We start from the raw sequence: 576,716 nt of genomic DNA, 5'->3' as shown, positions 1-576,716 counted from the left end.
CATTGGCCTGGAGTTTCTGCTAGGTTGTACTGAGTTTTTTTCAGTGCCATTTTCCCAAAATTGGCCAAACCAGCACAAAAGATAGAGTAATTTCAAGTACAAATTGAGTTTCTGCTATCTTTTGCGCTAGTTTTAAAGAAAATCGCGCCTTCGCTGTTCAGATTTAGGTAAGTGGGGTATCTCCCTATGTGTAGAGAGTGTGTAATCCATTTCGGGCAAAGGAACTCTATAGATTTGTCAATAGTTGGTTTAGAGATTCTTAAGCATGGTGATGTGCTTCTGTATATGCCAGACGCCTGGCTGACCGAAACAAAATTCCAATTTATATTTTTGTTTTTCAGGTTTTACCATCTTTGGACTAACCAACCTTTCAGAAGTTTTAGGAGGGAACTGGAGATCAGATCACTACCATATCATTACCACTGGTAGTGCAGTTATACTGGAGGAGGTAGTCTGATTTTGTGAAGTAAATTTTTAAATGTTGTTTTTAAAGCCACCCAGTCTGCGCAACTATTTTATTCTCATCAAGATAAAACAAAACCTATTTTGTCCCAGTGTGAATCTGTTAGTGGTATTGTATGTGTATCAGAATTTGATCATGGAACGAAGGCTGCCTATTTTGTTGTGGATATGGCATCCTTTATTATTCTGCACCTCTCAAGACTGAATGTATGGGCATTGCAGCTAAGTAAAGCATTCAAAGAGCTACACGTTATATTCATAGACAAATAACCAATGGTATTTTTGGTGAGCGTGGCTAGTTACTAGATTTTGATAAAATCAGAAACTAGTTGAATTTTGCAAGAAAAGAAAGCTAAATATTATGGCACTTTGTTTTTTGGGGAGACGGGGAGATAGGCTCTTAGTTTCTACTGCAATGTTGTAATTCCGTGTAGTGCCGACAAGTTGCTGCTTCCAGCTTGCAATGTGCTCCCTGCACCCACTACATTATTAAAGGATTGGCACCCGTAATATATATATTTCATGTAAAGTACAAGTATGACCATAATCACTTTACAATTGCAGAGTTGTATAGTGTTCCAAAATAAATTTAAAGGCTGCCATGATATGCACTGCCATAGAATAAAAGTGAATATGTAACATCAATATTGACATGGTGCAGATACTGTTTCACTCATAAAGCAAAGTTTTAACGCACTGTGCTTGCAAAATACAAATATTTGGCACATATGGATCGCCACCAGTGACAGAATCCATATTTAGCTGCATAATATAGGCTCATTTGTCAGCCATTTCCTAGGTACTAAATGTAGGTATGTGATAGTTATTGAGAATATATTTATTAATTTGATACAGCATTGAGAAAGAAAGAAAAAATTTGTAGCTCCCATGGCATTATACATGGGGAGTCAAGACAAGGTGCAGTTTTCAGGTCAAAGAGGGTTAGAGGGCAGTAGATAATTAGCCTAGAGGTGTGGGAGCACTGGGAGCCAGAAGAAGCTAGAGAGGGAAGGTATAACTTAGGAGAAGGGGAATGAACATAAGAAATGGGAGCAGGAGTAGGCCATTTGGCCTTTCGAGCCTGCTCCGCCATTCAATAAGATCATGGCTAATCTTCTACCTCATCTCCACTTTCCTGCACTATCCCCATATCCCTTGATTCCCTTAATATTCAACAATCTATCGATCTCTGTCTTGAATATACTCAATGACTGAGCCTCCACAGCCTTCTGTGATTCACCACCCTCCGAGCGAAGACATTTCTCCTCATCTCAGTCCTAAATGGCCGACCCCTTATCCTGAGACAATGCCCCCTAGTTCTAGACTCTCCAGCCAGGGAAACAGCCACTCAGCATCTACCTTGTCAAACCCTGTAAGAATTTTGTATGTTTCAATGAGATCACCTCTCATTCTTCTAAACTCTAGAGAATATAGGCCTAGTCTACTCGATCTCTCCTCATAGGACAATTCCCCCATCCCGTGAATCAGTCTGGTGAACCTTTGTTGCACTCCCTCTATGGCAAGTATATTCTTTCTTAGGCAAGGAGACCAAAACTGTACACACTACTCCAGCTGTGGCCTCACCAGGGCCCTATATAATTGCGGTAAGACATCTTTACTCTTGTACTCAAATCCTCTTGTAATAAAGGCCAACATACCATTTGCTTTCCTAATTGCTTGCTGTACCTGCATGTTAACTTTCAGTGATTCGTGTACAAGAACACCCAGATCCCTCTGAACACCAACATTTCCCAGTCTCTCACCATTTAAAAAATACTCTGCTTTTCTATTTTTCCTACCAAAGTGGATAACTTCACATTTCTCCACATTATATTCTATTTGCTATGTTCTTGCCCATTCACTTAGCCTGTCTGTATCCCCTTGAAGCCTCTTTGCATCCTCCTCACAATTTACATTCCCACCTAGCTTTGTATCATCACCAAACTTGAATATATTACATTTGGTCCCCTCATCCAAATCATTGATATAGATTGTGAATAGCTGAGGCCCAAGCACTGATCCTTGCGGGACCCCACTAGTTACAGCCTGCCAACCCGAAAATGACCCGTTTATTCCTACTCTCTGTTTTCTGTCCTACTCTCTGTTTTCTGTCCGTTAACCAATCAATCCATGCTAGTATATTACCCCCAATCCCGTGAGCTCTAATTTTGTTTAATAACCTCTTGTGTGGCATCTTACCGAATGCCTTCTGAAAATCCAAATACACCACATCCACTTGTGTTTCCCCTTATCTATTCTGCTAGTTACAACCTCAAAAAAACTCTTAACAAATTTGTCAAACACGATTTCCCTTTCATAAATCCATGTTGACTTTGTCCAATCCTATTATTATTTTCTAAGTTCCCTGTTACCACGTCCTTGATAATAGATTCTAGCATTTTCCCTACTATTGATGTCAGGCTAACTGGTTTGTAGTTCCCCATTTTCTCTTTCCCTCCTTTCTTAAATAGTGGGGTTGCATTTGCTACCTTCCAATCTGCGGGAACCATTCTAGAATCTATGGAATTTTGGAAAATGGCAACCAATGCATCCACTATCACTACCTCTTTCAAAACCCTAGGATGTAGGCCATCAGGTCTAGGGGATTTATTGGCTTTCAGTCCCATTAATTTCTCCAGTACTATTTTTTTTACTAATACTAATTTCTTTCAGTTCCTCATTCTCACTAGATCCTTGGTTCTCCACTATTTCCCGGAAATTTTTTGCGTCTTCTGTGAAGACAGACACAAAGGCCACAATTTTGCCAGTGCTCAGAGGGCAGGTTTGGAGGCGGGTCATAGATTAAAATCACTTTGATTGACGGCGGGTTGCGATCCCGCCTCCAAGCAGCTTTCCCAAGTGTCGGGTCCCCGATTTGCGAATGGACCCGACACCTAGCGGCGGGAAGAGGATTAAAGGCAATTACCTGCCTATTAACAGGTACTTGGCAGTAGTTGTCAGCCTATTTCTGAATTTTGCCGCTCCTGGCTCGGGTTTCTCGACGTCCAAACACCACGCCAGGTAAATATGGCGTGTTGTGAGTCTGCTGTAATGTTTCTGGATTGATGACAGCTGCAGAAGTGGTGTGAAGGATCCAATGTTGCACATGGTGAGTCTCAGAGGAAAGAAATGTTGGGTACTGCATTTTTAATACATTTACACTTTTCTTTAGGTTACAAGTTTTTAAATCCATGTCCAGTGCCACCTCATTGGGAGAACCTCTCTCACCAGTGACAGATCGCTTCTGCCACCTCACCTGCAGCTGCCATCTATCCCAGCCTATGGAGGGAGGCATTGAAGAGCCTGGGTGCAAGAGGTCACCTTTGTGCAGTGATTCTCAGTGTTTGCAGCACCTCAATGCTGTCAAACACTGAGAAATTAACTGTCAAAATAAAATTGTGCGTGGTCCCTTTAAGAAAACCGGCAGATGACTTATTTAAAAAGGGAGGTAGACAAAAGGCTGGAAACTATAGACCAGTTAGCCTAACATCTGTGGTTGGTAAAATGTTGGAGTCCATTATTAAGGAAGCAGTAACAGGACATTTGGATAAGCATAATTTAATCGGACAGAGTCAGCATGGAGGGGAAGTCATGTTTGACAAATTTGCTCGAATTCTTTGAGGACGTAACAAACAGGGTGGATAAAGGGGAACCAGTGGATGTGGTGTATTTGGACTTCCAAAAGGCATTTGACAAGGTGCCACACAAAAGATTACTGCACAAGATAAAAAAAATCACGGGATTGGGGGTAATATACTGGCATGGGTGGAAGATTGGCTATCTAACAGGAAACAGAGAGTTGGGATAAATGGTTCATTCTCGGGTTGACGTATGAGGAAAGGTTGAGTAGGTTGGGCCTCTACTCATTGGAATTCAGAAGAATGAGAGGCAATCTTATCGAAACATGTAAGATTGTGAGGGGGCTTGATCGGGTGGATGCGGTGAGGATGTTTCCACTGATGGGTGAGACTAGAACTAGGGGGCATAATCTTAGAATAAGGGGCTGCCCTTTCAAAACTGAGATGAGGAGAAACTTCTTCACTCAGAGGGTAGTAAATCTATGGAATTTGCTACCTCAGAGAGCTGTGGAAGCTGCGACATTAAATAAATTCAAAACGGAGATAGACAGTTTCCTAGCAGATAAGGGAATTAGGGATTACGGGGAGCGGGCAGGGAAGTGGACGTGAGTCTAGGTTAGGCCTACGTATGGCCTACTCCTGCTCCTACTTCTTATGTTTTTATGTCATCAGATCGGCTTCCTGTTAATTGGCCAGCAAGCTCGCAGGGCAGGCTTAACAAGGTTCATCAAGGCAAAATCATGTCTGTGGACCGGATGCAGCTGGGGGCGGGACTGGAAGCTGGAAACCACCTGACCCGCCTCCATTAATAAAATCGCAGCCAAAGTATTTATTTTAATTTCTTTAATTTGTAGGTTGGGGTTAGAGGTTGGGGGCATGGGATAAGTTGGAGCACAATTACAGGCTGGGGAATGAGAGGTAAAAGAGAAAAGTACTGCAATTACAACAGGATTGAGGAGTTTCAGCTGCAATGTATACTGCTAAAGTGCAGTTGTGTGTAAATAGTCCCTTGAAAGCGGGTTGCTGTGCCTTTTGAGGTCAGTTAGAGGCTAATTTCTAGATAATTCTAAGATCAATTAGCAGTCAGAAGAAATCAACAGAAAATGACGGGCTTTCTTTCATATGTTTTTTTTAAAATCCTGACATAGAACATTTCATGTGTGAAACCTTAAGTGACAGTCTCAATATATTTTGAACATGGTCGGTTTCTGTTTTAAAAAAAAAACTGATAAATTCTCGTAGCCTTTTTAATAGTGTTTTATTATGTAATGAGCACAGAATATTCAATGCACAAAATTCAAGAGTTACCCAAAAATATGTAGGACAGCTGCTACAAATTTGACTGCATATAATACAGGAAACTTTCAATTAACCGGCACCTAAATAACTGGAAATGTCAGTTAACCGGCAAAATTCAGGAGTAGGTTCAGGTAACTTATTACTTGCTTTCCTCCATGTGTTGCTGTGCAAGGGTGTGGCTGCAGCTGTTGCTAAGCTACAGAGATGCTTGCAACTTGTGGCCATTGTTTTGAAGCTGAACAGGGTTTGTTGCTTTATACATAGAAACATAGAAGATAGGAGCAGGAGTAGGCCATTTGGCCCTTCGAGCCTGCTCCGCCATTCAATGAGATCATGGCTGATCATCCAAATTCAGTACCCTGTCCCTGCCTTCTCCCCATATCCCTTGATCCCTTTAGCCTTAAGAAATATATCCAACTCTTTCTTGAATATACTTAATGAACTGGCCTCCACCGCCCTCTGTGGCAGAGAATTCCACAGGTTCACCACTCTCTGGGTGAAGAAATTCCTCCTCATTTCAGTCCTAAATGGCTTACCCCTTATCCTTAGACTATGACCCCTGGTTCTGGACTCCCCGGCCATCAGAAACATCCTTCCTGCATCTAGTCTGTCCAGGCCTGACAGAATTTTATAGGTTTCGATGAGATCCCCCCTCAATCTTCTAAACTCCAGTGAGTATAAGCCCAATCGACACAATCTCTCCTCATACGTCATTCCTGCCATCCCAGGTATCAGCCTGGTGAATCTTCGCTGCACTCCTTCCATGGCAAGAACGTCCTTCCTCAGGTAAGGCGACCAAAACTGCACACAATACTCAAGGTGTGGTCTCACCAAGGCCCTGTACAACTGCAGCAAGACATCCTTGTTCTTGTACTCGAACCCTCTTGCTACGAAGGCCAACATACCAGCTCTCAGCTCAGTATCTTTTACTATAGCGTTCGGTTATCCGAAATTTTTGATGAACCGGCACCACGTCGGTCCCGTCCGTGCCGGATAAAAAAAAGTTCCCTGTAGTGAGTGATTAGTGTCTATTTTAAAAACATTAATTAGATGGTGCCATGGGGTGTACAGACACAAGTTTGATTTCCCCTCATTCAACCATTATACTGAACTTCGCAATGTTGTGCAAAGAGGAACAGCGTGAAAGCCAAGCATCTCCTCATGGGGGAGGGAAAATTAGGTGGTAGGCTTCCACTATTCATGGTTCCTGTATGTCTGCTAACAGTCGCCTGCTCTGACCTCCCCATTAAAGACACGGCCTGAGGAGACCTGGAAGTGAAAATAAATTGAGAAATAGGTAGAGGATGTGTCGCTTACTAGTTGACTCTACAAAGTTAATTTTAAATTATGACACATTGTACTGAATGTACATGCACAGATATATATTATAATTCAATCAGCCAAATTAGTTTCTTTTTTAAATTTTATTTAGGTCTGCATACGGGGAAAGCTAATGTAATATTTGGATATTATATTTATGTATTTACATAATTTAATAACATAATATTTGAGTACTAAAACTTCTAATATAAAATGCAACTTCTACGAATGATGATTAAAACCTGTTGATTATAATTGCATAATAATTGTGATCCTTGTGCAAAGTTACAGCGAGTGACACGCAAGGTGATGGATGCTTTGTCTGTAGTTAGTCAACTGAGGGACTTGGCTTCGGAACCACAGAATAGAGAAGCCATTGTTAAAGACAAGGGTTGTCTTCCTGGCCTAGTGCTGTTCCTGGACCACTGCAATCTACAAGTGTTGCATTGCACCCTTCAGGTATGCAACTTTTAATTTGGTCTGCTACTTAAATCTCAGATATATTTAATGCTTTTCTTTAGTACAAAATACAATACAACTTAACCATGAAAAAGTATCTTATCCTGTGTCTGGAGATTAAACTGTTGCACTCTAGTATAACAATTAAAAATGACCAGCTTCCTGTACTGTCATTGAATTTACTTCTGGTGAATATGGCTAAGAACAACAAAGGATTGAACCTGGAACCACCTTGGATCTTTGACTGGCTATTACACCATACTGTGCATTTGCCACATCAGCTGTCTTTGACAGACTATTGTACAACCCCAAGCTTTACTCCACTATTTGCAGAACAAGGCAACAATGAGATGTTTACCAGGCTACAATCTTATTCTCCCCACTATGTATCTAGTGTTCTGTTGATAGAGAAATCTTGTGAAATGTGGGTGTGTCTGCAGCAGTGTTCGCGCTAATTTTTGGAGGGTTCGCGGCCCCTTTAAGGGACTGCGCGGCCCATTCAAACTTCCGCGCATGCGCGGTTTTTCAATTGAGAAGCTGGCAGGCAGCCTGCAAGGGAGCTTCAAACAGCTGTGCAACCGCACAGCTAAATGGGAACATTGGTCTGCAGTATTGCTTCTTTTCCCCCTTTCCACCTCCCATTTTTTTACTCTATATTTAGTTTTATTATAGTGAGTAAAATGGTAATACAAACAGAATTAAAATTCCTCCTCTCCAAAATTAAATTTGAGAATATTAGTGTCCACTTTGGACCTAAAAAGGATAGAGCAGGGTACTTTTAAATGGTGAAAAGCTAATAACAGTGAGGGTCCAGAGACTTGGGGGTCCAGGTACATGGATCATTAAAATGTCATGAACAGGGACAGAAAAAAGGCCAATAGAACGGTGGCCTTTATACCTAGAGGACTAGAATACAAGGGGGTAGAAGTTATGCTGCAGTTATACAAAGCCCTGGTTAGACCACACCTGGAGTACTGTGAGCAGTTCTGGGCACCACACTTTAAGAAGGATATACTGGCCTTGGAGGGAGTGCAGCGTAGGTTTACCAGGATGATACCTGGACTCCAAGGGGTAAATTACAAGGAGAGTTTACACAAATTAGGAGGTTAAGGGGTGATTTGATCAAAGTTTTCACGATATTATGGGGAACAAATAGGGTACATAGAAAAACTATTTCCACTGGTTGGGGATTCTAGGATTAGGGGGCATAGTCTAAAAATTAGAGCCAGACCTTTCAGGACTGAAATTAGGAAACACTTCTACACACAAAGGGTGGTAGTTTAGAACTCTCTTCTGCAAACGGCAATTGATGCTAGATCAATTGTTAATTTTAAATCTGAGATTGATAGATTTTTGTTAACCAATGGTATTAAGGGATATGGACAAAGGCGGGTTAGGAGTTAGGTCGCAGATCAGCCATGATCTCATTGAATGGCAGAACAGGCTCGAGAGTCTAAATGGCCTACTCCTATTCCTATGTTCCTAGTGTCCTGTCCATTTAAGGCCAAAGAAATGAAGAAAACTTTATCCCACTAGTATCCTAGTTCTCCCACCTTACCGCATAACCACAAATAATATTGCTATTTGTTTCATTAAGTCTTTTTGTTGTGTCATTTTTATGGCATTGTATTATCTTGGTGTTGTCAGGCACTGCGATATCTAGCAGAATGTCCTTCTAACAGAGAGATAATGAAAAATGAGTTGGGAATGATGGTCAGTCTTGAAAGTCTACAGGAAAGGTAACTATGTTACATGTGATTTCTACCAGTGACGTAAAGCTTTGTGCATTTTGGAAAATGACTGCTACACTTACCATGCTATAAAAAAAAATTTAAGATTCTGGGAGTTACTATAAATAACACTTCTGAACATGGTTAAATGTTGCACCATTATCACTAACTATAGATTTCTATTTCTTGCCGTATTCACTAAATTGAATCTGGCCATCAGTTCATATGTAGAGGGGGAAAATATATGTCACTTTAAGAGACTTAATGTAGGTGAAGTAAACTTTGTCACGCCCCCACCACCACCTTGTGCAGTGAAAAAGCTTGTCTCGTGGTTTGGGCCATGTTTTTTCCCCCCTCATTGCCATTGCATACCCCTGTGGTTGGAAGAAAAAGGTTTTAAGTGTGATTGGGCTGTCTTTAAACACAATACAAAGCATAATCGTAGTGGCCACTAAGTGCTTCTCAGGCCAGTCTGGGTTTTTCCTTCTTGACATTTCTAGGGTATTTAACATCCAACTCAGGTGCTCCGAGCTTAAACGTGCCAGGCCCAGCGACGACAGTCCTAGGGTAGAGCTTTCACTTTGATTCTCACAGAGGTCGACAGCTTTGACCTTTTGGTTCTTTTCTCCTTCTTTTGGAAGCAGCCTTGCTTCTCCTTCCCATTATGACACAGGTAGAATAATGCCGATCACAATCTTTCTGGGCCCTTGTATGCACCCTGTAGCAGATTCTGCTGCATTGTATTAGATGGTGTAGCAAAATCTCTCTCCCAAGTATTGAGTCCTGCTCTCTCAACTAAGGATGTTGGCTTCATGGAGAAGGTGGATCTTCACTCAACAAGCAGTTTAAATACAGGTAGCCTTGATGAATTGCTTGCTGTGCTCCACAAGAGGGGAACTGGATACCAGCAGAACCTTCTTTGCATTTTTGGTATGATGGTGATGACCATTTTTGTTCTGTCTGAAGGCGACACAGATTTCTTCAGGTAAGCATTCGCTACTAAGCGTCTGCAAATCACGCGCCATTGTTACAGCTGGTGCAGCTAGATTGTCCCTCTGAGGGATCAAAGGAACTGGACTGAGGAGAAAGCTTTCCTTCAGTTAGTCTAATTATATCTACATAACATAAGAAATAGGAGCAGGAGTAGGCCATTCGGCCCTTTGAGCCTGCTGCACCATTCAGTAAGATCATGGCTGATTTTTCTACCTCCATTCCACCTTCCTGCACTATCCCCATATCCCTTGATTCCCTTAATATCCAAAAATCAATTGATTTCTGTCTTGAATGTACTCAATGACTGAGCATCCACAGCCCTCTGGAGTAGAGAATTTCAAAGATTCACAATGCTTTGAGTGGATATGTACTCCATTCATCGGTGAAGTTAGGTTTGGATATCTCTTTAATGTCTGGAGAGCTTACATTCACGATTCTTAAACCTTGATGCAATGAACCCAAGTAGAGTCAATTTGCACAGAAATTGACCAAAATTCTGGGCAAGGAATTTTCCACTTTCAAGCTCTAGTTCAGATTGATCACTGTGTCTATGGACAGATAATACAACGAATCTGTTGCATTTTGCTGTCTAGTTTCAGTCAGTAGTGCCATGAACACTTGGCATCCCTCTAACCTTTCCAGGGTAGGGTGTTGTTCCAGCATCAATCTTTATTTACAGGAGTTTCATCCAGGCACAATCTGGGAAATCTTTGACTCTGATTAGCCATCATTTTCATTTGCATCTGTGAAGATGGTTGCTGCTGGTTCAAGCTTGTACCTTTTGTGCAAGCAGATGTTTATGCCTTTTTTCTGTTTCCATTGGTTCCCAGGATCCTTCAGAAGATTTGGGCAGATGTGGCAATGTAGAAATCAGCATTCTCCACTCTGGATTTTAGCAGTACCTTGCTGCTCTCATTTCCATCCTGAAAAGACAATCATCTAAGATTCCTGCCTAAGGTAGTTTCTAAATCCACCTTTAGTGGGAAATGGATATTCTATTATTTTATATACTGCTTCATTCTACTGAAGATGTTGTTTCCATTATCTGAATCTTTAGCTTTCTACATCAATCAGACCAAGTCTTTGTAGAAGAGCTATCCGTTGTCTGTAGCCTATGGCTCTGTGAGGTAGGGAAAATTATCTCAACAGAGGAGATCCTTTGTAAAGGATCTTGGAAGAATCTTAAGATTTTGCATTATTGTAAATTCGCCAGAAGAGCAATCTGTGTATTTGTCTGCCAAGGATGATCAGCAGTGATGGCTGTGAACAGTTTTTTTTTCCCCAAAGTCAAGAAGGCTTCCTTCCTCTTCCTAAGTCACTACTGGGTCAACCTCCAGTAATATATGGAAGATTTTTTTTTAATTACCTATCTGGTAAGGTTGTCCTTATTTGTCATATCAGAAACCCACCCTACCATGCACAGCGGCCTTCTTTTGGAAAAGGGAGGGTGAGGGAGAGAGTGTCTTTATTATGTTCCCTACTTGACAGTTTCCTTGGGCTCAAAACATTAAATAATGGCTCCACCACAAAAGCATACTTTCATATCAAAATCTGATGAAGGATGTCCATCCGAAAAGTTTACCTATCTTTTCTCATTTTCAATGGACCTCCAGTATATTTCTAGTATTTTCTGGGAAAGTTCAGATTTCTAGCAATTGCAATCTTTTTCATTTTACCAGCACTTTTACACCATGGAATTATCATAAAAAAAGAAGAAAGAACTTGCATTATTATGGAGCCCTATTCATCCCAAAGGCCGTTACAACCAATGATTACTTTTGAAGTGCAGTCAATTTGCGTACAGTGAAGTCCCACAAATAGCGAATGAATGACCAGATAATCTGTTTTTAATATTGGTTGGGGGAGGAATGTTGGCCAGGACGTCAGGAGAACTCCTTGCTGTCCTGCGAATAGTGCCTGGATATTTTACATCCATCTGAGCAGGCAGACAGGGCCTTCGTTTAACATCCCGTGAAAGATGGCGCCTGCAACAGTGCCGAGCTTCCTCGGTACTGAACTGTCAGCCTAGATTATGTGCTCAAATCCATTAAGGGAAAGCATGACAACATCATTGAAATCAGAGTTGCTTTTTCATAACTCTGTTTATCTTGTAAAGTCACTGTTCGAGAATGTAGATTTAACATTCAAATTTAGTGCTGTAAAATAAAATGTATAAAGGAAAAAAGTTGAATTTATATAATACCTTTCACAACCTTCGAACCCAAAGTGCTTCACATCAAATAAATTCCTTTTGAAGTGTAGTTACCAATGTGCCCTGTCTTTTTTTCCAGGCTGCGCAGCCCAATTCAAAATAACGCGCATGTGCGGTTTTTCGATTGATAATCCCGCAAGTCGGCTGCACAGGACCCCTGGAGCACTGCGCAGCCTCGCGACTTACAGGGAACATTGCTAGTTACTGTTGTTATGTAGGCAAACACAAGAGTCAATGTGTGCACAGCAAGGTCCCAAATAGCAGTGTGATAAATGACCAGTTAATCTGTTTTGGTGGTATTGGTTATGGGGTGAATGTTGACAGAATGCCAGAAGAACACCCTGCTCCTCTTTTAAAAAGCACCATATGATGATAAATGGGGCCTCAGTTTAATGTGCCAGCCTAAATTATGTGATCACGGCCCAGAGTAGGGCTTGAACCCCCACCCCTAATCTTCTGACTCCAAAACAAGAGTGCTATAACAGTAGCAGGGTCTTGATCACTTGTTAAAAGTTCCAGAGTTACTGCAAAATCCAGTATATAAATTGTACTTTTATGTACAAATTTTTTGTTCCTAACTAGGTCAGAGGTGAGTGATTGTGCTGAGGAATGAGTGGAATAAGGATAAACACCAAGATGTTGAAATAACAGCAATGCAGAAGTTTTTGTTCATAAGACGGTCAATCTTCCCTGTAATAATTTTTTGGTGCGCGGGCCCTTTAACTGGCTGCGTGGCCCATTCAATTTTTCGTGCATGCGCGGTTATTTCCATTGAAAAGTCGGTGAGCGGCCTGCGCGGGACCGCCAGACCGCTGTGCGGCCGCACAACTTAGCAGGAACATTGGTGTCGGTCTAACTTCTTGTATGTATGTGTGCCTAAAGGTTTGGCTGTTCAGGAAGTGTCGTTCTCTGAACTTGATGCTCTCAAAAAAATAACTGAGTGTGCTCTGTTGTCTTTGCAATGCTGCTTTATGTATGCATGAGAGATTTTTTTTTCTCTCTCGCTCTACTTCCCTTTTGGTCTGCATGTCACACATCTATCACTGAGAATATGAACAGATATGTTCCATTACGATTCTAAAACCAGCTGAAAGGAGATGTGTGAGAGCAAACTATGATTTTAAATCCCTCTTCCTAAGAAAGCATCTGGCCTGTGATTTTTCATCTTTCCCTCTGAGAAAACACCTGGCCTATGCTGGCACCACTGCATGGCAACGCTGTTGGGATCAGTGTGAGAGTGTTAACCTGCATTGTATTCGTGCTGGTTTTTATTTCTGAAAGCCTCGAACAAGTTACTTTTTTTATTTAGTAAAATTTATATGAAAATGTGATGTTTAACTTATATAATTTTTACAACAGGGATCACACATCAGAAGACATCAGCGTTTTAACAACTGAAATTTACGAACTGTTGAAGAAGCCTGTGCAGGCTGCCGAAGTGAGAATAAATCATTCTAGCAGCACAAAAAAAGTGCAGGCACAGTTTTTCATTAACAGCACAAACAAGAAAGCAAAAACAATCACATTACAAATAGAGGGACTACATAACATGGTGAGAATTGACTGAAATATTAATCTTTCCAACAATACAGAAATTTAAATAAAGGGTTTGGGCAAAATGTGCAAATGCCACTCAAATATTTTTGTTTTCTCTCTGCCAATTTTTTCGTCATCCCTGAAGATACTGACTTACTGGGATTTGTTTCACAGGTGCCAGTTACTCTCTAGTATCTCACCTGAGTCATGATTCATATGTGAGCCGCCAATGATGTAAGTGTGGACAGGATATTCGACTGCAGTGAACATCACATCCAAGCTTGATCCTGATCGTTCCCCAGTGTCCATTTACTTGCACATCCAGCAGAAGTCACTAGATAGTGACCAAGAGCAATTTTCTACCTCCCTAAACCAGAGGTGCTGAGCAGAATTGGAACATTCCTGCTGCAGCCGTCACTGACCATCAACTGTGGTTCAACTACTGCGTCATCAGGGAAGCTGAATTGAATACGATCTGATCCAAATATAGGAGCTTTCTGTAGATCCTGGGAACATATATTTTTTTTTAAAGTTACTAACAAACCTGTGGATTTTTAAATTTGATATAAAATGTGGTTTTTGACCTTAATATATTTATAATTAAATAATTGGGTCTTTTGGACAAACATTTTAGAAAGATTTAAAGTAGAAGGCAGTATTAAATGGTGTGCAAAACCTGTTTGTATGTGAGCAGATACGTAGAATCATTACAGCACAGTAGGAGGCCATTCGGCCTATTGAGCACTTCAGCCAGTCCCACTCCTTTTCCCTGAAGCCCTGCAAATTGTTTTCCTTCAGGTACTTATCTAATTCCCTTTTGAAAGCCACGATTGAATCTGCTTCCACCACCCTTTCAGGCAGTGCATTCCAGATCATAACTGCTGCATAAAAAGGTTTTTCCTCTGGTTCTTGACCCTTCCGCCAATGGGAACAGTTCTACACCCCTCATGATTTTGAACACCTCAATTGTACCTCCTCTCAATCTTCTCTGCCTCAGCTTCTCCAGTCTATCCACGTAACTGAAGTCCCTCATCCCTGGAACCATTCTTGAAAATCTTTTCTGCACCCTCTCTAAAGCCATCACATTCTTCCTAAAGTGCGGTGCCCAGAATTGGTCACAATACTCCAGTTGTGGCTGAACCAGTGTTTTATAAAGGTTTATCATAAATTCCTTGCTTTTGTACTCTTATGCCTCTATTTATAAAGCCCAGGATCCAGTGTGCTTTTTTAACCACTTTCTCAACCTGCCCTGCCACCTTCAACGATTTGTGCACATATACCCCCAAGTCTCTCTGTTCATGCACCCCCTTTAGAATTGTACCCTTTAGTTTACATTGCCTCTTTTCATTCTTCCTACCAAAATGTATCACCACAGTTTTCTGCGTTAAACTTCATCTACCACGTGTCTGCTCATTCCACCAGCCTGTCTATGTCCTCTTGAAGTCTATCACTATCCTCCTCACTGTTCACTATACTTCCAAGTTTTATGTCATCTGTAAATTTTGAAATAGTGCCCTGTACACCCAAGTCCAAATCATTAATATATATCAAGAAAAGCAGTGGTCGTAGTTAAACATGATTTGCCTTTAACAAATCCATGCTGACTTCCCTTAATTAATCTACACTTGTCCAAGTGACTGTTAATTTTGTCCCAGATTATCATTTCCAAAAGCTTCCCCACTACCGAGGTTAAGCTGACTGGCCTGTATTTGCTGGGTTTATCCTTATACCCTTTTTGAACCACCCCCTTATCTAAGGAGGATTGGAAGATTATGACCAGAACCACCACAATTTCTGTTGGCTGCCAATCTATTCTCATACTCTCTCTTTGCCCCTCTTATTTCCTTTTTCATTTCCCCTCTGAACTTTCTATATTCAGCCTAGTTCTCAACCTGACATCTGTCAAACACCCCTTTTTTCTGCTTTATCTTTCTATCTCTTTCGTCATCCAGGGAGCTCTGGTTGCCCTACCTTTCCCCCTCGTGGGAATGTACTTTGACTGTACCTGAACCATCTCCTCTTTAAAGAAATTATTCAGTTACAGTTCTGCCTGCCAATCTTTGATTCCAATTTACCTGGGCCAGGTCCATTCTCAACCCACTGAAATTGGCCCTCTTCCAATTAAGTATTTTTACTCTAGATTGCTCACTGTCCTTTTCCATAGCTAATCTAAACCTTATGATACTATGATCATTGTTCCCTAAATGATCCCCTACTGACACTTGATCCACGTGACCCACCACATTCCCTAGAACCAGATCCAGCAATGCTTCCTTCCTTATTCGGCTGGAAACGTACTGATCAAGAAAGTTCTCCTGAACACACTTCAGAAATTCTTCCCCCTCTGCCCTTTACACTATTACTATTCCAGTCTATATTAGGATAATTGAAGTCCCTCATGATCACTACTCTATAGTTCTTGCATCTCTTTGTAATTTCCCTGCAAATTTGCTCCTCTATCCTTCCCACTAGTAGGTGGCCTACAGAATGTTTTTTTTTTTAAATTCATTTTGTTGGATGTGGGCATTGCTGGCAAGGCCAGCATTTATTGCCCATCAGAATACACCTAGTAGTGTAATGGCACCTCTATAGTTAAACTCTAACCAAATAGATTCTATCCTTGACCCCTCCAGGACATCCTCTCTCTCCAGCACTGTAATATTCTCCTTAATCAATACTGCCACCCCACCTCCTTTCTTTCTTTCCCTATCTTTCCTGAACACCCTATATCCAGGAATATTTAGTACCCAATCCTGCCCTTTTTTGAGTCAAGTCTCTGTTATCACATCATCATATTCCCATGTGGCTATTTGCACCTGCAGCTCACCAACCTTATTCGCCACGCTTCGTGTGTTTACACATGTGCACTGTAAACCAGCTTAACCACCTTGTATTCTCTTAGTCTGACCCCACTTAATACTTGATGTGCCTTCAATAACCACAAAACTAGAAGTTATAGACTTTAACAAGTTGGCTTTTAATCACTAAGATCAGAGCTAACATCTCAACACACCGACTGGCTCACAGGAATGAGTCATACAGATCCTGGGATCTTTAAGTAAGAGAAGTCAGGGGCGGAGCCAAGAGCCAAGACCTGGAACCTTCCAGGTTAGTCAGGAAAGAGGAAGTGAAACTATACACCGTGTGGGGGAGGGTAATATACATGAGTGCACAACGAATACAGGCAAGACAAACAGATTTCATTACATTCACCCCTTCTTTAGATTTAGTCCATCGGGGTGATGTTTCTTAAAAGTTGGTATAAGTGAGTCTGTCAGGAGGTTTTGCGGTTCTCAATGATCGGCGCAAAGCCGGTTGGGGTGCCTCTAGGGGAGTGGATTCTGGTTCCTCCGCTGTCCGGGCCTCCGCAGTGTCTTCCAGGTTATCTGCAGTGCCCTCCAGGTTAAAGTTGGGTATTGATACCTCTGGGCATCCTGTCTCTTTTTGGTGTAGGTCTTCCTCGGGTAGTCTCTCATCGTTCTCTCCGCTCCCCGAGGGAGCGAGGTCTTTTATGGAAACAGTGTCCTCTCGCCCGTCAGAGTATTCGATATAGGCGTACTGAGGGTTTGCATGGAGGAGCTGTACCTTTTCCACAAGGGGGTCCGTTTTATGGCCTCTCACGTGCTTCCGCAATAGTACTGTCCCCGGAGACGTCAGCCACGCGGGTAGAGATATGCCCGAGGTGGATTTCCGGGGGAAAACGAACATCTTTTCGTGAGGGGTAGCGTTAGTGGCTGTACATAAGAGACCTTATGGAGTGGAGCACATCTGGGAGGACTTCCTGCCAGCGGGAGGTCGGAAGGCCTTTTGACTTTAAGGCTAACGTGACAGCCTTCCAAACAGTAGCATTCTCCCTTTCCACTTGCCCATTACCCCAGGGGTTGTAGCTGGTGGTTCTGCTAGTGGCTATCCCCTTTGAGAGCAAGAACTGGCGCAGTTCGTCACTCATAAATGACGTCCCCCTATCGCTGTGTATGTAGTTCGGCATGCCAAACATGCAGAATAGATTACAGAGACACTTGATGACCGTGGCACTGGTCATGTCTGGGCAGGGAATGGCGAAGGGGAAGCGGGAATATTCATCGATGATATTGAGGAAGTATACATTACGGTCGGCAGAGGGAAGGGGTCCCTTGAAGTCCAGACTTAGGCGCTCGAATGGCCGTGTGGCTTTGATAAGGTGTGCACGGTCAGGCCTGTAGAAACGAGGCTTGCATTCCGCACAGATGCGGCAGGCTCTGGTCACTGCCCTGACCTCCTCGATGGAGCGGGGCAGATTGCGGGACTTTATAAAATGGTATAGTCGGGTGACCCCTGGGTGACAGAGGTCATTGTGGAGACCCTGTAATTTGTCCGTATGAATGCTGGCACACATTCCCCACGATAGGGCATCTGGGGGTTCATTAAGGGCTTCCGGCCTGTACATAATATCATAGTCGAACGTGGATAGTTCGATCCTCCACCTGAGTATTTTGTCATTCTTGATTTTCCCCCTTTGTTATTAAACATGAAAGCCACCGACCGCTGGTCGGTGAGCAGGGTGAAACGTTTGCCGGCTAGGTAGTGTCTCCAGTGCCGCACTGCCTCCACTATAGCCTGTGCCTCCTTCTCGACAGAAGAGTGCCTGATTTCAGGTCCCTGAAGGGTTCGGGAGAAGAAGGCCACAGGTCTCCCAGCCTGATTGAGGGTCGCAGCTAAGGCAAAGTCTGACGCATCGCTTTCGACTTGAAAGGGAATGCTTTCGTCCACTGCACACAGTGCAGCCCTTTCAATGTCCTGTTTGATACTGGTGAAAGCCTCCCGAGCTTCAGCTGATAGTGGGAAGGACATCGATTTAATGAGGGGTCGGGCCTTATCAGAGTAATTGGGCACCCATTGGGCATAATACGAAAAAAATCCCAGGCACCTTTTTAAAGCTTTGGGATTGTGTGGCAGGGGCAGTTCCTTTAGGGGGCGTAATCGGTCAGGGTCCGGTCCAATTACCCCATCTTCCACCACACAGCCGAGGATACAGAGACGGGTTGTGTTGAAGACACATTTGTCTTCGTTGTAGGTTAGATTCAGCTTTAGGGCAGTTTTTAAAAATCTCGCAAGATTTAGATCGTGGTCTTGCTGGTTGTGCCCGCAGATAGTGACATTGTCCAGATAGGGGTAGGTAGCTTGTAGTTTATTCTCATCAACCATGCGGTCCATCTCGCGTTGGAAGACCGAGACCCCATTTGTTACCCCGAAGGGCACTCTGAGAAAATGGTAGAGGCGTCCGTTCGCCTCAAAGGTGGTGTATGGGCGGTCCTCCGTTCTAATGGGGAGCTGGTGATACGCGGATTTGAGGTCGATAGTCGAGAAGACTCGGTATTGCGCAATCTGGTTGACCATTTCTGATATGCGGGGTAAAGGGTAGGCGTCCAGCTGGGTATAAATATTAACAGTCTGGCTGTAGTCAATTACCATCCGTTTCTTTTCGCTATTTTTAACTATGACTACTTGGCCACGCCACGGACTGGTACTGCATTCAATAATGCCTTCCCGCAGGAGTCTGTCCACTTCCGCCTTGATAAAGTGTCTGTCTTCCAGACTGTACCGTCTACTTTTGGTCGCTATGGGCCTACAGTTCGGAGCGAGATTAGCGAATAAAGAGGGCGGGCTGATTTTTAAGGTTGATAGGCCACAGACTGTGAGTGGCGGCTGGGACCCGCCATATGCTAGCGTGACACTTTCGTGGTGGCACTGGAAGTCCAGGCCCAAGATTACATTAACACAGAGTTCTGGCATCACGAGGAGTTTTAAATCCTTGTAGTCCGTGCCTTTTACAGTCAGTGTTAACACACAGTAGCCCAAAATGTCCGAAGTGTGGGGCTTAGCAGCCATAGCAATTCTGCTCCGTGTAGGGGTTACCGTTAATGAGTGCCGCCGTACCAGGCTAGGGTGGATAAAACTCTCGGTACTCCCACAGTCAATTAAACATTTCGTTAAATTCCCGTTTACCTGTATGTCCATCATGGATTTTGTCAACGGGTGTGGCCTGGATTGATCCACCGTGATCGAAGCCACTGTTGGGCCCTGGGCGGCCGTTGAGTCGGGAAAAGATGGCGGATCCCAAGATGACGGCACGCACGAGGCGGTGACGGAGTTGGAAATCGGATTCCCCCTGCAGACTTTGCTAAAATGCCCCTTTTTCTTACATTTGAAGCATGTAGCGTCCTTCGCTGGGCATCGTTGTCTGGGGTGCTTGGCCTGGCCGCAGAAGTAGCATTTCGGGCCTCGAGACATTGCCGCTGTAGTAGGACTCCTGGGTGAACTTGTGTGTGGGGACTCCGGTGGTGTAGAGCTGGTCTGAGACCTGGATGGGGAAGATGGCTGATTCCAAGATGGCGGCGTGCACGAGGCGGTGAAGGCCGCATGGCCGGAAGAATAAGAGTCAGAGTTTTTCTGGGCCATGTCCAGCGATCGCGCAGTTGCCACTGCCTTTTTTAAGTCCAGGATCTCCTTCTCCAGCAGTCTCTGCCGGATATAATTCGATTTGAGGCCCGTGATGAAGGAATCGCGGACCAGTTCATCAGAGTACACGTTGGCCGTCACGGCCTTGCAGTTACAGTCCCGGACCAAGTCCTTTAGGCCCTGTAAGAAATCGTCCATTGATTCCTCAGGTCGCTGCCTGCGTGTAGCCAGCAGATGTCTGGCGTACACTTCGTTTACTGGCCTCTGGTATTGGGCCTTCAGGATAGTGATGGCCTCTGTGTAAGAGGTGGCGTCCCGGATGAGCGAATAAATCCGATGACTAACGCGAGTAGTCAGTAGACTCAGTTTATCTACCTCGCTAGCGGATGAGGCCCTCGCGAAGAGTTCGAAGCATTTGAGCCAGTGTCCAAATTGATTTGATACTTCAGCAGAATGTGGATCCAAGTCCAGACACTCTGGTTTTAGGAGTCGATCCATCCTAGTGTTCTTTAGTGATTAAAATTGATGTGCCTTCAATAACCACAAAACTAGAAGTTATAGACTTTAACAAGTTGGCTTTTAATCACACATCAGAGCTAACATCTCAACACACCGACTGGCTCACAGGAATGAGTCATACAGATCCTGGGATCTTTAAGTAAGAGAAGTCAGGGGCGGAGCCAAGACCTGGAACCTTCCAGGTTAGTCAGGAAAGAGGAAGTGAAACTATACACCGTGTGGGGGAGGGTAATATACATGAGTGCACAACGAATACAGGCAAGACAAACAGATTTCATTACAATACTGTACTATCTCTTACTCTAGTGCTATCTGTCTCTCCCACTACTTTGTGCACCTTGTTTCTCCTTTTTAATGCTACACCTGGTACCCATCCCTCTGCCAAATTTGTTTAAACCCTCCACAACAGCACTGGCCATGTTCTTGGTAAATTATTCAGTGGTAAAGATGCATTCTAGGAGTAGTCTCCCTATGAGAGAAGCACTTACAAGATGTAGAATCACTGAAACAAATGGAGAAAATAGCCAGCCTAATGGCATTCTTAACACTAATCACCAGTAACCGAGGAACAGTATCCTGGCTTCAGTTTCTTTCCAAACTGCAGATTTTAAATAATTTACATAAATAGATGTCTGTTGACTGAGTAGAAGTGGAAAGTGGTGTCAGTTTCTGCACCTGAATAATTAATTATTAAAGTCAGGGGCTGGGATTCCCACAAGAGATACTACTAGTTAATAATTAATTGCACCTTACACCTAATTTTATTTTTTGGTGGGGAAATTATTGTGTGGATTGTAACCATTGTTTCTACTATTTTGTAGGATGACCGAAGTATCTGTGAAGAAGCTTTATTAAAAGTTAAAGGTGTCATTAGCTTTACATTTCAAATGGCTCTTCAGCGTTGTATTATCAGAATCTATTCTGATCTTAAAACTGAGGTGAGCACTTTTCAAGAACCTTCTATGTGATCCTGGATTTGAATGTGATTGAGCATGTTTATTATTACTGATGCTAATATCTGTATTAATGACCAGTGCATATGCAAAGCAACAGTATCTACATATACTTTGATCAGAGAGAACCTCAAACAAAATTTGACACCGAACTTGGTTTATAGTTTCTAAGGTGTGATATTCACCATCTAGAATCGAGGCAGAGGGTATTTAAGAATAATATTAATAAATTTAATTAATTACATAGAATGGGAGATCAGGCGATGTGTTGCTGCTGCAATATGTGGGAGCTGGTGGACACCATTGATGCTCACGGTGACCACATTTGCAGTAAGTGTTGGCTGCTCGAGGAATTCCGGCTCCGTGTTGAAGAGCTGGAGTCCGAGCTTCAACCACTGAGACACATCAGGGAGGGGGAGAGTTACCTGGACTCTGTGTATCAGGAGGTAGTCACACCAATTAGATTAATTAATTCAGATGTAGTCCGTGGCCAGGGTCAGGATGGTGTGACTAGAAGTGAGGCAGGTACGGGGATCCAGGAGGTAGTGTTGGAGGAGCCGCAGCCCTTGCACTTGTCCAACAGGTTCGAGGCTCTTACTCCCTGTGAGGATGGGAACAGGGACTGTGGGGAGGATGAGCAACCTGGCCACAGCACCGTGGAGCGGGGGGCCATTCAAGTGGGGGGAGTTAAAAGAAATGTTGTAGTGGTAGGGGATAGTAGCGTTAGGGGGATAGATAGAGTTCTCTGCAGCCGAGAGCGAGAGTCCCGAAGGCTGTGTTGCCTGCCCGGTGCCAGGGTTAAGGACATCTCCTCTGGACTGGAGAGAAACTTGGAGTGGGAGGGGGAGGATCCAGTTGTCGTGGTCCATGTTGGTACCAACGACATAGATAGGACAAGGAAGGAGGTTCTGCTGAGGGAGTTTGAGCAGCTAGGGGCCAAATTAAAAAGCAGAACCACAAGGGGTTATTACCTGAGCCACGAGCGAATTTGGCTAGGACAACTAAAATTAGAGAGTTAAATGTGTGGCTCAAAGACTGGTGTGGGAGAAATGGGTTTTGCTTCCTGGGACACTGGCACCAGTACTGGGGCAGGAGGGAGCTGTTCCGTTGGGACGGGCTTCACTTGGCCAGTGCTGGGACTAGAGTCCTGGCGGATCATATAACTAGGGCTGTAGAGAGGGCTTTAAACTAACTAGTGGGGGGGAGGTTCCTAGAGAGCAAATAATACAAATGACAACAGAGAAGGTCATAGACTTAGGTAGCAGTGGGGAAATTAAAAACCAGAGCATGTCAGGAAGGGGCAGAAGGTATGGAGTGAAAGGTAAAGTAATAAAAAGGGCAAAAGCAGGAAATAAGTGTCACAAAACATCTTTGAAAGTTCTCTATCTGAATGCACGTAGCATTCGTAACAAAATAGATGAGTTAATGGCACAAATAACTACATATGGGTATGATCTTGTGGCCATTACATGAACATGGCTGCAGGGTGACAATGCCTGGGAATTAAACATACCAGGTTATTTAACGATCAGGAAGGACAGGCAGGAAGGAAGGGGAGGTGGGGTGGCTATGTTAATAAAGGAAGGAATCACTGTAATACAGAGAAATGATATTGGGTCAAAAGATCAGGACAATGAAACAGTTTGGGTGGAGGTAAGGAATAATAAGGGGAAAAAAACACTAGTGGGCGTAGTCTATAGGCCTCCGAACTGTGGCAACTCTGTTGGACGGAGTATCAATCAGGAAATAGTTGAGGCTTGTAATAAGGGAACATCTATAATTATGGGGGATTTTAACTATCATATTAATTGGACAAATCAAATTGGGCAGGGCTGCCTTGAGGATGAGTTCATTGAGTGTATTAGGGATGGGTTTCTTGAGCAGTATGTAACTGAACCGACCAGGGGGCAGGCAACCTTAGATCTGGTCCTGTGTAACGAGACAGGATTAATTAAAAATGTCCTAGTAAAGGATCCCCTTGGAATGAGTGACCATAACATGGTTGAATTCCATATTCAATTAGAGGGTGAGAAGGTTGGATCTCAAACAAGCGTGCTAAGCTTGAATAAAGGAGACTATGAAGGGATGAGAGCGGAATTGAGTAGAGTGGATTGGGAAAATAGATTAAAGGGTAAGACGATACATGATCAGTGGTGTACATTTAAGGAGTTATTTTACAACTTCCAAAAAATATATATTCCACTGAGAAGAAAAGGGTGTAAAAGAAAAGACAGCCATCCGTGGCTAAGTAAAGAAATTAAGGATAGTATTCGACTAAAAACAAGGGCATATAAGGTAGCCAAATCTAGTGGGAGGATAGAGGATTGGGAAAACTTTAAAAGACAGCAAAAAATAACAAAAAGATTGATTAAGAAAGGGAAGATAGATTATGAAAGTAAATTAGCAAAAAATATAAAAACAGATAGTAAGAGTTTTTATAGTTATATAAAAAGAAAAAGGGTGGCTAAAGTAAAGGCTGGTCCCTTAAAGGATGAGACCGGGAAATTAATGGTGGGAAATATGGAGATGGCAAAAACACTGAATGAATATTTTACATCAGTCTTTACAGTAGAAGACACTAAGAATATCCCAACACTGGACAAACAGGGGGCTAAAGGGGGGGGGGGAGGAGCTAAACACGATCAAAATCACTAAGGAAGTGGTACTCGGTAAAATAATGGGACTCAAGGCGGATAAATCACCTGGACCTGATGGCTTACATCCTAGGGTCTTGAGGGAAGTGGCGGTAGGGATTGTGGATGCATTGGTAATAATTTTCCAAAACTCCCTGGACTCGGCAATGGTCCTGGCAGACTGGAAAACTGCTAATGTAACACCCTTATTTAAAAAGGGCAGTAGACAGAAGGCTGGAAACTATAGACCGGTTAGCCTAACATCTGTGGTAGGTAAAATTTTGGAGTCCATTATTAAGGAGACAGTAACAGGACATTTGGATAATCATAATTTAATAGGACAAAGTCAGCATGGTTTTATGAAGGGGAAGTCATGTTTGACAAATTTGCTGGAGTTCTTTGAGGAAGTAACATATAGGGTGGATAAAGGGGAACCAGTGGACGTAGTGTTATTTAGACTTCCAAAAGGCATTTGACAAGGTGCCACACAAAAGATTATTGCTTAAGATAAAAAATCACGGGATTGGGGGTAATATTCTGGCATGGATAGAGGATTGGCTATCTAACAGAAGGCAGAGAGTTGGGATAAATGGTTCATTCTCAGACTGGCAATCAGTAACTAGTGGTGTTCCGCAGGGGTCAGTGCTGGGTCCCCAACTCTTTACAATCTATATTAACGATTTGGAGGAGGGGACCGAGTGTAACATATCAAAGTTTGCAGATGATACTAAGATGGGGGGGAAAGTAGTGAGTGAGGAGGACATAAAAAACCTTCAAGGGGACATAGACAGGCTAAGTAAGTGGGCAGAGATTTGGCAGATGGAATACAATACTGGAAAGTGTGAGGTTATGCACTTTGGCAGGAAAAATCGTAGAGCAAGTTATCTTAATGGCAAGAAACTGGAAAGTACTGAAGTACAAAGGGATCTGGGGGTCCTGGTGCACGAAACTCAAAAGGTTAGTGTGCAGGTGCAGCAAGTGATTAAGAAGGCCAATGGAATGTTGGCTTTCATTGCTAGGGGGATGGAATATAAAAATAGGGAGGTATTGCTTCAGTTGTACAAGGTATTGGTGAGACCGCACCTGGAATACTGCGTACAGTTTTGGTGTCCATACTTAAGAAAGGACATACTTGCTCTCGAGTCAGTACAAAGAAGGTTCACTCGGTTAATCCCGGGGATGAGGGGATGGACATATGAGGAGAGGTTGAGTAGATTGGGACTCTACTCATTGGAGTTCAGAAGAATGAGAGGCGATCTTATTGAAACATATAAGATTGTGAAGGGGTTGGATCGGGTGGATGCGGGGAAGATGTTCCCGATGATGGGTGAAACTAGAACTAGGGGGCATAGTCTTAGAATAAGGGGCTGCTCTTTCAAAACTGAGATGAGGAGGAACTACTTCACTCAGAGGGTGGTAGGTCCATGGAATATGCTGCCCCAAAAAACTGTAGAAGCTACATCATTACATAAATTAAAACAGAAATAGACAGTTTCCTAGAAGTAAAGGGAATTAAGGGTTACGGGGAGCGGGCAGGAATTTGGACATGAGTCTAGGTTTGGATCGGTCATGGCCCTGTGGGTAGCGGAGCGGGCCCAGGGGCCGTGTAGCCTGATCCTGCTCCTATTTCGTGTGTCTAATTCTGTTAGATGCAGGAGATGGTTCTGAGATAGTGGATTGGCGGTTAGGATCAGATCAGCCATGATCTTATTGAATGGCGGAGCAGGCTCGAGGGGCCGATTGGCCTACTCCTGCTCCTATTTCTTATGTTCTTATGAACCACATGAGATATTAGGACAGATGACCAAAAGCTTGGTCGAAGAGGTAGGTATTAAGGAGCGTCTTCAAGGAGGAGAGGGAAGTAGAGACAGAGAGGTTTAGGGAAGGAACTCCACAGCTTAGGGCCTGGGCAGCTGAAGGCACGGCCACCAAAGGTGGAGCGAAGAGAATTGGGGCTGTGCAGAGATCTCAGTGGATTGTAGGGCTAGAGGAGGTTCGAAATAAAGAGGGACAAGGTCATGGAAGGATTTGAAAACAAGGATGAGAATTTTATAATTGAGGTGTTGCCGGATGGGGAGCCAATGTAGTTCATTGAGCACAGGTGATGTGTGAATGGGACTTGGTGCAAGTTGGGACACGGGCAGCAGAGTTTTGGATTTGAGTTGAGGCGGGGTGGAGGTAGGCACTCACGGTGATAGAGAGGATATGTGGTTGGAAGCTCGGCTCAGGGTCAAATAGGACACCATGGTTGTATGTCTGGTGCAGCCTCATAGTGGCCAGGGAGAGGGATGGAGTTTGTGGCAGAGACCGAAGACACTGGACACATTTTGCTGTAGCATGTCAACTGATGGCATCTGCCATTAGTTAGACTTGCCCTTGCATGTTTAGGTTTTTAAATTTTTTGCTTGACAAGTTGCTGAAAGAGCGAGCTGGTAACGACCCAGCAAGGGAAACCAGGTGTCTGGCACCTGAGTAAACATGACAAGCAACTGTGTATCTTCTGAACCAATCAGATGGAAGGATTGTGAAATTAACAGCACAAGAAGGAAGTGTAAATTAGAGTGGGTGAATTCACTGCCAAATCAGGTACAGAGAGGGAAAGAAAGACAGCTAGGAAAGGAAGTTAGGTGGTCAGCAGTTTGGTGGGAATAGGGTCAAGGGAGCAGGAGCTGGGTCTGGATAGAAGCCAGTAGGAAAGAAGAGCTATTTTTGGAACATAGAATGAAGGAATAGTATATTAGGATACTTGACCAGGCTTCATGGTAAATGGAACCTTAAAAAAAAATCAGCTTATGTTGACGGATGCTGTGTTTCTTTAGCTATCACTTTCAGATCAATGCTCAGAGGAATCAAACTATTTAAGTCATTTTACAACTGTTTGAGGACAGTGTGCTTTGCACTGCAATGGTATAAATGGAGCAGTCTAAGCAGGAGTTGGTGCCTCTGCTGACATTCCAAATGAATAAGGCTCTCGGTATAAACAAGACAATGTTTGAACACCAATATAATATATTGCAGTCTCATTATGAAGACTAATACCCATGAATTAACACAACAGGTTTGTGATAATGGTATCCTGTTTGTCATGAAAAATAATTTTAGATTAAAAGTCCTTGTGAACAGCTTGTTACATTTCAGACAAATCATTAATGTGAAACTCCCAAATAAGCTGAAATGATGCTTTTTCATATCTAAGCTTAATTTCTAAATTTTTTATTTAATCTCAGTCCCTCGCTTCAGCTATAGCAGCTACAAAAATACTACAAGCTCATCAAGTTGTGAAAAATGAGTGTGGAGAAGAGGTAAGGTGATGAGTATGTATTTAAGAAAACATTTTCTTGGTTACTTGTTAAGATTATTTGTATCCCGAAATTGGGTATCACTGACAGTGCTGCATGTGCATGGGAAGGTGCTAGTTACCACAGAAGGGGAAGCATCAGCACTAAACCTGAACTTCTACACTAGTTTTGTTATTAACCTTATTTAAAATTAACTGACTATGGAAGACCATGTAAGATGGGGAAGTCGGCATGGTGTAGAATGAAAATTGCATCACTGATCATTTAGCCGTAGTACTCTATCACAGGTAAAGATTGAATAATCAGTTTTAATGTTAAATATTTAACTGTATACTTTGTTTTACAGGTTGTGATTCCGCTTAACATTGGTACTGCAAAAGTAGAAGAACATTTGAATTTACCTGATTATCTTCCTGAAGACGAAACCCCAGAAAAAGAGCATCACAACGCTGTTTCACGAACTAGTGCAAAGGGAGACACCAATGGAACTTGGCTAAATGCAGCTGCAAACTTTCTAACCAAAACTTTCTATTGGTAATAAGAGTGTTATAAAGTACTTATTGGTTGGGTAGTAGTGTTTTATACCATTGTCTTATGTAGGCACTACGGGTAGAGCATAATCACAAATTAAACCTGAAACTTAGCCAAATGTTCAAATTCATTGGATGACATTTGTCGCTTAACTTTTTACGTATTTGAATTCAAACAACTGGTTTATTTCCTGTATTCTATTGTAACCAATTCTATTTGTTTTCTGAAAAGTTTGGTAGTTTTCCTTGATTAACTTTTACAGAAACAGTACTATTGAAGTGTTTACATGTTGGTTATAAATGGTTATAAAAGCAAAATCAGTGTTTTAGAATTAACGTTGAATTATAATTCAAATTCCAAAAAGGAATGTAAACTATATAGACATTTCCACAAAAGAGGATGTCATTTGAGACTCTGCTAAGGAAAAAAGTAATGGGACTTTATGAAATCTGACAGAGGACTTTGGAATTGGCTACAGGTTTCTGTTTCTTTGCCTTTCTCAGGAGGTTGTGAGAGAGGGCCAATAAATGGAGATATAATCCAGAAGCTTTCTTGATGCCTTTGCTCATGCCCAAAGGGTCACTTCCATATCGTTTATACGTGAAATCAGATAGTTTTTCCCACTAGATCTCACTTATCAAAAGACTGACAAAACAGGGAGCCTAGATGTGGGCACCAGCTGTACCCACTTTTTGAATTTTAAACCGAGACAAAGGAATATCAAAAAGGTATCTTTCACAATTGAATAGCGTGGCCACTCATAGCAAGGATCAAAACAAATCAGGCTAGTTTCATAGAAGCCTGTTTCCTTCCAGTCATCCACCCCCATTCAGGATAAAGCTATGCCTTCCAGGAGCCTCAAGTACAGCAAACAATCACAATCAAATTGCTCAGTCTCCTTGCAGCTAGCTAACAATTAGATGGATTTGACAATTAATACTCATTAAATTATTTACATAAACAGAAATGATTCTTCATCTCTAAAATGACTGACATTCTAGATACTCACCTAACTAGTCTATTTCTAGTACGATAGCAAAATACTGCAGATGCTGGAGATCTGAAATAACAGAAAATGCTGGAAAAACTCAGCAGACCAGGCAACATCCGTGGAGAGAAATTAGAGTTGACGTTTCGGGTCTAACCCTTTTTCAAAACTGGAAAGGAAATAAAATAGATCGAAGGCAGGGCTGCGATAGAACAAAAGAGGTATTCAAAACCAGACGAGATGGTAATAGGACAGTGGAGACAAAAGACGGCTCAGATTAGGTGTGCAGTGTACTGGCAGGATGAGAGACAGCTGCCATGTGGGAGAGAGTACTGAACTTTCACAAACAAATATAAAACACTGGATTCCACAACTCTGGTATGAACTAATTCTTTGAATATGATTCAAAATCTAAGAAGCTATTAATCCTTCATTTCAAATGGGGAAAAAATGGTTTCCCCATAATCCCTCTGCTCTATTAGGTGCAAGATCATATTGAGACCTTAGTGCTTTTAGAGGCAGCAGACGCTCAGAAAAGAAATACGTACACAAAATTAAGCTCCGCAACACAGATGGCCAACATGATTTAAGGTTAGATAATGTTAAAAATAAGGAAAGATTATCTACCTTGTAGAGTCTGACATTCTTCAAATAATACCATACTTCAAACACCATAGGAACTTGTTCAATCTTGATTGGTTCTCAGAAAAATCATGTGCTTAAATACACCTCTAATTTATCCAGATGTTATCCTGTGTCCCCTCTCATGTGGCCTTATGCTCCCAGGAACTCACTGATAGATCGAAAAGAATTGGCTTATGCTAACCTAAAGTGACTTCCTAACCATAAGCAAATAACAATCCCAGCAGAGTATGAGGGAATGGTTGGGAGGTACTGTTATCATTCAAAGAACAAAACACAAGATAGGTAATACTTTTTTGCTATTATACATCCTCTTTGCACCATAAGAGCCTTCCCAAAGCAGAACCAATTTAGGGAGTAGAGAAGCCCCAACTATCCAAATAGATCTGTTGAAAACAATGTCTCAGATGTTGTCCAAATTCAAAGAGTTATCATCTGGTAAATGTAACTGCTTTACGGACATTATCAAATGATACCAGACAAGGGGAAGCCCAGCAGTCATGGAATTACTAGAATGGCCCTCATTGAACTTCTGGCATGATTACTGGTCAATACATTACACTAGCCATTTCATTTTGCACTACATTACACAAGGTGGTCTTTCTATACTATATAAACTCAGGACTTCCTAAAGCCCTAAAATTTCCAGAGCTTAGGTTGTAAACAGCTGAAGGCTCAATGGCCAATGGTGGGGCGATAGGAGTGGGGGTTGTACAAAAGGCCAGAGACAAAGTTCAGGGGGTTTGTAGGGTTGGAGGAGGTTACAGAAATGGAAAAGAGGCCATAAAGGGACCGATAACTCAAAATGTCTTTCACTTGCAGGAACTTATCCAGTCCCCTTTCAAAAATTCACGAGCAGAATCTATTTCCATCATATATTTTAAAGACCTCAATCATATTCCCTCCAGTGAAAAAAGCCCTCATTCCCGGAGCCTGTCCGAATAACAAAGAGCAGGTATCATTGTAGTACCCCTTCTCTGGACTTTCCATAGCCACGATATTCCTCATCAAATTATAGGGACTACACAGGCCACAATATTCTAGATGTAGTTACAACAATGCCGTGTGTAGAGTAAGTATTGCATTTCTAACTTGAGGGACATCTGCCACACCCAGGCCTATTCCTACAATCCACCAAAGTCAGCCTGAAGTTTGAAAATCAAAATGCCCATCAACTGGGCTATATCACCCACCAGCTTTGCAAGCTCATCATAAAATTTAACCAAGACAGGACCTCCATTTCCAAAAAACAGGTTAGGATTTCTTAACCTATGCTCTACTCAAATGATCATACAGCACATCTCCAATAATCCTTTTGAGCAACTTGTTTATAACCAATATATAAATCTTGATTTGCTCCTTTTCTTAAATATTGACACTAAATAGGCCTCCCTCCAGTCCATAGAAATTATTCCAGATCTCAATGAACATTTAAATATTGAGCCAACAGCTGGCATAACAGCCCCTATTTCCTTTAGCATTTTAGGAGGACTGGCACTGTGCCCAAATATAATAATAATAATAATTCAACTTTATTGTCATTGCACAAGTACATGAACAACGAAATGTGATCTTGCAAGCTCCCATGACTGGGAGAAGCAAAGTCGGTGCGCGCCGCCATTCCATTTCCACCATTCCTCCTGTCCGACAATCTTCAGCCCAACGCCCGGGCCTGCTCACCAGCCGCTCCTCCTTCTGTGACCTTCTGCACCTGGTCTTCCCTGATGGTCACCCCTCCAGGTACTAACCAGGCCTGGCTCTGCTTAGCTTCCAAGCCTTGCCAGTGACCCTGTCCCTAGTCTTATGGATCCTTGATCACTCTTATTTTGTAAAATATATCCTATTAAGTCTAGTTTAAATTAGAACATGATGGCTGAACTATTCATTTAACTTGTAATTGCAAAACTCAATTTAGGGAATACAAATCTATGCATGCTGTGATAGAATGCAGGTTTGCAGACCACCAAGAAACAAGCATTTTTATTTTGCATGCAGCATAAATCTCCAACTGGTACATGAAAAAAATGAGCTTGCCTCATTTACATAGGATATACAGCACAAAAACAGGCCATTCAGCCCAACCAGTCTGCTCCACTCGAGCCACCTCCCGTCTTTCCTCATCTAACTCTTATCAGCATAACCCTCTATTCCCTTCTCCCTCATATGCTTATCTAACCACCCCTTAAATGCATCTATACTATTCGCTTCAACCATTCCCTGTGGTAGCGAGTTCCACATTCACACCACTCTGGATAAAGTTGTTTCTTCTGAATTCCCTAGTTGATCTCTTGGTGACTATCTTATATTGATGGCCTCTAGTTTTGCTCTTCCTACAAGTGGAAACACTCAATCTACTCTTTATCAAAACCTTTCATAATTTTAAAAGACCTCTACAGTATTAGGTCACTCAGCTTCTCTTCAAGAGAAAAGAGACCAAAGGCTGTTCATCCTTTCCTGATAGTTATACTCTCGCATTTCTTGTATCATCCTTGTAAATCTTCTCTGCATCCTCTCCAGTGCCACTATATCCTTCTTATAACATGGTGACCAGAATTGTACGCAGTACTCCAATTATGGTCTAACCAAGGTTCAATGCAAGTTTAGCATAACTGCACTACTTTTCAATTCTACCCCCCTAGAAATAAACCCATGTGCTTGGTATGCTTTTTTCATGGCCTTGTTAACCTGTGTCGCTACTTGTAGTGATTTGTGCATTTGTACTCTGAGATCCCTTTGTTCCTCTACCCCACCCAGACTCGCACCTTCCAAGTAATGTGACCTCCCTAATCTTTCTACCAAAATGTAATACCTCACATTTATCGGTGTTGAAATTCACTTGCCAATTATATGCCCATTCTGTAAATGTATTAATGTCTTCCTGTAATTTGTTGCAGTCCTCCTCAGTATTGACTATCCCCCCCAATTTGGTGACATCCACAAATTTAGAAATTGTGTTTTTGATTCCAGTCTTAAATCATTAATATAAGTTGTGAACAACAGTGGTCCCAGCACCAATCCTTGTGGAACACCACTTCCCACCATGAACAGCTACCCTTTACCCTTACTCTCTGCTTTCTTTCTTGAAGCCAGCTAGCTATCCATTCTTCTACTTGTACTGACTCCACATTCTCTGACCTTTAGTCTATTATGTGGTACCTTATCAAAGGCCTTTTGAAAATCTAGATAAATTACATCTACTGCATTATCCTTGTCTACTCTCTGTTACCTCTAAAAAAAAAATTCAATGAGGTTGGTCAAGCAAGACTTTTCCTTTTGAAATCCATGCCAACTATTAATTATAATATTTTTGGTTTCTAGATGTTCTTCTATTTTCTCCTTTAGTAGGGATTCCATTATTTTTCCTACCACTGATGTTAAGCTGACTGGTCTGTGGTTCCCTGGACATGTTCTCTCTCCCTTCTTAAATATAGGTATTATTATCCACCAGTCCTCTGGCACTACACCTTTTTCTAACGAATTATTAAATATGTGTAGTAATGCCTCTGCTATTTCTTCCCTAGATTCTTTTAAAATGCGCAGATGCAATCCATCCGGACCAGGGGTTTTATCCTCTGAGTTCAATTAGTTTATTTAATATCTCTCCTCTATTTTAAATGCAGTTATCTCATTACTAATCTCATCATCCGATGTCATGTCCACCTGTTCTATCTCCCTGGTAAATACTGAAGCGAAATAATTATTTAATATTTCTGCCATCTCTCGATCACTGACTGTGGTATTTGTTCATTACTTAGTGGCCCTATTCCCATCCGGACCTTTTTTAAATTTATGTGCCTGTAAAATATTTTACTATTTTGTTTTATGTTCCTTGATAATTTACTTTCATAGTTCCTCTTTACCTTCCTAATTGTTTTTTTGACTTATTCCCTAATCTCTTCGTATTCTCCCTTATGCTCTCCCCTGCTGTCCATCTACTTAATGTATGCGATAGCAAAATACTGCAGATGTTGGAAATCCGAAATAACAACAGAAAATGCTGGAAAAACTCAGCAGGTCAGGCAACATCCGTGGAGAGAAATTTGAGTTGACGTTTCGGGTTGGACCCTTCTTCAAAACTGGAAAGAAAAGAAACTAGATCGGAGGCAGGGCTGCGATCGGACAAAAGAATAAAAGAAACAAAAGAAGTAAAAGAGATTAGAAGCTAGACGAGATAGTAATAGGCTGGGATTAGGTGTAAAGTGTACTGGCAGGGCAAAAGATAGCTGCCAGGTGTGAGAGAGAAACAAAAGGAAAGGGGGGGGGGGAAAGGAGTGGAACAATTACAAGAGAAAATGAAATGGGGGCCGAGCTTATGTATGCCTCTTTCCTTACCCTCAATTTTTCCCTTATGGCTTTATTCATCGATGGTGTCTCATTAGTGTTTAGCTTGTTCTTGTTTTTTTAGCAGAATATTTTTTTCCTGGACTCTGTTGAACACCATTTTAAATGTTTAATTGGTTCAGGAAAAATTCTACACAAATGCACACCTGAAATGTTAACTTTTCTTTCAGATGCTGATTGAACATTCTGTGCATTCCTGACATTTCTGACATTTAAAAAAAATCTTCATATCACAAGTTTTTTGTTTTATACTTAAATAACTTACATTTGTATAGTACCATATACTCTCGGGCAGCCCACAAGCACATCAGAAACAATTAATTATTTTTGAAGTTTAACTGCTGTTGTTAAGTAGGCAAATGTGGCAGTTAATTTGCACACAGCAAGATCCCACAAATGAATGACTAACAGTTAAGCTGCTTTTATTGTTATTGATTGAGAGGAATGTTAGCCAGGGCCAAACTCCCTGCTTCTTTGAATAGTGTTGTGGGATCTTTTAAGACAGATGGAGCTTCAATTTGATGTCACAGTCAAAGCACAGCATCTGTCGCAGTACTGCACTGGAGCATCTGTCTAGATAATGTGCTTAAACCCCAGAGTGGGGCTTGAACCTGCAATTTTTTGACTCCTAGAATGCTATCAAGTGAGCTAAGCTGAAATTATTAATTTAATTATGTATCTAGCAATATTTAAATAACCCAATTGCATTCAAAATATGTTTTCCTTCACCATACATCATTCCTCAGCTGAGAAACAAGTAGGCAATCTGCTTAGATTACACATACCCAAACAATAAATGACTGACCACGGCTAGGAAAAGGAACATGTCACCAATTCAAAACAGGCTGACCAGAAGTTATACAAGAGCACCATAAAATCATCATTGGGTGGATTCAGCCTGAAACAGTAGACAATAATTAACAAATTAATTAAAGAAAAAAAGAGACAAGGCAAATGTTTCATTAAGCAAATATTATTTGAGAGAAGCCAAGAACAAAAATGACAAAATACAGCCACTTACAATAGAAAATCCCCAAAATTTTACTCCTTCAAATACAAGATGTTTATTTTCTGAAACTGTGCTTTTTATAGTATATATTTGTCATACACTTCAACAAGCCATGCAGTTATCAATATCTAAAAAATACTGCCTATATACTCAATATAGATAGTTCACAGCCAACAATTAAATCAGACATTACACACTTTAGTACCCTTTAAAACTAGAAGTTTTTAAATTCAGGTTTACCAAGACTTCCAATCAACATTAACATTTAATTAAAAGCTAATGTCTGACAATAAATCAAAGGTGAGTAAAGAAAAGTAGTTGACAAAAAATCCACTTGTATAATTCAGGGGAAGATGCTCATCTCCTTTCTGGTGATGGAAGCAGTTTTAAATGTGGTGCTCCTGTGAAGCAAAGGGAAAAATAAACTGTAAAATGCATGCGGAAATCTTTTAAAAACTGGAACTGTATCTGCCATTCATGGTAAAAAGGAATTAATTCATAAGATGTTCAGAAGTTAGTTAAAATTTCAGAGGCTAACCCATTGCAACTATACAATATTTTTATTTTGGAAATAACCAAATTCTTATACATTTTACTCCTAAACATTCATTATTAAGCCATTACCCTGTTGAACAAAGGGGAATTCCTTTAGGTTAACACAATGTACAGTCACCACCATGGTTTTAAGTATTAATGGAGCATACACACTAAAAATGCCTACCGCCCGATCTTCCTTTACAATTCATTCAAAAACCTGCACATTACACATCATATTTTAAATGTTTTTTCTCTCCTATCTATACATTAGTATAGCTATGGCTTACATTTGACTGCTGTAATATTTATGGTGATGACATTTGCTTCAAATCTATTCGCTGTGGTTTTAAAACAAGCATTACATTTTCTAATATACTAGTTGTACGATCTTCCCTCTCCTTGTGATCGTCAAGCTAATTCTAACTACTTCAAAATAAACTCAGACTGCTGTATGCTCAGGGATATTCAGAACTAACTGACAAAAACAGAATATTGCACATTATTGAAGACCTTCATGACTACTGGCTGGAGCTATGTCTGGCATAGTGTAAACTTTTTATAATTAGTAAAATTAGCATACATCAATATATAAAAATTTGAATGGTTAACTGCACATCATTGTTTACACAGTAGTTTAAAAATATACATTTTAGATAATATGTGAATAACTGATTACATACATTTCATTGGTTTATTTTATCAAATGTTACCAATGTGCCATATAACACGATTGCAATGACCAAATCAAATTTGTAAATAGTCAAGTACAAATTATGCTGGTTGGCACAAGTTTAGCAATTACTTTTGTAACATAAAATTTTATAATCAATAGCACAGTCTTAAATGGTAGAACAAGAAGCTGCAGTTTAAATTTCAGACAAACGATTTTAGGAATTGTCAAAATTAAAGCTCTTTTTTCCAGCATATACATACACTGTACTTCAGTAAATAAGAAAAATAAATTCAAATTAGGGTGATACCATTAGTTTAGCAAGGGTAATTGACTGACAATACCATCATAGTAATGGAATGATCAATGACATTGGTATCTCTAAAATTTAGTAATGCATGCTTTACCATAAAGCTGCCATTTGATATTAGTTTAAAACAAAATGAATCTACATCAAATTTCAAATATACTAACCCATTATTTTACACTGAAGCCTATGGCTTACCATTATAGGTCATATAAAATTCTCCAGGAAGAACATGGTTATTTTAACACCCATAAGGTGTTTGGTACAAAAGAGAAATAGCATCATTTTGCTGTAAACTTTTCTCTTGCATGCATATAATGTACCTATTCCTTGAACACTGTTATCGTTATCCTACATGTCTATCAACAAACAAATGAAACATTTCCAGAAATTTGAAAACCATTCAAACTAACAGAAGAGGAAGGTCCCAGGTTCAATCTCAAGCCTGCACCGAGTTAGCTGATCTCAGCCAGGGCAGCAACAGGGTCACTGTAATTGGTCTTAGCAACCGAGTTTAAGGCAAATTAAGCTAAGGTTCACACTTTTGATAGTTGTCCAGTAACCCTTTCAGGAAGTGTGCATATATGGATGTTAGGTTAGGATAGAATCAGGCTCCACAGTGATCCTGTCCTCTGCTCCTAAATGAGCAAATAACCTGCCAATACCCTACCTAGCCTCAAACATGTTGAATGACCTCTAGGGCAAAGTACTGCAGGGACCCCAGTGCCCATGGAAACTTACCCAAAGAGTCAACTCTTTCAGGAGAGGAGGAAGGAAGTGGAAAAAAGGAGGAAGGAGAGAAAAAAGACTAACAGACTGAAGGATAATGCAATACAACTTGTCCCTTCTCAGTCATTTCCCATAGTAATGAAAAAGGGCAGGAGTTACTTAGAAAAACAAAACAAACAAAAAAAAAAAAATATATATATATAAAATATATAAATACACAGGTCAAATTTCACCTCACTACATTTGTGCAACATTGCAGGAAAAATATTTAAGCAAACTTAATTCTTATTTGGATTTGATATTTTAATGCATCATGTAGATAAAAAGTATGCAAGTAAAATTAGAGGGTGTTGAATTACTACTATTCATAGGGAAGCTCTTGGTTCAACACTGAATTTACCACACACTATATATTAATTTTATGGCTATAATTTTACATTCCTGCCAACCTATAGTATGAGTGTTTAAAATACAGCCTCACCGACAGCAGATGTGTATTCTAACTGTGCTAATACCTCTGATCAATTAGGACAGAAGGAGGCACTTCATTGTAACCTTACCACTCCATTTACCCACTAAAATAAATAGCATTTTTTTAAAACTTCGACAGATAAACAAAGGATGAATAGTAGAAATGCTAAAATAATGCCTATTATGCAAGTCTAAATCTGAACTCCAAAATACAGAAATCTTTACTTACCATAAAGGAATCATCGGAGGTAGGTATGCAAACTTTCAACTATAGAGTGCATATTGACATTGTGCATTGCAAAACCTAGATCAGGGGTGTCAAACATACCGCGTGTGTTGTGCTGACGGTTGCCGTAAGTCCTTGGAAGGCGACAGTTCTCCTAACATCCCGGGAGAACGGAGCCTTTTAAACTGCGCCACAGCCGTGGCTCTCCCCGCTACATCAACTTAACCCCCCTCGCTGCTGAAGGGGGCGGGGGGGGGGTCAGGAGATTGGGACCGAGACTTTGGGGGGGGGGGGGGGGGGGTTTAGGAGACTGGGACTGGAGTGGGGTGGATGTGTGGCCCAGAATTATCTGCAGAGCCGGGAGCAATGGCAGCAACATGCTGACTGGGAGCTGCACTGAGAGAGGGGCAGCCAGTAAATCTGTGAGTGAATCTATGGACATGTGGAGACTGGCGAAGTTGTTAGTGTTCTCCTTAGATCGAAGAAGGTTAAGAGGAGATTTAAAAATCATGAGATGTATTCAAAATCATGCAGGGCTTTGATAGAGGAAACAGAAACTGTTTTCAGTGGTAGAAGGGTTGATAACCAGAGGACACAGATTTATGCTAATTGGCAAAAGAACGAGAGGCGGCAGAAGAATAATTTTTTTTTTTTTTTTACACAGCAAGTTGTGATCTGGAATGCAATGCCTGAAAGGGCAGTGGAAGCAGGTTCAATAGTAACTTTCAAAAAGGGAATTAGATAAATACTTGAAGGGAAAAAATTACAGGGCTATGGGGAAAGGGCAGAGGAGTGGGACTAATTGGATAGCTCTTTCAAAGAGCTGGCACAGGCACGACAGGCCGAGTGGCCTCCTCCTGTGCTCTATGATTCTATTACTGTGGATAAAGTTTCCACTGGTGGGTGAATGGGGAACAAGAGGACAGAGACCAAGGATTCTACATGTGCTCAAGGAGCATCATAAGCTCCAATGCATGGAGGAGTGAGGTGCCGGAAGGCCAAGTACAGGCTGGCAGCAGCCCATAGTTGTACAGAAGGGAGAGTTTAAAAAAAATTCCTATCATTTCCTCAGCGACCCCTTTAAGGGCCGCTATTTAGGCTGCTGTAGAACTGGGAATACTAGTTTGAATCTTGCACAGCACATGCTCCACCTAGTTTTCATGCATTTTACAAAAGGGTCCTGATGCAGGTGCAGGATCCTTCTTTGCATATTTAAATTGATCCATCACTAATTTCAGAGAGCCATCTAGTACACCTAAAAAGTGAGGACCAATATGGCAGTGGATTAGGTGCAGAACCACACACCCAGAAATTGGTATACATTGAACCCGTTTTATACCCAAAAAACAGGCGAGATATTGCCAATAGATTTTGCTGAATGTGGCCCGTGCCAAGTGCCAGGATGTTGGATCAGGCCCACGATATAAATTGAGTTCAACACCCCCAACCTAGATGATCTCTGGAAAAAGTTCAAAATAACTTTTTGTTTACATTCACAGGAATGTCATTGATACAGATGGTCTCTGCCTAACTAACTTAGTTCTCTGTATGATTAGATAATGCTGGTAGGCCAACGCGTTACAGATGATTGTCATTTCCACATTTATTTAGGGCTCCCATCCTACATCTGATTTTCAAATCACTGCATGATATTCCAGAAAAATTATCCATTCTCGAGGTTACTCGGCTGGAGGTTTGCAAGTGTTGTACCCTCACACAGTGATATTTGCCACAAGCAGCCAGTATTTGGGCAGAGATAGTTAATTATCGAATAAGCATTTAGAATCAGCTGTGAACTGTGTGGTATAACTATCGGCTCATTGTGATACTCTGCACAAACTGAAACGGACATTAAATGAGCATCTGACCTTTTTGAAACAAATGTTTCAATATAGGCACAGAACATCCTAATATTTAAACTCAGAGGGCAAGAACAGTCAAGATTGATGAGAGACAATGAACTGGACCTTATGTTGTTCGTCGTAGTAACAAATTTGGCACCAATTTAATTTTCAGATTGAAAAGATTTTATGCAAACATTCGCCTAAAGGATGCGAATACAATCATGTGTCTGCAGACAAGGCATGTACAGATCGTAGTACTACTCCCAGCTTTAAAAAAAATACTGCTTGCACAGATGCTTAACTGAATCTAGGTATCTGACTGCTGAGTTACACTTCTATACATTTTAAAAATAAGTTCAGCAAAAGGTGGTAGAGTGCTAGCTTAACGTATGGCTTGGGTTTGGATGCCTACAAGCTATCCATCACTCAAATCCATTCGTCACAGTGGGATAAGGATATTCAAGTCTAGGCCTAGCTACCAGCTTAAGCACTTTATCTCAGGATAGCCTCTTGCTGCGCTAATCACAAACAGCTACTAATGTGGATATCTGGGTGGGGCTGTGGGCTGGACCTCTCCTCCCAGCTGCAGGAGAAAGTGTGAAGGGAAGTCAAAAACAGAAATCTTGTCTAAACATCTTCAAATACAAATCTTAGAAAATCCAAATGTTAATCCAGCTCTCATCAAAAAGATATACCTTTTCCTCTTTGTGTCTGTCCTTTCTCTCCTCTTCATCTTCTATTCCTCCATTTTCTTCCTCCTCCTTTTCATCGCTTCCCTGATATTTGTCATGTGTCCACTTTGGACTGCTGCTCGATTTTTTGAAAATAAATCGCCCACGTCCTCTTGGAAAAGTACCTCGCCCCCTTCCCCTTTTGGCCCAGTAATCCACCCCATCATCTCTGTCATCATGCTACCATGAAGAGAGAAAAGAACAGGAAATACTTCACCATTTTATCAGGTTATTTCTTTTTTTCTGGAATTCCCCCACCAGATTATAGTTTACTCATACAGGTAAGAACAGGCACATGCAAACTGCCATTAAAAAAGTATACTGACTACTGTAACAATCTGAACTATTTCTTTAAATATGCACCAGCTCCATGCTACTTTATTAAACATATACATCTGAATAGCCATCTGAAACACTATGCAGAATGTTGCAGATGAGCAATCTTAGCTGAGAGACAGTGGAGCATAAAATCTGGACAAATGTAAATATTTAAATAGACTTCTTGGAGCTGGCATGAATGAAAGTGTGAAAATTCAGTAAGCATTAGCAGTGAGGTCAAATATTAGAGTGGAAGCTACCTACTACTTCTTTCCTTGATTAGAATATTTCATAACAGCTGTAGCCAAAGCCAAGAATATGGTCTCATCAGAAAGACCTAGAGAGTTAACAATTGTCAGCATTTTAGCCATCCTTAAAACATGCCTTATTTGATGATCCATGCATAATAGCAGCAACAATGATGCTGGTAAACCATTTAAAAAAAATGTTTGCATTACAGGATTGAGAACTTTTGAATATTTTTCAAATTGCGTTTCAACAAATTATAATTCTGAACTGACATTTAAAGTCTGTTTCTGTAATGATAGTGATGTGCACTGTCTCCCAATGACTGAATAAAGATTATAACTGAGGGGGAGCAGATTTACAATATTCATTTAGCATAAAAGCTAACAAAATCCCCACTTACTCCTGGTAAACCATTATAACCAAATCTGGGGGAAAAAAACAGCAAATTCTTAGAAGAGACTGATTGCCAATACCCACCAGGAAGTATTTCTTGCTCTTTGGAGTATATTCAGGGTCCCACTCCTCCTCCTTGGATCGCTTTTGAAAATTTGGGTTTGTAGTACTGGTGGAAACAGTACTCGAACCAGAGAAAGTTCCTCTGGCTCTCCCTCTGCCACCTCTTATTCGAAACTGCTAAATGTTCAAAGCACAGAATCTGTTAGATGCTTTCTGAACAGCATTTTCTTTAAGTATTTTAGAAAGTGAGAAATTAAAGGCCGGGGGCAGGGGGAGGGGAAGGAAAAGAAAAAAAAGCTAGCCAAGGAGGCTTGACGGCGGTATGAGAAAATATGAACCAGGTATCACTGCTCTGCTGATTATCTAGCCTCAATTTATTGAAACAAGACTGTTTATATTGTTCTACTTTTAAAACGTTCTATTCTTTTCCTTTCTTTGGCCTTCATTCCAGTAAATGTATTTTCTATTCCATCAGCAGATAACTTCAATTAAAGCTCTAGATGCTCTGTGTAGTAGTTTGCAAGTCATCCCGCATCAATGAGATTAAAATATGTTTTTAGGTTTGAAATTAAACTGTACAGTATCAATTTACAATCACACATCCTAAAACTAGGTATTACAGAGCATGGAAACCAAGGAGATTACAAGACAGCAATTTCAGAAACTATCATAAACCAGATGAATCTCCAAATTGAATTACTGCTTTGTAATCACTCGAGTGTTACATGGGAGCTGGACAGATTTTTATTTAACTTTCTTGTATTTCCAATAATTTCCAACAGCAGATACCAGCAGCCAGATGATCCTTGCGGATATTGGAGAACATTCCCTCTGAAGGAGTAATGATCAATCAACTTGCAATCATCTAAGGCAATCAGCATTTGTTTACCAATATATAACTTGGTAACATCTCCCTACTGGTTATAATGTATTTTGTTAAAGAAAAAATGGTCTTATGGAGTACATTATCCTACAACAATGACATAAAAGCTCAATATCACTGCAGTTTGTGCTGATGGTACAACTGAAAATGCCTGAACTTCATTTTAAATAGATTCACTTTCAGACTGGGTAGCATGATTTTTAATTTCTGCTACATATTATTAAACCACTAGGAAATTATTTTTCTACACACATTATGAACTGCTTGGAACATAGAACAAAGCAATAACACATCTCAGATGCATGTGCTGATGAACTACTTCAGCTTTGCTCATGATCCTGTCATCTGATCAGTAGTGATATTAAGGATTTTTTTTTAAGGCAGCGACTGCTGCCAACGAAGTTGAAGTAGTTGCGCATGCGCAGTCCAAGTGTTTTTTTGGTCGTTCGCTTCGCAACTCAGGGCACTGGGGAAAAAAAGCCAGGAAGGGAGCAGGCCTTTGGGACTGTAGGAAAAAAAGCCAAGAAGGGAGCGAGCTCTGTGAAAAAAAGCAGAAACATCATCGATATCAGTTTCCAGATTAACGCGCAGAATGCGTCTGCGCAGCTTCCGGTCATTGGAGCTTGTGCAGTACACTTCTACGCAGGTTCCGGTCATTGGCAGCAGTCACTCCATTTTTAAAAATGAGCAGGCAAATATTGCACTGTAGGCAAGGCTGTGCTATAAATTAAGTGCCTCCAGAAACAATTTTAAACATGATCTGAATACTAATGAGCTAAAACGGTGTTTACTTTCAAACCTTTAACATGCGTAACCATGATACTCAGCATGCATACTTTTCATATTGTTTACATGCTTATCATAGTCATAGAACAGTGAACATAATCCACAGTCATGATTAATCCTGCATCAAGTTCCTAATTTCTATTAAGAAAACAACCGCTGAAACCTTATTGTACGGCCATTATCCTCACTCAAATGGACCTTGGGGGCTGGATGGATAAATTGTTCAATATTGTTGATTAATTAATACTCCAAAATAGAATATTTACTTTGGAAATACTGTACTATATGTATTATATTTACCAAGCAGGCTGGAAACAACTAGTAGAAATGACAACAGGTTAAGTAATTTTTAATTAAAATTTAACATTCCAACACAAAAGCTAAAATTAAATAATTTATCCATTAGTTGATGCACAAAGTGGCAGGATGCAAATTCACACTTGCAGTTGCTGACATGACAAATTCCCAAGTTCAGCTATGCCATTAGTGAGAAATGTAGGCCACGGCAACTTACCCACAGGGGAGGGAAATAAAAACAATTGCACAGTATCACATTAAATATAAACGTGATCAAAATTATAACGTTTCCTACATTACAACAGTGATTGCACTTCAAAAAAATACTTCATTGGCTGTAAAGTGCTTTGGGATGTCCTTAGGCCGTGAAGGGTGCGATATAAATACAAGTCATCCTTTCTTTCTCTTTCACATCCTGGGCTGCTTCCCCCTCCCTTCCATCTCCTAGTTGATGATAACATTGTTAGAGATCTGAGAAGGTCACCTTTCCATTCTTTCTTCCCTTCTCCAATCTTCATCAATTCTGCCCTCCATTTTAAATCTACACTTCCCCAAATTATCCCTTGTATTTGTTCAATGTTTCCATTTTAATCTTGTAGTGACAATTTTTATGTATGTTTTTTCACATGAAACTGCAAAAAAAAACACAATTTTTTCAGTGTTCACTAGTGAAGACAAGGGTAGTGACTATGTCCAACTTTACATGCCAGTTATATAAATTTGCTTTTGGGCCATCAAACCCTGAAAGAAAAATCTCTGTTCAAAATTATAGTGGTGGCACACTTGTGCACCTGCTTCTTGCCAAAGCAGCAAGTTTAAGAAAAACATTTATTTGGATTTACGATGTGTATATTAGATTTGATAAATATGGAAACGGTGTACATGATTTTGAACTTAAAGGATTCTTGGCTTTCACACTTCTCTCTTCAGCAAATGTTAAAATTTGCACTTAGCTAGTCTTTCAAACATACAAAAACTCAAGGGCGGAAACTGTCCTATAGAGATTAGATAATGATAAAGCATCAGTGCGCCAAGTTCCCAGGTTTTCAAACTGGGTTCCTTGTATCATAGGAGGTCAGCAAGGTCATTAGATTTCTGTATTTGTTGACTTAACTAACATTTTATTTTTACTGAGTGTGCCGATATTGGCCTGCACAGAAAAGTTTGAAAATCACTCATCTATATCTAGGGATTCAAAAAGTACTACAAAAAGTATTGTGTTTTATTACAATGCTTATTTGATTTATGTTTACATATTGATTTGATGGTTTCTTAAACCCTTAATGCAGAAAATTAAATCATTACTCTTGAAGAGGTAATGTCTGCAAGTGCAGCATGTCCCACGTACATTAGTAAAACACAGCTAATTATCTAGAAGTGACACAAAATGATCCAAAATGTCCACATCAATAATTTCCTGTGATGTTGCACACTTGTATAACTGATTAATTATTTTGTATAAAAATCTGTAAATAGGTTTGCTAGTAAGTTACATATTAACCCTTCACTTTATAACTGGAGGATCACAGATTCAATGCAACTAAAAATAAGGAAATGGTGAGCTACTCAAAATATAAATAGTAAAATTTATTTAACTTGCTATCTCTATTTCAATTATGTTTGTTGTGAAAACAAGTTCATTGGAGTGACAGGGTTTTTGAGATAGAAGTGGTTAGTGGAAATAAATTGGATTACAGTGCATGCCCCCTTGTAATTCATACATGGGTAAATTGTCCATTATAAGCATTTCTCCAATAGATCCTTGGCAGTTACCACAAGCAGATTTAAACTTTATGGCCTAGAAATTGGGTATAGCCCCGCTTGAGGCGGTAGAACTGGCGATGCGCAAAGTTTATAGCCAGACGAAACTTATCGCCGCCTGGCGCGATATTGGGTTGCATCGCCCCCAAAGGGGATTGAGGCGCTAAATCAGCCATTGCACGGTGCTCTTAAGGCGCAAAAGGTCAGGCGCTACTCAATATCGACACGGACGGGCGCAGCGCAGGTGAACTCAATTACGGGAAAGCACGAGACCTACAGGCGCCGGCCGGCTCTTAAAGGGGCGGGTCAGTCAGACTGAGCTTAAACACCCAACGTCCTGTAGGCCTCAGATTCGGCGCTCACCCTTGTCTGGCGTTAGAAACTTGTGCATTATGGAGGAGGTTAGGCAGAGAGCAGAGCGCTTCAGCACTGAGGCTCTGGACCACTTGGTGGCTGCAGTTGAACACCGTCGAGGTGTCCTGTATCCGGATAATGGCAAGAGGCCAAATCAGAAGGCTTATCGACGATCTTGGAGGGAGGTTGCTGTGAGGGTGAATTCCAGCAGCATGGCGACCAGGACCCCTGTTCAGTGCAGGAAGAAATTCAACGACCTCACACGGATCGTTAGGGTGAGTGATGGTTTACCAAACTTGTGCTTCCCTCCATCTGCAGCTGACTTTGGGCACCCTGCTGCAATGATGCGCCAATGGCCATCTGACAGTATGCACCCATGGCCCTTTCTGGCCACACACATGGACAGATGTCTCAAGGCCTCATGTAAGGGCTCTTGCACCATGGGGGGCATGCGATGAGGTCTCAAGGCCTCATGTAACAGAACCTCCCCTTCTTTCCCCTGCAGTCCAAGATGGCACAGATTAGAAAGGAGCAGCGTCGAACCGGTGGCGGACCTGCACAAGTGGTCACTCTCACGGATCTGGAGGAGAGAGTGCACCAGATACTTGGAGGACGTCTGTCTGGTCCAGTGACCACTGCATCTGCCGACCCCATTACCGACAGCGAGGGTAAGACTCTCACCTTTTCCACCTGTTGCCTTCCACTTGGTCCCCCCGCCAGCATGCATCCTCAGTGTGCAGCCATGTCAGAGCCTTGCCACAATCTGGCATGCCTTTCAGCAAACCTGTCCTTTTGCTAAAGCCACTCTTCCACCTCCCACTTTTAGATGAAGCAGCACCAACTCGGGCTCAACGCGCTGAAGTTGCCAGTGCCACCGGAGGCGAGGACCAGGAGGAATCCGGACCAGCCCTTGCAGAATCCAGGGAGCGGAAACATCTGCAGACTGGGGATAGTAGTCCCCTGGAGGGGAGGGGGGGGTGGCTCTGAGGATGAACCAGTTGCCGGACCAAGCGGCATGGAGCAACGCAGGGGGGATAGGCAAGTTCGGCCACCGTCTCCCCGCAGGGCAAGGCAGGTCGTCATGACTGCTGCAGAGTGCAGATGAGGTCCGTCGCCCTCCAAACAAGCTCCCATTCCGATGCCAGTTGGTCAAAAGGCTTTTAGGTGTAGTGGTGCAAGTGCTTCGGACAGGTTTGAAGGTCCCAAGTACTGTAAAGCTCAAATCCCAGAACTCCGCTCCACATTAGCTCGCCAAATCTCTCTAGCAGCGAGCGCAATGAGCAGGCCAAGTGGCAGAAGATTCTGCAGTAGAGCTGTCCCCTTTAAATAGCACCCCGCTACTCCGAGAAGGGCCTGTTAGCCCTCCCTCGAACTGTCACTAATAGCGCTGGGCGCTAAGGCTCCGGGCGCCACCCAATATGCGCTCAGGCGCTCCTAAAAGGCATTGCACACTGAAATGACGTCATGAGCTGCTTGCGCTCGCGGGCGCGCGCAAACACTTAGCGCAGGCGCTAAATGTATAGTCAATATCTGAGTTGGCGCTATCTTCATAGCGTCCGCCCCAACATAGCGCTTCGCCCCAATTCTAGGTCTCTTTAGGCGCTCAGCGCTGGCGCTACCAACCCAATTTCTAGGCCTATAGGAGTTACTGTATTTCCAAGCAGTTTTACATCTGGCTAGCAGCCAGCTCCACAGGCATTCATGGGTGTTGTGGAATATGAAAGTACTTCAAGTCTTGTCCGTCTTACATTGTTCTTAAGAGTTTAAAAATTACAGTCTCCCGATGCAGCTATGACCTGAACTCCTGTGCCAGTGAGCGCCACATTGGTTGAATGTAAAGCTGCCTGGTACTAACATCAACACATGTTCTATCCGTTAGCACTCAAATTCACTAATTTTCAACAATGCTAATGAGCAGACCTCGCGCTGACTAAGAACAGTATAACAAAAAACCACACGGTATTAAGTTCAACATATACTCCACTCACTAACATAAAGCATGCTTAAATAGGGAGGCCCTGACTACAACAGGCGAATGTAATGATTTTAAAAACAAAGATCATAAATCAATCAAAATTTAAAGCACTTTTATATCACACCAGACCTGTGCTAGTGCCACTAAGTTCCGGAAGTGCAGGTCTTTCAAAGCCAGCTGCAATCCAAATGTCAAACTGCTAGGACTAGTTCTTACTGGTTGTTGGGAAGACCCAAAGGCCACTGGTCTTCGATAGTTCCAGCAGCTTTCAGCTTGCTGTGCAACACTTGTGCTTCAAGAATCCATCAGCATTAGCAAAATATAAAAGCACCTTAAAACCTAAAATAACACTCAAACATACTCAATGAGATGACGAATAGCTTAGTAGCTTTTGTCAGGTTTACAAACAGATTGAAACAATGGTTAATTAAATTTCTGTTCTTATCTAGGCCCCATGTTCTGGACTTGCCTCCCTAAACTCTTCTGCTTCTTCACCTCCCTCTTCTCCTTTAAGAACCTCCTTGAAGCCCACCTCTCTGACCATGTTTCTGGTCACCACTGCTATTATCTCATCCTTTGGCTCAGCATCCATTTTTTAAATTACGCTTCAGTGAAGCACCTTGGGATATATTTCTATGTTAAAGGGCGCTATATAAATGCAAGCTGCTGTTGCTCAATCTAATCTGGACATTCTTTTAAAAACAATGGGGAAAAAATTCGACATCGCCCCGTTTGGGATGCAATTATCGGCTGGGCACAAAGTTTAGCGCCTGGCGCTAATTATCGCCTCCGACCGCAAACTTGGCTTCTATCGCCCCTGGAGGTGATTGGAGCGCAAAAATCAGACGCTACACACCACTCTTAAGGCGCTAACGCTGAGGAGCGAGGCACTACCTTAGAGTGCTGGCGAAGCTCATGTGATGTCAGTGAGCAATGGAACACAGACACAATGGCGCCGGCCAGTTCTTAAGGGGGAGGGTCGATCTTGCTCTCCATCCACACCCTGCTCATTGCAGCCTTGAATCTCGGCCTGGAGAGACATGTACATCAAATCTGCTGGAAAGAACAGAGAGGCCCAGGAAAAGAGCTGAGTGCAGCCCCCATAGTCTCTTCTAAATTGATGCAAGGAAGGTCAAATCAAAATGAACCTGCAAAGTGCTGCTCAGTGCCCAAAACTCCTTCATGCAGCGTTGAATCTCTCCAGAAGTCTCTCTCTTTGAATGCGTGGTGCAAAAATGTCAGTGACAAAAAGGAAAGGAAGCAGCCGCCTTTAAATAGCGCTCCCCCAGTCCCTTCCCGACTGCAAAACGTCCCACTCAACCCGTCGTTGCTAGCGGCAGGCGGAAAGGCAGGGGGCGCCACTCAATATCCAGTCCGGGGTGCTACACGCTCGACTGACGTCACGTTCTGTGGGCGCAGGAGATCATGGTGGTAGTGTTTAGCGCCGCCTCAAAATGTCTGGTCAATTTCGCGAGCGGCGCAAACATCGCCCCAGCCAGGCGCTAATTGCTTTGCACCCCATTAGCGCCCTCTTGGGGTGTTAGCGGGAGGCGCAACGCAACCGAGTTTTCCACCCAATATTTTTAACTTTAGATGGTACTGGTTTCCTTCATTTTTCTGGTTCTGACCAAACCAATAAATAGATCAATCTGAACATAACTGTAAATTTGTAAAAGCTAATTGTACCAATCAGAGTCAGCAGTGTGACCTCTTAATTGGAGCTATATAATTAAAGGAAAACAGGAACAGCACTCTTATTCTTCAGTGGCCAACAGATATTAGGCAGTATTTGACAATTTTTAAAAATTCTTTGATTTACTAGTTGATGATTACGTAACTTGTTCAAAAACAAAATCACAGCACCATGATGCACTTACAAAGTTTCCCCTAGGTCTTCCTCGCCCTTGAAAAACTGCACTGTCTGCATGCCCTTGAAACGACTTAAAACCACTCGGTCCATCATCCCTTTCTTTTCTGACTTCTCTATCCTCGTGGGGTTCAGGTGAAGAAGAAGAGGTTGACGAGCAGCTGGAATGATCCCGATCTTTATTTCTATACTTGCTGCAAGAAACAATGTTTATAAAAATCACTACTGCACACCAAAAAGCAAAAACTGATTTCCAGACAATCCACTTACCCATTGTTACCACCAATACAACACCAGAGATGATTCCTATACAAAACATGAAAAAAAAACTTTCCTAGACAAGACAACAGGCCGACTGAAGACATTTTTTTTCACCCCCCCCCCCCTTTTCTATAAATAAATGTAAGCTGGCATGGAAATATTTGGAGTTCTGACCTTATCAATATGAAGTACTATACTGCATAAACCACTATCAGGTAATTAAGGAATTCAGAGCAATCATCTTTTCATATAATCCCTGTTAATGTTTCAGTCAGTTTGCTATTTTCAATGTTGATGCACTATTCCATGGTTTTGTTTATCCTGAAAAAGTTGCTATTGAAAAAGCAATGCTCAAGTTACTACTGTAAACCAAATATTCCCACTACAGGTACATACCACATTGCACAGTATCTAAAACTGATCATGTGTAAATTAACAAAATTAAGAGTTTAAAAGACAATCTCACCTTCCTTCCTTGAAGGGTTTGTAATCTTTGTGCTCTTTATGGTCTTTCCCTGATTTTTCCAGGGAAAGTTTCTTTGATGTACTAGATTCTCGCGAACCTTCGCGTTCTTTACTTTTCTCTTTTCTACGCCGATCAATATCATGGCGCAAGTCAGCTGGATCACATTTCAATTTTTTATCTGCCTAATTATTTTTCACAAAAAAAAAGCACTGAAACTGTAAGCAATAAACAATGGAAAATTTTCACATGGCTGGAATTAGTTTGGTGCTTAACACTTACATTATTAAAAATAATGATTTTGTAAATATGTATGGCATATGCAAACACACCATGAGGTTTAATTTTACTACAGTATCCACAACAAAGTTACTGAAGAATTCTTTGTTTTTTCAAATCATCATGGTTTACTGCTGACCAAAAATGTTTTCAAAACATACAATAAATTTATCAGGCAGGCTGGTTGGGTAAATTATATTGACAATCAAAAGCAAGTTTAAAAAAAAGAAAAATTAAGAGCAGGATTGCGAAGGAAATCGCAACTAATAAAGAATTTCAAACAGTAAACAAAGGGTGAAAGAAAGTATTGAAAATTATAGTGTGAAGCTGGAATTTAGGAAAAAGAAATAACATGTTAATTACTTCACATTCCAATCAACTTCACTGGGGAAAAAAAAGAGGGAAAATTACTAAAGACAATTATTAGATTTCCAAAAATGGCAGAGGAACGTCAAGACTATATAAAAACATATAAGAGCTCTTCTGTCTGTCTGTCCCGATGTCTGTCTGTCTGTCCGTCCGTTCTCTATACGTTTGAAAGTTAGAGCGTACCGACGCGCGCGTCGCCTCAAAAGAAAGCTTGCGATTCCGGACCGGTCATAGGCGTATTTACGTTTCGGCCGGACAAAAATCCCGCCCGCGGTATCCCAAAAACGTTCAGCGTTCCGCTCATTAGCATCTCATTAGCGACCGTGTGACGTCGAGGTCCACCAATCGGACGGCGGGTTCCTTCCTACAGTTGAGTGTCGAGTGACTCGACGATTGACCAATCCTACGCTTCGGTGACCTGACCGGTCGACCAATCGGTGCGTGTGTGGGCGGGCCTTATCCTTCTGAACCGAGGTGAGTGGTCACCATCTTGATTTTTCACAATTTTCCCCCCCACACTTTGTGTGTTAGGGAACTAAGGTAAATATTTTAATGATGTGTTAGGGAATTAAATAACAATTTAATAGGGGGGGGGGGGGGGGGGGAAAAGAGTCTCAGGAAATCGCGGGGGGGGGGCGAGCCTCGGGAAATCGCGGGGGGGGGGGAGCCTCGGGAAATCGCGGGGGGGGGGAGCCTCGGGAAATCGCGGGGGGGGGGCGAGCCTCAGGAAATCGCGGGGGGGGGGCGAGCCGCCCGCACTGACCGCGCATGCGCCACTCGCCCGCCCACAGCGGCCGTCCATCAGCCGCGCGATACGCGGGGGACCTCAGCTCCGGACCTCAGGCGCTAGGCAGGGGGAGGGGCCGGAGAGAGGGACAGAGGGGAGTGGGGGAGCGGGGGTGGGCGAGGGGAGGGAGGGAGACAGGGGAGGGGAGGGAGAGAAGGGGAGGGGAGGGCGGGATAGGACAGGGAGAGGACATGGCAGGGAGAGGGGGGACACACAGGGGCAGGGAGACCAGGCGCCCCAAAATTGCCCTCACGCCCCAAAATTGCCCTCGCAACGCGGGGCTCCCCAGCTAGTATATATATATATATAGGCTAGGTACTCCTGAAAAGACAAAGGCCCCGATACTTACGGTACTTACTTACGCAGCCAGCCAGATTGAGATACTACCAAGGTTAGTCACAGGACACAACATTTTTTATATACTGATTTGGATAGGGTATTCAAAACAAAATCGCCAAGTTGCAAAGGATAACAAAATTAAAGGTAGATAAACAAGAAACAATATAACTCGACTCAGAAAAACTTTAGCTAACTGGGTTAATAGGTGGTAGATAAGTATAAATTAATTATATGGTAGCAAGGAACCAAAAATGTGTTAAATGGAACAATGTTACACAGCATGTCGAGAACATCTGTGTGTTTTTTTGATTACTTCTTCTTGAGATATGGAATTTGGGCAACACGGGCAAGGCAATATTTATTGCCCATCCCTAGTTGCCCTGAGTTGGGAGGAAAAAAGGAAGCCTGGCAGATCTTTTTCACCAAAATACCAGTGGTTGTGGAAAAAGCTAGCAGGAAAGGCCATTGAACCATATCATATAAATGAGTTGGAGACAACTGATGGGATAGAATTAGAAAATGGGGCTGATGTGAAAAACGGACAAGCTTTTTGGGCTTAATGACCTTTTCCTGTTCCAACAATTCTTACCAGTATACATCCAAATAAAGATATATGTAAAAAAAAAAGTAGAATGCCTTAAGTAATTAACACCTGATAAAATTGAAAGGCTGTAAAATAAATGTTCACCTTTCGGTTGTCTTCCTTGGAAGTTACATCTTCCTCTGTGATATGAGTATGCTTTCGTAGAGAGCTGGGAGAAATATCAATTCTCCTAAAGGTCAACAATGACATAGTGAGACTTCTGTATTGCGGCGAAAATTGAGCTACGGCCATCCTTTCATACAGACACATTCACTCCATGCCCACAAACACATGCAATAAAATTAACACCCTGTTCAGGGCAATACTCCCATTAGCATAAATTGCAGTACTGCACTTTTTATATAAAAAAAAAATGTCCTCCTGGGATAAATTATATTGGCAGGTTAATATAACAATTAGCCATGTCAGCTGTGGCTCAGTGGGTAGCGCACTCGCCTCTGAATCAGAAAGTTGTGGGTTCAAGTCCCACTCCAGGGACTTGAGCACATAAAGCTAGGCTGACATTCCAGTGCAGTGCTGAGGGCATGCTGCACTGTCGGAGGTGCCGTCTTTCGGATGAGACGTTAAACCGAGGCCCCGTCTGCTCTCTCAGGTGGACGTAAAAGATCCCATGGCACTATTTCGAAGACGAGCAGGAGAGTTATCCCCGGTGTCCTGGCCAATATTTATCCCTCAACCAACATAACAAAAACAGATTATCTGGTCATTATTACATTACTGTTTGTGGGACGTTGCTGTGCACAAATTGGCTGCCACGTTCCCCACATTATAACAGTGACACCACTTCAAAAAGTACTTCATTTGCTTTGAGACGTCCAGTGGTCATGAAAGGCACTATATAAATGCAAGTCTTTCTTATTGGCCATTAAAAATACTAATGACTTACCAAATTTTAATACTGTGAATAGTACAAAGTATGCAACTATATACCTGTGGATTTCAGGACTTTTCTGCCTGGCTCCATGGTCTTCTGCTGTCTTCTGATACATAGTAAAGCGCTCATTTAGGGTCATTCCTGTTGACTTGAAATAGTGCTCTGTTGATTTTAGAGGAGAAATACTGTTCAATTAGTTTATTTTCATATTAGATACTCCATTCTTGAGAAGATATGTGTTAGTATATATTCAAGAAACCTGGCAGAAGTAAAAGACAGATGGAATCATGCAGTAAATGTTATGGCTGCAAGATTACTTTCTTAGCTTAATATATGTTAGACTCATTGTGTTAATTTGAACCATGTTCATACACCTTAGACAATACAATTTTCAAACTCTGTAATGTATAACAGCAAATATACGTTACAACTGCCTTTAGCTCAATTGCTGCACTATGTGAAAAGGGACACTGCAGCATTTTGAATTTTCAGTGAACAGAAGTTATTTACAATGCAAGTTTGTTTTGTCTGACCCATACTGTATACTAGTTTGAGTAATGTGTAGAGATTTATCACCAAACACTGTGCCGAAAGCTTATCCTGGAGTTGGATGAACTATTCATATCCAGTATAAAAATAAAACAATTCTCCCCACTCCTGGATGATTTTTAAAGTTAGCAATGCCAAACAGACCTTTTCAGTTTGATCAACAACATATCCCCTTTCTCAATCTGACAAAAAATTATTCAACTGCCTCAAACTTGGCTATGGAAAAAACTGGTTAATAAAATCACAAGTACAATATCTATGGGAAAACTTACCGCCTGAAATCCAGAAACTGCCTCACAACCAACCATAAACACTTCAATGGGTCACTACAACAGTAGTGCCTCGATCATAATTCCATGAAACCCAACAAGGAGTGCAGAGGAATTTTGTTGTTAGCAATTCAGTTATAAGCCTTTTTTCCAGGAAGACAGAAGCTTGAACTTTGCCTGTGTTTTTTGCATCTGTATCTTTCAACCGTTATTATATTTTTTAACATGGGACTTGGCATTTCAATACATGAACACATCCCAGGATTGCCATGACCTATTTGCAATGAAAAAGAAAACATCACTGGGCTTTTTAGCTCAGCACAAAAATTGTACCTGTAACAGCGTATTGGTGTACTAACATCATAATGTATTTGATTTTCATAATTGCTTCACTAGAAAATGATCACGGTGACTAAAGACTGGTGGACTTAAAGGATCAATTTCAAGTACATATATTCCTCTGTGATCATTAATACTGGTAAAGATGGGGGAATTCTTAGATGCAAATTTTCTCTGCATTTCTGTAGGTTTACAGTTTATGTCAAACATGATGTTCAAAAACAGCAAAATGATAAGAAGCATAAGGTCATATTCTATTACATTATTATACATGCAAGGTGGGTAAATCAGATTACATTTGATACAGGACTGGGTGAAGTTACAGCTTTTTTGAACTTGTATATTAAATAATTTTTTAACTGAATTAGAAGTTTCAGTTGTTTACACACAAACAAAACAAAAACAAAACAAAACAAAAAAATCACATAAAAAATTTCCAACAGTCAACCAGACATATTACCACAGCGCTAATGGACAGAATCAAAAATTATGGCTGGAGAGGGGAAGATGGGACAATTTTTCTCCCCCGTTTTTCTAAGTTAGCAGTGTCAGTGTTTAACAGCCTTTACTAGAAGATCTTTATAAGCACTTGAGAGAGACAAACTTAGTGATGTTTTGTAAATCCCTAAACAAAGTATATTACAAAAGAAAAATGCTAGTTTCTAGCTATTTAAAAACATATGCATTTTTTTCTTCCATTGCCATCCCACCCCTGGCAAAGTTAGACTCCCATATCCAGGAGGTTAAAAATGCCCTGCCTTGACCACACAGATTGGGTCAATGTCAGTTCTTGCTTAATCCACCACGAAGCACATGCTTCATCCATGTGGGCGGGGAGCTCTTCACTTCTCTCCCCAAGATGGACAAACCTCCTCCTCATTAAAATTGCAATAGGGGCTGAAGCTAATTAACATCTCTATGTTGTACCACTGTAAATGCTTGGCTACTATCTTCAAAATTTCCTTTAAATTGCCATCAGCATTGTTTTTGATAAAGAAAGCAACATTTCAAAATGCAAAAACAGTACTTTGAAGTTCTCCTGTTACATTTCAGTTTCTTACTCGAAAAATTCTCTGCAGCCTTAGCATATACACAAATCTACTTGATAGCAGTGAATTTTAAAACAGTGGATTGTTTGTTTTCCTTTACCTTAAACCCAACTCCTAAAAGAGTCAAATGCAATTGTACTGAATCTGCTAATGCTGGTTAATTTTTATTTAGAAATTGAACTAAGTGTATATGTCATCAGTTCCTTACCATTTTGGTTAAACGTGCTTACAGCACCAACTAAAATCTACAAACCACAAAAAGCGATTTATTTATTTATTTTATTTTTTTTAAACTTTAAAATTGGAGTGAAATTTCAGTCATTTCAGTGACATTTTTAAGCTGGCAAACTGCAAAAAATGACAGGAATCCACTATGTATCACATGATCACCAGATGCTCAATTAAAAGCTTGTGTATACAAGTAAGCAAATTACTCAGTCATTTATTCTACATTAACGTCATCATTAAAATGAAAGTTTGAGTTTAGCTCTGGATGCATACATAGTTCCACCTAATCTTATCCAAAAAAAGTTGAATCATGAAATGTCAGATACAGATGAACACTGTTCAGATCCTTGTTACTAATAACCCAGAAAAATGCTCAGACACCTACAAAAATATTTCTATAAAAAGGTGAGCATATATATATATATATATTATTAACACATCTGCATAGTATTCACCATAATCTATGAAGCACAATGTTCAATCTATGATGCACTACAAGGTGTTCAGTATGGTTTGAGCATTTCATGTTAGCTCTGTGGACTATGCAGAATATTAAGCAGAACATTACAAAGAGTACATCAAACTGTATAGCAGTTTTACAGATAAATCCCAGAAATTAATTTAAATGATTTTGTGCATATACAGTAACATACCAACTAACTTAAATACCATTATAATGGCCAACATTTATAAAAAGAATCACTTGCACTTATGCTCACACGCTGTAATAAATATATTGGTTTAAAGAGGTGTCCAAATAACGTGTATTGCATACAAATTAACTCACAGGAACTTAACTTACCATTTTTTGCAAAAAGCAGATGTACCAAGTTAAATTCTTAGCTCTTATGACCTGCTATATAATAGCCTCTAGAACATTGTGAATGCAGGTTTATCAAGTAGATGAAACAACACAGACTTAATTTATCATTGGGCCAAGTAAAAGGTTTAGTTCTAGAATTGTGAGAAAAATTTAAGTGAAAATAATCATCTTTAAAGGTATAGTAGTACACTATGAAATAGCAATAGGCACCATGTGTAGCAACCAGAGCTATGTACATGAATACTCGCCCCTTTTATCAATGGTAGGGAATTAAGGGTAGTGTGACTAAGAAATTGTGTCAGTTTTAATCAAACTAGTGGCAAAATCTGTGGAACACCTTTTGCTACTACTAGGTATCTTTAATAATTCAGAAATGTACTTGAGCGTGCCTACAAATGGCACCACACCTTAACCCAATGTTGTATAAAGACGGAAATTTAACAGTGATGATATTCTGTATTCAGATAGCCCTTTGAAATGACCCCACATTTTGTCCTGGTAAGTGATAGAGGAACAACAATACACTGTCTGTGGCATTTAAAATGACAAATAACTAACAATCAAGAACGCCCAGAGCCAGACAACAAACAATTAAACAGCAGCCCCGCTCCATGTTATAATGGTCACATTACAATATATACAGATTTATTTCCTGCTAATGAAATGCGAGTCAGCATTCAAAGACTTGCAGTAATTCTATAACAAACACTAACCCCACATCATGTCAGCTACTGTACATTGAGCTCGTTGGCCTCTGACAGCCAGCATCCCCCTCGCCCTCCAAAAGACACCAGCCCATAAACTCGAGTCACAGTGTACATTATAAAAATAATATTGGCTAAATGGGAAAGATTTAAGGCTGTAATCTTATATTTGAGTTCAGATGGTGGAGTATAATATGTTTGAGTTTAACAGTTTTTTTTTACTATTCCCTGTATTTTCCTTTTTTTACTATTCCCTGTATTTTCCTTTTTATCAGTCTGAATGACATTACTGCTGAGCAATTTGTGTCAGCATCAAGCAGATTTAAATGCAGAGTAAAGCACATTCTGCTCTGTTCCAATTGTGTATCTCAGCCTTAGAATTAGAATGATTTGAGTAATTAAGCATCTAACCCACCATACCAATCTCTCCTCTGAACTTGCATGAGATTACTCCCAGCTAGTCATTATCCTTCAGTTATTCAGATTACAAAATGGAATCAATTTAGAAAAGACAAACATCTCTGAATGATTATAAATTAAAGCAGTGTATTTAATGTACATACAGATTCTCAATATATTGAGCAATTGTGTTAACATACATATTCTCAAATTATATTTAGCAATTATATCAATACAAATACATTGAATGTTATCCTCTTCCCAAATTTTGTGTAGCGCACATCTCAGGACACTTCAAATCAACAGTTTCAATTTCACGTAAAGCATATATTTCCATTGCAAGTCATTTCCTGGGAAGAATGAGGAAACTGAAAAGTACAGCCTATAAGTGCAGCTAATTCGAGGTCAATAAACTTCAACACAATAAAAGCATTTAATGCAACAGAAAAAATCATCATTGAATTGTTTCAAAACTGTTATACTGCCAAAAGGTTGCTGAAACTGGTTTCCGATGGAGTGCAATTGCGAACAGGACCTTGGGCTTCTCATTAATTTTACCAAATGATTTGTGTGTGGTAATGCAGATGTATATATGAATGCCACCATACTGGGTTACTTTTGTTTGGTATAAACTATCTACACTAGTTTGCAAGCATCACTTTGCAGGCAACATTACTGCTAGCACTTTTGGTTTATTGTGCATATATGCTGATAATAAAGGGTAAAGAGAAAGAAAGAACTTGCATTTACATAGTACCTTTTATAACCTCAGGATGCCCCAAAGCACTTCACAACTACTTTTAAAGTGTAGTCACTGTTGTAATGTAGGGAGACGCAACAGCCAATTTATGCACAGCAAGAGATAAATGAACAGAATTTGTTTTTATGATGTTGGTTGATGGATAAATGTTGGCCAGGACACTGGTAGGACTCCCCTGATATTTTTCCAAATATTGCCATGGGATCTTTTACATCCACCTGAGAGCACTCCCACAGTACAACACTGAATTGTCAGGCTTAAGATTATATGCTTAAGTCTCAATATGGTAGAGATCATGTTCTTGTATCAACAAGTCAAATTAAATGCCCTACAATCAATTTTCACAGCAGTAACTTCCTTTTGGTAACTAAGTAACTTTTATTGCGATCATATCCAATGCACAAGCGATATATATGTATTGCTATTGTTTTTAATTAAGATTTTATAGGTTGGATAACTGAAATCATCACTGCACATAATAGTTGTTCAATAGTAGCTTTAAATGTTGAACCTCAGCATCTTGAATTTCTGCTGCACAACACTAATTTTTGTATGCCAATTCAAAACAAAGAATTAATTAAAACACTAGGCATTAAGGTGGTGATAATTAGTTCATCAAAATGCCTGCAAATATATTATACATAAGTAGACCACTACTACAATGTTTGATCCCCATTTTATTCCAATGGGCATATTGTTTAAATTAAGTTCTTTCCTCAGTGTTAAACAGGGTTTTTCTTTTCTGATTCACTCTTTCCCCTTTTAAAAAAAAATTGAGAACATCTGCAAAGGTCGAATAACTTATCTATCTGCTTGGAAGTGTAACGGTCCAGCAATGATGCTGGTTTATAGGACAGTTAGCATAGGTTTATGAAATCAAATCCCGAACCATACCAATCCAATGCAATCTGAAGTCTACCCATCACTAATCGACAGATGGATTTTCAAATTACTGAGATACCCAATTTTAAAACTTCAGTTTTGTTATCCCAAGATTTTTGGACCTCATTAAGATTACTATTAAAAGAAGATACTTTTATGCCTCCCTTTACAAATAATGAGGCTCTTTAAATATTAGACCAGTTCTTTGCAGATAGAAATCTACAAAACATTACTGCCTCAAAATGGTTATACCTAATTTAAGCTTTTGGCAGGCAATAAAAATACAGAATGGAAAGGCACACTAGTGCTTAGCCTATCGTTAAGGCAATATAGTAAATGTTCAGCTATACTATTTATTCAAACTTTGCATACAAAAATTGCAAATATTCAAGCTCTTCTGATGGCTCAGCAGTTTAAAACACTAAATAGCTGACAGCCAAGGGATCTGTAGGAGTGCTACAACTAACCTCAACACTCCTAGTTAGGAAGGACAGGCGGTAAAATATCAACCAGGATTCCTTCTCTGGATCATTGCCCAGCAACCCCTACTAGAAGTTCACATGTTCAGATGGCATTAAGCTTGGCTATGATGCCCCCCCTCTCCACCATATAGAATAGCCTACCAACATGTACTGTATATCCTCACACATTAAGAATGGGCATTTGGGTGGGGTTAAGGAGGACGTTCAGACCCATGGGAACATGTTCTATTGAGTCAATAGCTTCAAGAGAAAAGTAAGACAGAAAATGAATGCAAAAAAGGTCGTTTTTTTTTTTTTAATTTAGCACTACTACGAGGGAGAAGCAACATATAAAGTGATTATTCTTTATTAGTTAACCCCTCAATCTCTCAACAATATAAGCAAACTTTTCCATTGTATCCTAATGAAGACCATCAGGTCACTGTGCTCAACAAAAAGTGTAAATATTGGGATATAATTTTATTTCTATATCTCAGTATCTTCTTTAGGGCAAATAATGTTTCAGAACAAAATAAATGAACAATTCTCATATGATGTCAATACTGAGAGCTATGGTTCCCCCTTTCAAGAAATAATTGTTTACGTGTATAACTTTTTTTAAAACTGAACAGTATCCAGAGATAAAAAGATGCCAAGTTTGGCAGTACAAATCTAGTTATATTACTTTTAAGCTGATGCAGAAGCAAGCGATGCTATCAAACAAAACATTAAAATGTTTCTAGCATGCTTTTTACAATAATGTATCTATCCAGGTACCAACATACCTTTAACGTGATGAACCAGGGCCACGATATGCTGAATAAATGACTCTGAAGAACTTCTGTAAAACTGAGGCAACTTAAGGTGATCAAAGATAGAACGGAATCCTTGCTCTTTCTTGCTGGAATGGACAAGAGCACTGGAAAGCAGTCTCTCAGTTGTCAAAGAACTTCCGGATCTGCAAAGAAAGAGAAAACGACATTCTAGTGACTTTGCCGTGCGCTGTACTTAGATGCGCAGTTGGATAGGTACGAATAAATATACTTTCCTCTTCACTCAAGTATACCAGGTTCTTAGCAGGCTCAGCAGCCTTGTGGATTTGGCACTGGACTAGCAATTCAGAGGTCGTGAATTCAAATTCCACCATGGAAAGTTGCAAAATTGAATTCAATAAATATGGTAATTTAGCAGCTATGATCATGAAAGCACCTGAATTGTTATGAAAACTCAACTGGTTCACTAATGTCCTTCAGGAAGGCAACCAGCCACCCCTAACTTGATACGGTCTATGTGTGACTCCAGTCTCATGCTAAGCAGATGACTCTTGATGCCCCCAGGGCAACTAGGCAAGGACAGGAAATACTGCCTTACTAGTGTCGCCCACATTCCAAGAACAAATAAAAACATTTCCTTTCCCATGGCAATTATGGGATAGACTAAATTGTGCCACTGCACTTTCCCAGGGAAAAAAATTAGCTCGAAAAATATAGATTTTACTCCCACTTAACATGGAATTCTTGAAGAGTCATGTAAAAAAAACTAAAAATTGAGATAAATAAAAGTAACTCGGGTCTTAATTTGTAAATGAGACTTCAGTTCCATATTAGACAGCAAGAAACGACGAGAAAAACTCCCTAAATTTAATGCTGTACGTACTTACATTTCCATTTTTATAACAAAGTTTTTCTTTGATTGCTCCACCCATAGTCCTTTACATCTCTCAAAATTCTTACCCTCACCATCGCCTCTGACCTGGAGCAGAACTTCCACTTCTGATACATTGCCAAAGCTGCTTCCAAGACACCTGATTGTGTCTTCTGGGCCAAACACATTGTCCCATCAACAACTCTCAACATTCTATAAAGCCCAAGCTGTCCAAGACTTGAATATTACTCCCATATCTGGGAAGGCTCTTTGAACACCTCTCACACTCCTAAATAGGATACAAGAAAAGCTTGTTGCCCAACAGCTGATCCATCTCTTAAATTACCCTCCAAACTCACTCTATCGTAACCCTTCATATCTTTGTTAACTATGGTCAATCTTTGTCTGAATTTTCCTCATTTCACAGAATCAAAGACTCACAGATGGAGGCCATTGGGACCATCGTACCTGCGTTGCTCTTTGAAAGAGCTATCCAATTACTCCCACAGCCCTGCAAATCTTTCCTTTTCAAGTATATATCCAATTCATCTCCCTTTGGTTCTTTTGCCAATTATCTTATATCTGTGCCCTCTGGTTACCAACGCTCCTGCTAATGGAAACAGTTTTTTTCCATCTACTCTGATCAAAACCATTCATAATTTTGAACACCTGTTAAATCTCCCCTCAACCTTCTCTGCTCCAAGGAGAACAATCCCAGCTTCTCTAGTATTTCCACATAACTGAATTCGGTCATCCTTGGCATCATTCCATGTAAATCTTCTCTGCACCCTCTCCAAGGTCTTGACATCCTTCCTAAAGTGTGGTACCCAGAATTGAACACAATACTCGCGCTGAGGCCCAACATGTGATTTATAAACTTTTAGTATAACTTCCTTGCTTTTGTACTCTATGCCTCTATTTGTAAAGCCAAGTATCCCATATAATTTTTTTAATTTTAAAAACAGTCTTATCATCTTCAAAAATGTGTGTACATGAACCCCAGGTCTCTGTACCCCTTTAAAATTGTACCATTTTATATTACCTCTCCTGATTCTTCCTTCCAAAATGCCTCATTTCTCATCTTTGTTCCTTCTCAGATCCAAATTGGCATCCTATATACTCTTCCTCCTCCCTACACCCTCATTGTGTTGACACTGTAGTCTCAAACTCATTCTTTTCACAGAATCTCAGTTATAGAATTTGTTATATCCTTCAATCTTTCCTTCCTCCTACAATCTTCAAGTTTTTAAAAGCAAGCTCACCGTTGCTTATCAGGGCTTCCTAATTTACATTTTTCATCATCCTGCACTATAGGCCTTGATCCTTCATCCCAGTTTAAACAAACTTACCATGGCAACTACTACTTGTACAATTCAGGCACTACAGATAAAAGCAGTTACCAGCATGCAAACAACAACACTGCATATGCCACAAATGATTTCACACCAGAGGACAATAAACTGCCTATGGTGGACTGGAAAACAGGAGCCACACTGTATTGGGGTGGATTGAACTCACTGGCCCTCTGGGATGGTGCCTTGCCTGCATCAGACTGCCAGGCAGACATTAGAAATGCATCATGTGGAAGGAAACAATATCCTATCACTTTACCAATACACTGCACATCTGCAGTCATTTTGATCAGTTAGTCTTTCAACTTCTGCTGTAGTTGGAACGTTATCTAGAACCAGGCCACTAGTTCTTAGAATGAAGGAGGAAGCATAGGTATGAATGACAAATAAAATATATACATATGAATGTACCATGGCATAAAAACACTGGAAAAAATTGAGGGGTAATTGGAAAAGAGCTTTGGACATTGAACTACATTTTTAAGATTTGGAAAAGTCCAACCAACAGTTGGCAAACTTTCCTTATTTGCTCCATCACCATATGGGAGTAGCTTGGTATCAATACTACTCCATTTGCCCCTTCTCCATTTTTCCACTGGCCCCAGTTAAGCCAAAGTACATTCTGTGGCACATTTGAAATCTAGGGCTGAAAATTCAGTAGGGTTAGTGCCCATTTTGCGGCGCGCGAGGGCCTAATGCCGCAATGATAGCCGTTTCTGAAATTCACTTCGGCGCTGCCATCGGCGTTAGCCGGTTGCGCTGCGCCAGCACCGATGACGTCATCGGTGTGCGCAGCGTCCCGGTTGCCGTGGCAACGCGCCCGAACGCCGAAATTCAGTTGCGGCCGCCTCGCCCGTGGCAGCCGCAACTAAGACTCTGGCAACCGAGTCTTACACAAGTTAGCGCCGGCGCATTAAGGTCGCGCGGTGGCCGGCCGCTTTCCCGCCGGCCGCCTGCCCGCACCTCCCTCCCCGGACTCCTCCACCCCCCCCCGCGGAACAGATGCGTCTGGCCTGCAAGCCCGGCACTTGTCCGAGGTGCCGGGCTCATTTTTGAAAAAATCAAACGGCCAGCGATCGGGTGAAGGCAGCGCCTCCTTAACGGGAGGAGGAGGCCTGCACTTCCCCAGCCTGCCGCACCGCATCGGGTGCCGCAGCGCCGGATTAGCGCCGCAATGCGGCACTCAGCGCCCATTGGGAGGCACTCATGCCCGCCAGTAGCGCCGGCAGCCGTCTGGGCGCGGCGCTACTGAATTTTTGGCGCGCGCAAGGGAATTAGCGCCGGCGCTAAAGCCCTGGCGCGGCGTCAACTCAATTTCTAGGCCCTAATGTTTTGAAACCACAGTTGCCAACCAGCCTCCCAGTCACACCGTATAAATATTTACTGTACTAGTATTACAATCTTCAACATCCCTTCAATATTTAGGAGTTCGCGATCTCCTGGACAAGTATGAATCTTCCCATCCTTTTTGGAATTCAGCAGTAATGGGAACAGAAGCCCAAATTTCCCTGGCTAGAAGGGTATTTTATCTACAGCATAAGAACAGTACAGGAATGTCTAATTCCATGGCCAATAGTTCTATGGACTAAATACACTAACCATCCTGAGGAAATCACTTCTCTGAATTTTTTTTTTTTTTATTTATAAAAAGAGGGCTGTGTGATGTGAAGGGCAGAACATTTTCAAACAGTTCCTTTCACTCATGCATCAAATGAGATTTTGCATTTATCTAAACACTGTTATATGCAATAACTCATCAGTTTCGCTGGTACTACAAGTGACTGAAAATTGCTGAAGGGACCTCATCTTCCTGGCCTCTTACTGTCACTCTCTCCTTGAATCTTTTAAGTCATGGTATAAAGTCTATTTGGACATGAAATGAAGCTTGTCTACCTTGGATTAGGATGCCTTCAAAGCCTTACTTGACAATTTTTTCTAAAGGAAGGAAACTGCAAGGTTTTGTTCCAAAGGTCCATAAAATAGTTAAAGGGCTGGATAGTATCCCTATTGAGAGATTATTCCAATTTGACACGATTGGAGAGGACCAGGGAACATGAGTTTAAACTATGCAAGAGTAGGAATAGAGTGGATATTAGGCAGTTCTTCTTTTCCCAGAGAATTGAGCGCCTCTGGAATACACCGCCGGCTGATGTGGTGGGTGCTGACTCTCTGCAAGCCTTTAAGAGGGAGCTGGACAGGATCCCGACTGGCCAGAGATTGCATTATATAGAAAGTGTCTTTACAGGTAACACTTGCGCCATGTGATCCCCTGGACAGGTTTTGATCAGCTAAGGGGGTCGGAGAGGATTATTACAGGATATTGTTTCCCTTATTGGCCCTGGATGCTTTCTGTTTTATTGCCTCTCCCAGGAGATTACATGGCTGTGGGGATGGGAGTGAAGAGGGGAGCAGTGTTTTGTCATGATGGTTCTGCCACTGTGGTGTGGGACAGGCTTGATGGACCAACTGGTCTTTTCCTGCTCGTCAATTTTGCATGTTTGTATATTTCAAAATGGCTCCGTTGGGTCACGGTCCATCATCAAAGACCCTACCCACCCCAGCCACAGTCTGTTCGCCCTCCTGCCATCTGGGAGACGCTACAGATGCATTCGCACCCGTACAACCAGATTTAGGAACAGCTTCTTTCCCAGGGCTGTCATCCTACTGAACTCCACAAATAAACTCTAAAGCCTGCACATCTGCCAATGCACTTTATTATGGTTATGTTTATGTTAATGTATTACAAGCCAAATGTATGTTGAATGTTTAAATGTCTTAATCTAAATGTACACTCTCGGGAGCCGCAAGCCTACATTTCGTTGTACTGCACTTGTGCACTAACAATGACAATAAAAGTTGATTTGATTTGATTGATTTGGGGGCTGATTTTTGAAGTGACAAGCCAGGAAAGCTAGTATCATTGACCCGGAATTTGCGGTGGGTAATAACAGTGAATGAACGGCATTTGCCGTTATTACACCTTTGAAATTACCCGCAACTTCAGGATTTAGCACATGCGCATGCCAACGCAAAAATCCTGAAGTTGCGGTCAGTCATTCACTGCTCAGACACTGGCTGCGCTGTGGCACCACCACCACCACCTCCCCACACATGCCCACAGCCGGCAATCAGTGTAATCGGGGAAATCAGTGAAATTGACGAAAATTTCGGCTTTTCCGCAGTAATATCGCGGTTAAACATCCCATTAAAAGTTAGACTCTTTTGCATTAGGTGTAACTGGGGTTTTAACAGCGTATTGACTGCTAAACAAACGTTATGGCCCTGAAAAACAAATTTTAATTTTGTGGAGTGTCAAATTTATACATTAATAAAAATTATTTTAACGTTTCTTAAAAATTAAGTTTCTTCATTTATTTCAGGTTTACCTTTTCCCCACGAGAGCCCCAATTTTTGTTTTGCTCTCTCTAACATTTTTAAATAGTTAGAATCAAAAAAGGTTATTCACTTCCTGGTTCCTGGTCTGTGAGAACTCTGCATTGTGATTGGCTGCTTAGACAGCTTGTTAATGCCATAGCCACTTGCGTTAGGGATTCCCCATTCACTTACACTGATCTCAACTGAAAGTTGGAAAAGCCAAACTTCTCACCACAGAGAACGTGAGATCTTTGTGGGAAGCTTTCTTCGGGGCCAGCGGTGAACGCCTTGACTTCGCCGCTGATCACAAATTACGGGCCAATTAAATATGCATATTGTTGGAAGATCTACCCAAATATGGAACAATTCAGATCAAATCAATGGATCACTCACCTATTTTTCTACTGGGATCACACAGTACACGACATTATACTTAATAATTTTCTCAGTTAGCTTAAGTAACCATTTTTTTTATTTATTTGTTTTTTTAAGTAGACTAATTATCCATTAATGCAAATGAACACTTCTAATAACTCTCAGATATCCATTATTGACAACAGATTATCTACTCAGTTTTTTAACCTCAACTGGAAAAAGGATACGGGGGGGGAAACTGCTGCATGTACTCATTATGACTAAGCAGTAAATAGATATGTTCAAGATTACAAACTGCAATTTTCCTAAAATTTTAAGCACACATGCAACAATTCAGCCACATTCTACAAAGAACCACAACACAAAAATAATGAGCACTGACTTACCGCACAGAGTCTTCAAACTGGGAGGCAGTCATTTTCAATTTCACTTCAGGCTGACAGGATGTAGTGGGTACAGGTTTCACTCTGGGTGGACTTTCCTCTGTGAAAGACATTTTATCCCTTTCTCGGACATCCGTGTTCTTTTGCTGTGGCAACAAAGAGCTTGGATCATAGAGCTCCTTGAACTTATCACCTTTCACTGGCTCAGGTGAAACAGATTCTTTCTTTGGTGCTGTTCTTTCCTCATATTTTTTCTCTGCATACTTGTCTTCTTCCCTAAGCTTCTCTTTAACTGCACTAGATGAAAAGCTAACCACATTAAATTTGTAAGACCTCTCATCTTCATACCTATTGTGTTCTTTTGTTCCTTTGACTACAAATTTTGTTTTATATTTACTTTCCTCATAGTCAAAATCCCAATGAGATTCGGTTCCATAGCCCTTTTCCTTCACTACTTGATTGGTTACACTGTACTGATATTTAGGTCGGTAATTATCTAATTCAGCCATTTCATCAGACAACCCATCCATTAGAGACTGTCTGTGTTTTTCTGGGGACTCAGCTAAATATGACATCTTTTCCGCTTCCTTTCTAAAGTACTCACCTTTAGAACTACCATAATCTACTCCTCCTTTATCCCCCCATTCCCTCCCCCTTGCCTTGTCTTTCTCCAATCCCCTTTCCTTTTGAGCATCTTTCTCTCTTCCATCTCCTCTGTCCAGCACAAAGGTTCTACTCTCCTCATCCTCGGCATACCTAGTTAGAGAAATAAAAACAATGTGAAATGCAACAAAAAAATCTTCTGCAATAGTACATTTTAAAAGTTCATGATTTATTGAAAAGCTTGATTGCTATTGAGAGTAAGTATTTCTATCACTTCTATAATGTGTTTTATCCGAACATGAAGTGCAGATAAATTATAAAATTGATTCCTTTTTAATTTATTTGTTCTGTTATTTATAGGAATTCTCTAAAGTTTCTGGTCTAGCTTCTGTACTGTTAGTTTGGTGACTTGCCAGCTTCTCCAATTTCTCACTGCCAGGCCCCAAACCAATTGATCAATCCACAACACATTGTTATTCAAAGTAACTCGATCAATTCAACCACAGACATCAGCAATCAACAAGTCAAGTTTAGAATGAATTCCAGTGGGGCCAATAGCAAAACAAATGGAGGATGGTTAGAGTTGCACAAAATAAACTTGAGAAAAAGATTGCGCATGTAAGAATATATAACTTAAAAAATCAATTAAATTACTAAATTTAATTCTAGGCAACGTAAACTAGAGAAAGCACCACAAGCACTAAAAATCTGGTCCGTTACTAGTAAAATAGATAGTGATAACACAGCTTTTCAAATTCTGTAATATTTTTGATTAGATAGATTTTTATATAGTTTTTCCCTTCTAAAGCAATTTTTGAATACTTACATTAAACTACTCTTGAAAACAAAAATTGCCTTAAAAAAGGGCAATCATACTTACCTTTTCAGGTACTTGGCTTTAGGAAGTTCTTGGTCCACAGTATCGCCAGAAAAAGCAGACTGTTTCAGTCGAGCTTCTTCCCTTGGAACACCGTGTTGAGTTGGAACAACTTTTGTAGGGCTTTTTTTCACAGGGCTTTTTCGTATTGGACTACACTGAGAAGGGCTGTATTGTGATGCACTATGCCCCGAGGAGCTATGCTGCTCAGGGCTGTGCTGCAAACTGGAGGACGGTGGACTGGTCTGTGATGAACTCAGCCTAGGAGGCGCAGCCTGCGACAAACTGTGATGGGAAGGAACAGAACGTGTAGGGCTGAGGCTAGGGGGGCTGGGAAGTGAAGATAGACTGTGATGGGATCTTGGACTATTGTCATTGTAGGTTGAAAGCCCTGCCCAGCTTTCACTTCGGATTGGAGGAGTTTTACGAAACTCACTGTGCACCTTGGTAGAATCAGATTCACATTTTACATCTGTTGCAGCCTTTTCTGATTGCTTGCTCTTTCCAGGCTCCTCTTGTGGAACTGATCCCTCAGTTTTCTTTGCACGTTTGTCCATGGACCTGTGCCGTTTAGAAGTCACAGGGGATCTGCTGTGGCGAGATGAGGAACGAGAAGACGATGAGCCACGTGACCTAGCAGAGGAGGATCGGTGCGACTGTCGAGATCGACTTCTGGATCGTTGAGATACTGATCTACGTTTTGGCGTTCTTGACCTTGAACGGCCTCGTCGCGGACTACGAGACTGCCTTCGATTCTGCCAGTTAAGCCTGTAGCCTCCTCGATAATATCGCGGTCCTCCTTGATAATATCCTCTCCCTCTTCCACGATGGCCATAGGGGCGTCTCATTCCTCTGTTACCACGATAATCCCGATAATCTCTGGAATAGTTACGATCCCTACTGCGAGATCGAGAGTAGGATCTGGAACGAGATCTAGAACTGAGAGAATCCACAGAAAGTGTCACAACCAACAGCACTATTTAACCCATAAGTAACAGTCCAGAATACAAGCAGCAATGTTAATTGTAATACAGTAAGTTTTCCATTACAGCATCTCTCTCGACTGACTAAAATGAGCCTGAATTTCTGAGTTTAAAAGTTATTTCCCCTTTTACTCCTAATTAAAGGCTGTAAGGGCTAAAGATCACAGAAGCACTCAATATAGAGGAAGCTTTTACCAGTTTTACTGTAAAGCAATTGGATGAACAGCAGTTAGCAACCTTTCAACACACTAAGTAAATGGCAACTGAAATACCCTAAAAGGTTAATTAGCATCTTTTCAACATACTGAAAAATCAAGTCAAATGATTTGAAAAACATATCCAAAAGCAAATATATATGCAATATCTGTACACTAAGGTTTTTAAACAAGACTACAAGTACATTTAACTTTACGAACGTACAGTATTCAACCCATCAGGCCCATTCCTTCCACAGACTACATACAATTTTCCCTATCAAATTAACTGGCATTCATCTCACTGCGGTTTCTGGGATCTTGCTGTGCACAAAATGGATGCCGTATTTGCCTATATATAAGCCACTGCACTTCAAAGTAGCTCATTGCAAGTGAAGCGCTTTGAGATGTTTGAGAGACGTGATTAAGGTGCTATATAAATGCAAGCCGCTTTTTGTCTTTATCATGGGTTCTACCCAACCCACTCAATCTTCAAAATCCAACTTCTGAAAAAAAAACAAAGACAGAAGAAAGGCAGCTGACTGCGACCTATGTTACTGGGTTTGTCATAGAAATGGAACCATGTTTTCATCCTGAGCAACTATACAAACAAAATTTCTGAGTTTCTACATGCTTAAAACATAATGATATTTCTGCACACTTCCAAGAAAAGGCAAACCCAATAATACAAATCTCACCCGGCTGGAGGTTTTTCATTCCACCAAATGATTCCTTCTAGTTTTCCCATTATTATTCTTGCCCTTTTATATAACTATTGGGCACAATGCCTTGAAAATACTGGCTGCAGTGAAGATCAAACACGATTACACTTTTCAAAGTAGTGACTGTTTTTAAAAAAAAGTTTTAAACCTTTAACATAAGTTGCTGTCAGCTATTCACCTATAAACCCTGGAAAATAAGCACTGCATACAGAATCAAATAATCTGCCAAGTTTAAAATAAAAGCTATGAAAAAGTTACATTCTTTGGTGCAATTTCTAAAGGAGCTTTCCAATTCCATCGCTGAACCAGAGTATAACTTTAGTCAGCAAACAATTGGGTAATACTTCAAATTATGGAGATTCCAAAAAAAAAGTTAGCCTAAAATTAATTTCAACAATTTAGGACCAATTGTAAAATGTAATATGAAGAATGCTGTATGCCTAGTCAGTTACAAAAATTAACAAAAGTTAATGTATGGTTGTCTCCCTATAGACACCACATAGTTTTAAAGCTAGTAAAAGTACTTAATATAACACAAGATTATAACTTATAAGATTATGACCAAAAGATACCATAGTGTAAAAACCTGGACATTTTAGATATGAAGCAAATACTAAAAAGATCAGAATATTACTGCTGTGCTTAACCAAACAAATGCATTTTTTTTTGCTATTTATATGTGTGGTTTTTGACATCGTTACATTTCTATTTTCTATTCAAATCATAGAACGTATGCCTGGATCACCAAAAAATAATTTTGAAATTCTAAAAAATGTAATGTGAAGAAATAATTATTATACTTGAGAACATTTTATGCGAATAGAAATTATTGAAAGTTATTGTATGGCGTGAGTTAGGACTTCTTTCACCTTTGGAACATGAATAATCCTAAGTGACCAGTTTCAACCCAATTGTTTGTGGGTCTGAATCCCAAGTACAAAACTAACCACTGATTATCTGATTATCTTAGAAGTTACAATGAAGATTGGCAGAATCATCGATTTTACAGCACAGACGGTCATTTGTTCCATCGTGCCAGTGCTGGCTCTCAGAAAGAGCTATCTGTTTAGTGCCATGTCCCGGCCTTTTCCCCATATCCTTTTACATTTTACTTTTCCAAATATTTATCCACTTCACTTTTAAAAGCAATCATGATTATGCTTCTACCACTGTGGTGTGATCAAAATGTTGCAGTAGGAAATATTCTTCTGGAGATACTGTGCATTGCAGGACAGAGTAGATGGAAATTTGAATTACATCTATCTGTACTGTATCTGACTTAGGAGTACTTCATGCTGACCCTGGGCACTGAACGTGCAAAGCCATTCTATTCCCAGAATCCACATCTTCACTCTGCAGGAGCACACTTTTTTTAAAACAAGGTTTCACAAATCTTCGTGCCCTACTCGCTAACAAGTAACCTAACAGTTTTGGATAAAATAATTTTATGTACATAAACATACAATAGTTCCTCAAAACAACATTTTGAAAAAAAACATGTTACTCATCATACAGAAATACTATAAAGTTAAAATACAATGATCTTGCATTAAGAAGTAAACAGCATCTAAAACCATTACCTGTATCTCTTTTTCCTGGATCGTGATCTAGAATGAGATCTTGATCTAGAACTGGAGCGAGAACGAGACCTTGATCTCGACGAATGAGATCTAGAGTTAGATCGAACCATTCTGACCTTCAAAAGTCACTTTCAAAAAATGCTGAAACTAAAAAAGAAAAAAATTATTCCACAGCATACCTTTATTAGCTCTGAATCACACGTAAAATAAAAATTCACTGTACTTGCAATGAAAATCTCATTAAAAACAGCTCTATTTAACTTATATTTTAATAACATGTTTGAAGCTATGCTAATTTAAGATCCATAACTTGGGTGATATTAAATGTCTTGTGTATGGTGTGCACTTCCCGTCCACACTTACCCTTGCTTCCTGTTGTCACAAATTTATGATCATTTAGATCAACATTTTCACAACAGAAAATTGTGGCATCATTTGCCCACGTGTGCCTGCCAGTTTGTTTTCTTCCCCCAATTTTCTTTTTTTTGCAGTTTCTTAGGTCAAGCAAACAGAAGGGGAATTGCTCGAGCTGGTGGGCAGGAGAGGCCGAGACACAACCCTGCCTCTGATATTCCACCACTGGTGCAACAATGTAGCTAAAATTGGAATGAGCTCTCTTCTTTCCTATTCCCTCCCTCTAGGCATCAGCACCCTCACTGAAAATCTTTTTTTTAAGTTGTCTAACCCATCCTTGCTTTTATGATTAAATTCAAGCAACATCTTACTAAATCTTTGTGTAGGTATAATCAAAAGGAATGCACGGTCACTGATGTATATTAATATAGTTAGAGACTTAAAATGCTAGCGGACCAAACTTTGATGGGCTGAAAGTCCTTCTCCATCCCCTGACCTTTCTACTGCTTGTTTCTGTCCTGTTGTTTTTGTAAGGAGATAACCTCACTGAAAGAGCAGTGTCTGCAATCAAATAAAAAGCATTTTATCCGAAGTGGGTGACTATCTCCAGCTGATATACTCTGGGACCATACTTCCAAGTAACTAGGAAAGTTCTAGAAAAGTTACAGTTCTGTGAGGAGAGAGCTGATTGAAGTGGAAGTCAGCACAGAGCAGCCCTTCACCCACTTCTTTCCAGTTTCCATATTGGTTACAGCGCCTGGAGCAGGAGCTTGAGATAAAGTACAGTGAAAATATCGGGGCAGTAATTCCTCCCCAAACGCGTGAGTACGGAAGGGGTACTCACGCATCTGGCCGGAGGAAATGCCGGTTTTCAGCATGCACAGCAAACCGGCATTTCCTCTCCTCTAACCCAAGAGGTGAAGAGGCTAGCGCGTGCGCTGTAGGGGGCAGCGCGTGCATCTTGGATTTCCTCTGTTTTGGGGGATTTGCGCATGTGTAAAGGCCTCCGGTCTTTACGCTTGTAAAAAGCACACGTAAGTATTTATTTTTACAGGTAAGTGGTGTTTTAGTGCAATTTAGAATTTTTTTTCCCCCCACAGGTTTATTATTTTAAAGAATCTACAATAAGGTAAGTTTGGTTTTAGAACCTTTCAACAAAAAAAATTTATTGTTTAAATTATTTTTTTTTAACTTATTTATACTTAATTTAATGATTGGAATTTTTAAAAAAATTTTATTTAAAGTTTAAGTGGTGTTTTGGGGTGCAGTACTTCTAATGAGTTTGACAGTTCTTACTCTCAAACTTATGAATGAAGTTTCCCCTCCCCTGATTGGCTGAGCAGTGCTCACCTGATCCCAGCCGGCACATCGCACTAACTACGCCGCTGGGTCAGGTTAGCACAGCGCGCCGACATCAGAACCGGGCCACTGAAAGGAAATCCACTGCGGGCCAGGTTTCAGATGTCGGCGCGCAGGGTGAGTGCACATCGGGGGCTTGCACGCGCGGCAAGCCCCCGACACCAAGTTCTGGGCCATCATCCTTCCCATTTAGATTCTGTAGTTTTCATAGTGATTTTTAAAGGGAAGGGGAAATCTGTTGAGCAAAGCCATTGCAGGAGATTCTCTGGCTATGACTGGATAAGAATGGAACCAGACAAGGATTAAAAAACACATTAATGGATCTCCAGTCACAGTAAATGATACTCTGCTGCTAAGATGGAGCTGTAGTTAAACTTATCTATTCCTTGAAGACCAGAAAGACTAATATGAGTAAGCACAGCCCAAGGTCTCAGAATTTAATTGCTGTTTGGTCAGTGCTGCGGATGCTTGGTCGTTGAGTATATTCAAGACAGAAATCGATAGATTTTTGGATACCAAAGGATATGGGGATAGTGCAGGAAACAATGGTGCCTGTAAGCAGCGCAGCATTCCAGGAATCCCACGCAGCTGGCTTTTCAATGAGAAAACCGCACATGCGCTGTATTTTGAATGACCCGCGCAGCCCCTTAAAGAGGCCATGTGGTGCCAAACAAAATTACAGGGAACATTGGCAGGAAGGTGGAGCTTAGGTAGAAGATCAGCCATGATTTTATTGAATGGCGAAGCAGGCTCAAAGGGCCGAATGGCCTACTCCTGCTCCTCCTACTTATGTTCTTGTGTTATGTCAGGGAACACTGCAGATTGGAAAGGGATCATGAACTTCAGGTTGCAGCTCAGAAGCACCCACTATTTTAAGATTGTTTTATTTTGCAGGGTGACATCTGGAGTATGATGCCTGGGCACAGTGACATACTGTTTTTACATTTTTTTGTTTCACCATCAGATCTCCTGGGACATCCTTTACAGAAACAACAAACTTATGAAGTGTGCTTACTATTATCACAGATAATGCAGCAGCTAATTTGCACACACTGAAAAGCAACAATGAAATGAATGACCAGTTAATCCTGTAATTCCGGGTGCTGTTGGTTGAGGGAAGAATGCTGGCCAGGACATTGGGAGAATTCACTGCTCTTCAAATAATTCATGGGATCTTGAACAGGCAGATTCCGTTTCATCTAAAGGATGGCAACTACAACAGTACTCCTGCAGTACTGCACTCAAATCCTGGAATGGGACCTGACCCACAATGTTGAGTCAAGAGACAAAAATGTTCCCAACTCAGCCAAGCTGACACTCAGCCGTTTTAGAAGGCTAGGAATGTTACATCGTGCAATGCACAATGCGTTATTCTGCTGCCAAAACGCAAGGTTACAAATTCAAATTGATATTAATAAACAACTAATATTTATATAAAAACAAAATACTGCAGATGCTGGAAATCTGAAATAAAACAAAAAATGCTGGAAATACTCAGCAGGTCAGGCAGCATATGTGGATAGAGAAACAGAGTTAACGTTTCAGGTCGATGACCCTTCGTCAGAACTGGAAAAAGCTGGAGATGGAACAGGTTTTTAAGCAAGTGTAGGTGGGGTGAAAGGTGAGGACAAGGGGAACCCTATCGTGGTTCCGGGAAGGAGGGGAAGGGGTGAGAGCAGAAGTGCGGGAAATGGAACGGACACGGTCAAAGGCCGTGTCAACCACAGTGGAGGGGATTCCCCACCAGCCTCCACATTCAACGGATCATCCTCCGCCATCTCCAGCATGATCCCACCACCAAACACATCTTCCCCTCACCTCCCCTTTCAACATTCCGAAGGGACCGCTCCCTCCGCGACACCCTGGTCCACTCCTCTATCACCCCCAACACCCCTTCCCCTTTGCCCAGCACCTTCCCGTGCAAGCGCAGGAGATGCAACACATGCCCTTTTACCTCCCCCCTTTCCACTGTCCAGGGCCCCAAACACTCCTTCCAGGTGAAACAGCAATTTACTTGTACTTCTTGCAATTTAGTATACTGTATTCGCTGCTCACGATGCGGTCTCCTCTACATTGGGGAGACCAAACGCAGATTGGGTGACCGCTTTGCGGAACACCTCCATTCAGTCTGTAAGGGTGACCCCGAGCTTCCGGTTGCATGTCACGTTAATTCTCCGCTCCACTCAGACCTCACCATCCCCTCCATTCAGTCCGTAAGGGTGACCCCGAGCTTCCGGTTGCATGTCACGTTAATTCTCCGCTCCACTCAGACCTCACCATCCCCTCCATTCAGTCCGTAAGGGTGACCCCAAGCTTCCGGTTGCATGTCACGTTAATTCTCTGCTCCACTCAGACCTCACCATCCCCTCCATTCAGTCTGTAAGGGTGACCCCGAGCTTCCGGTTGCATGTCACGTTAATTCTCCGCTCCACTCAGACCTCGCCGTCCTCGGCCTCTTACACTATTCCAATGAAGCTCGAGGAGCAGCACCTCATCTTTTGATTAGGCACTTTACAGCCTTCTAGACTCAACATCGAGTTCAACAATTTCAGACCATAACCGCTGCCCCCGCTTTCTTTTTCCAATTTTTTTCTCACATGGCAGCTGTCTTTTATTCTGCCAGTGCCATTTACACTTCATCTAGAGCCATCTTTTGTTTCTTAACTTGTCCCATTACCATCTCCTTTTGCCTTACACCATCATCCCTTTTGTCTATTAATCTCTCCTGCCTTCCATCCTATCACAGACCTTTCCTTTTGTTCTTTCCTCCTCTCCCCCCTTTCCCAGCACTTGCTTAAAAACTTGTTCCATCTCCAGCCTTTTCCAGTTCTGATGAAGGGTCGTCGACCTGAAACGGTAACTCTGTTTCTCTCTCCACAGATGCTGCCTGGCCTGCTGAGTATTTCCAGCATTTTCTGTTTTTATTTCATATTTATATAGCATGTTTAAGTTGAAAAACATTCCAAGGTACTTCAAAGGAAGGAATGGAAATTGAGCCTTCATGGAGAACCGAGGTAACTCCAGGCTTGGTCAAAGACGTGGGTTTTAAGGGGTTTTCAAAGGCAGAGAGAGGAGAGGCAAGAAGTTAAACTATGGAATTCCAGAAAATAGGGCCAAGATGGTAACAGCTCTGTTACCAACAAGTGGAGCAGATAGAGGATCGGATACACAGAAGGCCAAAGTCAGAGGACCGAAAAACACAGGGGATGCAAGGCTGGATGAGGATGCCGAAGTTGGGTGGAGTAAGACTGTAAAAATGGATCAGAATTTAAAATTAATTGCTTTGGGAGACAGAAAACCATTAGAGGTTAGCAAGGACAAGGATAACAGGCAGACAGAGCTTAGTGTAGGTGGCTGAGGTCTGAACAAATTGGGAGTTTATGGAGAAGAGGGTGTTGGATAAATTGTGTCTAAAGGTGACAAACGTGGACAAGGGTTTCAGTAACAATGTGGTCAAGGTACAGGTGGTGTGGAAACTGGCTGAGTTCATGCAAAGGTTATTTGCTATTCAGCTAGAGATCAGACCTTGGCTTTATTTGTGGAAAGATAATTGAGTATGCAGACATTATAGCTCTGATGCTTGTCATTCTTAGGGTTTTTTTCTGTACATTGCAAATGGCTACTTTTCGTTTCTTTATACTTTAAGTATAACACAGAAATTTATATTAGACAGTATGCATCATCTGAACCGAGGGGCAGGAAGTGCATGCAAATATGGAGCTTACTCCTTATGAAGACACTTAGAAATGCCAACCCTTTCCAGGCTTTACTTCAAACTGAGGATTTACTTTACAGCACAACGGTATACCAAGCCTCAGCTCAGAAAATACAACTAGAAACAGGTGCAGTAACTAGCCATTAGTTAGTACAAATGTGTTCCCCTGTATCAAAAGAAAGCTAGCTCTTTATACTTCTAAAGTTCATTCAAATAATATTGGGCATGATTATAGAAAGTTGTACCTAAACAAAGTGATTAAATGCATCAGTACTGTATAGTGGCATCCTGCATTATTTAATCATCTACTGTCTGAATCTATCCTAATTCATTGCTTCTAGTGTTATATATAACTAAGAAAAACATGATAAATTTGCTCAACCATAGCCCAAATGAAAGTGAAATGAAAGGAATTCCAGTCTTAGTCATGTGAATTGTATAAAATTACAAGTGAAAAGACAGTATTAAATCGATTAGTGTATCACTAACTAAAAAAATCAAGAACACAATATTTAAACTGACAACGGGGAAGGGAAAACATGGCTGTCATTTCTTCCGACCAGTCCTGCCCTACTATAGCCAATTGTGCTCAATTTAGCTGCTAGACATACATGTGTAGAATGTTTCAACTCTCAGTTGCTTGGTCTGTCTCCACAGAATAATCAAATGGGAAGAAAAATAGTGTATGGGAACTTTTCAGAAAGGCAGCAGTGGTCAGGTAGGCAAAAATCAGAGTTTTTGGACATGCACGATTTTGGAGGCGACCTGCTGTGCCATTTTATCTGCACTCAAGGTCACTGAGCGTCTTGGTCAGCTCTAAGTCAGCATGGTTGCTAAATTAGCAATGTTTAGAATCCTCAATAGGTGTCAGATGCAGCAAAATCACCACGTGAACCCGACATTCAAATTGGGTATTATATATTAAATAGCTCATAAGAAAAAGCTAAGAGATTGTAAACATTAAGCACAGAACTTTAACATTTAACTGTAATCATTTATAATAGCAAACCACAGCCAAATTAACAAATTGCTTTGCTCTTTACCATAAAAAACATCACTGCGCAAAAATGACTTAGATAAAACCTGTCTTTTGGTTATCCAAATTTTGGTAAAGAATTGTGACTTCATTTTTCCACCACTATAAACTAATAAAACCCAAGTGTGACAGCCTAAAAACAAAGTTAGCACCAGTCCCAATCACCCCTCACTGTGCTCCTCTTTGGATCACAATTCAGGAAGTTTTTGTAGTACTTTGGCTCCTCCGGTAGTTTAAAATTGCCAAATAAGAACACACAACCTCTTTGCATGTAGTTCAGAATACAGGAATAAAAATAAAAGTATCCAGCTGGGATAGTAGGACTGCTCCAAAAATAAAATTAACTCAAAAGGTCAATGCTTTTCAGTGATAATGACAAACCAAGCGTTAAGGGTTTTAGACTTATTTTCAAATCAGTTCTGCTTTAACCTTGAAAAATTCACCACATTTAATAATTCATAACAGAGTAATTCTAAAAACAGTGTATGGAGCTAAATACAACAATCTGATTACATACTTGGCTCATTGTCTCAAAATGTTCTCTTTAATGTTTCTAAACTAAGATGCATGAACATACAGGTTGAATTGCCAATCACTAATAAGATCTTTTGCCAACACACCTGGTTAGAGTTTTGTTGCTGTAGGTCCACTCACAAGGTTATGTTTCAATTTAGAAAATTTACGTTGTCTTCTTTTTAAATGTTCTCCCAAGGTTTTACTTCTGTAGACAAAGATAAATTCTGTAGTTAATCTAATGGCTGGAATATATGACTAGAGTCTTCAAACTTAAACATTCCAGCTAATTTAGCTATTCACTAAGTCAGTCAGTTTCACGGTTTTTCATAGTTATGTTTCACTACCATTACCAATTTAAGAAACAATTCTTTTAATATAATAGGCTACCTTCAACAAGAGCATTACAGCTATATGACCCAACTCTTCTGGTAAAAAAATCTAATGCAGCATCAAATAGAAATCCCACTGACCAAAACTATCTAAAAAATGTTAAACCTGGACTGTCCTTTAAATGATCACTTTGTCCAACACAGTCAGATCATAGAAGAAATCAAAAATATGTGGAATTAAGTTATTTTAATCTGAATACTCCAAGCTGCACCTATACCACAAATTACAAAAAAACTCATGTCATCAGATCTACAATAGGTACCTTCTCCAAGTGTGCCCGTTCGGAATTATCTTCTTTAAATTAGCCAACAGTACACTCGAGATATGGCAGCAATCACTTCCGCCACCTTCAATTGACATTGAGGCTATTGGAAAGCACTTATGCATCAGTGACCATTTGAAGGAGTTAATTAGGACAATAAGAAGAAGAATCATTGCAGTAATCACTGTAGCGGTGACCTTCACATTGCATGCCGTAGGCATCTTTGAGGCAAAAATCAGGAAGGTGTGTTGGGCCTCATCAGATTCCAATTTATTTAGGATTTGAGTGTCAGTTTAAACAGTACCCTTTTTATTTGCAAAACAATATTTGTTTCAATTTATGAAGTTGAAGTACAATTCACTGTGACAGTCAAGTTAAAGTACATGCAACACTGCAAGAAAAACTATTTTTTCCCAGGTGGTTTTTCAATTTTTAGTGGACTTAAATCCTAATTTTTGTTAGAGCCACTTATTTTGATGAGCACTATTGATTTCAAATGAATCAGATTGTAAGCAATGCACATTCAATTCTTTGTAACAGAAGCTGAAAGAAAATGCTATGATAAAAATAAAACTCAGTACACAGATTTCATTAACTTAATGGTTCAGAGTACAACCAGTTTTGAAAGGAACTCAGGAGAAAATAACATCTGTGATTTAATGCAAATCCATAAGTGATTTCATTGAGATATCACTTCAATTTCTTACAACATGCAGGATAGGTGGTTCTCATATTACCACCCAATTTTTTGTCCCCATATCTGACCTTTTCCCACCACAATTAATCCCTACTGAAAGGGCTAAAAAAAAGTGGCTTGTTTCCAGACTGTATCAGCAAGTACTTGAGAGCACTGCAGATGAGCTTGCCTTAACATTGCATCCTTTTGCTCCCTCAAAAGCCTCAGCTGAGAAGAGGAGTGCACAGGGGAGAATCCACACTTTACACATAAAAATGGACAGATTCATTTTTGAAAGGAATATGGTGCCCAAATGAGGACACTTAACTAGTTTGGTTAAAATAAGGTGAAAAAATGTCATTATCAACAGGTTAATGGGAAGAAATGGAGCGGCAGCGTTGTCACAAACCCCCCTCAGCAAAAACAAGGATTAAAAGTTGCTGAATCGTGCAACTTTAATTAAACTTTACAGTCCACCTTAGAAGTAACTATAGACCATAGTGTAGGACTTTGAAACTTGATCACAAGCACTCTACACAACTTATGACTAGTACCAATGTGGTCTGTAACAGGATTTGCAACCCTTACATGTTCCATCTGCTCAATGACTTTCCATCATAAATCAATGTCCCCAGTTCTCACTTACATAAATTTAAAACTATCACACCCTTCACTGCACACTTGGTGCTATGCAGTTCCAGTAGCTGGTAAGAACAAAGACTTGAAGAGGGAGCAATCAGTTGAATTTAAAACTTGAAAAGATTAACTGCATTTGTGGCCCTTCCTGCTATTTCAGTTGTTCCACTGCTACCTTTGAGATTCCAAATGGGGTTTTAACCCTGTTCTTAGCCAATCAGAATCCTGTTTTGTCACCCCTGCAATCTAACACAAATATACATTAATATACCATTGTACTTCCGGTTTTAAAAAATAAATCTACATTGACAGCATAACGGTATCAGAGGTTAATCATTCTACAGTTTTCATAGAATTAATCTATTGTCCCTTACCTTTCAAGATCATATGGCACAAGGTTAAGTAGTACACTATATATTTTCTGCAATCATGCAAGTCTTTGGAAGTTTACATAAAGAAAAGGAAAAAAAACCTCACATCTTTGCTATTTTTTCTATAACATTATATAATTATGATAAATACCAAAACTAATGTTCTATTAAACATTTGATGAAAAATACATATTTATGACTAATCAAAACTTATAAATTGAAATTGCTCTCTCTAAATATTCCACATCCTAATATTTTAAATGCCTTTCTTACAGAAGTCATTCATTGACAGGCTCCTCTATAGAGAGCATCTATTTCAGTGAAAGGACATGTTTTGGGAACAACTAAGGGAATCATTGAGTAGCTCTATGGACAATGCATTTATTGGGTGAACTAAGATTTTAATTTAATGTGAAAAATACTTTTACAGTTATTGAAATATTAGAATATTGAAGTTAAATGAGGATATAATTGTTTACAACATGATTTGACATATGCACACCTATGCTGTATGTATCCTAAATTCAATACTCTTTAAATCAAACTGCAATAAATCAAACTGCAATACAGCGACTGGAGCTCAAAAGTAGAGAGCATGACAGCCAATAAACTTTTAGCACACATACACCTCTTTTCTAAGAATAACAGTGTGTGATTTATATAAAAGTACATGAATAATAACTGCAACATGTTTATAGTCTTCATCCTGCTTCAATACCTTTTTTTTTAAATTCTAATTTGATATGCTACCAAATATATTCACTCTTACAAACTACCAAGAATTTGGACAAAACTATATTGCACTTTAAACAGAAAAGTTTAAAGTTTGCAGGGGAGGGGGAGAGAGGGAGGGGAGGGGGGAAAAGTCAACCAGGTTTCCATTCCTGACCAACCCCTGATGCACGTGTACTCCCCGTGTTTAGATGTTGAGTGAAAACAGAATTCGGCTCGACAGTCATCCACAATTGAACAACCTGTTCCATTCACTTTCAAGGCTCACACATAAATAACAACCACTTGGGTAAGTACCAGAGGACAACTAGCATCTGTGGAATCACACCCTAGTACAGTGTTGTCTAATAGAAATCGCTGACTGGCCACAGGTGTAGCTAGGGCAGCACCATTTTATCCACATGCACAAATTTTAGTAGAAAACGCCTCACACACAATGCAGGTAAATGTACTTCACGTGTATATTTACTTAACAAACATCTACCAACATTCAATGCAAAATTTTACAGTCTTTCTCTTTCAAAGTTTGCAATTCTAGCATGAATTGATCAGTAAATTACATTTATGTAGCCCTATTGATGCTGTCCTGTACATTATTATAGGTCTATATATTAAATATCTGCAAAATGAAAAAAAACATGCATACACATTAGTTAAGCTTCTAGGTTTTTGTCCAGCTGTTGTGAGCAATAGTGACTTCATCAGGGGGATTGCTGAGAATGTTGGCTCCCAAAGAGACCCGCCCCTGCTCGCCATCCAGAATGCAATTGGATGCTGCTTTCCCTTTACCATGATGTGCCCAGAGCTGCTCTTTATTGGTTGGGCTTGCTTTCTTCTGCTGGCCTGCAGCAGTTACTCCTATTGGTCTAGCTGACAATGCCAGCTTCCATCTCCATAGAATGTTTGTTGCTTGTGTTTCCATGGTGCTGAAGACCAGAGTTTTCACCCACAGTACACATCATTCGAGCAGATAACCAATAAGCAGTAACCAAAGAAGTAAAGCACACAATGATCAAGAAAACACTCCTACACTCTGCTTTTCAACTCGCCATTTTACCAACAAACACATTAAAAGATTAAACATGAACTAGTGGCTAATGTATTGGACAATATGTGTCGGTGCAGGCTCGATGGGCCGAAATGGCCTCTATCTGCACTGTGGGGTTTCTGTGATTCTGTGATTCTGTGAACACTGCTCTAGTAGAGTCAATGCCTCCAGGAGAGGAGAATAGAAAACAAAGTAGCAAAAAAGTTTTTTTAAACTATGGATGAAATATTAAGTATCAAGATTCCAGTATGTCTTTAAATGAAGGCAATGCAAGCCACACCTTACTTTAAAAGAAAAGTTACCCAAGGTGGGGAAAGGGATGCATTTTCAATATAATCCCTCCTTCCCCATTTGTTGCACAAGCTTTTTTTTTAAATGAGCTTTTACTTGCAGGTGGGATCTCTGGCTTAATAATCAACTCATGGCTGCCATTTCATGAGAAAGGACATAAGCTACGAATACCACCAATGGTCAAATTATTATTTCTTTTTCAACGAAGCCCTATTAACTGCGTCAACAAACTGAATCCAAATCGGTACAGATAACGTCTTCAGCCGCACATTAGTGAACCCATAGGAGGGAATTTGGACTAATAAAACTCGATATTTATTAAAAGAGATAAACCATCTGGAGATTTTATAAAAACGGGCAGTACAATCAAGCAATTCAGCTTGGGTCTTTTTTAATAACCACATGTTGATGGAGGCTGCGCCACTCGATCGCAATGAAAACAGGTGATTTATGATCCGTTCCTAGCGCTCGGCCTTCGCAGCTGAAAATAAAACCGAATCCTAGCGCACCCTCCGTCACAGATAAAATGATCATGTCCACTGGGGCAAAACCTCGAATTTCCTACTATAAGAGTGTTATTGGGTGCTCGGAGCTCCCCCGCCACCGTTGTGCGGCGAGGTCACGGACACCGACCGGTATCGCTATTTATTTTAACAAGAAGCTCAAGCGCTGGAAAGCCATTTTGAACCGTCTGCTCCGCACGGCGCTGCTCCTGGCAAAGGGGGAGAGCCCGTGTACTACCGCCGTTAATCAGCGCATTTCACTCCTTCACCGGGTCATCCTGCTCCGCGTCTTTCGGGTGGCCTTAGATCTACTTTCCCTCTCACCTCTTCTCACAAGCCTGCCGATTTCTGGCATCCATCAAACGCACCCAGACTCCATCTTGTTTCCTGAGCAATCGGGGTCAAAGGCCGGCGCTTCTCCTTTCCCGGCTGCTTCCCGACCCGGCGCAAGTTCCCACTCGCACCACAGGGGGGCGATGTACAGGGCGGCTCGCACCACATTCCCGTTCCGACCACGCGTGGCGCTCTGCAGCGCCGTTCATAAACTGTTCCGACTCCTACCATTGGTGGCGCTGTGGAGAGCCGTTTACTAGCTGTTCCTGCTCCTACCATTGGTGGCGCTGTGGAGAGCCGTTTTACAAGCTGTTCCTGCTCCTACCATTCTTCTTCTTAGGCGGTCCCTCGGAACTGAGGATGACTTGCTTCCACATTAAAAATGAGTTTTCAGGTGACTGATGAGTCCAATGCGGGACCTATAGTCTCTGTCACAGGTGGGGCAGACAGTGGGTGGGGTGCTTGGGGTTCTTGCGCTCCTTGCGCTTGGCTTCCGCTTGCTCCCGGCGAAGAGACTCGAGGTGTTTGGCGCCTTCCCGGATGCTTCTCCTCCACTTTGTGCAGTCTTGGGCCAGGGATTCCCCGGTGTCAGTGGGGATGTTGCACTTTTTCAAGGAGGCTTTGAGGGTGTCCTTGAAGCGTTTTCTCTGCCCACCTGGGGCTCTCTTGACGCGTCGGAGCACCGAGTACAGCGATTGTTTTGGGAGTCTCATATCGGGCATGCGGACGATGTGACCCGTCCATCGGATCTGATTGAGCGTGGTCAAAGCTTCGATGCTGGGGATGTTGGCCTAAGCGAGAACACTGACGTTGGTGCACCTATCCTGCCAATAGATCTGCAGGATCTTGCGGAGGGAGCATTGGTTGCACCTTTGAGGTGCCTGCTGTACATGGTCCATGTCTCTGAGGCATACTGCAGGGCGGTTATCACTGCTGCTCTGTAGACCATGAGCTTAGTGCCGGGTTTGAGGTCCTGGTCTTCAAACACTCTCTTCCTCAGGTGACCGAAGGCTGCACTGGCACACTGAAGGCGGTGTTGGTCTTCGTCGTCGACGTCTGCCCTTGTTGACAGTAGGCTCCCGAGGTATGGAAAGTGGTCCATGTTGTCCAAGGCCTTGTCGTGGATTTTGATAATTGGGGGGCAGCACTGTGTGGCGGGGGCAGGTTGGTAGAGGACCTTAGTCTTACGGATGTTTAGTGTAAGGCCCATGCTCTCGTATGCTTCGGTGAAGGTGTTAATGATGGTTTGGAGTTCGACCTCGAGTAAGCGCAGACACAAGCGTCCTCTGCATACTGTAATTTGACGACAGAGGATGGGGCGACCTTGGATCTGGACTGGAGGCGACGGAGGTTGAACAGTTTCCCGTTTGTTCTGTAAATTAGCTCCACTCCAGCGGGGAGCTTACTGAGGGTGAGATGGAGCATTGCAGCAAGGAAGATCGAGAAGAGTGTTGGTGCGATGACACAGCCTTGCTTGACCCAGGTCCGTACGTGAATTGGGTCTGTGGTGGAACCATTGGTCAGGATCATGGCTTGCATGTCGTCGTGAAGCAGGCAGAGGATGGTGACAAACTTTTGAGGGCAGCTGAATTATGTTTGTGTGTGTGTGCTAGGCCATTGTGGCAGAGCTTGGTCTCCAACTGTCTTGGATCCCCTTGCAATTGGACCAAGACCTTGCTCTGTCAAGCCCGTGTGGTAGCTGGTGTGCAACGGCCACCCCACGTTAAAAGAATTCACGCACAGGCATCTTCCACCCTTTAAAATGAAGTTCGGGACCTGGAACGTCAGGACCCTCATGGACAACCCCAACAGTGACAGACTGGAACGTCGACATTGACATCGCCACCCTAAGTGAGACCCAGTGGGCAGGGGAAGGCCAGTTCAAGGAGCATGGTGGTGGCTATACCTTCTTCTGGAAAGGCAAACCTCAATGGGGTAGGCTTCGACATAAAAATGAACTAGTTGGGCGTCTCAGAGACTCTCCTAGCGGTATAAATGAGCACCTCAGGACTCTTCGGCTCACCCTGGCCCGGAACCAGTGCGCTACGGTCATCAGTGCGTATGCCCCAGCACTGGAAGCCATAGATGAGACCAAAGAGGAATTCTACTCCAGCCTCGAACAATCCCTGTCCCGAGTCCCAACGGGCGACAAGCTGATCCTCCTTGGTGACTTTAACGCCAGAGTTGGAAAGGACACAGACCTCTGGGGAGGTGTGATCAGCAGAGAGGGCGTAGGGAAAGCCAACTCCAACGGTACCCTCCTCCTGTCGAAATGCTTAGAACATGGCCTTGTCCTACCATTGGTGGCGCCGTGGAGGGCTGTTTACAAGCTGTTCCTGCTCCTGCCATTGGTGGCGTTGTACTGCTAAATTAAACAAATCTGAGCTGTTGAATGCTTCCTGCTTGAAACGTAAAACCAAGTACTCTCAGTGGGGCAGAGCAGAAAACAAATGAACGTAAAATCTGTGGTAAACTTTTAGGGTTGTTAAGTATCGGATTGCAATTATAAAGAAAGACTTGCATTTATATAGCGCCTTTCACGACATCAGGACATCCCAAAGCGCTTTACAGCCAATTAAATACGTTTTGCAGTGTAGTCACTGTCGTATTGTAGAAAACGCGGCAGCCAATTTGCACACAGCAAGGTCCCACAAACAGCAATGCGATGATAACCACAAAGTTTTTAAAATCTAAATGGAGGGCCTGCATTGTTTTGCAATCCTGAAAAAAAGACTTACATTTATATAGCACCTTTCACGACCACCAGACATCTCAAAGCACTTTACAGCCAATGAAGTACTTTTGAAGTGGAGTCACTGTTGTAATGTGGGAAACGCAGCAGCCAATTTGCACACAGCAAGCTCCCACAAACAGCAATGTGATAATGACCAGATAACCTGTTTTTGTTATGTGGATTGAGGGATAAATACTGGAGTGTCAGCCTAGCTTTATCTGCACAAGTCCCTGGAGTAGGACTTGAACCCACAACCTTCTGATTCAGAGGCACGTATGCTACCCACTGAGCCACAGCTGACACATCAAAGAGATCATCATCACTCCATGCTACTGTCTCCACATGGCTATTGATCTGCAGGATCGAATGGGATCAATGATATCAGTAAAGCCCCAATCGTTTGGAGGCTGGAAGAGACAGTCCTCTCCAGTCTGACCCCTTCCCCCGCCTTCTATGGCAGTAGCCTGAGCATCCATGGAGGAAGTACAAACTGCCCTTAGGGCCTCTATCATGGTGACCTCTGTTGCAGAGTTACCCGGAACTGCCATACATCCATGGAAGACTCCAGTGCTGCAGAGTATTATATCAGGTGGGCACGTGGTGAGTGAACTCTTTCATTCGCTGCACCATCTTCAGCACATTGTCTAACACATTCCTCAGTTCAAAGGCCTAGAAATTCGGCTGTGCAGCACATGTCTTTCAGGCACTAGGCCTCCTAAACCTACAATACAGTGTGCAGGAAGTGCACCCTCATTATGAGCCAAAAGTGTGCCACCCACCATATTGGTAAAGGCCAATAAAATAGCGTACGGTGCCTATACCTGAAACAGGTGTTAGTCCCTTTGTATATGCAAACAAGGGGCCTAACACCCATTTGAGGCCCCCACTTCAAGGTTGGTTTGCCCTGAGGCAACCAGCGCCGGATGCACTCAGGAAAACCAGGCCTACCTGCCTACATTCAGTATAACAGGCGGTCCTCAAAGGTACCGTTACAGGTTGCAACCAACAAGGCAAGATATCAAAACATACTTACCTGAATGTGGAGCTGGGAGGAGTACTGACCCCACATTAAAAGAATGCAAGCTGCTCACCCCCTCCTCGATCGCGCCCCCTGGACACCTATAAACCCACCCCCCACACACCCCCAACCTGGCTTCAATCGTTCCCTGGCCACCAGTATATCTACTCTGGGCACGGCTACCATCTCTGCTTGCCACCACCCCAACCGCCACCCCCCCCCGACCGCCCTGTGTGCCCGACGTTCTAGGTCACAATTCTCTGAAAGTATCTGTTAGATCCGTGATTCTGAGAGTATGATGTTTTTCAATAACCACACGGATGCTGTAACTTAACAATTAACAGGTATTTACTGGAGTAAGGTAGTCTCAAGACTGGGGGTACAGAAGCATGCGCAAGGCTTATATACAGGTGTGGTCACTGCCGGTACTACAGTATACAGGAGCTGTAAAAGTAGTTCTCTCTTAAAGGTACATACACTACAATTCCTCCCCTTTTAGATTAGTAGTACCCATAATATTCAAATAACAATTAACACTTTATCATGTACATTAAACAACAATAGTCCATTTATAGATTCAGTCGTTGGGGCGGCTTCCTGATCCTTTCGGGATAGCGCCTTTCCTGAGGTTCTTGTTCTTGGTGCGGAGGCGATTCTGGCCCCTTTTCATCGGTTAGTTCATCGGTTTCCACTGCTACTGGTTCTGAGGTAGATGCTACCGGTATGTCGGGCTCATCCCCAGGTACTCGAGACATGGGGTTGACTCGTTCCTGTGATGCTAAGATCTGATCAACGTGGCGTCTCACAATGTTCTCCCCGACATCCACTGTGTACATTAATGGCCCCTGCCTTGTGCATATCGTTCCGGGTTGCCATTTCTCTGTTCGGTAGTCACGGGCCAAGACTGGTTGTCCTACATTGAAGCTCCTTGTCGGCTTCTCATTGATGTGCTGGAATTGTTTATCCTCAACATTTCTTCGCACATTTGGTCTGAGCAAGTCCAGACGAGATCTCAACCTTCGGTTAAAGAACATCATGGCCGGGGTCTGGTTGGTAACTGCATGTGTTGCGTTTCGGTAGGCTAATAAGAAATTGTCCACCTTATGCTGTAGTGGAATTTCATCATCGCACATGGCCTTTATCGCTTTTTTAAAGGTTTGTACGAACCTCTCAGCCAATCCATTTGTGGCTGGATGATACGGGGCGGATGTGTAATGCCTTACCCCATTCCTTCTCATAAATTTTCGAAACTCTTCGGACACAAACTGTGGTCCATTATCAGAGCAAATCTGCTCTGGCAAGCCGTTTCTGGCAAATATGGTCCGTAGGACTGCAATCGTTTTCTCTGTAGTGGTTGAGGACATTTTTATCACCTCAGGCCACTTCGAATGAGCATCCACTGCTATTAAGAACATTGAGTCCATGAATGGACCAGCAAAATCAATGTGCACCCGTTGCCATGGAGAGGAGGGCCACTCCCATGGGTGTAGAGGGGCATGTGGTGGTGCATTTTGGACCTTCTGACATCCTGAGCAGCTCTTGGTTAGGTCTTCGATTTGTTGATCGATTCCCGGCCACCACACATAAGCCCTAGCAAGGCTTTTCATTTTCACTCCCCCCAGATGACTTTCATGTAGCTCATTTAGCGCTCTCTCCCTTAACTTGGGTGGAATCACCACTCTGGATCCACACATCACTGTCCCCTGGCATACTGACAGCTGTTCTCTTCTGGATGAGAATGCTGGCAACAGTGAGTCGCCATGTGTTGGCCATCCCCTCACCGTCAAATCATATACCCGTGACAGCGTCGGATCATTGCGGGTCTCCTTCTCTATATCCGCGTTCGTTACTGGCAATCGTTCAGTTATTGACGAATAAAATATCTCGATAGGGTCCACTGCTGGTGCTTCCTCCACAGTAGGCAGTGGCAGGCGCGATAGCCCATCAGTGTTTCCATGCTGTTTTGTGCCTTTATATTCTATTTCATATTGATTCGCCCCTAGAAACAGGGACCATCTTTGTAACCGTTGTGCAGTCATCACTGGAACGCCCTTCTTAGGATTAAAGATGGAGACAAGTGGTTGGTGGTCAGTCGGCAAGGTGCACTTCTGCCCATGCAGATAGTGGTTGAATTTTTTTACTCCCCATACTAGGCTGAGGGCCTCCCTGTCAATCTGGGCGTAGTTGCGCTCGGCTGAGGTTAGTGACCGAGACGCAAAGGCTACTGGCCTCTCCAACCCGTCTGGGAATTTGTGCGACAGCACCGCTCCAATGCCGTAGGGTGATGCATCACATGTCAAACGAATTGGTAGTGCTGGGTTGAAATGGGCCAACACCTCTTTAGATGTGATCAATTCTTTACACTTCTGGAAAGCTCGTCTACGTTCGTCATTCCACTTCCATGGTACCCCTGTTTGCAGTAGGGTGTTCAGTGGGTGTAATACCATGGTCAAATTTGGTAAGAACTTATGGTAGTAGTTTACCAGCCCGAGGAACGACCTCAGTTGTGACACATTTTCCGGTGCTGGAGCCTTGACTACTGCCTTAATCTTTTCAGGGGACTTATGTAACCCCTCTTCATCGATGACGTGGCCACAATACGAGATCTGTTTCTGGAAAAACTCGCACTTGTGGCGATTAGCTCATAGCCCATACTCCTTTAATCTGGTGAGCACCTTCTCCAAGTTGGCGAGGTGATCACTGTCATTTTTGCCCGTGACCAGGATGTCGTCCAAATAACACTGGGTCCCTGGAATCCCTTGCAGGACCTGATCCATTGCCCTTTGCCAAATAGCCGGAGCCGATGCTACCCCGAACACCAGCCGGTTGTATTGATAGAGACCTTTATGAGTGTTAATCGTAAGGTATTGTTTTGAGGCTTCTTCTACCTCCATTTGCAAGTACGCCTGGGCTAGATCAATTTTGGTGAAGCGTTTACCACCAGATAGCGAGGCGAAAATATCCTCAATTCGTGGAAGCGGATATTGCACCGTGTGAAGGACTGGGTTCACTGTCACCTTAAAATCCCCACAGATGCGGACCTTCTTTGGTTCCCCAGGCGTATTACTCAACGACCTCTTCATTACAGGAACGATGGGTGTAGCCCACTCGCTCCAGTCTACTTTGGACAGTACTCCTGAACGTTCCAACCCTTCCAGCTCTGCTTCGACAGCTGGTCTGATCGCATAAGGCACTGGTCTGGCCTTCAGAAACTTTGGGCTTGCATTTTCCTCTATTTTAACCATTGCTGTTATGCCTTTTAGTGTTCCGAGTCCCTCCTGGAACACTTCTTTTGCGTCAGTTAGCATTTTTGACAGTCGTCCAGGTGTGACATCGTCATCCTTTTTGGCCTCAACCTTCAGTGCCTGTATGGAATGCCAATCTAATTGTATCTTCCGGATCCATTCACGTCCTAGCAGTGGTGGTCCTCCATCTGGCAATACATATATGTCCATTTTAGGTATTTCTTGGCCTTTATATATCACTTTCACCCTTATTTTTCCTTTGGGGTAGACTTTTTGCCCCGTGTATGTCTTCAAGACAATCTCTGTAGCTTTCAAGGGTATATGTGAAAATAGCCGCTTGTAGTCCCTTTGGTTTATGACTGTTAGGGCTGATCCTGTGTCCAATTCCATTTTCACTTGGACTCCGTCTATCTTGAGTGTAACCCAGATAGTCTGGTGATCCTCCATTTTGGTTACCTTATGTAGTTTCAGACAACCCAGCTCCTTGCTTCCAGAGTCTGTGTCACTTTTCTGTTCGTCTGAACTACTGTCCATCACCTTGTGTACCTTTTTGTACTTCTCCTGTGGAGATTTCTTACTGTTGGTTTTCTTCCCAGACCTGCAGACTCTTGCTTTGTGTCCTGCTTTTCCACACTGTCTGCACACTTGGTCCTTGAACCAACAATCCTTCTGGTCATGTGTTATTCTGCCGCAGTGATAGCACGTCCCTGTTCCATAGGACATTTCATTGGTGCCATATTCTTGCAGTCTCCGTTGTATCTCTGCAGCGCCCCTTGCGGCTGCTTCGTGTGATACTGCCATACTGAAAGCCTTGTCCAGCGTAAGATCCTTTTCTGATAGAAGCCGTTTCTGGGTTCCTTCACTTTGCAGCCCACACACAAACTTGTCCGTTAACGTATCTGCTAGTCCCGCTCCAAACTGGCAGTGTTCCGATAGCTTGCGCAGTTCCGTTAGGTACTCAGCATTGCTTTCGTCTTTGTGTTGGTTCCTTTTATGGAACTTAAATCATTCTGCTATCAGCAGCGGTTTGGGGTTTAAGTGGTCTTGTAGGATTTCTACTATGCTTTCGAAATTCTTGTTCACAGGCTTCTCTGGGGTTATTAGGTTTCGCAGTAAACCATAGGTTTTTGCACCCATGGAATTTAACAAAACCAGTGCTTTCCTAGCATCTGGCACTTCATTCGCCCTGCTTTACAACTCCATACGTTCCACATATGTCACCCAATCTTCGACTTCATTGTCGAACATAGACATACTGCCACTCTTCGGCATCCCTGGGTGTGATTTAACTGTCAAAAATGGCGTCTCCCGTGCTTCCCCTTCTTCTCTGCTGGCACAAAATGGCGTCTCCCGCGCTTTCCTTCCTTCCCGCGCTCGCCCTTCTTCTCTGCTGCGGCTTCTAAAAATGGCGTCTCCTGCGCTCTTCCTTCTTCTCCGCGGCTCAATGGCGTCTCCCGCGCTCTCCCTTCTTCTCCCTGCGGACACTGTTCAGCCCTTGAGCCCTGGCTGTGCTCTGTGCGTTCTTTTTTTTTTTTGTGCGCCTTTCCCGTTTCCGCCGCTCGGTCCTGAACCCGGCTGTTGCTTTACCCTCTCTCTCTCCGTTTGTCTTTCCTCGACGCCGCTCGGTTTTCAACCCCCGGCTGCGCCCTGTGCGCTTCACCCTCTGTCTTACCCCATTGACGCTGCTCGGCTTTCTCTCCGCCGTCGGTCGGCTCCAGCCGCCGCTGTCTGGGAAGGGTCTGCGCTGTACCCGTCGTCAGTCTATTGCTGATCGTCGTGGCTGGGGAACCAAGCCCGGCTCTCCACAGCCTCCCCTGCGATGTTCACTCTCTGCCAGACGACTGGGCGGTTGCTCGTGGTCGACGCCCGTGTTTCTGGCCTCGACTTTCTTCCACCGCCCTCCCGGAGCGAATCCTCGAAGGGAAATGCAGAGTTGCAGGTAGATTCGAATCGACACTCGTCGCCACTGTTAGATCCGTGATTCTGAGAGTATGATGTTTTTCAATAACCACACGGATGCTGTAACTTAACAATCAACAGGTATTTACTGGAGTAGGGTAGTCTCAAGACTGGGGGTACAGAGGCATGCGCAAGGCTTATATACATGTGTGGTCACTGCCGGTACTACAGTATACAGGAGCTGTAAAAGTAGTTCTGTCTTAAAGGTACATACACTACAGTATCCTTTTTTTTAAAGCGGGATTTGTGATCCTTAAGCTCTTCAATCAAGGGGTGATAGCGCCTCTTCATGTTTCATTCCAGTTGCTCCTGTTCATTTATGCTTTGTGTTTCACCTTATTATCTAATTAATCCCCTTCCCCAGAACATGTATCTGGGCTGGTGCTTGGGAGGGAGACAGTGAGTGATGGCATATAGTCTGAAGTGCTGGCAGTGCTCGCTGCATAGGGACCTGATTCTCCTTCCTCTGCTTTTTCTTCAGGTACAACTAGAGGAGGAATAGAGATGCAAATGGCTTGCTGAGGAACAGTGTTCTCATGTCACTATCAATAGAAGGAGTGACATGAGAGTTTCATGAGATGGAGTCTATTCTTAACTTGAACATGTTTAATTCCAATTATCTGTTAAACTTTAATGACACTGTGCTACGCTACATGTAGTGGTCACAATTGGTACTGACTGCTGTGGCCACCTCCTACAGCTACTGCACTGCTCTCCTTGCAAGCTTGTGTTGTTCTGTGCTGAGCAATGCTATCGTCCTTTAGCAGACATTATGGAGAAGGAATTCCGCAGCTTCCTTTATGTATCTGAGTGCTCTGGGCCTTTCTCAAGACTTTGCTGATCTCACTGGCATTCTTCAAATAAGCAATCTTTTTGTTCTGCAGCCACAAGACTTTTTGTGTTGTGGCCCTTTTAAGCTACTGGAGGCCTTTAGATCCTGCAGCAACACACTAGTACCTACCCTGTAAAGCCTGCATGTTGTTCAGTGCTGTATGTGGCAAATTGCAGTCGCTCCAACAGAGATCGATTGTCATTTGGATATGGTAAGTGTAATATTTGCATATTGAATTATCATTGGCCCACAGGCATCTGTAAGGGATACCTATTATATTCACATGTGATCACATGCTGAGTTGTCATTAGCCTGCAGGCATCTGTAAGGACTGCTATTGTTTGGAAGGCCCAGGGGGTCCTAACTCCATCTTGTCCCCACTGTGCTGTATGATTGAGATCACAGACCTGATACTTCATAAAAGAGTTTAAACTGTAATACTCCGTTGTCCTGCAATTTATTATTTTTGTACAAAGTGTGCAAAACAAGACATGGTGTCAGAACAGGGATTTGAAATGGACATCGTTGGAGCTCCCTTACCTCGAATGAATTGAGAATCTTTGAACTTACATAGAGAATGGAGCAAGTTCAAGCAACACGTGGAGTTGATATTATCGGGTCCGTTGAAAAGCAAAGGGGAGGAAGAAAGATGTAGCTACCTACTCCTGTGGATCGGAGAAAAAGGGAGAGACATTTTTAACACATGGCCTCTCACCACGGATGAAGCAAAGGTACTGAAAAGTTATTTTGACCATTTTGAATCATATGTGATGCCCAAGACAAATACGATATTCGCTAGGTACAAGTTTCAGGAGAAAGTACAAGGAGCTAGTGAGTCATTTGAACAGTTCGTGACTGAGTTAAAACTACTGGTAAAAGACTGTGAATATGCAGGAGATAAAGATGAGATGGTCAGAGACCGCATCGTGTTTGGAATACATTCAGCTAAAGTGAGAGAGAAACTTTTGAATGTTGGGTCCGAGCTAACGCTGGACAAAGCTATGGACATAGCTAGATCGCACGAGATAGCCCAAGCACAGTTGAAAACCATAACCGGCGCCACGAGCAGTTCACGTGAACAGACAGTGCACGCAGTTAATAGACACACACCAAAGAACACCGCCCAGAGAGCGTGTTTCAGAGTTCTAAAAATGAGCGACACAGACATAAATCGCTTCAAAAATGGTGGATATTGTGGAAACAAGATGCATGGAGAAAAGGAGCAATGCCCTGCCAAAGGAAGGCAATGTGCTAAATGTGGTAAATGAAACCACTTTGCTAAAGTTTGCAGGACTGTTTTTGGAACAACAGTACACACAGTGAGTGACAGCCAAATGCCAGATAGAGAGCCAAATGCAGAGGAACTGTTTATTGATTCTGTGTCACAGAAAAAACAGATTTCAGAGACGGAGCAAGCCTTTGCAGATATTGAGATAGGTAAACAGGGCACAGAGCTTAGGTTTAAATTAGACACTGGAGCTCAGGTTTAATATAATTCCTCTGAGTGAATATCACAGCTTGAAGGATGAGTGTGAGCTACAGCCCACCTCATGCAGACTGACCAGCTATGGGGGTGAGCAGCTCATTGTAAAAGGCACATGTGTGATGAAATGCAAGTACAAAGAAAGTGACATGTTGTTGGACTTTTACATTGTTGACACTCGAGCACTTCCAGTGCTAGGTCTAAAGGCATGTTTAGACATGGACCTCGTCAAGCTAGTGCTATCATTGACAGCACCAGTTGAGAAGCAGACAGTCATGGAGGAGTTTGCTGGCATTTTCAAAGGAATTGGACTATTCCCAGGTGAATGCACTATTCACCTTGACCCAGCAGCAACCCCTGTAGTTTGCCCACTGAGAAGGATACTCCTTGCTCTACGTAGTCACCTGAAGGAGGAGCTGCAGAGCATGGAGAATACAGAAATCATCGTCCGGGAAACAGAACCGACAGAGTGGGTCAACGCGTTAGTAGTGGTTGAGAAACCACGTACAGGCAAGCTCAGAGTCTGTCTCGACCCCAGAGATTTGAACAAGACTATCAAACACCCTCACTACCCTCTACCAACGCTAGATGACATCACACCCAAGCTAGTGGGAGCACGTTACTTCAGTGTAATGGACGCACGATCAGGATACTGGACTATCAAGCTCACGGAAGAGTCATCTAAGCTAACAACATTCAACACACCATTTGGATGCTACCGATTTCTGCGTTTACCATTTGGCCTTATCTCAGCACAGGATGAATTCCAGCGGAAGAGCGACGAAACCTATGAAGACCTCGACAGAGTCGTCGCAATCATAGACGACATCCTCATCTATGGCAGGAATAGAGAGGAACATGACAGGAACCTCCGTGCGATGCTACAAAGATCACGGGAGAAAGGTATCCTGCTCAACCCCGAGAAAAGCATAATCGGATCCACCGAGATCAGTTATTTCGGGCATCGCCTCTCAACTGATGGCATTAAGCCGGATCCAGAGATAATCTCCGCCATCAAGAAGATGGAGCCGCCGAAGAACCGCGCAGAGCTAGAGACAGTACTAGGCATGGTTAACTACTTAGCCAAGTTTGCCCCGAGCCTCTCCGAAATCAATGCACCCATGCGTCAGTTGCTCAAACAATCCAATGAGTTCCTGTGGGACAAACAACACGACACAGCATTTCAGAAAATGAAAGACCTAATCACCAGAGAACCAGAACCAGTTCTTGCCTACTTCAACCCCAACAAAGAGCTCATATTATATTCACATGCTGAGTTGTCATTGGCCTGCAGGCATCTGTAAGGGTCCTAACTCCATCTTGTCCCCACTGTGCTGTATGATTGAGATCACAGACCTGATGCTTCATAAAAGAGTTTAAACTGTAATACTCCGTTGTCCTGCAATTTATTATTTTTGTACAATGTGTGCAAAACAAGACAGTAAGAGCAGCAAGGGAGCAGCATTGGGGGTTGGGGGGGGCGGAGTGGGGGGTAGGGTGTCAATTTTTTAAACTTCAGCCAAACAGGCCTGTGCCCTGCCCCAGTGAAGCAGTTGAGTGCTGCTCTGAAACCCTACTGGGTCAATTGGCAGCTGCATCAATAGTGCCAGTACTGGCAAGGACACCTGCCCTTATTATTTAAATAATCCGGTCCTGCCCTACCGCACTTCTGGCATCGTAATACCAGGAACACAATCACTGGGCTTATATTTACAATGTTAGCAACAGATGTTTGACCAGCTATGCAAACCGTAATCTAATGATTGATTAAGGATTATGCTATACGGGGAATAATAGGAGGGTTATAAGCAATGATCTGAACCTCAAAATTGATTTGTCTTATGAGGGGCTATAATGCTCTTTGGGTGCTGCAAGTCAAATGGCTGACCTCACACTCTAATACAAGGTCAATTCATTTGCATGAAATCATGGCGCTCACGGTGTTGTGTATGTAATATGTGTGCTACTTTGAACCTATGGACAGGACTGCACTACTTGTTGGGCGTAGTGATACGCAGTACCACTCCTGGCCATAGGGGTATAAATAGTACTGTGGGTACTGATCTCCCCTCAGTTCCCGCCTGTGGGCATGAAGTAAAGACCTACGTATAGTCCCTACCTCCAACCAGTAAAGACCTGTTTGAGTTATACGTTTAAGTCTTTGTGTTAATTGTTCAATACAATACACATACTTAACACTGGCGACGAGTCAGGTTCTTACCCTGCGGCAGTTGAAGAGAGGTTTCAAACATCACCACCCCACTAGAAGCGACAGGCTTTAGGACTCTGAAGCCTCCATCAGCGACTGAGCACTGGAGTGCAGCAAACATCCTGACAGCTTCCAGCGACTGACAGAAGTCTTTCTGCAGTTTCCTTGTTCAACCTAGGTGGTGGGGTAAGCCGTGCAGTGTTGGCTGCAAAGACAGGGCTGGGGAAGTTGGAGAAGATAAGGGCGATCGCAATCCCTGATAAGAGCCGCGGTGAAACGTGCGAGCGGGTAAGCCAGAGCCCGGGAGGGAGCGAGCAAGAGCCGCGCGAGCGGGTGAGCCAGAGGCCGGGAGCCGCTTCAAGTGCGAGGCGCAGCGCGGGCCAGCGATCGGAACCAAAGATAAGGGCCGCACTCGGACTGAAAGGCGCGGCGGCTGCAGAAGCTCAAGGTGCGAGAGCCGCGGCTATCGATCGCGGCGAAGATAAGGGCCGCACTCGGGGGCTGAAGGGAGACGGCGTCGGGGGACGGGTGAAGACCGCCAAGCGCGGGAAAACCGCCATTTTGTGGGCGGAGGACGACGGCAAGAGCGGGAAGCCGCCATCTTTGATAACAAGTAAAGAAAATAAAATCTGAGAAATTGCAAATCTACAATGCCTAAACACGGGAATATTAGCACCTTTGATAGTGACCTCGAAGATTGGGCCATATATGTTGAAAGAGTAAAAAATTATTGTATGGCCAATAAAATTCGTGACCAAGATAAAGCTCTAACATTATTAAATTTAATGGGTGCGAAGACATACGGGCAATTGAAACACCTGTTATCACCAGATGAACCGGCGGATAAGACGTTCGATGAGATTGTTACTGTCCTGAAAGATCATCTAAACCCCACGCCGCTGATGCTAGCGGAACGATTTAAATTTTACGACAGAAGGCAGCTACAGCATGAAAGCAATGCTGAATATTTGCTGGAATTGCGTAAATTAGCGAAATATTGCCAGTTTAGAACGGGACTGACAGATGCACTACGAGACAAATTTGTGTGTGGTTTATTTAAACAGGATACACAAAAGCGACTGCTCGAGGAGAATGAGCTGACGCTTGAGAAGGCGGTCACTATGGCAGCAGCACACGAAGCCGCAGCGAGAGGCACGGCAGTAATGCAGCTACGGTCACCGGAGCTCAGTGCACACAAATTGGGTGTGAGTTCTGGCAAATGTTATCGTTGTGGAAAGACAACGCATGATCAGAACCAGTGTTGGTTTAAAAACCAAGAATGTAGAACTTGTGGTAGGCTTGGACATATAGCTAGAGTATGCAGGTCAGGGAAGAAGACCAGCAACAAGAAGTCACCGCAAGGAAAATACGCAAAGGTACACAAGGTGACCGAACAGGAGTCCGATTCAGACGCTAGCAGTAATGAACTGGCTAGCTTAAGCTGTAATGAACTGGCTAGCTTAAGAGTACTCAACGCTGGTAAGGGTGCAGACCTCCAGACAATTTGGGTCACTCTTCAGATAGAAGGAGTCCAAGTAAAACTGGAATTGGACACTGGATCGGCATTGACGGTCATAAATAAGAAAGATTACGGAAAGTTATTCCAACATATTCCCCTACAGGATACGGGGATTATATTGAAAACATACACGGGGCAAAGAGTGTACCCCATCGGGAAAATAGAGGTTGCAGTGGTCCACAAGGGCGAAGACAGTCAAATAATGGACTTATATGTGATATCTGAAGGAGGTTCTCCACTACTAGGACGGGAGTGGATTAGGAAAATGAATATGGACTGGCATTTCCTACAAACAATAACGAGTGAGAACTCGGTGAAGATAGTCGGCCCAGACTCTGGAACGGATGATGGTAAGCCCAACTCAGGTGCAAAAGACAAAGTTTCAGCACAGAATTCCACTGAGCAACAACAACATAGTTTAACTGTGGATTCTGAGTCTGGCAAGTCTACTGATGTGCCCATTTCTGAGGGACACCGGGCTCGAACTCAACTCCATTTCAAACTACAACAGCAATTAGAACAAATGCTTCGCCGTTGTGAGCAAGAGTTGAATGCAACGAAAGAGTTCTTTGATATAGAGTTGGAGAATCTGGAAAGACAACAGAAGCAGCTGATGGAGAAAATGGAGCAGGAGCACACAAAACGTCTGATGTCAGAGGAGTTAACGGTCAGCCAACTCCTGCATATGCTGAAGGACAGGACTCTGAAATGGGAAAAACTTGAACACGAACTTCAATATTCAAACGAAAGGGGTTCGGAGCTCTCAAAGGTTATTGGAAGAGCTGAGGTGGCAACACAGACTGAGATGACTGCAACAGAGCAGCCCTTGGATGCCAAAAGTACGCTGACTCACGTCAACGTAGAACAACAGACCGCTGAAACAGCTGCTACGGTAGAGGGATTGAATAGTCCGATCAATCAATCTCCAAAAGAAGTTGAAGTAGTAAAATCTCAAATGAGGTCATTAGTAAACGACTTGCTGAAAGCCCAGAAAAAGCTGGATGAAGAGGTACGCATGAAGAAGTCTCTTCAGGAAAGATGTTTGGACTTGGAACAAAAGCTGGCTAACGCCCAGCTGGGTATGGAGGAAATAGAAGACCCTCTCGCTGGCCTAGATCAGGACGACACCGAATATTACTATGTCCTGTCCTGCCCAACTTGTAACTTCGACTCCCACCATACAGAAATCATGGAGGAGCACCGAAAGTCTACGGAACATCGGGAGAAGGTGGCTCTACTACGGAAAAAGGAGGGAGAGAAGGAGGAACTGCGCATGCAGCTGGCAGCTGACAGTGGAGCCCAGAGAGTCTCCAAGAAGCAGAAAAGGAAAAGTCGAAACAGAAGATGACCCATCTGAACCATTATTACCTCTACCAGATCACACACGTGGTCCCTCCGAACGGAGCCAATTCAGTTCGGAAGTTCAAACTGTTAAATCCATGGAAGGACTATTGAATGAGTCACTCCAGCAACGTGAACCGACTCCACCACAGAGATTGAATCTGTGAACTGTTTTCCGCAGAGACTGAATCTGTGATCTGTTTTGACATGAAGTTATCTATGTATCTATGTTATTCTGTTATGTAAACCTGAAGTTATATATGTATATATGTTATTACGTTATGTTAAATGGGGAGATGACTGTAAAGCTAGGAAGGGAGGAATGTTGTGTATGTAATATGTGTGCTACTTTGAACCTATGGACAGGACTGCACTACTTGTTGGGCGTAGTGATACGCAGTACCACTCCTGGCCATAGGGGTATAAATAGTACTGTGGGTACTGATCTCCCCTCAGTTCCCGCCTGTGGGCATGAAGTAAAGACCTACGTATAGTCCCTACCTCCAACCAGTAAAGACCTGTTTGAGTTATACGTTTAAGTCTTTGTGTTAATTGTTCAATACAATACACATACTTAACACACGGCACACAACACATGATGCGCTGGGAACACAACAGGGTGAAAAGGTGGGTTATCTGGCACCAGCAGCTTTTAAGCAGCTGCTGGTTTGCCTTAAAACAATCCTGCTGTTAAAGAGGGGAAGTTGGAGCAGAAGCGAAGGCCCCAATCTTACCTTTTGTGGGGCCAGAGGAGCAGAAGCAAATGCAGGTAACAGAAGGGTTCCAATTAATGAAGTAACTTTTGGCAGTGCCGTTGGAGGAGGTCCAAAAGGGACCACCTTTCTGTGAAGAGCAGCACCAGAGCAACATGGACAGAGGTGGCTGCAAGAGTGAGCACGATCTCACCGATACACCAAACGTGGGAGCAGGTGAGAAAGATTTTTTTTGGTCACAGGAAGGTTACTAAGGTAATTGTGTTCACATTTTGCTTCGTATTATAAGGCTTCCTTCGGTTGAAGTTTGGAGCAGCATCTCAGGGAGAGAATACAAAGCACTCTGGCAATTGTTCAAGTGCAAGGGGGAAGGTAGCAAATGTACAAGCATGTTCATGTTTTACCAGGACTCTGCATTGCTACTGTGGTAATGCATTCGGTCTGTGGCCATTATGTTTGGCAAGCAACAAACACTAAGCATGCATCTAACAAAAGAGGGTAAATTTTCTGACTTTGCATGGAGGGATTTTAGTTACCTCTGCCTGGGCAAAACTGGGTGGAAGAGGAGTTAAAATGAAATTGGTGCACTGTTTCCGCCCTGTGGCTATTTTTTAACATTTCTAGTTTCCTGGGCGGTTGAGGTGATCACCTGATTCCAGCACGGACATGCCATTCAGTAGAAGCAGAAGAGGAGGTCCCAATCTTATCTTTGTGGGGCTAAAGGAGCAGAAGCGGGTCCCACAAGGAAAGTGGGGAGCAGGAAGTTGGAAAATTACCCGAAGGTATCTGCAACCGAGGCAGCACACACTCGGGGAGATGACCAGTCCTGTCATCCAGTATGTGCCCGCAACCTTCAGGAACATCTTCAACACCCAGAATTTGAATTACATTCTGCAAATCCTGTTGGAAGTTTTTTTTAAAATCGGTATCAGTCAAACGATATCTGTTGCTACGTTGCCTAGGGCCCTCTTTCCACGTAAAATCATGGCATCTTATAAATTACTGCTGAGCAACTTACAATTTGACATAAAATGTTTGATTTTATATTACATTCCTTGTCAATTTTTGTTTGGGGTTCTAGAATGGTACTCGAGAAGAAGCAAGACCTATTAAGACCAGTACAGGTTTACCAGTTTCTCAACTGAATGTCTATCACAGATTTTCATTCCTGTGTGAAGGCTGGATTTGCTTGACAGATTGGCACCTCCCTGTGACATAAGGCTTGTATAGACCACTCCCTTTTTATTATCAGAGGATCTCAGGTTGGCCTTTGTTATGTTTGCAGTGAAACAAATGAAGCACACTGAAATGTCATCGTCTGAAGCTATAGTTTGTGAACAGAATCGTCTCTAAGCTAAATGTTGAGAACTTTGTGTTCCTCCGCCTCTGAGATATAGATGTATATCAAAGTAAATTTATTAATTTTGAAAGCATTCCGGCCTGGGTGAAGAAAACAGCTCAAAGCAACATATACTCTTAAGTCTACAGCTTGTCTAGTCTGAAATCATTGACATTTGAGAATCGAAGTTTCTGCTGTGTGGGTGAAAAGTTAAACAATGGAGACGTTCTGTGACTCATGCAGGCAGCACCTGAAGAATTTAATGGAACTGATTCAGAGGGCCTCAGAAAATCTCTTGCAGAAAATAAAAGATTTTTTCAAGTCAATACAATGCTGTTGCTGCCTGAAGTGGAAAAAAACTGAGCCAGACAGTCTTTACAAGCCAGTTCTACAACAACTCGAAAAAGAGGCTGCACAGGAGTTTTTGCAGCACATAGAAGAAGGTAAGCTTGTGACTACCGCATTACATTTCTTCTAGACTAATTATATTTGCTTTATAGGTTTGACTTTCTACCTTAGTGTTGCGCCTAGGTAGGAATTGTGGCCTGATTCCCAATAGGGTTTGTTTTAATCTTTTTGTGATATTTTTATAAGCATACATTGTATTGCCAAAACATTGTTGAATTCCCTACATTTTTTAAATACTTTTCACCCTTACATTGCTTTTCCAGTGTCATATTGTAGAATAATTGTGGAGGGTTGTTGTTAGATCCGTGGTTCAGTGGATAAATAATTACACAGATGCTGTACATAAACAAATAACAGGTCTTTACTGGAGGAGGGTAATCTCTAGACTGGGGTACAGAGGCATGCGCACAGCTTATATACCGGTGTGGTCACTGCCGGTACTACAGTATACAGGAGCTGTAAAAAGTAGTTCTGACTTAAAGCACATACACTACAATTCCTCCCTTTTTAGATGAATAATACCCCCTTAATATTCAAATAACAATTACATTTTTACATGTACATTCAATAACAAAAGTCCATTTATAGATTCAGTCTTTGGGGCAGCTTCCTGACCCTTTCTGGATAGCGCCTTTCCGGAGGTTCTTGTTCTTGGTGCAGAGGCGATTCTGACCCCCTTTCATCGGGTAGTTCATCGGGTTCCACTGCTACTGGGTCTGAAGTAGATACTACCGGTAAGTCGGGTTCATCCCCAGGTACTCGAGACATGGGGTTGACGCATTCCTGTGATGCTAAGATCTGATCGACGTGGCGTCTCACAATGTTCTCCCCGACATCCACTGTGTACATTAATGGCCCCTGCCTTGTACATATCGTTCCGGATTGCCACTTCTCTGTTCGATAGTCCCGGGCCAAGACTGGTTGCCCTACATTGAAGCTCCTTGTCGGCTTCTCGTTGATGTGCTGGAATTGTTTGTCCTCAACATTTCTTCGCACATTTGGTCTGAGCAAGTCCAGACGAGATCTCAACCTTCGGTTAAAGAACATCATGGCCGGGGTCTGGTTGGTAACTGCATGTGTCGCGTTTTGGTAGGCTAATAAGAAATTGTCCATCTTATGCTGTAGTGGAATTTCCTCATCGCACATGGCCTTTATCGCCTTCTTAAAGGTTTGTACAAACCTCTCAGCCAATCCATTGGTGGCTGGATGATACGGGGCGGATGTGTAATGCCTTACCCCATTCCTTTTCATGAATTTTTGGAACTCGGCAGACACAAACTGTGGTCCATTATCAGAGCAGATCTGCTCTGGCAACCCGTTTCTGGCAAATATGGTCCGTAGGACTGCAATCGTTTTCTCTGTAGTGGTTGAAGACATCTTTATCACCTCAGGCCACTTTGAATGAGCATCCACTGCTATTAAGAACATTGAGTCCATGAATGGCCCAGCGAAATCAATGTGCACCTGTTGCCATGGAGAGGAGGGCCACTCCCATGGGTGTAGAGGGGCATGTGATGGTGCATTTTGGACCTTCTGGCATCCTAAGCAGCTCTTAGTTAGGTCTTCGATTTGTTGATCGATTCCCAGCCACCACACATAAGCCCTAGCTAGGCTTTTCATTTTCACTCCCCCCAGATGACCTTCATGTAGCTCATTTAGCACTCTCTCCCTTAACTTGGGTGGAATCACCACTCTGGATCCACACATCACTGTCCCCTGGCATACTGACAGCTGTTCTCTTCTGGATGAGAATGCTGGCAACAGTGAGTCGCCATGTGTTGGCCATCCCCTCACCGTCAAATCATATACCCGTGACAACGTCGGATCATTGCGGGTCTCCTTCTCTATATTCGCGTTTGTTACTGGCAATCGTTCAATTATCGATGAATAAAATATCTCGATAGGGTCCACTGCTGGTGCTTCCTCCACAGTAGGCAGTGGCAGGCACGATAGCCCATCAGCGTTCCCATGCTGTCTCGTGCCTTTATATTCTATTTCATATTGATTCGCCCCTAGAAACAGGGACCATCTTTGTAACCGCTGTGCAGTCATTACTGGCACGCCCTTCTTAGGATTAAAGATGGAGACAAATGGTTGGTGGTCAGTCAGCAAGGTGAACTTCTGTCCATGCAGATAGTGGTTGAATTTTTTTACTCCCCATACTAGGCTGAGGGCCTCCCTATCAATCTGGGCGTAGTTGTGCTCGGCTGAGGTTAGTGACTGAGATGCAAAGGCTACTGGCCTCTCCAACCCATCAGGGAATTTGTGCAACAGCACCGCTCCAATGCCGTAGGGTGATGCATCACATGCCAAACGAATTGGTAGTGCTGGGTTGAAATGGGCCAACACCTCTTTTGATGTGATCAATTCTTTACACTTCTGGAAAGCTCATCTACGTTCGTCATCCCACTTCCATGGTACCCCTGTTTGCAGTAGGGTGTTCAGCGGGTGTAATACCGTAGACAAATTTGGTAAGAACTTGTGGTAATAGTTTACCAGCCCGAGGAACGACCTCAGTTGTGACACATTTTCCGGTGCTGGAGCCTTGACTGCTGCCTCTATCTTGTCAGGGGACTTATGTAACCCCTCTTCATCGATGACGTGGCCGCAATACGAGATTTGTTTCTGGAAAAACTTGCACTTGTGGCGATTAGCTCGTAGCCCATATTCCTTTAATCTGGCGAGCACCTTCTCCAAGTTAGCGAGGTGATCACCGTCATTTTCGCCCGTGACCAAGATGTCATCCAAATAACACTGGGTCACTGTAATCCCTTGCAGGACCTGATCCATCGCCCTTTGCCAGATAGCCGGAGCCGAGGCTACTCCAAACACCAGCCGGTTGTATTGATAGAGACCTTTATGGGTGTTGATCGTAAGGTAATGTTTCGAAGCTTCTTCTACCTCCATTTGCAAGTACGCCTGGGCTAGATCAATTTTGGTGAAGCGTTTACCACCAGATAGCGAGGCGAAAATATCCTCAATTCGTGGAAGCGGATATTGCACCGTGTGAAGGACTGGGTTCACTGTCACCTTAAAATCCCCACAGATGCGGACCTTCTTTGGTTCCCCAGGCGTATTATTCAACGACCTCTTCATTACAGGAATGATGGGTGTAGCCCACTCGCTCCAGTCCACTTTGGACAGTACTCCTGAACGTTCCAACCCTTCCAGCTCTGCTTCAACCGCTGGTCTGATCGCATAAGGCACTGGTCTGGCCTTCAGAAACTTTGGGCTTGCATTATCCTCTATTTTAATTGTTGCTGTTATTCCTTTTAGTGTTCCTAGTCCCTCCTGGAACACTTCTTTTGCGGCAGTTAGCATTTTTGACAGTCGTCCAGGTGTGACGTCGTCATCCTTTTTGGCCTCCACCTTCAGTGCCTATATGGAATGCCAATCTAAATGTATCTTCCGGATCCATTCATGTCCTAGCAGTGGTGGTCCTCCATTTGGCAACACATATATATCCATTTTAGGTATTTCCTGACCTTTATATGTCACTTTCACCCTTATTTTTCCTTTGGGGTAGACTTTTTGCCCCGTATACGTCTTCAAGACAATCTCTGTAGCTTTCAAGAGTGTGTGTGAAAATAGCCGCTTGTAGTCTCTTTGATTTATAACTGTTAGAGCTGACCCTGTGTCCAATTCCATTTCCACTTGGACTCCGTCTATCTTGAGTGTAACCCAGATAGTCTGGTGATCCTCCATTTCGGTTACATTATGTAGTTTCAGACAACCCAGCTCCTTGCTTCTGGAGTCTGTGTCACTTTTCTGTTCGTCTGAACCACTGTCCATCACCTGGTGTACCTTTTTGTACTTCTCCTGTGGAGATTTCTCACTGTTGGTTTTCTTCCCAGACCTGCAGACTCTTGCTATGTGTCCTGCTTTCCCACACTGTCTGCACACTTGGTCCTTGAACCAACAATCTTTCTGGTCATGTGTTGTTCTGCCGCAGCGATAGCACTTCCCTGTTCCATAGGTCATTTCATTGGTGCCATATTCTTGCGGTCTCCGTTGTATCTCTGCAGCGCCCCTTGCGGCTGCTTCGTGTGATACTGCCATACTGAAAGCTTTGTCCAGCGTAAGGTCCTTTTCTGATAGAAGCCGTTTCTGGGTTCCTTCACTTTGTAGCCCACACACAAACTTGTCCCTTAACATGTCTGCTAGTCCCGCTCCAAACTGGCAGTATTTCGATAGCTTGCGCAGTTCCGTTAGGTACTCAGCATTGCTTTCGTCTTTGTGTTGGTTCCTTTTATGGAACTTAAATCGTTCTGCTATCAGCAGCGGTGTGGGGCTTAAGTGGTCCTGTAGGATTTCTACTATGCTTTCAAAATTCTTGTTTACCGGCTTCTCTGGGGTTATTAGATTTCGCAGTAACCCATAAATTTTTGCACCCATGGAATTTAACAGAACCAGTGCTTTATTAGCATCTGGCACTTCATTCGCCCTGCAGTACACCTCAATACGTTCCACATATGTCGCCCAATCTTCGACTTCATTGTCGAACGTAGAGATACTGCCACTCTTCGGCATCCTTGGTTGTGCGTTAACTATCACCAATGGCGCCTCCCGCGCTTCCCCTTCTTCTCCGCTGGCACAAAATGGCATCTCCCGCGCTTTCCTTCCTTCCCGCGCTCGCCCGTCTTCTCCGCTGCGGCTTCACAAAATGGCGTCTCCCGCGCTCTTCCTTCTTCTCCGCGGCTCAATGGCGCCTCCCGCGCTCTCCCTGCTTCTCCGCGGCTCAATGGCGTCTCCTGCGCTCTCCCTGCTTCTCCGCGGCTCAATGGCGTCTCCCCTTGCTTCGCCCCGCGGACCCTGATCAGCCCGTGATCCCTGGCTGTGCTCTGCGCGTTCTTCTCTTGATATTTGTCGATGCCGCTCAGTCTAGAACCCGGCTGTTTCTTACCCTCTCTCTCTCCGGTTTGCAGTATTTTTCCTCGACGTCGCTCCGGCTGCGCCCTGCTCTCATCACCCTCCTTCTTACCCCGTCGACGCTGCCCGGCTCTCTCTCTCTGCCGTCGGTTGGCGCCAGCCGCCGCTGCTCAGGAAGGGTCTGCTCTGGACCTGTCGTCGGTCTCTTACTGCTCGTTGTGGCTGGGGAACCAAGCCCGGCTCTCCACAGCCTCCCCAGCAAAGTTGGATCTCTGCCTGACTGCTGGGCGGTTGCTCGCGGTCGACGCCCGTGTTCCTGGACTCGACTATTTTTTTTTTTATGTTGCAGGTAGATTCGCATCAACACTCGTCACCACTGTTAGATCCGTGGTTCAGTGGATAAATAATTACACGGATGCTGTACATAAACAAATAACAGGTCTTTACTGGAGGAGGGTAATCTCTAGACTGGGGTACAGAGGCATGCGCACAGCTTATATACCGGTGTGGTCACTGCCGGTACTACAGTATACAGGAGCTGTAAAAAGTAGTTCTGACTTAAAGCACATACACTACAGTTGTAAATGTTCAATTTAATATATTTTGCATATCAATATAATCTCAAGATGGTTTGCTTTAAAGTTACAGTTGTATAAGAAGTTATTATCTAGAATTTGCTTTAAATGGAGGGTGGCAGTGTTTAGAAAACTGCCTGTTAATGTGGCTTCAGACATAAATAGTTACCATGGTCATTATCATTATTCAATTCAATTCAATTCAATTCAATTCAATTTTATTTGTCATATATGCAGCAGACGTGTGTACTGCACAATGAAATGTTGATTTTTACGAGTCCTCCCAACATTGGAATAAATATGGCATAACAATGATAAAAATACTAATAGAAATACTAATAGAAAGACAGTAATAATAAATAAAACAACAGTAATATATAATAATAAATTAATCGTTCATGAGTCTTATGGCCTGGGGGTAGAAGTTGTTTTGAAACCTGTTGGTACGAGACCGTATGCTTTGGTATCTCTTACCGGACGGGAGCAGGGTGAAGAGGTTGTGGCTGGGGTGACTCGCGTCTTTAATGATTCTCAGGGCCTTCCCCCGGCACCTCTCGGGGTAGATATCCTGCACAGCAGGTAGTTTAATTCCTATAGTGTGTTGTGCAGCTTTCACTACCATCTGTAGAGCCTTGCGGTCTGTGGCGGTGCAGTTGCCATACCAGGTAGTGATGCAGCCGGACAGGATACTCTCGATGGTGCACCGGTAGAAGTTGGTGAGAATCTGGGGGGCCATTCCAAATTTCTTCAGTCTCCTGAGGAAGAACAGGCGTTGGCATGCCTTCTTGGTTACAACGTCGATGTGATGAGACCACGTTAAGTCCGCCGTAATGAATACACCCAGGAATTTGAAGCTGCTGACCCTCTCCACCTCAGCCCCTTCGATGTAGATTGGGGTGTGTCCCTCCCCCTGCCGCTTCCTGTAATCCACGATCATCCACATTAACACTGCGCTACACTGGCAGTCTGGCCGAGGTGGGAACAATACACTATGGAACCATTCCAGTCCTGTTAGTAAATTTGTAAATAAATTGTTTCTAAGTAAATGAATGCTAGTCAATTTATTCAGGTTTAGATTATTATTCAGCCTTGGCTCAGCGTTAGCATTCTTGTGAGTCAGGAGATCATGGGTTCAAGCCCTGCTCCTTAAGCACATTGGACCAGAAATTGCTGCAATTGTGGGTTTGGTGGCGAATTACGTTAATTGGACTTTTATGATCAGCATTGATATCGCACTATATTTGCCCCACAAATTGCTGGACCGTCGATCCATTAATAGTACAGCAATGTCAATGTCGCATCTGGGGCCTTGTGAACGTCGTACCCAATGGTCTGTCTCCTTGACCAATGAAAAGAAAGGATTGAAAAAGAAACAGAGCCAAAAATGGAATAGGAAATAGGGTAAATTTGAGTCAAACAATATAGAGATAGAAGGAGGAATAAAGGGATGGAAAGAGAGAGAGTGGATTAAGAGAGAGAGTTAAAATTTTTGAGTTAGAAAGGAAAAGTAGAGGACATCGTAACCTAGTTGTGTTTGGGAATTGCAGCATTGGTCCTTGAGAAGTTAATGAGTGACTGGCAGGGTAGGTATCTGGAATGTACAAACATTCTTGACCCATGAAATATAGAAGCAGCAACCCCATCCATCAATGGAACACCCAGTGGAGACACCATAGCACTGCTTTCATGGGAACATAGGAATTACTAGACGAAAAATGACCATTTTGTTCGCCTTCTACCATCCTGGTAGTAGCATGATACAATGATAATGGGGTTGTTGACTAATCATAGCAATCAACCTCTATCAATTTGTCTACAACGGACCCATACACAAGGAAAACGCCAGTGATGGAGCGCTTTGGAAACCATAGGTCCTAAGTCATCATTCTCTTCTCAAGTATGCTACACTTATTAATTGTCATTTCTCAAATTACTCATATATTGTATCCCAAAATGTTATTTTGTGAAATAAATCTATCTAATTTGAATTTGAATGAGTGACCCTCTTCTCAGTGTTGAAGCAGCTTTGCGTCCTGAAAATTATTGCCTTCCAAAACTAACTGGAGTGTGTATGGGAAGAGTGGCATAAAAATACCGCAAAGACACATAAAAAGAATGAAAAATCTCTCGAGATAATTCACTACCTGCTGGAGTGAGACTCAGCAGCTTCATCGGTCCCTTTATAGACCTCCAAGGTTGATTGTCAAATCAAGAACATAAATCACATCATTAACAGGGTCCTCTATGACATTAGTTACCAGCCCTAAATGGTAATGTTAAATTCCATCCCTTTGCTACACCCTTCCCTTCCTTCCCCAAACCCCTCCCTGCTCTGTAGCTCAGTTTATTTGATCACACATTTTGTTTTGAGGTGGCTTCCATGCTCACAGCACTGTATGAGAGCTTCCAAAGTCAGTTTGGGTTTTTTTCTCTTCACTTCCCAAGTGGGTTTGAGGGAATCAGGCAGACTGCTTTGATGATGGACTGAAAAAGAAAAACTGCTACTCAACAAAGAGAAGGGACAATTATAGGTTGAAAATTATTGTAGGATATATTTTCACGTCCTGGTGCTAATGTGACGAGCATAATGCTCACCGATTTATCACCCACGAACTCCCAGGCTTTTCCATGTCTGCCATAATGAGTAAGCTCCCAACCCACCTTGGGCTGGTACCAAAGTGGATGAGAAGGTAGAAATAGTGCATGTCAGCGACCCATAAAGGGCTGTTGACGAGCTGCTGCTATAATTTAAAATGATACAAGCACTTAAAGGTAAGTGGGCATATATGGGGGGGAAAATACTGCAGACTTTTCAAAGACTATGGGCTGGATTTTCATTGAGGAGGCGGGACTACAACTTTCGGGGTTGTAGTCCCGCCTCCATCAAGTGGTAGCCAACCCACGCGATTTTGACTTGATTGACCTTGTTAAGCCCGCCAGCGGGCTCAGCAGGCCAATTAAGGGCCACCCGGCAACAGGTGACGTCACAGATTGACATTTCATCTGTCAAGACCTTTTGACAGATGAAATATCAGCGTTTCACAGCTGCTTGTAGCTGTCAAACACTGACAATCTGTACTGTAAGTTAATTCCTTCCTCTCAGGATGATTTGGAGATCTCTCCGGAACAGAAAGCTGAATGCTGCAATTTTTGACAGATCGCGGCCATTCTGCTTTCTGTGCCGGTGAGATGAGGGACTCCCGAGACCTGAAGGAAGGAAGGCTGTAAAGGTAAGTAAAACTTCTTTAAACACACCAAACACCCTTACCTCTGCACTCATGCACCCATCACCCACCTGAACACCGGACATCTCGACCCCTCCAAGCCCTTCAGCCCGACGGCCCACTTCGCTAACTTGGCATGGTTTGGAGCCGTCAGCAATCCCACACTTCAAGAATGAAAATAGGGATTAGGCTAAAAACGGCCTGTAAACTACCTGTTAACAGGCAGTTAATTGGCACTAATCCCCTTCCCACCTCGGGGAGGCGGGTCCCAGTGCGGGTTGGGTACCCGCCTCCTTTGAAACTGGCATGGAGGCGGGTTGAGGGCGGGATGGGTTTGTGCCCCCCCGATTTCGAGATTTTAACCCCACACACGCCTCCAATCCCGCCTCCACGGCCCAATGAAAATCCTGCCCTATATGGGGCAAAAAAGTGCTGGCATAAAATATTGCCTGCCACAATAAATGTGGAGGCAGGAAGCAGAATTTGTGGCCAAGAGATGGAACAATGCAACACTTGAGTCCTCTGTTTCATCATGGCTGATAAAAGGTGAAGTGGGAGCGAGGAAGGTTGCTGTTTTTGACACTCTAGTGCAACCCCCGCAGAGGACAAGAGTGCAGCAGCCCTGGTAGGAGATAGCGGCCAGGAGATGGCATCTGGGAACAGATATGGAAGAAGATGTCACATCATAAGGAGGCCGCTAAAATACGATTACCAAACAATACAATTTACTAGGTAGCTGGCCAAGCTATGCATCCACAAAGTGTTGTCACCATTTTAAATATTTTAAATGTCTATTTGTGTTGAAATGTTGTTTCATTACTATTAATTATTTATGCATAATAATATGTCTGTGCAGGATGATTGGGGAGGAGATTCCACAAAGGGAGTGTTTCAAAGGATCGGCTGATGAACTGTAGATTCTAAAATGCTGCAAGAAAAGCATTCAAATGAAACATCAAAAATCAGCCTTTTGGCTTCAACGTTCCTATTCCCCTTAAAGCTTTTATGTAGTTATGCTTTTAATCCTCCAATATGACTGAGAATTATTGGGTATACCTATAGCTTAAATTTACCAGAAGTCCACATCCCACTGCAGTTTAGGTGTATATACTTCATAGAATCATAGAACAATACAGCACAGAGGAGCCCATTCGGCCCAGATGAGGGGAAATTTAGAAATCTAAAGAAAAAGGTCAAGGCAATAGAGCAGTGTAGCCATTTGGGTAAAAATAAGCAGAGTGTGACAGGAAGGGACAGAGAGTTTAATGGTAGCAGTGCAGCAGAGAATAAGGTCAAAGCAGGGAATAATGGTAAAAAATTTAAATTAAAGGCTCTTTATCTAAATGCACGAAGCATTCGTAACAAGATAGATGAACTAGTAGCACAAATAGAGATAAATGGGTTTGATCTAATAGCTATTAGAGACATGGTTGCAAGGTGGCCAAGGTTTGGAACTAAATGTTCCAGGGTACTTGACGTTTCGAAGACAGGTAAAATGGAAAAGGAGGGGGAGTAGCCCTGATAATAAAGGATGACATAAGGGCAGTAGCGAGAAAGGATCTCGGCTCGTAAGATCAGGAAGTAGAATCAGTATGGGTGGAGATAAGGAATAACAAGGGGCAGAAAACACTGGTAGGAGTAGTATATAGGCTCCCTAACAGTAGCTATACCATTGGACAGAATATTAATCAAGAAATAGTAGGAGCTTGCAACAAAGGAAATGCAATAACCTTGGTGGACTTTAATCTTCATATAGACTGGACAAATCAATTTGGCAAAGGTAGTCTGGAGGACGAGTTCATGGAATGCATTCGGGACAGTTTCCTAGAACAATATGTCATGGAACCAACCAGGGAACAGACTATTTTAGATCTTGTATTGTGTAATGAGACAGGGTTAATTAGCAATCTCATAGTAAAGCATCCTCTGGGGCAGAGTGATCATAATATGATAGAATTTCACATTAATTTTGAGAGTGACTTGCCTAAATCTGAAACTGGAGTCTTAGGGGGATAAATTTGGTTGATTTGCACCTCAATTAGCGCCTGGACGTGGCACCGTTAACGCCTCCTGCGAAATTCAGCGGGAGGCTAGCGGCGGCGCTGTTAGTGCTGTGTGGCACTGCGCCGCCGGCGATGATGTCATCGCCGCACCCCGGCTGTAATATTGGGTGGCGCCCCCCGACTTACCGCCGGATACTATGTCCAGCGGGGTCAGGGGGGCCTACCTGCGGCCAGGGCGGCGCTAGTTAAAGGGGAGGTGGCGGGTGGCTATTTTTGTTGCTAGCCGCCTGCCAGCACCTGCCCCCCGGTCCCTGTGAAGCCCCCCCCCCGCAGGGTGCTGGCTGCTCTCCATAAGCCCGGCACTCCTCTTGAGTGCCGGGCTCGTTTGCTGGCATTCCCGATCCCTGGTGGCCCAGCTGGGCACCGGGACACGCTGCACCAGGCCCCTCCTCTTTAATAATTGGAGGAAGGCCTGCAGTACCGCGACATGTAGTGCCACGGTATTGTCTCACAGCGCACCAAGAGGGACGCAGGGTGCTTCCAGTAGCGCCCCTCCTCCCTCTCCGGGCGCTACCTGGGAAAATCGACCGCGGGGGCACTAACTATTTCGGGGCGCTAAAATTAGTGCCCCAGCGAAGGTAGCGCCCCAAAAGGGGCACTACCCAATTTTTACCCTTAATCTTAAATAAAGCCAATTACATAGGTATGAGGGGTGAGTTGGCTAAGGTAGATTGGAAAAATAGATGAAAAGATGTGGTGGTAGATAAGCAGTGGCTAGCATTTAAATAAATATTTCATAATTCTCAACAAAAATACATTCCATTGAGAAACAAAAACTCCATGGAAAAAGTGATCCAACCATGGCTAACTAAAGAAGTTAAGGATAGCATTAGATTGAAAGAAGAAGCTTATAATGTTGCAAAATAATAGTAAGCCTGAGGATTGGGAACATTTCAGAAACCAGCAAAGGTTGACTAAAAAATTGATAAAAAGGGAAAAAATAGAATATGAGAGAAAACTAGCAAGAAATATAAAAGCAGATTGTAAGAGTTTCTACAAGTGTGTAAAAAGGAGAGTGGCAAAAGTAAACGTTGGTCCCTTAGAGGCTGAAACAGGAGAAATTATTATGGGGAATAAGGAAATGGCTGAAATGTTAAACAAATATTTTGTATCTGTCTTCACAGTAGAAGACACAAAAAGCGTACCAAAAATGGTAGGGAACCAAGGGTCTAATGAGGGGGAGGAACTTAACGTAATTAATATAAGTAGAGAAAAAGTACTAGAGAAACTAATGGGACTAAAAGCCAACAAATCCCCTGGACCTGACAGCCTACATCCTAGGGTTCTAAAAGAGGTAGCTGAAGAGATAGTGGATGCATTGGTTTTGATCTTCCAAACTTCCCTAGATTCTGGAATGGTCCCAGCGGATTGGAAGGTAGCAAATGTAACACCGCTATTCAAGAAAGGAGGGAGAGAAAAAACAGGGAACTACAGGCCAGTTAGCCTGACATCAGTCATCGGGAAAATGCTGGAATCCATTGTTAAGGAAGTGGTATCAAGTCACTTAGAAAATCGAAACATGATTAGGCAGAGTCAACATGGTTTTATGAAAGGGAAATCCTGTTTGACAAATTTATTAGAGTTTTCTGAGGATATAACTAGCAGGGTAGATAAAGGGGAACCAGTGAATGTAGTATATTTGGATTTCCAAAAGGCATTCGATAAGGTGCCACATAAAAGGTTATTACACAAGATTAGGGCTCATGGGGTTGGGGGTAATATAGTAGCATGGATAGAGGATTAGTTAATGGACAGAAAACAGAGAGAAGGGATAAATTGATCTTTTTCAGGCTGGCAGGCTGTAACTAGTGGGGTGCCGCAAGGATCAGTGTTGGGGCCTCAGCTATTTACAATCTATATTAATGACCTAGATGAAGGGACCGAGTGTAATGTATCCAAGTTTGCTGATGATACAAAGCTAGGTGGGCCAGTAAGCTGTGAGGAGAACGCAGAGTCTGCAAAGGGATATAGATAGACTAAGTGAGTGCGCAGTGAGGTGGTAGATGGAGTATAATGTAGGGAAATGTGAGGTTATTCACTTTGGTAGGAAGAATAGAAAAACAGAATATTTTAAAAATAGAAACATAGAAACATAGAAGATAGGGGCAGGAGTAGGCCATTCGGCCCCTCGAGCCTGCTCTGCCATTCAATGAGATCATGGCTGATCATCCAAATTCAGTACCCTGGTCCTGCCTTCTCTCCATATCCCTTGATCCCTTTAGCCTTAAGAAATATATCCAACTCCTTCTTGAATATATTTAATGAATTGGCCTCTACTACCTTCTGTGGTAGAGAATTCCACAGGTTCACCACTCTCTGGGTGAAGAAATTCCTCCTCATCTCTGTCCTAAATGGCTTACCCCTTATCCTTAGACTGCGATCTCTGGTTCTGGACTCCCCGACCATCAGGAACATCCTTCCAGCATCTAGTCTATCTAGTTCTGTTAGAATTTTATAAGTTTCAATGAGATCCCCTCTCATTCATCTAAACTCCAGCGAGTACAAGCCCAATCGACCCAATCTCTCCTCATACGTCATTCCTGCCATCCCAGGTATTAGCCTGGTGAATCTTCGCTGCACTCCTTCCATGGCAAGAACATCCTTCCTCAGATAAGGCGACCAAAACTGCACACAATACTCAAGATGTGGTCTCACCAAGGCCCTGTACAGCTGCAGCAAGACATCCTTGTTCCTGTACTCAAACCCTCTCGCTACGAAGGCCAACATACCATTTGCCTTCTTAACCGTCTGCTGCACCTGCATGCTTACTTTCAGCGACTGGTGCACAAGGACGCCCAGGTCTCGTTGCACTTCCCCTTCTCCCAATCTATTGCCATTCAGATAATAACCTGCCTTCCTGTTTTTGACACCAAAGTGGATAACCTCACATTTATCCACGTTATATTGCATCTGCCATGTTCTGCCCAATCACCCAACCTGTCCAAATCATACTGGAGTTTCTCAGCATCCTCCTCACAGCACACACGCCCACCCAGCTTTGTGTCGTCTGCAAACTTGGAGATATTACATCTAGTTCCCTCGTCCAGATCATTAATATATATTGTGAATAGCTGGGGTCCTAGGACCGATCCCTGCGGTACCCCACTAGTCACTGCCTGCCACTCGGAAAAAGAGCCATTTATTCCAACTCTTTGCTTTCTGTCTGCCAACCAGTTCTCTATCCAAGTCAATACCTTGCCCCCAATCCCATGTGCCTTAATTTTACACGCTAATCTCTTATGCGGGACCTTATCGAAAGCCTTTTGAAAATCCAAATACACCACATCCACTGGTTCTCCCCTATCTATTTTACCAGTTACATCCTCAAAAAATTCCAGTAGATTAGTCAAGCACGATTTACCTTTTGTAAATCCATGTTGACTTTGTCCAATCCGGTCACTTTTTTCCAAGTGCTCTGCTATTGCATCCTTTATAATGGACTCTAGCATTTTCCCCACTACCGATGTCAGGCTTACCGGTCTGTAATTCCCCGTTTTCTCTCTACCACCCTTTTTGAACAGTGGGGTAACATTAGCTACCTGCCAATCCATGGGTACTGTTCCAGAGTCTATCGAATTTTGGAAGATGACCAGCAATGCATCTAATATTTCTAGGGCCACTTCCTTAAGTATCCTAGGATGTAGATTATCAGGCCCTGGGGATTTATCGGCCCTCAATCCCATCAATTTCCCTAACACCATTTCCCTACAAATACTGATTTCTATCAGTTCCTCCCTTTCATTAGACCCTATGTTCCCCGGCATCTCTGGGAGGTTATTTGTGTCCTCCTTTGTGAAGACAGAACCAAAGTATGTATTTAATTGGTCTTCCATTTCTTTGTTCCCCATTATAAATTCCCCTGATTCTGACTGCAAGGGACCTACGCTTGACTTCACCAATCTTTTTCTCTTCACATATCTATAAAAGCTTTTACAGTCAGTTTTTATGTTTCCCGCAAGCTTACTCTCATACTCTATTTCCCCCCTCTTAATTAATCCCTTTGTCCTCCTTTGTTGAATCCTAAACTGCTCCCAATCCTCAGGTTTACTGCTTTTCTGGCCAATTTATATGTCCTCTCCTTGGATCTTATGCTATCCCTAATTTCCCTTGTTAGCCACGGTTGAGTCACCTTTTTTGTTTTATTTTTATGCCAAACTGGGATGAACAAGTCAATGGTGAGAAACTTTCAAATGTTGGTGTTCAGAGAGATTTAGGTGTCCTCGTGCAAGAAAGACAGAAAGCTAGCATGCAGGTACAGCAAGCAATAAAGAAGGCAAATGGCACGTTGGCCTTTATTGCAAGGGGGTTGGAGTATAAGAGTAAGGAAGTCTTGCTACAATTGTACAGGGCCTTGGTGAGACCATACCTAGAGTACTGTGCAACGAAGGTTCACTAGATTGATTCCTGGGATGAGAGGGCTGTCCTATGATGAGAGATTGTGTAGAATGGGCCTACACTCTCTGGAGTTCAGAAGAATGAGAGGTGATCTCATTGAAACATACAAGATTCTGAAGGGGATTGACAGGGTAAATGCTAAGAGGTTGTTTCCCCTGGCTGGAGTGTCTAGAACTAGGGGCAGCACGGTGGCATAGTGGTTATCACTGTTGCCTCACAGCGCCAGGGACCCGGGTTCAAATCCGGCCTCGGGTGACTGTCTGTGTGGAGTTTGCACATTCTCCCCGTGTTTGCGTGGGTTTCCTCCGGGTGCTCCGGTTTCCTCCCACAGTCCAAAGATGTGCGGGTTAGGTTGATTGGTCATGATAAAAAAAAAATTGGCCCTTAGTGTTAGGGGTGATTAAAATATGTGGGGTTACGGGGTTACGGGGATAGGGCTTGGGTGGGATGGCTGTCGGTGTAGGGACCGGGTGCTAGGGTTTGGATGATCAGGCTTGTTGAATGGCGGAGCAGGCTCGAAGGGCCGAATGGCCTACTCCTGCTCCTATCTTCTATGTTTCTATGTTTCTAGTCTCCGGATAAGGGGTAAGCCATTTAAGACTGAGATGAGGAGGAATTTCTTCACTCAGAGGGTTGTGAATCTTTGGAATTCTCTGCCCCAGAGGGCTGTGAATGCTGAGTCTTTGAGTATATTCAAGGCTGAGATAGATAGTATTTTGGACTCTAGGGGAATCTGAAGGGATTATTACTAGTCCTAGCCCCTTTCAGGCTACCCCGGATCAGGCGTTCACTTTCAACTAAAGTTAGAGGTAGCCGAATCCTAAAGACGCTTAATTGGGTCTAAAGGCCCAGACTATCTCTCCCTAAAGGAAAGGAACAATCTGAAGATGTAACCGTCCTCCAGATAGCACTTTTAATAAGTTTAGCTAGACTGTAACCTTCCGGATATTATGAGAGTCTGGAAAACTCCCCCAGAATTCTGCAACTCCTCACCAAAGAATGTACAGAGATTGAGTTTGCGAGTTTGATACAGAAGTACTATGTGAGACAATTCTAAAAATATATAGATTTATTAAAGAACCGACATGTAATTTCAGTATTTACTCTTTCTCCTTATATACTCTATCAAAGCCCTTTATGATTGTGAACACCTCTACCAAATCTCCTCTTAACCTTCTCTGCTCTAAGGAGAACAACCCCAGCTTCTCCAGTCTCTCTACGTAACTGAAGTCCCTCATACCCAGTACCATACTAGTAAATCTCTTCTGCACCCTCTCTACGGCTTTGACATCCTTCCTAAAGCCAAGGATCCCGTGTGCTTTTTTAATAGCCTTCTCAACGTGTCCTGCCACCTTCAAAGATTTGTGTACACACACCCCAGATGTCCCTTTTCCTGCACCCTCTTTAAAATTGTATCGTTCAGCTAATATTGCCTCTCCTCATTCTTCCTACCAAAATGTATCACTTGCTTTCACATGTCATAACATCCAGGGCTATTTTGGTTTTTTTTTTAAGCTGTTGTCCACCTTTTTCTCATTTTCTAGGTTGACACAAATGTGATTTTCAATGGAATGCTGTGGGATAAACTGATACTGCTTACAACTTTGATGACTGCAATAGCATTTTCATACCAGATAAGATCCTAATCATTTAGTTTACCTACAGAGAATAATGTAAATCTGGTTTTATGCATTACACAAATTTTATTTTAAACGCTCGGAGGCCAAAATTCCTTGATTCTGTTCTATCGCTGTAACTATAGCGGAGTGGGATTCACACCCCACAGGCAGACTTAGAGCTCAACTCCACTGGATTATCTGGGTCCAGGGTGGATGTAAACTTAAATCATGTCAGTATGGGTGCATTTTGGGTACCCAATAGAGGAGGGAGTGGAAGAAGCGACGATCAAGGAGAAGCCGGCATAACCAAGTGAAAATGTCAATAATGGCGGAAATCAGCCACCTTTATAAGAAGCCAATTTCATTGTGGCTTCCTGCTGTCTTCTGGGGTGATCCAAGCAAAGACCCAGGCTGAGATACCCCTGTGAGGATCCACTTCCATTGCTCCATTGACTTGGACACCAGTATCTTGACAGCATCCAGGTTGCTTGAGTCAAAGAAGGCAAGAGCAGTGAGAATTGCTGTGGTCGACACCATCCCATCAGTTCTGTTCTTTTCTGGCATTAGCTCATCAATGGGGTGGAGAGAACTTCCATCCATCCCCAGATGTAATTTCCATACATTATTCTTTGGGGTAAAGCTCAGTGTTTCTGGGGAGTGTGGAGGCAATGCAGTTGAAGCCAATCCTCTATTCAGTTGACATCCACAAACACACATTTTCAATACGGCTCTCTGGATAGTGATCAGGGCAGGAATCTTGGTTTGATTTTCCTCTTCCTAGGCTGAGACTAATTTTTAAATTCCCACAAGCGACCTGACGGTGATCACAACACACTTGAACCTGGGACCCTTCCTAATAGGAATGGCTTAGTATCACATCGCATAGTTCATTCACTTGTGTTTAAGACCCGTTGAAAAATATTTAAAAGGAGAACAAAAGGCGAAAAATATTTAAAAGGAGAATGCCTGTTGTGACTGCTGATGCTGAAATCTTTAGTTGTATTTGACCAGTAGAAACAGCCCCGGGAAGGATGCTAATTCCTGATCAAAATAATAGAAGGCCCCTGAAGGTGGACACCCTCAATATGTCATCAGAGAAAGTATTTTCTATTTGGTGGACCTAACTTGGCATGTCTCTGGGCCTAACAGGGCTTGTTCAGTAAAAAAAAAAGGGACTATCTGTTCTCAGGTAAAAGGAACAATTTTCATTTTATAGTGTTTATGGCGGGAGTACCGCTGAATGAAAATGACCCTCTTCCCCCTGCAGAATATTATTCTCTTATAACTGTTTATTTTGATCATTTAATTGTTTTACTGTGAAAGTGTTCAGAAGGGACAACTACTAAGAAATGTCTCTTCAGGAAAACAGTATATGGTAAAATCACAGTCCAAAATTAGGATCCTGCTTCCATTAAATAGCGGTCAGCGGAATTTCACACAAATGTTAAGCATTCGTACACTAATATCCCAGCAGTGCGATTTCAATCCCTGTAACTCACCTGTAAAATAACCAATCCGTCTTGTTTGTCTCTACAGCTTCAGAGAGTAAAGTGATTGACAGGGAATGTTTGGAGGCCTTGCAGACATTAGCTGCCTCTGAAAACCCTAGTCTACAGCAATCAGCTGCTCTCTACTACTTACACATCAGCGAGCAGTGTGAGTATGGAATTTTTAAAAATTGTTTTAAAAGCTATCTTACTAAGGACCTGTTATTTTGTGATATTATTGCAGTTGAGACCCAGATGGTTAGAAGTAGGTTTTAGATAAACTCAGATTGAAGTGTAATATTTACGCTTAATTTTCTGAGGCAAGCCTATTAGCATTGCTTCAGGTGCAGATTTGGACAGATGCCCTCAGAGCTATCAACATCAGATTTATGATCAAAGAGACAGAAACTGACTGTAAACCCATTTAAATATATGGAGAGTAAAACATATTAAAACAGGCCACATTTTGTAAAGCAAGATTGAATTTCATCAAGGTTGAATGTCATTGCTGTTGAGTGAGGTTTGATGGCTCTTGTATGCCCTGCAAAGACAATGGGCTAGAAATTGGATATAGCCAAGAAAGTGGCAGTGTTAAGACTAAATGAGGTTAAGCTGTACCACCTGGAAATTGTCTAGTTAAGGTGCAAAATTCGCCCTCTTCATTAACATGATTTTAGTCATGATTTCAGCGCTAAAACTGTTGCTCACTGGCATTACACTGAACAGGTGGACCTATAGCTGGACGGTCTACTTCACAGTCATGATTGCCACAAGATTTTCCCACTACTTGAAGGGAAGGTGCATTAATGCTGCAGCACCTCATTGTCAGGCTGCTAGGCTGTTCAGCTGCCCCAACAGCACAGTGAAGAGGCGGACGGAGAAGCAACACTTACAAGTAGTGATGAGCACTTCATAGGAGCACTAGAATAGGAAAAGACACACGAAAGACAGGCGCTAAGGGATTGCACCAGGGTGATTAGTTAATAGTATAATTGTAATTATGTGTCTTGTGATTATTGATAAATTTAATAATTGTGTTTGGAATCTTTTGTGGTGTGTCTCATTTCAGCTTTGTGCCCAGGAGAGTGATGTGATATTCCGTGACATAGTGATGGTATGATGGGGATGTGGTATACAACGGGGATCTGGGGTTTCATTCATTCGAATCAGAATCTGATGAGCCACTCACGGACAGCCTGTCCGAATGGGTGCCTGCCTCCTCCCTCCCTCCTCTTGCTCTTCCTCCTTGTCCTCCTCCTTGTCCTCTTCCTCCTCTCCCTCGTCCTCCTCCTGAGGTGGTCCCGCAACCCCTGCTGGCAAGGGCTGCACCCTCATGATGGCCAAGTTGTGAAGCATGCAGCAGACCACCATGCAATGGGACACTCGCTCCACCGAGTACTGGAGGGCTCCTCCCGAGCAGTCAATGCTTCAGTAGCCCATTGGTCTGCTCGATGATGTTCCTGGTGGAGGCATGGCTCTCATTATATGAGTGCTGGGCACGAGTCTTGCGGTTGTGGAGGGGAGCCATGAACCAGGTGGAGAGAGAACGGATAGCCCCTGTCTCTGAGCAGCCATGCTCGAGCTTGCTGTGGTAGCTGGAAGATTGCTGGCACACCTGACTGACGCAAGATGAAGGCATCATGGCTGCTGCCAGGATAGTGGGCATTGACATTGAGGATTCGCTGTGCATGGTCATACACCAACTGCACATCAAGTGAGTGGTAGCCTTTGCGGTTCCAGAAGATCTCAGGATTGTTGTATGGTGCCCGCAAAGCCGCGTGTGTGCAGTCGATGGCGCCCTGCACCACGAGGAAGCCCGCTATCCTGGCAAAGCCACATGCGCGCTCGCCCTGCTTCTCTCTGCTGAGAGAGAAGCCAACGTAGTCCCTTCTCCTGGTGTAGAGAGCCTCAGTGACCTCCCATATGCAGCAATGGACGGCGAACTGTGAGATGTTAGCTATGTCTCCTGCTGTAGACTAGAAGGATCCCTGGCGAAGAAATTGAGGGCAATGGTGACCTTGACTGCCACTGGGAAAGGCGTGCTCACCCTGCTCGGAGGCTGGAGGTCTGGTTGCAGGAGGTGGCAGAGTTCTGTGATCACCTCCTTGCTGAAGTGTAGCCTCCTAAGACATTGCTCCTCGCTTAAGTGGAGGTAGGAGAAGTGCTGTCGGAAGACCCTAGGTAGGTAATGATATACCTATCAATTCGTCCAATGAAAAGCGACGAGTTAAGAAAGTAACTATAGGTTTTTATTGACTAAATAACAGAGCCCACCCTCGTGGGTGATCGGATCCAAGAAGGAGGAATACCAGCCAGTCGACCACCTTTATACCCGGGCAGGTAGGTGGAGCCATGGGCGGAGTCGGCAGTGGTCAGCCCAGGTATAGCAGCGTGACAAGAGGCGACCTCGTACAGTGATACAACAATGTGAACAGTGATAACTATAGGGAAACGATCTAACAGTGATAACTATAGTGTAACGATAGTAAACGGTAAAAGTGGTTTACCACATTCACCCCTTGTTTAGATTTGAGTCCGGCGGGGTGAAGTGTACTACCAGTTCTGGTATGTCAGTCTGTCCGGAGGCCTCGTAAGCCTGTCTGATCGTCGCAGCGGCGGTGTTGCGTTCTCCGGTGTTAATGCTGGCGTCTGCGAGGTAGGCGAAGGCTCTTGGGGTTCCGGCGTACCGTCTACCTGGGCTGGAATTGGGGGGGTGGTGGGGGGGGGGGTAGCGGTGGTGTCTCCGGAGTGCCCGAGGGTGCGAGGTCTCGTAAGGAGACTGTGTCCTCCCGCCCGTCTGGGTATGCCACGTAGGCGTACTGGGGGTTGGCGTGCAGGAGGTTCACCCTCTCGACCAGGGGGTCTGTTTTATGGGCCCTCACGTGCTTTCGCAGCAAGACAGGCCCTGGAGAGGTCAGCCAGGTTGGTAGCGTGGTTCCCGTAGTCGACTTCCTGGGGAAAACAAACATTCGTTCATGGGGGGTGGCGTTAATGGCAGTGCAAAGTAGTGACCGGGTGGAATGCAGCGCCGCCGGGAGGACCTCCTGCCAGCGAGAGGTTGGGAGGCCCTTAGACTTTAAGGCTAAGAGGACGGCCTTCCATACCGTCGCGTTCTCTCTTTCCACCTGGCCGTTCCCTCGGGGGTTGTAGCTGGTGGTCCTGCTAGTGGCGATGCCTCTCGCTAGTAGGAACTGACGGAGTTCCTCGCTCATGAAGGAGGCGCCCCGGTCACTATGTATATAGTTTGGGAACCCGAACAAGGCAAAGAGGTCGTTCAGGCATTTAACGACCGTGGTGCTGGTCATGTCTGGGCAGGGGAAGGCAAAGGGGAAACGGGAGTACTCATCAACAATGTTGAGGAAGTACACATTACGGTCAGAGGACGGGAGGGGCCCCTTAAAATCGATGCTCAAGCGCTCGAAGGGGCGGGTGGCCTTGATCAGGCTTGCTCTGTCCGGCCTAAAGAAGTGCGGTTTGCACTCGGCACAGGTCTGGCAGTTCCTAGTCATGGTCCTGACCTCCTCGATGGAGTAGGTCAGGTTGCGGGCCTTAATGAAGTGGTAAAGCCTGGTGACCCCGGGGTGACAGAGGTCGTTGTGGAGGGTCTGAAGTCTATCAATTTGCGCGTTGGCGCATGTAATTCGCGATAGAGCGTCAGGGGGTTCGTTCAGCTTACCAGGCCGGTACAAGATATCATAATCGTAGGTGGATAGCTCGATTCTCCACCTCAAGATCTTGTCGTTCTTGATTTTACCCCTCAGCTTGTTATTAAACATAAAAGCGACCGAACGCTGGTCGGTGAGGAGGGTAAATCGCTTGCCTGCGAGGTAATGCCTCCAGCGGCGTACCGCCTCCACAATCGCCTGGGCCTCCTTCTCGACCGAAGAGTGTCGGATCTCAGGGCCCTGGAGGGTCCTTGAGAAGAAGGCCACCGGTCTCCCCTCCTGGTTGAGGGTAGCGGCTAGGGCGAAGTCGGATGCATCGCTCTCCACTTGGAAGGGGATGGACTCATCCACTGCGTGCATAGTGGCCTTAGCAATGTCTCCCCTGATGAGGGAGAAGGCCGCGCGCGCTTCTTCCGTAAGGGGGAAGGAGGTGGACTTCATGAGGGGTCTGGCTTTGTCCGCATAATTCGGCACCCATTGGGCATAGTAGGCGAAGAGCCCCAGGGTTCTCTTCAGCGCCTTTGGACAGTGGGGAAGGGGTAGCTCCATGAGGGGACGCATTCTTTCGGGATCGGGGCCGATGATTCCGTTCTCTACTACGCAGCCGAGGATGGCAAGGCGCGAGGTGTTAAACACACATTTCTCCTTATTGTAGGTGAGGTTCAGCCGTTGGGCCGTACGGAGGAATCTTTCCAGGTTAGCGTCATGGTCTTGCCGGTCGCGGCCGCAGATGGTGACGTTATCTAGATAGGGGAACGTGGCTTGCAGCCCGTTCTGGTCAACCATCCGGTCCATCTCCCTTTGGAAGACCGAAACCCCGTTGGTGACGCCGAAGGGGACCCTAAGGAAGTGGTAGAGGCGGCCATTCGCCTCGAAGGCGGTATACTGGCGGTCCTCGGGGCGGATAGGGAGTTGGTGGTAGGCCGACTTAAGGTCGATGGTAGAGAATACCCGGTATTGAGCAATCTGATTGACCATATCAGATATGCGGGGAAGGGGGTATGCGTCCAGCTGGGTGTACCGGTTTATGGTTTGGCTGTAGTCGATGACCAGGCGGTTTTTATTGCCGGTCTTAACGACTACAACCTGGGCACGCCAGGGGCTGCTGCTCCCCTCGATGATGCCCTCCTTCAGGAGACGCTGCACCTCAGGGCTAATGAAAGCTCTGTCCCCGGCGCTGTACCGCCTGCTCTTGGTAGCGACGGGTTTGCAGTCGGGGGTGAGGTTAGCGAACAGGGAAGGTGGCGGGACCTTGAGGGTGGATAGGCCGCAGGTGTTACGCGGTGGGCGATTTAAAGGCTGCTGGTTGTCGACTGTGAGCGGGGGGAGGGGTCCACCGTATGCTAGAGTGACGCTTTGGAGGTGGGATTGAAAATCCAGCCCTAGTAGGACGGCAGCGCATAGCTGGGGCAGGACGAGGAGTTTAAAGTTTTTATACTCCGTGCCCTTAACCGACAGGGTCACAACACAGTAGCCGCTGATGTCTGTGGCGTGGGACCTCGATGCCATCGAGATCCGGTTGCGCGTTGGCTGGACAGTGAGGGAGTAGTGGCTCACCGTGTCTGGATGTATGAAGCTCTCCGTGCTTCCGCTGTCAAACAGGCAGGTCGTGGCGTGGCCATCTACTTTGATGTCCATCATTGACTTGGACAGCTGATGCGGGCGAGCTTGGTCCAGTGTGACGGAGGCTAGTGTGTGGCTGAGCGGGTCGCTGTAGTCTGTAGGTGAAGCGGTCGTCAGGTCTGGAGGTAAGGTGGCGGTCGAGCATGGTGGGTAAAATGGAGGCGCCCACGAGGTGGGGCAAAATGGCGGAGAAGATGGCTGCCCCCACAACCCACATGAGGCACTGCTGGCGTCGGTTGCCTGGATCAAAGATGGCCGCCCCCATTGCTCATCTGTGGCCTTGATAGAAGATGGCCGCCCCCACAGTTCGCATGAGGCACTGCTGGCCTCTGCTGCTCTCCCTCTGCAGGCCTTCGCGAAGTGGCCTTTCTTCAGGCAGCTGGAGCACGTCGCGTTTTTGGCTGGGCAGCGCGACCTCGGGTGTTTCGCCTGCCCACAGAAGAAGCAGCCGGCAGCCCGGTCGCGGGGGTCCGAAGTCGCAGCCAGTACCGGGGGTGGCGGTCCCGATCGGGTCCGGGACGCCGACGCTGAGGTAGGTCCCGGGGGCGGCGCTACGAGGGGTATTGCGGTCGGGGTCGGGCCCGAGTCCCAGAGTCGCGAACTGTACCTGGAATACACCTCGAGGTCCCGCTGGGTCACTTCTAGGGAGTAGGCCAAGGCTGCAGCTGTGTTCAGGTCGAGGTCCTTTGATTCCAGCAGTCTCTGCCGTGAGTAGTCGGACCGAAGGCCTTTCACGAAGGCATCGCGGATGTTATCTTCAGTGTTTTCTGCAGCCGATACTGCTTTAAAGTCACAGTCCCTGCCGAGTGTTCGTAGCGCCCGTAAAAATTCAGCTACAGACTCTCCTGGCTGTTGCGGGCGGGATCTTAGGAGGTGTCTGGCATACATGGAATTTACCGGGCTCCGGTACTGTTGTTTCAGTAGGTTGATAGCGGCCTCGTAAGTAGTAATGTCCTGGATGAGTGCGTATACTTTAGGGCTCGCTTGGGCGGTCAGAACTCTTAGTTTGGATCTCTGAGGGACGCCGGATTCTTCCAGGTAGGATTCGAAGCAGCACAGCCAGTGTTTGAAGTCGAGGGCTGCGTTTGTTGCTTGTGGGTTTAGATCCAGGTACGGTGGTTTGAGGGCTCGCAGCCAAGCCGGCTGCTGTGGCTGTTGTAGCTGGGCGTCCGGCTGGTCGTTTGGCTGCTCCGTTGACTGGTTGTTTGGCTGCTCAAGTGACGACATTTTAAAATTTAGTCAATAAAATTGATATACCTATCAATTCGTCCAATGAAAAGCGACGAGTTAAGAAAGTAACTATAGGTTTTTATTGACTAAATAACAGAGCCCACCCTCGTGGGTGATCGGATCCAAGAAGGAGGAATACCAGCCAGTCGACCACCTTTATACCCGGGCAGGTAGGTGGAGCCATGGGCGGAGTCGGCAGTGGTCAGCCCAGGTATAGCAGCGTGACAAGAGGCGACCTCGTACAGTGATACAACAATGTGAACAGTGATAACTATAGGGAAACGATCTAACAGTGATAACTATAGTGTAACGATAGTAAACGGTAAAAGTGGTTTACCACAGGTAAAGCCTCCTGTTGAGAGCCCTCATGGCCCTCCTCCTCCTCCTGCCTCAGCACGCATGTTCCCGTCTTCCTCGCTGCCTCTGCTCCCTCTGCCGTAGATCCTGGAGATCGACTGCCAGTACAGCCCCCACAACTGTGAGCAAGTGTTGTGAGCAGAAGTCTTTAACAAATAATGATTGACTTCTGTACTTGAATCAACGCTCTGTCACCAAAAAAACTTGAAATAACTGAAGAAAGCTGTTTCATTTGCAGGAAGTAGCAAACAGCCACTGAAACTGCAGAACCCTGTCAGGGGCAGCGGATTGGGGATGGTGCCTTTAAATATCGCTGCTGCATCCTGCTTCCTGCTGGTAGACGCCAGCTCTTCCTGTCAATGTTCTGCGCTGCTGTTAAGGTAAGTAGCTAAATCCAATGTTGGAGATCGGACGTCCAGTGAGCGTTACACACTCACTGACATCACGATCTCTTTCATTTAAATCTCCCTGGCGCTAGGGTTTACCAGCAGCGTTACCGGTAGCTGGAAAGTGGCCCGTGTCTATGGATCTGCCACCAGCTGGCGGAAGAGCACCGGCTGCCGTCTTTTCACCATTTCATGTTGGTAGCGGCTGGCGTTAATGCTTTGAATTTCTCCCCCAGTATCTCACACCTGCAAGCAGCCAGTGAAAGGTGGAGATCTGGGGGTAGGCCACCTCCCGACCTTATCATCAGCTGCATGCATGGGGATAAATTACATAAATCCATAGGATGGGAGGAGGCTCGTGTGGAGTATAAACACCGACATAGACCAGTTTAGCCAAATGGCCTGTTTCTGTGCTGTAACTTCTATGTAATTCAATGTAAAAAGTGTAAAGATTATGGGGGAAAAATTCAGTTGGTTGCGCCTCCCGTTAGCGCCTTAAGAGGGCGCTAACGGGACGCAAACCAACTAGTGCCCGGGTGCGGCAGTGCCCACGCCTCCCGCAAAATTCAGCGGGAGGTTAGTGGTGGTGCTAGCTGGTAGCGTCCTGTGGCGCTGCGCCGCTGGTGATGACGTCATTGGCGTGCGCAGCGCCCAGCTCACGCCCCGGCCACGATCTTCGGGAGCGCCCCCTGACTTACCGCCGGACGCTATGTCCGACGGGATCAGGGGGGCGTACCTGCGGCCGGGGAAGTGCAATTTAAAGGCGAGGTGCGGGGCGGCCATTTTTGTTGCTGGCTGCCTGCCAGCACCTGCCTGCGCTCCCATCCCAGACCTCCTGAAACGCCCCCCCCCCCCCGCAGAGTGCTGGCTGCGCTCCAAGAGCCTGGCACTTCTCTTGAGTGCCGGGCTCTTTTGCCTGCACTCCCAATCCCCGGGGGCTCAGCTGGGCCCCAGGTCGCGCTGCACAAGGCCCCTCCCCTTTAAGAAGGGGAGGAAGGCCTGCAATACCGCGGCGCGACGTGCCGCAGCGTGTGGCACTGCGGCACATAACGCCGCAATATTGACTCACAGCGCCCCAAGAGGGATGCGGGGCACTTCCAGTAGCACCCCGCTTCCCCCTTGGGGCACAACCACTCGAGTTCCAGCGCTAATTTTTCTGGGGTGCTAAAAGTAGCGCCCCGGCGAAGTTAATGCCCCAATTGGGGCGCTACTCAATTTTTAGCCCTATGGTCCTAAAATTCCACTGAGGCTGTTCCACTCTCCCCCTGTAACTCTGGCAGGAATCCGGCAGAAGTGCTATAGAAATGGTGAAAACAACTGAAAATAGCTGTTGATGCCATTTTCCAGAGTTACTGTGGGAGACTGGGAGAACCTCCACGAAGTTTCAGGGCCTATTAAACCAAGAAAACTACCTTACTGAGGTGGAGACCAGAGCTGAAGCAACACTGGCCAGCAAATTATTGATGCTGATCTTGCACATCTCTGAGCAGCACTACAGAAGAGGAAGCAGGGTGTCTCTGTCCTCTCCCCCCCTCACCCCCACCTTCCCACCCCTGCCTAGCCAGAGGGTGGTTCAAGAATTCAAAAGACAAAATGACAGAAGAACAATGAAAAAGGCTATAAGCAATTAACAGAGATATTGATTAACAAACAAAAAAAAGCTGCAAATGTTAGATTTCTGAAACAAAAACCGTTCTGAGGAAGGGTCTTAAATCAGAAATGTTAACCTGTGTTTTCTATACAGGTGCTGAAGGACCTGGACATAGAAATTCTGGCCCGTTTAGGGTAAAGTAGGAGTGCAATCTGACTGGGAGGAGGAAATGGGGTTGGAACCCAGGAAAGTCTGGGCCTTTAACTCTAATCTGAGAAGAGCACTAGTTTCTATTACACCAATCAAGCACTGCATTTCCTACACTTTCTAGTCTTGTGGTTTCTATGAATGAGATCACTAACGTGCTAGCTTTTATCTAAGTTTTAAAATAGGGAAAATTTTGGACCATTAATTTGCTAGGAACAAGATTAAATCTGTCCAGACTTTGTGTGTTGACTTGTGTTTAAACATAATTTTTATTAATTAGTCTATTACTTTTTCAAGTGAAGAATGAATTGCCTGAAGAATACCTGGAGCCATATTATGCCTTGTTACAGTCCAACGATTTGGAGGTGCAGAGGAAGGCATCTTTATCACTGGTCAATCTCTTAGTAGAGGGTAACGGTGAGTCAGACAATGTTTGTGCTTTTTACCTCATAAAACTGCAGTATATGTGCCTCATAATTCCTCTTTTTATACTTTTAAAGTATTAGATGAAAATATTAGCAAACCCTGTAATTGGTTCTATAAAGGGCAGGCAATCTGCTCTGCCAGATTTCTGCCCAGGTGGTATTGTCTGCAGTGCAACAGGAAGCACCAAAACCAGGGGGAACGCAGTGCCACGGAGGTGAACTGTGGAGGAAAGATGTTCGAGGAGGATGGAGCAGTTGACCGTGTGAAAGGTGGTTGAGGAGCTTAAGGAGGATGAAGAGGGCCCGTGAGCCATGGTTACAGTTAAAGAAGATGTCATTAGTGCTACCCTAGCATCCAAAAGAGCTCCATTTTTGACCTCCTTCTCTTTCTCCAAATAGCACATTTATGATAGTATGCCCAATCCCCCATTCTGCTAAGGGGAACAGAGAGAGCCAAGAACTATCCTTCAGTCCACAGTACATTCTGACTCAAAGGAAACAGTGCAGTTTTTATCAACACAATAGACAAAAATGGATTAATAGACTTCTTACCCATTTTCTGCCATCTCTTTAAACTTGTCAGCATTTCAAAGGCATTGTTATGAAACTGAACACAGAGTTTAAATTGCGGCAGCATGCATCTGGCTTGGAACCAGCAAAAATAGAGGAACACCTGGTCATAAGCCACGACAATGTCACTTGAATGTTACTTTACATAGAATTTAAATATTAATGCTTTTTTGAGGTGCAACAGAGCAGCTCTGCCTGACCTGTATCCAAAACTGCACAAAGTTCAAATGGGGTTCAGACACAGCATCACAGCTTCCTATCCCTTTATATCAGCATTGCGCCCAGAGATGGAGTACCCATGGCACACACTAGAGGAAAATCAGCCACATTATCTCCACTCAGTGGCCTCTCATCCATCATAGCTCAGGTGACAAGGGCAGCAGGTGCATGGCTTTCTACTTAGGTTGAATAGCATCACCCACTTTGGCTCGTACATAAACAACTGGGCGAGGCACTGGTTTTTCTATTTAATTTCCTGCTTCAGTGTTTGAGTAATTCACGTATCAGCTTTGGTAAACTGCAATTAGTTACTGGATACATGTAAATGTAAGCATCAACTTTTTTTTAATACCAGTGCTACTTTTCACTTTAAGCTTGTTTATACTAATAAATAATCCATATGATGCTAGAAATTCGGTATAGCCCCGTTTGAAGCGCTCTGGCCTAGATTTTCAGTAGCTTGCGCCAGCAGTTAGCGCTTTAAGAGAAGTGATTTCCGGGCGCTATGCGTGTAGCGCCCGGGCGCAGCGCAGTTTGTGCTCCGCCCCAAATTAAGTTGCCCGTTAGCGCCGGCGCAAAGTTTAGCGCCCGCCCGGATGCGCGCGCAGAAAATGACGTCACATCCTCGTGCAACGCCCTTTGGCCGCCCCGATTGCAAACTTCAGTCGGACCGCCCCATTGTGCGGCGGGCGGCCGGAGCGTTTGGAAAAAGGAACGCAACACAACCAGCGCGGGCCCCGGGGGGCGCTAATTAAAGGGAACGTCCTCTCCAGTATAAAGGCCATCCTTTTTTCAGAAAACAGTCTTGTGCAACGCATTTCTGGAGACACAACAAGGAGGATAGCTAACTGGTTTCAAGCAGCAAGAGGCAGGTATTTTTGGACTCAGGCAATAGCGCTGCAAGTGGCCATTTGGAAATTAGACTGTTTGCCAGGATTTGATGGGGGCTGCATGGGGTGCCAACGCGCAGCTGCAGCGCCATATCCGTAGGGCTCGCAGACGCATTGTGAGAGGGGCAGCCCTGGCTAGAGGCAGAGGGGGCTACAGGCGTCGGCCACGTAGGCCTTACCCAGTCAGGCTATACCGCCAGCAGCGCTCCTACCTAAACATGAGTGCCGCGCGATGTGTTAGAAGGCTCCGATTCCGAAAGGAGGTGATTGCAGAGATCTGCCACCTGCTTCGCCGAGATCTGCGGCCAAAGTTCAGGTGCAGGACGTCTCTGTCGGTGGAAGTGAAGGTGACGGTGGCATTGAACTTCTATGCCACCGGCTCCTTCCAATACGCTGCTGGGGACATAGCAAACATCTCCCAGTATGGCGCGCATCGCTGCATCCGCCACGTGACCGAAGCACTGTTCAGAAGGAGAAGCCAATTCATCTCCTTCCCCATGGCCCTCGAGAGCCAGCATCAGCGCGCATTGGGATTTGCCAGACTCGGGGAATTCCCCTTGGTGCAGGGCGCCATTGACTGTACGCATGTGGCTTTGCGGGCCCCTCTGGAGCATGGCGAGCAGTATCGCAACAGGAAGGGCTACCATTCTCTGAATGTGCAGCTGGTATGTGACCACAAGCAGCGCATCATGGCAGTCAATGCCAGCTTCCCAGGCAGCAGCCACGATGCCTTTATCCTGCGGCAGAGTACTGTGCATGACATGTTCCAGGCACAGCCTTCCCCAAGAGGATGGCTCATCGGGGACAAAGGCTATCCTTTGTGCACCTGGCTCATGACCCCGCTTCGCGCGCCCAGGACCGCTGCTGAAGAGGCCTACAACGAGAGCCATCAAACCACCCGCAACATCATCGAGCTAACTATTGGGGTCCTCAAGCAGCGGTTCCGCTGCCTTGATCGCTCCGGAGGAGCTCTCCAGTATTCGCCGGACCGGGTCTCCCAATTTGTGGTGGTTTGCTGCATGCTACACAACCTGGCTATCCGCAGGACTCAGGCACTGCCACCTGACGTTGGACCAGCACCTCAGGAGGAGGAGCAGGAGGAGGAGCAGGAGGAGCATGAGGAGGAGGAGGAGGAGCAGGAGTACGTTCCCAGGAGGGAGCGACCAGGGCCAAGGGCCGCACGACGCCACCTTATTACACGGTACTTCTAAGCCCCCTGTCAGGGAATGGCCAGGGGCCATGAGGGAAGATGAATGCAGCCGCTCCGCAAGCCCTCAGCCGGCGAAGCCAACAAACACTAAGAAGAACAACCATGGAGACTGCATGAATAAAGATAATTTTTTATTGCACAAAAATGAAAAGCCCTTCCCACATGAATCCCCAAAAACAATAAACGGGCCCCACAAAAAGCCCAACAAACGACTCACTCGCACAAACTGGGGAGGAGCCACTCCACCTTTATTGAAACCGGGCCTCAACGTCGGCCTAACGCAAAAAATAAGCCCTCCAAAAGCACAACCATGGGCAAAATAAAGATGGCCACCGCCATATTAAAGGAAAGCTGGCCACACCCTCTACTGAGTGGCCCGCGAGGGCGAGACCTTGGCCAGCATTTTGCCTCCCCTGCCCTGCCTGCTGCTCCTTCGCAAGCTCTGCCCAGTGGCTGCTGCGAGGCTGGGGGAAGGCGCCTGAGGCTCAGATGCCCTTCCGCCAGATGCCACTGGGGGGCGGCCTACACGGCGTTTGGGCCTCGAGGGGCCGTCTGCTGAGTGGCGCACCTGAGCCTGGCCACCATCAGCTGCAGCCGCTTGCCGTCGACGCCCCAGAGGGGGAATGGCGGCGACGGATGGCGCAATGTGGGCCAGCTGGCGTCTGGGATGCGCTGGCTGGTGCTGTGGCGCGGTGGCACTCGGCCGGGCCCGCACTGCAGGATCCGCAGCAATCAGCCGACGGGCGGCTTGCTGGGATGGTCCAGCGCGGCGCCTGCCCTGGCGATGCCTGCCTGAGACAGCGCGTGTGGCAGCAGTGAGTGGCCCTGTGGTCCTGGTGTGCGCGCGCATCACATCCGCCAGGGTCTTGACGGCATCAGTTAGCATGCGGCCAGTCGCGGCAGTTGCTGCCCCGAACTCGCGCACACTGGTCGCCAGCGACTCGATGGCCTCAGGCATGCGCCCCACCACGCTCATGAGCTCCGTGTGGCGCCGGTCCGAGTCGTCGGCCATCTGATCCAGCTTCCGCACCTCCTCCGAAGTGAAGGTGTCCGGACTGGAGTCGCGACTCTCCCGCTGGGGAGGAGGGGGCCGAACTAGGGGACCCTTGCCGCGTTGGTGACGGCGAGTGTGCCGAGCAGCAGCACTCCCCTCTGATCCTTCCCCACTTTGGGGGGAAGGCCGCGGGCCACGCGCACGGCTGCTGGGTGGTTGGACGCCACTGGTCCCAGAAGCTGCATTGCCCTGCGACAGTTCCTCCAGGCACTCGTCCAGTGAGGAGGTGTCAAGCATTTCCTCCTCTCCTGCGGGACGTGACTGTTCCCCCGAAGGTCCGGCTTGCTCCTCCTCCTCCTCCTGGTCGGAGGTGCTGTCACTGGCAGCCTCAGGGTCCTGGTCGTCACCAGCTGAAAGCAGGAATGCACAAGAGTAGCTTCAGAGTGAGGAGACGGCGTCAGCGAGGGAGTTAGGACTGGTGGGATTCAGCGCATTGCTGGGACAGTGGCAAAGGAGGTAGCTCGGATGGGCCAGTGCGACGCGAGAGGGCCAAAAGGCGAGGTCCTTACCATTGCCGGGCAGTGGAGGGTCGGATACACCGCACGCTGTGGGGACAATCACGCGGGCTCCCATGAGCACACACACGCGCTCCTCCAGCCGAGTGAGCTTCTGCAGCTTGGCGCGGCCACCCCTGGCACGGGCCTGGCGATTAAACGCTACTTTAGCCTGCAAGAGAAAGGACGGGCTGTAAGTGCGCAGTGAAGCCCTGATGTAGTGTGCACTGCCTCCCATGGTGGAATAGCTTGGACAGAGTGAAGCCCTGATGCACTGTGCACTGCCTCCCATGGTGGAATAGCTTGGACAGAGTGAAGCCCTGATGTAGTGTGCACTGCTTCCCATGGTGGAATAGCTTGGACAGAGTGAAGCCCTGATGCACTGTGCACTGCCTCCCATGGTGGAATAGCTTGGACAGAGTGAAGCCCTGATGTAGTGTGCACTGCTTCCCATGGTGGAATAGCTTGGACAGAGTGAAGCCCTGATGTACTGTCCACTGCCTCCCATGGTGGAATAGCTTGGCCAAAGTGTACAGTGCCGAATGGCCATTTGATGCTCATGACTGTCCCAATGCTGCTGGCTGAGGGCTGGCCAATAGGACTTTCAGGTCCCTTTGCCCATCATGTCAGGTGTACATGCAAGAATGAGGAGGAGACTGGAAAGGCTACTCACCCTCACAATCCTGGTCAGATCGTTGTATTTCTTACGGCATTGTTTGTGGGTCCTGGGGGCCTCGCCGGTGAACGTCACCCTCTGGGCGATCTGCTTCCAGGCTTTGGTGCAGTCGTGGTGGGTTGGATTCCTCCCACTCTCTGGAAACAAGATCTTGCGCCTCACCTCCAGAGCTGTGACCATTATGTCCAGATCACCCTCTGAGAAGCGCAGGGCACGCTGACGGGCCTTCTCTGGCGTTGCCATGACTCCCTGGGGCTGAGCAGTAGTGTTGAGGCCTCTTTGCAAGGCTGCAGTGTGCAGGGCGTGGCAGCAGACCAATTCGTCCCTTCCCCCTTTAAGAGCTGGTCGGCACCACGGGGTCTGCTGTCAGTGCAAAAATGACCGCACCCGTGCTGCGCCCCGCCTGGGCGCTATCCCTCTGGACCGCCGGCTTAGCGCCTAAAGGTAGGAGTGCAACGCCTCTTTTAGCGCTCCACCACTCTCTTAGGGCGAAGCCACTGAATTTCCGGCAACGGGGCGCTACTTTGGGGCGGGCGCTAACTTCGGGCGGGCGCTAAGGTTAGCGCCCCAAAACTGTCTGTACTGAAAATCTAGCCCTAAGACTTTAAAAGTTGAAAAATTAGCACCAGGCGCTAATCATTCGCACCTCCCACGAATTTCAGTTATAGCGCTCCAAGAGGGAAGTGGAGCGCTAAATCACGCGCTAAACATGTCTATTAGGGCGCTAAAGCCTGAGAGCGGGGTGGTAGCGGCAGAGTGCTAAACAATTTCGAGCGCATTGTAAACTGCACTCTTTCATCACAGAGGCTGCTTCCCTCGCTTAAAGGGAAGGGCCAATGATGCTGCACAAGCTAGTGTTGTCAGTTCTGTTTTGCAAGGCGACCTGGACGACTGCCATTACAGCCCCAAACACTCTAACAAAGTGGAGGGCTTGGACATCTTGCACTGAAACTTTAAAATCTTTGCACCATACTGGTGCAAATAATAAAGGTTGTGCTAGCTGAAAAGCATTCCCTTTAATTACTGCTCCCGAAGCGGCCAGCCGAGTTCACAACGCCTCCTCTTGCTGGCGTTGTCTGCGCGAGGCAATAAAGCAGGGGGCGAGAGTCAATTTTCCATCCGGGGTGGTAACAGGGCGCTGCGCACTTTATGACATCACGATCTGCGAGGGGCTAGAGGCCCAGGCACTAAGAGTTAGTGCCAGAGCTAAACTGGCACTGAAGTTCGTAGGCGTCGCTGCATTCGCCACACCCGGGCGCTAACCCCAGGTGCTAACGGGAGGCGCTAACATATCAAATTTCTCCCCCATATCTTTGTTCAACACCAGTACAACTTTTGGAGCAAGTTGTATTTGTGATCTCTGTCAACTCTCTTCATCTGTTATTTCTGCAGTGAACAAAGAGACAGTGGTACAGATTGGGCTGCTGGAGCCCATACTGGAGCTGCTTGGCTCTGGAGATGCCACTGTACAGTGCAACTCCTGTGCATGCGTAGCAACCTTAGCTACTTCAGGTATGTTTACAGAAATGGTAAAACTAATAAATGGTGCTTTCGTAGGTGGTTGAATAATTTAATTTGAACATTTATTTCTACTGTATCTATACAATCTTGCCAGAATTACTGGATGGAAAATGGTGGTGGGTGCATGCCCAAATTCCTAATATGCACTGCAGGCACACAAAGCTTTGTGTCAGGAGTGCTGAAGACAAAATGTTCCCTTTGTTTTCTAGCAGGGTCTGGGGCATGTCACCCTTCCCTGAACATTTTGAGTTTTGATCATTTATCTGGTATATTTTCCACCATTGGAGTCTACTGTAACTATGCCTTTCAATCCAATAATAATTTCTCCTCTAACAATTACAGATATTTTGAATATAATAGTAACAGTAGTCGTAGAGCCTTCAATATAACTTTACACATCCAGTTCCTTTTCATTTGGGACCCTAACCCCAGACACATCCAGTTAATTTGTGAACTGAGACCTTTAATGAACACACCTTTAACAATTCCAACCGATAGAACATAGTAAATTCACAAGACAAACGGGATCATTACATCTGTCCCAGATGCTATGGCAGTCCAGAGGCAGACAATGGTAATCTGGATTGAGGATATTCTGATTTAACTCTTTTAAGTGAAACAATTGTTATTTGTGTGAAAAGTTAACAACCTGATGCAAGAGTTGAAATGCCGTGTCAGCTTAAAATGCTGATAGTTGGCTTGTATGCCACCCCCATACCTATTCAGTATTTTTACCTGTTACTAAGCTAATTCCTATATATGATAAACATCTGTCATTCAGTTTTATATTAAATAAGAGTCCCCACTTGAAAATTCTGTGCTATGATGCTATGCCATAATGTTAACATTTGATGTTAGAAGTTATGTTAATTAGCTTCTGTTTAGTTAATTTACTGACTGTCGCTCCTCTTTGCTATCCACCCTCCAGTTTTAAACAGAGAAGCTATTGCCTGTGAAGGGGGAGTTAAACCTCTGCTGGGTCTTGCAAAGTCCTATGACCCCAGAGTGCAACAAAATGCAGTGGGTGCCATCCTCAACCTTACAAGATCAGGTAAATAGAGTGACAAGTCTTGCTCTAACAGTGGAAAGCCATGGCATTCACCTTCCCATGTTATGCTGCTTCCATAAAGTGTTACGTGAGTGCAGCAAAGTTGGACTTAATTGAGATGATTAAACTGTTTGGTAAACTGAAAAAGAAAGCAACTCATCAACTTGTAGATCATAGCACTGACTGCCTTCCTGTCATTTCTTTCTCAACAAAACCAATAACTTACATTTATATAGCTCTTTTAACATAGAAAAATGTCCCAAGGTGCTTCACAGAAGTGTAATCAAACAAAAATTGACAAGCAGGCTGACAACACAGAGGCAGTGGAGGGATCAATAGGTGGTGGTGGAAAGGTATTGTTGGCAGCCTACATCTCCATGGCTTCACCACTCCCAGCTCTGTAACCTCCTTCAACACTATAATCCCCCCCTAAGATCTCTGTTCCTCTGACTCCATCTCTCCTTCTCTTCACCCTACCATTGGCAACTGTGCCTTCCGCTGCCGAGGTCTTCCTCTCTGGCATTCCCTTCCTTTCAAACCCCTCTAACTCGCCACCTCTCATTCCTCCTTTAAGTCACTCCTTATCACCTATCTCTTTGACCAAACTAATCATTCCTTCTTTGGTATGCCACCCATTTTTTTCCTCATGCCTCTGTGAAGTTCCTTGTTCATCTGCATTAAAGATGCTGTATAAATGCAAGCTGTTGTGTCAAGTGCAGATATGAATTTAAGTTCCTTACAGAGTAGGGAAAGTTGTTTCTCTGTCTGCCGGTACTCTTAGTATGCAAAGTGCAAACCTGAATTGTGGAATCTCTGAATTTGAATCTGAAATTATCAAATGTTCGTTCCTAGTAACTACTGCTAAATGTATTTTTATTTTTATTTTTTTGTAGAAAAGACTCAACTTTTGCTATGTAAAGAGGGAGCTCTGCCTATACTGACCCTTCACTTACTATCTCCTGACTCAGACGTCCAGGTAAACAGTCAACAATGTTCCCATTCAGTATCTACGTATCTAAATAAGAGAAAAGGCAGAGTGGTGCACTATATAGAAATGAAAAAGTGCTGTGATTATCCAATGTTTAATTTTGCATTTATTGTGAGGGCCAGCTCCTTAAAGAAATTCTCCAAAATAGGCTGCCATTAGCAGTGAGTATTTAAGTGGGGGTCAGTCTTCCACAATAATGCTGGAGCTTTCAAAACTGCTTCACCGTGATGTCCAAGAAACATGACCATCGCTCATGACAAGCCGCTTCACGTATATGCTGTGGTTGCAGGCAAGCAGTAGAAACGATCTATTTTGGTGGTGCTCATTGTTGTGTATGTAACCTGTTCCACCTTAAGAGAGCTTAAGCCTGTTCCACCTTAAGAGATGTACTACTTTCTCAGGCTGCTGTAGACGTAATACCGGGGGTGAACACACCGGTATATAAGCACTGTGCAGTAATCTTGTATTCAGAATAGTCCCTACCTCCAACCAGTAAAGACCTGTTTTTGATTGTTATTAATTAGTCTGTGTCTTAATTAACTAGATAACTCACAGATTTAACACTCATTGACAGATTTTCTGATTACTTTGGAAGTGCTGTTGGGGGCTGTGAATAGAAATATGGCTCTAGCGTCTGTAGTGAACACTAGGATTTTGTTGATGCAGAGACTTCAGGTATAACTCACTGAGACTCAGCAATTGTGGGTAAGGTAGTATAGTGATTAAATTACTGGACCAGTAATCCAGAGGCCTAGACTAATGATCCGGAGACACAAGTTCAAATCCCACCATGTGAAGTTGAATTCAGTTAATTAAATAAATCTGGAATAAAAAGCTAGCATCAGTAAAGGTGACCATGAAGCTGTTGTAAATACCCATCTGGTTCACTAATGTTTTTTTAGGAAAGGAAACCTGCTGTCCTTACCCGGTCTGGCCTATATGTGATTCCAGACCCACAGCAATATGGTTGATTCTTAACTGCCCTCTGAAATGGCCTAGCAAGCCACTCAGCTGTATCAAACTGCTAGAATAAGAATAAAACCAGTCACTCAGCATCGACCTGAGCAGGTTCCTGTAACATTTGCATATTGAATTATCATTGGCCCGCAGGCATCTGTAAGGAATACCTATAATATTCACGTGATCACAAGCTGAGTTGTCATTGGCCTGCAGGCATCTGTAAGGACTACTATTGTTTGGAAGACCCAGGCTAGGGGTCCTAATGCCATGCTTTTCCCCAATGGCGCTGCATGAGTAAGATCACAGACCTAATGCTTAATAAAAGAGTTAAACTGTAATACTCCGTTGTCCTGCAATTTATTATTTTTGTACAAAGTGTGCAAAACAAGACAGTTCCCAGTTACCTATCACCTGCTATTTTCCAGATGGTATCTGACAGCTGCTGAGTTGTAAAGATGTTTGTTTACATTTCTTAGATTCAGAGCTCCATTACTGTTTGTCTAACACTAACACATTGTGATATTTCAGTCAATTGTCTGGGATTAGCAGGGGAGGTCATAATTATTTAACTATAAAATTGTAATCTATCTGAACCATTAACAGAGGGAACAAAAGATTGAGTTGAAGTTTGTAAAGTTTTTTTTTAGAAAATCACAATCTCTCAAAATCAGCAGTCTCCGCAGGTCTGACTCAGCGATTAAAATATGAGTCACTCCTAACTTGAAACTCACTATTTCCTCCTTTATCAAGTCTCTATTATTCACTTCAAAATCAGATAGCTTCTTTTCCTTAATCTGCTCCATTTTTCCCAGAAATTAAATACCTGATAATATTGCCCAAGGTCAGGCCACTGAAAACAAGAGGGGGGGGGGGGGAAAGCACTTTGCAAACCTATTAAAATTAATATAGCTATAGTTATTATATGGGTTGTGGCAGAGCCACTGAATGACTCTGGGCAACTGTATATAATTCCCTTTAACGATGTTCTAACACCAGCCTAAGCCTGTACCATTGTGTTAGACATTACTTTGTTTTGTATATAGTGTTTGTATGCACGGGGCGTGGCCCCTTTAAGAGCGCGGGAAAACGCGGACAAATGCGATGACGTCACGTCGCAAACCACGTGACTGCCCGGGGAGTCCTCGTGGAATCTCCATCTTGTTAAGACCTGTTTTCGTGGCTCTCCTGTATCGATCTCATCAAACTGTTTGAACTCGTTTAGTTTTACATTAAAGACCTGTTTGAGTGATCTCCTGAGTCGACCTCAGTTATTAGTTAGGAATTCGTCAATTCCTACATTGGTGACCCCGTTTTTTGTGAACGTTTTTCGCAAAAAGGACACAGCATGGAGGCCACGCCGTTTCGCTGAAGCTACCGCAGTTCTGGGAGCAACAAGCGACCTCATGGTTCATTCAGGTCGAGGCCCAATTCGCCCTGAGGGACATCGCTGCGGATCAGACCAAATATCTCTATGTGGTCTCCGCACTCGACAGTTCTACCGCCTCGCGGATCATCAGCCTCCTCGAGAACCCTCCAACGGAGCGCAAGTATGAAACCCTCAAGGCACGGTTGCTGCATGTTTTCGGGCTCACTAAAGCGGAGCGCGCCCGTCGATTGCTCGCTATGCCCGGGCTCGGGTACTCCAAGCCTTCGGAGTTAATGAGCCAAATGCTCACACTCCTTGGCTCCGAACCGGAATGCTTCCTATTCTGTGAAATATTCCTCAGCCAGCTACCGGAACAGGTGCAAGCTGCCCTGGCCAGATCCAAAGTTGAGGACTGCGCAGCACTCGCGGCAGAGGCGGACAAAATTTTCGCGGTTACTCAGCAGTACTGCACCGCCACGAGGCGCCCATCCCCCACAGATGCCGCCCCAGCTCGTCAGCCTGCTGGGCTGTGTTTCTACCACACGCAGTTCGGCGTGAAAGCGAGACGTTGCCGCCCTCCCTGCAGCTTCCCCCACAAAAAAACAACTACGACCACCGAGGAATGGGTCTAACGGGTGCCCCGCGGCCGCGATGGTGATCGGCAACGCGGGCAAGTTGCTGTTTATCACCGATACTCTCTCCGGTCGTCATTTTCTGTGCGACACCGGGGCGCAGTGCAGCATATTACCCGCGTCCGCCCTCGATGTGCAGACCGGGATTCACGGCCTCGCCCTTGAAGCGGCCAATGGCGGAGCAATTCGGACCTTCGGCAGACGGCGGGTGCAGTTGTGTTTCGGAGGCCAACGTTTTTACTGGGAGTTTGTGACGGCCAAGGTTTCGCAACCCATTCTCGGCGCGGATTTCCTGTGCACCAACAGCCTCCTGGTTGACGTGAGGAACTGGCGGTTGATCAACGTGGCAACTTTTCATTCTATCCCTTGTTACCGCAGTAACACTACGTCGCGCACCGTCGCCTGTGCTTTTCCGGCTCTGGATGAGTTCGCTCGCCTGCTCGGCGAATTCCCCGACCTGACCAGACCCACGTTCTCATCCACAGCCACGAAACATGGTGTGGAACACCACATCACCACCAACGGCCCCCCGGCCTACGCGTGGGCCCGGCGCCTGGAACCTGGCAAGCTGGCGGTCGCAAAAGTGGAGTTCGCGACCATGGAACGGTTAGGGGTTATTCGCCGGTTGAATAGTCCCTGGTCTTCACCGCTCCACATCGTCCCGAAGCCTGGCAACGGATGGCGGCCATGCGGCGACTATCGATACCTAAATGACGCCACCACTCCTGATCGGTACCCGATCCCCCACATCCAGGATTTCTCTGCCCATTTGGCAGGGAACACTGTCTTCTTGAAAGTCGACCTCGTCCAGGGCTACCACCAGGTCCCCGTTCATCCCCAAGACATCCAGAAGACTGCAGTCATCACCCCATTCGGCCTTTTCGAGTTTTTAAGAATGCCGTTTGGGTTAAAGAACGCCGCCCAGGCTTTCCAATGCCTGATGGACTCCGTGCTGCGGGACCTCAAGTTCCTCTTCGTCTACCTGGACGATATTCTCATTGCCAGTCCCACTAAAGAAGAACACATCTGTCACCTTTGCACCCTTTTTCGACGTCTCAGCCAACACGGCCTGATTATCAACCCGGCCGAGTGTTAGTTTGGCCTGCAACAAATTGATTTCCTGGGGCATCGCATCACTTCAGAGGGAGCGGTTCCTTTACAAGCGAAGGTAGAGGCGGTGACGTCCTTTCCACGTCCGCAAACCATTAAGGCCCTGCAGGAATTCCTAGGCATGGTAAATTTTTACCACCGTTTTGTGCCTAAGGCAGCACTACTCATGCAGCCCCTGTACGAGGCCCTCAAGGGCAAGACTGGCAAAGATACGGTAGACTGGACGGTTGACATGGCCCGGGCGTTCGCCGACACCAAAAGCGCCTTGGCCAATGCGACTATGCTGGCGCACCCGTTGCCAGGAGCCACCATCGCCCTCACCACCGACGCGTCAGACTACGCAATCGGCACTGTGCAAGAGCAGTGGGTGAACGGGACGTGGCAGCCGTTGGCATTCTTCAGCCGTCAACTATGGCGGAACGAGAGAGCGTATAGCACGTTCGACCAGGAGTTGCTCGCTCTTTTTTTGGCCATCCGCTATTTTCGCTTCCTTCTGGAAGGACGTCCCTTCACCGCCTTCGTGGACCATAAGCCGCTCACCTTCGCCATGGCCAAGACCGCCGAACCGTGGTCATCCCGACAGCAACGTCAACTGACCTACATATCCGAGTTCACCACGGATATACAGCACGTGGCCGGTAAGGACAACCTGGTGGCCGACTGCCTCTCCCGCGCGACCGTCAATACGGTTCATTTAGGCATCGATTACGCCCTCATGGCAGCGGATCAAGCCTTGGACCCAGAAGTCCAGGCCTACAGAACCACCGTCACTGGCCTCCAGTTGGCCGACGTCAAGTTCCATGCGGCAGGTACCACGCTCTTGTGTGACGTCTCCGTACGGGACCCTTGCCCTGTCGTTCCGGCCGTCTGGTGCCGCAAAGTGTTCGACGCCATACATGGGTTGTCACACCCAGGAATGAAGGCCTCTCAGAAGCTGATGTCAGCGAAATTCGTATGGCACGGCATGCACAAGGATGTCCGCGACTGGACCAAAACCTGCGTGGTCTGCCAAAAAGCCAAAGTACAGCGTCACATCAAAGCTCCGTTGGCCACCTTCACAGTTCCGGAGCGACGGTTTGACCATATCAATGTGGACCTGGTGGGTCCACTCCCACCCTCCCATGGTTTTTCACACATCCTGACCATGGTTGACCGCACCACCAGATGGCCAGAGGCGGTTCCCCTATCATCCACTACTTCGGCGGACGTGACCAGGGCGTTCATTTCCACCTGGGTCGCCCGTTTCGGAGTGCCCGCTGATATTTCTTCAGACAGGGGACCACAGTTTTCCTTTGAACTCTGGAATGCAGTGGCCCAAGGACTCGGTGTCAAATTACACCGCACCACAGCCTACCACCCACAGGCGAATGGTCTCTGTGAACGTTTCCACTGGTCACTGAAAGTCGCCCTGAGGGCCAGCCTCCAGGACGCTGGATGGGCAGACAAGCTACTGTGGGTCCTGTTGGGCCTTCGCACGGCCCCCAAAGAAGATCTTCACTCGTCATCCGTGGAGCTGGTGTACGGTCAACCGCTGCGAGCCCCAGGGGATTTCCTACCAGAATCGACGAAGCCTTGGTCCGCGTCTGACCAGCTTACTAGTCACCGAGAGGCCACTTCGCACCACGGGCTGCAGAGTTCGCACGTTCCAACGGAGCTTCACAAGGCAGAATACGTCTTTATTTGCCACGATGCTCATAGGGATCCACTCAAGGCCCCATATACTGGTCCCTTCCGCGTGTTGGAGGCAGGGGATAAAACCTTCAAGGTAGATGTCGGTGGTAAACCGGACCACATTTCAGTCGATCGATTAAAGCCGGCACATCTGGACCCCGTCGAGACAGCACAACCGCCGAGACGAGGTCGGCCACCCATCGCCGTTACAGCAGACCAAGTGCGACCGCCCGCCAGCCGCCCAGCAGCCTCCGCCTCAGGAGTACAGGAGTCGTTCTGACAGGCTCATCAGACCCCCTCACCGTTTGACTTTGTCCGTTAAAGCGAATTCTGGGGGGCGCATGTGGCGGAGCCACTGAATGACTCTGGGCAACTGTATATAATTCCCTTTAACGATGTTCTAACACCAGCCTAAGCCTGTACCATTGTGTTAGACATTACTTTGTTTTGTATATAGTGTTTGTATGCACGGGGCGTGGCCCCTTTAAGAGCGCGGGTAAACGCGATGACGTCACGTCACAAACCACGTGACTACCCGGGGAGTCCTCGTGGAATCTCCATCTTGTTAAGACCTGTTTTCATGGCTCTCCTGTATCGATCTCATCAAACTGTTTGAACTCGTTTAGTTTTACATTAAAGACCTGTTTGAGTGATCTCCTGAGTCGACCTCAGTTATTAGTTAGGAATTCGTCAATTCCTACAGGGTTATGTTTTATTAGTATATAACAAAAAATACTTCTGAATGTCAGTCATTTTGAGGCTTGGGGGGAAAAGTAACACTCTAGACCATATTGTCCTCTTCAATGCAAATTTGTAATTAAAACCCTCAAACTGGCGTGGATAATGTGCAATAGTGGGAGTGCATTTTGTTTTCCTGATTTTGGGTTCATGGTTCACAAATTATTTCAATGTGCCTGGCATGAAGCAGTCAAACATGACATCCCTTTAATGAAGCTCAATTTCACATTTGTCAAGCAACTAATAAGCTTTCTAATTAACACAAAGCACAGAAAGGTTTCAATCCAGCTGTTGAAAGCAGAAAACACTTGTTTTAGTTTGAAGAAAACTGGGTTCAGAAATTTGGATCTAAACATCCGGGGGGAGAATTTTAACTCCAAAGAAATGGTGGTTTGGGGTTGGGTGAGAGGTTAAAGTGTTAAAAAACTGAATCCCGACCCCAGCCCCCTCCAACCCGCCCACTTCTGGTTTTAATGGAGGCGGAATGGGGGCAGGCAGCCAACCCACTCCCGGGAGGCAAGTTGCCCATTTAAATATTATAATGCCTCAGATTTAACCAGCATTTCAGACTTAGCAGTGGCTGGTCGAGTTTCTTGGGCCTCGGGGAATTCACCAGCTAAAGTAAGGTGAGGACTGCTGGATCCAGCAGGGAAGTGCCTTTACACTTACCTCCTGGATCCAGCGTCCCTGTTTCACCCACCCCCACCCCACCGCGATCGGAGAGCCCCCACTCCCGCCGAGGCCTCCGATTTCCCCCTTCCTCACCCCACCCGAGGTCTCCAATTTCCGCTCCACCGCACCCCAACGAGGCCTCCGATTTTCCCCTCCCGAGGCCCCCAATGGCCTTCCAGGACTCTTCCCCCCGGCCCCAATCCTTCCCCCACCCGATGCGCGGCCCCGATCCTTGGATGGGAGCCAGGCTGCAATGAGACACGTGTGGGTTGAGACACTACATTTACATAGTATTGCATAGTATTACATAGTATTTACAGCACAGAAATAGGCCAGTCGGCCCAACAGGTCTATGCCCGTGTTTATGCTCCACGCGAGCCTCCTTCCACCCTTCTTCATCTAACCCTATCAACATATCCTTCTAGTTCTTTCTCCATCATGTGTTTATCTTGCTTTCCTGTAAATGCAGTTCAGTCTTTCCTTGTAGTTATACCCTCTTTGTTCTGGTATCATCATGTTGGGCTAATTGCCCACCAACTGCCCAGCTATTATGCAGGAGATTTTTACGGTTATTGACATTGTGGCTTCCAATGATGTTGCCGAGGGCAGCATGTAATTGACAAATAGGAGGGGGACCAAAGATAGATCCTTGGGCGACTCCAGAGGTAATGGTGGGGGGGGGCGGGAAGAGAAACCATTGCAGGAGATTCTCTGGCTACGACTGGAAAGATAGGAATGGAACCAGGTGAGGGCAGTCCGACTCAGCTGGATAACGGAGGAGAGGTGTTGGAGGATGATAGTATGGTCAACTGTGTTAAAGGCTACAGACAGGTTGAGAAGGATGACAAGGTCACAGTCACATAGGATATCATTGGCGACTATAATTAGGGATGTTTCATTGCTGTGGCAGGGGCAGAAACCAGATTGGAGAAGTTCAAACATGGAGATGCAGGAAAGATGGGCATGGATTTGGGAGATAACAACACATTCAAGGACTTTGGAGAGGAACGGGAGGTTGGAGATGGGGTGGTAGGTTGCAAGGATCAGAGAGTGTCAAGGGTGGATATTTTGAGGAGGGGGAATATGACAGCAGATTTGAAAGGGAGCAGATAGTACCTGAGGAAAGAGAACAGTTTACAATGTCAGCTAGCATGGGGGCCAGGAAAGGAAGTTGGGAGGTCAGCAGTTTGTAGGAATAGGGTCGAGAGAGCAGGACCTAGGCGAGATGCACTCGAAGAGGGCAAATAGAGAAATGAGAGAAAGATGCAATTCCCTTTTGAAAGTTACTATAGAATCTTCTTCATCTTTAATATAACAAAATGCCCCAACACACTTTCCAGTTAGGGAGACCAAGTACTGTTTGGTTCAGCTTAAGCAAGCAGCTAGAGAGGGAGGGGGGGGGGGGGGATGAGATGAGAAGCAAAGGGACTAAGTTTCTTTTTTTATAATAATTCTTCGGGATATGGGTGCTGCTGGCAAAGTCGACATTTATTATCCATCCTCAGTTGCTCTTGAACGCTGCAGTCCATGTGGTGAATGTTTTCCTATAATGCTGTTAGGTAGGGAGTTCCAGGATTTTGACCGAGCGACAATGAAAGAACGGCAATATATGTCCAACTGAGGATGGTGTGTGCCTTGGAGGGGAAGTTGGAGGTGATGTGTCCCCATGCAGCTGTTGCCCTTGTCCTTCTAGATGGTAGAGGTCACAGGTTTTGGAGGTGCTATGAAGAAGCCATGGCAAGTTGCTACAGTGCATCTTGTAGATAGTACACACTGCTTCTACCAATATTGGCATGGTCAAATTCATCTGCGACAGGTAGATTAATGAGATGAGGTTAAATAGGTTATTCCCTTGTGTTGATTATCTCCCCACCTGCTGCAAGCTCCGTCTGGCATCTATGTCCATCAGGACTCGGCCAGCTCGTTCTGTGGTCAAACCACTCGGTGTAGGACATTGATGTCACCAACCCAGAGTACGTTCTGTGCCCTTGCTACCGCTAGTGTTCAATATGGGGTACTGATTCATCAGCTGAGGGAGGGCAGTAGGATTTTTCCTTGCCCATGTTTGGCCTGAAACCATGATATCTGACTTATAATAGGTTCTGTGCCATGAGTGAAGCTTTAATATAGAGACATAATTTGTGGACAGTGCAGACACAGTTTGTATATTTAAATTCCACCTTCTGCAGGAATTGCAAAGGGAGCATGTGGAACCAGTCAAACTTGTGTGAGTAAAAATTGATTACTATATCTGCTGTCTTCTTCTTGTAACAATAGTTTGAGCACAAATTACAAATGTTATGCAGCAGTATGTATATAATATGTATATTTACCCCATTCAAGTGGGTTGTGTATGTTCTTCTCTTTATACAGCTCCCCGGTGTTTCATACGCAACTGAAAGGTAAAGTAAGTAAGCTGCTCCTGGGTTCACATCTGCCTTCTCAAAGCCCTAATGAGCAGCTAACTAAGATTATATACAAACTGCAACATGTCCATCTGTGAGATCACTATTGCACTATATTTATCATATGTTCTTTTCACTCAAAGTATTACAGTTGTGCTGCACTGAGCAACATAGCATCCAACCCACATCACCATCAAACCATGCTTCAAATAGGTGATGGCATTCTCCTCAAAATGTTACTGTCTCTTCTGTCTTCCTCTGTGGAAAAGGTAAGATTTCTGAGTAACCCATTATTCTCATGATTGCTCCAATGAAATGATTGTGAGCCATGCCAAACCAATTGCAAAATTTAGGGAGAATAGCGTGTTCTTTGATATTCTAGCACTAAGTGAAATTTTCCCAGCTTGTTAAGTCTGTGTAAAATGTTTTCTTTGGATTATATTCACATGAAGGAATGGGCTTCTGATAAAAGGCTAAATTAAGTGGCTGAGAATGCTTTTTCCTCCCCACCTTTCCTAAGTTACTGGCTTCTTGCAGCGGTATGGTTCCACATGTCAGGCACCCTCTGGTACCTTGTTCATGTGGCATTACTCGTGTGTAAACTTTACCAATGAGTGTTTGCAGACGATTCAACTTTTTGTTATCGCAGCAAACCCCAAACATGTCCTCACCCAACATCAACAGATACCCCTCCTCATTTTGACCACAAACTTTTGTTTTATCCCAAGCTACTTTTGGAATGAAGTCCTCCATTATTACAACTTTGTTACTACTGCAAACCTCTTCAAATTGCTTATAAACCTCATCCTTGATTTATTTTGCACTATTTTGTCATTTGCAATGTACTCCTAAAATACTCACAGATCCCTTAATATTTCTTAATTCAACCCAGTCAAACTCCACCTAAGCATCACCATCAATAAAAACTTCTCTTTCTAAGCTTAATTAATTAGGGCACCTATTCCCCCATTTGACTTCTCTATCTCTCCTGAAAATGTTATAGCCAGGATAATTAGTTTCCAGTCTTACTTTGGCTGGAGCCAAGTCTGGGTCAAAGCTGCAGTATCATGGGATATGAGGAAAGAGTGGGGGAGTGAGACTAACTGGAGTGCTCTTCTAAAGAGCCAGCACAGACTCGATGGGCCGAATGGCCTCCTCCTGTGCTGTACTATTCTATGATTCTATGTCCCTCCATTCTCATTAGTATTTCGAGTTCCCCAATGCTTTGCACATTGACATGTAAATACTACAACCCTGATCTATTTGTAGACTTTGGAACAGTTTCCCTTTCTATTTTTCCTTATTATTTCCTTCTCTATCCTTCTCCCAGCCACCCTAAACTATATGGAGGTTATTTTGGTGAAAGAGTGAAAACAGGCATTACATTAGTGCTGTGCTAATAAAACACGCCTGATTGAAAGTCAGGTTTTAACACACAATTTTGGTCCTAATTGATGATTATCGTAATAAAGGCGCTACATCAGACACCTGCAGGTTTAGCACTCAAGTGCTGATTAGCCGCAATTTTGATGGAGCAGTATATGTGGACTCCACACACCCACTTCCACTGAAGGTGTGGAATGGGCTGGCTGGCACACAACGGCATGTTTCAGGATGGCTCAGAAACTGAGTGAGAGGGCGCACAGGTTCTCGGGCACAACATTGGAGCTCCTGGTGGAGGAGGTCCAGAGGAGGAGGGATGTCCTGTACCCGCAGGGGGGACGTCCTGTACCCGCAGGGGGAATGTCCTGTACCCGCAGGGGGGACGTCCTGTACCCGCAGGGGGGACATCCTGTACCTCGCACTCCTGTCCCCCTCTCCTGGTGGAGGAGGTCCAGAGGAGGAGGGATGTCCTGTACCCGCAGGGGGGACGTCCTGTACCCGCAGGGGGGACGTCCTGTACCCGCAGGGGGGACATCCTCTACCCGCAGGGGGGGATGTCCTGTACCTGCAGGGGGGATGTCCTGTACCCACAGGGGGGATGTCCTGTACCCGCGGGGGGGACGTCCTGTACGTCGCACTCCTGTCCCCCTCTCCTGGTGGAGGAGGTCCAGAGGAGGAGGGCTGTCCTGTACCTGCAGGGGGGATGTCCTGTACCTGCAGGGGGGACGTCCTGTACCTCGCACTCCTGTCCCCCTCTCCTGGTGGAGGAGGTCCAGAGGAGGAGGGATGTCCTGTACCCGCAGGGGGGACGTCCTGTACCCGCAGGGGGGACGTCCTCTACCCGCAGGGGGGGAGGTCCTGTAGCCGCAGGGGGGATGTCCTGTACCCACAGGGGGGATGTCCTGTACCCGCGGGGGGGACGTCCTGTACCCGCAGGGGGGACGTCCTCTACCCGCAGGGGGGGATGTCCTGTACCCGCAGGGGGGATGTCCTGTACCCACAGGGGGGATGTCCTGTACCCGCGGGGGGGACGTCCTGTACGTCGCACTCCTGTCCCCCTCTCCTGCAGTAGCTGGTGCTGCTCTGCCTGGCCTCATCATCTCCTCCCGTTACTCCTGTAGACAGTAGAGGGGCATCTATTAACTGGTTTATGGTAACATACCTGGCCAGCAGCCTTTTTGCCTGCTGCACTGTAAACCAATTTTAACAGCGGTTCCGAATCGCTACCCCACCTTTCAGTTCTGACTGGAGGACTTATAACTAATGATATTAAAACGGACAATTGGTTTGGATGTGAGAAAAAGTCAAAATTTATTAAACTAAAGAAACCATAATCAAATATAAACTATACCACATGAACACAGTAAATGCAGTAAAAGTGTATAACGGGGGGGGGGGGGGGAGGGTACAGACGGCAAAAACAATGGATACAATGGCTACAATGTTATTTAAACAATCTTAGCAATTCCCTTAAATCACCACCCCAAACTCCTTGCTAGGTTGTCTTGTTGAGGAGTCAGAACACCCTGCTCACCTGTGGTCCAGCGAAGTAAAAAAGAGAAAGATAGCTTCTCAGCAGCTATCTTTATACCTGTGTGCTCCTGCCATTCTGTCTGGAAAATTCCCGCCTAAAGTTCCAGTACACAAAAAAAAGGACTGTGATTGGTCGCTGAATTGCTTGTTTAAACATAGCCAGCCATAATAACCTGTCTCTGCGGCCTCGGGTCAAGTGGGCAACTCCTGACCTCCCTGGTTTGATTGACAGGTCTTTCACACAGACACATTACAAGCTGCCCAGCTGCTTTTGCCATGCTTTTTGCTGATGGCCATTTTAAAACCTTTGTGATTGACCGGGCTCAAAGGCACAAATTTTAATCAAGATGTACTGTCTCAATGTGTGTGAATATTTCCACGAATTTCCTCGATTCCGTTGTAGTCCAGCTCAGCCCAGCTCAGCAGTCTTTCGTGGTTCTGAGTATGCTTTAAAACATTGATCTGACCCAGAGGCAATTCAAAACACATAAATCTTCATCCACGATGTGGACCAATGTTTCTTTTATCTTCAGGGAAATTAGGGGAATTTTGCGAAACCCCTACAAGACCAAGGGGGACCCCTAGCAAAAAGCTGGTGATCAAGCACTCCCTTTCTCCTGGTGACTCCTATAAGGTGGAGTAGCACAGCACTCACTCTCTTTAGGTGAAATCCTCAGAGAATTTCCAGAATAAATGTTGATAGAGTGTTGGTGAAGTCTTGACAAAGTGTCCCAGAAAGTCTCCCGATGTGTTTCAAAAGTTTTCTTCAAACCTCCAGCAGCAAGTGAACAGTAAAAGGTGATACAATAGCAAAATACTGCAGATGCTGGAAATCTGAAATAACAACAGGAAATACTCAGCAGGCCAGGCAGCATCCGTGGAGAGAAAAACAGAGTTAACGTTTCAGGTCTGGGACCCTTCATCAGAACTGGAAAAAGCTGGAGATGTAACAGATATTAAGCAGGTGCAGAGACAGGGGGGGTTTAGGAGGGGAGGAAGGAATTGAAAGAACATACTGTGCTTATGTAAGAGGCAGGAAAGATAAAATGTTGCAAATGGGAATGGCAAAATCATACAGCATGAAAAATGGGGGCAGGAATTATTATCTGAAATTGTTGAACTCGATGTTGAGTCCGGAAGGCTGTAAAGTGCCTAATCGAAAAATGAGGTGCTGTTCCTCGAGCTTACGTTGAGCTTCATTGGAACAATGTAATAGGCCGAGGACAGAGAGATCAGAGTGGGAGTGAAGCAGAGAATTAAAGTGACAGGCGACCGGAAGCTCAGGGTCACCCTTACAGACTGAACGGAGGTGTTCCGCACCTGCTTAATATGTTACATCTCCAGCTTTTTCCAGTTCTGATGAAGGGTCCCAGACCTGAAACATTAACTTTGTTTTTCTCTCCATGGATGCTGCCTGGCCTGCTGAGTATTTCCAGCATTTTCTGTTGTTATTTCAGTAAAAGGTGATATACCTGTACGTAGTGCTCGAAATTCTCAGCAATGACTTGTTTATTCCCAATCAGCTGGTCGCTGTTAGGAGAGGTCGTTAAATGAAGCGTTATCCACCAAAGTGGCGTGCAGCCTCTTTAATGAGCGCTGGCAGGCAATTTAATTGTCAATCAGCCTCTTAACGATCATCTGGGTGGCCATTACTAGCACTGGAACTATTCTAATTGTTGTTCACTCTTTTTGATCAGGCTTTGTGATTTTCAATAGGTCTGCTGTCAAGCATGCTACTGTCTCAGGAACTTGTCTCTAAATGGTAAGAGGAGAGCAATTTAATTTTACAACTATATTTAAAAGATAAATTATTATAAATAGTGTTGGAAATTTGTACACACTTTGATGTATGTATATCCATTTGATGTATGTAAGACCATTTTTATCCTTAATTTCTTTACAAAAGTTCTGATTATAAGCAACTTTTTGTCCAACTGACCCTTCCTACATAAGATGGGTTCACTGTAAAAGCATTGAATTGACTCCTAAGGATTAATTAATCAATCTCTGATAAGGTTGGGCAAAATGTTTTCCTTTGTAAATTAGACTCCTGAATATATGTTATGTTTTTTTCAGCATGGAGGGCAAGATGATCCAATTCACAGATAATTTTATGGACATGCTGCTGTTTAGTATAGACTTATTGAGACAAAATTTCTAGGGTGTGAAGTTAGACCTCCTGCTCTCTCCCCCTCCCCAGCTATTTCTCTGTTCTTCAGCATTGGGTTGACCAAAGCTGGTAAAATTTGTTCACAAAAGAAAGTCTGTGAAAATCTTAGTTGAGATATTTAAGGGATTGAAATTTGAGTGTCAATGTTAGAAGACAAAATCACTAGCATTATGGCGTCATGGGTGCCTACAGTCTCACATTCTTAGACCATAGTTTGAATTTCTGAAGTAGTACTGTGTGTGTTCTTTACAGAATTGGATAGCTAAGTATCTGTAAAATTGTTTTTTACATTGCACTTAATGGAGTTCCAGGGCTGGCTGCTCCTGATACACTGATCCCCTGTACCTGGTGGCAACTCTGGAGTAAACTTGTTATATTCACCAAGATTGGAAGATCCAGTAAAAAAAAGTATGTCTTTCTGGCAGCCGGCTTGAATGAATCTAGCAGTTATTGTTTTTGAGTTATATTTCTAAAAAACATTTAAAAACATAGTAATTTTCCCCATCACTCTGTAAAATCTTCAACAGAAGTTAGACTTACTACAACTAGTGCATAGCTTCTACGAGTATTGGGATCGGATGGGATAGGGGGCGCTGAGCAGCAAAAGATAATGGCCCAGAAATTCGGGTCGGAGGCTTCCCGCGGGTGCAAGCCCCCGACCTGCACTTACCTTGCGTACTGGCTGTTGAGCTGTGGGCTCGCGTGGAATTCCGATCCTGGGCCTGCTCCAGCTGCCGGCGCGCAGTGCTTGCGTATCCCAGGGGCGCAGTTAGTTCGATGCGGCCCCTGGGATCACGTGGGCCATGGGGAGCCAATCAGAGCAGGGAATGCTCCATTCATAAGATTGACAGGAAGAGATGTCAAAACTTATGAATACTACAGGCCCCAAAACATCACTAAATCTTCAAATAATTTTTTTTTTAAATCACATTTTTTAAATAAACTATAAATTACATGAAATAACTATTTTAAACAATAATTTAAATTTTTGAAAAATAATTTTATTTTCTAACGGGGCTAAAAATAAACTTACCTTGCTTTAAAGTATTTAAAAATAATAAACCTGTGGAAATTTTTTTTAAATTTTAATTAATTCACCACTTACCTTGTAAAAAGCAGGCCTTACGCCTGCTTTTTAAATGTGTAAATTCTGCAGACTTACCCTCCCGGGAAAACCTGTAAAAAAAAAACGCAGCCTCTCCGGCGCACGCGTTCGAACTCTGAACCCCTTCTTTCAGGGGAACGGAAGTGCCGGTTTCCCACGTATGTGCAGTGCATGCAGGGCACCAGTACTTCCATTGGGCCTACGGGTGAGTACCCCGTGCGTACTCACCCGTGGAGACCCGAATTTCTGCCGTGGCTAACAAGGGAAATTAGGGATAGCATAAGATCCAAGGAGAGGACATATAAATTGGCCAGAAAAACATAGAAGATAGGAGCAGGAGTAGGCCATTCGGCCCTTCGAGCCTGCTCCGCCATTCAATGAGATCATGGCTGATCATTCAAATTCAGTACCCTGTCTCTGCCTTCTCCCCATATCCCTTGATCCCTTTAGCCTCAAGAAATATATCCAACACTTTCTTGAATATATTTAATGAACTGGCCTCCACCGCCCTCTGTGGCAGAGAGTTCCACAGGTTCACCACTCTCTGGGTGAAGAAATTCCTCCTCATTTCAGTCCTAAATGTCCTACCCCTTATCCTTAGACTATGACCCCTGGCTCTGGACTCCCCGACCATCGGGAACATCCTTCCTGCATTTAGTGTGTCCAGGCCTGACAGAATTTTATAGGTTTCGATGAGATCCCCTCTCAATCTTCTAAACTCCAGTGAGTATAAGCCCAATCGACACAATATCTCCTCATACGTCATTCCTGCCATCCCAGGTATCAGCCTGGTGAATCTTCGCTGCACTCCTTCCATGGCAAGAACGTACTTCCTCAGATAAGGCGACCAAAACTGCACACAATACTCAAGGTGCGGTCTCACCAAGGCCCTGTACAACTGTAGCAAGACATCCCTGTTCCTGTATGATGTGCCTCAATAATCCCGAGACTCGATGTTAGCGAAACAAAACAAGGCTTTTATTAACTTAGAAGATAACACGCAGTGGAGAGAGGTATCTTCCATCTGGAGCTCTGCAGTACTGGATATGAGGCCAGACTGAGCTGGCTTACATAGAGGCCAGGTATGGGCGGAGCCCTACACACAACACATTCCATACATTCCAATATACAATACAATGGTGAGGAGAAACCTGAAACCAACCACAGTCACAGGCAATACAATGGTGAGGGGAAACCTGAAACCAACCACAGTCACAGGCAGTGATGAATGGAATATTTCATCACACTGTACTCCAACCCTCTTGCTATGAAGGCCAACATACCATTTGCCTTCTTAAATGCCTGCTGCACCTGCATGCTTGCCTTCAGCGACTGGTGAACAAGAACACCCAGGTCTCTTTGCACTTCCCCTTCTCCCAATCTATTGCCATTCAAATAATAATGTGCCTTCCTGTTTTTGCCACCAAAGTGGATAACCTCACATTTATCCACATTGTAGTGCATTTGCCATGTTTCTGCCCAATCACCTAACCTGTCCAAATCATACTGGAGTTTCATGACATCCTCCTCGCAGCATACCCCCCCACCCAGCTTTGTGTCGTCTGCAAATTTGGAGATATTACATCCAATTCCCTCGTCCAGATCATTAATATATATTGTGAACAGCTGGGCTCCTAGGACCGATCCTTGCGGTACCCCACTAGTCACTGCCTGCCACTCGGAAAACGACCCGTTTATTCCAACTCTTTGCTTTCTGTCCGCCAACCAGTTCTCTATCCAAGTCATTACCTTGCCCCCAATCCCATGTGCCTTAATTTTGCACGCTAATCTCTTATGCGGGACCTTATCGAAAAGCAGTAAACCTGAGGATTGGGAGCAGTTTAGGATTCAACAAAGGAGGACAAAGGGATTAATTAAGAAGGGGAAAATTGAATATGAGAGTAAGCTTTCAGGGAACATAAAAACTGACTGTAAAAGCTTTTATAGATATGTGAAGAGAAAAAGATTGGTGAAGTCAAGCGTAGGTCCCTTGCAGTCAGAATCAGGGGAATTTATAATGGGGAACAAAGAAATGGCAGACCAATTAAATACATATTTTGGTACTGTCTTCACAAAGGAGGACACAAATAACCTCCCAGAGATGTCGGGGAACATAGGGTCTGATGAAAGGGAGGAACTGAAAGAAATCAGTATTTGTAGGGAAATGGTGTTAGGGAAATTGATGGGATTGAAGGCCGATAAATCCCCAGGGCCTGATAATCTACATCCTAGGGTACTTAAGGAAGTGGCCCTAGAAATAGTAGATGCATTGCTGATCATCTTCCAACATTCGATGGAATCTGGAACAGTACCCATGGATTGGAGGGTAGCTAATGTTACCCCACTATTCAAAAAAGGTGGTAGAGAGAAAACAGGGAATTACAGACCGGTAAACCTGACATTGGTAGTGGGGAAAATGTTAGAGTCCATTATAAAAGATGTAATAGCAGAGCACTTGGAAAACAGTGACGGGATCGGACAAAGTCAACATGGATTTACAAAAGGTAAATCGTGCTTGACTAATCTACTGGAATTTTTTGAGGATGTAACTGGTAAAATAGATAAGGGAGAACCAGTGGATGTGATGTATTTGGACTTTCAGAAGGCTTTCGATAAGGTCCCGCATAAGAGATTAGCGTGTAAAGTTAAGGCACATGGGATTGGGGGCAAGGTATTGACTTGGATAGAGAACTGGTTGGCAGACAGAAAGCAAAGAGTTGGAATAAACGGCTCTTTTTCCGAGTGGCAGGCAGTGACTAGTGGGGTACTGCAGGGATCGGTCTTTGGACCCCAGCTATTCACAATATATATTAATGATCTAGACAAGGGAACTAGATGTAATATCTCCAAATTTGCAGACAACACAAAGTTGGGTGGGAGTGTGTGCTGTGAGGAGGATGCCGAGAAACTCCAGGATGATTTCGATAGGTTGGGTGATTGGACAAAAACATGGCAGATGCAATATAATGTGGATAAATGTGAGGTTATTCACTTTGGTGGCAAAAACAGGAAGGCAGCTTATTATCTGAATGGCAATTGATTGGGAGAAGGGGAAGTGCAATGAGACCTGGGTGTCCTTGTGCACCAGTCGCTGAAGGTAAGCATGCAGGTGCAGCAGGTGGTTAAGAAGGCAAATAGTATGTTGGCCTTCGTAGCGAGAGGGTTTGAGTACAGGAACAAGGATGTCTTGCTGCAGTTGTACAGGGCCTTGGTGAGACCACATCTTGAGTATTGTGTGCAGTTTTGGTCACCTTATCTGAGGAAGGATGTTCTTGCCATGGAAGGAGTTCAGCAAAGATTCACCAGGCTGATACCTGGGATGGCAGGAATGACGTATGAGGAGAGATTGGGACGATTGGGCTTGTAGTCTTGGAATGAGTGACCATAACATGGTTGAATTCCAAATTCAGTTGGAGGGTGAGAGAGTTGGATCTCAAACCAGCGTACTAAGCTTAAATAAAGGAGACTATGAAGGTATGAGAGCAGAGTTGACTAAAGTGGACTGGGAAAATAGATTAAGGTGTAAGACGGTACACGGCATGGTGGCATAGTGGTTAGCACTGTTGCCTCACAGCGCCAGGAACCCGGGTTCGAATCCGGCCTCGGGTGACTGTCTGTGTGGAGTTTGCACATTCTCCCCGTGTTTGCGTGGGTTTCCTCCGGGTGCTCCGGTTTCCTCCCACAGTCCAAAGATGTGCGGGTTAGGTTGATTGGCTATGATAAATTGACCCTTAGTGTTAGGGGGATTAAATACGTGGGGTTACGGGGATAGGGTGGGACATGTCTTGGTGTAGGGGTTACGGGGATCGGGTGGGATATGTGTCGGTGCAGGCTCGATGGGCCGAAATGGCCTCTATCTGCACTGTGGGGTTTCTGTGATTCTGTGATGAGCAGTAGTGTACATTCAAGGAGATATTTCACAACTTTCAAGAAAAATATATTCCACTGAGGAAAAAGGGGCGTAAAAGAAAAGACAGCCATCTGTGGCTAAGTAAAGTAATAAGGGATAGTATCCGACTGAAAACAAGGACATATAAAGTAGCCAAATCTAGTGGGAGGATAGAAGATTGGGAAGCATTTAAAAGCCAGCAAAGAATAACTAAAAGATTAATTAAGAAAGGGAAGATAGATTATGAAAGTAAACTAGCAAAAAATATAAAAACAGATAGCAAGAGTTTCTACAGTTATATAAAAAGAAAAAGGGTGGCTAAAGTGAATGTTGGTCCCTTAGAGGACGAGACCAGGAAATTAGTAGTGGGGAACATGGAGATGGCAAAAACGCTGAACAAATATTTTGTATCAGTCTTTACAGTAGAGGACACTAAAAATATCCCAACACTGGACAAATAGGGGGCTATGGGGGGGGGGAGGAGCTAAACACGATTAAAATCACTAAGGAGGTGGTACTCGGTAAGATAATGGGACTAAAGGCGGATAAATCCCCTGGACCTGATGGCTTACATCCTAGGGTCTTGAGAGAAGTAGCGGTAGGGATTGTGGATGCATTGGTGGTAATTTTCCAAAACTCCCTGGATTCAGGAAAGGTCCCAGCAGATTGGAAAACTGCTAATGTAATGCCCTTATTTAAAAAGGGAGGTAGACAAAAGGCTGGAAACTATAGACCAGTTAGTCTAACATCTGTGGTTGGTGTCCATTATTAAGGAAGCAGTAACAGGACATTTGGATAAGCATAATTTAATCGGACAGAGTCAGCATGGCTTTATGAAGGGGAAGTCATGTTTGACAAATTTGCTCGAATTCTTTGAGGACGTAACAAACAGGGTGGATAAAGGGGAACCAGTGGATGTGGTGTATTTGGACTTCCAAAAGGCATTTGACAAGGTGTCACACAAAAGATTATTGCACAAGATAAAAAATCACGGGATTGGGGGTAATATACTGGCATGGGTGGAAGATTGGCTATCTAACAGAAAACAGAGAGTTGGGATAAATGGTTCATTCTCGGGTTGGCAATCAGTAACTAGTGGTGTTCCGCAGGGGTCAGTGCTGGGACCCCAACTCTTTACAATCTATATTAACGATTTGGAGGAAGGGACCAGTGCAACATATCCAAGTTTGCCGACGATACAAAGATGGGAGGGAAAGCAGTGAGTGAGGAGGACATAAAAAACCTGCAAAAGGACATAGACAGGCTAAGTGAGTGGGCAGAAATTTGGCAGATGGAATATAATGTTGGAAAGTGTGAGGTTATGCACTTTGGCAGAAAAAATCATAGAGCAAGTTATTATCTAAATGGAGAGAAACTGCAAAGTGCTACAGTACAAAGGGATCTGGGGGTCCTGGTGCATGAAACACAGAAGGTTAGTATGCAGGTACAGCAGGTGATCAGGAAGGCCAATAGAATCTTGGCTTTTATTGCAAGGGGGATGGAGTATAAAAGCAGGGAAGTCTTGCTTCAGTTATACAGGGTACTGGTGAGGCCACACCTAGAATATTGCGTACAGTTTTGGTTTCCATATTTAAGAAAAGATATACTTGCTCTTGAGGCAGTTCAGAGAAGGTTCACTCAGTTGATTCCGGAGATGAGGGGGTTGACTTATGAGGAAAGGTTGAGTAGGTTGGGCCTCTACTCATTGGAATTCAGAAGAATGAGAGGCAATCTTATCGAAACATATAAGATTGTGAGGGGGCTTGATTGGGTGGATGCGGTGAGGATGTTTCCACTGATGGGTGAGACTAGAACTAGGGTGCATAATCTTAGAATAAGGGGCTGCCCTTTCAAAACTGAGATGAGGAGAAACTTCTTCACTCAGAGGGTAGTAAATCTATGGAATTTGCTACCTCAGAGAGCTGTGGAAGCTGCGACATTAAATAAAGTTAAAATGGAGATAGACAGTTTCCTAGCTGATAAGGGAATTAGGGGTTACGGGGAGCGGGCAGGGAAGTGGAGGTGAGTCTAGGTTCGGATCAGCCATGATCCTATTGAATGGCGGAGCAGGCCCGAGGGGCCGTATGGCCTACTCCTGCTCCTCTTATGTACTCGCTGGAGTTTAGAAGAATGAGAGGGGATCTTATTGAAACTTATAAAATTATGACAGGACTGGACAGACTAGATGCAGGAAGGATGTTCCAGATTGTCGGGGAGTCCAGAACCAGGGGTCACAGCCTATGGATAAGGAGTAAGCCATTTAGGACAGAAATGAGGAGGAATTTCTTCACCCAGAGAGTGGTAAACCTGTGGAATTCTCTACCACTGAAGGCAGTAGAGGCCAATTCATGAAATATATTCAAGAAGGAGTTGGATATATTTCTTAAGGCTAAAGGGATCAAGGGGTATGGGGAGAAAGCAGGGATCGGGTACTGAAATTGGATGATCACCCATGATTGCATTGAATGGCGGAGCAGGCTCGAGGGGCCGAATGGCCTACCCCTGCTCCTATCTTCTATGTTTCTCTGTTTCTGGGCCTATATTCACCAGTATATAAAATGCATTACTAGAATTGTATGTCATAAGAATAAGACAGCAATATCATTTTCAGCAGGCGAGATACCTGCTGGCAAAATTAGCTTACTCAGTCTGCTGATCTACCAGTTCATTGCTTCCTCATGCATCCGCTCAGGAGATCAGTAAGGTTCCAGTGGTTTTAATGGATCATTATTGATCTGAGCTTTTGTTTGAAATTAACCAGAATAATTCTCAGATAACGTTTTAGCCCAATATTAGAAAACATATAAAAATAACAGAAAATGCTGGAAAAACTCAGCAGGTCAGGCAACATCCGTGGAGAGAAATTTGAGTTGACGTTTCGGGTTTGACCCTTGTAAAGCAACTTATCATTAAAAACTGTCAAACAAAAACTATGGGGGGAATTTTTCGGGGTGTCAGCAGGCGCGATTGATGGCTGGTCGGGTGGGAAATTTTTTTTTGACTGCAGGTAGGGAACCCGCTATCAAACCCACCTCCATGCTAGTCTCCCAGATGTTGGGTTTGTCAGCGCTGAACAGACCCGACACCAAGCAGAGGGGGAGGCAATTTAGATCATTAAGAGATTGTTAAGAGGCACTTAAATACTATTTTAAGCTTACCTTTCAATTTTATGAGTTCCCCCATGGGCTATACGCTGCTCGGAGATCACATCAGCTCAGCAGGTCATGAGTGGATTCAGCATTGAATTTATATGATTACTTGATAGCTGCAAAAGTGGTATAAAAGCTCCCATCTCACAGCTGTTCACTTTCCCAGCTCAGAAACTGTTGCTTATTGCATTTGGAAGACAGATTGAGCTTTATGCAGCTTGCAAGTGTGTAGAGCCAACTCTCTATCCAGTGCCAGCTCATTGGAGCAACCTCTCTGACCGTTGACAGATTTGCTTATGTCATCTCAACTTCACCTGCCATCTATTACATCAGCATCGGTGCCCTTAAAAATATCCCACCATGATCAGCCCCAACAACAACACCAACCTTCTCCGCAATCAACTGATTCTGTACAGGACACGGGGCATCAGTACCCAACCACATTGCTGCCCAGGATGCCAGGGATGGCCTCACCATGGCCAGATTTGCTTCACTTGACGCTGTACACCCTGGCTGCCACGTGATGTGCCAGGTTGGCACCACCCCACACCAACACCATAAAGCATCCCTACAATGCCTAAGCTATTCCTTTCACATTCATCAGCATTGCGGGGGATAGTTATTTCTCACCATTCATTGCAACTCACTAAGCCACTTCCAAAGGTGCACACAAATCTGTCCAAGAACACTAAGTGTTAAAAATAAAGATTTCAATGTTTGACAGCACATTAACTGAAACTTCACATAAACATTGGCTAAAATACCCAATTGCCTACCCTTGTGTGTTGTTAGTTGGTATGATTGGACTAGGATGAGGGTGAGTGTGAGGGGTGGCTAGTGAGATGGGGAAGTGATAATGTAGATAGAGAGGAATAGGTGGAGGTGCAAGGTAAGTTGGTGGTGTAAGGATGTGCAGGAGTAGGGTAGGAAAGGCAGAGTGATGGGGATGTGATGAGTGGCACAGCAGGATGAGGTTGAGTGTGGCTTTGCAGTAATGTTTCATGATCTACTAAGATTATTGAAAGGTTTGCGCCACTGCAGCCTGGTCCTCCTAACGACATCCCTTGAGTCCTCCTGTGCAATATTCAACCAGGCTGCATTGATTTCCTGGGGAGGTCTCTTCCGCCCATTGGAAGGGAAGAGAACCTCCCTGTGTGCTGTGACTCCCTCCATAAGCATATGGAGAGAGCCATGGGAGAGCCTGGGTGTAGCTGCGCACATCTGTGCAGTGTTGGCAGCACTTCAATGCTGTAGAACACGGACAGCAGAACTGTCAAAATCAATTTGCGCATGGTCCCATTAAAGAAACCGGCTGATGATGCCATCAGACCCGCTTCCTTCAATTGGCCAGCAAACGCGCTGGGCGGCCTTAACAAGCTCAATCAATGTAAGATCACTCTACAGACCAGGCTGGAGCCAGCAGTGGGGTTGCACCCCGCCACCGACCTCACCTCAGTAGGAGAAATTGCAGCCATAGGCATTGCTGTCAGGATTAGTTGAAAAAATAGGTACAGATCTAATGTAGAATTAGGTCGATCCACAGAGGCTTCAGTTTTCCTATTATGGAGCAGATCTTTCTTTTCATCTATGTCTTTTCAGATCTCTCAAACCAAACTCAAGTCATATGCCAGTGAAATTGGCAAGCTCCTTAGTTACTAGTTGATGGCTGCCTACAAGTGACTGATTGATCATTTCTCAAGATTTTTTTGTACTTCAGTTGTGTTTTAATTTTTCACATTGCCATGTGGAACACTATACAGACTTTGAGATTGCGTTCCTTTTCAGTGTATAATATGGAAACCTACTTGAGAATAATTACTATAATTATCCAAGTCCTATTGAAAATGCAATGTGATCACAGGAAACTCCCTTCATTCTTCTAAGGATGTCCAATTAAAAATTCTAATCAGCAATGTAAAGCTGACTAGAATTATTGAAAGGGAAGCCCAACTTTCAGGTCAAATAGGACCTAATAACTGAGCTATAGGTACTGTGTTTTTAAAAATTCGTTCATGAGATTTGGGTGTCGCTGGCAAGGCCAGTATTTATTGCCCATCACTAATTGCCCTTGAGAAGGTGATAATAGGAAATTCAGGTGATAGGTCTCCCATTTGGTTGAATAAGTCTTATTGTATTGTAAAATAGAGGGCCACAGTATTGTGTTGACATCTGCTGAAACATTATGTTTGCTAAATTAATTAAATTCATAGATGAGTCATAAAAAGTGTGTATACAATGGTGCACCACTATTGCACCTAGCTTTACAGACGACAAAAAACCTGTGAAGATGTATTCTGTACACTAAATTTTACAGTATTATTGAAACATTGCTGTACTGATACCAACACATTTAACAGCGAGCTCCACAGGGGAGTAAATATTCACCCTTCCCATTACCCAGTGTATTCACGTACTGACGTATTAAAAAAAAACAGCATTATTCTATTTTTTTGTGATGGATTTTAATTAATAGACTCACCCCTCCATGAGGAAGCAACACATGCACCAGCATAGAAAAAAAATTAACATTGTTTTTTATTTACACTGAACTATATTTGCACTACATAGTTAAAAAAAAAGTTTAATACACTATGAAAACAGAATATGTGAACAAAGTAATCACTCTTGATTGGCTGGGAATGATGGTTATAAAGTTGTTTATGCCATAATGAGGCATTTTATTCAAACCTATATACTTTTTCCCCCTGTGAAATTATTAAATAGAGTTTCCCAAATTATTCCAACTTTTTTCATTAAGAATAAAGTCAGGATTAGCAAATTTTAAAATCCTTTCAACTTTTCCTCTCCACTTCTCTTCTCACTGAAGTTATGGCTCGTACTGGTGTATACCCCACAGGTACCAGTAGTTCTTCTGTATTTTGCTGTTCTTCATGTGGGAGGCGACACTGGGCTGGTGGTCCGTTTGACTGTGGGGGTATTACAGCCACACACATGCACTTCACAGCAGGCTCTCTGGGTAGTGCCCTCATCCAAACATTCGATGCCAATTGCAGTACTCCTACTGCCACCTGGTTGAAATCAGCTAACTCAGCCCAGATTGGGGATCAAACCTGGGACTTTCCTGAACTGTATGGGTCAGTTACACACTGCCCTCACCAGCTGAGCCATCAGAGGAGCAAAGTCAGTAGATTCAATTTCAGAATGCACTGATGATCTTTTTCCTCACCACAGAAGACATTCAAGCAGACATTGTGTTCATGAACTGCTTGCCTCAGCTGCATGAATTGCTGAAGCTCTCCAATGAAAGTGTGAATGAAGCAGCTCTTTCCGTTCTCACCACTTTGTCAGAGAATCGTTCCAACACGGTAGGATATGTTTTGTACTGGAGACTTTCAAACAGCCAGGCAAAATAATTACCGATTATAGTTTTATGATTTCAGTGTAAACAAAACAAACAAAAAAGTTGGGCTACCCGTACAAGTTTCTAGAAGCAGCTGGTTTGGGCTGTTATCACTCAAGTAAGCATTACTTATTGGGTCGGTCTGGATTATAATGTCAGATAGTCTAGAAGCAATGAAAAATAAAATCTATTTTAGAGACTAGTTGGCGCAGTAGTGGGTGAGTAGAAGTTCATTCGTCTCTGCCTAAACTGAAGAGCAGCCTCCTCACTCAGGTGCAAGGGTCCAATGAGAATCAAGTCTGCAGTAGTCTCAATCAAGTTGTCAGTGGGCACAGCCCAAGATCATCCATATTTAGGGGCTAACTGGCACTCTCCCTTTGAAAATCCCCTAAAGTGCATGATGAGGGAAATGGAAGTTGCACTGGCTCTCCTGGACTTGGGGGTTCAGGCATATTACAGAGGCTAGTAGAGGAAGCTTATTCTGCATCTGACTGTGTTATACATGACTGGGTGGAAACATTTTCTGCCCCATCAGTACAGATATTTCTTACATTGATGAGCATGGGGAAAAAAAGTATTCCAACTATCCTCATCTATATTGGAATCCATAATTGAGGAAAGAGTGACTGAGCACTTAGAGAAATTTGAACTGATTAGAGAGCCAACATGTATTTGTATAGGGTAGATCATGTCTAACAAACCTAATTGAAATTCTTGAGGAAGTAACTAAAGAAGTAGATAGGGGAATGTCTATGGATATAGTTTATGAGGACTTCCAGAAGACATTCAATAAGGTTCCACATAAGAGACTGTTAGCTAAAATTAAAGCTCATGGAATTGAAGGCAAATTATTGACCTGGTTACGAGATTGGTTAGGCAGTAGAAGACAGAGAGTAGGGATAGGGTATGTACTTGAATTGGGAGGAAGTGGCTAGTGGTGTCCCACAAGGATCTGTGCTGGAGCCTCAACTATTCACTATATTTATTATTGACGTAGATAACACAATAGAGAGCCATATATCCAAGTTTGCTGATGACACAAAGATTGGTGGCATAGTAGTGTAGACAGGAGCATGAAATTACAAAGAGACATTGATAGATTAAGTGAGTGGGCAAAACTGTGATTTCGACGCAGGTAAGTGTGAGGTCATCCATTTTAGACCAAGAAAGGATAGATCAGTGTATTATTTAAATTGTGAAAAGCTAGGAACAGTGGAGGTCCAAAGAGATTTAAGGGTCCGGGTACACAGACCACTAAAATGTAGTAGTCAGGTACAAAAAGTAATCAAAAGGCTAATGGAATGTTAGCCTTTATAACTAGAGGGCTAGAATGTAAAGGGGAGGAAGTTTTGCTACAGCTGTACAAAGCCCTGGTTAGACCACATCTGGGGTACTGTGTACAGTTCTGGGCACCGCACCGTAGAAATGTTACATTGGCCTTGGAAGGAGTGCAGCACAGTTTCAGCAGAATATTACCAGGGCTCCAAGGGTTAGATTATAAGGACAGATTACATAAACTGGGCTTCTAGTCCCTGGAATATAGGAGGTTAAGGGGTGATTTAATTGAGATTTTTAGGATTTTGAAAGGAATTGATAGGTAGAGAAACTTTCCCGCTGGTGCGGGAATCTAGGACAAGGGGACATGACCTTAAAATCAGAGCCAGGTCATTCAGGAGAAAAGTTAGGAAACACCTGAGGTTGGATTTTGTCAGTCCCGAGGAGGCGGGACTGCTGGTAAAGTTGCAGAATTTGGGGGCGGGTGGCACATTTGAACACCTCCATTAAATCGCCCCTTAACCTCTGCTCCAAGGAGAACAACCCCAGCTTCTACACGTCATGTGCATCTTTCGTATCGCAGCAAGGCTTTGACCTCGGTGATAAAATGATAATATTCAATCATTCTGGTCCCAGATAAAAAAGAAAAGCATATTTTAAAAATTAGAAACAGAAAATTTGGTTTAATGTTAGTAAATAAATTTGGAGTAAATACTGTAACATCTGATGTATTGGCAAAGCCACATTCATATTTACATCCCTATAAGTTTGCAGGCCATGTAAACGTGCATGAAGGAGAGAGCAATATACCTGATGGTATATGAATCAAAAAAAGACGCCCTCTGATGGTTTAATGAACCATGGAGTAACGACATTGAGCTATACAGACCAGGGTGTGGAACCAGACATGAATCACCTCCATCAGAGAAGGAAATTGGAAAATAGAGAACAATTAGTTCCAAGGTGCTGCACACAGTCCAGGCACTTTTTTGCATAGGGAAAGAGGTAAAACTGAAGGGCAAAACCTTGTCCTACTTTCTCCAGGTGGTTGGCTATAATACATCTTTCTTCTGGCACTTGGTCTCCAGCCCATTCTTTTGGCTGGGGATGATGTGTGGCACATGGGAGATTTCCAAATTTTAAAAGCAGTATTACTTTAAAGTTTTGAAAATAGTTTTATTTAAATAACCTTTATTAAAGTATTTGGAACCACTGCCAATTGTGCTTCTTCCTTTAAATCTAACTTGTGCTTATTAGGGTTTTTCTTGCCCTTTGATTTTCTCTCCTTTCCGAAAGACACTGGCTTACAGCAAGACTTACATTTATATAGCGCCTTTAATGACCACCGGATCCCAAAGCGCTTTACAGCCAATTAAGTACTTTTGAAGTGTAGTCACTGTTGTAATGTAGGAAACGCAGCAGCCAATTGCGCACAGCAAGCTCCCACAAACAGGAAAGTGATAATGACCAGATAATCTGTTTGTTTTTGTTATGTTGGTTGAGGGATAAATATTGGCCAGGACACCGGGGAGAACTCCCCTGCTCTTCTTCAAAATAGTGCCATGGGATCTTTTACATCCACCTGAGAGCAGATGGGGCCTCGGTTTAATGTCTCATCTGAAAGACGGCACACTCAGACAGTGCAGCACTCCGCTGGAGTGTCAGCCCAGCTTTGTGTGCTCAGGTCCCTGGAGTGGGACTTAAACCCACAACCTTCTGACTCAGAGGCGAGTGTGCTACCAACTGAGTCACAGTAACCAAGTGCTGTTAGGTTTTGTACCTTGCTCAAGGGATCAGTCTTCATGCAAGAGCCTGGACAGTGAGCATCATGGATCTATTTGACTGTGTAGGAATATCACAACTCTATCTCGGCCCCAACCAACATCCAAACATATATACTTTCCATTTTCAGTGAGGGGGATAGCGATCAGGAATGGAAATAGCTGACTGATTTTCTCTCCTTAAGCCCAGGATGCTGAAGCCAACTGTAGTGCCACACAATACTGTGAATTTAGGCACAGAGCCATTAGTGGAGCTGATATTAAGCTTTATAATCAAATGCTATGTATTGATGTTGTATCTTTCCCTTCATTTTTATAGTTACAGAGGTAACAAGTTATTCCATAGTTATTGTCCTCTGTTTAAGAGATGCATACATACAATTTCTAGTCTGAGAGGAGTCCAAAGTTATCTGTTCTCAGGGCTTTGATGAAACCAGTCTTGAGCTGGAAGGTAGATGTGTGTAGAGGCAATCCAGGTTGACTCAAGTACCAATGGTCCCTCCCTGCCCAGAATAATTGCCTTGCCTCTACTCAGGGCCTGCTCCTGCTGTCTTCACAGAACCATTACAGCATGGAAGGCCATTTGGCCAGTCAAGCCCGTGCCAGCTCTCTGCAAGAGCACTTGAGGTAGTCCCACTCCCGCATCCTTTCCCTGTAGCCCTGCAAATTTCTTCCCTTCAGATACTTATTCAACTCCCTTTTGAAAGTCGTGATTGAATCTGCCTCCACCACCACCCATTCAGGCAGTGCATTCCAGATCTTAACCACTCGCTACGTAAAAAAGTATTTTCTTATGTCGTCTTTGGTTCTTTTGCCAATCACCTTAAATCTGTGTCCTCTGGTTCTCGACCCTTCTGCCAATGGGAACAGTTTCCCTCTATCTACTCTGTCCAGACCACTCATGATTTTGAACACCTTTATCAAATCTCCTCTCAATCTTCACTGCTTCAAGGAGAACAACCCCAGCTTCTCCAGTCTATCAATGTAACTGAAGTCCCTCATTCCTGGAATCATTCTTGTAAATCTTTTCTGCACCCTCTCTAAGGCCTTCACATCCTTCCTGAAGTGTGGTGCCCAGAATTGGACACAGTACTCCAGTTGGGGCCAAACCAGTGTTTAAGAAAGGTTCATTATAATTACCACACTTTTGTACTCTATACCTCTATTTATGAAGCCCAGGATCCCGTAAGCCTTTTTAACTGCTTTCTCAACCTGCCCTGCCACCTTCAACGATTTGTGTACACATACCCCCAGGTCTCTGTGTTCGTGTACCCCCTTCAGGATTGTACCATTTAGTTTATATGTCCTCTCCTCGTTCTTTCTAGCAAAATGTAGCACTTCACACTTTTCTGCATTAAATTTCACCAGCCTGTCTATGTCTTCCTGAAGTCTATCACTCTCCTCCTCACTGTTCGCTATAGTTCCAAGTCTTGTGTCATCTGTAAATTTTGAAATTGTGCTCTGTACATCCATGTCATTAATATATATCAAGAAAAGCAGTGGTCCTAGAGCCGACCCCTGGGGAACGCCACTGTATACCTTTCTCCAGTCCGAAAAACAATCAATCGTTCACCACTGCTCTCTGTTTCCTGTCACTTGGCCAATTCTGTATCCACGCTGCCACTGTCCCTTTTATTCCATGAGTTTCAACTTTGCTGGCGAGCCTATGATGTGGCGCTTTGTCGAACGCCTTTTGGAAATCCATGTACACCACGTCAACCGCAGTGCCCTCATCAACCCTCTCTGTTACCTCAAAGAACTCAATCAAGTTAGATAAACACAATTTACCTTTAACAAATCTATGCTGGCTTTCCTTAATTAATCCACACTTGTCCAAGTGACTTAATTTTGTCCCTGATTATCATTTCTAAAAGCTTCCCCACTACCGAGGTCAAACTGACTGGGCTGCAGTTGCTGGATTTATCTTTACACCTTTTGTTTTGAACAATGGTGTAACATTTGCAATTCTCCAGTTCTCTGGCACCACCCCCATATCTAAGGGAGGGTCTTGACCAACAATACTAACAATTAGTGCGATTCTGCATCGAAGATTTTGGGTGGTGAACCATTTTGTAATAGGGGATGACTTAGGCAGAGCTGTCAAATCCCATGCGTGAAACTTTCAATCACTGCTTAACTGCATACTCTAGGTATCACTTTTCCCCAAAAACGTAAACATAATTAAAAGCAGCAAGGTTAGATAATATTAAATAATAAAACAACCTTTTCTCCTACAATCTTGGAACATGAGAGGGGAAGATGCTAATCCCATTCGGGATGGAGCAGAACATTTGTCTATTTTGTGTGATGTTGATGTTTTATATTTTGGGCTAAATGTTAGCCTGTATTCATGCTATTGAATGTCTCCTACTGTAGTTTGTGGTACAATTTAAATAAATAGTTATACATATCAATAAACTTATATAAAATAATTGCCTCATCAACTGCTAGAGACACCCTGGGAGATCTGTTAGTAATTAATAAATAAAATTGTGAAGTGCAAGTGGCACAGTATTATTGCTGTAAGGCGGTTTAGTTGGTTGAATTTTATTTTTTTTGCAGGATGCCATTGTGTCAGAGAATATCTTGAAAACTTTGGGGAAGTTATTGTTAATTCACAAAACAAGTCCTGGAATCAGTAATCATGCTACAACCATAATCCATACACTAGCTACGAGTGAGACTCAACAGGTAAGTTACTGCACTTAAAAGGGAAGGTATACTTCCCCCAGAGCACACTAATATTTCAAAACTGTGATTATGGGAGAGATTTTGTGCACTGTGAGTACCTTCTCATGGAAGATTCTTTGCCCTTAAGAAACAGACTATACATTGAACCGCCACACTCAAGCTTAAATTCACCAATCACTGTGCTACCAGCAGGGAATCGTACTCAGACGGTGCGCAGGTTGGAGAATTACTGCTACAGTGTTGTATGATGCAGCCCTACCTCTGACCTGTATTTATTTCAAGCACTTCTCTCCACTGGAAGCACAGCATTGGTGATTTTACACTTTCAGTTCTATGAACTTTCCATTGTAACAAATTGGCGATCAGTTAGAGAGTGTGTTGGAGCATCAGTGAATGGTGCCACAGAGCAGTTGGATGAGGGTTCAGTCCTCCACTCTGGCAAGTTACCTGCCCTACTGTCAAAAAAATGCTAAGTGGAGTCCCAGGCTTTTGAGGTGGGGGCGGGGGGGGGGGGCGGAAGAGTTGGCAGGAAATCAGATGGGAAGTTATGGATCTCTTTGCTACCAGGAGTAACATTGGCAGATAATTGAAGCACTCCACATTTCCAGCTCTCTTAACTACAAGCGACACATGATGCAGGAAGGACTTAAGGGAGAAAAACAGGAAACTGAGATTTCGTACACTCCCATCTAATGGCGATACATGGCATATTGAAAGTTTTACTTTATTTTTTATTTTTCAAAAATAGCGGAGCCATTATGCCAAATGAATGCTGTATTATGCTAATTCCTTATTTTCATCATACTTCATGAGTTTGAAATACTCCAGATTTTGGGAAATTACTCCTACTTTTAAAAAGAAAATCAAGGGGGCAATGCCCCTAGAAAAGGAATGGAAAACATTTTGTCCATTCCTTGGTTAGACCACTATTTTTGTGAAAGATTATTTTATTAAAAAGAATATTCTGATAAAAGAAAAAGGCAAGTAGAATATCAGCCAAAAGCCAATTCCTCTCTGTGGTAGTAATACTTAAGACTCTAAACGTACTGTGCACTGAAAGACTGTAAAACAATAATGCTTTATTCACTTGCACAATCTTAATAGTGAATAACCTAGAAGGAATTGACTGGTCCCAGCACATTTGGACCATTGATTTTCAATGTTATTTATATATCACTCTCTGTATATCCCTCCAAAATGTTCACTCACTCGTGAACAAGGCCCTTGCCATTTACAACCTCATTGTGGACTGGCACGGATAGAAACATGGCTCTTGGCCAGCCATTCCTTGCTCCTTACACACGTGTCCCCACCCAGCTAAACCTTTCGGCACTAGTCCCATCAAAACTATGACCGCAGTGTGGCCCTTATCACCAAGCCTCACCTTGCCCTTTCCTCCTACTTTTCTGACACCTCCTTCTTTGAGCACCTCACCCTCTTCCATTCTTCGTTTCTCTTCTAAAATCCTCATTGTTTACAATATCCCCCCCCCAATACTGACTTCCTTACTGAGGTGTCCTCCCTTCCCACAGCCTCGGCATTGGGCGAATTTTACAGTCAATGATTTTAACGTACACCTCAACTTCATTAGCCCCATCCTTCTTCTGACTTCACCATCCTTCCGTTGTCTCTCAATTTTACCCTTCATATAAACTCCTCATCCTATATATTTGGTCACCCTCTCACTGCCTCTCTGCATCCGAGGTCTCGATATCTGGCCCTGTCTCACTTAACCACCCACATCTCCCTACCCTCCTCCAATCCCATCATCTGCCTAGGGGAAAAAAAACCCTCTTCTTTTGCTTCCGCACATGACTCATTCACAAATCCCTTCATCTGTCATGACACCTCTGCGGCTGTTGACTGCTTAATCATGGCCACACCTCTCTCTTCAATGTCCTTATCCCCACAAATCAATCACTGTCCCCACCTCTGTTGGTCTATTGATTCCTCACCAAGTCAGAGGGGCACAAACTTGAATGTATTTTGTGCACAACTGGCTTGGTCATCAATCGTCAGATCTGGCTTGACCACATCAAGAACTACCATGCTTTGCTCTCATGAGCCAAAACCTTTTTTTTTAATACCAGAATCATCCTGGAGTGCAAAGACAACCTCAGACTCCTTTACTCCACAAGCAAATGCCTCCTTAACCCTCACTTTAAACACTAAATGTGAGAATCTCATGGACGACTTGACCTAAAAGATCAAGACAATCCTTGACCATGACTTTGGGTTTTGATTTTAATAGAAACTCATTTTTATTTGTGTTTCAGGCTATCGTTGACAGTCAATGTGTTGGGGCACTGCTTCAGGCCCTCAGTCACCTCAGAGTCCATGACGAGTCTCTGCTGTATGTCACAGCGTGCATTGCTGAGCTCACAAAGCATGGTAAAGATATTTCATCCATTATTATTGTGCAGCTATTTAATGAGTAGGTGGTTGTCAACAATAATTTAATTTTCTTTCTGATTCTAAGCCTTCAATATTGTTATAAGGGGAAAACTTCCTCTGACTGCTATTTGTAGCAAAATAGTTAATGCATTCTTTTAGAATATAGCGAACATAGCTTTAAAGTACTATAGAAATGCAAGTCCTTTTCTTTTGAGAGATTAAGAAAGGATAGTAAACACTATCAATATAAACTACATGGTACTGTTCAAATCATAGGCGAGGTGGGTTCTGGTGGATAGATCGCTGAAGTGATCAGCACAATGTGCAGCAGTAGTAAAGAGAGCAAATAGGATCTTGGCTGTAAAGTCAGAGGACTAGAGCACAAATATTATGTGATTCGGAGTTTGTTCAAAGCGCTGGTGTGGCCTCACCTGGAGTACAGTGCACAATTCTGGTCACTATATTGAGAAAGACATTCAGCCATTCAAGAGGGTGCAGCAAAGGGCAACTAAATGGATAGCTGCGATTAGGCACTTAAATTATGAGGAGAGGTTGCAGAAGCTGGGAGGCTCAGTCATGATGTAACTGAAGTATTCAAGATTCTAAAGGGTATAGATAAGTTAAACATCTATGGCCTAGAAATTCGGTAGGCTTAGCGCCGCTTTTGAGGCGCTAGAGGGCCTAGCGCCGGAGTTATGGCCAGTTTGGAAATTGAGTGGGTCCCTAAATCGGCGTTAGGCCGTTAGCGCTGCGCCGGCACCGATGACATCATCGGTGTGCGCAGCGTCCCGGTTGCCATGGTAACCCGCCCGAACTCCGAAATTGACTTGCGGCCGCCTCGCCCGTGGCAGCCGCAAGCAACGTTCTGGCAGAGGTGCCTTACTGGACTTTGCGCCGGCGCATTAAAGGACCCGCGGCGGCCGGCCGCTTTCCCGCCGGCCGCCTGGCCGCAGCTCCCTCCCCGGAGACTTCTCCCCCCCCGCCCCCCCGGGACAGATGCAAGCCCGGCACTTGTCCGAGGTGCCGGGCTCATTTTTACAATGATTTTCACGGGCCGCGGCCGGGTGCAGGCAGCTCCTCCTTAAGGGAAGGAGGAGGTCTGCACTTCCCGAACCTGCCGCACCGCAGCGGGCGTCGCAGCGCCGGAATAGCGCCGCAATTCAGCGCGTAGCGCCAGTTTTCAGGCGCAAACAGCTTTCAGCAGCGCCGACAGCCGTTTGGGCACAGAACTAGTGAATTTTTGGCCCGCCCAGCGCGACTTAGCTCCGGCACTAACTTCCGGCGCTAAAGCCGTCGCTGCGCCAAAACCCAATTTCTAGGCCTATATGTTTAACATAATCATAGATTCTACAAGAGGGTATAGTCTCAAACTTAGAAGAGGGAAGGTGAAAGGATAGTTTGGATTGAATTACTTTACACAGAGGGTGATAATGTACGGAATGAACTGCCCGGGGAAGCAGTGAAGGCTGACTGAAAATTCAAGAGAGTTGGATAAATACATGGTGGAAAATGTGTTAGAGGGGTTAGGAGATTTACCATGGCATTTGATATTTCCTCAATATTGGAACCAGCCACGTGAACATCAGTTATCTTTTCCAGTTGTGTGCATTCCTATTTGTATAACACATTTATATAGTGCCTTTCATGATCTCGGGCCATCCCAAACAGCCAATTAAGTACTTTTGGAGTCATAACAGCACAGAAGGAGGCCATTTAACCCATCGAGTCCGTGCCGGCTCTCTGTAGAGCAACCCAGTCAGTCCCATTCTCCCTCTCTATCCCCATAGCCCTGCAAGTTTATTTCCTTCAAGTGCCTATCCAGTCTCCCCTTGAAAATATGGAGCGTCTCCGCTTCCACCATTTTCGTCGGCAGCGAATTCCAGGTCATCACCACTTGTTGCGTAAAAAAGTTTTCCCTCACATCCCCCCTGTATCTCTTGCCCAAAACCTTAAATCTGTGTCCCCTAGTCATTGTACCATCAACTAGTGGGAACAGCCTTTCCCTGTCTAGTCTATCCAAACCTGTCATAATCTTGCACACCTCTATCAAATCACTGCTCAACCTTTGCTCTAATGAAAACAAATCCAGCTTCTCCAACCTGTCCTTGTAGCTAAGATCCCCCATCCCTGGAACCATTCTGGTAAATTTCCTCTGCACCCGCTCAAGGGCCTTCATGTCCTTCTTAAAGTGTGGTGACCAGAACTGGACGCAATACACCAATAAACCAGCACTTTATAAAGGTCAACATAACTTCTCTACTTTTGTACGCAATATCTCTATTTATGAAGCCCAAGATCCCATATGCTTTGTTAACCACTCAATATGTCCTGCCACCTTCAGGGACCTATGCACATTAACTCCCAGGTCCCTCTGTCCCTGCACACTCTTTAGAACTTGTGCCATTAAGTGTATATTGCCTCTCCCTGTTCCATCTGCCAAAATGCATCACCTCACACTTCTCTATTAAATTCCATCCTCCACTTGTCTGCCCGTTCTGTAGCCTATGTCCTGTTGCAGTCGATTGATATCATCGCTGTTTGCCACACCCCCAAGTTTGGTGTCATCGGCAAATTTATCCAGGTCATTTATATATATATCAAAAAAAGCAGTGGCCCCAGCACTGACCCTTGGGGAACACCACTGTCTACCATCCTCTAGTCTGAAAAACAGCCATTTACCACAACGTGTTGTCACTGTTGTAATTGGTAATTAGTTAGAAAATAGAAACAGAGAGTACAACGAAAAAACATTGGAGTGAAATCAGGAAGCATTTTTTCAGACAAAAGGTAGTGGAAATCTGTATCTCGCTCTCCCAAAAGACTGGATGCTAAGTCAATTGAAATTTTCAAGACTGAGAGCAACAGACTTTTGTTGGGTAAGGGTATCCAGGGATGTGGAACAAAGGCAGGTAAATTGAGTTGAGGTACGGATCAGCCATGATCTAATTGAATAGCCCACTTCTGTTCCTATATATGAAAACACATTGAGTAAGATTTAATTTCATCACTAAGGTGTTCAAGTGAAGGGCAAAACAATCTCAAATTCTAACCGAAATAACAACAGAAAAGGTTGGAAAAACTCAGGTGGCCAGGCAACATCCGTGGAGAGAAAACAGAGTCAACGTTTCAGGTCAAACCCTTCGTCAAGACTGAAGGCCAGGCTGGGAGAGAACAAAAGAGAAGTGAAGAGACATTAAGAGGTATTCAAAGCAAGACGAGATGGTGGTAGGACTAGTGGAGACAAAAGACAGCTCTAGATTAGGTGTGAAATGCGCTGGCAGAATGGGAGACAGCTGCCATGTGGGAGAGAAAAAAAGGGGGGGGGGAAAAAGGGCCAAAAAAGGTGTGGATAAAAAATAAGTAAAAATGTAATGGGGGCCGAGGTTATGATCTGAAATTGTTGAACTCGATACTGAGTCCGGAAGGCTGTAAAGTGCCTAATCGGAAGATGAGGTGCTGTTCCTCGAGCTTATGCTGAGCTTCCGTGGAACAATGCAAGAGCCCGAGTACAGTGAGGTCTGAGTGGGAATGGGGTGATGAATTAAAATGACAGGCGACCGGAAGCTCGGGGTTATCCTTATGGACTGAACGGAAGTGTTCCGCAAAGCGGTCACCCAATCTGTGTTTGGTCTCCCCAATGTAGAGGAGACCACGTCGTGAGCAGCGAATACAGTATACTAGATTGCAAGAAGTACAAGTAAATCGCTGTTTCACCTGGAATCTGTTTCACTTCTCTTTTGTTCTCTCCCAGCCTGGCCTTCAGTCTTGACAAAGGGTTTGACCCAAAACATTGACTCTATTTTTCTCTCCACGGATGTTGCCTGGCCTGCTGAGTTTTTCCAGCATTTTCTGTTATTTCGGATTTCCAGCATCTGCAGTATTTTGCTATCGCTCAAATTCTAACCTTTTGTTCATATTCAGCTTTGTAACAAGGCACAAAAGTATATTCACAACTCCTCAGATAATGAAGTAGTCCATGCCTGCATGCAACAAGACCTGGACGACATTCAGGCTTGGGCTGATAAGTGGCAGGTAACATTCGCGCCATGTAAGTGCTAGGCAATGACTATCTCCAACAAGCGAGAGTCTAACCACCGCCCCTCGACATTCAACAGCATTACCATCGCCAAATCCCCCACCATCAACATCCTGGGGGGGGGGGGGGGGGGGTCACCATTGACCAGAAACTTAACTGAACCAGCCACATAAATACTGTGGCAACAAGAGCAGGTCAGAGGGTAGGTATTCTGCGGCGAGTGTCTCACCTCCTGACTCCCCAAAGCCTTTCTACCATCTACAAGGCACAAGTAAGGAGTGTGATGGAATACTCTCCACTTGCCTGGATGAGTGCAGCTCCAACCACACTCAAGAAGTTCGACACCATCCAGGACAAAGCAGCTCGCCTGATTGGCACCTCATCCACCACCTTAAACATTCACTCCCTCCACCACCGGCATACCATGGCTGCAGTGTGTACCATCTACAAGATGCACTGCAGCAACTCGCCAAGGCTTCTTCGGCAGCACCTCCCAAACCAGCGATCTCTACCACCTAGAAGGACAAGGGCAGCAGGCGTATGGGAACACCACCACCTCAAAGTTCCTCTCCAAGTCACACACCATCCCAACTTAGAAGTATATTGCCGTTCCTTCATCGTCGCTGGGTCAAAATCTTGGAACTCACTCCCTAACAGCACTGTGGGAGTACCTTCACCACACGGACTGCAGCGGTTCAAGAAGGCGGTTCACTACCACCTTCGAGGGCAATTAGGGATGGGCAATAAACACCCAGGTCCCATGAACAAATTGAAAAAAAATTAGCACACTGGCAGGTGTGATATTCACTGGAACTAATGGTGGCATATCTCTCAAATGACTCACTTTAATTAGGAAGCCCCAACATTAAAAAGCACTGCTGAGAAAAGCAACAGTGGCAAGGCTGACCAGCCATAAAAAGTCAGCAGATTTGCTAGCTCCTGCCTCAAACTTCCACCCAAATCACACTCTTTCAACACTGCAGGGTGAGAAGTATGATTATTGCTCAAGATAAAAAATCACGGGATTGGGGGTAATATTCTGGCGTGGGTGGAGGATTGGCTCTCTAACAGAAAGCAGAGAGTTGGGATAAATGGTTCGTTCTCAGATTGGCAACCAGTAACTAGTGGTGTTCCGCAGGGGTCAGTGCTGGGTCCCCAACTCTTTACAATCTATATTAACGATTTGGAGGAGGGGACCGAGTGTAACATATCAAAGTTTGCAGATGATACAAAGATGGGAGGGAAAGTAGTGAGTGAGGAGGACATAAAAAACCTGCAAAGGGACATAGACAGGCTAAGTAAGTGGGCAGAGATTTGGCAGATGGAATACAATACTGGAAAGTGTGAGGTTATGCACTTTGGCAGGAAAAATCATAGAGCAAGTTATTATCTTAATGGCAAGAAACTGGAAAGTACTGTAGTACAAAGGGATCTGGGGGTCCTGGTGCACGAAACTCAAAAAGTTAGTATGCAGGTGCAGCAAGTGATCAAGAAGGCCAATGGAATGTTGGCTTTTATTGCTAGGGGGATGGAATATAAAAACGGAGGTATTGCTGCACTTGTACAAGGTATTGGTGAGACCGCACCTGAAATACTGCATACAGTTTTGGTGTCCATACTTAAGAAAAGACATACTTGCTCTCGAGTCAGTACAAAGAAGGTTCACTCGGTTAATCCCGGGGATGAGGGGGTTGACATATGAGAGGTTGAGTAGATTGGGACTCTACTCATTGGAGTTCAGAAGAATGAGAGGTGATCTTATTGAAACATATAAGATTGTGAAGGGGCTTGATCGGGTGGATGCGGTGAGGATGTTCCCAATGAAGGGTGAAACTAGAACTAGGGGGCATAATCTTAAAATAAGGGGCTGCTCTTTCAAAACTGAGATGAGGAGAAACTTCTTCACTCAGAGGGTGGTAGGTTTGTGGAATTTGCTGCCCCAGAAAGCTGTGGAAGCTACATCATTAAATAAATTTAAAACAGAAATAGATAGTTTCCCAGAAGTAAAGGGAATTAAGGGTTACGGGGAGCGGGCAGGAAATTGGACAGGAGTCTAGGTTCGGAATGGTCATGGCCCTGTGGGTAGTGGAGTGGGCCCAGGGGCCGTGTAGCCTGGTTCTGCTCCTACTGTGTTCTAATTCTGTGTTAGATTTCAGGAGATGGTTTTATTCCTGTTCCTGGCTGGGGTGGAGATCGCCTTTACAGAAGGGAAGTACTGTAGAAAATATAGGGACAGAGTGATCTCCTGGAAGAATTTTGATCGCCTAGATGGGTCGGAGAGGAATTTCCCAGATTTTTCTCTCCCAAATTGGCCATTGGGTCTTTTATCTGGTTTTTCGCCTCTCCCGGGAGATCACATGGGTTCGGGTGGATGCAGAGTGATAGAAGATTTGAGGTTAGGATCAGATCAGCCATGATCTTATTGAATGGTGGAACAGGCTCGAGGGGCCGATTGGCCTACTCCTGCTCCTATTTCTTATGTTCTTATGATTCTGGATATTACAGATATTGAACTGAGTGAGAGACTAGCCCTTGTTGAATAGATTTTATTTTCTTCCAGAAACAATAAGAACACAAATAATACAAGAATCAGCTGCGAACACAGCAGCTCATCTATTGATGCTCTCAGGCCAGTCTGAAAATACTGATCTCTCCTTCCAGGCCGCTTGTATAATCAGTCAACTTGGACTAGATGGTAAAGTGTAAAATAATCAAAGACTTTTATTTATTAAATTTAAATACAAATTTAGATTGTTATTTTTCACAAGTGTGTTTTGTAGAAAATAAATATTTATTTTTTGAGGAAAAAATGTCATTGGTTATGCACTCTTAGTTTCCAAGCTCGTAACATAATAAATAATCTTTGGTCAGGTATAAAGCCAACCACATTATTTAAATGATCAAGGATTTGAAATGCAGCGAGCTTGCGGCACGACCCACAATCCAACTGCTAACTCTCTTGCATTGATCCAAAATGCCAGAGCGGCACACCTGACAGAAAACAACTTATTTCCAAAAAGAACAGTAATCTTTTATATGGCAGGGTAATAACAAGACTATTGTACTTTTTATATGGGATCTAAGGGTTTGATTATGTTCAATCGTTGCAAAACAAACAAAGCAAATCGAGTGCTGAACAAGTTCGAGGAAATCATGATCAAACCGCTCTGGGCAGACTACACCTTGAGTACGGTTAGATCAAATACTTTTTTCCAAACAGAAAATTCCCAGATTTTTGTCAGGTTGGTAGATCAGTAAAGAATAGTTCTCTTCCAATTTTGGAATTGAAAACATTGAATTTTCCCTGGTCTTCACACTGAAAATTGGGTCTCGAATGTATATGACCTATCTTTCAGCGCCAAATTAATTCAAGTGGGTCTTTCAAGAAGTACTCCGTTTATAACATTCATATTACGTTATTTTCATTTAGAAACAAGATTTAAATAACTTTCAAAGGATTTTTGTAGGCTGAACAAAGTTCACTCTGCTGTGGGTAATAATTCATGTGATTGTCTCCAATACAGAAATGTTTTCCTTGTTGTTGAGACCACACACCAGGGAGATTGTTGGTTACATCATACACTTCCTCAAACATCAGGAAATTCGATTTCAACATCTGGGCCTTTTAACTATACGAAACCTCAGAAAAGGTGAAAAACTTTGTCTCCAAGTTAATTTCTATTTTGAAATTTGGTCGGTTTTTGTCAGTTTCTTAGGGCTGAATTCTTTAAATTTTCCGAAGTATTTACATGTTACCTTATTTATCTATTGATTGTACTGAAGGCAAGATTTCCCTTCTTTAGGATATCTCCTCCTTGCCTGTGGCCAAGAGTGCAGGTGACCTGCTCCCATCCCACTGTTAATGGGGCTCTGAAACTGGGCTCTAGGAGCAGAGAACCTCCAAACTAAACACAGAAAAATGCTGTAAATATACAGCACATGTCAACATGAAAGAGAAAAGACTGGTTAATGTAACTCGACAGCTCTCAACAAAATGGTGCATGGGTGGGTAGAAGAGTCAGGAACATTGACTCCAGTCACAGAAGCAGTTAATAGTAACAACTTGCATTTATATAGCACCTTTAACACAGTAAAACATCCCAAGGCGCATAATCAGTGAAAATATAACACCAAGCCACATAAGGAGATATTAGGACAGGTGACCTAAAGCTTGGTCAAAGAGGTAGATTTTAAGGCGTGTCTTAAAGGAGGAGGTAGAGATGTTTAAAAAGGGAATTCCAGAGCTTAGGGCCTAGGCAGCTGAAAGCACGGCTGCCAATGGTGGAGTGATGAAAATCGGGGATACGCAAGAGGCCAGATTTGGAGGAGCGCAGAAATCTCAAGAGGGCTGTAGGGCTAGAATAGATTGAATGGCTAGCAAACAGGCATTTTGCAAAGCTTGAGTGAAAGGGTCTACATCTAAAAACATAACTTGCATTCATGTAGCACTTTTAATGTAGAAAATGGCCCAAAGCACTTCAAACAAATGGACACCAAGCCAAAGCAGGAGATATTTGGACGGGTGATGAAAAGCACTGGAGAAGGTTAGAGAGATAGAGGGGGAAGGCCAGGAAGGGATTTAAATACAAGGATGAGGTATTGGGGGACATGGATGATGGGGGAAGCACAGTGTTAGTGTGAGATAGGAATTGGAGGGCAGAGGATGGGAGGCCGGCCAGGAGAGCATTGGAATAGTCAAGTCTGGAAATAACAAAAGGCATGGATGAGGGCTTCAGTAACAGATGACTTGAGCAAGGAGGTGGAAGTATGCGGTCTTTGTGATGAAAAGTCTATGGCATTGGAGGCTCAGCTTGGGGTCGAATAGAATGCTAAGGTTGCCAACAGTTGAGTTCAGCTTCAGACAGTGACTGGGGAGGGGGTTGGATTTCGTGCCAAGGGTGTAGAGTATGGGGTGGGTCTGAAGATGGTAGCTTCAGTTCTCCAATTTTTAGTTGAAGGACACTGCGGCTCATCCAAGACTGGAGGTTAGACAAGCAGTCTCACAGCAGAGGCAGTGGAGGGGTTGAGAGAGGTGATGGCCAGGTAGAGCTGGGTGTCATGAGCATACATATGGAAGCTAATCCTATGTCTTAGGGTGATGTTGTCAAGCGGCAGAATGTAGATGAGGGGGCCAAGAATTAATCCTTGGGGTTACTTCAGAGGTAACTATACAGGGGCATGAGAAGACATTACTGGCGATGCTCTAGCTATGATCGGATAAGTAAGAGTGGCAACAAGCAAGGGCAGTCCCACGAACCTGGACAAGAGGAGAGGAATTTGGAAGGTTGGGGGGGGGGGGGGGGGTTGTGGTGATGGTATGTTGGCCATGTCAATGGCTGAAGAAAGCTTGAGGGGGGATAATACACCATGGTCAGTCAGTGTCATATATGACCTTGGTTAGGGCTGTTTGTATTGGGAAGGGGCAGAACCCTGATTGGTGAAATTCAAAACAGGGAACTGTGAGAGAGATAGGCATGGAGTGGAAGATGACAAGTTTAAGGGCTTGAGGAAAAGATTGGAGAAGGGGCAGTAGTTTGCAAGGATCAAGGGGTCAAGATGGGTTTTTTGAGGAGGGGGCTGATGACAGTTGTTTTGAAAGGGAGGGGGACACTGAGGAGATGGAACTATTTGCAATGTCAGCTAGCACGAGGGCCAGGAAAACAGGTTGGGTGGTTAACTGTTTAGTAGGAAACGAGAGAGAGATGGTACATGGACAGGTTGGGGTGAGGTTTGGCTTGGTGGGCAAAAGATAGCAGAGAATCAGTACAGGAAGCTAAATGGACAGTCTCACTCTTAGATGAATGTAAATGAAATATCGCCAAGAGACATTTCTGAATAAAAAGACCAACTCTCCCATTTCCTTCATTTTTCTTTCAAAAGTGCTGTCTCCCTGGAATACACCTTCCCGTGTCAGAAATCCTCTTTGGCCATTCTGCATTTGCGAGCATCGACAGCGCCAGCAGGCTACTCACCTTCCAGGTGTACTCATTTGTTGTCCACATATGCATATTCCAGCATGGGTCTCTGGCTATCAATCAGGAGCAGCAGAAAACTTGATTTATTTTTATCCTCTCTAACCCAGGTGTACTGAGAGTAATCGAATTCCCTCTATTGCTGCTCTTATGCAGGGTAAGGTAGTGTAGTGGTTATGTTACTGGACTAATAATCCAGAGAACGTGAGTTCAATCCCAAACTTGAGAATTTGAATTCAGTTTAAAAAAGATAAAAAAAGCTGATGATATCAGTAACCCAGTCTGATGTATGCAACTCCAGTTGCCACCAACATGGTTGACTCTTAAATAACAACAGAAAATGCTGGAAAAACTCAGCAAGTCAGGCAACATCCGTGGAGAGAAATTTGAGTTGACGTTTCGGGTTTGACCCTTCTTCAAAACTCTTAATTGTCCTCTGAAGTGGCCTAGTAAGCCAGTTATATCAAACCATTAAATCACACAGACTCTATAGCAGTTCAAGAAGGTGGCCCACCTTCTACTCAGGGCAAATAGAGACGGAGCTTACCACCACACTAAATTATACTTTTACCCACTAGGCCATCAGGGGAAATTTAAAAAAACACTCCTTAATAAATGTTTTCTGTTAACCGATTATTTCAAATGATTGTGCGTCAATGATAAAATAGCATTAATTGCTTGGAGTGTGTAAAATAGCATTAATTGCTTGGAGTGTGTAAAATAGCATTAATTATTTGCTTTACCAACTCTACGTGTCACCTTGAGTTAACTCAAATGTTGCGCTTTTCTCAGATCCTCATTTTGCAGCAGTGTTTAGTGAAAGTCAACGGACGGTGCAACTCAGCCGGGCTTCTCAGCAAACAGCCGAAACACAGGAACTACTCCAAGCTGTTCTATTCCACATCAATGAGGAAGACCAAAAACAAGGTGACTCCTAATAGTTTACGGAGTCTCAGGTTAATGAGTAGCAGCAGATAACCTTGTGAGAAAGCGTGTTACAATTTTCTTTTATAATTGGCCTAATAGCAGATATGGGATTTGAATCCCATCTTGCCAACCGTGTCATTATTCCAGTCAGGGCAGTAGGCAGAATATTTAGTCGTTCTAAATTTCCTCAAGCACCAACTTAGGGGTGGGGGTTTCTGGCATATACTCCCTGGGATATTTGGGATTTTTATACCATATTAAACACTTTTATACTATTGATTTTCATCTGCAGTGTGTTTTGGGACAACTATCCACTTAAAACACAGGTGATTGGTCTGTATGAATTTTGTAAATATTAGAAAATAGTGTGGAAAATTAAGGGGGCGGGATATGTCCAATGTGTAAACTGGAATCACATTTACTTAATATGGAACTCGCAGGCAGGCCAGAACCTGAACTGGTTAGTAGGCATTGGTCACTGCGAGCTTCCAGAGTTTTCAGCTGGTATTTTGGCAGGCATAAGAGTAGGACCATGGCAAGTTCCTTTTTCACAAGGCAAGCATCATGTGGCCAGAAAAAACAAAATAAGATGACTTTGGTCCATAGTGTGATACTTGGGGGAAAATAAGCTATTAACATGAGGAAAGTGCAATGAGAAAAGAAAATCAGGAATAGCACAAAAATCAGGTTAGGAGATAAGGAAGTAGTAGAAATGAAAAGGAAGGCAGAGCATGTATTGAGCTACATAGATAAATAGGGAAAACATGCCGACCCAGAGCAGCAAGTGGCATAGCTGTGATTGTCCGTTCAGATTGGTCTTGCATTAACAGCAAACGTTCAACAAGCCAGAAGGAGCTCTACATTTGTCCTTATAATACAAACAAAAATAGTATAGGTTCGAATTACTCAAGCAGATTTACCACACTGGGGGAGAAAGGAGGAGGAGAATCAGCAACAAGCAACACAAGAGGACAAAAGGAGGGAAGAGCAGAGCGCAGGAAGCTTACATCATGTGGGTCTTCCACAACAGGATCTCCCACTTTACCTTGCGTGAGAAGCAATGTGTCCAGCGCCTCCATTACACTAAATATCATCCTCATGCAAACTTCTAATGCCTGTCTTTTGTGCTCATTTGCCTATTCTGCTGTTCATATGAAGTGCTTCCCCAGTGGCGACAGCAGCATGGAAAGTGGAAGGCTACTGAACATCCAGTGAGGACACTTGAAATAGCTGTGGTGGGCGACTGATGATCTCTGGCCTTAAAGTGCCTGGCTGCAGAATGCAGCATCTTGGTGGCAGTCAGGTACCAACACTGGCACTGGTTGAGGCTGGTAGGGGCACAAGTATGCGGTCATCCTGAGAGGGAACAGCATCTGTCTCTCTCCCATGGTGCCAATGCCACTGTCATGGGGTTACACCTCAAGTCTCAGTGCTCTGCACGAGAACATAGTCCAGGAGTGAGAAGCCCTTTCCTATATTCTCCATCATGCTTTGAAATTCAAAAGATGCTGGAGCATAGCAGCAAGATAGTAGCAGTCCATAGAAGCTGTCAGAGCCATCACCAGTGGCTCCAACACTGTGGGCCCCAAAGCAGTGTTCATAGAGCTGACAACACTCCATAGTTGACTGCATTATCTCCAAGATTCTTCCCAACATTGTGGACAGGCTCACTGTCAGGCAGTCTAGTGTACAGTGTAGTTTGTCATGCACAGCCATCAATCTTCTACAGGTTAAGTACTGGAAGCCATTACCTATTCCCTCTACAGTAGTCCTTAGATGCAAGCTCGCCCTCTGATGAACTGGCTCCTGCCCGTTCGATCCTGCACCCTTGCTTCTGAATACATACTCAGTGAATCTCTGTGCAGATCCTTCTAACCGCTCATGTTCTTCCCACCTGGAATTTGTCATTTAGCTCCTACATCCATAGCTGGATCAAGGATGTGATGAGGTCTGGAGACAAATGATTTAGTATAATCTGAACTGAGCATTAGTGAACAGGGTATTGGTGAGCAGGAATTTCTTGATCACACCATTAATGACTCCACTTTATTGATGATTACAAGGTTAATAGGGCAGTAATTGGCAGCCTTAGAATTAGTCTGTTTTTGTCGACAGGACATACCTGGGCAATTTTTCACATCAGTTAGATGCCAGTGTAGTAGTACTGGAACAGCTTGACTAGGAAAGCAGCCAGCTCTGATACACAGGTCTTCAGCACCAAGACTGAGATTGTCAGGACTCTCAGCCTTTGCGTGTCTATTATACTCAGCTACTTCATAATGCCAATTGGAGTGAACTAAATTGGATTGACTGGCATTTGCGATGGTGGGACCTCAGGAAGAGGCCAAGCAGGAACATCCACTCGGCACATTTGGCTGAAGATACTTCTAAACAATTAAAGCCTCGTCTCTTGCGCTCATATGTTAGGCTCCATGTTCAATGATAGGGATGTTCATGGAGCCTCTTCCTTTTGTGAGTTGCCTGGCTGTCCAGCAGCATTCTTGGCTGGATGTGGTAGGGGTACAGAACTTTGCTCTCTCCATAACCTGCTGCATTTGGTGTTTAGCATGCAGGTAACTCGATGTAGTAGCTTCATTAGGTTGTCACTTCATTCAAAGTTATTCATACAAATCTTTGAAGGTGGCAAGATAGTTCTGCTACTGATGTCCCACATAGCCCAATTCTGAGTTGCTAGATCTGTCCTCAGTGTGCTCTTTTTAACTGAAACATGTCAAGTATATCACTATCCCATAGGTTTTTGACTCTGTTAATTCAATAAAGGTTAAGTAGTAAGGAGCAGGATCTAGAGTATAAGGCCTGATCCAATATAAAATCGAACACTTACTACACTACACAAATGGAGAATGTACTCACTGTGAAGATAAGACCATCTTCAGAAGAGCTGCACAGTGGTCACTCCTCCCAATGCTATTGTGGACAGACGTATCTGCGGCAGGTAGGTTGGCAAGGACCAGGTCAAGTAGATCACTTCCTCGTGCTGGTCCCCTCACCACCCAACGTAGACTCAGTCTGGCAGATTCAGAACTTGGGCAGCTCGGTTACTAACATACCACTTGGAGGTAGACATTGAAATTCCCTGCACAAAGTACATTCTGCGCCCTTGCTTCCCATAGAGCTTCCTCAAAGTGATGTGCCACATTGAGGAGTACTGATTGATCAGTTGGGAAGGTGGGGGAGGGCAGTAGGTGATCATTGAGAAGTTTCCATGACCTTGTTGGGCTTGTGGCGATGAGATTTCATGTTGCCTGGAGTCAATGAGGACTCCCAGGGACAAACACCATTGTCTGGTTGGTTTATCTTGCTAGTGGAATGAACATACCCAGAGAAGGTGTAGTAGTAGTCCAGGATGTTGGCTAATAGATATTGAGTATGACAGTATCAGCCTATTGCTCAACTAGTCTTTGAGACAGCTCTCCCAACAGAGATACTGGTCCTCAAATGTTAATGACACACACAATTATGCTTATTACACCCCAACCATCTAGAAAATACTCTCCCATTATGGTGGATGATCTTTCACCTGGCACTTGGGCATAAGACAAAGTTAAAGGCGTATACAAATTTGATTCTACATTAATTTAATACTCTAATTTGAAGTGCAGTTTTGAATTGATTTTGCTTTACAGGGTTTATTGTTAGTTGTGCAAGTTTTTAAAAATTATTTGAATGATACATTCATCATTCTAAGCTTGTAATGTGCTATGTTCCCAAATGCCATAATAAAAGGGATATCACATGATAAAGTGTTATCATTTTCATTAAGGAATTGCAAAACAATTCTAAAAATTTAATTACAGTCAATTTGCAACAGATGCAAATACTTAAGTGATAACCAGTCAATGGGAACTCAGTGATATTGTGCGGGGGGGGGGGGGGGGGAGAAAGAGAGAGGAGGAGGAGGAGGAGGAAAGATAGTCATGTAGGGAACTCTCATTCCAGGAAACTTATGTAGAGGACACACTAGGAGATATAAACACAATCAAATAAAACAAAGTTATATAATTTGAGCCAGAGCAAGTTTTATAAGTCACATCATAATTGTTAAAATATACTTCAACCCAATTCTGGTATGTACTCTTTCTACTGCCTGATCTTTTTCATTATAAATAAGATTGGTCCATTCAGATTTTAAATTTAGTGTCCTATATTGTGTGGCAGAACAATGGCTGACACAGGTACCCTTATATTGTGATCAGTTGCATGCCAAAGTTCTGGAAAGGGGAAGTACTGGGTTAAGTCACAGCTTATAGGTGTGGTGATTATTCTTGTTTTATAAGAAGCATTGTAATTGGTTGCCTGTTTTCCTGCCTTGAGATATATGCTGTAAACTTATTGGTTAGTTGATTCCATGTGACCTGTGGTGGCCATCTTAAATTCAGTTTTCTACAGTTTGGTTGAGACTGGGTGCTCAACATGTACTTGCTGGTTTTTAAGGTTAATAAAGCCTAGCTTTTGAAAGGCAATCTACTCTTTATTTCAATAGGTCCCACTGTTCATAGTAGGATGTTCTGTAAAAACAAAAGTAGGATTTAATAACAAGGAGGGAAAATCATAGCAGCTAGAATGAGAACAGACGCTCGAGGTACACAAACAGAAGTGAATATGAACACAATAGAATTTTGTTGTACCTCGGTAGATAGCCTTTAAGCACAAAAGCAATGCATTATAAAAACCCACAATGAATACACAAGGAATTGTTCTTTATTAACAATATTTTCTAAAAAAGTGGAATCCTGTAATCCAATTGTATCAGTCAAAATGGTGCAAATTGTTAGTCAAGGCAACATTTTCAAACTGGTTCTGTAGAAATAATGAAATTGCAATACATACTAGTTACAGAAACTATTATTTTATTGCATTTTGTTTGTGTAAGTTATCAAACTTATCTCCACCAAATTTTGATAATCATCTTTTGAAACTACAAGTGGGGTGGGTTGGGGAATGCAGAAAAGGTGGAAAATGAAGGGGCATTTTTCTTTAAACTCATGTGCAGATTTTACTGAGCTTTCACTCTTTAGTTTCTCATACAGGAAACTATCTTGCCGACAGTTATAGATACCACCAATCCTCCAATTAATCTTCAAAAAGATGTATAACTCATTTAGTCCATCAGGTTTGTATATTTAAAGCAGACAGGAAAGAGGTACAAACAAAAACCTGAAACATATTCAGTTTTCAGTATTCTCTGCATTAGAAAAATTAATTTCAGAACATTCCTCTGGTAAAATTAAATCAGAATAAATCATGTGCCCGATTAGTTTAGTGTGGCAATTATCACTTTACAACTGCAAACCAATTTAGAATTTAAAAATATTAACTCGAGAACTTTTTTTTGTACACAATCTATACAGATTAAACAAAGCTAAAGAAATTTAAGGAATTTCCCCCATTTTTAAATAATTTCTATGTACATGGATATGAGTAGACCATACAGGAAAAAAAGTATTAGAACAAAAGATGCAGCTATACAACAATTACTGAACAAACCACTAAATGGCTTTTTTTATACTTGTGGATGAACAAAAGTTTTCAAAGCTTGGACTGAGCCTTTTTTAGCACAAAATATACACCACCTGGCTTTAAATTAATCTATTCAATATACTCATTTCATGCAATGATCAACTATGAAAAAGGAAAATGGTGGTGTTTTAACCATAATGCTCAGGAGAGAAAAACAAACTGACATCTGGTCTTATTTAGTACGGTCTGCAATAACTTCAGTAGTACTCAAGAGGGAAAAAAAAGTGCACGGTTTTACTGTCATGCTCTGTAGCAGCAATATCTAAACATGTGAGATGGAAGTTATATGAGCTTCATTGGTGCAGTAACTTGCAAATGAGTTAAATTTAAAGACTCCAAATCTAGTATGTGAAAGTCACATAGAAGGAATGCCATCTCAAACTCCAGGTACAAGCCAGGTTTCTTGCTCTGAAACGAGCAAAAGCAAAGACTCCATAAATTATTTTTTTTAGTTAGTCTCATGATCTGATGAGGCAAATGAAAGCCCATCGCATTTAAGTAGCATCATCTTTTTCCAGTGTATATTCAATCAGATCATAAGGCATTACAACTGTTTGACCATACACAAGTTGAATTAGTATTGTTTATATATAAAGCCAATCTATTTGAGACACTTAATTGGCATGACTAACTTGCCTCAAAGTAGCCTTGTGATAAATACCAACCTGTGTACAACAGGTGTTTTATTTATTAACCATTCACAGAATTGCCATTAGAATCCAATTTAATTTGCACTATTTTCAACATTTTTCTACCTGGTGGTAAAAAAACTTCTGAATAGGAGGCAACAGTGAAGCATCTAAAAAAGATCTGCTTAGTATTTAAGAGATTACATAGAAATCTGCAGAGCTCACTGTCATATTTAAACCAATATGTTCATATTTCTATAATGCCTCATTATCAACTACTTGCAGCGCAACGAGGCTTATTCAAGAAATAGGTTTTCAAAAAAAGTGAAAGTACTGCTAGTTTTGAAGTACTGCCCTTCACCGTCACAAATTCGCCATTTTCATTTCTTGTCATATACAGAAGAATGCCAATTCCCTGAAGGAGCATGTTGGAAAAGCAGTTTATATACAATGCATACTAAGCATGATTAACCAGTGATCAGAATTAACTAGCTGTTCAGTTAGCAATGATGAATTCCTCTCTACCCACTTCTTGCACGTTTATACTCCCATTCTCACAGTCGTGGTTAGTTTCTAGTTTTTTTTTTTTTAAAACACACGTTGGATCTTGAAATGGCTGCACTGCAATTCTTCATGATGTGAAACAAAAAGAATTCCAGTTGCTGTGAATGTGCTTACAGAACTCCATACTTCATTGCTTCTGTTCAACATTCTCAAATCACTTCTGGAAGAAGTATATAAAGATACAAAAGTTAGAGCAAGTTGAGATATTTATGAAATAGAAATTCACACTTCTGTTCAAAATCTGGAAATCAGAGAAACACAGAAGCCTAAATCTGAATTGGGCTAAAGTATACCTTGCAGACAGTATCATTTTGAACAAACGATACATTCATCATTCTCCGCCTAAGTCACACAGTAGTTTTCTTTGCATCATCCAAATCCTCGACCTCGCAAAAGCACATGTTTAAAGAACCACATATACATAGAGATGATTATATAAATTGTTGAGTTATTTTATTGCTCTCTACTACCATTCTTCTCCCTCCAGGTTCCTTCCATCACACACCATTTCCCAGGAGACATGTGGAAGCAGGTTAATTATCTTGACCAATGTCACTTTATAAACAAATAAGTGCAGGGACTGGCCTGAGTTGGTTCATTTTTTTTTTTACTTCTGCTGGTGGGGTGGGGGGTTGAAAGTACTCTACTTCCATCTGGTGCACTGCCCATTTGATACTGGTATGGTTTAGAACACATTGTAAATCTAGGGAATTAATTTGTATCGGATCACTGCCACGGTGCATTAAAAAAATCCCGACCAATAACTAAACTAACTGAATGTTAAATATGGTCAATTGTCTTTTCTACTGTCTACTGAACCCAGTACACATTTTTGAATGTAAGTAGTCTTTTTTGAAAGAAACATATTCACCAACCAATTTGATTAATATTGTGCAACTTTTTCCTTCCATCAATGATACTAGGAGAATTGATGATCTGAGAAGCATCCCAATAGCACTAAAAATTACATTATACACACCTTCCAAACAAATTAATATAATCCAGATATAACCAAATTCTCCATTTAGTTCTTGACAATATCCCAACATTTTAATGCCGACAGTTTAACTGTTATTTCCCATCAGAGCCAGTCTGGTTTCAGGAAACTGGCACCGGTGACATCAGTTAGCATATGACAATAGGCAAATTAGAGGACGCGATATAATTTTATACAACTCAGAAATTTGAGTTAGCCTCTGTAGCATTCATTTTATTGTACAGTGTTGCACTTGGTTTTAATATACTGGCTTATACAGAAGGTGGCTATTCACAGCCCATTCCACCTGTGCCAGTGGTAGCTCTTCATTAGAAGCTATCTACTCTCATCTTATTTGCTTGTCCTTTCCTCATATCCTTTATATTTTTGCTTTTCTAATACTCAATTCCGTCAAATGACATTGTTGCTATGTTTAAAGCATTCCATGTTCTAATAACCCACTGTGTGGAAAAGTTCAATTTCCCCATCATTCTTCTAGTGATAATCCAGAGTTTATGCCCTTTGTCACTAGTTTGCTAACCAGTTATTTCATATATTTCAGGTTACTTGTTTGACTTCTTGGATACTAAACCAAAACATGCCATTGTACCAAAGACTAAAATCTAATTTAGATAAACACTTGTCTATATATATTCTCTCTCTCTAACCAGAACCAAGTCCCACTCACCCATCACCCCTGTGCTCACTGAACTACATTGGCTCCCAGTCTACCAAAACCTCAATTTTAAAATTCTCATCCTCGTGTTCAAATCGTTTCACGGCCTCACCCCTCCATATCTCTAAGCTCCTCCAGCCTCACAACCCTCCAAGAACTCTGCATTCCTCCAACTCTGGCCATTTATGCACCCACCCCACTCTTGGTGGGCATGCTCTCAAGTGTTGCGGCCTTAGTACCTTGAATCCACAACGCAACAGTCAGGTCATCAAGAAAACATTCCCGTTAACCTTTTATACACTGGTGTAGAGTCAGATAATCACATACCTGCTGTTTGTTGAGTCTGAATGCCATCTACTTTGGTTAATAACTCCATGGATCCATTTTCCTCAAATGCAATAATTGGATTCACAGGAATTCCAACTTCATCCTGACAATCATTATTAATGGTTTCTGTGGCTACTCTGGTAACTTTTATTCCAAGTGACAGATCAATGAAATCTTCAAAGGTTTCACCCTGCGCAGAAACTCCATTCTCTCTAATGATTTTCTCAGCAGCAGGACTAGAGAATAGTGTTTAAAAAGAAACAGAATCAGCCAAATCAAAAGTATTCAATGCGTATAGATACCAAGACCATGCAATGTTCTGGAAAATTTGCTGTGACATTTTATTGGTGACAATATTATTAAAGAGCTTAATCTGCCAAAATATTAACACTCACAGCGGTTTCATTCTGAAAGGTGAAAAAAAAATCATCTCTACCTTCCCAATTGTGCCAATCTATTTTATTTACATGATGACTCCAAGTTTGAGTGTGTGAGATCATATTACACGTTCGCAATCACAAGACTCTACCAAGTGGCAAGTGTAGCTCATCACAGTTATACCTCATTTACACAAATTAATTTAATTTACAAAAAAAAATTAACCTACAGCAAAGGACTTTCAAAGGTGCGGAATCACGAATACATCCAGGTACAATTGGATTTAGAGTTTTGGTTCTGCTAGAATTTATGCTGTTCATGGTACAATGGGGCAGAAATTCGGATCGGGGGCTTGCCGCGCGCGCAAGCCCCTGATCTGCACTTACCCGACGCGCCTGCCGTTCACCTCCAGGGACGCCTGGAATTCCTTTTTGAAAGAGAATAATCCCGGGCAGCGTCTGACGTCACGCCGCCCAGGAGTGCAGCCAGCGCGAAGCCTGTAGCGCGCTGTGCAACTGAGACACGCCCCTTGAGGTCTCAGTTTAATAGGACACGCCCCCAATGTTTCTCACAAGCTGCAAAGCATTTTTACATGCAGAGCAGCATTTCAAATAGGTTTTTGGTATTTTTATAAAGCTTTTGGTAACTTTTATAAACTTTTAAAAACGTTTACATTATTTTGAAGAATCTGAAGTAGTTTTAAACAGAATTAAAGCAATTTAAAGACTTTTAAAAGCCCTGAAAGAATTTTTTTCATTCCATTTATTTATTTAGCAACGTCGTCGTCATACGTGTCTTCACACTGTTCCCTTTGGGGAACTGTATGAAGTGGTGGAAAGATTTATGGCCGTGATTAACGCTCCTTCCGTGACCGTAACCATCTTTGTACCAGCCATTAGGGTGGTTAGTCCTATGGCGGGAGGGTTTTACAGGCTCCCACAAGCTATACAAGGAGGGGGGGCCACCCACACCCACGGACGCAAAAATCCCACTGGATGTCAACCCAGAATTTAGAGCCGGAGCTCCGACTCCACTTGCCGGGACTGTCTGGAGCGGGGTTCGAAACCCTACCCCGTCTGGCCCAGCGGCAGGGATCCTACCGCTACGCCAAAGGCCCACTCCGATTAGCAACGTGAAATGGCTGGAATGAGCACAATTCACAGCATTAAAAGAACTCACAATTGAACTGATGATGACCTCAGCAATCTCCTCAACGAGGAGGAGGCGCAGCACCTGCTCATCATTGGTAATGAGAAGTCTAAGGCGCCGCAAAAAGGACAGATGATAGCTTGGTCTTTCAAGTGGCAGCATAGGGCTCCAGTCACGGGGAGGGAAAAGGCGCAGGAAACGTATGGGTGTCACCTTTTGCGCGGAGTGGGCCTTTTGCGTAGCGGTAAGCATCCCCGCCGCTGGGCCAGAAGGAGTAGGGTTTCGAACGCCGCTCCAGACAGTCCCGGCAAGTGGAGTCGGAGCTCCAACTATAAATTCTGGGTGGACATCCAGCGGGATACTTGCGTCCGCGGGTGTGGGTGGCGCCCCCCCCCCCCTCCTCCCTCAGATGGGTTGTGGGAGCCCGTAAAACCCTCACGCCATAGGACTAACCACCCTAATGGCTGGTATGAAGATGGTTATGGTCACAGAAGGAGCGTTAACGTGGCCAGAAATCCTTCCACCACTTCATACAGTTCCCAAAAGGGAACAGTGTGAGGATACGTACGACGATGACCTCTTGCGCAATGCACCTCCTTGGACCCTCAGACGCAGATGCGAGGGGGCAAATCGTGCAATTGTTAAATTTTTCATTTTATTGACATGTAAAATGTTGGCCCAGTAATTCCGTTCCAAACGCGTGAGTACGGTCGGGGTACTCACGCGTCTGGCCAGAGGAAATACCGGTTTTCAGCATGCACAGCGCATGCGGGGAAAACCGGCATTTCCTGTCCTCTGAACCAAGGGGTTCAGACGCAGAACGTGTGCGACTGCACAGGCAGCGCGTGCGCAGTAAAATTCGCCGGTTTCATTCATGCTTTCAGTGAGGTTAAGTCCTTACAACTTACACATGAAAAAAGCATGAGTACAGTTGCTCCAGAGGCTGTGGAGGAAGATATATTTTATCGTGGAGCTTCCGAAAGGCAATATTTTTGTTTGGGAAAGGGAGGAAAGTTATTTTAAGAAATGCTGAGGTAAGTTTTAAAGTTTATTTTTGTTTTTTAAAATGGGTTTTCAGTACTGTAGGTAGAAGGAGCAATTGTGGCTATGTGAATTGAATTTGCTGTGTTTATTAAATGTGAAAATGACTGTTCTAAAATGAATAATGTAACATTTCCAACATTTTTAAGAAAGAAACTTTTCATCAGTAATATATTCTTTTAAGTAATTATGTATGTATGTCCGTATATATTCCTTTACGTATATGTATGTATGTATATATTCCTTTACTTATGTGTATGAATGTATGTATTTAATTATGATTTTCCAATAAGTTACTTTCTCTGAAAGTCATAATTAAATACATACATTCATACACAAAAGTAAAGGAATATATACAGACATACATACATAATTACTTAAAAGAATATATTACTGATGAAAAGTTTCTTTCTTAAAAATGTTGGAAATGTTACATTATTCATTTTAGAAGTCATTTTCACATTTAATAAACACAGCAAATTCAATTCACACAGCCACAATTGCTCCTTCTACCTACAGTACTGAAAACCCGTTTAAAAAAAAAAAAAAAATTTAAACTTTAAAACTTACCTCAGCATTTCTTAAAATAACTTTCCTCCCTTTCCCAAACAAAAATATTGCCTTTCAGAAGCTCCACGATAAAATATATCTTCCTCCGCAGCCTCTGGAGCAACTTTACACATGCTTTTTTCATGCGTAAGTTGTAAGGACTTAACCTCACTGAATCCATGAATGAAATCGACGAAGTTCAGTGCGCACGCGCTGTGCCTCTGAACCCCTTCGTTCAGAGGACAGGAATTGCCGGTTTTCCCCGCATGCGCTGTGCATGCTGAAAACTGGCATTTCCTCCGGCCATACGCGCGAGTACCCCGACCGTACTCACGTGTTTGGAACGGAATTACTGGGCCAATATATATTTCAACTTGCCTTGCTAAATGACATCAGCCCTAAATTTCTGTGGGGTTCTCCCAACTTCCCACTGTAACTGCGGCAGAAGACATGCTGAAACTCTGGACAAATGGTGTAAATGGCCATCTTTAACCATTTACACAGTTTCTCTGGGAGCTCCACTCTTCTATGGAAATTGCTGTTACTTATTCTAAGTACCAAAGATGACTCCAGCTTGTTTCCAAAATTGAGTATTGTAAGTTGGGCTTTAAACAAAGGCTGAACTGAAAATTCAACTGCAAAAAATATTGACTGTATATTGTAGCTTTTATATGACAAAATGTCAACATTTGTGCTAGTGCCATTGTTACGGTCATAAAATAGATTCTCTGATATGGTAGCCTCTTAAGATACTAAAATATACACCTCTTTTAGCTATAATAGGGAAACCAAATAACACATCCTTTAACCACACAAACATTTTATTGAGCCCCTTAGATTGCATTTCCTGTACAGGTAGACTACCCTTTATCCGAACTTCCGAAAACTGAAACCCTCTAAAAACCGAAGGTTTTTTCGGTCAGCGTAAGTCGTGCGCATGACATGACCAGAGTGGCGCACGACTTACAGGCCTAGCCGGATAAGGGATAGTGTAGCATTTTTCCGCACTTCTGAAAACCGAAATCGCTCAGCGTAAGTCGTGCGCACGACCCCGACCCCCGCCCCCGACGACCCCCACCCCCGCCGACACCCACCCCTGACCCCGCCCCATTTCGGATAAGATAGTGTACCAGCCTTTATCCGCACATCCGAAACCAGAAAACCTCTGAAAGTCGAAAGTGGCGCAAAGCATGACCCGACGCTGCCGATGCTTGACCCACGCAGGTGTTATGCTGCTCTGTGTGATATTTGCTGCTCTCTTTAATCTGAAAACCGAAGTGTTTTCGCTCAGCGTAAGTCGTGCGCACGACCCCGACCCCCGCTGACCCCCACCCCCGACCCCCCGGCCGACCCTGACCCCCCGCCAACCCCCACCCTTTCGGATAAGGGATAGTGTATCCTTTATCCGCACTCCCGCAAACCGAATTACTCTGAAAACCGAAGTGTTTCCGCTCACCTTCCGAAATCCGAAATTTTCCGAAAACCGAAACACGGCTGGTCCCGAGGTTTTCGGATAAAGGATAGTCTACCTGTATCACTTTAGGATTCTTCACCATACAGAACCCATTAAAAAGGAATAATCCACCCAGACGTAAGTAATAAATACATATATTGAAACTTTTGATTCTCCAAGTAACTGGTCTGGAAACACAAGTAGCTCAGGAAATGTTGAAACAAATTAGAGACTTTCATGCCAATTCATGTGAAATGACTTGAGGCCATTAACACTAAATTTCTACTTGTACACAGAATTTTTTCAGCAGTATAAATAGATGGCTATCAGACGAACTATTTTGTATATTAATCATGCAACCAAGGACAACTGAAACAAAGACAAATGTCTTACAAATCTGTAGCACAGGAAAACATGGACTTGAACACAGACTTCCGCATAGGCTTGGCCTGTAGGATATTCTGGTAACCCTAGAATTTGAATCTCTATATACAGGGCAGAGGTGCAGTTGGTGTGTCGGGGAGGGTTAATATAGAATGTTAAGGTACAGCTACAGGAGCTCTTGTGCTCCTAGCAAAAGTGCAGAGTTCTGACTAGCTATTTGACTAGTGCTGCTGTGATTGTAATCTCAGATAAAGAACCAACCATGACGAAAATAGGAACCATTAGTGTAGCCTTAAAAATTACACTGTCCATAAGTGTTGAATTCTAGACCAGCCACCTCTCTCCAGTGTTGTAGAAACTAGAATCTAGCATGGAGCACACTATCATCAAGTGCTTTGCTCTTTTGGCTTTAGACAGAAATTGACTCGAAGAGTAGCAGGTTGCCAAGAATGGCTACAATATTCCATCAATGAATTAATTCTTGATTTAATGTTTACCTGGTATAATGCCATGGTCAGACCATACCATACCCTGAGAGCATTGTGCCCAGTTCTGGTCGCTAAGACAAGCCCTGGGGAAGTGCCCCAAGACTGATCCTTTGGATCAAAAGGACTAAATTATGAGGGAAGACTAGAAAATGTAGATTTTTCAGCCTAAAAGATGATAAGTAATCTAATAGAGATATACAAGATAGCAAACTCTGTAGAAAAAGTAGATCTGGAACTCTACTTCAAACTAAGTTGTGACAGTAGCACAAGAGGACAGATGCTCAAATTAGATCAACAAATGGAATGGTCTTCAGCGTAGGGCCGAAGAGGTAAAAATGCTGGCATTGTTTTACAGTAGGATGCGATAATGGGGGGGCAACCATAGGGTATTTCCACACCTCATCCTCATGTCTGGATCCGTTTTAGACTCATTGATAGCCATGATTAGTCAACAACTTAATTATTGTTATTCCTGGGTTCTTACTAGATGCAAGAGCTAAAATTGGTAGAATGGCTTTCCTCAATATACCCAATTTTGTACTCCACAGCATTTGCATGATGCTTTTAGTATTTAAGATGAAATTTAGATTAAAACTTAATTTAAATACCAGAAACCTATTCTTGTTTATTGAGTACTGCTCTTACCATTCTTTATCTATTTGAGAATGATCTACAAACACCCCCTTATTGCCCATTTCTTGAATTACTGCCTCATCAGCCACTTCTTCAGGGACCGTTGACATCATATCTGTTTCAGTTGTTAAGTCAGGATCCGGGCTGGATGCTGAAAGAAAAAGAAAAACATATTTCAGCAGCTAAGCCATGAAAACATATTAGATATAATGCTACACCAACAGTAGAGCCTTTATATCTCCCAGTACTTCGGAGCTAGCAAAAATAGCATGTTACATAGAATTTACAGCACAGAAACAGGCCATTTGGCCCAACTGGTCCATGCCAGTGTTTACGCTGCGCACGAGCCTCCTCCCACCCTACTTCATCTAATCCTATCAACATATCCTTCTTTCCCTTTCCCCCTCTAGCGTCCCCGTAAATGCATCTAGGCTATTCGCCTCAACTACTCCCTGTGATAGCGAGTTGCACATTCTAACCACTCTCTGGGTAAAGAGGTTTCACCTGGATTCCCTATTGGATTTATTAGTGACTACTTTCTATTTATGATCCCTAGTTTTTGTCTCCCCCACAATTGGAAACATCTTCTGTACATCTACCTTATCAAACCCATTCAGAATTTTAAAGACCTCTATCAGGTCACCCCTCAGCCATCTCTTTTCTAGAGAAAAGAGCACCAGCCTGTTCAATCTTTCCTGATAGGTATAACTTCAGTTCTGGTATCATTATTCTTGATTTTTTTTTATTTTTTTTTATTTTTTATTTTTTAAAAACACCTTCTCCAGTCCTTCTATATCCTTTTTTATAATAGAGACCAGAAACCTGCACATTACTCAGTGTGGTCTAACCTAGGTTTTATATAGGTTTAACAAAACTTCTCTGCTTTTCAATTCTATTCCCCTAGAAATTAACCCCAGTGCTTTATTTGCTTTTTAAAAAAAGACCTTATTAACCTGTGTTGCTACTTTGTGATGTGTATCTGTACCCCTAGATCACTTTGCTCCTCTACCCCATTTAGACTCTTATTTTCCAAGTAGTGTGAAGCCTCCTTATTCTTATCAAAATGCACCACCTCAAACTTATCTACACTGAAATTAATTTGCCATTTACATGCCCATTCTGCAAGTTCATTGTCATCTTGTATTTTGTTGTAGTTTTCCTCAGTATTAACTATACCCCCCAATTTGGTGTCATCCACAAATTTTTAAATTGTACTTCTGATTCCAGAGTCCAAATCTTATGTAGTCCAAATCATTTGTTACAGCAAGATATGCAGCAGGTTGACAGCAAATCAAGCTCTCTGAACATTCAAATTACAGCTGTCAATTTTTAATTGGGTTATTGCTTTATGTATTATATACAATATTAATGCTAATGAACTGAATTTTATAGAACAGTAGGGGCCCAAATTCTAATGGCACCATTGCAACAACTTGCATTTATATAGCACCTTTAACATAGTAAAAGGTCACAAAGTGCTTCACAAGAGTGATTATCAAACAAAATTTGACAGAGCCACATAAGGAGATATGAGGACAGGTGACCAGAAGCTTGGTCTAAGAGGTAAGCTTTAATGAGCATCGTAAAGGAGGCGAGAAGGAATTCCAGAGTTTAGGGCCTAGGCAGCTGAAGGCAGAGCCACCAATGATGGAGCAAAGAAAATCGGGGATGCGCAGGAGGCCAGAATTGGAGGAGCATGGCGATCTCGGAGGGTTGCAGGGTTGGCGGAGATTAGAGATGGGGAGGGGTGAGGCCATAGAGGATTTGAAAACAAGGAAGAGAATTAAAAAATTGCCGGACCAAGTGCCAATGTAGGTCAGCGAGCACAGGGGTGATGATTGCGCTGCCGAAGTAAGGCAGTATGGGATTTCTGCCTCCCATGATGGTGTGGTGCTGCTGTACTAAACAATGGCAGTACTGAAGGAAGCAGGCAAATTGGGTAGAAAGGGCCAAAAGGGCAGCCAACTTCAGAGATAAAGAGCAGGAGCGACAGTGTGCTTGGGGTCAGGGGCCAGAAACCTGCCAAGTATGCACTCTGTGGAGGAAGGTCGCTGTGGCAGACTCATCTGCAGTACAGGAAGAAATTTAACGATCAGAGCAGCCAAGGAAAGCTGCCTGCTCTCCACTTGACCTTCCTTTCAGTCTCTGTATGTACAGCCCGTCCTTCATTCATTACCCTCACTGCACTAGGATTGAACTCAACATCTGATCACTTCTATCCTGTTTCAGCTACCCAAAAGTCCACCTTCTGTGTGCCACGTTTGAGGAAGCCTCCCTAACTCTCACCTGTATTTTCTAGTTTTCTGCCATCTTACACATTTCTGTGTCAAACTGTTGTAACAAAAGACTCTGTCCAGTCTTCAATGCAATACTCATGCTTTCTGATTTTTTTTCCTCATAGAATACGATGGCCCACAGCCGTGAGGAATCCTAGTAGGTTCCTGACAATATATCGCTGACCCCCTCATGAGGGAGAAGCGTTGGAGACCCTGCAGCTTGCCTGTGTAATGGTCTGGGGGCACAAACACATTAGCAAGCAACATGATTGGGCACCGCACCTTCAAAAGCATCAGAGGAACCATCATGGTAGCCTAACGTTATATCTGATGAAAGGTCATCGATCTGGAATGTTAACTTTGTTTCTCTCTACAGATGCTGAGCGTTTCCAGCATTTTCTGTTTTTATTTAGATTTCTAGCATCCGAAGTATTTTGCTTTTATTACAATATCTCAATTTTCTCCCCTTCTAGACAACCACTAGATGCCATTGATGAGGGGGGGGGGGGGGGGGGAAGAAGTGGCAAGTGACCTCCATCTTTGCCCAACTAGCCACATCCTTACTCGTGCAAGTCATCCACACACCGAGTGATGCTGTCCTCCTTTCTGAGGACAGCTCATGTGACCCTTCTATCCAGTCCCCTCAGATACCTGCTCACGTAGGTGGTCAGGCTGTTAAAACCCTAGGAATGGATTGAGCATGGCTACACTCAAGTTTAAACCATTCACTCTGCTCTAGATTTGAATCCAAGATCTAGAGGTGAAGGGCCAGAGTCGAACTGCATAACTGAATACCCATACAGTGCAATTTCAATATTTAGACATTACCTTCTTCATCAAGAGTTTCTAGTTTAGGTACTTCCCCATTTCTCTGTTCAGAGGGCCTTACTTGGTTATCCTTCTGTAAAAAAAAGTTGAGTAAATTCTGTAAATGCAGAAGGACAAACTAAACCCATCAAAACTACATTGGTAAGTTTTGGATACCTTTTCGGAAGTGTCAGATCTTCTTGTTCTTTTCATAATTTGCTCAAGTCTCTGGAAAATACAAAATCAGTCAAAATCAAACCTATATGAAAACAGTTCTAACTTTTCCCGCTGTTCTAGTGATGATCTTGAATATCTGTCTCCATTACTGATTCACCAACCAGTGGAAATAATCTTCCACTATTTACTCTCAAAATCTTTCAGAATTTTGAAATCTCTACTGGATCTCCTTAACCTTTTCTGTTCCAGTGAAAATACCTCCCATTTTAAAGTCTTTTTTCATAATTACATCTCATTTCTAGCATAATTGTAGTGGAAATTGGAAATATATCGCCTTTCCTTCATCGCCGCTGGTTCAAAATCCTGGAACTCCCTCCCTAACATCACTATGGGAGTATCTTTGCCACAACGACTGCAGTGATTCAAGCCCACCTTCTCAAGGGCAATTAGGGATGGCCAATAAATGCTTGCCTTGCCAGCGATGCCCACATCCCATAAACAAATAATAAAGAATGAATCACATCTGTATCTCTTCCATGGCTCGAATACCCTTCCATGTCTTCCTGCAATTGTCCAATTACTCACATTACTTGATAGGCACAAAAACACTGCAAAAGTGGCTTGCGCAGTGTTTTGCCATATTATTTATTACCTAATCCATACAAAATAGGTGACTGTTCTTGTAATAGTTTAATTGGCAAATGCACTATTCAGTGTGGAACTCAACCATATAAATTATCATCCCAAATACAGCAAATTTCCTTCAGCAACTCAGGTAAAGGGGGGAAAAAACATTAAATTAGGGTTGCCATTTCTAAGTGCTGTTCAGCAACTCTCGCAGTAAACTGCAAGTGAGTGGATGTCAGGTGTGAATGTCTCATGTCTTATTGTTGAGTATCTTTGCTGATATTCATCTTTAGGCTTATGAAAAATGGCCACTTCTGAGAGTCAAGGAAGAGTAGCCAGCAATTGAACTAAAACCCCACCATGACTGAGGGTCTTCAAGAGACCAGGAATGCAAACAAAGAAGCGTTTAAAAAAAATAAAAGTGGCATTTTACCTTCTTCCTTTCCATACGCTCCTGTTCTTCTTTTTGAAAGTGCTTTTCACGTTCTATTCTCAGCTTCTCAGCTTCTTCTCGAGCACGAGCATCTTCCTCTTTCTGCAAACATAGCAATTTGATCATTTGAACAAATGTCATCAGCAATCTTGGTATATGGTTATAAACTCTCAACTGGTCAACCAGAGATAGAACCCACAAAAATCATGGACAAGTAGTACAAAAATAAATGCAAAGCTGTTAGGAACTATTAAGGGGGCTAATTAAACACAATTGTACAAAATAGCCTATATAAAAGATAATAGGTGATCCCTCAATGATCCAAATGCAAATGGTCCCTGAAAATAGCCACATGAACTTTAATGGAACTAGGTTTTAAACTGAAATTAAATGGAAGCTGGAAATTCAGACTATGTCGATCACAAGAGATAGGACTAATCAACATAGAATATCACTGCTCAAGCTTTTACTATTTTCTGTTACGATCACCGGGGAGTGCAGTGCTGATCTAACAGACATATTTGTCCAGGTCCAGATGCAACAGTTGACCTTTACTGTCCAACTATGAATGCAGATTCCTCCCATAAACTATGCTGTCTTTCCTTATTGCATTAATGAGAGAACACCTAAGATTGTGGACTCAATACAAAGAATATTAATTTGCTCAGTGCCTCAATCTTTTGAACTACATGTGGGATCCGAGGAAAGACGCACAGAAACCCTGAGGAAAGACTGCCCAGCCTTCTGGCTGATACGGCCTTTGCCCTCCCCAGATACATGGGAGTTGATGGTTAGCTGCACAGGCAAGCAGGCCAATCACTGAATAAACTCCTGAAAATGTGCCAAACTACCGCAGGTGGATGACTTGAGGGTGGACTGTGATGACAGCATTTGCTGCTCTGTTGTCGACCCAATTGGCCTAAAACAGTCAATTCAGAGTTGATGGATACAGTTGCCTAGTGGTTATGTTACTGGACTGGTAAACCAGAGAACATTTTCAAACCCCACCACAGCAGTTTGAGAATTTGAATTCATTAAAAAAAGGTCTGGAAATAGAAAGCTAATATCAGTAAAAATGACCATGAAGTTGTCAGAATGCCGTAAAAAGTCAACCGGTTCATTAATGTCCTTTAGGTCTGGTCTACGAGTGACTCCAGTCCTGCACCAACGTGGTTGAGTCTTAACTTCCCTCTGAAGTAGCCTAGGAAGCCACTCAGTTGTATTAAATCTTCATACCTTCTCAAGGGCAACTAGGCATGGGCAATAAATGCCAAGAATTAAGGGCAATACTGGTCTACGGCTGACACTATGGTCTGAAAGTATTCCAAAGCTAGCCATATTGCCATTACTGCCAATTAGCTGTTGGACCAGATGGGCTGAACCCAAATCCCTTGCCTATCAAGTCAGACAAGTTGGTTATTAATATCAACTGCGGGGAAAACTGTAGAAGAGTATGCGGTCCACCCAGTGATCACCAACTAAGCTTCAAGATCGAGGCCCAATCTTTACTGGTGAGGAAAGGGAAACTATTTGAATGGGTGGGGGAGGGAGGCAGGGTAAAATGAAAAAGAGGAAAAAACACTAAATGTATAGATTCGGGGTAGTGTTTGCAAAAATTGTCAGGCACAGTGATTTACAAAAATGGCTCCTGCCATCAGAGCTGAAATTCTTAGAAAATGTACTAAAGGGGATATTACACTTAAAACCAAATTGGGAACACTTGCAGTGATATGGAAAGGGTTCAGCATCACACTTTGTCTGCGACCAGCTAGTCTTTTGGATCTTGCCCATTCTGGGGAAGGATATATGGAGGGGGGTCACATAACTGGCAATGATTTGGAGCTCAGTGATCTGGTTCTGTGGTGATACTGTACAGTAAGTAGTGGTCTTACAAGTGCGGATAGCTGACAATGAATCCCACACAATCCAGTCAGCCACCAAACCAGTACAAGGCATTTTGTCCAGAGAGCAAACACTGGCAATCTGATGCCAACATGCCATACCAATGGCCCTTGCCACATAGTGCATGAAATCACAGCAAGCGCAAGATTCAGGAGAAGCACATATTTCCAGCAGGATTTTATTTGCCTGGGGAAGAGGCGAGCGAATTAACAGCATTGTTAAAGGCAATTTACTGAAATGATTTACCATGTCGGGATAGATGGCCTGGAGTACAACCTTGAAGCTCGACGTGCAACATAATGGATCCGTCGAGTCTTTCTGGACTCCAAGGTCAATCTATTTAGGGCTAAATATTGTTAACATGGCCCAAAGCTTTGTGACCATGCTACAAAGGGATGAGGCCACATGGTAAGTGCAAGATCTAAAGAAAGGATTCTGCTCCAAGGACACTTGACCACCATCTTCATCCTTCTCCCATGAGGCATGGGAGAACTATTCCCAATCATTTTTACGTGGACAAGGAATTTCTAAAGCAGATTCTTTGGACATTTGCTGGTGGTGTTGCCCTGGTCTGTTCCGTTAAGGATCATGGACTTCGATTTTAACCCCACTACTCAGACAGGCAGATACGAGTCAGACAAGGAGTTAAAATCTTGAAAATCATGATGCTGCCTCCAACACGCCGTAATATTAATGGTGGCGAATCAGGCCATCGACGAGGCACCAGTTATGTAGGCAAAGGCCTACATAACATGCAAGAGTCACGGCCCAATGACTTCATCAGCGCTGTGATGTGATATCAACTTCCAGCCAGGCAACAGAACCATGGCAAGAAGAGCCGACTGGTCAGAAGAGGAAAGGTAAGTTTAAGAAATTTGCTTCTATTTGAACTCCTGGCGGGCCAGAAAGACCAGGAACCATTAGGCCTTCCCAGCCTCAGCCTCCCCCTGATCACGCTGGATCACCCACTCCCCCCCCGGCAATCCCCGATCGAGTGATAAGGATTCGAATGCACTGCCTGATGGAGTGGTGAATACAGATTCAATAGTAGACTTCAAAGGAGAATTGGATAAATGCTTAGAGAAAAAATTGCAGGGATATGGAGAAAGAGCGGGGGACCAGGTCTAACTGGATTGGGCTTCAAAAGAGCTGGCGCAGATGCGATGGGCCTAATTGCGTGCTATACTATTCTATGATTCTAAATCCCCGTCAGCGGCCTTCTGCTGCCAAATTCCTGCTTCTGCCCGCCGGCTAGATAGTGAAGCTGGCTATGAGTGGCAGGAACTTTTATTTAAAGGAGGCCATGTCGTTAAGATTGGCAAGACTTCTACATTCCCGAACACACCGACTGTGCCGCCCGTTACCAGGCTTGCATGCACCATTCCTGCCCCCCGTAAAAATCAAGGCCAAAGTTTTTAATTGATTTCAAAAGTTGCTGATGTCCTTGTTTGAAGAGTTAATTCGGTCATGCTGTACGCTCGATTCCGGCTTCCTCAAAACTTCCTCCTTAGAGCAATTCTGAACGCTGATGTGGGAGCTCCCAATGATAATAGCGAAAGGAAATTATGCTTATGCAGGTAGAGTGAGGTTATCTATCCCCTACAATGAACAACAGAGTACAAAACTAGGTTTTTTGCAGGATAATTTCTTGGGTTATGTTTTGGGAAGGTTTAGGGGATAATTATGCTTTTCGACCATTCTGTCAGAGTATAACTTGGAACATTGCAGGTGCCAGTAGGCGGCAGGATTAATTTAACACCACTGCAATTTCAGGATGAGGGGTCCCATGTATATAGTCAATTGCCAAAATGGAGGGAGTGTGTACAATCTGGCCTTGATTTGCATAGAATTAGCAGCAGTTGGTACTGCCAATGTTGTTATGCCGATTAGCATCAACAAGCTCTGAGCAATGAGGGGTGTAAAAGTATTCCTGCCCTAGAAAGTTCCAAGTATCAACTGAAGTCACTGATTCACGAGGATTATATGAAGCTGGTATATCTTTGGCACCAAAAAATCAGCAACACCCAAGATAATTGGGGCTGGATTTTTCCAGTATTTAAAGCCTTTGGCAGATGTTGGTACAGACATGCTGACCTAACTCTGCAGTACTTTTTTTTTTTTAAACTCAGCTCGGTGCCCAAGGGTGTATCATGCAACCACATCTCAGTTCGAATACACTTGGTGCCGAGTGTACATTCGAATATCTGTATTAGCTTCTGGTATCCTAATAATTATTTTTCTCCATTTTATTTGCTCGCTATAAATGTCTAGGGAGCATGTAATTAGTTGTTGATAATGCCACCTGACCTAAAGTTTAAATTCAGTTTAGTTGGTAGCCAAGCCAATAGATAGCAAACTGGCTACAAAACAGAAATCAGCGACCAAGGGTTAAAGGTAGTTACCCAGACTGGCAAAAGGTGGGATGTGGTGCTCCACAAGGATAGGTGCCGGGACGACTGCTGTTCACTATTTACATAAATAATTTGGACTCTGAAGTACAAATTGGATATTAAGGGAATAAAGGGATCGTGGGGGAAGATGGAGTTGAGGTAGAAGATCAGCCATGATCTTATTGAATGGCGGAGCAGGCTCGAAGGGGCGAATGGCCTACTCCTGCTCCTATTTCATATGTTCTTATGCTCTTACAGTATCAAAATTTGCAGATCACAACAAATTGGGGAGTATAGTTAATACTGAGGAGGACTGCAACAAAATACAAGACGACATCAACCAACTTGTAGAATGGGCATCTAAATGGCAAATTAATTTCAATATAGACAAGTGTGAGGTGGTGCATTTTGGTAGGAGGAATAAAGAGGCCACCAACTCCTTGGAAAATAAGAATCTACATGGGGTAGAGAGTAGAGACCAAAATCATATGTGGATGTGCAAGAAATGTTCATGGGGAGATGCCATGGCAACTGCATACAATATTGCAGCAAGACCTGCATACCACCGAATGAGGAGAATGGCTGGCAGTAGCCATCAAGATGACTACAGTCTTCAAATTTTTTCACTACTGGTCCTTCCAAGCAACATCAGGAAATATTTGCCAAATCTCCCAACCTGCAAGCACAGTTGCATCATACAGGTCACAGATGCCTGGTCTGCCCAGGACTCTCAATTGATCTACTTCCCGAAGGAAAACAGGCAGCAACACAAGAGAGCTCTGCACTTTTACCATCTGGCTAGATTCCCCAGTGTAGGCATTATGATAGCATGTATGCAGCCAAGCAGGCTCATACCCTCATGAACAGAAAGGGCTTTTACTACATGAATGCATAGCTTGTCTGTGAACATAGGTACAGACTCGTACACAATGATGTCTATTACACTGGCAGGTGCCAGGATCCATTTTATGCCGATCTATGGTACTATTAATTGAAGAGAAAAGAAAACTACATGGTGAGAGAGGGGACAAAGGACACTGCGGCCATGGCTGGTTACCTACTTCGAAACACAAGGGCTAGACCTGAAGAGTGACATAAATGGGGCACCTATAGCCAACAGTCAAGATGGAGCAAACCACTTGCATCCTTTAACAAAGGGGCAGGTGCCTGACTGATTGGATGAGTACTACATTAGAGGCCTGTAAAGGTGTCCATAATTATTTTTTACTTCATCTTACACAACTTTATCCCAAAACAAAATATTTAGCATACAGTAAAGATTGAGGTCCTAAATTTTTACGTACTCTTAATGGTGTGCGGTGTGGATAAGTTCAGAGTCGTATCTCCCAGTCCTATCCCTTTGTCACATTGTGTGGAGAGGTGTTGCTGCCCCTCTTAATTTTCAGGACAGCTTTCAGAGAGCAGCAGCTTCCAGAATCTGAAACAGCATCCTCCCTCCTGCCCTTATGCACTTGGAAATCATATGCCGCACCAACGTTTAAATGAGCTGACCTTGCATTATAGTGCAAGGTCAGCTCATTTCACTGCTTGCACAAACGATGTGGAGGACCAGTGGCCCGACTGCCACTCGACCAAGACCACAGTATCAGCACTTCACTGATCATGGTCAACATTCAATTAATTGCATTTACTTCTCTTTGCGAGAAGTTAATGTGGTTAAAACTGTAATAATTCGTGGACTTCAAAAGGTGATAATTAAAAAATGTACAGTTACATACAGATGTAAGAAACAAAACACTCACTTGCTTTTGCAAGCGCTCAATTTCATATCTCTCTTTTTGAGCTTTTTCCTCCAGAAGTTGACGCTCCTCTTCAAGTTTTTGCTGTTCTTCTTGAAGTCTCCTTTCTTCTTCAAGTCTCTGAGCTTCCCCTTCACGACGAGCTTTTTCTTCAGATTTTCGTTGCAGCATTTCTTCTTTCATTTGCCTATATTTAACAGCAATCCATAAACATTTTGTTCAGACATATGCAAAACAAAGTTCACCACTTTGGATATATGTGTGTTCTGAAGATGATTATAGAATTAAAGCATCCTTCTTTGAAAATTAACAAAATTTCCCACCCAAAGCTTAGCAGCCTACATTTATCTTTCAAATGTTGACTGACCTGGTGTGTATTTCATTAAAAAAAGTATGAATGCTGAAAATAAAAACAAAATGCTGGACATGTACAGTGCATACAAACACACACAAAAAGGGTGGAAAAAGACCATCTGATTCATCAAGCTCACCCCATCCAGATGAGGTGCAAGCTAGGTACACCATTGACTCATTCCCCTCAATGATTCAAGCTCCTGGGAGAGATGGTAAAACTCCCAAGGCCAATTTAGAAAAAGCTCTGGAAAGTTCCTCTCCAACTCAAAGGTGATCAAACAAAGTTCCAGGAAACTGTAGTATCCCACAAATCCTTCTAATCCTAGCTAATCCACAATTTAACTTCTTTAACCTCTTGGGAAACCCGTACAATTCCCTTCTGAATAGCTGTAGGGAATCCATGCTCATTGAATGCTTCGGCGATGACTGTATGAAAGGAAATTCTTCTCAATATCTAACCTTGCTCTTTGCCTGAGGTTTTGATACGCATGTTAAAATAACCAATGCACTTGGAGAATCTAATCCCAGCATCTTTTTATAAAACTCAATCATATCCCCTCCAAGACTGCATTTTGCTAAAGAAAATAGCTCCAACTCTTGGAGCCTATCCTGCAGTATTAAAGCATTATTTCCCCATTAAAAATGAACACTGTAATCACAGTCATTTACCACCAAAACTGATATGGTTAGGACCTACTCACCTAATGAACATTCAGATGCAATTTTTAATTTGATCTATTTTGATGAAGGCTCCCATCCAATGATTGTTCTTTATATGGCTGTTCGACTTTTTTACATTTCCTGGTCTTCAATTAAAATATAGTTGCACAATGGACATGATCTTCACCGCACGTGAATTACAAGAGAAATGCAGGGAACAGCACCAACCACTGTACATGGCCTCTTTGATCTCACAAAGGCCTTCGACACCGTCAACCGTGAGGGATTATGGAGTGTCCTCCTCAAATTCGACTGCCCTCAAAAGTTTGTCACCATCCTCCACCTGCTTCACGACAACATGCAAGCCGTGATCCTGACTAACCGTTCCACCACAGACCCAATTCACGTACGAACCGGGGTCAAGCAAGGCTGTGTCATCGCACCAACGCTCTTCTCGATCTTCCTTGCTGCAAAGCTCCATCTCACCCTCAGTAAGCTCCCCACTAGAGTGGAGCTAATTTACAGAACAAACGGGAAACTGTTCAACCTCCGTCGCCTCCAGTCCAGATCCAAGGTCGTCCCATCCTCTGTCGTCTAATTACAGTATGCAGACGACGCTTGCGTCTGCGCTCACTTGGAGGTCGAACTCCAAACCATTGTCAACACCTTCACCGAAGCGTACGAGAGCATGGGCCTTACACTAAACATCCGTAAGACAAAGGTCCTCTACCAACCTGCCCCCGCCACACAGTATTGCCCCGATTATCAAAATCCACGACAAGGCCTTGGACAACGTGGATCACTTTCCATACCTCGGGAGCCTACTGTCAACAAGGGCAGACGTCGACGACGAAGTCCAACACCGCCTTCAGTGTGCCAGTGCAGCCTTCGGTCGCCTGAGGAAGAGTGTGTTTGAAGACCAGGACCTCAAGCCCGGCACAAAGCTCATGGTCTACAGAGCAGCAGTGATACCTGCCCTGCTGTATGCCTCAGAGACATGGACCATGTACAGCAGGCACCTCCAAGCACTGGAGAGGTACCACCAACGCTGCCTCCGCAAGATCCTGCAAATCCATTGGCAGGATAGGCGCACCGACGTCAGTGTTCTGGCTCAGGCCAACATCCCCAGCATCGAAGTTTTGACCACACTCTATCATCTCCGATGGACGGGTCACATTGTCCGCATGCCCGATACGAGACTCCCAAAACAAGCGCTCTACTTGGAGCTCCGGCACAGCAAGAAAGCCCCAGGTGGGTAGAAGAAACGCATCAAGGACACCCTCAAAGCCTCCTTGAAAAAGTGTAACATCCCCACCGACACCTGGGAATCCCTGGCCCAAAACCGCACAAAGTGGAAGAGAAGCATCCGGGAAGGCGCCGAACACTTCGAGTCTCTTCGCCGGGAGCAAGTGGAAGCCAAGCGCAGGCAGCGCAAGGAACGCACATCAACCCAAGCACCCCACCCACCCGCCCCTTCAACCACCGTCTGTCCCACCTGTGACAGAGACTGTAGGTCCCGCATTGGACTCAGTCACCTGAGAACTCTTTTTTTTTTTTTAGTGTGGAAGCAAGTCATCCTCGGTTCCGAGGGACTGCCTAAGAAGAGTTGCCGTAGCACAACTTTATGCTGGCTAGTGTTGCAGCTGGAAGCTTCCTCCACCCCCAATGAAATCAGAAGTAACAACGGGCCACCATAAGGACATGTTTCAAAGACTCATCGAGTCATTGTACGTAATATCAAATTTTTCATTGAAGTACTTACCCAGAAACAATGGGTCCCAACAAAAAATGGTTTAGAAAGATTTCAGGAAAAAAGTGCATTCAGAGGCCTCATCGGACAGTCTGTCAAAGCTGACTGCCATTATGATGAGCAGGTCGTGAAATGGTAGTTTTTTGACTGTGCTTTTTAAAAATAAACTACTTTTCAAGGCTCATATCCCAGTGGTACTAACTACTTTTTAATTCAATAATTGCACCAGGATTGGAGGCATTGTGATGGGCGCAGAAATGAAATCTCTTTTCTTGGTAAGGTACTTATCAATTTCTCCCCACCTCAATCTGTTTTTCTCCTAGATTGCTACTCAAGTTTAACTTGTCTATTCTTTTAAATATTTAAATTTTAAAACAACATAATGCAATGGAATATTCAAATTTATACAACACACCTCCAATACATAATCCCATCAGTGGGAAGATAACTCTACCTAGTATGCACTATAAAAAGGAACAACTTGCATTTATATAGCACCTTTAACATAGTGAAATGACCCAAAGCGCTTCACAGGAGCGTTATCAAAAAAAAAGTGACACCGAGCCACATAAGGAGATGTTAGGACAGCTGACCAAAAGTGTGGTCAAAGAGGTAGGATTCAAGGAGCATCTTAAGAGGTGGAAAGAGAGAGGTGGAAAGGCGGAGAGGTTTAGGGAGGGAATTCAAAAGCTTAGTGCCTAGGCAGCTGAAGGCACGGCTGCCAATGGTGGAGCAATTAAACTCAGGGATGCGCAAGAGGTCAGAATTGGAGGAGCGCAGATATCTTGAAGGCTTACAGGAGACTACAGAGATAGGGAGGGGTGACGCCATGGAGGGGTTTGAAAACAAGGATGAGAATTTTAAAATTGTAGTGTTGCTGGACTGGGAGCCAATGTAGGTCAGCAAGCATAGGGGTGATGGGTGAATGGGACTTATTGGCAATGGGCAATATTGCAGGCTGGATTTCTCCACAACAGAGACCCACACATTTGATAAAATTTGGCTGAGGATTGGTTAGAGAGTGAATTATTGAAATTTCAAGATAGCAACACCTCTAACCTACATCAAAATAATGAGGTACCTTTCTCTCTCCTCTTGTTCTCTTTTTTCTTCTTCCTCCCGATCCCTCTGTTCCCGTGCTATTCGTCGTTTCTCGGTCAGAAGTCTAGTAGCTTCTGCTGCATCAGTAGTACCTGCTGTGATCTTACCAGGAGTTACAGAAAGTATGACTGGAACAGTTCCTATGCAAATAGAAAAATAAATATTGCAATTTAGATGTACTGTTTAAATGCAAATAGTTTTCAAAAATAATCATTCAGGCATGCACCCCATAATTTCCCATTGATTAAAAAGACAAAATTATGCAGAGGGAAGGGTGGGGCAAATTCCTGATGCACGCTCCTGACACGTACATGTCTGCACCAGAAGTGCTAAAGACAACAATTTATCCCATTATGCTTGCAAGATTGTCCTTGGAGTGAGTGACCAATCACTAGGTGCTCTGGAATGAGTACTGTAATATACCAGATCATCCAAAAATAGGTTCTCTTTAAATCCTGAGCAAGCCAGGACTCAAAATTCTTTGAATGAGACTGGCAATTTAGTGGCAAGTTACAGGTAGTTTTTAAAGCTATGAAATCTTTCCCATAAGCCTGGCTAAGACTTTCCCAGAATTGCTTCAATTAGGCGACCTATAGCTAGCAAAGGGAAAACTGCAATTTCATCAATCTAACTTGGATTCAACCCAAAGTCTCGAGATTAAAAGGGCAGCATTTTAACCAAGTACACCACTTAAGACCACTCTGCAGGTTTGTTGCCCTCCAAAATCAAACTGAACCATGATCAATATATGAGGCTAAATACCAGTTTGATAAATCCAACTCAATCATTTTTAGGAGGACTTGATTTGGAAATCAAATGGCTGTCAGACTTTTTGAGGCACAGAATTCTCAAGATTAATCAAGATGCAGGCTCTTTTTGCTTAAAATGCTAACTGCAAGGTATCAACTTCGCAGCAACCACTCTGCAAGTTAGGCCACTGTACATTTAAAAGGATCCATTTCAGCAGTCTACACCTTATATCCTGTAATGTTGTATTTTAATCTCATGAAATATTTTGACAACCTTCATTATTGTCCATCAGTCTGATGTGGGAAAACGAAGTGGCAAGATACCAAGACTATCTTTTACAAAGAAATTAAAGACTTAAAAAAGTTATGTCACAGGTACAATATATGATCTGATGCACTGAATTTTGTAAGCAGCTGCTTGTGTACTGCAGTAAGAGTCCACCATTTCAAAAAATTAAAAAGAAGAATCTGAGAGGCTGGACCCTTAATCATCCTAGTTATATTGTAAATGTATACTTATGCTCATACAAATCTAATTGTAAATTAACTCTACCAACAGTTTCAGGCTGTACAAAATGGATCTCATGATAAATTCTTTCTGCCTTTGGAGGTACAGTAGGAATCATATTCAAGACCCAGTAAAAGGATTGTAAGTTAATTCAGTACGGCAGAGCAAGTGAAAATGTGTCAGATCATCAGGAAATTGGTCCCGTTAGGAAAATTATAGTCAATGCGTTTACACAAAAAATCTATTGGGAAACCCCACTTGCCATAAAAGTCTTTTCTCCCAAGATAGGAGCCAAAAATCTGTTGCCCTTCCAATCATGGGTCTGGTGGAAATGCGCCAATTAAGCTGGCTATTAAGATGGTACCTGGATACGCAAGGTTCCAGCCTGGCACAGGGAGCCTCCTTTGGCAATTGTTGAGTGGGCAGATCCTATGCCCACTCCAAACAAGTCAATTAGAAGACTGGATTGGGGCACAAAACCACCCCCACACCACCCCATCCCCCTGCAAAAATAGGTAAGCCTCAAGGATTTCTTATCCCCTTAATAGAAGTAGACTGATGGGAACATTCTGAAGATGATCCCAGATTTTGTGTACAGAGGGGAGGGGGGTTGTGGCCTTTGAGTAAAAGTGGTTTGGGGGGGGGGGGGGGGGGGGGTGCGGTGGAAAGAGGAGGAAAGAGGTTGAAATCTGCGAGCCATGTGATGCGCTATCAATTACTCATAAAAGACTGAGAGTTAAGAGAGTAACTAAAGGCTTTTATTAACAAAAGAATGAAGGTCTGCCTCGAGTGGTCGACCGGTCCAGAAATACAAAGGGCTGGGGAGCAGTCACCTTTATGCTAGGACTTGTGGGAGGAGTCAGCCGAGGCATGTCCAGGCATGTACACAGTGGAATACAAACAGTGGTTTACCACATTCACCCCTTGTTTAAAATTGAGTCCGGCAGGGTGAAGTGTATTAAAAGTTAGTGTATTGGAGTCTCTCCGGAGGTCTTGTCTGCCGCTGTGATCGGCGTGGCAACGGCAGGGGTAGTGGAGCTTCCGGCGTCGAGTCCTGCGTAGGCTGTGGCACAGGCGTGTCGTCCTCATAGATGTCGAGCGGGTCGCGGGGCCCAGGCCTGCCGTCTGCTGGATACTGGATCGTGGGGGGGGGGGGGGGGGGTGGTAGTGAGTAGTGGGTTACTGCGGCCCCCGAGGGTGCAAGGTCTCTTATGGAGACTGTGTCCTCCCGCCCGTCCGGGTATGCAATGTAAGCATACTGGGGGTTGGCGTGGAGGAGGTCGACCCTCTCGACCAGGGGGTCCGTTTTATGGGTCCTCACGTGTCTTCTCAGTAGGACCGGCCCTGGGGACGTCAGCCATGGCGGTAGCGATGTCCCCGATGTGGACTTCCTTGGGAAGACAAACATTTTCTCATGAGGGGTGGCGTTAGTGGCAGTGCAGAGCAGTGACCGAATAGAGTGGAGCGCATCGGGGAGCACATCCTGCCAGCGGGAGGTTGGAAGGCCCCTAGGCTTTAAGGCTAGCAGGGCGGCCTTCCAAACTGTCGCATTTTCTCTTTCCACCTGTCCGTTCCCCCGGGGGTTGTAACTGGTGGTCCTGCTTGTGGCAATACCCCTAGTTAGCAGGTACTGACGGAGTTCGTCGCTCATAAACGATGAGCCCCGGTCGCTATGGATATAGCTGGGGAAACCGAACAGGGTGAAGAGGTCGTTCAGACATTTAATGACCGTGGCACTGGTCATGTCCGGGCAGGGGATGGCGAACGGGAAACGGGAGTACTCATCAATAATATTGAGGAAGTACACATTGCGGTCGGAGGAGGGGAGAGGCCCTTTAAAATCAACGCTCAGGCGCTCGAAGGGGCGAGTGGCTTTTATCAGGTGGGCCCTGTCTGGTCTATAAAAGTGCGGTTTGCACTCAGCGCAGACTTGGCAGTTCCTGGTCATGGTCCTGACCTCCTCAATAGAGTAAGGCAGGTTGCGGGCCTTGATGAAGTGGAAGAACCTGGTGACCCCCCGGGTGGCAGAGGTCATTGTGGAGGGCCCGCAGTCTATCGATCTGCGCGCTGGCGCAGGTGCCACGCGATAGCGCATCCGGGGGTTCATTTAGCTTCCCGGGCCGGTACAAGATCTCATAATTGTAGGTGGAAAGTTCGATTCTCCACCTCAAGATCTTGTCATTTTTGATTTTGCCCCTCTGCTTGTTGTTAAACATAAAAGCAACTGAACGCTGGTCAGTGAGCAGGGTAAATCGTTTTCCGGCCAGGTAGTGCCTCCAATGACGCACAGCCTCCACAATCGCCTGGGCCTCCTTCTCAACAGCGGAGTGTCTGGTCTCCGGGCCTTGGAGGGTTCGTGAAAAGAAGGCCACGGGTCTCCCCGCCTGATTGAGGGTAGCGGCCAGGGCAAAGTCGGACGCGTCGCTTTCCACCTGGAAGGGGATGGATTCGTCCACTGCGTGCATGGTGGCTTTGAGGCGCTATGAGGCGGTCCTACCGTGTCCCAGGCTGTCATTCCCCGCGGCGTCCACGGTGCAGAGGAGTAGGCATCCATGCCCCGGTAGGCTGCATCCAATGATAGTGCGAGTTCAGAGGCCTTGTTGAGGTCGAGGTCACTCTGCTCCAACAGTCGCTGTCGGGTGTAATTGGATCTGTGGCCCGCTACAAAAGCGTCCCGGATAAGTTCCTCTGTGTACACGGCAGCCTTTACATCCTTACAACCACAGGCCCGGCCAAGCACAGACAGTGCCTGAAGGTATTCCACGGTCGATTCCCCAGGTTGTTGTTTACGACTCCCCAGAAGGTGCCTGGCGCACACTTCGTTCACTGGGCGCGTGTACTGGTCCTTGAGGAGCTTGATAGCGTCCGCGTACGAGGTCGCGTCTTGGATGACCGAGTACACTCGGTGGTTCACTTTGGAGGTCAGGACATCCAGTTTGTCCTCGTTCGATTTGATTGCTGCGGAGGCGGTCAGGAATTTTTCGAAACACTTAAGGCAGTGAGTAAACTTGGTGGATGAGTCCGCCTCCCGATGATCTAAGTCCAGGCATGCTGGTGTGAGGATCTTCTCCATTATAAAAATTTTGTTAATAAAATTGATGCGCTATCAATTACTCATAAAAGACTGAGAGTTAAGAGAGTAACTGAAGGCTTTTATTAACAAAAGAATGAAGGTCTGCCTCGAGTGGTCGACCGGTCCAGAAATACAAAGGGCTGGGGAGCAGTCACCTTTATACTAGGACTTGTGGGAGGAGTCAGCCGAGGCATGTACACAGTGGAATACAAACAGTGGTTTACCACACCATGTGAATGAGGTGACCTTCTTGAGCCCATCAGTTGTAGAGGTCCCAGGCAGGTGTACCTCTCCCCTGTGGATTTCCAACCCCGTAATTTGTAAATAAAAAAAATTAGAAAGAGTGTTTCTAGTGCTTTTGGTTGAGACATTATTTCCAAAATAATTACAGAAAAAGATGCTTGCAAAACATTTTGAAAATATCTTACTAAATATTCACTTGATTTACTTCAACAGCTAGAATTTAAGTCAACAAATACTTTAGAATAATGTCAATAGGCACACTTAGAATCAAATTACACTGAGTTACATAGAGTCTACAGCACAGAAACAGGCCATTTGGCCCAACTGATTTATGCTGGCGTTTATGCTCCACACGAGCCTTCTCCCAGCCCTCTTCATCTAACCCCATCAGCATATCCTCCATTACTTTCTCCCTCATGTACTCATCTAGCTTCCCCTTAAGTGCATCGATGCTATTTGCCCCAACTACTCCTTGTGGTAGCGTGTTCCACGTTCTTAACATTCTCTGGGTAAAGAGTTTCTCTTGAATTCCCTATTGGATATATTAGGGACTATCTTATATTGATGGCCCCTAGTTTTCAACTTCCCTACAAGTAGAAACATCTGTCCACCCTATCGAACCCCTTCATAATTTTAAAGACCTCCATCAGGTAACTTCTCAGCCTTCTTTTTTCTAGCGAAAAGAGCCCCAGCCTCTTCAGTCTTTCCCGTTAGTTATAACCCCTCAGTTCTGGTATCAACCGTGTAAATATTTTTTGCACCGTCTCCAATGCCTCTATATCCTTTTTAATAATATGGAGACCAGAACTGTGCACAGTACTGCAAGTGAGTTCTAACCAAGTTCTATACAAATTTAACATGACTTCCCTGCTTTCCAATTCTATCCCTCCAGAAATGAACTTGTCTGTACTTGCTTTTTAGTACTTGCTTTGTACTTTGTACTTCCAGGACAAAGCAGCCCACTTGATTGGCACCCCATTCACCACCTTAAACGTTCACTCCCTCCACCACCGGCACACCGTGTCTGCAGTCTGTACCATCTACAAGATGCACTGCAGCAACACGCCAAGGATTCTTTGACAGCACCTCCCAAACCCACGACCTCTACCACCTGAAAGGACAAGGGCAGCAAGCGCATGAGAACACCACCACCTCCAAGTCACACACCATCCCGATTTGGAAATATATCGCTGACCCTTGATCGTCGCTGGGTCAAAATCCTGGAACTCCCTCCCCAACAGCACTGTGGGAGTACCTTCACCACACGGACTGCAGCGGTTCAAGGCGGCGGCTCACCATCACCACCTCAAGGGCAATAAATGCTGGCCTTGCCAGTGATGCCCAAATCCCAGGAACAAATAAAAAGAATTGATTTTAAAAGTAATATGCTAAACAAAATTGAAATTAATAGGTGCAGTCATTGCATCTTCACTTGCTCTTTTTTGTGGTATGGTCAGTCACTAAGGATGTGTGTGATTTTGACCAGTGTGGTCTTGGTATTGTGGGTAGAATGGAAACTGAGTGTGGGTAGAGGGTGTGGAGTCTGGAACTGGATGGCATGCTTTGGACAGCAAGGGAAAATTGGAGATGAGCCAATAGTTGGAGAGGACAATAGTTCAGTGCATTATTTATTTATTTTTACAAAAAAAGGGAAATGATAGCTTTGAGGGGGGAGAGGAAGGAAGCAGTAATGTTTGTAGAAAGGAAGCCGTTAACATCAATGGTCTTTGTATATTAGTTACCTCACTATAATGCACCACCTGAACTGATCAATCAATATTTATATTTATATACTTCAATGCATCTTATGACATCACAGTGCAGATACATATTCTTACTTAAAAGATTTATTATGAATAGATTCTCTCTCAGTAACTCATACCTTTATACTCTGGTTTTGTAGCAGGCTCTTCAACAGGCATTGGCTGTTTAACTGCTAATGTAGGTGATACAGGTAGTTGTTTATCTGTAGTCTCTTCAGTTTTCAGGCTCTCTTTCTCTTGGTCCTTTTTCTCACACTCAGGAGTTTTGACTGGACGAACATTTCCAGGGGAAGGTGGCCGCTGGATTGATGAATTCTTTACTGAGCCAGGTGGTGAACTAAGCAGTTTCGCATTCACTACTGACGTTGTCGCTGATGATCTATTATAAACCAAAATAATTAACAACTGTACAGTACCGTTAAAACAAGGGGAAGAAAGTTAATTCAAGACCCAGGAGAAAAAGTCAACCATAATTAAAATTGATTTATCTGCTTCCTTTATATATGCCCCATTTGTATCTTATTCTAAACTACATAATTTAAATTTTAATCATTTCTTTTTATTTGCTAACATTTGCACTGTGATGCAAATTTTGGCATTTTGCACATCTGTGCAATAAAGTTGATAGAATAAGCAAGATAAACATGCAGTGCCGCTTACCGGACCGTGGATGGCATTGGTGATTTATTTTTCATATTTGAAGGAGAATATGACCTCTTTACTGTTGCATTTGCAGCAAGAGCTACAACTGCATTCTTTTCCCTTTCATTTTCTTTCTCTTTCTCCTTTTTGTCAATCTAGGACAAATCAAAAACATTTAAACAAAGAAATGTATTACCCCCAGCAGGATAATGTTCAAAAAGGATATTGGCATTAGAACAAATACAACAAACCTCTAAATCCAGACACTTTCTGTACTGATACAATATTTCAGCTAATGATTGCCATCAAATCTTCACTACTTTCATCCTTTAAAGTTTATTGGACCACAGCTTTACAACGGCCTTCCGCAATAATCATACACTTCCGACAAGTCACCTTGACTGTACTGTGCTTTATTGAAGCATCAAATTTTGAAATTCAAAAACCCCAGTGAGTTTAGGCACTGCACAAATTATAGGCAGAAAAAAACTTGATGCACCCGAGAGGACATCTAGGTGGCAGAATGAATTAGCACTCTCCGTTTGTTTCAAATCCAGCCCCAACTGTTTTAGGAAAAAATATTTCAGAGTAGCAAAAGCCCATTAGCCAAACATTTTTGACAGATCACACCTATCTACATCCAAAGGCTGGCTTCTTATTGTATCCCTCAATCCCTTTTCTCTCCAGAAATACATTTGATTGTATCTTCAACCCATTTGTAAGTTGTTTGTACACAATGCAAAACCAATCAATAACCCTTGCTTCCAAAGCATGGTTTTGCATAGATTTGGGGGGTGGCAGGCAGTTGGGAGAAGGTCAAATTTAACTGCTCGGGCTGGTTTCGAGACTGCACTTTGGGAACTAAATAGTCTAATTTACTGGCTTCCCCTGTAGCTTATTACCCTTTCAGTGATGAAGTACATCTGTCTTCCTTTCATACTGCTAACTTAATTTTTAAACTTGTGTTTCACAGATACTTAAATCCTTCACCGTTATGAACTATTTCCTTGAATCAACCTAGTTGCAGAATCATAGAATCTTACAGCACAGAAGGAGGCCATTTGGCCCGTCGTGCCAGTGCCTTCTCTTTGAAAGAGCAGTTGTGCTTAGTGCTACACCCAAACTTTTTGTCCATAAGCTCTCGGCTTGAAAACCTCAACCTCCTCTGTTACAAGGAGAACATTCCTAACATCCAACCTCTCCTCATATCATTAAATTCCTCATCCTTAAGTATCTGTCCAACTCCCTTTTAAAATTATTTATGGACTCAGCTTCCACCACCTTTTCAGGTAGTGTACCAGATCCTGACAGCTCAGTGAATTTTTTTCCCTCTTCTCCCCTCTAGATCGTTAGCCAATTAATTTAAATCTATGACCGCTGGTTACTGACCCACTCACCAGAGAGAATAGTTTTTTTTCCTATCTACTCTATCAAAACCTCTCTTCAGCTTGAAAACCTCTTAACCGTCTCTGTTCCAAGGAGAACATTCCTAACTTTCAACCTCTTCTCATAACTGAAGCTCCTCATCGCTGGTAACATCCTGGTAAACCTCCTCTGTACTCCAAGGCTTCCCTGAAGTGTGGTGCCTAGAATTGTCCACAATGCTTTTATATTCTATGCCTCTATTTATGAACCCAAGTAACCCATATGGTTTTTTTAACCGCCCATCAACTTGTCCTGCCACCTTTAAGGATTTACGCACATGGACACCAAGGTCTCTGCTCATCTATACGTTTCAAAACCGTGCCATTTATAATATACAGGAAACTCTTTTTTATCCGGCACCAACGGGACCGGCGTGGTGCCGGTTTATCAAAAAGTCCGGATTACAGAAAGGTATAGTAAAAGGTGCAGAGCTCCGTACACAGCAACAAATCCAGGCTTCCCTGTTGCTTAGCAACAAGTGCAGGAACTCCGACCCCAAGATCCAAGCTTCACTGTTGCTTAGCAAAAGGTGCAGGAACTCCGACCACAAGATCCAAGCGTCCCTGTTGCTTAGCAACAGGTGCAGGAACCCGGCCACAGGTCCAGGAACAGGCCACTAATATGAAGTAAAACTTACTGGAGTTTAGAAGATTGAGGGGGGATCTCATCGAAACCTATAAAATTCTGTCAGGTCTGGACAGACTAGATACAGAAAGGATGTTTCTGATGGCCGGGGAGTCCAGAACCAGGGGTCATAGTCAAAGGATAAGGGGTAAGCCATTTAGGACAGAAATTAGGAGGAATTTCTTCACCCAGAGAGTGGTGAACCTGTGGAATTCTCTGCCACAGAGGGCGGTGGAGGCCAGTTCATTAAATATATTCAAGAAAAAGAGTTGGATATGTTTCTTGAGGCTAAAGGGACCAGGCAGGGACAGGGTACTGAATTTGGATGATCAGCCATGATCTCATTGAATGGCGGAGCAGGCTCGAAGGGCCGAATGGCCTACTCCTGCTCCTATCTTCTATGTTTCTATGTTTACCTGAACCTACTCCTGAATTTTGCCGGTTAACAGAGATTTCTGGTTATTTAGGTGCCGGTAAAGCGAGAGTTTCCTGTGCTGGCTTTCCATATTAGTCCTCCCATTTCTCCCAAATGAACTCCATCTGCTATGCTTCTGCCCATTTAACCATCCTGTCTATGCCATTCTGAAGTCGACAACTATCCTCATCACTATCTACTACGTTGCCAAGTTTCATATCATCTGCAAACTTCATAATGCTGCTCCCTACACCCGAGTCTAGGTTGTTTATAAAAATTGAGGGGAATGGACCCAAAACCGAGCCTTGGGGAACACCACTACAAACCACCTCCCAGTCTGAAAAACATCCATCCACCACCACCCTCTGCTTCCCGTCACTGAGCCAATTCCATATCCATACCGCCACTTTCCCTTTAATTCCATGGACTTCCATTCGTAACAAGCCTCCTGCACAGCACTTTGTCAAATGGCTTCCGAAGGTTCACAAATACAACATCTACTGCACTACCCCGATCAACCTTCTCTGTTATCTTCTCTGCTAGTCAATTTTCTTCATAATAAATCGCAAAAACTTCAATTAGTTCATCGCAAAGTCTCTTCTTTTTCACCTCCACCTTTTCAGGACAGCCACTGATGCACAATAAATGTGGCCTTGCCCACATCACGCACAACCGAAGAACAGTTTAAAAAAAAGTCTAACTTCCTTAATCTTGTGATCTTTCTCAAACGCAATAAAATCTGTATTGTGATTAGATGCTTAGTAACTATATCTAATATTCTAGATTGTTGAGGGGTGGGGGAAGTCATACACATTATATAGTAACAAATCAACCCCTTGACTTGTAGTCTATTCCACTGCTAATATAACAGTATCTTATTCGCATTAAAAAAAAAAAATCCTATTTACCCACTATAACCCATCCATGTAATGCTGTCTAGGTGAACATCTCTCACAATCATTGGGTCTAATTAATGGGCACGAGTTGCAATCAGATGCCATTTACTTGGCTGTAAAAAATGTGCCTTTCATAAAATGGAGGTCAAAACTAACCCACAACTAGCTGCCTGGACAAACGGTCAATAAGGATGGGAGTCATCCGTTTGAATAAAAACTGTTACAAGGATTAAAAGAAAATAGAGGAAGGGAGGCTCATATTTCCATAACACAGCCCTCAGAGCAACTAAAAATAAACCAGAGACCCAATGTTGCGTACTTGTGTCTGGAATATCCATGAGTAGCCTCACTGGTTCAAAGAAAAATCTTGATCAAATACTTTGATCTCTCAGCTGCATAGGTCAAACCAAATTGTAATGGGACATAAAACTGAGTTTGTACTAGTGGATTTGCTGTGTCATTACATTGAACAAAGTAAATTTCCCTCAGTACATTAGTGATGCTGAAGGTATAGGTATGGAAATCGACAGCTTCTGATGCTCCATCTAGTGGTAGAAGTGTGACACTGCAGGAGTTACTATCAGTAGTGATGCTGAAATAAAGAGTTTGCAGCATACATAGTAAATATAGCATAGTATAGAATAGCAGTTAGTATGTAATAAAGGTGTTTTTTTTGTTTGAGCTAAAATACTGTTTAAGATGTGCTGCAAAACTGCAGGTTATGTGGAGTTATTTCAGAAATATTCCCTAGAAGAAATGGAGAAGCACCTTGTAGGTGCAACTATACAGCAGTCCATGGTTCAGAACATTGACCAAAGGAGTTCTTCTGTAACTACTGAAAGTTACATTTTTAAAAACTTGATCGAGTTCCTCTAAGAATTTTAGTAAATAGGAAAAACAACATATGGTATTTTTTAGTTTATTTGGATGCTGGCCACACATCTGATCACCTTTCATGACATGCTTAAAACCCATTTAATTATGAATACTGAATACTCCATTGCAAATTTGAAAAAAGCACAATTTAAAAAAAAATCATCCAACTTATTGCAACATTTTTTGTTAGAATTTTTTTTTTTTTTTAAATTGTGCTTGCAGGATTTAATCTATTTTTCCCATACAGAAGTGTTAGAATTAAACAAGCTTGCACAAATGTAATACAAAAAATCAAAGTTGTTTGCCAATAGTTACTTATGGAAACAATATTGTCGTTAACTACATTTTTTTTGTGCACTACACTTATTATTGCAATACAGCTGCTTACCTTTGGATGAGCTGATCTCCTCCGGCCACTGACATCATGTGTGGTAACTATGAACCTTGGCCAGTCAGCCACCCTATTGTGAAGATTCTTACAGGTTGGTGAGGTAATAGAGCTGGCAGATACTGAACGAGGACAAATTGGGATAACTGCAGTATTATGAGAAGTGGACGAAAGGAGTGGAACAAGAATAAGAGGAGAAAAGACAGCAAGTGTTAACTTGAAAAGAATGCAAAAAGAGCTACCAAAACCATTTCTGCCTCTCATAGGGACATGAGAATGTAAATGCATTATGCAAAGGACCGAATTGAAAGGTGGTTGTAGTTTTCAACTGAAATAAGCAGAAGTATTAAGAGATAAATTAAAGACCCCTACACCAAGCAAATTGGAAACTATAATTAAAACATCTCTTTTAAAGCATCCCAATCAAAAGCTATTTTAGCAGTATTTTTTGCCAATGATCAAAAAATCTATGCAGTCAAAGACATTGGCCAGGATTTTGCGGTCAGCGGCGAACGAACGGCATTAGCCATTCATTACACTTACACTTGCCCACAGAATTTTGCACTGGAACTTGCCGTGATTAGAAATCAAAAACAGCGCGGTGCCCTCTACAGGGGATCTGGGACCGGAGTGAACAGGGCAAGCAAGGGTGTGTGTCCTTAACCAATCAGATTGAAGATTTTTTTATTGAGACACAAGGCTGGATTTTCCAAGCCCCGGTGGGCATGGAGGCAGGACCGCCGGTAAATTAGGAGAAAGTGGGTGGGGGGAGATGGCAAACCCGGCCCCATCCCGCCTCCGTGCCCTTTTGCCAGGAGGCGGAGGATGTGCAGCTTCGGGTCCTGTCTCCTGGCGGTGGGAAAGGCATTTAATCCTTTTAACTGCCTGTTAACAGGTAGTTAACAGGCAGAAAAATGGATTAGTGCCATTTTACCTACACAGGTGAAGGTTTCCCGACCGCGGAGAACCCCGCCGGGTTGGAAGAGACGTGAAGGAGGTCTGCGGCGGTCGGAGGCACCTGGAAGTAAGATGTAGAGGTGAGTGATGGGTGCAAGTGTGGAGTGGCAAGTGTGCAAGGTGAGTGATAAGTTTTAAAAAATGTTCACTTACCTTGTTTTCTTCCTACAGCCTTCAGCTGTGCTGGATCGGGAGAGCCAACATTCTCCTTGTCAAATTTCACAGACTGGCTGTAAGAACCTCCGAACCAACAGCCATGTGAAATTTGCAAGTTGAAAGGTTTGATGAGTCCTGAACACAAGGGCTTATCAAACTAAAGAGAATGTCAGTGTTTGACAGCTTCACAGAGCTGTCAAACGCTGACATTTCTTCTTTCAGGAAGCCTTAACAGATAGCACGTCTAACATTGACGTGCTCGGTCAGTAACTTCCTCCCTAATTGTCCTGCTGAGCCCGCAGGGTGGGTTTAACAAGCTCAATCAGGGGAAAATCCCTCTGGTTGGTCAGGCGAGGATGGAGGCGGGACATTGACACGACAAGCAGCAGTCCCGCCTCCATTCACAAAATCCAGCCCACACAGTCTAAACCATGAAGTGCAAATTAGAATTGTTAATTCAATGCCAAATTATGGACAGAAAGCAAAATAAAGGGAAAGATGGGATTGAGAGAAAGAGACAAAGAAAACGTTTTAAAAAAATTGAAATTTATTTTAAACCTCCAACAATAATTAAAATCTGAAGGAATGAGACTCCAGATTTGTAAAAGTTAATTTCCAGTGCCAGAGAGGCTGTTTGGCAGTAATTGAGACTCATGTCATTAAAATTAACTTAACACTTGAATGGACAAGTCCTAACTTTTTCTGGCGTGTTTAGTGGGTATCTATCATGCAAGTACAACAACTTCACATCGCTGCATGTATTTGAATGCCGAGTCTCTTGGCGACCAATTGGTATAACGAAGCTTCTGGGTGGAGCAGGGCAACTTCCTGATTTCTGTGTTTAAATGCGCATGTGTGGACGCCGGAAATTGCTGTCTGATTTACTGCTCAACAACAGTGAGTGCCGATAGCCTCACCATTCGTTCTACCGCAAAATCTGGGCCATCATAGTGTAATGACTGAGTGGGTGCATTTTTCCAACGTAGAAAATCTAAGTTATACACTATGATTCAGCTGCAGTAGCAACTATATTCAGAACAAAAATACAGGCATGGATGGGATCCATTTCCACATCTCTCCAAGAAATAATCTCTCCCAAACTATCAAAGTTTTCAACAAACAGCAATGGTTTTGCTATTACAGTGCAGCTATAAAACATCAAGAAACGTACACACATTTCTCAATAGTGACTAAATAACAGATTACAAACAGCTGATTGGCTGAAACACAAGTACTGTAATTGTTAAGATTATAGTTCTTTTTACAGTACATCCATTCAGCTGTCAGAACACTGATAATGCACAAAGAAAGCAGACACTGCAAACTAGTAGCACAGTGTTAAGAGGAAAGAACGAGAACAGATTTTATTAGAAAAGATCAGAATAGGTCTCTCACTTCAAATAAAGTACAACAATAAAAAAAATACTACATGCAATTAATTAAAACAAGCTTCAAAACAGAAGTGCAACATTCCAGATAAATTACTGTTAAAATTACTTAATTTCACTATAAAATTCACTCATGTTCAAAACCTAGCTTGCAACATACACAGCTCAAGCAATCAGCATGCATCACAGCCACACTTCAAAATTAACTAGTGTGGAGACCCTGATTTTAATAAAGCAAAACAACATCTTATTGGTGGGGCAGTAAATTTAATACCTGGTTAATTTTGTGGTCGGTGGGTTTATAAACTGCTTTAACATGACATTTATACAAGTTTGTAAATCAGGCGTATGCTGGTTGGGATGTTTTATTTAGCTGACTAGAAAACAATTTCTAAAATTTTCAATGTTAATTGCCTTTTCTCTTTCAGATGCTTATTGCACAGCTGCACATTTCTACTTGAATTTCAGATTTTCAGCTATCATGGTTTTTATTTTTACACTGGAGTATTACCCTTTAAACCCGGTTTTGAATTTAAATCCTATTGCATTCCATTTCCTTATGAGTCTTTCAGAGGTAGTTCTAAAGTCTCAGATGTACTGGAGTTAGCAACCAATTAAAAAAACAGCATCAAAAGGAATTTAGAAATAGAACTTTGCACAAGGTGAAACAAGACTGACCCCACGCCCCGTCTCTGCTCTAACTTCACCCCCCCACTCCCACAGCAGAACTCTTGTTTTAAGATGCATGTAATATACAGAAACACATTTGGTCAAAACAACAGTATTGTAATATTCTAAAACAGCTCATGACCAAATATGTACCGACTACATAGTTGTCAGGAGGGAGGAATGAAGAATTACCATTTGTTCAAGGCACGAGAAGGATGCATTATGGAAATTTCTTTCCCCAACTCTTCCTCCTCTGCTAAATGCGTCACTTATGATAAAAAAGTATCCAGTGCCGTTAGCTCCTTAACTAAGTGGCCATTCTTCATGTATGTAGACAGTGAGCGACACCAGGCTATTTTACTATGGAAAATATCACAACTGAGCCTGTCCCATCCTAATCTACACACAGATTGACTTTCCAGCAACGTTACTGGACTGTCGACAGAACAAGGCCCCCTGGATGATTTTCATTTTTTTGCTAATTTTAGCCTGAGGACACTGATCAACTTTAATGTCCCTACTATTGCCCAGAGATCAGTTAATGGCACAGGCCAGTGAAGTTGGGACCTATTTATATGGCTCAGTAATACACCAGAAGATGTATTCAAAGAAGCATTTTTTTAAAACTGTACTACTACTAATATTCAAATCAAGGAAGATTTCATACAGCAAGGTCTGCACACATTCATGAAAAGTTTTAAATCACGTCATGCACTCCACTCCATGCATTGTACACAGATTTAAGTTATTCACAATAATACTTGTACCAGTCAGATAACCTGTGAGAAAGTTTCTATTGAGCATACGTTCTACATCATTCTGTTCAATAGTGCAACAACTTCCATTAAAAAAACAAACGGATGATTCCATGGTTGGGTGCTCCTGGCATGGAATGGCTTGTGTAGGGTGTGCTGGTTGGAAAATTACAGCCTGCAATACTTAATTTCTCATCCAGTTAAATTAATGGATGGAAAACCAAGCATAATAGGCCTGTGACTTCCCAGCTCAGTGAACCTTAATTATCACCATCTCTTTCTCAAACCACTGCACAACCATTATCAGGGCTATACAAGCAATAAAGCCATATTGATTTAATTCATCGTTACTTTGCAACCAGAGATTCCATTGAACCAAACTGGGAATACCCTTATTTGCACGGTTTACATTCTGCATAATTACTGGAATTACTTCGAGTGATACTTTCTGATTAACTTGCTTATAATGCCAAATAATCAATTTAAATGACTCTGATTTGGTTTGCTTGCTGTAGACCTACACAGTACTATTTAACTTGCTTCAGATTCCAAATCCAAAACCTCCAATAAATGTTTTCATATTTCATACTTGGGTGAAATACATGTTTCATATTAAACATAATGAAAATTAACAGTTGAGAATTGCACTACTGCAATCTGATCACGGCGATCCTACGTACTGGGACTTCGAAAATAAGTACTAAGTATCCAAGTAAAAATACATGATCATTTTGTGATGCAGTATGTCTATGTACATTTACTAGCTTTGAGCAGTCTGTCAATGTATAAATATAGTTATTTTAGGCCTGCATAATTGAGAAAGTTATAAAATTGTAATATGGAGAATTACCTGCATCCTGACCATTCCCATACAAGGCAGCAGTACTTCTGCTCCTAGCTAGGAATGAGTGAGTAGGTGTCAGAAGGCGAGTGACAATGCTGCTTTCCCAGGAACTGAGCTGCAAACGTCGGGCTATGCAGAATAAATTAAGAAAAGTTAGACATCACATACTTAAATGCATTTTGTTAGATAAAGTATACAAAATAATGTGCGCAGAAGAACTTAGCAGAGCAGCTGCAAAGAAGGCTTCAACAAAATAGGTTATTTGCAGAGTTAAACACCGTGCATTAATGTTCAAGTGGATCCTTGTGATATTGTTTTAAGAACTGGAAAAAAATAGCGTTATTGACAGCATATATGAAGCTAAATTCATCAACAGAAGCGAGCGTAACTTAGTGGGTTGTTGTAGGAGGTAGCAGTGAAAACAATATTTCTACAGACATGCTCACAAGACCACCAAAATGGTAGTGCAATTTACTAACAAATCAAGCATTACGTGACATATTAGATGCTTCAGCAATATACATATCCTTAGCTCAATTAAACATCGAGTCATAAAGGATATTTAAGAAAACAAAGTAACCAAAGCACTAAAAAGTTGAACCTTCCATAAATATACAAATACTTGAAATGCAATTTATAGAAAATGGGCAAACTAAAATTAGCTTCATGCATAGCAGTGTAAAGGGATTACAGGGTATCACATTAAAACATTTTAAATTTGCCACATACAAGCCTTTCAAAAATTGCACTTTGAGCCTTAACATCACAATGTGAACCTAGTCTGGAAATCAAATCCTTTTGCTGTACAGATGAATAGCTTTTAAAAAAAAAAAATTTAAATTAGGGAGCCAATTGCATAACTATATATAAATTCCTGAACCAAAAAAATGCTTACATATATACTGTAATACATAAGTGATAAACCCAAATTAGTACATTGTACTTTAAAATACCAACTCTTCAAATGTAAAAACACGCTGAATGCTACTGACAACTCTCGTTTGACATCACATGCAAAAAGGTACATTTAACAATGACTTCTGCAGTATGCCAAACTTCTACAATCCCTAATCTTGGATTAACCTGTCATTTCTAAGTATGTTGTTTTATTTTTTAAAAATAGGAATTCCAAATTTTGGGAAGGACTAATTGGAAAATAGTCTTCAAATCAATCTGTCTGTTGGTAGAATTGTGTCTAAAGTCCAATTTATAGTATCAATATTTATCTTCAATAACTATACTTAAAGGTTTTTAAAGTTACATCGACAGTCTCAGTCAGAAGGTTGTGGTTTAAAGGCCCATTCCAGGGTTTGAGCATATGCCATCATTCGGATAAAATATTAAACAATCTTGCTGTTTGGTTATACAAAAGATCCAGAGCACTATTAAGAGCAGGGAGCTGTGTCCTGGCCAACATTCATTCCTCTGCCAGCACTGCCAAAACGAATTAGCTGGTCATTTATCTCATTTGCTGTCTGCAGAGCCTTGCTATGTGCAAATTGTCTGCCACATCTGTCTACAAAAAAAGAGAATATTTCAAAAGTAATTCACTGGCTGTGAAGTGCTTTGGGACATCCAGCGGACAAGGAAGGCACTACTGTATATAAAATTCAAGTTTGATCTTTCTTTAAGTGCATGCATATCCTTCTGGGATCCCTAGATTTTGAGATTTTTACTCCAAACATGGGAGGCAGGAAAGAAAAAGACTTAGACTTACATTTATACAGGAGGGCAATTTAAAAAAAAAACTAAATTCCAATCTAATGTGCATCACCATCACAATCTGCTCCTTATTCCAGTCCAACCTGATATTTCTCCTGCTTCATCTATCTCCATAATGTTTTGTGTTTCCTGTAATTAAGTGCCAGCAAATGTGAGCCAGGCTGTTCCATTTTGCGCTACTACTGGAAGCTACTCTGTTCCCTGTGGAGAAGACAGATTACTTATATAGAAAGGTCTTATTGATTCTTTGAATGATGCGCATCCACTGCTGCATACCACAGGGCACCGCTTGTTCGGTAAGTACTGCTGAAATAATGTACTGAGCATGCTTATGAAAACACTACACGTGGTATCCAACTCACATGTTGCATAAAGCCTCGGAGACAATACCATTCCACCAGTTTATTTTACAAAGCAATATTGAAATAACTTCACTTAAACCCAATACTCAAATATCCCTGTAGGGCCTGGTGCGTGGGATAGAAGTGTACAGAAGATGCACATCATTCTAAAAATGAAGACCAGCTTACCAAGTAGATAATCCTTCTATATTCTCCATGCACCAGAGACATACGAAAGTCATGCAAATTTATAGAGAGGCCACTTGCACGAGCCACACCACCAACCCAATTGGACTGACCTGCCAAAAGTGACTGCACATGCATTATAGTTATTAAACATTACTGTTAATTGGAACCATATTTAGAGGTGTCCAGGAAGCGGCTGTTGAGACTGTGGGGGACCATTTGGAGATATTCTCTATAACTTAGCCGTAGAGTAGAAGGCACTCAATTACTCTTCGGACTATCTGTTCTTAGTCATCGATTTGTTTTGGGTCTCAACAGGAAATAAAATATGTAACAGCCAAGACTGCCTAAATTATTCAGTCCAAGAGATTTGCATCATGGCAAGCTCTAAAGTTTGTGTTATTGCTGTGAAGTTTTGAGGAAGAATTTCCAAATTTTTCCTGAAATCTACAACAGGTTTTTTCCTCTCTAGTTTTTAAGCCTGGACCAGGAGCCATCAATGCTAGGGAAGGAGGGTGTCTATATCGTGAAAAGCTGAGGCCCCAGTACAGGATCCTGGGAGACACCACTAGTCACATCCTATCAATTTGAGTACATACTCATTATCTCTACTCTGTCTCCTACCTCCTAACTAATTCCTTATCCAAGCCAATAGGGTGCCTCTAATTACATGTGCTCTCATTTTTATCAACAGCCTCTTATGTGGAACCTTGTCGAATGCCTTCTGGAAATCCATATAAACAACATCCAAAGACACTCGCTTATTTACCACATTTGTTACTTCCTCAAAAAAAATCAGCTAGGTTCATAAGAACATACTAAGAACATAAGAAGTAGGAGGAGTAGGCCTTACGGCCCCTCGGGCCTGCTCCGTCATTCAATAGGATCATGGCTGATCCGAACCTAGACTCACCTCACTTCCCTGCCCGCTCCCCGTAACCCCTAATTCCCTCATCAGCTAGGAAACTGTCTATCTCGGTTTTAAATTTATTTAATGTCGCAGCTTCCACAGCTCTGAGGTAGCAAATTCCATAGATTTACTACCCTCCGAGTGAAGAAGTTTCTCCTCATCTCAGTTTTGAAAGGGCAGCCCCTTATTCTAAGATTATGCCCCCTAGTTCTAGTCTCACCCATCAGTGGAAACATCCTCACCGCATCCACCCGATCAAGCCCCCTCACAATCTTACATGTTTCGATAAGATCGCCTCTCATTCTTCTGAATTCCAATGAGTAGAGGCCCAACCTACTCAACCTTTCCTCATACGTCAACCCCCTCATCTCCGGAATCAACCAAGTGAACCTTCTCTGAACTGCCTCGAGAGCAAGCATATCTTTTCTTAAATATGGAAACCAAAACTGTACGCAATATTCTAGGTGTGGCCTCACCAGTACCCTGTATAACTGAAGACTTCCCTGCTTTTATACTCCATCCCCCTTGCAATAAAAGCCAAGATTCCATTGGCCTTCCTGATCACCTGCTGTACCTGCATACTAACCTTCTGTGTTTCATGCACCAGGACCCCCAGATCCCTTTGTACTGCAGCACTTTGCAGTTTCTCTCCATTTAGATAATAACTTGCTCTTTGATTTTTTTCTGCCAAAGTGCATAACCTCACACTTTCCAACATTATATTCCATCTGCCAAATTTCTGCCCACTCACTTAGCCTGTCTATGTCCTTTTGCAGGTTTTTTATGTCCTCCTCACTCACTGCTTTCCCTCCCATCTTTGTATCGTCGGCAAACTTGGATACGTTGCACTCGGTCCCTTCCTCCAAATCGTTATAGATTGTAAAGAGTTGGGGTCCCAGCACTGACCCCTGCGGAACACCACTAGTCACTGATTGCCAACCCGAGAATGAACCATTTATCCCATGTTCATTAGACATGACTTACCCTTTACAAATCCATGCTAGCTCTCTCTCATCAGCTCATATTTGTCCAAATGCTCAGTCACTCTGTCCCTAACAACAGATTCTAGTAACTTCCCCACAACGGACATTAGATTAATGGGCCTATAATTTCCCAGTTTATCTCTCCTACCCTTCTTAAATAATGGAGTGACATTGGCAGTTTTCCAATCCAAGGGAACTATTCCCGAGTTGAGAGTATTTTGACTAATGCATCAACAATTTCCTCACCTACAATACCCTGGGTGAAAATCATTGGAGATTCATCGATCTTTAATCTAATTAATTTCTCCATTATCATTTCTTTTCAACTTATATTGAAGCTAGTTAGTTCCTCCCCTTGACTGAAGTTTAGTTTTCCTTGTATCTCTGGTACTTCATCCTCATCCTCTACTGTGAAGACTGATAAAAAGTAGCTATTTAGTAGGTTTGCCATTTCCTGATTTCCAATTACATTGGGCCTGAAATTGCGGTCGGAGGCCTCCGAACCACAATAAAACTACGAACCTACCCGATAGGCCTGGATCCACGGAGACTCGCGCTCCTGGGCCTCGACGCGTACACATGCATAGAGGCCCACGTATCCCTTGGCGCATGTGGTTCGCAAGCACCCCTGGGATCACATGGGCCGCCCCAACCAAATCAGAAAGGGGATTCCCATTATGCTTATGGCGATTCCATTACGTACGGAATTCCCCTAAGCCTAATAGGAATCACCCAAAAAAATACATGTACACAACGCTGAAATTTAAAAAATCATTACTTTTTTAATTAAACATTTAAAACAAAAACTTAATTTTTGGACAAATAAAGTTAAACATTTTTGAAGGGGCCAGAAATAACCTAAACTTATTTTACAGGTTTTTGAATGTTAAAATGATTTTAATTTTTTTTTATTTTTTTATAAACTATTTATTTAAACTCTTACACTGGTAAAAGGCAGCCTTACACCTGCTTTTACCAGGTGTAAGAGTTTCATGGGCATTCGCTGGGCAGCAGTTGGGCAAATAGCCCAACTCTGTGCCAGCAAATGTCCATTTCCTGGGTATGCGGATGATCTGTCAAGAAGATTCTGGACAGATTACAAGTTCCGGGTTTTCACTCATGTGCCTCGCGTGCGGAAACCCGGAACTTGCAGGGTACTTACGGCCGCGTACACGGTCATAGGCCTCGGAAAATCTGGGCCAATATCATTGGGACTTGAACCCACAACCTCAAGTAAAACCTCTGAGTCTCAAGAACCACCGTCAGAATACCAAATCAAATGCAGCTCATCTAAAATAAGGATTGCAGCTCACTAATTTTAATGGTGAAGTTTCCCTTGCAAGAAAGTAATGCACACATCAGTTAAGCTTCAAACAGTAGCTACATCAGCTTGAATAACAAAATTAAGTGCCAGTTGAGAACAAGTGAGGGCCTAACTGATCATTCAACTTCTAAATATTTGCATAAAACAGAAACCAGATAGGTATCCCAGTAATGATCCAAACTCAAATGAGCAAGACTGAAATAATCACTTGAACCCAAATAGAAGCGGATATATATCAATATTAACAGAAGCTGGAAATAATTAAAAACAAAGCAAATTGTGGATAGATTCTTGCGCAGATTATTACAAAGGAAGTGGTATGGATTCCTAACAAGTACCTTTAATAGAACAGGTACATCAGATTTTCTGCATATTAAACAATTTTTGTTTGCATTTTGTAGCAGGCGGGTTTAAGTTACAAATGACACTAGAATAAACTAAGTTAAAATCCAGTCCCAGCTATTTGAAAAATTATTGCATTTTTTTGCAAACATACAAGATTCAACTGGTGATACAAATTGGCTTTGCAAGGATTGCTCAACAACTTGCACTTACATCGTACCTTTAATGTAGTAAAACAGCCCGAGGCACTTCGCAGCAGTGTAATCCGACAAAAAACACCGAGCTAACGAAGACGGCATTAGGACAGGTGACCAAAAGCTTGGTCAAAGAGGCAGGTTTTAAGGAATGTCTTAAAGGAGGAAAGGCAGAGGGGTTTAGGGCAAGAATCCCCGAGTTTGAAGCCTACCGTTGAAGGTACAGCCAATGTGAAAGAAGTGGGGATGGACAAGAGACCAGAGTTGGTGAAAGGCAGAAATCGTGGCGGGTTGTAGAGCTGAATGAGGTTAGAGATAGGGAGGGCGAAACTATGGAGTAATTTGAACACGAGGATGGGAATTTTAAAATTGAGACATTGCCAGACTGGGAGCCAATGTAGGTCAGTGAGCACAGGGCTTTTTGGTAAACAGGACTTGGCGCGAGTTAGGATATGAGCAACAGAGTTTTTGCTGTGCTTAAGTTTATGGCGGGTGGAAGATGGCAGGCCGGACAGAAGAGCATTGGAATAGTGTAGTCTGGAGAAACAAAACATGGATGAGGGTTTCAGCAGCAGATGGGCTGAGGCATGGTCAGAGATGTGTAATATTAGAGGTGGAAGTAGGCTGTCTTGGTGATGGATAGCATAGGATACAGGGTCAGAAGCTCGGCTCAGGATCAAATAGGGCGCCACGGTTGTGAACAGTCTGGTTCAGCCTGAGTGGCCAGGGAGAGGGACCGAATCGGTGGCGAGGGAACAGAGCTTGTGACGGGGGCCAATGACAATGGCTTTGGTCTTCCCAATATTTCATTGCAACAAATTTCAGCTCATCCAGGACTGAATGTCGGACAAGCGGTCTGGCAACAGAGGCAGTGAAGAGATAGATAGTTCAAGGAAAGATCTTATCTGCCCTGCAGACCGATTCCATGTGCGGTAAGAAGCTTGCAGCATTTATTCTACAGCATCTCAAATCATAAATGTTCTCAGTGCCAATAGTAAAAAAGGCTGAATGTTAGATATTGGCAGTTAAAAAAAAAAATTTTTTTTTTAAATTAAAAACAGCATAGCCAAGTGGTTCAGAATTTAAAAAAATTATATTAAAAGTAATATGTTTACAAACAGATGAACAATGACAGACAGGTAAAGACCCTCTGGTCCATCGAGTCTGTCCCACACAATTGCGATACCTTGTGTATCACAATTCAGAAATGTTCATTTATATATTGTTACTTCATAAATCATAACTTGCTATAAAGATAAAATAGTTATACATTTATAGAATCATGACAATGGCAACTACCAACAAATTAAAGTTTCACCATTTAAATTTTGTCCTCTTTCATATTTAACAAAAAGAAAAGTTGTTAAAGCAAATTCAATACACAAGACCAAGAGGTAAAACACAACTCTCACCTATTTTGAGTAACTGTATTGGTTTGTTATAATGGGATAATGAATGAAAAAGGAAGTGCTTCCCAGACAGTTTCACAACTAAATTCATGGTGCAGCTAGAGCAGTTTGCTGACAAATGTAAAATTCATTCATCTTTCTTAGAAACACCTTGTTTAGATTCTGAGCAGGACTTTTCTGGTGTAGCTGCAGAGCGTGGCTTACAGGGCTGTTTAAGAAAGAATGCAATCCTTTGCTTGAGAGCTGTACAAAAATCAAATATGCTGTTAACTTGTCTCTCGTATTCTTTAAACTGTCCTCCCCTTCCGCTCAAATTGTCTGAGCCCAACATAAGTCTCGAGGTAACTTCCAGAACAGTTATCAATAAAATACGTATTTCCCAGGTTGGCAAAGGAATGGGAGAACAGTAAATAAGAGGTGCACTTGCATACCAAGCTAATACTCTGGAAAACTACTTTACAAGACTCGAGCACATTTTTGATCAAAACAATAAATTACAAAAACATGGTACATCTGATCTTGCACAAGAAAATATTTAACTGCTATTATTAGCATAAGACTATAAAATCATACATATTTTGCAATAGACTGTCTTGATGCTTTTGGAAATAAATGAATGCAATTAATGGCTCGTTTACTAAATAGAATAGAAAGAAATACATTAAAATGGATAAACAAAGAAGGATGCAAGGGTGTAAAATAGGGACGGCAGGCATAATCAGACTTCACAGATTTGAGGTATAGTATTATGTAACTCAATGTAATTTAATGCAAGGCTACATTCATTTTAACGTTTTCAGAATGTAAACATCCAAGTGTTTATTCCCACACCAACTATTTTGGCAACAGGAAAACAAAAACACCGGTTTACTATATGTCAACGTACAACAGTTTTGTCAGGGTAAAAAAATGAAGAGTTACTTTGATATTAAGCCAATTGCTATCACTTTAAATATTCTAGAGTTTGTGTGAAAAGTAAAATATCATTATACTGTACCCCTCAAAAGAAACTTACTTTGTGTTTGTATTTCTTCATATAAAAAGTTTAAGGAGGAAAACATTAGGCTGAGACGGTACCTCTGTCTGGAGAATTTAATAATGTTGCTGATGAAGATGACAGCCGCTTGCTAATGACAGGATCAGCATGTTTCGTAAGGTTCATTGTGGATACTGAGCGCCTATCTGCATCTAAAACAAATGCAAATATTTGCAGTTGACTGCCTGTGCACAGCATTGAAGCTTTCTTTGCTAATAATATAGCTTTGTGAGACCAACTGCAATATTTCAGATCTACAGTTAAGAGTTAGGAAAGTTATGAAGCATGCTTCTATAGGTAAAGCTTGCAGGATTAAGCAGCATCGCACATTTTTTAGAACCCAGAAATGGTTCAATTGAACTTTTTTTTTTAAATATAAAGTAAGCAGTAAAGGAAAGATTATACAAATCATGTAAGATTAGCATGGAAAAGTAATTAGCTAAAGGATCAGCTGCCTATATAAATTGAGGGGGGGAAAAAAAAACAACAGTAAAGTTGCTGCAGTTCTACCTGGAGCGCGCTCTGGTTAGACTGCATCTGGAGTACTGTGTTCAGTTCTAGGCACCGCTATTCAGGAAGGATATATTGGCCTTGGAGGGGATGCAGCGCAGATTCACCAGAATGATACCTGGGCAGGTTAAATTATTACAACAGGCTACATAGACTAGGCTTGTATTCACTTGAGTTTAGAAGATTAAGGAGTGATATAATTGAGGGGTTTAAAACAATTAAAAGATTTGACGGGGTAGCGAGAGAGAGAGAAAATATTTCCTCTGATGGGCGAGTCCCTTCCCTCAAAAAGCTGTTGAGGCTAGGTCAATTGAAAATTTCAAAACGGAGATATAGAACTAAGGCAGGTGAATGGAGTTAAGATACAAATCAGCCATGATCAAATTGAATGGCAGAACAAGCTTGAGGAGCTGAATGGCCTACCAATGAAAATCACAAACGGTCAGTTTTCAATTCTTTAAAATAGGATGTGCGATTGAATATTGGATACCCCATTCATCTAGAAGATGGAGATGAGATTTTAATTTTTCTATTGACATTTAATAATCTCTACTTCAGGACAGTCTGTTCATGATTTTATTTCTACTTCCATTTTTACTGTTTTGCAATTTAAATTGCATTCAGTAGAACTAAATTTTTATTTAATACATTTTCAGATTTTGAGTGCTAGAAAACACTGCCAAACTCTACAAACTAATTTATAACAAGAGGTAGAGATTTAAGAAAATATGTAGCAGCTATACACTAAGTGCTGGAATATAAAACGTGCAAAAATAGATTAATGGGTTGATTATTTGGAAGGGGAGATAGTCCAATTACAAGATGTGAAAGATATGTAAAGATGATCATATTATTTCTGTACCATCTTTAGAAGCACCACCCTTATTTCTTAAATGGTACTCAAGGCCTGCTAAATCGAGATAGGAGTATGAAGGTTCAACAAAATCACCTGGACAAGAAAGGAACAGATGCAAAACGATGAACTTCCAGTAAAGAAACCAAAACACCATGATTGAATCAGCCCAAAGTAAAAGTAGATTAAAGTAAAAGTAGATTTAAGTAAAATTATATCACAGAAAAAGCCAAAAGTTAGACAATTTTAAAATGTAGGCGAATGAGGTTTAATACAATATACAATGCAAATTTTAAATTTTAAAAATTAATACTTTCTTTTAAGCCACTGCACACCAAAACATCAAGTATCTACTTTAACATCTGAAACCTCAGGATGCTAAGTACTGCAAAACAATAGAGAATCCCGTCTCAAAAAGGCACATTATGATTACACTGATTAGTTTCCGTGGACTCCATGTCATCCAGAGCAATAAATTAAATGAATTGCAAGATCTCACTTTGTCAATAAGGCACTGTTTCTACTGTCATTAGGACCATTTTAAAAATCGCTTTTCAGTATGTTCCTTTCCAGGAAAAGAACATGTGGCAGGAAAACTATTAAGTGCTTTATCAAAAAGAAAACAAAAAGACAGTTCTATAGTGGAACATTTTCCTCAATTATAACACTCAGAAATGGTTTCAGGAAACTGGATAGGATATTCAGTGCACTCCATACTTTAACTAGATCAACTGGTTATCAAGTGCAATTACATTCTCTTTTTTACCATATGTCCTATTACATGTACCATCTCTGTTGATGGTTGTATTGCTTTGTAGGGCTCCACCCCACGACCATCTGCTGGACTTCTGTTTTATCCTCTGACTTCTCTCAATTGTGCGACGTACAACTGCTTCATGCCGTTCCTTCAAGAAGAAAAGCTTGCATTAATTTAAAGTTAGTACTCATTAAAGTGCTCCATAAAACATGGAAATATTGATCAGTACATTCCTACAAATTTATACGGCATGTTTCCAGTACAAAAATCTTTCCATATTTTGTGAAGTCCGAAATATTGCTGCATTCAATTATACAAACAAATCTAATGGATCTACATAGTAATCTAATTACAAAAAATAACATTTACTGTTCTGCAACTGATTTAGCAAATTGTGACCATTTCCCTGCCCCTCTAGAGTTCATGTTTCCCAGTAAAGCATACCAGTCAAATAATGTACTGCATGCGGCTCATGCTTTAATCACTACCACTGGCCGAGGCCCATAAGGCAGCACAGCAAGTTTGAAAGTAAAAAGTGAAGATGTGGTAAAATCAGAATGTAGCAATTAAACAACATTCAGCTTGGGTTTTAAAAAAACATATTATAAATGGAAGGAAAGACAGGGAGAAAGAGATGCACTGCTTGATTCCTCTAAGTTTATTGTAATTGTTCACAAAAACATACTTTTTCTTCTTGAAGTCTTTGCTTCCGTTTTTCTTCCACAGCAGCACGCCGCCTTTCCTCTTTTATTCTCTGTTCTTCAATTTTCTTCTTGCGTTCTTCAAGTTGTTTTTCATAATGCTGTCTTGCTTTTTCCTCTTTTTCAAGCAACAGTTGTTCCCTTGCAGCTAAACAATAAAACAAAATTATAGTTCAAGTTAACAACGACAACTCTACTGAAATGAACCTAAACAAAACTCAAATTGTAGCAATAAAATTTTAAATATTGAATTTTAAAAAGTTCAAATATTGTCAACTGCACAGTCAATGGTGCATTAAGTATAAAATGCCAAATCTGGTAGAGTCTTCAAAAGATATGCATCCTCAACAGTATAGCTTATTGTGGTAAATTCTTACATCTGTGTATTATATCAGAAAATGTTCACCGTGTGGATTATGTTTGCACTTGTTAATTGATCTTTGACAGTGAGTTAACACAATAAATAATCCATGTTAATATGGTGTAAATTGATATCAGCTGGTCTAAAGTTAGTGCTGTATTTAAGAAATAGGAGTAGGCCATTTGGCCCTACGAGCCCACTCCGCCATTCAATAAGATCATGGCTCATCTTCTACCTCATCTCCACTTTCCTGCACTAACCCCATATCCCTTGATTCCCTTAATATTCAACAATCTATTGATCTATGTCTTGAATATACTCAATGACTGAGCCTCCACAGCCCTCTGGGGTAGAGAATTCCAAAGATTGAAGAAACTTCTCATCTCAGTCCTAAATGGCCGACCCCTTATTCGGAGACTGTGACTCCCTGCATCTACTCGATCAAGCCCTGTAAGAATTTTGTATGCTTCAATGAGATCACCTCTCATCCTCCAGAGAATATAGGCCTAGTCAACTCAATCTCTCCTCATAGGACAATTCCACCCCCCCCCATATCCCAGGAACAGTCTGATGAACCTTCGTTGCACTCCCTCTATGGAAAGTATATCCTTCCTTAGGTAAGGAGACCAAAACTGTACACAATTCTCCAGGTGTGACCTCACCAGGGCCCTATATAATTCCAGCAAGACCTCTTTACTCTTATACTCAAATCCTCTTGTAATAAAGGCCACCATACAATTTGCTTTCCTAATTGCTTGCTGTACCTGCATGTTAACTTTCAGTGATTTGTGTACAAGGACACCCAGGTCCCTCTGAACACCAACATTTCCCAATCTCTCACCAGTTAAAAAAAACTGTGCTTTTCTATTTTTCCTACCAAAGTGGATAACTTCACATTTCTCCACATTATATTCCATTTGCCATGTTTTTGCCCACTCACTTAACCTGTCTGTACCCCCTTGAAGCCTTCTTGTACCCTCCTCACAACTTACATTCCCACCCAGCTTTGTATCAGCAGCAAACTTGGATATATTACATTTGGTCCCTCATCTAAAATCATTGATGTAGATTGTGAATAGCTGAAGCCCAAGCACTAATCCTTGCGGTATCCCAATCCTCAATCCATGCTAGTATATTACCCCCAATCCCATGAGCCCTAATATTGTTTAATAACCTTTTGTGTGGTACCTTATCGAATGCCTTCTGAAAATCCAAGTACACCATATCCACTGGTTCCCCCTTATCTATTCTGCTAGTTACAACCTCAAAAAACTCCAACAGATTTGTCCAACATGATTTCCCTTTGATAAATCCGTGTTGACTCTGCCCAATCCTATTATTATTTTTTAAGTGCCCTGTTACCACGTCCTTAATAATAGATTCTAGCATTTTCCCTACTACTGATGTCAGGCTAACTGGTCTGTAGTTCCCGTTTTTTTCTCTCCCTCCTTACATTTGATGACCTGATGCAATTAGTTTCCTATTGTTTTTACTCATATTGAAATCAAATCTTTCTTTAAATTTGGTACTCCTTTGCCATTTTGTCTTTCATTGTATGTGTATATAGAAGTGTTACTTTTATTTTTAATACACGGTCAAAATTCTCAGTAGAAATTGATCCTAGACAATTTCCCCTCTCCTTGTATCCTATTAAATGGAGGTTGGCCAAATGAATACATATTCTTAAAGAGAGATTCCAATGTTTCATGCATTATGTAAACAGCAAAGAATAAGCTTCTGAAATTATCAAAACATGTATAATTGAAAGGGTATTTGAATGTAATTTTCATTTTAGACACCATAAAAGATCAGCACTTAGTGAAAATTACTGTTGATCCCATCATGTTTAAAAATGAAGTGAATTTCTATAATTCTCAACTAAGTTAACAATTGATACAAAAGCAAAATACTGCATATGCTGGAAATCTGAAATAAAAAACTAAAGCGTTGGAAATACTCGGCAGGTCAATCACCTTTCATCAGAACTGACGAAAGGTCATCAACCTGAAATGTTTACTCTTTCTCTCGCCACAGATGCTGTCTGACCTGCGAAGTATTTCTGGCGCTTTTTGTTTTTAACACAATTGATACCATAGTTAAATTAAAAGATAGGCCCAGAAATTCGGGTTGGGGGCTTCCCGTGGGTGCAAGCCCCCGACCTGCACTTACCTAGCGCACCGGCCGTTGTGCTGTGGGCCCGCGTGGGATTCCGATCCTGGGCCTGCTCCAACTGCCGGCGCGCAGTGCTTGCGTATCCCAGGGGCGCAGTTAGTTTGATGCGTCCCCTGGGATCACGTGGGCCATGGAGAGCCAACGGTAGCAGGGAATGCTTCATTCATAAGTTTGACAGGAAGAGCTGTCAAACCTATAAATACTATAAGCCCCAAAACATCACTAAAACTTCAAATAAATTTAAAAAACATCACATTTTTAAAATAAACTATAAATTACATGAAATAACTATTTTAAACAATAATTTAAATTTTTGAAAAAATTAATTACATTTTCTAACTGGGCTAAAAATAAGCTTACCTTTAAGGTATTTAAAAATAATAAACCTGTGGAGAAAATGTTTTAATTTTAATTAATTCACCACTTACCTTGTTAAAAGCAGGCCTTGCACCTGCTTTTTAAAATTGTAACTGCTGGAGACTTACCCTCCCAGAAAAACCTGGAAAAAAAACGTAAGTTTGATGCGCACGCGCTGCCTCTCCGGGGCACGCATTCCACCTGTCAACCCCTTCTTTCAGGGGAACGGAAGTGCCGGTTTCCCGCGCATGCACAGTGCACGCACGAAACCGGCACTTTCATGGGGCCGACACGTGAGTACCCAGTGTGTACTCACGTTGGGACCCGAATTTCTGGGACAGTCTTCAAAAGACCAACCATGAAATATTTCCCAACAAAACATGAATCATAGAAATTGCCAATCAGAAGAATATCATTTGGCCCATTATGCCTGCAGGAATGCTAATGTAGATTGGAAGTAGGTATAGGTAATACTACTTTGTCAAAAAACAGTTCAACTTAATTTACTGCTTCAAATTAGGCAATTTAAACAGTACAGGACTAATCCTATTTTGCTACCCTCCCCATACTCTAATATTTTCATTAAGTACTAATCCAACTCCCTTTTAAAATATTGGGCCAGAATTCATTGTAAAAACAGACTAAAAGCGCTCACCGTTATTTATGCGCAAATCGGACAGCAACTTCAGGCAAGCGCAGATGCGCAGTTAAAGGTGAAAATCCGGAAGTTGCTGTCCGAGATGCGCCTTTCATCCGTAAACTGCGAGGAAAGGCATCTCGCCGACTGGCTCCCCATGGAAATGTATTGAACAGCATGAAGTTCCAGTACTTGCACGTAGGGTTGCAAAGGGGTGGAAAGTTTCCGGTAAATTTCTGGAAATTTTCCACAGGAAGTTTAGCTTGGGAATTTTGCCCAAAAAAGCACATGCTAGCATAATATTGTTTTTTTTGTATTTCTTTCTTCTTTCTCCCCCACAGGTCCTCTCTTAAAATTACTAACAGAGATGGAATCTTAATTATTAAGGAATTTCTTAATCAATATATGTTTATCTTCTTACTTGGCTTGTTTTAATAATTACAAGTTTTGTGTGTGACTGAACAAATGTGTCCCGATTGGTTGGATGAGCGATTAGCTCCCTCTATTTGTAATATTTGCATATCGAATTGTGATTGGCCTGCAGGCATCTGTAAGACTGCTATAGTATTTTTAAGATCCAGGTTAGGGGTCCTGAGGGAAGTCATTTTGTTTTCTGCTGATGTGATGATGCAGTAAGTAAATCAGACTTTATACCAAATAAGCCAGTTACTTGTTGAACTCTTGTCCTTCAATTTAAAATATACAAAATAATACACTATTGGTGATGTAGCGTCGTGTGTGTACAGGTCATGCTTCCATCACATGGAGCATCAGCAAAAATGTACTCGCCCTGTTGCAATCGTGCTGATCGACCGCAGTTCGACACAGAGATGAATGCCCTTTATTTCTCTGCATAGAACAATGCCACGTTTACCGTCGGATGTGTGGAAGCATTTTACCCCAGGCATTAAAGATGGAAAGACTGTGTACATGTGCAAACACTGTAGAAAGCCATATGTAAAGAATGCCACAAAGATGCAGCAGCATTTATCCAACGATCTTGGATCACAAAAGGTCTTTGTAGTTACTGACAATGCTGCGAATATGAAGGCTGCTTGGGCTCAAGTGGAGGAGGCCTACCCTCATATTACGTCTATTGGGTGCGCAGCTCATGGGCTTAACCTGCTCCTCAAGGACATCATGGGTTTGAGAACCATGGAAGCACTGTACAAGAGAGCCAAGCAAGTTAAGTATGTCAGGGGAAAACAGGTAGTTGCAGCAACCTACAACTCCAAGCAAATGACAAAGAACAAGAACACCACATTGAAGCTGCCCAACAACACTAGATGGGGTGGTGTTGTCATAATGTACAACAGCCTTCTGGAGGGTAAGGAGTCGCTGCAAGAAATGGCAATATTCCAGTCTGGGGATATGGAAACCACCATCAAGAAAATACTGCTGGATGATGTGTTTTGGGAGAGAGTGGTTAGCAGCCTTAAACTACTCTCACCAGTAGCATCTGCAATTGCTCAGATTGAAGGAGATGACGCTGTCTTGTCAGATGTTCTCAGGCTTTTTACTGATTTAAAAGAACAAATCAGCATTGCCCTACTCACATCCCTGCTGCTCAAAGCAGAGGAGAAGGCAATTGTTCAATTCATACCGACGCGTCAAGAATTTTGTGTCAAGCCGATTCATGCTGCAGCATACATGCTGAACCCAAAGCATGTTGGGAGACCAATACTTTCTGGAGAACAGATCAACAGCGCTTACAGTGTGATTTCTACCCTCTCACACCATCTCAATCTGGATGTGGGCAAAGTTCTGGGAAGTCTGGCAAAGTTCTCTACCAAGCAAGGTCTTTGGAATGGGGATGGGATATGGGAATCATGCAAGCATATCAGTGCACATACCTGGTGGAAGGGACTTTGTGCATCCGAGGCCCTGTCACCCATTGCATCGGTGATACTCCAAATCCCACCTTCATCAGCGGCCTCTGAACGAAACTGGTCACTTTTTGGGAGTACGCATACAAAGGTGCGCAACAGGCTGACTAACGAGAGTGGAGAAACTGGTGGCTATCCGGGCGAACCTACAACTTATTGAGCCAGATACAGAAGTGTCCACCGCACAGCTAGACACTGACACAGAGGAGGAAATGGACACGTCAGAGCCAGAGTCAGAGAATCAGGAGGAGCAATGAGGAGAAGACGACTCAGAAGACTCATGAGTAGAAGACTCAAAAGGGACAAAATAAGGACAAATTACAGGCTAAATAAGCTGACGCTCTTTTTATTTTATTTTAGATGGGTCTTTTTTGTGGGGTTTCAATAAAGTTCAAAATTATAACCTAAATAAAGTTTTGAAAGCCTGATTTTATTTGTATGGAACAGTATGTCTATTTTGACGACAAAGATAATATAAGGGTCAGAGACAAAAACCGTCAGTGTGCAAAAAAACTCTAAATTCCCATAAATTCCCATGGAAAGTTTCCTCTTAAAAATTCCCAGAATTTTGCAACCCTACTTGCACAGTAGATATGGACTAAATTCACCACAGAAAATTAGGGCTTGTCCATTTCAGTCCAAGTACCCTTTTTAATGACATGTTAATTGCTGCCAAACAACCTCTCTGGCACTGAAAATTAACTTAAGTGTGAAGTCTCATTCCTTCAGGTTTTAATTGAGATTTTTTTTTTTTTTTTAATTCAAGTTTTAACAAAACTTTTTCTTGGTCTCTTCTCTCTCTTAATCCAATCTTTCTTTTCCTCTCTATTTCACTTTCTGTACCTGATTTGACATTGAATTCACTATTCTAACTTACACTTCCTGGTTCAGACTCAGTGCTGTTCATTAACAATTCTTCAGTCTGATTGGTTAAGATACACAGTTGCTTGCCATGTTCACACAGGCCCCCGATGCCCTGTAGAGGGCGCCACATCATTTAGATATCCCACTTGCATAAATTTGCGGCGGAAAAACTCATGGAAATTAAATGGGCAAGGGCAAGTCTAACAAACAGCGGGTGCTGTTCATTCGCCGATTACAGTAAATTCTGGCCCATTATTGTTGACTCAGCCTTAATATCCACTTCTGGTAATACAATCCATATACCAATAATCTTTGGGAAAAAATTCTTCCAAATGTAAAAAAAAATGAAGTGCGTGTGTTTTTTTACCCAGCTGCTTTTGTCGTTCCTCTCTGCGTTCCTTGGCGAGCCTTTGCTTGTCATCAACACGAATAACAGGAAGATCTGTAAACCAAGCAACGTTTTTATTCCAGAGCACAACCTCCGTGAAATGTTATTCTCTAGTCAAAATATTGATTTTTTTTTAAAAATTATAGTTTGGCAGATCACTTATTTCAATGCTATCCATTATATATAGAATGAGAATGTTAGGCCATTCAACCCATCAATTCTATGCTTGCTTTTGATCCAATCCCACTCTCTCCTGCTCACTTCCCATACCCTTCAATATTCCTCTTTTACAAACAACTATCTAATTCATTTGAAAAGAATTTATGGATTCAGTTTGTGGCCAAGAATGCCTGCTTCTAACCACCCTCTACGCAAATTTTTGTTCTAATCTACCCTTTTTGTACCTTGTTATTGTCTCACCAACCAGTGAAAACAATCTATCACTATTAATTTGTCACTAACCCTTCATAATTTTGAAGATTGCTATTAGTTCACCCCTTAATCTATTCGGCACGAACCAAAAAATACCCAACTTTTCCAGTTTCCCTTCATAACTGTAACTTCTCATCCCAAGCGAGGTATCCTAGTGAACCTACACTGCAACTTTCCCCTTATTTTCATATCCTTCCTACAAGGTGGTGTCAAAAACTGCACATATCTGTAGCCTAGATGAAGTCTTTTCAAATTCAAAATGAAATGACTGCCTTGCTTCTATTTTGATGTCAAGATACAAAACCAAGCATTCTGCTTGCCATTTCTTTAATGGCCTTTTCTACTTGCACAGTCACCTTTAATGGCTTCTGCATTTGCTATCCAAAGTCCCTCTGTTCCTCTACACCATTTAAAATTGTACTATTTAATAGGCATTGCCTTTTCTTATTCCTACTTCCAAAATATTTTACCTCAAGTGTACTTACCTCCCTAATCAGATTGTCCTGTCGTAGTTACTGCATGGCACTGATCTGGAGATTACTACCGTTTAATTCTTGCTGCTTCATTTATCTCAAACATTCTGCAGGATCTGAATCATTTTATTCCCGACATCATTGTCCCAACATGGACTATGCCTTCTAACTGATTCCACTACCTTTCCAAGAACTTCTGGGCCCAGTTAGTGTCCCGTATCTGGGCACGCGAGAGACAACACATCACTCCCCTCACTGTTGAATTTTCCACTGCCACTGCACTCCCGCACTTAACTCTTCTCCCTAATGCTGCAGTATTGCTTGTGACTTCAATTCCTCAGTCACTCACACCTGATAAATGGGTATTTAGCATTGTATACCTATCAGATAGCTTGAGACCTCCAAGAGTTTCTTATACTGCTTTTACCAAATCCTCCTCTTACCACCCCACCCAGGCACCAGCCCCACTCCCAAGCAAATGGTGACCCACTTCTTCCTCCTCTCCTCTTTGCAGTAAACACCTCCTACAATGTGCACTCTGAACACTTCATCCTCCCATATAATGCAGAATATCTCCCAACTGTTTTTCAAGCTCAGTAACTTTTGAGCTCAAGGTTAATCCACCAAGAGACACTTCTTTACCTGTGGTTGTCCTGGACACTCAACTTGCAGAAACTGCCACAATATGCAAGTTCTGCACAAATCAGGTTTCAACTGTCCTTCCACTAAAAAGAATGGACTCAATGCACTAAAACTCAAAAAATAATTTCAAGTCAGTGCTAAATTCCAGTTGAGACCAGACTCCCTTTAGCTAGAAAGCCAGACGAGAGAGCTGGAACAAAAGATGCAGAGGTGGTGGTCATGGATGGGATGGGATTCTTCAAATCACACCCACTGTGCTAAGCAAAGAAATTGGTCAGATTTTGCAGTGGGTACCGTCTTTGAAACATACAAGTTCGGGATTTCTGCATGCATTTGCGCTAAATCCCGCACTTGCAATCTGTCAAAGTGTGCCTTGACAGATGATCCGCACCGCCTTAGAAATCCCAATTGCTGGTGCAGAGTTAGGCTATTTGCCCACCAACTGCCCAGCAATTATGGACGTTTTTCTTCCGGTTAGTGAAAGCAGGCGCAGGAGCATGTTTCACATCTTATATGTATATTGTGTACGTTTTGGTGGAGGAAACGTTTTTTTGTCGGTCGAGTTTCATTTTAATTGCTTGGGAAGTTGACTAAGAAAGTTAAATAAAGTGAACATCTATCAGATTTCAGTGACCAATTCTGTCATAGAATCATAGAATGGTTACAGCACGGAAGACGGCCAGTCGGCCCATCGAGCCTGTGCCGGCTCCCTGCAAGAGCACTTCAGCTAGACCCACTCCCCCGCCTTTTCCTCGTAGCCCTGCAAATTTCTCTCTTCAGGTACTTATCCAACTCCCTTTTGAAAGCAGTGATTGAGTCTGCCTCCACCATCCTTTCAGGCAGTGCATTCCAGATCCTAACCACCCACTGAGTAAAAACGTTTCTCATGTTGCTTTTGGTTCTTCTGACAATCACCTTAAATCTGTGCCCTCTGGTTCTCGACCCTTCTGCCAATGGGAGCAGTTTCTCTCTACTCTGTCAAGACCCCTCATGATTTTGAACACCTCTATCAAATCTCCTCGGCTCCAAGGAGAACAACCCCAGCTTCTCCAGTCTGTCCACGTAACTAAAGTCCCTCACCCCTGGAAGCATTCTTGTAAATCTTTTCTGCACCCTCGCTAAGGCCTTCACATCCTTCCTAAAGCGTGGCGCCCAGAATTGGACACAGTACTCCAGTTGAGGCCGAACCAGTGTTTTATACAGGTTCATCATAATTTCCACGCTTTTTTACTTTATAACTCTAGTCATGAAGCCCAGGATTCCATAAGCTTTAACTGCTTTCTCAACCTGCCCTGCCACCTTCAACAATTTGTGCACATATACCACTAGATCTCTCTGTTCATGCACCCGCTTTAGGATTGTACCCTTTAGTTTCTATTTCCTCTCTTCATTCTTTCTACCAAAATGCATCACTTCACACTTTTGTGTTAAATTTCATCTGCCACATTGCCATCCATTCCACCAGCATGTCTATGTCTTCTTGAAGTCTATCACTATCCTCCTCACTGTTCCCTATACTTTCCAAGTTTTGTGTCATCTGCAAATTTTGAAATTGTGCCCTATACACCCACATCAAAGTCATTAATATATATCAAGAAAAGCAGCGGTCCTAGAACCGACCCCTGGGGAACACCACTGTATACCTTCCTCCAGTCCAAAAAACAACCTTGTTTATAGATGCATTATAATTATGATGTTCATTTTTGAGTTGAAAGGACAATAGAAACTTGGCCAGCGTCACACAGGGAAATCCACCAACCATGTAGCCCAACCAAAACCTTTGCCGTACAGGTTTTTTTTTTTTTTTTTTTTTAAATTTGTTCCTGAAATGTGGATGTCGCTGGCAAGGCCAGTATTTATTGCCCATCCCCAATTGCCCTGAGAAGGTGGTGGTGAGCTGCCTTCTTGAACTGCTGCAGTCCGTGTGGTGAAGGTACTCCCACATACTGTTAGGGAAGGAGCTCCAGGATTTTGACCCTGCAATGATGAAGGAACGGCGATATATTTCCAAGTCAGAATGGTGTGTGACTTGGAGGTGGTGCTGTTCCCATGCGCCTGCTGCCCTCGTCTTTCTAGGTGGTAGAGGTCGCGGGTTTGGGAGATGCTGCCAAAGAAATCTTGGCGAGTTGAGAAGCCAATGCAGCAATCAACCTCCTTTTCAAAAGGTCGCCCAGATCACACAGTGCACTATGAAACAAATAAACTGGAGGTTCTACATTCAGCCCTCAGTGCTCCTGGGCTGGGGGGGGGGGGGAGGGAGAGAGGCAAGGGAGCGAAAATTAGCGTTTCTATTCTCCTTTAAACTCAAAAATGATAATATAATGCATCTATAAACAATAAAAATAAATTTATTTATTACCAGAGGTCTGAATAATATTTTAATTCTGAAAAATAACATTGAATATATGGCTGGGAATCCCTTTCTGAAGTTCAACATTACTTGTAGGAGACACAACACATTTACTGAGTATCCAAACAGGACTAATAAATTGTGAGTTTTGAAGAAAAAAATTAAAATGCTGATAGTACCAGTTTAATTAAAAAAGTTCTTAAAAGTTTAAGTTTATTTCAATGGAAGAGACAGAGAAGTTTGTATGGGCATGGCTTAGTTTTGACAGCTTTTGTGGGCGTGTCTTCCCTTACGCATAGGCTGTACGCTGCGCTCCTGGCCTTCGTGACGCATACACTGCGCACAACTCTACAGCGCTGAAGAGCAAGACTCCATTCTGGGCCTCGCACAAGGCAAGTTCGTATTCTTTTCGTAGTTCAGCAACGTGCTCCGTAGCTACGCTGCCGACCGCAATTTTTTGGGCCAATAGCTACAGGATTTTAAGTTGTCTAGCTGGAGCTAGAGCAGTATTGAAGATAAGGTTAGAAGGAACACTAAGGAGAACAGGAAGGGATCCAGTCATGGTTGTCCATGTAGGGGTAAATGATAGCGGGGCAAAAATACACACCTTCAAAGTACATGAGGACTCAAAAGAGAGAGGGCACAAAGTAATGTTCTTCGGCATACTTCTGGTTGTTGGGGAAGGAGGAGGAGAGTTCACCAAGAAAACGAAGGATGCAAGTGAACAACTGGCAACGTGGTGCAAATACAAATGCTACTTTCATAAATAATGGATTACTTTCAGAACTAAAAAAGGACAAGTACAGGAGAAAAAGGTTACACCTAAACCAAGGAGGAACCAAGAAACTCATAAGTAACACAGATAGCAATCAAAAATCATTTAAATTAGATAGGTGGGTGGGGGAGGAGCAAAAAAAAAAGGGCAACTAGGCTAATAAGCAACATACATACTCCATGAATGGTGCTAAAATAGGTACGGATGGAGTTAAAGGAGACCTGAGAGTCTTAACAGTCTCAACACGTCCAACCACTGCGGAGCAGCAAAATCAACAAGGAGAGGTCGAAGAGGTGATGTAATAGAAGAATCCTCCTCAATCGGCTCCTCCCAGTGGCCGAAGAGCTCCTCCCAGAGTCGCAATGCGGTTTCCGCCCACTACGGGGCACAATGGACATGATCTTCACCGCACCTGAATTACAAAAGGAATGCAGGGAACAGCACCAACCGCTGTACATGGCCTTCTTTGATCTCACAAAGGCCTTCGACACTGTCAACTGTGAGGGATTATGGAGTGTCCTCCTCAAATTCGGCTGCCCTCAAAAGTTTGTCACCATCCTCCGCCTGCTTCACGACGACACGCAAGCCGTGATACTGACCAACGGTTCCGCCATAGACCCAATTCATGTATGAACTGGGGTCAAACAAGGCTGTGTCATCGGACCAACGTTCTTCTCAATGTTCCTTGCTGCAATGCTCCATCTCACCCTCAGTAAGCTCCCCACTGGAGTGGAGCTAATTTACAGAACAAACGGGAAACTGTTCAACCTCCATCGCCTCCAGTCCAGATCCAAGGTCGTCCCATCCTCTGTCGTCGAATTACAGTATGCAGACGACGCTTGCGTCTGCGCTCACTCGGAGGTCGAACTCCAAACCATCGTCAACACCTTCACCGAAGCGTACGAGAGCATGGGCCTTACACTAAACATCCGTAAGACAAAGGTCCTCTACCAACCTGCCCCCGCCACACAGTACTGTCCCCCAATTATCAAAATCCACGACAAGGCCTTGGACAACGTGGACCACTTTCCATACCTCGGGAGCCTACTGTCAACAAGGGCAGATGTCGACGACGAAGTCCAACACCGCCTTCAGTGTGCCAGTGCAGCCTTCGATCGCCTGAGGAAGAGAGTGTTTGAAGACCAAGACCTCAAACCCGGCACTAAGCTCATGGTCTACAGAGCAGTAGTGATAGCTGCCCCGCTGTATGCCTCAGAGACATGGGCCATGTACAGCAGGCACCTCAAAGCACTGGAGAGGTACCACCAAAGCTGCCTCCGCAAGATCCTGCAAATCCATTGGCAGGATAGGCGCACCATCAGTGTTCTTGCTCAGGCCAACATCCCCAGCATCGAAGCTTTGACCACGCTCCATCAGCTCCGATGGACGGTCACATTATCCGCATGCCCGATACGAGACTCCCAAAACAAGTGCTCTACTCGGAGCTCCGGCACGGCAAGAGAGCCCTAGGTGGGCAGAGGAAACGCTTCAAGGACACCCTCAAAGCCTCCTTGAAAAAGTGTAACATCCCCACCGACACCTGGGAATCCCTGGCCCAAGACCGCACAAAGTGGAGGAGAAGCATTTGGGAAGGCGCTGAACATCTCGCGTCTCTTCGCCGGGTGCAAGCGGAAGCCAAGCGCAAACAGCGGAAGGAGCGCACATCAACCCAAGCACCCCACCCACCCGCCCCTTCAACCACCGTCTGCCCCACCTGTGACAGAGACTGTAGGTCCGCATTGGACTAAATCAGTCACCTGCGAACTCATTTTAATGTCGAAGCAAGTCATCCTGGGTTCCGAGGGACTGCCTAAGAAGATACCAGACAACCATATGGAATAAATAAATATGGAAAATTAAGTCAAAATAAACTACGTGAATAGGACCAGGAAACACAGGTTCAGATTAGTATAGGCAGATTTAAGTATGATAGCAGGATGTTCTACTTCTGAAGAATGATCTATCCATGGAGTGGCCTTCATGTTAAAATTTGAAATGAAACCATTTAAAAAAGAAATCAACAATTTAAGGTATAAATGTAAATTTTGTTGTAAAAAGTGTAATTTTTTGAAATGAGTTTAAATCCTTATCTTGGACATTTAAAATTTCAGTTACTAAAGAGAAAAAAAAGTGCAGCAAAACTCCCCCCCAAAGCACTGCGCAACTTATTTTCTTAGTCAACAAAGCACAAAGGCAAATTATTCCATTTCCTCTTATTAAATGTTGACATTTTTAGGTAGTTACCCCCATTATATAAATGTTTATATAGCAGTTTCCCTTATTGATGTTGACTGAAGAGTTACAGGAAGTACACAGATTTTTTAATATAGGTACACCATTAGACTTAATAAAAAGCAATTTTTATCAATAGGCATTGTGAAATCTGTAAAATGCCACTTCTAAATCAACTTCACATATATACAAGATTTAAATCACATAGAATTTAAAATTACACACCTTGTTTGGTTCCAGAGTTCACACTTTGCCCAGAAGTAGAAGTTGAGTGACTGCTTAACTGGCCTTTTTTGTCCTCCACTTTCACTTGAGCCTCAGAAGCTGGAGAGTGAAACAGAGAAACAAAGTTAAACATAAGTGAATGAGATGACAGCACTGCTTGTTGAGAGTACCAATGTGCAGTACTTTGGAATAAAGAGGTTCAGTCCCTTAATTCAGTGCATTAGTTGGAGAAGTCTGTGTGGTGAAGTAAACCAAGGAATGGAAGATATATAGCAAGTCATTGTAAGGCTGACATATGCTTCCTAGCAACCAGTTAAAAAGTAGTATATTGAACATCTGTGGAGAATGTTCTTCACCTACAAGAGTATCATGGTATGGTATGTGGAGAGAAAAAAAGGACCAAGGAGAATTTCATACCCAGCAGTTTAAAAAAAAAAGCACCAATAACTTGAACTATGCTCAAGGTACCCAGTAATGAAAAGACTCGTACATGCCTACCATCAGCATTTTACAAGTAAATGAGCTTCCCATCCATTAGCATTGGAGGTTGCTAATATTAACTAATCAGATCATTGGGAAGATAGAACTGTCCAAACTGTATAGGTCTGAGCGCAGAACTGGAATCAGACAGTACTTTCTTCCCATTGTTCGTTGCGCATAAATTTAAGGCAGAAAAATTTAAAGTGTGCTGTTCAATTCAGAGAGTCCCAGTTATAGATGTCTTGTAATGTTTACCCCTGCCCACCCCCCCCCACCTCCTCTGACTGCTGCCTGTGTGAAGGTTTATTTTAATCAATGCTAGTTATAGCTGCGATTTTGAGATACGAAATATGTTCCTTTGTGTAAATGCACGAACTGGCTTTATTTGACAATTCTTGTCCCTGTACTTGTGGAATTACGAACGTTTGGAGATATAATTCAGAGTGGGGTTGGAATCATGAGTTTTACTTAATTAAAAAACTTAGATTTAAACTCAATTACAGTAGGCTTCAAAATGCCAATCAAGGCACCAAATCAGGCGTCAAATATCAAAATGTTCAAGGAGGCATGCCGCCATTGCAAATACTCATGTCTTGAGCACTCATGTCCCTCTTCAAATTTTTAAACCACCACTTAAGCTATACTTGTGTACTGCAAAGCAAAAGAAATGTCAGTTATACATGCAGCATAGGTTATACCAAGCCTATGTACCAGTGTACTCCATCTAACTCCAAGTGTCAGTTTTTTAGCAAAAGCTGACCAAAAGCTTCAAAGAGGCTGACAACTCGAATAGTTTTCTACGTATGCGCATACACGCACTTAACGACAAAACATTAAGTCCTTTTATTTTTTAACTACAGCACTGACCACTCCCGAGCAACGACAAGTAATCTTTCTGTGCAACAAGTGTTCAAGAGCAACAGAGAAATACATTTTCCACCTCTGTTCCATGTCCCTTGATATCTTCACCTAACAAAAATCTCTCCGTCCTGAAAGCTCCAATTGTCCCAGCATCCACAGCCTTTTGGGGGGACAAAGTTCCAAATTTCTACTACCCTTCGTGTGAAAAAGTGCTTCTGGATTTTGCTCTTGAATCACCAAGCTGTAATTTTAGGATTATGCTCCCTTGTTCTCGAGTCCCCCACCAGAGGAAATAGTTTCTCCGTATCGATCCTAGCAAATCCTTTTAATATTTTAAACCCCTCGATCTGCTCACGCCCTCAATCTCCTATACTCAAGGGAATACAAGTCAAGTTTATGCAACCTACCTGTATAATTTAACCCTCAGCCTCGGTATAATTCTGGTGAATCTGCACTGCACCCGCTGCCCGAGATGTGGTCCTGAAAACTGAATACAGTACTCCAGATGGGGCCTGACCGGGAGAGAGAAGGGAAGAGCGAGAGAGAGGGGGGGGGGGGAGAAGAAAGAGAAGGGAGAGAAAAGAGAGAGGGGAGAAAAGGAGAGGAAAGGGAAGAGAAATAAAGATAGAAGCCCTAGAAATTATATTTAAGGGTTCTATTAACCTTCTATTAAGAATGGAGGGGTCCTGGAAAATTGGAGTGGTCAGTGCAATATACTTCTTCAAAAAGTGAAATAGAACTAACTCAGGTAATTAAAGTTTAGCTCATTTAATGTCTGTGGTAATGAAACTTTGGAATCCTCAAAAGATGAAATTACTGGACAGCAGATGAAGAAAATAATTCAAAGCAGCCAACACAGTTTTCAGAAAGGAAGATAGTACACAACAAACCTGACAGAGTTCTTTTGAGGTGGTGAGAAACATGGTGGATAGAGTGAATGTGATGCATTTGGTCCTTCGGGAAGCTTTCAATAGGGTATCCCATGGGAGACTACTGGAGATTAAAGAGGTATTAAATTTGGGGGAAGGTACCAAATTGGATTAAAAACTGCTCATAAAAGGAGGCATCAGATGCCCTGATTTTGACTTGGGGCAGAAATCGGGTAGGGGGGGGGTTGGGAAAGCGGGCAAGCAGCGAAACCCTGACGTCGTCAGCGTGAAGCCCGGCAATTTTAACTTGAGCCTCATTTTACTATGATTGATAGGCTGCCTGTCCATTTCCTCTGCATAATTTCCGCAGCCAGCCGCCCAAGGTCTACTTAAAGCGGAATGCATCTCTTATCACGGCATTGTATTCACTTCTGGCTGATTAGCATGTCTGACTGCTGCCAAAAGGAGCAAGTTGGAGAACAAATCACAGGGCTTCAGTCAGGTTTTCAGATGCCCCACTCAAGGTCAGAGTGGAGCAGGTCAGGGCAAGGAGGGATGTACCAGCACCCGCAGGGGTATACCCAGGTCTGGACAGCGATAGCCGAGGTGGTCAGTGCCAGCAGCGTCACTCCCATGACCTTGTTTCAATATAGAAAGAGGTTCAATGACCTCACATTGGCAGCAAGGGATGAGTACAGTTCATCAATCTCAAAATCTGAAAATGCTCCTTTTACCCCCTCTCCCAGCACAGTTCTGTCCGCTTCATCAAATCCTTCAACATACAATCACAAGAGCACACTGCAACATCCTCCTCTCTCATTCTAAACACTCACTTCTTCCTTTCCTCTCTTCACACATGAACATTCTCTTCTCACATCCTAGCACTTGCACAACCAGCAACTCCTCCCTCTCCATCCCTCTTTTCCAACTCTCAGTAGGTGCACTATATGCTCAAGCCCTACACAACTCCACTTGCCTTTTCAACAGCCACTCACTAACTCTTGCCCTTTTTTTTGTAAGGGCCTAGCTGCTCAGGAGAGGACCAAGACCAGGGGAGGAGTATGACATTGCCTTCACATCAAACAGAGCGGGAAGCCTTGGACATTAGTGGCTCAGGTAAAGCCACGAGCATTGGAGAAGACAAGCAGTTATCGGAGAGGAGGTCTGCATATAACTTAAAAATCCTTTATTCACTTCAGTAAATATTCAACAAAATTCACAACTTTCTCAAGACTGTCAACTGTTAATGTCAACTCAGTGCCATGATAACTGGTGTCTTATCTCGTTCTCAGCAGCAAGAGCTTTCTGAAAAAGATACCCCAGAGGAGGGCAATCCTCCTGAGAATGCCCCGTCACGTGCACCACCCCTCCAAAGCACCAGCATAGACATTGGCTATTTGCATGGGTTAGACAGGGAATTCAAAGGGTCTGTACATAGTGAAACAGCGAGCATGAGTAGCAGCAACAGGTACTAGTGGCAGAGACAACACCCTGGAAAGCAAGGTCCTCTCCTGGCTCTGTTGAGCAGGACAGAGGTGAGGTCTTCAAGAGGCCCAGCCAGGAAAAGAAAATTGCTCGACTCACACAAGTAGTTGTACGAGTAATTGGAAGGCCTGCCAAGGAGGTTAAAGCATTAAACAGCCTATGTGATGTCATTTAGCATGGGATCAGCACTCTGCAGTTTGCATGCAGGCTTCAGCTTGGAGAGTCAGGTGTCCACCTGGGACAGATTGGTAGACCAAATAGATGGGGGTTAGCAAGGAGTAACTCATCGTCTGCTCCCGCAGATCAGTGGAAGTGGTAATCCCCAGCCCCAACTTGAGAAACAGAAGCATTCCACCAGTTTCCTTAGGCCACTAGGGGAGCACCTCATAGGAGTAGGAGGGCCAGGAAACCTTGAGAGGTACCATGGATTAACCATTGGGTGAGAAATTAATTGACGGCAATTATTGTGATTGGCATTAAATTCATCACCTTGATCATATTTGGTGTGCAGTGCTGTTATAGCAGCTTCTGCTGCTGCGTGGTCAGTGCATCATTGGTATAGAAGTTGGATGAATAGTTTCAATGTACTTTACTGAATGATTAAGGGAGTGGTGAAGAATGCAACAAGGACTGTTTCTGCAGAGACGCTTTGTGTAAGTTTTCAGGGCAAGGGAACGAGCTGGTCACATCTCTTGCTGCAAAGTGTTGAGATGATTCTCCTTTTTCTGCCGCTTCCTCAGCTTCACCCTGGTCTTCATCCGATGAGGACCGCTGCTGCTCTGCCTTCTCCAAATGAAGGCCTCTCTGTATGGCAAGGTTGTGCAGGATGCAAGAGACTCTCTGTGGGACCAATTGAGCCACTTGTCCTGTCCTGTCTTGTCCAGGCAGCTGAACCTCTGCTTCAGCAGCCATATGGTGTTCAATGATCATCCTGGTGGTCTCCCAGCTTTGATTATACCCGTGTTGCTCAGACATGGTGGGGTCACAGAGGGGTGTCATGAGGCACGAGTGTAAGGGGTATGCTTTTTCCTCAGCAGCCAATCTGTTACATTGGCGGAAGTGTTGAATATGTAAGGGGGTTTTCGATCGCCGAGGTCGGTCTCTCTCGCTCGAGAGGCCTCGCTCTCTTGCACAGTAATACACTGAGTGATTCGACCCACTCACCCCTTAGGTTCTATACACTGGACTTTGAGGCAGGAACTACAATGCAGAGAATACTCTATAGACCAAAGTTTAATGAAACGAAATGAAATTTTATTGCACAAAGGAAAAATTGAGTATCAGCCAATAAGGTACATGGGAGGGGAAAACAAATCATTATACAGTACTAACCAACATATCTACAGGCATATTATGTTTTACAAGGTTCATCCTGAAATAGGGAAACACACAGAACATCAAGGGACAACAACTCATTGTTAAATTATACCCAAAATGCCCACCCCCTAAGCCCAGCTAGATTAGATTATGAGGGGCCAGAAACATGCTCACCAATCCCAGTTAGAAATAGAGGTTTTGAAGTCTGCGTTTTGGTCCTCTCAAGCGTCCTGTCTCCATGTGATCAGTGGACTGTAGGTGCAGCGGGCTGTCCAGGCTGATGGCATCTCTCTTCAGCAAGACGCGCTGACCATCATTTCGCCCGCAGCTCGTTTTTCTCCGTACTACTACACACGTCGCCATAGGGCGTTTCGTCTTCTCTTCTTCTCGTCAATGGCCCGGGGTTTTTGTCGATGATCTCCCGATGACTACCCCGGGTCTCCTCGTCGTCTTCTTCGAACCACCTTCTCCGATGTCAAGCCTTCCCAAGGCTAAGAAGCGTACCGAAAACTGCAAACGCTGCCAAAGCTCTCCACCAAGCTCCAAAAGCTGCAAAAGTTCCCAAAAAGCTAAAAAAGCTACCGATGGCACCCCAGGACCACAGTTATACTTCTCAAAGAGGCCCTTATCTCCCGCCAAATCAAGGTTAGTCTTTGTTTAACTTTTGGCGGGCTTGTAGCACAGCGGGGTAGTCTTTGTTTTTAAAGTATCTTCGGGATGGCCGGTAACTGCCATCTCTGGTCTGGAATGACCTTGTATTGTCTTTAATGTCCCTCTTCGAACTTGAATCTGTTCCCCTTTCTCTGGGTAAACATTTAGATGGCCTTTATCTACAGGCCGATCTGATCGGATCTGCATCCAATCTATATGTATGGGGCCCTGTCTGGTTTGGTTTTCCCTGAAACTGCCTTCCAGAACCTTCTGTGGGCTGAATCCACAAAAGCTGTCTGGGGACTGCAGGAACCATTTTAAAGTGTCCCAAAAGCTGGTCACAGGGTCTGGTGGCCATTTTGTGTGCCCCTTTTTCTGGGCTTCTTTTTAAAACAGTCTTTAAAAGTTAAGGCCTTTTCTGCCAATCGACCCTTATAGGACAATGTTCAATTTTGCGAATTCTACAAATATTAGGGCGGATGGTGGAGTGTCGCTTGCTAAAAGCAGTGACAGCTGCTTGGGGACCTTGCATGATAATGTTTCTGGGATCAGAGACCAGTTGGACATTCGTGAAAAAAAGACAGACTTGCATTTATACAGCACCTTTCACAACATCACAAAGCACTTCACAGTCAATGAAGTACTTTTGAAATGTAGTAACAGTTGAAGTGTAGGAAACACGGCAGCCAATTTGCACACAGCAAGCTTCCATAAACAGCTATGAAAGAAATGTCCAGATAATCTGTTTCAGGCGTTGGTTGAGGGATAAATATTGGCTAAGACACCAGGAGAACTCCTCTTTTCTAATTCCCAAACAGTGCTGTAGGATTGTTTACATCCATCCAAGACAGTATACCGAGCCGCAGTTTAATATCGCATCTGAAAGATGGCATGTCTGACAATGCAACACTGAAATGTGAAGCCTATATTATGTGCTCAAGTCTCTGGAGTGGGACTTGAACCCACAACCTTCTGACTCGGAGGCAAGAGTGCTACCACTGAGCCACAGCTGACAAGAGTGGAAGCCCAGTACGATTTGGACAGGTTGGGTGATTGGGCAGAAACATAGCAAATGCACTATAATGTGGATAAATGTGAGGTTATCCACTTTGGTGGCAAAAACAGGAAGGCAGATTATTTGAACGGCAATAGATTGGGAGAAGGGGAAGTGCAAAGAGACCTGGGTGTCCTTGTGCACCAGTCGCTGAAGGTAAGCATGCAGGTACAGCAGGCGGTTAAGGCGGCAAATGGTATGTTGGCCTTCGTAGCAAGAGGGTTCGAGTACAAGAACAAGGATGTCTTGCTGCAGTTGTACAGGGCCTTGGTGAGACCACACCTTGAGTATTGTGTGCAGTTTTGGTCGCCTTACCTGAGGAAGGACGTTCTTGCCATGGAAGGAGTGCAGCGAAGATTCACCAGGCTGATACCTGGGATGGCAGGAATGACGTATGAGGAGAGATTGTGTTGATTGGGCTTATACTCACTGGAGTTTAGAAGATTGAGGGGGGGATCTCATCGAAACCGATAAAATTCTGTCAGGCCTGGACAGACTAGATGCAGGAAGAATGTTTTTGATGGCCAGGGGTCATAGTCTAAGGATAAGGGGTAAGCCATTTAGGACAGAAATGAGGAGGAATTTCTTCACCCAGAGAATGGTGAACCTGTGGAATTCTCTGCCACAGAGGGCGGTGGAGGCCAGTTCATTAAATATATTCAAGAAGGAGTTGGATATATTTCTTAAGGCTAAAGGGATCAAGGGATATGGGGAGAAGGCAGGGACAGGGTACTGAATTTGGATGATCAGCCATGATCTCATTGAATGGCGGAGCAGGCTCGAAGGGCCGAATGGCCTACTCCTGCTCCTATCTTCTATGTTTCATAAATAGAGGTATTGAGTACAAAAGTAGAGAAGTTATGCTGAATTTTTATAAAGCACCGGTTTGGCTACAACTGGAGTATTGCGTCCAGTTCTGGTCACCACACTTTAGGAAGGATGTGAAGGCCCTTGAGAGGGTGCAGAGGAGATTTACCAGAATGGTTCTGGAGATGGGAGATCTTGGCTACAAGGACAGGTTGGAGAAGCTGGATTTGTTTTCATTAGAGCAAAGGAGGTTGAGGGGTGATTTGGTAGAGGTGTACAAGATTATGACAGGTTTGGATAGGCTAGACGGGGAAAGGCTGTTCCCACTAATTGATAGTACAAGAACTAGGGACACAGATTTAAGGTTTTGGGCAAGAGATACAGGGGTGATGTGGACCTGGAACTCGCGGCCGGCCGAAGTGGTGGAAGCGGAGACACTCAATGTTTTCAAGGGGAGACTGGATAGGCACGTGAGGGAAATAAACTTGCAGGGCTACGGGGATAGAGCGGGGAAATGGGTCTGACTCGATTGCTGTGCAGAGAGCTGGCACAGACTCGATGGGTCGAATGGCCTCCTTCTGTGCCATTATGATTCTATTACTTTAATGTTCTGCATTTTAATTCGGACCCTAGCTCCTCAAACTCCCTCAGCAGAACCTCATTCCTAGTTCTACCTATGTCGTTGGTTCGTACATGGACCACGACAACTGGATCCTCCCCCTCCCAATCCAGGTTCTTCTCCAGCCACGAGGAAATGTCTTTAACCCTGGCACCAGGCAGACAACACAACCTTCGGAACGCTCTGTCGCGGCTGGAGATAACTATCTATACCTGACTATACTGTCCCCTACTACAACTGCATTCTCTTTTACTCCCCCCATTTGAATGGCCTCCTGCACCATGGTCAGCTTGCTCATCCATCCTGCAGGCTTTTCCCTCATCCACACAGGCAGCAAAAACCTCATACCTGTTGGACAAGGGCAAAGGGTGAGGCTCCTCCAGCACTGCACCTGGGGTCCCCTTACCTGCCTGAGTTGCAGTCACACCCTCCTGTCCCTGACCACTAACCAGACCTATACTACTACCTAACCTAAGGGGTGAGACTGCCTCCTGGATCAAAGTGTCCAAGTAACTCTCCCCATCCCTGATGCCCCGCAATGTCTGCACCTCAGACACCAGCTCAACAACTCTGAGCTGAAGTTCCTCAAGATGCAGGCACTTACTGGAAACGTGGTTGTCCGGGATCACAGTGCTCTCCACAAACTCCCACATGCTGCAGTTGCGGCACACCACCTGCACTGCTATCCTTATATGACCTTGTTTTATTTAATGAAATTTGTAATGAGGTAACTTTGTTTAGTGTAGTTTCTTGACTACTTACTTGATCTAGATTAAGTTAAGGGTACTGAAATTAAATATCTACCTAGAACACAAAGCACTCCAAGCAGTGTAGGCAAAAAGCAGCAACTCCTTCTCCCTCCCCAATCTTTCCAAATTCCCAAATAAAACACACTGTTCAAGTCCACTCCCTTTAATCCCGCTCTGTTCAGACTGCCAGAAGAGGCAAGGGACTATTTCAAGCATCCTATATTATCTCCAGGGAGCTATACACAGCAATTAGTGGTTAATTATTAATCTTGCACAGGCTACCCCACATACAACACATATTAGCCAATCCCAGAATATCCATCATTAAATCACTGCTCAGTAATCTGACCAGCTGTGGTCCAGAAATATCCATTAACAAAATAGATGAATTAATAGCACAGATAGAAATTAATAGGTTTGATATAATAGCCATTAGAGAGACATGGTTGCAGAGTGACCAAGGTTGGGAACTAAATATTCCAGAATACTTAACTTTTAGAAGAGATAGGCAAAGTGCAAAAGGAGGAGGGGTAGCCCTGATAATAAAGGATTGGATAAAGACAGTGGAAAGAAAGCATCTTAGTAGAATCAGTTTGGGTGGAGATAAGAAACAGCAGCAAGGGGCAGAAAACATTGGTGGGAGTTGTTTATAGGCCCCCAAACAGTAGTTGTAAAGTAGGGCAGAGTATTGATCAGGAAATTAGAGGCACGTGTGACAAGGATAATACAGTAACCATGGGGGACTTTAATCTACATTTGGGCAAACCAAATTTGCAGTAATAGCGTGGAGGACGAATTCATGGAATATATACACAAGATAGTTTTCCAGATCAGTATGTTGAGGAACCAACTAGGGAACAGGCTATTTTAGATCTAGTACTGTGCAATGAGAAAGGGTTAATTAATAACCTTGTAGTAAAGGGGCCTTTCGGAATGGGTGACCATTACGATAGAATTTTATGTTGAGTTTGAAAGTGATTTAGTTAAATCCAAAACCAGGGTCTTAAATCTAAACGAAGCAAGCTACGTAGATATGAGGGGTAAGTTGACGAAGGTAGATTGGGAAACTACATTAAAAGGTATGACGGCAGACAAGCAATGGCTAGCATTTAAAACATTCACACAATTTACAACAAATATACATTCCTTTAAGGCACAAAAACCCAACAGGAAAAGTGGTCCAACCACGACTAACAAGAGAAGTTAGATAGTGTTAGATCAGGGGCACAAGTAGTGAAAGAATATCATGACAGCTGTGGGAGAAGCAAGTTTCCCAGAGCAATATTGGCACATTTTCCCAACTTGAAATCACTACACGATCAACATTCCTTATAAGGTGGCGCCGTGCACCTCTCTGCCGGTCCTGTGCCGCCCGGAACGGCTTTTTCCAAGGCAAAGCTTTGCGATGCGTGAAACTGTGGAGGGGCTGCACATCCAAAAAAAGGGGGAACACTGTTGGGATTCAACGTGATGATTCCACAAGGGCAAAATTGCCGAACTGAGGAAAGAAATTTCAAGAACCATGAAGGAGAGTTTGTCATTTTAATCTCACCATGTTCTGCCAATGTGCATGATGACCAGAGGAGCTCCAAAAGAAAGGTGCAACACTCTGAAGAAAACATTTTCCAATATTGGCATTGCTAAGTTTTATCAATACTGGGCACCAAATTATCCAATCAAATGATACATAACACTATTTTAAATTAAAACAGCTCTACAATACTGGTAATAATACAATGCAAATGCAGTAATCAAGAGATCAATTTCTTGACGCTACAGCTAGCATCTTCAACAGTCCTGCAATTCCCTGAAGAAATCCAACATACACACTCAGCTAACCCTGTAAAGTAAGTATTTTCCTTTCTCAAGGGATTTCTTTTAGCGCTTACACTCAACCAGCATCAGTTCAGTTCATCGATTTCTATCCCAACTACTACAGTTGTAACTGTTTTTTATCATCAATTTATTACAGTTCATTTAAGCCTCACACTGCTCAAGAGCTATGCCAGAAGAAAGAGTTAATAGACCGGATTTTGCAGTGGTAATGACGCCAAAAGCGTTCACCGTCATTACTCCTCTGAAAGTGACAGCATTTTCTGGAGTCAGCGCATGAGCAGATAAAGACAGAAATCCAGAAGTTAGTGTTCGTCATTCCCTGCTCCTCCACAGGTTGCGCTGTGGAACTCCCCGGAGCCGGCAATCAATTCAAATCACGTTGAAGGATGAAAAATTCCCCTTTTACGCTGACATATCGCTGTTAAATGCACCCCCCAGTTCCCCTACCGAAAAAGTTAAGCCTCATTAAGAGGTGTAACTGGGTTTTTAAACGGCATATTCACTGCTGAACAACCGTTCTGGCCCTAAAAAACTAATTTTAGATTTGTGGAATGTCAAACTTTTCCATTATTATAAGAATGACATTTAAAAAAATATTTTTTAAGTTTATAATATTTCAGCTTCTACCCTTAGTCCTGTGTAATGTCCCAATCTTTATTTCGCTCTCTATAAAAAGTAAATTATAATCTGCGCATTTTACTTCCTGGTTTGCTGTCTGAAAATTCTTTAGTGATTGACTGCTTAGCCTGCTTCTTGACATCACTGGTGCTGGACGCTGGAGTCTCGCTTGATTTGCGCTAGATTCAAACTAATGTTGGGTGAACTGAAATTCACGGCGCAGAGATTGCTAGATCTTTGTGGGCAGCTTTCTTAGGTCAGCGGTGAGCGCAGTCGCTTCGCCACTGACCACAAATTCCAGGCCATTGTGTCTTAAAATGAGCCATTAAGTACAGGTGGAGATGCAGCACATTGAATCAGTAACATACAAGAACAATGTGTTGCATATTCATACGCCATAGCATACAAGGCTACGGACCAAGTGCTGGAAAATTAGATTAGAATAGATAGGGCTTGATGGCTGGCGCAGACATGATGGGCTGAAGGGCCTCTTGCTGTGCTGTATAACTATGACTTTCAGCAGTGAAATGAATACTCGTTTCAAATAAATTCTACAGCCTAAAAATGATTTGCTCAAAGAAATGGTTAACTGTCAATTCAGCATTTTGTACAGCTGAGTAGACCTTCATTGGGCACTGTGGCAACAATACAAAAAGAGAACAGCAGCTTGCCCGCTATTACAATTTGAAAAAAATATATCCACTGTCTATACCAGCTGGGCTAATAATGACAATTAAAAATATGCAGGAAAAATAATCAGTTGTAGTTATGAAGGCCAGTTGCAAAAACTTCCAAAAGCTTTAACTCATCATTAAAGGGTGAGTCTAGTTGACAGTGATGGATTCTGCTCACATGGAGGCGAGATTATAGCCAGACACAACCAATGCCAAAGTGGGTGTTTAGTTATACATTCAGTACCTAAGAGCATGATTCAGTTATTAGTACTTATACACAGTAGAGAACTAATGATTTATTAAATATACACCAGAGAAATGGAGGTTATATTGTTAGGGTGTGTACAGCGCTAATAAAGAATTTAAGTCAGAGAGATATACTCAAGACAGTGAAAAGATTGATTTTCCAGGGATCATTTAAAAAAAATAAAACTGCATGTGTCACAGCTCTTTTACAAGATATCAAATTGCAACACTGCAGGTTTTTACAACAGAGCCCGATATATAAAACAGAAACATTAAATTAATTTGCATCTTTTCTTTTTTTACAAAGTATTGCTGCAACAACTTGCATTTACATAGTGCTTTTAATATAGCAAAACGTTCCACGGTGCTTTCCACAGGAGTGTAAATCAGACAAAAGCTAACACTGAGCCAAAGGAGAAGACATTGTAGTTTTTAAGAAGGGTCTTAAAGGATGAGAGAGGGGTAGAGAGGCAGAGAGGTTTAGGGAGAGAATTCAAGAGCTTAGGGCCTAGACAGCTGAAGGAACTGAAGTGGGGGATTCACTAGAGGTTCAAGTTGGAGGAACGCAGAGTTCTGAGGGTTGGGAGAAAGTTAGAGATAGGGAGGGGTGAGGCCATGGAGGGATTTAAACAGGAAGATGAGAATTTTAAGATCTTTGCGTTGCTGGAACGGAAGCCAGTGCAGGTCAGCGAGCTTTGGGATGATGAGTGAACGGGACTTGGTGCAAATTAGGATACAGGCAGCAGAGTTTTGGATGTGCTTATGTTTTACGGCAGGTTTAAGATGGCAGGCTGGCCAGGAGAGCATTTGAATAATCACGTCTGGAGGCAACAAAAGCATGGATGAGATTTTCAGCAGCAAACGGGCTAAGGCGGGGCAGAGACAAACAATATTACGAAAGTGAAAGTAGTCAGTTTTGGCAATGGAAAGGATATGGGGTCGGAAACCCAGCTCAGGGTCAAATATTCAGGTTCGAGATTACGAACAGTCTGGTTCAGTCTGAGACAGTAGTCAGGGAGAGGAATGGATTTGGTGACAAGGGAATAGAGGTTATGGCAGGGGCCGAAGAAAATGGCATTGGTTTCCACAATGTTTAATTGAATGAAATATTGGTTCATTCAGGACTGGATGTCAGACAAGCAGTCTCACAGCACAAACAGTGGAGGGGTGGATATAGGTGTTGGTGAGGTAGAAGTGGGTGCGGTAGAAGTGGGTGCATCATCTTACACGTGGAATTTGACATGTTTTTGGATGTTGTTACCAAGGGGCAGCATGTAGATGAAAAATACAAACGGGCCAAGGATATATCCTTGGAGGACTCAAATGTTAACGGCGTGTGGGGCAGGAAGAGACACCATTGCAGGAAATTCTCTGGCTACGACTGGATAGGTAAGAGTGGAACCAGGCGAGGGCAGTCCCACCCAGCTGGACAGCAGACAAGTCGAGAAGGGATAGTGCACCTTGGTCACAGTCACACAGGATGTCATTTGTGATTTGGAGAAGGGCCGTTTCAGTGCTGTGACAGGAACAGAAGCCTGATTGGAGAAGTTCAAACAGATTTGCAGGAAAGATGGGCACGGATTCGGGCGGCGACAACATGTTGAAGGGCTTAAGAGGAAAAGGAGATTGGATATGGGGCAGACACGGGGGGGGGGGGGGGGGGGGGGGTCAAAGGTGTTTTTTTTTTTGTTTTGTTTTTTTGAGGGGGCGATGGCAACAGATTTGAAAGGGAGGGGGCAGTACCCGAGGAAAGAACTCAGTTTGCAGTGTCAGCTAACATGGGGACCATGAAGGGAAGCTGAGGGGGGTCAAGAGTTTGGTGGGAATAGGGTCGTGAGAGCAGAAGATGGGTCACATGGACAAGATGAGCATGGAGTAGGCATGAGGAGAGATAAACTAGCAAAACTAGAGAAAGATGGGAGTTCCAGGGTAGGGCGGTGGGGGGGGACACTTAGGGGAAATTTGGCTCGGCAGGCATGGGGAGGATGCAGCAGAGTTAGCTGAACAAATGGTCTCAATCTTAGCGAATTTTGTAAATAAGAGCCGTGGACTCAAGCTGGGATGAGGGAAAAATCAAGTTAGATTTAACTATGACAGTGATGGATAAGCTGAACAGACTGCACAAGGATACAGTCAAGTGTGGGTAATAGGCAGATTTTGGTGAAAGGTCTGATTGAGGGGTTGGAGATAGAACACAGTAGGGCTAGGGTTGCAAAATTCTGGGAATTTTTAGGAGGAAACTTTCCATGGGAATTTAGAGTTTTTTTTGCACACTGACGGTTTTTGTCTCTGACCCTTATATTATCTTTGTCGTCAAAATAGACATACTGTTCTATACAAATAAAAACAGGCTTTCAAAACTTTATTTAGGTTATAATTTTGAACTTTATTGAACCCCCACAAAAAAGACCCATCTAAAATAAAATAAAAAAAGAGCGTCAGCTTATTTAGCCTGTAATTTGTCCTTATTTTGTCCCTTTGAGTCTTCTACTCATGAGTCTTCTGAGTCTTCTACTCCTCATTGCTCCTCCTGATTCTCTGACTCTGGCTCTGACGTGTCCATTTCCTCCTCTGTGTCAGTGTCTAGCTGTGTGGTGGACACTTCTGTATCTGGCTCAATAAGTTGTAGGTTCGCCCGGATAGCCACCAGTTTCTCCACTCTCTTGTTAGTCAGCCTGTTGCGCACCTTTGTATGCGTACTCCCAAAAAGTGACCAGTTTCGTTCAGAGGCCGCTGATGAAGGTGGGATTTGGAGTATCACCGATGCAATGGGTGACAGGGCCTCGGATGCACAAAGTCCCTTCCACCAGGTATGTGCACTGATATGCTTGCATGATTCCCATATCCCATCCCCATTCCAAAGACCTTGCTTGGTAGAGAACTTTGCCCACATCCAGATTGAGATGGTGTGAGAGGGTAGAAATCACACTAAGCGCTGTTGATCTGTTCTCCAGAAAGTATTGGTCTCCCAACATGCTTTGGGTTCAGCATGTATGCTGCAGCATGAATCGGCTTGACACAAAATTCTTGACGCGTCTGTATGAATTGAACAATTGCCTTCTCCTCTGCTTTGAGCAGCAGGGATGTGGGTAGGGCAATGCTGATTTGTTCTTTTAAATCAGTAAAAAGCCTGAGAACATCTGACAAGACAGCGTCATCTCCTTCAATCTGAGCAATTGCAGATGCTACTGGTGAGAGTAGTTTAAGGCTGCTAACCACTCTCTCCCAAAACACATCATCCAGCAGTATTTTCTTGATGGTGGTTTCCATATCCCCAGACTGGGATATTGCCATTTCTTGCAGCGACTCCTTACCCTCCAGAAGGCTGTTGTACATTATGACAACACCACCCCATCTAGTGTTGTTGGGCAGCTTCAGTGTGGTGTTCTTGTTCTTTGTCATTTGCTTGGAGTTGTAGGTTGCTGCAACTACCTGTTTTCCCCTGACACACTTAACAACTTGCTTGGCTCTCTTGTACAGTGCTTCCATGGTTCTCAAACCCATGATGTCCTTGAGGAGCAGGTTAAGCCCATGAGCTGCAATATGAGGGTAGGCCTCCTCCACTTGAGCCCAAGCAGCCTTCATATTCGCAGCATTGTCAGTAACTACAAAGACCTTTTGTGATCCAAGATCGTTGGATAAATGCTGCTGCATCTTTGTGGCATTCTTTACATATGGCTTTCTACAGTGTTTGCACATGTACACAGTCTTTCCATCTTTAATGCCTGGGGTAAAATGCTTCCACACATCCGACGGTAAACGTGGCATTGTTCTATGCAGAGAAATAAAGGGCATTCATCTCTGTGTCGAACTGCGGTCGATCAGCACGATTGCAACAGGGCGAGTACATTTTTGCTGATGCTCCATGTGATGGAAGCATGACCTGTACACACACGACGCTACATCACCAATAGTGTATTATTTTGTATATTTTAAATTGAAGGACAAGAGTTCAACAAGTAACTGGCTTATTTGGTATAAAGTCTGATTTACTTACTGCATCATCACATCAGCAGAAAACAAAATGACTTCCCTCAGGACCCCTAACCTGGATCTTAAAAATACTATAGCAGTCTTACAGATGCCTGCAGGCCAATCACAATTCGATATGCAAATATTACAAATAGAGGGAGCTAATCGCTCATCCAACCAATCGGGACACATTTGTTCAGTCACACACAAAACTTGTAATTATTAAAACAAGCCAAGTAAGAAGATAAACATATATTGATTAAGAAATTCCTTAATAATTAAGATTCCATCTCTGTTAGCAATTTTAAGAGAGGACCTGTGGGGGAAAACGAAGAAAGAAATACAAAAAAAAACAATATTATGCTAGCATGTGCTTTTTTGGGCAAAATTCCCAAGCTCAACTTTCCGTGGAAAATTTCCGGAAATTTACCGGAAACTTTCCACCCCTTTGCAACCCTAAGTCGGGCATTTTGAGAGCCTGGCCAGAAGAACCACAATGGCCTTTTCTAGCATCATAGATTGGCAGGTTTCAAAACAAACAAGAATAAGTCTGCCCATCCTATTAACCAGGGAAATAGCCTGCAATTTGAATTTTAAAATGAAAATTATTTACAAGTGTTCTGTAAAATGATGTATCCATAATATGAATACAATAGCACTTTTACTGTTCGTGGTGAGAAAATTAAGTTTCCATGTCATACTATTTTGCAATGTTTGGATCTTTTTTAAAAACACATCAAGATAGTTCATGACTTCAGGATTACATACAGATTTTCTTTAAAATAATACACGAGTTTCAAAACACAAAAGCAGAAAACTAAGCACTTTGTTTACTTCATTAAGTTCAGACCACATTTATTTTCTGGTCAGCACACTATAATAAATTAACTGTTTTGACAAATCAGGTGCTAAAGATGTCAAGCACCACATAAGTAGCATGTTACTCAATACACATCAGCCTGTAATTTCCGATAGGAGGCTTCCTGTGTGCGGATGTCTACTATCGGGAAAAAATCTACGCCCTTTAACCGAGGACTCCAGAGGTCTGGCCATTCCCGATCCTGGGCCTCTCCACGACGAAATGCACAGGGCCCACGTATCCCAGGGGCGCATGCGGTGCGCAAGCGTCCCTGGGATCACGTGGGCCAGGCGAACCAATGGGAGAAGGGAATTCCCCCTGTCAAAAGTATGAATGGGGATCAATGAAAAAAAGACATCAAAACATTAAATACATTTTTTAAAAACCATCACATTTTTAGAATGAGTAAAAATGATTAAATTAAATACTTTAAACAAAAATTTAATTTTGTGAATTTTTTTTTTCTAACAGGGCTAAAAATACTTTTTTTTAAAAAGTATTTTTAAATTATGAGTGAAATTTTTAAAACTTTTTTTAAACGCATGCTGGTAAAAGCAGGCCTTACGCTTGCTTTTACCAGGCGCAAGATTTTTTAAGGGATTTCAGCAGGCGGAGGTTCTGCAGAAAGCGGAACTCTCCACCCGCAGAGACCTTTCTCCAGGGCAGGCGTCCGATCTGATCGTAAATGCCTGTTACCAGCGCATGCGCTTCACATGCCTGAAACCAGCACTTGCGAGGTCCCTACGGGTGTGTACACAGCTCGTACACACCCAGTGATCAGAAATTACGGGCCATCCAGTTTACCCTCAATTTGTCAATCATTTTAATAAAGGCTGACTGCAGTGCTGTGAGGTTTGTTTTTCAACAGGGCAACCATAGTACAAGTGAAGCCTTTTCACATTGCAATTTATTTTATAAACACTATACACTGTAGAGCACAGCTCAACCTAGTAAACAAGTCTTCGACTGATATGTCAATAAATCAGCAAACTGAACTATAGATGAGCAATTCAATGAAGGACTGAACTGTTTCCCTGCTTGCATGGCAAGCTTATACATAGATACATAGAGATAGGAACAGGAGTAGGCCATTCGGCCCTTCGAGCCTGCTCCGCCATTCAATGAGATCATGGCTGATCTTCGTCTGAGATCATAGCTGATCTTACCAGTTCAGTACCCCGTCCCCGCCTTTTCTCCGTAACCCTTAATCCCCTTAGCCTTCAGAAATATATCCAATTCTCTCTTGAAAATATTTATTGAATTAGCCTTCACAGCCCTCTGTGGCAGGGAATTCCACAGGCTCACCACTCTTTGAGTGAAGAAATTCTTCCTCATCTCTGTTTTAAATGATTTGCCCGCTATTTTTAGACTGTGGCCCCTGGTTCTGTGCTCCCCGGCCATTGGAAACATTCTCTCTGAATTCAGCCTGTCCAGGCCTGCCATAATTTTATATGTTTCGATGAGATCCCCTCTCAATCTTCTAAACTCCAGTGAGTACAAGCCCAAACTATTTAATCTCTCTTCGTAGGTCATTCCCGCCTTTCCAGGTATCAGCCTGGTGAATCGCCGTTGCACTCTTTCCATGGCAAGAACATCCTTCCGCAGATGGGGCGACCAAAACTGTACACAATACTCCAGATGCGGTCTCACCAGCACCTTGTACAGCTGTAGTAAGGTATCCCTATTCCTATACTCGAACCCCCTTGATATGAAGGCCAACATACCATTTGCCTTCTTAATCGCCTGTTGCACCTGCATGCTCTCCTTCAGTGACTGGTGCACAAGAACACCCAGGTCCCTCTGCACTTCCCCATCTCCCAATCTATTGCCATTTAGATAATAATCTACCCTCCTGTTTTTACCCCCAAAGTGGATAACCTCGCATTTATCCACATTATAGTGCATCTGCCACGTATCCGCCCATTCCCCCAACCTGTCCAAATCACACTGTAGCCTCCCGACATCCTCATCAGAGCCCACCCCTCCTCCTAGTTTAGTGTCGTCAGCGAATTTGGAAATATTGCATCCAATTCCCTGATCCAGATCATTTATATATATTGTGAACAGCTGGGGTCCCAGGACAGATCCTTGCGGCACCCCGCTGGTCACTGCCTGCCACTCTGAAAACGAGCCGTTTATTCCAACTCTCTGTTTTCTATCCGCCAGCCAGTTCTCTATCCACGTTAATACTTTGCCCCCAATCCCATGAGCCTTAATTTTGCATGATAATCTTTTGTGTGGAACCTTATCGAAGGCTTTCTGGAAGTCAAGGTACACCACATCCACTGGCTCTCCCCCATCTATTCTACCAGTTACCTCCTCAAAAAATTCCAGCAGATTAGTCAAACACGATTTACCCTTTGTAAATCCATGTTGACTCTGTCCGATCCTTTCCCCATTTGTCAAGTGCTCCGCTATTTTATCCTTAATAATGGACTCTAGCATTTTGCCCACAACCGATGTAAGGCTTACTGGTCTATAATTCCCTGCTTTCTCTCTACCCCCCTTTTTAAATATTGGGGTAACATTAGCTACCCTCCAATCCACGGGTACTGTTCCCAAGTCAATGGAGTTCCGGAAGATGATCCTTAGAGCATCTGCTATCTCCAGGGCCACCTCCTTAAGTACCCTAGGATGTAGTTTATCAGGCCCTGGGGATTTGTCGGCCTTCAGTCCCCTCAACTTACCCAACACCATATCCCTAGAGATACTAATTTCTGTCAGCTCCTCCCTCTCATTAGTCCCTATGTTTGCCGATATTCCTGGGAGGTTATTTGTGTCCTCCTTTGTGAATACAGAACCAAAGTATGAGTTTAATTGGTCTGCCATTTCCTTATTCTCCATTATATATTCTCCCGAATCGGACTGCAAGGGACCGACTTGGGATTTTACCAGTCTTTTCCTCCTGATATACCGATAAAAGCTTTTGCAGTCTGTCTTTATGTTTGCTGCAAGTTTACTTTCGTATTCTATTTTCCCCTTCCTGATTAATCCCTTTGTCCTCTTTTGCTGTATCCTGTACTGCCCCCAATCTTCCGGTCTGGTGCTTTTTTTTTGCCAGTTGATATGCCCTTTTTTTTGATTTTATGCTGTCCCTAATTTCCCTCGTTATCCACGGTTGAGTCACCTTTTTAGGTTTATTTTTATGCCAAACCGGTATAAACATGTTCTGGAATTCTTCCATTCTATCTTTGAATGCTTGCCATTGTCTATCCACTGTCAATCCCCCCAGAAACACCACCCAATCAATCTTACCCAATTCCCGTCTCATACCCTCGTAATTCCCTTTATTTAAGTTCTGGACCTTAGTCTCTGATTCAATTTCCTCACTCTCCATCTCGACTGAGAGCTCGATCATATTATGATCGCTCTGACCCAAGGGGCCTCGTACAAGAAGATTATCTAATGAGTAGCTCAGCCAGATTGGGAAAAAGAGCCAGAGGACACCAGGTTTGATCCCCAGTCTTTGCTGGTCTCAGCTAGCCAGCAGTCAGAGCTTTATAATTAGTCCAGCACTCCGGGTTAATCTCCTATTTAGAGAAGTGGAAAACAAAAAAGAGCCACAGCAATCGCCAATCACTACCTAATTGACCCCTGCAGTCAATGAGCCTGCCAGGACCTTAAAGAATTTTTACACAGGGAGTTATGATGTTCTGGAATGCACGACCTGAAAAGGTGGTGGAAGCAGATTCAATAACAATGTTCAGAAAGTGAATTGGATATGTACTTGAAAAGGAGCAATTTGCAGGGCTAAGGGGAAAACAGTAGGGGAGTGGGACTAATTGAATGGCCACCTTCTGTGCTGTATGATTCCATGAATCATCCCTAAATGATGATGGCTATATAAACAAGGCACCAGAGAGCACCTCCCACCTATAAAGGACAAGGGCAGCAGGCGCATGGGAACGCCACCATCTCTAGGTTCCCCTCCAAGTCACACACACCATCCTGACTTGGGAAATATATCTCTGTTCTTTCATAGTCACGAGATCAAAATCCTGGAACTCCCTCCCTTAGAGCACTGTGGGAGTGCCTTCACCACATGGACTGCAGTGGCTCACCACCCCCTTCTCAAGGGCAGTGAAATATTAGATGAAATAAACAGAGTGAAAGAGAAAGTATTAAGGGGTTTAGCATCTTTGAAAGTGGATAAATCCCCAGGCCCGGATGAAATGTATCTCAGACTGTTAAAAGTAGTAAGAGAGGAAATAGTAGAGGCGCTGACCATCATTTTCCAATCCTCTCTGGCTACAGGTGTGCTGCCAGAAGACTGGAGGACTGCCAATGTGGTACTGTTGTTTAAAAAGGGAGAAAGGGATAGACCAAGTAATTACAGGCCAGTCAGGCTAACCTCGGTGGTGGGAAAATTATTGGAAAAAATTCTGAGGAACAGGATAAATCTTCATTTAGAAAGACACGGATTAATCAGGGACAGTCAGCATGAATTTGTTAAGGAAATCGTGTCTGACTGACTTGATTGAATCTTTTGAGGAGGGTCAATGAGGTAGTGCGTTTGATGCAGTCTATATGGATTTTAGCAAGGCTTTTGTTAAGGTCCCACATGGCAGACTGGTCACAAAAGTAAAAGCCCATCGAATCCAAGGCAAAGTGGCAAGTTGGATCTAAAATGGGCTCAGAAGCAGGAAACAAAGGGTAATGGTCGAAGGGTGTTTCTGTGACTGGAAGGCTGTTTCCAGTGGGGTTCCGCAGGGCTCAGTACTGGGTCCTTCACTTTTTGTGGTATATATCAATGATTTGGACTTGAATGTAGGACTAACAAGTGTGTAGATGATACAAAAATTGGCCGAGTGGTTGATAATGAAGAAAGCAAGCTGCAGACTGCAGGAAGGTATCAATGGACTGGTCAGGTGGGCAGAACAGTGGCAAATGGAATTCAATCTGGGAGAAGTGTGAGGTAATGCATTTGAGGCAGGCTAACAAGGTAAGGGAATACACAATAAATGGTAGGACACGGAGAAGTGCAGAAGATCAGAGGGACCTTGGAGTGCATGTCCACAGACCCGTGAAGGTAGCAGGACAGGTAGATAAGGTGGCATACGGGATACTTGCCTTTATTAGCCGAGGCATAGAATACAAGAGCAGGGAAGTTATGCGTGAACTGTATAAAACGCTAGTTAGGCAGCAGCTAGAATACTCTGCAGTTCTGGTCACCACATTGCAGGAAGGATGCGATTGCACTAGGGGTGCAGAGGAGATTTATGAGGATGTTGCCTGGGCTGGGGAATTTTAGCTATGAGGAAAGATTGGATAGGCTGGGGTTGTTTTCTTTGGAACAGAGGAGGCCGAGGGGAGACCTAATTGAGGTGTATCCAATTATGAGGGGCCTAGATAGAGTGGATAGGAAGGACCTATTTCCCTTAGCAGAAGGGTCAATATCCAGGGGGCATAGATTTATATAGTAATTGGTCGGAGGTTTAGAGGGGATTTGAAGAGAATTTTATTCACCCAGGGGGTGGTGGGGGTCTGGAACACTCTGCTTGAAAGGCTGGTAGAGGCAGAAACCCTCATCACATTTAAAAAGTACTTGGATACGCACTTGAAGTGCCGTAACCTGCAAGGCTACGGACCAATTGCTAGAAAGTGGGATTAGGGTGGATAGCTCTGTCAGCTGGCACAGACACAATGGGCTAAATGGCCTCCTTCTGTGCTGTAAATATCTGATTCTCTGAATTAGGGATGGGCAATAAATGCTGGCCTCGACAGCGATGCCCACATCTCATGAACAATTTTTTTTTTAAACTCCAGAAAGGGGGGGGGGGGGGGGGAAATAGGCAAAGAAAGAAAGAAAATCCAGTTAAGGCAGAATAATTCAGAATAGCATGCTTCCACTTTATAAAAAAAAATTAAGTTTAAAGAAAAGGAATGAGTATAGTCTCTTGTTCATCAATGTCCTGTCACCATAGTGCAGGCTAAATTTAATCAGTTAGAAACTTGGACACGAGAATATTTAGTTTCTTTCCTTTCATAATTTGCGTAACTTTATAAGGATTTTTTAAGCAACTACAAAAATGCGTTCAGTGCAACTTTTTGTTTAATCTTAAAACTAGGAGCTTTAATTTCACAAAATCCATACATGTGTTAATATATACATAGATGATCAATGAAAACTGGCATGCAGGTCTCATGAATTACAAGTCAAGGGTGGCAGTTCCTCATTGAGTGTCCTGAATAAATAAGACATTAATGAAATTAGTGGACTGTAGGTGGCATTTCCCATTCATGCCATTACATTGGGGGGGGGGGGGGGGGTGAAGGTTTTGCACAAAACACCGGTTTCCGGGCTTAGTAAACTAGTGTAAATTGAAATGCTGTGACAAAGACACCATTCTCCCTTTCTAAAAATATTATGGATATTTCAAAACAATTCTTATAAATTTAGGGTCAAATGAACTTATTCCTACATTACCCTTTTTTGAAAGTAACTCCAAACAATGGGGGGAAATCACATCAAGTTCAGTGAAAATTATTAAACATTTATTAAGACGAGAACACTTTTTACAGATGGAAGTAGAACACATGGGCACAAATACACCTGAAACTTTAACTCGATTTCTCTCTCTACAGATGCTGCCTGACCTGCTGAGTATTTCCAGCATTTTCTGTTTTTATGGCACAAATACACCATCATTTAAAAGAAACCTAGTGTTCAAGGGGAGAAACCCATTGAATTTTGTTAAAAATTGGCAAGTGCACAAGTGATGCAGCAAATTCGACAAAAATCAAGAAATGTATTTTTCCCCTTTCAATCATTGGGCAGGAAAGAATGGATCTTGGTTACCTTGTTACTTTATTAGGTTTCAAATCTGGAGTCTCTGAACATGGATCAGGCTTTTGGAAATGGAGGACCTAAATCAACAAGTGCAAAAGGCCATGGGACCTATGCAACAAGAGGTAAATTCTGCAATGAACACTGTGTTCTCTGCAGGGAGTCTACAATTTATACAACTGATGAAAGCAGGCTCTTGCAAACTGCCCCTACATTAATTCAGGCACGATGACATTCCATTTCAGTATACTCCCAAAGTTACATCTCCCTCAGCTCCTGCGTTTGCGCTTCCGGAGTAGAATAAGGGGAAAAGGTGGCTGGTTTTCAACAGCCTAGTTGAAAAGCATATCTGGTAATGAAACATTCTTGAACAGCAGAAACAGAAAGTACAACTAGATGGAGCAACAATGCCTCAGTTTAATTATTCTAAATAAAGCTTGAATATTCAATGCTTTTTCCCCCCACTTAGGATGTTTACAGCAGTAAAGAGGGCAGACTTGTCTTCTTTACCACTGAAATGGAACCAATGGAATGAAATTGTTCTAGTTACCTCTATCAGCTTGTCTTAATCGGTTTTCCTCACCCAACGATTTTAAGCACCAGTGCAAGCTTTTGTACTGGATGTAAATCACAAAAGTCTGAAAATACTCAGACTGGAATGATGGCCTGTAATTTGTGGTCAGCGGCGAAGCAAAGGCATTTGCCGCTGGCCCGGAAGTAAGCTTCCCACAAAGATCTTCCAATCTCTGTGGCAAGACGTTCGGTTTTTCCGACATTCAGTTGAGATCAGTGCAAGTTAATGGAGAATTCCTAGTGTGAGCTGCTGTGATGTCAACAAGCTGTCTAAGCAGCCAATCACAATGCAGAATTCTCACAGACCAGGAACCAGGGAGTGAATAAGCTCCTTTTATTCTAATTTTTAAAAATGTTAGAGAACAAAACAAAGATTGGGGCCTTCACATGGGGAAAATGAAAACCTAAAATAAAGATAAACATACTTTAAAAAACAGTAACGTTTGCTTAGCAGTTAATATGCTGTTAAAACCCCAGTTACACCTAATCCAACAAGGCTTAATATTTAATGGGGTATTTAACAGTAATATTACGGAGGAAAAGCTGAAGTTTGTCAGTTTCACTGATTTCCCCGATTGCACCAATTGCCAGCTATGTGGGGGGGGGGGTCACATCACAGCCAGTGTCGGAGCAGTGAATGACTGACTGCAAGCAACTTCAGGATTTCTGCGTTAAGATGCGCACGCACTAAATTCTGAAGTTGCGGTCAGCTTCAAAGGGGTAATAACAGCAAACGCTGCTCCTTGGCTGTTATTACCCACCGCAAATTCTGGGCCGATGTCTATAACAGGAATTCAGTGACAATGCTTATAGCTGGAACAACAAATCACACATATAACTACATGTAGCAAAGCTTAGTTCACTCAACTGTGTTGACTATATATAAAACAGATATTCCAAGTCTTTACCAACCACCAGTGCATTTCAGAAAGTCATGGTGTGGTTTTATGTGCTGCCAGCTGACGAGTTACTTAGCCACAGGCAAGGGTTTACATAGTCAACCCTTGTACATCAAAATCAGAAATCATGCTCCAGGTTCCCACTATACGAACAATACCTCGAGTCTGAAAACATTTTACCGTAAAATTTGATATTTACCATTTGATAATGCTCCACAAATAAGTTTCAAAAATTGCTTTGTGAAAAAGTAAATTGTACTCCTTTGAAAGATCAGGAACATACCCTACTCAGGCAGGGTTGCATTGTCAACTTTGCAAGTTTCAAACTGATACTGCAGATAGCAACTGAAGACAAAAGGGAAAATATACTAAAACCAGTCTAAAGCACCAAGCTCCTGTTGTAATTCATTGCAACCAACACAAAAATAAGCAAATGTTCCTTTCCCCAACCTCACATTCAATGCATGGCCAATTACATTTGCTCTGCACCTCAACCACTGGCCAGTGCAGCCTTTGGTCGCCTGAGGAAGAATGTGTTTGAAGACCAGGACCTCAAACCCAGCACTAAGCTCATGGTCTACAGAGCAGCAGTGATACCCGCCCTGCTATATGCCTCAGAGACATGGATCATGTACAGCAGGCACCTCAAAGCACTGGAGAGATACCACTAACGCTGCCTCCGCAAGATCCTGCAAATTCATTGGCAGGATAGGCACAGCAACGTCAGTGTTCTCGCTCAGGCCAACATCCCCAGCATCGAAGCTTTGACCACACTCGATCAGCTCCGATGGACGGGGCACATCGTCCACATGCCCGATACGAGACTCCCAAAACAAACGCTCTATTTGGCACTCTGGCACGGCAAGAGAGCCCCAGGTGGGCAGAGGAAACGCTTCAAGGACACCCTCAAAGCCTCCTTGAAAAAGTGCAACATCCCCACCGACACCTGGGAATCCCTGGCTCAAGACCGCACAAAGTGGAAGAGAGGCATCTGAGAAGGCGCCGAACACCGAGCCTCATCGCCGGGAGCAAGCGGAAGCCAAGTGCAAAGTCAACCCAAGCACCCCACCCACCCGCCCCTTCAACCACCGTCTGCCCCACCTGTGACAGAGACTGTAGGTCCCACATTGGACTAATCAGTCACCTGAGAACTCAGTTTTAATGTGGAAGCAAGTCATCCTCGGTTCCGAGGGACTGCCTAAGAAGAGACACCTCAACCCCTAGATACAAAAATTACCATGTCTAAACTTTTTTTTGCATTTTCCAACCCCAGATATTTCAACAATGTAGCAAAAAATCTGAGCATATGTATAAATGACAAAGAGGCTAAGTTATTAAACAATGTGATTTAAGTTGCTGGCATGTAGTAATTTGCCCTAGACATCACAGAACATCCTTAGACAGAAAGATAAATTCACAAGTTCAACTTTTAAAGCAACTATGCAGGCACAGTTGTTACGCTGTAGCTCGTCTGCAAATTCTGCACAAAAAGCTGGATCAAATAGGCAGAACAATTTGCATTGGAAGCAGTCCACATTTTAAATGGGTTACAAGTCCCATCATATATAATAGACAATTATTCCACAAGATGGAAGGCTATTCCATGGAAGTGCAATGGGGGGGGGGAAAGAAAGAAAGAAAAAAAGAAAGAAGGGGAGAGAGAGAGAGAGAGAGAGAGAGAGAGAGAGAGAGAGAGAGAGAGAGAGAGAGAGAGAGAGAGAGAGAACGCTCAAGGTACTTACGCAATTGTAACTGGGACTAATTATTGGCAAGGCTCTACACTAGGCTATATAAAACCCAAGTCACCAATTTCACACACATCTCTCCTGAAGTTCTGGATCATGCTTAAGTGCAGTATCCAGACATGAGCAACTTTTCATTACCTCATACAAGTGGACATTCTTCACATATGCACAGTGGAAGACAATAAGCACAAGCAAGCAAATTCTACGTTGGAGGGCAGCACATTCTCACAACTTGCACAAATGAACACAAAAATAAGTTAGTCAATCCAGAGAGAGACAGAAGGTCAGCAGAAGTAGGGAGGCAGAGTAGTAGCGATAGGTTGGGATGGACTTAGGGAAGGGGACAAAGTACCTGACGGGGGGGGAAAAATGAAAGGTGGTACGACTGGGTGACAGGAAGGGGAGGAGGGCAAGAGCCCAAAGGAGTCAAGAGAAACAAAAAGGGAGATAGGAGATATAAGTAGCAATAAGCTCCAGTACTGAGCAGCAGTTTAAATGTGTATGCAAATGGAAGAGGTAATTCAGGTTACATAGGCATGGCATAGATTCAAAGAGTCGTGTCATGATCACAGAGGACAGGAAGGAGATGATGAGAGAATACAAATTTCATGTCCGAGGTCTTGAGTTGACTTGTAGACAAGATAGAATAATTTTTCGTATTGTATAAAATTAAAAGTTCTGCAAAAAAAAAGTTCAAAGGAAATGCTTACAGTCTGCATCACTAATAGACTTGAAATATTTCAACGGGGTAATGTTTCACTCTTCTACAAGTGCGAACTAAGTGCAAATAATTTTGCAGTAAATAGGTATAAAACAGAAAATAAATACTGTTGTGGAAAAAGCAATCTTTGGAATCTTAAGCAGTCTTTAAAATTAATTACTGAAATGTACATTAACTACCAAATTATTCATATGTTACTCTATTTTTAATGATTCATTGATAAACGAGGCAGTGAAATCATTCACTCAAAAAGATGAAACATTTAGACTAGTTTAACTGTGGTTATAAAGCACTGCAAGGATCAAACAGAAAACCCTTCAGACTCTACTGAGAAACTCCCGTGTCTTTAATTAGTAAATAAAACATTTAAAAAGTCAATAACTTTGTTTGCCATCACACATTTGCATTTACCCTACCTCCCAATTACTTGTGGGCCATGCAGCTCAATAATTTTGCAGGCTCGCTCCCCATTTGTGCTCAGTCAGCTGATGTCAACCACCATCAGCAGTGGGGCACTACAAGCTATAGGTGGACTTCTATTATGCATATTTTTAAAATTTTAACTACAAAACAAAAAAAAGGTTTTGCGTATTGCTTTAGGAGCATGGAACTTGTATTTAGGTCACTCTTTTTTCAACTTTTACTATCACACTTTAAGCCAAACAAATTTGCAAAGGCAAAGTGGCTTGTTGCCAGTTGTTGAAATGGTCTGTGCCATTGGCTGATTCCATTTACTGCTGAAAGACATGACGGATTAGAAAATACCAGCTTCTAAATTCCACTGGAACTGAACAGTGGTACATAATTAATCCCTAAAGTTCCTTTTATGCCGTTGATCGTTAATAGTCTGAAGCTGTGCCAGGTTTTTTTTTTTTTTTAAAAAGCATTCTGGTGAATGTGTGCTCAAAGTGAAGAAAACAAAACACGAAGCACCCAGCACCAACATCAAGCACTTCCAGATCATGAGTAGCACATAGATATGGAGTAATGCTTCCTCTATTGTGCTCTAACTTCAGAAAGGCTCGAACCTACTGTAACAATTATGATTTTCTATCTCACAAAAGCCAAATGCACTGCAGGCCCAGGACCACCAGGAACTAAGTTAAGATTAACCAAACTTCTCTCAGAAGATACACAAAACCAGCAGAAGAGACTTTCATTCCATCACGATTGTTTAATTTAAATCTAGGTTCTGAGGAAAATAAAGTTCAGCACCTAAATGGTTTGGCCACTAAAAAAGAGGTAGTCCTGGCAAACAGTTTGGCATTGCTTAAAAGGCAGAGGCTCCCCCAATTGCTATAATACAGCAAATTTACTGAATCAATATATCAAATGGCCAACACTTTACTGATACTGAAAGGTTAAACCTCGAGATCTGTAATATTTGTAACACTATTTACCTACTGTTTTATGAAACAGATACAAGTAACTCTACTTCCCTGAAGATAGTTTAATTTTTTTGCTCTACCTTTACATGCCAACCACCCGCATTATACAGCAATAGTTAGCATTTTGGGAGCTAGTCCACATTTTGCAGTTGATCAAAAAAAGTTAGTGTAGACCAGGCCCCACTCCCTCAACAACACTCCTAGTAATGGAAGGGGTTCCAGCCCCTGTATAATTCCCATATACGTGCAGCGGCCGGATTCACTGCAAATAGCAGCAGCATTCAGGTCGCAGTGTGTTGAGGAATGAAAGCAAATTGGCAGAAAGCCAGAAGTCGAGGTAGAAAAGGATCAATAATTTGCATTTATATAGCGCCTTTAACATAGTAATACATTCCACAGTGCTTCACAGGACTGTTACTATACAAAATATGACACCAGAGCTTAGGGCCGAGGCAGCTAAAGGTACGGCTGCCAATAGTGGAGCAATGAAAATTGGGGATGCGCAAGAGGCCAGAATTGGAGGAGCGCAGAGAACTCAGAGGGTTGAAGGGCTGGAGGAGGTTAGAGACGGTGGGGCGAGGCCATGGAGGGATTTGAAAAAAAAGGATGAGAATTTTAAAATCGAGGCATACAGGAAGCCAATGTAGATCAGCGAGCACAGCGGTGATGGGTGTATGGTTCCTGGTGCGAGTTAGGATATAGGCAGTAGAGTTTTGGAAGTAAAAATAATCGGGAAGTAGAAAAAGGGGGTACTAAAAGGGGACTGACGACTTCCAGTGATGCAGAGACACAGAGTGCCCACAGCGTCTGGTCTGCACTCAAGGACTCCATAATCAGCTCCTGTGAAGAGACGCTCGGTCATTCGACCAGGAAACACCAAGACTGGTTCGACTAGAATGACCAAGAGATCCAGGAGCCAATAAGCCGCAAGCGTAAGTCATTCCTGGTCTGGGAACAGCAATAGAACTCGAGAGTAAGAAAGCAGCTCTACAGAAGCCTGAAGGCCAAGGTCCAACAAAAAGCCTTGCAACCTAAAGAACAGATAGTGGGTGGAGAAAGCGCAGGAGATCCAGCAACTAGCCAACAACCACGACGTGCGTGGATTCTTTAACGCAGTCAAGACCGCCTACGGCCGAAGCACCCAAGGCCCTTCCCCACTGCGGGCGAAGAACGGAGAAGCAGTCAGTGCCCACTGGAAGGAGCACTTCGAAGATCTCCTTAACCACGACTCTGTCTTCGACACGAGTGTCCTCAACTCCATCCCACAGCATGCTACCGGCCACCATCTCCGCACAACCCCAGCCCAGCATGAGGTTGAAAAGGCCACCCAACAACTGAAGAACAACAAGGCCTCAGGAGCAGATGGAATCCCTGCCGAGGCACTAAAGCATGGCAGAGAAGCACTACTGGCGCGAATTCATGAACTCATTTCTCTTATCTGGAAGGAGGAGAGCATGCCAGGGGATGTCAGAGACGCCGTAATTGTGACCATCTTCAAGAAAGGTGACAAGTCCGATTGCGGTAATTACAGAGGAGTTTCCCTGCTGTCTGCCACAGGGAAAGTCATCGCAAGAATCCTCCTCAATCGCCTTCTCCCAGTGGCCGAAGATCTCCGCCCAGAGTCGCAATGCAGATTCCGCCCACTGAGGGGCACAATGGACATGATCTTCACCGCACGTCAATTACAAGAGAAATGCAGGGAACAGCACCAGCCGCTGTACACGGCCGCCTTTGATCTCACAAAGGCCTTCGACACCGTCAACCATGAGGGATTACGGAGTGTCCTCCTCAAATTCGGCTGCCCTCAAAAGTTTGTCACTATCCTGACCAACGGTTCCACCACAGACCCAATTCACGTATGAACCGGGGTCAAACAAGGCTGTGTCATCGCACCAACGCTCTTCTCGATCTTCCTTGCTGCAATGCTCCATCTCACCCTCAGTGAGCTCCCCACTGGAGTGGAGCTAATTACAGAACCAATGGGAAACTGTTCAACCTCCGTCGCGCCTCCAGTCCAGATCCAAGGTCGTCCCATCCTCTGTCGTCTAATTACAATATGCAGACGATGCTTGCGTCTGCGCTCACTCGGAGGTCGAACTCCAAACCATCGTCAACACATTCACTGAAGCGTACGAGCATGGGCCTTACACTAAACATCCGTAAGACAAAGGCCCTCTACCAACCTGCCCCCACCACACAGTACTGCCCGCCGATTAATCCACGACAAGGCCTTGGACAACGTGGACCACTTTCCATAGCTCGGGAGCCTACTGTCAACAAGGGCAGACGTCGACGACAAAGTCCAACACTGCCTTCAGTGTGCCAGTGCAGCCTTCGGTCGCCTGAGGAAGAGTGTTTGAAGACCAGAACCTCAAACCCGGCACTAAGCTCATGCTCTACAGAGCAGCAGTGATACCCGCCCTGCTGTATGCCTCAGAGACATAGACCATGTACAGCAGGCACCTCAAAGCACTGGAGAGGTACCACCAACGCTGCCTCCGCAAGATCCTGCAAATCCATTGGCAGGATAGGTGCACCAACGTCAGCGTTCTTGCTCAGGCCAACATCTCCCCAGCATCGAAGCTTTGACCACGCTCGATCAGCTCCAATGGACGGGTCACATTGTCCACATGCCCGATACGAGACACCCAAACCAAGCGCTCTACTCGGAACTCCAGCACGGCAAGAGCGCCCCAGGTGGGCAGAGGAAACGCTTCAAGGACACCCTCAAAGCCTCCTTGAAAAAGTGCAACATCCCCACCGACACCTGGGAATCCCTGGCCCAAGACCGCACAAAGTGGAGGAGAAGCATCCGGGAAGGCGCCGAACACCGAGTCTCTTCGCCGGGAGCAAGCGGAAGCCAAGCGCAGGCAGCACAAGGAGCGCGCGTCAACCCAAGCACCCCACCCACCCGCCCCTTCAACCACCATCTGCCCCACTTGTGACAGAGACTGTAGGTCCCGCATTGGTCTAATCCGTCACCTGCGAACTCATTTTGACTGCCTAAGAAGAAAGGGGGATAGTGAGCGAAAAGAGTATCAACGTGAATTGGGGGTAGAAAAAAAGGGGTAAAACAAAAAAGAGCAGAGAGGAGGACGGCCCTCACCGCTTAGATCAGGTGATAATTGTGTTGCTCGACAGCCAGATAGAAAAGGAGCAGGAGTAGGCCATTCAGCCCCTCGAGCCTGCTCTGCCATTTAATGCAATCATGGCTGATCATCCAAACTCGGTACCCTGTTCCTGCCTTTTCCCCATATCCCTTGACCCCTTTAGCCTTAAGAAATATATCTAACTCCTTCTTGAATATATTTAATGAATTGGCCTCAACTGCCTTCTGTGGTAGAGAATTCCACAGGTTCACCACTCTCTGGGTGAAGAAATTCCTCCTCATCTCAGTCCTAAATGACTTACCCCTTATCCTTAGACTGTGACCCCTGGTTCTGGACTCCCCCTCCATCGGGAACATCCTTCCTGCATCACACAATGTGTCAACAGGGGCTATAACCGCTCCCTCCCAGGAACCGTTGAAGAATCTTTTCTACCTGGTTGTCATGGTGTACTCTTGATACTTCAGTACCACAAGAGCTGGGTAAAAGCTACAAGTGTTATTGATGCATCACACAAATAATGTGTCTACCGCAGCAGAAAATCCTCAGCCCCCAACACCAAATTAAATTTCCAACTCAAAGCCCGAAATAGACCCTACACAGACAGCAGACTGTAAATTTTTAAAGGCATTTTAAAAGTTTAAATGACTAAATATGGGCAACTTGTGATTCTCCCCCCCACCCCCCCCCCCACAGAAGTGTAAAGGCAGTGGCAGCTAATATTTAAAAAAAGTGGAACAAATCAAATGCAAAAAGATTTAGATGCACAAAGGCAGTGGGGGCACATAATGGCAAATAGCATTTAACTTGGCTAAATGTAGTGTCATGCATGTTGGTAGGGCCAACACAGAATACACACATCATTTGCAGGGAACAATACTGAAAGAGGTGGAGAGGGAAAAGTATCTAGGTGTTATTGTGCACAGATCACTGAAGGTACATGACCAATGTAGAGAAGCCGTAGCTGAAGTTGCATTAATAGAATCCTTTAGTATAAATCAAAGGACACCATTTTGTTACTACATTGGTAGGTCAGGCCGCACCTGGAGTACTATGCCCAGTTTTGGCCCCACACTTCCTCCTCCTTTTCTCCGCCGCCCCCCCCCCCTTCAAACCCCAGATCCTTGCCAGCTGTTTATTGGTAAACGTTTGCTCCTTACCAGGATATCTCCCACTAGCTCAGTAATATTTCAGGCAAACTGTATTGTTTGGTTAAGATAATACATTCCTTTATTAATGATATTTGAGGCAAATCAAGCATAAACGTGACACTTGCACATGAATATGGGAGCACATGAATATGGGAGTTCCTCTGAATATTTATAATAGCTATAAGCGACCTGGAAGAGGGCCATTTTTTTGTTTTGGGGCATTACCCCAGGGCCAGTGGAAATGGGTGGAGGTTTTCATACACAGACACACTAATTCTGAGCTGGATGCCAACCCTGATCTAGCTCAAGGCGTCAACCTTGGCTGAGTGGTAGCACTCTTGCCTCTGATTCAGAAGATCGCGGGTTCAAATCCAAGCAAACTGGCTTATGCAATGTGTTTCGTACGTTGTGACTACAGTTCAAGAGTACTTCATTGGCTGTGAAGCACTTTAGGACATCCTAGTCATTAAAAGTGGTTATATAAATGCAAGTCTTAGAGGTGAAAAGACAATGCTTAACTGCACCAGCAGGTCTCTTCATTCCCATTCTGCCTCCCATGAGATTTAATACCTAATCTGAAGCAGATCATGCAGATTTGTTAGTACAAATTAAACATTTAGATTTATGTATGATGGCATTAACTGAGAACAGTCCCAGCTGTGTCTACTTTAAGATTTTCCTGCATTTTCAGTTATACTACCGATTGAAAAATGTTTTAATGATTCACGTTTCTGTATATAATTGGACTAAGTGATTTTTTTTTTCTCCTTTGAATAATTCTATTCATTTGATTGAAAAAGGTCCTCGTCAATTTCTACTACTTATTAAAACAATTCCTTGTGCGCAGATCTGCTGACGTGTCAACACAATGTTTACTGAAGCCTAGTGTTATGCGTTCTGTTCCACGCCCATCAAGACAGAAATAACTTGTCAGCCGAAGGGCGGAAGTTGCATATTTTATTTGCATGCAAATGGATTACTGGTTTAGCTTGAACTGCAGTTCACATGACTTGCCACTACAGCAATTAAGTATATCCTGGTGCCTCTCCTCCACAGTAAACAAAAAATTGCATTTTCGCACACCCATACACTGTATTGTTGCGCTCAATTAACAATTTTAAATTCACAAATAGCAGTGTCGGAAAGCTATTGATGCAAGAGGAGACAATAAGTTAAAGGTTGCACTGAAAACCATCACAGTTTATAAATTTTGGAAGGGTCCACAGAGCAGATACTGCAATGTCACGGGCATTATTACAATACCGAACTATCCTTAATCAAACATTCAAGCTAGGACAACTATTAGCAATTTAAAACAATCGCATTATTTAGTCTCCCAAGAATAACACGGTCTCTGTTATTGTCACCCTCGCACAAAAATATCTTTAGACAGGAGATCTACTCCCACAAACTTGTACAAATGTTACTTTGAATAAGGAACGGTATCTTCCTCGTTAGAAGTGCATGGACTGAACTCAGCACCAACTTGCACAGATGAGACCAGAAATTACCTGAGGAAATTACAGGCACAAGCCCATGTCTACTTTCTTGTAGTGTGGCATGCTGGCACTCCAATGTGTGGTGGTACCAGGCAAATAAAATTAGAGGCAAGAATACTTGCTGCAAATAATCACCAGAAGGATTCCATTCTTCAAAAGTTTTAAATAGTGACAATTGTACAAAGTCACTAACAAATTAATCCACTAAGCCCACTGACTCCACAGCTACCTTGATTACACTTCCTCCCACCCCGCTTCCTGTAAGGACCCGATTCCATTCTCCCAGTTTCTCCACCTTCGTCGCATCTGTTCTGATGAGGTCACCATCCCTACCACTGCTTCCGATGGCTCTTCCTTTTTCCTCAACCAAGGATTCCCCTCCACTGTGGTCGTCAGGGCCCTCGACCGTGTCTGTTCCATTTCCCACATGTCTGCTCTCACCCTTCCCCTCCCTCCCAGAACCACGATAAAGTTCCCCTTATCCTCACCTTCCGCCCCACCAGCCTCCACATTTAACGGATCATCCTTCGCCATCTCCAACCTGCTCCCACCACCAAACACATCTTTCCCTCCCTCCCCTTTCAGCATTTTGAAGGGACCCTGGGTGATTGAGTAGACACCCTGGTCTACTCCTCAATCACCTCCAACACACATTTCCCCTTCCCATGGCACCTTCCCGTGCAAGTGATGCAACACCTGCCCTTTTACCTCCTACCTTCCCACCATCCAGGACCCCAGATGAAAGAGTGATTTACTTGTACTCCTTTCAATTTAGTATACTGTATTCGCTGCTCACGATGTGGTCTCCTCTACATTGGGGAGACTAAACGCAGATTAGGTGACTGTTTTGCGCAACACCTCAGTTCAGTCCGCAAGCGTGACCCCGAGCTTCCAGTCGCCTGTCTCTTTAATTCTCCGCTCCCATTCTGACCTCTGTCCTCAGCCTCCTACACTATTCCAATGAAGCTCAATGGAAGTTCGAGGAACAGCACCTCATCTTTCTATTAGGCACTTTACAGCCTTCCGGACTCAATATTGAGTTCAACAATTTAAGATCATAACCTCTGCCCCCATTTCCCCCCCCCCCAGACAGCAGTTGTTGATGATGATTCGGTTATTCCCATTAACACCTCCTCTCGACCCATCTTTTGTTTCTTCATTTGTCCCATTATCACCTCCTTTTGCCTTGCACCGTCATCCCTTTTGTCATTTAATCTCTCCTGCCTTCCACCCTATCGTAGGCCTTCCCTTTTGTTCTTCCCTCCCACTTTCCCTGCCTCAGTACTTGCTTAAAACCAGCTACATCTAACTTTTTCCAGTTCTGATGAAAGGTCATCGACCTGAAATGTTAACTGTTTCTCTCTCCACAGATGCTGCCTGACCTGCTGAGTAGTTCTAGCATTTTCTGTTTTTGAAATTTTAAAGTCACAGTTTAGCCTAAATGCTTAAAATTCTGCATACAAAATGTAATCAAAACTATGGTTATAATGAGGTCACTAAATACATATTCCATAATGAAGGGCCTCCCCAATAAATGAGAAAGGAAGCAGGAATCCTAGAAAAGGAGCAGAAAATGTTATCTAGAAGAGATGAAGCACAAGTAGGGAACAAATCTATCCCCAAACAGCTTGCTATCAAATTAAAAGGTAATCTTCAAAAGCCATTTGGGGCTCCCCACATCCCCATCCCTACCACTGTTACCCTAGTTGCAATTTGAAATGAGACCACACACCCCCCATTTTGAATTCAACCAACCTCACTTCTTGAGGGACTTCAATGATTTGGTTAATAAGCTGACAGGGTAACTTTGAAAACATTTCCAGGCAATTCTTCATGGCTCCTTCAATTCACCTTGCATCACAAGTCATGCCACACTATCCATGCATTAAATCAGCAACTAATAGTTGGTACCCAACAAACGAGCAGTCCTATTGATTTTTGAAGTGCCGCACCTTTCTGAAAAATAGGCCTGTCGACATAGAGCTTTCCATGTCGAGTTATGGATATCTTTCTTACCTCTATTGGTGGGGGGCAACTAGGGTCTGATTGTACATCAGCTGCAAGGCCAAAACATTGTACAAACTGACCAAATTACATGACTGAATAGATAGAGATAATGAGCCAACTTGGAACTTGTCTCAATTTAATGGTATAGCTTTATATACTACGCTTTATTGAACTGCAATGATCATTGCATAATCATCACATTATTTATGACCCTAAAATAAAGTACGGCGTGCAGTGAAGCGCAACGTAAAAGTTGCAGAATATTATAGTAATTTTATAGCTTTAGTATAGTATGGTGTGCAAACAAAAATGTTACCCTCAGAGGTCACAACATTAAAAAAAAATTTAAGGGTGCACATGTACTGCTTCAAGCCAAGCTCACGCAACACAACCTTAATGCAGCAAACTATGTTTTATATTTAGAATATAGATTTCCCCACATTAAACGGAAATAAAATTAAGCATGAACGTCACAATTTAGCACTAAAATATTTTCACTGCATAGGCAAGGTTTTAAAACAAAAATCTGAAATGTTTCACATTATGTTTAGCATTTACCAATAATACAATCTAAATTTTGAATCAAGTTCACTCAATTTGAGTTTTCAAATGTGCATTTTGGTTTAAAATGGAAGTTTTATCACCAGATTTTGTGTATTACTGTAGTACCAATACACCAAAACTGTGCAATAAACTGGCTGCCTGATAGCCCCTTGTATATTATGAAACTACTTCCAATAGAAGCTGTTCCATAACTGGATCATTACTGTCATTGCAGAATACCCATTTATGTTTTGGGGAGGATTTAGTAAAGGGTGCAGCTACATTTTGCAGCTGCTCAAAAGTCACAGTGACAGATACAGACAGCAGATCACGGATGATCAGTTCCTTATTTGTTGCACTGCATCATCCATTAATATATTACTAGATCTCCCATGACATTATTCAGTCAATCATGGATATGATGCCTTGTGTCATTTGTGCACAAAGCATCAGGGCTGCTGATTTATGGTGATTAAGTCAAATTGCATTACATGCATTCTGATATTTCTGGGGTGGAATATCCAAACAGTCTCCCCCCCTCTCAATATCAGTGGAATGGGGTGTTGGTTCAAAACATGTTGGGGAGGTGCCTCGGGTGTGTATGCCACTTTGGAGGTGGGGTGGCCATATACTTGGGAAGAGAAGGAAGAGCAGAGAAATTCAAGTGGCTGATGGCACTGGAAAAAATGATTCTCAGCAACAATCAGCACGTGGGAGAGAAGTGAGGCAAGCCCATAAGAATCTGGCACAACCCATCATCCCTAGCCTACTGGGCTGACTCTGAGCCTGAAGCCAGTTTTATAAAGCATTAAAAGTGCTTTCTATAGTAGTCCCCAACTTAGTTGACAATTACAAAATAAAACACATCAAGCACCATGTGGTTTTAGGCCCAAATATGAGAGCAGGAACACATTTGAGGTCAAAGTAGGGTAAGGAAGGTAGCGGAGGTGCAAAAGGATCTGAACAGGGCATGTGTCAGCCAGATGAACACAAGTTTAGTTTTTAAAATAGCAGATTCCCATAATGTTGCTTAGGGGGCAAGTAAGCAGCAAGAAGAGCAAGGGCACCTGCAGAAGAAACTGGAGCCCTAGCCAGCCTCCTGACTGATGTTGGGCAATATATGCATGACAGTATTTGGGGGAAAAAGCTTCTAGGCAGTAAGACAACTTAGTTGCATAGAATTTACAGCACACAGAACAGGCCATTTGGCCCAACTAGTCTGCCAGCGTTAATGCTCCACAAGCGCCTCCTCCCACCCTACTTCATCTAATCCCATCAGCATATCGCTCGATTCCTTTCTCCCTCATGTACTTATCTAGCTTCCCCTTAAATGCATCTATGCTATTCGTCTCAACTACTCCATGTGGTAGCAAATCCCACACTAACCACTCTCTGGTAAAGAAGTTTCTTCTGAGTTTCTTATTGGATTTGTTAGTGACTTTCTTATATTTATCACCCCTAGTTTTGGATTCACCCACAAGTAGAAATATCTTCTTTACATCTATAGCTTCTCTAGTTGCATCGTATTTATTTTTCAAATCCTGGATGCAGCTCAGGTTGAAGGAAAGGAAACTGCAGATGGGAAAAAAAAATATTTTGAGCAATCCAATTGGTTATTTTAGTATTGGTAGAATTTGCTCAGTTTTGTAATTATTGAATACTGAAGGATTTGGGGGGAAAAATGGATTTGATTCTGCTTTCCTTTGCTGCCGAATTGCGAGTTGTTGAATCTGAAATTTGAGTAAATCAAAACGCAAGATACAAAAATCTGACAGGGAGCAATTTTTTTTTAAAAAGGTGCTCCAACACATTTCCTGTGGTGTCACTCTCAGTTAAGCTGGTGGATACACCTTTAATGGGGGTGTCATGCCACAAAATTAACAATTTATCAGGACCACTAATTATAGAATTTAATTAAGTCAAGCAGCAGTTTTATTAGATCAGATCCTTTGTTTCAATCCCACAACTGCCCCTTTCCCTCACGCCTCCCCCAGAAAATATAGTGGGCTCGATTATAAAAAGAGAAAGACTTGCATTTATATAGTGCCTTTCATGACCTCAAGATATCCCAAAGCGTATTACTACCAATGAAGTACTTCTGAAGTGAAGTCACCGTTGTAATTTTGTTGTTTAAGTCTAGGATACATAGGCAGATGGCAGGCTGGATTGTGGAGCAGAGCAGCAGTAATGGGGAAGAGTGGTGGATTGTGGCAGTATCAAGGGACTGATACTGAGTAAAAGCCAAATTGGAATCCTGCCAAACTATAGATCAGATCATATCTTCACCCTACAGACCCTAATTGACAAATACGTTCATCAAAACAAAATCTATGCATGCTTTACAGATTTCCAGAAGGCTTTCGATTCCATCTGGCACGACGGTTTATTCCTGAAACTTATCGAAAGCGGGGTAGGGGGAAAAACATATGATGTAATTAAATCAATGTATACAAACAACAAATGTGCAGTTAAAATTGGAGACAAACAAAAACAAAATACTTCCCACAGGGGCGGGGGGTGACGCAGGGCTCGCCCATCTCACCGACACTCTTTAATATCTACATAAATGAACTGGCAAAACTACTTGAACAATCTACAGCACCCGGCCTCACCCTATATGAATCCAAGGTTAAATTCCTCCTCTATGCATATGACCTGGTTCTGCTGTCACCAACTAAGGAGGGTCTACAGTAGAACCTGGATCTGCTGGAGTCGTTCTGCCAGACCTGGGCCCGGACAATAAATCCCCAAAAAACCAAAGTCCTTGTGTTCCAGCAAAGATCCAGACATCAGGGACCCAAAATAAATTTCACACTAGGAACAACCAAAATTGAACAAACCACTAACTACACATACTTGGGCTTAAAAATCAGTTCTACGGGAAATTTCCATCTGGCTGTGAATGAACTGAAAGAGAAAGCAAGAAGGGCTTTCTATGCCATTAAAAAATCAATCCAAATAGAAATCCCAATTAGCATTTGGCTCAAAATTTTCAAATCAGTAATTGAACCAATTGCACTCTATGGCAGTGAGGTGTGGGGACCGCTAACACAACAAGAATTTGCAAAATGGGACAAACACCCAATTGAGATCCTACATGCAGAATTCTGTAAAAGTATCCTCCGGACTCAAAGGAAAACCATAAACAATGCATGCAGGGCAGAACTAGGCCAATATCCATTAATAATCACTATCCAAAAAAGAGCCACCAAATTTTGGAAACACCTAGAAATGAGCAACCCCCAATGCTATCATTACAAAGCCCTGAAATGCCAAGAGAGGACCATAAAGAAGAATACCCTCAGTCAACTAGTCCTGGGACTCAGTGAAGTAACTACTAACACTACTAACAATAACCAGCCCCAGGGCAGTGACAGCGTAACACAGAATTCGACCCAACACAATCGTCGCTAAGCAAAAATATCTGTCATATTGGGCAGAAACAACAAAAACCCAAAGCAAACTCAATTGCTACTTGGCCCTAAACAGACAATACAACATGGCTGATTACCTGACCATGGTAAAGGATAGCAAACTGAGAAAAACCTTGACAATGTACAGACTTAGTGAACATAGCCTGGCGATCGAAAAAGGTAGACACAGGCAGACCCGGCTACCAAGAGAGGACAGGATGTGCTCTCACTGCAGTCAGGGAGTGGTGGAGACAGAGATGCACTTCCTCACAGCTTGTAGAAAATATCAGGGCATAAGAGAATTTCTACCCAAAATTCACAAAAATATGCCTGGAATTCAGAAATTTGAATGACGACCAAAAACTCCCATACCTACTAGGGGAAGAGAGAAATTGTGTAACCTTAGCGGCACACTATGTTACAGCTTGCCATAAACAGAGGGACAACCACTAAATATAAAAGAGTATATACAAATTATATGAATGTATATTTATACATTCAGGGATATATCTGTTTATACACTATGGATAGATCTGTGTTTTTGTGTACAACCATGAATGTTTTTCGATGCTTTGGCAACATAAGATGTACCTTGTCATGCCAATAAAGCGATTTGAATTGAATTGAATTGACTGATAATTGATGATGGGGTAGGAAGGGGGAGAAGACACAGGTCAGAGTCTGGTAGCACTGGGGGAAAGAGGGCAACTCCCAGAGTCTGGCAGCTGAAGGAATTCCTGTATTTAAAAGCACACTTTCTGCATAGTGCTAATATTTATCTACCTATCTATCCAAGATATTTAAAATCTTAATTCTGCGCACATTTCTTGTGTTTTTTGTCGCACTTTGGATCAACTATTATAAATTCTTATGTCCACAGTTTGCATATACAGGTAGACTATCCTTTATCCGAAAACCTCGGGACCAGCCGTGTTTCGGTTTTAGGAAAATTTCGGAAGGTGCGCGAAAACACTTCGGTTTTCAGAGGTAATTCGGTTTTCGGGAGTGCGGATAAAGGATACACTATCCCTTATCCGAAAATAACGACTATAAATACTGTAGTTACAGGGATAAATACTGTAGTACAGTTTATTTGTAAGGAAAACATTCAGTAAAACTTCAAACATGTACAGGTACAAACTAAGCTAAATACCTGTACATAAACATGCAATAAAAGGTACATTACATCTGGCTTGAGGATCTTGGAGAAGAGGGTACATCTGGCTTGAGGATCTTGGAGAAGAGGGTACATCAGTGTTGTCATCATTGTCATCAGGTTGGAGTTGGACATCTGAAGATGGGCCAGGAACAGGATTCTCAAGTGATGATGCAGGACTACGACAGACGGCCTTTTTAAAGACTTCTTCCAGTGTCATCTGTCTCATTAACATTGGTTTCTGTCTAAGCAGTCTCTCTTTAATTGAGTAAACTTGCATAATCTCTTGCTCACTGATAAATGCACGTTTTTCAAGGCCAGCAATTAACTGATCACACATTGTCACCATATCGTCTATGGGGATTTTTTCACCTGTGTTCACAATGTCATCATCATCATCACTACTGTCCTCATGCTGGTCTTTATTTAACACCATTTCAGCAATTTCCCCATCACTCAATGAATTCACAACAGGTGCATCATTGTCAATGTTCAGCACTTCTTCGATGTCAGCTTCCTCTAACGTATTTACACTTTCGGATGATAAACCTTTGGCGTAAGTGAGGAGGTTTGATATCATCTTCTCCTGACTGACAGGAAATCCTTCAAACTCGTCATCTGCAGGTCCATCTTCATGAAACATCGTTGAAGGCCAAAGTCTGTGCCAAGCATTTGTTAATGTTGGTTTGTCAACCTCGTTCCAAGCATTAGCAACTGCATAAATGGCATCCTTAACATTGAATTCTTTCAGGAAGCTTTGGATTCCTTCGCCTCTGTTGATTGCATCAAGCATAGAGTTCAAAAAAACGTCTTTATACTTGCTCTTCATGGAGCGTAAAATTCCTTGGTCACAAGGCTGTATTAAAGATGTCACATTAGGGGGAAAGTTAATGCCGAAAACATAACTTTTCACAAGAAGTTCAGGAGGGGGATGTGCGGAGCAGTTGCCCAGGAACAATAAAATTTTGCAGTTTTCTTCCAGTCCAACTTGCCTGCAATGAGCTCGTGTCGCTGGTACGAAGTGGTTATTGAACCAGTGAGAAAATATTCTTCTGGTTACCCATGCTTTCCTGCTCGCATAATAATGCACAGGTAAATTGCATACACCTTTCAAACATCTCGGATGTTGGCTTTTTCCAATCACTACCAACTTTAACTTGTGTGTGCCTGCAGCATTGGCACACCCATGAACAGTCAACCTGTCCTTAGCATCCTTAAAACCTGCTGGTGCACTCTCATCAGCCGTTGCTAATGTTTTTCTAGGAACGTAGCGCCAGAACAGAGCTGTTTCATCAGCATTGTAAATTTGTTCAGGACCGAGGTTTTCATCCAATATTATTTTTGCAAACTCATCTATGTAATTTTCAGCTGCTTCATGATCAGCAGAAGCTTTTTCACCACAGATTTTCAGATATCTTATACCATGACGCTTCTTAAATTTATGCAGCCAACCTTCTGAATATTCACACTCAACTTCAATGTTCAGTTCTTCATGGTATATTCTAGCTTACTTCATGACCATCAAACCAGTCAGTGGCACACGTTCACCTCTGCGTTGTCGAATCCACTCAATCAGCACACGGTCAAGATCTTCATTTTTTGCCCTATGCAATGTTTTCCTAATTTTCATTAGTTTATGGTCATCACTGTCAGTGTAAAATTTCAACAACTTGTCTTTCTGTTTCTTTAAGTCATATACGGTGGTACTTCCCACACCATATTCTTCAGTAAGATGTCGCACAGACACACCACGATCAAGCTTCTGCAATAACTCCACTTTCTGCGATATCGATAATGAGCGATGCTTCCTTCTCTGCTTCTCACTGTTACCCATTGGGGTATCTGCAGCTCTTTTTAGCATTTTCACAAATTGTTAAAAGCCAGCAAATATCTAAGAGAGCAGCAAATATCTAAGAGAGCAGCAAATATCTAAGAGAGCAGCATAACACCTACGTGGGTCAAGCATCGGCAGCGTCGGGTCATGCTTTGCGCCACTTTCGGCTTTCAGAGGTTTTCTGGTTTCGGATGTGCGGATAAAGGATGGTACACTATCTCTTATCCGAAATTGGGTGGGGTTCGGCGGGGGTGGGGTACGGCGGGGGGGGGGGGGGGGGGGGGGTCGGGTTCGGCCGGGGGTCGTGGTCGTGCGCATTTCGGTTTTCAGAAGTCATGCTTTGCTCCACTTTCGGCTTTGAGGTTTTCTGGTTTCGGATGTGCGGATAAAGGCTGGTACACTTACGCTGAGCGATTTCGGTTTTCAGAAGTGCGGAAAAATGCTACACTATCCCTTATCCGGCTAGGCCTGCAAGTCGTGCGCCACTCTGGTCATGTCGTGCGCACGACTTACGCTGACTGAAAAAACCTTCGGTTTTTAGAGGGTTTCGGTTTTCGGAAGTCCAGATAAAGGGTAGTCTACCTGTATAAACTCACCATCAGTGATTGCACAAACTAGCCATGAGGCTCCCACAATTTCTTTGATTTGGCAATGTCATTTTCTCATTCTGATGTCCAAAATAAGGAATTGATTAGAGATTTAAAAAAAAGTAAATTTTACAATAATGTGATTACATTTATACATGGAACTGTCTTTTAGTGCCTTTATTAAAGTTTTTACTTAAATACCCAAGTTTTTGCTGCCCCTCGGCGACATCATCCGAAAACACCGTCAGTTTCTATATGTACACCGACAACACCCAGCTCTCCCTCACTACCACTTCTTTCGACCCCTCCATAGTCTCTAAATTGTCTGACATCCAGTTCTGGATGAGCAGAAATTTTTTCCAATTAAATACTGGGTAGACCAAAGCCATTGTTTCCAGGGGGAGATAGAGGAAGAGATATGTAGGCAAATCTCAGAAGTGTAGAAATAATAGGGTAATAATGGTTGGGGGTTTCAACTTCCCCAATATTAACTGGGATAGTCAGAGTGTGAAAGGCTTAGAGGGTGCGGAATTCTTAAAGTGCATCCAGGAGAGCTTTTTGAGCCAGCATGTAGAATATCCTACAAGTGAGGGGGTGGTACTGGACCTAATTCTAGGGAATGTAGCTGGGCAAGTGGTAGAAGTGTCAGTAGGAAAGCATTTTGGTGACAGTGACCATAATTCGGTGAGATTTAAGGTAGTAATGGAAAAGGACAAAGATGGACCGGAAATAAAAGGTTCTAAATTGGGGGAATGCCGATTTTAAGATGATAAGGCAGGATCTGGCCAAAGTGGACTGGGATCAGCTACTTGTAGGAAAATCCACATCAGAGCAGTGGGAGTCTTTCAGAAAAGAAAGAGAGTACAACGGCAACATGTTCCCGTAAAGGTCAAGGGTGGGACCAACAAGCCCAGGGAACCCTAGACAAAGGATATACGAGAATGGATTAGGAAAAAAAGGGAGGCTTTTGGCAGATACAAAAGACTAAAAACAGTGGAAGCCCTAGAGGAGTATAGAAAGTGCAGGGGGGTATTTAAAAAAAGAAATTAGGAGAGCGAAGAGGGGGCATGAAAAAACACTGGCGGGCAAAATAAAGGAAAATCCCAAGGTGTTTTATAAGTATATTAAGGGCAAGAGGATAACCAGGGAAGGCGTAGGGCCTATTAGGGACCAAAGTGGCAATCTGTGTTTAGAGCCAGAAGATGTAGGTGAGGTTCTAAATGAATATTTTGCATCTGTGTTCACTAATGGAGAAGGACAATGTAGGCAAGAAATCAGGCAGGGGGATTGTGATATACTTGAACAAATTAGTTTTGAGAGGGAGGATGTACTAGCGGTTTTAGCGGGCTTAAAAGTGGATAAATCCCCAGGCCCAGACGAGATGTATCCCAGGCTGCTGCGTGAGGCAAGAGAGGAGATTGCAGGGGCTCCGACACAAATTTTCAGAACCTCTCTGGCCACAGGGGAGGTGCCAGAGGACTGAAGGATAGCTAACATGGTACCATTATTCAAGAAGAGTAGTAGGGATAAACCAGGGAATTACAGGCCAGTGAGCCTAACATCAGTGGCAGAAAAATTATTGGAAAAAATTCTGAGGGACAGAATTAGTCTCCATTTGGAGAGGCAAGGATTAATCAAGGATAGTCAGCATGGCTTTGTCAGGGGGAGATCATGTCTGACCAATTTGATTGAATTTTTCAAGTGGGTGACTAGGTGTGTGGATGAGGGTAGTGCAGTTGATGTAGTCTACATGGACTTCAGTAAGGCTTTTGACAAAGTCCCACATGGGAGACTGGTCAAGAAGGCAAGAGCCCATGGGATCCAGGGCAACTTGGCACATTGGATCCAAAATTGGCTTAGTGGCAGGAGGCAGAGGGTGATGGTCGAAGGTTGTTTTTGTGACTGGAAGCCTGTGTCCAGTGGTGTACCGCAGGGACCGGTGCGGGGTCCTTTGCTGTTTGTAGTGTACATTAATGATTTAGATCTGAATGTAGGAAGCATGATCAATAAGTTCGCAGATGACACGAAAATTGGTGGGGTGGTAAATAGCGAGGAGGGAAGCCTCAGGCTACAGGACGATATAGATGGGTTGGTTAGATGGGCAGAACAGTGGCAAATGGAATTTAACCCTGAAGTGTGAGGTGATGCATTTTGGGAGGACTAACAAGGCAAGGGAATACACAATGAATGGTAGGACCCTAGGAAGGACAGAGGGACCTTGGTGTGCATGTACATAGATCCCTGAAGGTAGCAGGAAAGGTAGAGGTGGTGGTTAAAAAGGCATATGGGATACTTATACTCTATGCCTCGGCTAATGAAGGCAAGAACAGGGAGGTTATGATGGAGCTGTACAAAAAGCTAGTTAGGCCACAGCTGGAATACTGTGTGCAGTTCTGGTCGCCACACTATAAGAAGGATGTGATTGCATTGGAGAGGGTGCAGAGGAGATTCACCAGGATGTAACCTGGGCTGCAGCTCTTCAGCTAGGAAGAGAGGCTGGACAGGCTGGGGTTGTTTTCCTTAGAGCAAAGAAGGCTGAGGGGAGACCTGATTGAGGTGTACAAAATGATGAAGGCATAGGTAGGGTAGATAGAAAGGAACTTTTCCCCTTAGTAGAGGGGTCAATAACCAGGGGGCATAGTTTCAAGGTAAGGGGCAGGAGGTTTAGAGGGGATTTGAGGGAAAACCTTTTCACCCAGAGGGTGGTTAGAATCTGGAACTCACTGCCTGAAAGGGTGGTAGAGGCAGGAACCCTCACAACATTCAAGAAGCATTTAGCTGAGCACTTCAAACGCCATAGCATACAAGGCTACAGACCAAGTGCTGGAAAATGGGATTAGAATAGACAGGGCTTGATGGCCTGCGCGGACATGATGGGTCAAAGGGCCTCTTTCTGTGCTGTATAACTATGATGCGTCTCCGCCACAAACTCCGTTCCCTAGCCACTGACTCCATCTCTCTCCCCAACGTCTGTCTGAGGCTGAACCACACGGTTCGCAAACTTGATGTCATATTTGGCCCAGAAATGAGTTTCCGACCACATATCCGCAGCATATCTAAGACTGCCTATTTCCACCTCCAGAACACTGCCCGTCTCCGCCACTGCCTCAGCTCATCTGCTGCTGAAACCCTCATCCATGCCTTTGTTACCTCTAGACTTGACTAGTGCAATGCACACCTGGCTGGCCTCCCACATTCTACTCTACATAAACTTGAGGTCATCCAAAACTCGGCTGCCCGTGTCCTAATTCACACCAAGTCCCGTTCACCCATCACCCCATATGCTCGGTGACCTACATTGGCTCCTGGTTCGGCAACGCCTCGATTTTAAAATGATCATCCTTGTTTTCAAATCCCTCCATGGCCTCACCTCTCCCAATCCCTAACCTCCTCCAACCCTATAACAGTCCAAAATCTCCACGCACTCCAATTCTGGCCTCTTGAGCATCCCTGATTTTCTTCGTTCCACCACTGCAGGCTGCCTTCAGCTACCGAGTCCCCAAGCTCAAATTCCCTCCCTAAATCTCTGCCTCTCTACCGTCTCCAAGATGCTCCTTAAAACCTACCGCTCATCTGTCCTAATATCTCACGTGGCTCGGTGTTAAATTTTATTTGATAACCCTCCTGTAAAGTTGTTGTTGCATAGATTATTTGTGCTCGATGGACCAGATGGTCTTTACCTGTCCGTCATTGTTCGTATATTCGGTTTCTTTTCTTAAAAGTATAGATAATGGCCTGGAATTTGCAGTCCGGATGATGGCGAACTGTTTGCCGTCATTCTGCCTTTGAAACTGACTGCAACTTTGGGATTTGGCGCATGTGCAGGCGGGTGTGGAAATCCTGAGGCTGCAGTCTGTCATTCACTGCTCCTCCACAGGCTGCGATATGCCCCATCCCACCAGAGAGAGCCGGCAATCAGTGTAATCGCTCAAATCATGGAAATTGAAAAACTTTGGCTCTTCCGCAGTAATTATGCTGTTAAATTCCCCACTAAAAAGTTAGACCCAAAGGGATTAGGTGTAACTGAGGTTTTAACCGTGTATTGACTGCTAAATAAAGGCAATGATCCGTAAAAACTAATTTAAATTTTGTGCAGTGAAATGTATTCATTTTAATCTTCATTTCATGTTTGCCTTTTCCCACGAGAGCCCCAATCTTTGTTTTGCAAACATTTTTAAAAAGTTAGCATTTTAAGAGCTTACTCACTTCCTTATTCAGAGAATTCTGCGTTTTGATTGGCTGCTTAGACAGCTGGCTGAAGTCTCAGCAGCTCACACTAGGGGCTCCCCACTATACTCCGTTGATTTGAACTACGCATTGGAAAACCCAAACTTCAATACAGAGATCACAAGATCTCTGTGAAGCTTACTTTGGGGCCAGCAGTGAACACCTCTGCTTCACCACTGACTGCAAATTCTGGGGCTTGGTTTTTTATATTGGATTTTGTACAAATTGAGTGGATATTTCAAATTTGGCAGAGAGGCAAACGGTGGCAAAGGATCGCCAGCCCGTTATACACCCACTTGATCCATTACTGCCCATTTAACACTCCTGCTAAAATTGAAAGTTCACCAATTGTTTCATTAGGATGAAGTTCTACAAATATTTATGCCAAAATATTCATAAGTTTTTGATTAGAAATAATTTAAGCAAGGAAATATTTTTCCATAAACATTTAATCACTTCAACAACTTCTATTCCTACAAAAGAAGACAAAATGAATTGTTAATTGGAAGAACACATTAATAAATGACAGCCAGCACAGATTTGTTACAGGCAAATCATGTTTGACTAACTTGATTGAGTTCTTTGAAATAACAGAGGGTTGATGAAGGTAGTGCAGTTGATGTGTATATGGACTTTCAGGAGGCATTTGATAAAGTACAGGTACCACATAATAGACAGGTTAGCAAAATTGAAGCTCATGGGATTAAAGGGGCAGTGGTTGTGTGGACAGGAAATTGGCTAAGAAACAGAAAGCAGAGTAGTGAGGAACGGTTAGTTTTCAGACTAGAGTGAAGTATACAGTGGTGTCTCCCAGGGGTCGGTATTAGGATCACTGCTCCTTTTGACATATAGTATTGACCTGGACTTGGGTATACAGGGCATAATTTCAAAAGTGTACCGAAGACACAAAACTTGGAAATGTAGTGATCAGTAGGAGGATAGTAACAGACTCCAGGAGGACATAGACAGACTGGCGAAATGGGCAGATGTAATTTAATGCTGAGAAGAGTGAAGTGATGCATTTTGGTAGGAAGACTGAAGAGAGGCAATATAAACTAAATGGTATAATTTTAAAGGGGGTGCAGGAACAGAGACAGGGGTGTACGTACACAAATCTTTGGTGGTGGCAGGACAATTTGAGAAAGCAGTTAAAAAAAACCATATGGGATCCTTGGTTTTATAAACACACAATAGCAAGGAAGTCATGCTACCTTTATAAATCACTGGTTAGGCCCCAGCTGGAGTATTGCATCCAATTCTATGCATCAGATTTTAGGAAAGCTATTAAAGCCTTGGAGAGCAGAGTCACTAAAATGGTACCAGGGACGCAGGACTTCAGTTACATGGAGACACTAGAGAAGCTAGTGTCCTCAGAGCAGAGAAAGTTAAGGGGAGATTTAAGAGGTGTGCAAAATCACAAAGCATTTTGATATTAAGGAGCAACAGTTTCCAGTGACAGACAGGTCATTAACCAGAGGATACAGATTGAAGGTGATTGACAAAAGAAAGGGCAAGATGAGGAGAATTTTTTATATAAACACAGCGAGTTGTGATGACCTGGAATGCACTCTCTGAAAGAGAGGTGGAAGCAGATTCCAAAGTAACTTGGATAAATACTTGAAGGGGAAAAATTTGCAGGGGTATGGGGACTTGGCAGGGGAGTGGGACTACTCGCAAAGCTATTTCAAAGAGGCAAGATGGGCCGAATGGCAAATAGGAAGGCAAATGGCATGTTGGCCTTTATTGCAAGGGGGTTGGAGTACAAGAGTAAGGAAGTCTTACTACAATTGTACAGGGCTTTGGGGAGACCACACCTGGAGTACTGTGCACAGTTTTGGTCTCCTTATCTGAGAAAGGGCATACATGTCTCAGAGGCAGTGCAATGAAGGTTCACTAGATTGATCCCTGGGATGAGTGGGTTGTCCTACGAGGAGAGATTGAGTAGATTGGGCCTATACTCTCGAGATTAGAAGAATGAGAGGTGATCTCATTGAAACATACGGGATTCTGAGGAGGATAGACAGGGAAGGTGCCGAGAGGTTGTTTCCTGTGACTGGAGAGTCTAGAACTAGGGGGCACAGTCTCAGGATAAGGGGTCAGCCATTTAAGACTGAGATGAGGAGGAATTTCTTCACTCAGAGGGTTGTGAATCTTTGGAATTCTCTGCCCCAAAGGGCTGTGAATGCTGAGTCATTGAGTATATTCAAGGCTGAGAGATAGATTTTTGGACTCAAGGGGAATCAAGGGATATGGGGATCGGGCGGGAAAGTGGAGCTGAGACCAAAGATCAGCCATGATCTTATTGAATGGCGGAGCAGGCTTGAAGAGCCATATGGCCTACTCCTACTTATGTTCTTATGGCCGCCTCCTGTGCTGTATCATTCCATGATTCAATGAAAACAGAACCCACAGTGCAAATACGTCAAGTTATAGCTTACATAAACTCCAAGCAACAAGTCTTCAACCCGAGGATTGAAATAGGCAAAGGCTCCATTTAAAATGGGTTTTCTTTCAAAGCTTGAGGGATTTCACAAGTTATTGGAAGTAATGTGTTATTTGGAAATTACAGTACTGAAGGAGATTCAAACCAATAGATTCCAGTTTCAGTCAAAAAACAGCCGTAAAAATATCCAGAAGCAAATGAGCAGAAGATACAAGAAAATTCAGTTTGGCTAAAAAAGGACAGTCAAAATCAGATATAGGTGTTGCGTATATAATTGCATTTATCAGATATGGTAAAAAAAAAGGATCACGGTTAAAAGTAAAGAGCTAGTGTCCATCCCTCCTTGGATTACCATTGCGTCATGCACCAGGAAGGACTCTCTGCTAACTTGAGATATAAATATGATATTGAGCAATCAAGGCCATTAACCTCCTTAATATTATGCCCCCAACCAACCACAGGCAGCATCAGCTCAGTATAATGATCCTGTCTTGCATAATCCAAGTCAGACAACTATCAAGTGCTCCAGGTATCAGAAGGTTTTTTTGAAATTCACACGCTATCTTCTATATATAGCTCAAAAATGGAAGAGGTTGAAGCAGTTTGCCCCCCTTTGACTTTGCAGACTATGAGCAAACTAAAACCAATGACTGCAGGGAATAAACCAGTTGCTCCATTTGTGGATAAATTCTGCCCATTGCTTTGGATCCAAGTTGAGCCTTTCCATGAGCTTCTGAATCTTTATTTCTCCAAATTTCCTCAATTGAAATCGACAGAAGTCAACTAAAAACATTACAATACTTTTGATACTCAATAGATATCTCTTTCACAACAGTGGCTCAATGATAACTGCAGAACGAAATCAGAAAATATGGTAAATAAAAGGCATTTTTAAACTCAAATGAAAATGTCGATTCCAAAAGTGAAATTCTGTAAAATTGTGTATAAACCACATTACTCTTACTTTACACTTGCCGCATCATTAAGACTTTACTTATTATGCTATCCTTGAATTTTGAGGGTATATTTATAAAAAGACTTACACACTGGAAGTTACAGTAACTGGGAAGCAGCTGAGAATTCAACAGAAGAAACCAGATATAAAGCTTGAAGAGCTTTTAGCATCCTTTCTTTTGTACCACATATTGAAGAAACATTTGGTCAAGATCAGCTAAAATCTAATTATTAATGATGGAACTGCAAAGGAGACACTAGGATTTGTTAATAAAACTTTGCAGATTAAACTAAAGCTGTCCTCATGTCAGGCATTTTGGAACCTAGCTCATGCAAGAACCTATGAATGCATTTACAAAGTCAAACACAATTGACTGTGCATCTGCCCCGATACAAGAGGCAACATGGGACCGGTTTGAGGGCATGTTACCTCAATGTATTTCAAAAGCCAAATTTTTAGTTTGGATACCGACATCCATAAAATGTGTGTGCTGGCAAGATAAAACAAAAACAATAATTACATTGAGCTGCAGATCCTATGGCCCAGGGCAGAAAGCTATTCAAATGGAATAGCAAGTTCAGTCCAAAGAACCACAGCACAACATAGCAGGTATGGTTAAGTTAATTCAGCAGCAGTTTACTCATTATTTTGCACATAGTTTAAAAAAAAATAAAAAATATATACTTTCAATAGCTTTTTTCTGCAATAGCAAGTATTATATTAGAGCTTTACAATTCAATTTAATGTAGATAGAAAAGAAAGTATTGATAAACAGAGCAAGACATGTGACCCAGTAAATAAAGCTCCACGTTTTACCAACACAATTATGTGAAGAGACTGAAGGTCAAATAAGAAATGCAGAATCTTCTAGAGCACTCATCTAATGCTGTTGTATTGCTACACAAAAACAGCGGTATGTTGCAATTTGTAGCTCTGGGTCGATGAAAGCACCAATTATATTATATGAAGCCATCATACAGTCAGTGCTATCACCGAAGGGCACTGCTGCTGAGAAAAAAAAACAGAATTGTTCAAGGCTAGCCAACAGAGATTCAGAATGGTAGGATGTTAGATTGAAGACCATAGTTTTTAAATTATGTACTATTCATATCCATTCCACTAAATAGATTAGCACCCTTCTCTACAAAAGGTGTACACACATACACCCCTGCCCATTTTTGGAATGACCACACTAATTTTTTCAATATTAACATTTTTACAAATATTAAAGCAATCATTTTTATATATTGTCAGCATGATTAAAAAACATTTGTACATTTTAGAAGAGAATCTTCAGTTTTAAATCCTGCAAAGTAGTGCTAGGGCACAACACACCATTTTAAAGATTTGCAAAATATGTTACGCATTCATTCATGACAATATGAGATACATTGAGGGAGATCACCTACATCAGTTTGCAGGATATAGCTTACAGTACCCAAGTCCAGTAATTTGATGCGTACCTTTCAGCCTTCTGGAATTTCTAGCTTTGTGGAGCTCATCCTCTTCATTAATAGTGAATAAACCATGGAGCTTCGACTTTGCACTTGTCTTTTTCAACCTCTGTTTGCCGGCAGCGGTCGAGCCAGGCATGCTGCTATGACTGTCTGCTACCGAACCACTACTGCCACTGATACAGCAGCCGAGTGAAATGGGTTTAAAGACAACCACCACCAACCTCCGTTCATCTGCGCATTTAGAATAGATTCCTTTCGGGTGAATGATAACCGCTGACAAATACCAACATCCATGCAGCATTTGGGAGCCTACAGCTCCCCACCTTCCATGTCCTAATTAAACACTGCTTTAGCAGGGTTACCTCTCCGGTCTTTTGACCTGCAGCAAATGCTCGCAATTAGATCCTGGTGCACGCCTTTCTCCTTCCTGCAGAAGCACTTAAGCTTGCATAGAAAAAAAATTGATGCACAAAAAACCCACAAAAAAATAAAGAACCCACCTATTAAAATGGTTGCCACAACAACAGTGACATACACAAATGTGTATAAATGTCTCTTCAGCTGGATGTCACAGTATGCTGGAATGCTCCTACATCATTTGCAGCGTTCAGCCGATTCAGGAACTAGCACTATCAAATTAACAGCATTGCCTTTCCCCTCAGCCGTGCCTAGTACAGGATGGAATAATGCTTGCATAAGCAGCTGACTGCTGGACAGAGACAGAATCCTAAAAAGCTCAAGGCACAAGCTACAAACCAGCTGCTCAATATATTAATGCAGTTTATAGCCACAACCTATAAAACAACATCGGGATTATTGTTTTTTTTAAATCACTGTTCAGGCAAGCTACAATACTGCTCATTTTAACTCAGACACAAGACCAGCAACAGTACATGAAATTGAATGCACTGTACCTACAATTTATTTTTAATCATTCTGAAACTAGTGTGGTGGTACTCAAATTTTACAAAAGCAAGCAAAATTATCATAATCCACATGCAAGCTTTCTGAAGCAACATACCTCTACTGAGGTTTTAAAATATGTCAAAGGGTTAACTGCTTTCATTCAGATCCTTTACTCCAGTGTGACACAGCTACGTGATTCAACAAATCTTAATATTTCTTTGCCAACAATTGTAGCATAAAAATTTCCATAATGTACCTATGGTTGTTTAGTACCATTAATTCATTTAGCAAAATGCAAATCTTCCAACTCCGTGTAGTTTGATCAAAATCAGGAAACCTATAAATGCCAGAGTTCACTACAAGACATCTCGAGTCTACTGAACTAAATTTTCTAGTGTATTCTTAACATGCTGGTTGGCTGGGTGACAAAATATTGAGGCTAGGCATGGCACTGACATTGAGACTAAAGTCTCAATCACTAGCGTACCGTGACAATTCTGAAGTCTTTATGCACAAAAAAATTTCAAACTATCCAGTAATTCAAATTAAGCAACTTAATTAAAAAGCACTTACTTTTTGGTCTCAAGGTTCAAGTTATCAAGCAACAACAACAACTTGCACTAATATAGCTCCTTTTAGGTAGTAAAACATCCCAAGGCACTTCACAGGAGCATTATCAAACAAAATTTGACACTAAGCCACTTAAGGAGATACAACAGGTGACCAAAAGCTTGGTCAAAATGGTGGGTTATAAGCAGCATCGTAAAAGGAGAGCAAAGTAGTGAGGCGGCGGTTTAGAGGGGGAATTCCAGTTTGGGGCCTAAACAGTTGAAGGCGTGGCCGCCAATGGCGGAGCGATAAAAATTGTGGATGCGCAAGAGTTCAGAATTGGAGGTGAGCAGAGATCTCGGAGGGTTGTAGGGCTGGAGGAAGTTTCAGAGATAGGGAGGGGCAAGGCCATGGAGGGATCTAACAACATGGATGAGAATTTATTTATTTTTAAATCGCGATGTGCCAGACCAGGAGCCAGTGAGCACGTGAACGGAACTTGGAGAGAGTTAGAATACAGGCAACAGACTTTTCATAGTCATAGAGTTTTACAGCGCAGAAAGAGGCCCTTCGGCCCATCGTGTCTGCACCGTCCATCAATCCCTGTCCAGTCTAATCCCATTTTCCAGCATTTGGTCCATAGCCTTGTATGCAATGGCATTTCAAGTGCCCATCCAAATGCTTCTTGAATGTTATGAGGGTTCCTGCCTCTACCACCCTTTCAGGCAGTGAGTTCCAGCTTCCAACCACCCTCTGGGTGAAAAAGTTCCTCCTCAAATCCCCTCTAAATCTCCTGCCCCTTACCCTGAATCTATGCCCCCTTGTTATTGACCCCCCTACTAAGGGGAAAAGTTCCTCTTTATCTACCCTATCTATGCCCCTCATCATTTTGTACACCTCAATCAGGTCCCCCCTCAGCCTCCTTTGCTCCAAGGAAAACAACCCCAGCCTGTTTAGTCTTTCTTCATAGCTGAGGCGCTCCATGCCAGGTAACATCCTGGTGAATCTTCTCTGCACCCTCTCCAAAGCAATCACATCCTTCCTATAGTGAGGCGACCAGAACTGCACACAGTACTCCAGCTGTGGCCTCACCAGTGTTTTGTACAGCTCCATCATAACCTCCCTGCTCTTATATTCTATGCCTCTGCTAATGAAGGCAAGTATCCCATATGCCTTTTTAACCACCTTATCTACCTGTTCCGCTGCCTTCAGGGATCTATGTACATGTACACCAAGGTCCCTCTGACCCTCTGTACTTCCTAGGGTCCTACCACTCATTGTGTATTCCCTTGCCTTATTTGTCCGCCCAAAATGCATCACCTCGCAGTTTTCCGGGTTAAATTCCATTTGCCACTTTTCCGCCCATCTGACCAACCCGTTAATATCGTCCTGTAGCCTGAGGCTTTCCTCCTCGCAATTTACCACCCCACCAATTTTCGTGTCATCCGCGAACTTACTGATCATACCCTTTACATTCTCAAATTTACAGAGGGTGCTAGATGGGAGGCTGGCCAGCAGAGCATTGGATTAGTCGAGTCTAGAAGGTAACAAAGGCATGGATGAGATTTTCAGCAGCAAACAAGCTGAGGCAGGAGCGAAGACAGGCAATGTTAGAGGCGGAAGTAGGTAGTCTTGATAATGGAGCAGGTATGGGGTAGGCAGCCCATCTCAGGGTCAAATAGGATGGCAAGCAATTTGAATAATGCAACTTTGAATTAAAAAAGAGATTGTAGTTATTTCTGCTAAACTTATGGTTTTTCACAGATATACATTCCAACGAAAATAATTTTTCCTCTTCACTTCAGTATTGGCAATGACAGACCACAAATTTTGTTTACAAAAATATAACACATTGGAGCTACAAGGTGTGGAAGTATTTTTGGAAACATACCACAAAAGTATCTAGAAATAAATGAAATACCAATATCAATTTTCTACATCCAGCTAAAAGCTCCCACCATACACGATACCACCAGTCTTGCCACACAAGAATAAATTCATTTAAGCTGGTTTTATAACACTCCAGTAACAAGGGCCTTGTGCTACAAGACTGTATGTAGTTTTGTTATTTTGAACTCCAACCCATTACACAAACATTTCCTCAGTTCATAGGGTGGTCAGAGTGTTTCTAAAAAAAAAATCGTTAACTAGCACTGCATCTCTCTGGATTTACTGGGTGGGGGGGGGGGGGGGAAATGCTTTGCTCCTCCACTATTCTAGACAGCAGTTTCAAAAGGTATCCATATCTTGTACATCTTGTTTGAGTGTTACAAGATCCATTGCCCAATTCTTCAGTAGTCTTGAGATTCAGTCGGAGGAGTTTGTTGCTGGCTGTTTGATTTCTCTGCCTAATTAGATTCAACCTCAAGTGTCATATTGAGTTACAGTTCGAGTTACCTCCTCTTTTGCTGGGTAATTTCACACAAACCAGTAAGATTGCGTTGGGCCAGAAATTGCTGGAATGTCCTATCTCGGAGAGGGACGTTAACTGGACTTTTTAACCTCACCCTTCAGATCACACTATATTTGCACCACAAATTGCTGGATATGTGAATTGATAATGGCACAGTGATGTCAATATCGCAGTGATGTCAATATCGCATCTGGAATCTCATGAACATCGTGTGCCCAATAGTTTATCTCCTTAATCAATGAAAGAAAAGAACAGAAACAAAGCAAATGTCAGAGGGAAATGAGGGAATTAGAGTGGATTAAGAGAGAAAAAGGCAAAGAAAGAAAAAAATTAAATAGAACAAGCAGAAAAAGACCTTTTTACCCAGTTGTGTTTGGAAATTGTTGTATTGGTGCTCGAGAATGGCTGGGTAAGTGTGCGAAGTGTACAAACATTCTTGTCCCAAACCAGCAACCCCTATCCATCATGATCAAGAACAGTGGAACTGCTTGCTTGGGAATATAGGAATTGCTAGACAGAAAGTGAAGGTCCATCTAAAATGTCTTCTACCATCCTGGTAGTCGCATGATACAATGATAATGGTGATGCTGACTAATCATAGTAATCAATCTCTATCAATTAGTCTACAACAGACCCAGAAATGACTCGAGGAAAATATCAGTGATGGAGTGTTTTGGGAACCATAGGTCCAAAGTCACATTTTTTGCTACACTCACTAAGTCATATCTCAAATTACTCAAACTGTATCCCAAAATTATTTTCTGGTAAATCTATCTAATTTGAGTGTCAAAACAGCTAAGCATCCTGAAAATTTTTGCTGACATTAACACGAGTGTGGCTGGCAAGACTGGCACAAAAATACTGCCAAGACAGATAAGTTTTAAAAAGCTTTCGGAACAATTCACTACCTGCTGGAGTAAGACTCCAAGGCTTCATTGTTCCCTTTCTGGGCCTCCAAGGCTGAGTGTCCTGTCAGGACCATAAATCATATTAACAGGGACCCTACGACATGATTTGCCAGGCCTAAATGACTGCAGCGAGATTAATTCACATTAACAGCGTAAATCCAACAATTTAATGACACACAATTAATTTCAATGGGGAGGCTCTTCCTCGCTGCAAATTGCTGGATATTTCCCGAACTAATAATGGCAAGTGGCATTAATTCACCATTATTTTTTCAGCAATTTGAGCCAACATCTTTGCAATTATCTTGGACTGTGCATATTTGATGCAGATTACTAAGTTTAAATACTTTATTTTAGATGCAGCGTCAATAACTAATGAATTGCTCATTTACTTTAATTCTTATGCCTTTCTCTCCAACCACCTGGGGCAGCAGTGTGGGTAGGCTGGCTATCCTACCGTCATTTGTGTATGCCATAAGAACTAGATACTTGTGTTATCACACACACAGCTTCCCCATGACTTTAAATACATCTTGGATGAATCAAAATGTATTCATACATTAGTCATTTGCAAGTTGTCAAAGCAGGTTGCTGAAAACTGCAGTCTGGTGTTAAACTTGCTCAGGAATTCTATGTTGAGCAGAGATGGATTTCAGATGTTCGATCACTTCAGAAGCAGAATTACAGGTTAACTTCAAGATCCACATCTCGACTAATCACAAGTAATTCCACCCTTGATTCAAACAGATCAGTTACAATTTTATATCATGGGCCATCTGATATCATTGATATCAGATGGCCCATAAATGTTCTGTATATTTTGAGAAATTTGCACAGGAATCAGTTCCAGCCAAGTTACCCAAACCTTGGATCAAATAATATTGGTGCTCAACAATATTGAACATATCAAAAGGATCCCTCATCTCATATGGATTTAGAATGACTCAACGTTGTCTTTTTGAGAAGCAACCTTGATGAACTACCCTGGTATTTCACTCCCAAGAGAGAATTTTCTCAGATTTTTCTTTAAATCAAATTTTAGGAGATGGGCCAGTGCATCTTGCCAGTGCGAGCTCAGATTATTCCAATCTCATTTACCTATTCCTTCCTGTACCCTTTAATTTCCCCTCTCTATTCCCCCAAGTGCTCACTCAAATCCTTCTTAAATATCCAATTGGCATAGTACTTGTGGTAGTACATTCCAAGATAACCATTCACATGGACGAATTGCATAAAGCCCCCTTCCCAATTCTCTATCCAATGCAAACTCTAATCAGGCTTTCCAGATGCCTTTGTTGAAGCTCAAAATATTTATTCCCATGAATATTTATCCCATGCCAAAAGGAATGTTTAAAATAAAAAGCGTGACTCAGACCTGGCTTCATCTTCCATAAAGATTAAAAGCTTCATCCATTTTAAATGCTTTACAAAAGGCAGCAGAGAATAAAACCAAACAGTTATTTACTCAGATTATTACATCAAAGTGTTGTTTTTTGTTGTTGTTTTTTTTAAAAAAAGGCCCAGGCTGTAGCAATATGGCAATTAGTTAAAAACAAATTGAAATTCGAGGGCATTTGACGAGGAGCACTAAGCGGTTAAGATTTCCTAGCAAAGGATCTACTAAAGATTTAGGGCAGGTCAAATCCTCCTAAATCTGATCTAAATCTTGCAAGAGGAGTTTCATCTCTACTACATTATGGTGACGTGCACTCATTTCCTACAACACAATGGGAACAAATGACAGCCACTATGAAAAGAACTTGCATTTATATAGTGCTCTCAGGAAATAATTTACTTTTGTAGAAACAGTTATAAAGGCAAACATGGCAACTAATTTGCACACATCAGTGTCATACAAACAGCAATGAGATAAATGACCAGTTAATCAGTTTTGGGTGGTGGTGGTTGAAGGAAAAGGTTGGCCAGGGCACCAGAAGAACTATCTCACCATCTCAAAGCTGTCCTGGTCCACAGTTCCATTTCATCCTTCGCCTCATCCGGCGCTTTAATAAAAAACTTTTTATCTTCCTTTCGGGTGTCAAGGATCACAAGCTTCAACAACTCGGACACCAACGCCCCTCCGGAACCTTCTTCCCCTTCACTTTCCTCTGACCCATTCCCTTCTCCCAATCTCACCCCCTGCCACGTTTTCACTATCCCCTCTGACCTTCCCCTCTCTGACCCCGAATGATCAGTCCTGAGCAAAGGCCTAAGCTTCACCCTTACGCCCCCACCTCAATGAATTTCGAGCTCGGCACGACGCCGAGCTCTTTTTTCCGTCGCCTTCGTCTCCGTGCCCACTTCTTTGGCCAGGAACCTTCCCCCCCTGCACGGCTGACCCTTTCTTCCGCTTTCAGAATTCTCGTTCTACCTGGACCCCTCCCTCTGGCCTCCTACCCTCTCTAGTTCTTTTCATTGCAAACTGCTGGCGTGACTTCGGCCGTCTCCATTTCTCTGCTCCCCTCACTCACTCCAACCTACCTCCCTGTGAACTTGCAGCACTCCATTCTCTCAGATCCAACCCCGACATTGTCATGAAACTTGCTGACAAGGGTGGTGCTGTTGTTATTTGACGAACCGACCTCTACCTCACGGAAGCTGAACGCCAACTCTCCGGCATCTCCTCCTACCTCCACCTGGATCATGACCCCCACTACCGAACATCAAGCCACCGTTTCCAAGACCGTCACTGACCTCATCTCCTCTGGAGATCTTCCCCCCATGGCCACCAACCTCACAGTTCCCCAACCCCGCACAGCCTGCTTCTACCTCCTTCCCAAGATCCACAAACAGGACTGCCCTGGTAGACCCATCATTTCAGCCTGTTCTTGCCCCACGGAACTGATTTCTTCCTATCTCGGTTCTATTTTTTCTCCTTGTCCAGTCTTTTCCCACCTACATCCGCGACTCTTCCGACGCCCTCTGCCACTTGAACAGTTTCCTGGCCCCAACCGCCTCCTTTTCACTATGGATGTACAATCCCTCACACCGCCATCCCCCACCAGGATGGCCTGAGGGCGCTGCGCTTCTTCCTTGAACAGAGGCCCAACCAGTCCCCATCCACCATCACCCTCCTCCGCCTGGCTGAACTTGTTCTCACATTGAACAACTTCTCCTTTGACTCCACTCACTTCCTCCAAATCAAAAGAAGTTGCTATGGGAATCCGCATGGGTCCTAGATATGCCTGCCTTTTCGTGGGATATGTGGAACACTCTTTGTTCCAGTCCTACTCAGGTCCCCTCCCTCACCTCTTTTTCCTGTACGTTGATGACTGTATTGGTGCCTTTTGCTGCTCTCGCCCTGAACTAGATAATTTCATTCACTTTGCTTCCGATTTCCACTCTTCCCTCACCTTCACATGGTCCATCTCCGACTCTTCCCTTTCCTTCCTCGACTTCTCCATCTCCATGAATAGATTATTGACAAACATTCACTACAAGCCCACTGACTCCCACAGCTACCTGGGCTACACTTCCTCCCACCCCGCCTCCTGCAAGGACTCTTCCATTCTCCCAGTTTCTCCGTCTCCACCGCATCTGCTCTGACGATGCCACCTTCCACACCAGTGCTTCCGACAGATCTTCCTTTTTCCTCAACCGAGGATTCCCCTCTACAGTGGTTGACACGGCCCTTGGCCGTGTCCGTTCTATCTTCCGCACTTCTGTCCTCACCGCTGCCCCTCCCTCCCAGAACCACGATCGAGGTTCCCCTTGTCCTCACCTTTCACCCCACCAGCCTCCACATTCAACAGATCATCCTCCGCCATTTCCGCCACCTCCAGCGTGATCCCACCACCAAACGTATCTTCCCCTCAGCATTCCGTAGGGGCCGCTCCCTCCGCGATACCCTAGTCCACTCCTCTATCGCACCCAACACCCCTTCCCCCGGCACCTTCTTGTGCAAGCGCAGGAGATGCAACACATGCCCTTATACCGCCCCACTTCCCACTGTCCAGTGCCCCAAACACCCCTTCCAGGTGAAAGTAATTTACTTGTACTTCTTGCAATTTAGTATACTGTATTCGTTGCTCACGATGCGGTCTCCTCTACATTGGGGAGACCAAACGCAGATTGGGTGACCGCTTTGCGGAACACCTCCATTCAGTCTGTAAGGAAGACCCCGAGCTTCCGGTCACCTGTCAATTTAATTCACCGCTCCACTCCCACTCCGACCTCACCAGCCTCTTGCATTGTTCCACGTAAGCTCGAGGAACAGCACCTCATCTTTCGATTAGGCACATTACAGCCGTCTGGACTCAACATAGAGTTCAACAATTTCAGATCATTACCCCGGCCCCTATCATATATATTGTTTTTATCCACACTTTTGTTCTGTTCTTCTCTCCCACATGGCAGCCGTCTTCCATTCTGCCAGCGCAATTTACACTTCATCTAGAGCCATCCTTTGTTTCTTAACCGGTCCTATTACCATCTCCTTTTGCCTTGAATGTCTCCTAATGTCTCTTAATCGCTCCTGCCTTCTATCCTATCATAAGCCTTCCCTTTTGTTCTTTCATCCCCTCCCCCATTTCCCAGCCACTACACTTGCTTAAAAATCTGTTCCATTTCCTGCTTTTTTCCAGTTCTGACAAAAGGTCATCGACCTGAAACGTTTACTTGGTTTCTCTCTCTACAGATGCTGCCTGACCTGCTGAGTTGCTCCAGCATTTTGTGTTTTTATTTCAGATTTCCAGCATCTGCAGTATTTTCTTTTTGCACCAAAAGAAGAACTTCCCGGCTCTTCAACAGGGCCATGGGATCTTTTACATCCACCTGAACAGACAAGTCTTCAACTGAACTGCTCACATTCAAGAAACAATGCACCACGCCCTCAGTACTGCAGAGTCCTTCTTGACTTGTCAGCAGCCTTTGACACAGTTGACCATTCCATCCTTCAACACCTCTCCACCATCGTCCAGCTGGGTGGGACTGCACTCGCCTGGTTCCATTCTTATCTATCAAATCGTAGCCAGAGAATCACCTGCATCGGCTTCTCTTCCCGCATCGTTATCTCTGGTGTCCCCCAAGGATCTATCCTGGCCCCCTCCTATTTCTCCGCTACATGCTGCCGCTTGACGACATCATCCAAAAACAGTGTCAGTTTCCACATGTATGCTGAAGACACCGAGCTCTACCTCACCACCACTTCTCGACCCCGCCACGGTCTCTAAATTGTCAGACTGCTTGCTTGTCAGACATCCAGTTCTGGATGAGCAGAAATTTTCTCCAATTAAATATTGGAAAGACCGAAGCCATTGTTTTTGGTCCCTGCCACAAACTCCATTCCCTAGCCACTGACTCCATCTCTCTCCCTAACATTTGTCTGAGGCTGAACCACACTCTTCGCAACCTTGGTGTCATATATGACCCTGAAATGAGCTTCTGACCACATATTTGCAGCATAACTAAGACCGCCTATTACCATCTGTTTCCACCTCTAACGTCGCCCGTCTCCGTTCTTGCCTCAGCTCATGCGCTGTTGAAACCATGCCTTTGTTACCTCTGGACTTGACTATTCCAACACACTCCTGGCTGGCCTCCCACATTCTATCTTCCAGAAACTTGGTCATCCAAAACTCGGCTGCCCGTTTCCTAACTCGCACCAAGTCCCGTTCCCTCCCCCCCCACCCCCCGCAGATATCTGGCCTCTTGAGCATCCCTGATTATAAATCGCTCAACCATTGGTGGCAGTGCCTTCTGTTGCCTAGGCCCTAAGCTCTGGAATTCCCTGCCTAAACCTCTCCACTTCTCTTTCCTCCTTCAAGACACTCCTTATAACCTACCTCTTTGACCAAGCTTTTGCTCCAATTTCTCATGTGGCTCGGTGTCAAATTTGTCTTATAATACTCCTGTGAAGCTCCTTGGGATATTTTACTACATTAAAAGGCACTATTGTTGTTGTTGCATTGAAGAGTTAGTCTAGATTGCGTGTTCAGGTCCCTGGAGTGGCACTTGCACCTACGACCTTCTGATTCGGAGGCTACCACCACTCCAAGCTGAAACTATGAAGTTATATTATGGTCAGATCAATATTTTTTTCAAAAAAGTGCACTTCAGAAGGAGGGGGAGGGACCCAGACAGCTAAAGACCAATGGGGGAGCAAGGAGAAGGATTGATGCACAACAGGCCAGAGTCAGAGGAATTATTTCAGAGTTTTGGGGCAGAAGGGAAAACAAAGGACTGCAGGAGATTACAGAGATGCAATGGGGCTGGACTATAAAGGGATTTAAAGACAAGAAATAACAACAGAAAATGCTGGAAAAACTCAGCAGGCCAGGCAACATCCGTGGAGAGAGAAACAGGGTTAACGTTTCAGGTTGAAACCCTTCTTCAGAACTGAGGAAAAAAAGCAGGAAATGAAACAGATTAAAAGGCTAGTTTGGGGGCTGGGAAATGGGGGAGGGGAATGAAAGAACAAAAGGGAAGGTCCGAGAGGTGAAGAGACATTAAGAGATATTCAAGACGAGACGGTAATAGGGCAGGTAAAGAGACAAAAGATGGCTCTAGATGAAGTGTGAAATGCGCTGGCAGAGTGAGAGACAGCTGCCATGTGGGAGAGAAAAAAGGAAAAGGCACAAACCAAAAGCGTGGATAAAAATATAATAGGGGCCGAGGTTATGATCTGAAATTGTTAAACTCGATATTGAGTCCGGAAGGCTGTAAAGTGCCTAATCAGAAGAGGAGGTGCTGTTCCTCGAGCTTACGCTGAGCTTCCGTGGAACAATGCAAGAGCCCGAGTATGGTGAGGTCTGAGTGGGAATGGGGCAGTGAATTAAAATGACAGGTGACCGGAAGCTCGGGGTCATCCTTACGGACTGAACAGAGGTGTTCCGCAAAGCGGTCACCCAATCTGCGTTTGGTCTCCCCAATGTAGAGACCACCACATTGTGAGCAGCAAATACAGTATACTAGATTGCAAGAAGGACAAGTAAGTCACTTTCACCTGGAAGGTGCGTTTGGGGCCCTGGACAGTGGGAAGGGGGGGGGGGGGGGGGTAAATAAGGGCAGGTGTTGCATCTCCTGCGCTTGCACGGGAACGTGCCGGGCGAAGGGGAAGGGGTGCTGGGGGTGACAGAGGAGTGGTCTAGGGTGTCTCGAAGGGAGCGGTCCCTACGGAATGCTGAAAGGGGAGGGGAGGGGAAGATGCATTTGGTGGTGGCGGAAATGGCAGAGGAGGAGCCACTGAATGTGGATGCTGGTGGGGTGAAAGCTGAGGACAAGGGGAACCCTATCGTGGTTCGGGGAGGATGGGGCAGGGGTGAGGGAAGTAGCGCGAGAGATAGAATGGACACGGTCAAGGGCCGTGTCAACCACGGTAGAGGGGAATCCTCGGTTGGTGAAAAAGGAAGACATGTGGAAGCACTGGTGTGGAAGGTGGCATCGTTAGAGCAGATGCGGCGGAGATGGAGAAACTGGGAGAATGGAATAGAGTCCTTACAGGAGGCGGGGTGGGAGGAAGTGTAGTCCAGGTAGCTGTGGGAGTCAGTGGGCTTGTAGTGAATGTTGGTCAATAACCTATCCCCAGAGATGGAGACGGAGAAGTCGAGGAAGGGAAGAGTCGGAGATGGACCATGTGAAGGTGAGGGAAGGGTGGAAATTGGAGGCAAAGTGAATGAAATTGTCTAGTTCAGGGCGAGAGCAGGAAACGGCACCGATAGTCATCAATGTACCGGAAAAAAAGAGGTGAGGGAGGGGACCAGAGTAGGGCTGGAACAGAGTGTTCCACATATTCCACGAAAAGGCAGGCATAGCTTGGACCCATGCGGGTATCCATAGCAACACCTTTAATTTGGAGGAAATGAGTGGAGTCAAAGGAGAAGTTGTTCAATGTGAGAACACGCTCAGCCAGGCAGAGGAGGGTGGTGGATGGGGACTGGTTGGGCCTCTGTTCAAGGAAGAAGCGGAGCGCCCTCAAGCCATCCTGGTGGGGGATGGAGGTGTAGAGGGATTGTACGTCCAGTGAAAAGGAGGCGGTTGGGGCCAGGAAACTGGAAACTGTTAAAGTGGCGGACGGCGTCAGAAGAGTCGCGGATGTAGGTGGGAAGAGACTGGACAAGGGGAGAAAAGGTAAGAGTCAAGATAAGAGATAAGTTCCGTGGGGCAAGAACAGGCTGAAATGATGGGTCTACCAGGGCAGTCCTGTTTGTGGATCTTGGGAAGGAGGTAGAAGCGAGCTGTGCGGGGTTGGGGAACTATGAGGTTGGTGGCCGTGGGGGGGGGGGGGAATCTCCAGAGGAGATGAGGTCAGTGACAGTCTTGGAAATGGTGGTTTGATGTTCAGTAGTGGGGTCATGGTCCAGGTGGAGGTAGGAGAGTTGGCATTCAGCTTTCGCTTGGTAGAGGTCGGTTCGCCAAACCAGAGCAGCACCACCCTTGCCAGCAGGTTTAATGACAATGTTGGGGTTGGATCTGAGAGAATGGAGTGCTGCAATTTCAGAGGGAGGTAGGTTGGAGTGAGTGAGGGGAGCAGAGAAATGGAGACGGCCAATGTCGTGGCAGCAGTTAGCAATGAAAAGCTCTAGAGAGGGTAAGAGGCCAGAGGGAGGGGTCCAGGTGGAACGAGAATTCTGAAAGTGGGAGAAAGGGTCAGCCGTACGGGGGGGAAGACTCCTGGCCAAAGAAGTGGGCACGGAGACGAAGTCGGCGGAAAAAGAGCTCAGCATCGTGCCAAGCTCGAAATTCATCGAGGTGGGGCATAAGGGGATGAAGCTCAGGCCTTTGCCGAGGACTGATCGTTCGGAGTTGGGGAGGCGGGGGGGGGGGGGGGGGGGAAGGTCAGAGGGGAGTGTGAAAACGCGGCAGGGGGTGAGATTGGAAGGAGGGGGGTCAGAGGAAAGTGAAGGGGAAGGAGGTTCCGGAGATGCGTTGGTGTTCAAGAGTTGATGAAGCTTGCGATCCTTAACATCGGAAAGAAAAAAAAAGTTTTTTGTTGAAGCGTCGGATGAGTCGAAGGATGAAATGGAACTGTGGAGCCGGACAGCTTTGAGATAGTGTGAGTCGGTGCTGCTGAAGAGAGAGGTCGAATGTTCATGTGGCGCCGCATGGCGTTGAGCGTGGATCTCAGATGCGGCGAGAGCAGTAGTTCGAGGAACTATATCTTGGAGATATTTGTAATCCTAGGTGGATCCAAAACACGAAGGGTGGAAGTTTAGTTGGAATCCATGTGGAATAAGTCGGAACCGGAGACAGTTGCTGAGGAAAATGATGTGGCTGTGAAACCGAGTCTTGGCAGATACCCAAACACTAAAAGGGAAACTGAAAGCAATGAAGATGAACAAGGTTGATGAGCCAAACGGAGATCCCGTCGAAGAGAAGAGCAGAACTTCTTCAAGATGGGCATTCCTAGACAAGGTGTGGCAGTGAACCAAACACTAATATGATAGCAAAATACTGCAGATACTGGAAATCCGAAATTTCGGATTTCCAGCATCCGCAGTATTTTGCTAGCGTATTTAAAGACAAGAACTTTGTCCCCGTGTCAAGAGGCAGGAAACTTGTGCTAGTTTAAAAAGTCAGCCGCTAATATTCAGCTTAAAAGGGCCTCCGACACGACATCCTGAATCAGCATAATCAGTTGTCAACTCTGAAAGGTATTGAGTTGTCTTTCCTCAGTAGTGTGACATTTTGTACCATATCACAGCAGCAGTTACAAAGGTTCTAATCCACTGACGTAAGATTTTAAAGCAACATGAAACAAGGAAATTAAGCATATAAAACAGAAACCTGTGTTCTCAGCAATTCCAACAGTGTCCTGTGTCAGTTTTCAGGCTTTATGATAGACGTCCAGGTTCAGCATCCCTAGCCAATCCCATAAGCAGACCTTACATCCCTGCTGATGGGAGAATCCTTGCGCCATAAATTGGCTACTGAAATATCGCACATGCCACAAGGTGTATTTTGTTTGTAGGAGCGGGACTGAAAAAGAACTCCAGGCCAGAGACAACCTCAAACCAACAACTGGCTTATTTTAACATACAATATATATTTTATATAAATTGTATAAAGGTATTCAATTTAACACATTAAAATTAATTTCTGTATGCTCCTTGGTTATGACAACATATAGGAGACTCAACTTGCTAAGTCTGAACATTGGCTCACCTATCTGGTCTGTACATTTAGAACTGCTCTGAGAACACAGTTCATCCTGTCAGAGGACCTGCATGGGGCTTCCGCTCCCCAAGAAAGAACTTGCATTTATACAACACCGTACACAATCACACAATGTCCCAAAGCACTTTACAGCCAACGAAGTACTTTTGAAGTGTAGTCACGGTTGAAGTGTAAGAAATGAGGCATCCAATTTGCGCACAGACAGCAATGCAATAACGACCAGACACTATTTCTTAGTGATTTTGGTTGAAGGGATAAATATTGGCTGGAAAACGGAGAAGGCCCCTGCTCAAGTGCTATAACTGATCTCACACCCAAGACTTGAGAAGGTGGGAAATATCTGGGGGGGGGGGGGGACCGCAAGAGAGAAACGGAGTGGGTTCCTGCTGCTTATTGCAACGTAGTGACTAACACATGCTCCGATGTAATGTTCTCCAATTAAAGACGCTTCTGAAAACTTTGTCTTATACGTGACGAATGGAAACTTGTGCGAGCTACAGAGGGTGCCTGTGAAAATGTGCTAAGCAAAGGAATCAATGCCTTCAGAACTAAAAGAAAGTAAACAAAGCCCACGCAATTGCTGATCCCAGGATATTGGAACAAAATTATAGTGGATCTTTTCAACAGCCTGTTTTGTCAATGCCACACAATCAAGCCATATATATTCCAAACAGCAACTCTTGTTCTGTGATTGACTCGTCTGTATTGATTCAGACACAAATGAAGCAGGCACTGCCGTTTTCTGGTGGATGTGACTGGAAACAATAATGTGAAATCTACTAAATCTCATTTAGTTTTTTGGGGAAATGGAGGAAATCAATCAATCACTGTTCAACTTTTAATTCAAATGCTTTTTATGCTAAAAATGTATCCAAGAACATTATGTTTGGTGTTCCAAATATATTCTTTCTATACCAGATTTGGATTTGTTTTAATTCAGTACACAAGTGCCCTTACATTAAGTACAGTTCATTATGTACAGTTCAAGTGAAGCCAAATTATTTTTTCCCAAAAAAACTTGACACTGAACAGTTTTAGTCAAAGCCAAGTACTGTCTATGTCAAGCTACAGTGCCACATTTATAACGTTAGCATTTGAAAAGATTATTTTCAGACACTAACCGATCTGCTGTGTTTTTCCAGGACTTTTGTTCCAATAGCAGTTTTTCTTTTTATCTGTACATTTGTCACTGTACAAATAAAATCCTGCCAATGCCACATTAAAAAAATCCTTCCAGGTACTTTCATATCCTAGATTACTTTTCTGATGTCTAGAGTTTTTGCTAGTGTAAGATAATGGATTCGCACCTCCAAATTACACTCATGAGCACAAATAGTACTCTATCCTGAAACTGAACTTGATACATTAGTAATTGATTTCTTTAGTTTCCATTTTGTTCTTCAGAATTTTGCAAGCATCATTTCTCCGGTTTCCTCTGAAAGTTCTTATAGAAAAACGTTGCTGTAGAGCAATACACAAGAGGTGGAGGTAATTTTAACTAAGTATTTTGAACCAGAAAGTTGATACATCACTTCAGTGAACCTTTATTTACAAATTAGGTACAATCATATGGACATCACTTCACCTGGACAATGATGCCTTATTGCTCCAAGTTTAAAATAGATATTTTTCCCACAAAACTGATTGTTATTCATCAAAACTTGTATTTATCCTTGCTCTGCAGATCAGTCACAATCCCAGCTCAAAAAATAATTAAGCCAACTGCAGCTTTAATACAATGATTACAATGTGATCCTGCAACAATAAAACTTGTCACTAAAAATCAAATTAAAGTCTGGAAAACAGCTACATAAAAGGAAATTTTCCAAGCTGAATGTTAATTTCAAAACAGCTGCTGCTTAATGCTGACCAGTACACTTTGACCCTGCTCTTTGAAGCCATGCAGTAACTAGCAACTATGCAACTCAAAGTTCAAATCTGTTGAAAGGCAGAATGCAACCTCTTCTAAACTGTTTAATAGCCAACCTAGTGATGTGTTCAGAGTGGCACATTGGGTTGTTCTTTTACACAGAACACTTTCTTTTCCTCAACCCCCCACCACCCCAAAAATAACAAAATATTTTGTCATAAAATAAATCTTGGAGGGCCAGTTTGTTAAAAACATTCCAGACAATGAGAATTAATATTCAGAACTAATTTTCCCATTATCTTGAACCAGCCGTTAACCTGAGGAACCATCTACCCTCAGGCCAAGATTAAAGATCTCATGGCGCTATTAGAGGAGCAGGGAAGTTCTCCAGGTATCCTGGCCAACAAGGGAACAGTAGCGTCGTGGTAATGTCACTGGGCTAGTAATCCAAAGGCCTGGACTCAGAGACGTGAGTTCAAATCCCACCAAGGCAGCTGAGGAATTTAAATTCAGTTAATTAAATAAATCTGGAATAAAAAGCTAGTATCAGATTGTCGTAAAAACGCATCTGGCTCACTAATCCCCTTTAGGGAAGGAAATCTACCGTCCTTACCTAGTCTGGCCTATATGTGACTCCAGACCGATGGCAATGTGGTTGACCCTTAATGGCCCTCTGAAATGGCCACTCAGTTGTAACAAAGCACTACGAAACACAATAATAAGAATGAAACCGGACAGACCACCTGGCATCGGCCTCAGCACCAGCTACGGCAAACCCAGCCCAGTCGACCCTGCAAAGTCCTCCAACAGCATCCGGGGACTTGTGCCAAAATTGGAAGAGTTGTCCCACAGACTAGTCAAGCAACAGCCTGACACAATCATACTCAGAATCATACCTTTCAGCCAATGTCCCAAACTCCTCCATCACCATCCCTGGGTCCCACCGGCAGGACAGACCCACCAGGGGTGACGGCACAGTGGTATACAGTCGAGTTGGAGTGGCCCTGGGAGTCCTCAAAGTTGACGCCAGACCCCATGAAGTCTCATGGCTTCAGGTCAAGCATGGACAAGGAAACCTCCTGCTGATTACCACCTACCGCCCTCCCTCAGCTGATGAATCAGTACTCCTCCATGTTGAACACCACTTGGAAGAAGCACAGAGAGTAGCAAGGGCACAGAATGTAATCTGGGTGGGGGACTTCAATGTCCATCAAGAGTGGCTCAGTAGCACCACTACTGACCGAGCTGCCTGAGTCCTGAAGGACATAGCTGCCAGTCTGGGCCTGCGACAGGTGGTGAGAGAACCAACACAAGGGAAAACCCAACTTGGCCTCGTCCTCACCAATCTACCTGTTGTAGATGCATCTGTCCAAGACAGTAGTGACCACCGCACAGTCATTGTGGAGACGAAGTCCCGTCTTCACACTGAGGACACCCTCCATCGTGTTGTGTGGCACTACCACCGTGCTAAATGGGATAGATTCAAAACAGATCTAGCAGCTCAAAACTGGGCATCCACGAGGCACTATAGGGCAGCAGCAGAATTGTATTTCAGCACAATCTAACCTCATGGCCCAGCATATCCCTCAGTCTACCATTACCATCAAGCCAGGGGACCAACCCTGGTTCAATAAGGAGTGTAGAAGAGCATGCCAGGAGCAGCACCAAGCATTCCTAAAAATGAAGTGCCAACCTGGGGAAGCTGCAACACAGGACTACATGCATGCTAAAAAGCGGAAGCAGCATGCTATAGACAGGGCTAAGCTACCCCACAATCAACGGATCAGATCAAAGCTCTGCAGTCCTGCCACATCCAATCGTAAATGCTGGTGGACCATTAAACAGCTAACAGGAGGAGAAGGCTCCATGAATATCCCCATCCTCAATGATGGTGGAGCCCAGCAGGTGAGTGCAAAAGACAAGGCTGAAGCATTTGCATCCATCTTCAGCCAGAAGTGCCAAGTGGATGATCCATATCGGCCTACTCCCAAGGTCCCCATCATCACAGAAGCCAGTCTTCAGCCTATTCGATTCACTCCATGGGATATCAAGAAACAGCTGAGCACACTGGATACAGCAAACATTATCCTGGCTGTCGTGCTGAAGACTTGTGCTCCAGATCTAGCCGCGCCTCTAGCCAAGCTGTTCCAGTACAGCTACAACACTGGCATCTATCCAACAATGTGGAAAACTGCCCAGGTATGTCCTGTCCACAAAAAGCAGGACAAATCTAACGCGGCCAATTACCACCCATCAGTCTACTCTCAATCATCAGCAAAGTAATGGAAGGTGTCATCGACAGTGCTATCAAGCAACACTTACTAACCAAAAGCCTACTCACTGATGCCCAGTTTGGATTCCGCCAAGACCACTTGGCGCCAGACCTCGTGACAGCCTTTGTCCAAACATGGACAATGGAGCTTAATTCCAGAGGTGAGGTGAGAGTGACTGCCCTTGACATCAAGACAGCATTTGACCAAGTGTGGCATCAAGGAGCCCTAGTAAAACTGAAGTCAATGGGAATCTGGGGGGGGGGAAGGACTCTCCACTGGCTGGAGTCATACCTAGCACAAAGGAAGATGGCAGTGGTGGTTGAAGGTCAATCATCACAGCCCCGGGACATCACTGCAGGAGTTCCTCAGGGCAGTGTCCTAGGCCCATTCAGCTGCTTCATCAATGTCCTTCCCTCCAACATAAGGTCAGAAATGGGGATGTTCGCTGATGAGTGCAGTGTTCAGCACCATTCACAACTCCTCAGATAATGAAGCAGTCCATGCCACAAGACCTGAACGACATTCAGGCTTGGGTTGATAAGTGGCAGGAAACATTCGCGCCACAGAAGTGCCAGGCAATGACTATCTCCAACAATCGAGTGTCTAACCACCTCCCCTTGACATTCAATGGCAATACCATTGCCGAATCCCCCACCATCATCACCCTGGGGGTCACCATTAACCAGAAACTTAACTAGGCCAGCCACATAAATACTGAGGTAACAAGAGCAGGTCAGAGGCTGGGTATTCTGCGATGAGTGTCTCACCTCCTGACTCCCCAAAGCCTTTCCATCATCTACAAGGCACAAGTAAGGAGTGTGATGGAATACTCTCCACTTGCCTGGATGAGTGCAGCTCCAACAACATTCAAGAAGCTCGACACCATCCAGGACAAAGCAGCCCCCTTGATTGGCACCCCAGCCACCACCTTAAACATTCCCTCCCTCCACCACCAGCGTACCGTGACTGCAGTGTGTACCATCTACAAGATGAACTGCAGCAACTCGCCAAAGCTTCTTCGGCAGCACCTCCCAAACCTGCGACCTCTTCCACCGAAAAGGACAAGGGCAGCAGGCGCATGGGACCACCACCACCTCCTCCAAGTTCCCCTCCAAGTCACACACCATCCTGACTTAGAAGTATATCGCAGATCCTTCGTCACTGGGTCAAAATCCTGGAACTCCCTCCCTAACAGCACTGTGGAAGTACCTTCACCACTGCAGCGGTTCAAGGCGGCAGCACACCACCACCTTCTCAAGGGCAATTAGGGATGGGCAATAAATGCTGGCCTTGCCAGCAATGCCCACATCCCATAAACAAATTTTAAAAAATGTATCCCTCAAGCACAACCACTAAACACTTAATTGGCCATTTAGCTAATTATTGTTCGTGGAACCCTGCTGCGTGCAAATTGCCTGCCAAATTTCCCAACATTACAACAGTGATTACACTTCAAATAAAATTCAATGGTTGTGAAGCACTTGGGGATATCCTGAAGTTGTGAAAGGTCACTGTCTGAGGCTGAACCAGCGCATTCGCAACCTTGGCGTCCTAGCTTCCAACCACATATCTGCTCCATCACCAAGACCGCCAACTTCCACCCACCTCCGTAATATTGCCAGTCTCTGCTCCTGTCTCAGCTCATCTGCTGCTGAAACCCTCATCCATGTATTTATTGCTTCTAGACTTGACTATTCCAATGCTCTCCTGGCCAGCCTTGCATCTTCCACCCTCCATTAACTTAAACTTGTCCAAAACTCTGTTATCCATATCACAACTTACACCAAGTCCTGTTCACCCAATACCCGCGCTCGCTGACTGAGATTGGCTCCCGGTTCAGCAATGCCTCGATTTTAAAACTCTCACCCTTGTTTTCAAGTCCCTCCATGTCCTCACCTGTCTCTATCTCTAACCTCCTCCAGTCCTACCACTTCCCCCAGCCCACCGCCAAGATCTCTGCGCTCCTCCAATTCTGGCCTGTTGCATATCTGCGATTTTAAACACTCCACCATTGGCAGCCATGCCTTCAGTTGCCTGGACCCCAAGCTCTGGAATTTCCTTCCTAAGCCTTTACGACACTCTTTAAAACCTACCTCTGACCAAATGTTTGGTCACCTGTCCTAATATCTCATGTGGCTCAGTGTCAAATTTTTTATGGTAATGGCCGTGTGAAACCCCTTGGGACGGTTTGCTACATTAAAGGCGCTACATAAATGCAACTTGTTATATAAATGCAATTTATTAATTTCTGATCACACTTGTCTTTAACACAAATCAAGGTTAAAATTGACCTATATTTATACTAACCTTTCAACTCAGTCTTCAAGAGAATCAATGCTGTTCTCCACAATGCCATTCAACTCAGGCCGACTAAAGTTGAGCCTGTCACCCAGCAATTTGCCCCTCGTTACCCCGCGTCAACAATTTCCCTTCCCACAGTGTCCTTTTCCACCTTCCCCATTCCAGATGGTTAGCCCTTCCTCCCACTGACCCCTTGCTAAGGCAGCATCAGGTCAAAGTCGTGGCTCAGTTGGTAGCGCCCTTGCCTCCGAGTCAGAAGGTTGAGGGTTCAAGTCCCACTCCAGAGATTTGAGCACAAAAATCTAAGCTAACTCTCCAGTGCAGTACTTACGGAGTGCTGCACTGTCAGAGGTGCCGTCTTTCAGCTGAGATGTTAAACCGAGGGCGTCTGCTCTCTCAGGTGGATGTAAAAGATCCAATGGCACTATTTTGAAGAGCAGGGGAGTTATGCCCGGTGTCCTGGCCAATATTTATCCTTCAATCAACATGATTTAAAAAAAACCTGTCTGGTGCTGCCAAGCAAGGGGTCAGTGGGATGAAGTGTGTGCAGTTCTGGTCATCATATTATATGGAGAGGGTGCAAAAAGGATTTACAAGGATGATACCAGAAATGCAAGGGTATATCTAATCAGGAAAGGATGAACAGGCTGGGTCTCTTTTCTTGGAGAGAAGGCTGAGGGGGTGGGGTGGGGTGGGGTGGGGGGGGGGGGGGGTGACCTAATTGAGGTCTTTAAAATTATGAAAGGTTTTGATAAAGTAGACACAGAAGACAGAGAGTGTTTCCATTTGTGGGGAAAAGTAAAACTAGAGACCATCAATACAAGATAGTCACCAAGAAATCAAGTAGGGAATTCAGAAGAAACTTCTTTACCCAGAGAGTGATGAGAATGAAGAACTCATTACCACAGCGAGTAGTTGAGGCGAATAGTGTAGATGCATTTAAGGGGAAGCCAGGTAAACACGAGGGAGAAGGGAATAGAGGGTTAAGTTGTTAGAGTTAGGAGAAGGATGGGAGGAGGCTCGAGTGGAGTATAAACACCAGCATGGACTGGTTGGGCCGAATGGCCTGTTTCTCTGCTATATATTCTATGCAATTCTATGTAAAACCTTCTGGGAAAAGAAGGGAACCAATTAAGGTCCATAACCTTCATTGTTGACCTTTTCCCTGTCCCCCACTTTCTTCCTCCTTCTATTTCTCACCATTTTTGCTCACTTCTCCACTCACTGGCTAAGGCCAACTCTCATCTGTTGTTTCTTCACCCCAAACTCCATCCTGCAATCTCTTCCACCCCAGTCACTCAAATAAGAGTTATACTAACTTTTACTTAGATTTAAAATCACTTCAAAGCAATAGCACTTTCCACTACAACACCCTGCAAAACTTCTCTGTTCCCACGTTCAGCATCTCCTTACCAGTATTCCCTCACCAATTAAACCTTTTCCCCCACCCCCTATGGTCACACATCCCAAGGCGACCAATACCTCAAACCTCCATATCACCAACAAAGCTCTCCTGATACTCCAATACCAGATGGGCACCCTCTTTGCTACACACACCCCACTACCTCGTCCCAACACAACCCTAGACCTTCCAAAATAAAATGCTTTATACTACCAATCTAGCTACACCCTGGAACATTTTCCCTGATGTTGCATAAAAGTAGCACATCTTCAGACGCACCATAGGCAATATCACTGCAGATTTTGTTTTACAAAATATATGTCAGCTTTGTAGCCACTTTAAAATGCAGACAGCTTCAGCCATTTTGGGTACAAGAAAAAGTATCTAGAAAGTGGTTGAATTGTAACAGAGGCCTCTACCACTAATCAATGGCTGCACCATACAATACAATAATTTAACATTTGTTCATTTCAAATGTAAAGACATGACCATAAGAACACTTTTACAACCCCTACCATTTAGCCCCAATTATTTTCCGATCTGCATAGAACATAAATATTTTAGAAGACATACATACACAGCCACGATTGCTAAAATAAATGGCCACTCCTGCCAAAAGACTGGCAGAGTATCACAGAATATCTTGTATCTCCAAGTAAATAGGCACCAAGTTGGTAAATATGCATCCTGTAACTTACTTTCATTTAAAAACTCTCTCCACTCTGACCATGGCAAAAATAGCTATATATATTTAAATCCAATGTTTAAACTAGGATTAATGATTAAGAACTGGAAACAGCTAGAACTAGCAAAATTTACTTCTACACAAATCCACAAAGTTCAAACTAAAGTACTTTAAATAATGAGTTATATTGTGGGATACACTTAATGGAGATAACTTTAAACAGTTCACTCTAGCTTACCTTGACAAAGTAAACAAACGACAAGTGCATTTTAAGCAAGTGTACGCCTTTCTATTATTACCATATTCTCCTCTTATTTTCATTTTTATTTTCAGCATTGCGTGTTCTCTGCTGGTAGGTGTCGCAATTTATAACACTGCATCAAGAGTAATTCCAAAATGATCAACTGAGACAAAAGGTAACTGTTTTTTGGCCACATCCTTTGAAAGAACACTATTCATGAAAACATTGAGACTTTTGTTGTTTGGGATTGAAGAAAGAGCTGTGCAACATTTGTCATACTGATGTCATCTGTGGGCAACATTATGATGCATTTTACATTACATCACACAAAAACTTTCACTTGGGCACTCTATAGGATCTCAGAACCAAAACGGAATCTGCCTCAGATGAACAAAATAACCCAGTGAATTTTCTAATCTCCGATGTTTCCTACTTGATTACGTAAAATTCCATCTACAACGTAAGTTAACCTTAACCTCTAATGATACTGGCTTACCACCAACTTTTAACAAGGCTGCGAAATACAAGATACTGTGGCTTCAGGACGATTACGTGGTAAGTAAGTAATCCAGTTGCTCTTCAAGTTTTAAAGCACAATTGTACCAAAGTATTCACAAGCACCTACTGAATATAACTAGGCTCGATAGTCTATGCAGTAGTATCAAATATATATTTATTTGCAGCCACACCCTATATCCAAAACCCAGCGCCAGGTAAAACAAGGAAAAAGAATTTACAGAGCTCAGTAAACAGGGAAAAAGAATTTCTTCCAGACCAAAAGAAAACACAATATTTCAAGAATTAAACAATCATGGTCAGACAATTCAACTTCTTTATACGCACAAACTTCAACTAAACTGAACCGATGATTTAAATGTCAAACTATCGACCAAAATTAACTTTCTAACTCCACACTGAAGCGTTTGAATGCGTCCACGGGTTCTTTTCTCTCCTGCGATGTTTGTAGGGAAGCTGACCCCAACAACCTTTAATTTGGTAAAACAGCTCAACTTAAGTTTTCTTTTTATTCTCCGGCATCTAATTCAAGCGAGGTGCATTTTAATTCTTTTTTTGTCTTCCTCCCCCGTCTCCTCCCGGGGAAGGCGATTGTTTTAACTAAAACTACACTACCTACTTCGATGGGTAAATAGCAATTAGGAGTTCTCCCCTCCTCCTCCTTCTCTCTCTCTCGCTCTCCCCACTTGTTGCTCGACTTTACCTCTGCCTTAAAAAAAACTTGTTGCAGCTAAGCTGTCTGGTGGAGAGGGCTAGTGGCCGCACTGGCTGCAGCGCCCGGGCTGGGTCGCGTGCCCCGGGCTGGCTGGGTCTCGCACTCTCCCTTTCCTGGTTCCAGCCACTGTTACGTGGACAACAGGCCGCTCGGGAACAAACCGCCAGCGCAGCCTAGCCTCGCCTCTCCACACCGGCCACAGGTGTGCCCCAAATACAGAACAAAAACAACCCGCTTCTCTGCGGGTCCCCTCTGCCTCCCGATAATCCGCGCCAAACTCTCCTCTCTCTCTTTCTTTTCTCCCTCCATCCTCATACACTTTAATCTTTAAAACTCACCACCGTCGCCGCCATCCACTCGGGATGCGACTCCCTCCGCCTCCGCCATTGCTCCTGACGTCAGCAGCAGGCGAACCCCACCTTGGGGCGGCGGGAGATTCAACCAGTGGCAGCTCAGGCCCCGCCCTCGTCTGAGCCAGGTAACAGGAGCCTGCACAGGCTACTCCATAGAGAGGCCGACAGGTAACACAGGGCTGCACGGCCAGCAGCACGTACTACACACATACATCACGGGCAGGTCACACAACTCCGGGTAACAATAGCTATTGCACAAATACATCATAAAGAGGTGATACGGTTGTGGATAACAGCGATCATTACATAGATAAATATATCCTATAATAAAGATCACACGACAAATATATCTAATAAAGATCACGAACGTATCGCACATGTAGCAGCAGGTGTTTTACTCGTACATAATAAACGGGTCACACAGCTGCAGTTAAGGTACAAAGTAAGTAGCATGGCCACAAGTAAAAGATGCACAGTAAATTAAAAGAGCTATAAATCATCGTCACGGTAGTCTATTGCAATCCCAATACCAAAGTATCATTTCATTGTGAAGATATCCTTATTGCTAAAAACTTGCTTGAGTGTTGTTTCCACGAATAGGATCTCAGAACTAGAGACAACTCTCCCTCCAACCAGTACCAGAACTTGTCAACCAATCATTTCCCCAAAACTACTGTCCCTTTTAATTGTTTATTTAATCAACCAAAACCCCAAACAGGTTCCAGAACCATTTCCAGGCATCAGTTAGATCCCAGAACCATCTCTGTAGTGTTATAGTGTTATTTATGATTAGTTCAATGACAAAAATGATCAATCATATTACAGTTAGAGTTCCTTACGCACCTCAGGTTAAACATCCGAAAATAAACTCCTTCACATAATTAACACATAACCTAACCTAATAATCTGCATAAAGTCACACATTTAGCCGTATAGCTCAGAGATGGAGACGGTACCTCTGAACCATAGAGATAATTTAAAATCGCAACTTCATCTTGACCTTATTGCTATATAGCACAGATTAAAAAGAAGTAATATAACTCCTAAAGAAAAGAAAGACTTGCATTTATATGCTGTAGTGTCTTTCACGACCTCAGGACATCCCAAAACGCTTTACAGCCAATGAAGTACTTTTGAACTATAGTCACTGTTATAATGTAGAAAACACAGCAGCCAGGTTGCGCACAGCAAGGTCCCACCAACAGCAATTAAATAAATGACCAGATAATCTGTTTTACATGTTGGTTGAGGGATAAATGTTGGCCGGGTACTAGGAGAACTACCCTGCTCTTCTTCGAATAGTGCCATGAGATCTTTAACATCCACCTGAGAGAGCAGATGGGGCTTTGCTTTAACGTCTCATCTGAAAGACAGCACCTCTGACAGTGCAGCACTCCCTCAGTACTATCTCAGTATTGCACATAAGTACCAGCCTAGATTATGTGCTTGAATCTTCTGACTCAGAGGTGAAAGTGCTACCACTGAGATTATAGATAACAACTGTTGCAATAAATGCATTAGGTTTTAGTATCAGAATAGCAATTATATACCAGATGGTTTGCGGTGCTGTTACTTTATAGTAGAGCCTTGTGCTAAATGGATGATTTTGAAACAGGATGCTTAGGCCTAGAAATTGGGTTTTGGCTTAGCCAGGGCTTTAGTGCCGGAAGTTAGTGCCGGCGCTAAGTCCCCCTGCGCGCGCCAAAAATTCAGTAGCGCCGCGCCCAAACGGCTGCCGGCGCTACTGAAGGGTCTTAGCGCCTGGAAAAGGGCGCTAACTGCTGTTTAGCGCCGCAATTCCGGTGCTGCGGCACCCGATGCAGTGCGGCAGGCTGGGGAAGTGCAGGCCTCCTCCTTCCGTTAAGGAGGAGCTGCCTGCACCCGGCCGCGGCCCGCGCAAATCTGTTTAAAAATGAGCCCGGCACCTCGGACAAGTGCCGGGCTTGCATCTGTTCCGGGGGGGGGGGGGGGAGAAGTCCGGGGAGGGAGCGGCGGGCAGGCGGCCGGCGGGAAAGCGGCCGGCCGCCGCGGGGCCTTTAATGCGCCGGCGCAAACACATGTTGGACTCTGTTGCCAGAGTCTTAGTTGCGGCTGCCACGGGCGAGGCGGCCGCAACTGAATTTCGGCGCTGGGGCACGTCGGCATGGCAACCGGGACGCTGCGCACACCGATGACGTCATCGGTGCCGGCGCAGCGCTACCGGTGCAACGCCGCTTTAGGGCCCCAGGGAATTTTTCAACTGGCCATAACTCTGGCGCTAGTCCCTCTAGCGCCTCAAAAGCGGCGCTAAGGCTAGTGAATTTCTAGGCCTGTTTACCAGTCTGTCTTAACAATTCACTTTTGGATCTGTTTGATTGTTACACCTACTGGGTAGGAAACTTGTGCAAATCTGGACCAGCCCACTTTTTCTGTTGGATGTACTTCTGAAAATAAGTTCCTGAAAAGAAAAACGGACAAATTCATTTTAGTTTCAAAGATCAGTTTTAAATAATAAATTGATATTGTGCTTATTTACTTCTTTTACAGCTGTATTGCTTAAAATCAGCTGTCTGCAGACCATTCCACCCTGTTCATAGAGATGTAAAGGGAGATTTTCCTGACCTGCACCCAGGTGCAGTGGCTCGCCTGGGTGCAGGTCTGAGCACACATCTTTAAAGGAACCAGCCCGATTTTCCTCCAGACCCAGGAAAATCTCCTGTTTGTTTGTTTTCGTATCAATGTCCTTATTAACTTGAAGTTTAATTAAGTTTGCTTCTCGGTAAACCCTGTGATTAAATCTAATTAATGTTCGGGTTAATAATTCTCCTGGCCAGTTTACATAAATCTGATGCTTTGTTGAGTAATTTTGCAGTGACAGATGATTCATGCATCCATACGTCCAACTTGCCAAGAAACCCTCAGTCTGGGCTACAGTCAGGACAATGCAATTGCCCTTTGCAGCTAGGCTGCAACAAAAAAAAATAGCCAGGGTTTCATCTCCTGATTGTTGTCCAATGACACCTCCGGGAAAGTGTGTCTCTGTAGAACTCAGTTGGGAACAGGAATGGACTCATTTGTGAAGTGATCGAATGCCAATACACACTCTAGACCCACACAAAGGATGACCATTTGGGTAAAGTGCTGGAGGACTGCTGACACCTGTGGTACTGTAGCCCAGCAAAATCAGTACCTTCTGGAGGGTAATGAACTGCGGGAACAACTAAAAGCAAATGGAATGTGGATATTGTTCAAGGCATTTCAGTAGATGTATACAAACTGAAACTCAACAAAAGCAAACTAAGCAAATGTGTTCCTAAGTGAATTAACAAACAAATTAAAAGTGAGGGAAAATGGAATAACTACTTCTACAAATCCTGTAGAGAGAAAAGGGAAGGGGTTCACTCGGATGAGTACAAGAAATGCAGAAACATTTAAAAGGATGATCAGCGGAGTAAAGACAGACCTTGAAAAAAGCATAACAGCTGAGACTAATGCAGATTGTGACGTCAGTCGAGCATGCAATGCCCCGGTAGCGCCCCAGACCGGATAGCAATGACAGGTTGAGGGGAGTGTTTTGCAGTTGGGAAGGGACTGGAGGAGTGCTATTTAAAGGCGACCGCTTCATGCCTTTTTTTGTCGGCGACATTTTTGCACCACGCATTCTGAGAGCGAGAGAGACTTCTGGAGAGATTCAATGCTGTGTGAAGGAGTTTTGGGTACTGAGCAGCACTTTGCAGGTTCATTTTGATTTGACATTCCTTGCATTGATTTAGAAGAGACTATGGGGGCAGCATTCTCAGCTCTTTCCCTGGGTCTCTCCATTGTTCTTTCCAGCAGATTTGATGTACAGGTCTCTCCAGGCCAAGATTCAAGGCTGCAATGAGCAGGGTGTGGAGGGAGAGCAAGATCGACCCTCCCCTTTAAGAACTGGCCGGCGCCAGTGTGTCTGTGTTCCATTGCTAACTGACATCACATGAGCTTCGCCAGTGCTCTGAGGTAGCGCCTCGCTCCTCGGCGTTAGCACCTTAAGAGAGGTGTGTAGCGCCTGATTTAGCGCTCCAATCACCTTCAGGGGAGATGGAAGCTAAGTTTGCAGTCGGAGGCGATAATTAGCGCCAGGCAGTAAACTTTGCGCCCGGCCGATAATTGCGCCTCAAACGGGAATTTCTCTCCCAAAGGGTTTAACCCCAGTGTAAATGGGCCCAGATCAACAATCTGGACCTCAAAATAGAGATGTGCTTGCTTTACACTCCTATCTCAACAAGCATATCTTCAGCCCTTAGATTTTGACTACCAAGGCAAAACTAGAATCAAGGACATCAGGATAAAAGTAAAAAGGCCACTTTTAAGCAGCCCAAGAAAAGTGTTGTAATAGTTATTTATTTCATATTTTAGCCTCCATTGACCAATAACCAATCATTCTGCATCTACATAGAAGTCCTCACCTGATCAAAATTAGTTTTCCATTAAAACAATGCCTATCAACTATATTATTCTAATGCGCAAAGCCGTGAAAACGTGTACACCGTACAAGAGCAATGAACTCTAGATTTATGAAACAACAATAACAGATGAGAAAGAACAGTAGAATTAGGAGTTTTTAACCTACAATCAAAGAAATCAATACTGAGCATCTTCTGCTCAAACTCATATGCCACCTTCCAGGACCACATCCAAAGAAGATGATGAATATCATTTAGGCCCGAGAAGTTTTTTAACTTCATTTTGAATCTTTGATGAAACACATCACCTTACCCCAACAGCACAGCTGATGCCCCTAGATGCCAGAGCTCTTAGAGAGTAAGAGCGCTTCACATGAACCATCCTCCCATCCGCAATGAACCAACAGTTCCACAATTACCACTGTTCTTACTACCAACATCTGCTTGCCTGCCTGCAGTCCAGCCTTATGGGTCTTGCCCTCGCTCCACTATAAAGATAAACACCAACACCAAATCCAGAACTAAAAAACAAATTCATCAAACAACTCAATTCCGCCTCTATCTAACAGTTAACAGAAATAATTATGAATTACCCATGTGCAAGCCCTTCGTGCCTGTCTTGTGTGATCCTTTTCCTATCCTAGTGCTCCTTTTCCTATCCTAGTGTTTCCCCAGTGGTTAGACCTTGGGAGGTGAAAGGCTGCGGAGTTTCCATTGAGGACGCCAGATGGCTGTGGTGGGTGATCTTGAGCAACTCTGGGCCTTGAAGATCCAGCTGCAGACTGCAGCATCTTGGTGTTGACCAGAGCAAGCTGGCACAGCTGGCTGTGTGGCACTAACAAGGGCACTGGTGGATTGGGTGGAGGATAGCAGGCATACTGTCATCCGGAGAGACAACAGCAGCTGCCTCTCCCATGAAGCCAAGGCCACTTTCCCAGGATTGCACTTTAGGGCTCCTGCAGCTCTGCTCGAGAACAGAGTGCAGGGGTGAGGTGACGCTCTGGGATATTGTGTGTAAGCTCACTGGTAGGCTGCCCAGTGCACCTAGATTTTCCTGGTATATGCCCATCAGCCTTCTTCTGTAGGCTGGGCACCCAAAGTCAGCATGAGTCCTCTGCAGCAGAGCTATTGTGATCCTGATGTCCAGCGAACTGGCACCTCTGGCCCCATGCCCTAGCACCTGCACATTTGTGCCCGGTGAGTCACCACATGAAGACACCTCCTCTGGCCTACCCTCTAAAGTACGCATAGTGCCAGTACCTGAGCTGGTGCTTGTGAGGATGAGATCGATGCTGCATCATCAGGAAGCCTGGCCTCCTCTTACTCCACTGGATGAGGTATGTCCACATCTTCAGCACCTGAAATGAAAGAGTCATAAGGGTTAGCTTTTAGTATGAAGAGACAGTGGAGAGAGAGAAGTAGCAGGTGAAAGCAACTGCTGTTTGCCATGCAGAGTGTGTAGGGTGAGATAGAAGAAGGGAAAAAGAGGATAAGGTGTGAAGAAACCCTATGAGATGTCTCCTCCAGCGTTGCCATTTCCCACAGCTATGGCTCAGCCATTGCCCGTGATGGCCAGCACACTTTCTTCGAAGGGGGAAAGATTGTGCAGCCTTTTCTGGTGGCAGCTCCTTGTGGAGTTGTATGTGATCTTCTCCTGCAAGAAAGAAGGGTATGTAATGTGTCAGATGTGAGTTGTGGGGAAGTGAGGGTTACAATAGTGCTGGGTGTGTGAATGCGAGCAGAAGGAGATGTAGTGAAGTGAGTTGCAGTGATTGTAGAAAGTGAAGGGAAGCTGGGAAGGGCGTATTGTGATTAGTGAGGCTGGAGGTGGTGCAGGTATTAGCAGAGAGTAAGAGAGCAGCATTGTTACCTTGATAACTTTGTTGAGATCATTGAACTTTTTCCGGACTTGCAGCTATGCCCTGGCATTCCATCTCTTTCCACTGGTGACAGAGTTGAAGCTTGGAGGGTTTCCTGCCCCTTTGGGGGGAGAGAATATTCCTCTCCCTGTCCACTGTCTGAACCAGGGCCTGCAAGGCAGCATCTGAGAACCTGGGGGCACGATCTGCAAGTCTAGCAGCCATTTCTCTCCTTCCAAGTGTTTCCTTGTCAGCAGTCAGAGTGCAGCTCCCCTTTAAGAGGTACTGGTTGCCTTTAAGTGGCAATAGAGACATTTATTCTTCTTTCGTATGGGAGTAGCAAAGCAAATCAAATGTCAATATCTAAGTTGGATATCCACTGATATCTGGCCCTCAAACAGGCGTGCAGCCAATGGCCTTTTCCATTGAGGGAGGAATGTCGTGATCCTGGGATCTGCTACAGTCTTGTGAGGTGTTGGCGACTTGCACAGGGCGAGGTGGCTGCTGTAGGGCTGGAGTGCCTCGGAGATCTCAGCCAAATTGTGGGGGGGGGATTAATGCAGTCTCCTCCCTCAATGTGCTGCAGCTGCTAATGAAGTGCTGGGGGTGGTGGTGAGTAGTGGGCTGTTAGCAGCTCATCAGTACCTGATGTACTGGTGGAGTGAGATGCGATCCTCCAATTGCAATTTTACTTTTTCCCACTCTTTCCTGCCACTTGTGCATTTTCGGTTGGGTTTTGCGTGCTCGGCTCACGTGTCGCGCTAATTGCTCACACTCTGACCTCCTGCACAGCCACTTTCATGCTCTGCACCCGTGCTCCTCTGCTTTGCACTTAATACTGTTTCAAATTAGAAATACCTGATAATATTTGATAGGAATGGGGGAAAAAATGGATTCTACCACCTAAAGTTGGGTGGCCCGCTGCTCTACAGACTGAAGGTTGAAGGACTGCCCGGTTAAGGTTGCCAACTTTGGTTGGAGGCATTCTGAGGGGTTTGATCACATGATGTTCTGACCACATAACGTCTGACCGTGCACTGCACGATCACGTGACATCTGATCACATGACTCTTCCAAATGTTATTGCATTTACCTTATAAAGGTTGGGTCCCCTGTAGTTAACTATGGGTGCTCGTGGTTTTGCACCAGCAGCTGTTGTGTGAGAAGTGGCAAGAACCAGGAGGCCACCCATGAGCAGGCGAAGAGGGGAAACCAAGAAATTACAGCACAGAAGGAGACCTTCAGTCTCCGGTGCTGGCGCTCTCTCCTGTTACCCCCAGATCTTTTACATTCCTCCTTTTCAGATATTTATCCCCTTCCCTTTCATGTTAAATATTAGTCTCTACGGCAATCGCCACATGTGGTGAATGATCCCATGATCTAATAGCCCTCAGTTTAAGAATCTTAAATCTTCGTAACCCCTTGGTTGTTCCATTTTACTAGCTGCTCCTCACAGTGCTACTCACACTCCATGTTGATGCTGCTGCTCCTGGCTCTGCAAACATTAATAGTTCCCACCCCTACCCCCAGCTTGAGCCTCAATTTCCCGACTCCTAGTCCCATTCTCTTTCCGCAGTCCCCTTCTCTTCCTGTTCTCCTTTGATCCCCGAGCCCCAATTCCCCAGTCTCCATCTCTTTCCACCCCCGATTTCAGAGCCACCCCCGCCCAATTTCAGACCACCCCACCCGCCCCCCCCAACACTGATTTCAGAGCACCCCCCCCGCCCCCCCCACACTGATTTCAGAGCCCTCCCAGAATGCTAAGACCCCTGCCGGAATGCTGAGACCACCCCATTTCAGAACCCCTCCTGACTGCGGCGGGAAATCTAATGTAATGATCACCACGTAAATAATCCCCCAAAAAATCCAGTGATCTCTTGGGCTGCGCCCTGGAGACCCATGCCCCATTTTGCGAGAGTACCGGTCATTCTGGTGCAGTTCCCGGCGATAATGGAATGGGGAGTTCTTTATCCAGCATCCATAGTGGCAGAAAAAACATCATTATCACTGGGATAGAGCCGTGCAAGCGTTCAATCTCAGAAATGGAGCGCGTTCTCTGCCGCTATGGATGCTGGGTAAAGAGATCTCCTTTACACAAACATTTTTTTTCCCACCCGTTGTCACCTTGCACTTACCTGCGTGTCTGGTGTTTTAAATTGTAAACGGACTTGGTGCATTGAAGGATGTCCATAGTTCGTAATTTGTGCGTGTCTGGTTTCAAGGTGCAGCTTGTATCTATTATAAGTTATTTGGGACTGTCAATTAGTGTCTGTTTTTTGCAGTATCCATTTTTTTGAGGAGTTCGTTTGAGTTGGTTTCACTGTATTTTATACTTTCATCTCAACTTTCTATACTGCATTCAGATCATCTACAGGGTGGAAAGAGTATTACATTAAAGTAATACATAATAACGCTAGCAGTATCACTGATATACATTGCAAGAAGATGTTAGAAAACTACTGATCTTAGATTGAATTGCACTATTTTCCTCTTCCTTCTTCCACTTACTCTTTGCTTGTGGCCCATCCTAGACTCAGAAATCTGCTGATGATAATAAACAGGGAGGTGCAGTGGAATCGGAGGACGCAGTTCAAAAATTACAGTGCGAGTTCAGCAAAATAAGTATGTGGGCAGATTAATGGCAACTAAAATTTAATGCAGTTAAATGCTAAGTGCATCCCATAGGATGGAAAGGTAAGCAACACACATGCTTCATTAATAGCTAAAGATGAAGCGGAAAGAGACCTAGAAATCTTAGGAGGTTGAGGCTGAACAGGTCGAAAAATTGCAGAGTAGTAATCAGTAAAGCCAAATAGAATGTTGAACTACTTAGTCAAAACAGTTGAATATAAGTCAGAAGAAGTCATGATCAAACTGTATGGTGGTCTGGACAGATAACATCTTTAGTACTGCATCTAGTTCTGCTCAGCAAAACATAAAGCAGACATTCAAGCACTGGAGGCAGTGGCAGAAAAGAGCCACAAGGTTGTTCCCTGCTGTCAACAGTCTAATTTAGGAGGAGACACTGCAGAGACGTAGGCTTTTATAAGAATGTAAGAATTAGGAGCAGGAGTAGGCCATACAGCCTTTGGAGCCTGCTTCACCATTCAATGAGATCATGGCTGATCTTCGACCTCAACTCCAATTTCCTGCCCGATCTCCATATCCTTGATTTCCCGAGAGCCCAAAAATCTGTCTCAGCCTTGAATATATTCAACGACTCAGTATCCACAGCCCTTTTGGGTAGAGAATTCCAAAGGTTCACAACCAAAAATTCCTCAGGGCAGTGTCCTAAGCCCAACCATCTTCAGCTGCTTCATCAATGACCTTCCCTCCAACATAAGGTCAGAAATGAGGATGTTCGCTGATGACTGCACAGTGTTCAGCGCCATTCACAACTCCTCCAATAATGAAGCAGTCCATACCCGCATGCAACAAGACCTGGTCGACGTTCAGGCTTGGGCTGATAAGTGGCAGGAAACATTCGTGCCGGAGAAGTGCCAGGCAATGACTATCTCCAACAAGCGAGTGTCTAACCACCTTCCCTTGATATTCAACGGTATTACCATCGCTGAGTCCCCCACCATCAACAACCAGGGGGGTCACCATTGGCCAAAAACTTAACTGGATCAGCCACATAAATACGGTGGCAACAAGAGCAGGTCAGAGGCTAGGAATTCTGCGGCGAGTGTCTCACCTCCCAACTCCCCAAAGCCTTTCCACCATCTACAAAGGCACAAGTAAGAGGTGTGATGGAATATTCTCCACTTGCCTGGATGAGTGCAGCTCCAACATTCAAGAAGCTCAACACCATCCAGGACAAAGCAGCCCACTTGATTGGCATACCATCCACCACCTTAAACATTCCCTCCCTCCATCACCGGTGTACCGTGGCTGCAGTGTGTACCATCTACAAGATGCACTGCAGCAACTCGCCAAGGCTTCTTCGGCAGCACCTCCCAAAACCTGCGACCTCTTCCACCTTGAAGAACAAGGGCAGCAGGTGCATGGAAACACTACCACCTCCAAGTTCCCCTCCAAGTCACACACCATCCTGACTTAAAAGTATATTGCCGATTCTTCATCATCGCTGGGTCAAAATCCTGGAACTCCCTCCCTAACAGCACTGTGGGAGTACCTGCACCACACAGGCTGCTGTGGTTCAAGAAGGCGGCTCACCACCACCTTCTGAAGGGGAATTAGGGATGGGCAATAAATTCTGGCCTTGCCAGCGACGCCCACATCTCAAAGGAATTTTAAAAATCCCTCTGAGTGAAGAAATTCCTCATCTCAGTCTTAAATGGCCGACCCCTTAGCCTGAGACTATGGCCTAGAAATTCAGTTGGGCCCCGTTTGGGGCGCCAAGCTTGCCTGGGCGCCGGAATTATCGCTGCGAGCGGAGCCACTAGCGCCATCCCGATATTCAGTTTCAGCGCCCCAAACGGAAGCGGGCCGCTACTTGAGGCTCCCCGCGTCCCGCTTGGGGCGCTGAAACTGATTATCGCAGCGCAACGTGCCGCAGCACCACACGCTGCGGCACGGCACGCTGCGGTACGGCAGGCCTTCCTCCCACTGTTAAGGGGGAGGTACCTGCAACAGCGCGAGCCCTGCTCGCGAGTGCCGGCAAATGAGCCCGGCACCAAGGAGAAGTGCCGGGCTCTCGGGAAACAGCCGGCAATGCCGCGGGGGGGGGGAGGTTTAGGAGGCCGGGGACGGAGGTGCTGGCAGGCGGCCGCCAAAAGAGCGGCCGCCCCGCACCTCCACCTTAATTTGCGCCACTACCGCCACAGGTAGGCCGTGAACCGGTCGTGATTTGCGACCGGCGTTAAAGAGGCGGGCGCAACCAAATATGGTGATCGGGGCGGGAGCGGGGCGCTGCGCACACCGATGACGTCATCGGTGGCGGCGCAGCGCTACAGGCTAACGCCGCCATTAGCGCCCCGCTAAATATCGCGGGAGGTGTGGCCAGTGGCGCTAAAGCCACTGAGTGCCCTCTTTGGGTGCTAACTGGTGGCGCAGCCCACTGAATTTCTAGGCCTATGTCCCCTAGTTCTAGACTCTCCAACCAGAGTTGTGTCATAGTGTCAGCTGTGGCTCAGTTGGTCGCACACTCGCTTCTGAGTCAGAAGGTTGTGGGTTCAATTTGCACTCCAGGGACCGGCTGACACTCCAGTGCAGTGCTGAGGGAGTGCTGCACTGTTGGAGGTGCCGTCTTTCGGATGAGACGTTAAACCGAGGGCCCGTCTGCTCTCTCAGTGGATGTAAAAGATCCCATGGCACTATTTCGAAGCCAAATATTTTTATCCCTCAACCAACATAATAAAAACAGATTATCTGGTCATTATCACATTGCTGTTTGTGGGACCTTGCTGTGCGCAAATTAGCTGCTGCATTTCCCACATTACAACAGTGATTCCACTTCAAAAATACTTCATTGGCTGTAAAGCGCTTTGAGATGTCCGGTGGTCGTGAAAGACGCTATATAAATGCAAGTCGTTCTTTTCTTTTAGGGGAAACAATCTCTCAGCATCTACCCTGTCAATCCCCCTCAGAATCTTATATGTTTCAATAAGATCACCTCTCATTCTTCTCAACTCCAGAGTATAGGCCCAATGTACTCAATTTTCAGCCTGGAAAGGAAGCACCTCTGGAGTGATCTTCCAGAAGTATACAAGATATTTAAGGTACTAAAAAAAGCAACTCCAGAATACTATCTTAAATTACATTTTGAGAGTAGAACAAAGGGGCATAGTTGAAACTAATTTTACCCTGAGCTGAGCTTCCAACCATATATTCTCTCCATCACCAAGACTGCCTACTTCCACCTCCGTAACATCGCTCGTCTCTGTCCCTGCCTCAGCAATCCTCATCCAAGCCTTTTTTACCTCTAGACTCGACTATTCCAATACTCTCCTGGCCAGTCTCCCACCTTGCACACTCTGTAAATTTGAGCTCATCCAAAACTCTGCTGCCCGTATCCTAACTCGCACCAAGTCCAGTTCACCCTGACATGCATTGGCTCCTGGTCCGGCAACACCTCAATTTAAAAATTCTTATACTTGTTTTCAAATTTCTCCATGGCCTTACCTGTAAGGTTTCGCAAAAATTTCGGAAAATTTCTACAGCCCCCGAAGATTATTTTTGATTAAAGAAAACCTGGGTGGAATATACCTTAAAAACCCAGGGTATCAAAATGGCTGTCAGGCCTCGTGGCAGAAGACAAAGACAGCCTCTCCCATCGCTGGCTGACAAAGGATTTGAAAACACCAGCCTGTGTGAATACGTTGAAGTACTTGAAACTGTCAATCAACTGCAGTTTAGGAAGTTTCACTCACGGAACAAAGGATGTTTGTTTACAAGCCCTCCACAATGTTGACTCAAGGGCTTAAGTACTTAAAGCTGTCAATCAGTTGCGGTTGGGCGGTGACCGCAGGACAATGGATTGTTTACAAAGCACTTGAGTGCTGTTGACTGAACACTTGAGAAATCAGTGGGACATTTCAAACTGGTCGCAAACCAGTTAAATGAATGGGTATCACATTCTAACCCATTACAGTCAATGGGGGCAGTTCGGTCCCTTTTGTATAGCCCAGATACATCCAGATTTGGGCACGAAGACAACAGCTCCCAATGGGGTATAAAGATAGCCCCTCAGGAAGCCATTCTCTCTCTCTGCCGCCTCGCCTCCGTGCCCTGCCTACAAGGGGAACAGCTCAACAGCCCACCCAAAGAAGTGGAATACCAGCAGTTACTTTTGAATTACTGGGGTATCTCTACTTCGGGGCGGTGAAGAATCCAAGACAGACCGCAGGGGCACGGAGCAGGCGTTTACTGGTGAGCATAAAACTTTCTGGCCCTTTACAAGGCAACCTAGATAGGTATAAGGGGTGGGAATTAAGGGGAATTTTGTTAAATTGTAATTTTAGTCAATTTTCCCTCGATGTGTCCGTTTCTCCTCCCCTATTAAGCAAAAGGTGTGCTGTATTAAGCAAAGGTGTGCTGTATTAAGAAAAAATGTGCTGTATTCATCATTATTTTCAATTTATTCTTTATTTCAATAAATACTGGTCTTTTTTGCACCCAACCACGAGTCTCGTTTTGTCTACATCGCTACTGAAATAAGTCCGGCGGTCAGAACCAGAAAGGGGAGCAATTCGAAGCCGCACGGGGCTCTGGAGCAGCTCAGATACTTCTGACTGGCCAGAGACAGTAACCCCCCGCCCTCTTGCTATTTTCATCGCTCCACCATTGGTGGCCGTGCCTTCAGCTGCCTCGGCACTAAACTCTGGAATTCCCTCCCTAAACCTCTATTCACCTCTTTGACTATGCTTTTGGTCACCTGTCTTAATATCTCCTTATGTGGCTTGGGGTCAAATTTTGTTTGACAACGCTCCTTGGGACATTACTACTTTAAAGGTGCTATGTAAATAAAAGTTTTTTTAAGGTAAGGTAAATTTAGGAATAACATCAGGAAATCCTTCTTCACATGAAGAGTGATCAATCTAGCTTCTCTTCCCAACCCTACACTATTAGCCCTGGAGTCCCCAGGACATCATTTGCAGACATGGGGGAAGCTTCCATGTATACACTGATACCCAGATCTACCTCTCCATAACCTCTCCCAACTACTCCATTGCCTCTGTTTTGTCAGACTTCTTATCTGACATCCAAGGCCCAATTTTAATCCTGCCCACCCGGCGGGAATGGGGCTGTTGGAGGTTAAAATGGCAGTTGGGTATTTCCCATTGCATTCTCAATGCATTTGTGCCCAATGCCATGTTAAGTACATTATTTTTTTTACTCAGGAGAGGCATCCCCCACAGGCAGGCAGGAGCCTCATAAAAATGTAAAAAGCCACACTCTGATAATGCCATTTGGACCCTGACGCGATTTTTAAGTGCCGATCGCGACATCAGTCAGACCCGATGGAAGGCAGGATTTCAGGTTTCCCTGTGGGCCAGAAGTAGAATTGCTCCTTCAGGCCCACAAAGAAACTCAGGCTTCTCTCTCCCTCCCCTGACTGTGATCGCCTCCAGACCATCTGGTCAAACACTTGCCTCAGTGCCAGAGACCGTTCCCTTGGGTCCCTGACAGCAACCTCATACTACGCTAATTTCCGCTCCCGACCGCCAGCCTCCTCGTCGTCGACATTCCTGTCGGATTCAGGTGGAATTCCATGCTGCAACATTGTAATGAGGCCCTGGAGATAAAATGGCCCGAGCCTCGTGCTGGCATTGTCATGGGCACTTTCCACGCGCTCCGGACCCGACACTTGCGTCCAGAGTTAAAATCGTACCATACCTATTTATGTGGAGTATAAATGAAAGTAGAAATTCATAACAGAACCAGCGTGTGATATGCTTAAATAATTTACAAAGAAATGAAACCCAAACGATTTTGTAATTTTCTCTGATTTATTTCTAAATGTGGATATCATGTTTTTTTAGCTTTAGAACAAGCCATTTGCGGCAGAGTTCAGCACTGCACAGTAAACTGTAGCACTAAGATTTAAAGCATGTTACAATGTCCATCACAAAGGTAAACATGACTAACTGTATTTATACAATATAAAGCCAATTAATTTACGATACAAAAACTGGAACAATTAGGCATACCGTTTGTACATTTAATAAAATAAGCATTACCAACTTTAGTACTGCAAATTAGATTGTTCAACTACAGAAATATGTTAAGGCATCTTAAAACAATAGGTTACATTTCCAGATATTGTAAAAAAAAGTTAGAATATGTGCAGTTCTGCGCAACATACGTTAACAGTAGTTCAGTGAAATGCCATCCAATGAGAACACAAACGAATTCTGGTATAAAAACAGGATTTAGTGCACAATGGTTTCCCCTATTTGTTAGTAGAAGTCATCAAAATAGAAACCTAAATGTGACTACTATAAAAGAGGCAATTTTCTGGTTTTGTGCTCTCAGGAGGAAGCCTCGCCCGCTGGGAGTGTACTTCAAAAGTTTGGCCGTGCACTGCACATCGTTTTCCCAAAAGCTGGTAAATCATGTACAGTGCGCATCCAAACATCCAATATATGCTCACGGGGGGCAGGGCTTCCCTCTGAGAATGGGAAGTTGGAAAATTACCCCTTAAGACTCGATTTAAAAGCTTCATCATTTTCTTGCTTAAATAGTCATTTTACATAAAAACAGTTTGCCAAATTGCACAGCTGTGGGCTGGACTATTCACAGCACATATTGTCAGCATTTCAGGTACACAGTGCTTGTTGCAGCACACTCATTAACAACCTACATGTTTACATTGTCAAATTTATTTGAATTTAAAGTGCTATTATCTCACTGAGAGATTTTACTGTGTGTCCCAATACAAGTTCCTTACATATGACCTAGTGGGGAAGGAAATTCACTTTTTCCTCTGTTCTCCGCGATTGCTTTCCACAACTTGCAAAGCATTCCACCCCTGGGGGGACAAAAAAAACACATAATAATCACAGGTCAATCAGAAAATTATTGCTATCCAGATCATGCAAGAGTGGTATGTTGTGGAGAAATAACCAAGGATCAAGGATCTATACGAACAGCACAACCCTGACAAGCATTCCTTTAGACTGCAACTCAGCACCCCTTCCCCTATAATTAATGATTCAGAATTATAAAAACTTTGAAGAATACTTTGCATAAAGTTCTGTAGATTGCATTTAGCAATTACTAAATTGCAGTAATAGTTCTGAATCAAGTGCCAGCAAGGTAGAGTTGGATGTTGCCAAGGCTAGGGGACCAAAATGGAACTCTGGGTTACTAACTGTGTAGGAATTGAAGGAGAAGCTGCTGGAGGAAATATAATGACAGTGTTGGAACAAAGAGGAGTGGAACCACACAAATAGCAGTGCCACAGAGGTGGATTGAAGAGAATGGAATGGTCAGTAGGATCAATGGTAGCAGACAGTCAAGGAGAGACAGTGACAGGCATGTAGGATATTGTTGGCGCCTTTGACCAGGGCATTCCAAATGCTGTATAAAGATCGGAAATCTAGGCTAGAGGAATTTAGAGTACTTGTGACAGAAAGGGCATGTTAGTTGTAGAGTGGTAGTTTGAGAAAATAGAGGGTGGACTTTTTAAACAAGGGAGTGATGACAGTTGTTTTGAAGAGAAAGAGAACAGTGCCCAACAATACAGAAAGAAATACATATATCTATACAGTGCTTAATCACTTTGTTTAAGCTCTCAAAGCATTTCACACAGTGAATTATTTTTGAAGGGCAGTGATTGTTATTGTGTGGACGAATCAGGCAGCCATTCTGCACTATCAACCTTCCACGAAATGCAAGGAGAATAATGACTAGTCACTTTTTTTGATGGTATTCGATGAGTGAGGAATATTAGCCAGGACATGGAGAGAACTCACTGCTCTTCTTTGAATAATGCCATTGGATCTTTGACATCTACCTAGCTGGCAGAGAGAACCTCAGTTTAACACTTCATCCAAATGACTGCACCTCCAACAATGCAACATTTCCTCAGTACAGCACTGGCGTTGTTGTGCTCAATTCTTGGTGTGTTGTGCTCAAATCGACCAACTGAACCAAGGCAAGCAACCTCTCTAAACGGAGGGGTGTATGTTTCTTTGGTGAAAAAAATCTCTTTCGCTGCAAATACAATGGAAGCAAGAAGAAATGTGGGCAAAACCCCTCCATTTTTTCATGCAGCCTGGGAGGTTCGGGCACAGGAGGTGCAACAAAGAATGATGGCCCTCTTTGGCACTGAACTAACAAACCAAGGCCACTGATTTACATTTTCCATGCAAATGTGATCATCACATGAATCTGAAAATAAAACGTGCTGACACTGTTTGCAATGAACATTCAATTTCACTTATTCAATAACCATAAAGCAGTGTCCCTGATAAATACATTACACATTACATAGCATGAGAGAGCGTAATGTCTACACTACAGACTTGCATAAATACTTCCCGGTCATGCCTTTTTATCATGTCTTTGTATCAAACTTAAAAATGTGCTATTTTACAGTCGATTGAAATTCACTCTACTTATCGCTAATTCTCCTACGCCCTACAAACAAAACGGAAAATTTCCTGGGCCTTTTTTTTTTTGTTTTTTTTTTTGAGTGATCGCCAGCAGTCCCTTTAAGGGTCGCTGGTTAGGTTGCTCAATGCCTGGTACAATTATGTCGAGTCCCGTCCATTTGTACCTGAATTTTGCATTCAGGATCCTACAACTGGCTTAGGATTACAATGTGCATATTTAAGGAGTTTAACGCCTGTTTCAGGTGGGCGCTCTGAACAACTAAAAGTCGCCCATGAGCCAGCATGACATCCGGTGCGGCAGATCATGATGCGCAATTCAGAGGTCTAACCGCCAATTTTACACTAGAAAAATGAGTGGCCCCCGAGTTGAAATTTCCCCTCACGATATTTTCCGCTTTCTACATCTCTACCCATGCATGTTTGTGATGTTATCCTAGCTTCACAATGTACACACACTCATCATGATTCCCAGGGCCTCATCAACATTTTGTAGCTCTGTCTCCCACACCGCAGCCAGCCATATGAATGGCTCGGCCGGTGGGTGGGAGGAAGCACCAACGGCAGGAGACCCTGGAACTCGGGGGGCCGGGGGCTGGAAATCGGGGCTCGGGATGGCCAAAGGCACTTCTGCCCCTGCTGGCCCACAAGGAGTGCTGAAACAGGCACTTACCTTGTGGAGCTGGCAGCTCCCGCATCCATTTCACTGCCTGGTTTCCTGAGCCCTGGGAAACATGTGCAGCAGCAGCAGCAAATTTCAAATCAGGCTCCCAGTTGCACTGTGGGAAACCAATTTAAATATTTTAATTAGGTGTCCCGCCTCTCCACGCGGGACACTCTGGAGCGCCGATATCCGCTGCTGTAAAAAAGGTGGTAGGCCTGTGCGTGATGGGTTGGAGTCGCATTCCGCGCATTTCGCTTTTTGATTCCCTCTGACCCTCTCCCGCCCGTCGTGGGGGTGGGTTAATATCACAGCCAATAACTATTCAAGTGCGCCCACCTTTATGCTCGAAGAACCTGTGTGGCGATCAGAATACTAAAGGATTTGGCTACCAATGCAAAAATTAGAGAAATCTATTAATAAGATGTCAATAGTAATGGAAAAATGGAAATATTTTTGAAAGTAACTGAATGGGCGGTGAATGAACTGCTACAGGAGGATTACAATGATGTTTTTAATTTTCCTGAAAAAGAAAATCAAAGCAGTTCAGATTAAACACAAATTATGAAATACAGAGGAAGCCACATTCATATAAATACACCAGTGTCTGCTCCCTTACCTCCGCGACTCCTCTGTTCCCCACCCCTTGTCTCAACTAGCTATGATCAGCACTACAGGCGTATAGATTAAACAAATAAATTACCTTAATCTCAAGCACTTCAGGTCATCTCTCGTCATGCAGTTGAGAACGTCAATCAGATTATAGTCATCTGCCACAAACTGAATGATGAGGCAAGAAGAAAAAAAACTTTATGGTCACAATAAGATAACTGTTTTATCACATATCATACTGCTGAATTACAGGAATTTTGCATTTGGGATGCAATTACAATAATCTACGATTAAAGTAACAAATATACATTTATGCTGAATCACTTGTGAGCTCATACTGGCCACATCTACACGTTCGACGGTGGGAGGGTTTTGCTACTCGTATGCTAGATTTGAGACAATGATTATTCTAATTCAGCAATAACATTTAAAAAAAAAATTCGTTCCTGGGATGTGGGCGTCACTGGCAAGGCCAGCATTTATTGCCCATCCCCAATTGCCCTTGAGAAGGTGGTGGTGAGCTGCCTTCTTGAATCGCTGCAGTCCTTGTGGTGAAGGTACTCCCACAGTACTGTTAGGCAAGGAGTTTCAGGATTTTGACCCAGCGACGATGAAGGAATGGCAATATATTTCCAAGTCAGGATGGTGTGTAACTTGGAGGGGAACTTGCAGGTGGTGGTGTTCTCATGCGCCCTGCTGCCCTTGTCCTTCTAGGTGGTAGAGGTTGCGGGTTTGGGAGGTGCTGTCGAAGAAGCCTTGGTGAGTTGCTGCAGTGCATCTTGGAGATGGTACACATTGCAGCCATGGTACGCCGGTGGTGGAGGGAGGGAATGATTAAGGTGGTGGATGGGGTGCAAATACTGATTATAAACATGTTACACAAGCTTTGTTCGAAGTAGAAGAATTATATTTAAAAGATGAAGAAAGTTGTAAACATTACCAAGGAACTATTAAAGCACAGCATCCACACCCATTATCAGCATCTCTTTGGTATGCATGTTATCATTCAATAATATTCGCTTACAGCCATTGTGATTTTTGGATTAGAAACAGCACCGCACCTACTCCAAGCATTACTAAAGGGTAATAATCTATACTCGGCACCTTCCTTTGACAAATTTGATAGTATCCATACTTACTCTTCCACAAACACTTCCCCAGCACCAGTTATTCCTGTGTACAATGTTGCATGTGTATGACTGTCTTAGCAATTCAGCATCTCAATGTATGCACTTACAAGCAAACAAAATGGAGCTGGTGATGCAGTGGCTGGTGGTTAAAACACTGTGGCACTTCAGGTGCGGATGCTCCACATTATCAGGTAAAGAGGCTCGAGTCCTATCCTGGACCCGCTGTGGCAGCAATTGAAGTCAATGGGAAGGAAAATCGACAGAGGTGTGTAACGAGTAGCCAATCCGATTTCACCCCGTTTACACTATCACCAAAAGTTAAAATGGCCCCCGCTGAATGTACAGATGAATGGAGTATTGCATCAAACCAGTGGTCTGAAGATGACATGTACACCAATACATTCTTTCTTACCCGATCTATTGTATCTTCATCAGCTCCATGTTCTCTCAACCAGTCAATAAGTTCAGGGTCTCCATTGTTTACGGGAGAAGAATCGTAGTGACAGACAGACAGAATAGGTAGGTCTATTAAAAAAAGTTGAAAATAAACAGGAACTTAATGAATACTTGAATGGAGTCAACAGAAGCACATCATCAGAAGACAATAACTCACTTCAGTGGAATGAATGCTAGTTGATAGCTGAATCCAGAAACACAAGTTTCGAAAAAGATGAAAAAAACCACACCCATAGAAAAATGCAATGGCACATACCTTAAATTCTGCAAACACTGAACGCCCTTTGTGCAGCTGCTTACTGACATGTTTAACAGCATTGCCAAGTAAAAGATGTTCGGGTTTTAAAAAAATTAAATTTGTAAAAAAACTGAAGGTAGTCACGGTCTTCAGATATTGTAAAGAATATGGTAATTAGGCTCTGGGATCCACATGTCAATGAGCTCTGGTGCTGACCCCAGCGAAGCATGCAGGGGGTATCTCACGTGCCTGCCTACCAGAAGAGCCTTTAAGTTCTGGTGAAGGGTGCCAGGTCCCCGCAGGACCAGGGGCGGGAGGCCCTTCCCCCCCGAAAAAAACTGGCAGTGTTCCCATCATTTAATTTTATCAGGAGGCTAAAAAAAACTTTACATTTATAATATCCTCAAGGACCAAGATTACAAACTAGGCTTGGATCTCCAGTTGGGCCCCACTTCTATTCGCCGGCGGGCCTGCACGTCTGTTCTTACTCGGCCTCCTGACTCATCACTGCTCCGCCAGGCTGGGATGAGGAAATTCCCAGCCTTACAAAGTTCCCTCCTTGCAGGCCATACACCCTCTTATGCCACTGTCCTTGTTTGGAAGTAGGCGCATGGTAACAAGCAGGGAAGGCCAGGATCTGGCCTAATTTGTCCCACTGCACTTTGCCAGAGTGCAGCAGAAGGGCCGCTGGTTCCCCAGGGTGCACCTTTACTAATCGAAAAAATGAATCTATGACAAATATAGTAGATTGCAATTACAGTTTGAAACAAAGATGAGCTACTATAATATTAATTTAAACAGACAGCAGCAAAAGAGAGTGATCATATCAAAATAGCATATGGAAGGAAATGTGTGGATGCCAGGTGAGGCTTGGTTGTGGTGTCCCCTCCCATGGTACAATTGCCTGCCTACACTCAGTAAGCACGCTCACACATGAAAACTACTTGGGCAAGGTACTGAAGGGGACTTCAGACTGTGGAACTGACAGTAGCATAAACTTTCTGACTTTGTGCTCCCAGTGAAGAGGTTCACCAACCGAAGTTGAAAAATTACGCTTTAAAACTTCAAGAGAGAAGACTGAAGGATCTAAAAGCAAAAATAAAACCTACATTGGGCGTACAAGTATGAGAGAGACAAACTAAAAGTGTATAAAGATAGACAAAAATAGACAGCAGCTATCAGTAGTTCATAGAATTTTACAGCACAGGAAGCCATTCGACCTATCATGCCTGTGCCAGCTCTTTGAAAGAGCTATCCCATTAGTCAAAACTCACTTGCTCTTTCCCCATAGTCCTGCCACAGTTCTATTTGTGCAGTTTTAATTAAAAGCACATTGTCAACAATTTCTTTTTTTGGCATGATGTCCTGTTTTATAACCTCGTCTCTTAGGCAATCCCTCGGAATCGAAGATGACTTGCTTCCACACTAAAATGAGTTCCTCAGGTGACTGAGGAGTCCAATGCGGGACCTACAGTCTCTGTCACAGGTGGGGCAGACGGTGGTTGAAGGGGCGGGTGGGTGGGGTGCTTGGGTTGATGTGCGCTCCTTCCACTGTTTGTGCTTGGCTTCCGCTTGCTCCCGGTGAAGAGACTCAAAGTGTTCGGTGCCTTCCCGGATGCTTCTCCTCCACTTTGTGGGGTCTTGGGCCAGGGATTCCCAGGTGTCGGTGGGGATGTTGCACTTTTTCAATCAATCAATTTTTATTTGCCATATGTATTACTACAATGGAATGTTTTTACTCCCCGATCACTTCCACAATAGGCTGTGGGAGCTCAGAGACACGTCGCTATTCTACAGTGCCATGTTCAGTAAAAGTCAATTCAATTGTGTCCAAAGGTAGTGGGAACGCGATGTCCATCAGCCGCTCCGTCTCCGCGGACTCCTCCTCCCTGCTGCCGGCTCCACAATATGGTGTCCTTCTTCTCACGCTCACTGTCTGGCCTCAGGACTCCATGCCCGGCTCTCCCTCCTTCCCCTCAAACTACGAGCTTCCCGCACTGTCGCCGGTTCAAATTTGCAACGGCCCGGGGCCTGCCTCTCACGCTCACGTCCGGCCTCCAACCGCCAGGCCCGGCTCCCCTCCTCCTAGTCCGAAACAGAAATTCACGACGAGGAGTTGCCGGGCGACATGCCGAAGCGAGTCTTCGTGGCTGCTTCAAGGAGGCTTTGAGGGTGTCCTTGAAGCGCTTCCTCTGCCCACCTGGGGCTCTCTTGCCGAGTCGGAGCTCCGAGTAGAGCGCTTGTTTTGGGGGTCTCTTATCGGGCATGCGGACGATGTGGCCCGTCCATCGGAGCTGATTGTGCGTGGTCAGAGCTTCGATGCTGGGGATGTTGGCCTGAGCGAGAACACTGACGTTGGTGCGCCTATCCTGCCAATAGATTTGCAGGATCTTGCGGAGGCAGCGTTGGTGGTACCTCTCTAGCGCTTTGAGGTGCCTGCTGTACATGGTCCATGTCTCTGAGGCATACAACAGGGCGGGTATCACTGCTGTTCTGTAGACCATGAGCTTAGTGCCGGGTTTGAGGTCCTGGTCTTCAAACACTCTCTTCCTCAGGCGACCGACGGCTGCACTGGCACACTGAAGGCGCAGTCGGACTTCGTCATCAACGTCTGCCCTTGTTGACAGTTGGCTCCCGAGGTATGGAAAGTGATCCACGTTGTCCAAGGCCTCGTCGTGGATTTTGATAATCGGGGGGCAGTACTGTGTGGTGGGGGCAGGTTGGTAGAGGACCTTTGTCTTACGGATGTTTAGTGTAAGGCCTGTCAAGTCTAACCTTGTCTAGTCTAGCTGTAGCATAACAACAGCAACCTGGATTTATATAGTGCCCTTAACATAGGAAAAACACCTTGTTCACAGACGTGCAAGGAAAAAATGAAAAGCACACCAAAGAAAGAGATATTGGAAGGTGTGACCAATGAGGATTTTAAAACAGAGGTGAGGGGGTAAAACAGGTGAGGTGCCCAAAGGAGGAGGCACAGAGTCGTCGAGGGAGGTGTGACTTGGGCTGGGAATTTCCTCACAGATGCTCCTCTGCCATAAGTTCACTGGAAGTGCAGCAAAGTCATCTTTACACTTATAATGGTGTTTCCACCGCTCTTCTGGTGAAGTTACAGCAGTGTAGCAGGAGCAGCTCCATGGAAATTCATGGCTAAGGGCTATAAGGGCGATGGCAGTGGGTGAAAATTGTAGCCTAGCAGGGAGGCTTTGGTAAGGTACAAGGTGCCGCCACCCGTGAGCCAAGTTTCAGCCAATGCCAGGATGTCAATGCAATCATCCACAAACACTCCTGCTCCTCTTGGTTCCACGTCAAACTTAAAAAAATACTTTTTACTTTGTTTTTTGTTGGCGGACGCTGATTAGATGCTGCAACTGCTGATGAACCCAGAGTGAAGCAGGCCTGCGCTCCTCAGCACCTTCCAATTCAAGCGAGGGATCCTAAAACAGACATTAGGCTCCTCATTTACTCCAATTTGTGGCCAGACTTATTTCAGATGCCCTTTTTTTAGGCAGGTTGAAACCAATGATCAAAAAAGTAAAAGGTTAAACAGCCTGTGCTAAATAAGAAATGTGTAGTCAAAACAACGCTTTTGTGCGAGATCATTTTACTCAAGATTTACCTATTGGTTGCGACTTCAATCTGAGCAATTTAATTTCCTGCTCCTTTTCTTCAATAGCTTGATGAAGAAGAATCTGATAGTCCTTTTCCTTCTGAACAAGCTCTTCTAAAAGTCTATATAAATGAAAATAAAATTATTAACATTGCTTTGTAAAATGCAGTTCCAGTACATCACAATTTGAAAATCCATATTTAACTCAAACTTTTCCACTGGTTTGTAAACTAGATTGAAAGGTTTAAAAAAGTACACGTGCATCAAATACGAGTTCTACCCTGCTGCAGATTTGTTTTGATTAACACCGGAGTTGAAATTATTATTTTTAATGAAAAATGGAAGATACATTTCCCCCACCCACTGCGGGAGTACATCCCATCTTGATAGATTTTGGATAAACCATATATTGAGCGCACACATTTAAATGTATTGTAGTGTGTAAAATTTAGCCTGAGCGAGTAGCTGAGGAAAATAATTAATCAGCGGCAAGGGAGTTGGAGTTTATGGCAGGGTGAAAATGAGGGCTTTGACTGTCCTGATGTTCAGATGGACAAGATTTTAACTCCGCCATGACTTCATGTCAGTCAGGCAATCTGACAGCTCAGAGTTGTCAAGCAAAGTGATGGAGAAGCAGAGTTGGATAATTCATATGGTGAATCACTTTTGAAGTGCAGTAAGCGTTATCATTTCGGCAAACATGGCAGCCATTCTACAGCAGCAACATCCCAGAATCGTCATGAGAAGATGACCACCAATTAATTTGCTTTGTGGTATTGGTAAAGGAAGGAATGTTGGCCAGGACATTAGGAAAACTTTGAACAGAGCCAAGGGGCTAAAAATTTTGGGGGAAAAATTTGGTTGCTTTGTGCCTCCCAAGGGGGCGCTAACGGGGTGCAAATTTGATAAAGGTGTTCAAAATTACAAAGGGTTTTAATAGAGTAAATAAGGAGGAACTGTTTCTAGTGGCAGAGAGTTAGTAGCAGATTTAAAGTACAGGTAATTGGTAAAAGAACATGAGGAAAACATGTTTTACATGTCACTTGTTATGATCTGGAATGCACTGCCTGAAAAGGGTGCTGGAAGCAGATTCAATAATAACTTTCAAAAGGGAATTGGATAAATACTTGAAGGGGAAAAATTTTCAGGGCTATGGAGAAAGAGCAGGGGAGCAGAGACTAATTGGATAGCTCTTTCAAAGAGCCAGCATAGGCACAATGGGCTGAATGGCCTCCTTCTGTGCTGTATCATTCTATGATAAATCTACCCACATCCATTGTGATATATTTTATGAGTTAGTGCTCCCAGCACCAAGTACACGCTGAATGAGAGGGAAGATCGGGCAATGGGGTGTGGAGGTCAGTTCACCTGATCTGCAGCCCTCCTATTTTCCAGGTCATTCAAATTAATAACTGGGAAATTTGGACAGCTGCAAATCAGGCAAGCTGACTTCCATGCCTGATTGTCTGACTTGCCATCTCCCCAATGACTATGCCAACTTGTAAATTCCACCCCACTGTTGCAGGCACCTTAAACATGTTGCACAGCCTGAGCTCTGTATTGCACTACAGTTTTTTACTGAACAACTGTAGCAAGATTGTGACTATCCAAGTATTTGCTGTTGAGAATATTGTCTTTATTTGTCTAAATTGGACTTGAAGATGGCTCGGCTGCTCAAGTAACTTAATAGATACGCATGCAAATCAAATCAGATCAGACTGAATAAAATTACCCAAGTTTATTAATACATTTGAGATACTGAGATTTACCTGCTGGTTTCTAATTTAAGCCTTCCCAATTGCACACTCAAGGATCTGTGTACATATTGGGAGTCATGAGACAATGTTGAACTGAGGGTGCTAACACCCGAGGTTGGTAGCGGGTCCTCATTCACAGCAGCAGGTCGTTGAGTTTCAGAGTGAGATGGCTCATTGTGATCTTCATCATCACCATCCTCATCATCTGCTTCCTCTTGGTCTGCAGCATCACTCCCAGAAGCGAGGCTGAAATGTGGTCTCAGTTCTATATGAAGACAATACAGTATACTGTGTCAGCCCAGTACAGTTCTGTCCGACAGCTGTAGATATTTTAAAAAACATACCGTTGAATTTCAAATTAGACTAAAATCAGTTTTGGGCCTGGACAATTCCAATCAATGGTGCATTCACTTATCATTTCTTTGTGCAAATTAAAATATATGTGGGGAGCTTTATGTATGTGTTGTATTATATTAAAACACTTAGCTTATTAATCAACATTTTCAGCTTGTAAAGTAACATCTCTTGACAAGTAGAATTAATACTTTAAGGATAACTTTTTCAACGCTTAAGTGTCGAAAGAAAGGCTGGGAATTTCCTTAGGGATTCTCCCAATCGGCCACTGGTACCTCAGCAGAAACCTCGTTTGCGTGTCTATCTGGGGTTTCTGCCGATCTGCTGCAAAAGTTATGGCAACAAATCGGGAAAAGGCTCGAGAAAATTTCTGGTGAAAACAACTAGAGATCAATTTAAACTTCATTGCTTGGTCTTACAGTTCTTTCCTCTGCGCCAGACTGTGTGCTGTGGGGGCCCACACCCCCAAGAAAATAGGCCAGGCAGGCATAAGTACCGTGCATAGTTCTGGTCTCTATATTACAAAAAAGATAGAGGCAGAAAGTCCAGTCCCTATGGGTGTGTACGCGCTGTGTACTCACCCGTAGGGCCAACGGAAATGCCGGTTTTAGGCATGCACTGCGCATGCGCTGGAAACCGACATTTCCGATCTGTCAAGAAAGCTCTCGACAGATCCTCCGGCTGCGCTGGAGCAGGGCCTCTGCGGGTGGAGAGTTCCATTTTTTGGAGCCCCTCCGCCCGCAGAAAACACTTACAATTCTTGCGCCTAGTAAAAGCAGGCACAAGGCCTGCTTTTACCAGGATGAGTTGAAAAAAAGTTTTAAAAAATTTCCACTGAATTATCATTTAAAAATACTTTAAAGGTAAGTTTATTTTTAGCCACGTTAAAAACAATTTTTTTTCAAAAAATAACATTTTTGTTTAAAATACTTAATTTATGTAATTTAAAGTCATTTTAAAAATGTGATTTAAAAAAAATTTATTTAAAGTTTTACTATGTTTTTGGGGGTGCTCTCTATTCATATATTTGACAGGTCTTCCTGTCAAGTGTATGAAGGGAGATTCTCTTCTCTGATTGGCTCCCCATGGCCCACGTGATCCCAGGGACGCTGCGAACTGCCTGCGCCTCTGGGATACGTGTGCCCTGCGCACCGGCAGTTCGGAGAGGCCCAGCAATGGAACTCTGCGCCTCCCAGGAGCCCTCCGGTCCAGGCGCAGATTTTTCCAGATTGCAGCCCTCCGCCCGCGAGAGGCCTGCAAACGGAATTTCTGGGCCATAGAAGCACTGGAGAAAATGCAAAAAATATTTACATGGATGATACCAGAACTGAGAGAGTACAATTATCAAGGAAGACTGAAATGCATAACTGGGGTGACTTTCTCTTTGGGAAAACCCTTGGGCCTAGAAATTCAGTATTGCCACGTTTGGGGCGCGACAGCCGGGCGTACGCTAAATTTAGTGCCCGGCGCAACTTAGCGCTACCTTCAGCGAAATTGAGTTGCATCGCCCCAAGAGGTTGCTGCTGCGCTAAAGCAGGCGATGTACAACTATCATAAGGCGCTAAGCCGGCGAGCCGAGGCGCTAACACCGAGGGCGGGCGCAGCGAGTTTCTGAATGAAGGCAGACACACTGGCACCGGTCAGCTCTTAAAGGGGGAGGGTCGACTTGTTTGGCTGCCATGCCCTGCACACTGCAGCCCTGAAGCAAGGCCTGACCATTGCTGGTTCATCAGTTCTACGCCCTGGACCATGGGGAAGCCCGCTATTCTTCCAAATCCCATTGCACGCTCTTGCTGCTTGTCCAGGGTCATGGGGAAGGAGATGTACTGATGTCTCCTTCTGAAAAGGGCATTGTTCACCTGGTGGATGCAGCAATGTACCGCGAACTGGGAGATGTTGGCAATGTCCCCAGTAGCGGATTGGAAGGAGCCGATGGCATAGAAGTTGAGAGCCACCGTCACCTTCACTGCCACCGACAGAGACGTCCTGCTCCTCAGCTGTGGCTGCAGATCTCTGCGAAGCAGGTGGCAGATCTCAGTGACCACCTCCCTTCCGAATCGCAGCCTCCAAACACACTGCTCCTCAGACATGTTCAGATATGAGAACTGCTGGTGGTATACCCTGGGTGGGTAAGGCCTCCTGTGCCGACGCCTGTTGGCCCTTCTCCGTCTGGCCATGACTGGCATTCTCTCACGGCGTCTCTGATCCCTTTGAATGCAATGCAGAAAGCCAACGTTTCCACCCATTGCAGCCCCCATTATATGTGGCGACTCAAGGCTATGGCACTGAAAGTTAAATCCAAGTGCAAAGCTCTGGCCTGAAGCCAGAAGTACCTGTGCGAGCGCGGAGTCAAAGCAGAAGGCTCTCTGCCTTTGTCTCTCTCCAAATATCCGTCTCTCACACAGAAGGATTGGCACAAAATGGCTGCCACTTATAATGCAGGAGGAGTCCCCTTTAAATAGCGCCCCCCGTGCCCCGCAGCGACTGGGAACCGTTCCCCTCTACCAGTCGCTGGGGGTGCCAGGCGCAAAGAAGGGCGGCGCCACTGAAGTTCCGGCTCGGGGCGCACCAAGGGCGTTACACCATGAAATGACGTCACGATCTGCGCGCGCAGCTGAGCGGGCGCTGCGGTTTTGCGCCTCCGCTAAATCTTGAGTGAAGTTCGCGAGAGGCGCAGATCGCGCCGCGCCCGGGTGCTAGCCACTTAGCGCCCCATTTCTCCTCCTCCTAAGGCGCTTGCAGCTGGCGCTAACAACTGAATTTCTAGGCCTTGGCCTCCACTCAGCTTCTCTCCAGTGATACAAGCCTATATAGAAGCATTCCATGATGGTCCAACATGCTGTGGCATTGTGTTCGAGTAAGAGTCAATCGTCGGAACTTTCAACTTATGCAGGGGGGTAAAATGAATGATATCGGAAAATCAGGTGGATCATATAACAAGCGTCCGATCCGAAATCCCCCATTTTACACCCCTGCAGAAGTTGAAAGTTCCGCCCAATGCTTCTCTTACAATCAATTAAAAAAAAAATATTGATCACTATTAATACAAATAATGGCCTAGAAATTCAGTTGCGTTTGCGCCCAATTAGGGGCGAAAGAGTGGGTTGCGCCGGAAGTTGCGTCGCGCCCGAAATTAGGTGGGCCCTAACATCGGCGTTAGCCGGTAGCGCTGCGCCGGCACCGATGACATCATCGGTGTGCGCGGTACCGCCCGAAACCACGCCGATCCCCATCTTCAGTAGCGACCGCCTCTTCCGTGGCGGGCGCTAACAACATCGGGAGACCGGGTCCTTACTGCAGCCTTAGCGGCGCAAGTTAAGGTGGAGGTGCGGGGCGGCTGCTTTTTCGGCGGCCGCCTGCCCGCACCTCCTTCCCCGGCCTCCTCCACCCCCCCCCCCGCGGCATTGCCGGCTGGTTTCCGTGGAGCCCGGCACTTCTCCGTTGTGCCGGGCTCTTTTGCCGGCACTTGCAATCGGGGCTCCGGCCGTTGCAGGCACCTCCCCCTTAAGAGAAGGGGGAGGCCTGCAGTACAGCAGCCTGCCGCACCGCATCGGGTGGCGTAGCGGGACCGGGAGCGCTGAAATTCACTTTCAGCGCCCCAAGCGGGGCGGACACACCCTGTACCAGCACCCGGTTCCGCTTTGGGGCGCTGAAAGTGAATATGGGGCGGGCACAACTGGCTCCGCGGCGGGCGCAAAATTTTCGCCGCAAACGTGCTGGCGGGGCTATACCCAATTTCTAGGCCAATGTTTTTGTTAAATTAACTTATTTGATTGCATATAAAGTGAGGCATCTTTTAAAAAAAAAAATTGACACAAAAGAGCATTTTAGTAGATTCTTTGTTACACCATCTGGTGATACTGGAAGTACTAATTAGCTTACTTCATAGGAATACAATTATGGATGCTTGAAACTGTGGAGTTCTTAAATAGCCCAGACACCTGCTGGAACAGCAATGACTCACCAGGTACAAGAATAGTAATAGCCGTCTGCACAGCTTTGCGAATGATGTTATCCAAAGCAAACATCCAGTGAGGTTTAATATTGTGAGTTCTCAGGACTTTATTTACCTAGTGTCAAGAAGTAAAAAATGAGCTTTTGTTAACATTTGTTCTAAATCTTTTAGTCTCTACAGGAACGTGAAGACAATACCAAAATTGAGCCTATGCAGCAGGGCAGTAAAAAGATCAAAATGCTTGAAAGACATGCAGATTCTTTAGTGTATCTTGCACATAGTATTTTTATACCACAGCGTTGAACATCAATGTGAGATTTTCTTTAAAGTGTTGTAAAAACATACAAAACAGCTCCATGTTAATACTGAAATACAAAGAGAAAACACACAGCAAGTTAATCAGTGCCCAAAAGAAGAAATATTAGCATTTTAGATGCAACACTTCACCAGAAAAGAGTTCTCCAAAATGGTAATATTAATTCTCCTTCAGATACTGATTGACCCGTCGTGCATTTCTAGCATTTTCTGCTTTTATTCAAGTTTTTCATCATTTGATTTTTTTTAAAAATCTACATAATAACACTGCTATCTTCGTGACAATTAGTGTAAATGAACGTAAAACTACACGCTCTCTCCAAAAGAAACAGTGAAGCTGATTGAGGCGGTAAGGATCTTAGAACAGATTTTAAAAAGAATTGAATTATGCTAGTCAAAATAAAGTAAGCATACATCATGTACAGAATCTATTGGTAAAGCTCCAATCATGGAGGTCTCCTGAGGGTTTGTAGTTGATTTAAACCTATCTAAATGAAGAGGAAATCCTAATGGTTAGCACAACAGATGTTGTGTTCATTTACTTTTTAAATTAAGCAATTAACTTCAAAATAGGCATGAGGGTGCAAAACATTACATCTGCAAATATACTTACTAAGCTGAGAACACATCAGAGCACTTAATTCTATCATGCAAGAACTTACCCTCTTGTTTTGATACAGAATGTGTGACAAAACAAATCTGACACACATCTAGGCTAGTCAGTTTAATGAAAATGTTAGATTAAATGTGCTCACAAGGCTGTGCTGCCACTGATGGCCTTCCTCAGTCTTTGAATGTAATTTTACCTCAACATACAATGTTCACTAACGGTCTCTGTTCTCTATCTGATTTAATGCAAGCTTACAACTTTGCTTTTGTTTGTGTTCAACTTTCTTGTTGTCTGGAACTGAGTACCTAAAGAATAAGCTGTGTAATACCTTTCATGGGATTACTCCTGGTTATTAGGAAATCAAAAAAAAACTTTAACTTGCTGAAACGATGTCTGTGTAACATGACATTTGGAAAAAGGAAAAAGCCATTAGGCTCGACAAGATCATCTGTTTTTCATAAATCAATCCTAACTTCATGCTGCCAAACTCTTAAAGGACAATGTCCCAATAGGTATTCCCCTCCAATCTGGACTATGGCCAATTCATTTCTACGTGGTGATTGAATGAAGGAGGAATTAAGTTTTGTGTACTGCTGGCTCCTTAAAATAAAGTTTAAAGTCAGATGAACCCCATTCCACTGAATGTGACTTTTACACATACACATTTAAACACAAGACATTAATTTACTATCATACATCTGTCAACATTTGGGAATATGTCTGGTTTGCCACTTTTCAGATACTCTCCCTCCTCTCCCCCCCGCCCCCCCCCCCAATAAAAAGAGCTGATACTGGAATCAAATGATTCCTGTCCCATGGCTGGGATCATGTTCCAAATCAAAATAAACCAACGACCCCTTGTTGTGATTTGCTGACATTTGCTGCTCCTTCCACTTTCTATGTATCATAAAATATTGGTAAATAGCGAGAGGCTGTGAGGGATGAGTCTTATGGCACCGCTATAACTCTTCACAGCGCACCAGCCATAACTGCGTAGGAATGAAGCATAGGGTGGGGGCGGGAGGGCGGAAAGGGTTGGGGGATTGGATAGCTATTCTCACAGATAGATGGTGCATGCTCAGCGGGCAAGGAAGCAAAGCTCTACCTTTCAACGTGGTTGCAAGCAGCAGTGTCCGGGAGATCCATCTTCCATTCTGGGAGACTCCCGGACATTCTGGAAGACTCCTGGTCAATCCTACTCTGAACTTTTTGGTCTTGATTTTCTGATCAGTGGGAGTCATGCCGGACTGGTAGCAACACGAGCTCAGTGAGCAATACATTGGTGGATCGTACGGGGTTCAGGCTTGTTCAGATGTTGTTGGTGGACTGCCTGCAGCATTTTTGCACCACTGGAGGTCACTTGCTTCAGATGGAGGAGGGGGCAGGAAAAATGGCCACGGAGCTTGTTGCAGTGTAGCGTGCCTAATGGTCGTTGCTGAAGACATTTCCCCACCCCCCCAATCATTTGCATTCCCAAGTGTGATAAATCACCCCGTGATCAACTGCACTCGGAAATGCAGCCCTTTAATTTTTAACCTCCTCCCTGCTAGAAGAGCATTGCTGGACACCAGACACCCAGCAATGTTGTGATATTAGTGACAGGAAACTGGTGGATGACACATTCCTGCCATTAATGTCTAATTTGAATACATTTACCCAAATGTGTCAGAACGGCTCCCTGGCCCATCTCCCAACACTGGAGCTTCCCATTACCACCCAAAATCAAGCTGTAGTGTCAGAGAAAATCCACCACTTTGTTTAGCTGACAGCAAGTAATTACAATATGCAACCACTAGGCGTCTTCAAACCGTAAGGCAGAAATGGAGTTAAACTAGCAAGGAACAAAAACAGCATTGGACAGAAGTGACTGCTGTCGATGTTATCATGCGCACTCGTATCAAATTCTTCCCTGCCATTTTAATGGAGGTGTGAGCCTGTTTAAAAGTAAATGGGTCCTTTTACCCATTAAGACATTGGGGAAACTCGAGTGTATCTTATGGAATAATGCATAAAACCAATATAAATATGCCCTTGTTGACAGAAATGTAACTTTTTGCATAAATGTTTTTGCGCATCAAGGTCATGATCGTTATTCGAAGGAAATGGAACACTTTTCATTTCAGGCATCCAGGTAAACCACAGTTAGATGCAGAGTGTTACTCTACCCTCCACCACTAATGTGCCTCAGCTCTAACCTCGGAAAAGCACAGTCCCGTGCTTTTCCGAGGTTAGAGCTGAAGTTATAAAACACGGACCACTGTGGGATTGTTCACGTCTCACACTGGCCATCCTGTGGCCTCTGATTCAGAGTGCCACATTTGGCGCAGTTTTGTAAGCCCACGTCCACTAGCAACTAGGCTGAAACTGCCTAAACTCATTTCATGCAGGACCCTCACAGCCAGTAGACACGGGATCTATCTCAAGAAAAAAATTCACATTAAAATAAATAAATAAATGAGAACTTACAGCTTCCTGGAAACCAAAGAGCACCACCTGAATCTGGTTAATGGCATGGTTGTCAAAGTCCAGCTCCAACTTCAGCCTAGAAAGGGTGGCCGAGATGATTTTGCGATCAGTTGATCTCACAAACTCCCGCAAACTAACAACAAGTGTACTGATGTGCTCAGATTTCAGCTTTGGTTCTTCAGAACCCTGTGAATTAAGAAAACAGGTAGATTACATTTCTTAGTTTTCCAAAACTTAACAAGTATGCATTTATCGGGGCAGATTTTCCTGTTCCACTGCCTGGGTGCACAGGATCACCTGGGTGTGGTGCATAAAGGAAAACTGGTTGGGGAATATCACAAGCCTTTAAAAGGAAGCTTGCCCAATTTTCAATCGATTAATTAATGGGCAGAAATTGAGGCAGGAAAATTACGGCCATGGGACCCTCCAAGGACAGCTTTCTTCTACGCTTGGTGTCCAGGCAATCCAATTCGCCCAGGGCTGGAAAGGAAAATCTGCGCCACAAATAACTAACACCAGTTTGCCATGCTAAACATTCATTTCTATGGATGGCTTCAAGACGGCACACCTGGCAGCTGAAGCTCGGAACCACATCAACCCTCTGTGGCAGGGCTGTATTATTCCAGAACACAGTTGATGATTGACCAACCAGCCTGGCTCCCTAATTGAATGGGAGGCGTAGACCACTCATAAAGGGCTCGGATTCATCAAAATCTACTTCAGATAACATTGCAGATCAATGCCCCAATGAATATGATGGTCCTGACATAACAAGCAGCAAGAAACATACCAATGCTTTGTACTAGTACGCTGCATGGTTTTAACTGGTGAAACTTTTATCAGTACGCCTGTACACACTTGGGGCTGAGTAAGCCTTGGCTTTACCAACCTGCACCTATGCTCTCTGGACTTGGGAAAGTGGGGTGCATCCTTATGGGGTGGTGGGGGAAAAGCGTGTATTCCATACGAGGCAAACAGAAAGCCTACCTGTGTGGATTTTTCAGTAGCTTGGTTTGGAGACTCCCAAATGTGGAATTGTGTTTCCATGTGTATCAGACACTTGACTAACCCCCAAACAAATTTATGCAGGGTTGACTACATTTGTGAGTATCTCATTACCAATTAGATCCTAAGTTTAAAATGAAATTTCAGTATACAGTATATTTTACTTCAGCTTACTTGCAAATCTCCCGGCTGGGTCATGCGACCACGTTTGTGGAAATGGACTCGGTCAAGCAGACGGATGACAGGGATTATAGTGTGGCACCTGGGTTCTGCTATTTGCTGCCACCCTCTGCACTATGAGTACAGGTTGGGTTCTTAATGATGCCAGGGTTAATTAATCTGTACTTGACCACAATGCCAGGGCTGGTATTTTGTGGGTAAAGTATTAGAGACATCTTGAAAGAGGGGATAATGCAGCGCCTTGATACACATGCTATACTAAGAGAGAATCAGCCTAACAAATTTACGGGAATTCTTCAAGGAAATGACAGACCTTGTTGACAACAGAAACTTTGTGGATGTGATATATCTATCCTAGATGCGATTGGGGAATAGTCCTGCGGGTGGCAGATGTCATTTAACATAGATAAATGTAGCGCTATGCATGTGGGGAGAGCGAACAGCAAGCATGTGTACATCCATGGAGAGTTCAGAGCTTAAGACTGTTGAGCGGGAAAGTGACCTAGGTGTGATCGTTAAGAGATTCATGTACTTTCACTATCAGTAAGGTACAGCAAAAGCAAATAGAGTATTAGAATGTATTGACTGACAAACAGCACTATATTGTCCTTGTACAAGACATTGGTTAGGCCTCATGTAGAATACGGTGCCCAGTTTTGATCCTCTAACTTGTTAGGTGATATAGAGGCCCCTAGAAAAGGTTCAGAGGGCGGCTACTAGACTGATACCTAGCTTAAAGGCCCTTAGTTATCATGATAGGTAGGCTTAGAGAGCTGGGGCTTTTTGAATTTAGAAAAAAATATAGATTGCAAGGACATTTGATTGAGGTCTTTAAAATAATGAAGGATTAGGCTCTGTCCGTGTAGATAGACTATTTTGAGTTAGATAGGTTAGGGAGGACCGGAAAAGGGGTGGTGGCGGGAGGGGGAAGAAGAGGGATGTGGTGGTGGTGGTCATGCATATAAGTTACACAAGCACTGAACCAGGTTAGATATCAGGAAATGTTTTCTTTTGCAGAGGGTCGAGTTGCTCCCTCATGCATCGAGCATGGATTCGCTGCAACGGAGCTGGATGAGTTCCTAGCTATGGCTGATATGGCAGCTTACAAAATGTAGCTGGGGCATTGGGCAATGCGTCTCATTGTCACTGGTCTCCTGGAAATTTTTTGATTACTTTTGAGAGTCAGAAAGGAATTTCCTGGATTTTTCTCCCCCCCACCCCCCCCCGTGAAGCGGCCCAGGGTTTATACTCCGTTTCTTGCCTCTCCCGTGAGATCATGTAGCCGTTTGTGGGTAGGAGGCAATGGGGGGTGGGGGGGTCATGATTCTCAGTTGCATCATCATAATAATAGGGGGATAGGGTCAACGGACCAGCTGGTCTTTACCTGTCTGCCATTTTTGTTTGTTTGTCTGTATCCAGATTTCAGCAAGGCTTTTGACACTGTGCCACACAAGCAACGAGTCCACTAAGTAGGAAGGCATGGAACAGGTGACAAGCTTCTGAGATGCACTGAATTTTGACTGAACTAAAGAAAGTAAAGGGTGGTTGTGAATGGAAATGTGTTGCCATGGCAAGTGGATGCCATGGCGATCAGTGCTAGGGACATTGCTGTATACAGTGCATATAAATGACATGGAGCTGGGTACAGAAACAAAGCTGTCTAAATTTGCAGATGACACCAAATTGGAAGGGGGTAGTCATACAACCATAACTAATGAAGGATTAGACTGCCACTAACTCCAGAACCAGGAAACACAGGCTCAAACTTAGAAGAGGAAAGGTGAACAGAGAGATTAAATTCAACCACTTTCCGCAGAGGGTGGTGAATGTATAGAGAGAAGCAAATAGTGTTGAAAATGTTAAGGGAGATTTGAACGGATACTTGAAGTAGTGGATGACTGAAAGATATTTTTTGTGACTGGCCAGATGGACTCCATAGTCTTTTCTGGTGAAGAACTTTGCTAATTTAGGCTCCAGGTGGAGTTTAAGGCACAGTCCTACATGTCCAACCTGAGTTACGCCACTTCTGGTTCTGCCATATCCTTAGGCTTGTCTTTCACATTTAGATAGAACCTCAGAACGTGGTTCCACACTGAGACTTAAAACAAACTTCTCACAGCTGACAGTGATGACAATATGTGAGGAACTATTTAATGAGGAGAAGGAGCGGTGCTTAAAAATGAATGGCCTCAGGGGGAAAAAAACCTCAATTCCAGATTTATTTGTCCCAAATTTCATGGTAATAATGCTCACAAATGATGTTGTAAATGAGTAATCCATTTGTTATATGTGAGCAGAGTTCCATTAGATTCAGTTCAGGACATTCCAACCTACCCATTATAAGTGGAGAATTGAAGCAAGGGAGAATGTAGCAAGTGGGGCCCACTGTATAATCCTTTTTAATGCCTGTCTTTGTAAGCACCAGCACTTTGCTAACATCTAATCGCTATGTTTGAATTAAATGCACATGACAAGCATGTGGAAACACAGATGTATTTATGTCCTGCATGTGATGATCTGGCAAGTTTCCTAGCTCATGTCTAATATTCAACTCTTAGCTATATTATTTTGGGAGAGGTCATTAGGAATGTCAGTTCTGAAAACAACAACAAAAACTCCAGCTAACTGTTTTCTATGTCTTTCAGGCAAATAAAGTCTCACTGGAATGAAATATACAGTGTGTATTTACACAAGTCATTTTAACTTTCTCCACACTTTTGCATTACATGTTTCTTTTGCTCCTCGAACACTGTCCTTCAGTTGGTCTCTTTCCAGGTCTTTACTAATATTGCTGCTCCTGGGTCATAGGTATGTGGATTGGGTTGGCCTATCTTTGAATTTGCATTACCTCGGGGAAAACACCTACCCTGGCAAGAGAGATCAAGATGTCTATCAATTAATCAAAATGCCATTTTTCACTACCAAGAAAAATACTTCGCAGTCATTGTTTCCAGATTTGCAATATCAAGAATTCCCAGCCAATGTGTGCAATAAAGTTGGGTGCTGGACAAACAGCATCATATATTAGCTGGCAGCAACGCTGGGGGAGAATTCAGGAATGGAGCAAGATGATTTCTGACAGGGGAGGGAAATCAACAGCATTTTTGGATGGTAGCACACAAGCTAAGGGCAGAGGGAAAATTCTGGGAAAGTGGAGGTGGAGGTGAATATAGAGCAGCTCCATAAACTGGGAGGGGAGGAGAGGTAATAGACAACTTAAAAAAAATAAACAATCAGATTTAGCAACAGAGAATACCAATACCTATCCATACTCGCCAACAATATTTCCAGAAGAAATGAGGGGAAATTCCAACAATTTCAGCTGCAATCTTTTCCAATGGCCCTGGCTGATTTTGAATGGGAAAAAATAATGAGTGAGTCACTCTGGTTAACTGAATTGGCAAAGGTGGGGGGGGTTAATGGGTGGGGCTAGAAGTGCCACAGGCTACCTGCCTGTCTTTTTGGTCTGTGGTAGGGAAGATCTAAAAAGTGGGTGAAACTAATTTTTACATTTAAAATATGAACAATTAATTTTAAATAAAAGAAGGAAACAAGTGTTTACCTGTATCAGAGATTCAAGCAAGTTTCTCACAACTTTGTCCTGGTCCTCTGACAGTATCCGGTGTAGAGTTGCCCTCCGCTCACTGTCTTTCTTTAGCATAAAGAACCCTGCATCCTTCTCTTCTGGTGACGGTGGTGCACTGTGATCTTCAAAGTGATCATCAGGTATACTACAGGTTAAAACAAAAACATGAGCAGTTTGGAGAAAAGGGAAGGGCACACGAGGCTAAAGAGAATTCACCGATCGCAACTGTGATTGAATCTTACAAAGTCTTATGGTAGAGTTACTCATGTGAATTTTCTAATGGTGATGTTTGTACCAGCAGCAGCTTGTGGGCCCCCACCCCCACTGGTCCCTACTGAAAAGGTGGCCCATGCATATTCCAATTAAAGATATATATTTGATGCCAATCACTCCTGCTCCTTTTGAGCACGATCCTCATTAAGCATGTAAGTAGCATTAATGAAGGCCATCAGAAGACCCGTTCTACTTTCTGATATTTGGGCAGAATTCCCACCAATCAGCATTTCTGACCATTCCAATCATGTATTAAATGGAAGTTGCTTGAAATTCTAAGTAAAGTGGACAGAAGGGAAAAAAATTGAAAAGGTTTATTTTTTATTTTTCAGTTAATGTTTCCAGTATGAATTAATGTTTCTTACAATTTCCTGTGTTTCCTGGATCATACCATACAGGAAATGCTAATGTAATGAGAGAGCAAATTAATCACTTATCAAAATCGCAGAGAAACTTACTGTACAGAACCTCGTTGTCTCCCACAATATCAATACTCATACCACCTAACGGCACTCCACTGCATCTAACTGGAGGCTACACCAAGTGCAGTCCCCTATAGCAAGTCATTGTTACCTTACTACTGGGAGATGCTTAGAAAGCATCCCAATCACAGAATGTAATACTTTAAATGGTAGAAGATGGTAAGCTGTGCCATATGCTGCAAGGACACCTGTAGTCAACCAGCACCATCAGGCTGGCATCATCAGCTGGTAGGCAAATTTGAGATATATGAAACAATCAACTGACATATTGATCAGCAAAGGCCAATTCCATCTCCTCTTCTACTGATAGCAACAGGTGCGTAAAACTGCTGCCTTTCCTAAAATACAGGAGGTCCCTGTTGGCATTCAACAGGTTCTTGTTCTTCCTCTGCTACCACCAGTTGCCGCTCTTCACTTGCAGTCTGAGGCCCACCTGATGTTACCTCCTTAAGCTCACTTAATTCATCTGCTGGAATGTCTGTAGCTGTGCTGGTGCTTGCAACAGTTGGTGAGAAGAATGCAATGAGCCATGAGGCGCTATCTTGTCCCAGCCCACTGCCAGTGCTGGCAGGCTGCTGTTCCAGGCATAGAATGACAAAGTGACTAAGGTTACAAGGGTGTCTCCAAGAAATGCCTTCCAACTCACATTACAAAATACTGTCTATGCCGTTTGTGTAGTTGTACGAATGCCAGTATAGGAGTGAGTCAGAATGGAAGCAAGACATAAAGGGGTCCAATTTCTCATGGACCTGTTCTGCCAGTGGAAATGCATTGGGCTGGAACTTCTGGCCATCTGCTGTTTGATTTGTTTCCATCCCTGATCCAGGCCCACTTCCTGGCGTTGAGCTAGCCCCACTCAGGATTCTTCAGCGGCAGACATTCTGGATCAGTCTGCACTAGTGGTCGGGAAAAGGGAGCAACGTTTGTGGCTGAGCCGACAACGGTGGTTTTAGTGTTCCTGACGTTGAGCTGTAGGATGCTGTGCCTCATCCAGAACTTGACGTCAGACTAACAGTCTGACAGCATGGAAGCATTTGATAGGTAGAGCTGTATATCATCAATGTATCTGCAAATGCCACCCTGTTCCTGCGGATGATATCATGAAGTGGTAGATATGGTAGAAGAAGTGGCTGCAGATAGATCCTTTGGAGTCTTTAAAGGTGATTGTTTGTCTTTCCTCACTTGTACTGTTACTGGAGATGAACTGCCTGCTTTCCGATTGATGGACAAGTAGCTGGCTAACAAGAGAGGTGGGCAGTGGAGGAGGATGCCACGGTCAACTATACTGGACACTGCAGAGAGGTGGGCAGTGGAGGAGGATGCCACGGTCAACTATACTGGACACTGCAGAGAGGTGGGCAGTGGAGGAGGATGCCACGGTCAACGATACTGGACACTGCAGAGAGGAATATGTGATGACGGAAACAAAGAACAAAGTCATCCTCCACTGCCCACCTCTCTTGTTATCCAGCTCACTGGGACTGTTCTTGTTGAGTAGCAACATATTGGCCTGAAAAAGAGTCCTGAACACACAGCAAAAGACCTCTCCTTTCCCACTGCAAGCATTCTCCTGATCCCACTCTACCTTTGGATGGTCCTAAAATTCTAACTCTTATTAATTATTCAAATAGAAATGGAGCAGTTTGATATACAGATTATAAATTGTAGCAGCTGTCCAGACAGTCTGATTTTGATTGTGGGCAACTTCAATGGGTAGAATAGCAAGTTCCCTAGCATGGCAAGGAGGAAACAGAGTCAGGGACCCATTACATAAGGTCTCTATCCACACTGTGCTGCCCTAGGACTTCCTAAATTCAGCACAATTGCAACTGCAGTAGATGTAGGCCTAGCATAGGGAGGCCAATGAGGTGTGAAGGAGACGTTCCTGGCACCTCTGCCTCAATTTACTCTCACTGCAGTCATGAGGTGCCCAAAGAGACACCCCAAAACTCTCCATTGGCTAGAAGATTTGCAGGAGTCCGAAAGGTCAATGTGGCATAAGGCAAGTCAAATATTCGCCCCCACCCCCAGCATAATATTTAGGTCTGTTCGACAGCAGCAGCCAGAAGGCCACAGTGGCCAATGGCCTTGCAACTACATTTCGTGGCTCCACCAAATGAGCCTAGAACAAGGTCCCACCCGGGGGTGGGACTGCATTAGAGGGTGCCCGCATGGGCCCGGTGAGGAAACTTGAACAGAGTTCTTCCCTCACGGACTCTGTGCCCAACCAGTACACTACATCTGTGTGGTATCTGATCAGGGCCACTGATATTAGCCCCTAAATGTCCAAGTGGAAATGTATTTTGTTTTGTGAAAAACTGTGGGGTTATAAATTTAATTTCATTCCCATTATTTGTAATTAATGTTATAAGCAATTTCCACTTTTTACTTCAATGTATGCAGTAGGTTCTACTAGATTAACAAAGTGCCCTATTATTGCAAGTATTTAAAAAAAAACAAATTAATTCGTAATGCAGTTTTGGCTGCATGATTCATCACCGAGCATTCTGTCATTGAAAATGGCAGGGTACAATGAAGATTTTGCAACCTAAAGAAAGAAAGACTTGCATTTATATAGCGCTTTTCATGACCACCGGACGTCTCAAAACGCTTTACAGCCAATGAAGTACTTTTGAAGTGGAGTCACTGTTGTAATGTGGGAAACGTGGCAGCCAATTTGTGCACAGCAAGGTCCCACAAACAGCAATGTGATAATGACCAGATAATCTGTTTTTTTTTATGTTGGTTGAGGGATAAATATTGGCCAGGACACCTGGGATAACTCCCCTGTTCTTCTTCGAAATAGTGCCATGGGATCTTTTACATCCACCTGAGAGAGCAGACAGGGCCTCGATTTAACATCTCATCTGACAGTGCAGCGCTCCCTAATAGCAGATACATTGGAGTACCACTATGACATCACAGTGGGTGTGCCATTCTTGCAGGTACAGGTGCATCCTTTTACCAGACTGCAATGGAGCTGTATTCACCTGTCTTGGTCACAGATCTCTTGCTCTTCATCTCATGTATATTGGAATCATTCTGAACCAACTTCAGCTAATCAGTAAAAAGAACTTTTAAGAGTGCTACAGATTCCTTTCAATGCTATTTGTACTCCACAGCAAATTTTTAAAACGTTAAAAAGCAAATTTTTCAATAGAATTTACTGAAAAAGATATCAGGTTACACTTACACAAGACGTCATAATTATTGACACCATGTGACTTTATACCAAGTGCTAATTTACAGTGGGAACCCACGCCAAGAAATTTATTAAAAATGAAACTACTTCACAACATGGTAGTCTTTTCAAAAAAGAAAATTTCCACATAGTTTTGATAAAATTCCATCTGAATGCTACACTATAATCTCTCTACGGCCAAGAAATAAGAATAGGGACCGATTAATTCAGTAGAACAGCTTTTATAGACTTGAAAAGTATCAACACGATAAAGTGCAACTGTGAGCAGTTTTAATGGCAAGTCTCAACATTTAGCCCAGAAAAGAATTCTTGTTTCTTAAATGTTTGGAATAAGAAAACAAATTTTAAAAGGGACAGCTGGAGCCCGCTCAAAAAAATGTCCAAGCAATTTTCAGTGCTCTTCCTGGGCTCTCAAAAAAGCACCGGCCCTCTGCCTGCCGGCTCTGTGTAAGATTTCTCGCCCTCCCCGACTGGGGATCTCGAGTGTGCTGCCCGTTTGGCGCCTGCAGATCGCTGGTGACATTTAAATGAGGCCCAAAGACAAATTTAACTCAGGCTGGCATGGACCAGAACGCGCAGCAGTCACTCCCCTGACGTTGTGCCAGCTTTGGGCGCAAGTCAAATTTCTCCCCATATGATTTTATTCTTCTACACCGAGGATGAAATTATGATGTTTGATGATATCTAGAATGCATATTTAGTCTGTGAAGTTTAATAATAATACAAAGTTGCATTGGAATTATGTGTAGGAGTGCAGAGTCATTTGTAGGTCACTTGAAGGTGCCCTTCTGAGACTGAATCTATATTGCTTGGACATAATAGAAGGACTTTCATTCTGTATTTGGTTCATGCTGCACCTTGGCTGCAAGTGATTGCTTGATTCTGATGTTGGGTTCCCAAAGCATGGACATCTTATGAAGGTTAAAAATTCATCCAACACTAAAATCTAAATGAACTCCCTGGCCTAGAAATTCAGTTGCGTCCGCCAGCCGTTAGCGCCATAAGAGGGGTAGATTTCCAGCGCTAGGCACTTAGTGCCCGGGCGCAGGCCGATCTGCGCCTACGCCCAACTTCAGTTGACATTTAGCGCCGGCGCAAAGTGTTTGCGCCCGCTCAGCTGCGCGCGCAGCTTATGACGTCATTTCGTCGTGCAACGCTGTTTGTGCGCCCCAAACCGGAAATTCAGTGGCGCCCGCCCAATGTGGGCATGGCGCTGTTAAGAACTGTGAAGTGGAACGCAGCAGAGGCCCTGCGGGCCTCGGGGAGCGCTAATTAAAGGGCACTTACACTGAACTATAAAGGCCAGCCATTTTGCTGCAATGACTTTAGTGCTTTGGATTTCTGGACAGAGACCAAGGAACAGACCTTCCTGATTTGGGACAACATAGGAGAGGTATTTTTGGCTTCTGGCCAGAGCTTGGAACTTTCACTCAGTGATTTCACTGTTTGCAAGTTTATTATGGGGGCTGCATGGGGTTCCAACCCTCAGTTCCAGCATTATGTGCGAAGGGCTCGCAGACGCTGTGTGAGAGGGCCAGCCATGCCTAGACGCAGAGGGGCCATCAGGCGTCGGCAACGTAGGCCTTACCCACTCAGGGAATACCGGCAGCAGGTGTCCTATCTCACCATGACTGCCGCGCATTGTGTTAAGAGGCTGCGCTTCAGAAGGGAGGTGGTTGCAGAGATCTGCCAGCTGCTTCACAGAGATCTGCGTCCACAGCTGATGTGCAGGACGTCTCTGTTGGTGGAAGTGAAGGTCACGGTGGCTCTGAACTTTTATGCAAGCGGATCATTCCAAGCCGCTGCTGGGGACATAGCGAACATTTCCCAGTTCGCCGTGCATCGCTGCATCCGGCAGGTCACCGATGCCCTTTTCGCAAGGAGACACCAATTCATCTCCTTCCCCATGACCCTAGAGAGGCAGGAGCAGCGTGCAGTCGGATTTGCCAGGATCGCCGACTTCCCCATGGTGCAGGGCGCCATTAACTGCACGCATGTGGCTATGCGGGCACCTATCGACAATGCCGAGGATTACCGCAACCAGAAGGGCTACCATTCCCTCAATGTACAGCTGGTGTGTGACCACAGGCAGCGCATCCTAGCTGTCAATGCCCGCTTTCCAGGAAGCAGCCACGATGCATTTATCCTGCGCCAGACTACTGTGGCTGACATGTTCGAGGCACAGCCTCCACCAAGGGGATGGCTTATTGGGGACAAGGGCTACCCTTTGTGTACATGGCTCATGACCCCGCTCCGCGCGCCCAGGACCCCTGCGGAGGAGGCATACAACGAAAGCCATCAAGCCACAAGGAACATCATAGAGCAAACGGTTGGCGTCCTCAAGCAACGGTTCCGCTGCCTGGATCGTTCCGGCGGATCTCTACAGTATTCGCCGGATAGAGTCTCCCAGTTCGTCGTCGTTTGCTGCATGCTGCACAACCTGGCTATCCGCAGGGCTCAGGCACTGCCACCTCACGTTGGACCACCACCTCAGGAGGACGAGCAGGAGGACCATGAGGAGGAGGAGGAGTGCCAGCCCAGGAGGGAGCCACAAGGTCCAAGGGCCGTCCGCCGGTGGCTTATTGAACGGCACTTCTAGGCCCCCTGTCAGGGAATGGCTTGTGGCAATGAACGCACCTGAATGCAGCCGCTCTGCAAGCCCTCAGCCGGTTAACGCAACAACCACTTGAAACAGGACACCTGGACAAGCTGAATAAATAAAAAGCTTTATTTAACAAACTCAGGGCCCTTCCCACATGAAGCAGAGAAACAGACAAGACCCCCAAAAAAAGTCAAAAACATCTCACTCCCACAACCTGGGGAGGAATAACAAAACTTGTCAATAACATTTGCCTTCATCCTCGGCCTTACCAAAATAAGCCCCCCCCCCTCCAGAACACAACCACCCCCATATAAAAAAACATTTGCCTTCATCTTCGGCCTTCCCAAAATAAGCCCCCCCCCCCCCAGAACACAAACACCCCCATATGAAAAAAACAGTTGGCAACACACTCTACTTGGTGCGCCGAGAGGGCGAGTCCTTGTGCAGGCTTCTCCGGCCCCTGCCCGACCTGTTGCTCCGCCTCAACCTGGGCCCTGTGGGTGTGGCAAGGCTGGGGGAAGGCTCCTGAGGGGCACACTGCGTGACGGCAGATGCCCTTGGGGGTCGGCCTAGACGAGGTCCGGCCCTGGAGGGGCCGGCTGCTGACTGCTGCAGCTGTGGCTGGGCAGCATCAGTCTCTGCATCAGCTCGTCGCACCTTGGCTGGGGGAGTGGCAGTGGCGGCTGCAGCAATGGGGGCAAGCTGGCTGATGCCAGGCGCTCGCTGGTCGCCAGAGACACTGGCACTCGGCCGGGCTGGCACTGCAGCAAGCGCAGCAATCTGGTGGAGGCCAGACCGCTGTGCTGCAGCAGGGCGGCGGGTGCCCTGGCGATGCTTCCGTGACACTGCGAGTGTGGCAGAAGTGAGTGCCCGAACTGCCCTGGTCTGTGCCCGCATCAGATCAGCCAGTGTCTGCACGGCACCACTCATGAACTCGCGACTCGCGTCCTGTGCTGCCGCGAGTTGGTCGACACCCCTGGCCTGTGCTGCCGCGAGTTGGTCGACACCCCTGGCCTGTGAGTCCCCGAAAGCGGCCACACTATGAGCCAGGGACTCAATGGCCTGAGGCATCTGTCCCACAACCCCCATGAACTCGTTGTGGCGCCGCTCCGAGGCCGCGGACATTTCATCAAGGAGGCACACCTCCTGGGCGAGGACCGTCTCCGGACTAGAGGGCGGACTCTCCCCCTGGGGAGAAGGCCGCCGAGCTGCCCGACCCTTCCCGCGTGCCTGGACGCCACTGGGCCCAGCAACTGCCCTCCCCTGCAACACTTCCCCCCCTCTGGGGAGAAGGCAGCCGTGCTGCCCGACCCTTCCCGCGTGCCTGGACGCCACTGGGCCCAGCAACTGCCCTCCCCTGCAACACTTACCCCCTCTGGGGAGAAGGCAGCCGTGCTGCCCGACCCTTCCCGCGTGCCTGGACGCCACTGGGCCCAGGAGCTACACCCCCCTGCAACACTTCCCCCTGGCTCTCCTCCAGGCACGACGTCTCCCCTCCATTGCCATCCCCTGGCGTGGATGAGGGTTCCCCCGATGTGCCGCCTTCCTCTTGGTCCTCGTCGTCCTTCTCTTCCGAGGGACTGGCACTCTCGGCTTCATGGACCTCCTCCTCACCAGCTGAAAGCAGGAAGGCACAAGAGTAGCTTTAGAGTGAGGACAGGGCGTCAGCGAGGGAGGCATGAGTGGTGGCATTATGCGCATTGGTCGGACAGTGGCAAAGGATGTAGATCTGAAGCGCAAGGGGAACGAGAGAGGTCCAAACGGTCATGTCCTTACCATTGGGGCCCAGCACAGGGTCCGCATCACCAATAGCAACGGGGCCAACCACCCGGCCACGCATGAGTCGAGCCACGCGCTCCTCCAGCTCACTGAGCTCCTGGAACTGGGCACGGCCTCCCCCGGTGACATTCCAGCTCTTCATATTCTGGGCCAGCTTGGCCTGCAAGAGAAAGGACGGCCTCTAAGTACAGTGTGGTGCCCTGTTGTTGTGTGCACTGCCTCCCATGGTCGAATAGCTTGGCCAGTGTGTAAAGTGCAGAAAGTGCTATTGATGATCATGCCAGTGCCATAGCTGCGGGAGGAGGGATGGCCGTTAGGCCTTTGAGGTCCCTTTGCCCATAATGTGAGGTGCACATGCAAGGATGAGGAGGACACTGGAAAGGCTACTCACCTTGACCAACCGAGTGAGGTCGTTGTACTTCTTGCGGCATTGGTCACCAGTCCTGGGGACATCGCTGGTGGCTGACACCCTGTGGGCGATTTCCCTCCAGGCTCTCCTGAACTGCCTCCTGGGAGCCTTCTTGCCACTGTCCGGGCACAAGATCTCTTCTCTTTTCCAAACCCTTAAGCAGCACCCACAAAGCAGGCTCTGAGAAGCGCTGCGCTCGTTCACGGGCCTTCTGCATGGCTTCAGGCGCTATTTGGGTCCACCAGCAGTGTTGAGGCCTAGCTGCAGGGCTCCACTATCCAGGGCGTGACAGCAGACAAAGTCGACCCTTCCCCCTTTAAGAGCTGGCCGGCGTCAGGGTGTCTGCTGTCAATCAAAACATGACCGCACCTGCGCTGCGCCCGGCCTCGGCGCTATCAGTCCGCACCGCCGGCTTAGCGCCTAAAGATAGGAGTGCAACGCCAGTTTCAGCGCTCGCCCAAACTCCTTGGCCAAATCTACTGAATTTCGGCGAAGTGGCCTACACTTTCCGGCGGGCGCTAACTTTAGCGACCGCCCGACTTTAGCGCCCCAAAAGTGGCGCGACTGAATTTCTAGGCCCCTATGTTTGACTTATGACGGGTTGATATTCAATGCAAGTTAACAATCATAGCTTAATACTCCCTAAAGATGATCTGTGACCTGATGATCGACACTGCACCATCCAGTATGTAGTAAGCACAAAATGCTCATTTTAAGTAGAATACAGACATATTCTATCATTATTCACTTATTACTGCAAATGAAACATTTTAACTCTAACATATATCCAGGAAACATGCTCTAGCTAACCATTGACTTTAATTAATAGAACGTAGAAACATTTTTTTTGTGTACTTTGGATAAATGAAACATTTTCTGTATTGTCCCTCCCCACTCTATCTAACCTTAAAGCCTTCCATAATGGATGTAATTTTCAGGGATGGTGAGTTAATGTTTCCTGTATACATGTATATATTTTAATGTTACTTTGTTAATTAAACTTGTGAACAGAAAATGCAAATCAGTGCTATTAGATTGACACGTTTAGGAGCACAATCTGCGAAGAATTCTTGTTCACCAGGCATTTGATTACAACCAACAGATCACCATCATTCATTAATGATAATTTTGCCACTGAGATTATATGGATGACCATAAATTATATGAGTGACTAATATGCTTTTTCCTAAATGTAATTTATAGCACAAATGTTAAGGTACGGATAATCACAGGCTATATGCCCTGGAAACAGCTGATCGCAAAATCGTCCCCATAGTGTGTGAACAAGGCTTTATACTGATGAATTCCATACACATCGAGGTGGCTGATGCCGCTTTCGTTTTTGTACCCTGCATCAGTCTCAAAGACCCCCCCGCAAGCAAAATATCAGCACAAATTAAAAGCAATGTAAATATTCCATCGAATTTTCCAAGCAATGTGCCTTAAAAGCACCCTCTCTACTGCACCAATGTGACATTTGCATTTCTAACACCAGGCATGCTGAGTGAGTGTTGTTCCAGACAAATGCACAATTATGGGCAGCTGTGTGTGTGGACCACCCATTACCGACGGGCTCTCCAACTCATTTCCGTTAGAAGCTTTACAGCCAGCAGCTAGAAGTGAGTTTTATGTCATCAATCTGTGCTGGGTGCTGACCCAGGTTCCGGAGAGGTAAGCACAGTATTCCAAATAATGGAACAAGCAGTCATCTGCTGTGGAGGTTTTATAGGACAGGAGCCATTGTGAATCAGAGTGTACGAGCAAAATGTTCTGAGACTTGATGCCACCAGCAAGGCCTTGCACTCAGCTTATTGGAAAACTGTAGGGGCACTACCCGCAATTTTCTGATACGTTGCACTGTATGAATGGCCCTGCTGGTGGTGTGGAGCCCTGATTTACCTGATGGTGTGGAGTCCTGATTTACCTGATGTGTGAAGCAGGGAAGGTAGTTGATTTGATGTTATATGTCACCTTTAAAAAGGAGCTGGACAATCTCATTTGAGATGGGGGGATTGAGGATAATAAAGATAATAGTTGTGGTGATCATCTGCCCTCCTTTGACTGGGGCATATTTCTGGAGGGGAGAGAGGAAGCGTGAGAGGGTGGGACTTCCATCTGTCAGAGATGTGTTCCAAACCCTTACCAACCTTCCAGTTTCAGGATCATTAGCATCTTGGAGGCAGGCTCCCTGGCCTCTATCAGGGAGTCACAGCAGATGGGGGGGGGGGGGGGGGGTGAAGTCTTGTGTGTGGAGGGGAGGGGGTGGGCGGGAATTACAGGCAACCTCCTATCTGCCTGCAAAAACAGAATTAAAATAACATTTTTGGCGCCTTTTCTTCAGTCTGAGCAAGGTCACGCTCTGTAAACCCATGTGCATAAAGAAAAATTCTGGGTAATCCCACCACTGTCATGAGTATGCTGGAAAACTGGGTCCAACAGTGTTCAAAGGACACAATTTACAAGAAATATGTAAGTGGACACAGCTCCCTGATTTGTATCTAATTGCAATATGCTCACCCAATACATGAGCAGGAATACCCCTACTGGCAGGCCAGGAGAGGAGGAAATATGGGTGTGGGCACAAACAACAACTTGCATTTATAGCGCCTCTAACACAATAAAATGTCCCAAGGAACGTCACAGGAGCATAAGTAGACAAAAATGTGACACCGAGCCATAGAAGATGACATTAGGACAGGTGGCCAAAAGCTTAGTCAAAGAAGTAGGTTTTAAACAGCGTCTTAAAGGAAGAAAGAGAGGTAGCGAGGCGAAGAGGTTTAGGGAGGGAATTCCAGAGCTTAGTGCCTAGACAGCTGAAGGCACAGCTGCCAATGGTGGGGTGAAGGAAGTTGGGATGCGCAAGAGACCAGAACTGGAGGAACACAGAGTTCTCGGAGAGTTGTTGGGCTGGAGGAGGTTACAGCGATAGGGAGGGGCGAGGGCATGGAGGGATTTGAACACAAGGATGAGAATTTTAAAATTGAGGCGTTCGGGACCAGGAGCTAATGTAGGTCAGCGAACACAGCGGTGATGGGTGAACGAAGGAGGCAGGGATGCAGCAGATCGCATCACTGAGCAACTTTCCAGCCCCATTCACCTCAATCAACTGAAAAATCTGCGGGGCTAGGCAGGAAATCTATGCCATTACCAACACTGCTTGATTTTTTTTTCCTGGGGATGTAGGAAGCAGAAGTTGGTATCCTCTAAAGTAGCAATTGCAGACAAGCACTGGTAAATGCATTGCAGGTAGTGGGTCATCTTTTCATTCAGCTGATGAAAGTGCATGGTGTAGTGAAACTAACAGAAGATAGGGAGAGAATGAGAAAATGATCTTAAAAAGAAAGAGAATTTCACCCCTAAAAAAAAAATGAACAATACTGAAGAGAATCTATATGGCTTTGAAAGTACAGAATGCTGGCACCGTATTTACCTGAGAAGCAAAGGTTTATTTCCTTTGTTCTCTTTTTCAATGCAGGATTTCGCCCTTGTTTTGAAAAATGCTTCCTGCTTCAAGTCGGAGTCTGGTGAAACTGAGCCAAATTCACTACCACTGCTCAATTCCTCCACAACAACTGGAACTGGAAGGGATATGCTGCGAAGATAATCTGTATCGGGAATAAATGGAATATTAAGAAAACAGAATCTTGGCAGATGCTAATCATTCAACTTTTCTGACAAAACAAGAATAGAAGTATACACGCTTCTCTTCCTCTAAATTTATATCTCGTTCCTCCCCAAGTTGAGGTCTCTCTAAGTAATGCAGCTGGCCCCAAACCTCCTGCAGCGGTAAGAGCAGTCTAGCGATAATCTTCCTTTTAATTCCATTCCTCACTCAGTGGTGCTACAAGTTGCAGCTACAACCCGATATCAAAATTTCAACCGTTCAAAGTTTATCATAATTATTATAATTATAGGTAAAAAAACAATAGGTGAACCACGTGTGTAATTTGCTTGGATACAGTGCATAACTGGGACATATATCTGAAGTTTATATTCTGATTCCTAAACATATTTTGCCATATTTGACAGCATAAATATTTGTTATTTTGACCGGTCCTACCTTAAGCATCACTTGAGACACTAGCTGAGAATTACATTCATATATATGTTATGATGATGATAATGATTGTATTAAGACAGTTACAGAAAGTTTACAATCAGCTTGTTTAAAAGTCAGGTACATTCAATGTATTCATTTTATGAAATATGATGGGGATGGGGAGAATTAGATGATCAACACAAAGAAAACTGTAGTACCCACCTACTACATTAACCATCTCAGTTAGGCTTACCTAGGGTGACACCGAGCAGAGGGCGAGCACTTCTCCATAGGGGAGAAGGAAAAGTCCAGAAAGCAAATCATCCAATGCCCAATTTTAATTGCCCGCCTGGCAGAAACCGGGCAGGTGGGCAGTTAAAATTGACCCCTACCAGCCCGATCCATGTCCAGAGCTAAAATCGGGCCTTTAGTTCAGGATTACAGAATGGTATTAGATCAGACTGGGACCGGACCAGTCAGGAAACATTGTATTTTTTTTTTAAATGCCACTGTGGGGGTGCATCACGGGCAAGGGCTGGGAGAAGCAGTGTGAGCCAGCTGCTCGAATATTCCATGGCAGGTTTAAAAAGGACCGATTGACCATCTCAAGCCAAAAAGCATTTTGAAGTTTTTAGGGTCCAGCCCAAGACCCAGGCCGGCACACCTCGTTTCACCTGGAATACCAAGGAACACGGGCCGGCGTCAAGGAAACTCCTTACCTGGGAATACACTCCCTCCAGCCACACTCCATCTTATGGAGAATACCATGTTCGGGATGGATGGAGGTTGCGCCCCAAACAAAGCCCCCCCAGAAACTGTGGATCCAGGTCTCGGCCTAAACCGCGGGCCTTCTGATGCACTCCTGTCTGAATTATGTCACCAGCATGCCAGGAGGGCTGTGGATTTTCGGGGCCACATTCTTCTCCCAAACTTGGAGACTAACCAGACTATTCTCTGTCTGTTAAATTTTATTCTAAAATAAACTGTATATGTTTCTTCACTGAACATAATTTGCACAACGCAAATACATAAAATAAAATTGCAAACACCTGTATACGTAACAAAATTACAAAGAAAAAACAAAGTTAAAATTTTATTTCTCTACATTATGATTTAATCAGCCTATTTTGTAGCTTTTTCTCCATAATGGTTTATTTAATCCCCAGAGTTATCTTAGGATGCAACAGATCACTTCAAATTGGTTTAACCTTCACTTACTTATTTGAAGTAAAGAATTTTGTAAGTATTTTGGGAGTATAGGTCAAACCACAATAATGTTGTTTTTACAAATGTTATCGAGCAATAATTTCCAATATCTGATCTTATTAAATCATAGCAACCAATTAAGTTACATTATAAAAACAAACCACCTGGTTATACAACCTTATACATCATCAGAAATGACTTGCAAGAATATTGGATTCATCTTTTATTACTGGATAAATTACATATAGTTGGAGAGTTAAGCACCTAGTATTCTCTGATTAAGTCTCTTCCATATAGTTGCTTCTATCACTACCCTGACAAACGCATACTAGATTATGTAAAATCAAGTAAGTAAACAGAGGAAGGAATTTTAAAGGCACAGGGGATGAAATTGGTCTTCAGCAGTTGCACAAAATTGCCAACAACAAATCGGCCGCCTGTTTTATACACCATCCAATTTCTTTATCAATGAATGCCTACTGCTGAAGAACAAATTCACCTTCACATTGTCAATGATTTAGGAGTGTACACAGATCAATCACATTATATCAAAATCTTCAACACGTATTTAAGGAATCGAAAAATGTAGTTTGATAAATGACATGGATTCAGTGAACGGTAGACAGCAGGAATGCAGTTGTTGTTATAACATTATTGAGTTTAGAAAAGCATTTGACTAGGTTACGAGAATAGGTTATGGAAGCTGGGCTTGCCCTGATTGGAATCTTCAGTGTGACTGTATCAGTGTGGCAGAATAGACATTTTCAAAATTATAAAAACGTTTGACCAAGTTGATCCAAATACATTGACAAAAGGTTAAAAAAAAAACACAACAGCAAAATACTGCGGATGCTGAAAATCTGAACTAACAACAGAAAATGCTGGAAACACTCAGCAGGTCCGGCAGCATCGAGGAGAGAGAAACAGACTCAACGTTTTGGGTTGAACCCTTCGCCAGAACTGGAAAAGGTTAGGGAAAAGAGATTTTTAAGCAGGGGCAGGGAGGAGGGGAGGAAAGAACAAAGGGAAGGTCTGTGATAGGATGGAAGGCAGGAGAGATTGACTGACAAAAGGGATGATGGTGCAAGGCAAAAGGAAATGCAAAAATAATAGGTGGCACAATATGGAAAGTAGACGTAAATTCAGGCAGAACTATTTCATGCAAAGGGTAATAAACATATGGAAAGTCATCGAAGCAATGCATTCAAGAGACAAGATAATTTTCTTTAGAAAGAGGGGATTAAGGGATATGAAGAAAAAGTGGCAAGATGGGGCTGGATCATCCATTCAGGACTGGGCTTGTTGCTTCAAATGCATTTTCCTGCTCCTAAAATGTACTATATTCTTGACTGGCTTTCGAGAATAACCTGTGAAAACTCTTCCGGAAAAAAAAACTGCATCACAGCAATTATGTCGTCCATCAGTGAAAGATTGCACAATCCATTAAAAGATATTTGTGTTAACAAGTGGTACATTTTTCATCACCAGACAAGTGGTAAAACATCATTGCTCACTTCTTTACAAATCTGGCAAAATGGACGTGCTTGTCATTTTACAGGATGGTGTCTCTTTAAAAACAAGACACAAAGTAAATCAGAAACAGCATTGTGCTGGGTTATGTTCAGTGAGAGGAGGGATGATCAGACTCAAGAACAGAACATTCTTTCCTCAATTTGCACCAAGCGACAGTATCCAAAACTCTTGCATCTCAAGGACAGGTTGTGCTCTGGACACAATCAAATTAATTAAGGGTTCCTTCCAAACTCATTTCACTTAGAATGAGAGTACGAAAAACAAATCAACTTGAATACTGACAAGTTAAACATGCTTTCTGGACGCTTAATAGATGAAAAAGTAGCTGGAATGGGTGGAAAAAATAATAAACTTGCATTTATATTATTGCATTTTTCACATCCTCAGGACATCCAAAGGCGATTTACAGCCAATTAATTACTTTTGAAATATAGTCACTGCTGTTTTGTAAGTAAACACAGCAAACAGCAATGAGATAAATAACCAGTTAATCTGTTTTTTTTGTTGGTATTGCTCGTTGAAAGATAAACGTTGGCCAGAATACGGGAGAACTCCCGCCACCCTTCTTAAGATAGTACAATGAGATCTTTTACATCTACCCGAGAGGTCGGATGGGGCCTCGGTTTAACATACTATCTGAAAGACAGCAGCTCCGACAGTGCAGCACTCCCTCAGTACTGCACTTAAGTTCAAACAGTGTTATTTACCTTGGGCACATAAGATATGTCCGCAAAAGTATTTTTTTATCCTCTCTCTTCCATTTTATAAAATGGTTTCAAAAAGGTTGCATATGAGAACAACAGTTACCACTAAAATATTGCTCAAGCAAAAATAAATCATTTACTTATTAAAAATGTTAATTTACCAATTCAGTTGAAATGTCTGGTACGTTTGAAACAACCTTTAATTTTTCAGGTGTGTTGAATTGCACCCACTTCTTATTATCACTGTACAAAGAACTACCTCACTATCAAGATACAGAAAGAATGGTTTAAAAAAGAAATCACAAAGACTCCACAGTTTGAATTGCTAGAATGTCACAACAATGTGAACCTAGCGTTTCTGATTTGGTTACCTTGTTGTTTTAGTTGTGACCTTTTCTTTCTGCTGGTAACCTTCAGAAACTCATCCGACAGCAATTCTGGAGCAGTAGCGCGTTCGTCAGGTTCTGGTTCAAAGCAACGAAGTATGAAGTCTTTGGCCTCTGGCGACATGGATTCTGGAATATCTGGATGAATTTTAAACATTCCAACCTACAAATATGGCAAAGTGAGTAAGCACAGCATACGAGTGCATCAAAGATGTAGAAGCATTTGCCTCTTACCACACTTGGTGGGAAGTTTGTGAATGGTTGCAAAGTTAAAATGTGTCTCAGATGTGACTTACTCACTGATTCAAAAGCTTTTGGCAAAATACATTTTGGAAGTCCTGACTTGGTAATTGATGGAAGTCAACATAATCATACCAAAACATTTTAGCAAATGAACTAAAGGGGCTGAAGAGTTAGAATGCTGTCAATTAGTGTTGTTAATGAATTGAGAATCCAGATGTGGCTAATTGCATATTTGATTAGTAAATAAAAAATGAGTAATAGACATAGGCGTTGGGCATGTGATCTCAATACTCATATTGGCACGGCATATGCATGCACTTTAACCTTTTTGTGTGTTTGTTGGTAAAATGGCACGTTGAAAAGCAGAGTGTAGGAGTGTTTTCTTGATCACTGTGTGCGCTTTACTTCTTTGGTTACTGCTTATTGGTTATCTACTCGAATGATGTGTACCGTGGGTGAAAACACTGGTTCTCCCTTATCTACTTTACTAGTTACATCCTCAAAAAATTCCAGTAGATTAGTCGAGCACGATTTACCTTTTGTAAATCCATGTTGACTTTGTCCGATCCTGTCACTGTTTTCCAAGTGCTCTGCTATTACATCTTTTATAATGGACTCTAGCATTTTCCCCACTACCGAGGTCAGGCTTACCGGTCTGTAATTCCCCGTTTTCTCTCTACCACCTTTTTTGAATAGTGGGGTAACATTAGCTACCCTCCAATCCATGGGTACTGTTCCAGATTCCATCGAATGTTGGAAGATGATCAGCAATGCATCTACTATTTCTCGGGCCACTTCCTTAAGTACCCTAGGATGTAGATTATCAGGCCCTGGGGATTTATCGGCCTTCAATCCCATCAATTTCCCTAACACCATTTCCCTACAAATACTGATTTCTTTCAGTTCCTCCCTTTCATCAGACCCTATGTTCCCCGACATTTCTGGGAGGTTATTTGTGTCCTCCTTTGTGAAGACAGAACCAAAATATGTATTTAATTGGTCTGCCATTTCTTTGTTCCCCATTATAAATTACCCTGATTCTGACTGCAAGGGACCTACGCTTGACTTCACCAATCTTTTCTCTTCACATATCTATAAAAGCTTTTACAGTCAGTTTTTATGTTCCCTGAAAGCTTACTCTCATATTCTATTTTCCCTTTCTTAATTAATCCCTTTGTCCTCCTTTGTTGAATCCTAAACTGCTTCCAATCCTCTGGATTACTGCCTTTTCTGGCCAATTTATATGTCCTCTCCTTGGATCTTATGCTATCCCTAATTTCCCTCATTAGCCACGGTTGAGTCACCTTTTTGTTTTATTTTTATGCCAAACTGGGATGAACAAATTCTGTAGTTCATCCATGCAGTCTTTGAATGTTTGCCATTGCCTATCCACCATTAACCCTTTGAGTGACATTCCCCAATCAATCCTACCCAATTCGCGCCTCAGACCATCATAGTTTCCTTTATTTAAATTCAGGACCCTAGTCTCTGAGTCAACTACTTCATTCTCCATCTTAATGAAGAATTCGATCATATTATGATTGCTCCGACCCAAGGGGCCTCGTACAACAAGATTGCTAATTAATCCTTTGTCGTTACATAATACCCAGTCTAAGATGGCCTGATCTCTGGTTGGTTCCTCGACATATTGGTCCAGGAAACCATCCCGTAAACACTCCAGGAATTCCTCCTCCACAATATTGTTACTAATTTGGTTAGCCCAATCTATATGTAGATTAAAGTCACCCATGATGACTGCTGTGCCCTTTTTGCACGCTTCTCTAATTTCCCTTTTAATGCCATCCCCAACCTCCGCATTACTGTTTGGAGGTTTATATACCACTCCCACTAACGTTTTCTGCCCCTTGGTATTTCTCAGTTCTACCCATACAGATTCCACATCATCAGAGCTAATATCCTTCCTTATAATTGTGTTAATCGCTTCTTTAACCAGTAATGCTACCCCACCTCCCTTTTCTTTTTGCCTATCTTTCCTGAATATTGAATACCCCTGGATGTTGAGTTCCCAGCCTTGGCCACCCTGGAGCCATGTTTCCGTAATTCCAATCAAATCATATTCGTTTACCTCTATTTGCGCAGCTAATTCATCCACCTTATTACGAATGCTCCTCACATTAAGACACAAAGCCTTCAGGCTTTTTTTTAACGCTCTTAGACCTATTAGAATTATTATTTACTGTGGCCATGTTTGATTTAAACCGTTGATTTCTCTGACTGCCACTTTTGTCGTATTCTTTGTCATTGTATAGAGACTGCCACTGGAAAGGGCATGCATTTGGATGTTGGGTGAACAAACAATTAAGCTCAGTGGAGATGCCCCCTCCCCACCAGATGAATAATGCCGACACTCAATGTCAAAGCTCACACATGAAGTAGGATGAGGAAGGGTCCAGTATTCAACTGAATGCTAATTTAGAGAATGCTTTTTATTTATTTGAGTTTTTAATGAGAAGAATCTGCATGCTTACCCATGTGGATTCTAGTTTAGTTTAGAGAAAAACAGTCAATGAGTACCAAAGAAAGACACTAAACATAATTTTTTTGAAGTTTCAGACTGTCATACAGTACAGTAAAAGGTGCTAGAATTTAAGGAAGTGGATTCTTGTACTTAAAAATTACACCAAGCGTCACTGTTGGCAGCCACAGTGGCAGATACAATCTCACACGTGTTAACAAGTACAGGCAGTTGGCAAACATTATCGTGTCAGGGCACGCTTCAGGTCAGCAAATTAAAAGCAGAAATTATAGGATATTTTCATCATGGCAGGTAGGGGCCAGGCCTAATTTTGCTGCAGCAAGATCCAGAAAGTTTGATGCAAAATTACTTCATTTTTACCTAATTAATAAGCATGAGTTCACCCACAACTCATTCATGCATCAACTCTATCCTTCACAACAAATGACTCAACTCACTTTACCCACATGACTGTGGTTCTTTCTCTATCGCTCTGCATCAGTAATTTTCTCTCTATTCACATCTCTCTCTATAAACCCTTGGGCATATCTGTGCATCTCTCCCCGCCCCCAGGTCTGGGCTCCTCTCCCTGCCCGCCCGCCCCCCCCGCACCGCCTCAGGGCTCCTCTGCCTGCCCCCCCCACCCCCGCCTCAGGGTTCCTCTCTCTGCCCGCCCCCGCCCCGGGGCTCCTCTTCCTGCCCCCGGGTCTGGGCTCCTCTCCCTGCCACCCCCCCCCCGCGTCAGGGCTCCTCTCTCTGCCCGCCCCCGCCCCGGGGCTCCTCTTCCTGCCCCCGGGTCTGGGCTCCTCTCCCTGCCCCCCCCCCCCCGCGTCAGGGCTCCTCTTCCTGCTGCCCCCCCCCCCCCCCGCCTCAGGGCTCCTCTCCCTGCCCGCCCCCCCCCCCCCGCACCGCCTCAGGGCTCCTCTCCCTGCCCGCCCCCCCCCGCACCGCCTCAGGGCTCCTCTTCCTGCCCCGCCTCAGGGCTCCTCTCCCTGCCCGCCCCCCGCCTCGAGGCTCCTCTCCCTGCCCCCCGCCCCTGACCCTGGGATTCTCACCCTGTCCCTGTATTTGGGATTCTCTCTCTCAGTCCCTACATGTGTCTGGGGTTGTCTTTCACAGAGCAACTTTAACCCTGTAGTTAACATCTTAGCTGCTGATGCTCCACTCATATTCCGCAGTCTTCAATTTTAAACTGCTCTTCTGAGCAGGCAGGGAAGCACAGCTGCTGGAAACCAGTGAGTTCCTCTTTAAACTTGCAGATTGAGTGACTGAGGGTGGAGGGGGGTGGTGGGGGCAGCGAAGGCATTGTGGCTTTCCTAGCAGATGAAGCTAGTGGAGAGAGTCGGGCCTAGAAGAGGCCCAAGGAGCTGAGCTTTTAACTTTTTTTTAAAATTTTCTCTGTGCGGCCCAGAGGAGCAGGAATCTGGTTCATTAGATCCCTCCACCCCCTCCAGCAGGCAGAGAATTAAAGGCTTACCTCAGGCCAAAGCTGGGAAACAGCATTGGAGGGGGAGGGGGGGATGGGAAAGGAGAAATAGGGAGAAAAACACCTGCCTGCCCAGAGCATGATTTTTTTTGTGTTGCAGGTGATTTTCTGGCATTGGATGATGGTGATTCTTATTTGTATGTGGACGTTGAACAAATGTCAAATAATAAAAATACAGAGAACAGGACAGTTGTAGATAATTACAACCTTTTATTATTTCCCTACTCTTTTATTAAAATGCTTGTTCATCGTTCAGCTCTGAAAGAGGGCCAGGGCCTGCAGTGTTAACTTAGCCGTTCTCAGCGCCGATGCCGAAAGACCTGCTCTCTGTATCCAGCCTCTTCTATTTATTTTGTGTAAACTTTTCTAGTTTGCACAAGTCTGAATAGTTTGTACAATAGTTCACATTCACCTCTTAATAGAATATCTTACCTTAAACATAGCAGCCTGAGGTTCTCCCAGTTCATAAAATGGAGGCTTCCCTGTGGCCATTTCAATAATTGTGCATCCTAATGACCAGATGTCAGCAGGCTTCCCATAACCTCTTGGTCCCTTGTCTATTATTTCAGGTGCCATGTACTGAAGTGTTCCTAAACAGCGAAGCAAAAATGCATTTAGATGAGCACTTGAAACGCCATAGTATACAAGGCTACGGACCAAGTGCTGGAAAATGGGATTAGAATAGACAGGGCTTGATGGCTGGCGCGGACACGATGGGTCTCTTTCTGTGCTGTATAACTCTGACATTCATACTTGTGCAGACACGCCAGTTTGCTTGGAATTAAAAAAAAATTGTTCTTGGTATGTGGGCAACACTGGCAAGGTTGCGTTTTTTGCCCATCCATGGTTGTCCCGAGACAGCAGGCCTTCTTCTTGAACAGCAATTCTATGTACTTGCTAGCCCACTTCTGAGAGCATCAAGGTCAACCAGGTAGTGAGGACTAAAGTCATGTGTAGAGCATGCTGGGTGAGCAGCAGCAGCTTCCCTTCCCTGAAGGGCATTTGTAACATTTCCACAATCCGGCAGCTCCCATTTATTACCCCCTTTCTTTCTCTTTTGCTCCCAGTCTCTCTCTCTCTGATATATATACAACAACAACTTGTATTCATATAGCACCTTTAACGTAATAAAACATCCCAAGGCTCTTCACAGGAGTACTAAAAGACAAAAATTCTGACACCAAGCCATATAAGGAGAAATAAGGGCAGGTGACGAAAAGCTTGGTCAAAGAGGTAGGTTTTAAGGAGCGTCTTAAAAGGAGGAAAGAGAGGTAGCGAGGTGGAGGTTTAGGCAGGGAATTCCAGAGCTTAGGGCCAAGGCAACAGAAGGCACGGCCACCAATGGTCAGGGATGCTCAGGAGGGCAGAATTAGAGGAGCGCAGATATCTCAGGGGGTTGTGGGGCTCAAGGAGATTACAGAGATAGGGAAGGGGCGAGGCCATGGAGGGATTTGAAAACAAGGATGAGAATTTTGAAATCGAGGCGTTGCTTAACTGGGAACCAATGTAGGTCAGTGAGCACAGGGGTAATGGGTGAACGGGACTTGGTGTGAGTTAGGACACGGGCAGCCGAGTTTTGGATGACCTCAGGTTTATGTAGGGTAAAATGTGGGAGGCAAGCCAGGAGTGCGTTGGAATAGTCAAATCTAGAGGTAACAAAGGCATGGATGAGGGTTTCAGCAGATGAGCTGAGGCAAGGGCCGACGGGCGATGTTATGGAGGTGGAAATAGGCCGTCTTAGTTATGCTGCGGATATGTGGTCAGAAGCTCATTTCAGGGTCAAATATAACACCAGGGTTGTGAACAGTGTGGTTCAGCCTCAGACAGATGTTAGGGAGAGGGATGGAGTCAGTGGCTAGAGAATGGAGTTTGTGGCAGGGACCAATAACAATGGCTTCGGTCTTCCCAATTTTTAATTGGAGAAAATTTCAGCTCATCCAGAACTGGATGTCAGACAAGCAGTCTGACAATTTAGAAACCGTGGAGGGGTTGAGAGAAGAGGTAGTGAGGCAGAGCTGGGTGTCGTCAGCGTACATGTGGAAACTGACATGTGTTTTCGGATGATGTTGCCAAGGGGCAATATGTAGATGAGAAATAGGTGGGGGCCAAGGATAGATCTTTGGGGGACACCAGAGGTAACAATGCGGGAGCGGGAAGAGAAGCCGTTGCAGGTGATTCTCTGGCGGTGAATGGCTAAATCAGTTGTCTGCCATATCCGTTCAAGTCTGCGTCCCTTGGACTTGAGGGAGAGAAGATGAGGGCCGTACCGGGGGAGCGGCCAGGGTGAGAGAGTAATTGTTTTAATACGGACTAGGGCATCAAAGGTGGTGGTGAGGGTGTGGTTGAGCAGATCGGTAGCTGCAGAAATGTCATGGTGAATGGAGGACCAAAGGCTGCACAGTTGGGATTTCATAAGTGCAATTGTAAGAGTTGGGAGAGAGTTTTTTCTAGGGGCGGACACAGAAGGAAGTAGGGTTGGGGTGGCGGGGGGAGGGGGGTGGGTGGCGTGGAAGGGGGACGTGGGTGGAGAACGATACGAGGAAGTGGTCAGAGATGGCTTTATCTGCGATTGACACGATGAGAGTAGGGATGCCATGAGAGAACATAAGAAATAAGAGCAGGAGTAGGCCGTACGGCCCTCGAGCCTGCTCCGTCATTCAGTAAGATCATGGCTGATCATCGACCTCAACTCCACTTTCCCACCCGATCTCCATATCCCTCGATTCCCCAAGAGTCCAAAAATCTATCGATCTCAGCCTTGAATATACTCAATGACTCAGCATTCACAGCCCTCTGGGGCAGAGAATTCCAAAGATTCACAACCTTCTGAGTGAAGAAATTCCTCCTCATCTCAGTCTTAAATGGCCTACCTCTTATCCTGAGACTATGCCCCCTAGTTCTCAACACTCCAGCCAGGGGAAACAAACTCTCAGCATTTACCCTGTTAATCCCCTTCAGAATCTTGTATGTTTGAATGAGATAACCTCTCATTCTTCTAAACTCCAGAGAGTATAGGCCCATTCTACACAATCTCTCATTATAGGACAGCCCTCTCATCCCAGGAATCAATCTAGTGAACCTTCGTTGCACTGTCTCCAAGGCAAGTATATCCTTCCTTAGATAAGGAGACCAAAACTGTGCACAGTACTCCAGGTGTGGTCTCACCAAGGCCCTGTACAATTGTAGCAAGACTTCCTTACTCTTATACTCCAATCTCCTTGCAATAAAAGCCAACAATGCCATTTGCCTTCCTTATTTCTTACTGTACCTGCATGCTAGCTTTCTGTGTTTCTTGCACAAGGACACCCAAATCTCTCTGTACACCAACATTTGAAAGTTTCTCACCATTTAAAAAATATTCTATTGTTCTATTCTTCCAAGGTCGAGGGGGTGGCCGTGAATATGGGTTGGGGAGTTTACATGGAGGGAGAGATTAAGAGAGGATAGGAGGCTAGTGAACTCTGAGGAGAGAGAGCGCATGATGAATGGAGATGGAGGTTGAAATCACCGAGGATGAGAAGTCGTTCGGTGCAGAGGCTGAGGGAGGAGAGCAGTGAAGATAACTCGGTAATAACATTTTTATGGTACTTGGGTGGGCGATAGAGAACAAGAATTTTAAATGAGAGGTGAGAGGGGTGGAATAAGGCGAGATGCTCAAAGGAGGAGAAAGTGCCGGAGGAGTAGGGGGACAGACCAAGGTGTGATTTGGTGATGAGAGCCACACTGCCACCACGGTGGTCTGGGCGGTCTGGGCAGGGCAAGTGGTGGAAGGTATAGCCGGGCGGCGAGGCTTCATTCAAGGGTAAGGTGTCATCACCCCTTAGCCAAGTTTCTGTCAGGGTCATGATGTTGATGCAATCATCCACGATAAGCTCATGGATGGCAAGAACCTTGTTCATATGTGAACGGACATTCTGGAGGGAGATGCCGAGAGGGTCAGTGATGGCTGATGGTTTCAAGATTCCAGGTAGTGCTTGTAAATGCAACATTACATGACAGATTGAAAATAATGGGGTGGCACTTAACACTATGTGACAGTCCAAACACGACCCTTGCAGTAAGTATACTGAGAGTTTACGCCAAAGCAATTGCTTGCCTCTGCATGCAGTTGCAGGCTGTGGCCACTAAATGTCACTGTGGCGTAGCCCAAGTTTTTGAGGCATCAGCCATGTTGGCATAGGTAAGTAAAGGAATGCCAGATTTTTTTATGCACATTATTTGATCCCTTGCAGTCCTCCCAGACTACAACCTCCTGCCTTGACCGCACCGTTGAACGAACTTTCATCACACGGATCTGTGGGAGCCATCAGAGGTTCCAGCACGCAGCCCGAGGAGCTTGATTATTTGCCATCACCTATTAAACTGCTGTAACACCTGAACTTTTGCCCCTAAATGAACCTCCCCACCTCCCCCGCCGCCCCCCCATCCCCACTCAGCGACCAGGACTTTGCCCTTCTACTTCCATGCCCCACCGAGCATCACTACAGCCCGGTTTCCCACAAGTAAATAGCCCTTTCTCCCTATTTTGGGCACTGACCCCCCAACCCCACGTCCTCCAAATATTGGGGCATTCTAGTTCCAAACAATGACCAGCTTCTGCGGCCTCTCTGACAATAAGCAACACCACACAGATGACCCCTTCCCACCATGTTGCCAAATGAGCATTTTGGGAGCTCCACCCACTCCATCCCCACTCCTGGCATATGTAGCAGTGTAGGAATTCGGGTTGACCTCAGCAGGTATTGGACGAATGTCTACTAAATAATCGAGTTCGACTTCAGGAGATCAATCTAGAAGTTGTTTATTTACAAGAACAGACAAAATACAGCAGGTAAGGTGGCTGGATGCAGGAGTACTGTGAAATAGGTCTTTCCCCAGCGGGGACTCCGCAGTCCTGTGGAGAGCGTGATGACGTCATCACGCTCGGTCGCGTTTGCCCGCGCTTGGGCGGTCACGTGACCTGCGCCGTTGCGTCGGCGCGTAGCTGTGGCTGGCCGTTGCGGCCGAAGTTGCGAGAGCAGGCGGCCGAACCGGGCTGGCAGCCATCGCGGACGCGGGAGGCCGAACCGGGCCGGCGGCCACCGCAGGAGCGGGAGGCCGAGTTGTGCCGGCGACCGTCGGGAGAGTGTAAGGCCGAGCTGGGTCGGCTCGCATCCGTGTGTTACGCGACGCGCGACGTGACATCAGTGCATTACGTCGCGTTCTTAAAGGGGCAACGGCCCAAACAAGTAAGTTATGTACATACAAAGGTAAGTTAAAGGGAATTATGTATATATACATAGTAAGGGACACCCGGTGGAACCGCCACAGCAGGATCTTTACTCTTGCATTCCCACCCGCACTGAGCAGTCCACCACTTTGGCCACTGCCCCCATTACTTGCTCACCCTTGCTTGAGAATCATATAAACACCACCCCCACCCCCCGCCACACTAACCAGCATTTCGGCTACTGAACGCCGCCCCCCTACACTAAGCAATGCCACCCCACACTGACCAGCATTTTAGCCTCCCTCTTATTCCCATGTCCTTTTTGAAGAAAAGAATCATATTTGCCACATTCCACTTTCCTTTTGAAGAGGTTAAAAGTTAGATTAGCGACTTTACTGACTAGCTGGCTGATGTAATTCAGGAGAAGCCTGGCAGAACAAAAACAGTTGGAAAAAGCATATTACACGATGATTGGGGGAGTGAAAGAAGGCAAGGAGGCCATACATTGAACAATGGGCTGCCAATGTGATTTGCGAAGATGTGGTTAAGTGTACAAAATTGGATAAGAGCTAAAGAGTGGAACAATGGCAGATGTGGAAACAGGGCAAATGAGATAAACAAGATATGTTTTGTGGAGATGTGATTAAGTGTATGTGGCTTGGACAATTAATTGGCCAAATCCCGAAGATGTGAAGGAAACACGATGTAAGATTGTATATAAGCCAACTGCTCGAATGTAAAAATTAGACCCCCGTCTCAGCTCAGACCGAGAGGGCCTCTCCCTGCACGTGCTTGAATAAAGATCGCTTGGAACCAGTACACGCTCGACTCCGTCTGCTTTGGGACAGAGTGAAATCCCACAAGAACTTGGCGTAGTTGGCAGGATTCCCAGGACGCAGTCGAACGACCAACTATAATGGGACCGCAAGTTGGGCGAGTACCTTATATTACCACCCATAGTTAGGTGCAGAACCCCAAAAGGCTGGACGTGAGACTGTAGGGAATCAGAACAGGAGACTAGTGGGTACTAGAGTGATCTCTGTGCAGTAGAACCGTGAGCCGCCGTAGGTAACCAGAACCACGTTGTAGCAGGAAGGTCCGAGTTACCGTTTGCACAGGCCAGAGCAATCAAAATTTTTTTTTAATGGCCACAGGAGGGGAAGATTGGGGACCGGAAGGGTCCATAACCAAATTTATAGCAGAAGCAACTAAGAAACGAATCGAGAAAATGAAAAAGAACGGCTGGAATCCGAACGACAGTCCGGACAGGCAAAGAGAATGGTGGGGCGCCTAGTGTAAGGATAAGGAAAAGGGAATACTTATAATTATTAGTAGCTACTTAGGACTCAGTAAACGTACAAAGTTATATAGAAAAGGAAAAGGTTAACGACAGTGCGGTGCGGGCACTGGGACCAAGGTTTAGAGTGACAGACGATAATGACGACGTTGACTGGAGAGAATTAGAAAAGGAAGCCGCAGATTACGACAGACAGGACGATGACAGGGTTTGAGAGCCCCCACCTAAATATGATGCAGAGGGACCATCGGCCCCGCCACTGCCCAAAACCGGACGAACGCCGTAATGACCATGGCCCCGATTACGACGGAGATTAGACAAGTGGGAAATGGGCAGGCTCAGACTACAGCACGATATGTCCCGTTCACCCCAGCCGAGAAACAGATGATGATGAGGGACCTCCTGACCACTAAAACAAACCATGCAAACACCGACTTTTGGAGTACGTTAGAGGAGATGATAGATGTACACTCACTTCACCCGGAAGATATACACGTCCTCGTAAAGTCCAAGGTACCCCGGCAAACCTGGCTAGGGATGCCCAACTTAATCCTTAGTGGAAATTGGAAGGATGCACGGGGATTGAATCAGCTAGGAAGATATAACCGTTTTAAGCGATTGGTAAAGGGGGGACTAGGGGGAGCCCGATCTAACTGCTCAGCGGTGGTGGGACTAACCCAGAATAAAGGCAAAAGGGCCCATGAGTACGCGGAGCGAAAATTCACCACATATTGCAACTTCTCGGGAACAAATAACCCAGGCAGAGACGATCCAGTGTTTCTAAAAATGTTGAAGGAAGGACTTAGTGCAGAACACCAGAAGATCCTTTAATTAGGAATACCGGTGGGAACTGACTTTGAGGAAGTTGTGGAGTGGACCACTGAGGTAGATACGAGAAGCAGAAAGGGTAAGGAAGCACACAGTGGGAGGGTAGCGGCGGTGACCTGTTCTGGGAATTGTTACAACTGTGGCAAACCCGGACACAGGGCCCGCGAATGTAAACTGGAGAAAGTGAACAAGGACCAGAGGTGTGGTAAATGCCATAAGATGGGTCACAGCCGAGCAGATTGCTGGGCCAGAGGAGGGGGCAAAGAGGGCCAGGGACCTCGACAGGGGACAGTACAGTCCAGTGCCCCCCTGACCCGAGAAGAAGTCAGGGAAATGATAAAATTAGTCGCAGAGAAATAGATCGTACCAGCCCCCGGATCGACTGGAGTGGGGGGGGGGGGGGGGGGGCGGGTGCCACTGCAAATAGGCTCAGATCAGGGAACACACTTCACTGGCAAAGTCAACAAGCAGACATGCGCCCTAATAGGAGTAAAACAGAAGTTTCACAAACCATACCACCCACTGAGCTCGGGAATGATAGAGAGAATGAACAGAAGCTTAAAGGCGTCACTCGCAAAGACCATTGCCGAGACCGGCAGGGGATGGGCGGACCTACTACCTAGCATCCTAATGAGGTTGAGGGCTACGCCCAATCACACAACCGGACAAACCCCGTTTGAACTAATGACTGGGCGGGCCATGAAACTGCCCGAGGGCACGATCATGGGTAGTGAAGACGTGGGACCAGCCCGGGACAGGATTAGGCAGTTTATTAAGAAACTATACAAACAACTGCATGATCTGAGACAGGAAGTCAGGGACCAACAAATAGTCAGGGATATGGAATTGGAGGAAACGAAGGAAGAACAAAATTTACCAGTAGTAGGGGACAGGGTGATGGTAAGAGTCTTACCCGCCAGACCAGGATGGGCACCTCGCTGGCAGGGACCCTACGAGGTCCTAATGACCAGTGACACTTGTGCATGCATAAATAAGAAAGGAAAAGGTCAGTGGAAACACTGGACGCAACTTAAGAAATTCGAAAGCACAGTAAATAAGGAGGACTAAACCAGTGACGACTGGCGTCCACTGTTTATCTCCCTCTACAGGACTCAGATATGGATGGCCTTACTGATATGCTGATAGGGACTGAAAGCTGATAAATCCCCAGGGCCTGATAATCTGCATCCCAGAGTACTAAAAGAGGTAGCCATAGAAATAGTACATGCATTGGTTGTCATCTTCCAAAATTCTATAGATTATGGAACAGTTTCGGCAGATTGGAGGGTGGCAAATGTAACCCCACTATTTAAAAAAAGGAGGGAGAAAACATGGAACTACAGACTGGTTAGCCTAACATCAGTAGTAGGGAAAATGCTAGAGTATTATAAAGGATGTGATAACAGGACACTTAGAAAATATCAACAGGATTAGACAAAGTCAACATGGATTTATGAAAGGGAAATCGTGTTTGTACCCCAGCAGGATGAAGGAGGGTGGGAACTATACCCAACCTCCAAGTGCACCAACTCTGATGATTGGCGTTGGAAACTGAACCCCCGGGATACTCCCACCACCAAAACCACACCGACCACCCCAGTAACAGGAGCCCCGAAGCCCACCATTTTGACTACGGAGGAACCCTCGAGGTGTCCGCAGCCTAGCTCAGGACCCAAAGCGGGGCTCGTGACCCGGGATTCTGATAGGCGCTTATTTGAGAATGTACACCGTGAGATATTGAGGACAACCAAAACTATTAGCCAGATGGGGTTACCCAAATGGTGCGAGTGGCGTACAAGATCGTTTTACTATCTGCTCCTCGACATGACAGTTACTGATGCCCTCCGAGCCTCTGGGGGATTCGTGCGGTCGAGCCTATCTCACCGCAAGAGGAACCTGGTAAATGACATAGCCACTGCTTTCAGTGCAGGGACATCCACAGTTAATTCCCTGGATAGGAATGGTATTAGCTGTACCCAGTCTGCAGGAATGGGAATCCAAACCCCTCTACGAGGTAGAGAATGTCGGGGTCATAAGAGATGGCAATTGGCTCAGATACCACCACACACCCAGTTATGCAACCCAGAAAGGTTCCTTCTTGATGGGGATCTCGCTAGAGGGATGCAGAGAAAGGGAGAGTAACGTAGTCTGCCCACATCCCGTGGGGACGGGGCGAGGAGCCATGTGCGGCTTTAACACCACCCTAAACTGTACCCTTGAAATTTCCAGCGCCTGCCTTGCGCTAACGCAAGCAGCACACTGGGGAAAAGGAGAATACTGTGTGACCACCAGTGAATCTCAATACCAGTATGGTAACATCCAGTGCCCAGTGACCAGTTCAAGTTTCTGCTTCCGCCCCCGGGCCCCAACAATGATCGGACATGCAACCATAACCTACCTACGGTCGCCCCGCGAGGAACGGGGGAGTCCAACTGAGGACCTAAAGGACAGCATGTTCGAATATGTACTCCCTGAGGGGAAGGACATCCCGAAACTACCAGAACATCTACTGGAACTGAGGAAAGAGGCTGGGGTGATAATTAAGCAGTATCACCGAATTGAGCAAGAGGTCAAACAACTGGGGAAGGATGTGGAGGCCAAGCTGGAAGATGCCTCATGGTGGCAGACACTTTGGGACTGGGGTATTAGGGTGGACGTACACCTCTGGATCAGAATTGCTTCTCATGTATTGGTGGTGGTGCAATTGCTAATTGTCATCATACTTATGTTTGAGTATTGTACTCGATGTAAACGACGCTGTAACCGAACCATTGCTAAAACCGTTGTTAAAACACAGTATAGATTGGGAGAGAAGCAGGGCATGTTAGAGGTAGTTTAAGTAGCCACACCCGTGCAAATCTAACCACCTGCCTGGCCAGCAGTGATGGGGCGAGGAGCACGGGCAGGTGAAGTTAGTTGGCCATCTTGGGCTATCACCAAGAGCCAAAAGGGGGGACTGAAGGGGTTAAAAGTTAGATTAGCGGCTTAACTGACTAGCTGGCTGATGTAATAAAGGAGAAGACTGGCAGAACAAAAACAGTTGGAAAAAGCATATTACACGATGATTGGGGGAGTGAAAGGCGGCAAGGAGGCCATACATTGAACAATGGGCCGCCAATGTAATTTGCGAAGATGTGGTTAAGTGTATGAAAGTGGATAAGAGCTAAAGAGTAGAATAATGACAGATGTGGAAACGGCAAATGAAATAAACAAGATTTGTTTTGTGGAGATGTGATTAAGTGTACGTGACTTGGACAATTAATTGGTCAAGTCCCGAAGATGTGATGGGAATAAGATGTAAGATTGTATATAAGCCAACTGCTCGAATGTGACTCCTGTCTCAGCTCAGGCCGAGAGGGCCTCTCCCTGCACGTGCTTGAATAAAGATCGCTTGGAACCAGTACACACTCGTCTCCGTCTACATTGGGGCAGAGAAAAATCCCACAACACTTTCAACAGATTTTTGGAAAATTAGAGTCAGAACCTCCACTGTTTCTTCCTTAGTCTAGATCCTCAGGTGTAAATCATCATGTCCCGGTGATGTGTCTACTTTATGTTTGAGTAATTTCTTTAGTACATTTTTTTCCAAACAATAATGTCTGGTAGTTCTACGCTCCCTATATCCACATTCTCTGAAAACTGAGGGAAAGTATTTATTTTACATCTCTGCCATTCCCTCACTCTCCACTACAAGCCCCTCTGATTGGTCTTGCCCCTACCTTGACTATCCTCTACTAATAATGTGTCTTTCGCTCCTTTTATCACTAAACTCTATGCATGACATAATACAAATAAAAACTGCCTTAGAATTGAGACATGGTCTAACTTAAGGTGGCTGTCTCCGGCATCTTTTTTTTAATAAGCTGAAAATAATCTTGGAGCCATCACATGTTCTGCAATTATTGCCAAATGTAATGTTTCTATTTAGCAGTAGTGTCTTTTCATTGATGCCTATGACTCTAATCACACGAGTGAAAATGCACCATCCTTCAACACGAGGTATGACAAAAACCGTAAAGTTACGGTGACACTGAGTCACACGCAATAAAACACGCATGAAATTTAGCAACACAAACATGAGGCCAATATTCTTTTAAAATATTAGATAAATAGATTGCAAACTGTCATGGTGTGCCTTGGTATAAAACATTGACAAATATTTTTGGAATGCGGTGCATAACACTCCAATGAGAGAACCATTTTGTTCAACCTCATGAAATATTAAATCTTACTGCGTACATACAGTACATCCCACAGTTTCAGTACGAAAGTTATGATCCCTGACTATACAAATCCCTTACTGTAAAAATCACCATGACTGAATGAACAAATGTGAATCACCGCCCAAGAAAATTTCCTCCCAAAACGCTCAGCAATATTCCCGGCAGAAATGTGACCACACTTCTTATTTTTGGATGTGATACCTGATTAACATAGAGGTGACAAATGAAAAGAAAATCCTGCTAAAGACGAAGAAAAGGAACTAAATGTTCCTGGTGTGAATGTCCCTACAAATCAAGAGATTCTGGTGGTAGTTTAATCATGGCCTGCTGTGCGGGCCAAAGTTGAAGATTTCCTCTGTGATTTATATCTGACAAACTCGTAAACTGGTTTATAAAGAAACAGATTTATAATTTTGTGCACAGAGGAAATCCACCCCCTGAACAGGTACAAACAGCTTTTCTTTTTGTGCAAAGCCCTAAAATAAAAAGTTAACATTTACATTTTTTAGGTTTAAGAAACAAATCACTGAAAGAATGTTTTTGTTATTGCATGAATCACTGGTGGAAAAAAAAATTGTGTGTTGAGACAGCTGCACAAATTAATCCCAATTTTGCTGATTTTCAGACTGTTGTCCATCACCTCTATGACGAGAAAGGGGCAATTAACATTATTTAATGAAAAGCATTCTTTATACCTGTGACAATTTAAAAAAAGATAAAGCCCTCACACACAGCATATACAAAATATAGGTCGTTTATTCCACTTCATAATCTGCAACTATTCCCAAGCTCTCCATTCTGTATTCAGCACGTTCACAATGGCATTCTTGGCAGTAATACAAACAAAGAAAACAAAAAGCCTAAAACGCAGGAAGCATAGAATTCATTACTGGAATTTTCTAGCAAATATGTCTATTTGAAGTATCCCATCAAACAACCCTTTGACATGGAACAATGGCTGTTGCACCTCCTGAACGACAATAATCCAGCAATTTGCTGAAAACCCACCCATCAAATTTCACAAATTATGTTAATTCGGTTTCTCAGCTGTGTGCTCATCCACATTCAACCTACACACTATCACTGGAGAACAATACAATAATCAGTCGGCTTATTTAGGAAAGGTTGAAGGAAATCTCAATGAAGAAGCTGCACAAATGCATTTAAAATCTTTCTGCCCATTTTAACTTCTCATTCCTTTTCTGTATTACAATCCCTCTGTACTGTGCACAATTCTAACTCAGAGTGGGCACACGTAGGCAACCAGCTTTCAAGCCACCGCCGTGCCAATCTTCAAGTGGCCAACAGATGGTGGGTAAGAGTGACTCGGGGTGACTTGCTTTAATTTTCCTTCCCTCCTTGTAGGAAAAGATCTGGGTTTCACTGGCAGCACAGGTGGTAAAGCGACAACCAGTAACTGAATTTGTATAAGTAGTGGTTGTGAACCTACATTATGCCACTCCGTGACATAACAAATTGAAGCACACGTTATTCAGATCTTAATAAGATCATTTAGAAAGATGCATTTCTGAATTGTTAATGAATTTATCTGATGTAACCTCATGATTCTAGTTCATCATGAATCCAGTTTTCTCATTACTGTACTTCCTAGATCAAGCAACACCATAAGTTATGTTGCAGCAAGGCTAGAACACAGGTACGCAAGAGCTTGGCAATCTGAATGCGATAATTGCCACTGTAAAGATTAGCTGTGCACAGGAAAATGAGTCAGAGAAGTGACAAAATACTGAGGGGGCTGATGTTGTGATCCCAACAGAGTAGAGAGCTGGGCTTGTAGGATATGCATGTGATTTAAATAAGCTGCCTGTGCACAGAAAGCATGGCAATGTGGGTGAGAGGTGTGGGGGCAGGAAATCACAGGGCTGCACCCCTGTAACATCAGCTGTAGTGTGAGCAGCTGCAGGTCCACCTCATGATCCTGCACCAAAAGGTAGAGAACCACCTCCAAAACTTAAGACCCCCAATAAAAGATCAATGTCCTATCACCACATTTACTCCTCCCTCTAGGTAGCACACAGAAAGAGCAGCAGCAGACGATACACACCATACAGACTCAAGGGCAAGCACTGAGTTGAGAAACATTAGTGCCATGTGCACTTTTCATTTTTAGGTGAAAAAATAATTGCACTTTATTTCAATTTAATCCAGAGAGGTTCCCTGCAAAGGGCCATATTAAATTAGCATCAGCTGGTGGGATGGGCATATATTGTACTTTAGAGCAGATCAGAGTGGATAGTGGAGTGGCCACCTGATGCTGGCAAAATGGATAGGGTTGGATATGCAGGGTCTGCATTTAATTGAAGGAGTTGCCTGTGAATGGCAAGTGTCTTGGCTGCAAACCACTTTTATCCATTTCTTCCTCCTCTTCCCATCAGAAGAGCAACAAGAGCAGGTCAGAGGATAGGTATTTTGCGGCGAGTGTCTCACCTCCTGACTCTCCAAAGCATTTCCACCATGTGCGGGTTAGGTTGATTGGCTATGATAAATTGACCCTTAGTGTTAGGGGGATTAAATACATGGGGTTACGGGGATAGGGTGGGATATGTGTTGGTGTAGGGGTTACGGGGATCGGGTGGGATATGTGTCGGTGCAGACTCGATGGGCCGAAATGGCCTCTATCTGCACTGTGGGGTTTCTGTGATTCTGTGAAGGCACAAGTAAGGAGTGTGATGGAATACTCTCTTGAGTCTGTGTTTTCAATTGCAGTTATACTGAATAACAGGACACAGACTACAGAAGTAAGTAAACAGGTCTTTAGTGATTGAGGGTCAGGGCTGAACCGAGATACACTTTGCTCCGCAGGGTTTATATACCGGTGTGGTCACCACCGGTACTACAATGTACAGGAGCCATCAAAAAGTAGTCCATCACCTTAAGGTATCCTCTTAAGGTGGTACAGGTTACATACACTACAATTCCTCCCCTTTTAACTTAACAGTGTACACCCCAAATTAAACATTACATGGATAACATATATACAATTTACACACAAAACTGTTCAAAGATTCAGTCTCTGAGGAGGCCTCCTGATCCGGCCCGGATAACGCCTTTCAGGGGTCTCTGGTTCTCGTTGCTGGGGTGACTCATCCACTTGATTTCCTATGGATTGAACATCATCATATACGTTCGAGTCTTGAGGTAGATGCTACAGGCTCAATAAGTTCTTCAACTGGTGTCTCTGCCGTAGACATGGGGTCGACCCTTGTTCTCGATTCCACAAGTTGGTCAGCATGACGTCGTATTACGTTCTCTCCAACGTCTACCGTGTACATCAAGGGTCCTTGTCGTGCACGAATTGTTCCAAGTTGCCATTTATCATCCCTATGGGCCCTGGCCAACACTGGTTGTCCTATTTCAAAACTACGAGTGGCCTTGTTAGTTACATGCTGGAATTGCTTGTTTTCGACTTCCCGTCGCACATTGGGTTTTAACAAATCCAACCGGGACCGCAACCTTCTGTTATAGAACATTATGGCAGGGCATTGATTTGTCACTGCATGCGTGGCGTTTCGATACGCCATTAGGAAATTGTCCACCTTGTGTTGTAGTGGAATATGGTCTTCACTCATGGCCTTTATCACCTTTTTGAACGTTTGTACAAATCTCTCGGCCAACCCATTTGTAGCCGGATGATATGGGGCAGATGTATAGTGTTTCACTCCATTCTTTTTCATGAATTTCTGGAATTCTTCTGACGCGAACTGTGGTCCGTTGTCTGAACATATTTGCTCCGGCAACCCATTCCTTGCAAATATGGTTCTTAGAACTGCGATCGTCTTCTCAGAGGTAGTGGTCGACATCTTAATCACTCCTGCCATTTAGAATGTGCGTCTACTGCTATCAAAAACATGGAATCCATGAATGGACCTGCAAAGTCGATATGCACACGTTGCCATGGGGCTGAAGGCCATTCCCACGGATGCAGCGGTGCAATTGGAGGTGCATTTTGAACTTTTTGGCACCCTGAGCAGCTTTTAGTCAGATCCTCTATTTGTTTGTTGATACCTGGCCACCACACATAAGCCCTAGCAAGGCTTTTCATCTTGACTCCCCCCAGATGACCTTCGTGCAATTCTTTCAGAACACTCTCTCTTAATTTCGGAGGAATAATCACCCTTGTTCCATACATCAATGTTCCTTGACATACGGACAGCTGTTCTCGTCTGGCTGAGAATGCTGGTAACAGTGGTTCGCCATGTGCTGGCCATCCCTTCACTGTCAAGTCGTAGACCCGAGACAGCGTCGGGTCATTTCGGGTCTCTCTCTCAATACCTGCATTGGTGACTGGTAAGCATTCGATGATGGTCGAGTGAAATATCTCAACAGGGTCAACTGCCGGTGCCTCTTCCGCTGTAGGTAGTGGCAGGCGCGACAGCCCATCAGCATTACCATGTTGCTTTGTACCTTTGAATTCAATATCATATTGATGTGCCCCTAGGAAAAGGGATCTTCTCTGAAGCCTCTGCGCCGTCATTACCGGAACACCCTTCTTAGGGTTGAAAATAGAAACCAACGGCTGGTGATCTGTCAGCAGCGTAAACTTTTGGCCTTGCAGGTAATGGTTAAATTTCTTAACTCCCCACACGAGGCTGAGAGCCTCCCTATCTATCTGAGCATAGTTGCGCTCAGCGGAGGTCAATGATCTGGATGCGAAAGCGACTGGCCTTTCCGAGCCATCTGGAAACTTATGTGACAGCACTGCCCCGATACCATATGGAGAAGCATCACAAGCTAAGCGAATAGGCAGCGTTGGGTTAAAGTGAGCCAACACTTCCTTAGAGGTGATCAGTGCCTTGCTCTTTTGAAAAGCCCGCTTACAATCATCGCTCCACTTCCATGGTATTCCCATTTGCAAAAGAGTGTTTAGCGGGTGTAACACCGTGGATAAATTTGGAAGAAACTTGTGGTAATCGTTAACCAACCCGAGGAACGACCTCAACTGGGATACATTTTCCGGTGCAGGAGCTTTTACAACAGCTTCGATCTTGTCAGATGACTTATGGAGCCCCTCCCGGTCAATGACGTGGCCGCAGTACGAGATTCGCTTTTGAAAGAACTCGCATTAACTCTGAGCCCATATGCTTTCAATCTGGTGAGCACCTGCTCCAAATTCGCGAGGTGATCCTTATCGTTATCTCCTGTAATCAGGATGTCATCCAGGTAGCATTGTGTGCCTGGAATTCCCTGCAATACCTGCTCCATGGCCCTTTGCCAAATCGCTGGAGCCGATGCCACTCCAAAAACCAGTCTATTATACCGATATAAGCCCTTATGCGTGTTGATCGTGAGATACTGACGTGACACTCCCTCAACTTTCATCTGTAGGTACGCCTGCGCCAGGTCTATCTTGGTGAAGTGTTTCCCGCCAGACAGCGAAGCGAAGATATCTTCAATCCACGGAAGCGGATATTGCACCGTGTGAAGAACCGGATTAACAGTGATCTTGAAATCGCCACAGATGCGAACCTTCCCAGGTTCCCCCGGCTTGTTGCTCAACGAACGCTTCATGACAGGAACAATGGGTGTAGCCCATTCGCTCCAGTCCACCTTGGACAGTACCCCTGAATGTTCTAGCCCTTCCAGCTCTGCTTCCACAGCAGGTCGTATCGGATAAGGCACCGGTCTGGCTTTGAAAAATTTTGGGTTTGCATGTTCTTCAACCTTGATGGTTGCCGTAATTCCTTTCAGTGTTCCAAGTCCCTGTTGGAACACCTCCTTAGCATCGTCTAAGATTTTTGACAGTCATTTAGGTTTGACGTCGTCCTCCTTACAGGCATCTACAGTCAGTGCTTGTATGGAATGCCAGTCCACATTTATTCTCCGGATCCATTCCCGTCCCAGTAGTGGCGGACCTCCATCAGGTAACACATACAAGTCCATTTTCTGACTTTCCTTACCACTGTAGACCACGTTTACTTTTATCTTTCCTTTGGGGTATACTATTTGCCCCGTGTATGTTTTCAATACAATCTCCGTATCGCTCAGGGGAATGTGCGAGAATAACCTTTTGTAATCTTGCTTATTCATGACCGTTAATGCCGACCCAGTGTCCAATTCCATCTTCACTTGGACTCCTGCTATCCGAAGCATGACCCAGATAGTTTGGTGGTCTGCTGTGTTACCCACATTATGTATTTTCAGACAACCCAGTTGCTTACTGCTGGAGTCTGAATCCGTCTTCTGTTCATCCGAACTGTTCTCTGTCACCTTGTGTGCTTTTTTGTACTTCTCCTGCGGTGGCTTTTTGCTGCTGGTCTTCTTTCCGGACCGGCATACTCTCGCTATGTGACCAAGTTTGCCACATTGCCTGCATTCTTTATCTTTGAACCAGCACTGGTTCTGGTCATGCATTGTCCTTCCACAACGATAGCACTTTACTGTGCCCAATGCCATTTCATTGGTGCTGAATTCCAATGGCCTTTGCAGTATCTCTGCAGCGCCCCGTGCTGCTGCCTGGTGGGATGCTGCAATGCTGAAAGCTTTGTCCAGCGTAAGGTCCTTTTCCTCTAGCAGTCGCTTCTGGGTTCCTTCCCTTAGGAGCCCACACACAAACTTATCTCTCAGTGCGTCTGCTAGTCCTGTTCCGAACTGGCAGTACTTTGATAACTTGCGCAGTTCTGTTAGGAATTCAGCGTTGCTTTCTTCTTTAAGTTGAATTCTTTTGTAGAATTTAAATCGTTCCGCTATCAGCAGCAGCGTGGGGTTTAAATGCTCCTGCAGGATAGTAACAATATCCGCGAAACTCTTCCCTACTGGTTTGTCTGGTGTTACAAGGTTCCTTAATAATCCGTACGTCTTCGCACCCATCGAGTTTAATAGGGTTAGTGCTTTCTTATCATCCGGTACCTCATTCGTTGTACAGTAAACTTCGATGCGTTCCACATAAGTGGCCCAATCTTCCACATCGTTATCAAAAGCGGTGATGTTTCCCGTTTTTGGCATCCTTGCTGAGTTTCACCTTTCCCTTCGGATATTATTTATTTTTTATTTTTTTTTCTATTTAAGATGGCGGCTTTTCCCGCGCTTGTCTTCTTCCCCCACCGACTCAAAATGGCGATTCCCGCGCTGTTGCCGTCCACGCCTCCCAGCGGTCCTTTATTTTCCCCTGCGCTGCTGCTCTTGTTCCCAGCCGCTCCCGCGGTCCTTGTGGCCACAAACGCTTTTCTGGCTGCTGCGCGTCTCTGCCCCGATTGCAGTCCGGCCCCTGACACCGGCTGCGATCGTGTTCTCCGCCCTTTTCATCGTTTTCCCTCCCCTTCTCCCACTGACAACTCGGCCGACTTCCCCCCCCGTGCCGCTCGATCGGGCTTACCCGCCGCTGTCGCCGAAGGGATGCTCATTGATGTTTGACTTCGTGGCCATAAACCAACCCGGGTTCCCGATGGCCTCCCGTGCGATGCAGTACTCAGCAGAATGTTGAGGGCGGATGCCCTTGTTCGACACCTGTTTCTGAGGACGAAGCTTCCTTTGATGCAAAACTGCCGCTAGGTAAGATCAGACTCGTCGCCACTGTTGAGTCTGTGTTTTCAATTGCAGTTATACTGAATAACAGGACACAGACTACAGAAGCAAGTAAACAGGTCTTTAGTGATTGAGGGTCAGGGCTGCACTGAGATACACTTTGCTCCGCAGGGTTTATATACCGGTGTGGTCAGCACCGGTACTACAATGTACAGGAGCCATCAAAAAGTAGTCCATCACCTTAAGGTATCCTCTTAAGGTGGTACAGGTTACATACACTACACTCTCCACTTGCCTGGATGAGTGCAGCTCCAACAACACTCAAGAAGCTCGACACCATCCAGGACAAAGCAGCCCACTTGATTGGCACCCCATCCACCACCTTAAACATTCACTCCCTCCACCACCGGCGTACCGTGGCTGCAGTGTGTATCATCTAAAAGATGCACTGCAGCAACTCGTCAAGGCTTCTTCGGCAGCACTTCCCAAACCCGCGACCTCTTCCACCTAGAAGGACAATGGCAGCAGGCGCATGGGAACACCACCACCTCCATGTTCCCCTCCAAGTCACACACCATCCTGACTTAGAAATATATTGCTGATCCTTCATCGTCGCTGGGTCAAAATCCTGGAACTCCCTCCCTAACAGCACTGTGGGAGTACCTTCACCACACGGACTGCAGTGTTTCAAGGCGGCGGCTCACCACCACCTTCTCAAGGGCAATTAGGGATGGGCAATAAATGCTGGCCTTGCCAGTGATGCCCAGATCCCATAAACGAATTAAAAACCTTTCTTTGACCCTGGGCCTCCTCACCCTACTGCCGCATTGTAATTCCACTTGTAACATTCTGCAACATGCAGCATCCGACGATGATTTTGGAGACACTTACTGGGCTGTACAGCAGGAGCGTCCATGATTGCTCCAAGAAACAAAGAGGTCAAAACTCCTCAAACCAACTCTGCCTCATAGGCACCCTTGGGTGGGAATTCCGCTGCACTGCTGACCTCTGCTCCTGACATTGCTGGACTATACGGGGTCAGAGCAGGGTCAGCTATTTTAAATATTTCAGCAGACATCCATGGCAGAATGTGCACAACTTGGGTGCTTGCTGGTAGACAATCTCAAAATGTAGGCATCATGAGCGCTCCCTGGATATTGGGCATTGACTTGCATGGTGAGGTTCCTGTGACCAGACAACGCCTGAACATTAATAGAGTAGATATCCTTTATTAGGCCATTTGATTAGTGCGAGAGGCCCGGATAGTCACATAATGTCATCTATGGTGCTTTGCACTCTTGGAAATCTTGTCACCCGAGAAAGGTTCTTCCTCCTGTTGAGCCTTATAAATGAAAGTGATGAACATGTTGCCCTTTGCAAACAAGGTCTTTGTCACTTACTAATGCATCTGTGGACAGCCAATAACTGATTTGGCAGAGGATCGAGTGGCATAAAAGTTTAATGCAGTAGTGACTTTCAGACCCACAGGAAGAACTGTCCCTGTGGCAGCTGTTGTCTGGCAGTCTGTCTCTGGGAAATGAAATTGTTATATGACAGCCTTCCTTGTGATGCAGAGGCATCAAATACAGGACTCTTCTGACATATCCCAGGGAGTACTGCCTAGGTCAATAATTGCAGGTTTTGCTGGGTACGGGCAGAATGCCCAAAATATAGCTGCTTCAGCTCTTCTTGTCCCCTCAAAAAAACTGCTCTTCCTCCTCCAAATCTAAAAGCACTGTGGGAACTCTCAAAGGAATCCTGCTGTTTCTCCCCCCGTAACATATTTGTTCTGCTACAGCTCTTATAAGCAATTGGCATTTTCTGTTATGTCTGTACTGTATATTGAATGAAATGCAACAAAAATAGTTCAGTCAAAATTGTATTTGACAGGATAAATGTAGCTCACGTTATTAAACAAGTTTCTGCCATTGTTGCTGTCTTCAACTCGAGCTATCCTCAGATTTGGCAAGGCTCATACCAGAGGATTTATACGACTCCCGAGTCCCATCTTATTACATTTGTGACTTCCAAGCAAAAGAGGTGGAACTCTATAAACTGCCAACTCACATTGAGATATTAAAGATACAAACTGAAGTCGACAGCAGGACTGTAGTATTCTAGCAAGGTATTAAAATCACGCTAAATAGTAACATTTCACAATGCAGCTGCACTGTGCTTTTTTGTGAACACAGGCAGGATGCTGATGAGGTAAATTCTGTGGTAAAAACCTACATTAAAAAAACACAATATTTCACCTTTAACAGCAGTTTCTAAATGAGTGTTTCACTTGCCCACTCCCTCATTTGCTCTGGTTCTGACTCTTCTTTTTGAAACAACTGCTGTATGACATTTCTTGACAATTACACCAGTCATGCTACATGAAAACAACATAACCATGAAGGCTTTGTGACCATGAATGCTTCATACCTGTGAATGTTTCAGCGCACGGATTGATTCCTGCAAGTCTTTTTGAGGTACCAAAATCTGAAATTTTCAAGATTCCACTGTAGGTGTTAATCAGCACATTATCACCCTGGGGAAATAATTAGTTTTTCAGTTTAAAATGGCAAGAAAACCCATAAAAGTAAACTAATTTCTGTTTGCAGTACTGCCAGCCTCTCGTGTAAAAATCATATGACAATCATCAAAAAATCTTCACATGAATTTGTGGCAAAGAATCATTAGATGTTTGGATTGCCAAGTAACATAGTCTTTTTCCCTTTGGATTTTAAATTTTAGTAAGTCATAATCTCTTCAAATATCATTTTCATTTACATGAAAGACGTATCGATGCTTGTGAAGAGTGGACTGGATGTCAAGTATTCAGCAAAGTATAGATGATGGGGAAAATAAAGACAGAGAAAGAAAACTACACAGACAGAAGAGAGCGCAGGCAATAGATAGGGGGGATTTTTTGTCCTGTGTCTGTGCCTAGGCCAGTGGTAATTTAAATGTAGGAAAATAGGCTAGGTTCCTTTACGGGTATGCGCTCCGACCTTCCCCGTTTTCTGATATTCACTGCCAGCAGGTGATCCAGTGCACCTGGAGACAGAATGGGGAAAATCTCCCCAAAAACCTCTCCGTGTCCAACCTCCCACTCCAAAGTAACAGCAGACCAAGATTGGCCCTACCTACTATATATGGTTTACACCTGGGGGCAGAGAGAAGCAGAAGTTTATTTTCTAATTTGGTTCATTTAAAAAGGAAAAAGTTAAAAACAAGGTAGAAATGACGGGTAATTGTGTTATCCCATCAATGCTTGACTTGTTTAAATAAACAGGTTAATGGTTCCATTAAAATTGAGAAGTCAGGAATTTAGTCCGAGCTGTTTAAGGGGTTGTAGATCACGGACAAGAATTTCTACCCTTTTGTTAGCAAATTAGGCTGTAGAGCTTTTTTTAAAAAAAAACTTTTAAATTTCATTTAAAAGAAAGATATTTTCTCCTAAATACAGGCATATGTTAGATGAGGCTAATGCTAAACTCACCACCTGGGGAATCAGGGTTATGGAAAATGAAGAGAAAGCAGTTTGTGGGAAACGAAGGATGACCCTGGGGAATAACAGCAACAGCGAAAAAAACCAAAGAAATACTAAAGGGAATCTGAGCGCAAATGCAGCCAGATTAATAGGACGAAAGGCTCACATGGGTCCAAAGTTGAAGGAGTTTGGCCAGTTCCTACCAATTTTCCAATGGTAAAGAGTCTGTAGTACAAACTGCCCTTCCACACTCACACAAGGTAAGGAGATATGGAATATATAAGTTACATAATCAGGTTTCCAATCAGGCACCATTTCTGTTGCCACCACTCTAAATAGTATGAGTTGGTGCCTAAAAACACTCATCAAATTGTTATTGATTCTTTAAGTTACAATAAACTGTGGCACCATCTATGACTTGTAATAAATACATTTTTAAAATTGTGACCACCTAATTTTTATTCACAGGAACAAAATACAAAAATTAACAACTTTTAAAGTTGCAATTCTTTACTGGGAGGGTCTCTACCCAGGATTGTGTCCTTAAAATGGTCAGGGTCTTAGAATATTCATACCATGTTACACCGATGCTGGAATATTTCTTGTTCTCATTTCAGTACAAAATGGAAATTGTTCCATTTTCCAAGAATGTCATCCATTACCTTGTGGAGTATGAAGCAATTAAAAAGCTTGCATTTAGCATATCTGTTGTAGACTGAAGGAGCTTGAGGGGCTATTTTGGCAACGGAGCAAGTGGTAGAATTTATTTTTAAAAACAAGTTGGCAGGAAAGAAGCATTTCTGCTACCCTACCAGGACTGACATACGAGCTGATGGAGGAGACTGTTACCATTTCCCTGCAACTTGAATTCATTTCCCAGTCAGAACCTGGCAAGACTCAGTGCCTCACCTGTCACTCCAGGAGATACGAGTGGATGGAAGCTGGCACTGCCTTTGTTGTGCTAGTGAAAGTGGGGGTCATTTTAAATATTGGCAATAGTGTAAAACGGGCAATTTCAGATCGGCCGCCCGTTACACACCTCTCCATTGAAGTCAATTGAAAGCAAGATCAGACGAAGAGTATTACGGGCAGCCGATCTGATATCGCCCGTTTTATTCTATTGGCAAAAGTTAAAATTACCCCCAGTGAGTGAGCTTGGTCCTGGAAAATAGAAAACCTTTTCCACTTTGAACACTCCAGCTCATAATTTCATCTTCAGGGCCTCGGCAAACTAGTTTTCAACCCACTGGATGCACCCGTCATAAATTCAAGTTGCCCGTAATTTTATATCTATTAATTAATGGCCCAGAAATTCGGGTCTCCACGGGCGAGTACGCACGGGGTACTTACCCGTAGGCCCAATGGAAGTGCCGGTTTCGTGCATGCACTGCGCATGCGCGGGAAACTGGCACTTCCGTTCCCCTGAAAGCAGGGGTTCAGAGGTGGAACGCGTGCGCGGGGGAGGCTGCGCGTGCTCATTGAACTTCGTTTAAAAAATTTTTTTTTACAGGTTTTCCCAGGAGGGTAAGTCTCCAGAAGTTAGGCCTGCTTTTTACAAGGTAAGTGGTGAATTAATTAAAATTAAAACATTTTTTCCACAGGTTTATTATTTTTAAATGCTTTAAAGCAAGGTAAGTTTATTTTTAGGTCCATTAGAAAATAAAATTATTCTTTTCAAAAATTTAAATTATTGTTTAAAATAGTTATTTCATGTAATTTATAGTTTATTTAAAAAATGTGATGTTTTAAAAAAAATTATTTGAAGATTTAGTGCTGTTTTGGGGCCGTAGTATTTATAACTTTTGACAGGTCTTCCTGTCAATCTTATGAATGGAGCATTCCCTGCTCCAATTGGCTCCCCATGGCCCACGTGATCCCAGAGGACGCATTGAACTAACTGCGCCCCTGGGATACGCAAGCATTGTGCGCCGGTAGCTGGACCAGGCCCCGGTTCGGAATTCCACGGGGGCCCACAGCTCAACGGCCAGCGCGCAAGGTAAGTGCAGGTCGGGGCCTTACACCCGCGGGAAGCCCCCGACTCAAATTTCTGGGCCAATAACTTTAACGGATGGAGAATGAAGGCCAGCTTATGGTCGCATTTGTGATAGGCGCTCCTGGTAGGCTAAGCTCTTGCGGTGAAGACAAAAATCAGGACCCCAGTGTCTGGATCGATCATGTGTGGATAAAAGTATACAGAATCAGATAATCTGCAAAGTTGTCCATCATAGGAACATAGGAACTGGAGTCGGCCATTCAGCCCCTTGGGCCCGCTCCACCATTCAATGAGATCATGGCTGATCTGTACCTCAACTCCATTTACCCGCCTTAGCTCCAGGTCGCTGGATGCCCTTATCTAACAAAAATCTATCTCTCTCTGTCTTGAAAGCTCCATTTGACCCAGCATCCACAGCCTTCTGGGGAAAGAGTTGCAGATTTCTACTACCCTTTGTGTTTCCTTATTTTCCTCCTAAATGGCCTCGCTCTAATTTTAAGATTATACCCCCTTCGTTCTTAATTCCCTTGTAATGATATCAGCAAATAGTGATGGTATTTGCCTGTTTGATTATGATGCCTTACCAGCATATTTGCCTGCTTGATTATTTATGCCTGACCAGCAGAGGGCATGTGAGAGAGGCAGTTTAGTTTAGTTTTAGTTTAGTTTTAGATGGATCTCTAAGATGGTGTCTCCTGTAATGCTGTTAACTGAGTTGAACATACTTTAGATAAAAAGACAAGCTCTTTCATGAATGTGTCGTCATTGAACCCACATACAAATCAATACATCCCTCACCACAGGAAATTGTGTCTCTGTATCTACCCCAGTGAATCCTTTTAACATTTTACTCTTCTGTCTCTACACTTCCTCAAAAAATGTGCCTCAAGAGCCTCAGAAAAACACTCCCTGCTCCACCACCATGAATGTTTCCACTTCCCCCACTAGGGCATCTTTGAGTGAGAATGCCAATTTTGGGTGGCTCTTGTACTGTAGGCTTCTGCCTACTGGGAAAATTTCTGTGACTCTCCAAACTAATGTCACATAGAAACTTGAACAATATGGGTTACATTCAATCCCAGAAGTGAATGAGATTGTGCTAACCAACTGTACCCACCTGCCCCTCTCCCAGTTAAGAAACAAACTGCACCATCATGAGGAATAACTCTACATTCAAAACTGGAAATAATGCAAATATTCAGGATGAAAATTTAGTTATTGCTCTTTGGTCATACCATACCTTTATATCTCGATGTGCTATTTGATTGTCATGAAGGTATTTCAATCCTTCCAGGATCTGTTTGGTATAAAATCCAATGGTCTGTTCATTATCCTTCAAGGGGCCCCATTTGGATCGTAAGAGGGCAGAAAGGCTGCCTGTTCATTTACACATATATATATAAAAACAACACATCAGTAAAAATGGTCACATAATTGAGACAAACATCATGGGGTTAAATTTCCGTGGGGGTTCTCCCAATCATCCACCGTAACTTGAACGCAAGATCTGCGGAAACCCCGGAAAAAATGGTGTAAAGGTTGCTTACGCTGTTTCTTCAAGGTTTCAGCAAATTTTCAACTGAAGTTACAACAGACAATCAGGAGAACGCCTGTGGAAATTAATGGCGCACACTTCAATTCTTCCAGATTATGCACCAAATATAATAAGTATGGCACTCTAGAAGGATCAGAAAGCTATTTTCTGTAAGCTTCAGCCAGTAATTCAAACTAAAAGGCATTAATGCAAATAAAGAGAAATAAATGCATTTATGTATTCTGCCTGGTCACATCCTCAAGATGTTCCAAAATGCTTCACAACCATTTAAATACTTTTGAAGTGTGGTCACTCTTGTTTTGTTGGTAAGCATAGCAGCTAGTTTGCACACAGCAAGGCCTAATAAACAGCTGAATGCCCAGTTAATCTATATTAAGTAGCGTTACTTGAGGGAAGAATGTTAGGCAGGACTCCAAGAGAACGCCCTGCTCTTCTTCAAATACGCCAAGGAATCTTTAAGTTTAAAAGAAAGAAAGACTTGCATTTCTATAACGCCTTTTACCACTACCGGATGTCTCAAAGTGCTTTACAGCCAATTAAGTACCTTTGATGTGGAATCACTGTTGCAATGTGGGAAACGCGGCAGCCAATTTGCACACAGCAAGGTCCCACAAACAGCAATGTGATAATGACCAGATAATCTGTTTAAGTGATGTTGGTTGAGGGATAAATATTGGCCAGGACACTGGGGATAACTCCCCTGCTCTTCTTTGAAATATTGTCATGGGATTTTTTACGTCCACCTGACAGAGCAGACAGGACCTCGGTTTAACATCTCATCCGAAAGACGGCACCTCCGACAATGCAGCACTCCCTCAGCATTGCACTGGAGTGGCAACCTAGCTTTATGTGCTCAAGTAGGACCTGAAACCACAACCTTCTGACTCAGAGGCAAGTGTGCTACCAACTGAGCCACAGCTGACAATGTTTATCAGAGTAGGAAGACAGGGCCCATCAACAGTACAGCACTCACTCAGTACCGCACTGAAATGTCCACCTAGATTCCATGACCTCTCTGACGAAAGGTCATCTACCTGAAAGGGCAGTTGTTTCTCTCTCCACAGATGCTGCCTGACCTGCTGAGTATTTCCAGCATTTTCTGTTTTTATTTCAGATTTCCAGCACCCGCAGTATTTTTCTTTTGTTTTACATGCTCAAGTTCTGGAGTGGGACCTGGAACCCACAAGCTTCTGACTCAGAGGCAAGAGTTCTACCAACTGAGCCTAGCTGACAGAACTGTACTAACCAGAATTCATTGTTGATTTCTAAATGGATACAAACATGAACCATTTTTAAACTCGAGTCAAATACATACCAACCTAAAGTACACATGTGAGCGGTCACAAAAGTTTACTACATAGTTGTCACAAGTCAAAACAGAAGCCATTTCCTATCAAAAAAGTACCGTTAAGATTATTTCTTCAACTATTATGTTTTAAAATGTTACATAGAAATTAGCCTTTAATGCTTCATTCGCCTCGGAACAACTTTAATTTAAATTAATTCAATTTAATAATTCATGTTCTTTTGTGCACATGCAAAACTTTCCTAAAACTCAGGATCTCTCTAGTGATCTGTGGTTCAGAACACTCGATTTTAACTGAATATAAACAAACATACCTCCAGGAACTTGCTCCATAAAGATCTTAATGAAACCATTTTCACTAATAGAGCCCAGGTACTGCACGATGTTCTTGTGCTTGAGGTGCTTATGAAGGGCAATTTCTTCATGGAGGGGTTGGGAATACCTGCAAACATTTTGACAGAAACACAGCAGGTCAGTCACTTAATAACAGTAACCATAAATAAACATTTTCTCACCTCATTTGTAAGTTTTCAAAAAAAAAGATTGGGGTAGAATAATGTATACATAGAAACAGAGCCCAGGGTAGTTCACGGAATTTTATTCAGTTTAAAAAAAAAAGCACCTTTTCACCAGTGTATTTTGATCCCATGTTTTTAAGTGGGTTGTCTCATCAAGGAGTTGTAAATTTGAAACCCGTAGCTGTCAGCATTGATCTTTGAGGCATGAGGCCTTTGGTGAGAATACCACAGTAGAAGGATTATCTCAAATTTGTGGTCTCAGTATTGTCAGCGTAGCAGCTTTGCTCAAAATGTTATTAGCTGGTCAAGTTTTAGCGAGGAAATGATTGTTTTAGGGACTTATTAAATCTGCTTGGCCATCAATACAGTGTTGATCAGATCTCTAGACAACCCTTCAGTGTACCACTCTGTGCTACCACTGAGTCAAGGTGTCAGCACTCTCACCTCAGCACCAGAAAATCATGGGTTCAAGTCCCACTCCAGAGACTTGAGCACATAATCCAGGCTGATACTTCAGTGCAGTACTGAGGGAGTGCAGCACTGAGGGAGTGCAGCACTGTTCGAGGTGCCGTCTATCGACGAGACATAAAACCAAGTCCTGTCTGCCCTGATGTAAAAGATCCCATGGCTCTTTTAGAAAAAGAGTAGGGAGTTCTCCCGGTGTCCTTGGCAATGTTTATTCCTCAATCAACATCGTAAAAACAGATTATCTGGTCAATATCTCACTGCTGTTTGTGGGACTTTGCTGTTTGAAATTTGGCTGCTGCGTTTCCCTACATTACAACAATTGCTATATTTCAAATGTACTTAATTGGCTGCTAAGTGCTTTGAGTCATCCTGATGTTGTGAAAGGCTCTATATAGATAAGTTCCTTCCTTTCTTTCTTTCCAAGCTGGATTCAGCACCATCACTGAAAAGCTAGCAGCATTGGTGATAAATTATTGTTAGCATCCCAGGTCAGCCGTAGCATAGCTCGAAGTACAGTTTAGCTCGCTTTGCTCTGTCCAACAATGGGGTATATTTTCGTCTTCAGTGTCTGGGTGGAAAGCATCAACCGAACGCAGGACAGAAAGAAAAACTGGGCGTGGCGGGTGGGCTGCTCCACCGTAATGGAGTCCGCCTGATTTAATTTTCATTTAAATTAACAGAACGAAAACCAGGTGGGCTCTGTTACAGTCCCGTGACCCTCCCTCCCAATTATCCGTTCTGTACCATGCCAAATCAATGCTTTACACCATGGCACTGAAGATCTGAAAATCCACCCCAATGTGCATCAGACTCAACCTTGGAAGGGCATCCCTTACTGCACCACTAAGAACAGGAAACTTTGTGATATCCGGCAGCGACGGGACCAGCGTGTTGCCGAGCTATCAAAACTGCCGGACATACAAAGTTAATGTTGAAGCATACGGAGGTTTTCATCTCCGTATCTGACAACAAACAATGTTGCTTAGCAACAGCTTCTAAAGACTCGGCTGCAGCTGCAAGCGTCTCTAGCTGAAGCTGTTGCTATAGCTACAGACCTTGCAGTGGCTGACTGGGGGAAAAAAAAGAACGAGATCTAAAAAAACTTACAGAAAACGGCTCCTGATTTTTGCCGTTAGATCGAGTATTCCGGACATACAACCTCTGGATAAACCAAAGTTTCCTGAACATTTTCCTTTTCCTAACACATACCATCCTGCAGCCTAAGTGAGTGGCAAATTAGTGCCAATTAGGGGCACTTTTGTGCGGTGGGCCCATTCCGCTATGAGCAGGAGGCACTGACCAAACTCATTTCACGCATGACCGTCACAGCCAGCAAACAAAAGAGGTTTTCACCCCATAAATCTGGGGAGAATTTGAAACCACGGCAGCATCCAGTACCTCTGAGATTTTAAAAAACATAGTACTTTCATCCTCAGATCTTGCTGCTAATGGCATTACTCAGCATATCTGCTGTCAAAAAAATAGCAGTGGTTACCAAGCGCTCGATCATTTGGATTCTGCATACTATAACCTGAGAATTCCTAGGCTGAAAAACAATCTCATGTCACATTATCCTTCATGCGTGCAGTTTTCGTGGACAATTGTTTACTCTCTCAAGGCACTCACAGTTACTTGCCTGCTGTCCCTTTCCGGGATTTCTTTGATGGCAATTCTGACCTGATTGCTAAGGTCTCTACCTGCATAGACAATTCCAAATGTCCCTTTACCCAGTACAACCTTTTCACCATTCTCATCATATTCATAATCGTACTGTAAGGCACAAAAACAGAAAAAAGTGAGTGTTCAAATTACAGTTTCCACTGAGTTTACTTTTTGCTGTTTGGAATTTTACATTGCTTCTACAGTTTAATAAATCTAAATATTAATAATCTTGGTGTATATCGCATACTTCTTGTATACATTAACTTACCTCCTGTGTTGTGCTTTGGTAATTGGAAAATTTGTATGTCAACATGTCACAATGGGAAAACACTATATAAACATCTCAACCAGCAAAAATCCCAAAATGACATTTAATAACAATCATATTTGACTTACTGGGGTTGATTCTGACTTTTGGGAACCAATCTGTGGAGTGTGCTGGCTGGCAGCTCATTCCGGCGGCGAAGTGGTGGCTGCGATTTTGAGGTCCCGGCCTCACCTGAATTTGGCAGACGAGCTGCAGACACCAAACAGACGTCTTGATGCAGCTCGCCGCTCTTCGACTTCAGGAATGTCGGCCGGCTGAAACGCCGGCAGAGGCCGACAGGAAGGTGCTGGGAGGGGAATGGGCCTTGATGCCGAGGCGAGGCAAGGCTGAGCCAGCCATGGCTCACAGTGTTTTTGTGCAGCCAGCACTCCTGTTCCATCCAGTTCCACAAAAACAAGTCAATTTTCAATATTTTTCCAGTCATTTCCTGATCAGACGTCCAGTACATATGGGTGAAGAGTTTGCATTGCAAGCTCCGCCCACATCATTTAAAATGGAATTAAAAGTGAATTTGGGTCCAAACTACGTAATTATGACCCCGATTGGCTAGGAAAGAGGCTTACCATTTGTTTCAGGCAGACACTTCGGCCCCCAGTGCTAAGCTTCTCTGAATGTTACCGCAGGCCAATTGTTGGGGTTAACGGGCTGACCCCCACCTTCAGACCTTTACCGCCTTTTAACACTGATTTTCTCAAGTGACAATCGACCCCAGTCACACAATCTAGGCTGATAATGACTGAGAATGTGTGCCAAAAATACATAACTGGTCAACCCACACAGGAGATTATTAGAGAAGATTAAGGGGGAGAATAGCAAAGTGGATAAAAAAAATGGTTTGAAGGGTATAGTAGCAGTTAAGAACAGTTTTTGAGAGTGGTTGGAAGTGGGTAGCGGTTTCCCCAGAGAGTTCAGTTCTGTGCCACTTCTGTTCACTGTGTACATTAATTACTTGACTATAGGCCTAGAGGAGGTGGTCAAAATTTGCAAAAGACATCAAAATAGGAGTACAGTAGTTAATTCTTAAAAAGACCAAAGGAAACTGCAAAGGGATATCAATCAAATGGGGGACTGGGCTAAAAAGTGGCAGACGGAATTCAATGTCAGTAAGTGTGAGGTGATTCATTTTGGTAAAAAACAGAATGGAAGTAGCCTCGGTGCTGTGGAAGAGCTGAGGGATTTGGGAGTACAGGTTCACGGAAATTAAAAACAGCAGCTCAGGTTAAGAAGGCTGTAAAAAAAACTCATGGAATTCTAGGTTTTATCAGAGGTGTAGAATATAAAAGCCAAGAGGTAATGATGATCAGTTAAGAGTATCGTGTATAGTCCTGAACTCCACACTCGAGGAAGGATATTGAGACTTTAGAGAGGGTACTTGCAGATTCACGAGAATGTTGCCTGGTATGAAGAAATATAAATATGATGAAGAAATACTTGAAAAATTGGGGCTTTTTACGTTAGAACAATGCAGATTATGGGGAATTACGATAGAAGTGTTTAAAATTAAGAAAGAATGCAACAGGGTAGATAGAAGCAGACAGTTTTCAACACTTGAGGGGCCTAGAATGAGGGGCTATAGATACAAGATTAAATGTAAGAGATTTAGAACAGAGAGCAAGGCAAACTTCTTTACACAATTGTGAGGCTGTGGAATGGACAATGATAAATTGAAACATATAAAATTCTGACAGGGCTAAACAGACTGGATGCAGGGAGGATGTTTCCCCTGGCTGGGTGTTCTAGAACGAGGGGTCACAGTCTCGGGATACGGGGTAGGACATTTAGGACTGAGACGAGGAGAAATTTCTTCACTCAGAGGTTGGTGAACCTGTGGAATTCTCTGCCACAGAAGGCTGTGGAGGCCAAGTCACTGAATATATTTAAGAAGGAGATAGGTAGATTTCTAGACACAAAAGGCATCAAGGGGTATGGGGAGAGAGCGGGAATATGGTATTGAGATAGAGGATCAGCCATGATCATATTGAATGGCGGAGCAGGCTCGAAGGGCCGAATGGCCTACTCCTGCTCCTATTTTTCTATGTTTCTATGTAGTTTGGACAGCTAAAAATGCTGCTTTCTCATATTCCAAATCATAAAGTATCATCAAAAACCCACAGGAAGATAAACAGATTAAGTAACTTTGAACACATATGAAAACAAAACAATTAAAAGAAAACAACACCCCACAGGTAACGACTCTCAGTGAATTGTGCAAATGTCAGGAAAGGAGCTTCGACCAAACTGAGGGTGGGAGCACTTACTTTAACAAATTCCACAATCAGCTGATGGAAAGCCCACTGATTGAGGAGTTGCAACAAGACAACATAAAAAATTCTCAATCAGATGTTTATCATTTGTAGACCTAAAACGCATGAATTAATTTTTAAATTACCTACAAAATCTGTCACCACAGATCCTGATGCAAAAACTCAAACAGCAGGATAACAAATCCGAGGGCTGATCAAGAGCACATAATGTGCACGGCTGCATCAGGCTCAACTCCATTCTGTTCAAGATCCTGCAACAAAATTCTATAGAAGATCTACATCGTCCCAGCAAACCTTAAAGAATGAAAGCTGACAGAAAGTAACAACGTGCATCTACAAAGTTCAATGGGGAGGGGTGAAGAAGGTAGTTGAGAGAGACCATCATGACATCCTCCAGGACCGTCCCGTCATCAGACTCTCAGGGATAAGGTGTAGAAATTAATATAAAATGTATTTGGAATTCTGTTCTGGCCAATATTTGGAAAAGAGAAAATACTTTATCAATGAGCCCAACCTCAATTTATACTGGCTGACATCCAGATCAGCACAAAATCTAACCCCAGACGCATGTCTGCTCTCTGCTGTGCTTATTCAAAAAGATACAATTCAGGCAATTTATAGTAACAACAGAATTCCAGTTTTTGGGCAAATCCAACCTCGCTGAACCAATAATACAAAAGCAAAATACTGTCTCTCCACAGATGCTGCCTGACCTGCTGAGTATTTCCAGCATTTTCTGTTTTCATCTCACTGAACCACTATTTAGTCTGCATCAATCTGCAACAATTCAGCTGTATTACATTGTTTTGTTTGGGGCTGGTTCTTTAAACAACCCTGTTTAAGTTTGAAAGAAAAATGATTACAAATGCGCGTGATATGAATGGCGTTACTGGTGAGCGGTTAAATGGCTCTCAGACATCACCCATTATCGGCAGCATATTTGGAAAGTACAGGCTAAGATCGAGTCCAGTACAAGTGACAGAGGTTGAGTAAATGGTAACAATGTGCAAGAAGAACCAATGCTTTGTTTGAAACAATCAAAAATTGAGAACATTTGCTTACTTTAGTTACATGTACCATTCAGTATGGATTATGCACTAAAAAAGTGAACAAAAACAAAGGACATAAATTTAGGAAAATGTATCGGAGCTACAACAACAGCAGGAGCTCAGGAGAGCGAGAGTTCGGAGCTACTAAAACAGCGGGAGCCCAGGTGAGCGAGAGTTCGGAGCTAGAAAAACAGCGGGAACCCAGGTTAACGAGAGTTCGAAGCTACTAAAACAGCGGGAGCCCAGGTGAGCGAGAGTTCAGAGCTACAAAAACAGCGGGAGCTCAGGAGAGCGAGAGTTCGGAGCTACAGAAACAGCAGGAGCCCAGGTAAGCGAGAGTTCGGAGCTACTAAAACAGCCGGAGCCCAGGTGAGCGAGAGTTCAGAGCTACTAAAACAACGGGAGCCCAGGTGAGCAAGAGTTCAGAGCTACTAAAACAGCGGGAGCTCAGGTGAGCGAGAGTTCGGAGCTACTAAAACAGCGGGAGCCCAGGAGAGAGCGAGAGTTCGGAGCTACTAAAACAGCGGGAGCCCAGGAGAGAGCGGCTACAACGGACCGGTGAGTGTAAAGAAGTAAAAAGTAATCGAAGTGTGATGTCACCAGAAAGCAGGTAAGTGATTGGTTGGTGAGTATTTCCATATTTCTCGCTTTTTTCCCCCAAACTTGGGCGTCTAAATTTAAGTGCCTTGGTGTAGATTAAAAGATATACGTGTTCCAAATTTTAAAACGAATTAATTAATTAATTGAGATGGGAGACCAGACAATGTGTTGTTGTTGTTGCATGCGGGAGCTGGTGGACACCATTGAGGTCCAAGGCGACCACATCTGCAGCAAATGTTGGCTGCTCGAGGAACTTCGGCTCAGAGTTGATGAGCTGGAGTCAGAGATTCAGACACTGTGACACATTAGAGACGGGGAGCATTACCTGGACACTAAGTTCCAGGAGGTAGTCACACCCACTTGAGTAATTACTTCCAATTTGGCCCATGGTCAGGGACAGGAGGGTGTGACTACAAGCGAGGCAGGTATTGGGATCCAGGAGGTAGTGATGGAGGAGCCTCAGCCCTTGGCCTTGTTTAACAAGTACGAGATTCTTGCTCCCTGTGTGGACGAGGGCAGGGACTGCAGGGAGGATGAGCAATCTGACCACAGCACCGTGGTACAGGGAGCCAGTCAAGTGGGGTGAGTAAAAAGAAATGTTGTAGTGATAGGGGATAGTATAGTTACGGGGATAGACACTGTTCTCTGCAGCCGAGAGCGTGAGTCCCGAAGGCTGTGTTGCCTGCCCGGTGCCAGGGTTAAGGACATCTCCTCTGGGCTGGAGAGAAAGTGGGAGGGGGAGGATCCAGTTGTCATGGTCCACATAGGCACCAAAGACATAGGTAGGACAAAGAAAGAGGTGCTGCAGAGAGAGTATGAGCAGCTAGGGGCCAAGTTAAAAAACAGAACCACCTGAGCCATGAGCGAATTTGCATAGGGTAAATAAGATCAGAGAAATGAACGAGTGGCTCAAAGACTGGTGTGGGAGAAATGGGTTTCGATTTGTGGGGCACTGGCACCAGTACTGGGGTAAGAGGGAGCTGTTCCGTTTGGATGGGCTTCACTTGACCCATGCTGGGGCTAGAGTCCTGGTGAATTGAATAACTAGGGCTGTAGGGAGGGCTTTAAGCTAAATAGTGGGGGGAAGGATCCAGGTGAGCGGGAATTTAAAAAGTCAATAAGAAATGAGAAAGCAATAGAGCAGGACAGAGATGGGGGAAATAATAACCAGAGTGTGACAGGAAGGGACAGAATGTTTAAAAATAAGAGTGCAACAGAAAATGGGGCCAAAACAAGGAGGAATGGTAAAAAGACAAAGTTAAAAGCTCTATATCTGAATGCACGCAACATTCGTAACAAGATATATGAGTTGACGGCACAAATAGATACAAATGGGTATGATCTGATCGCCATTACAGAGACGTGGTTGCAAGGTGATCAGGGCTGGGAACTGCATATTCCAGGGTATTTGACAATTCGGAAGGATAGACAGAAAGGAAAGGGAGGTGTGTTGGCTTTGATGGTAAAGGATGGGATCAGTGCAGTGGCGGTTTGGGTGGAGATAACTAATAATTAAGGGAAAAAGTATCTGGTGGGCATAGTCTACAGGCCCCCGAACAGTAGCAATACTGTTGGACAGAGTATAAATCAACAAATAATGGAGGGCTGTAAAAAAGGTACGGTAATAATCATGGGTGATTTTAATCTCCATATTGATTGGACAAATCAAATTGGCCATGGTAGCCTTGAGGAGGACTTCACAGAGTGCATCCAGGATGGTTTCCCAGACAGTATGTAATAGAACCAACCAGGGAGCAGGCTATCTTGGATCTGGTACTATGTAATGAGACAGAATTAATAAATGATCTCATAGTAAAGGATCCTCTAGGAAAGAGTGATCATACACATGGTTGAATTTCAAATTCAGTTGGAGGGTGAGAAAGTTGTCTCTCAAACCAGTGTCCTGATCTTAAACAAAGGCAATTTACAATGGCATGAGGGCAGAACTGGCTAAAGTGGACTGGAAACATAAATTAAAGGGTAAGATAGTTGAAATGCAGTGGCGGACATTAAAGGAGATATTTCATAACTCTCAACAAAAATATATTCCAGTGAGAAAGAAAGATTTTAAGAGAAGGGAGCACCATCCATGGCTAACTAAGGAAGTAAAGGATGGTATCAAATTGAAAAGAAGGCATACAATGTTGCCAAGATTGGTGGGAAACCAGAGGATTGGGAATTTTTTTTAAACTAGCAAAGGATGACTAAAAAAAGAGATGAATTATGAGAGTAAACTGGCAAGAAACATTAAAACAGATAGTAAGAGCTTCTACAGGTATATAAAAAGGAAGAGGATAGCTAAAGTAAACGTTGGTCCCTTAGAGGATGAGACTGGGGAATTAATAATGGGGAACGGGGAAATGGCAGAGACTCTGAACAAATATTTTGTATCTGTCTTCACGGTAGAAGACACTAACAACATCCCATTAATGGATAATCAAGGGGCCACAGGGAGGGGGGAACTAATGACAATTACTATCACGAAGGAAAAAGTACTTGGCAAAATAATGGGACTAAAAGACGACAAGTCCCCTGGGTCAGATGGCCTGCATCCCAGGGTCTTCAAAGAAGTGGCTGCAGAGATAGTGGATGCATTGGTTGCAATATACCAAAATTCCCTGGACTCTGGAGAGGTCCCAGCAGATTGGAAAACCGCAAATGTAACACCCCTATTTAAGAAAGAAGGGAGACAGAAAGCAGGAAACTATAGACCAGTTAGCCTAACATCTTTCGTTGGGAAAAGACGGGAGTCCTTCATAAGGAAGCAGTAGCAGGGCGTTTGAAAAATCATAATACTGTATAATCGAGCAGAGTCAGCATGGTTTTATGAAAGGGAAATCATGTTTAACAAATTTGCTGGAGTTCTTTGAGGAGGTAACGAGCAGGGTGGACAAAGGTGAACCAGTGGATATGGTGTATTCCGATTTCCAGAAGGCATTCGATAAGGTGCCACATAAAAGGTTACTGCATAAGATAAGAGCTCACGGAGTTGGGGGTAATATATTAGCATGGACAGAGAATTGGCTAACTAACAGAAAGCAGAGAGTCGGGATAAATGGGTCATTTTCCGGTTGGCAAACGGTAACTAATGGGGTGCCACAGGGATCGGTGCTGGGGCCTCAACTATTTACAATCTACACTAATGACTTGGATGAAGGGACCGAGTGTAATGTAGCCAAGTTTGCGGATGATACAAAGATGGGTGGGAAAGCAAGTTGTGCAGAGGACGCAAAGAATCTGCAAAGGGATATAGACAGGCTAAGTGAGTGGGTAAACATTTGGCAGATGGAGTATTATGTGGGAAAGTGCGAGGTTATACACTTTGGCAGGAAAAATAAAAGTGCAAATTATTATTTAAATGGAGAGAGATTACAAAATGCTACAGTTCAGAGGGACCTGGGGGTCCTTGAGAAACACAAAAAGTTAGCATGCAGGTACAGCAAGTAATCAAAAAGGCAAATGGAATGTTGGCCTTTATTTCAAAGGGGTTGGAGTATAAAAGCAGGGAAGTCCTGCTACAACTGTACAGGGTATTGGTGAGACCACACCTTGAGTACTGCGTACAGTTTTGGTCACCTTATTTAAGGAAGGGTATACTTGCATTGGAGGCAGTTCAGAGATGATTCACTAGGTTAATTCCAGAGATGAGGGGGTTGACTTATGAGGAAAGGTTGAGCAGGCTGGGCCTATACTCATTGGCATTTAGAAGAATGAGAGGTGATCTTATTGAAACATATGATACTGAGGGGGCTCGACAAGGTAGATGCAAAGAGGATGTTTCCCCTCGTGGGGAAATCTAGAACGTGGAGGCACTGTTTTAGAATAAAGGGTCGCCCTTTTAGAACCGAGATGAGGAGGAATTTCTTCTCTCAGAGGGTCGTAAATCTGTGGAATTCTCTGCCCCAGAGAGCTGTGGAGGCTGGGTCATTAAATAGATTTAAGGTGGAGATAGACAATTTTTTGCAAGATAAGGGAGTGAAGGGTTATGGGGAGCGGGCAGGGAAGTGGCTTTGAGCCCTAGATCAGCCATGATCTTATTGAATAGCGGAGCAGGCTCGAGGGGCCAAGTGGCCTATTCCTGCTCCTATTTTTTATGTTCTTATGTGATACCCAAAAACTGAGACAATGTGAATGAAGTTAATTTGAAAAATTAATAATACGAAGAAGCATCTCTCTACAGTTTTGATCAAGGTTTGAACCAGAGCCAGTATTATCCTCTAATCAACTCTTTTCATGAACAAATCCCTCTATTGTCAGGCAGTACTAGTCTCACATTCTAAAACCATCCAGCCTGTTGCAGTTGACCTGCTTACATCCCTGAACAAAATCTTGAAATCTTGTGTTGTTTTAACAAATTTGTACTGTCTTGCAATTATCAAAGTTAACCCATTTAAAAGAGGTTTGCTTTACAACAGAAAATATGGAAATGAGACAGAAATAAATTGTACGGTTGAAAAGGAAAAAATTGCAGGGCTATGGGGAAAGAGCTGGGAGTGGGACTAATTGGATGGCTTCACTCTTAAACCGCCCACGACAGGCGGGGAGATGAGAAAGTAAAATGCGCGGAACGCGACCACCCCATTCCGCCGCCTATCGGGGAGTCAGAGTATCCTGCCATGAAAAAGCGGGATGCTTATTAACATATTTAAATAGGGCTCTTATTGGGAGCCGGATTTGAAGTTAACTGGTGCTGCACGGGAAACCCGGCAGTGAAACGGAGACGGGAGCTGCCAGCTCCCCAAGGCCAAGTGCCTTTCTCAGCACTGCTTGTAGTCCAGGAGGAGCAGCAGTGCTTCCCTCACACCCTTCAATGGAAGCCTTCGGCCTCCCCCAGTCCCAATATCCAGCCTTCACACCCGCTGCTTCCCCCCCCACTCCAGCCCCAATCTCCAGCGCCCCTCAGCCACGATTGCCAGCCTCCAACCCCCACCACCAGCCCTGATCTCCAGCCTCTCCCCAGCCCTCCCAATTGTCAGCCTGCCTCGCGCCCTCCAGCCCCGATTTCCTGCCTTCCCCCAGCCCTCCCAATTGCAGGCCTCTTGCCCACTCCAGGTTACCGACCACCCACCAACTCCTGATTGCCAGCGACTGTTCCCAAGTGTCACCAGCTGCGGCTTGCTGCCGCTAGTGTTCCCTTCTTCCTGCCCACTGGCCAGGCTGTCTACTTGGCCAGCTGCCAGGTGGAGCTACACTCTGTGAATGAGGCCTTGCCATTAAGATCAGCAGGACCTCCGCGTCCCTGGCCTTTCCGGATTCTTTGGCCATTTTTGTCCGCATCCTCCCAGTGAATATCGGGGCCGATAGCTTTCAAAGAGGCAGTCAGGCACGATGAGCCGAATGGCCTCCTTCTGTGCTGTATGATTTTATGAAAAACCAACGATCAGCACATCTATACAATCAAAGCAATAACATTTTCAAGTTATCGACCTGAAACGTTAACTGTTTCTCTTTCCACAAATGCTGTCTGACCTGCTGAGTATTTCCAGCATTTTCTGTTTTTATTTAATAATATTTTTGCCTTACCTCCAACGCGTCTCCCTCAGAGTCTGCTTCCTCTGCACCCTTTCCTACCTCGTCTGTTATAGAATTCACCATTTCACAAAATCTGAAAGCCAACATTTGCACCACTGAAATTAACTTTCAATGAACTTACATGACTAACATTACTAGTGTTTGATTTGTACTTCTTTACTTTTACGAGTTAAACTGTACTTTCAATTACGCCCAAATCTATTATTCTGTAAAAATAAATCCTGTGTGGCAATATTGACACACCACACTGCAATTTACATCCTATACATTTCATTACGTATCCCATCGTACTGGAAACAATATACCATAAAACTAATTATTCCAAAGAACAGCAGGTAAAAATGTTACAGGAACCAAATAAATTTCCTATAAGTAAAATATTTCTTGCAATGGAAACGAACAGTGCTATACTCAGATGTACCTAAATGTGCATGCTCGATGATGCTGGAATGAAACAGCATTGTGTTAGGAGTGATAGTACACTTCTCTTTACATTCTCAGCCAACTCATCATTAAGAAGTGACGATTTTAATGCCTTGGTAAAATTTTATACACAGTTCTCTCCCAATTAAACAGTGCAAAAAGAAAACAATTATTATTTACTGAGGAAACTTGGCCAGCATTGTTAAAAATGGCAGGCAAGCAAATGTAATTCAAAATTATTTTTGATCTCATGAAAATTTTAAATACTTTGACACCATTGGTCTTTGGATTTTATTGTAAAGCAATCTCTATGGTTTTTCCATATAATTTCTCAGAAGGATTTAACTGCAGATTCTGCCAAGTAACCAACAACAAATTATTCATCAGATTCTCCTCCAAAGATTCTTAATCTTGAATGGATTAAGCTGGGAATGTAATTAAAATAGAAGCTTTAAAAAAAATTTAGATTAACAAAACCACTTTCGTTTTTACATTCTGAGCAATGGCACTACAATTTAGGTTAAATCTAGACACACCACAATGGCTCACTCATGCATTTAAGAGAAAGAACCACAAAAGTACCAAGCCAATGAAAGCATCAACTCTCTGAAAACTAGAATTGTGCTTTGCACAAAAATATAATTGGTGAGTCCTAATGGCACAGCACATTGTAAAAATACACGACATCATGCTTATGAGCACTGAGATCACTCCTCAGCAATTCCCCACAGCATAAGCAAGATTGGTTATCTCGGCAAAGGTGGGGGGGGGGGGCGGGGAGGTGACATCAGATGAGTCAGGTACACACCCACAACTAATTATTTGATTACAGTTGGCATTATTGACTATAATTTGTACATCGTGCTTTGTAGACAAGGATTTGCAGACTTCATAGAATTGTGATTGTCAGAATATACATACCTCTTGCAGTGAAGCTCTGTGCAAAAATATATCTGAAAGTCATCTGTATTGTGCAGAACATACAAGAAGCAACAACGTTCGTCATATTTTGAAACACTGAAATATCAAAAAAGAGCAATTTTAAGGCTAGCAATCCTACTCCACACACTTTATCAATAGTTCACAATTCAGTTTATAATTTTTCCAAAATCTCCAGTACATAACACAAGTAAACATTTTGGAGAACAGATCACATGCAAATGAACCTACTTACACTACACTCACATTCACACTTTAACTCCTCTTCGCTAGTTCACACCGTGCTCATCACCCACTCCCTGTTAACTCATTCATTACAAAAATGTTGTTCAGTATTACTCTCTTTCAGTTTCTTCTCCCAGCCCATATGCTATTTTAGAGGTGCAAACGGCAGCAAGTGGAGGGAAGTGCAATTAAAACACTAAACCAAAAATTGAAAACTTACAATCTTTCTGTGGGAGGAGGCAGCACTAAATCTAATTTTTATATACATGACTGCTACCAAGTGAACTGTCAATTCATCTACTACCATTATTAGTTTAGAAGCTTGTATCAGATTTGGTAAAATTATTGATTTTGGTTTCTTTTCGCCTTTAATCCTCGTCAAGATTATTCAGAAAGATTGTAAAACGTTGACAGATATTGCAAAGATTGAAGCAAAACAACCCACTAGTCACTTCTCCCTAGCTTAAACATCTATGAACTAAGCAGCATTTGATCCATTTTTATCACTTCTGTCCTTACTCCGTGCACATTTGCCATTAGTCTCTTGTAAGGTATTTTGTCAAATACAGTTCTGAAAATCAAAGAGGAGTGTACCAGATTGTTCTCAGATTCAAAAAGGAAAACTCAGTAAATTGTAAGGCATGATGTGTTTCTCAAAAACCTACAATAGTTTTCACTTGGAAGCTTGTATCAGTTTTGGTAAAATTATCGATTTTTCCTTGACTATTAACTATAAGGTTTTCAGATGATACAAAACTTGGCAAAGTAGTAGATCATGATGAGGATATTTATAAGTCTCAGGCTAACAGACAGGATAGGGAAATGGGCAGAAGCATGGCAGATGGAGTTCAATGCGGAGAAGTGTGAAGTGATGCACTTTGGGAGGACTAATATGGAAAGACGGTATACTATAAATGGCACGATTTTGAAAAGTGTAGATAAGCAGAGAGACCTTGGTGTCCATATACACAAATCCTTAATCGTGGCACGGCAAGTTGATAAGGTGGTTAAAAAAGCATATGGTTACTTGGGTTTATATAGAGAAAAGGTAGCATAGTGGTTATGTTACTGGACTAGTAATCCAGAGGCTTGGACTAATGATCCAGAGACGCGAGTTCAAATCCCACCACAGCAGCTGGGGTATTTAAATTCAGTTAATTAAATAAATTTGAAATAAAAAGCTACCATCAGTAATGTCGTAAAAACCCATTTGGTCCATTAATGTCCTTTAGGGAAGGAAATTTGCTGTCCTTACCTGGTCTGGTCTATATGTGACTCCAGACCCACAGCAATATGGTTGACTCTTAACTGCCCTCTGAAATGTCCGAGCAAGCCACTCGGTTGTAACAAACTGCTACGAGAAACAATAATAAGAATAAAACCGGACAGACCACCCCACATTGACCTAGGGACCGGTGTTGGACAAAACAATGGCACATCCAGCCCAGTCGACCCTGCAAAGTCCTCCACACTAACATCTGGGGATTTGCGCCAAAATTGGGAGAGCTGTCCCACAGACTAGTCAACCAACAACTTGACATAGTAATATTCACAGAATCATACCTTTCAGCCAAAGTCCCAGACTCATCCCTCGCTGAACCCGTCTATATCCCCTTTCAGCCTCATTTCATCGTCCTCACAACTTAAATTCCCACCTAGTTTTGTATCATCAGCAAATTTGGATATATTACATTTGGTCCCCTCATCCAAATCACTGATACAGAATGTAAATAGCGGAGGCGCAACCACTGATCCTTGTGGTACCCAATTAGTTACAGCCTGCCAACCCGAAAATGACCATTTATTCCTCAGTCCTCAACATTGACTCCAGACCCCATGAAGTATCATGGCTTCAGGTCAAGCATGGGCAAGGTAACTTCTGCTGATTACCACATACCGTCCCCCCTCAGCTGATGAAACAGTTGTGCTGCTCCATGTTGACTACCACTTGGAAGAAGCACTGAGGGTAGCAAGGGCACAGAATGTAGTCTGGGTGCGGGACTTCAATGTCCATTACCAAAAGTGGCTTGGTAGCATCACTACTGACCGAGCTGGCCGAGTCCTGAAGGATATAGCTGCCAGACTGGGCCTGCGACAGGTGATGAGAGAACCAACATGAGCAAAAAACCTACTTGACCTCGTCCTCACCAATCTACCTGTCGCAGATGCATCTGTCCATGACAGCATTGGTAGCAGTGACCTCTGCACAGTTCTTGTGGAGACGAAATCCCATCTTCACACAGAGAACACCCTCCATCGTGTTGTGTGTCACTACCACCGTGCTAAATGGGATAGATTCAGAACAGATCTGGCAGCTCAAAACTGGACATCCATGAGGCGCTGTGGGCCATCAGCAGCAGCAGAATTGTATTCCACCACAACCTGTAACCTCATGGCCCGGCATATCCCTCGCTCTACCATTACCATCAAGCCAGGGGACCAACCCTGGTTCAATGAGGAGTGCAGAAAAGCATGCCAGGAGCAGCACCAGGCGTACCTAAAAATGAGATGGTAAGCTGCAACACAGGACTACATGCATGTTAAAAAGTGGAAGCAGCATGCTATAGACAGAACTATGCTATCCCACAACCAACGGATCAGATCAAAGCACTGCAGTCCTGCCACGTCCAGTCATGAATGGTGGTGGACAATTAAACAACTAACGGGAGGAGGAGGCTCCATGAATATCCCCATCTTCAATGATGGCGGAGTCCAGCACGAGTGCAAAAGACAAGGCTGAAGCATTTGCAACCATCTTCAGCTAGAAGTGCTGAGTGGATGATCCATATCGGCCTCCTCCAGAGGTCCCCACCACCACAGAAGCCAGTCTTCAGCCAATTCGATTCACTCCACGCGCTATCAAAAAATGGCTAAGCGTACTGGATACAGCAAAGGCTGTGGGCCCCGACAAAATCCCAGCTGTTGTGCTGAAGGCTTGTGTTCCAGAACTAGCCGCGCCTTTAGCCAAGCTGTTCCAGTACAGCTATGACACTGGCATCTACCCGACAATGTGGAAAACTGTCCAAAAAAGCAGGACAAATCCAATCCAGCCAATAACCGCCCCATCAGTCTACTCTCAATCATCAGCAAAGTGATGGAAGGTGTCGTCGACAATGCTATCAAGCGGCACTTACTCACCAATAACCTGCTCACCGATGCTCAGTTTGGGTTCTGCAGGACCACTCGGCTCCAGACCTCATTACAGCCTCGGTCCAAACATAGACAAAAGAGCTGAATTCCAGAGGTGAGGTGAGAGTGACTGCCCTTGACATCAATAAACTACAACATTCCACCAAAACGAAAAACTCCCTTGGTGTGGCACATCTGGCCAGGAGTCACTAAAATGAAAATGAAACAGTGTTGTAAACAATACTGCTTCAATCATTACTACCTGGAAGTCAGTTTAACCTTGGTAGTGGAGAAGCTTTTAGAAACGATAATCAGGGACAAAATTAACAGGTCACTTGGACAAGTGTGGATTAATTAAGGAAAGCCAGCACGGATTTGTTAAAGGCAAAACGTGTTTAACTAACTTGATCGAGTTTTTTGATGACATAAGAGAGAGGGTTGCTGAGGGCAATGCGGTTGACGTGGTGTTCATGGACTTCCAAAAGGCGTTTGATAAAGTTTCACATAATGGGCTTGTTGAAGCCCATGGAATAAAATGGACAGTGGCAGCAGCATGGATACGAAATTGGCTAAGTCACAGGAAACAGAGAGTAGTGGTGAACGGTTGTTTTTCGGACTGTTGGAAGATATACAGTGGTGTTCCCCAGGAGTCGGTACTAGGACCATTGCTTTACTTGATATATATTAATGACTTGGACTTGGGTGTACAGGGTACAATTTCAAAATTTGCAGATGACACAAAACTTGAAAGTATAGTGAACAGTGAGGAGGATACTGATAGACTTCAAGAGGACACAGACAGGCTGGTGGCATGGGTGGACACGTGGCAGATGAAATTTAATGCAGAAAAGTGCTAAGTGATACATTTTGGCAGGAAGAACGAGGAGGGGCAATATAAACTAAAGGGTACAATTCTAAAATGGGTACATGAACAGTGAGACCTGGGGGTATATGTGCATAAATCATTGACGTTGGCAGGGCAGGTTGAGAAAGCGGTTAAAAAAGCATATGGGATCCTGGGCTTCACAGATAGAGGCATAGAGCACAAAAGCAAGGAAGTTATGATGAACCTTTATAAAACACTGGTTTGGACACAGCTGGAGTATTGTGTCCAATTCTGGGCACCGCACTTTAAGAAGGATGTGAAGGTCTTAGAGAGGGTCCAGAAAAGATTTACAAGAATGGTTCCAGGGATGACGGACTTCAGTTATGTGGATAGTCTGGAGAAGCTGGGGTTGTTCTCCTTAAAGTAGAGAAGGTTGAGAGGAGATTTGATAGAGGTGTTCAAGATCATGAGGGGTCTAGACAGAGTAGATACAGAGAAACTGTTCCCATTGGCAGAAGGGTTGAGAACCAGAGGACACAGATTTAAAGTGATTGGCAGAAGAATCAAAGGCGACATGAGAAAAAACTTTTGTACGCAGCAAGTGATTATGATTTGGAATTCATTGCCTGAGACGGTGGTGGAGGCAGATTCAATCATGGCTTTCAAAACAGAATTGGATAAGTACCTGAAGGAAAAAAATTTGCAGGGCTACGGGGAAAGGGCAGGGGATTGGGACTAGCTGGTGTTCTTGCAGAGAGCTGGCACGGGCTCGATGGGCCAAATGGTCTCCTTCTGTGCTGTAACCATTCTATGAACAATACAGGCCCATGAGTGAGTTAATACGTATTCCTATTGACAGTTATGAATGGTGCAAGAAAATTACCATTAGTTCCAAACAGAAAGAACTTTTACACTGGCTGAACCTAGTTTTTAATGTTCTGTTTATGACATAAATCAGAGAGGCACTAAGACTTGTTGTGTAAGAAATATATTAACCAGTCACTGACCTCACACCCCGGATAGAAGCAGCACTGAAGTTCCATTCGTTTATGCCATTCTGTGGTACACAACACATTGGAACCATAGGGGAGGAAAAACAAGAACATTGTTATAGCTAGAGAGTTATGAATACTGAAAAATTAATTAATCCAGTGACCTATTTGTAACATATTGAATAAATTACCTTGTCATTTGGTGATACATGCCAAATAGATACAGTCTTCTCTTCTGCGTCATTGTTTATGGATAAATAAGCAGGCTGGAAGACTTTGGTTGGCTCCAAGATTAACACCTGTCATATCAAGTATAAAAATGACAACTTTTTCAGTATTTCAAAACTGTATCATAAAAGTTTCCAAAGTTTGCGTACACCAAGGACTCCTGTATCTGTAGATTAATGACAATGTACAAATACCATGGCCCAGGCTCACAACCTAACAGACCATAAAATATCAACATTACCAGGTTGTTGTCTATTGGCAGGCATACAGGTACAATTACTAATGTGAATACCATTCACATAGGTATTCATGTTAATCACTTATCAAATACTAATAAATGAAACATGCTTATTTTGTCAGCATCCAACAGATTTTAGCATACTATATGCTTCAACTAGTTAATCTTAAATCAGCTGATGCACATTGTTGTCCACCAGCCAATAAGAGAAATGCTGGGGCAATTTTTGAGCTTTGTCAATTGGGTGGTAACCTGGCAGAATGGATTGCCTGCCCTGATTTCAATTGGTTGAGAATCGGGCAGGTTCTACAATGGGCAGGCGATCCGCTCTGCCAGGATTACTGCCCAGTTGCTTAAAGTGAAAATGAGCCCCACTGACTTTTGGGGGAGGATGGGCAAGACAGGGGAACGGCATGACATGACTGTTTGTCATAACCTCTTGTTCATTCCCCCACTCACAACTGTGCATGTGTATATTTCTGCAAGGACATTGGTATTCTGCTTCGAGCTAGTTTATTCTTCCCTGATGACAGTGCTGCATCCTCTCATAGAAACATAGAAGATAGGAGCAGGAGTAGGCCATTCGGCCCCTCGAGCCTGCTCCGCCATTCAATGCGATCATGGCTGATCATCCAAATTCAGTACCCTGTCCCTGCTTTCTCCCCATATCCCTTGATCCCTTTAGCCTTAAGAAATATATCCAACTCCTTCTTGAATATATTTAATGAATTGGCCTCTACTGCCTTCTGTGGTAGAGAATTCCACATGTTCACCACTCTCTGGGTGGTGAAGAAATTCCTCCTCATTTCTGTCCTAAATGGCTTACCCCTCATCCTTTTTTTTTATTCATTGATGGGATGTGGGCGTCGCTGGCTGGCTAGGCCTGCATTTAGTGCCCATCCCTAATTGCCCTTGAGAAGATGGTGGTGAGCCGCCTTCTTGAACCGCTGCAGTCCATATGGTGTAGGTACACCCACAATGCTGTTGGGAAGGGAGTTCCAGGATTTTGGCCCAGCGACAGTGAAGGAACGGTGATACAGGTCCAAGTCAGGATGGTGTGTGGCTTGGAGGGGAACTTGTAGGTGGTGATGTTCCCATGCGTCTGCTGCCCTTGTCCTTCTAAGTGGTAGAGGTCGCGGGTTTGGAAGGTGCTGTTGAAGGAGCTTTGGTGAGTTGCTGCAGTGCATCTTGTAGATGGTACACACTGCAGCCACAGTGCGCCGGTGGTGGAGGGAGTGAATGTTGAAGGTGGTGGATGGAGTGCCAATCAAGCGGGCTGCTTTATCCTGAATGGTGTCGAGCTTCTTGAGTGTTGTTGGAGCTGCACTCATCCAGGCGAGTGGAGAGTATTCCATCACATTCCTGACTTGTGCCTTGTAGATGGTGGAAAGGCTTTGGGGAGTCAGGAGGTGAGACACTCGCCGCAGAATTCCCAGCCTCTGGCCTGCTCTTGTAGCCACAGTATTTATATGGCTGGTCCAGTTCAGTTTCTGATCAATGGTAACCCCCAGGATGTTGATAGTGGGGGATTCAGCGATGGTAATGCCATTGAATGTCATGGGGAGATGGTTAGAGTCTCGCTTGTTGGAGATGGTCATTGCCTGGCACTTGTGTGGTGCGAATGTTACTTGCCACTTGTCAGCCCAAGTCTGAATGTTGTCCAGGTCTTGCTGCATATGGACACGGACTGCTTCAGTATCTGACGAGTCTCGAATGGTGCCGAACAGTGTGCAATCATCAGCAAACATCCCCACTTCTGACCTTATGATGGAGGGAAGGTCATTGATGAAACAGCTGAAGATGGTTGGGCCGAGGGCACTGCCCTGAGGAACTCCTGCAGTGATGTCATGTCCTTAGACTGTGACCCCTGGTTCTGGACTCCCCGACACATCGGGAACATCCGTCCTGCATCTAGTCTGTCCAGTCCTGCCAGAATTTTGTAAGTTTCAATGAGATACCCTCTCATTCTTCTCAACTCCAGCGAGTATAAGCCCAATCAACCCAATCTCTCCTCGTACGTCATTCCTGCCATCCCAGGTATCAGCCTGGTGAATCTTTGCTGAACTCCCTCCATGGCAAAAACATCCTTCCTCAGATAAGGCGACCAAAACTGCACACAATACTCAAGGTGCGGTCTCACCAAGGCCTTGTACAATTGCAGCAAGACATCCTTGTTCCTGTACTCAAACCCTCTCGCTACGAAGGCCAACATACCATTTGCCTTCTTAACCACCTGCTGCACCTGCATGCTTACTTTCAGCGACTGGTGCACAAGTACACCCAGGTCTCATTGCACTTCTCCTTCTCCCAATCTATTGCCATTCAGATAATAATCTGCCTTCCTGTTTTGCCACCAAAGTGGATAACCTCACATTTATCCACGTTATATTGCATCTGCCATGCTTTTGCCCAATCACCCAACCTGACCAAATCATCCTGGAGTTTCTTGGCATCCTCCACACGCCCACCCAGCTTTGTGTCGTCTGCAAATTTGGAGATATTACATCTAGTTCCCTTGTCTAGATCATTAATATATATTGTGAATAGCTGGGGTCCAAGGACCGATCCCTGCGGTACCCCACTAGTCACTGCCTGCCACACGGAAAAAGAGCCGTTTATTCCAACTCTTTGCTTTCTGTCTGCCAACCAGTTCTCTATCCAAGTCAATAACTTGCCCCCAATCCCATGTGCCTTAACTTTACACGCTAATCTCTTATGCAGGACCTTATCAAAAGCCTTCTGAAAGTCCAAATACACCACATCCACTGGTTCTCCCTTATCTATTTTACCAGTCACAGCCTCAAAAAATTCCAGTAGATTAGTCAAGCACGATTTACCTTTTGTAAATCCATGTTGACATTGTCCGATCCCGTCACTGTTTTCCAAGTGCTCAGCTATTACATCTTTTATAATGGACTCTAGCATTTTCCCCATTACCGATGTCAGGCTTACCGGTCTGTAATTCCCAGTTTTCTCTCTACCACCTTTTTTGAATAGTGGGGTAACATTAGCTACCCTCCAATCCATGGGTACTGTTCCAGATTCCATCAAATGTTGGAAGATGATCAGCAATGCATCTACTATTTCTAGGGCCACTTCCTTAAACTGGCTTAATAAAGTAATAAAGGATAGTATCCGACTGAAAACAAGGGCATATAAAGTAGCCAAATCTAGTGGGAGGATAGATTAGGAAGCATTTAAAAGCCAGCAAAGAATAACTAAAAGATTAATTAAGAAAGGGAAGATAGATTATGAAAGTAAACTAGCAAAAAGTATAAAAACAGATAGCAAGAGTTTCTACAGCTATATGAAAAGAAAAAGGGTGGCTAAAGTGAACGTTGGTCCCTTAGAGGATGAGACCGGGAAACTAGTGGTGGGGAACATGGAGATGGCAAGGACGCTGAACAAATATTTTGTATCAGTCTTTACAGTAGAGGACACTAAAAATATACCAACATTGGACAAACAGGGGGCAATGGGGGGGGGGGCGGGGGGGGAGGAGGAGCTAAACACGATTAAAATCACTAAGGAGGTGGTACTCGGTAAAATAATGGGACTTAAGGCGGATAAATCTCCCGGACCTGATGGCCTACATCCTAGGGTCTTGAGAGAAGTAGCAGTAGGGATTGTGGATGCATTGGTGATGATTTTCCAAAACTCCCTGGTCTCAGGAAAGGTCCCGGCAGAATGGAAAACTGCTAATATAACACCCTTATTTAAGAACGGAAGTAGACAAAAAGCTGGAAACTATAGACCAGTTAGCCTAACATCTGTGGTTGGTAAAATGTTGGAGTCCATTATTAAGGAAACAGTAACAGAGCATTTGGATAAACATAATTTAATAGGATAGAGTCAGCATGGTTTTATGAAGGGGAAGTCATGTTTGACAAATTTGCTCGAATTCTTTGAGGACGTAACAAACAGGGTGGATAAAGGGGAACCAGTGGATGTTGTGTATTTGGACTTCCAAAAGGCATTTGACAAGGTGCCACACAAAAGATTATTGCTTAAGATAAAAAATCACGGGATTGGGGGTAATATACTGGCATGGGTAGAAGATTGGCTATCTAACAGAAAACAAAGAGTTGGGATAAATGGTTCGTTCTCGGGCTGGCAATCACTAACTAATGGTGTTCCGCAGGGGTCAGTGCTGGGACCCCAACTCTTTACAATCTATATTAATGATTTGGAAGAAGGGACCGAGTGCAACGTATCCAAGTTTGCCGACGATACAAAGATGGGAGGGAAAGCAGTGAGTGAGGAGGACATAAAAAACCTGCAAAAGGACATAGACAGGCTAAGTGAGTGGGCAGAGATTTGGCAGATGGAATATAATATTGGAAAGTGTGAGGTTATGCACTTTGGCAGAAAAAATCAAAGAGCAAGTTATTATCTAAATGGAGAGAAACTGCAAAGTGCTACAGTGCAAAGGGATCTGGGGGTCCTGGTGCATGAAACACAAAAAGTTAGTATGCAGGTGCAGCAGGTGATCAGAAAGGCCAATGGAATCTTGGCTTTTATTGCAAGGGGGATGGAGTATAGAAACAGGGAAGTCTTGCTGCAGTTATACAGGGTATTGGTGAAGCCACACCTGGAATACTGCGTGCAGTTTTGGTTTCCATATTTAAGAAAAAATATACTTGCTCTCGAGGCGGTTCAGAGAAGGTTCACTCGGTTGATTCCGGAGATGAAGGGGTTGACGTATGAGGAAAGGTTGCGTAGGTTGGGCCTCTACTCATTGGAGTTCAGAAGATTGAGAGGCGATCTTATCAAAACATATAAGATTGTGAGGGGGATTGATCGGGTGGATGCGATGAGGCTGTTTCCACTGATGGGTGAGGGGGGCATAATCTTAGAATAAGGGGCTGCCCTTTCAAAACTGAGATGAGGAGAAACTTCTTTACTCAGAGGGTGGTAAATCTATGGAATTTGCTACTCCAGAGAGCTGTGGAAGCTGCAACATTAAATAGATTTAAAACGGAGATAGACAGTTTCCTAGCAGATAAGGGAATTAGGGGTTACGGGGAGAGGGCAGGGAAGTGGAGGTGAGTCTAGGTTCGGATCAGCCATGATCCTATTGAATGGCGGAGCAGGCCCGAGGGGCCGTATGGCCTAATCCTGCTCCTACTACTTATGTTCTTATGTTATGTTCTTATGTTCTTAAGTACCCTAGGATGTAGATTATCAGGCCCTGGGGATTTATCGGCCTTCAATCCCGTCAATTTCTCTAACACCATTTCCCTACAAATACTGATTTCTTTCAGTTCCTACCTTTCATCAGACCCTATGTTCCCTGACATCTCTGGGAGGTTATTTGTGTCCTCATTTGTGAAGACAGAACCAAAATATGTATTTAATTGGTCTGCCATTTCTTTGTTCCCCATTATAAATTCCCCTGATTCTGACTGCAAGGGACCTATGCTTGACTTCACCAATCTTTTTCTGTTCACATATCTATAAAAGCTTTTACAGTCAGTTTTTATGTTCCCTGCAAGCTTACTCTCATATTCTATTTTCCCCTTCTTAATTAATCCCTTTGTCCACCTTTGTTGAATCCTAAACTGTTCCCAATCCTCAGGTTTACTGCTTTTTCTGGCCAATTTGTATGTCCTTTTCTTGGATCTTATGCTATCCCTAATTTCCCTCATTAGCCACGGTTGAGTCACCTTTTTTGTTTTATTTTTATGCCAAACTGGGATGAACAAATTCTATAGTTCATCCATGCGGTCTTTGAATCTTTGCCATTGCCTATCCACCGTCAACCCTTTGAGTGACATTCCCCAATCAATCCTACCCAACTCGCGCCTCATACCATCGTAGTTTCCTTTATTTAAATTCAGGACCCTAATCTCTGAGTCAACTACTTCACTCTCCATCTTAATGAAGAATTCTATCATATTATGATCGCTCCGACCCAAGGGGCCTCGCACAACAAGATTGCTAATTAATCCTTTCTCGTTACATAATACCCAGTCTAAGATGGCCTGATCTCTAGTTGGTTCCAGGAAACCATCCCTTAAACACTCCAGGAATTCCTCCTCCACAGTATTGTTACTAATTTGGTTAGCCCAATCTATATGTAGATTAAAGTCACCCATGATGACTGTTGTGCCCTTATTGCACGCTTCTCTAATTTCCCTTTTAATGCCATCCCCAACCTCCGCATTACTGTTTGGAGGTCTATATACCACTCCCACTAACATTTTCTGCCCCATCGTATTTCTCAGTTCTACCCATACAGATTCCACATCATCAGAGCTAATATCCTTCCTTACAATTGTGTTAATCCCCTCTTTAACCAGCAATGCTACCCCACCTCCCTTTCCTTTTTGCCTATCTTTCCTGAATATGGAATACCCCTGGATGTTGAGTTCCCAGCCTTGGCCACCCTGGAGCCATGTTTCCGTAATCCCAATCAAATCATATTTGTTTACCTCTATTTGCACAGCTAATTCATCCACCTTATTACGAATGCTCCTCGCATTAAGACACAAAGCCTTCAGGCTTGTTTTTTTTAACGCTCTCATCTGGAAATAAAAGCATTTCTGGACAGCAGACACAGGTCCACATTGGCTTGGTACAGTGTTGCACAATGACTGCAGTGCAAGTATTCCCAAAATCCATTGAGGTGAACTCTGATAGTCCTTATGTACAAAGGTTTAATATGGTTACCAGGAGTCATCTGCTGCTAAATTGAGAAGTGAACATCTTAACTGTGTTTATTATTAACTAAAAGTGTACCAGCCAGTGTAAGTGGGGCATGATGGGCTACCAGACTTGCGTTGTGGCTTGGACCCCCACCTACCCCAAAAAGGTTTAAAAAAAAAATTCTGGCATATATCTAGCCTCTGTTTTTGGCCCTGTCCCCCGGCACTATATTCAGTTGATCTTCTCCTCGTCCCACCTGCTCTGGCGGGGTCAATGTTGGAGGTCACCAGTCGACTGATCCTAATACTTAGACTGAGATCAAAGAGGTGCAGCTTTTTGAGAACTATGCCTTGAAATTTTGTGTGTGTAAGTGTACATGCGTTCCTGAGGCTAAAGATACACAAATAAAACTTCCATTAAAAAATACATACAGGAAATCGAACCAAGGACACAGCTTCATTGGTGGCTTCAACAATGAAATCCATCCAGAAGTCCACCCGGTCCTGACATTCAGAGGGCTGCTCTGGAGTTTGTTTCTTAAAGCGTTGGTATATATGAATGGTTTCTACAACAGACTTCAGATACCTAAAAATACAGTCAGCAGCAAAACAAAAACTGATCAGGAACATAAAACAGTTTCATGTCAACAGATTTTTAAATTTTTAAATCAGTCCCGTGCACAGGCTAAATCACTGACATACGGCATTAGTTTTCAACTTATGGGAAGGTTAGAGCGCAAAACAACTGACTGGATTTTCTTATACTTGACCCTGTCAATCCCGCGTGAGCTTAATATAATTTACCTGACATTTCTCCTCAGTCGAAATATGACCGATGCTAAAATATCAAATTTACCCACATTTTTCCATTCTACACACTATTTCAGGATAAAATAGAAATGATTAGTGTGCTCATCAATTTGCTTTCTGGAAGATAGGAGAAACTCACGAGGGGATTACAATACACGTAACAAGTGGTTTCATTGATGGGGCCAGAGTCTCACTATTGCATTACTTGCTATTGAGCAGTCAAAGTAAACTCCTGATGCTAAGGGACACGAGGGTCACTAATGGGAGAGACCACCAATGCTAAATCCGAGAATACTCAGTGACGACCCAAAATTTGTAACTGTGTCTATTATGGATGGGAAATCGTGTGGGTCACAAATTGGATAAACTGGCCTCTGTGCTGAAACTGCGGATGCATCACTCCATTACATTAAGCTCCATACCAGGAGTGCTGAATTGCAAAATGTATCTTTATATTCCAATCAGAAATGCTAAAAGGAGGCTCTTTCTTGCATGCATATTGTTCCTATTTTCAACTGTAGTTTTCTCTTTGGTACAATGGTACCTGCTCCCCTGTCTCTTCCTCTCTTGAATGCAGTGGGTACCAACCACCCACCAGCACCCCAGCCAAAGGATCATTCTGTACGTGTGTACGTAGATAATGTTAGCGGTTAGCAGCCAGTGGACCATGGGTGGGGCACAGAATAGGAAAGATCTAAACAGGGCTTTGTTCTTCAAAATATTTTAAAGCAACTCAACCCTTAAATGGGAGATAAAAATCCACAATTCAGGATTTTTTGAATGGAAAAAGTTAATTAAATTGCATGTAGCGTGTAAAACAATCATATTGCACAAAGGAAAACCTGTGTATAAATGGTATGCAGACTTCTAAATGAGCAAACTATGTAGCTGAACTAGAACTACAAAAACCATTCATTCATTCAGTCAACGCGTTACCCCCGTGTAAGGCAGAGTATACAACAATCTACTTGTTACAAATCTGCAAAGTCATTTCATTTATTTTATAGACCATAAGTACAATTAAGTAATTGATTATTCCAGTGAGCGTTGGTGTAATCTAACTTGATAGTCATTTCACACACTGAACAGCATACAATTACATGTAAACCACCAGTGGTGAAGTTTGACAAGTCCAAACTATATTTAAAAAGCTTGCATCTGGGCATGTTTCCATAATATCCATTGGCATCACAGTTCAAAAATATCCTTAAGACGTGGGAAAATATAGACCAAAAACAGTGGAACAGCTCAAATGTCCCATTGATTACAAAGAAACAACAAATCACAAGCTATTAACTATTAAGTGAACCATGTTAGAGGTTTTAAACATGTAAAAAAAATAAAAGACTTACTCATACCCTTCCAATACCATGCTAAAAATTGCCACCAAGAAGTTTTCCCATACTGTGCCCCTCACTGCTGACTTTGGCCTCATCTGTACATGCTCAAAATGTTATGTCTCTGGCATGACTTTTGTTTCTTTCCTTGCAGCCAGTCTTCCTGATGTTTCTAAGGCTTTGCCACCTCGCTGCGGTCCTTTCCTCTCCTCTTAGCTGCTTCCACAGCTGTGTGCCCCCAGCCACAATAGACTGTCCTCTGCTCCAAAAACCTTGCAGGTCCCAGCACCCGCCCCCCTAGTGATGCCAGTTCCCAACCAATCTGCCATCCAGAGTGTTAACAGGTTTCAGCTTCCACCTCGTCATTGGAAGGCTGCAGCACCCCATTTAGTGGTCCCAATCCTGACCAACCCCCTCTCCTTGAATAGTGCCAGGCTCCAACTCCCCAGCTGCCATGTTAAGTGCTGACAAATCCCAAACCACCAGCTACCAAATCAAACACCCTATCCAACCCTCCTGGCCTTAGTCCTCACCCTCACTTTCTTTCTCACATTTGCACTTTGCACCAGCTCCTGGACACTCCGTCTCCATCAGATTCTGATACCCATTTCTGAATCCATACATGTTGGCTCCCCGTAGCAGTAAAGGAACACAAGTTACAGCCAAACAGGTATACTGTATTGGGAGACAGGAGACAGCAGACAGAAGGATGGTGAGATTTGGAGTAACATTGATAGAGGAAGAGTCACAGATAGAGAATGAGAGAGAAAAAGAGAAGCCGGACATGAAGAATGAGAGTAAAAGCAGAGAGTCAGTGAACGAGAATGTTTTTTTTCTCTGTGATCAAAGCCACATGAGATGAAATTATAGCACAATGCACAACACAGTATGAGGCTCCTGTCGTTATTAAATGGGGTATTCTCCAATAATGAGAACACAACAGGGGATCTACTATTTTTTTTAATGTTCTGTGCACTTACATTTCAAGTTAAAAATAATTTTTTTTTTTTTTTAAAAAGCACTACCAAATTTGCACAGCTTATGTTCTGACCACAAACGGCAATGTTAAGCATACTCAAAGCTTTGTATGATCGGTGTACTTAATGAATAAAGAGACTTGAATTGGCTATTATTATGCATTATATAACCAGCATGTGCTACCTATAGCCACCAAAATGACATTCCCAATAGCCAAATGATACTTTGATAACAATGTACAATAAAAAAAATTGTAAAAAGATTGGAATAAGATCAGTGTTGTGCAACAGGCTTTTGCTGCCTATAATTTTGTTTTCCAGAAAAACTATATTACAGTTCTTTTTAAACTAACTTCTGCATCATGTGCTACTGCCCATCCAAGATGACCTGCATCCAAACCGGTTGTCAATCACAATTTGCAGATAGCTTGGTGACAGCTATGTGGTAGTACCCTGGGCAATTCACCTGGCATTGGAGGACCCTTTCCCCATTGTCAAACTAAGATCAAGAACAAATCATATTGGAGAATATCACAGAATCATACAGCACAAAAGGAGGCCATTCGGCCCACTGAGTCTGCCTCTTTCGAGTTAGTCCCACTGCTCTTTCCCTATATCCCTGCAATGCTTTCTCCTTCAAGTATTTATCCAATTTCCTTTTGAAGGCTACTACTGAATCTGTATCCACCACCCTATCAGGCAGTGCATTCCAAATTCTAACCACTCACTGCGCAAAAAAGGTTTTTCCTCATGTCACCTCTGGTCCTTTTGCCAATTACCTTAAATCCGTGCCCTCTGGTTATCAATGCTCCAGTCACTGGAAACAGTTTCTTTTTATGTACTCTATCTAAACCCGTTGTGATTTTGAACACCTCTATCCTGTTAGCCTTCTCTGCTCTAAGGAAAACAACCTCAGCTTCTCCAGTCTATCCACGTAACTGTATTCCCTCATCCCTGGAGCCATTCCAGTAAATCTCTTCTGTCTCCAAAGCCTTCACGTCCTTCCTAAAAAGTGTGGTGCCCAGAATTGGACACAATACTCCAACTGGGACCGAACTACTGTTTTATATAGGTTTAGCAGAACTTCCTGGCTTTTGTACTCTATGCCTCTATTTATAAAGCCCAAGATCCCAGATGCTTTATGTCCTGCCACCTTCAAAGATTTGTGCATGAACACCCCCCAGGTCTCTCTGTTCTTGCATCCCCTTTAAAATTGTACCATTTAGCTTGTATGGGTTTGATCTATGTCCTACTCCTCTACATCGTGCAATAGAGCACCAGTGTTCTGCACTGACCAAATTCTTATATATGTCCTGTGACTTTTTCTCCACTTCCTCATTATTATTATATATATATTGGTGTCAGCTTTGGCTCAGAGGTAGCACCCTCGCCTCTGAGTCAGAAGGTTGTGAGTTTGTCCCACTCCAGAGATTGAGCACATAATCTAGGCTGGCACTTCAGTGCAGTATTGAGGGAGTGCTGCAATGTTGGAGGTGCCTTCTTTTGGATAAGACATTAAACTGAGGTCCCGTCTGCCCTCTCAGGTGGACGTAAAAGATCCCTTGACATTATTCAAAGAAGAGCAGGGGAATTCTCCCAATGTCCTGGCCAATATATAGCCCTCAACCAACATCATTAAAACAGCTTATATGATCATTATCCGATTGCTGTTTGTGGGATCTTGCTGTGTGCAAATTGGCTGCCGCGTTTCCCTAAGTTACAACAGTGACTACATTTCAAAAGTATTTAATTGGCTGTAAAGTGGTTTGGAACTCCTGAGGTCTTAAAAGGTGCTAAATGGAATCAATCAAGCAAGCAATTTTGCTTTCTATAGAGGTAGTAACTTTGTCACAAAATCGGTTTCTCTTTCTTGGTCTAAACTGAAATGATCTGCTCTTCACATGTACATAAAAACTATTAAAATCACTACTGCATGAGAAACAAGGAATTCAAAGCCACAAGAGAAACTGTACACATTAGCAAATATATGTATCAATTAAGTGTTGTTCAGAAGCTAATCATACACCAAACAAAGGAGAACCCAGCACACAATCTATTCTAGTTTGTCCCTCTCAGTGGAAAGCTCGGCCCCGTGGCATGCTCCTCCTGCACTGTGTGGGAAATCAGGGACACTTCCTGTCTCCCTGACGACCATGTGTGCGGGAGGTGTATCCAGCTGCAGCTACTGGCAGACCACATTGCGGCACTGGAGCTGCGAATGGATACATAATGGAGCATTCGCGATGCTGACGACGTCATAGATATCATGTTTAATCAGTTGGTCACACTGCAGGTAAAGGCTGCACAGGCAGGAAGGGAATGAGTGACTGCCAGGCAGAGTCGTCGGCGCAGGCAGGTAGTGCAGGGGTCCCCTGTGGCCATCCCCCTCTCAAACAGATATACCGCTTTGGATATTGTTGAGGAGGATGGCTTATCAGGGGAAGGCAGCAGCAACCAGCTTCCTGGCAACATGGGTGGTCCTGCTGCACGGGACGGGAGGAAAATGAGTGGGAGAGCTATAGTGATAGGGGATTCTATTGTAAGGGGAATAGATAGGCATTTCTGCGGCCGCAAACGAGACTCCAGGATGGTATGTTGCCTCCCTGGTGCAAGGGTCAAGGATGTCTCGGAGCGGCTGCAGGGCAGTCTGAAGGGGGAGGGTGAACAGCCAGTTGTCATGGTGCATATAGGTACCAACGATATAGGTAAAAAATGGGATGAGGTTCTAAAAGCTGAATATAGCGAGTTAGGAGGTAAATTAAAAAATAGGACCTCAAAAGGTAGTAATCTCAGGATTGCTACCAGTGTCACGTGCTAGTCAGAGTAGAAATAAAAGGATATTTCAGATGAATACGTGGCTAGAAGAATGGTGCAAGGGGTGGGATTCAAATTCCTGGGACATTGGAACCGGTTCTGGGGGAGGTGGGATCAATAAAAACTGGACGGTTTGCACCTGGGCAGGACCGGGACTGATGTCCTAGTGGGAGTGTTTGCTAGTGCTGTTGGGGAGGGTTTAAACTAAAATGGCAGGGGGTTGGGAGCCTGTGCAGGGAGACAGAGGAAAGGGAAGCAAGGATACAAGCAAAAGACAGGAAGGAGAAAAGCAAAGGTGGAAGGCAGAGAAATCAAGGGTGTAAATCAAACATGGCCGCAGTAAACAACAATTGTAAAAGGTCTAAGAGTGTTAAAAAAACAAGCCTGAAGGCTTTGTGACTTAATGCGAGGAGCATTCGTAATAAGGTGGATGAATTAGCTGCGCAAATAGATGTAAACGGATATGATATAATTGCGATTAAGGAGACATGGCTCCAGGGTGACCAAGGCTGGGAATTCAACATCCAGGGGTATTCAATATTCAGGAAGGACAGGCAAAAAGGAAAAGGTGGTGGGGTAGCATTGCTGGTTAAAGAGGAGATTAACACAATAGTAAGGAAGGATATTAGCTCTGATGATGTGGAATCTGTATGGGTAGAGCTGAGAAATACCATGGGGCAGAAAACGTTAGTGGGAGTTGTATACAGACCCCCAAACAGTAATGCTGAGGTTAGGGATGGCATTGAACGGGAAATTAAGAGATGCGTGCAATAAGGGCACAGCAGTTATCATGGGTGACTTTAATCTACATATAGATTGGTCTAACCAAATTAGTAACAATACTGTGGAAGAGGAATTCCTAGAGTGTATACGGGATGGTTTCCTGGACCAATATGTCGAGGAACCAACTAGAGATCAGGCCATCTTAGACTGGGTATTATGTAATGAGAAAGGATTAATTAGCAATCTTGTTGTGCGAGGCCCCTTGGGGAGGAGCGATCATAATATGATCGAATTCTTCATTAAGATGGAGAGTGAAGTAGCTGATTCAGAGACTTGGGTACTGAATTTAAATAAAGGAAACTATGATGGTATGAGGCGCAAGTTGGCTAGGATGGATTGGGGAATGTTACTTAAAGGGTTGACGGTGAATAGGCAATGGCAAATATTTAAAGATCACATGGATGAACTACAGAATTTGTTCATCCCTGTTTGGCATAAAAATAAAACAAAAAAGGTGACTCAACCGTGGCTAACAAGGGAAATTAGGGATAGCATAAGATCCAAGGAGACGACATATAAATTGGCCAGAAAAAGCAGCGAACCTGAAGATTGGGAGCAGTTTAGGATTCAGCAAAGGAGGACAAAGGGATTAATTAAGAGGGGGAAAATAGAGTATGAGAGTAAGCTTTCAGGGAACATAAAAACTGACTGTAAAAGCTTCTATAGATATGTGAAGAGAAAAAGATTGGTAAAGTCAAGCGTAGGTCCCTTGCAGTCAGAATCAGGGGAATTTATAATGAGGAACAAAGACATGGCAGACCAATTAAAGACATACTTTGGTTCTGTCTTCACAAAGGAGGACACAAATAACCTCCCACAGATGTCGGGGAACATAGGGTCTAATGAGAGGGAGGAACTGAATGAAATCAGTATTTGTAGGGAAATGGTGTTAGGGAAATTGACAGGATTGAAGGCCGATAAATCCCCAGGGCCTGATAATCTACATCCTAGGGTACTTAAGGAAGTGGCCCTAGAAATAGTAGATGCATTGCTGGTCACCTTCCAAAATTCTACAGACTCTGGAACAGTATCCATGGATTGGAGGGTAACTAATGTTACCCCACTATTTAAAAAAGGTGGTAGAGAAAAAACAGGGAATTATAGGCCGGTAAGCCTGACATCGGTAGTGGGGAAAATGCTAGAATCCATCATAAAAGATGTAATAGCAGAGCACTTGGAAAACAGTGATAGGATTGGACAAAGTCAACATGGATTTACAAAAGGCTTGAGTAATATACTGGAATTTTTTGACGATGTAACTGGTAGAATAGATAAGGGAGAACCAGTGGATGTGGTGTATTTGGACTTTCAGAAGGCTTTTTATAAGGTCCTGCATAAGAAACTAGCGTGCAAAGTTAAAGCACATGGGATTGGGGGTAAGGTACTGACTTGGATAGAAAACTGGTTGGCAGACAGGAAGCAAAGAGTTGGAATAAACGTGTCTTTTTCCAAGTGGAAGGCAGTGACTAGTGGGGTACCGCTGGGATCGGTGCTAGGACCCCAATTATTCACAATATATATTAATGATCTAGACGAGGGAACTAGATGTAATATCTCCAAGGTTGCAGACGACACAAAGCTGGGTGGGCGTGTGTGCTGTGAGGAGGATGCCGAGAAACTCCAGTATGATTTGGACAGGTTGGGCGATTGGGCAGATGCATGGCAGATGCAGTATAATGATGATAAATGCAAGGTTATCCACTTTGGTGGCAAAAACAGGAAGGCAGATTATCTGAATGGCAATAGATTGGGAAAGGGGAAGTGCAACGAGACCTGGGTGTCCTTGTGCACCAGTCGCTGAAGGTAAGCATGCAGGTGCAGCAGGCGGTTAAGAAGGCAAACGGTATGCTGGCCTTCATAGCGAGAGGATTCGAGTGCAGGAGCAAGGATGTCTTGCTGCAGTTGTACAGGGCCTTGGTGAGACCACACCTTGAGTATTGTGTGCAGTTTTGGTCGCCTTATCTGAGGAAGGATGTTCTTGCCACAGAGGGAGTGCAGCGAAGATTCACCAGACTGATACCTGGGATGGCAGGAATGACGTATCAAGAGAGATTGTGTCGATTGGACTTATATTCACTAGCGTTTAGAAGAATGAAAGGGGATCTCATTGAAACTTATAAAATTCTAACAGGACTAGACAGACTAGATGCAGGAAGGCTGTTCCCGATGGCGGGGGAGTCCAGAACCAGGGGTCACAGTCTAAGGATAAGGGGTAAGCCATTTAGGGCTGAGATGAGAAGGAATTTCTTCACCCAGAGAGTGGTGAACCTGTGGAATTCTCTACCACAGAAGACAGTTGAGGCCAATTCATTAAATATATTCAAGAAGGAGTTATATATATTTCTTAAGGCTAAGGGGATCAAGAGATATGGGGAGAAAGCAGGGACAGGGTACTGAATTTGGATGATCAGCCATGAGCACATTGAATGGCGGAGCAGGCTCGAGGGGCCAAATGGCCTACTCCTGCTCCTATCTTCTATGTTTCTATGCAATGACACCTTAGTGCTGGTGCTGCTTTTGTTCAGATTTCCATAGACCAACGCAAAAACAGTTTCAGTTTCTAGCAAAAGCCAGAAGAACTTATATTTTGTCCGGGACAAAATTTCCTAAGCATTAATGAATGAAAAAAGATAAATTCAGTTTAATGCTCATCACTAAGCAAAGATGGAAGTATCTGAAATTGCACACCATTCATTTTGTCATTACAGTGAGACAACCATTTTACTTTGCAGGATTATCTCAATTATGCTGCTATGTACCACAACATCACACAAGAAATAACTAATCACAAAAATATGTGAGTCTTCATATCTTTGAATTTTCCCTATTCCGTAGAAGTCCCAACTGAAGCAACCTTCCTATTTCTCCATACCAACAGGAATCCTAAATGCGCTGGCTTCTTATTCCATTCCAGGAGGAATCCAAACTTACCATGCAGGTGCCTTGAGTTTAAAGAGCTTCTCAGAAGCCATAATAACTCGGTGAGGGTCGTTTGCTAACATACTGGCACCAAGGAAAAACCCCACATCCCAATAACTCTGTATTTTTTCCAGGTTTCCCTTCTTCCCCAGTAGGCTGCTGAGTTTCACACCTGCACAAATTAGAAAGATCACCAGGATTAGCTGAGATATAGAAATCAAGTATGTGGTGCCACATTAAATGAACCTCAAGGTCTTACTTAAGAAAAATTGGATACATGTGAATATTCTAGCCAGACTGACCGATGGGCAAGACTGAAAACCTCTGATTCGTTCAGTCTAGCCTCAGTTTCAAATTTCACTGTTTAGAAAGTTCACCTTTGAAGAAGTCCATTAAAATATTCAAACATTTCTCAAATCGCAGCTTGTTTTGTAATCAATTACATGCTGAAGATTATTGGGTCCATAAATGCTCAATTTTAAAATAAAACATCCTTAAAGGTGACAGATACACTGCAGTACATATTACTGTTCTGCGTAAAATTTTTATGAGAGTAATACGAAATTTCAAAAAAAGGTGATGACTGGGAGCACTTCAATGGCTCTACCCATTTTAAACTAGAAGTCTGTAAATTGCAATACCCTTCATTTTTATTTTAGCTAAAAGTAGCAGTCATGAAAATAACATGTATTTTATTTCCCCCTAAGCAGTGTACAGTTATAACTGCTTATTTCAGACTACAAGTTGACCATAGCAGACCTGGCTAATAGATGAAAGCACAGTAACTTAGAAATGATATTTGAGCGGATTTCCTGAAAAGCAAAACTGCGACACGTCAATGACAAATAAAGTTCTGTAAAGATAGAAACACAGGTGCACCTGTGATCCAATTGCTAGGGCTATATAATAAGACACCCCTGTTCATGATTGTGATTACTTTATTTAGTCCTGAAATAAGACACTCGATGCCATAAATCAAAGCATTACATAATCTAAGATGCAAAAAATGTGTTGGAAAACTAACAAGTGCAGCAGGCAACATATTAGTCTCTAGCAGCAAGTCACCAAGATAGCTGGAGTCCCCCTCACTCAACTGTTTCAGCTTCATTAAGACATTTGGTGACACTCATTTAGAGTCTCAATCTTTTCAAACAAATCAATATCACCTCTTTGTATATGTTGCAGTTTTAGTCCATCTATAAATTTGAATACTTCATAAATGTTCAGACTATTTACACAAAGGCCTGTCCATTTAGCCCACATTGTGTTAGACTTCATGGCAAGTAACTAACATTTAATACGGAACGAGTAATATGCTCTGCCCAGTCTTTGCTGAATTTGGCTCTGCAGTCCGAAAACAGACATTAGGCCCCAATTAGCATATTCAAGGTTTCTCGCACCTGTTTTAGGCGGGCTCCCTGGACACTTGGAAGTTGTCGGCTGTCAGTTGGGCAGAAGTCGCACTTCCAGGGGAATCTGGCATGGGAAATCACAACCGAAAATTTTGCACCCAGAAATCGGATGTGACAGGGAATTTCTACTATTTAGTATGGTAATCATTTTGTATGTTAATTATTTTTAGTTTAAACTCAGTTATAACCCTCATGTGCATCCTTAAATTCCTCTTTAATAACTCTCTTGTAGTAAGGTGATCATAAATTTAGATTTTGATTACATTAGATTTTTGTTTCACTCAATTAACTTTGTGGGATGTAGGGAATGGGGTGAAACCTTCCAGAAGCTTCCCTCAGGAGATGTCAGATACAGCCCATGTTAGGGTAGTTGGGTAGATTGTGTTTAATCTATGGAAGTAATGGGTATGATGGGGTAAATAACCTTTTATAAGTCTGTGCTTTCTTATATGTACTTTAAAATCAAGATCAGAAAGTAAAGCCTCTAGTTTGTTCATGGGATTATTTTATATAATATATAAATCATATTAATGAGTTATATGGTCAAGAGACAACTGCAGACAAACAAAATTTAAATACAGTGGGGGTGACATTCAACTTTGACGGTGGCACAAAATGGGCAGTAGCAGATCAACCACCTGTTATACACCCCGCCCGATTTGCCTTGATTTTTTCATAAACTTTAATGGAAAGGAAAATCTGGCAGGGTACATTACGGGTAGTCTATGCGCTACCACCAAAGTTGAATTTGACCCCCAATATATCCCTGCCTGAACCAATCTTCCTTCCCCTCTGCCGCCATGTGTAATGGTATGAATTTACATGCTCAACGTCTGCATAAACTTGATAATATTTTCTGCTGATTCAAAAACAAACAAGGAAATCTATCACTCGTCACTATTTCCTCTTTCTGCGGTTGTGGTCGAGAAAATTTATTTTTAATTCTGCAGATGCATTTTACATACAGCTGAAACTCATCCTTCATTAGCTCGAAGGAAGATGTATAGTTGAAATCTCTCTAAGTTGTGGCCCAAATTCCATGGTGGGGGCTGGGGAAAGAGCGTGGGCGCATTTTCTGCCCGCCCCACTAATTCCACGGTGTGTCTTCGAGCGTACCCAGGAATTCTGGCCAGGATGCCCTCACTGTAGCCCAGTAAAAGCAGACCTGGGTTATGCTGGGGGAATCCGATCAACTCAGCCCATTTGATCCTTGCTAGGAGAAAAATAATCTTGGCTTTTTAATTCTTTAATCCAAAAAGGGCCTGAAGCTCCCTCCATTGAAACCAGAAAGTGCCGCTCCAATTTTCCGGCATCACGTCAGAATGAGCACCTCTTCAGGCATGGGCCACTTGCTCCGATGATCACAATGCTCCCATCCCCAGAATGTGGATAGAGTTCGTGGGTCCCCCAGCAGGAAATGCTGCTGCACTTCTCGTGGCGGAGCGCCAGGAATTTCAGCCCCAATGAGTTGAGTGTTAAAAGGTTCTGGGAGTGGCTGGTAGCGGCATTTCCGTGCTGCATCAGGATGGCACTGTGCCAGTGGCTCAAAGTGATGCAATTTACGGAGAAGCTCGGACACTCCCCCAGAATGACTCAATACGTATTTAAACGAATTTTGTCCCTTGGAGCATTGTGAGCTGTTGCACTTCTGGCGCAAACCCATCAGCAACAAAACAAAACCTGGGACAGGCGCAAGGACAGAAATCCAGATTTTCCTCCATTTCTTCATGGATTTGATGGGGGTAAATAACCTTTTTTGAGTCTGTGCTTTTTATACATTCTTTAAAGTCAAGATTAGAAGGCAAAGCCTCTGGTGCAAGAAAGCACTATTTCAGGCCCCTCGTGTCTTAGCGCTGTGTGCTGCAATTATATTGTCACACCATCAGATTGCCTAACTTGCATCACTTTTTATTTTGATAAAGAAATGTTGTTACAATTGCAGGTGCGTTTAACAAGATAACGTTCCTTTTATAAAGAAAAACTATATCCAATGACAACTGACATTTTGATTGTTGAATAGTAGCTAATTGTAGTGCTTCTTAAATAACCAGGTTTATTAAAATATTTACATAGATAGAGAAAGTGAAACTAATTACCTGTTTTGTGCAGTTCAAAGGATGTCTCAAACTGATGTCCTGCTGCGAGGAGTAGGACGGCTAAATTTATCCCAGAATGTACTGTTGGCTCAGATTCAAATGCCTTTCCATACCTTTAACAGAAGTTCCAATGTTAATGAAGTTTTTCATTTTCAGATGGATATCTTTTACTGTAAGCTGAATGCATGAATAAACCTCACAGCGTTTATGTAATCAGTGAAGGTGACCAACATAAGCAAGCATGCACAGGCCCAACTGGAAAAATTGCCGGTGTTTATTTAGGACATCCAGTTAAGAATTAATCACTGCAAATTTTTTTTTTAGGCTCCAAAAATAAGTCTCAGCAGCACTAGAATTTGAGTCAAAAATGAGTCCCATTAATGCAGAAAGCATGCAAGCCTTTTACCACCCGAAGGAAATCAGGACACACTCCCCAACTGAATAGGAAACACGGGCACATGCTTACCCACCCATACCATCAAGCCCACCAGATATGGCTGAAGTATACCCACTGATAAAAAATATTATTTAAATCTTTAATCTAATTAAATCCACACAAGTAGCATACTGACTGCACAAAGGGTTGTTTATCCTTCTGCATATGAAAGGCATCCTTTTAAAAAGGCACCAGTGCATTTCAACCTGTGGTTACGATAGCGCTTATTTCACATATCCATTAAAAAAGGCAAAATTGTGCAATTTAGGTCATTTCAGATTCTTCAGTTTGGCACTGATCCCTGTATACGCAACGACAAAATGAAAGCTAAGCCCATCACATTTGTATGACGGCTGAAGTAAGGCAGGGGCACAGTAGATGTGCATTTTAAACGTTCAATAGTTAAGAGCCTACATTTCCTTGTTAGCTTTCACAAATGACCCAAGAAATAGTTTGATACATCAGTTTGTGTGTGAAAGTATTCAGCAATGCAAGCAGCAATGCAGTTATTGTACAACAAAGCGGCATTGTACAGCGACTGCAGTCAACATCAACATTTTAAAGTTTTCTCCTCTACCCCAACAGAAATCCAATTGCAGCAGCAGCATCAATACACTCCATCACTGCTGCATAAAGAGCTCAACTTGCAATTTCAGTCAGAATTATATTAATATAAGTCATCTGTCTAAGGCGCTGGCCATATTTTGATGCAGGGTACTTAACTATTTTCCCCGTATGGATTCTTTGTCTGAGCACCTTTCTATATTTCCAGCTGAAATGATTGTGAACAGGAGCATCTGAATCAAAGTTTGCCTGATGAAGGATGCTTGCTATTAAAACTAAATTAAGCATTTATGTATGTATTGATCATATAACAATGCACAATGGTACCACTCTTGTGTTCTTACCTCTATAACTAGCTACGAGAACACATGGCAGAACTGGCCTATGTTAGAGCAGTGCAAAAGCCACAAGGCAAGCAACCCGCTCAGTTTACACAATGAGTTCACGGTAGATTGACGCCGTCAGTTAGAAGCACACATCAAGGAGGGGATTGAATAGTTAGTGAGAATTTTAGCATAGATAAGGAATACTTTTTCTTCTCAACTCTCTTCATCACGCCCCAAAACCAGACATATGATTTGGACATTTGGATAAACATAATTTAATAGGGCAAACTCAGCATGGTTTCATGAAGGGGAAGTCATGTTTAACAAATTTGCTTGAGTTTTTTGAGGAAGTAACATACAGGGTGGATAAAGGGGAACCAGTGGACGTAGTGTATTTAGACTTCCAAAAGGCATTTGACAAGGTGCCACACAAAAGATTATTGCTCAAGATAAAAAATCAAGGGATTGGGGGTAATATTCTGGCGTGGGTGGAGGATTGGCTCTCTAACAGAAAGCAGAGAGTTGGGATAAATGGTTCGTTCTCAGATTGGCAACCAGTAACTAGTGGTGTTCCGCAGGGGTCAGTGCTGGGTCCCCAACTCTTTACAATCTATATTAACGATTTGGAGGAGGGGACCGAGTGTAACATATCAAAGTTTGCAGATGATACAAAGATGGGAGGGAAAGTAGTGAGTGAGGAGGACATAAAAAACCTGCAAAGGGACATAGACAGGCTAAGTAAGTGGGCAGAGATTTGGCAGATGGAATACAATACTGGAAAGTGTGAGGTTATGCACTTTGGCAGGAAAAATCATAGAGCAAGTTATTATCTTAATGGCAAGAAACTGGAAAGTACTGTAGTACAAAGGGATCTGGGGGTCCTGGTGCACGAAACTCAAAAAGTTAGTATGCAGGTGCAGCAAGTGATTAAGAAGGCCAATGGAATGTTGGCTTTTATTGCTAGGGGGTTGGAATATAAAAACAGGGAGGTATTGCTGCAGTTGTACAAGGTATTGGTGAGGCCGCACCTGGAATACTGCATACAGTTTTGGTGTCCATACTTAAGAAAAGACATACTTGCTCTCGAGTCAGTACAAAGAAGGTTCACTCGGTTAATCCCGGGGATGAGGGGGTGGTCATATGAGGAGAGGTTGAGTAGATTGGGACTCTACTCATTGGAGTTCAGAAGAATGAGAGGCGATCTTATTGAAACATATAAGATTGTGAAGGGGCTTGATCGGGTGGATGCGGTGAGGATGTTCCCAATGATGGGTGAAACTAGAACTAGGGGGCATAATCTTAAAATAAGGGGCTGCTCATTCAAAACTGAGATGAGGAGAAACTTCTTCACTCAGAGGGTGGTAGGTTTGTGGAATTTGCTGCCCCAGAAAGCTGTGGAAGCTACATCATTAAATAAATTTAAAACAGAAATAGATAGTTTCCTAGAAGTAAAGGGAATTAAGGGTTACGGGGAGCGGGCAGGAAATTGGACATGAGTCTGGGTTCGGAATGGTCATGGCCCTGTGGGTAGTGGAGTGGGCCCAGGGGCCGTGTAGCCTTGTTCTGCTCCTACTGTGTTCTAATTCTGTTAGATTTCAGGAGATGGTTTTATTCCTGTTCCTGGCTGGGGTGGAGATCGCCTTTACAGAAGGTAAGTACTGTAGAAAAGATAGGGACAGAGTGATCTCCTGGAAGAATTTCGATCGCCTAGATGGGTCGGAGAGGAATTTCCCAGATTTTTTTCTCCCAAATTGGCCATTGGGTCTTTATCTGGTTTTTCGCCTCTCCCGGGAGATCACATGGGTTCGGGTGGATGCAGAGTGATAGAAGATTTGAGGTTAGGATCAGATCAGCCATGATCTTATTGAATGGTGGAGCAGGCTCGAGGGGCCGATTGGCCTACTCGTGCTCCTATTTCTTATGTTCTTATGTTCTTATGATGCCTCCTTCTCACCTTTCACCCCACCAGCCTCCACATTCAACGGATCATCCTCCGCCATCTCCAACGTGATCCCACCACCAAACACATCTTCCCCTCACCTCCCCTTTCAGCATTCCGAAGGGACCGCTCCCTCCGTGACACCCTGGTCCACTCCTCAATCACCCCCAACAGCCCTTCTCCTTCACCTGGCACCTTCCCGTGCAAGCGCAGGAGATGCAACACATGCCCTTTTACCTCCTCCCTTTCCACTGTCCAGGGCCCCAAACACCCCTTCCAGGTGAAACAGCGATTTACTTGTACTTCTTGCAATTTAATATACTGTATTCGCTGCTCACGATGCGGTCTCCTCTACATTGGGGAGGCCAAACACAGATTGGGCGACCGCTTTGCGGAACACCTCCGTTCAGTCCGTAAGGGTGACCCTGAGCTTCCAGTCGCCTGTCACTTTAATTCACCGCTTCACTCCCACTCTGATCTCGCTGTCCTCGGCCTATTACATTGTTCCAATGAAGCTCAACGTAAGCTCGAGGAACAGCACCTCATCTTTCGATTAGGCACTTTACAGCCTGCCAGACTCAACATTGAGTTCAACAATTTCACATAATTATCCCTGCCCCCATTTTTCATGCAGTATGTGTAATGATCAGTGACATGTCATTCTAGAATGGTACACTAGGTGGAGCTGTATGTTTAGTAGGGGGCTACCCACAAGGCAGTAGTCAAGATGGATGCCTGTACACTAGTCCACATGGCTGAATAAATGACTAGCTCAAGCTAGCTGTTCATAATGAAAACGTCAACATATTTATGAACAGTATGATTTTTGCCACTCCCATTTGCAACATTTTATCTTTCCTGCCTCTTACAAAAGTACAGGATGTTCTTTCAATTCCTCCCCCCCTCCGCTGTCTCTGCACCTGCTTAATATCGGTTACATTTCCAGCTTTTCCCAGTTCTGATGAAGGGTCCCAGACCTGAAACGTTAACTCTGTTTCTCTCTCCACGGATGCTGCCTGGCCTGCTGAGTATTTCCAGCATTTTCTGTTGTTATTTATGATGCCTCCTTTCCCCAACAGACCAACAGTTTTTTTTAAATCACTGAGTTATTATTATGTCTTCATTGAACAAAATGGGTTCAAGTGAGTGAATGCTTACCAGTAAACACCGTTATCTCGGCTTTCGGTGTCCTGGAAGCCAGAGTCCAGAAACATGTCCTTGTAGATTCTTCCCAAGAGGCAATATATATCAGATGGAACCTGTTCTCCTGACTGCACCATTGGCAACAATATGGCTATGGCACTTTGTCGGTCACCTGAAACATTTCTCCTACACAGAGTAAAAGAGAATGGATAAAATTATAGGTAGGTGAATGTTAAATTACAGAAGTTTGTTTGGAATGATATACCTAGAAACAATGCCAGACAATTTTCTGATATCATATAATGGGAAATGCTTGTTTGAGATACCACGTTCCTCAAAGTTACAGCTTTAAGCAGTCTCAATTGCAACCTTCAAAGCACCTACCTTCAGGCCTAAAACCTGAAGACAGCAGTGCAGTGGGAGGTCTCTCTACAATCTTTATGCAGGTGTTGGGTGGCGGGCAGGTGGGGGAGAAATATGTGGAATGGACTGCCATGGATGGCTGGTTGTATCGGTAAATTCAAAAGTAAACTGGATAAGTACCTGCAGAAAAATGTGATAGAGAGATATTGTGGAATGTGACATTTCCTAGACAATGAGACCAGCCAGATGGACCGGAATGCTGTTTAAGTGTCGGTTGGAAATTTTTTGCAGTTGAGCGAGAGGAGCTAAGATACAACTCTCAACATCACTGTGAAATACAGTCACAGTTCACTGGACTCCAGCAATCTTACTGCCCCCATGAAATTTAAATACTGCTTCACTGATGACCTCACTTCATCTCTGGCTTTCCGCCAAGAACCAGTAGCTGAACATAGAGGCAACTGAGCAGAGACAAACAGCCCCAGCATGTCCTGATCTCGGTCTCCAATGTGCCCGGCTACTTTCAAAGCAAACGAGCCGTGGAAAATTATTTCAACTTAAAACAAAAAATAGGCCGTTTACCCTCTTGCACATTAGAATTTAGTTTAAACATGCTGCGATCTCATGCCAAGTCCTCACTGACTGCGGGACAGAACCAAGTATTGTATATGCAGACTACACTGTTCTTTGAGGAGTGTGCCCAAGCAGCCCAACCAAGTCATTTTACTTCATACAGACTTTCATTTGGACAACAAACTAGCACTTGGATGGCTGCCACTTATGAAGTAAAATGCATACAATAACAGTACTGAGATATTATCTGTGAGTACTGTTACTTGCAATGAACTGAAGGCTAACCCATTATAAAAGGAAGAAGATTTGCATGGGAAACACGGTTGAAATTTATGCAGAATTCCCAAATGTAAACAAACAAAACTGCAGAATTAGTAACTGCAGATATATATGTCTGAGATACAAAATAGTTCTCAGGCCCACTATTCCTTTGACAATAGTTCATCATACTGCAATTAGTCATTTCTGCCGAAACAAACAATTAAAATAAGAAGGTAAAACTAAAGGCAAGTATTTTTCATGGTACAGAACTAAAAATAGTGTCATAGCCCACTGACCCCAATAAGAACATAAGACGTAGGAGCAGGAGTAGGTCATTTGGCTGATCTGATCTTGGCCTCAACTCCGCTGTCCTGCCCGCTCCCCATAACCCTTGACTCCCTTACCATTCAAAAATCTGTCTATCTCCACCTTAAATATATTCAATGACCCAGCCTCCACAGCTATCTGGGGAAGAGAATTCCAAAGACTCACGACCCTCTGAGAGAAGAAATTCCACCTAATTTACGATTTAAAAGGGTGCCCCCTTATTCTGAAATTATGCCCCCTAGTTCTAGATTCCCCCACAAAGGGAAACATCCTCTCTGCATCTACCCTGTCAAGCCCCTTCAGAATCTTATATGTTTCAATAAGATCCCCTCTCATTCTTCTAAACTCCAATGAGTATAGGCCCAACCTGCTCAACCTTTCTTCATAAGACAGCCACTTCATCTCCGGAATCAACCTCGTGAACCTTCTCTGAACTGCCTCCAATGCAAGTATATCCTTCCTTAAATAAGGAGACTAAAACTGTACGTACAATAGAGGCAGACACAGCAAAAGGTCACAAATTTAGACGTGCCTTGAACAAAGGCACAAATGAATTACTGAGCACATCCGACTTTATCCTACACGTCTGCACAGACACAGAACAAAAATATTAAATAACTGCATACTCTAAAAAGGCACACTGCAAAAATTACAAACAAAATGTCAGCCGTGGCTCAATGAGTCGCACTCTTGCCTCCGAGTCAGCAGGTTGTGGGTTCATGTCTCACTCCCGAGACTTGAGCACATAAATCTAGGCCGACACTCCAGTGCAGTACTGTGACATTAAACCGAGGCCCAGTCTGCTCTCTCAGGTGGACATAAAAGATCCCATGGCACTATTTCAAAGAAGAGCAGGGGAGTTATCCCCGATGTCCTGGCCAAAGTTGGCGGAGTACAGCTAGACTGCATATGCCGACTCAACCGAGACAAGACAAGACAAAAAAAATCACCAGAGACTTAAGAACTATTAATTGTTGCCAATTAATTTTCTTCAGGACTTGTAGCTGTTAATGCATCTTACTGCTTTTCTGTTTTGTGTTGGTTATTTCCTTCCATCACCTCCTCCCCAGTAAACACGTGATCATCTCCATAAGATGTCTGCAGCCAGGTGAGCTAGTTGATCCACACCACTGACACATCCATAATTGTTGCTAATTTGAGGTACTCAATATACGAATGTCAGTATCAGTTTCACCTTGGGAAAGTGAACCATCACAGCTGAGGCTGCAGGTTCATTTATTCTGAGGATTGTGGATCAACTTGAAGCCCGACTTAAACATCTTCTCACCTCCTATGATGCCAGACCTGCAGTACCTGTAATAAATACAGTGGCAAGTTTTGAACTGCTTGAATACATTTGAATATGAAGGAAGCCAGATATGGTGATTAATTTGGCAAATAGCATAAATTACTTGTTAAATGCAAATAAACACTAGAAAAGAAGGGATCCTCCAGTTCCTTATTCTTAAAAATGCCCCTTCACTTTGCGATGTTACTGAGGAAGCTAGGGGGAAAAATTGGGTCGCGCCTCCTTCAGGGTGCTAACTTCGCCGGGGCACGAAAAAATTAGCACCCCCTACGCCCGAAATTCACTGGTAGCACCCCAAGAGGGAGGCGGGGCGCTACTGGAAGCGCCCCGCCTTCCTCTTGGGGCGCTGCGAGTGAATATCACGGCGCTATGTGCTGCAGCACCACGCTGCACCGAGGTACTGCAGGCCTTCCTCCCCTTATTAAAGGGGAGGGGCCTCGCGCAGCGCAGCTGGGCCACCAGGGATCGAAATGCCGGCAAAAGAGCCCGGCACTCAAGAGAAGTGCCGGGCACACTGAGCGCAGCCGGCACCCCGCGGGGGGCCTGCACAGAAGGCCGGGGACAGCAACGGGGGCAGGTGCTGGCAGGCGGCCAGCAACAAAAATGGCTGCCCGGCGCCTCCCCTTTAATTTGCGCCGCCCCAGCTGCAGGTTGGCCCCCCCCCCTGATCCTGTTGGACATAGCGTCCGGCGGTAAGTTAGGGGGCGCTACCAAAGATCGCAGCCGGGGTGCGAGCGGGGCGCTGTGCATGGTGATGACATCATCGCCAGAGGCGCAGTGCGCTAACAGTTACCGCCGCCGCTAACCTCCCGCTGAATTTTGCGGGAGGCGTTGGCGGCGCTGCGCCCAGGCGCTAGTTGCTTTGCGCCCCGTTAGCGCCCGCTTAGAATTGACTTTGAACTTTCCACCCAGAGACTAAGATTTTTTTTTTTTTTTTTTTTAAACCTTTCCGTTCAGAGGGTAACTTTGCACTTCCCACGTTGGTCCATATTATGTCAATTTCAGACAGCATTGCACTGCTGGCTACATGGTGGCCTTGATCAATTTCGCACCCACCATCTGCAAACTAGACTCAGAGGGCCATTTTAATCCGAGCTGCCTTTTGGAAACCAAGCTGTTGGACACTTAAAATTGCACAGGATACTGACCCATCCCGGAGCTGACCGGTTAGGATTTTAACATGTTCTCCTGAACAGGCAGCAAGGATACAGGCCCGAAGCTGGGGAGGTCCTTCTTTACATATACATTTTGGGTCTCAATGACATCATCAGGACTCGACTGCAATTTTCAACCCCGAGACATCTAGCTCTGAGCCAATGGTGCATTCCAGATCTTAACAACATAACCAGTTGGTGGTGGAAGCAGATTTAAGAATTTTCAAGAGGGTATTGGATAGATATTTGAAAAAGAGAAATTTGTAGGGCTTTTTCAAAGATCCAGCACAGACACAATGGGACGAATGGCCTCCTTCTGTGCTGTATGATTCTATGATTTGAGTGGGAAGCTGCAGTGAGCTTTCCGCCAGGCCAACCTCGAGGGGAAGTGGATCAGGGCCAGAAGAGGCCCAAAAATTTAAGTTTTCCACTTTTTATGTGGGGCCCAGAGGAGCAGAAGAGCTCCGTGTGGCCCCACAAGGAAAGCTTACTCCTCCCCTGCTGCAGACTCACCCTCTGTTCCCAGTCACGAGACCCCCGTCGGGCCTCCCTGGCAGTTCGCTGGCCCAGACGTGTGGTCTCTGAACCACACGATATTTCACTGCTTCCCGCCCGGAAAGGGTGGAAATTCGGCCTGCAGGATTCAAATGGGGCCCAGGAGTTAAAATAAGTCAGGCTGGATCTTATTTCTGGCAGATGAATTTCTAACTCGCCCCATTACCCACTTGCCCAAAACTGTCCCAGAGTTAAAATCAAGGCCTCATTTTTTTTAAGGTACACAGAATGCATCCAATTGAAAACTCATCTATTTTTTTGAAAAGCAAAAAGATTTCCAAAAATTGTTGTTTAGTGCTGACATTCAGAGATAGAGTACTCCATATCGGTACCGCATGAGGACAATGCCAAGAAGTCTGATCAACAACTGTGAATTGCTGGTAAAAGTCTCGTTCTGAAAAAAGTGAAATGGGTATCCTTGGAAAGTCATCCGACTTGTACTGTCAATGCAAGAACTTACGAAATTATAGTTCAATACATTGTCAGCATTTAAAAACTGAACACTGTGTCCACATGATCAGCAGATTCCACTGCACTCTAATATTTCTTTATGTCTTACGTGCAAGATAGTTCTATAAAACTAGGTAATGGAGATTCTTATTTCATTTCTTGCCCCACTAAACAAAACTAAATTATAATACACACAAATATAAACATCTGTATATCACTTTGAAAATAAATTTTGGGATCTATATTTGAACTTCAAATGTAATTGAATGCACTTCTGACATAATACCACCACAGTGAATGCTTGTTTGAGTGAAAATTTACTTATGGCTAATCAAATACAGGCGAGTGGCAATAAAGTCCCTGTGAAAGAACGGAACATATCAATGGATCAGGTCCTTATAAGCAGTTTATTTCTATGCTGTTGTAAAAAAATGCAATAACTAGCACTGTATTAAGTTTTTGGCCATTGCCATGTTATCTCACAGCAGTCTGAGCTTGCAAAGCATTTGAAATCACAACAGGAATGCCAAAAATTTCAAGAAGAACATAGCTTCACTGGATGATATTAAGCCAAGGATTGTAATACTGCTGTTTACCAGGAGGGTCTGATAGAAAAGGCCATGGTCTCATGAGAATGACTGGGAAAGAGCGAGATAAAATGTCCCTCGACAGGCGATGAAACTCTAGTTAACAAGTTTCCAAAGATCGGAAAGAGTGATGCTTAGAAAATAGAAAGCAAATGGAATACCTTTTTGGAACATCTGTTTAATAGAGCAAAACTACAAGTTCATGAGTGCTTAATACTTGACATTTAACAGTGATCTTAAAACCAGGTGTCATCATCAGCTAGAGCTGAAGACAATTCACTCTGCTAACTAATGCTAAACACAGAAATATAGCAATGTTTTTGGGTCTGGCGGTGCCGCAAAACAAGTAACACTTGAAAAGGCTAGCACCGCCAAAAAGCAGATTTTATTCCTGTCTACATAAACAACAGCCATGTCCGATGTAAAGGAGAAAAAGATCAAAGATGTAGTTGAGGATGAGCCCTTATAGACAATGGAATGGGGAAGAACTAACCTAAATGCAACAGAAATCTTTGGTCGTTTCCCTATTACCCAAATGGATGATTCATTGTATGTACAAGCACAACAAATGAGGAAAACAATAGAACTGAAAATGGCAAAGTTCTGTCAGCATCTGAAAATGAAAGATGGGTTATTGGCTCAGGTGTCACCCTTCATCAGAGCAGATGAAGCATACCATCCAAAATATTAAACCCTCTACCTCCTTCAGAAGCCGACTCAATTTCCACCATTTTCTATTTTTAATTTGAGGCCCGATATTTACAGTGAGGCTGAAAACAAAAGAAGAACCCAGCAAGACTGGGGACGTGGAGGTCCTGCCGAATTGAACAACAGGACCTCATCATCATTTTTTCCTTCCGTTTCCCACCTGGCAACCGGCCAAATTAAGAGCCCGACCGGCAGCTAACTGGGAAAACCAGCGGCAGGAGGCTGCAGCTGGGGACAGTCTCTGGCAATCGGGGGTGAGGAGGAGAAAGGTAGCTTGGGTTGGGGGGCAGAGGAAGAGAGAGAGAGAGAGAGAGAGAGAGAGAGAGAGACCATCGCAGGAGACAGGATGGTAGGCATCGGGGCGCGAGATCATCTGCAATCGGCAGAGGGGAGGCCGTAGGCTTCCTTGAGGGGCCTGGGGGGGGGGGGGGGAGGAAATTAATGCATTTTGGAAGCTGAAATCAAATATTTAGGCTGAAGTTATCTTTTACTCCGCACCTAAAAAGCAAAATAAGCCACAGGAGCCCATCATATGTTGTAGACAGCCCCCTTTCCCGTGACTGCAATCGCATGCTGACCCACGGCCAATCAATCCAACTTAGTGCCGGGGACTGTTTCCATGGCTCCTGGGCGGTAGCCTCCTGCCGCTCAAAATCCCACTCACACCTGCCCATCAGGCAGGCAATGAGACTCGGCCAGGAGGCCAGCCTTCCCTATGGCAATGAGCCATACTGTTAAAATCATAACATAAGAAATAGGAGCAGGAGTAGGCCCCTCAAGCCTGCTCCACCATTCAATAAGATCTTGGTTGATCTTCTACCTCAACTCCACTTTCCTGCACTATCCCCATATCCTTTGATTCCCTTAAGATCCAAAAATCTATCAATCTCTGTTTTGAATATACTCAATGACTGAGCCTCCACAGCCCTCTGAGGTAGAGAATTCCAAAGATTCACCACCCTCTGAGTGAAGAAATTTCTCCTTCATCTCAGTCCTAAATGGCTGACCCCTTATTCTGAAACTGTGACCCTGGTTCTAGACTCCACAGCCAGAGGAAACATCCTCCCTGCATCTACCCTGTCAAGCCCTGTAAAAATTTTGTATGTTTCAATGAGATCACCTCTCATTCTTCGAAGCTCTAGAGAATATAGGCCTAGTCTACTCAATCTCTCCTCATAGGACAATCCCCCCATCCCTGGAACCAGCCTGGTGAACCTTCATTGCACTCCCTCTATGTCAAGTATATCCTTCCTTAGGTAAGGAGACCAAAACTGTACACAATACTCCAGGTGTGGTCTGACCAGGGCCCTACATAATTGCAGTAAGATGTCTTTACTCTTATACTCAAATCCTCTTGTAATAAAGGCCAACATACCATTTCCTTTCCTGCCTTCCATCCTATCACAGACTTTCCCTTTTGTTCTTTCCTCCTCTCCCCGCCCCTACACTTGCTTAAAAACCTGTTGCATCTCCAACTTTTCCCAGCTATGATGAAGGGTCATCGACCTGAAATGTTAACTCTGTTTCTCTCTCTACAGATGCTGGATGACCTGCTGAGTATTTCCAGCAGTTTCTGTTTTTATTTCAGATTTCCAGCATCCACAGTATTTTGCTTTTGTATTTGCTTTCCTAATTGCTTGCTGTACCTGCATATTAACTTTCAGTGATTCGTGCAGAAGGACACCCAGGTCCCTCTGAATACCAACATTTCCCAATCTCTCACCTTTTAAAAAATACTCTGCTTTTCTATTGTTCCTACCAAAGTGGATAACTTCACATTTCACCACATTATATTCCATTTGCCATGTTCTTGCCCATTCACTTAGCCTGTCTATATCCCCTTGAAGCCTCTTTGCATCCTCCTCACAACTTACATTCCCACCTAGCTTTGTATCATCAGCAAACTTGGATATATTACATTGGTCCCCTCATCCAAATCATTGATGTAGATTGTGAATAGCTGAGACCCAAGCACTGATCCTTGCTGTACCCCACTAGTTACAGCCTGCCAACCTGAAAATGACCCGTTTATTCCTACACTGGTTTCTGTCCGTTAACCAATCCTCAATCTGTGCTAGTATATTACCCCCATTCCCATGAGCCCTAATTCTGTTTAATAACCTCTTGTGTGGCACCTTATTGAAAATCGGCAGGGCTTTGCTTCGTTCCCGATTTCCAGATGCATCGCCTTCTTGGGTCCTCCATGCACCAATCCTGTCTCCCATTCAAATCAACTCCTCAATTTCACAAAGATAAAGTGCTACTGCAAACAGTGGTTCCCTTACAAATGACAAATATTGAACAGATAACCTATGTACATGAAATAATGATAGTGTTAAATTAAGCTCAAGAAGACCACCACAGGATCGCACAAGTTTGCAATTTTTACTGTTATTGTAAATTTTTTCCTTTTGTTCTGGTTTGGATGATCAGCCATGATCTCATTAAATGGCAAAACAGGCTCGAGGGGCCGAATGGCCTACTCCTGCTCCTATCTTCTATGTTTCTATGATTGAGAATGGACTACGCGAGTAATATTCAACAGCTAATTACCAGGAAATAATGCGGACACTATACATTATAGACATCATTTCAAATGGATAGAAAACAGTCGGCAGTGCCCCCGTGATGTTCTCATCTACCACTCACTGCCTGCGAGGCTCCATTAGTGGCACGGGGCCTCAGAACATTTTGGCCTATATCAACATTGACAGCACAAGTCAGCTTACTCCAGTCAGGAGTAAGGAGCCATCGAACCATTCATTCATTCGAGTGCAGCTGAAGAAAAATGTCTTTGGTCTTCACTTTTATTTGAAGTCAAGATTATCCACACAAACTCTTGCCGACACAGTAATTTTACGTTGAAAGTAAACCTCCTTTTCATCTGAATACAACAATTGCTGCATTACAAGATAAATTGCCACATTGGTCTTCGAGACAAGATTATGACCAAGCTGTGGTAAAGTACTATTCTTCTTCTGTGAAGCAACAATCCTCAACTTGTCACATTGATCAAATAAATGAAGCAATTTCCAGACTTCACTACAGTGGATACATTTGTTTAAGTGAATCCTGCAAGTTTACTGCAGCTACTTCTCTCCGCTATGTTGTTTATACTGCTTTAAGCAACATCAAAATAGACTATTTGGTGAACATAACACAGGACCCATTAATGTGTCACTTTTAGTTTAATATTAGAATCCATGCATAATCCAGTAAGAAGTACTATGGCATTCCTAAAGCATTTTTCCGATTATACCAAGTGTGGTAACTTGAAAAAAGTATGTGTTAATTTCAAAAGAATGCGGTATAAAGAATGTAAAACATTTTAATGAGACGCACAAGCAAGCATATGAAAGGGGATGTGGTCAGATTTTGAATCAGCTGAAAGCTTTGCTTTTACTTCGGTTTATGCCCTTTTTCCTCCTCCAATATTCTCTCCTCCCTTCCTTTCCTGAAGCCTACTGGGGAGAAATTCAGGACCACCACCCCCAGCAGTGTAATTACTCTGTGCACAAATGGTGAGGTCTGAAGAGCCCAAATATTGGGCCCTGGACCTCATTAGACTGAAGACAGCGCTGTGGGTGGAGGCTCCGCACGTAAATGATAGAGAGTCAAGCGGAGGGAGTGATCAGCGGATCAAGATTGGTGAGATTATGATCGGTGGTCTTGGGAGGAAGCGTATGGGGGGGTGGGGAGTCTGGTGGATTTGCAATCAGTGGTCTTGGGGAGGGAGTGATTGGGGGGGGGGTGGTCAGGGGATCGCGATCGGTGGGATCATGATCGGTGGTCTCGATGAGGGAGCGTAAGGTGGGGAGGAGACTGGGGGTTCGCGATCAGTGGTCTCGGGCAGGGAGGCCTGGTAGCCGGGGCTGGGGGGAGGGACATCGGAAGTCACAACAGGGCCTGGAGGTCAGGGATCTCGGGTCTGGCAGCATTTAGGATGGTGATTTTTAAAATGTAGGCGATCTTTAGGGCTGGTTTACCCGTGTGCTGGCTCAAGGCAGCCAATGTTGAAGCAGGTGTCAGACTCCTTATTTGTATATGCAAATGGCCTAATGCCTGCTGCAGGTGTGGGTAAAGGACACCACGGCCTAGATTTTCAGTGTGCCGTGAGGTGGGCTTTTAGGCAGGCAGGGGGCAAAAATCCCGAATTCGGGGGTCCCAACACCATCCCACCCAAAATCCGCCGCCACGTAAGTTTCAAGGGAGGCGGGTACCCGCCCCACACTGGGACCCGCCGACCCGAGGTGGGAAGGGATTAGTGCCAATTAACTGCCTGTTAACAGGTAGTTAACAGGCAGTTTTTAACCTAATCCCTAGTTTGAAGGGTGTCGTGTGGGATTCCCGACGGCTCCAAACCACACCAGGTTAGAACAGGCGGGCCGTCGGGTTGAAGGACTTGGAGGGGTCGCGATGTCGGTGTTCAGGTGAGTAATGGGTGCATGAGTGCAAAGGTAAGTGTGTTTGAGGTGTCTAAAGTGTGTAAAGAAGTTTAAATTACCTGTACTTACCGTAACAGCCTTTCTTCCTCTAGGCGTCGGGAGTCCTTCACTCAGCCGGCACTGAAAGCAGAATGGCTGCGATCTGTCAAAAGTGACAGCCTTCAGCTTTCAGTGCCGGTGAGAGTTCTAACTGAGTCTGCGTAGAAGGACTCAGGTTAGAAGTCAGACTGTCAGTGTTTGACAGCTTCAAACAGCTGTGAAACACTGATATTTCATCTGTCAGCACCTCTTGACAGATGAAATTTCAGTCTGTGACGTCACCTGTTGCCGGGTGGCCCTTAATTGGCCTGCTGAGCCCGCTGGGCGGGCTCAACAAGGTCAATCAAGGGAAAATCGCGTGGATTGGCCGGACATCGATGGAGGCGGGACTAAAACCCGAAAGTTGTAGTCCCGCCTCCTTCCCGACTGCTGAATGAAAATCCAGCCCCACTTGTTTGTCCTTACCCAATATGCATGTTTCAATCCTCCAGTCGGAAGTGTGCGCGTGCTTCATGCCTCCCAGTTTGGGGAGATGTGAGTGTGATTATCAGCGCATTGTTGATCTACTCGAGCACATCACAGCCAAATCCAATCTTAAATGTTCACTCATTTGTGGTGTAATTAAAACTTTGCACCGGTTAATTTATAAGCAAATATTTGTGTATTTGCAGAATAAAACCTGCAACTGTAAGGAAGTCACTTGTGAGCTTTTATTAAAATCTAATAAATCCTAGTTACAGAGATTAATCACTAGAATGATACCAGGGCTAAAAGAGTTAAATTATGAGGACAGGTTGCTTTGACTAGGCTTGTATTCCCTCGAGTATAGAAGATTAAGGGGTGACCTTATTGAGGTGTTTAAAATGGTTAAAGGAACTGAGAGGGTAGATAGAGAGAAACTATTTCCTCTGATGTGGGAGTCCAGAACAAGGGGGCATAACCTTAAAAAGAGCTCAGCCCTTCAGGGGTGATGTCAGGAAGCACTTACTCACATAAAGGGTAATGGAACTCTGGAACTCTTTCCCCCTATAAGCTGTTGAGGCTTGGTCAACTGAAAATGTCAAAACTGAGACTGATTGATTTTTGTTAGGTAAGAGTATTAAGGGTTACAGAACCAAGGCGGGTAGATGGAGTTAGGGTGCAGATCAGCCATGATCTAATTCAATGGCGGAACAGGCTCAAGGGGCTGAATGGCCTACTCCTGTTTCGATGTTCCTATAGATGGCAAGTCTACAGTTGTTAGAATATTTGGAGGTTATTGTGCTGGTTTAAAAAAAAAGTTCACATACACGGTTCCCAATAAATGTATCTGTGAAAGAAGCCCAGCCTCCGATTACAAATCTGGTTACAATCTGATGAAGTGCTTAAATTAGTTAAACTGATAAAATTCACATTCAGGAATAGGACTTTCCTCCTCCCTCTGCCTCTGTCACAACATCCTCCGCTCGATCAGTCAAAACCAAGCACACCTTCAATTTAGGAAAAATACAGCAGCACTATAAGGCAATAAAACTCTGAACTACTACTAGAGTTTGAAGTTGATAAGTGTTATTAGGAGTCTATGGAAATACTAATACACAGAAAGGCTTGAAAAATTCGGGCTATTTATGAGAACAGAAGTATTTGATAGAGGTGTTTAAAATTATGAAGGAATGAGATAGAATCCGACTGCTTTCGATGTGCTCTATGATTGATACTGATACACAGAGAATTAAGAAGCTTTGGAACGCACTACCAGAGTAAGTGATTTAAGCGGAGACCATGTCAACATTTAAGAATAAGTTAGATAGGCGGTTGAAGGAAATGGGATTAAGACTACTGCTTGTGCAGAAGATAAATACCAACATGGATTGGTTGGGCCAAACAGCCTGTTTCCGTGTAGCCATTTCTGTGCAATTCTATCCGAGAACTGCTTTTTCTCATTCTATTTCTTTCGCTGAAATCCAGATTTTTCAGCAGGAAGACTGGAAGATCAGTGGCTAAAAGGAAAGATTTCTCGTATAATGAAGGTCAAACTTCTTTGAACTGAACCTCATCTGCAACAAAATTTTGAAACAGCTTTCATTACATCTCAGCTATTTTTGCTAATGTTAAATTACCATACTTAATGTGTTAAAAAATACAAATAGCCCCTTTATAGCACAAGAAGAAGAAAAAACAGGTACCACTGTAGACCATTACAGTGTACGGAAACTAGCAAATAGCCTTCCAACAAAAGAAGTAGCAACAGAATTAGTACTCACAACTCTTCGTCAATACCAATATTCAACATCAATATCAGCACTCGCTTTCATAAATAATACAACAAAAAATAATTCATGTGAGGAAAAAAATGACAGACCATGCCTGAGAAATGTAGAAACTTTTCTAACAAGAGCACTAAAGCCCAAACAGTCTGCTCCTTTCTGGACGTTAATGCTCCTATTCACCCTGCACTACATCCTTCGATCGCTTCTTTTCAGGAAAATATTTACTGTTCTCTTGAACTAATTCACACATACACATCAATGATATTCCCTGGTAACTTATTCCACAACTTTATTAGCCTTTGGGTGAAACAGTTCCACCTAACCTCCATACTTGCAAAGTTTAAAACTTGTGTCGCCACGTTGAACAATTTGGTTGGACATCTTAAAAAATATGGAAAACTTGCAAGTACGCTTATTCTCACAAGATTTCTGAGATAGTTCTTTCTTCGCCACACAGTAGAAAAGCTGGGAGTGAACGGAGGGATGAGTACAGGATGCTTACTCCTCCCCAGTTCCACTCCAGCAGGACAGTAAAGTGCCTTCCTTCAACCAGGCCTTCTGCTTTCCCTACAGAGAACCTGTAAATGTGCCTGCATTGCTCATACAAACACACAAGTCCCATCTATTGTGTACTGAAGGATTGAGACAGAAAAATCACATGCTTAGATTGAACAATCACAACCCTTCTGCTAACAGAATCAGTTATCAAGTAAACTAAAAAGTTACCAATTATTTTTTAAAAAGTAGATCACGACGAGACTAGCATGGCCTGTGAAGAGACAGCAACAACGTATTTTACAGTTATAAATTGACATTTAAAAAAATGAACATGCAGCCACACGGGCAAATGCATAAACAACACTAAAATAATGTCTTACCGATTCAGCGCAAAGGCATAATGAAATTTGATGTGAAGATTGTCCACCAGATCACAGGTTGGAAGTTTTTCCAAAGTCTCCACCAATGTTACTATGGCATTATAGTCCTTGACAAAAGAAAAGCAGGATATAAAACAAACATAATTTAATGTTAGAAATTCCTTGTGAAGTAATTCAGAAATCAAATACAATTTTTATGTTTAAAAAAAGTCATGGGTAGTAATTCCCTAATAAAAATACTACAACCTGGGATGACAGGAATGACGTATGAGGAGAGATCGAGTCGATTGGGCTTGTACTCGCTGGAGTTTAGAAGAATGAGAGGGGATCTCATCGAAACTTTTAAAATTCTAACAGGACTAGACAGACTAGATGCTGGAAGGATGTTCCCGATGGTCAGGGAGTCCAGAACCAGGGGTCACAGTCTAAGGATAAGGGGTAAGCCATTTAGGACAGAGATGAGGAGGAATTTCTTCACCCAGAGAGTGGTGAACCTGTGGAACTCTCTACCAAAGAAGGCAGTAGAGGCCAATTCATTAAATATATTCAAGAAGGAGTTGGATATATTTCTTAAGGCTAAAGGGATCAAGGGATATGGAGAGAAGGCAGGAACAGGGTACTGAATTTGGACGATCAGCCATGATCTCATTGAATGGCGGAGCAGGCTCAAGGGGCCGAATGGCCTACTCCTACTCCTATCTTCTATGTTTCTATATGACAGCCAGCAGTATAGTGCGCTGGTTTACCAGCGAATCGTGACACTGCATGACGTGTTTCTGCAATCTCAGCCAAGCTTCCACAAGAGGTGCTAAGTGGAAGATAGGTTTCTTCCCCACCACACCATCCATTCCCCCTTTGAATCAAACCGGTTGTTTACCCAAGTAAAAGTAGCAAATGCCTTGGAGCAAGACATAGTCAACTTTATTTTGAAAGAGATGGCTAGGCTCTGTTGCAATATTTTGTGGCTATTATTTTTTATGCATCAAACCTGAGCGGAACATGCATCTGTTGCAGTGCTATGTTTAAATTGTAAGCATTGCTCTTCTCTGTCCACAGTACATAAAGTTATGTGGTTGATTTAGAATAAAAGTTGCTGTGATGAAGTACACAGCCAAAGTATTCCTTTCTAACAATATCCAAGGGTTTTGCTGTTGAAATTTAGAACTCATTTTTCTATGCACCTCTTCTGTTAAGATGGCGGGCAGGTACAGAGACTGCCATCAATGATCCCTCTTCGTCAGCCTCAGGAAGACATGAAATGCTGGCCAAGCAAGACATTCCGAACCAGTTATCCTTCCCTCAATGAACAGATCCCATGGCTTCTACTCATGGCAGTTCCGAATAGGAACATGGGAAAACCAAATCCCATATGTAATAATTTCTAAGTTAACATTTTCATAAAATGGAACAATTCTTAAAACAAAGCCAAATCGCATACTGTAATTTTACTAACTTCATAAATTTCCAATGACAGGATTTTATGATTATTTTCTTAACTTAACTGGACTGAGAAATCTAGGTGTGCAAGATAAAGCCCAATTAAACTCATGTCTAAGTATCTATAGTCTACAATGTCATGGTCAAGTTACAGGTCGATGTGCAGTTGTACCAAACACAAAATTATTCTGTCAAGGTTTTCTCTTAACAAATATGTTGGCGATATGTTGACATTGCAGTGGGAGAGGAAGTAAATCACATTGGCACTTGGGGTGGGGACCATCCGTGGAACACTCTGCTGTTGCGACAGTCTGCACCCATGGCACCAACTTGCTTTTTAAATCTCTCAAGCTCCTGAAGCCTGTTCCCTTTGCCAGCTGTTCCAGTTTCCATTTCTACCCGAGGTATTCTAACATTCTCTGTGTCTCTTAAATGTCTTTAATTGATCTCATTATGCGTCTTCATATGGTCTCATGTCCAGCCATTTATTTTCCAATTAACCACTTTTCAGGTCATTCTACTTCCATGTGTGAGCTTGTTTTTGATCGCCGTTCCTTTTGTTCTTTTCCTTTTTAAATACTGTTTATCTCTAATTGTTTTTCCATTGCTAATGAAGTGACTACACCTGAAACATTCATTTGTCTGATTTGGGGTCTTAATGGCTTCTCCTCGGTTTTCTGCAAATACTAGGAGATTCCCACAATTGCAATCAAAATGAACACAAAACAAAGCAGCCCGCTTGATTGTCAACCCATCCACCACCTTAAACGTTCACTCCCTCCACCACCGGTGTACCGTGGCTGCAGTGTGTACCATCTACAAGATGCACTGCAGCAACTCGCCAAGACTTGTTCGGCAGCACCTCCCAAACCCGCGACCTCTACCACCTAGAAGGACAAGGGCAGTAGGCGCATGGGAACAACATCGCCTGCAAGTTCCCCTCCAAGTTACACACCATCCTGACTTAGAAGTATATCGCCGTTCCTTCATCATCGCTGGGTCAAAATCCTGGAACTCCCTCCCTAACAGCACTGTGGGAGTACCTTCACCACACGGACTGCAGCGGTTCAAGAAGGCAGCTCACCACCACCTTCTCAAGGGCAACTAGGGATGGGCAATAAATGCTGGCCTTGCCAACAACGCCCACATCCCATGAACGAATAAAAAAATACACAAGTGCAAGAAATGGCCGACGTTACAGACAAATTCAGCAGCTGGGGGAGGATGGGGGGAGAGGAGGGAGTGAGGGGGTGAGGGGAAAGAGGGAAGGGGAAAGAGGGAAGGGGAAAGAGGGAAGGGGAAAGAGGGAAGGGGAAAGAGGGAAGGGGGAAGAGGGAAGGGGGAAGAGGGAAGGGGGCAGGGTGAGGGGAGCAGGCTGCAGCGACTCTCAATATAGTGCTGTGTAGGCAGGCAGACTACCTGCTCCTCTTGGCTCCACATTCAGGGGTGAATAATAAAAAAAACGTAGCTCTCCTTCAGGGGACCTCCAGCAGTCCCTTTAAGAACGGTTGCTCAGGCCGCCAGAGGTTTGTAAAATCTAAGTGGAACATGCATGGTGCATTCTCTGCTCAGTTTTTGCCGAATTTGGCATCTGAGTTCTGAAACAGGCATTATGGCCCTGATAATCAAGAGCCTTAATGTCTGCTTTAGACAGGCGCCTTGGGCACTCAAAAGTCACCGGCTTCCAATTAGGCAGCTGGCACACTTCCGGACCAGGAGCGGGGTGGGGGTTGGCGGAGGGGGGTGGGCCTGTGTGGGTTACCACTGCCTGGATTTGTTCCTACTAACCCTGATTTTGCACCCAGACAATGGGAATGATACGTACCAATTTCTACCCCTTTATCTACAGTTTTTATTTTTCTCTTATAGGACAGAACATTTAATCCAAACTTCCGAGGCAAAAGTCTGGTCTCTCTAAATAGGACATTCATATAAAGCACCGCACAAAGCTCACATAAGTCTGATTTGACACAGAGATTTAAAACTGTACACGTAGGCATAAAACATATAAACAGCTCTGTAATCTCACGGAATCTTCAGCCACATAACACATACCTGAATATCACGGTAGGAAAGAAGCAAATTAATGACAATATCGGCGGAGAGAACTTCAACATTGTCCAGGCGTTTTCTTATTCTTCCTAGCTCTGCGGCCAATTCTTTAGCACTGTAAAGCTCGCGAGCCTTCCTGATGTCACTCAGGATGGTTTCCCTAAAATACTGACTGTGAAGCACAAACAGACACCATTGTATTTCTGGGTGATATTTCTTACACTAGCTTGCCTTTTGAAAATACACTCACATTTTAAGAATGACTTAAAAATCCTAACACAGCATAAAGAGCAAGTTTGTGACTTAGAGAATTCAAGCTAAACATTTAAACACATTTCCTGTCCAATACTTTAGATATGCTTTTTCCTGGTCAGATTTTGTTACCCAAGAGGAATGTTCACAACCATTCACTGTTACACTGCAGCTAATGTGAAAACAGACCCACCCCTCGTACACAGACACACACAAGAGCAAAAAGGGCTATATGGAATTAACATAAGAGGAGCAAGATTGAGGTTTGCTGAAAATCTATTGCCTTTAATGGCTGGCTTGCTGTTATTTTCTGCAGTTATGATACAGAGTGGCTTGTTGCATTTAAAATGTCAAAGTAATTCTGATTAAAAAGCCTGTAGAGAAGGATTCAGAAGCATTAATGTTAGAGTAAGGGACAAAGAGCTAATGGAAAAATTAGATGACAGGATGATGTTTTAATTAGCACAACGCCTCCAACTCTGAAATGGAGCTTGCTGGTTAAATCACGATAACAGCACAAGCCATTCATCTTAGCTAAAAAATAAGCTTTGACCTTTTTTCCTGTCAGCAGCAAAGAAATATGAATTCCTCCACCCACCCCCCACCACCCCGCCCTCTCTCCCACTCTCTAGTTCTCTCCCATTCTCCTGAAGATGTTAACTCCTGCTGGGGCATAGTTCCACAGTCCTTCGTCATTTTCTTGCGCATGACCCGGCTGGTTGTTTTTCACGTGTGAGCTTAGAGAGGCAGTGACAGCAGGTTATTCAAACATGAGGGGGCGTCACAGATGAGCCCAATCCTGTCCTCATCCAATGTCCACACATGTGCACTATCCAGCAGGGGTCACTGGACAATGGTCAGGAATGTGAAATCTGGATGATTTTTCTAGCTCACTTATCCAAAGGTGCCAAGCCAAAGGTGACCTCAACAAACACCAGTCACTGAACGCAAGACATCCCTGTCTCTATGATTCCTTCGCATACGAAGCAGTACATTTACCACTGAGCAACTGGAGTAGCAACTTCTGCTATTCTATGTGGACTGGTTAAGTTCGTCAATCCAAAATAGCTTTATCGTGAATGAATGACTGGTGGCTGGCCAATCAAAAATGTTCAATTTGCTCACATATACAATGATGTGTTGCAGTAAGAAAGTCACTGTAGAACACTTTCTTGATAATTGTTTATAACAAAGAAAGGACTTGTATTTCTACAGCACCTTTCACAGCCTCGGGCTGTCCCAAAACGCTTCACAACCAATGAAGTATTTTCACCTACCCAGCAAAAGTCACTGCACTTCAAAAGTAAGTCATTGTGTAAAGTGCTTTGAGATGGTTTCATGTGAACGCTGTATAACTGAAATTTTATTCCACTGTATATTCAGAGCTTATTAACACAAATAAAAAGGGATTTTTAAACAATAGGTTTGGAAGGAAGTAACTCATGAAGGGCGGTGACAATTTGATGTATTTTAAAGTTGTTCACATGGCTCGGTGTAGGTGGAGGAGGGGGAGGGAAGGAAATGAATGCAATTTTTTTTAATTGCTCAACAATACCACCCTGAAATTAGAAAAACTATTGTAACCAATTGTACCAAAACTAAACATGCAGAGCCTGTATCCTCCAACTGCAGTGTACTCTGGACTCCTATAGGGAAGCTAAGTAGCTAACCACAAGAGAAGTTATGCTAGTTTTTCCTCCCTCGAATCAGCAGGGCGCTCTGCCTCTGTTCAGGGCTGCACCCAGAGACTGGCACTGTGCCATCTAGGGGAAACCCAAACAGGAACATCAGCAGAGACTGGAATTAGAATCTGGTTCTCCGCCACTGCATAACACTTGTACATAATCCACCATCAAATTTAACTGTTTCTTTTTAAGTTTAGATTTTGGTTTTGCAACTTTAAAATTGTAATTTGTACTATAAAGCTAACATTTTATCTTAGTCCTGATAAGCTCCATTTACAATTTTAAGAGCATGCACACTCCTAGTTACACCAGAGCTCAATTATATTGTGACAAATTTAACACATTCCACATTTTAATTGGTAGAAGACATGAGCATTCAGATCTTGGTAAAACACATTTCAAAAACTGTTACATTTACAGGATTTTACCAAATGAACATCTTGTTCAGTTTTAATCATTGTAAAATGTTTTAACCATTAGGACATGATTTCGATGGAGGAACACAATCTAGAAATTAAGTATATAAATGTCATTTGCACAGACAAAAACTTACTGAATTTTTGAACGTTCTCTCTTTCTAGAACCAAGTATAAAGAAGAAATGCAATTTGTGTTTTATTTAAGAAATGCAAATATTTATTTCTTGCTAGCTGGTCTTTCCGTAGAATATGATTCCCAATAAGAAAAGCTACGGTTACAGAAATATAGGCCCCAATTTAAACTCTAGGCAGGTTTTGGGTGGGTGGCCTTGTGAGTTAGAAACTTGGCTGTTCTTGCAGAAATCAGGCCCGGGCTATTTTAACTCCCAAGCCTCATAGTTGGCCCACTTCCCACTCAGAATGAGCAGGAAGTGGGTGGGAAGCTGCAGCTGGCCTAAAGAAAATTAGGCAGCCCATGGCCGCTCGCAGGCACACAGGTAGGTGTTGGGAAGGGTGTTCCAGGAGGGTCTTGTGGAGGGGAGTCCGGGGCAGGAGAGATCCTCCTGCTCTTCCCGGCCCAAAAAGAAAAGTATAAAACTTACCTTCCAGGGCATCTTTTCTGACCTGATTTAAACAGTTAACTTTGATTCATGGCCAGGTTTCCTGCTCAGGCTGGAGATAAAATTGCAGTCGGTGCTTCATGAGGTCATCAGAGTAGCCTAAGCTACATATTTAATTAAGGAACCTGTCAGCTTATGGGTAGGCGACCAAGTGACCTAGGTGGCTTTAAATGCTCACCTGTCAGGTTTCCGCATGCAGGTAGGGTTAAAAATCATGCACCACCTCCCTAGATTTGCTACAATCGCAAACACCAGTGAAGCAAAAATACTTTTGTACAAAAACTACAACTTATATATTTATATAGCGTCTTTAACACAAGCAAACATCCCATGGCGCTGCACAGGAGTGTTATAAAACAAAATCTCTGACAAATAAGTAGATATTAGGGCAGATGACCAAAGCTTGGTCAAAGAGGTAGATTTTAAGGAGCACCTTAAAAGGAGGAAAGAGAGGTAGCGAGGTGAAGTGGTTTAGGGAGGGAATTCCAGAGTTTAGGGCCTTGGCAGCTGAAGGCACGGCCACCAATCGTTAAGCGATTAAAGTCGAGGATGCTCAAGAAGGCAGAATTGGAGGAGCGCAGACATCTCGGGGGGTTGTGGGGCTGGAGGAGATTACAGAGATAGGGAGGGGCGAGGCCATGGAGGAATTTGAAAACAAGGAAGAGAATTTTAAAATCGAGGCATTGCTTAACCGGGCGACAATGTAGGTCAGCGAGCACACGGGTGATGGGTGAACAGGAGTTGGTGCGAGTTAGGACACGGACAGCAGAATTTTGAATGACCTCAAGTTTACGGAGGGTAGAACATGGGAGGCCAGCCAGGAGTACGTTGAATAGTCAAGTCTAGAGGTAACAAAGGCATGGATGAGGGTTTCAGCAGCGGATGAGCTTAGGCAGGGGTGGAGTCGGGTGATGTTACAGAGGTGGAAATAGGCGGTCTTTGTTATGCTGCGGATATGTGGTCAGAAGCTCATTTCAGGGTCAAAGATGACACCATGGTTGCGAATAGTCTGGTTCTGCCTCAGATATTTGCCAGGGAGGGGGATGGAGTCAGTAGCTAGGGAATGGAGTTAGTGGCGAGGACCAAAGACTTGATCTTCCCAATATTTAATTGGAGGAAATTTCTGCTCATCCAGTACTGGATGTCGGACAAGCAGACTGACAATTTAGAGTCAGTGGAGGGGTCGAGAGAGGCGGTGGTGAGGTAGAGCTGGGTGTCATCAGCGTACATGTGGAAACTGACGCTATGTTTTCGGATGATGTCGCGAAGGGGCAACATGTAGATGAGAAATAGGAGGGGGCCAAGGATAGATCCTTGGGGGACACCAGAGGTAACAGTGGGAGCGGAAAGAGAAGCCATTGCAGGTGATTCTCTGGCTACAATTAAACAGGTAAGAATGGAACTAGGCGAGTGCAGTCCCACCCAGCTGGAGAGTGGCGTTGGAGGAGGATGGTGTGCTCAACCGTGTCAAGGGCTGCAGACAGGTCGAGCAGGACAAGGAGGGATAGTTGAGCTTTGTTACAGTCACATTGCAAATCTATAGCAGTCCTCATCTCAGGACATTCTCCTCCACCTGACATGGATATTCATTCAAAGCTTAAAAGAACAAATGCTGGCTGCTCTGGCTTTGGATTGTTACCCTGGCACATTGAGGAAAATTATTGAATAGATAAAACAGATAATTTACAGATAGCTGAACAAGCAAGCATTTTAAAACTATTTTACAAATCCACCGAATGTGGAGGCTTTTTTGTATAAACTTTTTTCTTGGTGCAGAAACATGATTATTTGTGTAAAGAAACACCTACCAGCAGCTGACGTGTGCAACCTTCAGCAACTGAACAAAGCGATCCACTAACGGCATGCAGATAGGCCCAAGCAACAACTCAAAATTCGGCTGCATTAGCTCACTCAAGCCCTTCATATAGCTGCTCTCACAACAGTATACCTTGTTGTGTGGAGTCACCATGTATGGCATAAAACTGTAGTTTCCACAGGAGGTCTGTAACAAGAGCACAGTTGCACCAGTGTCAGAAACATAATATTTCCTCATATTTTACTAAATTTGATAACAAGTCTACTTTTTTCCCCCCTCACCATTTCTTTTGTCTCCAAATAATACATCAAAGGTAACTTTGATACATTATATACAGATAACGTTTGCCACTGAAAAGTGTATTGCAGAATTTCACTGGGGTTTCACACAGGCAACAGCGAGGACTCTTTTCAAATGGACCAATAGATTAGCCAATGCCACCAGGACAAAACATCACTGCAAGTGCCCTCCTCTAAGGTAGGCATTGGAGGCTTTGCCCGAGATTATGGAAATTACGGGCCAGGTGTTCTCACAAACAACCAATCTACTGCGTGTTACATAGAAACACTGAAGAGCTCTCGGTAAGCTTGCTAGGTTAGATGTTTTTCTGCAGTGTAGACAAGCATCAAGCAGTAGCAGGAAGAAGCCAATAAAATGTATGAGAGTTCGTAATTAAAAGTAAATCATTTTAACATGCAGTCTCATTAGGAGCAGCTTGCATTACATGTTTTTGATTGATGTTGGAAGTGTTTTGAAAAAAAATTAGTTTTAAACCGTGCAGTGAATTCATAATCAGCCTCATTTACAAAAGGAGTTTTGTTTAACATACACACCAGACTGATTCCACACATCCAAGAGTTAAAACAATCACCACAAATAAAATTTTAGGTACTGCCGTTAAGCAACATGTGAATGTTGCAAGTACAATAAAGCTTAATTTATGGATTTGTATAAGCATGTTTGAAATTACTCCTCCCACAAACTGATCTTACTGCACAATGCTTCTGAGAAGCACAATCGCACTTTAAGATGAAAACAATATAAAGCATGAATCATTGTACGTACATAGTGGCTTGTAACAAATAAAAAAACTATTCTTGCTGTTGAAATATGCAATGGGAGAATGACAATCTATCTATAGATATGGTATTTGTCAACTGGATACAATACTCAGCTCTAATCCAGTCAGATTGCTATAGAAATTACTTCTGTAAACAAAACAATCAAATTATGAACTGCAAAGATAGTCACAGATGCTGCAAAAAACCTCCTGCAATATTTTTTCATTTTAGCAAAACCTACTCATTTCATTTAAACCTTGGAGGGTGATCTTTCAAAGATAAAGATGTCACCTCAATTTCCTCATTCTATATGTGACCTTTAAGTAGAATCATATTCTCATCTGATCAGGCAAGTAAAATGGCAAACAGGAAGCCCCTAATGGAGCAACATGGCATGTTGTTCTTCCACTCCTTTAACTGTTAAATAATGGACTAACGTCCTTTATACAGTTACTTTTTGGTGGGTTATCCTGTTTTTTACCAAATGTACACAGAAGTGTTTCCAGCATTTTCTATCTTTAAAATTATAATTGATTTCTCATTGCAGGTTAGTGTTGGATAGACCCGCACTCCCAGTCTATGGTACAGAACCAAATAGAGGTTTTGGTGTCTGCCATTTTAGACAGGATTTTCAATTCAGTGCAGTCTAGATAAAAGAGATAAGTTACAAGCTTTCAATGTTCTCTTACTAATCACTATGATTCTCCATGAAAGCAGGATCCTGATCCAAATGTCACATTTTCTGGACATATTTGGACCAGGAAGATCCAAATCTGACTGGGAAATATTTGATGGAGACACTGGGAGCCAAAAACCAAGGACTGCCATCCTTCACCATTCGGCCATTCAGGACCGAGATGAGGAGAAATGTCTTTACTCAGAGGGTGGTGAACCTTTGGAATTCTCTACCCCAGAGGACTGTGGAGGCTCAGTCGTTGAGTATATTCAAGACAGAGTTCGATAGATTTTTGGATATTAAGGGAATCAAGGGATACGGTGATCGGGCGGGAAAGTGGAGATGAGGTAGAAGATCAGCCATGATCTTATTGAATGGCGGAGCAGGCTCAAAGGGCCAAATGGCCTACTCCTGCTCCTATTTCTTAGGTTCTTGTGTTCAAGGGTACCAGGCATAAATATGCAGCCATATTAGTCAGAAATACAACTCAAATAAATTATTTGCAACCTCATTTTAGTCAGAACTTGTGATCATGTTTTTGACATAAAAAGTAGATATACCAAAAGGAAAATACTGAGGGCGTGAAATTGGTCTAAGCCAGTTGTGTGGAATGGGCTTATAGCTAATTGGCAGTTCATTTTACACCACGCCCAATGTTATTTATCATTGCAGCTAATTTAACTTTTTCAAGTTCAATGGTTGCAGTGAAGTGATGCACCCAACCCCCCTCTTTCTTATACATGTGCACACCACACACATGTACACACAGATGGGTGAAAAACATACAATCTAGAATACCCATCATATAACTGGACTTCCAGAGAGCCTTCAGTAAAGTTGTACATGAAAAGACACTGCTATCCTAGGTAAAACTTGGAAGTGGTTCAGGAATTGGCATTTATATAGTGCCGTTCACAACCTCAATATATCCCACATTGATGAAGTACTTTTGAAAAATCGTCACTTTTGTAATGTTGGGGCATTCAGCAGCCAACTTGCGCACAGCAAGATCCCACTAAAATAAATAACCAGGTAATCTGTTTGTGATGTTGACTGAGGGATAAATTTTGGCCAGGACACCAGGGGAACTCCCCTGTTCTTCTTCAAATACAGTAGTGCCATAGGATCTTTTACATACACCCAAGAGGGCAGACAGGCCCTCAATTTAACCTCATCAGAAAGACCGCAATTCTGACAGTGCAGCACTCCCTCAGTACTTTATTGAAGTGTCAGCCTAAATTATGTGCACAAGTCTCTGGAATGGGACTTGAACCCACAACCTTCTGACTCAGAGTCAAAAGTGCTACTACTGAGCCAAGGCAGACACTAAAAGAGAGGTCATTATTTAAGAGAGTGTACTGAGTGGAGTACTCCTGGATCAGTGCTGGGGTTCCTTACATAAGAACATAAGAAATAGGTGCAGGAGTAGGCCATTTGGCCCCTCGAGTCTGCTCCACCATTTAATGAGATCATGGCTGACCTGATCTTGGGCTCAGCTCCATTTCCCTGCCCGCTCCCCATAACCCTTCACTCCCTTATTGTTCAACAATCTGTCTATCTCCACCTTAAATATATTCAATGACCCAACCTCCACAGCTCTCTGGGGCAGAGAATTCCACAGATTTACGACCCTCTGAAAGAAGAAATTCCTCATCTCAGTTTTAAATGGGCGACGGACCTTATTCTGAAACTCTGCCCCCTAGTTCCAGATTCCCCCATGAGAAAACGTCTTCTCTGCATCTACCTTGTCGAGCCCCCTCAGTGTCTTATATGTTTCAATAAGATCACCTCTCATTCTTCTAAACTCCAATGAGTGTAGACCCAACCTGCTCAACCTTTCTTCATAAGACAACCCCTTCATCTCAGGAATCAACCAAGTGAACCTTCTCTGAACTGCCTCCAATGCAAGTATATCCCTCCCTAAATAAGGAGCCAAAAACTGTACGCAGTACTCCAGGTGTGGTCTCACCAATACCCTGTACAGTTGTAATAGGACTTCCTTGCTTTTATACTCCAACCCCCTTGCAACAAAGGCCTTCTGGTTCTGATGTAGATAAACAACCAGGATTCAGCAAAAGAAATGCAAGATTCTCAAGAGGACACCAAACTGGTGGGAGGCATGAAAGCCTGATCCAGCACTCAATGATTTACAAAAGGATTTGGACAATATTTTTAAACTAGTAGATAAAATTCAATAAAGGCAAGTACAAGGTGTTACGCATTGTAAGAAAAAATAATGGGGGACATACTTCCTTAATGTGTCAACTGAGCTGAGAAAAGGCTGAATGAGATGAAGGGGCGATAGTACGAGTCAACACTGATGAAAGTAACAATGACTCTCTTAAGGAGCTCTTGATCAGTTATATACCTCCGTGCAGTCCCGCTGGTAGCATTACATGGTGACATGACTAGTCCCACAGAAACAACAAACTTTGTGGCCTTCTTTTGGTGAGAGTTAGGATCACTATATTTCTAAGAATATTGATCTGTTTTTACATTACTTCTATTTCTAACAAAGGCAGGGCTGTAACAGTCAGAATTGGTTTAAATTGTGTTCTCAAATCCTGTCTTTTCCCCCTCAATGATGCTGTTAACATTGGAGAAGAATGAATTTCAGGACCAAGGACATTGTACTGTAAAGATAGGCACGTATAAATAAATAAACTAGGTGGATGATATTGAGCTTAAAGAATTATTAAGATTGAAATACATAGGCTTTTTAAACATGGGCTTTTCATCACAGCAGGGGATTGTGTAAGAGAAAGAGATTGCTGCAATGTAAAAGGCAATATGTTGCTATAGAGCATGCATCAAAGGTTGTTTACAGTACAGCTATGGTTCAGGAAGACAATGCGAAGTAGCTGTATCGTGTGAAAAGGCATGGGGCCTCTCATCTCTGTTTGTCAATCAGTTTGAACAACTGGGTGGCCATAAAACATCAGATAGTGTTGCATCCAGCAGGAAGCAAACCATAAAGAAAATGGTCTAAGAATCGATACAGTGTTATTACTTAGGTAGAAAGACCACTTGCTATCTTCAAGACCCAGTGGGCAGAACAGGCTTGGAGAAGCTATGTTCACGGTCCGCCATTAAATCTACGCACATGAGTGATTAGGGGCAAGGCTAATGTGTGCTGTTCTGTATGGGTGTTTCGGGTTAATGTTAAGTCACTTAATTTATTGTTGACAAATCAGACATATTACTGTCTCTAGCTTTTCAGGTCTGTTTAAAGGGTAAAAGACGTATCCAACTGTTTGGCCAGCCAGCCAGGAGCTAAGACTAGTAGTTGTTTTAACATGGAATCGGGGACGGGCCAGCTCTGATTTTATAAGACCCATACAGTACTAGAAGCGATAAGGTTGCTCCTCTTGGATATTCGAGCAATGAGTAAATTAGAGTATGTAGTCCAGTATCTCGTATGGCATGGTGGCGCCTCCCTCGAGATTAGAGATCCTGTGGGTAAAACAACCTCCCTAAGTGAGTTACTGGAGAAGATGCCCGAGAAGGATTTTTTGAGCAAACCCAAACAGGACGGGACTAGTCTGGCGCAATCCAAGGATTATTTTCTGTAGTCAGAACCCTGTCCGCAACAAATAAAGTTTTTTAAAAAGAGTGTAAGCAATTGAAAGAGGTTTCCCAAAAGGATAGGACTGAGACCGCTGCAATACATAAGAAACTGGCACACTGAAGGCGCACCAACATCAGTGTTCTCGCTCAGGCCAACATCCTCAGAATCGAAGCTTTGACCACGCTCAATCAGCTCCGATGGACGGATCACATCGCCCGAATCGAGACACCCAAAACAAGCGCTCTACTCGGAGCTCCGACATGGCAAGAGAGCCCCAGGTGGCGCTTCAAGGACACCCTCAAAGCCTCCTTGGAAAAGTGCAACATCCCCTCCGACATCTGGGAATTCCTGGCCCAAGACCATACAAAGTGGAGGAGAAGCATCCAGGAAGGCGCCAAATACCTAGAGTCTCTTCGCCGGGAGCAAGCGGAAGCCAAGCGCAAGCAGCGCACGACAACCCAAGCACCCCACCCAGTGTGGAAGCAAGTCATCCTCAGTTCCGAGGGACTGCCTAAGAAGAGGACATAAGAAAGAAAGACTTACATTTATATAGCGCCTTTCACGACCACCGGACGTCCCAAAGTGCTTTACAGCCAATGAAGTACTTTTTAAAGTGTAGTCACTGTTGTAATGTAGGAAACGTGACAGAAAATTTGCACACAGCAAGCTCCCACTGTAGTGTATGTACCCGTCTACCTTTAAGGGAACTATTGAATGTAACCGTTCACCTTTAAGGGAACTACTTTAGGTGTGGCACTATTTGTTTGGCTTCTGTATACTGTAATACCGATAGTGACCACACCAGTATATAAGTGTTGTGGCAGGATTGCTGGGGCAGATTCGCCCGGACCTTCGAATAGTAAAGACCTGTTTTGTTTGTTACTTCTGAAGTCTGTGTATTTATTAACTGCACAACCCACAGACTTTACAGTGGCAACGAGTCCGATCGTACCCTGCAGCAAGATTACCAAAGCAAGAAGAGCGTCGAAGAGAGGCAACCGCCCTCGTCGTGCTGCTGGAAGAAAACACGAGGCTGCAGCAGGAGAAAGGTGGAAGACTTTAGCAACAAAAGCTTCCATTAGCAACAGGCACTGACTACCCTTCTACCACGGTGCGGAGTGAGCCGATCAGCAGGGAACAAGGCGGCTGAAGAGACTGTGAGTAGGGGAAGGTGTAGAAGTATCCGGAGGATAAGGGCAGAGCACTCGACCTCGGTCGAGGGGGAGCTGTGCCGGCCAAAAGTCGGGTCCAACGGCGTCGGGTGACAGCCGGACCGCGATCGGCGGGAAAAATCCGGGCAGCGACCGCAGCCACGAAGCGCTGAGCCTGCGAGTAGGCGCGGGAAGAGAAACCCAGCCGCAGTCGGGGAGGGAAACACCGGTCTGCGAGAGGGCTGGGGAGGCGAACGGGAACCGTGCGGGTGAGAGCCGGGTGCGGAGAGAGAGACTGCGAGGAGCCAGTCCAGCGGCTGAGCTGTTCTCCACCAACGGGGTACTCAGAGCCGGCAAAACCGAACGTGCGGGAGTGGGTGAGAGACACAGCCGAAAACGGGGTGAGAGACTGCGCGAGAGCCAGTCCAGCGGCTGAACTGTTCTCCACCAACGGGGTACCCAGGGCCGGTAGCACCAAACGTGCGGGTGAGAGAGCGACAGAGCCGGGGACGGAGAGAGAGACTGCGCGAGAGCCAGTCCAGCGGCTGAACTGTCCTCCGTTAACGGGGTGTACCCAGCACCGGTAGAGCCGTGCGGGCGGGAGGAAAAGACATAGCCGAGTAAGGGGAGCTGTGCGGAAGCCAGCCAGCGGTTGAACCTGTCCGCTGTGGGGGAAGCGTATCCCTTCCACCGGGAAGAAACGCGGGAAGCCGCCATTAGGCGGAGAAGACGCCAGAAGCGGGAAACCGCCATTGAAGTGGGCGGGGCGAGAAAGGAAGAGCGGGAAACCGCCATTTTCGTGGGAAAACCGCCATCTTGATTGACATACCGCCATTGAAGCGGGCGGGGAGAGAAGGAAAGAGCGGGAAACCGCCGATTTCGCGGGAAAACCGCCATCTTAGAAACAAACAAATAAATAAGAATACTTAAAGAAATACTGGTGCTGCTCCCAAGGGAAGAAAAATGCCTAAGCGAGGGAATATTAACGACTTTAATTCTGAAATAGAAGACTGGGCCACGTACGTGGAACGCATCGAGATCTATTGTGAAGCCAACAAAATAGAGGAAGACGACAAGGCGATAACATTGTTAAACTCGATGGGCGCAAAGACATACGGGCTCTTGAAGGATTTACTAGCACCAGCTAAACCGGCGGATCAGTCTTTCGAAGAGATTGTGGCTGTTCTGAAGGACCACTTGAACCCCACACCGTTGATGTTGGCTGAACGATTCAAATTCTATGCAAGAACGCAACGGAAAGACGAAAACAACGCAGAATACTTGGTCGAACTGCGTAGGCTAGCGAAATACTGCCAGTTCGGAGGGAATCTGACAGAGGCACTGCGAGACAAGTTCGTAGGCGGATTGTCCAAGGAAGGGACGCAAAAGCGCCTACTAGAAGAGAACGACCTTACACTTGACAGGGCTGTCCTTATAGCCGCATCACACGAAGCCGCAGCGAAAGGAACGGCGGAAATGCAACTAAAGGCGGCGGCGCTCGGGGTGGACCAAATTACCTCGAGTACAACAAAATGCTATCGTTGTGGGAAGACAACACACGACCAGAATCAATGCTGGTTTAAGAACCAAGAATGTAGGAAATGTGGCAAACTGGGTCACATCGCTAAGGTATGCCGGTCAGGGAAGAAGACCAACAACCAAAGGAAGCCATCACAAGAAAAGTACAACAAGGTATACAAGGGGGCTGAGAAGAGTTCAGACGAACAGAATCCAGACTCAGATCCAAACGGCCAGGAGCTGGGTAGTCTGAGTATCCACCATGTGAGTAAGGAAGCTGACCTACAAACTATCTGGGTCATGCTAAAAATAGCTGGAGTCCAAGTGAAAATGGAGTTGGACACTGGATCAGCTGTATCAGTCATAAATCGAGGGGATTACCACCGGCTATTCTCACACATACCCTTAAGAGATACCAAGTTCGTATTGCAGACATACACGGGGCATAAAGTATACCCCATAGGAAAAATAAGAGTCAAGGTGAGAGATAGGGGTAAAGAACACCCAAGAATGAACTTGTATGTACTACATGAGGGAGGACCACCACTTCTAGGGCGGGAGTGGATCAAGAAAATAGACATGGAGTGGCACTACCTACAAGCAATGACGAGTGAGGACTCGGTGCAGACAAGCAGCTCAGACTCTGAGCCGGAAGACGATAAGTCCAGCCCACGTATGAAAAACAAGGTTAACATGAACTCACTGACTAAGGTTGGAAAAACGATGGCGTGCATAAAGACAGAGAATTCTGAGTCTGTTCAAGTCACAGACATATGCATTACGGAGGAACACCGAGCTCGAACTCAACGTTATTTCAAAGTACGACAACAATTCGAACAATTAAGTTACCGTCTCGTACAGGAGATGAAAACAATGAAAAAGTTCTATGACACCGAATGGGAGAGTCTGGAAAGACAACAGAACCTGCTGGCTCAAGCAGAGAGCGACCATAGAGCCATCGTGACCAATTACCGATCACACCTCCCTTATGATGTTCAGGAGTTAGAATATTTGCATGATCTAGAGATACAGCATAAAGGCAAACCACGCTACACTGAGGATTTTGTTCTGCAATTGGAGACGGAGCTAGTGCAGGCAAGGTTAAGAGAAGCTGAATCGCAGTGTGCACTTAGAGATGCAGAAAAAAATCTTGGACATGGAAAAGAGAAACGCTTCTTTACCTGATGTGAATAATGTGGCCATGTTGCAAGAGGAGCTTATCACTCAGTTAAATGAAAATAAAGGGAAAATGACTGAGATAGACTGCAAGAATAAAGAAGATTTGATGGCAGTGAGACTTCAAGAGGCAGATAGCATAGCAGCCTTGGCTGAACTCCAACAGGAAATTGCGAAAGAAGCAAATGAAGAGGAATCTTCAGGAAGCCGGGATTTTATTCCAGTTCTTCTCTACGACTCCTTACAAGCAGAGTGTGAGAAGTGGAAAGAACAGTATGAACAGGCCCAGGCTACAATTCTGGAGGGGATTAACTCGGCAACCTCCGAAAAGCTAGTTTCAGTAGAAGCATATGAACAACTAAAGGTTGAACATGAGCAAGAAGTCCAAAGGCTGCAGGAAATTCTTGATGAGCTCAAGGCCAAGACAGACTCATCGGTAGAAGTTCCATCCATAGATGAGAATTTAGCGGTGAAAGACATGGACATCTTGTCTTTCATGTTCTGCCAAGAACTCAAAAATATTGGAGGAAACCCAAGACAAATATGAGGCGGCAATGACCGAGGTTCTGCGACTTGAAGAGCAGAGTCAACTGGGAATCCTTTCAGTGGAAGGGAACTGTAAGAAACACAGAGACTGTAAGAATGGGCTCTGAACATGAGCTTGGGAGCATCAAGGCGCAACTTCTTCGAGCGCTTGAAACCAAAGTACAAGAGGAAAGGAAGGTGAAAGCATTGGAGGGAAAGGTGGATGAAATGGTGAAGACTCTGATCCACAGAGTCCCCGCGGAAGAGTTAACGGTCAGCCAACTCCTTCACATGCTGAGAGACAAGACTCCACAATGGGAACACGAGCTTCAATCTGCAAAGGGAAGGAATTCGGAGCTCCCAAAAGTTACAGAAATAACTGAGGTGGCAACACAGATTTTGTGTTACAGTTTACTCTATGAAGAGTTCGTTGAATCACATCAATGTGAACAGAAGAATGTTGAAACAGCTGCTTCAGTAGAAGGATTAAATAGCCTGATACCGCAATCCCCGGTGGAAGGGAAGGTATTGAACTCACAAATGAGGTCAGTAGTGAAGGAATGGCAGACAACCCAGGAAGAGCGGGATGAATATGAATGCATGAAGAAGTCTTTTCAAGAAAGATGTCTAGGGAAGGAACCACCGTCAGCTAACGTCCAGACGGGTGAGGAGGAAGAAGAAGGCTCTCTCGCTGGCCTAACTCAGGACGAACCCGAATATTACCATGACCTGTTGAGTGACACTGAATAGTACGAGGATGTGGTCTGCCCAGCTTGTGATGAAAACTCCCAAAGTGCTGAAATCCGGAGGAAGCACTTAAGGTCTAAGGAACATAGAGAGTTGGTGGCGCTACAGCTGGCAGCCGAGAAAGGAGCTCCGAGAGTTTCAAAAAGGCAGAAAAGAAAAAGAAGAAGCAGAAGATAATAACTGTCTAAAATATTAGCACTTCTACCATCTCAGGCGGAACACTACGAAAGGAGCTAAATTAGTTGAAAAACTGGAAAATGTCAAGACAGCCAGTTGGTTGTAAAAGTCCGCACTGCTGGTTCAACAGGACGAAAGTTCAAGCTGTTACGTCAAGAAAAAGGCTATGGAGGAGTCACGCTAGCCAGGTGAACCGGCTACACCAAAGAAATGTTGTTCGGAACGAGTCAAGATCAGAGACTGAATCTATGAACTGTTTCTGCAGAGACTGAACCTGTGAACTGTTCCCACCGAGATTATATCTGTAAATTGTTTTATATGACATTGACTCCACCGAGATTATATCTGTAATTGTTTATAGGAAGTTGAAGATATGTATGTTTAACGGAGACTCTGTAAGTAATAAGCTAAAAAGGGAGGATTGTAGTGTATGTACCCGTCTACCTTTAAGGGAACTATTGAATGTAACCGTTCACCTTTAAGAGAACTACTTTAGGTGTGGCACTATTTGTTTGGCTTCTGTATACTGTAATACCGATAGTGACCACACCAGTATATAAGTGTTGTGGCAGGATTGCTGGGGCAGATTCGCCCGGACCTTCGAATAGTAAAGACCTGTTTTGTTTGTTACTTCTGAAGTCTGTGTATTTATTAACTGCACAACCCACAGACTTTACACCCACAAGCAGCAATGTGAGAATGACCAGACATCAAGGGGTATGGGGAGAGAGCGGGAGTATGATATTGAGATAGAGGATCAGCCATGATCATATTGAATGGCGGAGCAGGCTCGAAGGGCCAAATGGCCTACTCCTGCTCCTATTTTTCTATGTTTCTACTCTGTTTTTAGTTATGCTGATCGAGGGCTAAATATTGGCCAGTGCACCAGGGATAACTTCCCTGCTCTTCTTCAAAGTGGTGCCATGGGATCTTTTATGTCCACCCAAGAGAGCAGACGGGGCCTCGGTTTAACGTCTCATCTGAAAGACATGGAGTGTTTACTGTTGCCAAACCCCCGTTCCACAGAATTAAATGTTTCATGAACAAGTTAAAGGAAAAAGAAAATAAGCAGAAACAGTTAGAAAAAGCACAGGCGAAGGAAATCCAGCAATTTAAAGGCAAGATTGTTGAAGAACTAGCAGCAGTACCTTGTTCAGAAGCATTTAAAGTTTCTGCAGAAAGGGACCGTCTCAAAAACTGAGAATGAAAAGGGAACATATGGGAGGTATAAAGATGGTCTGGGAGTTGCAGGAATGAAAGAGGCAGTTGCAATGATTCAGCAACTGAGAAATTTACTGGGACTTTGGACAAGTTCCTCAGTGTCCCCTTCCTCGTGCACCCCATGCCATTACACCCCTTCCTTTGTTCAACAGAAAGGAAGTCAAGAAATTGTGCAGGAGGTTGAGGAGTTTGTCCTTTTGCAGCAAACAGAGGCTGTGAAGCAGTTACCTAAAAATTCCTTTGTTAGATATTCGAAGAGTAAGAACAGATTTAGAGTAAGAACAGATTTAGGAAGAGAAAGAAATTGAAAGCCCACAGCAAATATCAGATATTGAAATTGTTGTGAGAAAACAGGATTGAAGTAGCCCCTGTCGTTGATATTAGGAGAAATGTAAGCATTTTGATCATTGTCTTCTCTATGAGCATATGCTGTTTTACATTTATTAATTATTATCTCTGTATATGTATACAAATGTGTTACTTTTACAACATGGAGTCCTATTTTTGGGTCTGAAAACTGAAACAGACCCACAACAGGGAATATTTTAAGGTGGAGGGGAGCAAATATGGCTTGAAAGATTGAGTGTGGTTAAGGTACCTGGCGCAGTTATGAGCGTTTGAATGTGGTTGTCAAAAGTATGTTCATTTCAATGTAAGATTGTGACCCCCGGGCAGGAGGAGGGTAACCGGCCGGCACCAAAGGGATACTTGCTGGCACTCGGGCAAGTTGCGGGGAGGGGTTTGCCTTCAGAAAAGGGCGGGAGGGGTAAGCCTGGGGCAGGGGAGGCCTAAACTTTCCATGTGGGGCCCGAGGAACACTTCTGCTCCTCCTTGCCCTACAAAGAATATATAAAGCTCACCTTCAATGGCCTTCTCTTGCATCAAATCCTCTTCCCACCATCTTCACCTGGTGAGAAAATCACAATGACTTCCCTGCTCAGGCACAATTAAAATTGCAGTTGGGCCCGATTATGTCATCGGACCCTGATCTGCAAGAACCCCACCAGCTTCGGTCGAGTGCCTTTGCTGCTTGCTCAAAAGAGCGGGTTAAAATTGAAGATGCAGGACATCAGTGGGTAAGTCACCCGGCCAATTTTAACAACCTGCCTGCCCAGTTTCCGCTGGCCAGGTAGAGTTAAAATCACCCCTTGTATTCAATTGTAGTCACCAAGGAACAAAGGAAGTAGTGTAAAGAAAGGCCACGCTGCTAATCCTTGGTGCTAGAGGACTTAATTACAAAGGTTAGCAAAATTTGCCTCCTCAGCCTTGAAAGGAGGTGCATGAGGGGAGACTCGAAGCATATAAAATATTAAGTGGAATAGAAAAGATGAATTCTGCATATGATTGCAATTAAAACCACAATTGCAGGACAAGTTGACATAGGTACAAACTGGTAAAAGACAAGTTCAGGACTGATATCAGGAAGGACTTCTACAAATAAAAAGCAATGAATGTGTGGAATGGTAGCGGAGGCAAGAAGCCTAGTCAATGAAAAGGTAGTTAGATGAGGTTTTGGGGAGGGGGGAAAATCATGTTTCTATGGAAGGCTGAGCTAGATGGGCTGAATGGCCAACCTTCATCTTTATGAAAAGAATTTTGATACTTTGGGAGGGCTTAGAACAGAGCTGTAAGGCTGCTTCCTGGACTACAGTGCTTCAACATATGAACAAAGAATCACTGGCTTTCATTGTGGAAAAAATTAGAAAGAACATGATTCCAGTCCTTAGAATGGGGATAATGCAGATATAAACAGATTATTTTAACTTGTGCCATGAGTGGGGAACTAGACAGCAAGAGTCCAAAATTAATCAGCCTGGAGTGAGATTTCAGATTAGAAAAAATTCCCAAGCAGCAAAGATTGAATAATGTTATGTGTAAGGATAGACAGATAATAGTTCAAGTATCTTTAAGAATAATGAAGAAGGGAAGGAAGAAATGAGAGTCAGAAGCCCTTTTGAAAAAGGAAGTTACAATAAAACTGAATTTTGGTTCATCATCAGTAACGGAGGTAATTTTCCTAAAATTGAAATGCTCTTTTGAATCTTTACTTCCATTAAGGCAGCATTGCACAAAGAAGTGAGGCAAAATGGATGAAATCCCACCATTGGGGAATATTCCCTCTTTTCGCTATGTCTCACGTAATCTGGAAATCTCCCTCTGCCCCATAATGTTTGGTTCGCATATTCCTGTGTACTTGTATACAAATTGAATTAGAAATCTCTACATAAATCACGTTGCTGCTACCAAAACAAAGGTTACATCAAATAATTTTCTCCATCACCTAAACATTCTGGTTCTACAAATTCTCTGAGCCCTAACCTCCCATTTTCAGTGTTAGAATGGAAGGAGATAGAGAACAGCCTTAGGAATCTAAACTTTAAAGAATTTGAGGGATGAGGCAAGATGAAGGAGGGGAGAAAAATGAGGCATATATCAGTTTAGATTTAAAAGAAAGAGGTGGCTCGTCGGATTAGATTTTTGTCTTTACCGCCTGGGCGGAGGGCGGAAAGGAAAGTCTGGTGCAGTGGATCACAGGGCGCTAACAGAACCCATTGGATTCAAATTCTAATCATTTCAATGGGAAGAAATTCAGGCTTGAGTTCTGATGAAAGGTCCTCGTCCTAAAATGTTAATGTTTCTTTCTCCACAGATACTGCCTAACCTGCCGAGTGTTTCCAGCATTCTCTGTTTTTATTTCAGAAAAATCAGGCTTATTCCGTTAGCAGTATACGGTCCTCTCCGCCAGATTTTCCATTCTGTGCTCAGCTCAGGTGATGCTTAACGTCCAGGTAGCAAAGACGAAAATCTACCGCATTCATTTTTAAGTCCGAATTGCATTAGTTAGCTCATAACCAAAACTCAGCTGCTTGACAGTAAGGCTCTCTGTCTCTCTCATTTCCTGGGGTCATTTGAACTTCTGCTGAAGGTGTAAAACAGGCGATTATCGGATCGGCCACCCGTTATACACCTCGCCCAATTTTCCTTTCCCTTCCTGAGTTTTATTTACCAATAGTTCTGTAACAACGCTTTGAAAGCAAAACAAGAACTTATAACCAAAAAATAAATGCACCAAGTTACAAATTCCAGTACAACAAGTACTTGGAAATAGCGTCAAAATATATCAGAAGTACAGAATGCATCATTAGACAGTTGTTTAATCAAGCAAATCAAAGTTGTACTTACATTTTTCTTCTGACAAATAATTTCCTGCAAAAAGACAAAGACAAATCAGCCAATAATATTAATATAAAACTTATTAGGTTTATGTCATTATGTCAAACTTCAACCTATCCACACATGTTTATCAAAGGGAAAATAAAACTGACCCTTGCCCACAGAGGAAGATTGCAGTAAAATTACTACAGTACTTCAGAACATTACAATACCATGTGATTACTCCAACTAGTCTGTCAAGGGATGAGAGGTGATCTTCGTCTGCTGAAGATTTCTATCAGAGAGCTTAACGGTGCAAAGGTAAATCTATGTTGTTGTCTATTTAATGTTGCTAAAACTCTGGATTATACTTTGGTACTTTTTATAAATGTAACTGTCAGCTTGGATCAGTTGGTAGCACCCTCACTAAATTTGAAACTTCGGAGTTCAAACCCGAGTCCAAGATTTGACCACAAAGTTTAGCTGGGCACCACGTTCCAGTTAAGATGTTGCTTTGAGGCCCTATCTATCTGTTCCAGTGGTTTAAGCAGATGAGATGGCCTTTCTGTGCGCATTTGGCTACATGGTGACAATGACTGCACTTCAAAAAGTAATTAATTGGTTCCTAAGCACTTTGCGACTGCCCAAGGAAACGATGTATAAATGCAAGTTCTTGCTTTTCCTTAAAACATTGAACCACATTATTTTGACTACTTCGTGCCGATGTAGTTTGATAGTAATAATAGCTATATAAAAAGAAAGACTTGCATTTCTATAGCGCTTTTCACGACTACCGGACGTCCCAAAGCGCTTTACAGCCAATGAAGTACTTTTTGAAATGTAGTCACCGTCGTAATGTAGGCAGCATTTAATTTCTCAAAAATACATACATCGCTCTGCCATAATCATATAACTCATCAATATGGGAGGGAAGAAGTACACAAGCAACAAGGCTTATAAAAGTCACTTAAACACTGGCCTTTCACCCCTTGGACCTGGGTTCAAATCCAGCCTAGACGCCTGGGATGAAAGGCTTGAAGAGTCCTACATATTTGTGCTATCCCAGTCTGATTTCTGGTGGATATGTATTCTCACCACAAAAGTGTTCCTAAATAGTAATCTCATTTAGAGTAGCCACCTAACAGCTGGTGTGGGAAACCAAACAGCATCACACCAATGCAGTAGGGGTCATCTTCTAAGGTTGGGCCCACAAACAGAGGATATTTTATTCACACAAAGAAAAAGCAGGAAAGCCAAGAACAAGGAAATGAACTGGAGATAGACACAGAAACACACAGATGTTATGGTGAAGATGCCATTACTTTTGTTTTTTTTCCCTTTGCTACTCAGTGCTGGAAAATGATTTACTCTACACTGGTTGCCAAGTCCAACCTTACAGTTAAATTTGCTACAGATTGATGTTTGAAACTGAATGCCTGAGAACAAAAGCTTCTGAGAAAATAAAAGCATCTTTTACTTTGATTAGTGTTAACATTTGTTTATAAATAAAAGGTATATAAAAAAAACTGCCATCATCTTTCCTTTTTTGGCTATTAATATTTTTATGCCACTGAAGTACAAGAATCATGATCCAGAACTGAAGTAGGAGCTGAACTGCTGATCAACACAATGATAACTGCCGACAAACGGGTGACCTGTATCTCTGATAGTGCAGGTGTACTATTTTTGCATTTCTATAACCAGTTTTCACATCGCAGACACAAATGTGACAATATAATTCCAGAGTTAGGTCCAGATTGGACTCAACAATAACAATTTGCATTTATATAGCGCCTTTAATGTAGTAAAACATCCCAAGGCACTTCGCAGGACCGTGATCAAATAAAGTCTGACACCGAGCCACGTAAGGAAATATTAGGGCAGATAACCAAAAACTTGGTCAAAGCAATATCTTAAAGGAGCAGAGAGAGGCAGAGAGATTCAGGCAGGGAATTCAAGATCCTAGAACCTAGGCAGTTGAAGGCACAGCCGCCAATGGTGGAGTGATGTAAATCGGGACTGCGTAAGAGGCTAGAATTGGAGGAGCCCAAAGATCTCGGAAGGTTGTAGGGCTGGAGGAAGTTACAGAGATATGGAGGTGTGAGGCCGTGGAGAGATTTGAAAACAAGGATGAGAATTTTAAAATCGTGGTGTTGCCAGACCGGGAGCCAATGTAAGTTAGCGAGCACAGGGCGATGGGTGAACAGGACTTAGTGCAAGTTAGGATACAGGCAGCAGAGTTTTAGATGAGCTCAGGTTTACAGAGGGTGCAAGGTGGGAGGCCGGCCAGGAGAGCATTGGAATAGTCGAGTCTAGAGGTAACAAAGGCATGGACGAGGGTTTCAGCAGCACATGAGCTGAGTTAGGAGCAGAGATGGGCGATGTTACAGAGGTGGAAGTAGGCAGTCTTGGTGATGGAGAGAATATGGGGTCAGAAACTCAGCTCAGGGTCAAATAGGATGCCAAAGTTGTGAACGGTCTGGTTCAGTCTGAGACATAGAAACATAGAAGATAGGAGCAGGAGTAGGCCATTCGGCCCCTCGAGCCTGCTCCGCCATTCAATGCGATCATGGCTGATCATCCAAATTCAGTACCCGGTCCCTGCTTTCTCCCCATACCCCGTGATCCCTTTAGCCTTAAGAAATATATCCAACTCCTTCTTGAATATATTTAATGAATTGGCCTCTACTGCCTTCTGTGGTAGAGAATTCCACAGGTTCACCACTCTCTGGGTGAAGAAATTCCTCCTCATTTCTGTCCTAAATGGTCTACCCCTTATCCTTAGACTGTGACCCCTGGTTCTGGACTCCCCGACCATCGGGAACATCCTTCCTGCATCTAGTCTGTCCAGTCCTGTCAGAATTTTATAAGTTTCAATAAGATCCCCTCTCATTCTTCTAAACTCCAGCGAGTACAAGCCCCAATCGTCCCAATCTCTCCTCATATGTCATTCCTGCCATCCCAGGTATCAGCCTGGTGAATCTTCGCTGCACTCCTTCCATGGCAAGAACATCCTTCCTCAGATAAGGCGGCCAAAACTGCACACAATACTCAAGGTGCGGTCTCACCAAGGCCTTGTACAATTGCAGCAAGACATCCTTGTTCCTGTACTCAAACCCTCTCGCTACGAAGGCCAACATACCATTTGCCTTCTTAACCGCCTGCTGCACCTACATGCTTACCTTCAGCGACTGGTGCACAAGGGCACCCAGGTCTCGTTGCACTTCCCCTTCTCCCAATCTATTGCCATTCAGATAATAATCTGCCTTCTTGTTTTTGACACCAAAGTGGATAACCTCACATTTATCCACGTTATATTGCATCTGCCATGCTTTTGCCCAATCACCCAACCTATCCAAATCATCCTGGAGTTTCTCGGCATCCTCCTCACAGCACACACCCACCCAGCTTTGTGTTGTCTGCAAATCTGGAGATATTACATCGAGTTCCAGACAGTTGCAAGGGAGAGGGATGGAGTCAGTGGCTAAGGAATGAAACAGTGCCAGACTGTCGCACAATGCTTGAGTTTAACTTTATTTGGAGTGTAACTCGTGCAGCATAAAAAAGTGTTCAGGTGATCCATTGGACCTCCTGGGTATTTTATAAGAGCTCTTTTTAATGTTTTGGAAAATAAAACGCTCCCATCTTTGCTTCCAAAACATAAAAACGTAGGTGGCCAGAGGCAGAGCACTCTGCATAACCATTCTTGCTCAGAACTCTGTCCTAGGCAGGTATAGTGCAATTTGCAGCCAGGTAACATAACAGGAATCTTGCGAGATGTGCTTTGCACTGTATGGCTCTCTCTGGCCGATAGTGCAGTATAACTAGTTGTAAGAAATCGTGGATTGAAAGAAATAATAGTCTGTTACGGGTTCCCTAGATCAGCAGTTTGCCTAAGTTGATGACACAGAAAGATTCCAGTCATGTCAGGAAAATAGCTGTACGAGGTCAGAACACAAAAACAGGCCTTTGAGCTAGGCCTGATAAGGGATGCAGCAAAGAGCTGTAGGATAAACAAGCTGTCTATGAGAGGGCAACAAGACCTTTAGAACAGAGATAAGGAGGAAAATTACCTCATGAGGCTGGGAGGGGGCTGTCATAGGTAGCCTCTCCCTTGTAATTGGACAATGGGATAGATAAAAATGATTGACACCAGGTATCCACCAGCCCATCGAAATATGGTATAAAAACAGACGACCGAGAGAGGAAAACACGCAGTTAGGGGCGAAGGCTTCCCAGAGATGGCTACGGCCTAACCCCTTGGTCAAGTTTAGCCTCTGAGGTGGCCGACGGCCTAACACCTCCAACAGTTCGAGGGATGACCCAACGGAAGTGACTGCTGCAGCAGACTGCAGGAATCCAACCAATCTGAGACCACCGTACTGCCTCACCATCTGTCTTGTTGTTTTGTTCCGTTCCAGGGCCGTAGATCGCCCTCATCTGTCACGGGTTGTATGTCTACTGTATCTATTTCAATCGCATGTAGTAATATCTGATTATGCTTAAACTGTAGCTCTCTAATAAAAAACCTTACAACTCCCAAGACCCTTTGGGTAATGTGTGTGTGACCTGTGATCCAAATCTTACATCGTGCCTTAACGGAATGGCTATCATCCAACTGAGACACACTGACGTAAGAAAACTACTAAGCACTTGGTTTGAGTATAAAACAAGGCTTTAATCAACTGTTTCACAACCATGAGTTCTAGTTACATCACTAGTTCCTGGTTACAAAAACGTCCTGAGCAAGCTGGGCCCACGCCCGAGTATTTATACTTTCCTTGGTACGGCGCCACCAGCAGGCCGCCCAGTGTTATCTCATGAGTCATTTCTACATGAATTGTAAGATTCATGACATTCTTCCCGCCTGAAAGATTTGGAAGTCCGGTGACTTCCTTCTAGCGGATTAGACGGACCACGAATAGCCGCAGTCGTTTCGATCTCTGTTTGTGGCTGGAAGGCATGTCTCCTCGGACAGTGTCTTGGTCCCTGGGTCGCTTGGTTCGTACTGGTAGATTGACAGGGCCCGTGTCGCCTTGATCGACCTGAGGGGGACTGGGGAGATCGTGACTCTGGGTGCGGGTCCCCACAGGCGCAGAGCTGGCTTCATCTTGCTTGGTAGCTGGGGATTGACCGGCGTCCTGGCTTCGGGTGGCCATCCCGTGGGGAGCGCTCTGCTCCCGGAGTTGATCCGACGGAGTAGCCAGCAGATCCCTTGATGTCCCGGGTAGGGCGTCATCCTCAAAGGAGCGCAGAGTGTCAGCATCATTACTTTGCATCCCTCTATCGGTGGGGTCCGTGGGACCGGTTGGACAGGGAGCCAGATCTCGGAGTGAAACGGTGGACTCCCGGCCATCAGGGTACCACACGTGCACATATGTGGGATTAACGTCCATTAGTTCCACCTCGTCAACGAGGGGATGATTTTTGGAAGATTGGATGAATCTTCGGAGCAGCACAGGGCCAGGAGCTGCCAACCATGATGGTAGGGACGTCCCATGAGTGGAGCGACGCTGGAACCCGAAGAATTGTTCGTGAGGAGTAACGTTGGTGGACGTAGAAAGAAGAGACCTGATGGAATGCAACATGTCAGGGAGCACAGTTTCCCACTGCTGGTCTGGTAGGTTGCGTGACCTCAGTGCAAGACGAACAGCGTTCCAAATGATAGCGTTGTATCTCTCAACCTGTCCGTTACCGATGGGATGATACTGTGTCGTTTTACTTGTGGCGATTCCCCGTTGGGAAAGATAACTTTTGAGTTCGCTTGACATGAAGGAGGGACCCCGATCAGAGTGGATGAAATTGGCTGTACCGCAAAGGAAAAAGACCTGATCGAGGCATTTGATCACTGTGGAAGTAAGCATATTGGGACAGGGGAAGACAAAGGGAAAGCGTGAATATTCGTCCACCATAGTAAGCAAGTAGGTGTTTCGCGTTGAGGAAGGCAATGGCCCTTTAAAGTCAATGCGGAGTTGCTGCATAGGCTGTATAGCGTGTATGAGCGAGCCATCCGACGGACGAAGAATTGCGGTTTTAATTCCGCGCAAATTCTACAGGTGGAACATGCTCTTTTCACATCTTCCGTAGAAATTGGGAGATTTTTAGATCGCACAAAGTGCAACATACGGGTAACGCCAGGATGGCATAAGTCAGTATGAAGATCCGCAAGAGTTGAAGTTGACATAGAAGAGCAAAATGTCCGCGTGAGGGTATCCGGGGCCACATTCTCTTTGCCGGGTCGACAATGTATGGTGTAGCCAAAGGCGGCCAATTCCATCCTCCAAAGCTGTATTTTGTTGTTCTTGATCTTAGTGCGTTTCCGGTTATCCAGCTGATCGGTTACAAGCATGAAATGGCAACGAGCGAGAAAATGACTCCATTTACGTACTGCTTCGATGAAAGCCGTAGCCTCCTTCTCGACAGGAGGATAATGGAGCTCGCTACCCTGCAAAGTTCTGGACAGAAATGCAACGAGTCGACCACCTTGATTCAAGGTAGCCGAGATCGCCACCTCCGATGCATCGCACTCGACCGCGAAAGGGAGATTTTCATCGATGGAACGAAGCGTGGCTTTTTCCAGTTGTCGCTCGAGGAGGTTGAAAGCTGAAATAGCTGTTGCCTCCAACGGAAATGACTTTGCGTGAAGCAGGGGCTGGATCTTGTCGGAGAAGTGGGGTATCCACTTCACATAATAGGCGAACATGCCGAGTGCCCGACGAAGAGAGCCGAGATTCGTAGGGGGAGGGAGCTCCTGAAGCGGACAAAGTCGCTCCGGGTCCGGTTTGATGACACCATTGCCCACCCATTAGCCAAGGATGTTGACTGATGGTACTGATTTCACCGATTTGGACTCATTTAAGGTTAAGTTGCAACGACGGAGAATGTCAAAAAATTTCTGGAGGTTGGCATCGTGCTCCTTCTGGTCATGACCAGCAATGGTGATATTATCCAGATATGGAAAAGTGTCCGTTAAGTTCTCCTGTTTGACTAGGCTATCCATTGCCTGTTGAAAGACGGCCACCCCATTGGTGACCCCAAATGGAAGGCGACAAAACTGGTAAAGCCGACCATTGGCCTCAAAGGCCGTATACTTTTTGTCAGAGTCTTTTAACGGTACTTGATGATACGCGCTCTTTAAGTCAAAAGTTGAAAATACCTTGTAGTTGGCAAGGTTATTGACCATGTCATCGATGCGTGGTAGTGGGTAGGCATCCAGGTCAGTATACTGATTAATAGTTTGCGAGTAATCGATGCAAAGACGTTTCTTGTGTTGCTTCAGAGGATTTTTAACAACGACGACTTGAGCCCACCAGGGAGATGAACATGGCTCAATGATACCGTCAGCTAGAAGGCGAGAGATCTCTGCCTCGATAAAGGATAGATCATCTTGGCTGAAACGTCGTGATTTAGTGACTATGGGCTTACATCAGGGGGAAAGATTGGCAAACAAGGAGGGCTCGTCGAGCGAAGCCGCTGAAAGCGCACAAAACGGTACTTTGGAAATAGTAAGCTCCGGCTTTGACCCTCCAAACTTGAAAGTGAGTCTTTTGTGTTGTTTCTGGAAATCCTGTCCCAGGAACACATCACTGCATAGGTTTTTGAGCACCCCGAGCCGGGTGGAGAAATAAGTGCGGCCATTGAGAATAAGGTCGACAAGACAAAAGCCGGAAGAGTTGGTGGTCAGTGTCGCCAGAGCCATTGCAATTTCCCTGTCCGAGGGGTAAATACGCAGTTTTAACTTCCTGACAGCCCACTCACTAATGAAGCTGTCAGAGCTGCATGAGTCGATTAGTGCACTCAAAATGTGTCCATTTACCGAAACCTTCGTGGCTGCATGGGACAGACTTTGGGGAAAAACAGCTGTGATGAGAGGAGGAGCTGTTTTACCCTTGACAGCTGTAACCTTAGTAGAGGTTCTTGCGGGAGGAGCAGTTTTATAGATAGCAGCTGTAACATTAGTAGTGGCTCTTGGGGGAGGAGCAGTTTTATAGATAGTAGCTGCAAAACTAACAGGGGCTCTCGAACGGTATACCTTAGAAAAGTGGCCTTTCTTACCAACAGAGGCTCTTGACTGGCATACCTTAGAAAAATGACCTTTCTTACTGCAATGATTGCAGGTTGCGTTACGAGCAGGACAAAATTTCCTATAGTGGAATGCACCTGCACAGAAGAAACACTTCCTTCCAGATTGCCAAGATGCTACTAGGGCAGGGTTGTCATCAGTGAAGGCTTCTAGGGTAGGGTTGTCACCAGCTAGGTTAGAGTCATCATCAGGGAGGGCTTCTGCCCGAGGCCTATCAAAGGAGTCACTAAAAGTGATAGCAGCAGCCCGTGCACGTGGTAAAAGATAGGTATCTGCCTTCCTCTTTGCTAAGTCCAGAGAACATGCCTGGTCATAGGCAACCTGTAACTTGAGGGTTTTATTCTCCAACAGACGCTGGCGTATGAAGGGAGACGCAATCCTATTAATAAAGGAATCACGAATTAACTCCTCCTGGTACTGCTCAGCTGTGACAGCTTTAAGATTACAATCCTTGCTGAGCCTGCGAAGCTTTTGAAGGAATTCGTCAAGTGATTCCCCGGGTTGTTGTCGAGTTGTGGCCAATAGATGCCGAGCAAAAATTTTGTTTGGGGCCTTAACATATAATCGCTGTAATATTAGGATAGCGGAGTCATAGTCTACACAGTCTTCAATATAGTCAAACACATGAGGAGATACATAATTGGCAAGTACCTGTAATTTATCAGGAACATTCTCACCACACACCCTGAGGAAGTTGCTGAAGGTACGATACCAGTGTTTCCATACCTTAGCAGTTGTAGGTGAATTCGGGTCCAGGTCAAGATGGGCAGGTCTGAGTAGTTTGTCCATGATGGATTGATTACTACGTCGGAGTTCCCTTCTACAGTTGAAGTCGTAGCTGGCTGTTCCCGAAATCACTCGGAGCGTGGAGCCGACACGCAGTTGATTAAATTGATGTAAGAAAACTACTGAGCACTTGGTTTGAGTATAAAACAAGGCTTTAATCAACTGTTTCAAAACCATGAGTTCTAGTTAAATCACTAGTTCCTGGTTACAGAAACATCCTGAGCAAGCTGGGCCCACGCCCGAGTATTTATACTTTCCCTGGACGGCGCCACCAGCAGGCCGCCCAGTGTTATCTCATGAGTCATTTCTACATGAATGGTAAGATTCATGACACACACTTTGAACAACAGTTAAGATTAATACACCCAATGCAACAATTCACTCAACCAATCTCAAAATGTAGAATTTTTTCTCGAACGCTAAGGAAAGTTCATTTATTTTTGAAGCCTTTAGAGGAGGGTGGGGAGAGAAAATTTATTCTAGATTGAAAGCACCTTCCATCCAACACTCATCATTCTCCTTTAGGTGTTACATTAAATATTTTGTGAATTTAGTTTTTTTTCCCCCCCACATATTTGGAATACCAACCTAAGAAAGAAAGGATATCACAGCTTTCATCACCTCAGGACATGCCAAAGCACTTTGCAGCCAATTAAGTACTTTTTGAAGTGTAGTCACTGATGTCATGTCGGGAAATGCGCCGGCCAATTTGCACACAGCAAAGTCCCACAAACAGCAAGAAGATAAATAACCAGATAGAATGCTGTGATAAGTAATTTAACTGCCAATCACACCCACAGCACAAAACATCTCAGCTGAAAGTTATGTTGCTAACCAACTTTCCAGTAGAGACATGTGCTGCACTTAAAAAGGACTTAGAATTCATTCTTATGCTGTGGCTGCAACTAAGAACATCCCACGATTTGGTTTGGAGTTAACTTATACTTTAATGAAGTATTACTGTCATTGATATCATTTAAATGTACTGTTTGTAGGTACAGTTGGAATGTTAATACTGTAATTTAAAACTTTTTTTTAACAAAAGTGCCTCGTCACATTTGTACTGTTTGTTAAGGTCGGTCCCATCGAGAGTGAATTTCCACGAGGGTTCTCCCGCTTGTCCGCCATAACTTCCTTTACGCCGTTTTTCCATGGTTTCTGCAGCTCTTCCGGCAAAGCTATGGCTGACAAGCAGGAGAACAGGCACAATTTACTCGCTCTGTCTCTACATTGATCTTTGGTTAACAAAAAAGAAAACGCTGGAAATACACAGCAGGTCAGTCAGTCAGTCAGTCAGTCAGTCAATCAGGTTACTAAATGCCCTGCTTAGCATTTAGGATTCAGTTCTGATGAACGGTGTACACCCGGAATACTAAGTTTTTGTTCTCTTTACAAATTACAACTGACCTAATGTGTATTTCAAGTATTTGCAGTTTTTCTTCCCTTTGTTATTCCCTTGGTTAATATGCTCTGACCCCAGAAAATGTGTGCCCTAAAGCTACTATTGCAAGTAGAAAATGTAATACCATTTTCAATAATACTACCCACTGTAAACAAACAGGACTGTGCATTATTCATAGTTTTCTGCCACATTCCTCCCGCACTTACACGGTTGGAATGCCCCTATCAGATAAGCCCAGCAATTACAGTGCACAATGTTTGTTTCCTAATTGTACAGTGCTTCATAGAAACAGGCTGGAGCTCCAGGTCCTATGGAATCCACCGCAATTATAGGACAGGGTGGAATCTGCTCTTTGCCAGTGAATTTAGCAGAAAGCAAAAACACCACATAATGGCAACCAATGTAAAACAATCTTTATAAACTTTATTTAATCGGGTTTCAAAAAGATCCCAAGCAATCCAACTCACTACCTTTAAACATTCTCGTGTTAATAAAAAGTAATTCAGCTCTTAAATAACATTAGAATTCTCACCACTATTTAGACACCTAAACAAAGCCCTACACATGCTTAGTCATGCACTCAGACTGTCCCATTTTGCCTGCACACAACACGCTCAATGCTTGCAGCTAAGTCAAATGGCCCCTGTTAGCATTCGACCTCCTTCCACAATGTCCAACAGCCCCCTACATTCCAGATGCACTACTCCTGTACATTCTAAAGGTGCCACACAGCCTCGTGTAGAGAAACCACCCGAGACCTGGATTGTCCCACCCTTGGAAAATTGAGCAACATAGATGCAGGAAAAGCCACAGCGGATCGAGAGCAGAGAGGAGAAAATTCTCACCTGTAATGGGTAGAAACATGTTGGGAGAATGTTCTTGTGACAAGTGGGGAAAGTTTAAAGAGAACAAGGGAGAAACAAAAGATGGAAGATAGAAGGAAAACAAAAAGATTGATGATCAATAACTCAATGTGGAAAAAATAAATTGGGAAAAAAAATACTTTGAGGAAAACAGCTAAATAAAAATAGGCTGCGATGATAATTAAATGAAAGACAGGGAAAAAAAATACCAAACAATAAATCGAATAGATAGTTGATAGGTGCCTCGGACAAGTACTTGGAGATGGTGGATGGGTTTCTGGTTTCTTTCCACCATTGACAGTATCCCTCACGTTTCAGTGGAAATTAGCTCTCAATTCACCAAGTTGAGAACAAGTTTATTTCTGTGATGGGAGGTGCGACCTTTTATCCCATTGTAATATTCAATTTATTACCCACAACACGTAGCATCTAGAAATATGAGCCAGTGCCACCTAACCTTACCTGTAGTGACTGAAGTGTGTCTGAATTTGTATCACAGTATAAAATAATGTTATTTGCCATGCTGAAGCTCTCCCGCACTCCAAGATGGTAGAACAGGGAAGGCCGACGGAAAGCATCACTCATCTCCACTACAGCGATATCTGCAAACAGAAAAATGGCAAAGTGACTAAATTCTGGTTAAACACGGTTTAAAAATTAAATTATTAAACAGGAAAGAGGAGGAAACTTGGCTGAATCCCAATTCTTTGATGTGTATCATCCATTTGGAACGCATGGGTGGGGAATTATGCTGCACCACTGCAGCACTTCGAAGTCAATGAAATCTCTAAATGCCACTGTCATCGACATTAGAAAACTAATCTTGGTACGCTTTATTTGTTCCACTGGTTTGTCAGAAAGCATGTTTGTCAATTATGGTAAAAGAAAATTTTGACATCACACAGTTCCTTAGCTTTTCTGTGTACACAGATGACTCAGCACAGCTGCAGGAAACCAAGCGTAGAGCAAAACAAGTGATATATACAAAAAAAGCAACAACAAAAAATACTGAAACACACAGCACGTAGAGCAGATTTTGGGCTTCAAATACAAATGATCTGATGATTTTGGTTTAATGCTGTGGGGGCTCAGTTCTTTATCTTTTGGCCAGCATTCCATAAATTGTCAACAATCCCTGATGCAAATTTAACAAGACCTGACTTTTGCTTAGAGACTGCCAAGTGCAAATATTCCACGCAGGCATGTCGAAAGTGAAGCAAAATATTTGGCCGTGTTAGATAACCAGAGAAAACAGTCAAAAGCTATACAGCATTTCTAGTACACACCATGGTCAATTAGCATAGGAAATTACCTGAACAAATCTCAAACTTAAATTAAAAAAGACAGAAATCCAGAAAAATAATTCATTTTTTCATTACCAGGACCATACATAAACAAATAAAACAAGCCGGTTGGCACAAAAATAAAAGCAACACAGGTCACCTTTAAAGCTGCATCCTACACAACTTATTTCATGCAAGAGCACTGCACAAAATTAGGGAGTACTATGGATTCCAGGATAATGCCCTGTACAATGGCCATTTCAGAGATCCAAAATGTGAATGCCATCAGCATTAATCTTTACTATTGTTGCTCAAAATGTGCTTTCTTAGCAATCCAGTGGCTTGCACATGCACAATGCCTCAGGATACCCAAGGTAGGGCAAGCCTGCTTTTTTGAGAGATTTTTCCAAACAAATGGGGCATTTGCAAATATATCCTATACAGTCACTTCATAACAGTTTTTGAGGAAGACCATTAAATGCTGAGCTGGTTTCTGATTAGAAGCTTGTTCTATAGATAGTGCCCATAAGCGTTTTTCACCATTGGGTTCTGGAGAAATCAACAGGTGCAACTGGGATCTCACACTGGGGAGTAAAGGCTCCACATAAGTCTGTCCCAGGCTCAAGAGTCTGCAGACTTACATCTCAAGGATCTTGTTCTAAAAAGGATTCTGGATCAGCATCACACTCACATGGAGACAGAGTACAATCTCAAACAACCTGAAAACAGATGGCAGGTGTCACAGCAATAGTCAATTCTATCCTCAGTGCATATATCCGAGGCAGATTTGACACATTGCAGCCTATTTGGAGTGAGCTGTGGTAGCAAGAACATCTGCATCCATCCTCCTGACAGAGGCCTCCAGACCAGACCACATGGATGATTTGAGCACTGTCCTTGTCCTTGGGCGACAATTTATACAGAATGATGGCATCCGGCTTTCAAGAGATTCAGGAGCAGCCTGCCTCAGGGTCCACAAGATCTAACAAATACAGCAGGCACTCAGATCCAGGACCCAGCACAAGTGGGGCGGCTGGAGTCCACCTTCATGATGCTGTCCTCTCATATAATGACAGTCCATGTGACCTTCCCAGCCAGCCCTCTCAGATGCCACCTCATGTAGGCTACAGGACACAGAAGGAGGCTACCCACACACCTGCAGTGACGGCAGAGCCTCACTGAAGCCCTGAGATGAGGGACAGTTCTGTCCAAGAAGCTCATGGTACCACAGCACATCCAGGCAACACAGGTGTCTCCGGTCCTCAGGTTGCACCTTGATGCAGTATCAACACTGGTTTCAGAACAGCACAGAGACACCAGGGGTAGGCATGATGGTTAAAATAAACCCACACACATGCTATTTATACATACATACAGAGTAAAGCCATTTTGTGATATCAAGTTCTATGTTCTGAAGTTTGTCTGCTGTTTGTTTGGTTTTAAGTGTTTGAGAGGATATTTGTAGCTCAGTTGTCAATGGGAGATGGAGGTCCTTCTATGACTTCTTACTGAATCATTACTTCCTGAACAAACATCCCTTGACCCACTTTCAAGGGAGGAGTGTGGTCGGTAGACTGTGTTGGAAGGCTACCACCTTATCCAGCATGCCTCAATCAACCAATCTTCCTTGTGCTCTTGTTCCTTCCCCAATATAAAAGGACATATATGGGAATGCCCACAGCGAGACCCATGTTAAGGACTCCTTGACCGAAGGGCAAATTATTTCCCTGCCCGGAACTGCAGAAAGGCAGTTTGCAGAGTCCTTTCTTATCAGCATCACCGAGAACAGATTTCTGGAATTAAATATCTAACAAAATTCTGAATGAAGTCTTACCAATACCAATTTCTTATATTCTCAATTTTATTCCAAAACTAAATTCAAGGATATTACAATAATACAATTTGCGTCAGAAGCATTCATTCACAGATCTAATATAAACTCATCACAAGCTGCTTTTCTAAGATTTTAGAATATATTGTACCTGTAACAGTACTATTTGTTTCTAGAATGGCATGCATGAAACGGATGCGTTGTAAGACAACTATGCATGCCACGCCCTGGGGAGGGCCAGCCACGACACGGTGCAATCTGCCACCAGCTCAACGTGCAGCATTGCAACAGACAGCTTCTTTAACCTATCAAGTACAGTTAATAAAAGGTACTGCATAAATTCATTTATGTAGGAGCTATACTGCAGGTACTGATGTAACACTAGCTTCCTCCACAAAAGAGTGCTGCAAGGGGTCTGCACCGAGTTACAGTGTACTGTTCACTCGAGCTGCTCTCTTCACAGGCAAAGTGGACCTCTATGCATGCATACTCTGCACATGCATAAAAAGAGCCCTGTACAATGGCACCCCATGAGCAGTGAAATCTTAAAAGTTATCAAAGAATGAATCATACTGTTGGCCTTTTACCAACACTGAAGATGTGAAGGCACTCCAGTAGACAGCCTAAGAAAAAAGTTTTAAAAGTTTGCTGTGTCTGAAACCTATGGGGATCAATACATGTCAAGATTAACCACCTTGAATTGCAGTTAAACTACACATTCTGTGTCTGTGCAATGTATACAGCATGCTGAATTGACATACAGTATGGTGCTAATCATGCCATTGGCCCATGATGTTTGGCTCTGGTGCAGCCAGTGACAACACCAAAAGTAAACCCGGAAGATTCACTCAGGCTGGCTGACTAAAAATCATTCTTGTCAGCCAATCGTCATAGTGATTCTGACAGGCTTATCTTTGGTGTTGCCACCCGCTGTGTAAAAGCCACGTTCGGAGCCAACGCATAACACAATATAAAAGCAGCTTCACCGACCCCATAAACTGACATACAAGAATTAGGTCATTAGCTGAATTCCATATTTGACAAGCCTGTCAAACTAGTTTCTGCTCCTTGCTTACAGAATCTTCTCATATTTTGTGCAAGAATAACAGAATGTGCTCTTCAAATAACAGAGTATTTGAAACCGTGTTCACTGGTGCATTGGGATACACAATTGGAAATAATATTTTCAATTTTAGCTGATTTACATTGAGCAGCATAGATTATCATGAAGAAATTGGCATCAGAGCTGGAAGTAGTTGTTGGGCAAGAGATGCCATGGATGGGGGAAGCAGCTGAGTGAAGTGATCCAGGGATCAGTGTTCAAACCCGTACTCTTTCTAATTTAAACTGACTCGGATTCAGAAGCACAATGTCAATTTGCAGACAATACCAAACTGGGCAACTGAACAAGAAGGCAGACAGGGGTCTACAAGAGGAGTTAAATAAAATATGTAAGACAGCATGGAACAGCAGCAGATGAAAGTTAATATGAGCAAGTATAAAGTACTATACATAGGGAGGAAAAAGGGAGACGGGAGTGCTCCAAAAATGGTGTTCAAATAGCGAACAATGAAATGGATAGAGATCTAGAGCTATTGGAAGATTTGCTGCTGAACATATTCAATCATTACAGAGAAGCATGCAGCAATGTAAATAAAATAGTGAAGTGTGCGGCCAAAGCATGTTGAAGGACGTCATGTTGGAAAATGCATACGGATTCTGCAGCCATATCCATCTGTGTTAAGAGAAGCATTTAAGACTTTTAACGTGCTAGTTGGTGTTATAGGATTGAAATTATTTGAGTAAATATTATAAAAGATTTTTAAAAACATATTTGAATGTAGGGGAGCAGTGAAAGAAATTTAAAATTTGCCAAATTATAAAAGGAGATGTTGTTTTCCTTTTTTCTCACAGAATCGTAGAATGATACAGCACAGAAGGAGGCCATCCGGCCCATTGAAATTGATGTCCAATTAGTATTGTTAATTTTTTTAAATTTTTTTTTATAAGAGACATCCCTTTTTAGGGGAAAGGGAAAGATGACAGGAAAGGGTATAGTCTTGTAGTGGTTATTTTACTGAACTAATAATCCGGAGAACACGAGTTCAAATACCAGCATGGCAGTTTGAGCATTTTAATTTAGTTCCAAAAAAATCTAGAAAGAAAAAGCTGGTATCAGTTAAAGTGAATATGAAACTGTCGGACTGTCGTAAAAAGCCAACTCATTGCTAAGGTATTTTAATACTTTTACTTATGGTTCTTTAAAATTTGCAAGTAGACTGTTTTAAAAAAATTGTTTTTAAGACCGATGTTTTTACTAATACTGCACCAAATAATCATCATAGAAATTCTGGTGGTGAAATATGAAATTGTAAATTTAAACTTAGCAGCCATACATGGTGTTCTGAAGATTTAGAAAATGCTTGTATGAACTGGGCCTTTTTAGCATTAGTTTTGGGATATTAGGTAAAATACTATGATTTGTTTCGCTTTATCCAATTTGCACAAAAAAATAATTTGAGCAAGTGTGGTTTGGGGTTGCTTTATTAAGACATTAAGTAGTTTCCTTCCACCCGCACACAATGACCTTTGAAAAGTTGCGTTATCAAAACATCAGGGTGACAAACACCATATCTAAAAGGTAATTAGTTGAGGAGATAAAAACTCAAAATAAATTTTTGAGGGATTTCAAGAGAAATACTGGAGAAATGCACAGCTTGCAATATCGAATACAAGCTTTCATTCAATGCAAAATTCCCCAGAGTGCACTGTATCCACTGTAAATCAGCAGGATTACCAGAACCTAATCCATGTTTGAACTATGGGGAAGAATGCAAGGTCTTGTTTCCAATATTGCAATCCAGTTATTTTTATTAATAAATTATGGGTTGTTGAAAAGGAGTGTTGATGCATACAGCTAACATAATTGGAATTAAGATACTTAGAAATCCACATTTAGTTGTTTTAGCAGATTTGAACACACCATTTGAATGAACTGGGAACAGTCAATATCCCTTTTAAGTACAGGTTTGTGGAATTTACAAAATTATCAATATGTAATTTACAAATCAAGAACATCCTTCTTTCCATAAGATTTGAGATAAGGTAATACAGTAACTATTTACTCAAGGAGGAAGCATTGGAACTTCCACAGGGGTAGACATGGGAGCAATCTAGAGGTTAAAATCTGGAGACCAGAACTGGAAAGTGGGGTAAAAACAAGGTAATCAGCTAGCATGATTTATCAGGTCACTTACGTTTCTATAGTTTTTGCTATTAACATTAGAGAGCTGCTACTATGTGTTGTTTATATTGCATTTCTAACCAGAACTGGAGCTGTTGATTATAGTTTATTTTTGCTTTCACGACCCAAATCCACTATGATTATTTCAAAGATCAAATTCACCGGTCTCACTTTCATACCACAATAACACAATATGATGGCTGACAATAGTGGAGTGTTCATAAGACAAACCAAATGGATGCGAATAGAGATGGCAAGGAACAGAAAATAAGCAACACCAAGATTAAGGAATGGAGCTGGAAAGAGAGAGAGAGAGAGAAAGAGAGAGAGAGAGAAAAAGAGAGAAAGCAACAGTGTGACAGAAGAGAGACAGGAACAGAAAACAAGAAAGACCACCCCCTTCCCCTGAAGAGCAAGAGGACATCAAAACTCTTTAGGTCTCTCTTGGCTTCTTTCCCTTCCTAATCTATTTCACTCATGCACTTTGTGCATTTGGTAACTTTCAGTATTTTTTTATTCTTAATTATTGCTCAATTACATAAATGCCAATGAACTATTTTAAAGCACAATACTGGTGTTGTTAACTGCTTGAAAGTCACGCCACGTGTTAGACTGCTCAGCCCACGAAACAGCTATCACCAGCCATCACAGAACCTCTCCCCACCCACTAAAGGTTAAATTGAAAAAAAACTGTTTTCAATGTATTCACAGAAAACCACATTCTATCACCGCCCAAACATACTTTTCAGATTACTTTGTTTTTTAATATATAAATTACACTGAATTTTCTATTTATAGCCAGGTATATAAATAGAAAATAAATGGGACATGATACAATATTTATTTAATCGGCACACCTGACAGCTAATTTATATTACAGTCACAGTGGAGTTTCGCTGACAGTCCCACAAAAATGCAACTTCTTAAGCGGAATGTATGGTAGGGAGGGGAAGGGGGTGGGGCCAGTTTCACTTATGGGCTAATAGCACGCTGCTTCTGCACCAATACTACACAATACAACCCTGCGGTATTTGACTGACCTTTTAATGTTGATGAGTAGTATATGACCGCAAGGGGGTAGTCACACCAATTGTTATAAACTGCAGCAGGTGTGCAATCATCTTTTTGAATTTTAAAAATGTTTCCCAGGCATTTTGAGGTTAGTAAGAAGCGCACAGGACATTCCTAATTTGATATTAATTGTAAAAAGATCTTGTAAACTCTTACATGTGGAGAGAGAGAGCCTCATTTTCATTCTTGCCATTCACTTCATGGGTATCTACTATTTCAGGTTTACCTTACATCAGACAGTTGCTCCATAGATGCATCAGACAAGGATCCCATAGAGGATTCCATACACAAACATTCAGAACCAGCCTGAGTGGAAATCACTTATTAGGTAAGTTAGTACTGTCTGCTTACTCAGCCAGGACAGACATTCCCTGGCACAGGCACCTCCTTTAGTCCTCAATGCCAATCTCTGGCATGTGAAACCACTCCAATAATATCAGTGGAAGAGTACCCTGGTACACAAAAAAAACCTATATACAAGCCAAATAAAAAGATCCTGTGACAATTCCTGCACTAAATGTACATTTGCAGGTAGGCCATTTTGGTTCACTTAGACTGGAGCTATAACTACACTCGGTGCAAACTCAAACAGCTGTGAGCTGGCCCCCTGGAGTGGGTCTCGTACTACTCGGCTTTAGTGTGCTCCATTACACAGGCACTTCTGTGTTAAGGTGTACCCAAAACCATTTTGCATCAACAGAAAAATGTCTCGCATAATTGCACCCTAATTCACTCAGCAACAAGTCTGCACTACATTGACAAGATGGGGAATTTTTAGTAGATATATTTTTAACATGACTTTAAATGGATAGAATAAATGGGAGTTTAAAAGTGGCTTCAGCCTACAGTTTTTCTAAGGAAAGCTCACTGTATATGTTGCCAAATGGACTATAGTCAGGTTATGTGGGCCAAAGTCGCAAGAACCTTTGAACTCAAGCCAATCAAATTGTCGATTCTTTGAAGGAGAATGCGCATGTTATGCATTAACTGCAACCAATGCCAATCAGATGAAAAGTTGTGATTTCAAATACCGTCAAAAGCAAATCGATCATCATGCAGCTAGGAGACTGCAGTTTACATTCTTTCTTTCTTGTGTTAAAAAAATGCTGACCATCTTAATTGCCTGAACATCGAGGATAAAGTGTTTGATTGGTAAACAGATCTCCTTTATCATCAAAGCCAGCCCTATAATTGAAGCAAAGTGTTGTAGTCCCCAGTCACACAAGCTCAAACAGACGAGGAAGCAAATAGGAGCTCCATGCATGGCCATTTCTCACATAAGGTCCAAAGACCGAGTCACAAGCTACTGAAAACAGCTACAAGGATTTTAGTCTCTTATTTTAAAGCAGATTATATATCATGGGAGTCTAGTACAGGTATTGTACTTTTAAAATGCTCCTTAAAATGTACCTTTTTGACCAAGCTTTTAGTCACCTCTCCGAATATCTTCTTACGTGGCTTGGTATCACATTCTGTTTGATAATGTTCCTGTGAAGCACCCTGGGATTTATAAATGCAAGTTGCTATTGTTGTTATGGTGTCTTACTGCTTCCGTGCATTATCTTACTTGTAAATAAATGTAATTACTAGATTTTGCCTGTAAAGGTCTGACAGTATGCTATTTGCCGCCTTTCGAAATAGATGGGTGTAATGTCCGTGTGTAATTGAGACACGGACTGCAGGAGTTGGTTATAACAGGTGTTTACTGAATGGAGACAAAACTGGAACTACTATACAAAGTTACTACACAAGCTTATATACAGGGGTGGTCACTACTGGTACTGCAGTATACAGGGGCTGCAGAATATAGTTCTTTCTTCAAGGTACATACACTACAATTCCTCCCCTTTTAACTAAACAGTACATAACATTTGATTAATAATTAAATAACATATTTACAATTACGGTTGCTAGATACATTAGCTGAAGTTAATCAATTATAAATTCAGTCTTTGAGGAGGCTTCCTGATTCTGTCCGGATAACGCCTCTTTGGGGCATCAGGTTCTTCTGGCAAAGATTATTCGGGATCAACGTCGTTGTTTGGTTCGTCTGCTTCCAATATCACCGATTCTGAGGTAGATGCAATTGGTACTTCGGTTTCATCACCAGGTGTATAGGATCGTGGTGTAGATTTGACGTTTTCCAGTGACTCTAGAATCTGGTCAGCATGGCGTCTTACAATGCTCTCTCCAACGTCCACGGTATACATTAGAGGTCCTTGCCGTGTGCAGATCGTTCCTGGCTGCCATTTCTCTGTGCGGTAGTCCCGGGCCAAAACTGGTTGACCTATCTTGAAACTCCTGGTTGGCCTTTCATTCATATTCTGAAACTGCCTGTTCTCCACATCTCTTCTGATGTTTGGCTTAACCAAATCCAAGCGGCATCTTAGTCTTCGATTGAAGAACATCATGGCTGGAGTTTGGTTGGTAACCGCATGTAGGCAAACAAGAAGTTATCCACCTTGTGTTGTAGGGGTATGTCTTCATTACACATTGCCTTGATAGCCTTCTTGAATGTTTGAACGAACCTCTCAGCCAATCCATTGGTGGCTGGATGATATGGGGCGGATGTGTAATGCTTAACACCATTGTTCTTTAAGAACTTCCGGAACTCTTCAGTCACAAACTGTGGTCCATTGTCGGAGCAAATCTGTTCAGGCAGCCCATTTCTGGCGAATATGGTTCGCAAGACTGATAGTTTTTTCTGTGGTGGTTGAGGACATTTTTATTACCTCTGGCCACTTTGAATGTGCATCCACCGCAATTAAAAACATCGAGTCCATAAATGGACCAGCAAAATCAATGTGCACCCTTTGCCATGGAGATGAGGGCCACTCCCATGGATGTAGAGGGGCTTGTGGTGGGGCGTTTTGGACCTTCTGGCATCCTGCACAGCTCTTGGTCATCTCTTCGATTTCTCTATCGATTCCCGGCCACCACACAAACGCTCTGGCTAAGTTCTTCATTTTTACCCCTCCCAGATGACCCTCATGAAGCTCATTGAGCACTCTATCCTTCAATTTGGGTGGAATTACTACTCTGGATCCACACATCAAGGTTCCTCGGCACACTGACAGCTGTTCTCTTCTCGGCGAGAATGCTGGCAACAGTGGTTCACCATGTGCTGGCCATCCCTTCACCATTAAATCATAGACCCTGGAGAGTGTCGGGTCATTTTGTGTTTCCTTTTCTATGTTTGCATTCGTCACAGGTAGACATTCGACTATGGTCGAGTGGAATATCTCCACAGGATCCACTGCAGGTGCTTCTTCCACCGTCGGCAACAGTAGGCACGACAATCCATCAGCATTCCCATGCTGTTTAGTTCCTTTGTACTCGATGTCATATTGGTGTGCCCCTAGGAAAAGGGACCACCTCTGTAGCCATTGTGCTGTCATTATCGGGACGCCCTTCTTAGGGTTGAAAATGGAGACAAGAGGTTGATGATCAGTTAGTAGAGTAAATTTCTGTCCGTGCAGGTAGTGATTGAACTTCTTCACCCCCCACACCAGGCTGAGGGCCTCTCTGTCAATCTGGGCGTAGTTACGCTCGGCTGAAGTTAACGAGCGTGACGCAAAAGCTATCGGCCTCACTGAACCATCAAGGAATTTATGTGACCGTACCGCTCCAACGCCGTAGGGAGACGCATCACATGCCAGTCTTATCGGTAGTGATGGGTTGTAGTGAGCCAATACTTCTCTTGAAGTGATCAGGCCTTTACACTTCTGAAAGGCCCGCTTACATTCATCGCTCCATTTCCATGCTACTCCAGTTTGTAGCAGGGCGTTCAGTGGGTGCAGAATTGTGGACAAATTCGGCAAAAACTTATGGTAGTAATTCACCAATCCGGGGAATGAGCTCCGTTGCGACACATTTTCAGGCGCTGGAGCCTTAACTACCGCTTCAATTTTGTCAGGGGACTTATGTAACCCCTCTTCATCAATCACGTGGCCACAATACGATATTTGTTTCTTAAAAAACTCGCACTTGGGGCGGTTGGCTCGTAACCCATGTTCTCTTAGTCTAGTGAGCACCTGCTCTAGGTTGGCAAGGTGTTCACTGTCATTTTCACCTGTCACTAGGATGTCGTCCAAGTAACACCGAGTCCCCGGAATCCCTTGCAGGACTTGTTCCATCACTGTTTGCCATATAGCCGGAGCTGATGCTACTCCGAATACCAGTCGATTATACTGGTAAAGACCTTTGTGAGTGTTTATCGTGAGATATTTCCGAGAGGATTCTTCAACCTCCATCTGCAAATATGCTTGCGCTAGGTCAATTTTTGTAAAACGTTTCCCTCCAGATAGTGAGGCGAAAATATCTTCTATCCTCGGAAGAGGATACTGTACTGTGTGATGGACTGGGTTCACAGTCACCTTGAAGTCCCCACAGATGCAAACCTTCCTTGGCTCCTCAGACTTATTGTTTAACGTTTTCTTCATGACAGGAACGATGGGTGTCGCCCACTCGCTCCAGTCTACCTTAGATAACACGCCTGCATTCTCCAGATTCTCCAGCTCTGCCTCGACGGCTGGGCGAATTGCATACGGTACCGGTCTTGCTTTGAAAAACTTGGGAATTGCATTCTCTTCTATTTTTATCGAGGCGGTTACGCCTTTAAGAGTTCCCAGTCCTTGTTGAAATACCTCTTTGGCGTTAGCTAAGATTTTTGACAATCGTCCAGGAGTGACGTCGTCATCCTTTTTACCAGCCACCGTCAGTGCCTGAATGGAGTGCCAGTCTAAACTTATCTTTCTGATCCATTCACGTCCCAATAACGGTGGTCCACCATCTTACAGTATGTACAGATACAATTTCTGTATTTCCTTGCCGTTGTATTCGACAGGCACCCTTATTTTCCCTCTGGGGTATACTTTCTGCCCCGTATAAGTCTTCAAGACAATGGATGTGTCTTTCAAGGGTATGTGTGAGAATAGCTGCTCGTAGTCTCCTCGATTCATGACGGTCAGGGCTGATCCTGTGTCCAATTCCATTTTGACTTGGGACCCTGCTATCGTGAGGGTGACCCAAATGGTTCGGTGATCCTCTTTTGCGATTACGTTGTGTAGTTTGAGACAGCTTAGTCTTTTGTTCCCAGATTCACCATCGCTCTTCTGGTCTTCGGAACTACTGTCAGTCATCTTTTGTACTTTCCTGTACTTTTCCTTAGTAGTCTTTTTGTTGTCGTTAGTCTTCTTCCCAGACCTGCAAACTCGTGCAATGTGTCCCATCTTTCCACATTGCCTGCATGTTTTGTCCTTGAACCAGCAGTCCTTCTGGTCATGGGTTGTTCTGCCGCAGCGATAACATTTTTCAAATCCCCGTGTCATTTCATGGGTGCCGTATTCTTGTGGCTTTTGCTGTATTTCCGCAGCTCCCCTTGCTGCTGCTTCGTACGATACTGCCACGCTGAAAGCCTTATCTAGCGTCAGCTCTTTCTCGGAGAGTAACCTCTTCTGGGTTCCTTCACTCAGGAGTCCACAGACAAATTTGTCCCGTAAGGTATCTGCCAGTCCTGCTCCGAACTGGCAGTGCTTTGATAGCTTGCGTAGTTCCGTAAGGTAATCAGCATTGCTCTCATCTTTATGCTGATTTCTCTTGTGGAATTTAAATCTTTCTGCTATCAGCAGCGGTGTAGGATTTAGGTGTTCCTGTAGGATATCAACAATTTCGTTAAAACTCTTCTCCATCGGTTTCACTGGAGTGGTCAGGTTCCGCAATAGGCCGTACGTTCTTGCGCCCATTAAGTTTAGTAGTACCGATGCCTTTTTCTCATCGGCTACTTCATTTGCCTTGCAATATACTTCGACTCTTTCCACATACGTGGTCCAGTCTTCTATTTCATTATCGAAGGCAGTGATATTGCCAGTCTTCGGCATCTTGGAGATCTAAGATGGCGCCTCCCGCGCTTTGCCTTCTTCCCCGATTGAACAAAATGGCGCCTCCCGCGCTTTGCCGCCTTCCCCGCTGGATTAAGATGGTGCCTCCCGCGCTTTCTGTCTTTTCCGCTGCTGCTAGTGCTGTTGCTGGCGTTTTTATGCCTTGATGGCGACGCCCTATGGTCTTCGCGCGCTTCCCCCTGTGCTGCTGCCAACGCCGCTCTCCGCGGTCCCCGTGGCAAACTGCAGCTCCTCGCGGCTTTCTGCGCTTCTAATTTCTTTTTCTTTATTACTGTTCCCGTCGTCAGAGCAGACCCTATGGGACACTTTCCTCCCTCTTCTCGCGTCTGTACGCTGCCCGGCTTCGTAGCACCGGCCGCGCCGTGTGTGCTCCACCCTCTCTCTCTCTCCTCTTCCCGACAACGCTGCTCGGCCCTGTTGAAAAGCCACCCGATCGAGCTCTAGCCCACCGCAGCCCAGGAAGGATCAGTGTACTACCTGCCACCAGCCCGATTAGCTGGAACACCATAGACTGGAGAACCAAGCCCAGCTCTCGACAGCCTCTCCTGCAAATCTTCGAATTTGATGAATCAGGGGGCGGTTGCCCACGGTCGACGCCTGTTTCTTCTGTTTTTTTTTTGGATTTCTTCCTTCTGGCTTCGACCTCCAATAACTTCACTTCAGGGATGGATCCCCGTGAGGTGGTGCAGAACTGTAGGTAAGTTTGGATCTGTTCGTTGCCAATGTAATGTCCGTGTGTAATTGAGACATGGACTGCAGAAGTTGGTTATAACAGGTGTTTACTGAATGGAGACAAAACTGGAACTACTATACAAAGTTACTACACAGGCTTATATACCAGGGTGGTCACTACTGGTACTGCAGTATACAGGGGCTGCAGAACATAGTTCCTTCTTCAAGGTACATACGCTACAATGGGAGAATGTAGTGGCATTGTGTGGTCTCTGGTGAATATGCCGTAATTAAGGGGTAATTGTTGCTCCCACTAGTTCACTCACAGCATATATATAAGGGTGCATATATCGGTTCACAGGCGACTTTGTTTGCTTATGGAAACTGCCTTTCTACCATAAACACAGAAAAGAAATGTCATGAGAAAGCCAGAATTGTAACAGACTTAATAGGGAATATAAACAGTTATGTTATTGTACAACACATAACATTTAAACTAAGAGGGGGAATAACCTACAAAATGGCAAGAACGTTAACGCTAAGCTTGTGGTGTAATGACAGAACTACAAAATGACACATGCACCTTGGTAGGTAACTACAGTACACCTATTTATTAACACTATTGTTGATAATAGGGTAGCAGTTCCCATGACAATCTGCTTGCCTAGTGCTCTATTCTATTTTTCAACAGACTGAACATCTAGCTTCCACTGCAACATGTTTTGAACAGTTCCCAGTATAACTATGTTTAAAACTGCTCACAAGAAAAGTCAAGTCAGAATATTCCCCCATAAATGAGTACAAACATGTCGAGACCAATTGGAAACAATGATAGTGAGTCACTTTCAACTGTGTAGAAGAGTCTGAATCTTTCCCCCAGAAAAATGAGACTTCTCAAGGCATTTCTTTCTGCCCTACTGGGGATGAGGAAAGTAGGAAGGGTGAAGAAAAATGAGATGTCAGCCTCCATTAGCTGCAGAATGCTTGTGGGTATACTGATTGCTGTCTCCATTGCCAAACTGGCAGGAGACACAACAACAGTGTGGCAAACACTGCAGTCTTCTATTTGTCCCATTTTATCTACCTCAACCTTAGAAGGTTGTTTCATCTACCTCAGAAAGTTGAAACATGGAGTAAACCCTGTCTGGGTCCAATCCTTCTGGTCCAAATCTAGCATTCAATAGACTAATCTGGCCCAGGGATGCTATGGAAAATGTCCGAAGTATTTGGATATTACAGTAACTGGAATTGTGGAGAAATGTTTATGAGTTTGTAGCGAAAGGTCAGCACTGACATTTTTTTTTAATAAAAGCTGTAGTCCTTGACTCGACTATTCCAATTCTCTCCTGGCCAGCCTCCCATCTTTCACCCTCCATAAACTTGAACTCACACAAAACTCTACTACCCGTATCCTAACTTGCACAAAGTCCCATTCACCCATCACCCCGTTCTCGCTGACCTACATTGGCTCCCAGTCCAGCAACAGCTTGATTTTAAAATTCTCATCTTTGTTTTCAAATCCCTCCATGATCTCGCCCCTCCCTATCTCTGTAATCTCATCCCGTCCTGCAACCCTCCGAGATCGCTACACTCCTCCAATTTTGGCCTCTTGCACATCCCTGATTTTCATCGTTCCACCATTGACAGACTTGCCTTCAGCTGCCTAGGCCCTAAGCTCTGAAATTCCCTCCCTAAACCTCTCTCTCCTCCTTTAAGGCATTCCTTAAAAAATACCTCTTTGTCTAAGCTTTTGGTCACCTGTCCTAACAGCTTCTTACATGGCTCCGTGTCAAAGTTTGTTTGATAATCGCTCCTGTGAAGCGCCTTGGGACGTTTTACTACATTAAAAGCGCTATATAAATGCAAGTTGTTGTTCAATAAAATATGTTAGAATTTATCAGAGAGCATCTAAAGATGGTGCACACCTACCTTACATTACACCGACATTACTGTCTTCCCACAAAAAGGTGCTGCCCATTAACTCTATCCTGACCAGTGTTCAGAGGAGCTGTCTAAGACCATCAAAAATCATCACTCAACACATACCCATACTTTCAGTGCATAATACATGAAAGTAAATCATAAGATTTTGATGGTGTATCCAGTGGTGATATAGTGGAACTCTCTCTAGGGTCAATTTCTACTTGCTAAAGTAAAAGTGAATCTTTGGGAAATTTTATGTACTGTAAGTCATGCTTAAGTGTTTTTTTCTGATATGAAGGATAGCTCTTTTTCGGCTGGCACAGATGATGGGCCGAATGGCCTCCTTCTGTGTCATAAATTTCTATGATTCTATGAATGAAACTTCTTCCAACTTCACATCAGTTCATCACCAAAATCACCTATTTCCACCTCTGAAACATCATCTGCCTCTTCTTGTACCTTACCCCTACTGCAACTGCCTCAACTTTGTCACTCCAAGTCTGCCTTTTCCAACAAGCTCCTGGCCAGTCACAAGAGCTCGATCCAACACAATCTCCAGCTCCTCCAGAATTCCACAGCCTGCATCCCATCACTCACAAATTCCTTGTCAACCTCCACCAACTCCCATCCTCCAAAATATTAATTTCAAAATTCTGATCCCCATTTACAGATCTCACCATGGCCTTTCTCCATCTGACCTCTGCAACCTCCTCCAGCCCCATGTCAGAGCTTATACCCTCTACTCTTGAATCTAGACCACTGCGCATCCCACACCTTCCATGCCACCATCAGTGGCAGGGCCTTCAGCTATCACATAGTAATAATTGGTACACCAAATCAATATGAAAAATTATGCAGAGATTTAATGATGATGAATTCAAATTATGAGTCGAATACTTTCATCTAAATCAGAATTCAGCTTATGGAATTTATCTCAAAATATTTGATATTACAATAAGCGGCAATGGTTTTGTACACAGTGTTGATGCGGAGTGGACTTGTGTTTACCAAAATTAAGAGCGTGTCTTAATTGGAGATCATTGCAAAATTTATCCATTCAATTTTTAATGAATTAAAAAATTATTTTTAAAAATTTAGGATTCTGCACATTGAGGGAACTTTTTATTGAATATTCTGCAAAATATCCACATACTGTAAGATGTGAAAACTTGTAACACAATACATTTACAAGTGAACTGAATAGTCTCTGAATGAGACAGCATAAGCCATTGTGACCATATCACACAAAGCTTTTTCTTTTCAAAAGAAAACAAGTTTACAGTAGTTTTATGTGCAGTGTAGTTACCTATAATTTTCAAACCCTAATAAGGATGCTGCTCCCGTGAACTGAATTTGCCTCAGAAAAACATGACAGTACTTCCCCTCCTCCCCGACCCCTCTCCCACACAATTATGGCCATCTGGGCTTATTACACAAAGTAATTCTACTTTTCCAAAGAGCCGGGAGACTAGTGTGTGCCTCACGCATTCAAAGCAGGGATTTAAACTTCAAACAAATAGTGTAAACATTCGAGTTTGGGGAGTAAGGGAGTGAATCTTAAGGGTTAATTAAAAAAAAAAAAAATCTAGTCTTGTGTGCTTGCAATTAGCATTTAACTTAAATTTACTGTTTTTTAAGTTTTAAGTTTCTTCCAGGCTTGGGCAGGGCAAAGCAAGCTCTGTGCTGGAGAGCGGGTGGGACAATTAATTAATTAATTAACTGGTCTGAATCTGCAATTGCCAGAGAAGTGGCCCATAAATCTCAGTAGTATAAAAAAGGAAGGCTAGAGTGCAGTTTGTCATGGAGTGCAGCTTGGAACAGAGTATAAACGTGCAAGTTTGGTGAATAGGGTAGGGAGGTGCTCCTTTCTTCTTTTTCCATCTTTGTCAGACTCCAGGAGAGGAGGAGTTAAAAATCTGCACGAGATGGGACAGAGAACCAGCGGGAGTTCGGCTCTGTGAAACCCCCCAACCGCATTTGGAGAAAAATAAAAGGTGACATCACAGGGAAAAGGCAGAGGCAGCGGACCTGAGCGGGAGCGAGAGCGGAGCAATTAACAGCGCGGCAGAGGAAGGCCCGAGAGCAGAGGCAGCGGACCTGACAACAAAAACAAGTAGTGACGTCACAGGAAAGCAGGGAAGTGATTGGTTGGTCAGTATTTCTCTCTTTTCTTGGGCACTGGTTTAAATTAAGAGCCGGATTAAAAACTAAACATTCAAAACTTAAACACTTAATTAAATAAATACATTGCAGATGGCAGGGCAGGTGATGTGTTACAGCTGCAACATGTAGGAGCTGGTGGACACCATTGTGGTCCACTGTGACCACATTTGCAGTAAGTGTTGGTTGCTTGAGGAACTTTGGCTCGGTGTTGATGAGCTGGAGTCCGAGCTTCAAAAACTGCGACACATCAGGGAGGGGGAGAGTTACCTGGACGCTGTGTTCCAGGAGGCAGTCACACCCCTTAGATTAATTAATTAAAATTTGGTCCACGGTCAGGGACAGGTAGGTGTGACTACGAGCAAGGCAGGTATGGGGAACCAGGAGATAGTGGTGGAGGAGCCTCAGCCCTTGCTCTTGTCCAACAGCTACGAGGTTCTTACTCACTGTGTGGGCGAGAGCAGGGACTGCAGTGAGGATGAGCAAACTGACCACAACACTGTGGTACAGGGAGCAAAAAGAAATGTGGTAGGGGACAGTATAGTTAGAGGGATAGATACTGTTCTCTGCAGCCGAGAGCGCGAGTCCCGAAGGCTGTGTTGCCTGCCCGGTGCCAGGGTAAAGGACATCTCCTCTGGGCTGGAGAGGAACTTAGAGTGGGAGGGGAAAGATCCAGTTGTTGTGGTCCATGTAGTTACCAACGACATAGGTAGGACAAAGAAAGAGGTTCTGCTAAGGGAGTATGAGCAGCTAGGGGCTAAATTAAAAAGCAGAACCACAAAGGTAATAATCTCTGGATACTACCTGAGCCACGTGCAAATTGGCACAGGGTAAATAAGATCAGAGAGATGAACGAGTGGCTCAAAGATTGGTGTGGGAGAAATAGGTTTCGATTCCTGGGGCACTGGCATCAGTACTGGGATAAGAGAGAGCTGTTCCGTCGAGACGGGCTTCATTTAAACCAGGCTGAGACCAGTGTCCTGGTGAATAGAATAACTAGGGCTGTAAATAGGGCTTTGAACTAATTAGTGGGGGTGGGGGGGGGGGGGAAATTGTACAGGCTAGCGATAAGGGTAATGATAACCATAGTGTGACAGGAAGGGACAGAGCGTATACTCATAGAGTGCATCAGAAAGAGGGGTCAGAGTAGGGAAAAATGGTAAAAAGACAAAATTAAAAGCTCCATATCTGAACACACGCAGCATTCATAACAAGATAGATGAGTTGACAGCACAAATAGAAATAAATGGATATGATCTGATAGCCATTAGAGACGTGGTTGCAAGGTGACCAAGGCTGGGAACTGAATATTCAGGGGTATTTGCCATTTCGTAAGAATAGGCAGAAAGGAAAAGGAGGTGGTGTAGCTCTGTTAATAAGGGATGAGATCAGTGCAGTAATAAGAAATGACATTGGCCTAGAAGATCAAGACGTAGAATCAGTTTGGGTGGAGATAAGAAATAAGAGTAAAAAGTCACTGGTGGAAGTGGTCTACAGGCCCCCACACAGTAGCCACATTGTAGGACAGAGAATAAATCAAGATAATAGAGGCTTGTAAGAAAGGTACGGCTATAATCATGGGAAATGTTAATCTTGATATTGATTGGACAAAGCAAATCGGCAAAGGTAGACTTGAGGAAGAGTTCTTAGAGTGTATACAGGATGGTTTCTTGGAACAATATGTTGTGCAACCAACCAGTGAGAAGACTATTTTAGATCTGGTAATGTGTAATGAGGCTGGATTAATTAATGATGTCGAAGTGAAGGATCCTCTTGGGAAGAGTGATCATAGCCTGGTAGAATTTCAAATTCAGTTTGAGGGTGAAAGCTAGGTCTCAAACTAGTGTCCTCAAATTAAACCAAGGTAATTAAAAAGGTATGAAGGCAGACTTAGTTAAAGTGGACTGGGAAAATATATTACAGGGTAAGACTGTAGAAAAGCAGTGGCAAACATTTAATGAGATATTTCATAACTCTCAGCAAAGATATATTCCAGTGAGAAAGATAGACTCTAAGAGATGGATGAACCATCCGTGGCTAACTAAGGAAGTAAAGGATGGTGTCAAATTGAAAACAAAAGCATACAATGTTGCAAAGAATAGTGAAAGGCCAGAGGATTGAGAAATTTTTAAAAACCAGCAAAGGACGATTAAAAAAAGAGAGAGAAGATAGCTCATGAGAGTAAGCTAGCAAGAAATATAAAAACAGACAGCAAGAGCTTCTACAGGTATATAAAAAAGAGAGTAGCTAAAGTAAACGTTGGTCCCCTAGAGGAGGAGTCTGGGGAATTAATAATGGGAAACAGGGAAATGGCGGAGAATTTGAACAAATATTTTATATCGGTCTTCACGGTAGAAGACACTAAAAACATCCCAATAATGGAAAATCAAGGGGCTATTGGGGTGGGGAACTTAAAACAATCACTATCACTAGAGAGAAAGTACTAGGCAAACTAATGGGACTAAAGGTGGACAAGTCCGCTGGACCCGATGGCCTGCATCCTAGAGTCTTAAAAGAAGTGGCTGCAGAGATAGTGGATGCATTGGTTGTAATCTACCAAAATTCCTTGGATCCTGGAGAGGTCCCAGCGGACTGGAAAACCGCAAATGTAACGCCCCTATTTAAAGAAAGGAGGGAGACAGAAAACAGGCAACTATTGACCAGTTAGCCTAACATCTGTCATTGGGAAAATGCTGGAGTTTATCATTAAGGAAGTGATAGCAGGACATTTAGAAAATCATAATATAGTCAAGCAGAGTCAGCATGGTTTTATGAAAGGGAAATCATGTTTGACAAATTTGGTGGAGTTTTTTTGAGGATGTAACGAGTGGATAAAGGGGAACCAGTAAATGTCGTGTATTTGGATTTCCAGAAGGCATTCGATAAGGTGCCACATAAAAGGTTATTACACAAGGTAAGAGCTCACAGGGTTGGGGGTAATATATTAGCATGGATAGAGGATTGGCTAACTAACAGAAAAGAGAGCGGGATAAATGGGTCATTTTCAGGTTGGCAAACTAACTAGTGGGGTGCCGCAGGGATCAGTGCTGAGGCCTCAGCTATTTACAATCTATATTAATGACTTGGATGAAAGGACAGTGTGTAATGTAGCCAAATTTGCTGATGATACAAAGATAGGTGGGAAGGCAAATTGTGTGGAAGACGCAAAGAATCTCCAAAGGGATATAGATAGGCTAAGTGAGTGGGCAAAAATCTGGCAGATGGAGTTTAATGTGGGAAAATGCAAGGTTATCCACTTTGTAAGAAAAATAAAAAACAAAATTATTTAAATGGGGAGAGATTACAAAATGTACAGAGGGATCGGGAGGTCCTTGTACACTAACCACAAAAAGTTAGCATGCAGGTACAGCAAGTAATTAGGAAGGCAAATGGAGTGTTGGCCTTTATTGCAAAGGGAATGGAGTATAAAAGTAAGGAAGTCCTGTTACAACTTTACAGGGTATTGGTGAGACCACACCTGGTGTACTGCGTACAGTTTTGGTCTCCTTATTTAAGGAAGGATATACTTGCATCGGAGGCAGTTCAGAGAAGGTTCACGAGGTTGATTCTGGAGATGAAGGGGTTGTCTTATGAAGAAAGGTTGAGCAGGTTGTGCCTATACTCATTGGAGTTTAAAAGAATGAGAGGGGATCTTATTGAAACATATAAGATTCTGAAGGGGCTTGACAGGATAGATGCAGAGAGGATGTTTCCGCTCGTGGGGGAATCTAGAACTAGGGGGCATAATTTCAGAATAAGGGGGCACCCTTTTAAATTGGAAATGAGGAGGAATTTCTTCTCAGAGGGTCGTGAGTCTTTGGAATTCTCTTCCCCAGAGAGCTGTGGAGGCTGGGTCATTGAATATATTCAAGGTGGAGATAGGCAGATTTTTGAATGGTAAGGGAGTCAAGGGTTATGGGGAGCGGGCAGGAAAGTGGAGTTGAGGCCAAGATCAGATCAGCCATGATCTTATTGAATGGCGGAGCAGGCTTGAGGGGCCAAATGACCTACTCCTGCTCCTAGGTCTTATGTTACACTAAAGACTGAAGTTTGGGTACGGGAGGTAATCACGAAGTAACATAGCAAAACAGCACATTATTTATTTGTCAATTTCTATATTATTAACTATGACAGTTAACAAAATCTGGTTTTTCTTTTTCATTAACCCCCAGCCATAGGATATTCAGTGTAAACATGAGGGGGTGTAAACAGTGGACGAATGCTGCATTCACGGTCCTGCCGCTCACAACAGTTTTGGTTTCAGAGTGCGGTAAATGAGATACTGGCCTGGATTTTGTGGTGGTAATGATGGCGAAACTGTCAGCGTTCACTGTCATTACCCCTCTGAAACTGATGTCATTACCCCTCTGAAACTGACAGCAACTTCAGGAATTAGCTCATGCGCAGATAAACATGGAAATCCACAAGTTGCAGTCAGTCATTCCCTGCTCTGCCATAGTTGTGCTGTGGAACTCTCCAGAGCTGCCAATCAATTCAAATTACCTTAAGGATGAAAACTTGCCTTATTACGCTGGTATATCACTGTTAAACCACAACCCCCCAACAAGTTAAGCCTCATTAAAAGAGGTATTAACAGCGTATTGACTGCTGAACAACCGTTGTGGCCCTGAAAAAATCATTTTATGTTTGTGGAATGTCAAATTTTTCCATTACTATGATTAAGAATTACATGGTTTCTAAAATTTGTATTTTTAAGTTCATGATATTTCAACCTCTACCTTAATCCTATGTGTAATATCCCAATCTTTATTTCGCTCTCTGTAAAATTTATAAAAAGTAAATTAGAATCTGCGCATTTTACTTTGCTGGTTTGCTGAGTGAGCGTTCTTTAATGTGGTTGGCTGCTCAGCCTGCTTGACGACATCACTGTTGCTGGACGCTGGCGATGCGCTTGATTTGGCGCCAGATTCAAAGGTTGAGAGAACTGAAATCGACGCCACGGAGATAGCTAGATCTTTGTGTGAAGCTTCCTTCGAGGTCAGCGGCGAGTGCCATCACTTCGCCGCTGATCGCAAATTCCAGGCCATTGCTATTGAGGTGGTGGAAGACAGCAGCGTTCCCAGGCTCACAGAGGCTGCATGCTTTCTGGCTACCGGTGAGCTGAGCGCTGGGCGATGGAGAGTTTCTTTCTCACGGGTCTGTCTGTGTGCACTTGCGCTTCCCCAACCACTGAAGCATAAATGTGGCTGGGTGGGCATGTGAAAAGAATCCCCATTGAATCTCCCACCAATTCTTTACAAATCTCAAAATGAATCACATATTTTAATTAAAAAGTAAAATGGAATTTCTCAAACATGGTTTATGCTGCTCCACGTGTAGTCATTGACATCTGACACACATAATTAAAAAAGCTAACCTCCAGCTACTAAAACAGCTCCCGTTTTGACACCCCTTCGCCACCACTACCATTTCTGCTGCAGCTGCTATTTATTTAAACAAGAGTGTATGTGTGAAAACTTGGGGGCGGGGGAAATGTTAAATATATGAAGTTAAACAGGTGTGTCAGCTGTGGCTCAGTTGGTAGCACATTTGTCTCAAAGTCAGAAGGTTGTGGGTTCAGGTCCCACTCCAGAGACTTGAGCACAAAAATCTAAGCTGACACCCCAGTGCAGTGCTGAGGGAGTGCTGCACTGTCGGAGATGCCATCCTGCGGATGAGACGTTAAACCGAGGCCCCGTCTGCTCTCTCAGGTGGACGTAAAAAATCCCATGGCACTATTTCAGGATGAACAGGGGAGTTCTCCCCAGTGTCCTGTCCAATATTTATCCCTTAATCACTAAAAAACAGATTATCTGGCTGGTCAAGGAAATTAGTATTAGTAAAAAAAAGTGCTGGAGAAATTAATGGGACTGAAAGCCGTTAATTCCCCAGGGCCCGATAATCTGCATCCCAGGGTACTAAAAGAGGTAGCCATGGAAATAGTGGATGCATTGGTTGTCATCTTCCAAAATTCTTTAGATTATGGAGCAGTCCCTGCAGATTGGAGGGTGGCAAATGTAACCCCACTATTTAAAAATCTAGGCTGACACTCCAATGCAGTGCTGAGGAAGTGCTGCACTGTTGGAGGTGCCGTCCTGCGGATGAGACGCTAAACTGAGGAGGGAGAAAGAAAACAGGGAACTACAGACTGGTTAGCCTAACATCAGTAGTAGGGAAAATGCAAGTGTCTATTATAAAGGATGTCATAACAGGACACTTAGAAAATATCAACGGAATTAGACAAAGTCAACATGGATTTGACAAACCTACTGGAGTTTTTTGAGGATGTAACTGGTACAATAGATAAGGGAGAACCAGTGGATGTGGTGTACTTGGATTTTTAGAAGGCCTTTGATAAAGTCCCACATATGATGGTTAGTGTGCAAAATTAAAAGCACATGGGATTGGGAGTAATATACTGGCATGGATTAAAAATTGGTTAACAAACAGGAAACAGAGAGTAGGAATAAATGGGTCTTTTTCGGGGTGGCAGGCGGTGACTAGTGGGGTACCGCAGGGATCAGTGCTTCGGCCCCAGCTATTCGCAATATATATCAATGATTTGGATGAGAGAACCAAATGTGATATTTCCAAGTTTGCTGATGACACAAAACTAGGTGGGAGTGCGAGTTGTGAGGAGGATGCAAAGAAGCTTCAAGGCGATTTAGACAAGTTGAGTGAGTGGGCAAATACATGGCAGATGCAGTATAACGTGGATAAATGTGAAGTTATCCACTTCGGTAGAAAAAACAGAAAGGCAGAGTATTATTTAAATGGTGATAGATTGGGAAATGTTGATGTACAAAGGGACCTGGGTGTCCTTGTACACCAGTCATTGAAAGCAAACATGCAGGTGCAGCAGGTAGTTAGGAAGGCAAATGGTATGTTGGCCTTCATTGCAAGAGGATTTGAGTACAGGAGCAAGGCTGTCTTACTACAGTTATATAGGGCCTTGGTGAGACCACACCTGGAGTACTGTGCAGTTTTGGTCTCCTTACCGAAGAAAGGATATACTTGCCATAGAGGGAGTGCAGCGAAGGTTCACCAGACTGATTCCTGAGATGGCAGGACTGTCGTATGAGGAGAGATTGGGTCGACTAGGCCTGTATTCTCTAGAGTTTAGAAGAATGAGAGGGGATTTCATTGAAACGTATAAAATTCTGACAGGGCTAGACAGACTGGATGCAGAGGGGATGTTTCGAGGACGAGGGGTCAAAGTCTCAGGATATGGGGTAGGACATTTAGGACTGAGATGAGGAGAAATTTCTTCTCTCAGAGGATGGTGAACCTGTGGAATTCTCTACCACAGAAGGCTGTGGAGGCCAAGTCACTGAATATATTTAAGAAGGATACAGATAGCTTTCTAGACACAAAAGGCATCAAGGGGTATGGGGAGAGAGCGGGAATATGGCACTGAGATAGAGGATCAGCCATGATCATACTGAATGGCGGAGCAGGCTCGAAGGGCCAAATGGCCTACTCCTGCTCCTATTTTTCTATGTTCTATGTTTGTGGGAGCTTGCTGTGCGCAAATTGGCTGCCGCGTTTTCTACATTACAACAGTGACTACACTTCAAAAGTACTTCATTGGCTGTAAAACTCTTTGGGACTAAGTGAAAGACGCTTTAGAAATGCAAGTCTTTCCATTTATACAGGAACACGGCAGTCTAACCAGTCTAAAAATCCAACCCCCAACTGCAGTCACGGATCAATATCACTCAGGCAAACACAGCTGAACCTCACAGTATCTTGCTATTGATGTGCCTCAATAAATCCGAGACGCGATGTTAGCGAAACAAAACAAGGCTTTTATTGACTTAGAAGGTAACACACAGAGGAGAATGTATCTTCCATCCAGAGGTCTGCCGTACTAGATGTGCTGCAGGCTGGGCCAGCTTACATAGGAGCCAGGTATGGGCGGAGCCCTACACACAGTACAATACAATGGAAATGAAACTGAAACCAACCACAGTCACAGGCAGAGAAATACTGATGAGTGATGAATGGAATATTTCATCACATTCACCCCTTCTATAGATTTAGTCTGTTCGGGGGTTTGATAGTCCTCTGCGACCGACGTGGCTGTTGTGGTGCCGCGGGTGTCGGCTGGGTGTCCCCGGTGGCCTCCTGGGTCTCTGCCGGGGGTGCCGCCAGGGTTGTTGAAGGGGTAGTTGGTGGGGGTACCGTTGGTCGATGTTCTTCCGGGGGTGATGAAAGAGTAGTGGGTGGGTAAGAGTTGCTGTGGTCGTTGTTGCTGCTGTTGTCGTGGTTGTTGTCGTTACCGGCTGGGGCGACGTCTTTTATGGACACGGTGTCCTCCCTTCCGTCGGCGTGCCGGACATACGCGTATTGGGGGTTGGCGTGGAGTAGGTGCACTGACTCCACGAGAGGGTCCGTCTTGTGGCCCCTCACATGCCTTCGCACGAATACCGGACCTGGGCTGGAGAGCCATGACGGCATGGATATGCCCGAGGTGGATTTCCGGGGAAAGACAAACATTCGCTCGTGAGGCGTGGCATTAGTGGCAGTACACAATAGCGACCGTATCGAATGGAGCACATCTGGGAGGACTTCCTGCCAGCGGGAGATAGGGAGGCCTTTGGTCCTTAGAGCTAGAGTGACTGCTTTCCATACTGTCCCGTTCTCTCGCTCCACTTGACCGTTACCCCGGGGGTTGTAGCTGGTGGTACGGCTCGTGGCGATCCCCCTGGACAGCATGTACTGGCGTAGCTCTTCACTCATGAAGGACGCCCTCCTATCCGTATGGATGCAGCTCGGCATACCGAACAGGCAGAACAGGCTGTTGAGGCATTTAATGACCGTGGCGCTGGTCATGTCTGGGCAGGGGAAGGCGAATGGGAAACGAGAGTATTCGTCCACAATGTTCAGGAAGTAAACATTGCGGTCGACGGACGGGAGGGGGCCCTTGAAATCTAAGCTGAGCCGCTCAAAGGGCCGTGTAGCTTTGATTAAGTGGGCTCTATCTGGGCGGTAGAACCGAGGCTTGCACTCAGCGCAAGTGCGACAGTTCCTGGTCAGGGACCGAACTTCCTCAATCGAGTAGGGTAAGTTGCGGGACTTTATGAAGTGGAACAGCCGCGTGACCCCTGGGTGGCAGAGGTCATTGTGGAGGGTCTGTAGCCGATCCCCGGTGGCGCTGGCACACATCCCTCGTGAGAGGGCGTCGGGGGATTCGTTAAGGGCCCCTGGCCGGTAAATGATGTCATAATCGAAGGTGGAGAGCTCGATCCGCCACCTAAGAATCTTTTCATTTTTAATCTTCCCCCGCTGGTCGGTAAGTAGGGTGAAGCGTTTGCCGGCTAGGTAGTGGCGCCAGTGGCGCACTGCCTCCACGATGGCTTGGGCCTCCTTTTCTACGGAGGAGTGTCTGATCTCGGGCCCTTGGAGGGTCCTCGAGAAGAAAGCTACGGGCCGCCCCGCCTGGTTGAGGGTGGCCGCCAAGGCAAAGTCAGACGCATCACTTTCCACTTGAAAGGGAGTGTTCTCGTCCACTGCCTGTAGCGTGGCCCGCTCAATATCCTGCTTAATGCTTTTGAAGGCGGCGTGGGCCTCAGCAGAGAGCGGAAAAGAGGATGCTTTCAAGAGGGGGCGGGCTTTGTTGGAGTAGTTGGGGACCCATTGGGAATAATAAGAAAATAACCCCAGGCACCTTTTCAGGGCTTTGGGAGTGTTGGGCAGGGGCAGCTCCCGTAGGGGGCGCAATCAGTCGGGGTCTGGTCCGATTTCCCCATTCTCCACCACGCTGCCTAGTATGCAGAGGCGCGTGGTGTTGTAAATGCACTTGTCCTCGTTGTAGGTGAGGTTGAGTTTTTGTGCGGTTTTCAGGAACCTCTCGAGGTTCGAGTCGTGATCCTGCTGGTTGTGACCGCAGATGGTGACGTTGTCGAGGTAGGGGAAGGTTGCCTGCAAGTGGTGGTCATCGACCATGCGGCCCATCTCCCTCTGGAAGACCGAGACCCCATTCGTCACCCCAAAGGGGACTCTGAGGAATTGGTAGAGGCGTCCGTTCGCCTCGAAGGCGGTGTACGGGCGGTCCTCTGGTCTGATAGGGAGCTGGTGGTACGCTGACTTGAGGTCGATGGTGGAGAACACCCGGTATTGGGCGATTTGGTTCACCATTTCTGATATGCGGGGTAGCGGGTAGGCGTCTAGTTGGGTGTACCTGTTGATCGTTTGGCAGTACGGCAGACCTCTGGACGAGGGGGTAAACCCGGTGGCTTACCCAATTCCGCAGAATTCCGAGTTTCATACTCGCAGCGTCCTTGACGGCTGCGGAATTGTCCAGGAAGAATTCCATACACATAAACCAGTGTCCGAAGCGTGCCGATGCGTCCGAAGCATGCTGGTCCAAATCCAAACGTTCGGGTTTCAAGAGTTGATCCATTGTGTTGAAAATTAAGTCAATAAAATTGATGTGCCTCAATAAATCCGAGACTCGATGTTAGCGAAACAAAACAAGGCTTTTATTGACTTAGAAGGTAACACACAGAGGAGAATGTATCTTCCATCCAGAGGTCTGCCGTACTGGATGTGCTGCAGGCTGGGCCAGCTTACATAGGAGCCAGGTATGGGCGGAGCCCTACACACAGTACAATACAATGGAAATGAAACTGAAACCAACCACAGTCACAGGCAGAGAAATACTGATGAGTGATGAATGGAATATTTCATCACAGCTATAACTGTTACCTCTATAGCTCCACAGAAATGGCACACAACCCAAAATTAACACTTGTTTTAAATCTGGAATAAAGGACAGAAAAAATGGTATGGTTCCAAACACAACTTGCAATAGAGTAGAAGCGACTTCATACACCAGCGCGACAAGAAGTTACTTCTGACAGAATATTGTGCCAATAGTTTGGTCATGGTTTCATCAATCTCTAGAACAAATACAGGGCGCTATGAACACAATGTTACTAAACTGACTGGGAAAAATCACAATTAATTTGCGCCTGGTTAATTTGCTACACATTACTCCACCATACCGAGCGTGAGTATTACTGAACAATTAGGCCTAGGCACAGAACATCTGGCAACAAGTTTAAACAAACAGTGGTTCAATTCTTTTATAGATCAACACCACTCGAGTTATAGTTACGAGAGTAATGTACTTTACAACAAAGCAGAGCTACACAGCCTGACTCGCAGAAAGTGTCAAGTGAATCAACACCAACTTTTGTCTCTTTTAAGTGAGATGCCGCTCTAAGTTTTCATCTCCTACTTATTGTGCGCGACATGACGCGCCGAATGAAGCTGTCTATCCAATCACTAAACAGTACATCAATTACAGTCTGGGTAAGGTTAAAAAGTCACATTTGTTGGTGCTTTGCCTTCAAATTTCACCAAAGCAGCGAGACACACAAAACAGAACAGCAGGGGACACTTGTCCACAGCAGGTTTTGCAACAGCGCTGAGCTGCAATCGTGGACCGTGGTTCGGCGCAGCCCGGTGTCCTGCCCCTTACCTGCATTGTAAAAATAGTCCAAGACGGCGGTCTCGCCGAAGTCCAGCTTCTCGAACGGTACGGTCTGCAGGGCGGCGCTGACAATCTCGCACGCCTCCCTCAAACACTGCAAAGCCAGGCTCTCGGCCAGCTGCAGCTGAGCTGCCTCGTTCACCACATAAACCACCGTGGTTGGCCGGTTCTTGAGTCGAGCCGCCGGCACCAAGGCGGGCGCCGAAGCGGCTGCCGTGTGATCCTGCCAATAGGTGCCGGCCGGGACGCTGCTGCCGCCGGGGCTGGTGCCGGAGATAGCGGGGGAGAGGAGCGGCACCGGGATGGCCAAGACGCCACCGTCGCCTTCCACGGCTGCCTTGGCCGCGGCCGCCGCCTCCCTGTCCAGGTTCATGAGCAGAGCGGGGCTCTTGCAGTCGCTGCCTTCAGCAACACTGTTAGCGCCGCTCGTCTCGCTACAGTGTAGCAGCCGGGCTTCCACGGCCCCACATGGGAGACTTCAAATGATCGCTTCTCGGTTCCCCCTCTGCATCTTCTGCTATTTCCGGGAATGCAAATAAATTACATTATTTTTTAAACTTCAAACTCGCGACACGGCACTGGACTCCGAACAGTGATGTTCATATGCAGCACTTCATCCGTTTAACAGTGTGTGTGTATCCCAATCACTAACACAAGCCAGTCAGTCCCAAGTCTAGGTTTAGGGGCCGTCCGATTACCAAAATAGGACAACATCCAACCCGATGGCCGACTGCAGTACACCAAGAGAAGGAGGCGTGGGGAAAGGACAGTGCAGCGGGAGCTGTGCAAATACTCCACCGCTGAACATGCCCTGCGTGGGATTTCTTAAACATTCACGTCATACTTAAAAATTGTTTCTTTATTGCATCTTTTTTACTTTTGCAGAGTTACAAATATGAAATGGGTTGGGGTTATATTGTATCTCTTTTTTAATGGAAATATACAAATACGCTTGTCAGGGAATTGTAACTCAACCAGAAACGTCAATATTTGCACGACCTGTTTATGAAAGTTCCCACCCTTTCTGTGTTTGGGCAGAATTCCTGAAGGGCCCCGTCAGAAAATCCTTGGTTATTTGATTCCAAACTAAGATGATTTTTTCCCCCGCCCCCAATTTCTTCCGTCCTCTCCTGATCTCCTGCAGACATGATTTCCTGCTGGAACCTAGTTCTGTCGACGATGCCTCAACCAAGTCACCATTCTTCCCGTGTAAACTTTGATAGAGTGTTGACAGGCTATTCAATCATGGGGACGTTACTCCTAAGCGACTTTTCCACTCCCTAAGCCAGGGACACTGGTCGCAATTTTAGGACCTCCTGCTACTAAAGTGGCTGAGATCGGATCACTCAGCATGAATCCGGATATAACTTGGGAATGGCTGATCTGTGTAGCTTATCTGCTCGCTGGAGCCAGGAGAGAATGGCCCTGATTTTCGGCTTGTGTGGGAAATGGTCGGGTTTCCCCGAATGTGGGGTTTCTGACATACATTAAAAAAAGTGTCAGCCAACTCCACGCAATTTTCCCTCAAGTGGCCCCAGCATGTGGGGAAGCCTTGCTAATTGTCCAATTCGAGTCATATATCCCCACAGTATGATGTCATCATTCGTGGTGCTTTCAAGGTCCATAGCAAGCACTGCATCCTCTGAAGGCTTCCAAACGAACCATACAGGATGGCAGAGGAGCCTGCAGCAGCTGTGGCCAGTGCCAGACCCCGAGCTGCCTCCAAATTCGATGAGGCTTCACTGCAGGCATTATTGGATGGGGTTAGGGCCCACAGTGAGGTCCTCTTCCCTAGGTCAGGGAGGAAGAGGCCTCCCACTGAGACCAATGCTGCATGGATGCAGGTGTCAGCAGATGCCAACTTGCTGGGAGTCACCAGAAGAATCTTGGCATTACATCTCTAACTCCTTCCTTTACTCCCCCACAGTACCATCCAGAGCCCCCGTCCTCACTGTGGAGGAGGAAGAGGCTGTGCAGCCAGACTCCTCAGAGGAAGCTCCAATCTCTGAGGGCGCAGCGTCAGCAGAAGTAAGCGCACCCAGCACCAGCGCAGACACTCACACCTCAGGGGGACCTTCGGGACATAGCGTAGTGTTGTCACCTGGTGTTTCACAGCTCACAAGTGAGCCTCAGCAGAATCTGGAGACAGGGACAGCAGTGGAGAGTCCTCGTTGGAGGGCGCAGGACACTGCCAGCTCAGCTCAGCTGCACTGCATGTCGACCCTCTGCCTCTGGGTCCATCCGCAAGAGAAGAGGTGATGGATCTCCATGCACAGATGCAGGAGTCTCTGGCAGGTTTTGTCTCCAGGGTCGCTGCGAGTGTGGAGCGAATGGAGGAGTCCATAGCGACCATGAGCAGAGCCTTTGTGGAGTCATTTGCGCATGAACGCATCACCGTGGAAAGGTTGGCAACCTCCATGGAGGAGATAACTCGCCAGGGTACAGAAAACATGGTGAGTGCTCATAAGAGAATGACATCTCTTGAGGAGCGTTGGCCATCTATTGAACAGAGAAACCAGATCCTCATGGAAGTCCTTCTGCGTAGGACTGCCAGTGCAGATATGGGTCCCCATGGCCTCCTAAAGCATAGCAAGGTGCTCTCAAGCCACTTCCAAGTGCTGGCCCCTTCTGGTCTGTGCAGCTTCAGGTGAGTGAGCAGCAGCCTGGTGCTGCTGGTGCTTATCCTGCTGTTCCTGGTTCTGCTGCTGCTGCCTCTGCTGCTGGAGATCCTCTAATGGCAAGAAGGGAAGGAAACATAGAAACATAGAAGATCGGAGCAGGAGTAGGCCATTCGGCCCTTCGAGCCTGCTCCGCCATTCAATGAGATCATGGCTGATCATTCAAATTCAGTACCCTGTCCCTGCCTTCTCCCCATATCCCTTGATCCCTTTAGCCTTAAGAAATATATCCAACTCTTTCTTGAATATATTTAATGAACTGGCTCCACCGCCCTCTGTGGCAGAGAATTCCACAGGTTCACCACTCTGGGTGAAGGAATTCCTTCTCATTTCTGTCCTAAATGTCCTACCCCTTATCCTTAGACTATGACCCCTGGTTCTGGACTCCCCGAGCATCAGGAACATCCTTCCAGCATCTAGTCTGTCCAGGCCTGACAGAATTTTATAGGTTTCGATGAGATCCCCTCTCAATCTTCTAAACTCCAGTGAGTATAAGCCCAATTGACACAATTTCTCCTCATACGTCATTCCTGCCATCCCAGGTATCAGCCTGGTGAATCTTCGCTGCACTCCTTCCATGGCAAGAACGTCCTTCCTCAGGCAAGGCGACCAAAACTGCACACAATACTCAAGGTGCGGTCTCACCAAGGCCCTGTACAACTGTAGCAAGACATCCTTGTTCCTGTACTCGAACCCTCTCGCTACGAAGGCCAACATACCATTTGCCTTCTTAACCGCCTGCTGCACCTACATGCTTACCTTCAGCGACTGGTGCACAAGAACACCCAGGTCTCTTTGCACTTCCCCTTCTCCCAATCTATTGCCATTCAAATAATAATGTGCCTTCCTGTTTTTGCCACCAAAGTGGATAACCTCACATTTATCCACATTATAGTGCATTTGCAATGTTTCTGCCCAATCACCTAACCTGTCCAAATCATACTGGAGTTTCATGAAATCCTCCTCGCAGCATACCCTCCCACCCAGCTTTGTGTCGTTTGCAAATTTGGAGATATTACATCCAATTCCCTCGTCCAGATCATTAATATATATTGTGAACAGCTGGGGTCCTAGGACCGATCCTTGTGGTACCCCACTAGTCACTGCCTGCCACTCGGAAAATGACCCGTTTATTCCAACTCTTTGCTTTCTGTCCGCCAACCAGTTCTCTATCCAAGTCAATACCTTGCCCCCAATCCCATGTGCCTTAATGTTGCACGCTAATCTCTTATGCGGGACCTTATCGAAAGCCTTCTGAAAGTCCAAATACACCACATCCACTGGTTCTCCCTTATCTATTTTACCAGTTACATCCTCAAAAAATTCCAGTAGATTAGTCAAGCATGATTTACCTTTTGTAAATCCATGTTGACTTTGTCCGATCCTGTCACTGCTTTCCAAGTGCTCTGCTATTACATCTTTTATAATGGACTCTAGCATTTTCCCCACTACCGATGTCAGGCTTACCGGTCTATAATTCCCCGCTTTTTCTCTGCCACCTTTTTTGAATAGTGGGGTAACATTAGCTACCCTCCAATCCATGGGTACTGTTCCAGAGTCTATCGAGTTCTGGAAGATGACCAGCAATGCATCTACTATTTCTAGGGCCACTTCCTTAAGTACCTTGGGATGTAGATTATCAGGCCCTGGGGATTTATCGGCCTTCAGTCCCATCAATTTTCCTAACACCATTTCCCTACAAATACTGATTTCTTTCAGTTCCACCCTTTCATCAGACCCTATGTTCCCCGGTATTTCTGGGAGGTTATTTTTGTCCTCTATTATGAAGACAGAACCAAAATATGTATTTAGTTGGTCTGCCATTTCTTTGTTCCCCATTATAAATTCCCCCGATTCTGACTGCAAGGGACCTACGCTTGACTTCATCAATCTTTTTCTCTTCACATATCTATAAAAGCTTTTACAGTCAGTTTTTATGTTCCCTGCAAGCTTACTCTCATATTCTATTTTCCCTTTCTTAATTAATCCCTTTGTCCTCCTTTGTTGAATCCTGAACTGCTCCCAATCCTCAGGATTATTGCTTTTTCTGGCCAATTTGTATGTCCTCTCCTTGGATCTTATGCTATCCCTAATTTCCCTTGTTACCCACGGTTGAGTCACCTTTTTTGTTTTATTTTTATGCCAAACTGGGATGAACAACTTCTGTAGTTCATCCATTCGGTCTTTGAATGTTTGCCATTGCCTATCCACCGTCACCTCTTTGAGTGCCATTCCCCAATCAATCCTACCCAACTCGCTCCTCAGACCATTGTAGTTTCCTTTATTTAATTTGAGGACCCTTGTTTCTGAGTCAACTACTTCATTCTCCATCTTAATGAAGAATTCAATCATATTATGATCGCTCTAACCCAAGGGGCCTCGTACAACAAGATTGCTAATTATTCCTTTCTCGTTACATAATACCCAGTCTAAGATGGCCTGATCTCTGGTTGGTTCCTCGACATATTGGTCCAGGAAACCATCCCGTAAACACTCCAGGAATTCCTCCTCCACAGTATTGTTACCAATTTGGTTAGCCCAATCTATATGTAGATTAAAGTCACCCATGATGACTGCTGTGCCATTATTGCACAATTCTTAAATTTCCCTTTTAATGCCATCCCCAACCTCCGCATTACTGGTTGGAGGTCTATATACCACTCCCACTAATGTTTTTTTCCCCTTAGTATTTCTCAATTCTACCCATACAGATTCCACATCATCGGAGCTAATATCCTTCATTACAATTGTGTTAATCCCTCCTTTAACCAGTAATGCTACCCCACCTCCCTTTCCTTTTTGCCTATCTTTCCTGAATATGGAATACCCCTGGATGTTGAGTTCCCAGTTGGCCAACCTTGAGCCACGTTTCCGTAATCCCAACCAAATCATATTTGTTTACCTCTATTTGCGCAGCCAATTCATCCACCTTATTACAAATGCTCCTCGCATTAAGACACAAAGCCTTCAGGCTTGTTTTTTTAACGCTCTTAGACCTATTAGAATTATTTACTGTGGCCATGTTTGATTTAAACCGTTGATTTCTCTGACTGCCACTTTTGTTTTTCTCCTTCCTATCTTTTGCTTTTATCCTTGTTTCCCTTTCCTCTGTCTCCCTGCTCAGGTTCCCAACCCCCTTCCATTTTAGTTTAAACCCTCCCCCACAGCACTAGCAAACAAACCCCCTAGGACATCGGTTCCAGCCCTGCCCAGGTGCAGACCGTCCAGTTTGAACTGGCCCCACCTCCCCCAGAACCGGTTCCAATGTCCCAGGAACTTGAATCCCCCCCCCCCCGGCACCATTCCTCTAGCCACGTATTCATCTGAAGTATCCTTCTATTTCTACTCTGACTAGCACGTGGCACTGGTAGCAATCCTGAGATTACTACCTTTGAGGTCCTGTTTTTTAATTTACCTCCTAACTCCCTATATTCTGCTTTTAGGGCCTCATCCCACTTTTTACCTACATCGTTGGTGCCTATATGCACCACGACAACTGGCTGTTCACCCTCCCCGTCCAAGATGTTCTGCAGCCGCTCGGAGACATCCTTGACCCTTGCACCAGGGAGGCAACACACCATCCTGGAGTCTCGTTTGTGGCCGCAGAAACGCCTATCTATTCCCCTTACAATTGAATCCCCTATTACTATAGCTCTACCACTCTTTTTCCTCCCATTCTGTGCAGCAGAGCCACCCCTGGTGCCAGGAAGTTGGCTGCTGCTGCCTTCCTCTGATAAGCCATCCCCCCCAACAGTACTGAAAGTGGTGTATCTGTTGGAGAGGGGGATGGCCACAGGGGACCCCTGCACTACCTGCCTGCGCCTAGTACTCTGCCTGTTGGTCACCCGTTCCCTTTCTTCCTGTCCAACCTCTACCTGTGGTGTGTCCAACTCCCTAAACGTGCTATTCACGATGTCCCGAGCATCGTGAATGCTCCAGTATGCATCCAATCGCAGCTCCAGCGCCGCAATGCGCAAAAGGCTTCCCATGCTTCTCGTAGATGCCTCCGCTGAGGAAGCGCTGAGTGAGGGTGGCGAGAGGGGCAGCCCAGGAGATCGCATTGGAGAAGTGTGTGAGGCTCCAACCTTCCACAGCTGTGCCTAAGCCTTGAAGAAGTAGCCCCAAACCTGCAACAACAAGGTCCTTCAACATACAAGTGCTGTCCCTTTAAATCGCAGCTTCTCCGATTGACCTGCAGCTGACAGCAAGCAAGCAGGCAAGCTTCATGCCAGGTCTCAGCAGCAGGGTTCCCTGCAGGCGGGTTTCACGTGGGGAAAGCCCCAAAGTCGCAACGGCCCCGGATGTCAGGGTTGGGGAGCCATGGGGCCGTGTAGATACGGGGCCGTGCTCTCCGGGCAAGGTAGGTTCTGGACCCAAGTGCAGAAACCAGGCTAGAGGCAGGTATACAATCTTAAGGAACAGTACTTTATTCATTACTTAACTAGATTCACACATAACTAGATTCATACAAGGAACACAACAGCATACGTAAGAACTCGAGACAGGAACACCACATCATACATAGAACTCGAGACAAGAACAATATACATAGAACTCGAGACAAGTTACAAAACGGCTAGTCAAGAATAGGAACTCAGGACAGCTTCCATGAGGCAACCTACTTGTCCATACTGAGCTGGGATAAGCTTACCACAAGCGCAACCAGCTTGCCGAGACGAGACTCGAGACAAGCTATCACGAGGGGCTGCCACAGGGGTAGCTTACCACAAGCGCAACCAGCTTGCCGAGACGAGACTCGAGACAAGCTATCACGAAGGGCTGCCGCAGGGGTAACAGGCTTATCAATACAAAGCTCAAGACAAGCGCCAGCATGGCAACACGCTAGTCCAGCCCAGCACCTTATCAAGACTAAGAACAACAAGAACACAGACTTAGTTACATCTTAAATACAGAGCTCGAGAGAAACATGGCAACCAGCTAGTCAAAGCCAGGAGCCACAGAGCGAAGGCTAGTCCCCGGTTCCCCGGTTAGGACTGAGCACAGAGAGGAGCAACCACAGAACTTATATACCAAGAACCAGGTGCAACCCATGAACAGCTAACAGGACGTTAAGCATTAACACAGGAGGCTAGGAACAATTAACAAAGGGCTAGAAAACAAACAAGTGAAGGTGCCATCTAGAGGTTACAGAAGGAACTGACTGGCACCCTCACAGGACCGCCCCCCCTAGGAACGGCTCCTGACGTTCCAAACACAGGGCTCGAGAGACAACAGGGCTCGAGAGACAACAGGGCTCGAGAGACAACAGGGCTCGAGAGACAACAGGGCTCGAGAGACAACAGGGCTCGAGAGGCACAGGGCTCGAGAGGCACAGGGCTCGAGAGGCACTGGGCTCGAGAGGCACTGGGCTCGAGAGGCACTGGGCTCGAGATGCACTGGGCTCGAGATGCACTGGGCTCGAGATGCACTGGGCTCGAAATGCACTGGGCTCGAAATACATTGGGCTCGAAATACACTGGGCTCGAAATACACTGGGCTCGAAATACACAGAGCGCTAATACACAGGGCGCTAATACACGGGGCGCTAACACACGGGGCGCTAACACACGGGGCGCTAATACACAGGGCACTAATACACAGGGCGAACTTGTCCAGGAGAGCTTGAGAGTTTAATTGTCCAGGAGAACTCAAGAATGTCTTATCCAGTACAGCTCGAAAGTTTCATTTATCCAGAAGAACTCGAAAGTATTCCTATCCAGGAGGGCACAAAAGTATCTTATCCAGGACAGCTCAAAAATTAACTTGTCCAGGAGAACTCGAAGGTATCCAATCCAGGAGAGCTCAAAGGTTGTCTTGTCCAGGACAGCTCGAAAATTCAACTTATCCAGGAGAACTCGAGAGTCTATACGATCCAGAAGAACTCGAAAGTTTAACCTGTCCAGGAGAGCTTGAAAACTTAATTTGCCCAGAAGAACTTGAAAGTCTCTCTTTTGTAGGAGAATTTGGAAGGTTAACACAATAAAGGTCCAAAAAACTTGAAAGTTCACTTGAATTTAACATAGGCAACTCGAAAATTTACCCGAAAATTTAGCACAGAAGACTTGAAAGTCCACTCGAAAATTTAACACTGAGGGAGTCTTCCTCCTAGGGGACTCAAGAATTAAACACAGAAACACAGTCCACTTCCTAGGAGACCAAACATTTGCCCAAGAGTGCTCGAGAGTCTATCAATACAAAATAGGACAACTTGAAGGCTTAATTTGCCCAGGAAAACTTGAAAACCTAACTTTTCTAGGAGAACTTGAAATCTTAATTTGCCCAGGAGAACTTGAAAACCTAACTTTTCTAGGAGAACTTGAAATCTTAATTTGCCCAGGAGAACTTGAGAACCTAACTTTTCTAGGAGAACTTGAAATCTTAATTTGCCCAGGAAAACTTGAAAACCTAACTTTTCTAGGAGAACTTGAAATCTTAATTTGCCCAGGAAAACCTGAAAACCTAACTTTTCTAGGAGAACTTGAAAGCTTAATTTGCCCAGGAGACTTGAGAGTTCACTCGAAAATTTTAACACAAGAGACTTGAAAATTCACTTAAACATTTAACACTGGAGGCTTGAAAATTCACTCGAAAATTTAACACAGGAGGCTCGAAAATTCACTCGAAAATTTAACACAAGACTTGAAAGTACACTCGAAAACTTAACACAGTGGGGGTCTTAGTCCTAGGAGACCAAATATTTGCCCAAGAGAACACGAAAATTAACTTGAGAGTTTCAAACCTTAGCCGGTTGGTTTCTACTGGGTCCATGTATGGCTCAGTCCTACTGTCAGGGTTGGGGAGCCATGGGGCCGTGTAGATACGGGGCCGTGCTCTCCGGGCAAGGTAGGTTCTGGACCCAAGTGCAGAAACCAGGCTAGAGGCAGGTATACAATCTTAAGGAACAGTACTTTATTCATTACTTAACTAGATTCACACATAACTAGATTCATACAAGGAACACAACAGCATACGTAAGAACTCGAGACAGGAACACCACATCATACATAGAACTCGAGACAAGAACAATATACATAGAACTCGAGACAAGTTACAAAACGGCTAGTCAAGAATAGGAACTCAGGACAGCTTCCATGAGGCAACCTACTTGTCCATACTGAGCTGGGATAAGCTTACCACAAGCGCAACCAGCTTGCCGAGATGAGACTCGAGACAAGCTATCACGAGGGGCTGCCGCAGGGGTAGCTTACCACAAGCGCAACCAGCTTGCCGAGACGAGACTCGAGACAAGCTATCACGAGGGGCTGCCGCAGGGGTAACAGGCTTATCAATACAAAGCTCAAGACAAGCGCCAGCATGGCAACACGCTAGTCCAGCCCAGCACCTTATCAAGACTAAGAACAACAAGAACACAGACTTAGTTACATCTTAAATACAGAGCTCGAGAGAAACATGGCAACCAGCTAGTCAAAGCCAGGAGCCACAGAGCGAAGGCTAGTCCCCGGTTCCCTGGTTAGGACTGAGCACAGAGAGGAGCAACCACAGAACTTATATACCAAGAACCAGGTGCAACCCATGAACAGCTAACAGGCCGTTAAGCATTAACACAGGAGGCTAGGAACAATTAACAAAGGGCTAGAAAACAAACAAGTGAAGGTGCCATCTAGAGGTTACAGAAGGAACTGACTGGCACCCTCACACCGGAAAATTGACTTCAACAAGCTGATTATTGGTAATTAGTGTGCCGATGACCAGTCCCGCCAGCAGCGGCCGGGACTGAAGCGGGTCGCGGGGAAACGGTGGTCCGAAAGTCGGATGGGGCAGGGAATCAGGTGGGGGGGGTCCTGACCTGCTTTTTCACCGATTATTGGCCCCCGGCCGCCTGAAAAGCCACCCGACGGCGGCCAGAAAATTGACCCCAATAACTTTAACACAACAACAACTTATATAGCGCCTTTAACACAGTAAAACGTCCCAAGGTGCTTCACAGAAGTATTATAAGACAAAAACATTGACACCGAGCCACATAAGGAGAAATTAGGGCAGATGACCAAAAGCTTGGTCAAAGAGGTAGGTTTTAAGGAGAAAAGAGAGGTACAGAGGTGGACAGGATTAGGAAAGGAATTCCAGAGCTTAGGGCCTAGGCAACAGAAGGCACAGCCACCAATGGTTGAGCGATTATAATCAGGGATGCTCAAGAGGGCAGAATTAGAAGAACACATATATCTCCGGGGGGTTGTGGGGCTGGAGGAGATTACAGAGGTAGGGGCAAGGCCATGGAGAGATTTGAAAAAAATTTTTTTTGAAATTGAGGCGTTGATTAACCAGGAGCCAATGTAGGTCAGTGAGCACAGGGGTGATGGGTGAACGGGACTTGGTGCGAGTTAGGACATGGGCAGCCGAGTTTTGGATGACCTCAAATTTACGTAGGGTAGAACGTGGGAGGCCAGCCAGGAGTGCGTTGGAATAGTCAAGTCTAGAGGTAACAAAGGCATGGATGAGGGTTTCAGCAGTGGATGAGCTGAGGCAAGGGCGGAGACAGGCGATGTTACGGAGATGGAAATAGGCTGTCTTAGTTATGCCACGCCTATGTGGTTGGAAGCTCATTACAGGGTCAAATATGACACCAAGGTTTGACTGATCTTAAGTGAACCAGACCACCGTATCAAAACTGGATGGACTGATGTAGCCTGACTCTTACAGTCCTGTACAGGATACACGCAAAAGGTTGTTGTCTGGTATGTAATCCCTTTCTCACCTCCACCTTTAACTCATCTCTGCTAAAAAAAATCCTTTCTTTATTATGCCAATATTATTAGGCTCCTCTGACTTTGTCCAAGATCTCCCTTCTGCCGTCCATCTCTGGAACTACTCTCTTGGTTCCACTCATATCCATCACAGTGCAATTGCTACTCCTCATGGTCACCTTTGATGTACCCCAGAGATCCATCCTTCGTCCCCTCCGCATGCTACCCCTTGATCACCTTCCACATGTTGACAACATTTCGCTCTAACTTTCTGTCTCCTCCATTGATACAAAGGCTGTTAGAAAGAAAGACTTGCATTTATATAGCACCTTTCACAACCATCGGACGTCTCAAAGTGCTTTACAGCCAATGAAGTACTTTTGAAGTGGAGTCACTGTTGTAATGTGGGAAATGCAGCAGCCAATTTGAGCACAGCAAGGTCCTACAAACAGCAATGTGATAATGACCAGATAATCTGTTTTTGTTATGTTAGTTGAGGGATAAATATTGGCCAGGACACCGGGGATAACTCCCCTGCTCTTCTTCGAAATAGTGCCATGGGATCTTTTACATCCACCTGAGAGAGCAGACGGGGCCTCGGTTTAATGTCTCATCTGAAAGACGGCACCTTCGACAGTGCAGCACTCACTTTGCACTGCACTAGAGTGTCAGCCTAGCTTTATGTGCTCAAGTCTCTGGAGTGGGACTTGAACCCACAACCTTCTGACTCAAAGGCGAGTGTGCTACCAACTGAGCCACAGCTGACACTGTTGCTACACTTTCCAACTGCCTGTCGGAGATCAAGACCAGGATAAGCAAACATTTACTCCAGCTTGATGGCAGGAAAAATGAAGCCATCCTCTGTGAAGCCATCCTCGTTGGCTCCTGCCAGCACCTATGTGCTTCTGGCCAAGATTCCTTCACCTTCCCCAGCTGCCACCACAGGCTGAGATGCAGGCTTTGGCGTGCTACTTGACCCTGGGCTCAGTATCCATGCCCACATTTATTCTGTTACCAAGATCACATTCCTTCCCCTCTGCAACATTACCCACATCCAGTCCCATCTCCCCTCCACCATAGCTGAAACCTTACCTCAAAGCTTGACTTCTTAAGGCTAAAGGGATATGGGGAGAAGGCAGGGACAGGGTACTGAATTTGAATGATCAGCCATGATCTCATTGAATGGCATAGAGGCTCGAGGGGCCGAATGGCCTACTCCTGCTCCTATCTTCTATGTTTCTATGTTTCTGCAATACCATCCTACTGGTTTTCCTGCAAGTTACAACTTACTGAAAATGCTGTAGCCTGCGTTTTCACCCGCACGAAGTCCCATCACCCTTCTACACCCTGTGTCTGAAAGAGTGGACTTCAAAATTCTTGGCCCTTGCCTTCAAATCCCTCAGTGGTTTTAACCCACTGATATCCTCCAGCTCATGTTCCACTCGTACTCTCCATTTCTCTAATGCTGGGTTACTCTTTATCCCCACTTTATGGTCCTGTGTTCTGAAACTCCCTTGCTAATTCTCTCTCTGCCTTGCCACGTCCATCGCTACCTTCAAAAGCCCACTCAATGCCCATCTTTTCAACCTCAACACTGTAGAAATCACCTCCTTCAGTCTTTTTCTGACAATTTTCAGGCTTTAAAAAGCAAAACTTTGCATCACTTAGATATTATTTCTTGATTTACCTTAGCTTCTCAATTATTCTTTTCAGCCTTGGTGATGTCATGCACTGTGGCTGTTCTCCTTGGTTTCTCAATTTTAACAAATTTCCTGTGAATTCCTGCAACATCACTCTTATTCCAAACTGCCACCCACCAACACAAAACTGCTGTTGTCTTTCCAATTCTTCTTATCCATAATTCACTGATTTTTAAAAACACACTGCACATCCAACAAGCAAAATATATATTAACTTTTTTTATACTTTCCTTCAATAAACTATAATAATCTTTCTTGTTTTCAGACATATCCGGGTGGCAGTATGCTTTACTTCAGAAATAAAGCTCCTATAAACAAGAAACATACGATATTATAATTTTTAAGACATAACTATTTTGATCAACAATTATTTATTCTTCGGCTAGGATATATAGAGCTGGTAGATATTCATTTTATTACATCATCTAGTTGGCATTTGGGGAGAGTCCATGACAGTTCAAGTTGTACATGGTCTGTTGAAGGAAGTGGGCTTCGTGGGCTGAATGACCCTTCTTATATTTATACTTTGTTATCACTGTGTAATACAGAGGAATTAGTACATTTTGGAAATTTTAACAAAACGTTTGAGTATTTGTTTCAAAGTATAACTGGTCATATATATTATGAAAAAAATGACAGCAGATCTTTTCTGAAATTGTATGTATGTAATGTAATCATTTTCATTTCATTGGGTTTGTATCAAAAAAGTAGGATCACCTACTTTTTCAGTTCATTTTCAATATTATGATTTTTCCCATTAGATATTTATAACTGTAGCGATCAAGTTCATTAGAGTAGTTTGCAATATGCTGTACTTAGTAGGCATTGAAAATTCAATTAAATTGAAGGAAACTAACATTTTTCATTTATGAAGTCCGCTTAAATTATACATGGTTCCAACATAAGTAAATATTATGAAATCCCTCCCAGGCCCTTCTTTAGCTAAATTAGAAACACCAGTGTAAAATACAACTTGCAGCTGTAATTAGGGATTTTAGCTGCACATAAAATTAATTGTCATTTATTTTCAGACTACAGTTATTTTGCTTTAACAATCTCATATTTTTGTGTGTAGACAATTTGTAGTTTTTAAAAAGGCTAGAAACTAGAGAATAGTTGACATAAGTGGGATGCTGAGTCAGATTGTAATAACTTCTAACACATTCCATGACATTAAACAAATTACTGATGTTGGGCAATCTGAAAGAGGATTAGTAATTTATGAACGATTGATAACTTAAAAAAAATTCCACGTATTTTCAACATCTAGTGAATTGAACTTTAAAAATTGCTGTCATCAGTTCATCTTCATTCATAAAACTGCAGCATGGAAAAAAGTTCTCATCTGTGTAAGTGAATTCTCCATCAGTCATGCATGCACCATACTTTGCCATGGATTGCAGTGTAATAATAAACACATGTATGAAGGATAATCTAACCTGCAGTTAGTTGCTATAGTAAGTTAGTTATTGATCTTCTGCCTTTCATTTTCCCAGTACATCATTAGCACAAAGTCAGAGCATGGTTGACTAAATCCTGACAAATAGTTTATGATTATATACGTGTAATTAGCTAGATTGTTACTAAAACAACTGTTCATTCACCCAACCCCCTTCAATTTTTTCAGGTTTCTCCCTTTCCTCTCCTCTTTGAGACATTGGCTGTCATTTAGGTTTCGTTCTATAGGTGATGACAGTCCCCTGTTCTGCCATTATTTTGTGAGCCTAGACAGTGACTGTACGCAGGCTAGTAGAGTAGGGGGCCTTCTTTCAGAGCTCAATCCTTTTCTCACCCAATGTCCACACATGTTCACTTTACATCAGGGACCACTGATTGACAATCATGAGCAAAAAGCCATGCTGATTTTCCTCGCTCTAGCCCAGGATCACTGAGGCCAATTGCAGCCCTCCAACTGCTGCCTTGGAAGAGGTCAGTTTACTCCGTGCAAACTAAAAATTGAAGCTGGGCCGTTTTAAATTTATAATACTTAGTGCTACACATGCCCTTACTCACTGGACTCTCATGGAGCCCATGCATTTGTTTATATTATCAAATCAGAGTACAGAAGTAAGGGGAAATCATCCTGAGGCTGTAGTTCACAGTATGATCCAATCATACGAACATATGAAATTGACAGGCAGGGAAAGACCAGTTGGTTCATCAAGCCTGCCCCATTATCATGCAACTATGTTTTCATAAAAGGGAAGTGTATTTTACAGAACTGGCTCATAAAAAGAGAATTACTAAAGTGTGCTGTATCAATGGGACACCCCTCAACATTATAAATTAATACATCTGAATACTTACTGGTATTTTTCACTCATTTCTGGTTATTGTGTTGAACTGATGAACAGAGGAGGTCTGGCAGAAGACATTTTGTATAGAGTTTCCTCTTATGTTATATTATGAATAGAGATAGCTAACCTCAGCCTATTGTTTCTATTAGAGATGTCAGAGATGTGGGACTTCTGTACAAAATATCCATTCTAATTCTATCCCTTATCACTAACTCTGAAGTATAAAGCACCGAGATAAGGGTCAACCAAAAGATACAATACCTTCATAATTCTAGAACAATTCAGCAGGATATATTCCCCCTTTAAAACTACAAGTTGGGATAGTTTGAGGAACGACGTTTCATGTAGAACACTTCCCCCACTATTGGCAGGATGAATCGGAATCTTGAGCCATATGCTTCACTTTCCATTCATGGTGTCATATCAGAAAAAAACACTGGTATGTGTACAAATCTCTCATTACAATATTTGCAATTACGTGAAAACTTGGTAGACTCCTCGATCATCTCTTTGAATTTCATATAATGCATTTGTAAAGAATTATGTAATAAATTACTGTGCCTGCTTTCTTTTCAATTTTCATTTTTTTGCAGTAGTAATTGTGCCACAGATTCAGCTAACTGATACTGCCAGGTTTAATTCACAGTATGTTCTTGAGACTGCTTATGTTGGCAGATCATTTGGATGTTTTTGGCTGGCCATCCCAAGCCACCTGCAAATGCTAACTGTATTCAGGCTGCTTAAGCTCTTGATCTTGGATTAAAGGCAGTGTATCTACTTCTACTACCAAACATGCAGGATGGATATTTTGTTATTCAGCTTAAGCAGTTAACAAAAACAAAATGTGAATAACTATTTTTGAAAACAAAGATCCATCCAGAGTACAGATTACTATAATTATAAAAGTTGTGGGCTTGAGATAATAGTTGATCCAGACATTAAATGCAAAACTACTTATTATGAACTCGCAACAAAAGTATTGTTTGGTATTACTAAGTGTTGAGAGGGTAAATTTTAAATATTTTAACTCAGCTCTGGCTCAGTTGGTAGCATTCTCACCTCTGAGTCATGAGGTTGTGTTTTCAAGTTCCACTCCAAGGACTTGAGCACAAAATCTGGGCACTGATTGTGTTGCACTGTCAGATGTGCCATCTTTCAGATGAGACTTTAAACTGAGGCCCCATCTGCCCTCTCAGGTTGATGTAAAAGATCCCATGGCATTATTTCAAAGAGCAGGGGAGTTCTCCCTGGTGGCCTGGCCAATATTTATCCCTCAAACAACATCACTAAAAACAGGTTATTTGGTCATTGTTTCATTGCTGTTTGTGGGACCTTGCTGTGCACAAATTGGCAGCCGCATTTCCTACATTACAACAGTGACGGCAATTCAAAAAAAAAAAGTACTTCATTGGCTGTAAGGTGCTTTGGGACATCCTGAGGTCATGGAAGGCGCTATATAAATGTAAGTTCTTTCTTTCTATTGGTCGGCTGACCGGCGAGAGATGCGGGGCCTCATTACCATACTGCTGGCGAGCTACGGAGGTCAAGTCGATCATGGAGGGGAGGTTGCCCGGGACAGCAGTGGCTCACATTATTCTTTTGGAACCCAGAGAAGCATTCCTGCTGCTTTTGGCCCCACAAAAATAATTTTAACACTTAACCTGTCAGGCCTCTTCTACTATACCACCAGGTTTTACTGAGCGAAATGTTCGCAGTGCATGCTTCCCAGTAGGTCGTTAGCATTGTATATGTAGATCATAGGACAACAATTTGCATAGATTAATGATGTGCCTGCTTGATTCATGCGGATGCCTTGACTGCCCAGCAGATGGCTTCAGGAAAAATGGCAGCTGAGTGATAAATTCATAGGATCGCCAACCCTCTCAGAGTACCCTAGAGTCTCCCAGAATGGGTATATGGACAAAAGGCGGGCATGTGGGACTAAGCAGGACTGCTCTTTCAAAGAGCCATCACAGGCACAATGGGCCGAATGGCCTCCTTCGGTGCTGCAAGTTTCTATGATTCTGTGAAACCAGAGTCGAAGAGATAGGGAGAGATATGGGGTCTTTTAAAAATGGGATTGACTGGGGAGCCTGACTGCACCTTATGCAGTGCAGGGGGATTCTGGCTGTAGTTACAGGGTGTATATCAGTGGGTTATAGGATTAGGATTAGTTACAGGTAGGATATTGGGGTGTTAGTCTATATGTAACTGGTGTATCAGTGAGCTATTGTATTACTGTTGGTTATGAAGGGAATCTGAGTGTTACCAGAATTGCTATCAAGTTGTAAGTGCAATTTGAGTGTGTTACTATTAGTTACTGGTCGAATCAAAGTTCCTCCCACCTCTGATGTGGAAAACAGAAATGTCACACTGATGCAATTTGGGCTAAAAACACCTTTGGGGCAGAGCAGGAGGAGTTTTACTTTTAGTTGGCTGTGCTAGGCTTGATCCAGGGATACTTGATGACAACCCTAAATGGAAAAGCATTCCATTCCTTTGTTTGAGAGGCACAACAATTCATGACAAAAAATGATGAATCAAAACTTCACTTTTCTGTATTTATAACTAGGTTTATATAAGCTAATTATATTTATATTCTTGCTATGAAAACCACTGTCAAAGGATAAAAACAAACAAGAATGTTTTGTGACCGCTTTTATAAAAAAAACACGGAAATTAAATGGGATGGGGCTCCTGCTGCGAAGGGGGATTTAAAGAGGGTAGATCTCCAAGGCTGCTAGTAGCATCGCCTGGGAGATCCATATACCCATTCTGGGAGACTCCGGGCAATCCAAAATGGTTGGCAACCCTATGAACTTAGCATTCCGCTGCCATTATTCCTGGAACCATCCGCTGGGCAGTCAAAGTACTACTTGGTGCATTGGCATTGCTTCGTTTTCCACAGTATTTTCCAAAATTTATAAAATACCTAGTGAATATTTTTTATTCCTTCACATCAAAAAAGCATAAAGCATTTATTTATGATGTTCAAACCAGACAGTCTTTCCCATTCTTATACAGATCTGTATACATCCCCTCGCTGTGGGATAGAAATCTTGGTCCCAGAATGAAAGGAAAGTGTTTTAACCTAATATGTAACTTAGTTCCCAAATCTTAAACTATTTTATCCCCTACTGTTTAAACAGACTGAAATGGCAATGTTACAAGTAATCCGTTAGGAATGATGATACCTAATACTCCTGGAATATGGCTAAACTATGGCATTTTGATGCAGCATACCACAGCATACCACAGCTACGTGCATTGTTTGCCAAGACTGCACACATTTTTGGGAGCCACCTAGTGTCTAAACACAAGAATGTAATGTAAAAGGAATCACAAGTATGGTAAACACAACTGTTGCTGATTAATGCAATACCAGTGCTGTTACAGATTTAAAGGTTTCTGAACGAAATGATTATTTGCTGCATCAGAATCATTAATTACACCAAATCATAATTTAATTGTGGAAGGTGAGAGGTGGTTTAGATAATGTCCATTAGACAGTAAAGCTGGCATGGTTTTTATAATTTCATCTGAATCTCAGTTAGTCTTTAGCCCACTCGTGGGTGTTCATAATGTTCTCTGCTACTAGCATATCTTTCATGGCATTGTTTACGGTGAGTCGGAGGATATGCTGTTGCATCCTATATGACATGCAACATATTGAACAAACCACTGATTCACAGTGATTGGGTAAGTTAAATTGCATTTTTATAACTGAATATTGTGGGAATGTTTTTTCAAGCTTGAATTCCATGATTGCGTGCATATTTATACAACCAGAACAACTTGCATTTAATGAGACTGGCGGCAAGACCACGGTAAATTGGTTTGCCGGCCTCATTTGCTTATTACTGCCCGAGAGGCAGCTTTCTGGTCCCGGCAGACAACAAGATCTAATTTTGCAAAGGGGGCCTCAAGCAGACCTCCTATTCGCATATGTAAAGGGGCTAAGCGCCCTAGACTGCTGTGGAGGAGCCTTTACCAATATGGAGGGTGGCACATTTCCAGCATGGAATGAATATGTAAACGGCTTCCACCAGATTGGACCTTTAGATGGCAGTTTTAAACTAGCAAAGTGCAATCGAATTTCTAGGCCATCAGTTTTGGGCGCTTTACTTTAGGGAGAATGTCAAGACTATGGTGTTGGTCCTAAGATGATACCAGAGATGAGAAACTTTAATTATAGAAAAGATGAGAAACTGCAGCTCTTTTCATTAGAACAAAGAAGGTTAATAGGGGATCTGATAGAGTTGTTCAAAATTAAGAGGGGTTTTAATAAGGTAAATTGGGAAAGACGATTTTCACTGGTTGGTGAATTGGTAGCTTGGGGGTATAAATTTCAGATAATCACCCAAAGTACAAACGGAGAGGGTAAGATAATTGTTTTTTGAAGTGTGGGTAGGACATGGAATGCCTTACTAGAAGCATGGTGGAACCAGGATCTAGAACAGCTTTTAAAAGGGAAGTGGTAAATATTTGAAGAAAAAGAAAAAATTACCAGGGCATGGAGAAAGGGCAGAGAAATGGGACGTGGCGGATAGCTCTTTCAGAGAGCTGGCACAGATGCAACTGACCAAATGGCCTCCTTTTTGTACTGTAAAATTCTATGATACTATAATAGAACCCAAATGTATGGTTAACTTGAATATTCTGCATTTGAAACAGTTTTGATTTTATTAAAAATTACCAGTTTATCAGACCATAGCTAATTATAGCGCCATTATGTAACCTAACTGAGCAGTTTAACTTACAGCAATTTGGTACAGCAGCTGCAAGTATGTTTTGCTAAGTTTCTGGGCTTTCTATTTTTAGCAATCCACTTCTAATCAGGCTTGTTAATAATATAGCCAGACATCCATTACAAAAATGAATTCACCATTTAAATAGAATATTCCATGCTTATTAAACAGCATTAGAATTAGTTACCAAAAATAAGCTCTCACAAGATTCCTATTTTGTAGCTATTTCAAAGTATGAAATTTAAATAACAGCAATTAGTTTTGTGGTTCATTTACAAGACTCTGTTCAGACTATTTTCACATGCGTGGCCCAGCAACAGTTCACTGTAACTGTGGATACAGAAAGTTATTGAACAGACCAGCAACTTCCTATGAGTTCATTGAGGCATTGCTATGCATTCTGGGACTTGTAGCCATAGGCGTTGCAGGCTTAACTGGCAAATGGTCAGATTTCCCAACATAAATGACAAGTAATGGGAGTACAGTTAGTTGACACTAAATTCTAAAGCACATAATTTTGACTTTAAACAGAAAAATAAGAATATTTTCAAATATATATATTTGCTAAACTAGATGCTGCCTTTTAGAAATTGTGCAGGTGCTGGTTATAAAACAGACCAATCCCAGCCTATTCCTGTTCGTAGTCCTACTATGCATGCTGGGAGTTGTAGTCTCATTGCAGGTCTCCGAGCTTGTATCTGTATTCAGATCATGTCTCCTAGTGTGAATAGCATATTTTGTGACAGCAGAAATACAGGTGATATAAAGATTCTGAATTAAATTATTTTAATATTAAATTGTAGGGAAAGTACTTTAACTGTAAAAATATTTGCTCTTAGGTATCTAGTTTGCAAATCCATCATGTTTTACCGAATAGGAGTGGCACTGATTCACCTTGATTTAAAATGAAACATTCTGAGGCATGTAACTTAAAAATAAACAGAATTCCTATGGTTTAAATAGTTTTGCAACTTGTCTCACTCTTTCTGATCATAAATCTCACTACTTTATGGCAACAGTTGGTCACCAGCATCTTTAGTTTACTAAAACAACATCCACCTACTGAGTATAATTCTTGACTAAAGGTGCTGTGCAGGTTGGGCTCTAGCTCTCCAAGATTTCATTAAATAGATGGGAAGTAGATGCATTTCATTGACATCCTGCAAGGAATCCTGCTACAAATTGAAAGCTGTCTTTTGCTTTTCAACCAATCCACAATGAATTTTACTGTTGGAAAAGTGGGAGCAAATACAAAAGGATAGAGTTAAAGCTTAATTTCATCTGATTCTTTGGAAATTTTAAGAAGATTGGAGTTTCACTGGTTAGAAACATTGAAAGCCATAGTAAGCCAGTATAAAAAAAAAATTGGTAAAGGAAGCCATAAAAACTGTTTCCTTGTTAACACCACACATAAATATCCCACAAGCCTCAGCCTCTTCTGGCAGCTTATTGTGTGATTTTGTTTAATTTAAATTTTCCAGACTGACAAATCAAAGCTATTGGTACAACTCACTTTTGACATCTTTCAAAAGTCAAACTTTGGGACCTGGGACCATTCTGGCCCATTGACACTATCACATCACATGGTAGAATCAAAGCCTCAAGTGGAATCCAGTTACATTCTTTAAAATTTTTTTTTCAAAACACACAAATTACAAAGCACACCACTCAATCATTTTAATTATCATTTTCATTCAAATAACTGTTTATTGGTGCTGCTGTTTTAGAATTCCAGTGCCACATAAGCAACTTGCTTTTATATAGTATTTTAATGTCAAAAATATGCCAAAGTGGCTCATTAGAGAAATTGATGCCAAGCAGCAGCAGTAACAATTAAGAGAGAAGACTGAAAGCAAGTGGAGAGGTTTAGGCAAGGAGGTTCAGAGTTGGGCTGAGATGGCTCTAGGCTGTGCCAGAGGGAGTAGGGGTGGGGATAGTGTTAAATCTGGATATCTTTAGGTAGTGTGTCCTTCAAATAATCGACAGAGGCTGCAGATAACAGTCAACAGGTGTTTACTGGATGAGGGTTGCTCTAAAACTAAACAGTACAGCTCCTTACTCAGGGTTATATACAGGTGTGGTCACTGCCGGTACTACAGTATACAGGAGCTGTAAAAAGTAGTTCTCCCCTTAAAGGTACATACACTACAATTCCTCCCCTTTTAGATTAACAGTACCATAACATTCATTTAACAATTAACACTTTTAACATGCAACATTAACTGAAAATAGTCCATTTATAAATTTAGTCTTTGGGGTGGCTTCCTGATCCTTTCTGGATAGCGCCTTTCCTGAGTGTCTTGCTCTTGGTGCGGAGGCGATTCTGGCCCTGTCGTCGGTTGGTTCATCAGCTTCCGATACTACTGTTTCTGGGGTAGATGCTACCTGTATGTCGGGTTCATTACCAGGTACGCGAGACATGGGGTTGACTCGTTCCTGTGACGCTAGGATCTGGTCGACATGGCGTCTCACAATGTTCTCCCCAACATCCACTGTGTACATTAGTGGCCCCTGCCGTGTGCATATCGTTCCTGGTTGCCATTTCTCTGTTCGGTAGTCGCGGGCCAAGACTGGTTGCCCTACATTGAAGCTCCTTGTCGGCTTCTCATTGATGTGCTGGAATTGCTTATTCTCAACATTTCTTCGTACATTTGGTCTGAGCAAATCCAGACGAGATCTCAACCTTCGGTTAAAGAACATCATGGCCGGGGTCTGGTTGGTAACTGCATTCGTCGCGGGGGACTTCAATCACATAAACCTAAAAACTGTACTACCGAAATTCCACCAGAATGTTTCCTGCCTCACAAGAGGGGAGAACACACTGGATCAAGTCTACACGAGCATTGTAGACGCTTATAAGGCCATTCCCTGCCCCACCTTGGGAAGTCTGACCACCTCTCCCTGTTTCTAGCCCCGGCATACAAACCGCTCATCAAAAGAGAACATCAGTGAGATCAGTGAAAGTATGGCCAGAGGGGCAGTAGCGGAGCTTCAGGATTGCTTCGAACGCAATGATTGGGGCATGTTTGCCCATAATGACATCGAGGAATACGCATCCACAGTGCTATTCTACATTAACAGCTGCGTCGAGGTCGTCACGACCCATAAAAATATCAGGACATACCCCAACCAGAAACCCTGGATGAACGGAGAGGTCCGCTCGCTGTTGAAAGCACGCGACGCAGCATTTAAATCTGGCGACGCGGCGGCTTATAGTGCAGCTAGGACCAACCTAAAAAAGGGTATCAGGACTGCCAAAAGGAAACAGACACTGCGGATAGAGGATCATTTCCACAACAACTCGGACCCCCGGCGCATGTGGCAAGGCATCCAGTCCATCACTGACTACAAGGGCAAAAACACCAGCCCCCCGGTTAGTGATGCCTCCCTTCCGGAGGAGCTTAACCACTTCTACGCTCGCTTCGACAGGGACAACAGGGAGCCGGCTACCAAAGCCTTGCCACCCCCGGAAGACCAGGTGCTCACTCTGTCGACCTCCGACGTAAGGGGTGTTCTACGCGGAGTGAACACACGAAAGGCTGCTGGACCGGATAGCATCCCTGGATGGGTACTCAAGGAATGTGCTGATCAGCTGGCTGATGTCTTCACCGCCATCTTCAATGTGTCATTGGCCCAGGCAGTAGTCCCTACATGCTTCAAGACCGCTACCATTATTCCTGTGCCAAAACAAACGGCTATGACGTGCCTGAACGACTATCGACCTGTCGCACTCACACCCATCATAATGAAGTGTTGAGAGAGACTGGTCCTGGCTCACACCAAAGCCAGTGTTCCCGCCTCTCTTGACCAACACCAGTTTGCCTATCGTGCAAACAGATCAACGGAGGATGCAATCACAACTGCTCTACACTCGGCACTGAATCACTTAGATGGTAAGGAGACCTACATCAGAATGCTGTTCATAGACTACAGCTCAGCATTCAACACTATCGTCCCCAACAAGCTGGCAACTAAACTCCAAACTCTTGGCCTGAACACTTCCCTCTGCAACTGGACCCTGGACTTCCTAACAAACAGACCCCAGTCTGTCAAATTAGGTAACCACACCTCCCCCCCCACCCCCCCCCGCTGACCCTGAACACGGGGCCCCCACAAGGATGTGTGCTGAGCCCCCTCCTCTACTCCCTCTTCACCCACGACTGTGTGGCTGTTCATGGTTCCAACACCATCATCAAGTTTGCGGATGATACCACGGTAGTAGGCCAGATCACCAACAACGATGAGTCAGCCTACAGGGAGGAGGTCCATCATCTTGTGAGTGGTGCGCCGATAACAACCTGGCCCTTAACATCAAGAAAACCAAAGAAATCATTGTGGACTTCAGGAAGTCTAAAGGCGGAAGTCACACCCTCATCCACATCAATGGGGCTGTGGTGGAAAGGGTGGACAGCTTTAAGTTCCTCGGAGTCCACATCACGGAAGACATCTCCTGGTCCCTCAATACCTCCTCTCTGGTGAAGAAGGCCCAGCAGCGCCTATATTTCCTAAGGAGGCTGAAGGGATGTAACCTGTCACCCCTGATCCTCTCTAACTTTTACCGCTGCACAATAGAGAGCATCCTGACGAACTGTATCATAGTATGGTATGGCAGCTGTAGCTACTATGACCGGAAAGCCCTGCAGCGGGTAGTCAAAACTGCCCAACGCATTACCGGCACCCGGCTACCGACCATAGAGCACATATACCAGAAATGCTGTTTACGGAGGTCACGGGCCATCATCAAAGACCCTACCCACCCCAGCCACAGTCTGTTCGCCCTCCTGCCATCTGGGAGATGCTACAGATGCATTCGCACCCGTACGACCAGATTTAGGAACAGCTTCTTTCCTAGGGCTGTCATCCTACTGAACTCCACAAATAAACTCTAAAGCCTGCACATCTGCCAATGCACTTTATTATGGTTATGTTTATGTTAATGTATTACAAGCCAAATGTATGTTGAATGTTTAAATGTCTTAATCTAAATGTACACTCTCGGGAGCCGCAAGCCTACATTTCATTGTACTGCACTTGTGCACTAACAATGACAGTAAAAGTTGATTTGATTTGATTTTTGCATGTGTCGCATTTCTGTAGGCTAACAGGAAATTGTCCACCTTATGCTGCAGTGGAATGTCGTCATCGCACATGGCCCTTACTGCCTTTTTAAAGGTTTGTACGAACCTCTCAGCCAATCCATTTGTGGCTGGATGATACGGGGCGGATGTGTAATGCCTTACCCCATTCCTTTTCATAAATTTCCGAAACTCTTCGGACACAAACTGTGGTCCGTTATCAGAGCAAATCTGCTCTGGCAAGCCGTTCCTGGCAAATATGGTCCGTAGGACTGCAATCGTTTTCTCCGTGGTGGTGGAGGACATTTTGATCACCTCAGGCCATTTCGAGTGCGCATCCACGGCTATTAAAAACATTAAGTCCGTGAATGGACCAGCAAAATCAATATGCACCCGTTGCCATGGAGAGGAGGGCCACTCCCATGGGTGTAGAGGGGCATGTGGTGGTGCATTTTGGACCTTCTGGCATCCTGAGCAGCTCTTTGTCAAGTCCTCGATTTGCTGATCGATCCCTGGCCACCACACATAAGCCCTAGCAAGGCTTTTCATTTTCACCCCTCCCAGATGGCCTTCGTGAAGCTCATTGAGCACTCTCTCCCTTAACTTGGGTGGAATTACCACTCGGGATCCACACATCAAGGTCCCCTGGCATACGGACAGCTGTTCTCTTCTGGGTGAGAATGCTGGCAACAGTGAGTCGCCATGTGTTGGCCATCCCTTCGCCATCAAATCATACACCCAAGACAGTGTCGGGTCATTTCGGGTCTCCTTCTCTATATCCGCGTTAGTTACTGGCAAGCGTTCAATTATAGATGAATAAAATATTTCGACAGGGTCCACTGCTGGTGCTTCCTCCGCAGTAGGCAGTGGCAGGTGTGATAGCCCATCAGCGTTTCCATGCTGTTTCGTGCCCTTATACTCTATTTCATATTGGTTCGCCCCTAGAAAAAGGGACCATCTTTGTAGCCGTTGCGCAGTCATCACCGGAACGCCCTTCTTTGGATTAAAGATGGAGAGCAGTGGTTGGTGGTCAGTCAGCAAGGTGAACTTCTGCCCGTGCAGATAGTGGTTGAACTTTTTCACTCCCCACACTAGGCTGAGGGCCTCCCTGTCAATCTGGGCGTAGTTACGCTCGGCTGAGGTTAGTGACCGAGATGCAAAGGCTACTGGCCTCTCCAAGCCGTCCGGGAATTTGTGCGACAGCACCGCTCCAATACCATAGGGTGATGCATCACACGCCAACCGAATTGGTAGTGCTGGGTTGAAATGAGCCAACACCTCTTTTGATGTGATCAATTCTTTGCACTTCTGGAAAGCTCGTTTACATTCGTCATTCCACTTCCATGGTACCCCCGTTTTCAGTAGGGTGTAGTACTGTAGACAAATTCAGCAAGAACTTATGGTAGTAGTTCACCAGCCCGAGGAACGACCTCAGTTGTGACACATTTTCCGGTGCTGGAGCCTTGACTACTGCCTCAATCTTTTCAGGAGACTTATGTAACCCCTCTTCATCAATAACGTGGCCACAATACGAGAGATGCTTCTGGAAAAACTCGCATTTGTGGCGATTAGCTCGGAGCCCATATTCCTTCAATCTAGTGAGCACCTGCTCCAGGTTGGCGAGGTGATCGCTGTCATTTTCGCCCATGACCAGGATGTTGTCCAAATAACACTGGGTCCCTGGAATCCCTTGCAGGACTTGATCCATTGCCCTTTGCCAAATAGCCAGAGCTGATGCTACCCCGAACACCAGCCGATTGTATTGGTAGAGACCTTTATGAGTGTTGATCGTGAGGTACTGTTTCGAGGCTTCTTCTACCTCCATTTGCAGGTACGCCTGGGCCAGATCAATCTTAGTGAAGCGTTTTCCTCCAGATAGCGAGGCGAAAATATCTTCAATCCGCGGTAGCGGATATTGTACCGTGTGAAGGACTGGGTTCACTGTCACCTTAAAGTCCCTACAGATGCGAATCTTCTTTGGTTCCCCAGGCGTATTACTCAACGACCTCTTCATTACAGGAACGATGGGTGTAGCCCACTCGCTCCAGTCCACTTTGGACAGTACTCCAGAACATGCCAAACCTTCCAGCTCTGCTTTGACGGCTGGGCGGATCGCATAAGGCACCGGTCTGGCCTTAAAAACTTTGGGCTTGCATTTTCCTCTATTTTGATCATCGCTGTTATGCCTTTTAGTGTTCCGAGTCCCTCCTGGAACACTTCTTGTGCGTCAGTTAGCATTTTTGACAGTCGTCCAGGTGTGACGTCGTCATCCTTTTTGGCATCTACCGTCAGTGCTTGTATGGCATGCCAATCTAACTGTATCTTCTGGATCCATTCTCGTCCTAGTAGTGGTGGTCCTCCATCTGGCAATACATATAGGTCCATTTTTGGTGTTTCCTTGCCGTTGTATATCACGTTCACCCTTATTTTTCCTTTGGGGTAGACTTTTTGCCCCGTGTACGTCTTCAAGACAATCTCTGTATCTCTCAAGGGTGTATGTGAGAATAGCCGCTTGTAGTCCCTTCGGTTTATGACTGTTAGGGCTGATCCTGTGTCCAATTCCATTTTCACTTGGACTCCGTCTATCTTGAGCGTGACCCAGATAGTTTGGTGATCCTCCATTTTGATTACATTATGTAGTTTCAGACAACCCAGCTCCTTGCTTCCGGAGTCTGTATCACTTTTCTGTTCGTCTGAACTACTCTCCGTCACCTTATGTACCTTTTTGTACTTCTCCTGTGGAGATTTCTTGCTGCTGGTTTTCTTTCCCGACCTGCAGACTCTTGCTATGTGTCCTACTTTTCCACACTGTCTGCACACTTGGTCCTTAAACCAACAATCCTTATGGTCGTGTGTTGTTCTGCCGCAGCGCTAACACATCCCTGTTCCATATGACATTTCATTTGTGCCATATTCTTGCGGTCTCCGTTGTATCTCTGCAGCGCCCCGTGCGGCTGCTTCATGTGATACTGCTATGCTGAACGCCTTGTCCAGCGTAAGATCCTTTTCTGATTGTGGTAAACCACTGTAGTTCACTTGTTGTTGTTGTTGTCGTTCACTCTTGTTTAACTGTTATGTCTGACTATGCCTCAGCTGACTCCGCCCTCGGCTACCGAGTATAAGGACGGCCGCATGGCAGCTCCAGGCATTCGGTCATCCACTAGAGGCATAGTCCTGATCTGTCTGAAGTGCAATTCAGTAGTTAATAAAAGCCTGTCGTTCTGAACTCTGCTCAGCCTCTTATTAGAATTGATAGCGCATCAATTTTATTAACTAATGAAAAAAAAAAAAAAATAATAATAACGATGCTGCAGATACTTAAGATCAAGTGCCTGGAACTCGACCCGCAAGAACCGGACTCGACTGCTAGGTTCTCGCACTGGCTGAACTGTTTTGAGTCCTTTCTGGCTGCATCCGGCGAGACCGTCGCCACCGACGCCGACAAGCTCAGGGTGCTGAATTCTAAAGTAAACCACCGAGCTTTTGCCCTTATCCGGGACGCTACGAGCTACCAGGGGGATATCGACATTTTGAAGGAGCAATACGCACGCCCGGTCAACTATGTTTACGCAAGACATCTCCTGGGGTCTCGCAAACAACAGCCCGGGGAACCCACAGAAGCATACATACAGGCGCTGAAGGAACTCGGCCGAGCCTGCGAATGCAAGCAAGTATCAGCCACGGAACATACGGAGGAGCTCATCCGTGACGCCCTCGTTGCGGGCCTCAGGTCCACTCACACACGGCAGCGACTGCTGGAAAGTAGCAAGCTCGACCTGAAGAAGGCGATTTCACTCACCCTTTCGTTGGACGTAGCCCACCGGAACATGGAGGCCTACTCCCCGGACCGCGCGGCCGTCTCATGGATGCCGCAGCCGCCGCCATCTTGGGACGCGGCGCCGCCACGGGCCCCGGCCTCAACCGCTGCAGCGATGTCCCGCCCGAGCCAGAAATGTTATTTCTGTGGCCAAACCAAACACCCCAGGGCGCGCTGCCCGGCGAAAAATGCGGTCTGCTCTGCCTGCGGTAAGAAGGGACACTACGCTGGCGTCTGCAGAAGTCAGAAGACCCCTACCTCCAGCAGCGCCGCGTGCAATTCGTGGGAGCGGCCATCTTGCCTTCCTCCAGCCTCGTGGGGATCGGGATCATCATGGGCGCCGCCATTTTGTCCTTCTTCTCTGACGCCGCCATTTTGCCAACGGGCCCCCGACTCACCCACCGCCGCCTCACCGGGGTTCTACAGCGACGCTCCAGACTCCACAGCGGCCTCCATTACGCTGGATCAATCCAGACCCCATCAGCTAGCCAGGTCCACGATGGACATCCAGGTAAATGGCCGCGCCACAACTTGCCTTTTTGATTCCGGGAGCACGGAGAGCTTCATACACCCTGATACGGTACAGCATTATTCCCTCTCGGTCCGGCCAACGTGCCATCGGATCTCCATGGCCTCAAAATCTCACTCAGCAGACGTCGGCGGCTACTGCGTAGTGACCCTCTCGGTGAAGGGCTCCGTTTATAAAAATGTAAAGCTATTCGTCCTGCCACATCTCTGCGCTGCCGTTCTGCTGGGGTTGGACTTTCATTGTCACTTTAAGAGCGTCACCTTGACATACGGTGGACCTCTTGCCCCGCTCACTGTCTGCAACCAGCAGTTTTTAAATTGCCCGCCGCGCCCCACCTGTAGTCTCTCCACCCTCAAAATCACACCCCCCCCCGTTCGCCAACCTCACCCGCGACTGCAAGCCTATCGCCACAAAGAGCAGGCGATACAGCACCGGGGACAGATCCTTCATAAGATCTGAGGTGACGCGGCTCCTGAAAGAGGGGATTATTGAGGATAGTACCAGCCCCTGGCGAGCTCAGGTGGTAGTCGTTAAGACTGGCAACAAGCAGCGCCTGGTCATTGACTACAGCCAGACTATCAACAAGTACACCCAGTTGGACGCATACCCTCTCCCCCGCATAGCCGACATGGTTAATAAGATAGCGCAATATCGCGTTTTCTCGACCATTGACCTCAAGGCAGCATACCACCAAATCCCTATCCGCCCTGAGGACCGCCAGTACACAGCTTTCGAGGCAAACGGCCGTCTTTTTCACTTCCTCAGGGTTCCTTTCGGCGTCACCAACGGTGTCTCCGTCTTCCAGAGGGAGATGGACCGGATGGTCGACGAGAATGCGTTACAGGCCACGTTTCCCTACCTGGACAACGTGACCATCTGCGGCCATGACCTGCAGGACCATGACGCCAATCTTGATAAGTTCCTTCGCACGGCCCAACTCCTAAACCTCACGTACAACAAGGAAAAGTGCATATTCCGCACAGCCCGCCTCGCTATCTTTGGTTGCGTGGTGGAACACGGAGTCATCGGCCCTGACCGGATGTGCCCATTGATGGAACTTCCCCTGCCCCACTGTCTCAAGGCCCTCAAAAGGTGCCTGGGCTTCTTTTCCTATTACGCCCAGTGGGTCCCTCATTATGCGGACAAAGCCCGTCCACTTATCAAGTCCACTTCCTTCCCCCTGACGGCGGAGGCCCGCTCAGCCTTTCACCGTATAAAAGACGACATTGCCAAGGCCACCATGCACTCGGTAGACGAGTCCATCCCCTTCCAGGTGGAGAGCGATGCATCCGACTTTGCCCTGGCCGCTACCCTTAACCAGGCGGGAAGACCCGTGGCCTTTTTTTCACGAACCCTCCAGGGCTCCGAACTCAGACACTCCTCTGTGGAAAAAGAGGCCCAGGCCATTGTGGAGGCGGTGCGCCACTGGCGGCACTACCTGGCTGGAAAACGATTTACCCTGCTTACTGACCAACGTTCAGTCGCTTTCATGTTCAACAACAAGCAGAGGGGCAAAATCAAAAATGACAAGATTTTGAGGTGGAGAATTGAACTTTCCACCTACAATTACGACATCTTGTACCGGCCCGGGAAACTCAACGAACCCTCAGATGCTCTATCGCGAGGCACATGCGCCACCGCGCAGATCGATAGACTACGGGGCCTCCACAACGACCTCTGCCACCCGGGGGTCACCAGGTTCTTCCATTTCATTAAAGGCCGCAACCTGCCTTACTCCATCGAGGAGGTCAGGACCATGACCAGGAGCTGCCCAGTCTGTGCAGAGTGCAAGCCGCGCTTCTATACGCCTGACAGAGCAAACCTGATCAAGGCCACCCGCCCTTTTGAGCGCCTGAGTGTCGACTTTAAAGGGCCCCTCCCCTCCTCTGACCGTAATGTGTACTTCCTCAACATAGTTGATGAGTACTCCCGTTTCCCTTTTGCCATCCCCTGCCCGGACACGACCACCGCTACGGTCATTAAATGCCTGCACAACCTCTTTGCTCTGTTCGGTTTTCCCAGCTATATTCATAGCGACCGGGGCTCGTCCTTCATGAGCGACGAACTCCGTCAGTACCTGCTCATGAGAGGTATTGCCTCAAGCCGGACCACCAGCTACAACCCCCGGGGGAACGGACAGGTTGAAAGAGAAAACGCGACGGTTTGGAAGGCGGCCGTCCTAGCCTTAAAATCTAGGGGCCTTCCGACCTCCCGTTGGCAGGATGTCCTACCTGATGCGCTCCACTCCATCCGGTCACTGCTGTGTACGGCCACCAACGCTACCCCCCATGAGCGAATGTTCGTTTTTCCCCGGAGGTCCACATCCGGTACCTCACTACCACACTGGCTGACGTCCCCAGGGCCCGTCCTGCTGAGGAAGCATGTAAGGTCCCACAAAACGGCTCCCCTGGTAGAGAAGGTTCACCTCCTCCATGCCAACCCCCAGTACGCCTACGTGGCATACTCGGACGGGCGGGAGGATACAGTCTCCATTAGAGATCTGGCACCCTCGGGGTCCACTGACCCGTCACCATTGCCCTCCACCACGACCCCCTTCGACACGGCCCAAAATTCAGTAGACCAAATTCTCACCCCTATCCATTCCACCCCAGTAGACGGCATGCCACGACCCCAGGACCAGCCGGAGTCCACTCGCCCACCCAACACCAAAGGGGACGATACACCGGTGCCTGACCCCGCTCAAGACGCGTCGTTGGAAGCTGTAACATCGCAACCGTCGCCACGAAGATCTCGACGGCAAACGAGGCCGCCCGACAGACTCGCCTACTCGAACTTTTGATACACTTCACCCCGCCGGACTTAATTTTAAACGAGGGGTGAATGTGGTAAACCACTGTAGTTCACTGTGTTCACGTTGTTGTTGTTGTTGTTGTCGTTCACTCTTGTTTAACTGTTATGTCTGACTATGCCTCAGCTGACTCCGCCCTCGGCTACCGAGTATAAGGACGGCCGCATGGCAGCTCCAGGCATTCGGTCATCCACTAGAGGCATAGTCCTGATCTGTCTGAAGTGCAATTCAGTAGTTAATAAAAGCCTGTCGTTCTGAACTCTGCTCAGCCTCTTATTAGAATTGATAGCGCATCACTGATAGAAGCCGTTTCTGGGTTCCTTCACTTTGAAGCCCACTCACAAACTTGTCCCTTAAAGTATCTGCTAGTCCCGTTCCAAACTGGCAGTGTTTCGATAGCTTGCGCAGTTCCGTTAAATACTCAGCATTACTTTCGTCTTTATGCTGGTTCCTTTTGTGGAACTTAAATCTTTCTGTTATCAGCAGCGGTGTGGGGTTTAAGTGGTCCTGTAGGATTGCCACTATGCTTTCAAAATCCTTTTCCACTGGCTTCTCTGGGGTTACTAGGTTTCGCAGTAAGCCGTACGTTTTTGCACCCATGGAATTCAACAATGCCAGTGCTTTCCTGGCATCTGGCACTTCATTCGCCTTGCAGTACACTTCTATGTGTTCTATATATGTCGCCCAATCTTCGACTTCATTGTCGAACGCTGTGACACTACCACTCTTCGACATCCCTGGGTGTGGTTAGACTGGCTAAAAATGGCATCTCCCGCGCTCTCCCTTCTTCTCCGCTGGCTCAAAATGGCGTCTCCCACGCTTTCCTTTCCTTTCTTCCCCCGCGGACGCTGCTCAGCCCTTGAACACCGGCCGCGCTCTGTGCGTTTTCCCCTCTCTCGTTGACGCCGCTCTGTCTTCAACCCCGGCTGCGCCCTGTGCGCTTTACCCTCTCTCTTACCCGTCGACGCTGCTCGGCCTTTTTCTGTGCCGTCGGTCGGCTCCTGCCACCGCTGTCCGGGAAGGGTCTGCGCCGTACCTGCTGCCAGCCCGCTGCGCTGGATCGTCGCGGCTGGAGAACCAAGCCCAGCTCTCTACAGCCTCCTCTGCGATGCTCAAGTTCTCCCTGAATGGTCGACGCCCGCACTGGTGGAATCGGCCTTCTTCAGAGTTGCAGGTAGGTTCAAAACGACTCGTCGCCAATGTTAAATCTGGATATCTTTAGGTAGTGTGTCCTTCAAATAATCGACAGAGGCTGCAGATAACAATCAACAGGTGTTTACTGGATGAGGGTTGCTCTAAAACTAAACATTACAGATCCCTACTCAGGGTTATATACAGGTGTGGTCACTGCCGGTACTACAGTATACAGGAGCTGTAAAAAGTAGTTCTCCCCTTAAAGGTACATACACTACAGATAGTTACACAGGAGGCCGGAGTTAGAGCACTAAAATGCACAAACTGGAGGAGAGGAGGTTATACAAAAAAGTACATAGAAGCTGAAACAGGCCAATCAGCCTGTGTCTGCACGTACCCTCCACAGGAGTAATGTAGTGGTAAGGTGTGAGGAGGCCATGGAGGGACTTGTAACTGACGAATGGGATTCAGCATTTGATGTTATGGGAGAACCTTGAGCCAGTGGAGGTTGGCGAGAACAAATGGGGAAGAGCAATCATGACTCTGTACAAACAGGAACACCAGCTGGTTAAATCTCGCTCATTTCTCCTTTCAGTAATTCTTTTTTGCTTGCGAATAAATGCAACCTTCCTGTATCTACTACTTGTGGGGTTTTTTGGTCTAACCTTGCTGATAGTGATACCAAACACGAAATGCACAGTTCTCGCTGCAAGCGTTAACTAAATGCACACGGGCTGCAGTGGCAGCTGGCGCTGTAGTCGCGCGCTCTGGGCTCGGGATCCAGCGGATGCTGCAGTCGCGCGCTCTGGGCTCGGGTTCCACTGCGCTTCCGGGTGAGCGTGGCGCGCGGCTTCAGAAGCGTTGCAGCCTCCTCCCCTTCCGCGGGTCAAGGCGTTTGGTGGGGTCAAAGAGACTCCACTCGCCGACTCTTAACTTTGGCTATTATAAGAATGGTGGACGCTGCCTTAGTTAAAACTTTCCGGGTGCCAGCACGACACGGTTACGCCGTAGAGGCTTCTCCTTATTTCCCCTCCACACTGGCCTGCGCTACCTCCCAGTACTACGGAATAGCAGGTACCGTGCTGGACACTGAAGGGGCGAAGAGGCTCGTCTGTGTCTTAAGTTATGCGTCAGGGAAATGTTAGGAGAAGCATTCGTGACCAGCAACGCAGTTCTGCATATGCAATTGTGTTTAGCTTTAAGAGTGGTGCACGCATACATTTTCAAAGCATACATGAGTTATCAAGTCAGAAAGAGTGACATTTGGCAAGTCCGTGCACATGTCAGAATAATAGGGACACATTGCTGGAAGAACACTTGTTTCGGATTTTCTTTGTTGCATGTTTTACATAAGTAATTATTAGAGACGAGAATAGTGCACTTTTAACCACCTGTTCTGTTGTGACACTTTGAGTACTGCAAGTGATCACTCGGTATTGTCTCTCTAAATTACA

The 576,716-nt window shown here is 44.0% G+C and overlaps 6 protein-coding genes across 27 annotated transcripts in view; 3 read left to right on the top strand and 3 right to left on the bottom strand.

Moving 5' to 3' along the window:
* Positions 1-28,279, top strand: part of armc1l (armadillo repeat containing 1, like) — a 28,369-nt gene extending 90 nt beyond the window's left edge. The window contains exons 1-7 of one of the 3 annotated variants that reach the window (XM_085997542.1): positions 1-448; positions 6,945-7,118; positions 8,766-8,857; positions 13,413-13,605; positions 21,368-21,484; positions 27,360-27,434; positions 27,778-28,279. The exon at positions 1-448 is cut by the window's left edge and continues 90 nt beyond it. In XM_085997542.1, coding sequence (XP_085853668.1) covers positions 6,969-7,118; positions 8,766-8,857; positions 13,413-13,605; positions 21,368-21,484; positions 27,360-27,434; positions 27,778-27,969 — 819 coding nt within the window. In that variant the 5' untranslated portion in view covers positions 1-448; positions 6,945-6,968 and the 3' untranslated portion in view covers positions 27,970-28,279. The remainder of the gene's footprint in view (positions 449-6,944; positions 7,119-8,765; positions 8,858-13,412; positions 13,606-21,367; positions 21,485-27,359; positions 27,435-27,777) is intronic. The other 2 variants (XM_085997541.1, XM_085997543.1) reach the window with 2 other exon arrangements.
* A 6,611-nt stretch (positions 28,280-34,890) lies between these two features.
* LOC147112844 (bcl-2-associated transcription factor 1-like) lies at positions 34,891-84,251 on the bottom strand. Of its 9 annotated transcripts, none has more exons than XM_085997528.1 (14): positions 84,144-84,249; positions 80,885-81,120; positions 79,015-79,115; positions 71,931-72,077; positions 68,455-69,390; positions 66,975-67,727; positions 60,628-60,800; positions 53,436-53,541; positions 52,590-52,674; positions 50,131-50,312; positions 49,414-49,597; positions 41,502-41,657; positions 40,422-40,637; positions 34,891-35,343 (listed from the first exon to the last, which is right to left on the bottom strand). In XM_085997528.1, exons 4-14 carry the CDS (start codon positions 72,038-72,040, stop codon positions 35,329-35,331), a joined length of 2,916 nt encoding a protein of 971 aa, XP_085853654.1. In that variant the 5' UTR covers positions 72,041-72,077; positions 79,015-79,115; positions 80,885-81,120; positions 84,144-84,249; the 3' UTR covers positions 34,891-35,328. The 9 variants fall into 9 exon arrangements, with proteins under 9 accessions (XP_085853654.1, XP_085853656.1, XP_085853659.1 ...); XM_085997530.1 differs by having other exon boundaries at positions 79,015-79,112; XM_085997533.1 differs by having other exon boundaries at positions 81,050-81,120.
* Positions 84,252-102,474: 18,223 nt separating this feature from the next.
* On the top strand, positions 102,475-188,442 carry LOC147112843 (uncharacterized). Its single transcript, XM_085997538.1, has 14 exons — positions 102,475-102,987; positions 121,234-121,353; positions 130,541-130,660; positions 137,174-137,293; positions 138,231-138,353; positions 139,244-139,326; positions 149,036-149,161; positions 153,525-153,570; positions 165,314-165,447; positions 171,101-171,229; positions 173,506-173,620; positions 180,220-180,354; positions 181,184-181,309; positions 184,424-188,442. Exons 1-14 carry the CDS (start codon positions 102,762-102,764, stop codon positions 184,567-184,569), a joined length of 1,749 nt encoding a protein of 582 aa, XP_085853664.1. The 5' UTR covers positions 102,475-102,761; the 3' UTR covers positions 184,570-188,442.
* Positions 188,443-189,264: 822 nt separating this feature from the next.
* map7b (microtubule-associated protein 7b) lies at positions 189,265-334,002 on the bottom strand. Of its 12 annotated transcripts, none has more exons than XM_085997525.1 (20): positions 333,836-334,002; positions 255,017-255,115; positions 247,867-247,941; positions 241,207-241,370; positions 240,531-240,669; positions 239,774-239,860; positions 238,443-238,553; positions 237,516-237,608; positions 229,961-230,083; positions 225,186-225,331; positions 220,580-220,716; positions 220,039-220,298; positions 213,564-213,723; positions 209,722-209,905; positions 203,667-203,768; positions 202,607-202,657; positions 202,451-202,523; positions 199,359-199,497; positions 193,272-193,507; positions 189,265-191,452 (listed from the first exon to the last, which is right to left on the bottom strand). In XM_085997525.1, exons 1-20 carry the CDS (start codon positions 333,882-333,884, stop codon positions 191,442-191,444), a joined length of 2,439 nt encoding a protein of 812 aa, XP_085853651.1. In that variant the 5' UTR covers positions 333,885-334,002; the 3' UTR covers positions 189,265-191,441. The 12 variants fall into 12 exon arrangements, with proteins under 12 accessions (XP_085853651.1, XP_085853641.1, XP_085853644.1 ...); XM_085997515.1 differs by lacking the exon at positions 333,836-334,002 and adding an exon at positions 308,612-309,099; XM_085997518.1 differs by lacking the exon at positions 333,836-334,002 and adding an exon at positions 308,612-309,099 and having other exon boundaries at positions 225,186-225,307.
* Positions 334,003-348,525: 14,523 nt separating this feature from the next.
* On the bottom strand, positions 348,526-542,515 carry map3k5 (mitogen-activated protein kinase kinase kinase 5). Its single transcript, XM_085997514.1, has 29 exons — positions 541,759-542,515; positions 512,649-512,788; positions 501,083-501,106; positions 486,072-486,265; positions 481,292-481,460; positions 477,800-477,906; positions 463,917-464,087; positions 459,494-459,606; positions 455,998-456,157; positions 446,778-446,931; positions 439,424-439,531; positions 439,248-439,297; positions 434,043-434,138; positions 432,690-432,771; positions 422,900-423,033; positions 420,592-420,719; positions 418,657-418,793; positions 414,373-414,478; positions 393,339-393,496; positions 388,687-388,864; positions 384,264-384,438; positions 372,063-372,231; positions 367,316-367,501; positions 363,934-364,039; positions 359,628-359,880; positions 357,868-357,980; positions 353,967-354,079; positions 352,516-352,592; positions 348,526-349,566 (listed from the first exon to the last, which is right to left on the bottom strand). Exons 1-29 carry the CDS (start codon positions 542,141-542,143, stop codon positions 349,482-349,484), a joined length of 4,071 nt encoding a protein of 1,356 aa, XP_085853640.1. The 5' UTR covers positions 542,144-542,515; the 3' UTR covers positions 348,526-349,481.
* Positions 542,516-576,106: 33,591 nt separating this feature from the next.
* Positions 576,107-576,716, top strand: part of pex7 (peroxisomal biogenesis factor 7) — a 130,973-nt gene continuing 130,363 nt past the window's right edge. The window contains exon 1 of the mRNA XM_085997513.1: positions 576,107-576,336. Within this exon, the coding sequence (XP_085853639.1) occupies positions 576,213-576,336 (124 nt within the window). The 5' untranslated portion in view covers positions 576,107-576,212. The remainder of the gene's footprint in view (positions 576,337-576,716) is intronic.

Source organism: Somniosus microcephalus, chromosome 9 (genome assembly GCF_052327205.1).
Source record: "Somniosus microcephalus isolate GS21.2 chromosome 9, FLI_Smic_1.0, whole genome shotgun sequence".
Lineage (NCBI taxonomy): Eukaryota > Metazoa > Chordata > Chondrichthyes > Squaliformes > Somniosidae > Somniosus > Somniosus microcephalus.
This window is presented reverse-complemented; position numbering and strand designations above follow the sequence as displayed.

Excerpts from the sequence above, each read along its gene's own strand:
- LOC147112844 (XM_085997529.1), bottom strand. The coding sequence starts at position 72,040 with ATGGTTCGATCTAACTCTAGATCTCATTCGTCGAGATCAAGGTCTCGT. Across the intron at positions 50,313-52,589 it reads CCAAGGAAGACAACCGAAAG|GCAGATAAAAAATTGAAATG; the intron begins GTGAACATTTAT and ends AAAAATAATTAG. Across the intron at positions 49,598-50,130 it reads AAACCCTTCAAGGAAGGAAG|CAAGTATAGAAATAAAGATC; the intron begins GTGAGATTGTCT and ends TGTTTCTTGCAG.
- LOC147112843 (XM_085997538.1), top strand. The coding sequence starts at position 102,762 with ATGGAGACGTTCTGTGACTCATGCAGGCAGCACCTGAAGAATTTAATG. Across the intron at positions 121,354-130,540 it reads CTTACACATCAGCGAGCAGT|TGAAGAATGAATTGCCTGAA; the intron begins GTGAGTATGGAA and ends TACTTTTTCAAG. Across the intron at positions 153,571-165,313 it reads CAGGAACTTGTCTCTAAATG|AAGACATTCAAGCAGACATT; the intron begins GTAAGAGGAGAG and ends TCCTCACCACAG.
- map3k5 (XM_085997514.1), bottom strand. The coding sequence starts at position 542,143 with ATGAACCTGGACAGGGAGGCGGCGGCCGCGGCCAAGGCAGCCGTGGAA. Across the intron at positions 446,932-455,997 it reads AAACTCAAGGCACCTGCATG|GTATCTGAAGTCTGTTGTAG; the intron begins GTAAGTTTGGAT and ends CTGTATTTTTAG. Across the intron at positions 357,981-359,627 it reads CTTAAATTAGAAACCAGCAG|ACTTTTAGAAGAGCTTGTTC; the intron begins GTAAATCTCAGT and ends TCATTTATATAG.
- map7b (XM_085997515.1), bottom strand. The coding sequence starts at position 308,906 with ATGCTGCATGGATGTTGGTATTTGTCAGCGGTTATCATTCACCCGAAA. Across the intron at positions 237,609-238,442 it reads ATTAAATTCTCCAGACAGAG|CTCTCAAGCAAAGGATTGCA; the intron begins GTACCGTCTCAG and ends ATTTTTGTACAG. Across the intron at positions 199,498-202,450 it reads AGAAACTCTTGATGAAGAAG|CATCCAGCCCGGATCCTGAC; the intron begins GTAATGTCTAAA and ends TTTTTCTTTCAG.